General features: G+C 39.2%; 1 protein-coding gene and 1 pseudogene across 1 annotated transcript; one reads left to right on the top strand and one right to left on the bottom strand.

The window, feature by feature from the left end:
• The first annotated feature begins 106,895 nt into the window (after nt 1-106,895).
• GPC3 (glypican 3) lies at nt 106,896-521,757 on the top strand. The gene is made up of 8 exons (XM_045538900.1): nt 106,896-107,303; nt 139,439-139,600; nt 323,867-324,561; nt 377,469-377,602; nt 388,769-388,894; nt 415,676-415,796; nt 469,783-469,942; nt 521,559-521,757. The coding sequence occupies exons 1-8, from the start codon at nt 107,129-107,131 to the stop codon at nt 521,726-521,728; spliced, it is 1,743 nt and encodes a 580-aa protein (XP_045394856.1). The 5' UTR covers nt 106,896-107,128; the 3' UTR covers nt 521,729-521,757.
• LOC123628804 lies at nt 313,342-322,042 on the bottom strand (annotated as a pseudogene).
• Nucleotides 521,758-576,716: the final 54,959 nt, after the last annotated feature.

The raw sequence follows: 576,716 nt of genomic DNA, 5'->3' as shown, positions 1-576,716 counted from the left end.
CGTGTACTTGTATAAACATGAGGAAGCCTGAAGTATATTGCTTATTTTTCTATGGAATAAGTACAAAATCATGATACCTTATTGTGCACTTACTGAATTCTACTTGGATTTTCTGAAAGAAATTTCCTTTTCCTTTTTGATACAATCCTTGTTGAATGGATAAAATATGTGGCGATTTTATTTCTAGCATTTTGAGATTAGCCACACTTTTCATCCATGATAATGCACATCAAGTAGAGTATTGTACAATTTTAGTTTTTCCAATTGGTTTGGATTTTAACAGTTTTGGTTTACTGTTAATTAGTATCTAACTTTTCTATACATAACTGTAATTGTGCAAGTATATCTGGATGTTTTCTATTCATTCTACATTTTTAAATGTCTGAACATAACCCTGTTATATGTCATAGACACCATTGATTGCTTACCACCACCCCCTTTTCCATACTAACAGAACCCCAATTTGCACCAGTATGAGACACCATGAGTCTTAAGAGAAGCTGGGTCTCCTCCTAGTCCCAATCCTTAACCAGGCTAAGCTAGCCATGGTAATTTCATTACTCTTGTTAATGACTGGCTTAAGCACAAACATTTAATACAATATTGCTCAATAACACATATGGAAAAGTCTGTTGGAAGCTTTCTCAGAAGGCTTTTTCTGGGAAAAGGGCACCAGAAAAAGATATCCTCTTTTTCTGGTCTTTGGAAGTTATTGTTTGGGGACATGATGCCTGGAGCCACTGCAGCCATTCTGCGACTATGAAGAGAACTTCAGAGTTGAAAAATGGAAAGAACTTGAATCCTTGGTAACATTGTTGAGCCAGTGAATTACTGAAACTGTCTTATCTCAGTTCTCCTTGTCATGTGATTTAATCAACTGACTTCATTGTTGAAGCCGGTTTGCGGTGGGTTTTCTATTACTTGCATTCAGGAATGTTAACTGACATACTATATAAAGCTCATAGTTCCTGTATTGCATTAGGTGCTGTCATTTTCCCAGATTCCTAACGCTACACCAAAATTTCCTAGATTCGGCCCCATTCAAGCTGAATATCAACATGAAAAATTAAAACTGAATTATAGATCAAAACCTGAATTTTTACTGAAAAATTTCAGTAAAACTAAATTTTTCTATTATTAGTTCTATTTTATTAATAAAATGCATAGTTATAAAAGCAATAGTTTATGTCAAAGAAATTAAGACAAAGCATTTATCTCTCTTTTTTTAAACTGAAGAATGATTGCAGAAGGTGTGCTCATTAGATTTGTGGATGCCACAAAGATAGGAAAGCACTGATGTGACAGTCAAGATTCAGAAATATTTCCACAGGCTGTAATGATGAGCCCAAAGCAACAAGATGAAATGGAATCAAGAGGAATGTACATTTGTGCAATTAGGTTAAAGTGATGAGGGCTAAGGCTGCTTAGGATGAGGGTTAAAGGCTATTTATATGAAAACTATGTGGGGACTTCAGTTAACTGCTAGCTCCATAAGTGCCAGGATTAGAACAGGGCTAAAACAAATTACTAAAAGTCTGAATATATAAATCTTTCCTTCATTCAACAAGAATTTGTTAAACTCTAATTCAGCAAATGCACATGGCAACTGATTAAGCGAAGGGGCTTTAGACTTAACCTGATCTCAGCTTGGCCTGAGTGACTGTAGGCAAGTTACTTTACTTCTCTGTGCCTCAGTTTTGTTATTTGTAAAGTATGACTAATACTTTTGTAAGTACTTAAGAGGTACATAGTGATTGAGAGGATCAAAATCAGATTATATACACAAATGGCCTGGAACAGTATTTAGTGGCAATAATAATTTTTAGGGTTTATCTTTGCATTAGATCAGGGGTATTAACTATCCCACAATAATCTTTGTTCAGCTTCCACCTGGAGAAACTTTATTTTTGCACCATATTTTAAAGCACACTGATAGATTCGAGAATGACTAGGCAAGCATGGAAAGAGAGTCTCTGGAAACAATATGATATAAGGAATACTTTTAGGAGTTAGGCACTTGATCTTAAAGAAAAAAGACTTCATATATTTTAAAGGGAGCCATGTGAATCAGCTAGTAAGTTCATTTTGTGTTGTTCCAAAGGGAACCTTACACACAACAAGGGGAAGCAGAATTCAACTCAAAATACTGAAGACTTTTAAGTATGATTGCTATGCAACAGTTGTCTGGCCTAGTTGGAAAAGCAGTGATCTCCCTATCATTGTAAGTGCTTAGGCAGAGGCCAGATGGAGCATCTGTCAGGGACAGGACATTGTCGCATATTTGACTTGAGTCCTTTTTACCAATAAGATTCTGATTGAATTTCATTCATGTATCCTTGGAAGGTTTTTCAAAAACCTACAAAGAATATTAAAACACCAACAGGGAAACTCTGTTGTCTTGCCTGTTTTGCAGAATCAAAAATTTCAGAGCTGAAATGTCCCTTAGAGATTAAATAGATGAATTTCACAACTACTGATCCATGGATTGGCAAGAGAATTTAAAAAATTATGTTTATTTTTACATTTTATTACTGTTTCATTATAAAAATAAGCACATTAAATGAAATGGTAAAATAGAAAGAAAAAACAGTTCCACTACATTATTTTATACATTTTTCATACATACTTGTATTATATATAGTCTTTTTTTCTGTTTTCAGCATATAAGAGTTACATTGTTCTGCTAAGGGCTGCCTTAACAAAGTACCACAAACTGAGTGGCTTAAATGACAGAAATGTATTGTCTCACAGTTCTGGAGGTTAGAAATCCAAAATCAAAGTGTTGGTAAGGTTGGTTCCTTCTGAGGCTTGTGAGGAAGAATCTGTTCCATGCCTCTCTCCCAGTTTCTGGTGATTTGCTAGCAATCTTTGGCATTATTTGGCTTCTAGAAGCATAACCACCATATCTGCCTTCTTCTTCACATGGTATCCTCCCTGTGTGTGTGGTTGTCTCCAAATATCCCCTTTTTATAAGGACACCAATTGTATAGGATTCGAGGCCCATCTTACTCCAGTAATATCTCATCCTACCTTAAATAATTACATCTGCAACTACCCTATTCTCATATAAGGTCACATTCTGAGGTACTAGGGGTGAGGATGTCAATATATGAACTTTTGGGGGGACACAATTCAACCAATAACAAAGGTCAAACCCATTTACAGTGCCACCTACACGTATAAGAGTGCTTGCTCTCCTGTATTCTCAAAACTATAGCTAATAGTATTATTTTTAACAATCACTTTTTGCTAATTAGGTGAAAAATTGTATCATAGTGTTTTTTATTTTCAATTATTATGGGTACATAATAGTTGTATATCTTCATAGTGTTGTTTTAATATCTAGTTTTTTATTAGTCAGTATGAATGATCTTCTACGTTTGCTTACTGGTTGAATTTCTTCTTTTGTAAAAGGTCTGTTCATATCTGCTGCCCATGTTTTTTAAAATTATGAAAGTAATATATTATAAAAGGTTTGAAAAACAGAGAAAATACAAACAACCCCATAATGCCATATTCCAACACAGCTATTATCATTTTTACTGCCTTCTAGGCCATTTCGTATGCATGTTTTACTTTTTTGTAATTGTAATGCACATATAATCTTATCTTCTTTTTTTTTCTGCTTATAGTATATTATAATCTGGAAATGGGTTAATCCCCAGTGCACCAGAATAGCTCATTCTTCAACAATTATTAATTCAGAACTAGACTTCTGGTATTAGACAAATAAAAGCTTTTTCAAGAGTGTATTACTTGGCTATTAAGGGGGTACAAAATAAGGTTCCTTGTTGCAAGAAAGTTAAAATTACATTTCCATACCATGGTGTATCTTTGGATACCTGGCACACAAGTGTCCAACACATGTTAAATGAATTAATAGTCTAGTTATTAGACGTAATTTTTATTCATTTTTCAGGTGACATAATTCAGTTTTTAGAATTTTCTTCTTTCTAGACCACGTGCTTGAAATACAACATTAAGATGATCTTAATGCATATCAGATGTACATTTAAGAACCAGCACCATACTAAGCAAAATAAAAGTTAAACTAGTAGAAGGTCCATGATTTAAAAAAAATATATTTTAAAATCCATAAGTGAAAAAGTGCTGTACAAAGGCTCTTTCAAAGTCAACTTGTATATATCAAAAACTATGGTTTCATAAAACCAAATTTATTTTGTGGACAAAATGGAAACATAGAATTCCTTTTTCTTCTTTGTAAAGAAAAACAAATTTGTGTTAGAACCAAAGGACGTTACAAGTCATCATTTGTCCATCTTCTGAAATAAACTGAGCTAAAAGATACATCTAATGGTGTCTGTAATGCTGCTGGTAATACACACTAATTATTTACTTTTCTATCTCTTATCCTGCCTCTTATTTCATTGGTAATATTTTGCCCAAATTGTCACTTATATTTCAGTCTTTCTAATTAAACTATAAAGACTGGCCTGAAACTGAAACTTTAAAAAAGCTTCACATCTAAATAAAGAGTGGTACAAAAAGAAGTGTTTCTCAAAATATGTGGTGAAGGACTTTTCTAAAAATTTCCAATCTGTAGTTGACCAATACTTTTCTAAAATACAACAAAAATGAACTATTAGAAATTTTTAAAGAAAATACCACTGAGGATGGAAAATTCCAAAATGTTTTTAGATTATCTTTTCAAGTTTATATAAAAGTTTAAAAAGTTTAGTCTTAATTTTTGTACTTATCTAGGCATGGACTTGTAACAAACAGTCCACGGACCACACTCTGAGTAGCATTGGTGTAAGAGATAGTCCCTGACCTCAAAGAACTTAGAATCATGTTAGGGTGAACACTACAAGAGTATATGTAACCAAGTACAAAATTGTACCATCATTTATGCTCCCCTAGACCACACCAGCCTGGAGTAACATAAGAGACATGCTCTTCAAGGTCATGGTAGGTACAACGTGGATAGGAGAGCACATACCTAAGTTCCCAGGGAGGAGAAAAATGTTGACAGCTGAAAGAAGTCAAAGTGTCAACAGTAGATGAAAACAGCTATACAAATTATAAAACAAAAGTCATGGTTCTTTTAGTTGCGTGACTATAAAAGTCACAGATTTCATGGACGAAACTGCCATTATCATGTCTAAATAATCACAATATGGTTAGAATAAGTCACACACATAATGTCTCTGGATTTGCTTCCAACCAGTCTTGTGGAATCTCCAGTTCCCTCTACACTGAACCCCCACTATGTTATTTCTTAGAATTCCCAGGCATGTATCTCACTCGTACAATTATCAAGTGGTCTCACCCATACTCATCCATTACCTGGTCATCTGTTGCCAAGGCTTTTGATGCTGATGAAGTTGTCATTACCACCAGGGTTTGCTGTCTTCAACTTCTAAGCTTCAAGTGCAGGAAACAAAAGTTTTGTCAATAGATCATTAGGTTTAATATTGAGAGGTGCCACAAACCTTTTCTACTTCTTGGTTCCCAGACCCATGTATTCTGACAATGAGAGAAATAGCATTGTATGTGTATGTACTGCTTGCTGGTTCAGAGCAATTCCACATTCTATAGCACAGCATCCCAACCTTGCAAGGCGTTAGTTTCCCAGGTGCTACCATGACTGAGTCTTCAGTAAGCCTTTCCAACAATCTATGAAGCCTGCTGCTCCTGTAATGATGTACGTGCTAAGGTCAATGAATCTCATGGACTTTGACCCAATTATCATCAGAAGCGACAAACTCTGATCCTCTTGTAAAGTACCATACTTTGAGGTGACAAGCCATAATCTAGTGGTAGGTTTATTGGTTTTGACCCCTTCCACTGTGGATGAGGTAGCAATTTGCCTTCACTAGAATGGAAACTATTTCTGAGGAGGTGGGAGGGGGGCCAGGGGCAATATACGTAACCTAAACTTTTGTATCCCCAAAATATGCTGAAATAAAAAAATAAAAAAGAAAAAAAGAAAAGAAAACCAACATTTCCAAAGAGTGGAAATGATTTAGACGATTATGTCTATGATTGTAGAAGCAACTGTCAGATGTAATTAAAGAGCCAAGCTTCTTAGTGACTAAGGGCGTAAATGAGATTTACGGAACGACAATGTCCCTGGCGTTGCTATACAGAACTCAGCCTTTTGGGAAATAGCATTAAGCACCTTGAGTCTTTTAGACACTCTATAAACAGTAAGAGATCTGCCCCTCCCCTCCTGCCAGTCATCCAGGTTCTATTTATCATCACAGCCTTCTGGGATAGGAGATGACTTTATTTAGTCTCATAAATGCTTGATTTCATATTGAATGAATATAGAATTGGTCTTTGCTCACCTCCAAGGCTGAGTATCTGAAGGGGACTCTTCCTTTCCTAGCAGCCAGAGGAAGAGTTTGCCTGCAAAGGGAGGACATGTGGGAGTGTTAACCTGAAATCCTCCTCCCATAATTAGGGCTCGCTTTTTTGCCTTGAGTCTTCAGAAAGGATCTATTTGGACCTTTACTCTTCCTTCTTCCAGTGCTCTCTTTTCCCCGCTCCACTGCCTGTTCTCACCTTCCTTCCAACATGTGATTAACAGTCCCAGGTCTGTTTGGCCCCTCAAAGGGCAAAGGTGAATTACAGGAGGAATATATGAATTATGGGCAAGACCCAAAGCTGGCTGCAGTCTCTGAGGCCTGAGTCCCCCTGTTATGTAGATAGTGAGGGATTCCAGGTCTCTTAGGGACAAAAGTGGTGATGCTGCCTTGCTGCAATTGCCCCATCTGGGAAGAAGGACAAGTGTGGCTCCTGTCTTAGTCCTGCTCCACCCTAATCCTCTCCTAGTGACTGCCATCCCTGGGGGAGGAGGGAATACCCTATGAATCAGCCAATCATAACTTGGCACGCCAGCTGCAAAAGAATGAAGAAGACTCTCTAGCCCAAGGGCCAAGCAACATAGGTACCATAGAGTCTGGAAGTGACCTAGAATCCCCCCGCATGTATAGTAAGACTCAGGTCATACAACTCCCAACTGTCCAAAGTGGTTCCATGGTGACATCTGAGCCACAGATGTCATACTGTCCCAATCCGGGCACTATAAAACAAGACTGAGACCATAACCAACCCCCTTTTTGGTGCCTTTCTTTTGTTCTCCATTTGCTGCAACAATGGGTTTGGTCATCATCTGTAGTGTATGTATTGTGCTCTGTAAACCTACGTCTTGCTCTTGTTCTATAATCCTATCTTTCTTTCCTCAATAAACCTCATTTTTGTGCTTGCCTTAAAAAACAAAACAACAACAACAAAAAAACACAAAACAATTTCTGGATTTGCTCTTTCTGACCCTGTTGGTACCATCCCTCTGCAATGGAGACTGGGGCCTTTTGAGAAGCATTATACTTGAAATACAAAAACTTACTCTCATCTGGGCACAGTGGCTCATGCCTATAATCCCAATGTTTTGGGAGGCCAAGGCAAAAGGATCACTTGAGGCCAAGAGTTTGAGACCAGCCTGGGCAACATAGCAAGACTTCACCTCTACAAAAGACAAACAAAAATTAGCCAGGCATGGTGGTGCATGTCTGTAGTCCCAGCTACTCGGGAAGGCACTTGAGCTTCAGAGTTCAAGATTGCAGTGAGCTATGATCCCACCATGGCATTGCAGTTTAGGGGACAGAGCAAAATCCTATTTCTTAAAAAAAAAAAAAAATTCTCACTCCGTACATCAATTCTGAGGAGTTCTTAACATTTTCATCTTACAAAGCCTTCAGAGGTCTTAATGGAGCTCATGGACTTCTTCTCAGAGTAATATTTTTAAGTTCAAAATATAAAATACACAAGATTATTAAGGAAACCAGTATTAGTAATATAATATTATATTGTTCTGTCTTCAGGCCACTTGGAGTTCTGGGGACCCCAAATTAAGAAATCAACCTTGTTACCAGTCCTGCCTTTTACTTCTTCCAAATCCATAACCATCTCACCAAACCACCAGCTTCTGCCAATGAATTCGTATAGATCAGAGGTTGGGAAACTCCAGTTTGTTGCCTGTTTTTGTAAATAAAATATTATTGGAACACAGCTACACCCATATATTTACATACTTTCTATGCTGTTTTTGCCCTACAATGGTAGAGTTGACCAGTTGCAACAGTGACTGTATGTGACCAGCAAAGCAGGAAATACTTATCTGGCTCTTTAGAGAAAAAGTTTGCTGACCTCTGGTATAGAGATTGGCCTAAAGGCCAAGTGGACCAGAACTCCTTGAACTTCTGCCCACTGGGAAGATTTTACTTCTCCACTCTCCTTTAGGGATACCCCTCAGTGCTATAATGCTAGAACAGTTCACTTCTGGCTGTTGCAGGCATATTATGCAGAGCCAGCTGTAAACAAAACTTGAATTCCCCATGAAGTTGTAGGTGTGAGTCACTGGGAAGAATAACTATGTGACAGGAGTAGGTATGCTGGGACTTTTACCTTCAAGATCTACTCAGGCCACATTCCAATTATTCAGCTTCCATTGAAGAGGAAATGCTTCAGGGCACAACTAAGTTTATAGTTAGGTAGCTCTCAGCATCCAATTTATGATGGACAGTTTGGGTTACATGACCACTCGAAGTTCTGTGTTAGAAATTCAATCTCTACCAGAAACTGAAAGCAAGACAGAAATTGGTTTTAAAAGAGAAAATTTAATTGCTTAAGGGAACATGAGTTTGTTTCAGAGCTCCAGGGACTTCTTGCTGTGATTCTCCAGTATGAACTTTCCACGAATTGTCACAACATCCCAATTTGCCACAAATGTTTTGGGTACCATTGGCTTTATTGAATGATAAAGGCCAGGTGGCAGAATCATTCTCACTATAGTCTGAACGAGCTGGAGCACCATCTCTTGCTCCGAGCCCTCTCAAAGATGGAAGATTTTTAAGGCACCCAGTAAATAGAAACCAGTCAAATGTGATATATGTTATCTCCCAACACCCACTGAAGTCCACTAAATGGTAGGGAGTCCAAGATACAACAACATTTCATTCACTTTGAAAAGGACATCCAATATGTTCCAGATAACTAGACCCATCTATCCCCCCATCGTTGCCCCACTGAAACTTTACTGAGGTGTTAGTGATGCACAGTGTTCCCCAATGCAGGCAGGAAAGCCCTCTGAACTTGCCAAGTGGGTTCTTGGCTTCACACTGGAAAGAATTCAAGAGCAAGCCAAGTAGCGACAGAAAGTTTATTGAGACAAAGATAGAAAACAGATCCTACTCCACAGACAGAGTAGGGGTCCTTTCCAGAGCAGGAGGCAGACCCCTTATAGGGCAATGGTAACGTTTTTAAATGTTCAGAAACCCTGTTAGGAAACAGCCATATGTGACCAGTATTGTCTTGAGGTCAAGCTATAAAAGTTAATCATAAACTGTTGTCACAGAAAGGTAAGTGCAAACAGTTTGTAAGGCTATGTAATTCATTCATCCTTGGGTGGTCCTGGGCTGGGAAATTGCTGGCAACTTGCTGGCAACTTCCTTGTTCAAGGTGGTTAGGGTCTGGTATCAGCCAAAATGGCAGGACTCAGGCTGTCTTGACCTTCCTTTTTTTGCCTTATCCCTACATTATTAGCAGGCTCCTGTATGTCCTAGAGAATTAGAAACCATTTTCTAGCATCTAGGTTACCTGCCAATTTCTGCTCTCCAGGTTTGGTCAACACGATGTCATCGACAGTAGATTAGCATAATGATGTCCTTCCTACGGGATGGAAAGGTGATCAAGATTCCTGGCACATTAGCGGCACGTGGCTGAAGGGTTGACATGCACTGTGCCAAGACAATGGAGGTGTTCTGCTTCTGGTGTTCTCTGTTTATTGTCGGTTCTGTCTCTATTTGAAATTTTCCTATTTTGTGTATCATGGATTTTTTGCATTAACTTTGAGTTGTATGAAATATTGCATTAAAATATTATTTACCTTGGTTATTGAGATTTTTGGCACCCCCTTAAATTGTGTGCCTCAGGCAAGTGCTTCACTTGCCTCACGTTAGTTCCTTGATTGATATGTAGAGAAAATAAGATGGTTTCGTTAGATCAACAGCTACTTGCCAAGTGCCTATAAGAACATATCTGGAACAGTAGCCACATTTAAAGTTGACATACAATGAATGACAATCTAAGGTTACTTTGAAACCCACCTGCCTTTTAAACTAGTCAAGTATGAATTAAGTCATCACTGCTACATCTTTCAAGTCATCACCTATGACATTTACTTCCGTAGTTCTACCAGGAAGGCAGTGTTGATTTTTGTTAGGGAGGAGGAGCTCCAGGAGATCCTGCTTGGCCCTTTTGTTCCATAATAGTCTTAAAAGCCCTGTCTCTGTGGCTTAAGGAGCCCACGGAGAAATTCTGTCATTTGCTGAGTATATGCATTTCAGTTATGCCCTCAGGAACTGAAGATATTTCCACTATATTGGGTTTGGTGGCTTCATCGGGCCTATAGTGAGACAGACTAGGGTAAAAATCGCATTTTTTAAAAAGAGATAGGGTCTCACTCTGTTGCCCAGGCTGGGGTGCAGCGGTGTGACTGTAGCTCACCGCAGCCTCTAACTCCTGGGCTTAGACAATCCTCCTGGCTCAGCCTCCTGAGTAGCTGGGACTACAGGCATGCACCACCACACTTGGCTAATTTTTCTTCTTCTTTTTCTTTTCTTTCTTTCGTTCTTTCCTTCCTTCTTTCTTTCTTTCTTTCATTCTTTTTTTTTTTGAGACAGGGTCTCACTATGTTGCCTAGGCTGGTCTCAAACTCCTGGGCTCGAGTGATTATCTCACCCTGGCCTCCCAAAGCATTGGGATTATAGGTGTGAGCCACCACGCCTGGCCCCAGAATGCATTTATATCTTGTCAGTCTCTATGCTGAAAGTCTATGACTGGTGGCCATAGCATTCTGGCAGTCCAGAAATGAGTGTAAACTTAGAACTAGGATCTACTGATTTCTAAACTTTGTGGGGATATTCCTCTTTCCCCAGGGAAAATGGCTGCAGGTTCACTGGGGAAAATGCATACATATGTGGTGTTCTTCCTCAAGGGAACCGGACTTCCCCTTCATTTACTGAATCAAGGCCATGACTCTCTGTTGTGGTAGAGTAAGCCAGGTCTTCCTTCACTAAACCAGGAGTTTTGTCAGTTGTAGAAGGACCTCAGCAGGCTGCCCAGCTCTTTTCTGTCGCAGGATCTTTGCTCAATTACACAATACAAAGATCCCTGTGAAGCATAATTCCTGGTTACTGTATGGGCCCTGCTTCCTGTTCTAGAACTCACACCATCCCCACATTTGTGCTGGTTTAGTGCCCCAGCTAGTCCTTGTCATCCAAGGCTTTCTTAGTCTTCCCACTGAGATCAGCAACCTTACTGCGACTGCAGTATGTCACACTAGCATCCCGTTCTAGAGTGGATAAGCCAACAAACCTGCCTTAAAAGATAAGGGGCTTGAGTCTCATCATTTTCCAGTCATCCCAGTAAATATTGATTTAGGCAGGATCATCAACTGATGCTGAAACAAAGGGGACATTTTGATGCAGAGTGAAATATTTGCATAGTTCTTGAAGTGTCTCTCTACAGACTGCTTATTCGTTGCCAGAGAAAAAATAATAATTATAAGGTGGAAAAATCAGAAAAGAACTTGATTGGGTGATCAAAATTAACATTACCCATGGTAGGGGGCAGATAGACATTCTGTGCCTCCCAATATTATGCCCTAAGAAGGACACAGCATTGATTATGTAGCTCTCTAGCCAGGAATGCATAATATTCATCTCAGAGTGCAGAAATATCAGACCAACTGCAAATGAGGAACACTGTATCAAAACAAAAGGAAGGGAGATTGTATTCTTCAAAAATCTCAATGTCGTAAGAGAAAAACTGTGTAAACAGTCCAGACTAAAGGATACTAAAGAGATGTAGTAACTAAATGCAGTACCTGGTCCTAGACTGGATTCTGTGCTAAAGGAGAAAAAAAGTGCTATAAAGGAAGTTATTGGTCAATTGACAAAATTGAAATATGGAAGTTAAATTAGATCAAAACATTGTATTAATATTAATTTTAATGAAGTTAATAACTGTACTACGGTTATGTAACAGAATATTGTTATTCTTAGAAAATAAACAATAAAGGATTTAGAAGTATGTAACTGACTCTCAAAAAGTTCAGGAAATATATATATATAAACAAAAAATATATAAACATATATAAAAAGGTTGTGTGTGAAATGATAAACCAAATGAGGTAAAATCTTAATAGATGTACTTCAGTAAAGGGCGTATGAGAGTTTTTTGTGCTATTCTTATTCTTGCAACTCTCCTAAAAGTTTTACATTATTTTCAAAGAAAAAGAGAAAAAAAAGATATTTGGGCTGAACTCACCAATTTGTCTCAAGTCATCTGGCCTGTCAGAGTTCATGATTAGGGGATGAGCAGGTGAATCACAGGTGATAAATTTACATTAGCATGCTTCTTTCTCAAAGTCCTTGAATTCCTTCCTCTGCATCGTGCTGGGGGATTTCTAAGGTCTCAGCATCTAGTCTAGATTTGAGTTCATCAGATCAGTAAAGCAACAGAAGTGGGCCCTGATGCTCCAGCTAGCAAACAGGACAAACTCCATCCTTGGTAGAGCATCCTCAATACCCAGGTGTCTGGTATATATAAATTAACAGATTTCCACAAGTCTTCTGGTATGTTTCACACTGACTTTGCATTTGCCCAACCCCATGAGACATGTTGAGGCTTACTTCCAGTTACAGGTTGACTGTGAATGAGAGGTGGGGTATGAAGGGAATCATCTTCCTCTTGAAAGGGAACACCCTCAGGAAAGGAGGAAGTTTCATTAGACCCAGGGTGGGGTGAGGAGCTGTTTCCTTTGGCCAGGGATGAGTTTCTTTCAGCAGGGTCCAATATACCCTTGAGTTCCAGTCCATACTTTGAAGTGGGAAATTAGGAACTTTTTGAAGTGAGAAATTAGTAACTTTTGTTCCTTACACTTTGGTTATTTATCCAATGTTGTAAAACGCAGCATCTCTACCCACTAGGTCCCACCCTTCCTTGATGTTCTAGAGTAAAAACTATGCAGTTCCCCAGAGCCTCACCATCAGTGAGCACTTTGTTCCAGGTGAGCACTGGCTACAGTTTACAATCTTTGTTTCCTTACAGATTACAGGAGGCTCGGTTCCTGTCTTGGAACACAAATTGGAGCTTCATTGCCTCTTCCCTCATCCCTGCCATATTACAAGAAATAGATTCGGAATATGTTTTGCATTTGGTTCTTTTTCAAAGATCTTTCACACAAATAATCCTATAGCCTTTTTCACCATCATCACAACCAAGTGAGATGGTAGGACAGTTATTATCTATGTTTTGTAGCAAAGAAAATGAGGGACAAAGCAGTTAAAGTCTCATACAATTTAGTGATGGAACTAAGATTAGAATGTAGGCATTCTCATTCTTACTTTTAATGAAGCATCCTAGGTCCAATGAAAATAGCACTAACTTCTCGAAAATACTTTGGAAATATTAGCTACGTACAAAGAAGGTAGCAGAGGCCCCTTTGATGCATGTGAAATGATCACTGGAATACTGAATCACAACGATGATGTCTAAACTCAAACTCAAAACTCCTTTCTCTTTTTTTCTTTTTTTGAACTTTATTTTTATAGATTTATGGGGTACATGTGCAGATTTGTTACATGGATATATTGTGCAGCAGTGAAGTCTGGGCTTTTTGTGTAACCCCCACCCAATTAGTGTATGTAGTACCCCATTAGGAAATTTCTTATCTCACACCCCTCTCCTGTCCATCTGAGTCTCCAGTGTCTATTATTCCATTCTCTATGGCCATGTGTACTTATTATTTAACTCACACTAACAAGTGAAAACATGGTATTTGACTTTCTGTTTCTGAGTTATTTCACTCAAGATAATGGCCTCCAGTTCTATCCATGCTGCTGCAAAAAACATGATTTCATTCTTTTTTTATGGCTGAGTAGTATTCATATACACACATATACACGCACACATATATGTGTGTGTATATATATACACACACAATTATACATATTACATTTTCTTTATTCAGTCATCAGTTGATGGACACTTAGGTTGATTTAAAATCTTTGCTATTGTGAGTAGTGCTGCAATAAACATACAGGTGTATGTATCTTTTTGGTAGAATAATTTCTTTTCCTTTGGGTAGATACCCAGTAGTGGGACTACTGGGTTGAATGGTAGCCTTATTTTTAGTGTTTTGAAGGATCTCCACACTGTTTTCCATAGAGGTTGTACTAATTTACATTCCTACCAACAGTGTATAAGTGTTCCCTTTTCTCTGCATCCTTGCCAACATCTACTGTTTTGTGAGTTTTTAATAATAGCCATTTGGAATAGTGTAAGATGGTATCTCGTTGTGGTTTTAATATGCATTTCTCTGATGATTAGCGATATTGAGCATTTTTTACATGTTTTTTGTCTAAAAACTTCTATTTTACCATTTTTCTCTCTTATTGTCTGTTTCTGTTGACAATACTATTATTCTTTGCTTACTGTTCTTCCCCTCTGCTCTCAACTCTCACTGTACACTCCACTCACACTCTGAAAGTTGGGATAACTTTGCCACATGCACGCCTCTTCAGTGGTGGCCTTTTAAGAAGCTTCAGGCCTGGACACTTTCCTTAGGGCCCCTTCTGACCCATGATAAAAATTTTGTAATTTGCCCCACCAAATTCTTGAAGTGCAAACTGCTCCTGCTGCAGTCACAGGCAACTCCAGTCAGTCTTTAAATTTATTGTTTTAGGCATGTCTCAGTCACCACCCTTTAGGCTTCCTCAGCTTCAAAGGATATATATCAAGTGTTGTCCAAATTCCAGAGGACACATATCAGGATCAAAGTAGTTAGTTCTCTTGGAGCCCCTTTAATTTGGCTTGAAGATTTGGGGAGTAAGGAGAGAAATGCACAATGTTATGACAATCTCCAAAGTATTTCTCATTCATCAGTTATCCTTCCTGATCACTCTCATCTTCCCTTATATAGACGGAGGCTGGTAGTGGGCTAGGAGGTGCAGAACCTGTTTCAAAATGAAATGTATTAAGCATGTCCTCCATTAGATAATCTAGTATTTCCATTTAGATTGATGAGTATTTGCCATGCATATTTTTCAGTAACAATTTTGGGACAAAAAAATTCCCATTTTAACATTCTGCTTCATGGGTAAGAGATACAAACATTAACACACAAAAAGACAGGGATCCTGGCTCACATAGCTTAATCTTTGGCAAATTCCAACAGTTTTATGCTGAGTTATAATGCACATGATAATTTGTGATATTGTTATCTATTGAATTCCTAGAAAATATCACAAGTTTGTCCAACAACATTTGGTGCAAAGGAGGAGATGATAGTGGACGTTAAAATTTCATATCTAGATGGCTTCAAGAATGGTGAAGTAAAGAACCCCAAGAAACCACTCCTACATAAAAACAATGAGAACATTAGCCAAAAAATGTCAAAAACAACTTTTTCAGAACTCTGGAAATTAATCAAAAGCTTGCAAAATCTAAACAGCATTTTTTCAAGAAAAATGGCTTAATCTTAGTAAGAACAATGAGCTTTGTGGCATTAGAATTTCTCCTATCCCTATATCTCCCAGCTCTGTGGTAGCCTTGCAAATTAATAGCCCACAATCACAGTGAAAACCAGAAGCTTAGCAGCCACCGGAGGGATCAGAACGGGGCTGGAGTTCTGTAAGCGCCAAATCTCAGAGAATTGTCATTATTTGACTTGTGTGACAATTCCCTTGGAAAACTCCACTTGTAAGATTGTCTTTATTTCACCTGATTCAGAGCTTGTCCAGTGTGAACAGCCTTTTCTCCAGAGGTGTTTGGTGAAAATAATCAGTGGATATGGTTTACCATTGCAGCTGCCTGAGGCAGCAATAACAGTTGGGGCGAACAGGAAGCCTACCCAAAAACTTAGAAGAAAAAATATGGGGAATGAGATGTCTGCAGTGGGCTTTCAAAAGCTCCAACATATTAATGGGAATTTAGAAGGCCATGTGCATGCATGGGATTGTGTACATATCCAGGGTTCAGAAGAGACCTGAAAAGGTCCTAAGCTGTCACCTCTGACTGACCTTTAGGCTCTGCACAAGTAGGAAATGAAGGCTAAGGACAAGTTATCAATAACCTCACTGAGTGTTGAAGGCCTGACTGAACACACACACACACATACACACACACACACACACACACACACACACACACACACACACACACCTCAGCAAAGACTGGGAAGCTTACTGGTACCAGGAGTTTAAGGAAATCTCTGTTCAATCATTAGCTGACCATTAAGCTTATCAAGCAGAGATTTCAGCAGTCATAGACAACAAAGAATATAGATTGCATTTCTTGATTTCAAAATTTATTATTAAATTAAATTAATCAAGACAATGTGATACTGGCCTAAAGATCAGTGAAATAGAATAGTCAATCCATAAATAAACCCGTACATCTATGGTAAATTGATTTTGAACAAGAGTGCCAAGAATATTCAATGGGGAAAGAATAGTCTTTTCAATAAACGGTGCTGGGACAGCTGGATATCCACATGCCAAAGAATGGAGTTGGACCCCTACCTGCCACCATATACAAAAATTAACTCAAAATGGATCAAAGAGCTAAATGTAAGAGCTTAAAATATAAAACTCTTAGAAGGAAAGATAGGTTTAAAATTTCATGTTTTAGATTAGGTAAGCTAGGCACTTCTTAGATACAGCACAAAACAACCAAAGAAAAAAAATAGACAAATTGGATTCCATCAAAATTAAAACCTTTGTAGATCAAAGGGTACTGCCAAGAAGGTAACAAGATAACCCACAGAATGGGAGAAAATATTTGCAAATTACATGTATGATAAGAGTCTTGTGTATAGATTACATAAAGAAGTCTTACACAACTCAGCAATAAAAATACAACCCAATTGTACAATGGGCAAAGGATTTGAATATTCATTTCCTTGGAGAAAATACACACATAGCCAACAAGCACATGAAAAGATGCTTAGCATCATTATTATTAGGGAAATACAAACCAAAACCACAATGAGATATCACTTCATACCCACTAGTATGGCTATGATGGATAGGGTATATTAAATATAAAATATATGAAAAGATAGACAATAAATTTCAGCATAATGAGCACCTTTATCCATGCTGGTGGTAATGTCGACTATTGTAGCTACTCTAGAATGCAGTCTGGCAATTCCTGAAATGGTTAAACACAAAATTATCACATGCTTTATCAATTCTACTTCTAGGTATATATCTAATAGAAATGAAAACTAATGCCCACATAAAAACTTTTACACAAATGTTCATAGAAGCATTATTCATAACATCCAAAAAGTGGAAACAGCTCAAATATCCATCAACTGATGAATAAATAGAATGTGGTATATCTACATAATGGAATAATATTTGGCAACAAAAAGAAATGAAGTACTGATATCTACTACAACATTGATGAATCTTAAAAAGATTATGATTCATGAAGAAAGTCAATCATAACGACCACCATGTTGTATGATTCCTTTTAGATGCACTGTCCAGAACAGGTAAATTTGTAAAGGCAGAAAGTAGATTAGTGGTGTCAGTGGCTGGTGGGAGGAAGGAATGGGGGAGTGATTACTACTGGATATGGGGTTTCTTTTGGAATTATGAAATATTCTGGAATTATTTAAGAGGTAGTGGTGATGATGGCACAACTTTATAATTACATTAAAAACTACTGAATTATATAATTTAAAATGATGAATTTTTTGATATGTGAATTATATTTCAATAAAAATCTCAAACCTATCAAACTGCTTGCTATTTCTTTGTAAACAAATACAAACAGATGTTCTGATGATCTAGAGTTCCACTTACCAAGTTAGGGGCTGAGATGTGAATGCAACTTACCGTTTTGGATTTCCAGAGGGAGGCAGAAAGACTATGGTCCTGATATCTCTTGAAATAATCCATTTCTCTACAAATTAAATTCAAGTGGGATAGTAGATGGTGTTTTTTTGAGATGTGCTTAAATATTGTTTACAAATTTTCCATTCCTCTTTTCAAGTGAGAAAGTGTGTAACACTCTTCAAAACAATTTGTGTGTTTAAGAGGTATTTTAAAATACCAAATTTTAAATATGGAAAAGCCTCTTTAAACAGAACAGAACTGTAATTGTTTAAAGATCATCAGTGCTACATATTTGAGAATTTTCACTGCATGTGAAAGGTTGATTCATTTGAAAGAAAATGGAAACAAAAGAGTGAATATAGTATAGGAGAGAGAGAGAAGAGGAGCTTCTAACATAGGTTACCGAGGTAACCATATTCTGATTTAACAAAAGCCATTATAGGATCTTAGGCTATTGGGGTGAAAGAAGGGTAGTCTGATACATTATATTTCTGTTTACTGTAGACAATGAAATAGGCAGAAGATAGATTGAAGTTATGGAGAAATACAAACACCCTTCTGATGAAATGTGCCTTCACCTTTGAAGAATTAAGATACAGCAAAGTGGTAATGAAAGGATTCTGGAAGACCACTTCTCTGGGAGCAACTAAATGCTGAGTTATCAAAGAGAAAGCAAGAAATGTAAATCAAACATCTTCATCATATCATGTGTTCTTGCTCTAAACTATTGTTTGAAAATTTTGTTTATCTCTTCAGAAAACCAATTTTTTGTTTCATTAATATTTTGTATTTTTTGGTTTCAATTTCATTTATTTCTGCTCTGGTCTTTATTAGTTCTTCTACTCATTTTGGGTTTGGTTTGTCTTGTTTGTCTAGTTCTTTGAGATGCATGATTAGGTTGTTTATTTGAAGCTTTTCTACCTTTTTGATGTAGGCACTTATATAAACTTATCTCTTATTACTGCTTTTGCTGTACCCCATAGGTTGCTATCTTATGGTTTTGTTTTTTTTTTGCACATTCATTTCAAAAATGTTTTCAATTTCCATCTTAATCTCTTCATTGATGCACTGGTCATTCCGGAGCATGTTGTTTAATTTCCATGTGTTTGTATAGTTTCCAGTGTTCCTCTTGTTATTGATTTCTAGTTTTATTCCATGGTGGTCAGAGAAAATACTTGGCACAATTTCAATTTTTTTTAAAATTTTTAAAGACTTGTTTTGTGGTCTACCATATGGTCTATCTTTGAGAATGATCCATGAGCTGAGGAGAGGAACATATATTCTGCAGCTGTTGGATGAAATGTTCTGTAAATATCTATTAGGTCTATGTGGTCTATAGTCCAATGTTTCCTTGTTGATTTTCTGTCTGGATGACCTGGCCAATGCTGACAAAGTGAGGTGTTAGGGTCTCCAATGATTACTGCATTGAAGCCTATCTCTCTCTTTAGCTCTGATAATATTTGCTTTACATATCTGGGTACCCCAGTGTTGGGTGCATATATATTTAGAATTTTTATAACCTCTTGCTGAATCAAACACTTTATCCTTATATAATGACTTTCTTTGAATCTTTTTACAGTTTTGTCTTGAAATTTATTTTATCTGATAGAAGTATAGCTACTCCTGCTCTTTTTTGGCTTCCATTTGCATGGACTATCTTTTTCCATCCTTTAATTTTCAGTCTACATATATCTTCATGGGTGAAGTGTGTTTCTTGCAGACAGCATATAGATGGCTCTTGGTTTTTAATCGATTCAGCTGCTCTGTGTCCTTTGATTGGCAAATTTAGTCCATTCACATGCAATGTTATTGATGGGTAACAACATACAATTGCCATGTTATTAGTTGATTTCTAGTCATTCTGTGGTACTCTTTCTTCTTTCCTGTCTTCCTTTGTTAAAAGTGATTTTCTCTTGTACTGTGTTTTAATTTCTTGCTTATCATATTTAGTGTATCTTTTGTAGGTTTTTTGATTTGAGGTTACCATGAGGCTTGCAAAAAACATTTTATAACCAATTATTTTAACCTTATGACAACTCTGCTTACAAACAAACAAATAAACAAGGAAAGAGAAATCTAACAGAAATTCTACCATTTACCTGCATCCCCCCTGCTTTTTTACTTATTATTGTTTCTACCCATATCTTTTTATGCTATCTATCTCTCAAAAAGTTATTGTAGTTACTTTTGATATGTTTGTCTTTTAGTTTTCCTACTCAAGATATAAGTGGTTTATACACCACAATTATAGCAATGGAGTATTCTGTATTTGTGTACTTACTGTAACCAGTGAGTTGTATACCTTCAGATGATTTCATATTGTTCATTAATGCCCTTTTCTTTCAGAGTGAAGAACTCTTTTTAGCATTTCTTATAGGACAGGTCTGGTGTTGATGAAATCCCTCAGCTTTTGTTTGTCTAGGAAAGTATTTATTTCACCTTCATGTTTAAAGGATATTTTTGCAGGATGTAATATTCCAGAGTTAAGGTTTTTTGCCTTCAGCATTTTGAATATTTCATGCCACTCTCCCCTGGCCTGTAAGCTTTCCTCTGAGAAGTCTGTTGTCAGATGTATTGGAGCTTGTTTATGTGTTATATTTTTCTTCCTTTTGTTTGCTTCCCTTAGGACCTTTTCTTTATCTGTGATCCTTGGGAGCTTACTATTAAATGTGTTGAGGTATTCTTGTTTGGGTTAAAGCTGTTTGGTGTTCTGTGACATTCTTCTACCTGAATATTGATATCTTTCTCTAGGTTTGGAAAGTTCTCTATCATTATTGCTGTAAATAAATCTTCTACCCCAATCTCTCCTCTACCTCCTTTTTAAGGCCAATAACTCTTAGATTTGCCCTTTTGAGGCTACTTTCTTTTTTTTTTTTTTATTTATTTTTTATTTTTTTTATTTATTTATTTTTTTTTTTGAGACAGAGTGTCACTTTGTTGCCCGGGCTAGAGTGAGTGCCGTGGCATCAGCCTAGCTCACAGCAACCTCAAACTCCTGGGCTTAAGCGATCCTACTGCCTCAGCCTCCCTAGTAGCTGGGACTACAGGCATGAGCCACCATGCCCGGCTAATTTTTTTGTATATATATTTTTAGTTGGCCAGATAATTTCTTTCTATTTTTAGTAGAGACGGGGTCTCACTCTTGCTCAGGCTGGTCTCGAACTCCTGACCTCGAGCGATCCACCCGCCTCGGCCTCCCAGAGCTAGGATTACAGGCGTGAGCCACCGCGCCCGGCCGAGGCTACTTTCTAGATCTTGTAGGCATGCTTATTTCTTTTTTATTATTTCTTCTTTTTTCGCTTCTTACTCTGTATTTTCAAATAACCTGTCTTCAAGCTCACTAATTCTTTCTTCTGCTTGGTCAATTCTGCTGTCGAGGGATTCTGATGCATTTCTCAGTTTGTCAGTTGAATTCTTAAGCTCCAGAATTTCTGCTTGATTTTCTTCATTATTTCAATCTCTTTGTTAAATTTCTACAATAGGCTTCTGAATTCCTTCTCTGTGTTGTATTGAAGTTCATTGATCTTCTTCAGAACAGCTATTTTGAATTCTTTGCCTGAAGATCACATATGTCCATTGCTCCAGGATTGGTCACTGATAGCTTATTCAGTTCGTTTGGTGAGATTGTGTTTTCCTGATTGTTCTTGATGCTTGTGGATGTTTGTCAATGTCTGGGCATTGAAGAGTTAGATATTCATTTTAATATTTGCAGTCTGGATTTGTTTGAACCCATCCTTCTTGAGAAGACTTTTCAGATATTCAAAAGAAATTGAGTGTTGTGATCTAAGTCTTTGGGCACTACAGCCATATCAGCACTGGGGGCACTCTAAGCCCAGTAATGGCAAAAAATAAAATAATCCCATTAAAAATGGGCAAAGGATCTAAATAGATATTTCACAAAAGAAGACATACAAATGTCCAACAGATATATGAAAAAATGCTCAACATCAAATGGGCATTAAAATCAAAACTACAATGAGATGTCATCTCACTCCAGTTAAAATGGCTTTTGTCAAAAAGACAGGCAATAAAAAATGCTGGAAGGGACCAGTTGTGGTGGCTCACGCCTGTAATCCTGTCACTCTGGGAGGACGAGGTGGGAGGATCGCTTGAGCTCAGGAGTTTGAGACCACCCAGAGCAAGAGTGAGACCCCATCTCTACCAAAAATAGAAAAAATCAGCTGGGCATGGTGGCACGCACCTGTAGTCCCAGCTACTCAGGAGGCTGGGGCAGGAGGATTGCTTGAGCCCAGGAGTTGGAGGTTTCAGTGAGCTATAATGACACCACTGCACTCTAGACAGGGCAACAGAGTGAGATGCTGTCTCAAAAAAAATGCTGGCAAGGATGTGGAGAAAGGAGAACCCTTGTACACTGTTGGTGGGAATGCAAATTAGTGCAGCCACTATGGAGAACAGTATGGAGGTTTCTCAAAAAACTGAAAATAGAACTACCATATGACCCAGCAATCCTACTGCTGGGTATATATCCAAAGGAGAGGAAATCAGTATATCAAAAAGATATCTGCACTCCCATGTTTATTGCAGCACTATTCACGATAGCCAAAATTTGGACTCAGCCTAAGTGTCCATCAATGGAGGAATGGATAAAGAAATTGTGGTACAGATACACAATGGAATATCATATAGCCCCCCAAAAGAATGAAATCCTGCCATATGCAACAGCATTGATGGAACTGGAGAAAATTATGTTAAGTGAAATAAGCCAAGCACAGAAAGACAAATCTTGCATGTTCTCACTCATATGTTAGAGCTAAATATTAAAAACAATTGGAAACAGGGGTATATACTACTCTCAAGGAGAGGATTAAAAGTTGCAAGCAGGCCGGGTGCGGTGGCTCGCGCCTGTAATCCTAGCTCTCTGGGAGGCCGAGGCGGGTGGATCGTTTGAGCTCAGGAGTTCGAGACCAACCTGAGCAAGAGCGAGACCCCCATCTCTACTGAAAATAGAAAGAAATTGGCTGGACAACTAAAAATATATAGAAAAAAATTAGCCGGGCATGGTGGCACCTGCCTGTAGTGCCAGCTACTTGGGAGGCTGAGGCAGAAGGATTGCTGGAGCCCAGGAGTTTGAGGTTGCTGTGAGCTAGGCTGACGCCATGGCACTCTAGCCCGGGCAACAGAGCGAGACTCCGTCTCAAAAAAAAAAAAAAAAAAATTGCAAGCAGATGCTCACCTACAGGTGGACCCTCTTGGAGAGAGCATTGTAAATCATCAGAGAAGTGACAGGAGACTCTCAGAGTGAGGGAGACAGGGATTGGGAGATCCACTCTCCAAGATTGGAAAGTACCTGGGGGAGACCCCTACACGTGGGGAAGGGATAACGGAGAGAACCGCAGGGCCCTATGCTCTCCATGTGGACACTGAAAGTCCAGCTTTGAGGGCTCCCCCAACCACACTGCAGGCTGCCCTACTGATCAGGGAACTGCTTAGAGATTATACAGTGAAGTTGCATCAGAGAGCAGGCTCAGCAGGCACTCACTGGCCTCTGTTCCTGGGTTGCCTTATCTGATGCTACTCTAAACTCTCAGCGTTTGAAGTTCCTGGTCTACATAGAGATCAGCTGCGCTTGCTGGGCTGAGGATGGAGCAGGAAGAGCAGACGCCTTCGCACTCCTGTGACTGGGAGCCAAGTGCCCCCAACCAGGAAATTTGAATGGGGCAGACGCTGATGCCACTCAAGAAGTCCCCCCACATCAGCAGCCCCAGTGGGACCTGTGTGACGAGAAAACCCGAGCCATCTGGCAGCCCAGCCTCTGCGGCCCCACATGCTGACCACTGGAACAAGCCTCCCAGCTCTGTGTGCTGCCATGCTGAGGTCCAACCCCCCTCAGACCTGCACACTGACCAGTCGGCCACCCCTCTGTGAACCCACAGGTGGACAAGAGGAACAAGCTTCTTGGCCCCACATGCCACTGCAGTGAAGTCCATGCCGCCTCAGACCTGCACAACCTGTGGTGGACCACACCCCCCCAGCCCTTAATGCTGACTGGTGGGCCACACTCCCGCACACTTGCATGCTTTGTGGCAGCCACACTCTCCCTGGTTTTGTGCCCTGGCCGACAGGCCACACCCCTGCAGCCCCATGGCATGGTCCACGTCTTCATGGACACATGTGGAGGTCCACGCCCCTACAGACCCAAGTGCTGGGCAGTGACCCCCGCGGACCCGCATGATGCCACGCCTGTGGTCTAGCTCTCCACTATGTACCCGCTAGCCACAAGTTGCCTCCTGCTGTGTACTTCCATTACACCTAGACCTGCATGAAGCAAATGCCTGCAGCCCTGACACCCATGGCCACCACCTAGATAGCCTCGCCAAGCAGCCTCTGCCACTGCCGCAGCAAGACTGGGACAGAGCAATCTCCTGCAAAGCCTGCCTCCCTGGAGAGGGACTCACCCAAGCCCCTGCCTGAGCATTCAACAGCGGCCTAGGGACCAATTCACCACAGCACATGAAGATTCCCCCAGCACCAGCTTGGACTGTGACAACAACAGAGAAACCCGACAAGGTATAACAGCTACATTACAAGATCTCAGTGCATCTGCCCCTCTCCTACCAGATCAATATTCCAGAATAGGACACAAAAGTGTCATCTAAGAACTTCTTCTTCTGAGTGACTAGGAGAGTTTCCAGCAAAGGAGAATAGGAGCATTGCAAATCTATCTGCCCTGATCTAAGAGAAGCGGCTTCATATGAGACTAAACCAGCAAAAGAACTCTGGCAACGTGAAAAAACAAGCTAGTTCGACATCCCTGAAGGATCACAATAGACCTACAGCAATGGAACCCAACTAACAGGAAATTATCTAAATGTCAGAAATAGAATTCAGAATATGGATGCCAAATAATATGAATGGAATTGAAGAGAAAGCTAAAAACCAGCACAGAGAAAGCTGTAAAGGACATTGGAGGCCGGGCACGGTGTCTCACGCCTGTAATCCTAGCACTCTGTAAGGCAGAGGTGGGAGGATCACTCGAGGTCAGGAGTTCGAGACCAGCATGAGCAAGAGCGAGACCCCATCTCTAATAAAAAATAGAAATAAATGATCTGGACAGCTAAAAATATATATAGAAAAAAAATTAGCTGGACATGGTGGCACATGCCTGTAGTCCGAGCTACTTGGGAGGCTGAGGGACGAGGATCGCTTCAGCCCAGGAGTTTGAGGTTGCTGTGAGCTAGGCTGACGCCATGGGACTCTAGCCCGGGCAACAGAGCAAGACTCTGTCTGAAAAAAAAAAAAAAACGACATTGGAAACTAAGAAGGGGGGCGGGGGAGGGATAAAATCTTACCTGTTGGGTACAATGAACACTGTCCTGGTGGCAGGCACACTGAAAGCCCTGACTTCAGCATTATAGAGTGTATCCATATAACAAAAAGTTTTGTACTCCCTTAATATTTTGAAATTTAAAAAAAAGAGAGAGACAAAATATATGTATGAATAACAACAAGAACAAAACCCCAAAACAGTTGATCTCATGGAGACAGAGAGTAGAATGATGGTTACCAGAGGCTGAGAAGGGTAGCAAGGAGATGGTGATAAAGTAGGGATGGTTAATGGGTGTAAAAATGTAGTTAGATAGATAGAATGAACAATATTTGATAGCACAAAAAAGTGACTATAATCAAGAAGTTAGGGTATACTGTAAAATAACTAAAAGAGTAGAATTGGAATATTCCAAACACAAAGAAATGATAAATGCCTAAGGTGATGGATACGCCCATTACCCTGATTTGATTAATCCACATTATATGCCTGTATCAAAACATCACATGTGTCCTATAAAGACATACAACTATTATGTACACGTAATAATTACAAATAAAAAAATAGACTGGGTGCAGTGGCTCACACCTGTAATTCTAGCACTCTGGGAAGCTGAAGTGGGAGGATGGCTTGAGCTCAGGAGCTAGAGATCAGCCTGAGCAATAGCAAGACCCCATCTCTACTAAAAATAGAAAAACTAAGCTGAGTGTGGTGGTGTGTGCTTGTGGTCCCAGCTACTCGGGAGGCTGAGGCAGGAGCCCAGGAGTTTGAGGTTACTGTGAGCTAGGCTGACATCATGGTACTCTAGCCTAGGCAACAGAGTGAGACCTGTCTCAAAAAAATAAAAATAAAATAAATAATAAATAAATAAATAAATAAAACAATATACATGTGCAGAGAAACCCAATCATATGTATCCTATAAACACATACAACTATTATGTACCCATAATAATTAAAATATTTTTTTAAATGGGCAAATGACTTCAATAGACATTTCTCCAAAGAAAACATACAAATGGCCAATAAGCACATGAAAAGATGCTCAACATTATTAATCATTAGGAAAATAAAAATCAAAACTTCAATGAATACCAGTTCACGCTCATTGGAATGACTATTATATAACAGAAATAAATCAGAAAACAAGTATTTGTGAGGATGTGGAGAAATTAGAATTATGTGCATTACTGATGAGAATATAAAATAGTGCAGCTGCTATGGGAAATGTATTGCAGTTCCTCAAAAAATTAAACATAGATGGATAACCACATGAAGAATGAAGCTAGACCCCTATCTCTCATCATATACAAAAATCAAATCAAAATGGATTATACACTTAAATCTAAAACCTGAAATTATGAAACTACTAGAAGAAAACATTGGGGAAATGCTTCAGGACATTGGCCTGGGCAAAAATTTTTTGGGTAAGACCTTAAAAACACAGGCAACAAAGAAAAAATAGATAAATGGGATCATATCAAACTAAAAAGCATCCGCACAGCGAAAGAAACAATCAACAAAGTGAAGAGACAACCTACAGAATGGGAAGAAATATTTGCAAACTATCCATCCAACAAGGGATTAATAACTAGAATATATAAGTAATTCAAACAACTCAATAGCAAAAAATAAAAAATAAAAACCCAAATAATACAATTTAAAAATCAGCAAAATGTCTGGATAGATATTTCTCATGAGAAGATGTACAGATGGCCAACAGGTATATGAAATGATTCTCAGTGTCACTAATCATCAGGGAAATGCAAACCAAAATCATAATGAGATATCATCTCACTTGAGTTAAAATGGCTTTTATCAAAAAGACAAAAAATCAGAGATGCTGATGAGGATGCGGAGAAAGGGGAACTTTCTTGTACACTGTCGGTGGGAATGTAAATTAGTATAGCCACTATGCAAGAAAGTAAGGAGGTTTCTCAGGAAACTCAGAACTACCATATGATTTAGCAATCCCACTGCTGGGTATATATCCAAAGGAAAGGAAATCAACATATTGAAGAGATATCTGTACTCCCTTGTTAATGCAGCACTACTCACAATAGCCAAGATATGGAATCAACCTAATGTCCATCAGTGGATGAATGGATAAAGAAAATGTGGTACATATACACAGTGAAATATTATTCAGCCTTAAAAGATATGAAATCTTATCATTTGCAGCAACATGGATGGAACCGGAGAACATTATGTTAAGTATAATAAGCCAGGGACAGAAAGACAAATACCATATGTTCTCATTCATATGTAGGAGCTAAAAAAGTGGATCTTGTGGAGGTGGAGAGTTAACTGGTGGTTACCAGATAATGGGAACAGTAGGGAGGAGAGGGGAATGAAGAGAGGTTGGTTAAGAGGTACAAACATACAGGTAGATAGAACGAATAAGAGCTAGTGTTCAATAGCACAGTAGGCTGACTATAGTTAGTAATTTGCTGTATAGTTCACAATAGTTTAAGGAGGGGAGTTGGAATGTTTCCAACATAAAGAAGAGGGAAATGTTTGTGGTGTTGGATTGCCCTAGTTTGATCATTGCACATTGTATGCATGTATCAAAATATCACATGTACCCCCCAAATATGTACAACTGTTGTGTATCAATAAAAAATTAAATATAGAATTAACATATGATCCAGCAAATATACCTCTGGGTATATAACCAAAAGAATTGAAAGCAGGAACTCAAACAGGTATTTGTACACTTATGTTTATAGCAGCATTATTCACAATAACCAAAAGGTGGAAGCAATCCAAGTGTCCATCAATTGATAAATGGATAAGTAAACTGTGGTCTATCCACACAATAGAATATTATTTGGTCACAAAAAGGGATAAAGAACCAATATATGCCACAACAGGGATCAACCTTCAAAACATTATACTAAGTGAAATAAGCCAATCACAAAAAGACAAATACTGCATGATCCCCCTTGTATGAGGTATGCAAAATGGTTAAGTTCGTAAAGACAGGAAGTAGAAAAGGGTTGAGGGAAGGGGGGAATGAGAAGATGTTGCTTAATGGATTTAGAGTTTTAATTCAGCAGGATGAAAAAGTTCTGGAATGTTGCACAACAATGTGAATATACCTAACACTAATAAACTGTACACTTAGAAAGCATTAAGGTGGGGCCGGGTGTAGTGGCTTATGCCTATAATCCCAGCACTTTGGCAAGTCAAGACAAGCCTGGGGAACGTAGCAAGACCCCATCTCTATGAGAAATGTGAAAAAACACTTAGTTGGGCATAGTGGTGTGTACCTGTGGTCCTAGCTACTCAGGAGGTTGAGATGGGAGGATCCCTTGAGCCCAGGAGGTTACAGTGAGCTATGATTGAGCCACTGCACTCCAGCCTGGGCTACAAAGTGAGATTTTTGTCTTAAAAAAAAAAGTGAAGGTGGTCAATTTTATGTAAAGCGGTGTTTTTTACAATTAAAAAAGAAAGAAAAAATAAATGGAGGTTCTACTTTACACCACAGGCAGCAAACTCACAGATGTAATTAGCCACCTGAGCACTGGTATAAGTTCAAACTGTAAATAAGTGTAAGAAAGGTCAAAATACAATTATGAGTGATTTTAACCAAATTTGGGATGTTTTGGTGACACGCCAGAACTTTAAAAGGATCACTGCAGAGGGGATCATTAGGCTGTCAAACGACCCAGCTTTTGGTACATGGAAAAGAGAAACTTCTGGCCTGGGTGATAACAGCTCAGATAGAATGAGACTATTCTTATCTCCCAATAAAATTAAAAGTCTACAGCATGCCTATTTAAGTATTCTATTGCTTAAATAGCATTACTGTAATGGAAGTTTGTTGAAGCAAAATGACACTGCACAGAGCTTTGTAAAACAACCAAACCAAAACAGTGCTGTATAGTATGTATTTTAAAAACTAAATCATTTAATCATTATTTTATAGTTCTATATTTTCATGGCAGATGTTGACATTTTTGCTATTGTTCCAGAATCAAATGTCAAGTTATTCCTGTTCAGAGTTTTCCATTTCCATTTTCAAAGAATTCCATCTGCAGCTGTATTTATAGCAAACTTTCTGCTTGCAAAACCCCAGCATTTTTAAGTGGGTTTGTAAATCGGATTGAAGGAGTACATGCAAGCACTGGAGACCTGCCTGGGTTAATTAATTCTCTTTTCAGGCATTAGAACCTACACAAGTAGGCCAGCTGGAGGTGAGTGTTTTCTTTGAAAGTGATAATTATATGCCTTACCAATTGTTTGCTTTTCCACATATCTCCCAGTCAAATTCCCCAGAATTCACAAACAGTGTCAGGAGAGGTTTTTTTCCCCTTCCTGGGAAAATGAACATATAGATGAGCTGAGACAACAATTGTGGATAATACAGATAGTTTGAAGGTCCTGAGGATGCATACAAACAAATACAAAGAGAGGACTGTGGGCTTCTGCTAAATATAGCATATAGAAACTGCTATGGCATTGTGAATATGTTATTGTGCTTCAATTCACATTTTCTTTCTTTCTTTTGTGACTTCTAAGATGCCTAGTTTTCACATTCTCCCCTTTGCTTCCAGCAGGGTGAGGAGGTGACTAGCTTCCTGCATCTCCCAGCACGTGTAAAAGCGAGGGGGCCAGCCCCCTTCCATCCCCAGTGGGGAGCACTTTGCCTGGGTATCAGCAGGGGGCACTTAGGAAGAGCTAGGACTAAGCTGGGGGTTCCCTTCACAACCAGCCTGTATCACTCTAAAGCTGACCTCACCTGGGAGATCGTTTCCCAGTGCTGCTGTTAGAAACACCAAAGTTTTCAATCTTCCTTCCTGCTTGCATTCAAGTATGTCTGACATGCCCTCAGAGGGTTTGGCCAGGCCTGCTCCTTGAAGTGTGCAAGGCCAGGGAGGCAGCTCCATGCTCCAGCCTGCTCACTGGGCTGATGGCATGGACTTCGGTGCCAGTCTGAGTCTCATGGCCCTTAGCTAACTAGGGGTCCAAGGTGGATGTGAACTTCCCCTGATTAGCCTGAGGTTGGTGAATAGAGGCTGGATGAGAAAGGCTGCCAAAGCAAGACCCCCCCACCCCATTCCAAGGTTCCTTGTTTTTTAGGGTACATAATAAGTTTTGGTACAAAGGCAATGAAATGAACTGTTTTAGAGACCTCTCTTCATAGACCACATGCTAGAGTGCACATCAAGTTATGCAAATTTACATAATCTGAAAAATGATCTCTTGAAAGATCTAGAAAGGATTATATTGTTACAACAATCATGACTTTGGAAGGGGGATAAACTGGTAAAAGTGGAACAACAATTTTCCAACATGGTCACTCTAGAAACTTTAGACCAGTGGTTGGCAAACTGTGGCCTGCAGGTCAAATCCAGTCCATGGTGGTGTTGGTTGTATGGCCTGTGAGTAAGAATAGTTTTTATATTGTTTAATAGTTGAAAAAAATAATATTTTATGACGTGAAAATTACACAAAATTCAAATTTCTGTATTCATAAATACAATTTTACTGGAACACAGCCACGTTCATTAGTTTCTGCATTGTCTTTCATGCTATAGTGGCAGAGTTGAGTAGCTGCAACAAAGATCAGACATAGCACTGTCATTGCTTTGCACTGCTGACTTGTACACTGCAAATCACAGTGACAAGACTATAACTCGACAGTGTTTCCAGTGCTGCATATATTCACTGGAACATGACATATTTTCTATTAGTACTGTGTACTCATCACTTCAAAACAAGAAAAGAAGACAAAAGCGGACCCCTAATGTTGCACTTTTAAGGCACAATGGAGTGTGGATTCTTTTGTTAACAAATTAGAAAGCAAAGCATTTTGTATATTAGGCAACAGCATAATAGTTGCACTGAAAGAATATATCACCATTACCAAACTAAACACTGATAACAATATTCTCAACTCATATGAAAGCAGTGGTCAGAAAAATTAGAAAATTTAAAACAGAATGTCTAATCATAGCAGAACTTCTTCACAAATACAAACAAAAGAAAATGAGACTGCTACCAAAGTAAGTTTCCAAGTGGCTCATTTGTTAGCCAAGAAAGGAAAGCTATTTACCAATGGTGTGTTTATTAAATTTTATTTGATTGCAGCAGCTCACGCTTGAGGCTCTGACTCAGGGGGATGGGCGGGACATGGTTAATATATATAACCTGAACTTATGTACCCCCATGATGAGCTGAAATAAAAAAAAAAAAGAAACGTATCCAGAGAAAATAAACTTATTTAAGACCATGAGCTTTTTGGCAAGAACAGTTGCTTGAAGAATTGAGGCTATTAGGAGCAACATTAATATTCAATTTAAAAACAATGCAAACAATATTAAGTGGCTCTTGATGAGTTGATAGATGTTACTGATACCATTCAGTTGTTATTATTTACTTGAGAAGTCAATGCTAAATTTTAAGTGACTAAAGAATTAGCCTGAATGAATAGCCTGTGTGAAAAACTACAGATGTGAATATTTTCAAAGAAGTTGAGAAAACACTAATCCAATACAACGTGAAGTGGAATCAGCTAAGATGTGTTGCAACTGATGGTGGTGAAGTATATGCAGAGAAAAGAAAGGCTTAGTTGGACAAATTTACAAAACTTGTAAAAATTTGAAATGTTTAAAGCCTATGGTTTTCATTGTATTGTTTATATTTTGAGGAAAATATTTGAATCTATCATGTGTTATCGACCCAATGGTGTCAATGGTGAGCTTCACTTACTCTTATGGACTTAATAATCATCAGTTCCATGAATTTTTTGTCAGAAATAGAAGCTAAATATGCTGACTTGCCTTACCACACAACAATTCAATAGCTTAGAAATGGTTAAATTTGATTGCAGTATTTTGAGCTCAGTTTCAAAATCCATTTAACTGTGCAATTGAGGGGGTTCCACCTAAACTTCTATTGGAAGTGATGAATCTGCAATGTAATGACATGATACAAGGCAAATATCAAGAGAAGACTCTAATATAATATAATTCTATAGAAGCCTTCCAAGTGAAGAATATGCCCAAGTAAAATCATATTCTCATACCAGTAACAAAAGACTATATAATTCTATTTATATGAAATGTCCAGAATAGGCAGGCAAATCTATGAGATAGAAAGTAGATTAGTGATTACCTAGGGCTGGGGGTAGGGGAGCAAGGAAGTTGGAAGGAAATAGTGACTGCTAATGGGTATGAGTTTCTTTTTGAGGCTTAAAAAGTTTGGAAATTAATTGTGGTGATGGTTGCACAACTCTGCAAAATAAAAATTAATGAATTGTAAAAAAAAAGAAAATCATATGCTCATGAATTTATATCAGTATTTGATAGTACCCATCTGTGTAAAAAGACATTTTCAAATATAAAATACATAAAATTTCATTTCAGATCAGCATTAACAGATGAATATCTGCAATCAATATTGACGATAGGGAGCAATAATTTTGAACACCAATTAAGTGAAATGTTATCCTCCCAAAACATTCCATTTTTTCTTATTAGCATACCTGTATTTAAAAAAATTGTTCTCAATTATTATTTTTTTTTCTAAAAATTTGTGGAAATTTGTTTTCTCTCTTCTTATATAAGTACCTACATAATATCCTTTATTTTGTCTTTTGGCCCACATAGCCTAAAATATTTACTATATGGGCCTTCACAGAAAAAGTTTGCTATGTCCTCCAGACTATATTTCTCACATGCCTTAGTACTTAGAGTCCTCTTCCTTACTCTTTTCTTTAGCTTCCCTTTAAACAAAAGCAACTGTGTTAGGACCTCTATAGGGCTAGGATAATGGGCTTAGGTATTGTTTTATACTTTCTACTATATCTACTATAGACAAGGGGGCATCATCTGTTATTTCTAAAATAAATGAGCTATGGTTGATCTTTGAATCTTTTGTCAGAGTAGACAGAGGCTCAATGGAGTGTAACTAGGAAGACTTTAAAAGAAATATAAGCTAAACAATAAAAGAAAAATAGATAAATTGAACTATATCAAAATTAAAAATTTTTGTGTTGCAAATAATATCATCAAGAAATCTAAAAGAAAACCCACTGAATGGGATAAAATATTAGCAAATCATACACTGATGATTTATATGTGGTTCATATATATTAGATATGTTTATCTAGAATAAGAATACCTACAACTCAACAACAAAAAGACAATCCAATTAAAAATGGGCAATGGTCCGGAATAGACATTTCTCCAAAGAAAATGTACGAATTGCCAATAAGCACATGAAAAAGTACTTGACATCATTAGTTATTAGGGAAATACAAATTAAAACCACATTGAGATACCGCTTCACAATCATTAGGATGGCTACAATAAAAAAGGTAGAAAATAACAAGTGTTGACAAGAATGTGAAGAAATCAGAACCTTTGTATGTTGCTGGTGGAATTGTAAAATGTTACAGTCATTGTAAAAACCAGTTTGACAGTTTCTTATGAAACTAAATATAAAATTAGCACATGAACTAGCAATTCCAATCCTAGGTATATGCCTCAAAGAATTGAAAACAGGGACTCAAACAGATACTTGCATACCAGTGTTCATTGCAGCATTATTCACAATAGCCAAAAGGTGGAAACAACTCAAGTGTTCATCAACAGATGAGTACATAACAAAATGTTCTATATCCATACAATGGAATATTATTCAGCCACAAAAAGGAATGAAGTTCTGGTACATGCTACCACATGGATGGTCTTTGAAAGCATTGTGCTAAGTGAAATAAGCCAGACACAAAAGGACAGATATTTTATGAATCTATGTGTATGAAATATCTAGCATAGGCAGATTCATAGAGACAGAAATTAGATCAGGGGTTACCAGGGTTGGGGGGTGGAGGGGAATAAGGAGTTATTGTTAAAGGGTCACAGGGTTTCTGTTGGGGAGAGAAAGAAGTTTTGGAAACAGTGGTGACGATTGTACAACATTATAAATATAATTCATGCCACTGAATTGTACACTTAATATGGTCAAAATGGCAAGTTTTATGTTATGTGCATTTTAGCACAACACAAAAAATTTTTAAACGAAAGGATATGCAATCATGACTTTAAGATCATAAATGTAGGAGATACCAAGAAAGCAAAGTTTTTTCAAACTTTTGCTGTCCTGATTCCTCTCTTCACCCTAGACTCTACTTTGCATGGGCCTTTACTGAATGGCATCTGAGGATGGCTCTCTCAGTGACTCCATTCCTTGTATTTCTCTCTTCTTTCAGACATATCAACAAAAGCATCGAGGTTTGTGCCTTCACAGGATTTCAGGAGACTGGAATTACTCAAGATTTTCTGCTCCTTCAAGGGTATCAACGCTGCATCAGACCCTCCTGAGTAGAATTGCTATCAGCCGATTCTTGAAGGATGGAAAGGCATGAGGGCAGACCTGGGTATGGGAACAGCTGTTGGGATGTCTGATTGGTCCAAGATTCCAGACCTAAAGCTTCATGTCCTATAGTAGTTAGGTAGTTGGAACAGCCCGCTCATTAGAATTAAAAAGCAGTACAAGCTTAGAAGTGGAGGCTCTCAAAGTTGTTTTCTTATCCCATCATATATCCTTTGTTTTTATTTTTAAAACTACTTTAAAATATTTTTAATTATGGTAAAAAACACAGAACATAAAATTTAACATCTTAACCATTTTTAAGAACACAGCTCAGAAGTGTTAAGTATATTCACATTGTTGTGAAACAAATCCCCAGAACTTTTTCATCTCGCAGAACTGAAAATCTGTACCCGTTAAACAGCAACTACCTATCCTCCTCTCCCTGCAGCCCCTGGAAGCCATCATTCTATTTTCTGTCTTATGAATTTGACAATTCTAGATACTTAATATTAAGTGGAATCATACAGTAGCTGTCTTTTTGTGACTGGCTTATTTCACTTAGCATAATGTCCTTGAGTTTCATGCATGTTGTAGCATATGACAGGATTTCTTTCCTTTTTAAGGCTGAAGAATATTCCATTGTATGTATATACCATGTTTTGTTTTTCCATTCATGCATCTGTGGACAGTTGGGTTACTTTCACCTCTTGACTATTGTGAATAGTGCTGCTATGAACATGGTGTGCAAATGTCTCTGCGAGATCCTGCTTTCAATTATTTAGTATATACACCCAGAGGTGGGTTGGTGGATCATATGATATTTCTGTTTATTTTTTTTTGAGGAATGTCCAAACTGTTCTTCATAGTGCTGTACTATTTGACATTCCCTCAAACAGTGTGCAAGTGTTCCAATTTCTCTACATCCTTGCCACAACTCATGATAGTTTCTGTTTTTGTTTGTTTGGTTGGTTTTGGGTTTTGTTTGTTTGTTTGTTTAGACAGGGTCTTGCTCTGTTACACAGGCTGGAATACAGTGGCATGATCATAGCTCACTGTAACCTCGAACTCCTGGGCTCAAGTGATCCTCCTGCCTCAGCCTCCCAAGTACTGGGACTACAGGCAGGGGCCACCATGCCTGACTGGATCTTCAGTTTTAGTGAAGATCGATTGTATGTGTTAAGTCACTTTTCTCTTGATGCTTTCAAGATTTGCTCTTTGTCTTGGTCTTTTAGCAGCTTGACATTGATGTGTCTAGGTGTGACTTTCTTTGAATTTATCACAATTAGACTTTGTTGAGCTTCTTGGATGTGCAGATTAATGTTTTTCATCAAATGTTGGAAGTTTTTGGCCATTATTTCTTTAAATATTCTGTCTATCTCTTTCTATTCTGTACTTCTGGAACTTCCATTATGCATATGTTGGTACTCTTAACAGTATCCCAAGGTCTTTGAAGCTCTGTTTATTTATTTTTTCATTCTTTCTTTCTGTTCCTTGGAATGGATAATCTCAATTGACCTATATCCAAGTTCATTGCTCAAATATACTGTTGAGCCCCTCTAGTAAATTTTCCATTTCAATTATTGTTATTTTCAACTCCAGAATTTCTATTTGCTACTTTTTATAATTTCTATCTCATTATTAATATTCTCTATGTCAGGAAACATCATTCTTACACTTTCCTTTAGCTCTTTAGTTCTTGAGACATACATTAGTTCTTTGAATATATTTAAAATGGCTGATTTATATAGTCTTTGTCTAGTAAATCTAATTTCTGGGCTTCCTCAGGGGCCATTTATTTTCTATTTTTCAATATTATAAAATTTATTAACTTATTTTAAAAAGACATTAATTAAAATATATAATATATGTATGTATAAACATATATTTGCATATATGCAATGCTATAAACTGTATGCTAATAAGAATCTTTAGTAATTAAAATCATGTGCTATAGAAATTTACAAATTTGGATAAAAAATGAATAAGCAGTAGCACAACACATAACCCAACTTACTTCTAGATTTATGAATATCTGTCTATTTAGCTAGCTAGCTAGCTATTTCATATAGCTTAAGGATTTTACCTGCAGTCTCCATTATGAATATTTGAGAATTTTTCTAAGTCAGATATAATCATTTTCAACATATCTATAAAATGACTTGAAATTGTTTTTTACTTTGACTATTTTACCCATTCAAACAAAACTGTATAGGACTAAATTCCTTTGCACTCAACAATCTAAGTTGATTCATGTGTTTATTCAGGTATTATCTTTCTTTTTTTAAATTATGGTAAGAACACTTGAGGTCTACCTTCATAACAAAATTTTATTGTTAAATATAGGCACAATATTATATGGCATATCTCTAGAACTTATTCATCTTATATAACTGAAACTTTACTATAAGTGTTGACCAGCAACCATCCTTTACCCTCCTCCTTCCACCCCCTGTCAAACACCAAACAGTTTCTATTCTTGCTTTCTATCCGGTGTATGGACCATACTTTTTTGTTTCTCTGCATATTTTGCTGAAAACTGGACACTGTAAGTAGTATAATGTGACAATTTCTCTCCTCCCCCATGGCATGTTGTTTTTTGCTTGTAGTAACTATTGCTGTTCATTTGTTTAGTGATCGTGATGGTTAATTTCATGTGTAAACTTGATTGGTCTAAGAGATGCCCAGATATCTGGTAAAACAATATGTCGGGATGTGTCTGTGAGGGTGTTTCTGGAAGAGATTAGCATTTGAATCAGAAGATTATCCTCACCAATGTGGATAGGCATCACCCAATTCATTGAGGGTTCAAATAGAGCAAAAAGGTAGAGGAAGTATGAATTCACTGTCTCTACTTGAGCTGGGGCCTCCGTCTTCTCCTGCCCTCTGACATGAGTCCTCCTGGTTATCAGGCCTTCAGACTCTGACTGGGACTTATACCATTGACTCTCCTGGTTCTCGGGTCTTCAAACTTGGACTGGAACTACACCATCAGCTTTCCTGTGCTTCCAGCTTGCAGACAGCAAGACTTCTCAGCTTCCATAGTAATGAGAGCCAACTCCTCATAATAAATCTCTGTCTTTCTATTTATCTATCATCTATCTATCTATCTAACTATCATCTATCTACCTATCCTATTGATTCTGTTTCCCTGGAGAACCCTGACTAATACAGATTTTGGTACTGAGAGTGGTTCTAAGGGAACAGAAATTTTAGGATGAGTTTTCAGAATTGATTCTGGGGCTTCTGAAATTGGCTGCACAATATTAATATAATTAGAGTTAATGATGCTAATGACTCTATTTCCAGTAGTAAAGAGAGCACACGGCACTAACTTTTTATAAAGATATGCAAAATGTCTGGAATGGATACTCCTAATCAACCACTTATAAGAAGCAAGGAGCTGAATGACGCTGTATATGATACTGCAGGGTCATAGCTGTAGTCTGTTCTCCATTCTTGGCATGCTCTTGGCCAAAAAACAACCAGACACACCAAAAGCACAGCAAGTGTGAAACAAAGTTTATTGAAGAAGGACAAGATAGGTTTACAAAGCAAGAGCAAGATACATTCACCACAGACAACAAATGGACCCCTCTGTAATAACAAAAGAGTCCTGGTTATGGTCTCGGGTCTAGTTCTATAGTGTCTGGATTGGGCCTTCCTCATGGTTCAGATGGCACTGAGGAACCACTCTGAAAACTAAGGGATATAAAGCCAATAGTTGGTTGCTCGTAATATTTCTGGACAAATTAGAGAAAAAAAAGGATGAGCTAGGGATTTGGATTCAAATTCCCAGTTCAAGTGATGCCTAAGTGACCTAAGAGATTCTATGTATGCCCTGAAGGAGTTACTTATTGCCTATAGCCTCAGGGATGAAATTGCTGCAAATCAAACACAGAATCTCATCCTGTGAATGGCTGGATTACAAGGCAAGTTAAATTCTCAGCCTTGCAAGGTGATCTTTTTTTAAAGTGAGGACATTAATTGGGAAAGAACGAGATCCTGTAAGTTAGGAGAGGAATGTGTAGGAAGACTCTGATGAAGCTGGGAACATTGAGCCCCTCAATTCTGATTAGTCTTCTTTGCCAGTGGAAGAGGTTTCCTGATCTATAGCAAAAATAGTCTCCCCAACTTTAGTGGAAATGGCCTCCCCATCTACAGTGACAGCTGAATCCCTACCCCCAGTGCTAGCAATCTCCCAACCCACAGTGGTATTGCCCTCTCTGCCCACAGTTGTATCTTTCCATCTCCTTCTGGAGGGATTAACACTGCATTGACTGAAGAAACTACAGTGGCCTCCCCTGTGGCAGTTATCATACAAGACAATGCTGACTCTTCTCAGGACCCACCTTTACCATCCTTCTTTGTTTCTAGACCTCTAACTAGATTCAAGTTCCAGCAGGCTCCTAACAGTGAGATGCAATGTGTGACTAATGAAGAGGTACACTATACTCCAAAAGGAACTACTTGAGTTTTCTAATTTATACGAACAGAACTCAGAAACATGTATGGGAATTGAAGGAAATTAGAAATATTTTTACCCCAAAATACGGCATTTTGACATACTGTATTGAGTGCAAAAGCCTCAAGATCTTTTTGAACTCCATCCCCCCCCATCAGCTCTCCCAAAATATTTGAAGTTTCTTTATGTGCCTGAGATCCAGACTCACCTAGGAAAATAATTCTTTCCTAAATGATGGTGATCTATCACCTCTTATATTTTCCTGGATAGAGCATGAGCCCATCCTCTGAAGTGAGGTATCACAAGAACGGAAGAAGAGGCTCCACGTGTACTCACCATCAAATTGGCACTAACTGATCAACACTATGGTGCTCACATGGTAGTAATATTCTTCAGGGATTAGGGGGTTGGGGGGCAAACTCACAACTAATGGATGTGGTGAGCATTGTAGGGGGGAAAGGGCATGCCTCAAATCATGGTTTGGGTGTGGCAAAGTCATAACATGTAACCAAAATGTTTGTACCCCCATAATATCCTGAAATATATAAATAAAAAAATTGTCTTTCCTTCCTTTCCTTGTTATCTCAATCTATATTGAAGGAAAGAAGATTAAAAATGTAACCAGACCTGGCCCAACCCATTTAAAAAATAATACATATCTCTCAGGTTAATTTAATTTCCAAGGAGAATCATTTACAAGTCAATCTGTTTCCCCCCATCCATTCATTCTCCCAGGTTTCTATTCATCCTCCCTAGTAATCATTTATTGCCCCTAAACAGATTACATATATTCCTCATCTCCTCCTACCCCTCTAAAATGAGGGTATATAAAATTCTGGACCCCACTGGGATATTGGGCAATCGCTCTGTGATTCTTCCCATGTGTATGGTAAATAAATTTAATAATTTTCTAGCAAACCTTCTAAGGTCAAAGAGGAAGTTTTGCCTTTGCCACTACAGAATAGATTCTAAGACTGTGGGATAATGGTAGAAGGAACACAAAGTTGGATCAGGCTGAATTTACTGACATGGGCTCACTAGGCAGAGAATCTGCATTTACTGTTACAGCTTGGGGAGATAGAAAGGGCTCTAACAGTTTTCTTTGTTGGTTGGCTGATGTGTGGACCAAAAGGTGGCCCACAGTGGGCAAATAGGAAGTGCTGGACATGCCTTGGTTTAATGCAGAGGAACAGATTCAAAGGCCTAGGGAGATTGGAATGTTAGAGTGGATTTATCATTTAAGACTTACCCACATTGGGAGGCTCCAGAAAACACACTTTTTACCAATACTGTGAGAAATAAATTTGTGAGGACAGATCCCCAGGATCCTTGAAGAACTCTGTGATCACTCTTCTCTGTAGGCAGAGTCAAAGCAGCAAGCAACCAGAATAGTCTGACTCACACAGACATATGGCATTGACTAGTTATTCATGGTGTTCTTCGAAGTGAAATAGAAAGGTCACCTACCAAATTCTTACTTGTCTGTTATAGGCAGAAAACTTCTAGGACATTGGAAAAATGTCTAACTCAAATCATAAAAACAGAAAGTCAAAGCACCCCTCAATCAATTCCAGATTTGAGCCAGTTTATAGACTCAGAACCCCTTGAGTGAAGAAGAGGTTGGATCTCCTCAAGAAAGGATGCCAGTATACTACCAAAACTTTATGCTGTTAATCTTGCTCCTAACCTTTCCCAAAGGAACCTATGGGCTTTTACCAGGGTAATTGTACCTTGGGGAAAAGAAAATAATCAGAATTTGGGGGACTACTGGACACTAGTTCTGAACTGACATTGCTTCTAGGAGACCCAAAACATCACTTTGTCCCACCAGTCAGAGTAGGGGTTTATGGAGTTCTGCTGAGCCTATGATATAGTTATTTCCCCAGCGCCAGAATGCATAATTGGAATAGACATATTTAGCACCTGTCATAATCTCCATATTGGTTCTCTAATCTATAGAGCGAGAGGTATTATGATAGGAAAGTCCAAGTGGAAGCCACCAGAAAGGTCTCTACCTAGGAAAATAGTAAACTAAAACCAATACGACATTCCTAGAGGGGTTTCAGAGATTAATACCTCCATTAAGAACTTCAAAGATGCAGGGATGATAATTCCCACTACAACCCCATTGAACTTTCCTCTTTGGCCTATGCAGAAGACAGATGGATCATGGAGAATGACAGTGGATTATCTTAAGTTTAACGAGGTGATAACTCCAATTGCAGCTGCTGTACCAGATGTGGTTTCATTATTTCATCAAATTAACACATCCCCTGTTATCCGGTATGGGAGGTATTGATCTGACAAATACCATTTTCTCAGCCCCTGTCTACAAGGCCTACCAGGAGCAGTTTTCAGCTAGCAATGCCAGAAATATACCATTACTGTTTTACCTCAGGAGTATATCAACTTTTCAGGCCTATGCCATAATTTAGCTCCCAGGTAATTGAATCACCTTTCTCTCCCACAAGATATCACACTGGTTCATGACATTGATGACATTATGCTGATTAGATCCAGTAAGCAAGAAGCAACAAGTACTCTAGACTTTACTGGTGAGGTATTTGTGTGTCAGAGGGTAAGAAATAAATCCAAGTAAAATTCAGGGGCTTTCTACCTTAGTGAAATTTCTAGGAATCCAGTGGTATGGGGCATATCATGATGTGCCTTCTAAGGTGAAGGATAAGTTGTTGCATCAGCCCCTCTTATGGTTAAGAAAGAGGCACAGTGCTTAAGGGGCCTCTTCCTTTGGGTGTGTTACTCCAACCCACTTAGTAAGTGACCCCAAAAGCTGCTAGTTTTGAGATGGGTCCACAACAAGAGAAGATTCTGCAACAGGTCCAGGCTGCTGTGCAAGCTATTCTGCCACTTGGGCCATGTTATCTAGTAGATTCGATGATGCTTGAAGTGTCAGTGGCACATAGAGATAGATGCTATTTGAAGCCTTTGTTAGTCTCCCAGAGGAAATTGTAGCACAGGGCTTTAGGATTTTTGAGCAAGACCTTGCCACCCTCCATAAATAACTACTGTCTTTTTGAGAAACAGCTCTTGGCCTGATACTGGGCCTGAGTAGAGACTGAACACTTGACCATGGGCCACAAAGTTACCATACAGCCTGAGCTTCCCATCATGAACTGAGTGTTATCTGACCCACTAAGCCATAAAGGTGGGCACGCATGGCAACCACTCCATCATCAAATGGAAGTGATTGGGCCCAAGCAGGTCCTGAAGGAATAAGTAAGTTACATGAGGAAGAGGCCCAAATGCCCATGGTACCTACTCCTGCTACACTGCCTTCTCTCTCCCAGCCTGCACCTATGGCTTCGTGGGGAGTTCTCTACAATCAGTTGACTGAGGAAAAGAAGACTCACGCCTGGTTTGCAGATGGTTCTGCACCATGTGCAAGCACTACCTGAAAGTAGACAGCTACCACACTACAGCTCCCCTCACCTGGGACATCCCTGAATGACACTCATGAAGGGAAATCTTCCCAGTGGGAAAAATATTGGGCAGTGCACCTGGTTGTACACTTTGCTTGGAAGGAGAAATAGCCAGACATGTGATTATATACTGATTCATGGGCTGTAGTAAATGGTTTGGAGGGGGATTGTCAGGAACTTGGAAGGAACATGATTGGAAAATTGGTGATAAAGAAATTTGGGGAACGGAGATGCTCCTCTATAAATGAGCAAAAATGTGAAGATATTTGTGTTCCATGTGAATGCTCACCAACGTGTGACTTCAGCAGAGGAGAATTTTAATAAAGTGGATAGGATGACTCATTCTGTGGATAACACTCAGCTTCTTTCCCCAGCCACCTTTTGTCATTGCCCAATGGGATCATAAACAACATGGCCATGGTCTCTGAAAAAATGCAATGGCTTAACATATGCAAAGTGCTGAAAGAAAAGTGTGTCTACTGAGGATTCTAAATACAGCAAACTATCCTCACAAAAGAAGAAGAAATGAAGACATTCCCAAATGAGCGAAAACAAAGACTTTTGCACTAGCAGACCTGACCTCCACAAAATACTAAAGGGAGTCCTTCAGGCTGAAATGAAAGAACATTGGACGGTAACTCAAATCCACATGAAGAAATAAAGAGCACCAGTAAAGGTAGCTATACAGATAAACATAAAAGATAATTAAATGTATTTTTGTTTGTAACTTGTTGTTTCTCCTATCTAATTTAAAAGACAACTGTTATAATTCTGTATTCATGGGCATACAATGTATAAAGGTGTAAAGCATAAAAAAAGAGGAAATGGAGTTTTGTGAGAGCAATATTTTTGAATACTATTGAAGTTAAGTTGATACTAATTTAAACTCGATAGTTACAAATTAAGATGTATGTTATTATGCCAAGCAAACAATGCTGGATTATTCTCTTTACCCTGCTTCCCAACTGTGGCATGGTTTGCTCTCTCCCTTACTCAGTTCCTTGTGTTTTTCCTCCAGTGCTGCTAAGTTAGAGCCTTTACGGAGCTGGGGATATAGAGTGAAGGAGATGCTGTTTATTCTGTTTTATGCATATCTAAGATAAAGGAAGTCAATGTGCCCAATCCTGTATTAGTCACAGGCTATCTTTACCAGAAGTGAATTGAAGTAAAAAGATGATTATTTCATATAATTATCTTTGATTGGCAAGGCATTTCCGGCTGGAGAGGTCGCCTTTCTGGACCTTCTCTCCACCTCAATCAGGCTGGCCACATGCATGACGCATGCACGCTATGTGCCCATCATTTGTACACAAAGGTTATAACACATCTGTGAATGCAAGCATTCACTGGAAGAGGCCTGGGGGCGAAAGAGGGATTTGCAGAAACAGTCTGTATAAGGTACCCACTGAGTCACAGTACAGCTTAGGAGGACAAAATGAGTTGATGAAAAGATAGGAATCCAGACTTTTCATGCCAGCTCCTCCTTTTCCTTTACTTAGCTGATTTGTGCCTATAATGTTTGTTAATATCACCCCATATTATATCCTTTTTTTTTTTTCTTTTACTCTCCTCTGCCCCTTCCTCAAAATGCTGGGTTACTGATTTTGAAGTTTTCTTCCTCCTACAACAAATGCGCTTTGTAGCCTAAGCCTGCAGTACTCACAGGCTTCCCTACATTTTGAAGGATAAGGAAAAAAATTGTTGTGTTCCCTCCCTCTCTTCTATCCTCCCCTTCTCTTCAAACTTGTGAGGTTGTCTCAGCTCCTAGGACAGCAGGCTGTGGCTTAGATTTAGGCAGTCTGGTACCTTGCCAGGGATGGGAGGGTCTGAGGAGCATCATGAAGGAATCACATTGGGATCAGATAGGGCCAGAGGCAACCTGGAAGAAAGTAATACTGGCAAGTGTCTGATGGAAAGACCCCTGCTTTTCTTTGCTTCAGATGTTGTGCAAAGACCATAACAGCAGCCAAAGTGTGATAACAATAGGCAATCAGTGTTGGGGGAAGGGATGGTCAAGAACCAAACAGACGGATTAATGTTGCAATAAGGAATCTGGTTAGACACGTGAGAAAGCAAGGTAGGCTGACAGTAGGAAACTATTAACTGGTATCAAAGACTGGAGGTGAACAAGATTTCAGTCCCTAGAAGAGGAGCCAGTAAGGCTGGTGTTGTGGGATCAGGGTACTCGGTGGGACACCTGAGTGAGGGCTTAGGCTCAGGGAGGAGGCATAGATCCAGTGACCAGAACCGGGGACAAGGAAGGTCTGGACCTTGGGACAAGGCATGTGCAGAGAGATAAAGAACACAGCTTTGCAGCCTTTCATTCGTCCCGAGTTTTGTCCATGTGCTAGGTATACAATGAGGGCAAACACAGGATGATCCTAGCCTTTGCAAAGTTGGGGAGTAAAAATGGCTGTACCTCTATTACTAGCTGTGTGACCTTAGGCAAGTCACTTAACCACCCTGTGACTCAGTTTTCTAGGGGGGGAGAGGAATTCCATTTTAAAAACTGGGCCGCAATGACAGGAATTGTAGCAGGCTGATATTGAGTCTTAGAGAGTTGGGGTCGAGCTTTTTAAAACTCTACTGACAAAGTTGTGTCTGAGGCTAGCACTGAGCCTTTAACTGGGATCAAATTGATGTCCCAGCTGTGAGTAGAGAGAAGGCCTACAGAGACTGGAATCAGGCCCTTGTAAATGACCTTATGGCCAAGGTCAGGAATTGGGATTCATTTATTAACATGTTGGTCTGTGCCTATTCCATTAGCCCCTTCCTAATTTTTATGGATACTGCCTGTAGTGAGTGGGGTCTGTGTGTTTCAGGTTTTTTAAAAACACTTCTTACTGTTTCTGTGTTTAATATGTATTTTTTTTTAGCCCAAAGTCCTAGAAGCTTAAAATAAATCATATTCGGGGATCCAAATTTCATATTAGTGGCCCTATTGTGGCCATGTTATTACAGAAGAAAAAAGCAGACAAAATTAAGCAGAATTAGGGAGCCCAGTTTTCTAGGAACCACTTCTTGATACTATCTGGCCACACTGGAGCTGACTATAGACTATTTGGATGGCTGGCCTGTGTAACTGGTGAGGGTCCAGTTGTTTGGCTGCAGCCAGCCCATGTTGCAGACCATGTTTAGTTCATCTGTATGTCTCTGGGCAGCATTCCTCTGACTCTATTCCTGGATTTATTCCAATCGGGTATCTCTCTTGTTCTTAATGAGTTCCAGAGAAGGAGATTCCACAGCCTCCTTTGACAGCTCATATTATAGTGCTTTATGATATTGTCAAGAAATGCCTTTCTATTTCTACTACAATTCATTTCCTCTCTTTCTGAATTAGTGAAAATAGAGATGAGGCTGCCACTGCCTTTTCCCATGGTAGCCCTTATGTCCTATGAAGGTAGTTTAGTGCATTAGCTCTCAAACCTCTTTCTAGGAAGAGGAGAGGATCTATCTTAGTATGCTCCTGATCTGAAGTACCATTAAGAGTGAATGAATCTACTCCCTTGAGGGCTGAAGTGACTCTTCTGGGTACTTGTCTCAACTAGACTGTTTATCACACAAAGACTTTTTTCTTTCTTTTGTTCACATTTAATTAACACTTTTGAACAAAACTGAGGAGGGCAGTTAATTTATTTCCCTAATGACTGGGCAAAGCACATTGTTCTGACACTAACTTATCTGGTCCTGCTTAATGTCCAGTTCTCTGGACCCATGTCTGATCCTTAATTCTGGAACCCTGTCTACTGTTTACAGTATGGTTATTTCAATGTCTGTGGCTTGTACTGGCAGTGGTTTTCACTTTGGCTTTGTTTTTTTGTGAAATGATCTTTTAGATCATTAAGGGAGAAGGACCTTGATCAGCTCCAGTGTTAGAGTATTACAAGAACTAAAATGTTGTTGGCTGTGGAGGCAGCACATATTTGGTTTAGAGTACATCTAGGTCTTTTTTGTTTGGAAAGACAGTGTAGCATAATGGTTAAGAGCATTGGCTCTAACATTGGACATACTTGGATTTGAATACCAGTGCTGTTACTTACTTGCCCATGATTTCAGACAACCAAGTTAACTTTTCTCCATGCTTCATTTTTCCTCATTTCTAAAATAAGTGTGAATGTAATATTACCTGTCTGAATGGATAAACAAATTACAGTAGATTCATACAATGGAATACTATACATCAATAAAAAGGCATGGAGTACAATGGCAAATTTTATGCTATGCATATTTTACCACAATTCAAAAATTAATAATGTAATATACCAAAAACTGTTGAATTGTACATTTTAAGTGGGTGAATGGTATAGTTTGTGAATTATCTCTCAATGAAGCTGTTTTTAAAAAATGGACTGTTGATACATGTAACCACTTGGATGAATCCCAAAATAATTATGCTGAGTGAAAGAAGCCAGACAAAAAAGAAAATGTACCATATGATTCCATTTATATAAAACTCTAGAAAATGCATACTAATCTGCAGTGACAGAAAGCAGATCAGTGGTTGCTTGGAGAGGAGGTGGAGGAGGGGGAGTATGGGAAGGGTCAGGAATGAGGGATTGCAAAGAAGGGAAAAGAAACTTTTCAGGATGATAGATATGTTAATTATCTTGATTGTGGTGAGAATTTCATGTTAATTATCTTGATTATGGTGATAGTTTTGTGGGTGATACATATGTCAAAGATCATCAAATTTATACTTTAAATATGTGTAGTTTATTATATGTCAATTATATCTTTAAAATGCTGTTTTTAAAAATAGTAATTTTTATACAGCTGGTAAGAGGTTGAAATGAGACAATAAATGAAAATGGCCTGGCAAATGGTAATTGCTTAATAAATTGGGATGGTGGCACCTGCCTTTAGTTCTAGCTACTTGGGAAGCTAAAGTGGGAAGATTGCTTGAGCCCAAGAGTTTGAGTCTGCAGTGAGCTATGATCAGGCCACTGCACTCCAGCCTGGGCCACAGAGTAAGACTCTGTCTCTAAAAAAATAAATAATTAAATAAATAAAATAAAATAAAATAAAAAGTGTGTGTGTTGGGGAAGAGATACAGTGAGTAGGGTTATCTGAAAAGATTCAGGCATTCATCCAGACTTTCCTGAACAATGATCTATCCAGCCCTTGATTTATCTATCTCCCAGAGGGTGGACTTTACCTAAGCTCAATTACCCACCAGACTGATGGAAGTTCTTCCACCATCAGGGAAAACTGCACCTTTTCATGCTTGTAAAGGTCCCAAGCACAGGGCTGCTGGCTTTTCCAGACCAGTGCAAATTCTAGACAATCTAATGCCAAGCAGCCTGTACATTCCCCATAGACAAGGCTTATCCTATTAAAATAAGGGAGACATAAAGAGAAAGGAATCCTACTCCATTTTTGCTGCTATAGCAGAAAACATGACACTAGATAATTTATAAAAATCAGAAATGTATTTCTCAAAGTTCTGGAAACTAGGAAGTCCGAGGTCAAATCTCTAGCAGGTTTGGTGTCTAGTGAGGGCCTGGTCTCCATTTCCAAGATGGTGCTTTGTTGCTGCAATGGTGTTCCTCCTATGGCAGAAAAGTAGAAGAGACAAGAGAGAACCAACTCCAGAAAGACCTTTTTTTAAAGGCATTAAACCCACCCATAAGGGCTGAGCCCCCATGGTCAAATCACCTCTTAAAGTCCCACCTCTTAATACTGTTACAACGGCAATTAAATCTCAACATGAGTTTTAGATGGGGCAAACATTCAAACCATAGCAGGGTTCTACTATAGGAATTCAGCCTTATACTGGCCCAACAAAAACCTGAACCTATCACCCTTATAATAGTTTTCTATGCTGCATAGATTCACAAACTTAATGGCTTAAAACAATTCCCATTTATTATTTCATGGTTCCCATTGGTCAAAAGACTGGGCACAGCTTAGCTGTATTCTCTGCTCAAGGTCTCACAAGACTGACACCAAGGTGCCAACTGGGATGCATTCTCATTTACAGGCTTGACTAGGGAAAGATCCACTTTTAAGCTCCCTGGAGTTGTTGGCAGAATTCATTTCTTTGTGCCTCAACTCTTAGAGATCACCCTCCCCATAGGCAGTTCACAACATGCTGTTTGCTTCTTCAAGGCCACTAATTAAATGCTTTTCACCTCAGGAAGAGCCCATGCCCTCTTTAAAGGATTCTCATCCGATTAAGTCAGGCCTACCCAAAACCTCCCTTTTGATTAACTCAATATGAACTGATTTGGGACCTTAATTACATCTGAAAATCCCCTCACTTTCTCTCTATAACATAACCTAATCACTGGAGCAACATTGCATTATAATCACAGCCCCTCACCCATACTCCCCTCAAGTGGAGGGGATTATACAGGCTTTGAAACAAGGGGGCAGGAATCTTAGAGGTCATCTTAAAAGTTGGCCTAGTTCAATGCTTTTCTGTGGTAGGATGGGCAGGTTGGGAGCAACCATGTCTTCTCTTCTCTTGTTGTCCTTTGGCTTGCGTATCTCCCCTCCTCAATAAAACCTATTTTTTAACCTATTCATTGTGGAATTCAAACAGAATCTTGATATATGCATGCCAAATAGAGAACTATATGAGCCCCATATTGTATGGAAAGTTGACACTTTGCCCAACTAGGAGATTCACAGTATCTTCCCACTTTGTTTTAAGGGGGGTATGTACTAAGAAAAATAATGTTTTCAATATTTTCCTCAATTCCATCTGCCTTATAGATTGGAGAAATTAAAGTATAGCAATATAGACTGTAAAATAAAACACCCCAAAAACCCAATAAGATATACAACTGGCCAAAGCACAGGGAAAGATGCTTAACATCATTACCTATCAGAAAAAAAGCAAATCAAAACCACAAATGAGATACCACTTCATACTCACTAGGATGGTTATAATAAAAAACAACAGATAATAACAAGTGTTGGCCAGGATGTGGAGAAAATTGGAACCCTTGAGCATTTTTGGTGAGGCTATAAAATGGCACAGGCACTCTGGAAAACAGTTTAGCAGTTCCTCAAAAAGTTAGACATAGAGTTAACATATTACCCAGCAATTCCATTCCTAGCTATATAACCCAAAAGAATTAAAAACATATGTCCACCCAGAAGGTTATACACAAATGTTCATAGTAGGATTATTCATAATGGCCAAAATGTAGAAACAACTCAGTGTCCATCAACTGATGAATGGATAAACAAAATTTGGTATATCCATACAATGGAATATAATTGGCCATAAAAAGGAATGAATTATTGATACATGCTACAACATCAATGAACCTTGAAAGCATTATATGATGTGAAAGAAGCCAGTCACAAAGACCATATGTAAAATAGGCAAATCCATAGAAACAGAAAGTAGATTGGTGGTTGCCAAGAGCTGGGGGGGGAGGGGAATGGAGAGTGACGGGTAAAGAGTACTGGGTTTCTCTTTGAAGTGATGAATATGCTCTAACATTAGAGAGCTATGATGGTTGCACAACTGTGAATATATTAAAACAACTGGATTGTATACTTTAAAAGGGTGAATTATATTTCAATAAAGCTATTATTTTAAGCAATCAATCAGCCGACAACTACTTATTAATTATCTTCTCCATGTTTGATATGGGGTCAGCATCTCTAAAGTCAGTATCTAATATGTAGCAATGTGAATGAAGAACATTTCCACCCAGAGGAAACATTTGTAATTTTTGTTGAAATTGTTAGAAATATGAATAAAAATTGGGGACTAAAGAGATATTTGCTATAAAATTTCTTGCAGAATATAAAGTTTCTTGTAGTTTAAAACCTTGCTACTCAAATTGTGGTCAGCAGCATGAGCACCACTTGGGAATTTGTTGGAAATGCAGAATCAGAGGTCTCATTGAGACTTACTGAATCAGAATCTGCATTTTAACAAGATTCACAGGTGTTTGGCATGCACATTGCAGTCTGAGAAGCACTAGCCTGAAGGTTAGCAGGATGACTTCATGACACTTTAATTTGCCCTTTAATCAGTCTGAAAGTAAGGTGGTGGCAGCACATTTAATATCGAATTATGTTAAATATTCTCTAGATAGATTTATCACAGATGTAATCATAATCTTAAAAAGTGAGTTAAATATAATTTCTGCCCTTTTAATATATTACTTTCCATAGCCCTTTATAAAATCCTATAATGCATTTCTTTTCAGTGATAATATTTTAATGGTAATTTGCCATTATTATAAACAATATTTGTATATTTTGAGAAGGCAAGGCTGTTTAGTGTACTTTTTAAAAATTCTTAATATTTTAATTAAAAGTATGGGTACAAAGATAATTTGTAATTTTTAAATTAAATTCAGTAGTAAGGAAAACTATTTAGTGTATTATTTGATTATTATGGCAAGTAGGTAAGTTATACTACACAGTAAAAAGCTGTTCGTTTTCAAAGCATTGTTGTGTCCTTGTTAAATCGCTAAATTACATTTTCAATTTTATGGGACTGCTCTTTCATTTATGTAAAAAATTAAGATAAAACAGCTGACCAATTTCATAAAATAAAACTGTTAGATACATTAATTTGAGCAATATTTGATAACTATATATTGCATATATTTTTGAGGGGACAATATAATAAACTTTGAAAGCACTTTTGGAGGTGTCAGTCATATATATGCATTTTTAAAAATCCAAATAATTCTCTTTTTGTCTTCCTAAAGCAATATTATGTCCTTTGAAAATCCATTTTGATGATAAAATGGTTTTCTTGGTCTTCTTATTTTGCTAGGGATTTTATTTTGCAGTTCAATAGCAGACTCTCTCAAGTATGAACATCTGGCCATTAATAATCACCAAGTAAACCAGAACGTATGCTCATTTTTTTCCTAAGTCATTGTGGCATAAGTAGAATGTAGTTTATATGTGGTTTATTTTAGGCATCTTTCATTAACATAGTTTGATAGTATATATGGTCCCATTTCTTCTTTCTGCCTTTGCTCTCTTCTGGACTATCACTCCACAAAAGAAAGGGATAACTTACTCTTTATGAATTACTCCATTGGAAATAAAGAAGTCAATCTCATCTACAATAGCTACAAACAACACAAAATATCTAGGAAAAAATTTAACCAAGTAGGTTAAAGCTCTCTACAATGAGAACTACAAAACACTGATGAAAGAAATTGAAGAGGACACACAAAAAAATGGAAAGACATCCCATGTTCATGGATCGTAAGATTTAATATTGTTGAGATGACCATACTATCCAAAGGAATCTATAGATTTAATGCAATCCCTATCAAAATACCAATAACATTCTTCACAAATATAGAAAAAAAATTCTAAATTCATACCTAATCACAAAAGACTCTGAATAGCCAAAACAATACTGAACAAAAAGAACAAATCTGGAGGCATCACACTACTTGACTTCAAAATATATTAAATACTACAGGGATAGAATCAAGATAGCCAACAAGACACAGGCAGTATGTACCTCCTCCATGGAGAGGAACCAGAATAGTGAGCATATTCTTACATTTTGGACAGATTATCTAGGAGAGAACACCAGGATTCACCAGGGAAGTGACAGGAAATGCCAAAAGTTGGTGAGAGGAGGGTTTAGGGCAACCAGCCCAGGCAGAGACTGCTGGGAGAAGCTCCTGGATGTGGTGAAAGACTAAGAGAGAAGCCTCCAGGACTCTACTCTCTGATAGGAGCGTTTACAATCTCGGCTGCAAGAGAATCGCCCAACATATGGCAGGTCTCTGGCCTAACATAGGGAGCTTCTTGAAGATTGCACAAAAATGTTTTTCCAGAAAGGGAACTCATGCTGAATCAATCCTACAGGCATCCAAGCCTAGAGCAGCTTGAGCTGGGTGCCATTCTGAGAGCCTAGATACCAGGGAACTGTAGGCATGCCTGCAGCCACTGTGCAGCTCCAAGGAGGGATAGAGGAGCCCAGACACTCCCATGCATGTGTGGGAAGGTCTCTGCCACCCTGCTGCAGGCTGCTTTTGAGACTGAGACTGAGACATGAGCATTTCCCACAATTTCTCATCTCTGCTGATTGCCTGGGTGGTGGGGCCTGAGAGGAGCCCCTGCCTTTCTGGTCACAGGTCCAAGGGATCATTTTCAGGGTTTGACACTGGGCTATGCCCTGCCTTCAGGCCAGGCTTGGGCTTGACACAGCTGCAGCCTCCACTTGGCTGGGGAGGGGCAGAGAGAAACCAGGCTTTCCACTGCAAATATGGGACAGTACCAGCTGCCATAAGACTGAGCCTCAAGCAAACTGCACTCCCCACAATTTCCTGCCAGCATAACCTGTCTGAGAAGGTCCCCACCATCTCTGGTCACAGGTCCGGGGTGCCATTTGGGGAGTTTGATGCTGGGCAGTGCCCTGCCCTCAGGCTGAATTCAGGCTCATGCAGCCCCACCCAACTGAAGAGGGACAGGAGAACCCAAGCTCTCCTACACACACCTAAGACAATTCCTTCTGCCCTGCTACAGGCTGCTGTGAGACAGAGTTGTGAGCAGATGACACTCCCTCTCACATCTTGCATATGCTATTTGCCTGGAAAGGGCACCACTCTTTCTGGTCCAGGCCCAAGATGTTAGTTTTGGAATCTAAAGCTGTACCGATTGACAGCCAAATGCCATCAGACCTACAATGAAAAACTGGTATCTATCCTGCAGAAACTGTTCCATAACATCGAGAAGGAGGGAATCCTCCTTAATTCATTCTATGGATCCGGTATCACCCTGATACCAAAGCCAGGAAAGGGCACAACAACAAAAAGAAAACTACAGACCATTATCCCTCATAAACATAGATGCAAAAATCCTCAAAAAAAAAATACTAGCAAACAGAAACCAATAGCACATCAAAAAATAAAAATAATAAAACTCACCATGATCAAGTGGGTTTCATCCCAGGGATGCAAGGATAATTCAATATATGCAAATCAATAAATGTGATTCACTACATAAACAGAACTAAAAACAAAATCCATATGATCATCTCAATAGAGGCAGAAAAAGCATTTGATAAAATCCAGCACCACTTCATGATAAAAAGCCTTAACTAGGCAGAGAAGGAACATAGCTCAAAATAATAAAAGCCATATATGACAAACCCACAGCCAACATAATTGTGAATGGGATAAAGTTGAAATCATTCTCCCTGAGAACTAGAACAAGAAAAGGATGCCCACTTTGACCACTTCTGTTTAACATGGTATAAGAAGTCCTAGCTGGAGCAATCAGGCAACAGAAAGAAATAAAAGGCATTCGAATAGGGAAAGAGGAGGTCAAACTATCCCTGTTTGCCAATGATATGATCCTATATCTAGAAAACCCTAAAGAAGCCACCAAAGGACTCCTAGAATTGATAAATATATTCAGCAAAATCTCAGGTTACAAAATCAATGAACACAAATCAGTAGCATTTCTACACACTAATAACAGCCACACTGAGAATCAAATCAAGAACTCAATACCATTTATAATAGCTGCAAAAAAAAACAACCCTAAGAATATACTTAACCAAGGAGATAAAAGATCTCTACAAGCAGAACTATGAAACACTGATGAAAGAAATCATGGATGGCACAAACAAATGGAAAAACACCCATGCTCATGGATTCGTAGAATCAATAGGTGTTTTTTTTGTTTTTTTTTTTTTTTTTTTTTTGAGACAGAGTCTTGTTCTATCTCCTGGGCTAGAATGCAGTGGCATCATTAGAGCTCACTGCAACCTCAAACTTCTGGGCTTGAGTGATCCTGCTGCCTCAACCTCCCACGTAGCTGGGACTACAGCTAAGTGCCACCATGGTTGGCTAATTTTTTTTCTATTCTTTGTGGAGGTCTCACTCTTTCTCAGGCTGGTCTGGAACTCCTGGCCTCAAGCAATTCTCCTGCCTGCTAGGATTACAGATGTGAGCCACTGTGGCCAGCCTGAATCAATATTGTTAAAATGTCTTTTCTGCCCAAAGTGATTTACATATTAAATACAATTCCCATCAAAATACCAAGGTCATTTTCCACAGAATTAGAAAAAAGTCCTAACTTTCATATGGAATAAAAAAATAGCCTGAATATCCAAGCAATCCTAAGCAAAAAAACAAAAAAATAAATAAATAAAGACAAACTCAATAAATCTTGAGGGATCACATTACCCAACTTCAAATTATACTACAGGGCTATACTAATCAAAACAGCATGGTACTGGTATAAAAGTAGACACATAGATCAATGGAACAGAACAGAGAACCCAGAAATAAAACCACATGCCTATAACCAACTGATCTTTGACAAAGCAGGCAAAAACATGCACTGAGGAAAGGATGCCCTATTCAATAAATGATGCCAGGAAAATTGGAGAGCCACATGCAGAAGAATGAGCCTGGATACCTATCTCTCACCATATACAAAAATTAACTCAAAAAGAATAAAAGACTTAAATTTAAGACCTGACACCATCAAAATTCTAGAAGAAACGTAGGAAAAACTCTTCTGGACATTGGCCTAGGCAAAGAATTTATGACTAAGACCCCAAAGGCAAATCCAACAATAACAAAAATAAATAAATGGGACTTAATTAAGCTAAAAAAATTCTGCACAGCTAAAGAAATAACCAACACTGGAAATAGATAATCTAAGGAATGGGAGAAAATATTCACAAATTATACATCTGAAAAAGGACTAAGATCCAGAATCTACAAGGAATCAAACAAATCAGCAAGAAGAAAACAAAGAACCCCATTAAAAAGTGGGCAAAGGCATGAACATTTTTCAAAAGAAGATATACAGATGGCCAACAAACAAAAATGCTCAACATGACTAATCATCAAGAAAATGCAAGTTAAAACCACAATGAGATACCATCTTACCCATGTCAGAATGGCCATTACTAATAAGTCAAAAAACAATAGATGTTGGCGGAGATGTAGTGAAAAGGGAACACTTATACACTGTTGGTGGAAATTAGTAAAACCTCTATGGAAAACAGTATGGAGATTCCTCAAAGAATTAAAAGTAGAACTACCATTGAATCCAGCAATCCCACTACTGGGCATCTACCCAAAGAAAAAGAAGTCATTATAACAAAAAGACACATGCACTTGTATGTTTATCGCAGCACAACTCACACCTATGTGCTCATCAACTGATGAGTGAATAAAGAAAATGTGAGATACACACACACACACATATACATACCATGGAATACCACTCAGCCATAAAAAAGAATGAAATAATGTCTTTCATAGTAACTTGGATGGAACTGGAAGCTGTTATCCTAAGCAAAGTATCTCAGGAACAGAAAAACAAATGCCATATGTACTCATTTATAAGTGGGAGCTAAGCAATGGGTATAAATGGTCATACAGAGTGATGTAATAGACTTTGGAGACTCAGAAGTGGGGAAGGTAGAGAGGGGTGAGGGATGAAAAATTACCTATTGGGTATAATATATACTATTTGGGTGATGGGTACATTAAGAGCCCTGACTTCACCACTATGCAATTTATCCATGTATCAAAAAACACTTGTATCTTCTAAATCTATTGAAATTTAAAAAGAAACATGACTACTAATAAAATATGACTTTTACATATATTAAAAATATATACCACAATGCTATAGTAACCAAAACAGCATAGTATTGGTATAAAACCAGAAACATAGACCAATGGAATAGAATAGAGAACTTAGAAATAAATCTACATATTTACAGACAACTGATTTTTGACAAAGGTGCCAAGAACATACACTGGGGAAAGGATAATCTCATCACTAAAAGATCCTGGAAAAACTAGATATCATTATGTAGCAAAATGAAACTAGATCCCCTCTCTCTCACCATGTACAAAAATCAACTCAAAATGGATTAAACACTTAAATGTAAGACTCAAAATTATAAAACTACTAGAAGAAAACATATGAGAAATGCTTCAGGATACTGGTCTAGGAAAAGATTTTATGGATAAGACTTCAAAAGCACAGGCAACAAAAACAAAAATAGACAAATTGGACTATATCACACTAAAAAGCTTCTACACAGCAAAGGAAATAGAGTGAAGAGATAGCTTGCAGAATAGGGAAAATATTTGCAAACTACTCATCTGGCAAGGAAATAATATACAGAATATGCAAGGAACTCAAATAACTCTACAGCAAAAAAAAAAAACAAATAATCTGATTAAAACATGGGCAAAGGATCTGAATAGACATTTCTCAAAAGAAGGCATAAAAATGGCAAGAAGTATATGAAAAAATGCTCAATATCACTAATTATCAAGAAAATACAAATTAAAACCATAATGAGATATCATCTAACCCTAGTTAGGATAACTACTAAAAAAAGGCAAAAAATAACAAATGCTAGTGAGGATGTGAAGAAAAAGGAACTCTTAAATGCTGTTGGTGGGAATGTAAATTAGTATAGTCATTATGAAAAATAATATGGTGGTTTCTCAAAAAACTGAAAATAGAATTACCATACAATCCAGTAACCCACTACTGGGTATTTATCCAGAGGAAAGGAAATCAGTATGTTGAAGAGATAACTGCATCCCCATGTTTAATTGCAGTACTATTCACAATACCCAAGATATGGAATCAGCCTAAATGTCCATCAGCAGATGAATGGATAAAGAAAATGTGGTATATATACACAGTGGAATACTATTCAACCATAAAAAAGGATTTTCTGTCATTTGCATCAGTATGGATGAGCCTGGAGGACATTCTGTTTCATGATATAAGTCAGGCACAGAAAGATAAAGCCACATGTTATCACTCATATGTGGGAACTAAAAAAGGTTGAACTCATAGAAGTCAAAAGTAGAACTGTAGTTATTAGAGGTGAGGAAGAGAAGGGGGGAGGATGGGGAGAGGTTGGTTAACACATACAAAATTACAGCTAGATAGGAGGAATAAGTTCTAGTGTTCTATAGCACTGTTGGGTGACTATAGTTAGCAACTTACCGCATATTTTCAAAAAGCTAGAAGGGAGGATTTTGAATGTTCTCAACACAAAGAAAAAATAAATATTTGATGTGATGGTATGCTAATTAACCTGATTTGATCATTACACATTGCATACACATACTAAAATATCACTCTGTATCCCATAAGTATGTACAATTATTACATGTCAACTAAAAATTCAAAAAAAGAATTACTCTATTGGTGAAATCTATAGAGATCATTAGGTAAGAGTTCAAGTGGGAAAGAGAATTGCCATCCCAGCAGAAGCAAGATCTAAGTTGTCCACTAGTATTTTATTGTTGAACAAATTTCTCTGTGTATTAACTGAATTATGAAGACCAAAATTCTCAACATGGTCTACAAAGGTCTGCATCATGTGGCCCCTTCTTCACTCACTGTACTCCAGCCACATTGGCTTTTTTTTCATTCAAGCACCTTCCTATCTTCAGGCTTTTGCACATGCTATCCCCTCTAAATGGTAAACTCATTCTTTTCTTTTTATAATAACTGGCCAACTCCAAATCATCCTTCAAACCTACCTTAAATATTGCTGTCTTAGGCAAGTCTTCCTCCCTTTGAAACGAAGTTAGGTTCACCTACTGTGTCATCTCACTGTAAAGAAAAAATTGTGTTTTGTAACATTTATCACAATTATAAAATTTTGTATAAGTTGAATGGAAGGACCATATTTGTCTTTTTCACTTCTGTATCCCAAGCTTCTAGCATTGAGCTTAGTACATAGACACTAGTAAAGATTCATTCAATGACTGAAGGAATAAATAGGATTCTTAGATAAGAGATAAAGCTGTGTGTTTAAAAAGACTGCAGAACAAGGAAAATAATAACCCAGGTGCTTCCAAATATTTGAATTCTTGGGGTTATATAAAGGGAAACACGCATCTTTCAGGCCAGTGAGGGAGATGAGTCTCTTTTTATCTTTCTATTCACAATCCTAGACTATGGCCTACTCTACCTTTGATGGGACTTACAGCTCACTGCATGGCTATTACACCTCACCCAGCATAAATCCATATCACTCCTGCCTCCCTGGGTCCCCTATTCTTTTATGAGAAAACTCCCATTAGTATTGAATCTTTTCCTTGAGTCTGCAGTGTCATAGTCAAAATCTGGCCTTCTCTTGCAATCCTCAAAGTAGAAGCCACTTTTCCTCTCACTTCTAGACTCACAGAGTAAGGATTTGGGGTTGACGTTCTTTTTGCTCCCATGTAGCAAGCCCCCCACTGTCTCTTGTGAGCCTTTCCTCTTTTGAAGTCCACACTATCCACTTATACCATATTCTTCCCATCCTGTGGTTATCTATGATCCCTTGGGATACATTCATTGCTAATATTAGCACAGAACTCCAATTTTCTTTTCCACTCTTTACCTTGTCCTCAGGGATTTTAACATTTTACACAGCTAACTCTCCAAACAGGCCGGGCTCACAGTTACTTGTTCTCCTCCTAATGACCTTCATCTCCTCCTCCCTATATTTGCTCATGCACTGTACTCCATGCCTAGTTCTGGCTATCTCTCCACCTTTAAGATCTCACATTTCTACTAGAACCCCTTGTCATTTCACCTCCCTCCTTCCCTTATTTCTATGGAATCTATTCTTCTTTCTTACCATGACTTTTACTTCAGAGGGTGTATGAACTTTTAACTTAAACTGGGATACTTTTGACAGTGTGAGGAGGTCACTATTAATAATCACACTAATAAAATAAACATAAACTGGGGGTATATTGGGACAAGCAGGATGTATGGTCACTTTACTTTTAGTCTCTTGAGCCTTCCTCATTTGACTGTCAGCCCTTTCTGGTTCCACTTGCTTCCCTCCTCAAGCAATTTTAGTGAGACTTTAACCATTTATGATTTTTAAATTGTGAGATATATATCATATGTGCAGAAAAATATGTCATATGTATATGTTCAATTTATGTTGTATTACTACATAATATAATACATGTTTAAATACAACAATAGAATAATAATGTTTGCTTTATGAATCTGGATGCACCTCTATTAGGTGCATAAATATTTAGGATTGCCATGTCTTCTTGTTGAATTGTTCCCTTCACCATTATATAATGACCATCTTTGTCTTTCTTTAGTTTTGCTGATTTGAAGTCTATGTTATCTGATATGAGAATGGTTATGCCAGCTTTCTTTTGGTTTCCATTGGCATGGAATATTGTTTTCCATTCCTTCACCTTGAGTCCAAATGAGTCCTTATGGGTTAGATGTGTTTCTTGGAGACAGCAGATACTTGGCTTATATTTTTTTATCCATTCAGCCAGCTTATGTCTCTTCAATGGGGAGTTCAAGCCATTCACATTTGTTGAAAGAATTGATAAGTGGGGGTTGATTTCTGCTCATCCTGCTGAGAACTTTATAGTTTTGTTTTACCTCTTGAGCCATTGTGGTATCTGGGCTCTGACCATTAGCTTTTGGGTGATTTTACACTGGTGGGTGTCTATTGTGCTGATCCTTGTATAAAGCAGTTCTGAGTACTTCCTGCAGGGCAGGTCTGGTCTTGACAAATACCCTCAGTGTTTGCTTGTCTGGAAGTCTTTATTTCTCCCTCATATAAGAAAGTTAGTCTTGCAGGATACAAAATTCTCGGCTGGGCATCATTCTGTTTGAGAAGACTGAGAATGGCTCCCCAGTCCCTTCTGGCTTGTAAGGTCTCAGTTGAGAAGTCTGCAATTAGTCTGATGGGTTTTCCTTTATAAATTTCCTGCTGCTTTCACTTTAGGGCTTGTAGGGAGTGCCTCTTTCATGTTTACTTTGGCCAGTCTGATGACTATGTGTCATGGTGATTGCCTCTTCATGATGAATCTCTCAGGGGTCCTTTGCACTTGTTGTACCTGGATATCTAGATTTCTAGCAAGGCCTGGGAAATTTTCCTCAATTATTCCCTCAAATAGGTTTTCAACCCTGGTGTATTTTCTTCTTTGCCCTCAGGGATCCCTATGATTCTTATGTTAGGCCTCTTCACATAATCCCATATTTCTTGTAGGTTTTGATTGTTCCTCTTGTTTCTCAGATCTTTCTTTTTGACTGACTTGTCAAAGTTATTGTCATCAAGCTCTGAGATTCTTTCTTCTGCCTGATCTAGCCTATTCTTAAGGCTTTCCACTGTTTTGTATTTCCTTGAATGAATTTTTCATTTCTAGAAGTTTTATTTGATTTTTTAAATAATTCGATTTCCTTAGTAAATTTTTCATCCATTTCTTACATTGTTTTTGTGGTTTCTTTGTGTTGGGTTTCTATTTTCTCTTGTATTTCATTGAGCTTCCTTAAAATCCATATTCAGAATTCTGCATCTGTCATTTCAATCTTTTCATTTTGGTTGGTATCCACCCGTAAGCAGTTTTTGTTTTCTTTTGGGGTTGTATTTTTGCTCTGATTTTTCAAGCTTCTGGAGTTCTTTCACTGATTCCTTCTCATTTTGCCTATCAGTCAAGAACCGGGAGTGCTAGGCCTGGCTTATAGGCCTGTCTCTGGGTCCCCAATGATCGATCCCTGAGCATGCCAGGGAGAGGAGTGCTGGTCCTGAGTTGCCTATGGGGTATTCTAGCAGGTTTGGTGTACCTCTCAGGTTTCCTCTGACCTGCTGTCTTTGCATATTTTTTATTGTAAAGTTTTAGATTGTTGGATTTTTGTTGTTTGGTTTTTAACTATTTCATTTTTTCTCTCTGTGGTTTTAGAATTGATATAGATTACCCTTGAAATTTTACTATGCCTATTAAAGTCTTATGTTATTCAGTATCATAACTTTTTTCTAAACAATATAAGAGCTTTAGTGTGCTTTAAATCCAATCACCTCTTTCTTGACTTTCATGCTATTTTTGACAAAATATGTCCTTTTTGTATCCCCACAAATAGACATTATTTTTATTTTATAGAAAAAGTATTTGTTTAGGTTTACATGTGAATGCCATTTTATATACTCACCACTTCTTGCATCTCAGATCTTCAAGGCATATACTCTACTGAGTTTTTATTTTTTAAATTTAGTTTTCATTTTAAGAAGTTCTGTTGTTTTAAAATCTGTTTACAGGTAGATTAGTACCTTATTGCTTGCTCAGCTTTGTTAGCATTCTTTATTTCTTTAAATAATTCTTATATAACTGTTGCATCATTTGTATCAGCTGACAACATCAACATCTGTTTCCTTAGGTGACTAGAGCTCTTTTGTATTTCCTGGTTCCTAGTTGACACTCCTTATAGTGGCTTGCCTTCTTGTATGCTTTTTGTATAATTTTAATTATGAGCTCATTGACTGATCTTAAACTATGGGAGCCCCATGGGCCTAAATTTAAGAAGCTTTTCTCTAGAGCAGATATGTTTCTCCTTCTACATGTAGTCATGGGGTACCATTCTCCCAGAACAATTTAGCCCATTGATGTCAGCTCAGTTGAAGAATTCCAGGCACAAACATCTCTACCTGCACTGACCTAAGGCTTAATATCCCAATAGCAGTGCTGCAGCCATCTTCTCTAAGGGGAATACCATTCATCTTCCACTCAGGCCCCAGTTCTCTGTTTCCTTGCATAATCTACCAATTGTGTTTTAGTTTTTGATTCTATTATCTTTTTCATTTCTATGTGTTCCATGTGATTCTTTTTCAAATCTATTTCCTTTCAAACTTCCCTCTTTAAAAACAATTTTCAAGTGTTCTATTTGCCCTCTCTTTCCCAGGTCCCTAACACCTATTATGATAGTTTTCTAACTGGTTTCCCTATTTCTATGTTCAGGGTATGAGTAATGGAAAATATGATGCCAAGATAGGTTGTAATTAGATTATGGAGGGTCTTAAATGCAGGCTTCAGGAGTTTGGCTTTTATTCTGAAGGCAAAGAGAAGCTATTGACAGTTATTGAGCTGAAGAATGGTATAACCAGAGCTATGTTTTAGAACATTTGTTCTGAGTAAGATGATTTGGAGAGGGCTGACTGGTTTCTTTCCTGGATTGTATGTAAAGGATTTTCAACCACTTAAACTTCCATATTTCATTGATTCTAAAATGTGTATTTCCTCATATTCAACATCTTTGAAATTGGGATAAGCCTTACAATCACTGCCAGCTTTGTTGCAATTCATGACGTAGTTGTCATGTGCATATGGGCAAACTTGATCCAGATATCCTCTGGGGTCTTCTGTTAAGGTCAAGAAAGCACTAACATCAAGATTTGCAGAATAAGTATGAGCAGCTTGGAAGATAATCCTAGAGAAAATAGTGAAGCACTCCTTTAGCATCCTCAATGCTCTTGATGGCACAGAGGATGATACCATGTGGAAAATCACAGAACTCAATGGCTCTGAGTCAAAAAGACTCAAGAAAGTTGAACTTAACGAGTTGTTTTAAGAATATCATAATCATTTTATTTTGTTTTGTCTATGTCTAAACTCTAAAAGAACTCTTTCCATAAATATAGAATAAATATTCTAAGTAAATGGAAAACACTTAGTTGTTGTCTGATTGGTAGTATTTGTCCTTTCTTAGTGTTATATAAAGTAACAATGTGTCTTATAATCGTGGGTGGCTTAGATTCACTGAAATTTAGTACTTGCTATTTTTATATACACTTCAGTGTATTTTCCCAGGCAATTACTTCTGCCTGGAATCCTGTTCCCCTATCTACTCATAATAAAATTCTTCTTATCTTTCAAGCCCTAGAAGTACTATCACCATCTTTATTAAGTCTGTCCTAATATCAGCAGCTAAAAATAATATCCTGCTTTTGAATTCCCATACCATTTAATTCCATTTATTATACTTATTATTTTTCTAATTTTACTATAGTTATTTGTGTACATGGCTTATCCTTTCTTTTATTTTGTAATTTTTATTCATATTTATATCTCTCTTTGAAGTTAGTAATTAAATAACTATTTAGATGATAATAGACACATGACAGGTACTGAAAGGCCTCTTCTCTTTCATTTCCAAATGTCCTCTCCTTTCCACCATTAAAATAGAACTGGATTGAAGTATTAATTCTCATCTATTTTTTTCTTTGGGTTAAGCATTGAAACCCCACCTGACTCCCGTCTGCAAGCTCTCCCACTAGGGAACCTCAGGGTAAATGAGTTTCTAAGATCTATTTGATAATGACAGAAGGTTCTAGGAAACATAGCGATCAGTGGAGGAGGAAATGCTAAAGTGGGAAAAGGAAATCAAAAAGGAATGAGGGGCTTTGGTGATGAGAGACAGGCATGTTGAAGGCCAGCTTTTCCAGGGCATTTTGGAACCATTGGCTTAGCCTAGAATCTGATTTTATTCTTAGAGCACACATACTTCTCAGGAAATTCTCAGTTGTCTTTGAATTGTCTCCCTTTGACTTTAAAATTCATGTAAACACTGCAAAAAATGAAAGGTAACTTTAGAAGAGAAAAAAATCACCCTTAATTCCCCTATCTAATGATAGTTTTCGTCTTTTCATGTTCCATTCCAATATTAGTATACACAGAATTTTGTATGACTGCAAATTACAATATATTATTGTAATATGTAATAATGTAAAAATGTAATATATATCATGCCATTACATATACTTTATAATTATTACTCTTAATAGTTATATAATAATCCATGGAACATTGATTTACATAGTATACTTTCTTTAAACATTTCTCTGTAGTTGTGCATTAAAGTTCTTACAGTATTTACTATTATAGGTAATCAGATTATTCATATAGTGCAGAAATAAAGTAAATATTGATGCATATCATTTTCTTCATTTGAATCTGTTCCTTAGGATAATTCCCAGGAGTGTAATTACTAGGTTGAAGGCTCTTGATTGATATGTTCCAACTGCTTTCTGCAGTGGATGTCTCTTCCAAGCGGCCATCTGATAAGTGGAATGGATGCCACCACCACCTTCAAGCATGAGCCCTCATTAGTCTTAGCCAATCTGGGCAATCCATCCTTTTGCCATAGTATTTGGTTGAGGTAACCCAAGCCTTAACCATTTGGCATATGGTATTCCCCTGGCCACAGAAATTGGTTCAGTAGTGGTCCAGTCAGTGTGGAGCTCAGGACTTCTTTCCTGGTTAGAGAAGGCAGCATGCTATTTTACCCAGGATGTTCAAGTGAATAGGCTTGTTGCTTTGGCAGCCACTTGGCAACAATGAAGGGTGGCTGCCTGAGGATGAAGCAAACACAAAGAGGCAGGCAGGGCTAAAGGAATTACAAAATGTATGCTGGGTTAGATAGTGATAAATGCTGCAGTTCAAGAAAAATAATGGTCAGTAATGAGGTCAGAGAGTGCATAGTGTTGCTATTATATATAGGGTGGTAAGGGACATTTGAGCATATGGATATCTGGGCGAAGAGCATTTCAGGCAGAGGTAAATAACAAGTGCAAAGACGCAGAACAAGGAGCATGCATGGTAAGTTCATGGAACAGCAAAGAAGCCATCATCATTGGAGCAGAGCGGGTAGAGAAGGAGATGAGGTCAGAGAAGAACTGGGAATCCAGATTATATAGATCTTTGTAGACAACACAAGACTTTTAGATTTTATTGTACAGAGGTTTACTTGTGTAAACAGTACAATCAGAATAGTCTATCTTGTCATTTTTATTAATAATTTCTTTTTCCTGACAGAGATCACATTTTCAAAGATATAATACATATGTATTCTCTTTGTTTCTGCTTATTTTTAATTAATTCAATTTACAATACCTAATATTTTAATCCATCTAGAATTTATACTGCATAACGTAAAGTATGTATTCAAACTATTTTCCCCAAAGTGGCTATAGTTATCCTAACACTATTAAATAAATATTCTTTTCCCATGTTTGATGGTGCTTACCTTACATCACATAGTAAATTTTTATACATAAATGATTTATTTCTGATTGCTTTCCTTTTCTGCTGCTGCTCTTTCTTTCTCCTTTTTACATCAGTATCACATATTTTTTGATTATTAGTATTTTACAATTTTTTCCAATACTATTTGGTAAGGTGGATACCTTATCCTTTCTCTTCCTTTGCAAAATATTATTTTAATGTTATCAACTTGTTTATTTTTTCTCAATGAATTTTGGAAGCATTGTGTTGAATGTCCTAGCAAATACTGGGATGTAGATTAGAAAATTATCCTAATTTGATACATTATAATTGAGGAATGACCTACTACAATAGGGAAAATAATTCTGGGTTTTTTTTTTTAGGTGGGGGTCTCACCATATTGTCCAAGCTGGTCTCAAACTCCTGGGCTCAAGCAATCGTCCTGCTTGAGCCTCCCAAGTATCTGGGATTACAGGTGTGCACCACCATGCCCAGCTCCAGAAAAATAATTTTACACGTGTTAATATATGTTTAACTGAATTCTTCCTTGGTCTGGGGATTTGTTCGAATAGTGACTTTGTATTTTGTGGGAATAAATCAGTAGCAATTGATTTGGTTGAAATTTTGGGATTTAAAATTTTTCAATACATATTTTATTTTAATTTCTGTGTGAGTTAGTGGCAGGGGAGGATGCAGCACCCCAGAATGTAAAATTGAGGATGCTGTCATTTATTCACTCAACAAATATTTATTGAATACCTCCTATGTGTGCTAGGTTCCGGGAGCACAACAGTGAACATAACAGACAAAAATCCCTGCCCTCTTGATGCTCTCAGTCTAATCATGGAGTGTTTAATGAACAATGTTAACAGTTGAAATACTTGCTCCTAGGCTGCGATAGATTTTACTGAGAAATGCTAGAAGATTGCTTGTCCATAATTTAGTGTACTTTCTGCTTGTTTTATTTGGATCTGATTCAGAAGTTTTGCCAAGGATGGCTGGGAATGACTTGTCTTGATATTGGGTAACATCCAGAATGTCATGTGAACATGGAACTGTCATTGAAATTTGCTGCCCCTGCACCTGGATTGCAGCTGTACCCATGAATCTTTATTCTGAGAGGAATGGGTTTCTTGTTTGGCCTTAGAAGAGTTTTGTAATCTCATGCTCAGTGACCCATGTAATGTTGTGAAAGCTGTATTAGGCTTATGGAACTTGAACTGTTTGGTATATTTTCCCTAATTATTTTTTATGTTTGATTTGGTTCTTTGATAGTCTTGATTTACTTTTTTTTATCTGCTTAAGGACTTGAGGGGAGTTGAAAACAAAGGACAAAATCTGAAGGCAAATATTAAAAGCCTTTATGGAAGGGACTTCAAGGACAGATAGCATCATTATGTAGTGATAACTGGTATGAAAACATAGGAAGGTTGGGAGAAGATGGTAAAGATGTACAGAATAAGGTAAATGAGATTTTATAAACTTATAGATTACTGATAAAGTTGGACTCAGTTTAGAAGTTAATTAGAGCATACTCAGTGGTCTGGAACAATTCCTTTTGGCATGGGTCTAAATCTGAACAGTCTGAATTTCTCAAAAACAACAGTTGTGGCCAAACAGCTGTTATTTTACATCTGAGAATCTTTGCAGAACAAACCTTGTGCCCTGGATTTGGCTGTATTTCATCAGTAAGGCTGGAGCTCCTGGAAGAGAGAGCAATCTTGGGTCTTGGGATGGGAAAGAATATTGAGCCTTGACACTCTGGTGCTTTAACAGCAGCTTGCAAAAGGGCATTTTGCAGGGAGGGGATGTTTGAAGAGGCTATAAGAAGAGTCAAAGAAAGAGGAAGGAGGGAAGGGAATCGGCAGTAAAACTGCCTGTGACAAAAGGACAAGCAATTGGATCAGTTCAGAAAAGCATGAAAGAAGAAGCAACTGAGGAGTTCTGGAAGAGAAGGATGAATTTATTAACATATAATAACTGCTAACAGTGTATCAACCACCTTACATGTTTTATCTCATTTAACCCTCACAGCTACTTGATGAGATAGTTACTATTATTACCCCATTTTACAAATAAGAAAACTGAGGTAGAGAGAACTGAAGTAAATTACCTGAAGTTACCCAGTTAGTAAGTGGCAGAACTGGGACTCAAGTCCAGATGGTCTTGTGTTGAGTCCATGCTCTTAACCATTACACTACATGGTCTTTTTCAAGCCATGTGAAAAAGAGCTAGAGCAGAATTTTGACATCATCCCAAGGCCAAAATTTTTGTTTTGTAGTAGTTATTATTGTTCTGTGTTTAGTGTATGGAGATTTATTTTGTGAGATGAGGTGCTTTGAGCCCCTTGGGGTTCCTCCTTGAGCCAAGGCAAATTTTCCTTTTTTTTTTTTTTAAGACTGCCCAGTGAAGGAAGGTTGAATCTCTATATTCCTGAGCCAATTCCAAGATTAAATCCATGATCACTAGGCTAGCCCATGCTTTTGATGCTCTATGTGTTTTAAGTGTGAACCACATCCAACCTCAGAAGCCCATCATATGCAGGGGTAATGACTGTCTTAGGGTGATTCTGTCAGCTTCTATGGCATCCATCAGTATAAAATTAGGCTTATAAGCAAATAAAAAAGGTGGGCATGTTAGCAGTGATTAGAAAAAGAGGAAAATGGGTATTGAGAAGACAAAGCCTTGAGAAAAGTTGGAGAAAGCAGAATCAAAACTCATAAAGTCCTTTGGATTACATTCCCTTCTCTTAGGAAGAAGGGAGCTGAGATGTGGGTGAGGAGCCTAACCAAGCGAAATACAAACGTCTCGCTGTATTCTGGTGAGCTCTGGCCTGAAGTTGTCAGGGGAAAAAATAAAACTGTATAACTTTCTGTACTTTGGACAGGGTTTGGAGAAGATATTTTTACTGTACTTTGAAGTGTCCTTTTAAGGGTGTCGAGTAAAATATATAATATTAATAAAAATTACCCAAAGATTTTTTCATAAGTAACCTAGATTCACTGCATCTCTGGAGTTATTTTTCCCCTGGGATGTGGTGCAAAAAATAATAAAATGACTCAAAATAATTGATATCTTTAATATTTACTGTTACATCTATGAACATGGCACGTTCATTTATTGAATTCATCTTTTATATCTCCTAAAAGGAAAACTTCTACCTTTGTTAATTAAATTAAACCTAGAACCCTTTAACTCTTGTATTCTGCAATTGTCTTCCCCTAGGGGTCTCTTGGAGTAGCTTGTAGTTGAAAGCATGGAGTTTGGATTTGGACAGAACTACAGTTCTATTCTACCTCTGCCATTTTCTTGCTGTATAATTTTGGACAAATCACTATACCTCTCTTAGCTTCATTTTTATCATCTGTAGGTTGGGTTTAATAAAAGTGCCTATCTCACCAGGTTGGTGAGAGGGTTGAATGAGATAATGTATATAAAGCAGTGCTGTACCTGGCTCAAGCACTCAATTACTAATAATCACTGACAGCCTCACTTATGCCTGCCAATGAAGAAAGAGGTCCTACTCTCCCTTTAGCACTTTGGTCTAAATGCAGGCACATTAACCTTTCCTGAGTATCTTCTAGCATAGTTGAGGTAAGGCTTGTACATTGAACAAGATTGCTCTAGAGCCTAGAGAATAACAGCAGATACATAAACAGAGAATAATATGAAACTAGATAATTATGCTTTACAAGATAAGCCTTGCTTTTCAGATCCCCATCTCATCAAGGTCCCCATCTATGTCCACAAGGTGGATAGCATCTTAGCAAACCACCTCCACCAAGGACTGTAAGGTGAGAACTTCTGAACGCTCTGATGTCTGAATCCAAGAGAACTAGATGTAGAAAGGCAAGCACTTCATCTTCTTGCATACCTAAGGCCTGCCTTCTTAGTTTCACATTCCTGTCTTTTTGCCCAGATGATTGATAATCTGGAATAATCACTGTTCTCTAGGGAGATTCCATCCATGCTTTGCCCACATGAGTGTGGCCTTTCCCTATAGTGATAACTTGACAAAAATAGTAGAAAATAACACAATAGTACCAACAGTCATACAAAACACACATATATGGGTGAGGGTGAGGGCGTTTTGTTACATCTTCCAACAGTTTTGTAATTTTAATATGGATAATATACCTCTCCTGTCATGTTTATTTTTAAATTTTTCATATTTTGCATTTTTATGGTGATTTATCTAAAATTTATACCTTATTTCTTTTTCTTATCTTTATTTAATTGACCAGAAGTTCTAAAATGATATTAAAAATGATAGAAGATACCTTTGTTTTGCTTGTTTTTTCACAAAAGAAATACTTTTAATGTTTTTCAGTTACATATAATTTTGCCTTGTATTTAAAAGCAATGTTCTCTATCATGTTATTCTTACCATTTTCATTTATATCCTTATTATATTTGTCCTTCCATTCCTAATTTTACAGAATGTTATGATTTGCTCTTTTGGATATCCCTTGGAAATGATTCTTGATCCATCTGGCAAATATTTATAAGCTTTTACCATGAGTCATCTACTGTGTGAGGGTGCTGGAGAGACAGAGATGAATAGTGTCACAGGCTAGTCAGAAGGACAAGATGCCAACCATTACAATGGCACATGATGAATGCTAAAACAGACAGAGTGCAGTTTAACCCAGAGCTTCCCAACTCATGTTCCTGACATATTGAGTCTGGGTCACAGGCAGAGCTGTTATTCAGCTGGTACACACAAGAAGAGCTAAACCATTGGCAATATTGAAATATTTCCATAGTAAATCACTATTGCCCTAAGAACACTTAGGGTCCCCTCACTGACCCAGCTATTCCCTGGGACACCCTCCCCTAGATTTCCCCCAAATCTCCCAACTAAAAGGGTAATACCTGGTACAGAAAGAGACCACCACATCCAGCATCTTATTGGTCCATTTCTGTGCCTTTCCACTTGGTAAATATTGTGAATAGCATGACTGGTTATAGATGTGGCAGTATATCCATCCCCTCAGCTCTCAGGGTGGCCAGTGGTATTGGGACAGCCAGGAAACCCTTCTTCCCACCTTCAGCTAGGAGCAGCCTCATTTGTATACTTCAGTGGCCCATACAAATATTTTTATTTTCTACGTAGGCCATAAAAACGTTGGGAACACTGATTTAACCTATAGCTAGTATTAATATTATACTAATAGACTGCCTTAGCCTGAACCATTGCTGCTTTCCTAGAATAAATTCTTTGTGATTGGGATGTTTCAGTCCTTTCAAGCTTTGCTAAACTATATTTGCTAGTGTTTGAGCTAAATTTTTGACCTATAAACTGTAATATAGTTGATAGTGGTCTCCAGTTTTTGTGTTTTATTTTACCTTTATCGGGTTTTGGGATCAGGACCATATTTGTTTCATGGAATGAATTAGGTGCATCCTAACTCCGTTTTTTTTCTTCTTTGAAGGTTTAAAGCTACTTATCATTAGATTTAGGGACGTTGTGTGACAGTTTCTCAATTTATTCTTCAGTTACTAATTTATTCACAGTTTCTACTTCTTGTAGTATGAATTTTAAGATTTTATATTTTTGCAGAAAAAAGCAACCACTGCATCATCTTTTAAAAATTTATTAGCATACAATTGTGCATAACATTTCTTTACAATTAAAAATATTGTTTATACTGGTTGTTATATCCCCTTTCTCATTTCTAATTTTATATTTGTGTTTTTCTTACATAGGTTTGCCAGAGTTTTATCTACTTTGTTAGCCCTTTCGAGCAACCAGCTCTTGAATTTATTTATTAATTCCACTGTCTTTACAATGTATAATTTATTTATTTTTGCTTTTATCTTTATTATTTCCTTCCTCCTATTTTTCTGTGCATTTTTTTCTCTTTTTGAAAATGTTAAGTTCAATGTTTGGTTTATTTTATTGGCCTTAAATTTTAACAAGGAGAGGTAAAGATGATGCCATTGTATGTGCGTCAAAAGCCCCTTTCTCTGAGCTATACCGATGCCGGAGGGAATGGAAAATGGGAATTTCCAGGAATGCAAATCCAGAAAGAGGAGTGAATGCTCCTCCACAATAAACCCCTCGCTTCAACGTTTTCCCAAAGCGTTTCTCCACAGTGGGGCAGTAGGGAGTAAGCAGTGTTGGAACTAGCTTTCAGGAGAGGCAAAGGTACTTTGCTGTGCTCTGAAACCTGTGTGTATTTTATGCTGGGAGTCCGCCACTCAGCCTGTCTGCTGCTGGTGCAGATGTGTGCTTATAATTCTTGTTCCTGGGTGTTGGCTTTTTCTAAGTCTAGCTGTCCATCCTCCTTGCCACAGTAGTTAGGAAGTTCAACTCTCCAGACTGTTGTATTAGCTGAGCTAAAATTGCCTGACTGCCTCCAGGGGTCAGACCAAAGAAGCCGTTGAGCTCAAAGGTTTTGGCAGTAGGGGCTTAAGGCACAGATGGGCTGTCTCATAGTCCCAGGAGGAGGTGATGGGAGATGGCTTGTGTGCTCAAATTGGTTTAGAGATGTGTGTGGAGGAAGAGGAGAAGGAGAAAAAGAAAAGTAAAAAATGGGAGTAGGCTATAAAGGAAGGGATTCCCAGGACAAGAGGAAGCAGGTGCAGGGAAGGCCCATGCTTTTCTTCCCAAAGCCCAGCGTCCTGCCTCTGAATATCCCCCTTCAAAAACATGTTTCTACCACCCTGGCTCTTGTTATGAATCAGTAGGGGGCAGCAGTCCCAGTTTTAAATGTAGGTATAATAGGAGGTGCCCATGGCCTACAGGACCCTATAAGATCTGACACCTCTCAGCTTCCCCTTCGCTTCCTATGCTCCACCCACATTCGCCTTCTTTTTGGTTCTTAAGCCTGCCAAACCCTTTAATACCTTTGTACTTTCTAGTATCTCTGCCTGGAACACGCTTCCTCTGGGTTTTTCATGGTCAACTCTTTCTTATCATTTAGTTCTTTCCCATTGTCTTTTTCATCATTTAGTTCTCAGCTCAAACGAATTGTTACTCACTTGGAGAAGCCTTTCCTGACCACCTTAGCCTAACAAAGCACTGCCTCCCCACACTGAGATACTCTTAATCCCATTTTATTGCTTTATTTTCCTCACAGAAAATCTCACTTGTTTCCATGTCTGCCTCCTTTACCTGTAGGTTAGCTTCACTAGGCCAGGGATCTTACTGCCTTGTTCACTACTATATAACTATAATTATTAATATTTAGCACATAGTATACAGTCAACGAATCCGTTTTGAAGGAACAAATGAATCAACGTGCCAACCATTATGCTAGGTTCTGGTAGTACAAACCCAAAGGGAGCTCATAGAATAGTGGGAGAGAAAGATACATAAGTGGATAATTGTTAAATAATGGTAGACATAGGAGGTCTGTCCAGAAAGTATCCAGCCATGTAATATGAATATGTATATTAACAATGGCTGGGCACTTTCTGAACAGACTTCCTATATCCTGTCTCGTTATAGGCTTTGCCTCTGTATTCAGAAAGGCCTGGTTTTAAATCCTGGCTCTACCATTTACTAGTTTCATGACTTTGGGTGATTGTTCAATCTCTCTGTGGCTCACTTTCCTCATTTATAAAATGAGAAGAAGAATACTTATTCCATAACATTGTTATGAACATTATATGAGATGACATATCTAAAGGGTCAACATGATGTTATTATAGGAGTTACTACTATTGAATCCCTAAAGTGGTATATAGAGAGTATGCTATGATTTTAAATTCTTTTTTTGTTGCTGTTACTTTGCTTCTGCCCACCTTTGGCTCTAGCTGCTCTAATGGAGAGCAGTCCAGACCTAGAAGGAGCTACAGTGATGTTCATTAACAGCAAACTCAGAATAGCTCAGGTCTGGCTGATGGAGCTGGAAAGTGCTTCTCTGAGAGGGAATGGTGCCTCCTACTTTCCATGCCATCTTACAAAGCCAGGCCAGTGTAGGGAAATTAATTTAGACCTTTAAAAGCTGATAAATGCAGGGCACTTGCTGCTAATATTTCAATCAAATGTCAAGATAGACCTGATTAAAAGAGGATTCAGAAGCTTCTAGTTGATGGAAGCTGCGTTCCCTAACCACTGTAATGTAAGACATCATTTTAATTTTTTTTGTTTATTTGACCTTAGCTAATGCCACACTGCTAATACTTTAAGGGAAAAATGTACTATTTTGTGCAGTGCCATTTTGCATTAATTTAAGAGAAATGTATTTTAATGCATTTGGTGTCCTTTCGGCTCTCCTTCATAATTGTGGGAATAATTAAACATATACTTGTAAGCAATCAGTGTAAGAGCTGAAAGAGATTGTGGGGATTACTCAGGTGAACACTTCATTTTGTAGAGAAGAAACAGGCCAGCATTTTGCATGAGGACATATGGCTTAAAGAAAGCAGTGTTTTAGAAAGTTTAGTCTGGTAGCACAGCAGATAATCTCCACTGGTCTGCTACCAATTGAGCCTCCACTTTTCTGTTCTGGCCCTGCTCCTCATGTTCCCATTTCATTAATTCAACAAAGTAATGGAGGCCGGGCGCGGTGGCTCATGCCTGTAATCCCAACACCCTGGGAGGCCAAGGCGGGAGGATTGTTTGAGCTCAGGAGTTGGAGACCAGCCTGAGCAAGAGCGAGACACCCGTCTCTACTAAAAATAGAAAGAAATTATATGAACAGCTAAAAATATATATAGAAAAAATTAGCCGGGCATGGTGGCACATGCCTGTAGTCCCAGCTACACGGACTGAGGCAAGAGGCTGAAGCAGAAGGAGTGCTTGAGCCCAGGAGTTTGAGGTTGCTGTGAGCTAGGCTGATGCCACAGCACTCTAGCCCAGGCAACAGAGTGAGACTCTGTCTCAAAAAAAAAAAAAAAAGTAATTGAGTGCCTACTGTGTGCCATGTCCTCTGCTAGGTGCTGGATATGGGCGTATACACACATGGCCCCAGGTTTTGTTCATCTGGCAGTCTAGAAGAAAGACAGATAAATAAACAAGCAATAGGAGAAGTACAGGATATTGGAGGAACACCTAGGAGGCTTACTTAACCCAGACTAAATGGTGTGGGTGGTGGGAGAGGGCGATCATCAAAGGCTTTCAGGAGGACATCTTGTCACTCCATCTCAACTAGAGAGCTGAAGTTTGAGTGGGAGTAAGTCATATAAGTGGGAGTAGGAGAAAAGGGATGGTTTACTGATAAAGAGACACCACGTACAAAGGTCAAGCAATGAAAGAGAACATGGTGTGGCCATAAAAAGGAATGAAGCACTGAGGCATGCTACAGTAAGGATGAACCTTGAAAACATTATGATAAGTGAAAGAAAAGCCACATATTGTATGATTTCATTTATATGAAAAGTCCAGAATAGGTAAATCCATGGAGACAGAAAGTAGACTAGTGGTTGCTTAAGGCTAAGGGGTGTGGGGCTTCTTTTCGGGGTAATGAAAATGTTCTAAAATTAATTGTGTTGGTGAACATACAGCTCTATGAATATACTAAAAGCCATTGAATTATACAGTTTAAAAAAGAGAGTATGGCATGCTGTAGAGGTGAAAAGACATATGATGTGACTAGAGGACAGAAAGAGGGAGGACAGACACGGGCAAGAGATAAGGTTGAAGAGACAATACTACTACTAAAAGCTAACATTTATGGAGCACTATTCTGAATACTATCCATATGTTAACTTATTTCACATTCAAAACAACCCTAGAAGGTAGGTATTGTAATTACTCCATTTTACAGATGAGAAAACTGAGGCACAGGGAGGATAACTTGCTCAAAGTTACACAGCTATTAAAAGTGATAAAGCTGGACTTTGAACCCAGCCAGTCTTGCTCAAGTCTAATCATTACACTGTACTGTGAAAGCAAGATCTGATTATGAAGGGCCTTGGAAACCATGTTAAAGAGTTCAATTTTTTTCTTGAGGGCCTTTTGAAGTGTTTTCAGCAAAGGCAATAAGATCAGATCTGTGTTGAAAAAATCAATTGCATTCTTTTGTGATGTGACCAAATGGATTGGGGAAGGATGACAAGATCAGAGGCAGTGAGTCCAGTAAGCAGTTGGTCTGAACTTGGGTACCTGACGTAAGAAGGGCAGTAGCATTGGGGATGAGGAGAAGTGGGCAGATTTCAAAAATATTTCAGAGAATTAACTGGCAGGTCTTGATGACTAACTGAATGTAAAGAAAGAAAAAGAAAGAATCAGAGTTGACTCCCAGAATTTTCACTTGGGCAGCTGGGTTGATGGTGGTGCTGTCTTCTGAGATCAAGGAAAGAGGATGAGTTTAGCTTCAGGCATGTTGGTACCTGTGGGACATTCAAGTCTAAATATTGAGTAGGAAGTTGGATGTACAGATCTGAAAACCAAGAGAAAAGACCATGCTATCAATACAGATTTGGGGAGTTGTGGGTCTATAGATGATATCTGAAGCCACAGGAGGAGGATGTGTCAGGTGAGAAGGGAAGAGTGCCTAGGACATAGCGCCAGTGAACACCACTATTTAAGGACTGGTAGATATGCAGGGACTGAGCTAGAGGAGCCAGAGAGATATTACAAAAAACAGGAGAATATGGCCTTGCAGAAGCCAAATGAATAGAGTGCTTTAAGAATGAGGGAGAGTTGAGTGTGTTATATACATCTGAGAGCTAAGGATGGAAAAAATGCCATTGAGTTTTGCAATAAGGAGTCCATTGGTGAGTGCAATTTCAGCAGACTGTGGGAAGAGAAAGACTGATTATAGTCATTGAGAAAGTGATTCATAAGAAGATTGCTTTTTCCCTTTTTTCACAGATCCCACTACCTGATTTTTCTACTTGAGGTGCTCTCTGCCTAAGCCAGTCTTTCAAGACTTTTACCCAACCCCAATTTTGGTAGCTCCTATTGGGCACTCAGGCTCTTTTCCCTGTAAAGCTCTATTTTGTTTTAAAGGTTTTACTGGTGATGACTAAATGGACACAGACAGAGGATAATTTTAAAAAACAAATCTGGGGAAATGATTTAAGGGTTCTGGAAATCTGATAACTTTCTCATCATGGCTATTTTTTAGACCAATATTTTCTAAATTATTTTCTGCTAGTATCATATGATAAAAGGGTTCCATAATTAAGCACGTTTCTTCGCTACCTGACATCTCAGAGCCTTTAATATGCTAATATACACTGTGAATCTGTGGGTGCACCAAGTGTGGAGTTAATCATGCAGTGTTTCTCAAACTTACTTGACCATGGAACCCTTTTATTGAGAAGCATTTCTAGGATTAGCTTTCCACAGAAAACACTGGAAAAGTCTGCCCATGTTTATAATTTCTAATACATTTTTAGATGGTTCTGGACATTTTCAAGCTCTCACTATTACTCTTCCACTCCTGTGGGTGGAGCTCATGTTCCTTCACCACCTCTTCAAAGTCTACATCCTCTTACTCTTACTACCACCCAGGTAAAGCTGATGTGAAGGTGCATACAGGATTTGAGAGACTGGAAAATGGAAGCTCAGCTATGAAGACATCACAGATGTCCACTGATTCATTCATTTATTCATCCATCTATTCATTCAGAGATTTATTGAGTACCTAATATATGCCAGACACTATGTAAAGTACTAGGAATATATTAATGAATTTAAGAGAAAAAAAAAAAGAAAGAAAAAAAGAAAATAAAAGATACACAAAACCAAAAAAAACCTGCTCTCATGAAACTTACATTTATAACAGGGGTAACAGATAGTAAACAAGTAGACAAAAATTTAGAGAATGATTTTAGGCCGGAAGGGATGAACTCCTAAGCCAAGCAAGGTAAGGGAAATAAGAATGGAGTAGATAAACCTCAAAAGTGGGTTTAGGGAATAGGAAGAGAAATTTAAGTTTTGCAAAGCTCAATCAGGAACCTAGTCCAGAGCTTGGCTTCATCAGCGCTTTTTTGCTTACACTTCTTTTAATTCCTCAGAGAAGATTAGGGCAGCTGTTTCTCTGCTTACTTATAAGATCAATTGGATTTTTTTGTAAAGAAATCATAGAATCTATTGGCTGGGCAAGGATGCCAGGGAAGGCATAGAACATTCTGAAAGGCATCAGAAAAGTAGTTTTAAACCTCTAAAATGACATGAGATGCATAATAATAAATTGTCCAGTGCTTTGTAGTTTTCAAAATGCATTCTCATCCAGGGTATTATTTATTGCCTCCATTATGTAGAAAAGGAAATTGAGGCTCAGAGGCTGACTTGCCTTAGAATGTATAGCTGTTCAACAATAGAGCTGGCATTTGAATTGAAGTCTTTAGCTGGCAGAATATCTACACGTTGGTCACATTATTGCTGTTTTTTCAATTCTAATGCCCATGGACATGTCTGGATTATTCTTGTGTGTGCATGTGAGTGGGGGAGGGGAGAGCACAGAGGAGGAGGTTAGGGGTAATGATTAACTCTCCTTAGGGAAAAAATAGTCCCTGTTAATGTTTTTGGATTGAATGAAAGAGTTTTCAGGGCAAGGGCCAAGTAGCGATTAGATCTTTTGCCCTCCAAGTAATCCCCATTCAGAGCTGCAGAGCCTTTGAATTAGAGAATTTGGATGGAGTTTGTGTGAAGGTTTGGGTTTTCAGCTTAAAGGCCGATGTAGTGAAATTAAAGAAGGCTTAAAGGAGATGATGAAAGGATAGGAGACTATAACTTGCATTAAAAAGGTTGAAGGGATTGGAATTGTTCTGTTTGGGACCTGCCTACCTCTCACATCATCTCTCATCACTTCCTGCTTTGCACTTTGTTTCAGCAATACTGAAACGTTTATAACATTTCACTTTATGGCATTTCCCTGCATAATGCCTGTGTGTCATGCTGTCCACTCTATTCAGAACACCGTTACTCACACATCCATCCTTTATTCTTTAATGAGTTAGCACTTACTGGGCTCTTACTTGGTATCTAGAACCAGGCTAAATATTTTATTTAAGTGCTGTAGTTCATTTAATCTCATAGCAACCTTCTGAGGTGGATACTGTTACCCCACTTTACATGTGAGTAAACTGAGGCTCAGAGAAGTATGGTAACTTGCCACACAGCTAGTAAGAGGAACCAGGATTTAAATTCAGATATTTCTGATTCCAGAGTCTGAAGTCTAAAGTTAGTCTGAGTCCTCTGAGAAGCAGAAGCCAAGACAGAATTAAATGTGCAAGGATTTCATTAGGGGAGACATCATTATGGGAGAATATGGAAAGAGAGCTAGAAAAACCTGATAGAGCCATCAGACTGAGATGTAAATCTTACCCCTGGTGAAGGAAGAGGAAAGAAAGGTTGGGTGGGAGCATCCTTGACTGTCATGCAGTCAAAGAGAGGTTTGGTAAGGCTGAGTCCTTGAGCCAAAATCTCCATCTCCCCACAACAGGCCTGCCTTAGTACCCCTGCTGTGCTCACTCCCTTGGCTGGAAGCAGCTCATGGGAAGCCTAGCCTTGTGTGAACACAATGATGAATTTCAGAGCACATCATCTGGGGCCCTTGATCAATAATGCTCCCTATAGTTTAGTGGTTCTCAACCAGCCAGTTTCATCCCCTTAGAAGATATTTGGCAACATCTGGACACATTTTTGGTTGTCACAAGTAGGAGAAGGCTGCTCCTGGCATTTAGTGAGTAGAGGTCAGGGTTGCTGCTCAACATTCTACAATGCACAGGACAGACCCCACAATGAGGAATCATTTAATTCAAAGTATCAATGACGCTGAGGTTGAGAGACCCTGCTGTAGTTGGAGGCCTGCAAGGTGCATTCTCGTGGCCACTGCAGTTCTACAACTCTCAATCATGTCACCTCTACCAGTAAGCTTTCCCTGCATTTCCCCTTTACACTCTTTCCATTAGATGCCCCTCTTCTCTTACTTTCGTAGTGCTCTGCACACATCCACTATAATACTTATCAAACTAAATTATTATTGTATGTTGACTTGTCTGTCTCCATCTATGGATTGTGAGAACCTTGAAGGCAGGAGCTTTGTCTTACTCGTCTTTGCATCCCTTGCACCCAGCCTACGGGATGGCACCTAGTACATGCTTATTAAGTGAATGAAGGCAAGAGAAGGCTCGGAAGCAATTTAGTAGCAAATGTTAAGTATATGACAGGCTGTCATCACATAGCTCCTTTTAGGATCCCTCTACCCTAGTGGCTCCCATGACCCTCTGCTTAATGCCCACCAGTAAATTCCCTATCAGACATTTTCACTTGAAAATTCCACGGTAGCTCAAACTCAGCATGTGTGGTCCTTCACAAATCTGGTTTTCTTCCCATGTTCCCTGTATCTGTGAATGGCCTCATAATTTATCTTTTTACTGAAACTAGAAACCTGGGAGTCACACTTTGTTTCTCATTCCCCTATATACTTAAATCATTAACTCCTAAGGATTTGACTTTTCCTAATATCTCTCAAATATTCCTCTTTCACTCTGTTCCCACTGCCATTGCCTTAACACTGGGTCTCATCACTTCTCTTGCAGATGATTCAAGAGTCTCCTAACTCATCACCTCATTTCAGGTCTTGCCACACACTCCCTGCAAATTTACTCTACACTGCTGCCAGAGTGATATTCCTAACATATTGGCGCATATTAACCTCTTGCTCAAAATCCTTCAATGCCTCCTTGTGATCTTGCGATCTTCAGGATAAAGTCCAAACTTCTTATCACAGCACACATGACTTTCATGACCCGGACCCTACCTGCTTTTCTAACCTCATTTTCCATCACTTTCTCACACATACCTTTGACTCTAACTAGGTATTTCTCAACTGTGGGCAATTTTGTCCCCCAGAGAACATCTGGTAATGTCTGGGGACATTCTAGTTTGTTGCAACTTGTGGAAATAAGGTACTATTCGCACTTAGTGAGCAGAATTCAGGAATACTGCTAACCACCCTACAATGCACAGGACAGCCTCCTACAACAAAGAATTCTCCAGCCCAAACTGTCAACAGCGACTGTTCCAGCTACCTATAGTTCCTTGGAAGCATCATGCTGATTTTACCTATCTGTGCCCCAAGTCTGCTTGGAATGCCTTTCTCCCCCTTTTTCATCTAGCTGACTCCCACTTGCCCTTCAAAACATCATTTCATTCTCGCTTCTTCTGGGAAGGTTTCTCTGACCTCCCAGTCTAAATTATATGTACCTCCTTGGTGCTCCCATAGCCCTCAGCACCTGCCCTCTCATAACACTTATTACATAGCATTGTAATTATTTTATTGTCTATCACCTGGGGAGACTGAACTCTTTGACAGCAGGGACCACGGTTTATTCACCATTGTATCCCCTGTCCTTGGCACAGGGTATGTGTTTCAGTAAATGTTTAGTACATGAATGAATAGACTACATGACCCAAACAAATGACTGCTTAGATCCAAAAGAGAGTCGAAGTTGTTGCTTGTCATCACCATCACCACTGGTCTTTCTTTAGGGAGGTGCCTAAAATATTTACTGTGTCATTGGGCCAGTCAATTGATTAGAAGTTGATCAAGAAAGGATTTCTTCATTTATTCAGCCATATTTTTTAGTTACCTACTATGTGCTAGACATTGAGCTAGACACTGAGAACCCAGCACTGAGTAAGATAGACATGGTCCCTGCTTCACAGAACTTACAAGTCTAGTACTTTATATATGCTTGACTGAAATCTAGTTAGTTTAAGTAGACAACCTTGGGGATCTCAGCTAAGGGCCTGGAAATAAAACTGATTAGAAAGTTAGAGCACTCCCTAGTCTGGTTTGACTTGCTTGCAGTCAATTGACCAGTTTGTGAATCTTTGGTATAACAGGCATGTCCTTCCCCTGAGCAATATACAGGGGATAAATGCAGCTAAACTTGCTTTATTTCTGGCCCTGACTCTCTAGACATAAGAAAGACTCTATCTGCCAGGAAGAAACGTTACTGATCTGAATAAGCTACAAAATAAGTGGAGACCACCCACTTCCTTAATTGACTTTGTATAAAGAGAATGAAAGCTCATTACCCATCTTGTCAGTTGCCCCCCATCTCGGGAGCTAGGGCAGCAGTTGAACAATGAAAAGCTCACTAGTGCAGAAACAGTTAACATTTACAGAAACAGTTAACATTAACTTTGGCACTGTGTGTCAAGCAAGGCCTGGGTCTGTTATCTCCTCCTTCCCCAGGCCTCTCTCAAACTCAGCTACAACACTAAAATATCCAAAGGCAAAGAAGTAAATCTTTACATTTTTTAAAGTGGTCTAATGATATTTATTTGACTTATCTGAGTAGCTTCAGGTTGAACTGATGCTGGGAAAAGACTTATTTTGACCACAATTGGGAAAATGCTATGGGAAAGATAAAGTTTTAAACTCCAGTATAGGAGAGAATGGGAGGGACACTATCATCCAGATGTCCAGAGAAATTTCCAGCTGAGATAACCTTAGGAGTTATTATGGAGTCTTCGGGCAGCAGGGGAAACTCCCCATTTCATTTATCTATTTGTTTAACAAATATTTATTGAGCATCTACTAAACACCAGGCACCGGGGTGCTGAGACACAGCACTGGGGGAGGAGGGGAGCACACAAAACTCCCCAACCTGATGGAGTTTACATACCATTGAATAAACATTTGGTGAACAAAGGTAAACTGCCCTGTGTATGTGTGGAAATGCCTACTCTGCTTATTATGTTCAGTTCCCCGCAGAAGGGCTGACAAGTAGAGATGTTGGGTTCCTTTACAGATTCTGTTACTTTTGGAGGGGTTGTACTGAATGGATATATCTAATCATTGATGAAACTGCTTTAACCCTTAGGTGCAGTCTGAGTTTTCCCCGAAACACTTACCATGTCTTTCAGGACTTTAAGGGTGTAAATGGAATCATTCTGATTCTCAGGATCCATAATTAAGCTCCTCTGTTTGCATGTTCAAATCTTGAGGGTGCCCCTTGGGCATTTGGAGAGCATTTAGCACACTCAACAGCCTCTGCAACAGAAGCCAAAGTGGCAGCAGGAGGGCGTTCCATAAAAGCAGCTCTCTTCCTAGAGCCCATAATTAGAATGTGTTAACTACATCCTCTTTGCATCTGGTACACAGCAATTCAAGGGTGACAGAGGCAGAATGGAAATGGGACCCATAAAAATGTTCTGCTATCTGTAAAGGTCAGAAGTTGGTCTTAATTCTCACTTGTCCACTGGAAATCAGGTTTTTTGGTGCCTGCGTATTAGACACCCACGGAAGCCACACTATTCTCAAAATGAAGCACTCTATGTAAAACACTTACCATGCTTCCTGGCAAATCATAAGAATTCAAAAAAATGACAGCTATCATCATCATCCTTATATTAGCTCTTCATTGTCTTACAAAGAATGAGGCACTCTATCAGAAAACATTTTGGGCTGAGATTTAGAAGTTAAGGTCTGTGATTTGGCTTTGTCACCAATTAGTCATGGGATCCTTGGGAAGCTCACTTACTGTTCAGACTTGGATGACTCATGTGGCATGATAACAAGCTGCGTCTTTGGCAGTATGGGTTAAGGAGACAGGAGGAAGTAGAAAGAATTACAAGGAGAGCAAATTGGGGCTAGGAAGGAAATAATCTGGTTGCATGGTGTTACTGGATATTCAGATCTACTCTTCAGCCTGCCCTGTGCCACTGGAGGCTGACCTATATGGACTGCATAAATGGGCTCCCTTGCTTCCTAATTTCTAGTTGTGTTTGACATCAAAAGGATATTGGAAGGTGGGAAGAGAGTGAAGTTAGAGTGTTTATTCCCCAGGATCTCTCATGATGGGCCAAGTATTGGCAGTGGCTGCATCCCTCTACTGAACTCCATGGCTCTTACGAAGCCATACTCTTCATACTGTTCCCTCTCCTTGGCTCTTCAGGCCTAGAGGGACAATGGCTCCTTTCTGTTACTATCTTCATGGTACTACCCCATCTCTTGTGGGGTTCTCTACCCACACTTTTGTAAATAGCCCCTTTATGAAATTCTCCACAGAATACTTAATTTGAATATACCATCTGTTTCCTGCCCAGACCTTGATTGATAAACCTAGGTGACTCCTGTACTGTATCCCAAGCTGCTAACACAGTGCTTGGCACATGATAGGCACCCAGTAAAGATTAGTTGAATCAATAAATTAATGAAATTTTATTAGGATAGCTGGGCGGTCCAGAGGACATAGGTAACTCAAGTATAACTTTGGCTATCAGGAGTTCTAGGGGGGGGCCAATCTGGTAAGCAAGGAGACCCTAGGGTGGTGGGGTGGGATTTTGGGAGTATGGGGTCTAGACTTCAGAAAAAGACTGGCAGAAATTGAGTAAGGATAATATCTAAGACCTGAGTCACTGACTGGGGTTCAAGGCAGGGCCCAAGTATGGGTATTTGAGGCCAAAAAAAAAACAGGAATGCAGAGTTCAATTTAATCATTGGGATTTTGAGGGGAAAAGTGTCCTAACTGGTCAACCTAAGGCCTGGGATCTATTAAACAAGGGTGACAGAGTCTAATTCACTAGGCTGGCATAGTTTGAGGACTCTTAATATTCATTCATGTAAAATATTTATTGAGCTCTTTGTTCTGATTTTGGCCCTCATCAAACAATCTTCAGGACCTAACTCAGTTTCCACCATCTTTCTTCTTAGAAAGAGAATGCAAAAAGTAGCCAAGCTCTATTTTTCAGTATATAACAGTAAGTGGCTGTGTGGGTAGGCATTAAGAACATGGGCATTAGAATTAGGCAGATTTTTGTAAGAATCCTAACTTGACCAGCTTAGGCAAGTCATAACTTTTCTGAGCTTCTGTTTACTTACTTTGAAAATGAAAGTGGTGATAGTACTTTACTCATGAATGTTAAATGAGATAATTCATGTAAAGCACTTAGAACATTTCTTGGCATATAGTAAATACACAGTAAATCAATTATAGTTTATCATTTATATTAGTATTTATCTTTACGATTTATCATGGGTTAACCCCTTGGAGTCTGATTAGGCCTAGAGCAACAAAGAAAATTATACCCACATGATGAGTGCGATGTGCACTGTCTGGGGAATGGACACGCTTGAAGCTCTGACTTGGGGGGATGAGGGGGACATGGGCAATATGTATAACCTTAACTTTTGTACCCCCATAATAAGCTGAAATAAATAATATAAAAAAAAGTTTCTAAACCTTCAAAACTCAGAGGGAGCCCCACAGCCTGTGGCAACATCTTCATGATGCTACCACAGCCCTTCCGAGCCATATTTCTATGCCAATCACTAGTATTGGCCAGAGGAGAACAGTTTTGTATCCTTTGGGTTTCCCCGGCCTTTATTTTTTGCTTCTGTTCCAGTGCTGATCACCTTTTACATGTCTGTTTCCCTACTCGACAGTGAACTATGTGGGGGCAGGGCTAGGCACAAAAGTAGGGGCTCAGAAATGATTGTTGAAATTTTTTTTTAAATAAAATTTCGTTTGCACACATTCTCCTAGGACCTCATCCATTCATTTAGGATGTTAGGGCACCTGCTTTTCTCCTCTTATTCCAATCCCTATTCCTTCCATTCCCAGACACCTGCCTCCTGCTCTGAACAAGTGTTGGAAAGCAAATATGGCAGAAATAAATACCATTCGAGTGGTGCCTACACTGCAGGGAGCCCATAAAAGGAGAAGGCCCCTCTAAACTGGAGATCTGTTTATTTTGCAATTAACAAAGGTCAGGAAGCCTGGTATAGAATCCAAGTATTACTCTGCTGTGTTAGCAAGAATTGTGGGGTTTGAAAGTTATTGCTAGGGATTTGGAATTTTTATTATGAATTCCAGGAAACCAAAAGTTTCTGGATAACACATGAATCACAGCAACCTATTCTGCCATCCTTTGACCCAAAGTTAGCCCCGTTTTGGTGATATAACAAGGTCAATAGGTCATGGGAGCTCCACTGGGTTACCTTAAAATGACCCCTTTTGAGGATGTAACAGATTATTAATCAGGAGCCATATCAAGGAGCTATGGCTAGGGAGGAGCAAGCTTTCAACCTTTGATTTAGGAGCTGGGAATTTACAGTTCTCTTTCTTCTGCAGGGCCCTAAATTGGCTTGACATAACTCTAACGGGAACATTTGTTTAGCTGTTACTCTTTTCACCATAGGGAATTATGGAATATCATCTATTGCAAAAACATTATTGAGCACCTACTATGTACCTGTACTAAGCTAGGGTGATGGAGACACACAAATGAATAAGACCCTGTCCTCAATGTATTTAATGTCTAGTGCAGGACACAGACATGAAAACAGAGATATGCAATCAGTTGTCATGGGTGACATGATGGAGTATGTACAGGGAATAGCAAAACCTAAAGGAAGAAGTAGCCCACTGTATCCAGGGAAAGAGTAAGGGACAGGAAAGATTTCATAAAGGAGGTGGCATATTTCAATTGTATGAATAAAAAGGATCATTTCAAAAAGAAAAGTGCCTCCCTAAGATTCACTCACACTTGCTTTGGCTGCAGCATCATTGATTCTGCATTTATTTTAGCCCTCTTCTATTGACTTGTATCTACTTGTGCTTTGAACATTGGTTTTGAAGTCTTAATTGCAAGATTGTGCATCTCAAATTCAACGAATTTGCCTTTGAAGCTAAAGTGCTTATGCTTTTCTATCCCTCAGTGCATATATTTGGTTGCTTAACAATGGAACGTTTCTGTACTACCTGTGTCATCTCAGATTTCTTGGAAGAGGAATCCTTTTGTTGTTATAAACTGCCTTGTAAGCTTTGAAATCTTATTTTAAAGGGTGCACACTGGGAGGTGAGGAATGAGAATGCATTTGGGCTGCAAAGCCCGATTCAGAATATCTTCCTCTTGGTACCACACTGCCTTAGACCCCCAGTCACATTTCTTACCTGCTGTGAGCCAGGTAAGCTCATATCAGCACAGCCTTGACATTCCCTCTCTATTGACAAGAATCAGAACCAGAGCAGAATCTGTGCTCCTTTTTATTTTTTTTTATTCCTGGGGCTCTCAAAATGCTTTCTCAACAATATGTCACAATTTTTGTTATGAAGGAAGAAAATGCAACTATCAATTGACATATATATATTTATATATATATATATATAAAGCCAAAGACCTGTTTATAGCTTCTGAACCTGGCTTGATATCTTCCTGGGAAATTAACTCCTCCATACAAACTGCTGGATGCTTGTCATGATGGGCCCCCACAGGCTTTTACAGTCAAAGTGCTCTTTATCTGATTAGAAAAACAAAAATTGTTGTTTAAATATTCTCTTTAAATATTATTTAAAAGTAGCACATAACAGATATTGCAATCCAAGGGAGATTTCAAAAACAGTGACTTGCCAGAGCAACTTTTAGGACACTTCTTTTTTAAAAAAAATTTTGCAAAAATATTGAATTGACAAATAAAAATTGTATGTATTCAAGGTGTACAAGGTGAGGATTTGATATACATAAATATACATTGTGTACCGATTACTGCAAATTAATTAACACACCATCACCATCCATAGTTTCCCTTGTGTATGTGTGTGTGTGCATGTGATTGTGGTGAAGACACTTTAAATCCTGCTCTTTTATCAAATTTCAAGCAAACAGCGCACTATTATCAACTATAGTCACTACACTGTACATTAGCTCCCCAGAACTTATTCATCTTCCGACTAAAAGTTTGTACCTTTTGACCAACATCCCCCCATTTTCCTTACCCTTAAGCCCCTGGGAACCACCATTCTACTCTCTGCTTCTATGAGTTCCACTCTTTTAGATCCCATATATAAGTAACATCATATAGTATTTGTCTTTCTGGGCCTGGCTTATTTCACTTGGCATAATGTCCTCCAGGTCTATGTTGTTGCAAATGGCAGGATTTCCATCTTTTTCTGGCTGAACAATATTTCATTTTGTGTGGGTATATATATGTATATATCACATTTTCTTTATCTGTTCATCCTTCAATGAACACTTAGCTGTTTCCGTATCTTGGCTATTGTGAATAATGCTGCATAAACACAGGAGTGCAGATATCGCTTTGAGATACTGATTTTATTTCTAGGATACTTCTAAGTTATTCCATTAATGAGCATTGTGCTTCATGTTTACAAGTTAATATAAGCCAATTTAATTTGACATTAGCTTAATAATGACTTTCATGAAACCAAAAGAGAGTCAATCTAAGAAAAACAAAGCTGTTTGGCACTAGGCAAGAAAGTCAGTGTCCATTCTTGTTGTAATGCAATTTTCTAGTGAGAACCAAGGTAAACAATAAGTTGGGAGAAATTGTCATTTATTAATCCTAATAGTAAAATAAATAATGAGAGAGAGAGAGACCCTCCCTTCTTTGTCTTTACCATTTGCAAACTACTTGAAAATCTGCCTCAGCAAAATCTCATCTATTTGGACTAATGGGGGAGGGGACAGGCAGACCAATCTGAATTAGTGACAGTTTGGAATTCTGGAATGTTTTAAAACATACCCTTTTATTAGTTGAAGTCTATGTGCACCATAACTCAAACTAACTGCTCACAGTGGTTCCCAAGAGAGATCCTCAGAGACTTGCTTTCATGAATAGATAAGACCCATTTGTTATTAGCAGTATCCATTGACTCATAAACAATGTGCTGAAGTCCTTAGAAACAGTTTGTTCCTTTACAATGAAAATGCATTTGTGATGTGATTTGAAGGAGCATGCAAAGAGATCTCTCTTCAGAATTTCACACATACAGTTGGTAGCACCTGAGGGATTGAGGTGTGACTATACTGGTGGGGTAAGGTAAAGCGGGTTCACCCAGCTGTCTCTGCTAAGCGGGTTCACCCAGCTGTCTCTGCTAAGCGACACATAAAATGTAATGTTGGGAGAAATATCCCATCCCCACCCCAGCCTCTGGCAGCAAGAATGGAGATCACTACCTCTGGAAGCTGGTCAGTGCTAATGTTTGGAAGTGATTTTTTTACTCTCCATTTCTAGATGGGCAGGCAGCTCCTCTAAGCCTGATTGTGGACTTGCCTCCCCCGCCTCCTCCATTTTGGTGTAAAAGTAGGAAGTTGCTCTTTGTTGCCCACCTGTCTCTTTTCTTCTCCCACTGCTTTCTCTCTCATAATAAAAACTGGCAAGGAAATTGTTAGCTAGAAATCAATCTTGTCCCTTCCTGCGTTACTTGTGGAAGATGTTAATCCTCCAAGAGTCAAAAGAAAGAACTAAAATTTTGGAATGCTTGACAAGCTATAGAGTTGATATATTTTTGTGAAATGGATCATGAACTGTACTCAGTCAAATCACACTGTGTGGACAGCCTGCCCTCCCACCATCCCAAAATGAACTCACCTTTGCTCTGTTAAGTAATGTAAATATTCAGCTGCCTCTCCATATCTAGGCTGAATGTTTGTCTTCTCTTGTCTGTATGGCCTTGACATGCCTGGCCACATCATGAAGAGTCTATATTACAGTGTAAACTCCACTGAAGGGTTTGTGTCTCACAAACAGTGTTTAATAAGCATTTGTCCAAAAATTTTAATTGTGGCAAAATACACATAAAATTGACTATCATAACAATTTCTAAGTGTACAGTTCAGTAGTGTTAAATATAGTCACATTATCGTGTAACCAATCTACAAAACTTTTTCATCTTGCAAAACTGAAACTCTATACCCGTTATATAGTAACTTCCCATTTCTTCCTTCCCCCAGTTCCTGGCAATCCCCATTCTACTTTCCATCCTCTATGAATTGACTACTCTTAGATATCTCATATAAGTAGAATCATACAGTATTTGTCTTTTTCTGACTGGCTTATTTCACTTAGCATAATGTTTTCCAGGTTCATTCATGTTGTAGCATGTATCAGAATTCCCTTCCTTTTTAAGGCTGAATAATATTAATATTCCATTGTATAGATATATTAAATTTTGTTTATCCATTCATCTGTAGGTAGACACTTGGGTTGCTTCCACTTTTTGGCTATTGTGAATAATGCTGCTATGAACATTAGTGTATGAATATCTGTTCCAGTTTCTGCTTTCAACTGTTTTGGGCATATACCTAGGAGTGGAATCGCTATATCATATGTTTTTTTCTGAGATAGGGTCATGCTCTATTACCCAGATTAGAGTGCAGTGGCATCATCATAGCTCACTGCAACCTCAATGTTAATTCTATTTTTAAATATTTGAGGATAATGGTGTTTTTTATTGAGACTGAGAAGGAGAAACATAAACTAGATGCATTATTATATTAGAGTCTCCCATTTCCCCACATATCTCTTGAATACCTACCATGTGCTGGTGCTGTGTCTGATAGGACTTGGGACCCTACAGCTTTCTGTTACATGGACAAATTGTATAATGCTGAAGTCAGGGCTTTTAGTGTACCCTTCACTGGAATAGTGTACATTGTACCCAATAGGTAACTTGTTATCCTGCCCCCCCTTACCTCCCTCCCCCTTTCTTAGTTTCTAATGTCCATTACACCTCCTTATGTTTAGCAAATGCTTGAAAGTACCTAATATGTGCCAGGTACAAAATGATTATGAAAATCTGCTTGAGTAATGGACAGAGTTGATGAAAGGAGGCAACAGAGTCTTTCCCAATCACTTTGTGCCCCATCAGCTAAACATTGACGGTCCCTTTATTTGCACAGGTGGATGGGGTCAATTTAAGAGTGGGAAACAGTAGCTCAGCTAGAAGAGATCAGGGGAGGCAGAAGCCTTTTCCAAGTCATCCTGGGTGGACAGCTGCCCACTCACCAATACCGAAGCCATTTTTGAATTAAGAAGAGAATAGAAAGCAGCACCTAATTATCCAAATCAACAACTTAACACTGAAAAGAATTTTTTTTTTCTTTTTCACTTTTGCCTCAAATCTGAGTGAAGAGGTGGGGAGCCGCTATTGTCTGAGCAGCACCTTCAAATTAAGGGACTCAAGAAACTAGCCTAAATGTTACCTGGTACCCAGTCAATCCCACTTAGTTCAACAAGGTGATATTTGCAGAATCTTCTCAGAGCTCTCTAGGGTTCACAAAACGGTGCATTCATTTAACAGTGCCCATTTAAGTTTTCTCTTTTAACCAGCATGAGTTATGCTATTGGAGAAATTAGGGTTAGGGGGCTGGCAGGGAACAATTTAGAATTCCGTCCAGTTAAACCCTCAAAGGCATTTTGCATCCCATACTGGCTTCCAGTATGTCACATTTCCTCTCCCTTCTGTGAGCTCCAGAGATTTTCCATATCTATCTTTCTACTTTAAAACCACCACCACCTACCATTTCTTACGGTCTTTTTCGCCTCCAGACTAACCTATGTGGTAGGATGAAATCTCTCCAGCTATCCTTGTCTTGCTGTCCTCCAAAACAACGTTGATACCATGGAGATAACAAAGTTACAAATATGGAAAACAGTTATACAAACTCAAGACATTTCGGAAAAGTCCTTGTAATCAATGTCCTTAATTCTTTTCATTGAAGGTACCCAGAAGCCCCAGTGGTCTCCTGCTCTCTTTTATCTGTGAGGGTGGCACTCCTTATTGCTTATAGGATAAGGCTACACTAATTAGGCCAGCATTCAAGGCCCTCTATAAGCAGACTAAGGTCTACCGCTCCATTATTATCTCCCACTTGTCTTCCAGTCTACACAAACTGTCTGCTCCCATCAAATGGTTTACTAATTGTTTCCCTCAAAACTATTTTCATTCCTGTTTCCTGGTCTTTGTTCACATTAATTCCCTCAAGCTCTCTACCCTTTCTTCAGGGTTTGGGGTTTTACCTTTTGTGACCACCCCAGCCCTTGGGGCAGAATTGCACCCTCCCTGGAATTCCAATAATCTTTCTAGTCTGCACCACTTCTCTGGATTTAACATGTGGGAGTACATGTGTGTGCCTTTGTGCCTAAAGGCAGGCACTTCTTTATATCTCTAGGGCTAACACAGTGCCATGCACTAAGTAGGTATTAGGTAAACATTTATTCTTAATGATGATGTCATGTTCTCGAAGCCTGTTCTTTCTTTCCCTAGGTCATATTTGCTAATGTGAATGAAGTGCTGCTGAGACTTGCTCATGTTTTTTAAAAAGATGAAGATGGTAATGACTCAGTGGCAAGATCTTTTGGCAGAGGATTCATCTTGAAAATACTTGTGCTATCCTAGCAACACACGTGTGACAAGGGGAAACAGCCAAAACAGTCCTAAGATAAAGCAGGACAGATTTTAGGATCTCAGTAGGCAAGACCCTTTCTTCCTTCTTTCCTTATTTCCTTTCTCCCTTCTTTCTCTCCTTCCCTTCTTCCTTCCTTCTACTGTTAAGGTGATTAAACACTGAAATGAGCTTCAGAGGAAGATTACTGACAAAATTTGGAGGAGTGGACAAGTTATTCATTCATTCAGAGGAAAACTGGGAGGCAAAGTAAAGGAAGAGGGAAAAGGCTTTCCTTGCTTCCTTCTTGCTTATTTTTTTCTTGCTTGCTTGTTTGCACTTTTTGGTGTCTCAACTCTTCCCCAGCAGGATGAAGAGCCTTGTGGTGGGTGGGGCTCCTTCTTCACTGTGTTGTAGAGCCATCAAGCAGGCCAATAAAATTTTTTAAAAAAAAGGCTGCAGATGTTTTCCTCTGTGAAGAAAGCATTGGAACAGTTACTGAGTAACTATTTCTCTGTTAATGTGGATATACTTTCAGTTGCAAAAAAACTCAAACAGGCTGACAACTTTAGCTCTGATATACTTCACCCAAAGGAGTGCTGGGGTGAGGGGTAGGGAAGGACCTGCCATTGCATCAGGAGTTGGAAAAAGACTCACACAAGTGGCAGGACAATAGGTACGAGAATAAAATGAAGTAATAGAAAAAGTCACTGAAAGGAAAAAAAAAGCAAAAATTAAAATATTAAAGAGACACCAACTACAGAGGAAGCAATTGTGGAAATCTGTCTGTGATTAGATTCCTGGAGAAAAGCATAGACAATGTGGCATAAGACACTTCAGTTGCAGAAACATCTAATCTAGAACTGTTCATTTATCAAATAATTTTAGGTTTTTCAGACAAGAAATCTGTATTTTTAATAAGTGTTTCTCCTGATTCTTAAGATCAAGCAAGTTCGGGTAGCACTATCCTGTAACATAGTAGACGGAGTTTCATTAAAGTGCAGGAACAGCAACAGATGATTTCGTTTGAAAGACAATTTATGCAAAAGACAGAAGAAGGAGGATAAAAGATTGAAAATTTGAATTTGACAATAAATAATTATATTTTTATTTTTTGCCCCTTTTGCTCCCAAAATGATTTAAAGTGGCATGATTGTAATATTAATAACAAACATATTGAGTGCTTACTATTGATTAGGTACTACACACATATTTTGTCATTTAACACTCACAACAACCCCATGAGGCAGGAATTACTATTGTTACCTCCATTTTACAGATGAGGAAACTGAGACTCAGAGAGGTTAAGCTAGGAAAGGGTAGATAGAGCTGGAAGCCAACCATCAGTCTCCAGAGCCTCTGCTCTTGTTTCACTGGACTGCTTACAAACACCAGAACAAATGAACAAACCAAAAAAAAACCCACCAAAAATAAAAAAAACATAACTAAATGAAGAAATTTAAATGAAAGAAAACAGGTGAAGCCAGGGTGAGGCCCTGTGCATTGATTGAAGTGGGCCACAAACTTGGCTCTGAGCTTCCCCAAAGCCAAAGCAAAAAAGAAAGCATGTAGCAATTCAGAACATCCATAAGACAAAAGCAAACCCACTTTTTAGGAGAAAATAACAATTTCTGGTAGATTTTCCTGAGAGAAATGTTCCTCTTGGTACCTCAAAAAGAGAGTAAATGCTTCTATTGAAAGGAAATTTTCAAAGGACTTGACTGTTTATTAATTTTTTAAAAATTGGGAAAGCAAATGTTTAAAAAGGAGATAATTTAAATGTGTATTATAATATTATTCTCTTGTAAATATGTTTTACAGTTCACACTTTTATAATAAAATAACTACATTCATAGTTTTTGTCCTTGGAGATCTTAAAGAAAAGAGTAGCTATTCCTCTGGCTCAGATGCCTGAAGGCAAGGACGGGCTTAAGGGGGCCCCTTCCAACTCTGGGGCTGCGATTCTATCCTTCTGTAGCTGTGCAAACACTTCTACCTGGGGCAGCTTAACTAGTCTTAAACCTAAAGCCTCAGCCACAGCGATGGCAATGAATGCTTCCATTGTGGAAATCCTTTCTGATAAAATAAATGTTTAAAACACACACACACACACACACACACACACACACACACACACACACACACACAATAAAACAAAACCTCCACAACATTTGGGATTAAGACACACCCAAGTAAGACATTCGCAGAAACAAAAGTTTTACTTAGTAAATGCTTGTCACTGGGGATGGAGAGGCAGCACTTAGGCACCACTCATTTAACTCCAAGCGCCTTTTGCTGAAGTCCTTTGTGTCTTAGATGTCAAAGAAATCTTTTCTAAGGGAGCCATCAGCACCACCTCAGGGGTGATGTTTTAAGCCTAATGTGAAAAAGAGAGCTTCTCTGAAACTTCTTATATGATTAACACGGTTGAATGCCCTTTATGACAAAGCATGGGGAGTGCAAATAAAATTCTCTTCAGGAGGAGACCTTCTCCCCCCCTCCACTTTTTTTTTTCTTAAATCATTTCTTAGCAATGTAGCACAAGAAAAGAACTTTCACATTTCGGGATTTGTGGGAGGGAGAGGAAGCCCAAGGAGATATAGCCATGCAAGTGCAGTTTAAACTGACCGAACTCATTATGAATTAGGTCAAATGGCTCAGAGGAGGCTTCCTTGCTGGATGTAACTGGTAAAAGGAGAGAATCAAGTTAACATCACTGTGTGTGTTAGGGAATGTTAGCAAATGTGTTAATACACATTTGCCTTTTAGAGTCTGTTGGAATCTTTGGCCTTCTAGCTAGCATGGTGCGTACAGAAGGCAGCACACAGGAGGCTTCTCTGAAAAAGGACTGAGGTGCCTGCCTCTACAAAGAGGGGCATGGTTATGTCACTGTCAAGCGAAAGACTTCATCCTTGCAACAGAAGGCGTCACTCTCTGGAGTGCCTGACGGACTGCTACCCGACCAGGTTTCCCCTTTATAAACACAGTCCAGCCGCCTTGGCCTTATCTACTTGATTCTAAAATAGCTCGTCAATTTAATAGCATTCAGGTTGTTTATGCACACACAAGGCCCTTTGAAAATAACCCTTTTCATGTCGCCAAACAGGCATTTTGAAATCAACTAATTGGATGGTTGTCTGAATTCAACTCGTTGTTTTAAAAATAACCAGTTGTTCCACTGAATTACATTTTTTTACCCCCAAGCCAATTGGTGTGTGTAGACAGAGTTTGAGTCAATCCAGATGGCTGGCTGCATTTTTGACTTGAACTGACTGGATGTTTTGTGGTCAGATATATACAGCTCTTGATAGCCACTGGGGAAATGGAGTGGAAGGGAAGGAAGGTGTAGGAAAGTTAGGAGAAATTATATCAACAAAAGTTTCCATCTTGAGTGCTGTGGAAACAGACATTTTCTGCAATCAATCCTCCCTCCCCCTCAAAACACGTGCGCACGCACACACATGCACACACGCACGCACACACACACATAGTTAAGAAAACAGAAATAAAGTAATAACATCCCTCCCAGCTGGCTCTGCTCACGGCTGTGGGTCTTTTCTTTCTTTCTTTCTCTCCATGAATTTCTTCACTGCTTGGGTGGCCTGTGGAGGGATTCTGGCAACTCAGCTTCATTGGTTTAGCTCTCTCTTAGGCTGACTTTTCCTTCCTGTGGGGAGCTCTCCTTGAGGGGCTCAGTGTTCCTCTCTGCCTGCTAAAGGCAAGGCAGGAAGAAGAGAGCTTCGGTCAGACCTGTACCCTCTAATTCCAAGCACGAGGCCCGACTCTGACCCATGTAACCACTTTTCCTGAGGGAAGCCGTGAATTTCCTGTAATGAATGTACCCAGTTCTCCCTACCCAGACATTACTGCTATATTTTGAGAAACTCTGAGTTTTGTATCATCTATAGTTCCCAAAATTAGCTGTCGAATTCCACTGGCCTGAGGAAGTACAATTCAGTTGTTTTCAAAGGCTACTTCTTTTGGACTTATCACTTCGATGTCTTCATTTACCTTACTGATAACAGAATGAAAGTAGAACAGAAACAGACTTTCCCTGAACCACTTACAATTAGGTTTTTCACTTGCGACCAAGAAAAGGTTCTCTAAACATTTAAAATCAAACTGTAAGGGTGATTTCCTAAATGTCTTCTACTTTTTACACAAATTCTGAATCGTATGACACAAACTCACTCTTCTACTACCCAACTTGTACCTTTTCTATCTGTGCAAAGGTCATTGTTTGCAGTGAAGCGAAGAGCACAAGAAATATTCTGAAACTTGTCCCTGTCTATATTGTTCTCAACTTTTCTCTCTCATCTAGTAAATCCCAAATTGGCATGTTTTTCATAACATGTCATTTTTCATGCCTGGCTCTTTAAGGTGAGTATTGATTCCCTTGAGCCTTCCAAAGACATCTGGATAACATTCAAAAGTTTTTGCCTATGACATTTAGATTTTAAAGCACTGCCACATGGCTTGTTGGGATTTTTTCTTTTCTCTTCTTTTTTTTTTTTAGACTTGCGGTATGGTCCTGTCTTCATTGCTGACCTGCTATGTGACCTTGGGATCATCATTTTACCTCTCTGAATCTCAGAGACTTTCTCATCAGTACTATGGGGGTAATAATACTTGTCTACCCCATAAGGCTGTTAGGAAGAATGATATGGCTAAGGTATAAGGAAGTCCTTTGTGACAAGTATAAAGTCTTAAACACATGTAAGAGATTCTGAAAGCAGACAATTTAACTGGGATTATTAGGTAGTTCAGGAAAGTTGGCCCTTCTTTCTCAGATCAAGAGGTTTTGTTGTCAGGTCCCCAAATTGCACTATGTGTTACCATTACTTCAATCCCTGTTTGTTGGATTGAAACACCCCAAAAGATCAAATTCTAAGAAAACAATGGTATGAATGGATATACCGCCTACATTTTAAGAATCAATAGTGTTAGTATAGGGATAAGGAAATTTGACAGGCTTGAAATTTTTTTAATATCAATGACACTATGAATGTGTAAAAGTACATCAGTAATATTATGAGTTCTGTTTGCAACAAAACTGAGGGGGGAAATAGAGATCTCCTCTCCGGATTTCAGAACCATGCATGGCTGCTTTGGATGTAAATACAGTCTTGCTCATAGAAAGATAATCTGCTGATCTTCTCATTTTAGGGTCAAGAACTAAACCATTTCTGTGAAAATACACAGAAGAACAATAGGCAATTCCATCCTTCATTCTTTGATCTTTCTTTTTAACGGGCCCAGAGCTTGCCGTCCTTGAGTGGTGTAGGGGTATTTGATAAGCCCCAGATGGTTTAGAAGCACACAGATAATATATCTGCTTTATATTATCATCTTGACTAGCTGCTTGCATGTGATTAAATGACCTTTTTGCCATAGGAGCAGTTACACTGAGGAAGATGAACTTTCCCTTCCATATGTGGGATAAATGTTTTCCCTCTGCACATAGACTATCAGCCCAGAGACTGATGTTGTTTCCAGTTGTTAAGAAATTACTGGCCTTTTTCCTTTGAAGAAGAATCACTTCATTGCCTCGTATTGAGCAGAAGAAAAGGAAAGTAAATATGCCTGATATTTCTATAAGGTAGTAAATTAGAAATGGCATTAAATATATGTGACTTTGTGAAGTTTAAAACAGGGGTAGATCTGGCTGTTAGCTCAAGTTTGGAAACTTTTTTCAGAAGTGAATTTGAGCTCCTGTAGTTACATCCAGGAAATATGAGCCATTACTAAGGCTGGGAATTGAGGGTAAGGCCAAAAAAAAAAAAATGGTCTGGAAATGTAATTGTAATTGGGGAAGCCAAACGACAGAGGTTAAGCCCTGGGAAATGGAAAGGCAAATCGGTGTCTGAGAATTCCTGGGCCTGTGGCAGGTCTCTTGCTGGACCCAGGCCATCACTAAACACTGCTTAGCTCTCATACCCTACACACAGACCTGTTTTAAGGAGAGGCTGAAGGGAGACTAAGCTGGAGCCAAGACTGTGAAGTTAAAGGAGACCGTCTGAGGGCATATACCTCCTTCAAATTTACAAATCTGCAAACCCTTGGTAATCTGGTACTCCCAAAAGCTGACACTGGGCAAACCTGCCAATGACCTCACAAGTAAAAACACAAGATCTCAGTTATGCCTGATCACTTGTTTGTTAAAAACAAACATGGCTAAAGATCATAAGGACAAGAATTTTGTCCACATCACAATATCACCAGTGTATAGAATGCACTTAGTCAATAAATATTGATAATTAATAAATAAGTAAACAAGTTAATGTTTATTAAGCAAAAACCAAACCTGGCTTTGATGTCCTTCAAAAGAAGTAGCCTTAAGGTTCACACGATAATGTGAATACTTACATTATACCAGACACTTTACTTATATTATCTCTAATCCTGTCAAAGACCTTGCAAGGTTATATTTTTCCTAGCATACAGAGAAGCTGAAAAAATTTTACAATGGATAGTAGTATACCTGTCACCTATATTCTACAATTAGCATCGTACTATACTTGTGTTATCACATGTATCTACGCATCCATGCATTCATTGTCCAAGGTTAATTTTTTTTATTGTGGTAAGAACACTTAACATGAGATCTCCCCTTTTAACAAATTTTTAAGCATACAATACATTATTGTTGACTATAGGTACAATGTTGTACAGCAGATCTCTAGAGCGTATTCATCTTGCTTGACTGAAACTTTATGCCCCATTTCCCCTTCCCCCCCAGGCCCCGGTAACCACCATTATACTCTCCACTTTTATGTATTTGACCATTTTAGAAACTTCATGTAAGTGGAATCATTCAGTATTTGTCCTTCTGTGCCTGGCTTATTTCACTTAGCATAATGTCCTCTAGGTTTATCCATGTTTTCTCAAATGGCAAGTTTTCCTTCTTTTTTTAAAGGCCCAATAGTATTCTATTGTGTGTGTGTTTGTGTATGTATGTATATATAGCACATTTTCTTTATCCGTTTATCTGTGATGGTCATTTAAGTTGTTTCTACATCTTGGCTATTGTGAATAGTGCTGCAATGAACATGGGAGTTCATTGGGAGTTAATATCTCTTTGAGATCCTGCTTTCAATTCTTTTGGATAAACACCCAGAAGTGGAATTGCTGGATCATATGGTAAGTCTATTTTTAATTTATTGAAGAACCTCCATACTGTTTTCCATAGCATGTGCACCATTTTATAGTCCCACCAACAGAGTACAAGTTTTCCTATTTCTCCACATCCTTGCTGACACTTGCAGTCTTTTGAAGGTTAAATTTTTAATCCTTATTTTGTAAGTGAAGGCTCAGCCAGATAAGGCTGCTTGCCCAAGGTCACCTAGCTAGTAAGTAATAAAGTTGGAATTTGGACCCAGGATATTTGACTCTGGAACCTATGGCCATTCCACAATACTGTGTGGGCTCTTTTGATCACTGTGTTGCAACATAAGTTAAAGCAAGTCAACTGGAGAGTGGGCTGAAATTGACTGGGAGGTTGAAATTACTATTAGGGAAACCAAAGTAACAACCTATGAAGGGCTACTTTAGTCTTTAATTCCAGAATTAAAATTTGTAAAAAGCAGACTAAATCAGGACGGCATGAATCTGTACATTCCACATTATACATTAAAGAGGAAGAGAAAAATCTTTGCAGGGCATTTGTCGCTGTTGTTTTTAAGAAATAAAATTTCATGACATGCGGTAGGCCCCATATAGATTCAGCTCAATTTTTCACCATTTCTGTGTATTTACATCATAGAAAAATTGAATATAATAAAACAGAGCATCAAGGATATATTCGATTATATTTCACATACTTTGTTTACTAAGGCAGGAAAATATGCAATACATTTCAGAAAGATTTCTGTAGAAGGGATTGATACAGGTTTTTCAATAGGAAAAAATTAATAATAAACCCTCCTAAAAGTTTATTGCCATAATTTCCAAACAATATAAGGATCTGTTAGACCTCCATACAGTGAGATTTAGATAAATATAGTCTCTTTCTTTTAGTACTTTACAATCTTAAAGAGTCGACATCAAAGCTCCAGATATTTAAAATTTTTAATGAATTAATTTTTAAAATCTCTGATTTATATTTCTAGAGATAAAAAATATCATAGACATATGTCTGTTTATATCTCCACTTTTGCAACATTGCTTAAAATAAGCATTACTATCCTGCTCATTAGGAGAAAAATTAGATTTCTAATGCTGTCATACAGTACTTTGATTAAGAAGAGCACTGATCAACTAATATTTCTTGAGCATATCTTATAGAGCCATTACTGGGGTCTGTGTTGTGAGGGATACATTTAGTCATGCCTTTCACAATGTGTATTGGTGTGTGTTGGGGGCCTACTGCATTCTAGCCACTGTTCTAGATGCTGTATACAGAAGTGTAAGATTCCTTCCCTCAAGGAGTTCACAGACAGAATCACAGACAGTCAGAGGTAGAAGGTACCTTAGAGAGCATGTAATCCACCATTCTCAATTTATGGTTATGGAGGCTGTGGTTCAGAAATATTAACTTACTGATCCAGTGTCACAATGCTCAGAGTGGCAGAACGAGAACTAGAAACCAGCTCTTCTGACTGTTAGTCCTCTGTTGTTTTGATTATTCCTATCTCTTTGGGAAAACAGGATACTCCCACATGAAACTTCAAAACAATACCCAGACAAAATGCTGCAAACGAACCATATGGTTTTAGCCATAAGTTTAACAGGAGTTAGAAGAACTGGAGACATCCAACAGAGCGTAAATCTTCTGAGTAATGACATGCAATTTATTTATAGCAGGGGAGACTTGCTATGCTTCTGACATGTTGTAAGGATGAATGAGATGAAGGCATTCCAAGGAAGCAGTACTTCCCTCTGGATCTTATCATCTTGCTCTAAAAAGATATGTTTTCATACACAAGCTAATATCGCTTTCATTTATAACAGAAAACACGATATAAATTAGAAGGGAAATAATTGATAAAATGAAATACGAAGGCCATGGAGTTCAAGCTCTGTTCGTAATTTATACCAAGATCTTCTGAGATGCAAAATCTCATGTAAACCATATTTTCTCTCTTCTGAGTATTTCTTGAATGAAAGAAAATGAGCCAAAGAAGAAGAGCATTCCTCTGAGATAATTTTTAAAGGAGAAATCTTTCAGCTAGAAATTAATCTTTAAATAGGTTACCTATTATCAGAAAGTTTTTGTGTGTTGTGATCTTAATAGAAACTCTCCATAAATAGGGATATGGGAATTTATTTTCATAAAGAAAAGCATCATGGGGCTTCATTGAAAAACATTTACTAAGTGGCTACTATGGGCCAAAGCACTGTGCACCTACTAGTGCAATGCTTCTCAAACTATCTGTAGTGAAGGATCAGTTTATTTTATATTGTTGTTATTTTCTACCTGACATGGACAAATACCTTGGGAAAACAATATAAAAACAAATACTAGAAAACTGAAAAAGAAATACATACTATAAGGCCTTTCAAAAACAATTATTAGATTCAACAGTAAGGCCAACTCATCATGTGCTTACAAGTGGCAGCAATGTAAAAATACTATAAAAATTTCTGAATGCTTACTCTCAATTTTTTTTTTTTGAGACAGGGTTTCACTCTGTTGTCCTGGCTAGAGTGCAGTGGTATTATGATAGCTCACTGCAACCTTAAACTTCTGGGCTTTAGTAATCCTCCTGCCTCAGCCTTCTAAGTAGCTGGGACTATGGGTGAGCACCAACACTTCTGGCTAATTTTTCTGTTTTTGTTTTGCTTTTTTTTGTAGATATGGGGTCTCTCTATTGCCCAGGCTGGTCTAAAATTCCTGGCTTTGAGTGAGCCTCTAGTGTCAGCCTCCAAAAGTGGTAGGATTATAGGCATTAGCCACTGTGCCCAGCTTACTCTCGATTTTTGTACATAAACTTGTCACAGACAGGTAGCAAACAGTGCATGGACCAACACAGGTACAAGGACTGCACTCTGAGTAGCACTGTACTAGAGGAAATACAGAAAAGAAAACTATGAATCCCTGCTCATCTAAAGCTCTCAAGGTATTGTGGAGACAAATAGGTAGACATACATTTGCTATACAATATGGCAAGTGTCGTGGTCACCCCAAGTGTTGGTTCAGCAATCAAGCAGACTCTGGGCCCGGTTGGTAGTGTAGGAGAATATGTCAAAAGATATATTTTGGGATAAAATATTTTTATTTTCTTCAATATATATGGAATGGTTCGGAACTATTCTTTCCCTCGTTTTGGCGGCAGGTCCCAACCATGCTGGCTCTCAAGAATACAGTTCCCAAGGGGATAGCCTTAATGTTAACTATAGAATTAGGGGTGGTGATAGGGATGGCCTTTTCTTATGAGATGCTACTTGAGATTCCCCAACACTTAGGACTGTCATAGGGATTGGGCAGTGGCATGGGAGAGGTTATCAAAAGTATGAGTTGCTATCTGCGGTGGTGGCTGTTGATTTCCTGTCATATATTGCTGGGAATTTAGGGAGGTCTGGGGATAGGAAAGGACTTTGATGGAAGCAAACACATGAGAGGTCAACTGTTAAATGCCAGTTGGCTTATTAAGGACCTAGGCTCCAGAAAATAAAGACCCAGAAAGAACTTAATGAAATTATTATAGGTTCTACACACCATACATCAAAATAAATATGTCACATTACCTGAAATACTGTGTTTTTTGGTCCACAATAATTCAAAGCAAAAACAAAGTATGTGTGAATTGCCATGTGGCACATAAAGGCATGCCTCAGGCGTCACCAGCATTTGGATTTAAAGCTACTGTACTCTCAATCACCAAACTACAAACCTCTTAAACTTTTATAGAAAACCAAGTATTCTATGCAAGAGACACAAAATGTTAGATATACATACAGTATATCTGCCCAATCAAAAAAAATCAATGGACCAGGATATGAAGAAATATGTTAGAAATCTAGATCAATATTCCTTATACAAACACAGAATAGAATAACTTTTTATTTGTAGTAATCAACATGATGCCACAAATTAAAATTTCAATAGTTTTTTTTTTAAGCCTTAGACTCTGACTTACAAGAACTGCAGTATATTTTAGGATTTAGTGAGAGCAAAGCATAGTCCCTGGTCTGAGGAGAGGCTATCCATCCACAACTCACAATGCAAGCATCTCAGCCGGGTCTATTAATTTTCCATACACACAGAGCAAACTTCTGCCTGGGATTATTATGCAATTTTCAAAATGGCTTTAAGTCTTTCAACTTACAAAGTTACCATTTACATTGCACTGGCCTGCTGGCTGGGATGAATGAATGAACACTCTTTCCCAAAGGACCATAATTCATTCTCTGATCATAGCATATACATTTGGGAGCATTGGGATCAGTGTGCCTGGCGCCTCCCCTCCCCTCCGTCCCACAAAGGAGTCATACACTGCAAGGGAAGGGCAGACAAAGTGGCTGTGTGCCACAGAGTGCAGAGGTGTGGCTAGGGAGGTGTTGACCAGTCTAACATATAAGCAACTGTCTACATGATGTGATTTCAGGTGCACCAAAAAAGGCCTCATTGCCCCTCAGTTTAAACACTCCCTTCCCACTGGCAGATGCCTGGAATTCCACAGTTTTTAGAGCTCTGTTCCTTTGGTTTAAAGCTTTGATCCTGTTAAAATACTCGTATCCCTGGGTGGGCAGCCCCATTATATTCTATCAACCATATACACTGTAAGCGGATGAGTGTTAAAGTTTCTTCTCTGAAAGCAGGTTTTGAGAGTGGGGTTCAGGGCAGAAGATACTGTATACCTGAGGGAGACAGAAAGAGGAGAACATTACCTGAGGGGCAAAGGGAACTGGGCCCAAGACAAACAATGTGTGCGTGTGTGGCCGTGTGCACGGCTGTGTATGAGCTCCTCCCATGGCGGCAGCTGTTGAACACCCTTTCTTAACCCTCTCCCAGAAAACTTGATTTATGCTGCTTTTGGAGCCATGGAACCAGACTCTCCTCCCAGCTACAGCAAGATAATAGCTGCTGGCTACAGCTGGGAATTCTCGAATTCTTTCAAACTGGAGACTAGGAGTGAAAGGTGAAGAAAAGTTCTTCTGGGCCTGCTGTGCTAGGTAGCCTTCCTCTGGGGTCCAAAGAGAAAGATGGGGCCCAACAGTGTCATCTAAATTCTTCCAACTGGGCCTGAAAGCACAGAACCACGAATTGTCGAAAGTGAACACTGGCTCAATCAGCAAGCACATCCTTTTGTGATTTCAGACTGATTGTTTCTCTTTGTCTCTTCTAGCTGAAGAATAAGGGTGAGTCATTGGTCTTAATTCTAACATGAGGAAGGGAGCCTTGAAAGGTAAGACAGTTGTTTATGTAAAAGAAAGAGAAAAAGAAAATGCAGTCTTAATTCACAGTTGCCCATCTGGGCAGTATACACTACGTAATATAACAGATTTTATGCTTTGGTTAAGGAACTAGATTTTCATCAGTAAAATTCCACGTTACTGGGTAGGCAGAGTGGACAGCTGCCCACGGCGTTCCTGCAAGCTTTCCTAGTGAAAAGCCTATCCCTCAATGCCTATTTCAGTGCTTGAAATTCCACTGTTAGAGTCATCACTTCAGGGCTGGATGGTTAGAAAGTCTTTGAGAGGTACTTGTAAAAATGGAACACTCCTTAAACCTAGAAAGTTTTATTAACTCCTACCTTAGGTTGGCTAAAAGCCCTGAAGTAGCTGCTTGGGGGGACCAGAAGCTTTCAGGCCAAAGAAATATTTCACAAAACCTCAGGGCTAGATTGACTATGACCTAGTCCACATCCTAGTCATTCACATATTACCTACCCCACACATTTTGTTATATCTTCACATTCCCAATACTATTTAATATTTTTCTTTAAGTCAGCTCACCTTTTTATTGAAATAAATTTATCACAGCACAACCTCCTTTGCTTTGTCCTAATCAAATCATGGGTTGGATATACCAGTTATATACATATTTTTTCTAATCCACCATTAAAATAAATATTTATTAAAATAAAAAGCAAAACCTTCATTGAACTTCATTGAACCTAAGGAGTCACACACTTCACTTTGGGAAGCACTGTCCTAGGTCATACAAAGTGTATTAGATATAAAAACATATATTAAAAATAAGCCCCAGTCCCCTTTTTCCAGGTACTCAATACTCAGTAGTTGAAAACAACTGTTGCCTTTGTAGTTAGTTGCATGAGCTCTGGAAGATCATGAATTTATGGGAGGTCATGTCTTCCTCTGCAAGGTCATGAAATTCAATCAATGCTTGCCTTCCAATCTGCCCTTTGGTCACAGGGCTCCACAGGTGGAACATATCAAACTCACCAGCCAAATTATGACTCTTAATTGGTGTTTCTTTTAAAAGTGGATATGTCATTTGTCAAATGTTCAATGCAGGCGCAGGCCTAGCCCCAGGCAAAATTATGAAGTAGGAGAAGAATGCCAGATACATAGGCAGCACTCAATGTTTGTTGAAAAAAAGAGTGAATGAGCCCTCCGTCCTTGACTCCTTCTCTCCCAACCCCTATATCCACTAGGTCACCATGCCCTTTTAATTCTATCTCCTAAATATCTCTGGTAGTTTTTCCTCTTTCTAAATCTCCTCTGCCACAGGCCTTTATGATTTCTTCTCTGGATTATTTTCACAGCATCTTAACTGGTCTCCTTGCTTCCAGTCTTTCCCCTTCTCCAAGCTATTCTCCACGGTGCTTCTGGAGAGATCTTTAAATATGATCATGGCACTCCTGTGCTTAAAATTTCCTTAAGTGGTTCTTTAGGCTCCCTCATGTGGCTTCAAGACTCTGCATAATCTAGCCCTTGCTTACCTCTCTTACCTTAGCTCTTCTAACTTCCCAGCCTGAAATCATTATTTGCACCTCCCACCCTTCAACTGGGCTATGCCAGGCCCTCTCCTCTCAATGTCTTTGTTCACGCTGCTTTCTTTGCCTGGGCACTCTTCCGCCCATCTGCTTTTCTTACCTCAACCACTACTGGTCTCTCAAATTAGAGTGTAGGGCATGATCTCTTCTGGGACACATTCTCTGATCCCCCCTCACCTCCTAGAACTTTATCTTAGCACTTAACACACAGAGTGTTAACATTTTCTTTGGTTGTCTTTCCCATTAGGCTTGTAGCTCTTTGAGGTCAAGTAACATGGATTAATCTGTATCCCCATCATCTGTTTGTATCCCACAGTGTCTGGCACATAGTAGGAGTTTAAATATTTGTTGTTAAATGAATGAATGAGTGAACGAGCTCCTTAGTGACTTCCTTCTCCCTTTGTCTCTCTTCTCAGTCCACAAGTCCTGGGACACAGCCTCTTCCACATCACGTCCCCCCAACTTGTACACCCCGGACAATTCCTGGTACCGAGTCTCTCTCTCAAAACCTACTTTCTCCTAGGTCAGAAACAACACAATGAGATGATAAACTAATTCACACTGGGGAATTAAATCATTTCATCATACAAATACTTACTGAGTTCCTACTATGTGCAAGGCACTGTGCCCAGGGTGTGTGTGCGGGGAGAGGGTGGTCACAGAAAGAATCCACAGTCAAGATCCCTACTTAGGAGCATACAGGTAATGACTAAGTGTATTCGTCCTCTCAGAGATACTAGATTTTCAGAGAACTGGATTTCTAATGGTGAAATTTAGGCAGGAGAGGTGGAGATTTGGGTCTAGAAGACCTTTCAGACAGCCTTCGACTCCATCTATGAAATAGGCTAGCTCGGGCTTAACACATTTGCTGTGTGAAATGATTTTCTAATGAATTAGGCTGCTTTTAAGCCCCAGGTTATTTTGTTGTCACCAGTAATGCTTTGTTTCACGAAAGCTCAGCCAGGACTATCATGCAGGAGATAGATTCTTTTAACATCTTGAGGTCAGGTGCTTTCTCTGACTTTGTGTCGTTCTATTGAATCAAACCTGGCAAGCTAAAGGGGCTTTCAGACTTTTTAGGTACCGTATTCAAAGGTTGGGAAGGCTGTGAAAACCCCAGCGGTCCCCAGCTGCCCCTGAACGTGACTATTTGTGGGTTGGTTTTGAGAACCCGGCCAGAGCCGCGTTGGGAAAACGGTTCGCGGGAAGCCTCTCTGAGAGCAGAATGAAGAGGTGGATTTCGTGCGGAGAAGGAAGACCTTGTGCGACTATGGACCAGGTTGGAAGAAGGCCCATGGTGAAGGAGAGGGGCACCTAAGCCAGGGACCCCCACCCACCCCCAGGAAGGATGGAGAGGTTGCAATAATCCTAAAGGGAAAAGCCCTCCAGGCTGTAGGCCAATGAGCGGCGGGAAGGAGGAGTGAGGCTGGGGAACTTCTCCCAGAGCCAGTCAGAGGGGACGGCTGTTGGGAAGCCAATCAGCGCGCTCGAGCCCGCAGCCCCTCTGCAGTAGTTATGCCAGAGCGCCCTGTGTAGAGCGGCGGCGAGCGGGCAGCTGAGCTCGGCTGCCAGGAGCCACCGCACGCGTTCCACACCCTCCTCTCGCACCGCCCGCGCCCGGTCCCAGCGCCGCGGTGCTGGGGTCATCCCCGCTGCGCTCCACGCCGCGCCCCCGCACCCCGCAGGCCAGCAGCCGCACGACCGCCACCGCCTCCTGGCCGCGCGGCTCGCCTCGCCCCGCCCCGTCCCTCCTCGCCCCGCCCCACCCCGGTCAGCCCCGCCCTGCCCCGCGCCGCCAAGCGGTTCCCGCCCTCGCCCAGAGCCCAGGTAGCTGCGAGGAAACTTTTGCAGCGGCTGGGTAGCGGCACGTCTCTCACTCCTCAGGGCCACTGCCAGGCTTTGCCGAGTCCTAGGACTGCTCTCGCTCCCGCTGCCACTCTCCCGCGCTCTCCTAGCTCCTGGAGAAGCAGGATGGCCGGGACCGTGCGCACCGCGTGCTTGGCGGTGGCGATGCTGCTTAGCTTGGACTGCCCGGGACAGGCACAGCCCCCACCGCCGCCGCCGGACGCCACCTGTCACCAGGTCCGCTCCTTCTTCCAGAGACTGCAGCCAGGACTGAAGTGGGTGCCTGAAACTCCCGTTCCAGGTGAGGAATTGTCCCTTTCGTGTTCCCCGCGCCCAGCGGGGAGCCAAGGGGAGCTTGGTGGCTGTACCCCAAGCGCGGTAGCCCTGCCGGGCCGCGGTCGCGCACCCTGCCGCTGGGCACCTGGGAGTGGTCAGTGTGCCCGGGGCCTGGCCGGGTCTACTGAGGGAGGGATGGAGGGAGGAAGGGTGTATGTGGACCTTGTCCGCATCCCTCAGGCTTGAGCTGCTGTCAGGGAAGGTGCGAGCGGGAGGAACCGTGGGGATCGCTTTCTCGTGAGCGCCCATTTTTTGGGAGGGCGGGAAGGTGGGAGCTGTTTCCCCGAGCCACTGCGAACTGGCGCCCCACAGCCGAGCCGGTGCCTCGGGAATTTGCCACCCTTGCTCGCACGTACGTGTCAGAATTTCAGCCTTAGCTGGACCGCAGCTCCGGCCATCCTTTTCCCCAACGTGCTCCCCGCCCTCATTCCCCAGCCTGGATTTCCGAGGCTCAAGGGCCCAAGTGCAGGCAAAGTTGAGGACAGATTTCTGAATCCGCAGTGGTGGGTGAACACATGCTGAGGGAAACTTTTGAGTAGGAGGGTCACCAAAATGAGGAGAACTGAACCTTTTCCTTCCAAACAGCGTCCCTTATCTAGGTTGGCAAAATCGCGTTAAAAAACGGTGCTGCTGGCCCAGAGAACAGGAGTCCAAAGATGATTTAACTTCTCCTCTTCCCAAATTGGACCCTGAAGGGGAGATGATTTTACGTGGAGGAAAGTTTCTGAACGCCTGCCTTTTGTTCTGCACAATCAGATTGTGCCGTGAGGAAATATTTTAACCTTAGCCGAGGGCTGCTGCTGTCAACAGATGAATATTAATGGCCTTGTGTGATTGACTGTCCAGCGGTTGGGCTCCTAACGCCTCCCTTAGAATCCAATTAGGACAAGTTTCTACACTGACAATTCGGGCAAGAAGAGTCAGTTTCAAACAGGTTAATTCATCAGAGATGCGCTCGGAAGAAACAGCCAGTTTTATTCGCTAACTGTAAGACGTTTGTGGCCTCCAGGGTCTCTTCTCCGAGACTCGTGCATCTAGTGAGGCACGCGTGTCGCGCTTCTGAGGGATCCTGGAGCAGCCCTAGCCAAAACTTGGCTGGTGGCTCTCAACAAGTCACGGAGGCGGGCCTGATGTTTGGACCAAGTTGTGAATGCGGATGCTTGCCCTGTGGGCGCTGCCAGCGACCGTTCACTGGCAGGTTACCTAGGCAGCCAGCGCGCCCTCAGCCTTTTCTTTAGGTTGATGAAAAGAGCCGAGCGAGCCTGCTGTTTAGTTGCAAAGGTAATTGGTCACCCTTTTTGGTGACTGAAATGCATTTGCGCATATGTTAAATACTGCTTTGCAGGATTTCGCTCTAAGGGAGGGTAGAACCACCTCTTCCACTGTTAAGTGTTAATAACATACCACGTGGGCGTGTGCAGGAGCCATAAGGGGCAACCTATGAATCAGTTCCACAGAGCTGAAACAACGGGTGAATCTCTCTCCCCTGGAAGTGCCATGGTAATTAGATTGCTAAGGACAGAGAACATGCTTTTGTTGATAATGTAAAAATTGGTCCTCACAGGCTGAGCCCCCACAAGATGAATGGGCCTAAGGGGTTGAATGGGGTTGGGGCCACACTGGCTGATTCTAAGCCAGGGAGTCAAGGTGGTGCTTAAAAGAAAAAAAAGACCAGAGGGAAGCACAGATACTCATTTAGCAACCCCCCTGTACACACACTTATGCAGGCACTCACCCTCCCCCAGCTCTCTGGCTGCCTGCCTCTTTGCAGCATCTGTATAAAAGTATTGGGAGGGCCCACACACTGTGTATGAGATTTTGGCCTAGGCTCCCTCCCGGCCTAGGGATGGCCATACTTATAAAGAACAGGGACTTGTAATAAAGATTTTTCATTTTCCTATACTATTTCACAAACTCTATAGGAGAAATCACTTTTCAAGGGTTTTCATCATATAAACCCAACATTTCCTGCTTCAATTCTATTTAACAAACGTAACCCATGTTGAGCACCTTCTAAATGGCAGGCACTGTCCTGACTGGCACTGGAGCAAAGCCAAACTTCAAATATAGTGATCCCCATACAGCTACCATGTATCCTGGATTTTCTGGGGCAGTGCAGATTTCTAATACTCGGTCCTGGCATGAAGCCATGTGTCCTGAATTTTAGTTAGGCAAATATGGTCACTGTAGTTATGGAAAACATGGTGAAAATCCTAAATGTCCATGTGCGGAAAGAGCTCATCAGTATTTCAGAGAAGAGATGATAATGGCAGACGAAATACAATGGCAAGTGCATAATTTCAAAATGAATAAATGTGTAATTTGCTGCTGTCGTTCAGTGGTTGGAAATTGAAAGAGAGCTGCAAATTATTTGATAGTTATGAACCGTCATGATGACCGCTTGACTTTTTTCCACCCATCTATATTTTAAGCCATGTTCAGTTTTCCTGCTGCACTGTATTAACTGCATTAAAGCTTTCGTTGTCTCGGATCAAATGAGATTTGATCACAGTGAGAAGAAATCCTCAAGAATGTCCTGTTTCACTTAGGGAGAGCATTTGGGATTGACTGCTAACTTTGGCCATTAGCAGAATTGGGTTAGAGTGGATAAGGTACATTTCTTATGTTAATATGGATGAGAATAAATGGTATTTGAGGTCAGCCAGCCTAAAAAATAAATCCCTGGTGCTGAAGGACTACACTAGACTTCCACAAAGCTGACCTAAAGCCTTACAATCTCATGTTCCCATTTCTTTGGGAGTGTTCAAGGCACAGGATAGCGATTCTAAATAGCATGTCCCCCAAATCCATAGATCTCCTCATACCCCACTTTTTTTAAAAAAGGATTTGTAACTTGGAAAGCACCACAGATGGAAACCAGGCGCACAGAGTTAGCATTTGGCAGAAAAATCCGTATAACTTTCAGTGCAGCTCTTTTGCCCTTATTTAATTTAGAAAAATTCAGAAAAAAGCCAATGAGCTCATAAGTCTAGATGTTTATTTTGTTTTGCTTAACCTACCCACAGGCGCAATCAAGAATGGATACAATTTTAGGCAAGGAAAGTGAGCTAGTAATCAGACAATGATGTTTCCAATTGTCTCAAGGGAATGTTACAGAAGTCTGAAAAAAATTCCTCTAAACAAAAATCAAGTGTAATTCACTTTATGAATGCCATGCACCACTTTTCTGGGGGCGGGGGGACATGTAGGGGACGGATGGGAATGGGAAAATCAAACAAACCCTGGTAGTGTTGCAATTCCCAAAAGATTGAGGGATCTTGCCTTGGAGGGCCTTGGAAAGTACAAGAACCAATCTAGAAGGCCAAATGCCTATATGGGTAAAAGGCAGCCTTGAAGAGCCAAAATTGACTTGGAATTTCTCAAAATAGATGAAACAACATAAAAATAAAAAGCAACATTCTTGAAACAAAGAGAGAGTTTGGTATTCAGTTTTTTGCTTTTTTTTTTTTTTTTCCAGTGTGAGAACTAGCAACCGTATCTGGGTTGCCAGCTGTGGTTCCCCAATTAGTTTGAAGCAGTTAGCAGTCCTAATGTCTGGAGAGAGAATAAGAAGTGAGGTGTGGGAAGGTTTTTTCTCCTCTGAGATTGCACTAGACATTTGGGTAAGCAGGTGATTTGTTAAAACTTTGAAAAAGTTGTATTATTGTGTGCTAAATTGGAATAGTTTAGAGAATTCTTTCAAATGTGATCTGAATATATTTATTACGCTAATCCTGATGTTGGTACTGAGATGTGCTTAAAGGGAGCCATGAATCTGATGGAGGAGATGGCTGAGGATTGGTGGGGCATGTTGGTCTGGAATAAGTCTAAGACTGCCAACTCCTTGGCAGGCTCTGTATTAGGTGCTGGGAGTGAAGAGAGGAGTGAGACACAATCCCTTTTGTCAAGGAGTTCACAGTCTAGTGGGGGAGCACACAAGATAACAGGCTTCCTAGGAAACTTGTAGGATTAAATAGGGTGAAAAGGGCTAGAAAATACCTCCAGGAAATTGGCTGAAATGGTCACAATAGCCAGCGTGGACAAGGGAAAAGAACTGAAGAGATGGAGTGGGAGATAGGGAGAAGTCTTTTAATAGGGCCGCCATCTTAAAAAGAGTTTTCTGAATTCTTGGAGCAAATTCCATTTTGTAAGCATTAGGAAATACAGACATAAGATTTTGATGGATGCTAGATGACACAGATGGTGTCAGTTTTGCAATGTGTTTTTTTCTTATGGGTTGGTAGGTTGTATCCAATATTTTGATGCAATATTTTTGAGTATTCTGCTACTTCCAATCTTTAGAGTTGCAATGTTTGCTGTTTACTGTAGCCTAGAAAAAGGCTGCTTATTACCAACCTGGGAGAAAAGAGTCCTGGATTTGTCTGGTATGAGACAAGACAGACAATATGTTTTCTCCATAAATGACAGCTATCAATGACCATGCCAACTTCAGTGTTTGATGCATATACAAAAGCATGGGTCTTAAGTGGTATCTTATTACTCATTTCTAAGAAAATTGAAGATAATCACTTATAACTTGTGCACACGATACATCATTTGGAAAGAATTTCACTGGGGATCATGTTGCTCAACTGAAAAGTTCTGGCATGCTGAATTTGTACATTTTTGTGAATGCTTCCTTTTACTCTGATCTCTAGCTTTTTTCTGCATATGGTTATTTGTATGTTTTAGATTATAAGCTTCTTAAAGGGAAAGCACTGCATTTGAGCAGGGTTGAGCGCAAGGCTAAGAGCAATGTACAACATTTGGTAAATAATTGACAGAAATAGAACTTCTAGATAATTATGTATTCTCTATGAATTCTCACATACTTTCTCAAGCTATATGTCATCCTACTTATTTTAAAAGCTTAAGTTCAAATTGTTATGGCACATTATTGGGGTTTGTAGACAAACTTTTCAGGCTACCGATATTTTAGCTGGAGACAGACACAGGCTTAGCTCAGTTAGCTGGCGACTCTTACTGGCAGGCAGGGCTTATTAATATTGAGTACTCAAAGAACAAATTGAAATTAGCAGCATTGTTATGACTGGCTTAGTTTCATTAAAGATCAACAATTATTATAGCACATAAATTGTAGGCCATCTCTTAAATCAAACCCTCTTTGATTTAATGTCAACTAGACCTTTCTCGCTAAGGTTGATATTACCATATTTGGGAGTTGAGCTATAACACATGCAAGAATCTGTTGAAGTACCTCACAAGTTTCTGTAACCTGGAATCAGAATTCATGTACAGGCTCAATTCAAGAGGCTATTCCAGGAGCCAACATCTATTCAGCCCTAGCCAATCTTGTAAATGGGTTTGATGTTTTTGGTAATCTAGGATCTAATGGAAAGTGTGGGCAGAAAAATCCCCCACTCATCTGCCCATATTTAGTAAATTGTCTGGCTTGAAACAGGATCCTCGACACTCCATTAAGAAATGAGCATCAGAAAATAGAATCCAAGTCATGGGCCCTAGACTGGCTTTAGAGACATCATAAAGTAATGTGAATTTACCTTCTGAGACATAATGACAGGGAGAATGAGGTTCAGAAGGCAAGGTGAAGGTAGGCATACCAGCAGAGAAAATGTGGATTTTGAAATGCTGCGTGTGTAGGGGAAGCAGAATGCCATCTGGAACATTATAGTCTCACTTGAATATCTTGTTGAATATACAAAGTAAAGAAGATTTACTTCCGTACTTCAAATTAAGCCAATTAAAGGCCAATTATCCAAGTGCTAATTATTAGAAATACTTGTTTGCAATTTCTTAAACAGAAATGAATCCAGATTTATTACTAAGAAAGATGTTTTCACTTTTGCCTCTGTTTGTGTGTAGCTGGACAAAGCCTTATTTGAGAGTTTGTCTTTTTCCTCATGAATAAAAAGGAGTCAATGTTAGAATCAAAATGCATCCCTAGTGTTCCAAACAGTTAATTACTTCGAGTAGCTAAAATTGTATTTATATGCTAGATTAGTAAATCTACTAAACTCTTTGAAGCACACTTAATAGGCTTATAATGATAAATAATTGATAGGAAGGGAGATAAAATACAAGTGAAAGTGGCAATAATAGGGGACAGGGGAGTCAAAGCCATTATAAAAGAAACCTCCACAAATTGTATTCCTTCTTTCCACTTGAAAGTTGAAAGATGTACATGTCTCAGTAGAAGTGATTTTTGAAATATTCTGTATTTTTCAAAATTTCCACAATGAAGCATATGTTTATTTCTTATAAACTGAGAAGAAAGCAAAAGTTTAGAATAAAACTTGAATTGGCCTTTTTGGGTCTGCCTTTTGAAACTAAGTTTATTACTGGAAAATTAGAAGTCCTAACTATGGCAACTTTAAGGTACATGTTTCTAATTATATCTTCCCTACTAGACTGTGATATCTTTAAGGTTAGAGGGTACATCTTATTCATCTTTGTATCCCCACTGTCTAGCACAGTACATAGTACAAATAATAGGTAGTCAAACCATATTTATAGACTAAATAAATGGATGGAGTTAGAAATGTATTACAAGCATAAAGTTTCCAGAAAGCCAATATTTAACTAGTTGATTTAATTTTACTAATACACTAAGGTTTCTAAAAAAGGTAAACACTTTTTCAGGTCAAAAATTCATTTGTTGTCAATAGGTAAGTGATACTGGTTTAATTCATTTGGCTGCACAATGACTCTCTGGAAGAAGTAGACTAGCCAAGTCTTACAAGAGGTAAGTATTTTGCGCTTGTTTATAAGGATATTCTAAGTAATTTAAAGATAAATTAAAGATCTATACATATACATAAATGCATATATTAATATTTATCTTCACTTTACAGATCTGTGGTAATTAGGTTTGTGAAAATATTAGTAATGCAACTTGGTGTCAGTTACAGAATCATACATTGAGTGTATGTAAATTTTTCCTCAGTGTTTTGTGTTTCTTCTCTATGACATCAAGCTTCATAAATGTACATTTAAAAGGATATAATCCAAAGTGCATCTTCAGCCATGGAAATTTTATTTGGGTAGGATAAAGGGCCTCATGAGAATTCTCTTAATTTCTGTCTGCACTAGGCCAAACTTTCAATTAGTTGGCTAGGGATGACCTATCGGAAAGTCCATTCAGATAGTGGCCCAAACAGCAAAGAGGGTAAAAAAGAAAGGGATGATATTCATTTGAAAAAGAAATCAGAATTCTATTTGTGTATTCTCCTCCTTAAGTATGGTTCTGTTCCCTCTCTCCCAAACCCTGTATATTAGTACTTACACTATGTATTGTGGCATCCTGGGATTCTCCATAGCTCTTTGTCAAATTTTGCTTTGGATGATTGAAGCTGAGGAAAACATGGTGAAGAGAGTAGGAGTTAGAGTGACAGATATAGAAAGGAGATTAAAAGCTTTCATTCTAGTATATATCAGAAAGTTAACTGGCACATAACAGATGGAAAGGATTGGAAAACATTTGAATTTGGAAATTTGCATGTGTGCAGAGATAATACAGAGGGATTTCCTAATTGCATTTGGTTCCCAAAAATAATTTATCTGTACTTCTTCTTACTTAGTATCCATGTTTATTGAAGTACATAGCTTGTTCATGGCTTCTTCCAGACCCTGTGCTTATTGAATGCAGGAGCCATGTTTGATTCACTGTGATATCCTCTAGAATGGTGAATAGAGTGCCTTGTACAGAGTTATTAGTGGGACTAATTAATTAATTTGTTGGAATAAATGTAAGAATAAACACTTAAAGATATAGTCTATAGGACTTGGCCACTATCCAATGAGATCCTAGGATGGTATATAACTACCAAATAATGGATTCTCTGAATGCATCATTGTCTAAACTGATTTGCAGCAGATACTGAAGAAGGGGTGGCAGAGTTGAAGCATATTTACCTATTCTCTGTGGCCCTGAGAGCCTTGTTGCCCCTCTTTCAAAACTGAAGGTTGAGGAGGAGGTGACAAGTGGGGAAAGATTTTTAACTGCAGCTTTACCTAAATGTGGTGTTTAGATATGTTTTATACACACACACACATATATATACACACACATATATATATATACCTATATATATTCACAGATTATATGTATGTATACATATATAGATTTCTATTATTTTGATAGCAATAAATAGTAATTTTGTGCATTATTTAAACTGACAGTTGTGAATTGTTCCTCTTAACAGTAGGTGGTCTTTCATAATAATACCTTACATTTGTGTCATGAAAGCCTTGCTTTCACATCTCTCGTGGACACACAGTGCAACCACTCAAAGTGTCTGTAGCTTCTGAGTTCCAGCAACCTGCCTGGTTCTAACACACACACACATTTGTAAACTCACACATGTACACATATAATATCCCTATATCTGTATGCCTTTAATAATCTAGAGAATAAGCCTAACTTACTGGGAAGAGCTAGAGGGTACAGTTTTTCAGACATCATGTACCATTTTCTGTTGGATTGGGCCCAAGTTGTTGCTGAGCTAATTGTCACTGATATCATAGAGCTACTGTTTATTTATCAAGTTTCATCATTCCCCAAGTACAAAGATGTGATCCTTGTTAAGTAGTAATAGTTAACCCATACTGTGAATTTGGCCCACTTTGGAGAACTATTAATACTTCTAGCACTGGCTGCATTGCATGTTGGGCTCCATAGAAGTGAGAATGTGACCCAAGGGACAGTTTCCAAGTTAGGTTTCATGGAGTGATTGGGGGGACCACATTAATCTGTTTTGGAAAACAGATGGAAATTCACAGAAAAGGAACTCACTAATAATGAACTTTATGTGCTATCTCTGCATAAATATTAAAAGATTTTTTATTCATTCTTTACTTTAATCAACATTTATTGAGCACTGATATTATGTCATGTACTGAGCTAGGAACTGATGAACAAGATAAAATCATTGCCAGCAAGGAGCTCCCTGCCTACTGAGGGAGCCAGACACAGAAATCCATGGATGTCAAGGCAGCATGATGAGGGGTGCCATAGAGCTGGGCACGGTGTGAGGGCCTGAGGGCTCTTGAGCTATGGACGAGGGTGCCTAGTTGCCTTAAAAGGGGTATTATATCATGTAATGCATGTGCAAAGGTACAGAGTTAAGAGACAAAATGACACGTTTGTTGGACTGGAATAGTTGGAGCTCTGTGCTCCAAACTCTGAAGGGAAGATGAACTAGAAAAGTAGGCAGGGAATGCTGAGAGTTCAGGTCATATCCAAAGATGATGAGGAGCCAGGAAAACATCTTAAGAAGGGAAATGTTTTTTAGCATGGAGGATAATTGGAGAGTGAATGGTGGCAGGGAGTTTTAGTAACACAGGGGATAAGGCAGGGGGCAGTAAATCAGAGAATAAAAGCTAAACTTGAGAGAATAAAGGAAGTAGAGTAGACTTGACTTGGTGACAGGACATGAGGACAGAAGGGAGAGTCTGGAACTTCTAGTTTTTCTGGGTGGTGGGGCTGTGGCACATAATAGGTGCTCAGTAAATATTTGTTGAATAAATGAGTGAAATATAAGATCAACATATTTTAAAGGGCTGGAACAGTGATTGCAGTTTTAAACAGGTTGGGTTTGAGGGGTCCTTTGATCATTAAGGTAGAAAATTTCTGCTAGGTAGTCAAGTTGTGTTTTGGATCACAGAAGAGAGAGAAATCAGGGCTGGAGATGCATACTTGGAAATTATCAGCATATAATGGTAATTGAAGTCCTGGAAATAGATGAGATTACGGGGAAAGAGTGCATATATTCTTCTGGAGTTCAGGAGAAACATAGTTGGGACTCATCAGCATATAGGCTTAAGTTGGAAGTCATGGGTGTGGATGATATTTTCCAGGCTTTTGCATGTGACATGTTTTAAAATGTATTTTGCCAACATCTGGTGATTTTTTAAAAAAACTGCCAAAGACTTCAAGAAGTTTCTTGATTAAGAGAAAGTATGAGTGAGTATATGTTGTCATAGTCCAAAACTTTGCAAATAAGATAATGTACTACCAAAAATGCACACGTGCACATGCACATGCACACACATACAAGAAAAAAGGATTCAATTTCTATTATTTTTGATAGCAATAATTAATATTATGCATGTTATTTAAACTGAAAGTTGTTAGTTGTTACTCTTAACAACTAAAGTGGGTGGTCTTTCAAAATCATACCTTACATTACTTTCATCTATCTCATGTACATACAATGTAACCACTCATAAAGTGTCTGTTACTTCTGAGTTCCAGTGACTTGCATGGTTCCAACATGGCTACCCTTCTGTCCCTTCCCTGAGGGGAGTGCTCTTCCATTCTGGAGAATGAAAGCTATAACAGTGTGTAGCTTTTGGAGCTCTGCTTTGCATTCCACTTCAGACTTGGCCCTGCTGGCTAGTCTCTAAAACATGCGGTTCCAAGTAAAGGCAAGGAATACTTGTGTAATTGGGCTGATCTTTCTTAAGTGCCTATGGAGATATAATATTTTTTGTTCGGGGCTGGAGGAGGGTTGTATAATTTCCTGTTTCTCTGGCATAAACGATTTCTTTAATTTTCCTGTTGTTTAAGAGGTTGCCTTTATTGGGGTTTCCACTTTCATTCAACATAAGCTTGAAACTCCTTGTATTCCAGTAGATTTTTTCAAGGCCACTTTTAGGTTGATGGAATAGTTTGAAAGGGCCACCAGGGAAGATCATGAAAAATAACATTTACTGAATGCCTACTATGTGCCAGTTGCTTTATATTTAGTCTCTAATTTAATCAACCCAGCAAACCTGAAAGGTAGGTGGTGTTATCTCCATTTTACAGATGAAGAAACTAAGGAAGGCTCAGAAAGGTTTAGTTTCCTAAAGATTATGTAAGTAACGGAGCCAGGATTTGCATCCAGGTTTGTCTCACTCCATAGCTCATTCTCTTTCCAGTGTACTCAGTGGACTATGAGGAGAAGGAATATAGTCTGTACATAAAGTATTTGACTTAAATTCCCATACTCCTTTGACTTTTGTGACATCATGTACTCTGGGTTCCCCTCCTACTTGATTCTGGCCTTGCTTGTTTGCCTTCTTCCTCCTACCCTTTGTTAGATGTAAGTGTCCCAGTAGTGTTTGTCCTTTGCCCTTTCCGTTCTCTCTTTGCTCATTCCCACATCCATTCCCATGACTTCATTATCTTTGCTGTTTGAATGACTCTCATATCTCTTTCTTGCTCTCCAGTTCAGTATTTCCCAGTTGCCTGCTGGACATCTCCCTCTGGAAGTCCTGCCAGTGCTTCACTTTCAACAGAGCCAATTAGTCCATCATTTTCTTTTCCCATCTGCACAAACATGTCTCTTACATTCTACATTTCTGGTGATGGCATCTCTGTCTGGCATCCAGACTTGAAACCTTGAAATCTTCTTTGACTTCTCCATTTACACATCCCACACCCAAATTAAGTGGCTAAGTATTTCAAGTCTAACTCCATCATGTCTCTCACTCTTATGCCCTTGGCATGTGTACCCTCTATTTAAGTATAACAGGCTGAGAGAATGAATGAGAATGTGATAATAAATGGGCTAGAGGGAGCCAGCAGGATCTCTGCTTGATGGCTAATATCTTTGGATAGTTTGGAAAACACTGTTTCTGCTCCCCTAGATGGGTGGAACCTCTGGTCTAGGCTTTAGCTTAATTTAATATGGCCAGAAGCAAATATCTCCTGAGATCATATTGTTATTACCCTAGGGAACTGATGGTTTCCTACTTTCACTTTTGCTGGCATTCTGGGATATATCTTCTCTGGCCATCTCCAGAAGTCAGAGTAGAACTTTTGAAGGGTTCCAAAGAGCTATAGAAAAACTGTGCTCAGTGTTTCAAGTAGTCCCTTCTGTTTTTAGAAACAGGTTTTCTGCTTTGTTTTCAAACTTCCAAGTTTATTTCTGAAATAAATGTTTATTCTTCCTACAGTATTCTGAAGGTTTTTATATAAGTGTTAATTTCTAAAACCGAAGTCATTTCTTGCCTTTAAAACTTCAGTGCTTCAGGTCAATTTAATAACATTGCTTGAAGGTTTTTTGGCCTTCAAAAGCTGTCAATTGCCTTTTCTTTGTTCTTTGAGAGCGTAAGTTTGCCCCATTCACAGAGCCTGAAGGTGATGTTAGAACCAGCATTTATTCAATCATTCAAGGTCTTCCCCCAACAATATTCAGTTTTTATTTTTGGTTTTTTGTGGTTTTTTTTTTTTTTTCCCAGACAGAGTCTGGCTCTGTTGCCCGGGCTAGAGTGAGTGCCGTGGCGTCAGCCTAGCTCACAGCAACCTCAAACTCCTGGGCTCAAGCGATCCTCCTGCCTCAGCCTCCCAAGTAGCTGGGACTACAGGCATGAGCCACCATGCCCAGCTAATTTTTCGATATATATTTTTAGCTGTCCATATAATTTCTTTCTATTTTTAGTAGAGACGGGGTCTCGCTCTTGCTCAGGCTGCTCTCGAACTCCTGAGCTCAAACGATCCGCCCGCCTCGGCCTCCCAGAGTGCTAGGATTACAGGCATTAGCCACCGCGCCCGGCCAACAATATCCAGTTTTATCTTCAAATTAGATCCTAGTGGTAATGAGACTTACTACCAGTACTATGTTACCCAATTCTGGATAACATGGGTAAAATTCCTGAAACGCTTATCAACATTTAATAGAGTAGTGATAATAAGTGATAATATAAGTTATGTTAACACCCATAGTTAAAGGGAAAAATGGATGTTGGATGTTTTGTACACTCTCACCGCAGCCCTCCTGGGGCTCAGTATACCTCCAGAGCTCCTGAAGGCCCGCCTTCATCTGTCTATCGAACTGCTCCACAAATCTTGCCTTTTCCCCTTCCTCCCACCCTCATACTCTCTCTTAACTGGTTATAATTTAGAACAGAAGGTGCTTTATGGTTTGTTATATTTATTGAATAGTTTTGTGTTTCTTGTTCCCTTAAAAAAATAGATGAGTGGAATGTTTTATATTTTCCTCTGCATTTTAGTTTTAAGTTTCCTTTTCCTATAGCTTCTGATTTCCTTGTCTCCTCTCTCTTCCTTCATCTTCCTCTCCCTCCTTCACTGATTCTGGAGAGAAAATAGGCTTTCCATTTCTAATTACATAGTTGGTTTGAGTACCTGCTTCTTCTCTTGGGATATTGTAAAATTCTATTCCTTAGTTTGAAAATGAAGAGCTCTAAAATATACACCGATGAATTTACATTCCATTTTCTAAGAACTCTGAGTATTTAAAAGGCTTTTTGGACATACAGGACAAGGCTAGATATGCCTGACTTGTGTACCCCAGATCATTGCTATGTAGCTTACATTCTCTCTCACTTTGTCATAATTCTCAATGAATTCAAACTGTATCTTTGTTCTTAGAAATCTCTTTTCTTACATTGAATGTTTTCCTTTCTTCTAAAGATAAGGAAGCCCCTTTGAAACACTGCTAGCGTGGGTTAGAACTGACACCTACCTTGTAGGCTAACCGAATTATAGCTTGCTTTTCCCTGATGAAGTTATCATATTTCAGGGACATTGTTTTGCTTGTGGGTTTTTATTGTCCCAGTTTCAATTTTGACTTCAGGTTAGTGACTGTATTCCAGTTGGACTATTCCTTGGTATTTTTTCTTTGTCTTTATACTTACAGGGATCTTTTGTTTGTCCTGTATCTCTCTTCCAAGCTTGGCCACGGATTTTAGTTTATTCACTTATGTATAAATATTAAACAAGATAAGTTAGACAAAAATGTGCTTGAAGACATTTCAGCCCTGCTCCCACCCTCCCACCCTCTAGCTCATTTTTTTGTGTAGAGTCGCAGATGGTTGCTTTATCTCAGATGTTTAGATTTGGAGGACATTCCTTTGCACTTTGCTTGATGGACACAAAGAAATGGAAGCTTTGAGTCAATCTTGACTACCAAAATGGTAGCACCAAGTAACAGATAACATTAGGTTCCTCTTCCTATTTTTTTCTAACTAGTCATCCCAACTCCTCTAAGCCAGAGAGTTTTAGGTATGAGATTGTGTGTTTTTTAAGAAAATATTATGGATAAAGACTAATGTTCTCAAGTCAGGAATAACAATTAGTACCATTCATTAATCAGGGGGCATGTTTTGACTTTGGGTCCTGGCTAGGAAATATAAACTGTGAAAGTCACACATATATATGAACCTCAGGCAAATTTATGACTTGTCAGCCTTTTAAGGTTAAATTCTTAACCCCAAATTGGGGCTGGCTTTATATGTGGAGTCCAGCACATTTCCCTGGGCCACTGAGCATACCCCTCCCCAGCCCTTTGCTTAACATCAGCTAATGGCCTAATGAGCAAGAAGGATTTCTGCCTCTTATCAGCTGCCTAAACAGCAACAGCCAGGCTGATATACAAAGTATAGGTCAAAACCTGAGTTCTTGAACCAAAAAACTACAAGGTCCGTTTAAAACTCTAGGTATGTGGTATCTCTATAGTCATCAATACCTGTCAGTAAAGGAGCTAGACACTTGAGTTCAAACAAATAGTAATAGTTATCAAAAGTATGAACAGTCTAATTAATTTTGCTAATAGGCCTTTCCTTCTTTGTTCAGTCCTATAAATAGCCTTCATATAGTCTTTAATGAGCTTTTAGTTTGTGCTTGGAGGTTGTTATGGTCATGCAGGAGTGTTTGATTATCAGATAGTGATAATGATGGAGGCAAGAAAATTTATATTTGACCCAGATTTTGGAAGGGTCTGCCAAATAAAGGTAAATAGATATCTACTACTACTTTTATTTCTTTTTAAACTGAGATTTTTGCCATGGAATGAGAGAAACCTTTGCACCTCCTCATATTGTGCTCAGACTTCTTAAGGAGAAATAGTCATTGCCTATTTCTTAGATCCACTTGGAATCCAGGCTCAGACTCACATAGAATAAATATTTTAGGGTATTCAGTGCCCATCATAATGAAAGCCCCTTGACTTTCATCTTTGGCATTTGCATTTTTTTCAAAAACAATAATGAAAACATTTTTTTTCAGATTATGTTGTGTTATTGAAAATCCTATTTACATAAACAGGTATTGTTGTGGCTTAGGGAAGAATGTGGGGTCCCATTCTTTAGCTCCTTGTATATCTTTGCTAAGGCTTGTCTAAATAGAAGTAATGATGCTTTAGTCTAAGCAGCTTTTCTCATTTAGGTAAGTGGAGTGGTTTGAAATTTCAGTTTACTAGATAATTGAGTCTCTTCTTAATTATTTCAGGCATCCAGGTTGTTCTCTTTATAGTAAAGACCCTAAAAATCTAGTAATCTCCTCAGGCATCCTTTTGGTAATAAAAACCTGTGCATTTTCAGGGGTTAATTTTCATGACAATTGTGTATCACCTCCCCACCCCGACCCTTGAAGAAATTCTACTATCTTTTAGGGCGTTGGTCTCCTCACAGTTGCAAAAGCACACTTTGAAAATATATAAGGATGTTGCTGGAATTACTGGATCTAGAGGAAATTTAAATGTATTCAGATTCATGCTCATTACACAACTTTAATTTAGAGTTTTTAATAGCCTTGTCATATTTCTTGGAAAATCATGTGCCTGACTTTGCCAGACTTGGTTTTCTGCCCTGAATGAAAAACTGAATTTCAGCAAAAGTATAGCCTAAGTATCCCCTATTCTATCCTTTTCTAAAAAAAAGAAAAAAAATTTAGAGGTCATCTGGTACAGAGTGAGGTGGGAAAAGCTAAAAAAAAAAAAAAAAAAAAAAAAGCCCAGGTCGCCTTCACATCTGCTAGTCATTCCCACTGGTGTGACTTCAATTCAGCAAGTTTTTATTGAGCACCTGTGGTGGGGGTGGTGCTAATAATCGTTAACATTTATTGAGCCAGGCGCTGTGCTAAGCCCTTTATGGGCAACATCCCACTTAATCCTCACAACAGCACTACCAGGTGGGTAGCATTATTTCCCCCATTTTACAGACGTGGAAACTGAGGCTTAAAGCAGTTTAGTGACTTAAGGTCAAATAGCTATGAAATGAATTAAACCCAGTTAGTCTGGCTTCAGAGCCATATTCTTAATCATTACTCTTGTGATGGGCTCAGCATTTCTGGGAATTACTCTTGAAACCAGTTGTGAGAACCCAGTATGTATGAATTGCTGGGGATCAAAGTCAAATACTCCACTCTCTCTGCTCTTGGTGGGGGAAACAGATGTGTAGACAGATGTGGACCAGGTGTGGAGGTGTGTCCATATCTGCTGAGGGGAAGGAGGAGGGCATGGGAAGACCAATGGCTTGAACCTGTGGGAATGCTGCATGCAGCAGCCTGGGGTCACGGGCATTTCTTTTCCTGTTTAGTGAAGGTCATCCTTTGAGTTGAACTTCCTCAGTGATTCTATCAACCCGTTACAATCATTGCCTCAGCCCACTGTGGCATCAGCTACCTTGAATCCAGCACTGCTTTGACAGGCATGGTCAGCACAGTTTGGGATAATTGGCCCCATAAATCCTGTGTCACCATTTCCCTTTATTTCAGTTCTCCCTAGGGGAAAAAAAAGATAAAAATTAAACGAGGCAGATATTCCTAAGCACATTGTTGTGGTCTCAAGAGCTGGTGGCTTTCTGAAGACAGATCATATAAGACGAGCATCCCACGGGGAGACCCTGGATCCAGGCTTAGTTCATTCAGCTTGATCTGGAGTCCTCCTGGCACTGCCTGTTAGAGCCCACACTGGGCTCTGGAGAGCTCTGCCTCTGAATCACCCACATCTTGATGGGAGGATGAAGTTAGTATCAGCAATTTTTTAGTTTTTCAGCAAAATCATGAGAGTGGAAGGGAAATCCCCAAATCATCTGATTGGATAATATATTTTTGTTATTCATAGCTCCTGAAGAAAGCAAGAAGGAAAAAAGTTATTACTGAGCATTGTTAAAAAGTCTTTTGTGTGTTGTGTTAATAACTTAGATTTTCCTTGATTTTAGAAAATATTTGGTTCATGGAAAAGTGAACTCACCAGTGTGTGTATGGGGGGGTGTTTTTGAGACAATGTGCTTTAGCTTCTAACCTCAATTTACCAAAAACTTATGTGTCTCTAAGTTTCTTATAGTTGTTCTGCAGTGGTTTGCTTGCCAACTCCCCTCCCGTGAACTTTTCTCCTCCATTAAATCTCTTCCACAGAAAGGGGTTGCCACCAAGTCTAGACTTCAATAATATGCAGAAGGGCCAATTAGTGAGGATTTTGATTCGTATTACATGAGGGTGGGAGGAGGAGGAGGAAAATCTGTCCTTCCCAGTCCTTCAGATCCTCGAGTTCTAACACAACAGTATGTTGAAGATGTATAAAATTACTGGAGCATTTACACAGCTATTCCCCAAGATGGCATAAATGCCACAGCACTAGAGCACGTCAGTGTAGACACTCAGATAAGCTGAAGAATGGGAAAAAGGAAATAACTTCTTTTCACTCAGGGATCAAGAGTGAGTGTTTGATTTTCCTTTGGTTGCATTTTGCTCAGGTGCAGTGTGTATGTTGTACTAACAAGGCAACTGACTCCCTTTTCCACAGGTTCTTATCATAGGGAAAGGGGAAAGATATAATAGAGGGCACAGATTATTTACAGTGGCTGAGAATGTAATTACAAGGTGCAATGGCTTGAAACTGAAATTTAGGTTAGCCATTAGAGCTGGGAGAAGCATCTTAACGGTAAGGGCAATTGGGCAACGGGAAGATTTGCCTGGGAGCTGGTTAAAAACCATCTCTAGAAATACTGAAGACTAGGGCAGGGGTAATGTGAAGAAAAACTCCTACCAAATTCAGGGTTGGGCTGGTGGCCCAGACTGATAGTCATCTTTCATTATTGCCCAGCTCCTTTTGTGATTATTTATTTAGTTGCTAATATCTTGAAACAATTTTTTTCATATATTCAAAATATGCCTAATTTGGTCAGCATAAAAAAACAGATGTTTTTGAACAATGAAAATGAGGTATTTAGACTGATCTGAGCACTCTTCTAATAAACTTTCTGGAATATGGGCCAACAACTGAGTCAATATGATTATATTTTTGCTTCTGCAAAGCTTCTTCCTTCTTATAATATGGGATTATTGCTGTTAAAGAAATAGTCAATGAGTTCTGTCAATATTACTTTCTCAGAGCTGACTCTACATAAAATTTGGGTTTGGTCCCCCTTTATCTTTTTCTTGATCTTTTTCTCCTTTTTGATACCTCCCCTAGACCCTGTCCAGGTGTCCTGACCTCTTTTCCTGTGATGGAGGAAAATCCCAAGTAAACTCTTTAGCCTTGAAGTATGAGGGCATTACTCAAGGAGTGTTGCACTTTAAGATAACAGCTGATGAAATGTCTTAACCAAGAGAGTAACTCACCCCTGATGAAACATTTAGACATTATTAGGCAGGTACATTTAGGTGGGGTAGAGGGGGGGAGAGGGTATATTAGTTTTCTAGGGCTGACATAACAAGTTATCTCAAATTGGTGGCTGAAAACAGCTGAAATTTATTCTCTCACGGTTTTAAAGGCCAGAAGTCCAAAATCAAGGTGCTAGTAGGGCTGTGTTCCCTCCAAAGGCTCTTGGAGAGAATCCTTCTTTGACTCTTTCAGCTTCTGGTGGCTCCATGTGTTCTTTGGTTTGTGGTTGTATCACTCCAATCTCTGCCTCTTCACATAGCCTTCTACTCTTTCTGTGTCTTTCCTCTGTGTGTCTCTAATAAGGACACTTGTCATTGGATTTAGGTCTACTTGGATAAGCCAGGATGACCTCATCCCCAGATCCCTAACTTAATTATATCTGTAAAGACCCCTTTTCCAAATCAGGTCACATTCACAGGTTCCAAGGGTTAGAACATGGACATATCTTTTTGGGGAACACAATTCAACCCACTATAGAGGAGAGCTATGTGGGGCCTCATGAATCATATCAATGTACCAGAGCTCTCTAAGGGGAACTTGTTTGAGGAAGCTTAAAGTCAGTTGTAAAATGTCAGTGTGCTTCCTGGGATGTGGGTGGCAACTGCTGTTAACTCATTGTTCAAATGGTTAAATTGAGGACCTGGGGAGTAAAATGACTTAGCCAGGTCACTCTGGATCAGAAGAATTCTGAAACAGAACAGGCTACCACATTATTCAGCATGGCCTTTATGTTTTACTTCATGACTCTTACTGGACTTTCTTTTCTGAAAAAAATATTTTTTCTAAACATGTTAGCCATGGGAAGGCAATTGTTGCTTATTATCTATCTGAAAAACCTTTTCACAGGATCTGTAGGATGGAGGTGATGGTGTTATTTCAATTTACTGAAGCTTTCTACCTAGTCTTTGTGGTTTGCTGAAATACCAACTACAAGGTGTTTTGGATGCCTAAAATATCTGTGAAACAAAAGACTGCCTTTTTAGGTTCAGGTATATGGAGTTTTAGATACAACTTGTATGCAAAGTGGTAAATATATAGTTGTCACAGATGAGATTCTCTGAAGAAATGCTATCATACTTGCTTATGACAGAAGGACCAGTTCTAACATTTATGGCTGTGGGAAATCTCTCTTCTGATACATTATCAGAGTGTACCAGTGACAACCATTAGTGAGTTAGAGTATGGCCTTTATGGAAACAGAGAGAGAGAGGAACCTTGGAGGTCATCAGATTCAGCCTCCTAACTAGTGCAGGAGTCCCATCTGTGGTATCTCTGATATTGCTACCAAAATTATGCTCGAAGACTTCAAGAGACAGGGAGCTTACTATGTTTAGGAAGCAGACTCTTATTGTTGACTAGTATTTGTTCATTAATTCAACAGGCATTTATTGAGTGTGTACTATGTACTGGGCACTATGCCATGTCAGAGAATACAGAGATGGGCAAGATATATAGTTCTTGCCCACAGAAACTTACAACTTAACAGTACAGATAAGAAATCTATTCCAATGGCTACAAAACATAGGTTGTAAAACACAGTGTTAGAGAGGTACAAAGTGTGCTGAAGATTCTGAGAGATGACAGCTCATGGGCTTTATTTGGAGGGGAGAGGAGAAAAAACATGAAAGACACCCTTGAGAGAGACCTTATGAATGAGAAGGTTTTAATAGCCGAAGGTAGGGGAAAAGCACTTTAGGGACAGAAATAACATGAACAAAACAGGGAAGCAGGAAATGGGGGCATGTGTTCGGGAAACATTAAATAAGAATTTAATTTAATTTTCACAACCACGTTGAGAGTAGGTATTATTGTCCCCATTCTATAGATAAGGAAGCTGAGGCTCAAAGATTAATTTGCCTAAGATGACACAGCTATTAAATGGCCAAATTGGGGTTCATACCCTGGTCTGTCTGATTGCAGAATTTTTCACTTTGCCACTGCATGCCATCCCATCAGGAATCTATCTGGCATTTGTTGATCTCTGGAGATACAGGGGCAAGTGGTTATTACTTGGGATGCAGCACTATAAAGGCCGAGCTGTTGGTCTTTGCCTTGGCCCCATATCCATTATCACATATATTCAAGTGCTATTGACAAAACCTTCCTGAAAGAGCAAAAGCAAGTCCTCTGCTTCTTTCATGTCCTCCCAATGCCAAGTCTAGAATGGGCTCAGTGAATTTTGATTGACCTATAATTGGGAAACTTAGACTCTCTAGTCCAATCTCTGAAGAAAACAGGCCCAGATTTGGGAAGGTACTTGGTTAAGTCACACAGCTGATTTGGTAGCAGAGCAGATAATATTTTAGCCTTGGTAGGGAAGAGCTTTTTTTCCCTCTGATGTGATTTCAAACATGGCAGAGGGGCCTAGCACTTAGATTGGGCCTAGGGTGTTGAAATTCTCAGCCATGCCTCAGGTCTGCATATTTAAAGATTGTATCTGAAAAATAAAAATTATACATCTCCTGAAAGACAGGATCTCAGCTACTTATCTGAGTAGAAAATTACTGAAGAAGTGACTAGGGGAGACAGAAAAATTACCTTAGTTTAGTCCCTCTGGCAGAATTCTAAACTAAAAGATTCTGCATCCCAACTCCAGAGTAGCTGGCATTGTTCTCCAATCCAATTTTCTTTTTATTAGGGAGTTCCCTCACCATCTAAGTAGTCAGTGTGTGTGTGTGTGTGTGTGTGTGTGTGTGTGTGAGAGAGAGAGAGAGAGAGAGAGAGAGAGAGAGAGAGAGAGAGAGAGAGAGAGAGAGAGAGAGGGAGGGAAAGAGAGAGAGAGGGAAAGAGAGAGAGACACAGGGAATACTGTTCTTCTAAAAGTTGCTCTGGTAGTATCAATTAATCTGACCCAGTTCTTTTAAAACTGAACTCTTGAAGTTCTGGCATTGCCTCCAAGTGAAAAAGGACAGCATCAAGCCCAAACCACAGTGGACCCCTTGAGATACAAAGATGAGTCATTCAAGGGTCTTTCCCTCAAGGAAGTTAAATCTAGTGGAGATAAAGCATGCATATATAATTATGATGCAAGTTAGAGAGTGTGAGATGTGTCTTTATAAAGGAAGGAGATTGCTATGGGGATTCGAAAGGACAGAAAGCTTTTGGAGTGCATCTCCTGCTCCCATGAACATCCTCTCCTGTGGGAATCCAATCCAAAGATAACTAGGATCCATCTTGTAGCAGAGTTCATCCTCCTCATCTGGCCCCTGCCACTCTCCACCATTTCCCTTTTTCTTCTCTCCTTGGCAGTGCTTGAACATGCCACCCACTTTCGCATTCCTGTACCCTTGTTCCATTTTCTCAGAGGTTTTTAGAGAAGTAGAATGACTTGATCAGATATATACTTTAGAAATATCTCTGGGGCTTGGGTAGAGGAGAGTATAGAGGCAGGAAGGCCAGTTTGGAGGCTGATGTAGTCATCCAAGTGAAAGGAGCTAAGGTGATGAGGCAGCGATGGAAAGGAGGAGAATACGAGAGACATTTAAAAAGCAGAATCAGTTGGATTTAGTGACATTTGCCTATAGCAGATGGGTGTGAGTGAGGTATCCAGAATGACTCAGAGGTTTCGAGTTAGTTTGGGAGTCATTTCCTACTCTGATCTGTGAACTCCAGGGCAGGGGCCATGTCCTGTTCATTATTGTATTCCTTGGGCTGGGCATAGTCCCTGGCACAAAGTAGGCATTCAGTAAATGTTGGATGAATGAATCGTTCACCACTTTGTCAGGGTGAATATAATAAGTGAATTTGTATTCCCAGAGCACATGTTGACTTCTGGTTGGGGATGTGGTCAAGAAAGAACCTCTTTGTGGGAGAGTGTAGTGATCTGGGGATTCAACTTTTACCGGGCATGAAATGATAGGCAGTTAATTGACAGTTGGCAGTAGAGATAAAGGTAATTCATTCTTTAATTCTCAGGCTTAGAGAATGGTTTATCTCCAGGGTTGCTTTAAACTCCCAGTACTCCAGTGTGGTAGCGACATTTTGGTCTGCATTTTACAGAGGCAGAGTCTATGGTGGCCCCAGGCATGGTCTTTGATTTAAAGTCTGAGCTCCTGATACCCAGGTGTGCCCTCTGCAAACTCATGTTCTTTCAGGCTAAATAACAGAAGGGTAACCTTCAGCCAGGTTCCCTAAGATGATTTCTTCCAACAGCAGTCATCACTTTCCCCACTGGTTTTAAATGCGGCCATTTCTTTCATCTGTATTCCTATCTTGATTAGTGAGAAATTAAATGAGCGTGTAGGATTTGATTTAGATAATGATTAATTAGGGGAAAAGGCATCCTTCTAATAGCAAGTCACTATTATATGCTAAGGAAATTAGTTAATATTTTTGGATGGCAAATTGACTTATCCTCTTTTTTAAAAAAAATACCTTTTAAAAATGCCTGATGTATTTTTTTTTTTTGGTTCATTAGTAGAGCAACCTGTGCTTAATCCTTTGGATAATTTTAATAGGCATCTATTATTTTCCTTACAAGTCATGAAGCAACCAGTTTTGGATATCATTAATTCCTTTGTTTAATATTACTTTAATGATGATATTACATTATTTTTAGCACAATGTACCTTTGTTAGCAAAAAAATTATCTGCCATTCATAAAGCAGACTTTGGCAATGAAATGTGTCAAATCATCATGTATATATGTATATATATAGAAAAGATTTCAATTTTCATTGTTACTGAGCCCTGACGATTCATTCTCTTCTGTTGCTGTTTGAATATGCTTTATTTGCTCTTAGAAAAGTGTAAGGATCAAGGTCTACATTAATATTTTTTCTATTCTTTAATGTGCTTTTTAATGTGATTTTGACAATTTATAGTCATTAGCTAAAATTGCAGTCTAGTAAAATAACCAACATATAGAACATAATAAAGGTAATTAGAGAATCGGAGGCCTGGAAGTGACCTTGAGGGGTTATTTAGTCCATTTCCCAATTTCAAGCTGTATGACTAATCTTTCTAAACAGCACTCCATCATATTATGCCTCTGCTTGAGCACCTCCACTGATCCATTATTGCCTATGGGTCAAGCCCACAGGCCTCTGCCTGCATTCAAGGCCCTTCAAATTCTCACCTGTCTTACCTGATAAGCTAACTATGCCCCAGATTCCAGCCTGTTTCTAGTCATGTTAGCCTCGCCCTACTAGTCCACTGGTGCCAAACACATTTAACCCTTTGGCCTCTCCAAATCCTTCTTATCCTTTATGGTCTAGCTCAAACCTCACCTCCCCGTGGAGGTCTTCTTTGACTCCTAGAGCCTCTGGTGAGCATTCTTATCTAGCAAATATTGTCTATATTGCATATTTTAATAATAAGCTTTTTTAGATATAATTTACAAACAAAAAAATGCACCCATTTTAAATGAAGAGCTTAATGAGATTTGTCAAATGTGTATACCCATATAACCATTACCCCAATTAAAATATAGACTATTTCCATCACCTCAGAAAATATACTGCATATTTTATCACATAACCATATACCAACTTTTACTGTTCTCTAGCTATTTTTCTGTGTGAAGGTATGATCTCTCAGCATCACTTATTTTTCATTTCTTAAATTTTAAGTAGCACATATGGGATATTTACTTTGTACCAAGAAGGCTAAGAGCTTCATGTGCATAATCTCACTTAATCCTTGCAATAACTCTATAAAGTAAATACTACTGATAGTCCCATTTTATAGATAAAGGCAAAAAGTCAGGTAGAAGTTGGGGCACAGCTAGCAACTGGTGGTGCTAGGACTAAATTGTAAGCAACTTGACCTGAGGAGCCATAAATGCCTTTGCTCTTCACTACCCACTAGTGCCTATGAGGATGTTGACCTGAGGAGCCATAAATGCCTTTGCTCTTCACTACCCACTAGTGCCTATGAGGATGTTGACCTCTGGGCCATTAATACTTACTGACTTGAAATAAAATCCAATAGAACTGACACATTTAAATAGCCCCATACACATTGTTGGCTTTTCTCTTCTGATTGTGGACAGAAGTCAGGCCTGGAATGGTGTATCCAAGTGCATGCAGTGAGCCTAGGACTTCATGGCAAAGAGGACCTGAAGTCCCAGTCTTAGGAGAGATGGCTAAGGGAAACCAGGAGCAGTCTGAAATCTCAGGTCTTTGAATGGAGCCAACAAAGAGCAAGGACTGGGCCCAGAGGAAAGAGTCTGTGATGGAGGTCAAGAAGGCCAAGCCACAGGTAATAAAACCTGAAGAGATCCCCTGACATAAGAATATGCCTCAGGAGAGAGCCTTCTGTGGATCATCTATGGTTATAGCCTCTGGGAGGGAAGGCAACTGGTAAGAGTGCCTAGTTTGGGTACACATGGGAATAATCCCTCAAAGAAAAAGCTTCCATAGCTCAAATATTCCTTTTCAGTTGTAGGACCCAGAACTGGACCCAATGTGCAAGCAAACATCGTCTTAAAATAATTAGAAATAAATTTCTTCATAGTTCCTTCACGTGAAACATCTATTTGTGTATCTTCAAGATATTTGGAAATTGATTTTTATGGTATTTTCTAATATTTTTCCAAGGTCAAAGTTAAGTGTACAGATGTAAACATTTCTGGGTCATCTGTCTCTACTCCCTCTTTTAATTTTTTAATTTATTTTTTAATTTTTTTTGAAATGTCAGCATATTATGGGGTACAAATGTTTAGGTTATATATATTGGCTTTGCCCCACTCGAGTCAGAGCTTCAAGTGTGTCCATCCCCCAGACGGTGCACACCACACCCATTAGGTGTGTATATAGCCATCCCCTCTTCCCCCTCCATCTGCCTGATACCCGATGAATGTTATTACTATATGTGCACTTAAGTGTTGATCAGTTAATACCAATTTGATGGTGAGTACATATGGTGCTTGTTTTTCCACTCTTGTGATACTTCACTTAGTAGAATGGGCTCTAGCTCTATCCAGGATAATACAAAAGGTGCTAGATCACCATTGTTTTTTGTGGCTGAGTAGTACTCCATGGCATACATATACCACATTTTATTAATCAACTCATGTATCGATGGGCACTTGGGTTGTTTCCACATCTTTGCAATTGTGAATTGTGCTGCTATAAACATTCAAATGCAGATGTGTTTTTTTATAGACTGTCTTTTGTTCCTTTGGGTAGATGCCCAGTAATGGGATTGCTGGATCAAATGGTAGTTCTACTTTTAGTTCTTTAAGAAATCTCCGTACTGTTTTCCATAGAGGTTGTACTCGTTTGCAGTCCCACCAGCAGTGTATGAGTTTTCCTATCTCTCCACATCCATGCCAACATTTGTTGTTTTCGGACTTTTTGATAAAGGCCATTCTCACTGGAGATAAGTAATATCTCATTGTGGTTTTGATTTGCACTTCCCTGATGATTAGAGATGTTGAGCATTTTTTCGTATGTTTGTTAGCCATTAGTCTATCTTCTTTTGAAAAGTTTCTGTTCATGTCCTTTGCCCACTTTTTGATAGGGTTGTTTGATTTTTTCTTGCTGATTTTCCTGAGTTCTAAATAGATTCTAGTTATCAGCCCTTTATCAGATGTGTAACATGCAAATATTTTCTCCCATTCTGTAGGTTGTCTGTTTGCTCTCGTGATAGTTTCCTTGGCTGTGTGGAAGCTGTTTAATTTGATCAGGTCCCATTTATTTATTTTTGTTGTTGCTGTGATTGCCTTTGGGGTCTTCTTCATAAATTCTTTGCCTAGGCAATGTCTATAAGAGTTTTTCCAACATTTTCTTCTAGAATTCTTATAGTTTTATGCCTTAGGTTTAAGTCTGTTTATCCACTGTGAGTTGATTTTTGTGAGAGGTGAAAGGTGTTGATCCTATTTCAGTCTTCTATGTGTGGCTATCCAATTTTCCCAGCACCATTTATTAAATAAGGATTCTTTTTCCCAGTGTATGTTTTTGTCCGCTTTGTCAAAGATTAGCTGGCTATATGAGGATGGTTTTATATCTGGGTTCTCAGTTCTGTTCCATTGGTCTGTCTCTGTTCTTGTGCCAGTACCATGCTGTTTTAGTTACTATAGCCTTGTAGTATAGCTTGAATTCTGGTAAACTGATGCCTCTCGATTTGTTCTTTTTGCTTAAGATTGCGTTTGCTGTACAGGGTCTTCTCTGATTCCATATGAAGTGTACAATTGTTTTTTATAGATCTGCAAAAAATGATGTTGGTATTTTAATAGGGATTGCATTGAATCTGTAGATTACTTTGGGTAGTATAGACATTCTAACAATGTTGATTTTGCTGACCCATGAGCATGGTATGGTATAGCTCAGTGGTAGAGCATTTCACTGCACTCCCTCTTTTTAGATACAGACAGACACAAAGTTCTTTGCTAGTGTTCTCAGTCTACAGCCCTCATTAATTCAACACTATGTGCACAGAGCTGAACGGGATCAACGGGGCATCCCAAAGGAAATGGGAGTCATTATCTGCTCTTCAGGGACTTATAGTCTAGGAGAGGAGATCATATAGTATGAAGGTACTTTTTAATCCTTCAAAATAAATGGGAGGCCGGGTGCGGTGGCGCACGCCTATAATCCTAGCACTCTGGGAGGCCGAGGTGGGCGGATCGTTTGAGCTCAGGAGTTCGAGACCAGCCTGAGCAAGAGCGAGACTCCATCTCTACTAAAGATAGAAAGAAATTATACGGACAGCTAAAAATATATATAGAAAAATTAGCCGGGCATGGTGGTGCATGCCTGCAGTCCCAGCTACTCGGGAGGCTGAGGCAGGAGGATTGCCTGAGCCCAGGAGTTTGAGGTTGCTGTGAGCAAGGCTGACGCCACGGCACTCTAGCCCGAGCAACAGAGTGAGACTCTGTCTCAAAATAAATAAATAAATAAATAAATAAATAAATAAATAAATAAATAAATAGGAACTAGCAGCCCTGAAATGACTTCAGTTAATTTTTTTTAGCATTTGGGAATGCAAGTTATTAAGCCCTAAAGAGCTGAACCTTTCTGGCTCATTTGAATAGTCAATTGCTAAGTTTTCTCCTTATCTCCATTCCAGGCTCTATTGCTTGTCTCTAGCCCCATTTTCCCAGCTGAATTCAATTTTTACCAAAAAAAAGTGAGCACCCCTCTTTGATGACTGTGGTCCATGATTACTTTTCCTCTCCATCTCATAAAGGGGCTATTTTCCTTTAACCTCCTTTTGTCCCTCATGTATTTAAAGACTGCTTTCCTATTTACTGTGTCTTTTGGAGGTTGCATCTTATTTCTTGAATTGACTTTCCTGCTTTTATTCATGTAAGTATGTACCAGTTCTCAGTTTACCTCCTTAGTCATTTGTTCTTGGTTTTACTTTTTATTCATTCCATTTGGTATTCAGTTCCCAGCGTAAGATTTTGTTTAGTTGATGAGAATTCCTTCTCAATTGTTTTACCATTTCTTTCTGTTTTCTGTGTTCTTTCTGTTTTGTTTCTTTCACTCACATGTCCATGCATTGAAATGGTTATATTTCATTATTGTCATTTCATTTAGGCATGTCTAACTCTCCTGGCCCTCTTTGTTCCTTATGCTGTCTTGTAATGGGTATTTTTTAAAAGCTGGTCTGTGAGTTATATGAAATTGACTTAAAACAAAATATTTTTCCCTTTGGCATATATTTCTCCCCTTTCTGCTTTGGAATTCTGAATTCTTAATCAGTTTATGGATGTTTTATTTCCTCAAATCTATAGCTAACTCTAGCCCCTAGATCAATTGTACCAGTTCATTGATTAACCAGGCAGTGATAACAGGGAGGCAGGGTAAATATTACGATACAGCCACTTATATTTGGATATAACATATACCTTTCTTCATGACATCTGACATGCTTTTCCAAAGGTTCTTATTTGAGGTTTTATTCCGTTAAAGGTTTTTGGCTAAACTGATTCTTAAGGTGGTGGTATTTTATAAAATGATGAGACTTGACCAACTCAGGGAAGGGGTGCACTATGTGAGCTCTAAGTTTCTTTATGAATTACCATATCAAAGGCAAAACAAACTGATGTCATGTCTTGGTAATTCAAAGAGTCATTCCTGGGCTTTTGTAGGTACATTGAGCAACAATTTGTTACCTTCTAATTCTGTGGTCCCCAGCTACTCGGCCATGGACTGGTACCAGTCTGTGGCCTGTTAGGAACCGGGCCTCACAGCAGGAGGTGAGTGGTGGGTGAGCAAGTGAAGCTTCATCTGTATTACAGCTGCTCCCCATCACTTGCATCACCATACAAGCTTCACCTCCTGTCAGATCACTGATGGCATTAGATTTTCATAGGAGCACGAACCCTACTGTAAACTGTGCAAACAAGGGATCTAGATTGCATGCTCATCATGAGAATTTAATGCCTGATGATCTGAGGTGGAGCTGAGGTGGTGCTAGTGCTGGGGAGCAGCTTCAAATACACATTATCATTAGCAGAGAGGTTTGACTGCACAATAAATGTAACGCACTTGAATCATCCCCAAACCACCCCCCCAACCGGTCTATGGAAAAATTGTCTTCCATGAAATGGGTCCCTAGTGCCAAAAAGGTTGGGGACTGCTGTTCTAATGTCTGAGCAACTCATAGCACTTCACAGATAAAATATCTGAGCCCTTTTATAACTCCCATCAGTGGGAATAGGAACAATGCGAATAGCTGCCCTGCCAAATAAATTCAACCTGAAAACTGGAAGTCATCACCAATGCAAATTTAAAAACACAAAGGATTTTATCTATAATCTATAATTATAAAATTAATTATAACAATTAATTTTATGAACTTGTTTAAATGGAGGTATTTTAAACACATACTACCTAGGCATCAGTTTACCAAAAAATTGAATAAAACCTTGCTAAATGAACAGGAACTTGGTATATGGAAGGTATCTGCTCTATAGGATTTTTCATATATACATGTGTGTCCCAGCCAACCTTGTTTAAATTTAGATTAGCTGCTCTTCCCCAAGGGGACTCTTTCACTTCTTGGTCCAGTAAACTGCATCAGTTCCTGCTCTTAGAATGGCATTACATTTTATAACCTCATGTAGAAAGAACACAGTGAGCTAGAACTAGCTCTGTTTTTTTTTCTTTTTCTGAAGATAATCATCAAACCTTTAAGCTTAGACCACATTTAAAATCACTTTAAGACTTGTATATGAGATTGACATTTATAGGAGATAAATCTGAACTCTGTTGTCTCCAGACCCCAAATTGTATTTTGACATTAAATATCACCTTTCCATCCAGTACTATAAATTGCAGTGCTGGATTAGGTTTGGTGATATGTATTATTTGTGCTCTCCTTTACTATTTTTGTCAGCAACCCCCTTGAGGAGGGTGAAGTGGAGAACTTGGATTCAATACCCTAGACTCCAACAGTGATGTCATGTGAGGCAAAACTTGGGTGAATTTTGTTCCTAAATTAGGAAAACTTGAACACATACATTAAGGACATCATCAACTGAAATTCTTAGGGAAATAAGATGCAATAAAAACAAATTTTCTAGTAACTTAAGGCTGACTAGTCTCCCCTCCTTTATTAAAAAATATTCTGTTGAAAAGCTGTCTAAAATGTCTGAATATGCTTTCTAGCCTTACTGCGGTTAAGACTTACTCAACCTTACTTTGCTGAGGACCTTATGAAACTTTGCAGGAGTTATCCTTCCCATATACACATTTTATCATCCTACCCATGTTGCTTTATGGTGCTCACTTACTGTGCACTAGGTATTTATCTTTGCTAATTTCTTTAGACAGTGAGATTCTTGGGGGTAAGGGCCAAATCACTCTTGTTCAAAGTTGTGCCTCCAACATGTGGCACAGTGCCCGGTACATAGAAGATATGTTAGACTGGGTCCTCTGAGAAGCAGATGCCAATTGGATTAGCATCTAATCCAATAAGGAATTAGATGTGCAGGGGATTTATTGGGAAAAACACTTATGGGAGGAAAGTGAGGAGGCTGGAAGAGCCATCAGACCATAGTGCAGATTGTACCCCTGTGGAGGAGAGAGGAAAGAAAGGAAGGCTGAGTAGGAAGAATCCTAGACTACAGTGCAGTTTTAAGAAAGTTTTGGAGGTTGATGAGGGGTCCTCAAGCCAAAGTCCCCTGTGAGCAAAGTCCTGTGTCACAGGACTTAGAATCTTTGCCGTGCTCAGTCATTGGCTGGGAGCAGTCCATAGGGACTGTGGCCTAGGCACAAAATGGTGATGAATTCAGAGGGCAGCAGTTGGGACCATTAGTCAATTATGGTTCCCCACAGTAGGAGATCTGAGATGCACATTTTCATGGTCACCATGGAAGGACTCAGCAAATGCTTATTGAAGAGAGAGTTTGAGTAACAGGAGTTGCAGGAAGGAAGGAGATTGGACTTCATATTAATTGAGCCCTAATATTTACTAATATTGGTAGAGGATATAAAATCATAAGATTCTCCCTCACCTCCCACACCTCTCCTCAAATGTTACCTTATGAAAGAAGCCTTCCCTCACTACCCTATATAAAATAGAATAGTCCCTGCAACCACTACATTCCATATCTCCCTTACTTAGCTTTTTAAAAATTAAAAAAATCAACAGCTTTATCAAGGTATAGTTGATACATAATAAACTGTACATATTTTAAGGTATAATTTGATGATTTTGACATATGTATACACTCATGGAACCATCACCACCATCAAAATAGTGAACATATCCATCACTCCCAAAAGTTTCCTTACTACCCTTTGTATACCTTTCCTCCCACGCCTCCGTGGCCTCCATATCCCCTAACAACCACGGAACTGTTTTCTGTCACTATAGATTAGTTTCCATTTTCTAGACATATAAATGGAACCATAGAGTGTGCACTTTTTTTGATCTGGCTTCTTTCACTTAGCATAACATTTTTGAGGTTCAGCCATGTGGTAGCATGTATCAATAGTTCATTTCTTTTTATGGCTAAATAGAATTCCAATGTATGTATACACAATTTGTTTTTCCTTCTTTCCTTTGTTTTATTTTCTCTATAGTACTTATCACCACTTGACATTACATTTATGCTTTTGTTTGTTGTCTCTCAGAATGTAAGCTCCATGAGGGTAGGGACTATGTTTTATATATTTTTTAAAAAATACTTTATATACCACAGTGCTTGGCATATACTAGGCACCAAATAAATATTTATTGAATGAGTTGTGTCTTGCTCCAGACCTTTAGTTAAAACTATGACAGTAACAACATAGCTTTGATATGATATTGATGTTTTTGATCATTTATCTGGAAAAGCAACATTGAGTTGGCCAGACATACATTTCATTTGGAAATCATAACTGGAATTTCGAAAATTGTTTCTTGGTTGTCTTTTCATTCATAAATTATAATCAGAAAAAATAAATTATAGGAGTGAAGATTGATCTTTTAACAGAAAAATTAAATATCAGTGTTCAATGATGTGTATTTGGTGCTATAAATTAGTTTATGCAGAATTTATGAGTCAAACCCAGGCAATTAATTCTAATGGTTATTCAAAAAGGATCAGTCATAAGGACAATCGTGAGGAAGCAAAGATTAGTTAAGATAAATGCTAATTTTGAGTAATGAAGATTTTACTGTATTTTAAAAGGTACATATTGTGCTATTTGCTGTGTGTGTGTGTGTGTGTGTGTGTGTGTGTGTGTGTGTGTGGAGAGAGAGAGAGAGAGAGAGAGAGAGAGAGAGAGAGAGAGAGAGAGAGAGAGACATTCTGCTTACTGAAACATGAAAACCTTGTTTGTTTCAGGATCAGATTTGCAAGTATGTCTCCCCAAGGGCCCAACATGCTGCTCAAGAAAGATGGAAGAAAAATACCAACTAACAGCACGATTGAACATGGAACAACTGCTCCAGTCTGCAAGTATGGAGCTCAAATTCTTAATTATTCACAATGCTGCGGTTTTCCAAGGTGAGTTCTGGGGATCATTTTAGATGTGCTGCTCAGTGGCATCATTATTTGGGTACTGGGCTTTCAAATGCTAAATATAATTTATAAATTATTATTCCAGCATTAGTGATTGATATAAAAAACGTCCCAGTGAGAGATTCTGGTTAAAGAAAAATAGTTTTTAGAGAACCTTCATTTCAATTTTTGGAAAGGTGGGTATTGTCAAAAATCATTGTCCAAGGACATTCTGTTTACCTGTATGTAAAGGTTATAAATCTCCATAGAAATAGTAGATAATATTTTCAGCTAGTCCATTAAGACTTGTTTGAAAAATGAAAAAGCTTTCCTTAAATACTGAGCCCAGTTTTCTCCAGGAATGAGTTAGATAGTTGTAGAACACACATAAACTCCTTCTGACCACTAGGACCATTTTAACATAGAAGGGAGGAACTGGCTTGTTGGCCTGACATTTTCCCATTTGTGTGAGTGGTTACCTTTCCTGTCTTTGTGAATCTCAGTTCTTACCATGCCTGTGTATATGACTGTGAAAGAAGCTGTTGAGGCATTGTCAGAATGCATAAGAAATTACATTTCTTCTTGCTAACTTGTAGGATTATCAAAGCAGGATGGGGAGTATCTTTCTCACTTCAAAGACCCAGCTAGCAAGATGATGATGGTGTTGGTAGCAATGATAGCAAACATGTATATAGTGCTACATACTAGACTCTCTTTTCAGTGCTTTACATGTATTAGTTCATTTAATTATCACATTATACCTATGGGTATAATGTGTATCTCCATTTTATGGATGAAAACCTAAGGCACAGAATGGTTAAATAACTTTCCCAAGGCCACACAACTAATAAATAAATGGTGAAGGCAGGATTTGAACCCAGGCAGCCTGGTTTTTAGAGTCTATGCTTTTCACTACCTCAGTGGACAGCCTCCTGTCACTGGGAAAATTAATTATGGATATATTGAGGCTTTCTTCTATACCGCCTGAAGCAGACAGAATTAGTGGCCTTTTTGTCACCCCAAAATGAGAGGATTGGTGTCAGATAGAAAAATAACACTTCTGACTACTTGACATTGTAAAGCTTTAGATTTATGGCACCTTTATAAGAATTAACCTCTTTGAACTGCAAGGTGGGTTGATTATAGCTTATTTTGTGTATTATAATGAAATTCTTAAAATTAGCTAAGAAAATTATTCAAATTAGCTAATAAAGCATACATTCACAACAGTTTCTTGGGTCAAAGCCTCAGGAGATGTAGGTTGATTATATGAAGTATAATATATAAGCCTGAAGTATTTGTTAACCTATTTATGCAGTCAGACTCTTGTGAAGAGTTTGTTGAGACTAACAATTTGGTGATAGAATGAATAATTTAGGCTGATTTTAAAAATACATGTACCATTCATGTACTTCTTAGATTGGTTTTGGAGTTGATCTGCTGGATGAAAGTGGGGTGATAAGAAGTGACGTGACATGAGAATTGGGTTGAAGCAGAGAGCTGACTCTTACTTTTTGGGGCATCAAGGTGCTTCTTTAGGATGGAGTGTTAATGATTTGTTTAATTTCCAGAATAACCAAGTTCACAAATGTTACCTTACAACCATTGTCTGGCTGGAGGAGGGTGGTATAGTGATCATAGTGGTATGCTCACATGCAGAGTAGCAGACGTGGCCGTCCATCTGAGGGCCCTGGGTGTCAAAATTTATATCTCTGTCCAGTCCTGTACTTTGCATACTGTGTTTTCTAGGTCTGGAACAACATGATACTAAGAGAGAAAAGAAGTTCTGGCAAGATTCTGAACGGATTAGCTTCCAGATACGGCTACTGTAACATGGAGACTGAACACTAGTTCTGTGAACAGAGGAGGGAAAGTGGAGGCAGCACCTACTAGTTTCTCTCTCTCTCTCTCTCTTTCTCTTTCTCTCTGTCACACACACACAAGTTTAATTTCTTTCTCAAATTGTGGGAACGGGAAGAAGGACAACCCTAGCAAAGGAACATGGAGACAGCTAAATGGTGTCTGAGCTTGTTGTTGCTGGTGTCCTCTGCCTTGTCACCATATACACTCATTCTTTATTTTGTTTTGCTCCCTTTTCTCATTCTTTTTCTGCCTCACTTTTAGAAAAAATAAACCCCATAAGAAAAAATAAACCATAGTCCCAGACATCAAGGCACTTATACCACATTTGGGGAGGGAGACACTGCTCCCAAATCCTTTCAGTAACAAACATTTGGAGAGACAAGGCTCAAAACCAGGGACCACTACAAAATGATGTATTATTAGTTGCTAAGAAAAAGAGAGCATCTACTTTGTTTTTTCTTATAATTATTTATTATTCCAATGAATTGAAATTGGAGGGCACAATTGTGTTTTTCCCTAAAATACATCCCCTCCCCAAGATTCTGATAGACCAAATTATTAAGAAAATTGTTTTAATACTTCATTCATATGAAATTTGATGTGGCAGCTTTTGTGAGCTATTATCTCCACCACGTGCAGTTGAAGAAAGCTCATCTTGATCTTGGCTAGATCCATAGTCTCTTTAGGATTCCTTCACTAGTCCACATTGTGGGTATTTAAGCAGTGAGTGCTTTCTGCAAATATGTGCACAGTTCTACAGGCAATCCTTACTGCCTCGATTTGGATTTTATGTCTTAAGTTTGCAGGAAGCCTTTGCCCTCATAAATAAGCCTGGGGCCTTTTGCTACAGTGGTTGGAGTGCTCTATTGCTAATGTTGTTTTGATAATGATTGAAGCATTAAAAAAGTTGTTCTTTATTTTCAATCTTTGCATTGCCTCGTTTCCCAAATTTAATTTACTTAGATGTGCTTAGTAAAATGGGGCAGCACAATCGTTTTTTGTTTCTGCTTAATTAATTCTTTTTGAAAAATTGCACTAAAAGTAGATTTTCCTTCCTCTTTCTCCTTTTCTTCTCCCCTACCTTATAATAATTATGATGCTAATAATAATAATAGTGAAGATTTATTAAGTGCCTACCATACAATGCTTGCTTTTTACATATTATCTCATTTAATTTTCCCAGAAGCCCTATGAGGTCTGTATCTCCATTTTACAGATGAGGAAACTCATTGATCTCATTGATGCCACAGCTTCTTTAGAGCCATCATGTGACATGGCTTTCCTTGTTCTTGGTGTGCTTGATATAAAACAAAATTAAGAAGTTGTAGGATTTGTGGTCCTTGTGAGGAAAAATGGGATAGAATTTTGAATTTTTCATCATATCTCTGCTACCACTACACCTTCAAGCCTTGAATTCTGTTTTCTTTGTAGAATTTCATTATGACTTTCCTTGTAATATCAGGAAATATTTGGGGTACGTCCAGGTCTTTTCTGTATGTTGGATGATTCTAGTCTTTCCCCAGGTGCCACTGCCATTGAGTGAGAACAGATTTCTAAGTGCAGCAATACTTTGCTTTTTCTGGAAGTTGCCTATCCTACAACTTGAACAGAAAGGAAAGGGAAAATAGTGGTTAAACAGAAAACATCTCTGCACACCTAAACCTCCACAGAGCTCCTGCTTGTATAGTCAGATATAGACTCATTTGAGAGCTCTTTTGGTCCTTGCTTCAAGCCTGCTACTATTCTAAATTTATGTGCCATCTTTACAAGCTTGATTTTCTGGCTTTCTAGTCAATAGTACATAAGCAGTTAAGTAGACGGTTTGTGGAAGACTGCTAAGGGGAGGTACATAGATGAGCAGCAAGAAGTTAGAATTGACAGTAAGGGTGAAGGACCTAAATGTAGACTCAAGATCTCACTAAATGTGGCAGGTGGGGGCATCTCATAGAGGCGTATATCCATACATGCCTCAGTAGCCTACTATATTATAGTAGGTCCCATAATTCATGTTCATAATGACAGTTGTGAGCCAGTAAGGAAAGATCAAATTATGTTCACTGTCCTTTTCTTAATATTTCCATTTAAATGGCTAAAAAGGATTTTTTTGGTGCTTAAGAGCAATGGAAGAAACACTAGACTTGGAGTCAGAAAATCTAAGTTTGAATTCTAGATCTGCACTTATGAGCTTTATTATTTGGGACAGCTATGTCGATTCTAATAGTCTCAGTTTTCTTATCTGTAAAATTGGGACAAAAATTAAAGTCCTGCTTATCTCATAAAGTAGAGATAGCATATGCAAAAGTATGCTTATGCTTACTTATACTTATGCTCTTAAAAACCATAAAACACTATATGAATGTATTATCCAGACAGCTCACTATTTCTCCCCAGGTGGTGCCAAATAAATGATTATCATTACAGACATTAACCTAGACAAGGCTGGAGTTCATGATGTATTTCAACAACTTTTGCCACATACAGATGATATATATACAAACAGCTCTAGAGCACAGATGAGAGAGTTAGGCAAAAGACCCTTTGAAAAGGGGGTTTATTTTTTGCACTCTTGGATGTGAAGCTGTGTTGTTTGAAATGTCAATACCACCAGGGGCAATCCTTTTTTCAACTTCCCGAAGTTTCTCTTCTGGCCTGTATCTGGTATATTTCACATATGAGCAGGCGGCTAGATCAGGAAGGGTTTGTTGTGTTCAGGCCATATTATAATTGCATTCTCTGGTCCACACTATCATGGCAGAGGGAAAGAAAAGGTGAGTCTAAGGCTAGTGATCGTCAGTTGATCCTCACCTGGTATTGGCAGGCTTGCTTTCCTCTACCTGCTTTCCATGGAGGAGATGAAAAAGATGTCTCTGAATGGGGAGGAGGGCAGTGTTTCTAGGCTGCTTCTGTTGCTCTTCTCCCTTGTTTTCTGTTTCCCTCAGCTCTTGGCAGTTTTTATACTCTTTTCTGTCAGATTCCTGTCTCTCCCACTCCCCCTAAATAAAATTGACCTTGGTTAGAACACCCTTTTCCATCAGCTCAGAGCAATTTCTCCAGTCATTTCTGCTTGAAATAACTGTTTAGGGACATTATTCAAGCAAAGCTTTTTTCCTTCACAGTTAATATGTGACTAAATAATTCCTTGAATGTTGATAAACATGTTTTTGAGATTCAATCATTTGTTAATTTAGTTTTTATAATGTAGTGGGGGTTTTAAGTGAGTACTGAGCCATTTTTCTCCATTTCACAATTTTTCCCCCTGACTAGCCTGACAGTTTTCCTGCCCACACTCCAGCTCTGTGCACGCTGAGCCCCACTGTGTCCCCTGTTCAAACTGCCGGCCAGTCTGTCACAACAACCCTTTCTTCGTTGAAAATAACATACAGGAGAGAACAATTACATTGATGTCTAATCAGAACTTAATTCATTTGCCAGGGCTAAATATAATAGCATTAAACTGAATACAAGAATTTTAGGAATGCAAACCATGACCATGAGTGAGGTTATATATCCTCAAAAATGTAAATTATTAATCAAACCACTCATCTGTACAGCAAAGCTCTAGTAATCCCATTATAAAAGGGTGAATTTCTCATCAGAGCCCAGAAGATGCTGGCTTTAATTAGTGGACTTTCATGGCACTGACTCAAAGACATATTTTGGTTACAAAGTTTTAAAAAATGCAATTCTTTAATTATTAGCGCTATTGGAAAAACAACTGGGAACTGGGTGTTTAAAGCCGTTTCAGTTTTAAACTAAGAACTTTTGGATTCAATTCAGTTTCAAAATTCTGTGGCTTTAGCAGAGCCAGAGACTGGGGGAGTTATAAACCTTTCCTGTGCCCTCTATTGATTTAGAAAAGTCAGTCATTAGGCTGAAAATTGTTTAATAAAAAGAGCTTAGAAAAATGACTCAGTGTGCGGGCGGTGACTCTTTTGGGGCCAACAGTGAGGTGAGGAGATTATGCAGATGAACCTTTCTTTGCCCCAGCCCATGGCCTTTGATTCTATAGGACTCGGATCCGGATCTCGAAGTCATCACCACTGCCTACCTTTCTCACTAGTGGGCCCAACAAAGCAAATTAAAGGGAAATTGTCCCTGCCCTCCAGAAGCTTCCAGGAGAAATACCACTTTTGCCTAGAGTGATTACACTCCACCTCTCCCCTACTGGGATTTGTTTACTTTCTGAAAACATATGTTCCTCCTCCTCTTTCTGTCTCACTGAGTTGCAGTACCTGATATCGGAGTAATGAAGCATATGTTTGAGAGATTTGAATTCTCCTGTCAGTAAAGTGGAGGTAGAAACAATTTTCCTCTAAGCTGGAAGTAGCAATGTGGAAATTAAAAGCACCTTTCCTTCTATTGACTGTGAAATGCTTCCAGGGGCTGAGGTACACATTTGTACTCCTTTTTCTTCATCCCACCTTTCAGTCATCAGGTCTTATTTCTTCCTTCATACTTCCTCATGTCATTTTCCCACATTCCATTCCCCTTTACCCTCTCTGGGTCTCAGTAGTCTCATTTATCACATACAGATGCCTTCTGATTTTAGTTCCTCCTCTAGTTTCAGTTCCAGGCTCCATCCGCTCACATCTAGCCTACTAGCAAAGGCACAACTGGGTTTCACGCCATTAGTTTCCTTTGCAATGGAGTGTAATGATTAAGAGTGCAGACTCTGGGGGCATTTTGGCTGGGTTTGAATGAGTCTAGGTGGGGGTAGGCAGGCTGGTATGGAGAGAAGAAAGTTGAGGGCTTGGGTGAGGATTAGAAACCTCCTTTTTGAACATGTACTAAGTCAGTGAGAGATGAATTAAAAGTTTCGTATTCTAAAGTATTTTGTTTATATTATCTCATTTAAATCTCACAACAACCCTATAAGGTGAATATTTTTGTTAGCCTCATTTTACTACTGAAGAAGTGGAGGCTTAGAGAGATTAAGCCACTTGTCTAAAATAGCATGGCCAATAAATGGCAGAGACAGGAATCAAACCCAGAAAGTACAGCTCCACAGCCTGTGCCCTTAACACAGTGCTGTGTATATGTTACTCAGCCTCTGTGTATTTTGCTTCATGGTCATGGGAAGTCTCCTCAATTCCAGTTTTCTTTCTTACAAGAGAATTCTCTTGTCTTTTATTAGAAAACATTTGCTGAGCAAGTAACTAGCATGTTTCAAGGCAGGTATTAAAGGAGATTCAAAAAGAAAAACCACCTCATGTTAACCTTTGAGAAGCTGAAAATTCAGAAACCAAGATATTTATATATAAATAACTTGGGTACAAGGCATCCTAGAAGAAATGCTATAAGAAAAACTTTAGCAGTTTTCTGTCGGGAATAGGGGTGGATCCAGGTCTTGTGGGGGTCAAAGCTTATACAATTTGGTGGCTGTCTTTAGGAAAAAATAAGACAAAATTGAAAATACAAAATGCCTGTGGCTCTTTTGAGAGAGGGCATGCAAGTGTGGGTCCCTGTGGTTTAAGTTTCATTAGCTTCACAGGACATCCACCTCTGTATGGGAGTGTGGGGTTGAAAAAGATTAATTCTAACTAGAGGGTAGAAGTTCTTAGAGGAGATTGCCTATATGAATTCTCCAGATAGATGTGGCTCTTGATGAAAGAGAAGGGCAGGTGAGAGAGTTAGGTAAATCAGTACACATCTTTTTCTCAATGAAATTCAAATTCAAATTATTAATTGCCTACCAGATATCAGCCTTTTCAGACTGCTCGACTAGCCCTATAACCTCTCACTCAGCCTTCCCTCTTGAAAGGTCTAGGAGGGAAGCAGAGGGATATAGTGTGATGGACATGTGCTCTGGCTTCAGACAGGCTGGGGTCTAAGTCCTGGCTCTGGTCTTTCCTCTCTTTGTGACCAAGGGCAAGTCACTTCTCTCTGAGCCATTAATTAAAGAGGATTAAATCAGATGAGGGCTGTGTAGAACTAGCCCTATGTTGGCCTGTAGGAATCAAATGCATGGTAGCCATTGTCTTTATTATTTCCTCTTGTTCATATATTAGCATAGTTGTATATGAAATATAACTTTGCTTTGTGGTATTGAATGCTATATATCTGGAACATACACATGCTTTTTTATGTGTTAATATAACTATAATTAATGTCAAAATGCTCTCATATGCCCACTCATAATCCTATCATTCACAGACAGCTTCTTGTGACATTTTTTGTGTTTTCTTCTTTTCTCTTTCTGTGTGTGTGTGTATATATTTAAGACTATATAGTATACAGTTTCTAAATGGTCCTCTAGTGGTCTGAATGAGTTAATGTAGCAGCCTCTAGATCTAACCAACAAAGGGAGACTCTGATTCCATTGGGTTGCATTAGTACAAGAAGGAGAATAAAAATGTTGAAAGGTGATCAGAATGCTTATGATGCTCCCCTCCTTTGGTTGAAGTTCTTTAGCATTAGTTCTGAACCCAATTAACTGAAATATAATCATTGAATTAGACCAGAGTCCACTCTCTTCCTTCTGCTGGGAACCTGTGCTTTTCCTTTCTAGCACTTACCAAGTTTGTGGTGGTACATGTGTATATGTGGTTCTTTGATTTGCATGGATCTTCTTTACTAGAGAATGAGCTCTCTGTAGGTAGGCTCTGTGTCTATTCTACCACACCCCTGTATCCCCGGGTGAGACAGTAGACACTTAGTAAACGAATGAACACACATGAATGCACACACACACACACACACACACACTCACATAGAATAAGAATAAGTCGTATTAATAGAAACCAATTTCCGACTCTTCCCTTTCCCCTGCAACAACCACTATGATGAAATAGAAAAGATAGAACCAGTTGCCTGCAGCATTTACTTCTAGGTTTTAAAATCTACTCAGATGTAAGGTCTTAAAAGTCTAGATAATGGGTTGATGCTTGCCCACTGAGATAGAGCATCTTATGCTTACCTGTGCCTCTGCCTCTGCTTCTGGCCTCACCACTCCCAGGCTTGCTGGTTGTCTTTTCTTCCAGCATCACCTAGGGTCTTCACAGAATATTGTAAACAAGGTCCAGTGCCACAGATTTGCACCTTATGAACAAGAATCAAGATAATGGTAACACCTGTCAGCTTGTTCAAATATGTTTTCATGTGTCCTATCACCCTTTCACAATAACCTAAAGGGAAAAGAAGTTAACTTTTCTTGAATGTCTCTTATGTAGCAAGCAGACATATTTGTATTGATTTTGATTTTCCCAGCATCCCTTCATAAAGGTGATATTAATCCCATGAGGAAAGTAAAACTAAGAGAGTTTGATAACTTAGGCAAGTTAACCCAATACTGTATAGTGGAGTTGCTTGACCCAAGAATGCTGAATTCTAAATTCTGTGTTCTTCTCCTACATTACTATGTGTTCTCTTTCAACAAGGTTGCTAATGCTTCTAATTTGGGGACCAGTGACATAACCTTACCTTTCCACAGCTAGAGTTTTATATTTGATATTTTAGCGGAAGGCAAAATGGCAGAATAAGTAGTCTTCAGAGTCAAAACAGTCCTGAATTCAAATACTTCTTTCGCTCACTAGTTATATAACCCCCTTTTACAAAGTGGGGATAATAATTACAACGTTACAGAGTTGTTGTGAAAATAAGCCATAAATTATGTCAAGCATTTACCATATTGCTTGGTATATAATAGGTGCTCAATAAATGGTAAACATTGATAGTCTTTGAATTCAAAGATTAAGGTTCTCATTCTTTCTCATATCTGTTTACACTTATACTTCCTTTATTAACTCTAATAAATTGGAATTTGATCTACATGTAGGAATTTGATCAGATATAGGTAGGACTAAGTTGACTTCAGTTGAAAAAAGGATTTGTCAGATAAATGAATAGTGTAAACAAAGTTATGGGGAGGAATCATTAACTGATTTAACAGACTATTTTTTAAATAAAATTTTCAGTGTGCATTAAGAAATCAACAATCTGGCCAGGCGTTGTGGCTCACGCCTGTAATCCTAGCAGTCTGGGAGGCTGAGGGGAGAGGATTGCTTGAGGTCAGGAGTTCGAGACCAGCCTGAGCAAGAGTGAGACCCCCATCTCTACTAAAAAATAGGGAAAAATTAGCCAGGCGTGGTGGTGTACACCTGTAGTCCCAGCTACTTGGGAGGCTGAGCAGGAGGATCGCTTGAGTCCAGGAGTTTGAGGTTGCAGTGAGCTATGATCATGCCACTGCACTCTTTCTAGGGTGACAAAGTGAGACTGTGTCTCAAAAATAAAAAAAGAAATCAACAATCAATAGGTTCATTAGAAAGTATTCTTATCTATTTGTTAAGGTTGGTTTCTAGAGGCCAATGGATTATTTATTCATTCCAGATTACTGTGAACCCTTGAAAGTAACAGAACAAATTTTATTTCAGGATATATTCTCTTTTTAAAACAAGTTAATTCTACATAAATGAGCACTACCGTTTTTTCATTTGAAAAAATGAAAAACCAGAAAGAAATTAAAAAGTGGAAAATAAAATGACCCACATTTTATCCACCAGAGGATAATCACTATTAACATTTTGTCATATTTTTATTCTTGTGTTAAAGGCATATGTATGTTTTTTTCAAGAATGGTTATGCTGATTTTCCATGTAATATAGCCATCTTTCCATGTCAATAATATATTTCTGTAATACAATAGAAATATAGTATTTAGAGGCCACCACGTACTTAGTAATGTGGATGTTTCATATGTTATTAATCCAAACCTCTCTATTGTTGGATATTTAGGCTGCTTTCAGTAAATCACAGTGAGATAAATAATGTACATGTAATTAAATATTTATGTACATCCTTAATGATTTCCTCAGGATAAATTTCTGGAACTGGAATTGCTGGGTCAGAGGCTACACAATTTTTAAGATTTCTCATATATATTTCCTATTTGATTTCTATAATATTTGTACTTACTTTCATTTTCATTAGCAATGTCCATTTTCCTAGGCATTTGCCATTTTCCAGTTTGGATGAACAAATAGTACTCTTTGGTTGCTAGGAAGATTTGTTGATCATTTGTACTTTTTATTTTGTGATTTTTCTCATTAATAGTCTTTCATCATTTGAAAAAATTTAAGTATTCATTGTTCCTTATTAGATGCCCTTTTCTTATTGATTTGTCAGAGCTCTCTATATATTCAGGACTAGCCCAATTTGTATGTTATAAATTGCTTTTACTGATTTGTTAATTCAATTTTTCATTTTTTGGTAGGGGTTTAAAAATACTTTCAGTCAAATGTATCAATATCTTCCTTTGGTTTCCAATATATTCTTCGATTCTTTACTAATTCCTATTAGCCTTAGAGTGAATCAAAGATGTGCTCTATTTCCTGTTCCAACACCAGCTGTGTGAAAATGGGTAAGTAATTTAAAGTGTCTAAGTTTGTTTTCTTATGTGCAAGATAGTAACACCTGGCCTGCCAACCTGCCAGAGCTTTTGAGGATCAAAAGAGGTAATGTATATAAACATGCTTTCAAAGTTTAAATGATTATTGTAGTTGTTATTCAGTTGTTCCCTAACACTGACTATCAGTCTCAATGGATTCATGTCTACTGCACTGATACCAGCATTGCCTTTACTTCCCCTGAATCTGAAACCCTGCTGGCCTTTTAATAGGAAGTAATTTTGGTTTAGAAATACACTGGAGCCTGTGCCCTGGTAGCTGGAAGGGTGCTTGGAGGATGATGAAATATTGCCTGCCACCAGTCTCCTTGCCTGGAGTGTGAATTCTGGGCATCCTTCCCACCTTCCCAGCTGGGAAAATGGGCTCTGCAGCTATTCTTTGATGTAGTATATGTGTTTACTCCCACATATCCCAGCCCTTGAAGGGTAGCTTAAGAAACCCAGTCAGTGAGGCCAAAGTGCTTATTCCTCTCCAACAGAGTAAGTAGGTGGGGGAATACCCCAGAGCCTTCTGTCCACACTCCTATTCTTTGGGGACTGGAAAAATGGTACTCTTTCTAGCAATTAATATTTGAAACAGATATACTGGCCTGTCAGATGAATCAGTGGCTTAGCATTGTTTTGTGGTACACATTCTGGAAAGAGTTGTTTATTGGGAAAACCTTTTTTAAGTTGTGAGATGACCATAATTCTCCCTCTCTAAATGCCAGATTTAAAAAAAATCAGAGATGCAGGAAAAACAATTAAAGTATTTTATGCATCAAAGTAATCATTAGTGAAAAAACAAAGTATGTTCTTTCTGGCAATCTCTGCCAGATGGCTGAGATGGTATATAGTGAAAGAAGAAGCTTAAATGATGCACATATTATTTCAAATGTAACCTTGAGGGGTTTTGGTTTTGTTTTGATAGTAAGGGAAGATAGTCTTTGCCTATAAAAATTAAGCCTTCTTGAAGGTCAGAGGCCTCTGGAAAACTGGTGAGGTTAGACATTTGAAATTATTTGGGTCACTTAAGTGAAGGAGAAACAAACTTACTTAGTTAACTCTGTAAAGTCTACTATATGCTAGATTTGAGTAATTTCATAATGGTAATAATACTGTTAGGTATTATTATCCCCATTTTACAGATGTAGAAACTGGGGTTAAGAGCTATCAAGCTATTTGCCCAAGGCCACATAACCAGTAAGTGACAGCATTGTTTCTAACTTCAAAGTCATTACCCTTTTCATTGAGCCACACTGTCTCCATTGGAGTTAGAAGATAAAAATAAGCTTTAATAACTCATTAAAATGATCACAGGGGGTTTTGAAAAATAGAAAGTGCTGTTAGGAATCTGAATAGTAATGGAGAAATAAACAAAATACCCTAGGAATGGCCCCAAACTTTTATTTGGCAGAAGGCTTCAAATTCCATTGATGTGAAACAATTCTCTGTAGGGACATATGAGGGTGAGTTAATTGTACCCTGAGTATTCATTCTATGGCAGTGTGGCAGCCTTTCCTATTGCCTCATAAAGAATCATACACACACCCTTCAGAGTTCATTTTAGTACTTTTCAGCCTGACATCTAAAGGGGCTGCTACCCTGACAAACACAATCTGGCCAGATGTTATTATTTTGCACTACATTTAATTTCTTCCTGCCAAAGATTTAGACTTCTTTTCCCTGATAAAGATCAGGGGAAATTGTCTGGTATTTACAAAATCCCATCCAGGCGTATCTGTTACAATGTTCACTTAGCAAAGTTTATTAGATTATTAGGGCTTTAAACCCCTGGGCTCTTTCGTTATTGAAGTTAAAAAAAGAAAAACCCAAACATCTTCAACAAATTTAAGTGGTATAATTAGACCCTGGACTTGTCTTACAGGCATTTTAGAATTATGAAAATGATTTAAATAGTATTTGCTTCCTGAGAAACTTGCTGCATTTGACAGGAATGAAAGGAAAGCGGTTATGCTCTTTTGGTCTCCTGAGTTAATGGGGAAAGTGATATCTGGAACTGAAATAAATTTTCTATAGTTGTATGGCAAAATTACTCCCACAAGTAGTTAGCTGTACCACACAGGGCCTCTCTTTCTTGGCCTAGTTAAAATGTAGTCACTACAGTGTTAGAGGAACATGTGGGTCTGTCATTTCTTTGCTCATGAAGAAGTCTACTTAGAGTAAACACTGAATTAGACTCCTGAAGCTCCAATTTTTGCTCTTACTAGACATATAAAAATAGTAATAGAAACATTCAGTGTTTTCAAGGTATGATCAACTATGGTTTATATATACTGCAGTTTTCCTGAAAGGATTTCAATGTGGTTTGCATGCAGTGATTATATTTTCAAGCATTTACAGTTAAAAGTTGGTGGCACTGGTGTTATTTTTACTATTATGTGAATGTAGATAGGGGAGGGTTAAGATGGTGACCTGACTTAATCAAAATAAGGAGCCACTAGCTGATCTGGAACTTTAGCTAATAGGATGTACATGGGAAAGAGAAGCTCGAAAAAAGCAGCATAATTATGCTTATTTGTTTTGGGAAGTGGGATGGGGTAGCTACTAATTCAGGCACCAAAATCCTGGAACATTAAATGTTGACTAAGAAAGAGAGAGGACTATTGAAGAAAATTGAATGGATTTGTTCATTATATATGCCAACTTAAGCATTTTCTTCTAATGTATATTTACTTGGTGCCAGCATAGGTTTTTAACAAATTGTTAAAGTCTGTTTCTTTAGAGACTATGTTAGAAATGTCTCACAATTAGGCAGGACCATAGTTGGGCTTTTTCTTCTTATTTTCACATAAGCATTTTATGTGAAAACTGTAACAGTGCAAACATATGTTTGTACATGAAATATACAGGCAATAGATGCTAAAATGGCAGAAGTGAACTCAAGGCAGGAGGTAAATATTTTATAAAAATTAATGATCTAGAGTGAACTCTCATTAACTTGGGCTCTGTTTATTTGAATATTGTGATAATTTGACTTGGACTTAAGTTTACTTTCATCCCATTTATGAAGAAGGAATCTGCTAAACAAATTAGTAGTGTATATAAGATTGCAGGAAGGCATGTTTAACTTGCTTGAAGACCTTGAGCAAGCCCATTAATTGGGGCTGCTAATTACAATGAGCTTTGCTTATTAAAGCAAACCTGATAGAACCTCTACTTGGAAACACTTTATTAGTAGTGAGTTTAAGTTACTCTAGGTATGGAAAAATAATAAAAGGCAGTGTAGTGTTTAAGAGAATGGATTCTGGAATAAATTGACTTGGGCTTGAATCTGGTTACCAGGGGCAGGCTGCTTAACCTCTCTAAGCCTCAATTTCCTCATCTCTAAAACAGGGACAAAAATAGGACCTAACCTTACATGGTTTTTGTGAGGAATAAACGATATGATGCCTGTAAAACTTAATTTAGGATGGTGCCTAGTATATAGTGAGTGCTCAATAAATGTTAGCTGGTATTTGTTATTTTTGGAAAGTAGTTGTAAATGCATTTCACTGTTCTTTCCTTCATCAATTCAGATTAGTGAAGATCCAGGAAAACATTCTATTTGTTGAGCTAGCTGTTCCTGATTTTGAATGAGAGGCCATCTTGGGACAGTAACTTAATAAATTGGCCTGCTGTTCCATGGGCCAAATATTCATGTGCAAAGGAATATCATTGAGTCTAAAGTTTTTGTTTTTCTGGGAAGGAAATACTAATTGAACATATTTTATGTTATAAGCTTAGTTGATCATGAGTTGATATTGTGAAGTTATCATGAAGCCTGAAAAATACCAAAAGTTTGTATGTTTGAATATTTTATTATGACATTTCTAATATTATTCTTCTGCTGTCCTGCTGATAAAGACACTTTAGTATATAAAAAATAGGTGTTTGGTTTACAAGAGAAGTTAGTAAATTCTGATAAATATAAAACAGAACATAAAAATCACCAGAATCCTAACATCCAGAGATGACTATGGTTAACATAGGCTTTCTGACTTTTTCCTGCATATATCCACACACAGGTGTAGATTTTCTTACAGAAATGGAATTATACTGTACACATTAAAAGCAATGCTGGTGATAAACTGAAGAGTGTGCATGTTTCCTTCAGTTATTTTCAGGTGTGGCTTAAAATAAAGTATTAATTTGTAATCACAAGATGCACTTGAAGTTGAAAAAATGCATATAATTTTATATCTGAGAATCCTTCCCAGATCTGTTTCTATTAATATTGAGACCAAAAGAAATTTAGCACAGAGAATATGGCTTCAGCCAGGTATGGTGGCACATACCTATAGTGCCAACTACTTGGGAGGCTGAGGCAGGAGGATCCCTTGAGCTCAGGAGTTAGTGACTAGCCTGGGAAAAATGGCGAGACCCAGTCTCTAAAAAGATAATAATAAAGAAGGGGAAAGAGAGAGAGAGAGAGAGAGAGAGAGAGAGAGAGAGAGGATGGCTTCAATCATCTTTGTAGGTCCATTATAATTCCAAGTGGATGTGTGTATGTGTGCATGTGCCTGTGTGTGTCGTGTAGAGATTTTTCCCTATTGTGTGGTCTAGTGACAAGAGCATTGGGCTGGGAGTAAGAATACATGGTTTATGGCTCTGACTCCATCATGACTCACTGGATGACCTTAGGCAATTAATTTCATTTCTCTGGGCTTTAGTTTCCTCATATATAAAATGTGGGGTTAGACTCTTTGCAGCTCAAAGAGTCTGACTTTTTAAAAATCAAACCTGTCTGTCTGCCTGGAAGAACCTGAGGCTCAGTGGATATCTTCCTAAAGAAAAGAGCGGTGATGAATCTCAGCAGTTTCTTTGGCGCCAGATAGACCAAAGGCTGTAATTTTTAGCCTATCAGGCGTTTGACTTTTGAAAGTGGTAAATTCTCCATTAGGAATAAATGTGGAAGCTCCAGGTTATTTATCGTTATTTACACTTTCCATTCATAACTGTCAGTGTCAGAGGCTCTGTCAACATAACTGCGTCAATCAGGTTAGCTTTAATCAGTTTAGTGGCGGCTAAGTCACAAATATATCAAATAGCCAATCATAATGTTGGAGTCCTCTAAAGCCCGACTGAATTATTTATTTTGTTATGATGAAAATGTCTGGGCTTTATTGGGTTTTCTTTGAAGAACTTGATTCAGCTTGAAGTCTAGAAGATAAAAGATCAGTGATTGTCTCACAGATTTTTATTCTGCCTTCCTTCAAGGCTTTTCATTTTTCACAAGCCGTTGTTAGCACTTTTAAGTCAAGGTGAGAGAGCTGTGATATTTTTTAATCCTAGGGGTTTAAGCATGTGTGAAAAACTTTTACCTTTGATTTCTTGTCCCGTTTCTGTCATGTGGAAGCTGTGTGACCTTGAGCTAACCACTTAACCAGTCTGAGCCTCATTTTCTTCATCTATAAAATGGGGATAATCTTAGTCTTGCCTAAATATCAACTGGTTATTTATATATATCAAATAAGACAATGCTTTAGTTTTCATGCAAATGTGAAGTTTTATTATTATAATTCAATTTAGCACCATTATTTAGGCCTTCTGTAGGTTGGTCTGCCTTGATGTAATATGGTCCTGAAAAGTTAGGTGGAAATCAGCTTTGTAAGTCAAAACTCTTCCCTGCCTTACATGATATCCTGATACATTATCACAGGAAATTTTGTCCTCCAGAGGTCATAAAAGATTAAAGCATTCAACAGACTTAAAAAAATCATATTCAACTGAAAAATGAACAATTTTCAGATACAACATGAGCACTGCAAATCATTAAATACAATGTTTAAAATATAGCTCCAGAGACTCTGAAAAAGGAAATAATTCATCTTGCTTCAAAAATGCTCAGGGCTTTTTTGGAGGTGGAATGGGTGGGAGTGTGGGCGGCTGGCAGTGGGGGATCAGAGGGAAGAGAAGAGGAGAAGAAAAGACATTTAAAATATATTAATAGCTGTCCTGCACAATTCTTTCTGTGTCAGTCCATGTAGCTGTTTCCAACCCCCACCACACACTTATTATTCTTTCCCAGACATCTTTAACACAGACGGTGAAACTGTAGTAGAAATGTGCCTTTGTATTTACAAAAAAGTTGTATGGCCTCTCTAAGAATCACTTTTGTTTTCTTTTTTCCACTGAGCCATTCAGGGGTCCTGATTACCAGCATAGCAGGAAAGAAAAGAGATAAATACCTAGCTCCAAAGCAAAACACAAAGGAAGCAAGATTAGAAAATTGAGAAGTGTGGAGGGAGCACATCTGAGGATAATAACATGGTCACTAGTAGGAAGGAAATGTTTCAGGTTTACCTACTGAATTATCTCATGTTTAAGCTGCGTCATGGCTAATTAATTTTCATGTGCTAAAGTGAATTTGCATGTATTGAGCATGTACTAAATGAGAGTGACTTTTATTGAAAATTGAAGAGCTGGGTGTTTCCTATTCCTGCTGTGACTGAAGCTGTGCCCCCAGGAGTGATTTTTCAGCCCCTTCTAGTTGCATGGCGCTTGGGAAGCTCAGCCCATGGAGAAGTCTTTGAATCAGAACAATTAGTTTCCAGTTTCTACTTGGTCATTTTCTAGCTCTGGGGCCTGCTGCAGGTTAGGCTAGGTCTCCTTGCTGTCCTGCCTAGGTTCCATCCCACCTGCTCCCAACTCCACGCTCCTTTCCTCTATATTAGCACCTACCAAACTAGAAATGATGTGCTTTCTATGGGGCAGGGGATGTCTGTCCTCTTTGCTGGACTGAAAGCAACTTGAGGGTCTGTTTTGAGTTCATCTCTGTATCTCTGTCCCCTCACTCAGTGTTGGTGGGTAGATACTCGTAGTAGATTTTCCACAGATGTTTGTGGAACTTTAATTTCTCTAAACATTGGATTTTTCATCTATGAAATGGAGCTACTACATGTCCAGTCTATATTAGTTATGAGAATATGAAGATGTGTATATAAAATTGCATATTAAACCAACCAGCATTATATGCACACTTCCATAAGGGGCTCTTAGTAATTAGGGTCATTATGTGTAATTCACATTTTAAAATATAGGGCTGTCTTCTTATAGGGAATTTGTGCAACTTAATCTTTCTGAGGTACAGTTTCTTTGTGCAAAGAGATGAGTAGACTAGCACATTTGGTCCTTAACTGGGGTCCATGGATAGGTTGCAGTGGGTCCTTGAAGCCCCTGAAATTGTATGTAAAATGTTTTGTATATGAGACTTTTTTTTCCATTTATTTTTTTACTTTTTTTATTTTATTTATTTATTTATTATTTTTTTTGAGACAGAGTCTCACTGTGTTGCCCGGGCTAGAGTGAGTGCCGTGGTGTTAGCCTAGCTCACAGCAACCTCAAACTCCTGGGCTGAAGCGATCCTCCTGCCTCAGCCTCCCGAGTAGCTGGGACTACAGGCATGCGCCACCATGCCCGGCTAATTTTTTCTATATATATTTTTAGTTGGCCAGATAATTTCTTTCTATTTTTTAGTAGAGACGGGATCTCACTCTTGCTCAGGCTGGTCTCGAACTCCTGACCTCGATCGATCCACCCGCCTCGGCCTCCCAGAGAGCTAGGATTACAGGCGTGAGCCACCGCACCCGGCCTGTATATGAGACTTTTTTCTGGAGAGAGAGCACATAGTTTAAATCAAATTCATAAAGAGGTCTATGCGCCCCCCCCCAAACAGTTAGGAACCGCAGGACTAACTAATCACTAAAACTCCATGCAGCTCTAATTTGATTCTATGAAATGTCCTAGTCTGAACAAATAGCTTTAAATTCATGATTATTTAATGGACTCAAATAAGTAGTCTCAATTATTTTAACAGCACTAAACTCAGAATTCTCAGATTTAATAATATCCATTTGGGTACAGATTGCAGGCATATTCTACTTCCACTCAGATTTCTACTTGGTTTCTGGAAAGAACTATTATCTTGGATGTTGCCTCCCATATTCTTTCTCAAACATTGTTATTTTGTCCTTACCTATGTTGCTTTTAAGAGGGGCTGGGTTTTGGCCTGCAGAATTAGAAGCTTTACCCATATGTTTGTCAACTGAGTATAATAAATATCTTTTAAAGAAATCAAATAATAATAGCAAAGCTATAGCCCAGTGGAGGCATTAGGGGAATTGCACCATTTGGAAATCCAGCTGTGTTTGTTCTGATTATAATCAGGCTACTGTATACCATTTAGCTCTCTTGGGAAGTGATACAGTTAAAATCTCAACATCTGTAGAAATAGCAAGTTTATTCACTCAGTTTATACACTGAGCTTTCTGTTTTAATAAAGAGAGGTGGGGTACAACTATCATAGTAAGAAATATGGGCAATTTTTATAGTGAGTAGAAGGAATAAGGAAGCAGTCCTCCGGTCTGTTTTAGAATCCTATCCATTCCTGACACTGGGAGGGGAAGATTGCTGACGATGTGGGTGAGCTCACCTTGCTCTTAGGGAGGGGAGCATCCTCCAACCAAATCAGTTAGAAGGGTATAATGATGGAAAAAAAACACACCACAGAGTAAGAGGTGGAAGATAGAGTTTTTATTCATGTCTCTTCCATAAAACAAATATAGATAGTGTAACATCAGGCAAGTCTTTTCCTCATGCTGAGCCTCTTGGGCTAGCTGTCATCTAGGAGACTCTTCCAGGGCTATTGTAATTGTTGTTAATAATAATTAGAATAATAATGACAGTTTCCATTTATTGACCACTATGCACCACCATGCTATGGGTTTTTAAATACATTTATTTAATCCTTGCAGTAATCCTGTTAGGTAGGTGGCTTTATCTTCTTTTTATGGATAAGGAAAATGGAAGCTCAGAGAGGCTAAGCAACTTGTTGAAGTACTATCATCTACCCACTCCTTCCTGATTTCTTCTTCTTCCATAGCCAGGGGTCATCAAGTCCTGCTGGTTATCACTGTAATTATTGCCCTACTTTCAGTCCTCAGCTCTAGCCTGGACTTTTTAATCGCTTCCCAACTGGCCTCCCTGCCTCCAGTTTTAGACCCCTCCTCTAGTATCTGTCAGTTTTTAAGATGTAACTGGAGTACCACTTTCTCCAGGACACTTTCCGTGACAGCCCCCTCTATTGGATTAGTTTATCCTCCTCTGCCCCATAATATCTTGTGTATCTCTGGTCTACTTACATTGAAAATATTAATAGCTAATATTTAATGAGTGCCTACTACGTACTGAGTCTGTTCTAAGCTCATTATATGCATTAATTTATTGAATCTTCACAGCAACCCTATGAAGGAGGTACAATTAGTACCATGTTTTACCGATGTTCAGGAACTTGCCATAACCACACAGCTATTACATGGTAGTGCTGGAATTTGAACCCCAGATGCTCTTATTTGAGAGCCTGGTCTCGCTGCCTCTGCTATATACTGTCTTTTGCCTCAAGTACTACCTTCACTAGGAAGCCTTCTATGGCTCATTCCTAAACAACTTTTTTAAATCATTTGGATTTCTAAAAGTCCAAATTAAAGTTTGAAGCTGAAAACAAACAGTTCTCAGGCATTTTTGATAGACTTTGGAGTAGTAAAAAATGACTCTGGGATCAGATAATCCTATGTTTATATAAAGCTAAGCATTTTAAAACATTTTTACTTCCATGAGACACATGGTCCCTATTTTCCAGGTGGGAAAACCAAGGACAGGATGATGTGAAGTGACTTGCCTAAAGCAGGGCTTCTCAATCTCGGCACTATTATTAATAACATTTGAAGCTAGATAATTCTTTGTCACAGGGGTTGTCCTGTGTTTTATAGAATGTTGAGCAGCATCCCTGGCCTGTACCCACTAGATGCCAGGAGTATCTCCCCCCAATTGTGACAATCAAAAATGTTACCAGACATTGTCATGTGTCCCCTGTGGGGGGCAGATTCCCCTTCCATTGAAGACCACTGGCCTGAAGTCTCATGTTGGCAAGTGGCAGTTTGAAAACTGCTCTTAAAACTCTGAATCTAGTTCTCTTCCCACTTCTCTAAGTTGGCTCCTATTCTCATTCCAATGAGGAAAACTGTGGCCCATGAGGTACTTTTATGCATTAACCTTTCTCTCATGAAATACTCCTTTTCTAGTGTGGAAACTGGTGATTAACTAAAGAGGAGCTCACAAGTGGTTTACAGGGGTGGTTTGTTGACTAAATCTAGTTATCAATGCTGGCTGATTTTCTTTTCCTCTACAGCTTTTGTGTATGTGCGTCATCTAAATGGATTTGATACAAAAGAACACATGTCAAGGTTTTTATTGCCTTTAGACTTATGTGAATCAGTACTTTCATTTTACCAAGTTTCTGTTTGCCTTAAGTGTTAGGTTTTCTCCATTGGAAATATTTCCTTGACAATATCAAGTACTTTGGTAGGGACATTATCTAATTTTACTGATGGGCATTGCTGCTGTTTCTTTTGAGAAGGCTTCAAAAGTGTTGTTACTTCTCCCAGCGTTTTGAACTTCTGAGAAAATCACTTATTCATAAATTATCCCTCCATTTAGGGCAATGTACTACCCTGAGAACTAATTACCCCAACCCATTGCTCCCCCACCTCCCCATAAAAGAGAAAGTAGGAATGCCTTGGGTGGAGTAGGGAAAGGAGAGAATCTAAGCAGGCCTGGCTGGACTCCTTCACCAGGCCCCTCTGGGGATTCCTAGCAGGCTGGGTGAAAGGGTAAAGATTTCTTCCTTTTTCACTTTGGAGATTTTTTTCGAATTGTTAATACAAAGGTAACTTTCTAAGATGGAAAAATACAATATTTAGACATGCTTAATGTAAAAAAATACAGAAATATATAAAAGACTAGCAGAACAGAGTAGAGAGCCCAGAAACAAATCCAAACATACATGGTCAACTAATTTTCAACAAGGGTACCAAAAAGACACAATGGGAAAAGAATAGTCTCTTCAATAAATGGTACTGAGAAAATTGGATCTCCACATGCAAAAGAACGAAATTGGACCCTTCTATTATACCATACATAGAAATCAACTAAAATGGATAAAAGATCTAAACATAAGACTTGAAACCATAAAACTCGTGGAAGAAAACATAGGAGAAAAGCTCCTTGACATTGTTCTTGGCAGTGATTTTATGGATATCACACCAAAGGCTCAGGCTACAAAAGCAAAAATAAATAAATGGAACTGCATCAAACTAAAAAGCCTTCTGCACAGCAAAGGAAACAGTCAACAAAATGAAAAGGCAACCTACAGATTGGGAAAAAACATTTGCAAACCATATGTCAGATAAGGGGTTAAGATCCAAGATTTATAAGGAACTTATACAACTCAATAGTAAGAAAACATATCATCTGGTTAAAAAATGAGCAAAGGACTTGATGAGACATTTCTCCAAAGGTTACATAAAAATGGCCAACAGGTATATGAAAAGTGCTCAACATCACTAATCATCAGGGAAATGTAAATGAAAATGACTGAGATACCACCTCACACCTGTTAGGATAGATACTATCAAGAAGACAAGAGCTAACAAGTGTTGAGGGAGGGTACAAAGAAAAAGGGAACCCTTGCACACCATTTGTGGGAATGTAGATTGGTGCAGCCATTATGGAAAACAGTATGGAGGTTCCTAAAGAAATTAAAAATAGAACTAGCATATGACCCAGCAATCCCTCTTCTGAGTATATACCCCCATCCCCACAAATGAAATCAATCTGTGAAAGAGATATGTGCACTCTCATGTTAATTGCAGCATTAGTCACAATAGCCAAGATATGGAAACAACCTAGGTTTCCATCAATGGACAAATAGATAAAGAAACTATAGTATATATACACAATGGAATATTATTCAGCCATAAAAAGGAGGAGATCCTGCCATTTGCTACAACGTGGATGGACCTGGAGGACATTATGCTAAGTGAAATAAGCCAAACACAGAGGGGAAAAAAAGGTATAACATACAGAGATACAGAATAAGATGGTGGTTACCAGGGTTGGAGTTAGGGGGAGGAAATGGGGAGATGTAGGTCAGAGGATACAAAGTAGCAAATATATAGGATGAATATGTTGAATATGTCTAACGTACAACATGAGGACTATAGTTGATAATAGTGTATTCTATTTAGGATTTTTGCTAAATGAGTAGATTATAACTGTTCTTGCCGTGGTGGAGGGAAATGGGTAACTATGTGAGATGATGGATATGTTATTAATAATTTCCTCCACTATAGTAACCATTTTACTGTATATTTGTGTCTTATATCAGCATATTGTATACCTTAAATATACAGAAAATTTATTTTAAAGAACAAATATAGACAGCAAAAAGTAAAACAGTGAAAGTCCCCTTTTAATTCTTCACCCCGTGTCTTATTGATTTTGCCAACCATAAATGCTGCAAAGAGTTTGATAAGTGTATCCTCTGAACCCTTTCCCATGTATTTATGTACATACATGTGCCCTCACTACTCACTCACTCACACACAGTTTTTTCTCTACATAAATGGGCTCATACCATACATACTGTTTTGTGATATGCCTTTTCACTTCATGTATCTTTGGCATCTTTCAAAACAAGTACTTAATGATTTTGTTCTTTTTTTTTTAAACAGCTGCATAATATTCCCATCCATCTGTGTCCCTATTGGCAAACACTTAGATGTCTTCTTTATTTTTTCTTTTCTCTTACACACAGTACTGAAGGGAATATCGTTATTCATACATTTTCATGCACTTGAAAGACTATCCATGGAGTAGAACTCCTTAGAAGTTGGAATGTTGGGGTCCAGGGCAGGGTTCCAGGGACAAGAAGTCAGTATTACACTCTCTGCTGCCTTCCAATGTGCAGAAAGAGCCAGTACTTTCCATAGCTCACTAGGGAACCACTTAATTGACCACTCCAGAGAAATGATCAATTTCCATTTCTGTTTAGGAAATTGAGTTCTTTTCAGAATGCTAGAGGCCAAGGAACACCAAACTCCAGGCTCAGCCCAGTTAAGTTACCTTGAGCAGAAGATCTGAATCCTGCTGTCATACTGTAGGATTGAATTTGTGGGTAATTTTGGTTAGATGCCTCAAAAATTTCATTTTTCTGTTACTGCCATCCAATGAACAAGTATTTAGTGAGCACTTACTGTATGCCAGTCACTCCTGGATGCTTTCAGACATGCGCATGGTAGTATATACAGCTGTAGTCCTCAAAAATTTAGGTCAGTCTGTCTACGGACATGATCTCTGTGTTATTTTTATGTCTTAATTAAGGGTTCACAGAAGAAATGCTTTGCTTTGCTTTAGATTCTGATTCAATTATATTTCACAAATAATCCTCTTAAAGTGGGTTAGTTCGTTGTTTGTTTTTTTTGTCCCTATCAATATAAATCACTCTCTCTATAGAAAAACATCAAATTCTGTTTTCACAGAAGTCAGGGAAATAAGTTGTTTACATATCACCATTTGACTCTCTTCACCCCTGTCCTCATTACAAACATCTCAGCCACCCAAGTGAAGTTTATTTAAACTCCCAAGCCATCCATGCAAACAAGACCCCTACAGCTAAGGAGTTCGGAGAAAGAAAGGACTGGGATTGTCTGCCACTTCCCTATTCTCTCTACTGGGTTCAGAATATTTATTTTCATGTGTTAGTTCACTACCCAGAGGTTTAGCTTTAGTTCCGTGTCCTGTTTCAGTTCTGTAAATTAGGAATGTGGTTCCATAATATCACAGCTCTCAGAGTTGACCTGGAGTTTTAGAGGCCATGGAATGCAACCCTCCTACCTTTGTGTGATTCCTCCAGGAGTCAGATATTGCAGGAGAGTGATCATTTGGTTTTGGAGTGAAAAGCTCTGATCTAGAATTCACCCCCTTAAGAGGCAGCTGTTTAATTTTTGGTCAGCCTTAATTGCCAATTCTTATGTTTGTTGGGCTAAAATCAGCCTCCGTGTAACTCTTTCACCATGCTGATTACTCTCATGTGGCTTCTACTCAAGTAGGCTTCTACTTGGTTTACCTCCTCCTAAATTGTGGTACCCAGAATTGCCCAGTTCAGAGCACAGGGTAGTGATTGCCTCCTATGGTCTACATACTGTACTTCTATTGAGGCAGCCAGCCTAACATTCACTCACTGTTGAGTCAGTGAGTGTTGAACTTACAGTCAAGCAAAATTCTCCAAGCTGTTGTCACTGGCCTTCAGCCCACATTTGGGGTTTTGGTCTTATACATTGATATGACAGCTTGTTAAATTTGAGCCCAAATTCTAGGATTTCAAAATGGGTTAACTGTTTCTTCCAGCTTTATGTAATTTGTAAATTTTATCAGTGTACCATTTATGCCATCATGCCGATCATTGATAAAAATGCAGAGAACACCTTACAGGTTCCTCATTAGAGACTTCCGTTTCAGTTGGCACTAATCTTTTAACTACTAGCACCTTTGGGTGCAGCCATCAAGTCAGTGCATGAATCAGCCAGTAGTATTCTTTGCAATCCAGAGAAGTCTGTCTTAGAAATGACTGTTTACTTTGTCCAAGGCCCCCTTGAAATCCAGAAGCAGTATGTCCACTCTATTCTTCTAGTTTTAAGCCCAGTACTCCCATCACAAAAGGACATAAGGTTAGTCTGGCATGAGTTGTTCTTATGAAACTGCCAGTTCCTTGTGATTGCCTCTTTTTGAAATGCTCACAAATCTTCTGCTTGATGTTGTGTTTTGAAATCTTGTTTGGAATTGATGTTAGACTGGTGAAATTATCATTTGTGATGGCCACTTTCTTTTTTCCTTTAAGAAATATGGAAACTAGACTGGCTTTGTTTTTGCTCACCTCCTCTACTTCCCCCACACCTCCATTTCCAAAAATACTGCTCCCTTTGTCACCTTTTCTGATGCTGGGCTAACTCTCTCCTCCTTTCCATTCCCTTAAAACACTGCCCTCAGTTTTGCTAGGTGAGAGCTACTTAGTGTGGTAATGAGTGCTAATGGACTAACATGTTTTCATCAACGAGTAATCTATTTGCTTTTTGAGCAGGGCTTAAGTCCCAACATATGATTAGAATGGTGGTAATTTTAGGCACCATGGCAGGTTATTAATGTAGTGTGGGTGGCTAAAACCTTTTGTTTCCTCTCAAATAGGTGGCTGCCCATTTAGACTTCATGTGTGGCTTTCTGCCAATTGTGTTGGGGGCTATTTCAAGCCAAATTGATTGGCTAATTGCTTGTGGTCATCTGGCTTTTCAATCGCCTGTTTAGCATCCCTGGAGGTAATTAGCACTTCCAGAATTGGTGGAGAATTGGAGTTATTCATGCTCCTGGCTTTTGGAGTGGGAGCAGGAGCTGCACTAGCTTCTAGTTATGAGTGAATCATTTTTACTTTAAAATGATTACTGAGGATTGATGAGTTTCTTTAACAATTTTTAAAAATCCATTATGGAGGAGTTTGATATACAATTGCCTTCTAGAGTCATTTAAAGTGACCAGTTGGGTTCTATATATTGTGCAATAAACTCATTGGTAGGAAATAGCTTCAAAAGTGTTGAGCATTTTCTAAAGGGACTGGAATTTCAATTGCAGCCCTGTAGCAGCACACATAGTGGAATATTTTTCAGCCAAGTGTTAATGCTAAAAAATATGGAATAAATTTTTCATTTTAAAATGTCTTAATATGTAAATATCATGTAAAAGCCAATGATATCTGACAGTGATTCCCAAATTTAGAATCATCAGAATGTCAAGGTGATTTCTTCCTTTTAAAAACAATGTTCCTGGGTGATTTATATGACAGAGAAGAACCAAGCAGAGCATCTCAGGATTCTGTCATTTCCCCACAAACCTGGCATTTGTCCGTGTCAATCAGCACTGAAATTCTACCTGTGGCAATAAAGCAAGGCCAAGAGTCATCTGCTTATTTTGACTGTTCCTTTTTCATAATTAAATGGGAGCTGATGTTATCATCTTTGGAAGATCCAGCTTGAGGGTGATATGCTTTTGCAATGCAATTAAACAGTAGGCTTGACCCACTGCCGAGCCTAGGGCTGGGAAGACTTGGCCCAAGCAGCTGTTGTATTCCAGTTGTTCCCATGCTGTACAGGGTGGTCCTCCAATCCTGTGACCTGCTGGCTGGGGTGTACAGCCCTTCTCTTAGGGATTCTTCCAGTTTTCCCTCTTTCTGTCTTAGGTTCCCAGCCTTGACTAATGATGAAATCCAGAGAGGTTTAGAGGGGAAAGGCAATAATTCCTCTCCTCTGTCCTCCCAATAATCAGACAAGACCTACCCTCTATTTCAGGGTTGGAGTGGGATGGGGTTTTAGAGAGGACATGTTTTAGATTAATTTCTCTTAAATTCCTGCTTTAGGGCCTCTCACAAATGAGGGAACAGTGCCTAAGATCTACCATGTCTTATCTCTCTTATCAGAGCTTCCAGCATGCCTTCTACACTTCCTGTTTTCAGCAAGTCTGGTTGTTACTTTCACTTGCTTTTCTATACTCAGCCTGTCTTCCCTCCCTGACTAAATGGGTCAGATTTTGTTTCCTAAAAGGAGATTAAATTGCTCTTTGCTGGAAAAGAGAAACAATCACTGGTATGCTATGTAGGGTGTGTGTGTGTGTGTGTGTGTGTGTGTGTGTGTGTTGGCAAGCCACGCACAGAGAATGTAAGGCTTCTTTTCTAAAGTCTGTTTTTAATCCTAATGGCTCTCTTAGTTCTAATACTGTTTGAATTCAAATCCTGGCTCTGCCTATATGTGACTTTGGGCAAGAGACTTATCTTCTTAGCGCTTCAGTTTCCCCATCTTTAAAATGGGGATAATGGAATAATCTATCTGCCTCATAGAGTTGTAATGAGGATCAAGTAAATAAGCTGGGAAAAGGTGGGAAGGGGGTGGTGGCAGTGGTACCTTTGTAGTCACCTTCTTTCACCCTTAGCAACAGACAGAACTGGGGAAAGTTCATTTTCTTCGTTTTCTTCTCCTGAGGATCCAGGGTTTGACCCAGAGGAAGTTGCACAACCTATTTAACCCCAAACTGTTTTTGTCCCTGGAGAACAAGCTAGATCTTTTGAGGAGGCGGGGGGGGTGGGGTGGTGGTGGTGGAAATCAATCAAACAGCTGTCTTCAGCAGTGGGAAGTGTCATGAGAATAAACAGCTGCTCCCTCTACCCTACACCCCCTCCTGCTGCTAAATGACTCTTGGGAAAAGGAAACCAGTCATCAAAGGCTTCTGCCACCTGTGCACAGCTGGTAATTCTTGAGGTCACCTCTATAGTGACTAGAGGAGTTTAGAAAGTATCCACTGGGCCAAGTCACTGATACATCCATTTCCTTGAGGCCCAAGGACTTGCTGCCTCCTCCATCTTCCACTCCCAGAGCTAGAAATCGCTAAGCTAGGGCACAAGTAGTACAAACAGACTTTGTAAGTGGGACACACTAGGTCTTCTACAATACCATTTTGGGAATAGCATCCCTTGAGAGATTCTCAGTGGGAAGAAAAGGAGCAAGACTAGGCTTTCTTCCTCCTTTCCCTCTAGGCTTCTCTTTTAAAACAAGAAGGGAAAGTCATTTCCCTTGAGCTACTTGCTGCCAAGTGTCATTCTCCCAGGGGATCCAGGCTGTTTCAGCCAGACTTCTCTTTTCCTGGCTTTAAGGTTACCAAGCCAAGTGGAAGTAAGTGCACAGGGCCCAAAAGTAAGGTTAGTTCTGTGTTCCGGATGGGGCAGAGTGGTTGATGACTGCTAGAGGGCAGCAGAGGGCCAGGAGCAGGTGTAGAACTACTTTATAGCTAGGTGGCAATGGGGACTGGCTGACAAAGCAAAGGACACCAGAGGCCTCTCATTGCTGGGGGGGAAGTAGGATGGTTCCTAACCAAGAGAGGCAAACACATCCAGGAAATGTTAACAGAACATGGCTGAGCCACATCACAGGAGGGTCAACTGGGTTGGTATACAGTGCAACATATCAGGATAGGTAGGGCCAAGGTTTAGTAAAAGGAGAAAGAAGGCACATTGCCATAAAGATCAAGTCCGAATCAGTGCGAGAGTCAGAGTTCAATTCAAGGTTGGAATAGTCAGGGCTCAAAAACTAGAACTGGAATGGTTCAGCTCAATCATTTATTGAGTGTCTTTCAAGAAAGGCACAATAACAGAATAGTTAAGATCATTGACTTTGGAGTCACACAGGAACTGGGTTTTGAATCACTGCTCTGCAATCTATTAGGTAAGTGACGTTTTGTCAACCTACTCAGCCTTTCGACACTATTCTGAAATCACATGTATAGGCACTAAAGAAATGTTTGTTGAAGAAATCATTTTTATTCAGAGATGTTTCTAGCAAGATTGGGGTTACTGACAGTAGCTCCTCATCTCAAAGTTGTATTCCATTTGATTGTACTTGTTTTGCCCCTTTTCTAAGGGACTTGACTGGTAGTGGGGGCATGAATATAGCTAAGCGGGGCTCAGGGACCAGAGGAGAGGAACAGTATAAAGGTCTTTGGGAAGAATTCTGAGATCAATCCATTCATATGAAAAGCAGAATATTTTGACTTGTTCTAAAATGGTATTTTCTTTATATTTTCATGACTCTTGTAATAGAAATAGCTAAGCTAAAATACAATTTGATTAAATTAAAAGGTCTTGTATGAATCTTGAGTGAGGCAAAAGTTTGAATTACCTTGTTAAACTTAAATGACCAAGCAAATGCAATGTGATGTTCTGAATTAGAGCCCAGGGCAGATAAATGACATTAGTGGAAAATCTGGGGGAATCCAAAGAAAGATGGTAGTTTTATTAATACTGTTGTACCTCTCAATATTAATATTTAAATTTTGACAAATGGTCCGTGGTTATGTAAGACGTTAATATTAGGGGAAGCTGGATAAAAGTAATTTTGAAACTCTTCTGTAATTCTAAAATTATTTTGAAATAAAAAGTTTTTTAATATTAAGTGGCCAGACTCTTACTTTCAACAGTGATGCGTTCCACTTTGGTTTTTATTTCACTGTGTTGTGACTAAAGACATTTTTGAAAATACCTAGGATCGGGGTAGGGATTAGGATACTTTCTACTATATACTTAGTTGTGAACTCTGCCCTTTTCCCTCTTAACAATATACATGTGTATTTTCATATGCCATTAAAAGCTCACCTAAATCTGATTGTCAATATATATAATAATTATCCAGCCTCTTATTGATGTACATTTAGGTTGTTCCCAATTTGTGCTAGTTTAAATAATCTTGCAATGATCATATGTGTACACATGTGTTTGTGCTCACTTCTGATGTTTCCTTGGGGGTAGAGACCTAAAAAGTAAAATAAGAGTAGAATATAAATTTTTAAAAAGATCTTCATGCTTAATGCCATATTGCCCTCCAGAAGGGTTTGACCAATTTATACATCCGTGAACACTGTGAGATGCCTATCTCACTGCCTCCTAATCAACATTGAGTCTTACTATTAGGAAAATGCATCTTTCTGCCTTATGTACTTGCTATACCTTAGCTCCCTGCCAAGAGTCTCCGTTTCAACCCAGCCAGACTTGGCCCCTTCTTTCCACATCCGTTTATCATTTTTGTATATAATTCCTTAATGTGGTAGCTACTCAGGACATTATCTATTTAAAGAAAATATCTTACTGATAAGGAACTGGAGATTCTCTTTCTCTTTAACTTTATTGCAGGGAATATTGTAAGATTCACAGACAAATATTTTGGGTTTTTTAATATTTACATACACACACTTATACTTTAATACCACTGAACGGAGAGGGTTGTGAAAACAAGTGAAAGTTGAAGTTTAGAGAATCACCACCTACTGGGGTTGGAGCGTACAAACTTGGCCTGACCTAAGTTGACTAAAGTGCACCATTGCCTAGCAGCACTGTGTGCTACTCACACATAGAAACTGCAGGGGTGCAATGGAAGCAAAAGTGCATAGAATGTTCTTGGTGGTAGGAATGCCATTTCTGCTTCTAGTGCACTGTGTTGGGTCTCATTTGAATTCAGGGACCTCACTTGACACTAGTGGTTCTGGAGAAAGATATCCTAGCCAGTGTGCTGGCCTCCTGTTCCGCCGCAGGGACTGCTCTGTCAGAAAATGAACTGCCACTGCTGGGGAGGTAGTTCTTTCCGCTTCTGTCGCCCTTCACAGTCTCAGCTCCTTTTGTATTTATAAGACTGCTTTAATAGTCTTGTCTTGTAATTACATCTGGAGACAGGAGACAGCATCTTTTGATAGTTCAAGTCCTAACGCATTTAAATTGCCCTCCTAATGCTATAAAAGAGTCAAATTATATATTCTGGTTTGCACTAGACAGCAATAAATGTCAAGGTGCCATCCACTCTGGTATTTAACTCCTTGATGCCATCTGTTTTGGTGTTCCTCACACAGACCATACACTACTGTTTTCCTATCTCCTGGCATGAAAGGATCAAGTTGGGAGATAAATTTCACTATTCAAAATATATTAAAAGGCAGAGGCAGTTTGTAAACATTGCTTTGGAAAGCTAGGCACAGCAATAAAGTCAAGGACAGGAACCTGATTTAGTAAAGGAAACATTTCACTAGATTGTCATCTACTTTATTTTTAAAGCTGCAATAAGATGTAACGATAAAAAGGCCAATGATGCATTTCAGCCAAGTGATATGAACTCTTGCTAAACCAATTAAACTGTCAGTGTACTATGGTTTCACATTTTCTATAACATACTAGGTCACCTTACGACACTGAGTCACGTATGACTTTTTACCACTGATGCAAAATCAATTTGGCAATTTATAATCTCACATTTCATTATAAAAGTATATTATTCTGCAAGAAAGCTGCAGGAAAAATAAGAGATTTCTGAAGCCCATTCACTCCTCCCCTGTTTAAGTAGAAATAAAGGAATAGAACCAATCATGTTATCTGATGTTTTGAGATTTCTAGGTAATTTTCGATTTATATGCTTTTTTAAAAAAAAAGATTTACCAAGTATACAGTTTCTAACCCTGGATGCAATTTTCAATGTGAGATAAAATTGTGGACATTAAAAAGTGAGTTTTTAGACTGAAGAACTCACTTTTTCACTTACCTTTTTTCAATTTTTGAGTGTATGGACTGAAAGAAAACTTTGCTTAAGTATGCCAAAGAGTGGGCCTTTTTAGTGTCCTGTATTGGAGTTTGGAGCTCCCGCTCTCCTCAAAGGGATAGAGCATATGGTTATTCATATTTAATACCATCACATTTTTCAGTTTGGTTTTTGGAAGTTGTGAGTTACAGAATAAGCCAGTGGTATTTGAGAGAGGGGAAAAAGGGTTGGAGGCGTTTTACTGTTATTACTATAACTTTTTTTTGGAATACCTTCCTTTCTTCTCTTTAGGACAGATTTGACACTGCTTTTGGAAAAACTAATGGCAGTAATAAAATACACATGACAGATCCTTAGTTTTAGGTGCTCGTTAGCACAGTAAAGGACAGATCTGTTCTCATAAGCTCATATAGCAAACAACATAATTAACATTGATTATATAGCCCTTTTCTTCTGTTATGAACTCAATGGGGATTTCCTTTAACCCTCCCTTATGACTATTAATCATACTTGTAAATACATTTCCCCCCAAAGCTTAAATCAGATGTGTGCCTCTGGCAACTATGGCTGCATTAACACTGGATCATTTAAACTTGAGATATAAACTTCAGGTTCTTTTTTTTTTTTTTTTTGGTTGAAATCATGATTACAGGGTTGGTAGGGGAAGTCTACTAAATTAATTTAGATTCAGTTTGTGATTAAGCATCTCTCAGTTGCACATGATACAAGGACTGTGTGCCACTCAGACATTTGTCTACCCCCTGTCTCAGGTATTTCCATTCTCGTGGGTGCCTCTCCTATTTGTGAATTCTTTCTCAGACTCCAGTCTGAACACATGGAACACACTGAACAAAAAGAGAAACACAGAGCACGAATTGAATAATTAAAATGAGAGTCACTTTGCACTTCCTATCTTGCTGAGAAAGGTATTAGAACTAGATTTAACTGACTTTCTGTGTGCTAAATGTGGAGATAGGCGCTTGCACCTGCACTGTCTCATTTAAACTCACAACCACGCTGGAGGGTAGGTGATATTATTCCCTACTTTAGAGATGAGGACTGAGGCTCAGGGAGATTAATTTGCCAAGGGCATAATGCTAGGAAGTGACACCCTTTAGTTTCCAATTCAGGACTTTCTACTCTAATTTCCAGTGTTCTATTGGCTCCATTGGAGTTATTTATTATTGTCAATACAATGAAGTCTTGATAAGCCATACCACTTAGGGAATGGTAACATACACCATAGTAGGGGGTTAGAAGGTGAAAAAATGAACAATTTTGACTATTTTTAAAAAATTAACAGTAATGTATTGGTATAATACCTGTTAACTATAGAAAATTCAAAAATACAGATAAGAGGACAGGTGTTGTGGCTAATGCCTTGTAATCCCAGCATTATGGGAGGCTGAGGTGGGAGGATTGTTTGAGTCCAGGAATTTGAGACCAGTGCAGGTAACATAACGATTCCCTGTCTCTACAAAAAAAAATTTAAAAATTAGCTGGGTGTAGTGGTACATACCTGTAAGTCCTAGCTACTTGGGGGGCTGAGGTAGGAGGATTGCTGGAGCCCAGGAGTTTGAGATTACAGTGAGCTATGATTACACCACTGCATTCCAGCCTAGGTGACAGCGAGGCCCTGTCTCTAAAAACAAACAAATGAAGGAACAAAAAAAAATCAAAAATATAGATAAGAAATTTATTCACCCATGATACTAAGACCTAGAGATAATTACTCTTAACAGCTTGGTTAACAGACTTTTTAATAGAAAAATACTTATATATTTTAAAGGCTTGTAATATACATACCATTTTATGCCTTGCTTTTAAAACAACCTAACAAACAATAGATTGTGAACATTTTTCCATGTTATTACATAGATGTCAACATCATTTTAATGGCTATGCAGTATTCTATGATCTGGGTGTACCATAGTATATTTTACCAATCTATCTTAGTTCTCTAAGTTCTGGGAATCAGTCTACTGGTTTGAGAATGTCCCTCTGATGTCACTAAATGTCTGGCAAAGTGGCTTATTAAAATGTTCAGAATATGCATTTCATTATTAGGTAACTATGGTTGGATGTACATAATGTTGCATACTTCTTTTTCAGAGTGGTGATTTCCTAGGACATGGCCCAAAAACCTAACTTTTAAAGCTTCTGCTTAGACATCCACAGGTAACATTAAAGCCAGAAACCCCAGACAGGGGGAGTTAAAACCATGATAGCCAAACACGAGGTGTAATTTTAGGGAAACAGAAACATTCTATGCCCTTGAATTCTCATTGGAAGTGTCTTCTGGGTTGAGGTACTGAAGACTTAGGTTAAACGGTAATTGTTTCTGTTAAATCAGTGTTGTGCCTGGCTGTTAAATGAACTCTGGAATATTACGAAGCTGTTAACAATTACATTTTCAAAGAATATTTTATAATATGAAAAAATGATCACGACAAATGTTAACATCTTATAAAGAACAGGATATAAAATTACATATATATATATATATATATGTTTCCAGTTTAGTGAAAAAGGACACATATACATCTGTGCTAAAGTATCTGGTTATTTCTTTTGCGGGGGCATGGCAGGATAACAGTTTATTTTTTTATTCTTTTCTGAATTTTTAAAAAAATTACAGCAATGTATATAATTTTGCTATAAAAAGTAATCTTATTTGAGTGAGGAAAACATTAAATCATACTTAATGTTCAAATTTTTTAAAAGTAACATTTTTGATTATTAACTACATGCTAACACTACTGTACTAGTATGTCAGTCTTTACAACAACATTGTGAAGAAGGTACCGTTATTGTCCATTTGAAGAAGTCATTTGCCCAAGACCATACAGATTGGATAGGACAAAGTCAGAATTTGAACTCATATCTGTTTATTTCCAAAGACTGTGATATAAAATATAGTGGGGTCAAGATACAGGGAGGTTTATTTTTTATTTTTTTCTTAACTAGTTGAAAACCAAGTAGTCAAAGCTGTACTGGAACAAGAAGGTAAAAATTGAGAGCCAGGGTGTACGTATAGGGCATTTATGCTGGTGAAACCTGGGAGGTCCTTTGACACCAGGGGTTAGCCCAGGGACTCTGGATCCCTGGGGTTGATAATATCTAACCTCATAGCTCTATTGTGAGGATTAAATGAGACAATTCATGTAAAGGGCACATAGTACAGGCTTGCTCAATAAATGGCAGCTAGTATTATTATTTCTCTTATTTAGGACCTTGCTTGTTATAAGGATTAGAGGCTCCAAGAAGCCTGAGGCAGGACATGTTTACCCTAGTGAATCCTGTCACATCTTAATAGTCCTCAAACATTCCTGACCATTGAAATGCCTTTTATTTGACCCTTTCAAATAAACAAGCCCTAATCAGCTTTGTGGGCTCTACCAGGTTTTTCAGAAAACCTTTCTCCTTTTGGGGGGAGTTATTTATTTACTCATTGAAAATAGGGACTTTGTGTCATACAAGGGAAGCAGGAGGTGATTGGTTTGGGGTTAATAGGCAAGCTTTTTTTTTTTCCTTTAACCTGAGGAGGCTTGATTGGGTTACTCTCCCTTAAGACTCTTGGAGAGTCTGGGAATTTTGAGAACAAAAGCTCTGCAGGGAAGCCACCAAAGAGGGCAGGCTCTCCACCAATCTTTGTACGTTCTTAAATTTTTCATTCTTTTTTTTTTTTCTTTTCTTCAGTCCCTAGAATAGAGTGGCATTATCTTGAAGCCATGGAGATTTAAGAAACAACCAAGGTTTGGCCTCTCTTTGTTGAGCTTATAAGCCATATTTAGATTTAGGAGGAATGTGTTTTTCCCTTGAGAGACCTCTCTATACCTGCAACCATCAGAAATTCCATATTAAAATCCCACATTTAAGTCTTTATGGCTAAAGTCTGTTCTTGCGTGTCTGGACCAGGTCCAGCTATCAGACTGAGATATTATTGACTTTCTCTTCTCAAGTGAGTGGTTTATATCTGCGGGCTCTATTTCTTTACCACTAATTCTAAGACACCTTGTAATCTAACTTCTGCCACTGCCTTTCTGCTAAAATTGCACCTTTGTAGGTTACCAACAACTCACTCTTTGCTGAATTCATTTTTCTTCATCTCTTTTTCTCCCTTGGATGTTTCTCTTCCCTTGGTTTGTGACACTACATGATTTTGACTTTCCTTCTACCTCTCTGAGTATTCCTTCTTTCCTTTGTGATAGCAAACCTTCCTCTGCCCCTCCCATCCAAATGTGACTATTCCCCAAAAAGGTGTCTTTAGTGCTCTTTTGTCCCTCTACTCTTCATTCATTCTCATGGCTTCAAATGCTACTCCAATGTCATTACCTCTCCAGTTCTGACTTCTTACCTGTGCCCTAATCCTATATTTCTTACTGCCTAATAATAATTAAGATTATCTTTTATGAGCCAAAGAAACCAGCTCAAATAAGTTATATGTGTTTGTATTTTTCCATTTAGATCTCCTACCATCAGTTGAAACTCAGCAAGTCCAAAAGAGAATTCTTTTCTCTCTGGATCCAAACTAGCTCACCTTCTCACTTTAAGGCAGTGTCATTTTCTCACCTTCTGTCATTTCACTTGCAGGCTGAGAGAATTGAAAATCAAACAGGTAATTGCTTTGGAATAGCACCCCCCAAAAAAATTCTCCAAGTCCAATTCATTGCAACCCCAAATCTTGAAAATTAAAGTTCAAGCTATTTTACAATGAGCAGTTCTCAACCATTATGAGAGCTAAGTCTGATGGCTTTCACACACTGCATGCTCTGGGCTGCCCAGGGTTAGGTATAATTCTCCAGATTTAACTGTGCTTTCTTCAATCCTCAGGACTCAGTTTTCCCAAGCTGCCCCTCCCATAGGCGAGGCTGCCCCAGGTTCTGTGTAGTCTCCAGTGCACAGCGGTAACCCCACCCCTTTCTTCTCTGTTGGACTAGAAAGTCTATTGGAATGTGAGTGATTTAGTGATGCTATTTCTATAGTATAGATGTAACTTTCAAGTCACTAACTTTGTTAAAAGAAAATTACAAATGATGGTAGCATAGTTTTAGTAACAGCTGATGCAGAGCACATATTCATAGCTGATATGGACATACCAATGTGTTGAGAAAATGACTTTGAAAACCACTTCCACAGATTATTAGGGAAGACCCAAATGGCCATTGGTGAGGGTCAGCTTCCATCTCTGTGTGGCATATTTGCCTAATGCTACAAAATTTTAAACTTGATACTACTTAAGAATCAGAGAATTGACAAACTACACATTTTTTGAAGCCCATGACAGGATCAGGAGGTGACACCATCTCATTGAGAATTCTCCACATGCCAAACCATTTTTTAAAAGTCGAAATCAGCCATAGCTGCCATCATTTTCAAAGGGAGCATTACAGAAGGTCAAAAGTTCAGTTATATACTGTTTTTGAGAAGTCAGGCTAAAAGAAAGGATAGACCCATTGAGAAATTTTGGTTATCTGTTTGGTATGTCAATTTCTTCTATTAGTAAGATATGGGTCCCCTGAATTGCAGTGACACCACTATTTAATCAGATTTGACCAGGATGGCAGTGTAGAACTGAAAGAGAAACTTACTCAGATTAGCCTTCGGTGAGTTTTCTTAACCTTTTTTTTTTTAATCTGAGGACCTAGATATTTAATCACTGTCATGAAAGGAAGATAATAAAAAGCTGATGAGTTTTCCAGGATTTTAACCTACATCTAGTTGAACAAATGTGTAAATTCATCCTATATGTATTATATAAATATATGATTTATTCACAGCTAGTGCAGTTCTTAGCATGTACTGGGAGTTCAATTAAAATTTGTAGACTGAACTTGTTACTTTAGCAAAACAAAGATAAAAAACTGCTGACTTATAATGTCCCCCATAATAGTTAGCATAAATAAAAGTTTGATAGAAATAAAATCTAATTGAGAAAAAAGATCACTGACATACTTACGTTTTAAGAAAAGCTTTATTCTAAAATGGAAAATATTAACAATATCTCACTGGGACACGTTTTTTCTTCTTGGATATAGCACAGAGAGTGTTTTTGACACTTAGAACATACCAGTTGGGTAAAAGACAGTGGGGAGTGGGTGAAGTTGAACAGAGAGTCACTTGGAAGCATTACTCCATTTAGCCACAGTGGGTCATGGAGAACCCTGCATCGTATTCATTTGGGGATATTCTCTTGGGCTGTCCCTGTAATCCTTATGTCCTTTCAAGCAAAGAGTATGGCCTGATGTTGTTTGGGGGCTGACCAGCAGCCAAGGTAACCTGTGATGTTCTATGCTCCTCAGAGTAAAGTAATTGGATAGAAGCCTAATACAGCTAGTTTTACTTATTGGTAATTGGTAATCAATGCAATTGACAAATGCTTGTAAGTGCCTACTTTGTGCTCAGATTGTACGATGCCTTCTTCAGAAGTATGAGACATGGTCCTTGTCCCAGAAATGCTTAAAGGCGAGATAGTCACAAATGAAGTAGCTAAATGACAGTACAAAGTTGTCTGAGAATCATAGCTTGAGAAGGAACTATGAAGATCATTTAGTCCAAATTTCCATTTGCAAAGAAGCTAGGCTCAGATTCGGAAATAGAATTTCCCAAGATCTGGAAGACAATTGGTAGAAGTTGGAACTAGCACTCAAGTCTTCCAATTCCTAGATATTTTTTTCATTCTATTTTATATGTGGTTAAATGACATTTTGATATGCTTCCTTTGACCCACTATTTTGACGCTGAGAACTTTTTGACATGGAGGCACTTCCACAACAGCCTGTGAAACAAACTAATAAAACATTCACTACTTTTTAAAAATTATCAAGTAACGTGCAAAACAGACAGCCTTACCCCATCTCTCAGCTTCACCTCATCCCTTAGCCTTGAGGGTGGAGATCAGGGATAAGATCGAAGCATGGGTCAAGGATGGAATGGACCTCATGGATGGGGTAAAGTTCCAAGAAGCAGGCAAAGCACACATTGCCAGGAGTCATCTGTTTTCCACTCTTGCTCTTCTTTGAAAGGCCATCAATCATTTTGGGCATAGTATCTGCTCATTCTCTGAGAATTCTCTCACTTCTTGAATAGTCTGTTTCCTAAAATTTCTGATTCCAAACCTTCAAGGGACAGGAGTGGAGTATGAAAGGATGTTTGGGTCACAATATGGCCCCATAGTCTCAGATCCAGGTTTCACTGGGAATCCTTGAGTCAATGCCTGTCAGTTCTCTCATTAATATTCTCTGTAAAATCCTATGGAAAAGTAATATGCATCTGCTATTTTTAAAGTTGTCAAACTTCAATATAATGATGGTTTGAAGGAATAGGACTATTAGGGTCTTTAGAGGTTTATCTTCTTTTAAAACCAAACAAACCTAAAAAACACATCTATTTTTCCCTATACATATATGAATTTTTCACTTTCTCAATGCAATTTTTAATATGAAATTATTCTTTAAAATTTACTACCAAAATGTAAAGAATCTAAAGGCAAAAAGGAATGCATATTCAAAAATATTCATATTGAGGAAAGTAGAAAGTGAAAGTCCCCTGTAATTTGGGTAAGGGTTGAGGAAAAGTGTCAGGGTGGTTACATGATAAACAGACCTTGGTATTCTGTTTTAGTCATGGCCATATCATGATGGCTGCATCAGAACAACCAGGCCAAAATGTCAAATATAAATATAGGATGTCTTGATTTAAGCAAAATATTTGAGAGTCTCTGTAATATCCTTGTGCATAAGATTGTGAAATTTGACTGCATAACTAGTAATTAGGCAAATTCACAGTTTGTTGAACAACTGATTCAACGTCAACCTGGAGGAAGATGTTTTTAGTGAAGGGCCATAGGACAGTTTTCTGGTTCTGCCTGGGCATTCATTTATTTAACAAATCCCAAGCAGCTCCTATGTACAAGGCACCCTACTAAGCAGGAATACAGAGGTGTCCAGAATGTGGCCCCTCCCCTAAAAGAACAGATTGTTGGTCATAATTGATCACAATGACAGGCATTTCACATTGCAGATAACACAAAGCTGGGTGGCGTAGTTTAATATGTAGGATGACAGAATCCAGATTTAAAATGATCTCAACTTGTAGGAACTCTAGGTCAAAACCTACAAGATGAAATTTAACAGTGATAGATGTAAAGTCTTGAATTTAGGTTAAAAAAATTGCATATGTACAGGATATGAGAGATGTGACTTGGCAGCAGTTTATGTAAAAAGTTCTTGGGGATTTAGTTGATCACAAGTTTAATATGAGCCAACAATGTGGTGTAGCTTATTTTTTTTAAGCAAAAACAATTTTAGGCTGTATTAGAAGCATGTGTGCTGCTCAGACCACATCTGGAGTATTATGTTCAAGTATAGTCACCACATTTTATGAACACTGACAAAGTTGAATGTATCCAGAAGATAGTGACCAGGATAGGTCTGAAAATCATGTTACATGAGAAATGATTGAAAGAAAGAACTGGAGATATTTAGCTTTTGCTTTAGGTCTCAGTTTAGACCCTTCACGTCTTTGTTGGGTTTTCTTGCTGTGTACTCCAGAGTGCTCTGAACAAGCCTCATGCCTTCCCCACTAGACTAGGACTTTGTCAGAGGAGGATGGGGCCTCTGTGTTTGCTGTTATATCCGTTGGACCTAGTACTGTGCTTGACATAGTGTGGATTCTCCGCAAAGTTTGGAGAATGATTAAAGTTTCCAATTGTGAGGGCCTTATGTATAGCTGGGGAAAACTGATAAAGAACTATAGTGCCTGGCATCTGTAGTTGTTAAATAAATGAACGAAAAAGGAAGTTAAAAGAGTTTCTAAACGTTTTAGGCCTCTCCATCTGATTTTCTTTTAGCCTCTGATAGGACTTAATACTAGACTTGCATGTCTGCCTTAACAGGAATCTTAAGAAACCTTCTGTCCAAAAAGTAGCATTTTTTTTAAAATGGGGGAAAGTTCTGACACTTGCATCAAGGGGATACAAATGAACACAATGAGATAACATTTTTTAACTCACAAATTAGGAAAAGAATATATATATATATATTATCCATTATTAGTAAGGATTTAGTCAAATGGACACATTCATATATTTCTGGTACAACCCTTTTAGAACAGCAGTTTGGCAATATGTATTATCAAGGGCCTAAAAATATTCATTGTTTCATCCAATATTTCTACTTCTGGGACTTTCTCCTAAGAAAGTCATCCTGAATATAGAGAAAAAAAGCCTTATGAACAGAGGTGTTTTATGACAACAAAACATTGAAAACAATCAAAATGTTTCATAATAGAGGAGTGAATGGTTATATAAACTGTGATATGTTCATATGATAGAATGTTATAAAGCTTTGCAGTTTGGAGTTTCCATAGGGTATAAAGCTATGGGAATACTATGATACAACTGTGTGAAAACAAACAAACTTAAACCTATTTGTAAAAAAAAATCCTGGTATGTTTTATATTACAATATAAACAGTGGCTGTTTTTCAGTGGTGAGATGATCATTTTTGCCTTTTTTGCATTTTCTAAATTTTTAATTCACAGTTGCAAAGATGTGGAAACAACCCAAGTGCCCATAAATACATGAGTGGATTAATAAAATGTGGTATATGTATACCATGGAGTTCTACTAAGCCACAAAAAACAATGGTGATCTAGCACCTCTTGTGTTTTAAAAGTTTTTTATATTGAAGACAATTTTAAAGTGTATCCTATTGTGTCTAGAAGTCAACCTGTAGAGCTTTGGATTTCTAGTTCAGGCCTTCAGCACCCCAGTGTATCTCTAGTTATATCAAAGGTATTATGAAATTGTGAAGAAAAAACAAACCCAAATACCTTCAGAGAAAAATTGATTTTCATTCTAAAATTAATTTTGATTAATTTTAATTCACAATTTATATGTAAACATATATCATGAACACTTTTAGATTGAGGGTATGTTAAGGAACCTCAAAAATAAAAGATGATACAACTCTTAAAAAGAAAAAAAGGTAAGCATCCCGGATTCTAGAGAGCCAGGAACCTTTTGCAGATACAAACGAAAAAGTGCCTTACAGGTAGCAAGCACTTAATAAAGTTTTGAGTGACTAGCTCCTGGAAGTGAGGCGGGAAGAATGGGAGATTGATTGTAAATGGATAAGACTGAATGGCTTAATGTAATTTGGAAGGATCTGGAAATTAGGTGTTATCTTGTTAAATCTGTTTTAATGGGTATTTATATATTGCTCAGATATATCAAAGCTCTAGCTGTCAGACCTCTGTATACTGTAAAAATGTATCCATTACAAGTAATTTGCACTAACCAATGACTCTGGACATTCAATTCAGTCCAATATACCTGTTCTATCAAAATTACTAGTAGCTGCTCTAATATACATTGTTTAATTTAATACACAATTTTCTTTCTATAAAGTACAAGGCACATTCACAGGCATGTTCGATGCAAACTTCATTTTTTTAATATTTTTAGTCAATTTTGGGCTGTATATTAATACAGCCTGTCCTCTTCTCTTTCTCTAATGATGGCAGAGGTATCGTGGTTGTTGAGTCACTTCCATCATTTTGTCTTCTTTTCCACTTAAAAAAAGGATGCTGCAGACCTCAGAAAACTGAATGGTTCTAAGTTTTGTCTGTGGTATTGGGGGTATCAGCATTCTAGTAGGGGTAAAAGCCATAACATATCTGATTTCATTAACAATGTTTGAAGACAATCTGGGTTTGAAGAAAGTGAAGCTTTTATACATGTTCATATTGGATGACCCTGCTGTTTGTGACTTGCAGTTCTGCTTAGCATGTATATCTATCTCTGTAGAGCTAATTTTCTCCCGTTTTCATGTCTACTGTACGTTAAGGATATTGTGGACTATACTATTAAGAAGACAAATTTAATAACAGTGATTTCTGTTCCTTGCCTGTTTTTTTGCCTTTTTTCTTCTCTCCTCCTTGTCCCATCCCCCATTTTATTTTAAATATTTTCCTTCATCTTTTCTTGTATCACTGTGTTTCTATCTTAATGGGAAGCAAACTATTCTTCAGAACTGGTCAAATCACATGTTTGTTTTTACCCCAAATCTCTGCTAAATGAAAAGTTTCATACAGATTGGATTGATATTTCTACAAGGCAGAAGAATAGAGAGTCTTTGGGAATGGATTCAATACACATTTTCCTTTAAGATGTCCTGGCCATGCACAGTTGTTCACGCCTGTAATTCCAGCACACTGGGAGGCTGAGGTGGGTGGATTGCTTGAGGCCAGGAGTTTGAGACCAGCCTGGGCAATGTAGTGAGACCTTGTCTCTAAAAAAAATAATAATAATTAAAAAACATTAGCCCAGCGTGGTGGTGTGCACCTGTAGTACTAGCTATTCTGAAGGCTGAAGCAGGAGGATTACTTGCTCCCAGGAGTTCCAGGTTGCAGTGAGCTAATGGTGGCATCACTGTACTCCAGTCTGGGCAATGCAGTGAGACCCTATCTCTGAAAAAAAAGAAAAAGATAAAAAGATGTCCTAGCCTGGTTGATGCTGACCATATTATGCAGATTCAGTTGGCGGAGAGATTTTCCATATGATAACCTGAAAGTGATCGCCCAGTGATGTGTATTCTTAAATGGGGGATCTGGACAACTTGAAAGAAAGCTGTGTACTTCAAAGCTTTTTTCACCTCAACTGCAGTTAACTTTACAATCTCACTGGTCTGGCAAGTGTTAATAGCTTGATCATTTGCCTGCAGATAACTCCTTTGGAAACTGTAGATTATTTCAGTGGGGAATAGCCAGTGGGCCTTTGATCTCCATATAGATAGAGATAGAATAATTCAGAAAGAATTCTATTGGAGTGGTTTAGGGCAGAGACAACACAATTTTATGAATGTTTTCCTCCAGTATGTCCAAAATATGTTGGCAAATATCAGTAGAAGATGGGCTCTTTCTGTTGTTACAACTTCCCTATGAAATGGGATTCTTGTTTACATGATTTTTCAGCCTCTGTTTTTTCATTAAGTAAAATGATTTTAAGAATAAGTATCTGTTGATAGTTAAACATGTAAACCTTTGGTGCTTGGTGAGGATAGGGGGAAAACATTATAAAAGCAGCAGATGGTGCCCCATGGGGTGGAGAAGATGTGGTAAATTTGCTTTCTTTGCAATGTGCATAACGTCATGTGCAAGTGGCCAGAAAGCAAATGAAAGGTACCCTTGAGGCCATTTGCACTTAGATGTCAACTTTCTTTCAGGAAAGACTATTTTTCTTTATTTTTGTTTTTATACAGATCTAGGCCCCAGTGTTTGTTACTTTCTCTTTTTTATTACTGCTTATTTAGTGCTCCTTCATCAAGGACTTAGGTTTCTCTTTGAAGTGTCTGAGTCCCACGTCTATGATGCTGTTTCTTAAAGCCTCTAGTGATAAACTAGACTTGAGCCAGTAATCTGGCCAGCATATTTTGCCTAAATGCCTCCTGCCTTCTCAGCAACATTTTAATCTGTGGGAGGAGAGATGCTAGAATGACTATTGGTGGGGACGAATTTCCTCCTAAGTGGTTTTGTTAGTGTTGGGAATATCTTTCTTGTCTCTCTCTGTGTAGCCAAAGACTGCCCATCTTCACAGCTAAATCCTACCTCCTCTTCTCCATCTCAAACTAGCCTCTTCCCACTCCTGACTTCTCAGAATACTTACTGCCAGCCTGAAAATAGTTTTAGCACTTCATTTTATTATTCTCCAGTACTTTCTTGTGTTTTTCTTTTTGCTTCCAATTACTTTGCAGTGCTCTGAAGGGGAAGACCATGTTTTACAGAATGATTCCTTTATTAACAAGATGTGTATGGTCCACTGGGACATACTTTGTTATTACACAGTTTTTGACCAGAGGAAGAAATGATGTAAGAAACACAAGGCTCAAAGATTTCAAAGAAAAAAAAATAGTGGGGAAGAGAAGGGGTTGGTACTAAGCTCTCACTACATGCTTATTAAAATCATGTCCAGATATATGAATGTTAATGTATATTGAGTTATTCAGAACACTTCAGCTGTACTTATACTCTGTCCTCTGGATTGTGCTGGGGATCTTACCTGAATAGCGGCACAACTGTTGCCCAGGGCTCAGGAACTACCTGGATGGAGCTCTTGTGGTCCCTGGTCCCTTTGCTACCCTGAGCCAGGCTAGGAGCAGGCAGCCCCATGGGCCAGGTCATTGGTGCCTTCCCTGCTCTTCAAGCCAGTGTTGTGTGCCTCTGCCTCTCTCTTTGGACATTTATGCTCAGTGCATCAGGGTCAGGGTCAGTCAGGATCCAGAACTGGGTTTAGGCCAGCAATGGAGAGGAAGATTAAGCACCAGAAAGGCAAGCAAGAAAGGGAGGGATGGGGAACGGTGCAAGTCACCTCCCACTTGGCTCCTTACAGTATTGCCCTTTCCTTTTCTGCCACTGGCTTGCTTCAAAGGAGACACGAATCTCTGTTCAGTAAAAGCGATGTGTACAAAAACATATTTATAAATGGGATTCATTGCAGCATTGTTTACACAGTAATAGCAAACAATTGGAAAACACCCTAAATGTCTAAACATAGGGGAATTGTGTAGAGCACACTATGATAAAGCTGTTAAAATGCTGTTTTCAAAGACTTGTAGTGATAGTGGAAAATGCTCACAAAGTAATATATATGAAAAAGCAAGACATCAAGCAATATATCTGATCTCAGTTGCCTATCTACAGTACACACAGAGAAAATACTACAAAGAAATACACTAAAATATTAATGGAGATTATTTTTGGGTTGTGAAATCATGGATAGTTTCTTCCTTATTTTGTATGGTCTAAAATTTTTATCATGCAGGTTTATGATTTTTATAATGAGAAAAATGAAAAGAGCCAGGCACAGTGACTCATGCCTGTGATCCCAACAACTCAAGAGGCTAAGGTGGGAGGATCGCTTGAGGCTAGTTGTTCAAGACCAGCCTGGACAACATAGCAAGAACCCATCTCTACAAAAAAATTAAGAATTAGCCAGGTGTGGTGGCGTGTGCCTGTAGACTTAGCTATTGGGGAGGCCGAGGTGGGAGGATAGCTTGAGCCTAGGAGTTTGAGGCAGAAGTGAAGCAGTGAGCAATGATGGTGCCATTGCACTCCAGCCTGGGCAACCGAGTGAGACCTTATCTCAAGAAAAAAAAAAGTAAGGAAAAAAGAACAGAAAAATGAAAAGAAATATCCCTTACCACCATCTTCAACCTCCAAATTCACATGCCAACATGGAGATGATTATTTTTTCTGAGAATAAAAGTAATATATTTGCATTATGGTAACTTTTAAAAATATGAAGGAAAAATAAAAATGTCCTTCTTTAAATCGAACTAACTTCCTTTTCAGAAAGACTTACTTAACGTATCATTGTACTTTCTGTTACCTAATAAAATAGTAAGGGCTCAAATGCTTGGTTAATACAAAATATTTTAAAACAAGTCTTTTATCTAGATGACATCTTCATCCATGGTTTTTAGAAATGGAAAGGGCCTTATATATCATCTGGCCCTACCCCTGGGTAGAATTGAACAGTAGTGCTTGACAGTATTCTATGTTAGGCATAGTTCTAACATCCCTGAGACTCAGCGAGTCTAAGTGACTTGCTTCACATCACACGTCCAGCTCTAGAAACCTGGAGATACCCAGTCCTTTGCTTTATCAGTTATACTTCCAATGAGGAAAGACATTTTTGACATTCTGTAGGTGGTAGCTTTCTTAAAAACATATACCTCAAATTTTTTTTCTGAAATAAGAAATTACATTTTCTCCCCCATTTCAGGCATATAACTTTAACTCAAAACTATCTAGGCCGGGCGCGGTGGCTCACGCCTGTAATCCTAGCACTCTGGGAGGCCGAGGCGGGCGGATCATTTGAGCTCAGGAGTTCGAGACTAGCCTGAGCAAGAGCGAGACCCCGTCTCTACTAAAAATAGAAAGAAATTATCTGGACAACTAAAAATATATATAGAAAAAAATAGCCGGGCATGGTGGCGCATGCCTGTAGTCCCAGCTACTCAGGAGGCTGAGGCAGTAGGATTGCTTAAGCCCAGGAGTTTGAGGTTTCTGTGAGCTAGGCTGATGTCACGGCACTCACTCTAGCCCAGGCAACAAAGTGAGACTCTGTCTCAAAAAAAAAAAAAAAAAAAAAAAAACTATCTAGAGACAAGTTAAAAAATATGCATGTATGTGTGTGATATGAAATGAGCAAATTCTTTGGTGAAATTTTAAAAATGGTGCTTGTGTTTGAGAATGTTTTCAAATTAAAGAAAAAGTTTATTACTAAGTAAATATTTGGTATAAAATTCACTTAGATTAATGTTGTCTAAGCCCTTTTAGTCTACCTTCTTGCAAAAAAATTAGCATTATTTGACTTATAATTTCTGAATCAAATGGTAGCATATCAGATGCCATTAAATATATCTATCATATAAGTGGTTCTTTCAATGAATCTTTATAGTGACATGTTATTGGCTTAACCAGAAATACAGTAATTCTTTTTATTCAGTCTGCTTCAGAAACAGAAGTATTAATAGTTGGTTCGATTCAAACAGAAATTCCTGGAAAACCCATGTGATTTTCTTTATGAGCAATTTAAGGACATACTCTTACAAAAGAAGAGAGATGGACAATACAAAACATAATTTACTTAAAAAGCAAATACTATTTTGTGAAAAAGTTCCCTCTGGGTGGTGCTTGGTGGCTCTTTTAGTATTAGTAGTTTGCTCTTTGTCAACTCTGACCCAGTTGGAGCTTTCTGGAAGCCTGTTTTGTTCAGTGGTGGTTACCCTGCCACCACCAAGTAGCTGAGAGAACAGGGGCTTTGACTGAGAAAGAGGGATCACCATGAGAGAATGTTTTGGAAAAATAACAGGCAGCTCTTAGAAAATCTTTCAAATGGTCCTACGTAAGATCTCATGTCCTGGTGTCAGTTTTCCCCCTCCAACTTGTCATTTTGTGGATGAGCATTTGAGAATGAAACTGATTTTCAGTTGACCAGGAAGATGTAAATTGGTAAAAGGTTTACAGAAGATGAAGCCTTGTATCTTTGTTTTGTTTAATCCCCAGACCTTCCACATGAGGTCAGGAATATATATCTGGTATTTTCTTATGCACCATGGCTATTTGGTCTGGCTCTGACTCTTAAGAAACAGTTGTGTAGAGTTGCTGCTATGTTCTTGCCACCACCACTTGGTTGCACTTCTTTGTTGAAAACACATTTTCTCACGGACTTTTGCACAGGGCCTCTATGTGCCAGGCAATCAGTAAATATTTGATTGACTGTTATGTTATAAATGCAAATTCAACATTTTACCTTCAAATATTGAAGTTTCCCTGTGCCAAAAAACAAAGGGGTCTCTGCTAGGAGAATGCCTACTTGAATACTTGGAATTCAGCTCCCATAGGCCAATTGGCATGTGTGTGTTCTGCTTCTGTGCTTAAGTGTAATTTAATAACCACTAGATCATTAGTCAAATCACTTACCAGCCACCTAGAGATTCAGAATCTTCCAATAGCTGGTGGACAACCTGGAATCCTGAAATTCAGTTGAACTGTCTGTTGACCATTCCTTGAACTAGGCTTCTGGGTTTGGTGGTGATGGAGGGTGGGAGGTAAAGTTTACATACAATAATGGTTCAGACTTAGTCCTTGTTCTCTGGGATTTTACATGGTAGCAGAATGGGATTCATTGAAGAAGATTGGTGATGTGTATGCAGTTTGAGGAAGACATACTTTGACAACCAGAAGAAATGTATACTGGGATTGGTTGGTAGTGGCTATGAATGCCAGGCTCCTGAGGTGCTAGGACAAGGAGGAGAAAAAGGAGATGTGTGAATAGAGGGAGCAGCAATAAATGATGGAGGAAGGAGGAACAAGACATGGCTGTAGGAAGGTAGATGTGGCCTCAGAGAAACAGGGCTTTGTTCAGGGATATCATGACATAAATACACACCCAAATCTGTATCCCACACTTTATGAGATTGATGTTCATTATAATGAACCAGAGCCATTAAATAGGTTGTTTTCGTTTACAGATATAAACAAATGTAAGAAATATCCATATGGCAATGTGTAAGTATTTAAAAAGTTACTTTTTATCCAGAAGACCTCAATCTGCAAACACTTAACAAGGTCAGACATTGGGGGATACAAAAAAAATCTGTATTCTTATGAGGAGTTTACTTAGTGGAGAAGACCAGACATATACAAAGGGAAACTCAACTCTCAGTACCAGGCAGTACAGGCCATTTGCTTATGGACAGTAACTGCTGTGAACTTGAGGGGATAGTCAGATCCCTGGGATCTTTGGTAGTCTGGAAAAGTTTCCAGGTTCTTGAGCTGGCCTAAGTGGTTGGGCAGAATTTAGGTGGGCTCAACATAATTCCAGATCTGCAGAAACATTGTCTTTTGCCCTTTGGGAATTTGCAGTGTCTGACCTGCTCTTGTAACCTCCTCCCCAAAACAGGCTTATGCACTTAGCAGTAAATAGATTGAACCATCAACTCCTTAAAGCACACCTGGTTGATAATTAGCTCAATCACACTGTGTTTCGGTCATTACCCTTGGATTTCCCAAGGATGAGTTTAATTCATCTCCCACATTAAAGTGAGTGCCTGCATGACCAAAACTCAACTGAATAGAATTTCTGTCTCTATTATGTCAATTTAATGCTGTGGTAATTTTATTGCAAAATAGGTATTGGGTTACAATTTGCTACCCAAATATCTGCACAGAAATTGTTAGTGTGTGCTATAAAAAGGTCTCTGATGGCAAGAGGCCCTCGTTTTTCCTAAACAGTGCTTCGTCTGAAGGAAGACAAAGAAGAAATGAGCTGAAACTCTGATTTGAGGAATTTAGAGTTGATAAGATCAAATATTGTTTATTCAGAGATGACTTATTCTGGTTTTATAGCTTATAAATGTATTGATGATGGATACAGCCCCTTGCTTCCAGGATTTTACAGAGCTTATTTTGCGTTTTACTTACACTCCCTTGCCTCTGACCTGCTGCTGGATGTGAAGGGATAAACTGGTGGTACATATGCTATATTACCAAAGTAGGGAGGGAGAGGGGCACCTTTATTATATCGGATTACTGCCAGATGCCTGGAATACTCAAATCTACTCACTGGTTGCTGTTTAAAAGGGAAAAATACAAATCTAACCACGTCTAGGAATGGTGCCAGGTGTCTGTACTAAGGCAACCCAACTCCAGAAGGCTATAAAAATAGCCCCCAAGTAGTAGGTTCTGATTTCCCACTGAGCTGACCAATAAATTCAACAACCAGTTAATTAAAAATGCTGGGAGGGAATGTTCATCCTCCATTACCCACCTGTCCTTGTAAATACTCATCGGTTACAAATGGGAGGCTACCACTTAGTGTTTCAATGTCCGGATTAGGAAACTCTCTCCTTCCCTTTCACAGCAACCTGGAGGTATTAATATAAATGGCCTGTGTGGTTGCCTGATACCCCTACTTGAGTGTCAAGGTTTATTTGAGGCTAAAGTGATTTGAGGAGCACCCAGTTATTTTACTTGACTATAGGCTTCCTGGCATCATCCAGAAAAGCAGGTTTGGAGAGGCTAGCTCAGATCTTCCTTGTTCAGGCTATGAGTTTTCTTTTATTATGGAATTTCAACTTGATAAAACTTTTTTTAAAAAATCAGTTTGAGATGCAAGCAAAAACTTGGATAGAATACACCATCAGTATCAGTATCATCCTTATTGTTAAAGTCATGAGAAGGGGCATAAAGAAAGTAGTAGAGAAAGTATTGGACTTGGAATTAAAAGCTCTGGGTTTGAATCCTGTAGGTGCTAGGTAGTCTCTGTGAGCTGAGCTCCAGCGCCTCATCTGGAAAATGGGTGTAATAGCATCTACCTCCTGGAGTTGTCAAGCATAAGCAAGATCATGTGTGTGGAAATGCCTGATCCTTAGTGGATGCTCAGTAAATGTTGAGTCTGATTTAGTGTATTGACTTGATGTCCTTTGTTGCCTCTTAGATAGATACAAAAAGCACTCATTTACAGAGACCTGAAAGGAGGAAAAAGTTGATGGTGGTAGTGGTGGGCAGGGGAGACCCAAAGTCAGCGAATAAAAATTTGATTACCAGGAACCTTTTTGCTAAGATAATACTATGAATGATGTTTCTCTTGATGCTTTTGCCAACTTTTAAGAAAAGAACTTAGAGGCATTTTGATGGAGAAGAAAAAAAGAGATGAAACCTGAGTTTTAGTCAGGACTCTGCCACTTACAAGTCACATTTCATTTCTAGGGCTCAGTTTCCTCTATCCAAAAATTTGGACTAGAGAAGCACTGTGATTCTTTGCTCATAGTGTAATTTTATGGGGATAGTTGGCTTTTGAGTCTGTATTAATTGGGAATGAGACTTTTTATGTAGAGTGAAAAGTCCAAGGGTGGAGAAGTTCAGCAAGGACAGAAACTTCTCTTGCAAATGAGGGAACTCTTCAGCAAGCAGGAGGCCTGATTGGGATAGGTATATAGACTGCTCTTAATCATGCTTTTGAGTTGTATGTGAGCATGTGTTCCCTTTAAAGACTTTTCTAAAGCTGAAACTCTCATGTGATTTGTTGTGCATTAGCAGAATATGACTTATTAATTCTGCTTCTCTTTGATTATGAAGATCACAAACTGGGACCTTATTATTTGAGGGCCTAATGCATCCCTTTTTCTTCATCAAAATAGGTTTGTAAATTGTCATCAGGGCCTAACTACCAGGTCCCTAAATAGCAACTCTATCTGCTGCTACTTGGGATTTCTTTAATAGGAAATGGCAAGGATACTCAGAATCCCCTTCTATGAGAAAAAGTTGAAGGAATTGAATATTTTTAGCTTGGAGAAGTGGAGATTTAGGGGGTGGTTCTGGCTGCTATCAAAAACATGAAGAGCTCTCTAGTCAAAGTAGCATTAAACTAGTTTTTGTGGCTTTGGGTTGGGAGGTGGCAAACTAGGATCAATGAAGGAGAGCTATAGGGAGGCATGGTTTTCTCAATCCAGGCAATAACTTTGCAGTAATCTAACCTTCCCAAAGAGGTAATAGGCTACTGAAAGGAGGTAGCAAAATTCCTACCATCAGTCCCCATTTACAGTTCTAGCTGGAATAAAAAGTTAGTCTCTTTGAATGGAAGTTGGACTCTGTTTGCTGGAGTAAACCTATCAGAATCCAGTGATCTGGTGATCCCTTCACTATACTATGACTACTTCCAGCAGACCATGTCTTATTTGTATCCTTATCACTTAGTATGGGGCCTGATCATAGCAGTATCTCAGAAAATGTTTGTTGATGGACTAATTGACTTAAAATGCACTTGAAAGTAAACAATAGATGCTTTTGGTCCCTAGATCAAGTGTATTAAAGTGGCTTCCATATAACTGCAGTGTACCCCCTTTTCTTTAGGTATTTCTATGCATTTTCAGTCACAACAACCCACCCATTCATAGCTTGTCATTGTTAGAGAACTAAAATAGTTCTGTTAACAAAAGACCCTTCCATACTAATATAGAAGAGAGAAAACATGATCTTAATATTGGGAGAGCAATTAATTCACATTGTATACTTGCATCAAAACATCACATGTGCCCTATACAGATATACAACTATTATATACCTATAATAATTAAAAATTTAAAAAATTAAAAAAAATGTACTGGGGAAGCATTATGAGAGTTACATGCATGTCAGGTAGCACAAAACTACAAAATCTGGGGAGAATTTCACACAAGTTTATACAAAAAAGTAGAAGAGTGAATAATTTAAACTATTCTTATTTTCTTGAGAGATAAGAGGATACACATTGTGCCTGTCTCACTTATACCTTCTGAGAGACCCCTGAGCAAATTCCGGAGGTAAGTATTTGCAGTTCCAAGGGTCAGAGGCCTGTGAACTTGCATTGTAAAATCAAAAGGTCAAGACTTTTGATCAGGCCTATTATGTTCTCGAAATACCTAAAGAAGGAAGAGGGTGTATAGGCAGGAACTTCCCTCCTTAACAAAAATTTCATCCCTGTACCCTTATAACACCTGGTGGGTGTTCTTCACGAGATTTTCAAGCTTCCTGAGGGTTAAATCATTTGTGCAATGAAATGTCTTCCCTGGGAGGATGCCACAGCATAAAAGCCAAAAACCTGCCTCTCATTAATTTATTGGTTGATTCTATAATTGCTATTTTTAAAAGAAAATTAAACACTCTGAGGCCTTATAAATATAGAGTGAAGATGATATTGAAGGATTAAATAGGCTAAACCTAATGGGAAAAGACAATCTCTTTCCCCAAATACCTTGCAGGTATCATGATGGCTTTAGAAACCATTGAGAAATGATAGACACTTCAAAAATTGGGAGCTTAGGGAGGTACTGATGGCTCTCTGGAAGACTGGGGCCCTGAGAAGTATTTGGGCTAGTACCTAATAAAGTAATTAAAGATGCATATAAATCTCTGGTTTCTTGTGGCTGGTGGCTTAGGACGGTGGCTTTTACTTAACCTAACCTCACTGTGCTGGCAAAGATTTTTCTGAGTATCTGCTTATGCGGTCACCTTCCTTTAGTCCTCTCTGAGATATGTAAAGTTCCTCACAGGAACTTCTGAAGTATATCTCCCTCCTTCCAGCTTGACCTTCTTTCCCTTTTGGTGTGGGGTGGCTTGAGGATGTCACCATAGGTATACTGTTTTTGAGCCACCCTGATCACTATTTAGTTAAAAAAAAATCCAAGCATCCTGTTTGGACAGGTTGTAAGCTGTGACATTAGACCTTCCTGGTATGCAGAATGGCTTTCATCACTCTTCCACCCATTCAACAAGGTTAAAGGTCTCAGGAAGGTATTTGACTTGTGGCTGTAACTTGCCCTGACTGTTAAGCAATGATGGGTCTTTTGCTTGAACCACTTAGGAGGTGCCCATGGGAGCAGCATACCAGAGAAGAGTAGTGAAGAAGCAAAATTGAGTTCGTTAAAGCATTTGAAATGAGGAGGGCACCAAGAAGAAAGTAGAATCTACACTGAAGGGTTTTCCTATAGGTTTGGTTTTTTAAAAAAAAAACTCTGCTCAGTAAGTATAATGTTGTTTTGTTCAGAGACAGTGGAAGAAGGCTGAAAAAGCAGTTCAATGTGTCTGAGATGAGAAGACCCTCAGAGGCAGGGACTAAGCCTGATGCTTAGAGGAGGGCTTTGTGCACAGAGACATTGGACTAGTAAATAATCTGTATGCATTTATTTATCTAACAACTGAGTTTCTATGTGTCTGGCACCTTTGGTTATATAATCTCAGTTAATTTTTACAACAACCTGGTAAGGGGGGGCCCATTTTCCAGATGAAGAATGTAAAGCTCCTAGTGTTCAAAGGACTTACACAGATTCTTTAGTTAAAGGAAGAGCTTGGATTTGAACCAAGGTCATTTGGCTCCAAGCCCAGTGAGCTTGCTGCTTCACCACAACTACCTAACACAGTACTGCTTTATAAGTAGCTAGCTGTATTAGTTTCTGTGGAACTCCTTCCCAAGGAGTAATAGCTGGCCTCTTGGGAGAGAAGGGGTTCGGCATTTTCCCATGGGGAGTCACAGGAGAAACACTAGACTGTATCTCAATCCTAGTGGCTAATATGGTACTAGTCCAATTCCTGGCACATAGTAGGCACCTAAAAAATCTTGGTTGAATTGGATGCAACCATCTTATTTCTTCTGTCATTCTATCTTGAACCAGAGTCTGGCATTTCATGTGATGATACTATAGGTAACCTTCCGACTGTTGAAAATTGTTATATTCTTCCATATTTAAAAAAAGTGTGTTTATATATGTACGTATCTGTGTATGTATGTTTATTTATTTTCTCTCCAAAAAAGCATTCTGTCCTTTCTAGATTTTTGTAATATATCAGTAATAATTCCACAGATGTTCATGATATTAACTTTTTTTTTTTTTTTTGAGACAGAGTCTCGCTCTGTTGCCCGGGCTAGAGTGAGTGCCATGGTGTTAGCCTAGCTCACAGCAACCTCAAACTCCTGGGCTTAGGCGATCCTCCTGCCTCAGCCTCCCGAGTAGCTGGGACTACAGGCATGCGCCACCACGCTCGGCTAATTTTTTCTATATATATTTTTAGTTGGCCAGATAATTTCTTTCTATTTTTTTTAGTAGAGATGGGATCTCACTCTTGCTCAGGCTGGTCTTGAACTCCTGACCTCAAGCGATCCACCCGCCTCGGCCTCCCAGAGTGCTAGGATTACAGGCGTGAGCCACCGCGCCCGGCCGATATTAACATTTTTATGCCAAAGTCAAGAAGTCTCAGTCTAGGTGATCTTATTGGGCACTGCATACCCTTTAGAATATTGTCAGAAAAAATTAATTTTAGTTCACTTTAAGAAATAATTCTTTCACAGCAAAAGCTTAAAATTTTAACATGCCTCAGAATTTTTTAATGGCCACTTTATTGAGATATAATTCACATAACATGAAATTCACCCTTTTAAAGCATACAATTCAATGGTTGTTAGGATAGTCACAGAATTTTGCAACCATCACCACAATTTTAGATGATTTTTTATCACCTCAAAAAGAAACCATACACTTTAGCTATCACCCCCACATCCCTCCAACTCCTTTACCTCCAGCCCTATTCAAGTGTTAATCTCCATAGATTTCCCTATTCTGGACATAGCATATAAATGGAATCATACATTATATGGCCTTTGTGTCTGGCTTCTTTCACTTAGCATGTTTTCAAGGGTCATCCATGTTGTATCATGAATCAGAACTTCATTCCTTTTAATGGCTGAATATTATTCCTTTGTATAGATATCTGTATATACATTTTATTTATCTATTCAGCAGTTGATGGACATTTGGGTTGTTTTCATTTTTTACAAACCCAGAAGTTTTCCTAAGGAAATAATCAAGGTGGTACATAAAGAATGGATTATAAGGATATTTATTTTGATATTATGAAAGTGAAAAACTGGAAACAACCTCACTCTCTAACATTAAGAGATTGAGACATCTATATGATAGAATGATGTACAGCTCTTGAAATGTGTTGTAAAAAAATTCATACTGACATAGAAAACTTCAGACAACTTATTGTTAAATGATGAAACAGTACATAAAGTGTGATTCCATTTTTATAAAAAGTGTATTTTCTATGCATAGAAAGAAGGCTGGAATCATAGATAACAGAAAACAGTGGTTCTCTCTAGATGGTGGAATTATGAGAGGTTTTATTTTCTTCTTTTTTATCAGTATTTTCTAATTTTTCTAAAATTATTCCATAATTACTTATTTAGCAATAGTATGTGCCAGACATTGTGTGGTATACATGTATTTTGTAATAATAAAATAGAAAAATTAATTTTATTGTTAAAAACAATCTAGAAAAGGAGTGTGTGTTATGTATTGTGTATACACACACACATAGGCACCAACTTCTGAAGATGTGACAGGATCTTACAAGCAGCACTAGGGTGTTATGTTTTTATTCAAAATAGATTAAGATTTACTGATGGCATATTTATCACATAAGAAAGACATTGAATCACTTTTTTTGAAGTGCTTCTGTGCATCTCTGCCTTCTCAATGGAATGTCTAGCTATTCTTTCCCTGCAGGAAGTGATTGGAAGTGGAATGCAGAGTTTATTTCCGCTTACATGGTCTGACATTTTGACATTTCCTGAACTGCAGGATGTTTGAGAGCAAACAACTTGGCTTTTACTGAAAAAATTAATTATACTGCCACTTTCACATAGTGATGGGCCTTTGTAAGAAGACAGAGCTATTCAAGTGGGGAAAAATGAGATGGTTAACAGGATGACAGTAGCATAAAGGTCTTGAGTGTGGAGAAAAAGGACCTCATTAAGCATTGATTATCAGCATGGTGTAAACTCTTTCAGAAAGTGTTACTACATTCCATGCCATTGTTGTGTAGAGGAAATTTAAATCTGTGTTCCATTTACATCATAAATGAGATTTGTGTATTCTAATAATAGGCTAGTCTTGCCTTCAGCTACATCAGTACACACAAATTCAGTTCAGTTGCTTTGACTGGCTTGTCATATCAAGCCATGAAGCCCGTCACCAAAAATCAGCCACAAACAGTCAAACTGGTTTTTGTGCTGACATATAACCCTTTTGATTGCCTGTTTGGGGATGAAGTCAGCTTGTTCCAACAGGAATATGTATAGCTCCTTTTGGATGTACATGAGTTACTTTTGGGGGCAGCATATAGTGCAGGGTTGAGGCTAAGAATTCTGTCTGAAAAAAAACTGTATGACATTGGTCTGAGGAATGATTGTTTGGATTTGACCCCAAAACCTCAGGCAACAAAAACAAAAATAGACAAATAGCATTGCATCCAACTAAAAAGCTTCTACAGCAAAAGAAAACAATCAACAAAGTGAAGAGGCAACCTGAACATTAAGAGAAAATGTTTGCAAGTTATACATCTGGTAAGGGGTTAATATCCAAAATATATAAGTAACTCAATAGTAAAAACACAAATAGCTCAATTAAAATATGGGCAAAGGACCTGAATGGGTGTTTCTCAAAAGAAGACATACAAATGGCCAACAGATATATGAATAAATACTCAACATCACTAATCATTAGGGAAATGCAAATTAAAACCACAGTGAGATACCACCTCACATCTGTCAGGATAGCTGTTATCAAAAAGATGAAAGATAAGTGTTGGCAAGGATGTAGAGAAAAGGAAACCCTTGTACATTGTTGGTGGGAATGTAAATTAGTGCAGCCATTATGGAAAACAGGATGGCAGTTCCTCAAAATACTGAAGATAAAGTTATCATGTTATACAGCAATCCCACTTCTGGGTGTATGTCCAAAAGTTTTGAAATCAGTATTTGAAAAGACATCTGCACTCCCATGTTCATTACTGCACGATTCACAATAGCCAAAATAGGAAGTCAACCTAAGTAAGTGTCCACCAACAGATGAATGGTGGTACATATACACTATGGAATACTATTCAGCCTTAAAAAGAGGGAAATTATGTCATTTGCAACAACATGGATGAAACTGGAGGCCCTTATGCTAAGTGAAATAAGCCAGACACAGAAAGACAAGTACCACATGTTCTCACTTATATGTAGAATCTAAAACAATCGAGACTCATAGAAGCAGAGAGCAGAACGGTGGCCACCAGAGGATGCAGGGTGGAGGAATGGGGAAATGATGGTCAAAGGGGTACAACGTTTCAATTAGACAGGAGGAATAAATGATAAATATTTGAGGTGATGGATATGTTAACATATGTTAATATGTTAATTATCTTGATATACTCATTCCACATTGTATGCATATATCATACTATCACTTTGTACCCTATGAATATATACAATTATAATTTTTCAATATTTAATAAAAATTTTTTAAAAAGAATTCTGTCTGGATTTGGACCAATCTGATTAGATTGAGATTAGATTAAGGCTCTTAGAGCCTCAATTTTTGCATTGGTAAAATGGGGATGATAATATCTATCTCATAGGGTTGATGCACAGATCAAATGAAGTAATCCTTGCAATATTCTCAGCATATTTCTCAGAATATTGTAAGAGCTCAGTAAACTGGTGCTTTTAATGAGTATGCAAGGGAATTTAAAGAGAAAAATGACGAGAACTCCTGTTATTTTTCCTCTTTTTTTTTCTTCAGTACATTCCAAATTTCCTTTTCCTCATTCTTTGCCTAAAATTAATTGTTAAAATTGCAAAAACTCAAAATTTAAAATGTAGGTTTTAAGAATATTTTATAGCAAAGATGAAATACTGACATAGGAGCTACAGGCATGTAACAAAACAAAATGCACAAGTACATACAACATTCATACCCAACAAAGCCTGTACTCAGCAGTCATGAAACCATACCTACTTATACTCACCTAATTTTTACTTTTTTCTTCCCAGCATTTGGCCTTTCATAATGATAAATACATATATAGATCTTCATATATTTGGCCTCTTCAAATATAAGGCTTTCGTGGCTTTTTCTATAATTCTTGTCAGAATACGAGAGTCTATTGGTAACACTCCACTCTTCCCCTAACTTGCTGCTTTTAATATGTTGGGGGATTAAAAGGTAATTTACAGAATTTATTTGGGTTCTGAGTTTACCCAACAAATTATTCAGCTCTGAATGAGGACTTGGATTTGGAGGAGATGAGTCTCCATTTTTGCTGTTGAGATACCTTTTCTTTAATTATTTTCGAATTGTTCTTTACATTCTAGACACTTGAGGATCATGTATAAGGGAAATCCAAATATTATTTCTCCGTAAAATGTGTGACCCTGTTAACATATAGGAGGAATGTTCTTTTACTCACTAAAAGGAACTAGTCAGTAAACTACATGTAATAACTCTATGACAAATAACCCAATGCTGTAGTGAATTGTTACATTGGGGCAAATATTGCCAAAATCACCAGAAACTAGCTTACCAAAAGTGATAAATAGGTGATATGGAGTCAAATGTCTTAGGGAGGGGGGACTTTTGAAATTAAATCAAATGACTTTTGTTTGCAAGAGTGAAATAATTAGTGCCATGGTAACAATGTCATCTTGATAGACAAACTGTAAATATTTCTATTCAAAATGTCTGGTGAGTATTTGACAATAGACACTGTATAATAATCAGAATGATAGACTAATGTTTTAAGAGTAAACGAAAAATATGTGTACCCAATTTAGATTTGAACAAAATTTTGACTTTGTGATTTGTACCTTTCCTAATTTGACATGACCGATGAATGATAGTTCATATCTGATAAACTTTCAGGTGAATGTTCTTGTGTTATGGTTTATGTTGAACATTGATTGGGCTTTCAAGTGACAGCCAGATGCTAGCTTTGAAGTTTATATGTTTAAATGCAGATAACTTATAATTTTCATCCAGAAAACTCTTATCTATTAATGTGTCTGAGCTCCTCTCTACAGATACACAATTACAACATTGTAGCTGGGGCTTTGAAGCCTCTATTGGGTTGTGATTTTGGGCAAGTTACTTAACCTCAGTGTCCATGTTTCCTAATATGTATAATGGTAATATGGTAACAATTATCTCAAAGGATTGCTATTGGTATTAAATAAGATAATATGTCAAAAGCATTTAGTGCAGTACTTGCACGTTATATTAATTCAATGACAAGTTGATATTATCACCTAAAGCTAGACTTGGCTTTGAGATTGGGTTAGGAGACATCCAGTAAGTGAACTAACTGTATCTTTTTCTTGCAATTTGTTAAATCTCTTGAAGGCCCAGAGGCTTGTTGTAATCTGGAGGAAAGAGACTCTGGAAAGTAAAAACAACTTGCTCACAGAAAACTGATAGGCAATCATAATGGAGTATTCTTGACTCACAAAAATGAAAACTTCTGAAGGCAATTGGTAAATGCAGTTAAGCGGCTATATATTTCTTTTCTGTTGCTAGTAAACTTTGAAATTTGGTATTCTCTCTCTCTTTCTCTCTCTCAGGATATAATCCTTTAGATGAGCACCTTTGGAAACTTTTCTTGCCTCTGGGATCTCAATGAGCTCTGGATCATAGAATTAATAAACTTCATCTATGAATGACCCGTCATTACCATTATAAAGGCTCACTAATTACTATTGAAAGCCATATGTTAATTATTTCATAAAGATTGTATAATGTAATTTCAGGAACTAAATAATTAAAGAAATTTAAAAGACTATTTAACATATCTTTGACAAACAGCCAGAAAGTAGAAGACAGCTTTACTTTAATTGTTTAACAAGGATTTAACAACTCATGCAACTCATATCTAAAGCAGTTAGTATATTACAGTTGCAGTGTTAAAGAAAAACATTTCTTGTGGACAAATGGAATTCAGTAATAAAAGTTAAAATTGAATAGAGATAAAAGAAGGGTAGAGTACTAGGGAAAGAATATCAGTAATGAGTACCTTATAAATAGCTTGATAGTATTCAGAATTTGAATGTCTAGATTCTAGAAAATATCCCAATCTACTTTTAAGTTCTTATACTCTGGTTTCTCTTCAGATCGTATAAATCTTTTGCCTTTTACTTTTAAGTTCTTCCCCAATATAGTTGCTTAAAGGATTTCTTCAGCTTAATTGCTTTCTTTCGTGCTCTTGTTCTTCAGCTTAAGTTCCCTATATTCTATAAAACTTGACTTTAAATTCCCCTACCTCATTCTGTGTCCTTTCAGTATGTATGCATTCAGTATATATTGCACGTAAAATTATATTTAATGGCAGGATGGCAAAAATGACCATGTTGTATTAGAACCTTATTTAAATAAATGCCTACCACAAAGCATATGGAGTTTTGATTTGGCCATGGTAAGCTGGGTGGTGTAAATGCTCATAGAAATGAAGGTATAGAAAAGATTGTACAAAACGAGCTATTTTGCCGATTCCAGAGCAGTGGTGTTTCTGAGTAAATACCTCTATAACCTTCTGCTGTAATTGTATTGGAAAGCAATACAAGCAGAATCCATAAGTATTGAAAGGCCCCGAATAAAGGCACAGTCAGAATAAAGGTATTCTTAACCTTTTGCAGGTTTTTTAATTTGTTAAAAAGGTGATTAGGGAAAGGCTTTATATACATATATAAACATTCACACACACACAAATGTATTTCCAAATTTAGACTGGAAGTCTGTGAAGGCATTTGGGGCCTTCACTAAAGATAGTTTAGAATCTATCTTTAAGTAAATGATGGCTCAGTTTGAGGCATTTTGTTGGGCCTGGGGGTCTGTCTGAACAGAAGGTGGCTATGATATTAGGCCATCTGGGGAAAGGAAAGTGGGAGCAGCTGTGGGCCAATTTATTTGGTATTCTCTGACCTACTGGGAGTCATATTGGAAATGAGGTTCTCAAGGGATTAGATAGGACTTCCTTCCCTTTCACTGTGCCTCCCACCTCTGAGAAGGACATCTTTCCATTTTGACTCATGTCCTCTGTATTGTTCCTTTCCTCTTTGCGGGACTTGCTCAAGGTCACAGCATGAGTTAATGGCAGAGCTACATTGTAAATACCCCATAGACAGAGACTTGGTCTGTAACTTTTCTCATCCTTTGGAGCACAGTTGTGAGGGCACCCCTCAGGTTCCTAGTAAATACTTACTGACTGGTACCACAAGAGCAACTCCTTGTTAATTCAGTTGACAGCTAAGACACAAAGAGCTGTAGAAAATATCTAGAGGCCATTTTAATAGAAATCAAGCCAAATTATTTGTCTTTCATTCTAGCGGAAAAAAGGTGATACATCTAAACAGTTGTTTCTGAAGAGCACACCCATAGTCCAATGTCTTTCAGGAGCAAAACAGGCAAATTCAAGCAGGATCTAAGGGCTATTTTGCTTACTAGCACTTAGAAACAATTTCAGTCAAGGTCCAGATCTAAACCATTTTTACCCAGGTCAAGCTAAAGATTAGGAAGGTGGCAGATGAAATCAACTCGGGGGTCTGGCACCAGTTACAAAAGGAAGCAGGTCATTGGGTTGTGTTTATAGAGGAAAGAGAATGGATTGCAAGATTGTTATCGCTGAATCATTGTGGGGGAGGGGGAGGCCCTCATTTGAAACCTTGGTCCCCACACTAAAGGAGCCCAGAGTGCTTTAAGGACTCACACATAATTGGCCATACATTCCACAGGAAGAAGCCCTGCCTCTGGCTACATCCCTCTGCCTTGAAGAAACAAAAAAGGAGGAGGGAGCAGGGTAGGAGCAGGGGAAATCAGGGGAGGGTCCTTCTGGCATCCTGTGAGGACCTTTCTAAAGCATCTCCAGATTTTCCAGCTTCAGCTTCAGCTTCAGGCTTTATATGGAAAACTGGCAGATCTTTAGAAGCCTCAGCTAGCAACTTAGGGAAGAGTTTCTTTTACTAGTGTATCAGTAAGTAGTGGCATGTGGAGTTTGTACAGTCCTGGTTTTTTGGATCTGGGTGATCTCCTTGCTCTTTGACGTAAGTGTTTTATGCTACTTTATAGTTTGCAACAAATACTGTCCCTGACCCTAGAGGGAGGAAAAAAAGGACTTAGTTCTTCACTCTAAACTTTGAGGATCCAGGTAACAGAGTGACAAACAGAAAGCAGGGTTTCACCTACCGGAAGTGTAGCATGTAGTTTACCCTGGTGAAACATACATGATGATCAACATGAAAACAAGCAGCTAATTAGTTTTCATTAGTATCCAATTAGTAGGTGATTCGGGTGCTAAATGTGTTTGCTAATTCATTAACAATTAGGTAAATTAAATTTAATGGAAATGACTTAGATTTGAAAAGAAAATGCTCATATTAAATTTTATCTTTATAGATTAAAATCCATTTGCTGCATTCTCCCATCCCCTTAGAATCATATACAGTATGCAGTTCAATTAGAGCACACAGGGTAGATTGTTTTTCTCATTTAAAGTATCTCTTCTCTGTGGAAATCGCAGTCTTCCAGTGGAGCATGTCTGTGTCTCTAGATGAGTGTCAGCGACAAATGGTGCATGTGCACATAATACTGATGGGGATTGTGGGTGCACAGTGAGAACAGAAAAAGCCTTTTGCAATACTGTGAGGATTCAGGTTGGTATTTTAGAATTTGGAGGGGTTTAAGGCTTGATTCCGCTGCTGATATTGAATTGCAGCATGACCAAATGATTAACAAACTTGCCTTTCTTGAAATATCTCAGGGCAGAGAGGTTCTCAAATGATTGCAAATTGGTTAATGACTTTAAAAAAGCATGTTACTTGCTGTAAACAAGTAACTTTGCTGAGTTTTCCTAAACAATTGGGTATGTTTAGAAGATAGTAATATAAGTCAAGTTAAGATATACTGAACTGAAAAAAAAAGATATACTGAGCTGGAAAGCTGATGTTGCTTATTTTTTCTTTTTGGTAAATCCCATAATAAACTTTGCAGTTCAGAATGGTGTTTTGAAGACTACTACTACTTCATCTTATTTTAAATAACTTCATTTCAGCATTATCCTCAGTGATTATATTAATAAAAGTTGAAACACATTCCTGTTGTTACACTTTGGGATATTTTTATTGTCTTTCTGACTTGTTTTTCTGATCTTTGGAGAAATCTCATTCACAATTTCTTGGAAAAACAACCAGTGTTTTACCACAGTGGATCATATTATATAATTTTTCCTTGATATCAAGTAGAGGATTAAATTAGTAAGCTCAACAGATAGACAAGGCAAATGTCAATGTGGAATGGTCTTTTCCTTTTTAAAAATCAGTATTCAAATGGGCAAGGTTGTTGTTTTTGTAATCTATTCAATGTGGGTAGCTGAAAGCAATAAGATGCTGCCTGTAGATCTTTGATCTTTACTGTGGAATGATGGGAGACTTGCCAGGGTAGGTTCACATTTCTGAGAAAGTGGGTGTGGTCGTATAGTAACATCAGTATTTTGCTTTCAACTCATATTCATAGGTTGTTGAAAGTTCAAGTGAACGTTGTTGAGGTTGAGTGAGTGAAAAATTATTTAATAGCATCTGTTAAGTATAAGAGGAGATCATTCACTGCTGGCTTCCATCAGGATATCTAATTTCTCCAGGAGGACCTGACCTGATTTTCTATCACATGAGGGTCAGATTACCATTTACCTCAAAGTCAGCTACTGTGCTCATAAAAGTTGTGTTTATTTTCCCTCTCTCATATATGTGGCCATAAACATTGGGATAGAAGCATCATTGGATTTTTGTCCTTCTTTTACAGTGCTGTCTCTTAGTGGACTTCTGTTTTCTCCCTTCCCATTATATTCCGTTTTAGAGGATTGCATAGAAAATCCTCTTAAAAGGAAATGGTTGATATCTTTTGTGTTTTAAGCAGTTTGAACTATGAGGAAAGGAAGAGCTTTTCAATGAAGCAAAGTAACTATAGCTCATTCAAAAATGAATAAAATTTCTGATAAGGATTGTATTCTAGTTTTTTGATAGGTACTGATTGGACTGTCCCTATCGTTTCCATTCATCACCTTTCTCAGTTGATCATTGACTGATAGACCTCTCAATGTCACTAATTTTTGAATTGCATTTAGACATTACAAAGATGGTCTCTGAGTTGTTTGAGTTTTGCATTTGGAGTATATTAAACGTAATTGAACACTTGAACTGTGCTCTGTAGCAGCTTGGATTCTATACATAGAATGAAACCTTTTAAAAGCTATGGATGGAAATTTGGGTAAATTTTTTAATCTCCCAGGTTGGGGGAGGTGGTGAGGAGGTAAAGGACTTAACCCTATGCAAATAATTTACGGATATACCTTAGGTTCTTCAGTTTTTAAAATCTCTTCCTGGATGTACTCTGATCTTTTCTCTCTGAGGCTGATTTAGTCCAACTAAGTCATAATCAGCAAACACATCTTAAAAGTCTGTCTTTTATACCTCTATTTCTTATATTTGTCTTATCTACCCCCATTTTCCTTTATTTTCCCAAGTAGACATTTGATTTGGATACTTTTCTAGCATTGCTCTCTTCTTTAGCAGTTTATAACTTGTAAGTTTATTTTAGGACTGGGAGCCTTGTCAGTGATGAGAGAGAGTTAAATGCACCCTGTCCTCATTTATCGTACTTACTAAATAGGACACTTTTTGACTTGACCACATCTTCCGGGCTTTTCTTTTAGGCCATCTTTGACTCCCAAGGCATGTGGAAATTTTAGCTGTGCATCTAACTGGGCAGAGTAGTGGCACATCCTTTCTCATTTTATAAAACCAAGATGTTGGGCAGCTAAAATAACTAACAGTTTGCAACAGACTCTGATTCATACTATCAGTTACTGAAGGGTATGTACAGAAAAAAAAAGAAGAAGAAAACATCAGAAATACATTTTGGATGCGGGAAACTCAGCCAAGACCAACAGATTGAAACTTTCTCAGCACTGTTCTTTTCCAAAACACTATTTTTGGTCTTTGCTCCACAGTCAAATTATTTAATTCCTATCTATTGGCAGTGAGGACTGGGACCTTTCTAACAATGATAATATGACCTTACTTTTGTAATATTATCTTAAAGTTTACAAATATACCTTTCTACATATTTCATATAATTTTAAAAATTGAGTTAGAGAGGAAATATTACTTAAAATTCTTTTTTTCTGATTACATTAAATAAATTCAACACATGTTTTTAAAAGAAAATTTGAAAATACAGAAGAGTATAAAAAACAATAAAAATCACCCATAATTCTATCCAAAGATAACAATGACTCAATGGTTAATATGTTGGTGTATTTCCCTTCAATCTTTTTTTGTTGTGTATTTATGTGTGACTGTAAGACAGTTTGCATTATATTATATGTACTTCTTTGAAACTCACTCTTCCCTCTCTTTATTTATTGTGAACATTCTTCATTCGATATTTTTATAAAAACTGATTTTTTATGGCTGCATAGTCTTCATTGTATGAATATAATTTGTTTTGACTTAAATCATCTACTGGACTGTTTCTGACTTTTGCAGTTAGAGCTCATGATATAAATAATATTGTGGTACATAAACATTTAAGTGAATTTCTTATCTTTTTATCAGAATAAATTCTTAGAATTTCAGCATTGCTTGGCCAAAAAAAAAACCCATGTATTAATATAAAGATATAAAAGTTCTTTGATGTGTTTCCAAATTGCACATTGAGAAGTTGTTTCTGTTTAGTCCTACCAGCAGTGTGTGAATAGAGAACAGTTAATACTATTCGTATCTTACGGATAAAAAGGCTCAGGTCTAAAGAGACTCAAGACTTGCCTAAAGTCACATGGTAATATTACTTGTCCTTTGGTTTTCTGAGTCAGTTCTATATTCTTTCCACTCTACCACTGTTGTAGTAAAACTTAGTGACAGATCAATAGTGATTTAGCTGTGAAGGAAAACTTAATGCCACCATGGCCTTAAAATAAATTTACTTCTATTATTATTATTACAGTCTCTAATGTGTAGAATTTGGTATATAGTGAGGGCTCACTTCCCAAAGGCATTCTTTTATATTTTCAATATGTTTTCTGACTTACACCTAAAATATCCACTATAGAGGTTATGTTTAACTGAGAAACGATAGCCTAAAGTAATTCTGTTGTAGCTTTTGGGTCACCAAAAGCTGGTTTACAGTATTATTCTTTATTAAGTAATAGTCTTTCCAGTTTAGCATCAAGACATTGAAAAGATTACTTCTGTCAGTATTAAATCTGCTCTCAAACTATCATAAGCAACCCTTAACATCTACAAAATGAACTGAAACTTTTGTCAACTCTCATTTTTGGAAGAAGAAGAAAGAAAAAATTATGATTTTTATGTCAAGACTCTGGAATGAAATGAAATATAGCAATTAAAGATGGTTTCTGTCAATGAAATGTAACCAAACTAAATGTGGAAAGTAAAACAAACATCCACCCCCGTGCTCCCAAACAAAAACCAAAACAATATTGCCAAAAGGACAAACAGCATCAGTAGTCTTCATTTCTTTCCCATAGCACTTACTCAATTCTTAGAACAGCTAGGCCCGATGGCCTTTGTCTGAGGATAGCCCATTCACAACTTCCAGGTCACCAGGGAGCCGTGTCTGGACTCTTCTGAAGGCTTCTTGCTCTTTGCCTTAGAGAATCAATGTGATGACATTGTTTTGCTCGGGATTCCCAGGTAGATAGGACTTAAATTGGAACTAAAACATTCTGATTCTGAAAGCCAAGATAACACTTTATCTTCTTTGAGGTTGTGTTTTCTTTAGTATCACCTTACCCTGGGAGGTCCCCTAAGTGTATAATAGGTACCATTGCTTCTGGGGTTAGGAGTGCATTGCTGGAAGCCTTCTTATTGTATCCTGATATGCCGTTGGCGGAAATAAAGCCCTTCAAGTGTTAACAAGGTCTGTATTCTGTTTTAGGCCCTTGCCATTGTTATTTCAAATCATATTATCTTAATGAAATAAGAGTCCATGTAATATGAATTTTGTTATATTTGACAAAAAATTAAAAATGCCTAGGAATTATGATCATGTTATAATAATTGCCTAAAATGTGATGTTAATGTTCTTCACTTCAATTGTTTTTTGTTGCTTGAACAACCTTTGGGGTAGATGGTAAATCTCAATGGCTTTAGTAATAAAGATCTAAATAGCCTAATAATGTTTCTGAATGAAGCAGTTCTTCAGTGTTTCAGGAAATGACAATTTTTTATCGAGGTGCTTATACTGAATTCAAATAGTGATAATAGGGTAGGTCCTTATTGCTTAACTGTTTTCAGACAGCAGGGACTATACTTTCAATGAGTGTATCTGCTGAAGTTAGATTCTTAAAAATGTTCATGTTATGGTTAGTATCTTGAGACAGATATTGATTGATGGGTTCATTCAATCCATAAGTATTTATTGAGCATCTACAAGGTGCCAGGTGCTGTGTTAGGTACTGTGGGGATGATATATAAGATTCAATTTCTACTCACAAGGGAGTTTATGGCTGAGTGACAAAAAGGCCATGCATGTGCTATCCCTTTTTGAGCTAAGGCTGGGTGATGGGAAGGCTACTGATAAAAGAATATGAGAGACTGAGACATCCATTGTAAGTAGATATAATAGCCTAAGCAAAATCTTAGAGGCAGGAAAAATGAGCTTTGTGAGTGCCACAAAACTATTTGGGCTGGAATAAAAGATTCCTTAAAGGAAATAGTATAGTGGAAAAGAAAGTTGAAAAGGCAGGCAAGGGACAGAGTACCCTCATTTCCATTTCCCAGCTATTTACTAGGACTTTATGCTTGGAACTCAATAAATATGAATAAGTTAAAAAAACTTGTCTAATTTAAAGCAATGCTCAAAGAACAAAATCTCAAGTTAATCTACACAGCATGTGACATTATAAAATAACCCTTCAGGGTGTCCAACTTTAAGCAGCCCCCTGTTTAGTTTCTGCATATTTTATGTGGGCCACCCAAAGAGGCCAGTTGGAACTGAACACTTGGATTAGAAAATTTTGCCAGAATGGTTCAGATCTCATTAGATTAGGCTGACCATGTGTATGATTTCAAACTCATTGCTCTCTAGTTAAATGATGTAGTATGCATTTCTAGATGTTTGGAAATAAAAGTCGTTGGTCAAATGATCTCATGTATGAGCCATTCATATGAGACACTCTACTGGCCAGGGATGGTCCAGAATCTGTCCTTGACACATTACCTGTTTTTCTCTTGTTCTGTTTTGGCCACTACCTTCATCTGTCTTGTTCTTTTAAAAGAAAGACCGTAGAACTTTACCTTTCAAATCAATATTCTAAGATGAATTTTGTGATGCTTTGAATTAATGTCAGGGAACCAAAGGTATGGGCAACTGCAAATGGCAGATGATGAATAACTCTTTATATGTGACTTGAAAAGTCTGTTTATATTTACATTTGACTATGGCTAGTCTATTTTTGAAATTCACTTTCAAACTAAAAAATGAAGTCATACTGTAAATGTCTGACTTTAGCTGCTGAGAGGCTGGCCTAATTTCCTGCAACCTGTTCCATGCTGGGTACTGAATACAAACATTGCCTGTTGTCCAGCCTATTACTTACATAGCATCATCCTAAGTGCTACTGACATGTCTAACTGAAATATTTTATTCTGTGGCTTACAGCTATTTTTTTCTGTTTGTCCTCAATAAATATGGAAGGGACCACGGTCAGAGGACTTGCAAACGAAAAGTAGCATAGTTGTTTATAGGGAACTATAGAAAAAGAAATATAAGCATAAAATGGGAGGATTAGGGCTCAATGACATAAACAAATCTTTAAAGATTGCCTTAAATAAAGAGGTTGAAGCAAAACCAAGATAGGATGACATTTAATGCTCAAGAAATTATTGGTCAAACCAAACTGAAAACTTCACACAGAATGAGAACAATGGTTTCTCTGAGATAACAAAATGGGATAGCTTATGCATTTCCAAAATACAATTGCAAAAGGTTTGAGGAGCCAGGTGGCTAATGAGCATTGAATGGGAGAATCATGAAGTTAGTCTTGAAAAAGCAAATGAGAATAATCTTGTTCCTCAACTGAAGCCTTAGAATTACAAGAAAGAAGTTGTTATGATTTGATGATTTTTTATTTTGGGTGCAAATTGGATCCCAGGTAAACCTTGGGAGCTCTTGAGAGCTCTTGGGAGCTCTTTTTAGGCACCATAATTACAACTGGATAAAAAAGAAAAGAAAAAAAAAAAAGAACATGGATCATTTCTATGCTTTCCAAGAATCTACTCCTGAAGGGCAAGGTGTGCTTTGAAGTTATTCCCATTCAATAAGCCATTGTGGATTTCAATCTTATAAATATGTTTAACCCTATTTTGGGAAAACTGTGTATTTTCATCCATTAGATTTCTTGTTTTGAATAATGAAATGAGTTCCATATATTTAAACCAGCTGTTTCCCACACCACCACCCATTTTAATCTGTCTTAAACTTATCTTTGTTTAGTTTTAAAAGTCTTTCTTATCTCCACTGTATTAAGATTTGGTGAATAAGTTCAGTTTATTTCATCAATATCCATTTTTATTTGCCAAACAGATTATATCCCTTCTCAACCTTCATCTGTTCAGACTGGAGTGCCTGACATCTGTCATCTGCCCTCATATAGTAGCATCTCTATCCTCTTGAAGATAATAGCTAAGCTTTCTTCTGTGTCATCACCCGTGGGTCCCAGAATAGTATGTTGCAACCTAGGAGGAAAAGTGCCTTACTTCTATCCCTGGGTGCCATTTTGTTCAGTTTAATACTTTGTGGATGGTTTATATCTCAGCAACATTCTTTGGGTTTGAGGGGGAGATATACACATGGAGACTGGCATAGCACTCCCTGTACTTTTTGTGGCTGGCCTGCCTAGGAGCCTGCAGAGTTGTCTGTGATATTTGTTCATTGGCAAAAGCATGCCAGAGGGTAATGTTTATGCCTGGCACCATTTTTTAATTCATTAGCCTTGTGTTTTACTTTTGTAGTGAATTTCTGGGATGGCAGCCTGCCAGGGGCCATTAAGCAAAGTTTAGAAGACTATGTGGTAGAGGTTCCAGCCGTCTGTTACCTGTACAATTCCTGCCAGTTAGATGACTTTCACTAGGGCTACTTTATGAGGGTATAAAAACTTCTTAGCAAATTCAGCTTTTTATTAGGCACTGCACAGCCCCTATTTCAGGAAAACAGTCTGTACCAGGAAATATAAGGAAAAGAAAAGACTTTTAAGTTCTCTCTGTGGGTGCCTTTTAAACATGTTGGCCATCTTGGCACTTGGCACTAGTGAGGGAGGCAGCCATCATTCAGAAGGGATAGTTTTAACATCTGTGGTTTGGGGACACAAAGTGAGGCAGAGTAGTAATAAATGTCCTAGCCCCAGAGCATTTGGTCAGGCATGTTTCCTCTAGCATTGACGCTATTCTTGCCTGAGACTGCAGGAATCAGTGTCGTCAGGAACCTCTTCAGCCCATACTGAAAAATAGAACTAAATGGAAAAAAAAAAAAAAGGCAGATGTTGAAGCCAGTAGGCAAAGGTCCAGTTGAAGTAGCCAGGCTCACTTAAGTTGTGATAACTCAGAAACAACATCTGTATCTTCCTTTTCTCTCATCTATATTTCCTTCCATCCCCATCCCTCTTAAGGTTCCACCAAAAGCCCAAAGCAATACACAAGTGTGGAAAAGATGGTTGGGTGGAAGGAGAAATCATTCTAGTACTTTAATTGCTTTCTTTCCTAACCCACTCCAGCACTATTTGTTGCACGAACAGTTTGAGCTCCAAAGGACTGGGAATTATACTTACAAAAACAGGAATGTGTCTTTAAATAATATTAAATGTTTTAGTGGCATGAAGATGCCCATAGAGGCAGTTAGGCATATAATCGTACAACTAGCTCTGTTCTGCAAGAAGCTACATTTGCATCCTTTAACATCCCCTTGACATTTATATACCAAAGGAGAATATCTGAACCTCAGAGGAAAAAAATACATGGGGTTTATGGGTACTTGAAACAGAATATTGCACTTTTTCTTCCTGTCATGTTCCTTAAAAGTCTTTGAGGAAAATGTTATATGATGTGCCTGGAGACATTTAATGTAAAAGGTAACCTGCTATTATCTTCAAGTTTCTTGGGCATTAAACAAGTTTGAAGCCAGTTTAAGGGCCATACTTCTGTCTTATTTGGCATCCTTGTCGATCCCTTTGGAAGGGACTAAGTGTACTGGTGCAATTTTCACTATTATATGATTTTCTTAATGTGAGATAATATGATTCTACTTACTGTGTACTGCAGAGTTGCACTAATTGAGGATGATGAAGTGTCACTATATCTCACCTAATCACTTCTTCCATCTCACTGCATAAGTGATTAAAAGTGTATAAGCTCGTGCTTGGTATTTTTTATTCAAGGAATTTACATTTTTAAGGGGAAATTCTTTTGGGAATACTAGTTTGGGGTGATGGTGGTTAATATCTGTTTGGCATCATCTGTAGGAAAAGGATGGTACATTGAACAAAGATTTATTATGCACCTGCTTTGTGAGATATGTTATGTAAAGCACTGAGCACAATGCCTCTCACATGGGAAGTGAGAAATGAAGATATTAACTAAGGCTATAGCAGTTGAGATAGAGAAAAGCTAGAAATGGATGTGAGAAGTATTAAGAAAAAGAGAACTGATAGAACTTGGTGACTGGATGAATGAGGATGAGCAAGAGGAAGGAATGAAAGATTTTTTACTTTTAGAGCTATTAGTAACTGGGAAGGAGCATGGTGATGCCATAAGCAGAAATAAGGAAGTCAGTTGAAGCAATAAGGATTGTGGGGTGGTCACTAAAGGAGAGAAGATGATGATGAATTGGACTTTGGTCATGCTGAGTTTGCAATACAAGTGACCCACCTATGGGCAGCTGTCCAAAAGGGAGCTAGAAATATAATATAGGCCTAGAGCTCTGGAGAGAGGTTGAGACTTATACGTAAATCCAGGAGTTATCTACATAAGGCATCATAATTGAAATCATGAAAGTAGGAAAGTTTGTAAAGGATGAGGTTTTAGAAAAAAGATCCAGCAAAGGAATAGTCAGAGCATCAGAATGAAAACCTTGGGAGTATGTTGGCAAGGAAGGCAGAGAGATTGAAGAAGAAGCAGTGTAAAATATTCCAGAAAGGTACAAAAGGATGGAGGTTAGAAGTGGCCATAACATTTAGTAACTCTGAAGTCATTGGTGACATTTCATTAGAGCAATGGGCATGAAATTTCATTAGAGTGATGGGCATGAAAGTCACACTATTGGAGTTGAGGAACTGAGTGTTGATTCCTCTTTTAATATATTTGGGGGTGGAGGGGAGGAGAATATGGTAGCAGCATACAGGAGGGAAGGAGGGATTAGGTGAAGAGAGAGAGGCAGGGCATCATAGGAAATAATGTCTAATATCTTTAGTTTTATCAGAGAAATATCATTTGCTAAGAGTGAAGAGGACAGGATTGGGTTTGGGACTTGGGAAATCTGAGCAGAATGGAAAGTGGGAGAGGTTTAGATTGACTGCCCTGCAAAATGACAGGTAATCAGCAAGGTATTAATAAAAAGGCTTGTTAAACATCAACCAGGGCTCAGCTAAGGTTAAGCTACATTATAAGTTTACACTATCAGAATAGCAAAATTACATGACTTTCTCCAGTGACACTTGGCAGTTACTGGAGAAAAAAATTATGATATTGGGAATGGGAGTGGAGAAAGTAAATGATTTGGGAATTGGCAGATTGAGGATGGAGGGAAGTCACACAGTCAGGACTTTTAGGGGACTACCAAAAGCACTGAATATTTGGAATAAGAAAAATGATTACTTAAATTATACATTTTTGACCATTCATTCCCTTTGTGGCAAGTAAAAGCAATTGTCCTTCCAAATATGGCTTGAAAAAAAAAAAAGAATTTCCTCCGCCTCCTTACTTATTGCTGTAAGAGTGATGATTGATGTGTAAGAATTCATTGAAGCCATATGAAAAATAAAATGGTAATTTCTGTAGTCGCCCCGGACTCTTATAACAACAACAAAAAAGTCACGCTCCTTCCCCACCCCTTGGAAAGTTCATGTTACTATTCTCTGCTTATTGTTAAAGCAGGCTGTGCCATTCAAGCTTGAAAATGTGTTTGTGTTGCCATGGTTTGTGTCAATAGTTTTTCCCATCATGCTTATAGTTTCTTGTGCTCACTGAGCCCCAACAGGTGTGACTTAATGTAGATCCTAAAGAAAGATGCAAGAAAACATCTGTTTTCACTAGCTTCTGTGTGCACTTTGAGTGAAGTTATACTCATCTTGACATTTGCTGTTACTTACTAGAGTTAATTTTGCAAGGCATTCTTTCTGAAACTCCTATGTTCTTCCTAGGCACCATGCATCTGACCTAAGATGACTCTTTGTGAGCAACACAAGAAGATATTAAATGTAGCCTATATTTTCTGAAATTTTGAGTACTCTCATGTTTACATCCAGAGACACCCAATTTCCTCCCATTAGATTTCCTCCTCAAGTTTTAAATGTGTGAAAGAAAAGGATGGAAACAAGGAAAGAAAGAAAGGTACCTAATGCTGAATACTTGAAGAAGACTTGAGCTCAGTGAAAGGAACTAGGAAAATCAGGCCTAACTTCATCTCCACTCTACTGAGAATCTGTGAGAGCTGTTTCTAGAGGCTTTTTTGGTTTCTTACCACTTCTCCGTGTGTGTTATTAAACCTTGTCTGTTCCCCTTTAGTTATTAGCTGTAAAACCCTTTACAAAACCTCAAAAGGGTTTCTGGGCTTAAGTAGATACAGATGGGGAAGAGGGGAAACTATATAGATGTGTTCTGCTTGGCAGTGGCCCAAGAGAAAACCCAAGTCAAAGAGTAAGTGTTGTCAGCAGAGAAGGAGAGGGAGGAGGCCAGCCCATTGAAGAGAAAGTGATAGCCAACTTCAGGGACTCAGCAAAGAACCCAGAAGAGGGTTCCCTTTTCAAATGACACCTTCTCGTGAGGTCTCCTTTTCCTCCAGCTAAAACTCATCTTCCCTTGCCTTGGAATTTACCTGTACCCCTTCAAAGGGGCCTGTTATTTAGTATTTTGCATTTGTTGTTTGTTGTGATACCTGATGACTTGTTCATGTGTCTTTCTTCTTTTCCCAGTTGCAATTTTAGCTAATATTCTCTTTGCTCTGCAAACTGTTTAAATACTCCTTCAGCCATTTATTTTCTGCATCCAGTAACCCAATAATTCAATATCTGGTTCACTGAAGACTCATTGCCAGACCTGACAGTGACGGTAACAAACTCCTTCTTGGGAGCTACTCAGCCATTTCAAGCCACAAGGGAATCTTAGAGTAAATGATTTTATACAGGCACTAAATGGTAGGTGAGGAGCCTGAGAGAGAATGATTGGTTCTTTCCTCAGCAGGTTTGGCCCCAGATGGCCACTTCCATCTCTTATTTACCCATTCCCTTTTCCAGTCCTGGTGATTGACAAGAGAGGTTTTGGGGCCGTAGCTTGACACCTCTGCAAAAAAACCCACAGAAATTCTTTGAAAATGACCGTAGGCGTTTTTTGAAGAACAATAAAATAGTAGGTTAGTTGGGTTTTTTTTTTAAATCGGGGAAGTTATATTTCCTATATTTGCTAAGAATATTATGAATGAGTTAACATGTTACTGTGGGTTAAGATAATCTAGAAATGTATCTGGAAAATCTATTTCAATTACCTTCTGGGTGCTTTTAGCAAAAATAATAAATTTCAAAGAATTAAGAGATTCATAAAAAGAAGTGTTATGAGGGGAGTATGCCTCATTTTTCACTTTCAAAATTAAATATTCACTGTGGAATTATGTACTGCCAGGGTCACTGCATTGCTTGTGGGCATTAATAGCTGCCATAGGTAACTGCTGAAGGAGGTGAAGGGGACCATTTCCCATAACACAGAGATTAAAGCATGCAATTTACTGAAAATCCCCTAAATAAATAGCAACCTAATGCTCAATTGTGCACTAAAAGGGAGGCTGCTTCATATTTACAATTTGCATATGGATACCCAGTTGAAACTTTAATTTGCATATAGAAGGTATTGATTTTGGGTAATGGAACATGAGGTCATTTCTCTTTAGTTTCTCTCAATTTAAGTATCATTTTCTTTCTCCTTATTGCTCACATAGAGGAAGGCAGAAAAATAGCTTCAGATGATTGTGTTTGGAAACACTACATATAGTGTGGTCTATTTTTATTTCAATTTTTCACATTAAATTGGCTATATACCTTAGTAATCTCAGTAGCTGGCTACTGCTTAAAACTAGAAATTTGCATGACACGTAATAGTTACTTTAAAGAGCTATTTAAGTGGACCTAAATGCCCCCAGACATCCCCGAACCATTGTCTACTAAAACCAGTGAGGCCCAGCGTTCCTGGCCCATGTGAAGTGGCTTGGTTGAGCTTGTTGATATACAATACAGTGAATTGCCTGGCCCTCCTAATTGTGCTTAAGATTTAATGCCAGAATGGTGCTAGGGCTTAATTAGATGTGGTCTTCAGGTTTTTGTAACTATCAGCTTGGTTGCTTACCAATTACCACATGTAAGAAAAGATAAAAAAGGCACTCCATTTTACTGAGACAACAGAATCAACTGATTTACATCTGCCCATACATTTTCAAGTAAGCAAACTTTGTATAGATTTTTGTTGCAGCAACCAAAATCCCAACTAATTTCCTCTTCTATCAGTGCATTTTCCTGTGTGAAATGTTTTTTGTCTTTTTTTTCCTCCCTCCTGTTTGATTCAATAAGAACATACGCAGCTCATTATGGAGTAGGTAACCCATGGAGAGGATTGCCTGTGACTTTCCATATGAAATCACAATATTTATATGCATCTATTTTATGAAAAATTGCAAAAGTAATTTATTTTGCGAAATACCACCTGCAATATTGTTGCCTTAATTAAATGGTTTTGCTGCTTATATGTAAAAAAACATTACTCTTATTGCTTCCCAATACCAAAATCACACAGTGTGATAAGTTATCCCCTTTTAGAAGTTATGGTTGCCGTGATAGGCCTGAATTTTTAACTTATAGAGGGAAAAAACATTAACATTAAAATATCTCTTTATTGTGTGTGGGATATAAATAAAAAGGATGTCCCACAGATAACTGTAATTGAATTTTATTGAAGGAAGAGAACATGTAAATAGGGCAACAGCTGGACATGTCAAATTAAAAAGCAGTAAACAATACCACATTTAAAGTACTAGTGTCTAAGAGAAAGTTTATAGTGCACACATCACATTTTCAATTCAGAAAGAACAGGGACATCCTTTTTCTTATTGGCAAGTTGTAATCTGTGTAAAACACCAGGTATGTTTCCACAAGCTATTTAAATGCAAGGGACATTCAGAAAGAAAGAAGATGCAAAATTAACACTTGCCTTTTTAGTTTCATTTCATTCACAGTTTGAGAGTTGTGTTTCTTGCTCATACTTGAATAAGAAACTTTCTTGCTTCATGAATAAACGGTTATAACAGCAAAAAGATACAAATCAAATGTTGGGAAATTGTAACACATCTTCCCATACATTTTCACCAAAACTTTAGAGTTCTTACTCTCAAGAAAAAATATTTTCAGATCAGGGAAATATAGCCAATCTGTCAGATATACTTGGGTTCAGGACAGACAAAGCTGCTGGAGATGTGATCATTGGCTGTTCACAGAGATTAGGGATGGGACTGAACAGTGATGGGGCCAGGTGGAAAGGAGAGGTGGTGGGAGTTGCAGCTGTTTTGTATCTACCCACCATTATGATATGCCAACAGCTGGAGAACAAATTTGTATAAATTCCCAGGAGCTACTGTCAGTTAATGTGAGCCTTCCAGGAACACATACCAAATAATAGCCTACTTTCCTAATTCTGTTATGGGAAATTTCTTCAGAGTCAATCCCTGTGAAATGGGATCAGGAATGGTTTTAGACAAAACCATGAAGTGAGCACAGTTTGGGTTTCATGCCCTTTAACCTTCCCTTCATCTATCATCCCTTCTTTCTCCTCGTAAGGTGCCCAGTATCCTATGCCTTTAAAATATTACCCCAACTGTCCTTATTCCTACCCTGTCCTCTCTCTCCCCTACACCACCCCCCTGCTGCAGAATTTCCAGAAAATACTCTGTGGTCACTATCTGTGGGAAGGGAAATATGCCTTTTACTCTTTTAGTAATCCAAAGAGGCTTAATGTGTTATCTCTGTTAGGAATGTTTTAATGTTAACTAGGAGTGTGAGTGTGTGTGTGTTTGTGCATGTGTGTGTGTTGATGCTATTGATGGTTGTACAGTGCCCTTAATACAAAGGGATGAAACATAAATGACAGCATTTATTAGTTCGGTGGCCTTCTCAGCACTCTTCAAATCCCACCATTTGGGTGCCCCCCTTCTCTGCCTGCTAGGGCTATCTCTGGATGGGAGATGTTTACATCCATTTCTTTACGCCTGCCAAAAACACAATTTTAAAATGTTCCTGTTACCCAGTGAAGCCAAGAAGAAACTTTCAAGATTATCAAAATGTTCATTCTTATTTAAAGAGAGAGACAGATGACATCGTTCTTCAAAATTTTTCTGTTACTATGCTTAAAGAAAATATTTTTATCCTTAGAGCATTGGTTGGAGTACTGAGACCTGTGTTTATGGCTATTCTATTGACAAGGAATTATTGCACAGATGTTTTATTTGCTGTTTCTAAGGGCTTATCAAAAATAATTGACTAGCTGTCATTTTCTACATTAGACCAATCACTGTTGACCCAGCTTTGCTTATTGTTTTCATTAATGTCTAATAAAGAATGAAAATGTTGTTGAATGTTCTTAGAATTGATGTGAGAAAAGCAGTGCTAAGAAGTGAGTGGGTATCTCTTGTGCTTTCCTAGTGCTGCTAAGCAGAGCCAAGGTTCAATGCCAGGAGGTTGTGTAAGCAAAGGCATCTAGAGTATGCAAACTCAAAACTACTCAAGTGATAATCAGGGAAATGGAGGGTGTGGAAAGGTTGCAGGCTGCTTTGGGCAATTGTTCAGGTTGTACCTTGCACATTCACATCATGTTCCATGTGAAAGGCACCCTCTAGAGCTGTGCAAGGCACAACCATATGTGGAAGCCTGGGAGACCATAGGATGACTCTGTCTCTTCTGTGATTGATTGTATTTCTGCAGTGGGAGGAGCCTGGTAAATGATTTTTGGCATATGCTGATTAGATGGGAAGACAGGTATGATTTATTAAATAAATGTTCCATTCTTCAAGGGTGGAGTGGAAAGTAAAACTCAATTACTGAATGGCCAAAAAAATCCCCTTTTCCTAAAATATCAAGACTGTAGTCAATAAAGAGGAAATGCAAGCTCATGATCACATGCAAGACTAATTTATGAGTTTGGTTTAAGGAGCTAAAAACTTCTTGTATGAATGTAGGCTTTCCAAACCCTTCAGTTTCTTTAAGTGTCTACAAATATATTTAGTATCATCCATGATCCAGTCCCCATTTAAACTCACACAGAAGACGTAACAAAACTTTAGTTTAATCATACTTTGGGGTTGTTAATCTTATGGAAACAAGAACCCAAAGTTAAAAATTTACATAGAAACTGGCCAGATTCTAACTTTTAGGATCCAAATTTCAGATACTCATAAGTCAATTTCATTCTTTTAACTTAAGTGGTCCCAGTCATAGCTCCTCTGTTTTTGAGAGCCCAACAGCCTCAAGTTACCCCAAGTTAAGGGTAAGCAGACTAGATGAAGATTAGCCATTTACTATGACGAGATTATCTATAACTAAAATTTTAAGCCTGTGCAGTTTTGCACCTATACTAATAAAACGCCTTCCCAATCGGGTTACAATGAATATTGTAGTCAATTTTTTAAAAAGATGATTTACTACGTATGCTAGAATATGGTAAAACTTAAGATGCTCCTCAACGTTGATTTCATAGGACCCTCTGAAATTAACTGTAGTTAACAGCAGATCCATTGTCAAAGAGATTTGAGTTCAAATCCTGATTCTACCCTAGCTAGTCAACTCTAGAATAGTCAGTTGATCTCTCTCAGGCTCAGTTTCTTCATTTTTAGAATGAGAAAAATAATAGAACCTTCCTCATAGGAATGTTGTTAGAATTAAATAATATAATGTATTCAAAGCACTTAGCATGGAACCTGGCACTTATAGTAAGCACTCATTAAGTGCTAGCCATTATCAAGATCTTTAACTTCATAGTAGTTTCTTCACAGTGTTTCTCTGAATGCTGCTTAGTTGCTGTTCTCCCTCAATAGGCTATGAATAATTGAGGAAAGGAATTTTTCTGCCTGAGTCTCCTTTATATTCTTAGCACCTAGCTCAGTGACTGTTATAAAGTAGGCATGCTGAGCCTCAGTTTCAAAATCTGCAAAAAAAACAATAATGGCACTTACTCTCACAGGGTTGCCATGAGGATTGAAACTATTTGCTAGGTTAACATATGGATGAAAGTCTCAGTGATTGGCATATACTAGGTACTCCATAAGTATATACTTCCCTTTATTAATTCACAGAATTGCCAAGGATCCAATGAGCTAATTCCAGTAGTGCTTTGCAAACTCAAAATCTTGACATAGCTGTGTGCAGTAGGTGGGGAGGGTGTCTGTAAATCTCTCTCAAAATTTTCTCTTTGTCTGGATCCTGAACCCTGCCTGCTGTCTCTTCACTCCCAAGTCCCAGCTCTTGTGTGCTAAAGTCATTCACCACCATCTGAAACAGCTGGAATGTTCCACTTCATCTCTACCCCCACACACCCAAACTGGGCCCTGTATTCTCTGGCAGAGCAAAATTCCTCAGCAAAAGCTTTCTTTCACCCAGGTGCACACATGGGCCTCCTGAGGGAAGTTCCAGGGAGACACCAAGCCAGGGAATTTCAGTATGAAATTGCTGCTCTCCAGGAACCCCTCCCTCGGGCCCCAAGAGCTTGGCCTGGCCTTTGGAAACCCTCTCCGGGAAGGCGTGCCTGGGAGCACAAAGGCCTGTATTGCTGGGGAAGTTCCTGGGAATGAAGCTTCCAGTGGAAGATGAGGGCTTCTGAATAGTGTTCCATGGTTTGGGAATGAGTTACAAGAAGTTTGGGAAACAGTGAGTCGAACAGAGCCTTAATTCACCAATGTGTGATTTTAATCTCCAAGAGAGAGAGAGATACAGTATATAGGGTTTGCTAAACTTGCTAAACCCAAAGACCCTTATTTTCTAAAGAATATTTCATGGGAGAAAATGTTACATGGAACATGCTTTTGGGAATATTATCCCTCCCCCCACCCCCAACCAAATGAGATTCATTCTGGTTTCCATCTTCCAAAATGATATCCTTTTCATTAAGATACTGACTGAAACCTTTAGTTTTCAGTCATTCGGGGATGAATGTGATCCCAATCCTAAGTGCCATGATCCTGGCAGTAGTGCCCAGTATAATTTGAAAAGTGCAGGAAGTGGTGAAGGGAAATGCAGGAGTGGACAACACTTAGACAGAAATTAATATGGCCCTGGAATAATGCTGGGGGAGGAGAGAGAGAGAGAGAGAGAGAGAGCGCGAGCGAGAGCGAGAGAGAAGGTTCCCAGAGTATGGCTAAGTGGGAGCTGAAATCCAGCCAGGGTACTGCTCAATAAATTTTTTTTTCTAATTAGTCCAGCAACAGAGAGAGTACCTTTTGCAATCCCTCTATCCTTTTTCTAGTTGAATGGCCCCAGCATGGGTGCCTTACAGCACCAATGGAGAGCCTTTTCCTAATTTGCATGAAGGTGTACTATAATATGCTAGTGGTGGCCCTAAGGCTAGTTACAGGAGATGCTGTGAAGGCAAGAGTGTCTATTTTGTGTTAGATGGGATGGGTGGAGGGAAAATTAGTGATAGTTAGGAAGTTTCTCCAGATAATGGCAAGACACTTGCTTAGCAGCCCCCTTTCCTGAATTGGCCGTTGTTCCACTTACTAGAATCTGTACTTATGGCCTGCTCTCTGTACCCAGATATCCATTCATCCTGATAACAATCTGATCGCCCATTTACCATGCCATCTCAGAACATTGTCTGGCAGATTAAAATATCTCCCCAGCTCTGCTAACCCACTCTTCTAACAGGACTAGCTCCCCTCCCCATTTTTATCTCTTTATCTATAAGTACTTTTTAAAACTAGGGCTGACAGCTTTATTGTTCAGGAATAATTGCCAAAAGGCTTAGTGGACGGTACTTGCCAGTAAAAGGTTATTTGCTGGTTTGGGATATGGGCTTCTCTGCTGTAGTGTGTCATTCCAATTATGTTGTCGTATATTTAGCTCCTGGTTTGTGCCTGATGCTGTTCTAGACAAGGATATAGCAAACAGAGGAGGCAGCTCATTTGTACAGTGGCGCCTCCCAATTCTCCATTTGTTGAGATGATTTCATATCTCTCATCTGGGCCTTCGAGATAATTCAGTCTATTCCTTTCATCTTAAAAGTGAGGAAACAGGCCTGGAAGGGGGAATGTAATTTACCTAAGATCACACTGTGGGTTGCTGATAGGGCCAAGATAGAACCCAGCTCCCCTGACTCTGAGGCCAGAACTCTTGAGCTCATAGCTTTTGGGGCTGACCTCGTAGTGTGAAAGGGGAGATTACATTTATATTTGAATGTTTCCTAGCACATTAAATTTATATAGGTAGCTATACTGAGCAGGAGCCAAAAAACGATAATTTGAAAAATAGTTCTATAAACTTCATATCCAAGTTAATTAAACAAACTTTTTATTGATTTAAGAGAAATTGGTTAATCAAGTTCATGATTCATTCATAATCAATTTAAGTTGATATGAAAATATTTGAGGTACAAGCAAGAGATGGAGGAAAAAGGAGCCAGAGATCAAGAAGAATAGGGAAGGAGAGGGAGGATTTAGGAAAAAGAAGTGTTACATGTGTGGTGGAGAGAGGTAGATCGAGATTTGGGAGTCATCGGTACAGGGATGATTGTTGAAGAAATGAGAATGGGTGAAATTGCCAAGGGCAATCTAAACAGAAACATTACACAGTAGATAATTAAAATATCCATTACTACTTGCTGTATATCTTTCTTTCCTGGGTTCAAAGCATTTCACCAATACTATCGCATGCACCATCACAGTATCCCTTAGAAGCACGCAGTAATTATTGATTCCCTAAAGCACACACAAATTAAGTAACCTGCCCCAAACCATAATCAGTGAAGGTAGAGCCTGCATCTATTACAAAGCTCTGTGGTAGTAAACTAATTTGAATAATATACGCCTGTTCACGTTAGTCTTTGCTAATTGATCCCACAATCTAGTTTTTCTTAATCAAGTTTTAGTTTTCAGTTCTATAAAGTTAGCACATGTGCACTGTAAAAAAAATTTAAAAATCTGGAAAACATAAAGAATGTAAAACTCATACTATCATCCCCACTATCTGAGGAAAATTGCTGTTAACTTTTTAGTGTATATTCTTCCTTTTTCTATGCATTTTAATACCTTTTTATTATTAGAAAGATGCATACTACTGTTGCAGAGAATTTGGAAAATTCAAAAAATGTTAAAAAGAATGGTAAAATCACCTGTAAATTTACCGTTCTTTTTAATGTCTTTTTTTTTAATTTTGGCCAACAGGTACATGGAAGATACCTAACATCACTAAACATCAGGCAAATGCAAATCAAAACCACTATGAGATACTGCTTCAAAACTGTTAGGATAGCTATCATCGAAAAGACAAGGGGTAACAAATGTTGATGAGCACATGGAGAAAAGGGAACCTTTGTCCACTATTGATGGGAATATAGATTGGTGCAGCCATTATGGAAAACAGTATGGAGGTTCCTAAAAAATTAAAAATAGAACTACCGTATGACTCAGCAATCACTCTTCTGGGTATATACCCTCCCCAACAAATGGAATAAATTTGTCAAAGAGATATCTGCACTCCCATGAAACATCAATGCACAAATGGATAAAGAAACTGTGGGGTGTGTGTGTGTGTGTGTGTGTGTGTGTGTGTGTGTGTGTGTGTGTATGAGGTCTGTCCGGAAAGTGTCCTGCCATTGTTAATATAACAAGAATGATTTGCACGACATTGATGTAACCTGGCAGCCAAGGAGAGTGGACTGTAATGCTCATGCATGAACAATGATAACTTCACTGTACTAGCCAGTGAGGTGCTAGATACCATTGAGTGAGCACGTGTACTGTGTGGCTAGCACATTCAAATTGACTGAGCGAGTAGAGCAATGAATCTGCATCAAATTTTGCATTAAGCTTGCACATTCCTCCACAGAAGCTATTTGGATGATTCAGAAGGTTTTTGGGGCGATGCAATGAGTGCAGCACAAATAAAAGTGTGGCACAAACGCTTCAAATATGGTTGAGAATCTGTTGAAAGTGATCCATGTTCTGGAAGGCCTGCAACAAGCAGAACACCTGAAAATATTGAACGTGTACAGGTTAGGTTAAGAGGTGCTGGGAGAACTGTGTGAGTTCCCAAGGCGCCTACTTTGAAGGGGACTGAGGCATCATTGTCCTACGTACAATGTTTCTTATATCTTGTATCTTCTTCAATAAAGGTCTCTATTTTTCATATTACATGGCTGGATACTCTCCGGGCAGTCCTCGTGTGTGCATGTGTGTGTGCGTGTGTGTATGTGTGTGTGTGTGAGTGATGGAATATTATTAAGCTTTTAAAAAGGAGGATATCCTGCCATTTGCCACAACATGGATGGACCTGGAGGACATTATGCTAAGTGAAATAAGCTAGACACAGAAAGGTATTGCATGAACTTACTTATATGTGGAACCTAAAATGTAAAGATCAAATATAGAGAGACAGAGAATAAAATAGTAGAAATAGTGGTTACAAGGGTTAGAGTTGGGGAGAGGAAATGGGGAGACATAGGTCAGAGGATACAAAGTAGCAAATATTTGGGATGAACAAGTCAAAAGATCCAATGTACAACATGAGAACTATAGTTGAAAATAGTATTCAGGATTTTTGCTAAATGACTAGAGTAGACTATAGCTGTTTTTGCCACAGGGGGAGAAATGGGTAACTATGTGAGATGATGATTATGTTAATTTTTGCCACTATGGTAACCATTTTACTATATATGTATCTTATAACAGCATGTTGTATATCTTAAATATATACACAATAGAGTTTGTTTTTTAAAAAAGAAAATTTGGAATATTCAAAAAAAAACATTAACAAGAACAGTAAAGTCACCTATAATCACTCCCCAAATGATAATTACTGTTAACATTCTGGTATATTTCCTTTTTGTCTTTTTTTCTATGCATTCACAAAGAAAAATATATTATTTTGCCAAAATGTGATTATGCTGTATATATAATTTTATACTTGCTATTTTCACTTAATATTATACTTCATGAGTATTTTACCATATCTTTAAATATACTTGAAAGCATTATTTTGATGATTGCATAGAATTCACTTGTGTAAGTATACCACAATTTCTTATGAATGCACTGTAGTTTGTTTGTGGTTTTCACTAATAGTCTATGAGAGGACCCATCTTGCCACGTTCTCATTGTCATTGCATTTTATCTTTTTCCATCTTTGCCAATTTGCTAGAGGAATGGTAGAATCTCATTGTTTGAACTTTCATTTCTTTGATTGCTAATGGGGTTGAACTTTTTTGTTTAACAACTCAGATTTTGACATGTGGCTTTCAACGCCTACTGAATGTACAACTTCTAGTCAAAACCACATATACATATTTAGGACTCATGGCTCCAATTGTGACAGAACAAAGATTGCCTTGCTTATATGTTTTATATAGTACTGGGCTCATTGCCACAGCCGCTAAATAAATCATAAGCTCCCTGACAACCCAGGGCCGTATCTTAATCATTTCTACATCCCCCATAGCCCCCAGCCTAATGCCTGACACAGAAGAAAGCTTTAATAAATGTTTGTTAAATGGATGTGGAGGTGGAGCTTTTGTGCGGGTCAATGTTAAGTTACCAAAATAGTTTTTGAAATCTCATCATGTGAAAAAAGAATCCCTGGAGTCGAAATTTAAAACCATTGCTCAGGCCTCGACCTATCATCTCATTTGACAAGGAACAATGAAGAAACAGATCTTTCCATACAAGGAAACTTCTTTTTGCCCAAGGACACCTTTTGCGGTCATGATTACCAAATGCAGAAACACAGCACCATCATGTTAGAGGAGAGTCGAAAGCAAAGCTACTGGAAATGACCAACTAGCTACAAGGGACAATGAATTGATAAGAAAAAATATGCGGGGGAAAAAAAGAAGCAATATGGAATCCAGAGCTATTTTCCCTTTACTTTTCTGTTATACTTGGTAAATAGTCATAGAGCATCAAAGTTGCAAGGACTAGTGGAGATTTTTCTGATAAGAAAACTGACGCTAAAAGATGTGAATTGACTTGGCCAAGGTGATGTAGCTTGTATAAGAGCATAGCTAGGCCTGAGATGAGTGTCTTTTCCTATGAAACTTTTTTGGCCTGCCATCCCACTTCCATCCTCCACCCCTCACAGCAGTGCAATAAAGCATTTTGGGTTTCTCCATTCTCCTTGACAGCTCTGTACTTTATACACATCTCTCTTCTTGCACTTCTTATACTCTACTACAATTATTTGTTTCTATATCTGTCTTCCACAATAGACTCTGAGTTCTTTGAGGAAAGGGACTAGGTCCTCATCTCTGTAAGCCCAATATCTAGCATAATGCTTGATGCATCTAGAGGCTTAATGTTAGTTTATGAAAGATATCACTTTGACTACCAAAGCTCTGCTGTTATGTTTTGGCATTCAACCCCTAAGCATCTGGAGACCTTTCTAGTTGTATAGATTTTCCAAGCATATAATCACTCCCAATAATTTCTGCTAATTATTAGGGTTTTGCCATAAGTAAGGCTGCATTTGGAAAGGAGAGGAATGAGTATTGCAGAGAAATGACAACAGGCTGGGGAAGGAGAATATGAGGGAGACAGAACAGATTAGGGAAAACTGAGGAGGCTAGAGGAGGAAGCAAGTGGATAGAAGGAGATCCTAAGGGAAATGAACCATTAGTGTTAACCTTATCCTTCTGTTCCATGTGTTCTTACATGCACATGTACCTCACAGTAATTCTTTATGTAATATCACACCCATTTTACAGATGAGACAACTGAAAGATGTTAACTGACTTGCCCAGAGTCACACAGTTAAGTGGCAGAGATGGAATCTAAATTCATATCTGTCTAATTTCAAAATCTGTATTTTTCTTTATGTCTTTTTGATACTCCCTGCTATCTCTCACTGGCATTAAAAGGAATAAAATGCAGGAAAATCTTTTTTTATAATTTAAAAAATTACATGTCACATTAGCCAAATATTAACGATATGCCATACCTTCTTTTGAGACTTTCTCCTAAACCTCTCTGATAGTTCTAAGCCTAGCTTATTTATGTGACATTACGTGTGACGCAATCTACAAGATAAGGTAAAGAACTTATAGGTGACAATGGTACCAATGTAAGGCAACAAGAGTATTTGAAAGCACCAAAGTTATACAGACATTATCTTGCCTCATCATTGAAGGGACAAAATGCCATCCTGTGTGCTGCTTTTGGAAGCCTGGCCACCTTCAGGCCACCTCCCACACTTTTGCCACTCTCTTGGCTCTACCGAACTTCCCACCAGCTCCATGATCCCCATCTCACCATGCTGCTTATTGCTGGAATGGCAAATTTTCAATTTTCAGTCTCTCATAAGCAATTGGCAGCTCATTAGAACTGATTAGTTGCTTTCTAGGATTTTAAAAGTTTTAAGCTCCTGCTTTCCAGGAATTAAAAGTTCCCCAAGAATGAGGAAATCTTGCCTGGATCTTCAAAGAATCCCATTTTAGCTATGTGCTCTCAAAAGTAAAGTTAATATCCAAAGCATTAGATTGCACCTAGTTGGCTGAACAAAGCTCCAGACCCAGTACAGATTTTCTAATTATTCCTATCCTCCTTTCTGGAGGCAGCCTGGTACCAGCTTTAAGAGAAGCAGGAAGATAGGTCTGTCTCACCCTTCTACCCCTCAGAGGCCTTATTAAGTTACATATTCCATCTGCTCTCAAGAAGAACTCAGACTGAATGAAATATTAGGTCATTTGGTAGAATATCTTGACTTAATGTATTTTATCATCATTCAACAAGAATCTAAAACTTTCTTAGAAAAATTTGAGAAGTATAGTTACATTGACTATATTGTGGGATATATGACCTGGAAGGGATATAAATAAGCCATTTAGTTCATCCTTCTTCTTAGGTACATCAACACCTAAATCATAAATGAGAGATGGTTTTTTATCCTCTTTAAAAAGATTTCTAAAGATAGGTATTTTGTGTCTTTTTTTTTTTTCAGTAGTCTGTACTGGTGTTTAAGTCTAAGTCTCTCTCATGGTCAAGAAGTTCTCCCTATTGTTTGAATTGTTTTCTAGATATGCTTTTAAGCCCAATTGATATGAGCAATTTAGAAGTCTTAGGGAGATTCATGACATTGAAATTTGCTGTAAAGTACTCAGAGTTGGGTTACAGTAGAAACAATGAAGAATCGCGCTAGCCTGCAGGGATGTAGGGAGAATAGGAAAATGTATAGTTGATTTCATCATGGACTTGCATGCAAATAAGGATGAAACAGTGCATGGGAAGAGGTAAACAACAGGAAGGGAAAGTAGAACTTAATGTCATTGGAAATGAGTCAGTAGAGGTAAAAGATTTTAGGGCAATAATATGAAATAATTGGAAAAGATAAGGCACACTTCAGAGAGAGATTTGAGGGGCATAGATTTTAAATTGAGAGAATGAGATCGATTGCACAAAACGCATGCAGTCTCCACCGTAATTAGTATACTGGGAAGTAGGGAAGGGAAGTAGATAAAGAAAAATACTAACTGGTTTACCAGAAAGATGAGGTGGTGGTGTAGTATCTAGAGAGCTAACTAATCCACTGATTTTGAGGCCCAAGTGAAGAAAAACTTTGATGGTACTGTAACTGGAGTGACGTGCCTTTGTAAGGCCTTGGCAAAATGAGAAGTCCTGTTTGAGAAATATCCATCTTGGACAGGTATTCGTGTAGGCCAAGATAAAGGCTTTTCTAAAGAACAACTGAATATATTAATGAGGAGTAGAATCTTTAAGAGGTGAATTTTGGAATAGCTCATTTAGACAAATGAAAGTTCATATTTAATCCTGAATATTATCACTGTTTCACTCCTAATTGGGGATTCTGCCTAAGGAAAGAAGTTGGAGTATGTGAAGACTATTCTCACCCAAAGTATATTCTTGGGATCGTGAGGCGTTGACACTGATGAGGAAGGATGAACTCACCATATAGACATGTCTCATACATACTTGAAATTGCATGATGATTGCAGTAGTTATTAAATTCAAGCCCACTGCCTCAGCTAGCATTCCTTCATACTAGTGTCAGAAGTTTTTGACCAAGGCTGGTAGCTGTTGTAGTAAGGATTACAAAGTAAATACTAGTTCTCTGTTTGGTAGAGTGTTATTAGCTATTGATGTCCACCCGCTTCAGAAGTTTGACAGTAGTGCTCTCTTCTCATTCTTCAGGATACTTCCCAGGCTTTGGAGGTTCTGATAATTGTGTGAAGTTCTGAACCTTCACTCTTCAAACCATTTTACAAGTGACTGTGAAGAAGCTAATGAGAATCCTATGAATTTGTTGGGTTTGAACAGTAAAGTTTGAACTTTTCTTTTTCATCTTAAGCTGTAAGGAAGAGCTCATCTAGCTTTTATTTTTCAAAAAATCATGTAAGTCAGATCATAAAGATGAGCATATCCAGTGAGCAGAATTTTAGTATCTTGGGGTTTAAAGTTATAATCTCAGGGCTTAAAGTGAAGGTTATTGATTTCATCCATTATAATATCTTGCACAATAATCCAGACTGGAAAGAAATAGAGAATTAGGTAAATTCCAGTCAGTGAACTACTGATTAGATAACAGTATCTTTGAACCCAGAAGATATTTGTAGTTCAACTTATTAAACATTAGTACTTAGGCAGTTTCTTGGGATTCTTAGGGATTCAGAGATGAGTCAGCCATGATCTCTGTCCTCAAGGGACTTCTTGTCTGGTAGGAAAGAGAAGACACAGCCCAATAATAATCCAAGGTGGAATATGTCTAATGTGATAAGAGGAGCAAATAAATTGTGTGAATTTAGAAGTGGATGAGATTACATTTGAGTGGGGGTAGGGAGATCAGGTAAGGACTGGACCAAAGGATCAGGTGACAGTTAAGTGGAGCCTGTCTCCAGCAAGGATCAGGCAGGCTGGGCACAGGAAATGAGATTTTTCTGTTACTTTTTTGCCAGATGGAAAAGATTTGAAAGTGGTTGAGGGAAGCTTATAAAAAAAAAGAAAAAAAGAGAACGATGAAATAGAAAGGGTTACCTTTTCAGCTCATACTGATATTATGAATTATGGACATATTATTGTTATACCTTGACAGATCAGGATGGATGTACCTCCATTGTCTCTATAAAATGTTCATTTGAATTTTAGAATTGTTACTAGAATGAATCAGAAAGTTATCTTAGCCTTATGGAACTTCAATGAACTCATTTCATCTGTTGTCTAGCCTAGTTTGTCATGGTTAGGTGAGAATACATTTTATTTAAAAATATCTTTAGTTTCCCTTAGCAATCTGGTCGAGTATTTGGCAATAAAGTTTGTACAAAAAGTCTTCTTTATATTTAACCAAACTCTTGTAAATGGTATTTCATCTTGTTCTGTCTTCAGTACAGATGGAAATCAGCCATGTGTATAATATCCTGGAAGCCTTATTAAATGTTTCTCCCATTTTTTTCTAGGCTTAAATAGTCCTACTGTTAGTATCTTTACTTGCAAACTTTACTCTCCATCCCTTTGATGATCTTTCTTTTTCTCTAAACCTCTATATTCTATGCATCTTTCTTCCCTCCCTCCCTCCATCCTTCCCACATATATTCAGAGAGTGTCAGCTATTATGCTAAGTGCTGCAACACATCAGGCCCTCCTTTGCCTCCACACTGATGTATAACTTGCTGATACTGTGGTTAGGGGACTGCCCTTATAGGGCCTATATACCATAAAGGAAGGGTATGCCTTTGAACCTCACGCTTTTAATGACTTTCATGAAAAAAATTCATCCTTGTCACCGGAAACCTAGATTTCTTGTCTATTTCCAGTTGATTTCAGTTTCCTCTGGGAATGTGATCAGCATTTATATTCTTGCAGTCTATCAGTATGCATGCTTCAATGCCACTTTTTGTTTGGTATGGCCACTTCAGTTGGTTTATGTGAAGATTGTGTGTCTCCTAGTTCATCTTCCAGTCCATTACCCTTCTTTATCTGTGTGCTCTATGGGAGGAATACCATAGATTCTTTTAGGTAGCAGGGCTCTGATGGATTTTTTTTTTAGGGTAACAAATTCTTTTTCCATTTGTTCCTTGACCACCCCCCCGACCCCTGGCTCCAACCTTTTCTCTCACTCCCACCCCATATTTCTTTACCCGCCAAAGCAAGCATAGAGTCAGTGACTATAAAGTGTCATTGGATTCTGATTTAGGTTTGAGTGTGAACTAATTTTGAATTCTTGGCTGTCATGAATGTTTCTGTAATAATTATTGGCAGCATCTCTTTCCACCTCTGTTTTTATTAATACTGACTGACCTTATATAAGAAATATAGAAATTCTTTCCCTTTTCTCTATCACTTCATGTGTTTGAAATGACACCCCTTCCCTCTTCCTTCACTGAAGTGGCAGCATTGATTTTCTTTTGTTAATCTCTGCTTCCGTTTTCAGAAAAAAATACAATCAGATACATGTCTGTGCAAGTAGCTGTTTCTTTTGTCTCTTCTGAATAGTATTTTTTAATACAAATTTCCTTTCTTATGGCCAACTTCTCTTGTACATTAAGAGAAGCAACAACCAGAGAAATAAGCCCAAAATATTAATCCTGATTTTGACTCCCATCCAACAGGTCAGGAACTCTGCACTGTGCTTTTTTCTAGTGGGCAGAACCCCGAGGATTAACTAATACTAGTTTGGGAAATGGTTCTTTCTTATTTTTTGAGCGTGACTTATGAAAAATTTCCTGTTTGTGCCTGTGCTCACTGGTGTTGTAAAAGATATTTCTTTCAGATTTGAAAGCCCTGAGCTGGAGAGCTGTCATGGAAAATAGGCAATGGAAAAGTCTTCTAAAATTGTTCCAATTTAAGCCAACTTGTTCCATTTATAAAACTATTATATAGGCAGTTACATGTCTGTGCATGCGCAGTAGTATCTGAAATTGAGAGCATATGAAATCCACAATTCATATGATAAGCTATTCTTTCTGAATAATGAAAATTATGGTAGAGAAAGAAATCTTCAATCAGGTATCAGCTTTTAAAGCATTTGTTTCTTTAAAAAAATCTATGCCCATTCTGAAGTAAGAGAGGATAAAAGATACTTTTTGGTGATGGAAATGAAAATACTCCTTACTATAGATGGCAAACTGTAGACAAATGTCCTGTATGTGGTATCATATGTAACTATATCATTTCATTTTGAAAAAATTTATGGGTTTTGCCTTGCTGTATATTTATTGTCTTTATCTTGTTTCACATGCATATACCCAGTGTATATGTATGTATATATATAATTGATTGTATAAAGCCACTTAAATTAACTGCTCTTGGCTTTTTCTTTGCTAGGTGCCTGGAGGGAGTCACATACCAGAGATTTCAAAATAAAGAACATTTAAACTATCAGTCTTAGAAAAAAATCTGTTACTGGTTAGTTTTAATAAGGAGCAGTTTGGGTAATGGAGGATTCAGGGTGAGTTCTGTGGGTAAAGGTGGTTTAGGTGATGAGGTTTTGTTTGATAAAATCTTATCAAATCTTGTGATAGCAAATCTTAGAATTCTTCATCTATAACTCATAGGCACAAAAACAATATATTGATAGCATGTATTTATTAGGATTGGTTAAACTATAAAAATAAAATATTCTGGTGGCATTTAGAGAGGAGAACAATGTAAAGAAAATAAAAGGAGCTATTTTTTAGGATTTCTGAAGGAAGGCAGTTTTGCAGAACTGAGTGAATTCTGCCTTTTCATGTTGGATATCATTCTGGTTCTCATCCAGACTAGTTCACAAGTTCAGTATAATAAATTTATGATGACTGTGAAACCAAACCATCCCTTCAGGTCTTTGGAGAGAAATATGGAAAGAGTACCGGGGAAAACAAATATGTAGTTTCGTTAGCCATGTCATGTATAAAGGAGGTAAATATTAGTGAATATTCGTCATTCACTTCAGACGGGTGCCATTGGAAAATGAATTTCTGGCAAGAATTCTTCAGCAGCTCCCAAAAGGAAAGTTATGTTTTTGAGGTCCTGTGTATCATTGGGGGTGGGAGGAGGATTGTTTCCATATGTGTTAGGGTTAGCTTGTATTTGGAGTTATTTAAAAAGAAAGCAGTTGGACCTAATTAATTCAGAATTCTGTTAATTTGTAAACAAGATTGCCTGTGGGAGCTTTTAAACTGTTTAAGAGAGTAAACTTTTCAAACACTTTAGAAGTAGTGCCTGGTTTACTAATTTCAAACAGTTGCTTGCATGTGAGGCAAAAATCCTTGTTGGGCAACATTTTGTTCACTGCACTCTAGCTATGGTATGTACAGTAATGCCTCCCTAAGCCTGGATTCCCTTAATCAAAATTATAGCCTATAGAGACTTGCACCTATGTACTTTTCCCATCATCTCAAGAATTTTGGATTAAGATTATTTAAATCTCCACTCACAGTTGTGAATTAGGGAATGTTATCCAAGGATCCAAAATCAAACCCTTAGATGGAAAATTGGATAAAGGAACAAATATCTCTTGATATTTTATTTGTAACATGGAAAGTGAATTTACAAGGATCTCATTAAAATTATGAGGGAGGAAGATCCTGAAAAGTTTGTAGTCAGTGGATAATGGTAAAGGAAAGATAATTATACAGCGTCGTCGTTTAGTGTTCATTTACCAAACAAAGTTTATATTCTTTTTACTTAATGTGCTGTTTCTATTGTTCTATTTTGATAAACATTGACAAATACTTACAAGAGTTCTCTTAGGGTCACTTCTAACCACAGTCTCCTGAACTCTAGGGAAAGTGGCATTGTTTACCTCGAGAGAATTCTGAGGAAGCCTAAGGTCTTAGATATTTATATTTAGCTACTAGGACCCACTCTGATAGCAGAAGACTGGGACCTTCTTTTTCTGAGTGTCTAAGAAGTGGGCTTTCTCTTTCTCCTTCTAATCTATTATTCTTGCTGAAGGCTAAACTTCTCCTAAGCTCCCTTCATCTTTGATGAAAGGAAAACTCTCATCTGTACCCCTATTTTCTGCCCCAGGCTTCATTTTCATTTATTTTGAGTCAGCTGGACTCAACTAGTTTGTAGCTATGCATTCCCCATACTTTATTTTGGGCTTTTGTCCGATTGCTCACACTTTTCAGCTCCTTCTAGGCCTGACTTCCCCTTTCACCTCATCTGATCTATTATTAAGTCTCAGCTTGTGTTTCTCCTGACTAGTACCTTATCTATTCCAAATTAGCATATACAAGCAAAGTCATTTGTCTAAACTTGGAAGGTAGCATTCTACCCCCATCAAGGAGGAACGTGAGAGGAGTACAAAAAGGGAAATTTGTATTTCTGGTCCTTCCACTGTTACCTACAACCTCCCTGCCTTCTGAATTGGGACCCTCAGGCTTTGGCCCTGGATTAGGCATTTTTCTATAGCTCCTTCCAGCTGCAGGCCACTGATTTACTTACTCTTTATCTACAGAGAATGTATTTTTGAACTAAACATGGTAGGGGCATGTGGTTTAAAAATGGGACCAAATATTTAAAATCAGAAGTATTCCTTATATAATGTCACTTTTGTTGTAACTTAACCATATCTTACCCCCACTTTTCATAAGCATGAGGGTGAGAGGAGGTAGGGAGAGGGAGAGGGTTTTGTGAAACAAGTCTTACCTTCGTTTGAATGTGAAGAATAAGTTCTGATTTGTTCTTTTCCTTTCTTCTTCTTTTTTTTTTTTGAAGCAATATGGATTTACCAAAGAAGGTTTCACAAATAGCTATGCTCAGTCTCCCATTGATCTAGAACCCCTGTACAAACATCCCTGGGTTTCTGTGGTTAGTGATCTCCTCGTGCTTTTTCTTATGGAGAACGAGTAAGGTCTACTTCACCAGGGAGTGTCTAGTCAGACCTTTTATTTCCAGCTTAGTTAAAGCATAATTGAAAAATAAAAATTGTGTATGTTTGAAGTATACAGTGTGATGATTTGATATATATATACATTGTGACATGATGACCACAGTCAAGCTAATTAATACAACCATCATCTCCTCTAGTTACCATTTTTACGTGTGTGGTGAGAACACTTAAGATCTACTCTCTTAGGAAATTTCAAGTGTACAGTACAGTTTTATTAACTGTATTCCGCATGTTGTACATTAGATCCCCAGAACTTATTCATCTTTTAGCTGAAAGTTTGTACCCTTTGACCAGCATCTCCTCATTCCCCCTGCCACGCCTCCCTATCCCCCACCCTCCAGTCATGTTTTGAAGGTTCTACTGGCCATAGATGTCATGGTTAACTTGTATTTCCTTGTAGGTATATTTTGCCAGGCATATTCTCTCTTTTTGAAGACACATGGGTTATTCTTTTTGCTTTCTTGTGATGATTGTCTTCTTTGAGATTTATTATCTAGGGCTTCATCTCTTGCTAAAAGGATATATAAACCATGGAAAAATTTCTGGCAACAGTTATGTAATTCATGTAGTGTTAAGATATTAACTGATATAAAGGAAAGGGAAAAAAGTATAATGAAATGTACCAAAAATGTCTTTGTGCATGAAACCTTTTCATACCAGGAAATACATAGTTGCCACACAAGATTTCCAGATTTTTAAATATTATTGTCTAGATTCATGAGAGGGAACCATTTATACAGTTATCTATTGCTGTGTAACAAGTCGCCTCAAAACTTACTTGCTTAAAATAGCAGTGATAATTTATTATCTTTTATGGTTTCTGTGGATCATGAATTTGGGAGTGGAAATTTGAATGGGAATTTTGGATGATTCTGACTGGAGGTCTCTAGTGGGGCTGGGGTCTAATGTTGGCTGAAGCTGAAGTCATCTGAAGGCTTGTCTGAAGCTGAAGGATTTATGTCCAGGTGGCTCCCTCACATGGCCAGCAAGTTGGAGCTGACTGTAGGTAGAGGGTTTCAGTTGCTCTACACATGAGATTCTCTATAGGTCTGCCTGGATGTTCTATAATTATTGCATGGCAGCTGGCTTTTCCCAGAGCAAGGGATCCAAGAGACCAAAGTGGAAGATGCAGTGCCTTTTTGGACATCACTCGAAAGTCACACGTCATCACGACTGTTGTTCTATTTATTGGTCACAGAGGGCCAGGCCTGATTTGTGAAAGGAGAGTACCCAGGGGCCCGAATACCAGAAGATATGCATCACTGGGGCCCATATTGGAGGCTGGCTACCACACCATCCATATGAATGAGGGAAAAACCTTCTGAATACTAAGAATAGGAGTAACAATAACAATAATAGCAACTACTACTTTTCTGTCTTAGTGATTTCTCTATATAAATCCCTTATGTAATTTCTGGGCTGGCATTCTCTTCTGATTCTCTTCTTTCTTCCATGTCTGTATTTTGTCTGTCACTTTCATAGATCTCTTTCTTCAGTCTACCCTTTCAATATGTTTCCTCGGGGGTTTTTCTTTGGTGCTTCTCCATTCTCAATGTACATACATTACCTGGGTGAGTTCATGGGTGCCCACTACTGAGGACTCAAGTTTGTATCTTTTTTTTTTTGAGACAAAGTCTCACTCTGCTGCCTGAGCTAGAGTGCCATGGCATCAGCCTAGCTCACAGCAACCTCAAACTCCTGGGCTCAAACAATCCTCCTGCCTCAGCCTCCTGACTATCTGAGAATATGGCCACGCAACATCATGCCCAGCTAATTTTTTCTATTTTTAGTTGCCTGACTAATTTATTTCTATTTTTAGTAGAGATGGGGTCTCACTTTTGCTCAGGCTGGTCTCAAACTCCTGAGCTCAAGAGATCCTCCCGCTTCAGCCTCCGAGAGTGCTAGGATTACAGGCATGAGCCACCGTGCGGGCCTCAAGTTTGTTATCTTCTGCCTAAACTTCTTTCATTATAGGCACCTATCTCTGAAGGTATTGCAAACTGAACATGTTCAAAAAATAACTGGATTGCTTTCTTCTCAAAGCCCACTCTTCCTTTACCCCCTTTCTGGAAGAATGACCTGGCTCATCACTGGACTGTGAACTCCTTATCTTTTTAACCCTAGTGTCTAACCTGATGTCTGACATGAAATTGACATTAGAGTGTTTGCTGAATGAACATATACATTCTTAAATCTCTATTTGTTAGGCATATTTATGCTTTTCAGGGTAGTGGAATGCCAAGCTGGCAAAAATAAATTATAAGAAAACTCTGATAGAAGAATTTTTTAAGTATAGGTAATACATTATGGTAAAATGGGCAAAAAATTAAACATATACATAGATATATATATGGGTGATTTTGAAAGCTTATTTATGAACCAGAAAAGATGTCTGAGAGTCACTGTCAGTTATTACCTGAAGTCTCCATGCCCAATACTGCCATAAGGGGCCCACAATTCTGTGTATCATCAGGATGGAAATGAAGCTCTGCCTTTTCAAAAATTTTTATTGAATATTCTACAAATGTGGCTCTTTGCAACTATCCTTTGTTCCAACCCCAGCAGACTCCAGCAGAACTCCAGCTTTCTGCTTTGACTTACCTGTTTATATAATATACTGATTTTGACAGCTTAGACTGAAACTTCTGTCAAAGGACAGAAAAAGAGAGTGGTGATGGTGATATTGATGATGATAATGATAATTAACATCTACCGGTTTTCTTCTATGTGTCAAGTGATGTGCTAAGTGATCTGTATACATTCTCTCACTATCTTTAACCGCATTTTAGAGATTAGGAAACTGAGACCCCCAAGGTCACACAGTGAATAAGAGATGAATTCAGGTTGAGATAGAAGTTTATCTGACTCAAGACCTCTGTATTTTATTTCAAAATATTAAGAGGGTGCAAATGTTTTTGATACATGGCTTAAGTCAGGGCTATGAATGTGCCCTCTTTGTAACCCCTTTCTTACTCCATCTCCCCCTGGCCTCACTCATCTTAATGGGTGCCACATGCTTTCTTACAGGAGACAATACTGCCTAGAATCACTGAGTTAGAGGGAACTCTAGAGGTCATATATGTAGCCTATTAATCTACATATGCTAGATACAAGACACTATAGTTTCTGCTGTTACTTTGGTGTCCTCTCTAGGTAGAAACTCTCAATAGCTCGGTGAAGTATCTGTGAAAGCCATTATAATCATACATGAGAAAATAGGAACTCCAGCAGCAAGGTGACTTGCCACATGTCCTCTAGTAAGCTTGTGACAGAGCTGGGACTAGAATCTAGGTCTCCTAATACCTAGTTCCTTATTTTTTCTTCTATTTTAGTGTTCAGAGTTTTGAATGTAGAGCCACATTTCTAATCATCTTTAGCCAGTAGGTACACAGGACTGCTCCGAGGTGTCTCAAATGATATCGATTTTCAAGATTGGAAAACAAAGGACCGATACCAGTCATGTGCTTGAGAATTACCCCTTAAGTATTGGTGATTCAGTTACCTTCACCCAAGCACCCTCTTGAATCTTTTAACTTGTTTTCTATCCCACAGCTTTATTGAGGCATAATTAAGAAATAAAAATTGTATATATTTAAAGTATACAACACGACGACTTGATATACATGTATATTGTGAAACGATTCCCACAATCAAGTAAATTAACACATCCAACTTGTTTAAAATAAGTCTATTATCCCAGGATTCCCAGACCCTCCTGATAAAGGTCCTGGGTCGTCCTGCAAGCCGTGCTTTAATACAGCTTCTCCCCACAAGGGGGAGCCAAAAATGCTTTGGGGGCTAGAAGATAAAAACACTGGAATAACAGGTTTTGAAAATCCTGCTTCCTTTCCGGTTTGTTTTCCCAGTTAGGCCCTCCCAGCAGTCTCCAGAAAGGAAAAGCAGATGCTGTTGATGCTGATGGTAGTGTTTTTGTCTGTGGACATGGGATGGGGGTGGGGGACTTTCATCTGAAAAAACTGTACCCTGGGAGAGAAAGCCCTTCTGAGCCACCAATCAGCACTATGTTCTCATCACCTGTTTCTTTCTCCTCCTGGAACTTTGTCCTGCAAATATGCGAAGTATGTGGCAACTGAATCAGTTGCCTACTGAAGTCTGCTTCCTTAGCATTGGGTCAATAATCTTGACCTGTCAGCCCATTGGAGCTTCTTGTGCCACCTCCCACAAAGGGAGTTAAAGAGGACCTGGTAAAAAGGCTTCTACGGCTTTCTTTGCAGAAGGTGGGTAAATGTTGCAGGGGAAGACCCCACAGGATTATTCCCTTTGGTACTGCTTTAACTTTAGTAAAACCTGAATTTCAGTTAGGCCAGGAGCAAGAATGGTTGCTGTGGCTTTGACAGATATAGCAAACTTATGAATCTACATTTACAGAATAAATTTGGCCAGGAGTATGTATAAGGAGTAGAGAAATGCAGGCTTATTCTGTATGTAAAAAATAATCAAACTATTGTTTTCATTGACACCCTGCAGATCTTTTTTTCTATCAGAAATATTTAAGAAATTTACATGTGATAATAACTTTCAAACACAATATTTCCAAATGTCAAGTTAATGTGATCAGGGAGCAAAAAGACTCAAGTACTCAGTATGGGGCTCACATCACATCTGTCTCCACAAGTACTTTTGGGACCCTTTGAGGCAAAGACCGTGGGGGGCCTTGACTTATTTGCAAGACATGGAGGTGAAGATGGGAATATCCCTCCCACCTCCCTTCATCTTTAAAAATGGAGATGAGGATTTCTCACTATAGCCTATTATTTCAGGAAAAAATAAATCGTGAGTCATTTTAGTTGCAGAAATAATAATATTCATAAATGAAAAATAACGTTACTTTTTGGGATAGAGAGAAGTAGGCTATTAAAATGACATATTTTGAATAATATAATTTCCAAGCTAAGATGTAATTACTGATTTTTTTAAAATAGTAAAGCAATAATCTAGTAATTCTAAAAATCCATTCAGTTTTCTGTAGGCATTTAAGAATTACTGTTTGTTTTTTGGCGTGGAAGTAACATCTTTTGCAGTTAGTTGTTGGAACGTGGCCACTGCTGAATAGAGGGTTCCAGTCATGCATTATATTTCTTTTGTATAACTGCACTAAAAGAATACATTGGCATATTGTATGGTTTATAATGAGCTGGAAATAAAAATGAAGAAAAGCCACAATAATGGATTTGTTATTCTAAATATTTTATTTTTCTAATAGTGATAATATGTAAATTGAAGAAAATGTCAAAAAAAAAAAAAAACGTTGGCATTTAGTTTAAGAGTTAAGCCAAAGCTCTCCCATGTACAGAACTGATCAGTGACTAGATTTTTTGGTACTTCCGAGGAGTTCCTTCATAAGGCAGTTTAGCTTCTGTTTAAACCTGCCCTTGAAGACAATTGAGGTTCTGTCTAAACCTGCCTTTGAAGACATGCTGGGTTAAGTCTAAACCTGTTATGTTACCACCATCACCCCAAATCAGGCACTGATGAGGTTTTGTGACCCTGAGGCCCCAGTTGCAGCTAAAGTGGTTAATAATAATTGTCAAAACACATTCAGTTATTATATAACAGTGATTATCTTGAGCCACTATCAATCCTTTAACCTTTAGGCTGTAGGTTCCTTACTTTCTTCTTAATTCCTTCCATGTATTTTGTATGAGTCCAGTCAGGAAGTATAGACTGTTAAAAACTGTGAAGCATCTGGGATTTTTACCTTACTTGCAAGCCAGCAAGTTACCTTGAGACAGTTTCTTGGATGCTGGCAGGAGGCACAAGACTCTTCGATCAGAGATGAACAGTTTATTATTCACAACAGTAGCAGTAGCCAGAATATCAGCATATTTGCTCTGATTTTCAGAGTCCCAGTACCACAAGATGATGTAAAGAGGGCCACATGATATCTGCATACTCAGTGAGTTGCATTATAGGAGAGGAGACCCTAGCTTAGGGAGCTCAAATCTTTTATAATGGGCAGTAAGCACACCAGCCCTTTGCTTCAGAGAGCAACATTATCTTATACTGGACAGGAGTCATCTCTATCTTCCAAGGCTGTAAGCAAACCTGTTCTTTTCTCTGTAGCAAGACACTATCTTCGTCTTACAAGGCTGTTTGTTACACAAACATCCTTGAAAAGATATTCTAGAACAAAGACATTCAATGCTTTTGCTCACAGGATATGCAGAAACACAAGAAATCCACTTGGAATTAGTCTCCCAACACAAACTACAGCCAAGATGGCCTCTGAGAAACTGTTGGCCTAGTCCATCCTTGGGAGTTTCTGCTGACAGGCCAAAGCACCACATTCATCACCATCATTACTATTACTCTTGTCTGGAAGAGTTTGGTCCTGAAGTTACTTCATCTCCCCAAAACAAAAAGTCTGTACTTCATACCTGGCTCCATGTTTAGCCAAGAGATTAGGGATGATATTTCTTGGTAACCATATTTTCCTTATGACCTGAGAGTGGGGGCCAGTGGTCCAGAAGTTAACATGCTAGTTTGATTTATTACCATCCCCCACTTAAAAAAAGAATAAAGTGACTAGATTAAAGCTTTATGTAGCTCCAGCTCAGCCGCTCAAAACTTTGAAGGGCAAGACCATTTTGTTGGAAGGAAAGATGTGGAATTTGGAAGCTCAGGCCAACTCCCAGGCCCTGAAGAAAAATCAGTCTCCTGACATAGCTTCTGGACCAAGGAGCCACAAAGCCAGCCAAAAGATCTCTGTTTATCTGTCACATTTTTTTCATGTAGGTAGAAAGGTTATTTTTAAATCAGCAAGCTGTACAATCTGAAATTAATAAAAATATTGAATTATAGAGCTGCATCAATGATGAAAGTCCAAAATGATTCCATCTTTAAAATTTATTTTGCCTTAAAAATACTTTTCTTTTCTTTCTCTCTTATCTGATTCCAGGAAGTCCAATCTGAGAGAAGTCTGTATCACCAGATTTCATTTCGTAAACTCTTAAAGTTGCAGGGAACCTTAGAGCCCTGCAGCCCTGCAGGGCAGGCTGGCCCCCAGGGCTAAGTCCTTTTTGTAGCCCCTTGCCAGAGAATCATTGTCATTCTGCTCTGCTCAGTGAAGTAGCTGGGGGCCCCAGAGCCCTGGACTGGGTGAAGCTCTGGATCTGTTCCAGGCTCTGCCACTGAATGGCTGTGAGACTTCATGGATATCACTTGTCTTCTCCCAGCCTAGGTGTACACAGATCTAAAGAAGAGAGAGACCAGATGATCTGTTAGTGTTCTACTAGCTCTGATATGCCTACAGTGGTCTCTAAATTCTGGAAAATGTGAATATTTTAACATTTTTAAGGGATTTTTTCTGATAACAGAAGTAACACATATTTATTTTAGAAAAAATAAGGAAATATAGATTTAAAAAGAATTTCTAATACTATTACCAATTTTAGTGAATATTTTAGTCTATTTTGTGTGTATGTGTAATAAAATTGGGATCATATTGTTCTGTAATTTTCCTTTTTTGGTTAATAAGATAATATACACATCTTACCATAGCAGTTGGACTTTATCCTAAAAGCAATGGAGAAGTGTTGAAGGGTTTTAAGTAATTTTCCCTAGAAGTCATCCCTTTCTAGGTCAGTGGCAGAGAAGAAAGAAGAGCACTTTCATATAATTTTGAGTTTAATTCATTCCACTCTTTATTGCTTTCTGCACAGAAAATAAACTGTTCATGATTATCTTCATTAAAGATGGGAGTTATAGATTATTCTGCAAGTTTAGACATCTTGAGATACTATATTATTAGCACTTATATGTGTACAATTTTGTTATGAGAACAAATTAGAATAGCACATTTCAAGGCATTAATCATATGGAGACTATTTAATCATACCACAATCAAAACTATCAACTATGAATATCAAATCTCACGGCTCCCAACTCAGATATTGACAACCATTGAGCCAATTTTTAGTATCATGTGGGCCAACTGTTACAAAACAACTTTTAGTGACCAAATTTAAGATTCTTTCATTCCATATACATTCAAAAGGATCTGAGGTGGTGTACAATATTAAACACTCTAAAAAAACACCTTTAAATTTTAGAAACCAAGGATACCAACTAAGGAACCAAAAAGGGTGGATGCCATGAAGTATCTGGATGAGCCAATCCAAGTCTGTTTCCTAGCAGCAGAAGTAAACAGGAAAATACATTGGCTTGTAGGTTTTTATTGTTGGTGCAGAAAAATATGTATGCTTCTTTTCCCTAGACAAATTTTATCCTGAAATTTATTATATGTTCCCTCATGTGAGCTATAATAGGTTACAGTAGACATCTTCAACTATGCTTTTGCAAAGGAACAACAACCCTGTTGAAATGGATAATTCCTATATTGACCTTCTATATAAGGGGTGAGAGTGTAATATTAAATCGTAAGTCAGTTTAGACATTTCTTTGGAGGCTGAGATAATATGGTACTTGGCTTTCTGATGATTTAATTTAATATGAAAATAGAACTTGGAGAATATGGTTATCATTTAGCTATCATGTTGCACTCGATTCTTTCTTTCTCTAGTGTCAGATGCCTCAAGGGAACCATTGTCTGAAGATAGTTTGCATAGAAATCACAATGGAAATCTTGGTTAGGTAACTCTAGGACCCAGGGTCTACTTTTATCCATACATTTTGAGTAGGCATTCAATAAAGTTTTGTTGAATGAATAACTTACCAGGGTCCACAACATGGACCGACTCTTTCCTCCCTCTTAGTATTCTCTCTCTACTAGAAATTACCTTACATAATTCTGCTTTTTTTTTTCTGTGTGCCTCCCAACTTCTTTCTTATTTATCTCTCAATGATCTTTTCCTCTTCCTTTTCTTTTTACCAGTTCTACCCTCATGTAGTCTGCATCTGCCATCTTTCTGTGCAACAGCTGTCATAGGAATGCAAACACAATTGCATCTCAAAAATAACTCTTAACGTAATTGAAAAAATAGGAAACAAACTACCAATAAAGGACTGGTTAAATTATGAAACAACAATATGATGGAATCCTATGCAGCTGTTAAGAAGATGTTGTTGAAGAAGATTTAATGACATGAGTAAATATCCATGATAGATTTTTTAAGTGGGAAAAAATGTGTGCTTGTATATGTGTGTGTGTGTTTGTACATATACATGTATTTCTTTTGATATATATCTAGTGAGACATAGAGACACAGAGAGAGAGAGAGAGAGAGAGAGAGAAGGAAACAGACACAGACACAGAGAGAAAGCGTGCAGCTATGGGTGATGGAATTAAAGGTAATTGCATTTGTTTGCATTTTTGCTTTTCTGTATTTTAAAAAATTTCTACAGTAAACATGGATTATTTGTGCTTGAACAAAAGATATAAAATGTAAAACTCCTTGGCAGGCATACAAAGCCTTTGAGTATGTGGTCACTGCACATTCCTCTAGCTTCCATTTTGATAGTCCCCCATCCTTTGTTATATGCATTGTAAATTCCACTTGAATTTCCCCAAATGCTCTGGGATGTCCCATACCAGATTGTGAGCTCCTAGTGGTAGGTGGTGGCTGGGTTGTAGCCATACCTATATCATCTTCTGCACTTAGTGCAGTGCCTGACACTTAGCAGGTGCTAAGTGCCTGTTTGTTAAATGAATGGCCAATGTATCATACTCTTTTCCCAATTTTAATCAGACCCTCCTTCCTCCTTCCTGGTCCCTGGTGTACTTCTGCCCTCACACTTTTGAATCACTGGTGGAGTCATCTATTTGAAATATAAATAGTCATTTTGATTCTCAAATGATCAATCTTACAGAATACAGCTGGCTGTCGTATGTTAACTTATATGTGGGGATAGTCACTGAACGTGTCCAGGGTTAACTACAAACCTTATATATATTCTTGCTCTTGTACATTCTTTAACCTTTAGTAAGGCTTATTCCCCATCTGATTCATGAAAGCACCCCTCATTTTAGGACTTATTTTGAACACATAAAAGGAGACGATCCAAAGGCATCCTAACTATAAAAATCTGCAGGATCCATTTCCCTCCTGAAACAGCATATCTGGCTCTGTTTTCCCCCCAAAGTAAAATCAGACCTTGCAGAGACACTGTGATTTAAACAGCACCACCCTATTAATTTTTCTGTCCAATTTTATTTCAAAAACAATAATTAAGCATGGTCCTCTATAACATCTATTCTTTCTTTTCCCCAAGGAGTGATTTTGTATTACTTCCTTTTTGTCTTTGCTCAGCAGTTTGGCATGTATGAGTTTTCATTAACTATTCTGAATGCAGGCAAAGGCAATGTGGTGGGAACAAACACAAATCAAGGCCGCATAAATTAATAATCTTTTTAATACCATTGTCCTGCATGCCTTTAGAAATTAATTTTAATGCCAGCAAACAAGTTCAAAAACTCCTCCTTCTCCAGCTACTGTAAAAACCTCAAATTTCTTTTGGCAATTTTGTGAATGATAAAAGCTCAATTTTGTCTATATTTAAGTAGCAAGTATCATATGGATTTAAGCAAGGAGGACAAAAAATAAGTGGAGAGAAACCAGCCACCTGTGTTAATCAGTACAGTATGTGGGAAAGTAAGGTGTAAATTGTGACAGTTAGGTTTTTCGCTTTCTCTTTCTGTCTCTTTCTGACTAATTGGGTGTATGAATTTATCTTTCTGAATCTTAAGGAATTTCTTCAGAAAATATCAGTTAATAAGCGCCTAAACTAGTTTTATTCCTGAGGAGAGTGTCTTCTAAAGATCTCATAGCGATAGCATAGAGCACAGTATAGATCCACGGTTAACAGCAGAGATTCGCGTTAGACTGAAGCTGGACTTTAATCCCAGTGTCACCACTAGGAAGCTCTGTCATTTTAGATAGATTGTTTAACCTTAATGTATATTGCTTTGCTTGTGTGTAAAATGGGGAAATTTGTAGTATTTACCTCATAATATTATTGTGAAAATTAAATGAAATAATAGATGTTTACATTTGTATTCTCCTAATGACTAATGACATTAAGCATCTTTTCATGTGATGATTGGCCATCTACATATCCTCTTTGGTGAAGTGTCTATTCAAATCTTTTGCCCATTTTTAAATTGGACTCTTTGTTTCCTTACAGTTGAGTTTTTCAATATGACTTATTTTGAAATAGTTTAAGGCTCACAAGAAATTGTAAAAATAGTACAGAGAATTCCCACATGCCCTTCACCTAACTTCCCCCAGTGATAATATCTTTCAAAATCATAATACATTGTCAAAACAAGGAAATTGACATTGGCATAATACCATTAAATCAGGAACAGACCTAGATTTTATATGCACTTTTTTCATGTATTGTTTTATGAAATTTTATTAAATGTGTAGATTCAAGTATACATCATGAAAATCAGGATACAGAACTGTTCCATCACTACAAATAAACTCTCATTTGTTACCCCCTAATAGTCACACTCTTCTCTCAACCCTAACCCCTAGTAAACACTGATCTATTCTCTATCACCCTAATTTTTTGTTACTTTGATAAAATTATATAAATGGAATCATACAGTAACCTTTTGGCATTGGCTTTTTTCACTTAGCATAATGCCCTTGGAGATCCATTACATGAGAGTTCTTTATATAGTGTGGATACAGGTTCTTTGTGAAATGCGTGATTTGCAAATATGTTTTTCCAGTCTGTGTGTAGCTTGTCTTTTTATTCTCTTAAAAGTGTCTTTCTCATAGCAAAAGTTTTGAACTGTGACGAATTCCTCCAAATTATCATTTTTTCTGTTATGGATTATGTTTTTGGTGTCATATAAAAGAACCCTGCCTAACCCCAGGTCAAAAAAAATTCTCCTGTTTTCTTTCAAAAATTGTATAGTTTTATGTTTTACATTTGAATTAATATCTGCAAAAGATGTGGTTTTAGGGAGAAGTTTATTATTTTTCTGTGAGTAATTTTTCTAACACATTGTTGAATGACTATCTTTGCTCCATTGAATTGCCTTTAAACCTGTATCAAATGCATTTGTTCATATTGGTGTGGGTATGTTTCTGGACTCTCAGTTTTATTCTGGAGATCTGTATGTCTATCACTTTAACAATAACACAGTGTCTACTCTCTGGAGTACTAAAGCTTTACAGTAAGACTTAAAATTGGGCATTAAGATTCCTCCAATTTTATTTTTCTTTTTCAAAATATTTTGGTTATTCTGGGTCTTTTGGATTTCCATAGGATTTTTTTTTCCATGAGTTTAATTTTTATTCTTTTTAAAATATATATATATATATAATTTTAGGATATTATGGGGATACAAATGTTAAGGTTATATATATTGCCTTTACCCTGCCCAAGTCAGAGCTTCAAGCATGCTCATGCCCCAGATGGTGCACACCGCACCCATTAGGTGTGAATATACCCATCCCCTCCTCCCCCTCCCACCTGCCTGACACCTGATGAATGTTACTACCATATGTGCACTTAAGTGTTGATCAGTTAATACCAATTTGATGGTGAATACAAGTGGTGCTTGTTTTTCCATCCTTGTGATACCTCACTTCAAAGGATGGGCTCCAGCTCTATCCAGGATAATACAAGAGGTGCCAGATAGCCATTGTTTTTTGTGGCTGAGTAGTACTCCATGGTATACATATACCACATTTTATTAATCCCCTCATGTATTGATGGATACTTGGGTTGTTTCTGCATCTTTGCAATTGTGAATTGTGCTGCTATAAACATTCTAGTCTTTTTTATAGAATGTTTTTTTTTCCCTTTGGGTAGATACTCAGTAGTGGGATTGCTGGATCAAGTGGTAGTTCTACTTGTAGCTCTTTGAGGTATCTCCATATTACTTTCCACAGAGGTTGTACTAGTTTGCCCAAAACAACAAATGTTGGCATGGATGTGGATAGATAGGAACACTCATACACTGCTGGTGGGACTCCACAGGAATTTTAAGATCAGTTTGTCTGTTGTACAAAATTAACTTGTAGGGATTGGTTGGTTTTTTTTTTGGTTGTTTTGTTTTGTTTTGTTTTGTTTTGTTTTGTTTTGAGACAGAGTCTTACTGTGTCACTCTGGCTAGAGTGCAGTGGCATCATCATAGCTCACTGCAACCTCAAACTCCTGGCTCAAGTGATCCTCCTGCCTCAGCCACCGGAGTACACCTGAGCACTACAGGCATGTGCTACCACACCTGGCTAACTTTTCTATTTTTTTGTAGAGATGGGGTCTCACTCTTGCACAGGCTGGTCTTGGACTCCTGACCTCAAGCAATCTTCCCACCTCGGCCTCCCAAAGTGCTAGGATTATAAGAGTGAGCCACCACCCCTGGCCAATGTAGAAATTTTGATAGGAATTGTATTAAATCTGCAGATTAATTTGGGGAGAACTGACATCTTTATTATCTTAAATCTGTATGCATTTTGAAGCTCTGTTGTCAGGTGCATACACGTTTAGGATTGTTATGCCTTCTGGGTGGATTGACCCTGTTATCACCATCTAATTCTGCTCTCTAATCCTGATAGTTCGTTTTGCTCTGTAGTCTACTTTGTTGGATTTTAATATAGCTACTCTAGCTTTCTTTTGATTAGTGTTTGCATGGTATATTATTTTCTTTCTTTCTGCTTTTGATTTTCACGTATTTGTGAATTTCTAAATTTTCCTTGTTATTGATTTCTAATTTCATTCCACCATGATCAGAGAATATTCTGTGCATCATTTCAGTCCTTTTAAATTCATTTAAAATTGTTTTATGGCCTAACTTTTGCTCTATCTTGGAGAATGTTTGACATTCATTTGAGAAGAATGTGTATTCTGCTCTTGTTGGAAAAAAATGTTCTATAGATGTTTGCTAGGTCTAGTTGGTTTATGGTGTTGTTCAAGTTTTCTGTTACCTTGCTGATCTTCTGTCTAGGTGTACTATACATTCCTGGAAGTGGGGCATTAAAGTCTCCAACTATTAATATTATTGTTGAATTATCTATCTCTGTCTTCAATTCTGTCAATTTTTGCTTCATGTATTTTGGGGCTACCTTGTCAAATTCATATATGTTTATAACTGTTACATCTTCCTGGTAGAATAATGCTTTTACCATTATAAAATGTGTTTTGTCTCTACTAACATTTTTGTCTGATATTAGTATAGCCACTGTAGTTCTGTTTTCATAATATATCTTTTCCCCACTCTGTTACTTTCAACTTTAGTTGTGTCTTTGAATCTAAAGTGTATCTCTTATAGACAACATATAGTTGGATCCTACCTTTATGTCTATTCTGCCAATCTCTGCTTTTTAATTGGGGGGGGGGAGGCATTTTTTTTGTTGTCCCTCTATACCATTTAATTCAGTTATATTTATTTATTTATATTTTTAATAGACAAATAATTGTATGCATTTATGGACTACAGTGTGATCATTTGATATATGTATACATTGTGGAATGATTAAATGAATCCACTTAACATATCCATCACCTCATTGACTTATTTTTCTATGGTGAGAACATTGAAAATCTATTCTTATAGCAATTTCAAAAAATACAATACTTAATTATTCACTATGGTCACCATGCTGTGCAATAGATCACAAAAACTTATCCCTCCTACCTAACTGAATCTTTATACTCTTCTATGAACATCTCCTCTTTCCCCGTCTCCCCACCCCAGGCTCTGGTAACTATTATTCTACTCTCTGCTTCTATGAGTTAAACTTTTTTAGATTCCACATATAAGTGAGATTAATTGGAGAGTTTAATAAATTTGCATTTAATGTAATTACTGATAAGATAGGATTTACATCTGCCATTTTACTATTTATTTTCTGTATGTCTTATGTCTTTTCTTGTTCCACTATTCCTGTATTCTTTTGTTTTAAATAGATAGTTCCTACTTTGTTATTTTAGTTCTCTTGTCATTTTTTTTACTATATATTTTTGATTTATTTTCTTGGTGCTTGCCTGAGCATTACAATGAAGTTCTTAATTTATGACAATCTAGTTCAGATTAATACCAAGTTAATTTAAATAAATATAAAAACTTTGGTTCCATGTAGCTCTGTTCTCCCTCTCCTTTATTCTGTTACTGTCACAAATTACATCTTTATACATTGTGTGCCCCCAAACACAGATTTATAAGTTTTTCTCTATATAATTATCTTTTAAATCAGGTAGTAGACAAAAGGAAGTATAAGCTAAAAATACATTTACATTGTCTTTTATATTTACCTATGTAGTGACCTGTAATTGTGTTCTTTATTTCTTCATGTAAATTGGAGCCACTGTATACTGTCCTTTTATTTCAGTGTGAACGACTTCCTTTAGCATTTCTTGTAGAATAGGTCTGCTAGTGACACATTCTCTCAGTTTGTGTTTAGTTGGGAATGTCTTGATTTCGCCTTCATTTTTTTCATTCAAGTGAAATTCACATACCATAAAATTAACTATTTTAACGTGAACAATTCAGTGACATTTAGTACATTCGCAATGTTGTTCAACCACCACCTCTGTCTACTTCCAAAACATTTTAATCACCCCAAAAGGAAACCCTGTACCCTTTAAACAATTAGCCCACATTTCTCTTTCATTTGAAGGCTAGTTTTGATGGATATATAATCCAGGGTTGACATTTTTTTTTTCTTTCAGCACTTTGAATATGTTAATCCACTGACTTCTGGCCTCCATGGTTTCTGACAAGAAACCAACTGTTAATATTACTGAGGATCCCTTGTATATGAGTCAGTTGTTTTTTGCTGCTTTCAAGTTTTTCTCTTTGTCTTTCAAAAGATTGATTATGATGTGTCTAGGTATGGATATCTTTGAGTTTATCCTAAAAGTTTGTTGAGTTTCTTGGATGTATAGATTGATGTTTTCTGATTTTTATCAAATTTAGGAAGATTTTGGCCATTATTTCTTCCAATATTCTTTCTGCCCCTTTCTCTCCCTCCTTTTAGTATACTCATTATGTTTGTGTTGGTATACATGATGGTGTCCTACAGGTCTCTAAGACTCTGTTCATTTTTTTCATTCTTTTTTCTTTCTGTTCCCCAACCCAATAATCTCAATGGATGTATCTTCAAGTTCACTGATTCTTTCTTCTGCCTGTTTAAACCTGCTTTTGAGGCCCTCTAATGAAATTTCCATTTCATTTGTTTTACTTTACAACTCCAGAATTTTTATTTAGTAGTTCTTTTTTAAAAATAATTTCTTTCACTTTATTTATATTCTGTACATGGTGAAATACCATTTTCATACTTAACTTTAGTTCTTTAGACTGATTTCCTTTAGCTCTTTGAACATATTTAAGATGGCTGATTTAAAGTCTTTTGTCCAGTAAGTCTAATGCCTGTGTATCCTCAGGAACAGTTCCTATTGATTATTTTTTCCCTTTGCTTATGGCCCATAATTTCTTATTTCTTTGCATGTCTTTTGATTTTTTTGGTCAAAAATTGTACATCTTAAATAATATAATGTAGCAACTTTGGAAACCAGATTCTTTCCCTTCCCCAATGTTTGTTGTTGCTGCTACTTGTTTTAATTATATTTATTTATTTAGTGAGTTTTCTGAATGAACTCTGTAATGTCTATGTATCGCCACTGAAGTGTCTGCTTGGCTAGCTTACTGATCAGCTAATGATTGGACAGAGATTTTCTTAAATGCCTGGAGCTAACAAGTTGTCTAGTGCTTGCTGAGGGACTCTGTGTGTATATTGGGGCATCTCTTCAACACTTAGCTAGTCAGTTGACAACTCTGCCTTAGCCATCACTTCTTACTTATACAGAGTCTCAATGTCAACCATAAATAAGAACTCATTGCCTTCTCAGATCTTTCCTGAGGATGAGCAGTACCCAACATATATACATGCCCTTCTACATTTCCAGGAATATGACCAATATTTTGAAAGGCCCTGTGGACATCTCGTTCCCCAGTTTTTCCTGGTAAGCTTTTTGTTTAGTCTATTCTTTGCCCCAGCTGTATCTACCACCTCAGGCAGTCACAAAGCCAAATGCTTGTCAGTAATATTCTTTGAAAAATACTGAAAAAAAAAGTTTTTCGTATTATGTACACTCCAAATCAGGTCAAATACAGGCAGTCTTGAAAGTTGAATCTTCCAGGGAACCTCTATTCCTTTGAGAATGAGGCTCTGGGAGAGCTCCACTTCCATTCTGCTCCTTAACATGGCTGTCAGGGTGCACCAGGAATGCAGGCTGTTATTTTTAAAGGCTACTACACAGCTGGAGAGCAGGAGATGGATCTAGAGCAAACTAAAATTCCACAAAGTCCACAGTTCTCATCAGGATTCAGCCACTGTTCTTGAATAACACTCTCTGGGTTGTTCTAAGCCTTCAGCTAGTTTCCAAAATTCAGAAAAACATGATTCTCACAATTTTTGCCAGTCTGTCATTTTCTTTAGGGAGTGGCAATTTTTTTTTTAATTGACACATTGTAATTGTACATATTTATGGGTACAATTTAATGTTTTAGTATATATACATGACTGTTTGCATTTACCATTTCTATGTGGTGAAGACATTTAACAGTTTCTCTTCTAGCTATTTTGTAATATACTGTATCTTACTGTTAACCACTGCCACCCTACTGTGCAATAGGACACCAGAACTTATTCCTCCTATCTAACTGTAATGTTGTACCCATTGACCAACATCTCTCCATCCTTTTCTTTCCTTTCCCCTCTCCAGTCTGTGGTAATCACTGTTCTACTCTCTGCTTCTATGATGTCAACTCTTTACTCTGACATTTTCACTGACATTACTCTTTCTCCTTCTGTTTTTAATTTACCTATATCATTATATATGAAATGAATCCCTTGTAGACAGCTTGTAGTTTACAATGTCTATATTTTAATTGGTTTGTTTAACCATTTATGTTTAATGTCATTATTGGTATGTTTGGATCTAAATCTATCATTTTATGATTTGTTTTCTGTTTCTTCCCCTTCTGTTCCTCATTCCTCTTTTTTTTCCTTTCCCGTTTCCTTTGGGCTATTTGAACATTTTCTTATTATTCCATTGTAATTTATCTTTTTAACTATATCTCTTTGTATTGTTTTGTTTTGTAGTGTCTGCTCTAGGGGATTACAATATGCATATTTTACTTTTTACAGTTTTCTTACAATCAATATTTAACTGCTTTAAGCTGAATGTAAAAATCTTCCATTATATAGGTTCCTTTTTCCTCCCCCTTTTGTATTACAGTTGTTTTATTAAATACATTGAAAATACTATCAGAAATTGTTATAATGTTTACTTTTAACTGTGAAACATTTTAAAGACTGCAATAGGAGAAGTATAGTCTATTTTATTTATTTGGGTATTTACCTTTTCTGTTGCTCTTCCTTTGGTTCTGATTTTCCAATTTTCCCTCTAGTGTTATGTCTCTTCTGTATGAGGAACTTCCTTTAGAGTAGTTCAGTGGCTATGAATTCTCTTAATTTTTAATCATCTGAGAATACTTTTTTTTTTAAATTTCATCTTCATTTCTGAAAGATATTTCCAATGGATGCAGAATCCTGGGTTAATAGTTTTTTTCTTTCAGCACTTTAATAATGTGCCTCTTCTTTCTTGTCTCCATTGGTTTCTTATGAAAATATCAGTCATTCAAATTGTTATTCCTTCCATAAGTTATATGTCATTTTTTCTAGCCACTTTTAAATTTTTTCTTTTTGTTTAGTCTGCAACTATATTTGAATGTGGATTTTGGGGGGTTTGTCCAATATGAAGTTTGCTAAGCTTCTTGACTCTGTAGACTTATGTATTTTCCCACGTTTGGAAAATTTTCAGCTTCAGTTTCTTCAAATATGTTTTTCTGTACCACGCTCTTCCTCCTCTTTTTCTGGGACTCTGATGACATGAATATTAGACTTTTTCTTATTATCCCTCAGATCCCTAAGGCTCTGTTTATTTTCTTTTTCAATATTTTTGTTTCTGTCTGTTATTCAGATTGTAGAATTTCTATTGATTTATCTTTGACTGACTTCTCTGTCATCTCCATCTACTAGTGAACCAATACAGTGAGTTTTTAATTTTGGTTATTGTGTTATTCAGTCCTAAAATTTCCATTTGGTCCTTATTAATATCTTCTATTTCTTTGCTAAGACATTCTATCTCTCCATTATTTCAAGAGTGTTTGTCCTTATTTGCTGGAGCATTTTTATAATAGCTGCTTCAACATCTTTGATTATTCCATCTTCTGTGTTATCTCAGCATTGGCCACTATTGATTATTTTTGCCCATGTGAGTTGAGTTTTTTTTTTTTAGTTCTTTTTATGCCAAGTATTTTAGATTGTATCTTAGACATTTTGTACATTATGTTATCAGGCTCTAGGTCTTGTTTATAGTCTATGGTAATTAGGTTAATTTTAGCTTTTAAATGTGTGAACATTTGACATTATGATATAGTAGTTTTTCCTTATCCACAGGGATTACATTCCAAGACCCTCAGTGGATGCCTGAAACCTCAGATAGTACTGAACCCTATATATACACTATGTTTCTCCTATACATACATACCTGTGATAAATTTTAATTTATAAGTTAGACACAGTAAGAGATTAACAACAATACCTAGTAATAAGATAGAATAATTATAGCAATGTACTGTTCACAATTTCAGAGATAGAAGATTTGTTATTATTGTAGATCTTAGCAACCTCGATATATTTTTTTTCTTTACTTACTAAATTGAGAACTTTTACCTTTTCACTTAAAGAAGCACTGTATGTCTTCTCATTGGCATATCTGAATTGTCAGCATCATTGCTCTTGCACTTTGGGACCATTATTAAGTAAAATGAGGGTTACTTAAACACAAGTATTGTGATACTGTGACAGTTGATCAAATAACTGAGATGGTTACTAAGTAACTGGGCAAGTAGCATATACAGTGTGAATATGCTGGACAAAGGGCAATTCACCTCCTGTGTGGGATGGGGCGAGACAGCATGAGATTTCTTCACACTACTCAGAATGGGACACAATGTAAAACTTATGAATTGTTTATTTCTTGAATTCTCCATTTAATATTTTCAGACTCAGCTTGACTGCAGGTAACTGAAACCATGGAAAGAGAACTAAGGCTCAGAGAGGTTGATCACCGAGTAAGTGGTAGAACCAGGCTGCCATCTCAAGTGTTCTGACTCTAATATGTGTCTTGAGAGCCATGGGTTACCTCTATCAAGTACATATCTGAGACAAAGGAAAATAAATGTTTCAACAGAGAGATAAGGCAACTATACATTCAGCTAGAATTTGAACAGAACTACCCAAGTACTAATATTCCCAAATGATAAATACAAATGACTATGTAAAGATTGTGACATTGTTGCTCTTTACTTATATGGGCCACTTAACAATGTGCCAGCATTATACAGAAATTCAAAATATTAATAATTGCCTATAGTATTTACTAAAATTCTTTTTCCTTCTGATAGAATCAAAGGCTTATTAGTCAGTGGAGTACACATGTTTGTAGCTGGTAACCTTTAGTGTACATTTATATTTCCAAAATAAGCTATTTTGAGGTCACCTTTGATCATTATCTAACTTTAATTTTTTAATTACTATATGTTGAAAAAATGATTCTGTTGAAAATGTTGCTATACACATGTGTGGCTAGAAGATCACTTTGCATATACTTGCAAACTTTTGTCCTTTGGACTTTAGGCACAATATCTTTTGCAAGACTTTAAGAAATCTGTTGAACTCTTACTGTGTGCTGGCCATTGGACTAAGTTTCTGACATACATTTTCACAGTCATACCTTTGAACACAATCAGTTTGAGACTCTACTGCCAGAGTGCCTAATCACATTCTTGTACTGCCTCATCTACCAGCAAGTTGCACCTCTGTCTTTTTTGCTCAGCATTTTGCTGGTTGCCCAGGACCTTCAAGAGCCAGCCGGACATCATTACCCTCTTTGCTGCTAGCTGAGGACAACTGGTATATTTTTTTATGTGAGAGTATCATGTTCAAGCTAGGTGCCCTAATTAATGATTTATTTTCTGTGAACTTCTTCCCATTTGCTGTACCCAAACACATGACCCTTCTGCCTGTTCTCACTTCCGGTATTTGTATATTTCTTTATCTCAGTCTTACCTCTTTGGCTTCCTGACCTCCTAAGTATGCTAACACTATTAGTATGGTCTTACCAAACCTCCCAGTCCCATAACCCATCTGGTAACTCCAGTTTTACCGCCACTCAAAGTCCCAGCATGACATTTTATTGAAAACAAAGCATCTCATTTCTGATTGCTTCACATCAGGTTGAACTGCCTGCTTCGGTTGACCCCAGCTAACCTGCATCATCTGATGTTATGATCTGTAAATATTGCACTAATTTGCAAGAAAAAATGCATTAGCAGCACTACTAGAAAATCAAGTCAAAATTGACTGTATAGGATATATGTCTTTTGCTTCCCTTTGCATTCTTGTCACAACTTCCATTCTTGTTCTTAGGGTTGGGATACTTACTTCTCTTCACTTAGATATATTATCATGGTGACACTGGTAACAAACATGGCTTGAAGAAGTGAGGTTTCCATGTTTGATTTCTAAGCATTTCCTAACTGGGCCTCTAAGTTGTCATTGGATGCTCACATTGTAGATGGGATTATACAGTTCTGTTATGATTAGCTGTGTGGCCCAAACTTGATTTCTCAGTGACCAAAGAAACAATGAAGACAGTAGCTCAGGCTTAGGCTGGACTGGAAATACTGTAGTATGATGAGAGTAGTGGTAATAGTATATTTTGGAACCACAACTAACTGTGTATGATCTTGAGCAAGTTTACTTAAACTCACTGAACCTCAGTTTATTCATCTTTAAAATGAAGATAACAACCTAACAGGGTTGTTGTGAGGATCAAATGAGGTATTGTTTATAGCACACTTGTCACTGTGCCTGCCACTGATATACAGAGAGGCCAAGTAACTTGCCCAAGATCACACTGCCAGTAAGTGGCAGAATCCAGTCTGAAACCCAAGTCTACTTGATTCCGAAGATTCTTGCTCTTTCTACTCTGTTTTATTTTGTTTTACCATTAATAGGGCATTTGAGATGTTATTACTTGTAAATACAGATGCTCAGGACTGGAAGGAACTTAAATGTCATCTATTATGCCATTGATCAGAGATTTGAATCTCCTTCATAACATATTTCACAAAGCCCTACCAAAATTTCATTATGCTTCTCTTGAACACCTCAGTTTGTCTATAATTTACCTAATCTACATTGAGTTTGTACTCTATGGCAAAGAAAAAAACTGCTATCTTTTGAAGTGTCTAACCATGTTTGTGTTATGCTGGAGAGGACGTTTCTCTTGAACACCTCAGTTTGTCCATAATTTACCCAATCTATGTTGAGACTGTACTCTATGGCAAAAAAAAAAAAACTGCTGTCATTTGAAGAGTCTAACCATGTTTGTGTTATGTTGGAGAGGACGCCAGGAGAAGGGAAGGGGCTATCAGAAAGGTATGCAAGCAGAATGAGGGCATAGTTTAATAAGGAGAAGCCCCTGACTCCTTAAATGTTGGTAGCAGACTAAAACAAATCCAGCAATAGAGAAAATCACCAAAGAGTCTCCAGTCCAGGATTCCTCTGAACTGATTTTATCCTAACTTGCCATGTTATGATAATCATAGTGGATGGTTAGGGTTTCTGGCAAACCAGTTTTAGAAAGAACTGCTTTGAACTGAGCCCAGCTTCCTTTTTGCTGAAATAGAGAATGTTCTCAAGTTCTCATGGGTATTGGGCAGCCATTTATTGCCATAGTGGAAATAGCTATAACTTTACAACTTGCCTAGAGTTTATGTGGCCTACCACTCTATTGGGTTTGTTAAGCTGTTTGGATAATTTGCTTTTTAGCTTCCTATAACACATATTCTATTCTAGGGGGCAACCAGTCTATTTCACTCTTCATTACCTGTTGTTCAATACCAGCACCTCAGAATTCAGGGTGTTTGGTGCTGGAGTCCTAGTTTAAATTCTCATCTTTTGGATTACACAGCTGAATCAGTGCTCTGACTTCTAGTAGTTAGCCTAGCTCTGGAAACATCCAGCTGTTTTTAGACCATCGTGTGAGGGTGGGTGGTCCTCCATTCTCAGCTCATTTCAATTCCTTATCTCAGGGAGGATGGTATGCAGTCTTGTTGGACATTGTAATTTTAAACCACTTGGAATAATATTCTCCTTTGCTTTAATGTTATACATCCCTGTGCATGTTCTTCAGTAATTGAAAGGGATATCGGGCAAATTTGATCTGTCTAGCTCTGACTTATGCTGTCCTTATCTTGGCCTTTGTGTCATTAAGAAAAAAATTGGTATTGATTCTGGACCATACCACTACATTGTGCTGCAATTTTTCTTCCTTGCTAGTGGAATATAAATCGATAAAAGGCAGCTGCTTTAGACGAGGGCCAGATATGGTGCTGTCATTTATATATTGTAAATCCAATGATGGCTGATCAAATCAGTGCCTCTCCTGTTCCAAACTTGACATGATTGAATTGTCAATAAAAAAGATTTTACAGTAAAAGAAGGAGAGCTGACAGTGTAAATGTCTGAAAACCCAATGAAGCTCAATATAAAATAAAACAATGAGCTAGGATATCATTTTATAATTTCCAATTGGAAAAAGTATTTAGTGAATCATGGCTGAAATTGGGAATGCTCATAGGAGGGGGGAAGCAGGAATGAAAAGCCAGCTAACTTGCATTATAATTTTTGAGAAATCTGAAATGCAAATTTGTGAATGCAAATTTAGGAATTATGCATCGTATTCACTGAGTTGTTTATTTACCGAAATGGTTCAAATACTCTCCACCTCTTTGCTTCTCCATGCACATATTTTCTGGTGATAATATCCATTTGCTGGGGGGAAAAAATAAGCATATTCTTCCCCAGGAGTCCTGCTGCCTTCTAATAAGTGACTTGGGCGCAGACCTCATAGAACTTGCTCCTGCATTCTTAAAGTCAACCAGTAGAGCTCTAGTGTCATTTAATAGATCCCTAGAAGTAGTTAGATTTGTGTATTGAAAGGAAATATAATAAATAAGAAGCAGCAGAACTTTCTCAGAGAGATTCATCTCTCTTGGTATGTGGCCCACCAACCTTAGGAAACTAAAAAAAAAAAAAAACTATACCCCTTGAAACTTGAAGAAATCCTGCCAATTTTTCAAGAGAACTGATTCATCTGTTTGCAAACATAAAAGCATGGCAGTTATTTGTATGTTGAGAAGCATAAGAAGTTCCATAGGGAGAGACCAGGCTGGGGACTGAAAAGAGAATATTGTTTTATTTAAAAGCTGCCAGAGTCTCCCTTGCATGAAGTTCTTGCCTCAGTAGTTGTTCTCAACGCCTAGGACCTGATTAAGGGAAAATCAGCTTCTGAGAGATGTTTGGCTTCTGAGTTTTCAGCTTGAAAACTGTATTCTGAGCTTGTTGGAACATCTTTTTGGTGACATCTTTAAATTCAAATCAAATTCAACATTATTCTCCTCCTCTTTGGTGAGGCATTACACTACTAACCATCCTCTCTCTCCTTCTATGATATGCTCTTCTCCCACGAAGCGTCTCTAATATTGCTCTTTTTTTAAGCTTCTCAAAACCACTTCAATGGCTTGTTCTTTGTCTCATGTGACAAACTTCTTTAATCTCTTGTCTTGACAGTGGAATTCTTATAAAGTTCAATCAATTGCTCCCAAATCATTATCATAGCTACCATTTACTAAGAGCTTTTTACAAGGTAGGGACTGTGATGTTCAAATTACATGCATTATTTCATTTAATTCTCACAAAAATCTCTATAAAAATCAAGCAAGTGAGCCAGTAGAGAGGAAAAAAGATGGCCAAGAATGTTCTAGATTCTTGATTAACACCCAGTTTTACTGGACTGGGAATAGAGTAGGAGCCAACAAAAGAAATAGAGAAGTAGTGATCAGAAAAGAAGGAGGGAAACCAGGAAGAGCAGGACTCTGAAAGCTAAGAGAAGTTCATGTGACACACACTGTTAATAAGACTCTACAATCTGTATAACTCCACCCTCAATTTATTACTCATGCTCTGTACTAAAGGTTCTGTAGGTGGGTTTGGAGGAGTCACTGGCCCTCTGAAATGTGATGCAAAATTTCATGTACATACATGTGTACATTTTATGGGGTTTGAGTTCACAGATTTCATTAGGGACCCACAAACAAAACAAAGATATATTTCAGGCTCAGACCTTCTGTTTACCATTGGACAATTCCCATTGTACCCTCAAAGTCAACATGTCTAAAACTTAATTTAACATCTCCTTTTGTACCACCTCCCTGCAAACTGGTTTCTCTTCTCACCTCCCCCAACCTTTTGCTAGTATTCTTACTCCTCTCCCAGCCATCGTCTGCTCTGGCCCACATTTCTAGCACATCTCCATTGCCTCTAGGATTTATCCCTCCTCTATGCTTATTTTCACCACCCTCTCTTGGGACCTTTCTTCCTACTGTTTGGATTGAGGTTGGCCTTAGCCAGTATCCTTGCTTCCTACCCTCTCTGTTTTACAATAATGCCAGATTTATTTTTCTAATTGCCTTCATCACATAGAGCATGATATTTAAGTACATAGTATTTATAAGCAGTGGAATCAGACATATCTGGGTTCTAATTTTGATCTCTCTTTTTTATTTGCTGTGTAACCATAGTTAAGTTGCTTAATACATCTGATCCTCATTTTCCCCATTTGAAAATAAGGGTAATGATAGTACTACCTTGTAGACTTGTTATGAAGATTAAATGAGATAATCCACATAAGGAGCTTAGCACAGTGCTGGCACATTGTAAGCTTTCAGGAGGGAGCTATTATTTCCTGCTTGAGAGCATAAAATGTCTCCCTAATGCTTACCTCACAGAGCATAAAATCCTCTGTCTGAATTTTCAGGCCTGCCAGAAACTGGCCCCTGCTGTTACCTCTCCAATCTTACCTCACTCCCAGCATGGAGTGTACATCAAGTCTCTCTGTTCTAAATGTCCTTTCACAATGCATACCTCTCTCTCACCTCTGAATTTTTGCTCATGAAAGTTCCTCACCCTGAAATGTCTGACCCCATTCATTCAGTCTTCCTTCAAGCCCTGCCAGCTCCTGGACTTGCCCTGTTAGCCGCAGCGCCCACGGATCTCGCCATTATCCAATTTCTTTTGTACTTATTGTCTATACTGCCCAGTGAGTTCCTTATACACTATTCTACTTGGCTTGTGCTCTACTTATGGGTTTATGGTGTTACAAACTATGAGGCTGTCTTGTTCACTTCTCATTTCATATTTTTATTATTTTTTTCTATTCAATCAAAACATCTTGTAGGCCGGGCGCGGTGGCTCACGCCTGTAATCCTAGCACTCTGGGAGGCCAAGGCAGGTGGATGGCTCAAGGTCAGGAGTTCGAGACCAGCCTGAGCAAGAGCGAGACCCCGTCTCTACTAAAAAAAAATAGAAAGAAATTATGTGGCCTACTAAAATAAATATATATAGAAAAAAATTAGCCGGGCATAGTGGTGCATGCCTGTAGTCCCAGCTACTCGGGAGGCTGAGGCGGGAGGATTGCTTAAAGTCCAGAAGTTTGAGGTTGCTGTGAGCTAGGCTGGTGCCACAGCACTCACTCTAGCCCGGGCAACAGAGCGAGACTCCGTCTCAAAAAAAAAAAAAAAAAAATCTTGTAGACAGGGATCAGGTCTTCCTTTTACTCTCTTTTTCATGACTTGTAATAGTTTCTAGTTACCATGTAATTGTGTGGTATATTTATTGGTTTATTTGGTTGATGTATCAAACTATAACATGAAAGTTTGGAAGCAGATGATATGTTATTAAAAACCTTGTGCCATAAGTTATTTTCTGTGGACTCAGTATTTAGAGACTTTGCATCTACTGCCAAGCTGGGTGGCTTGGGGAAAGCCATCTCCCTTTTCTGGGCACCTCATGATCCTTATTCCTAGAAATATTTTGTTAAACAAGAGCAACAGGCTAGGTGAGCTCTCTAAGTCCCTTCCAACACTGACCTCCTAGGGCTCTGGAACTCTGATAAAACTAAGAATCTGCTCTAAAGACCTTACCCAACTTTGCTATCTGCCTTTGCCCTGGCTTGCTTGGGTTTTGACAGATTATAACATCTCAAACAAGGTTTACGTGCTGTCCTTAATTGAAACTGTTTGTCTCTCCTAGTTAACAGACAAGCCTCAGTTTTAGGAAACCACATCAGCAGATTTCATTCCAGGGTGGGGAACTGTTTCTGACAAGGAGCCCCGCAAAGTATGTGTGCTTCAGAGAAAAGGGAAAACTGAGTAAACAAATACTCCCTTTGCTGAAGGAGGATGTGGGTTGAAAATCATATTATAGAGGAGGTATCCTGGAGTGTCCTGGGTAACTAGCCAAAAATTTGATCTGGTTTCTCTTAGCATGGGGTAACTCACCACGCCAACTGACATATTTCTCCAGTGACCTCTACATCCGAAAATGTCCCCTGAAAGCACAGCTGTCTGTTCTCCATGCTCCAAGCCTCTCTGTTTGCCCTAACAGCCTGCAAAATGCCATTCTGCAGATGTTTCTTCGGCGTTCCTTGACACAAGAGCATATTAGGCTCCTTTACATTTCTGACATTTGTACAATTGAATCCCCACCTGGAGCTCCAGAGTTACTTTTATATGGTGCAGGACATCCGTGCTTAAGCAGCCTGGGCCCTGTGGAGTGGCATCTTAATGCTGTTCATCTACCATTTCCACCAAGTGCCCAAATCTGGGTTGACATTAAGTTGCAATTTGCTTTCTCAGGATATTCTAGTGAGTAGAGTGGAAAGAAGAAACACTGGCATGTCCTCCAGAATTTTAACTAACCAGAGGGCTGTCTGCTGATGGGTGCTCTGTGCACATTTACCTCCAAACCTTCACTAATTATGCAAACTCATCAGGAATGTCACCTAGTGTTCTTCCATTTAATGGGTGGTTGTGCACCGCACTTCTTTCATTTTGCATCAGAATTATTGACATGATATTGACATTCACGGGCAGGCTGGTTTTCTAATGCTGGCCAGAGAATCAAAGTTTTTTTATTTCCTGACTTTACCTATCCTTTCAGAAAACTTGAGCATGTCATTAATACTTAATGCTGCATATAGTGTTTCCACCGATAATACTTTCCCCATAGGTTAGTCCTCAGAGTATATAGGACAGGGTAATTAGATCTATTGATCTTTGCTACAGCCAGTGTTAGTGGAATGGTGATCAACTTTATAAGTAAGATGTGGATATTCATTTTAGCTAAGGAGCCACGACAGTTCTTGTTTCTTGAACATTCTTTGCCCTAATAGAGGCATTGCTAAGCAGCTACCAGGAGATCTTAAAGAGCTGAAAGCTCTCTTTTATAGGCCTGGTACTAGAGGCCAGGAGGAGTAGGCCCTGGGTGTGCCAAGAATGGGACTATCTTAAAATTAAATAGATTTGGCCCAGGAGGTAAGTTTCATAAAAACTGTGTCAGGGGCTCCTATCCCTGCCGTTTAAGTTAACAAATGAATTCTCTAAAAGAGAGTTTCTCGGGTAAAATGTTCAGCATAGAACGCTTCTCAGGAGACTTTCCTTCACTTCACTGAGCCTCAGATTGGAGAAGATAATAGCTTAGCTTGAACCGGAGATAAGTCTTAAGGAGGTGGCTTTGACAATTGTATTGGAAGCTAGAGAGGTAGATAAACATCTACCTAGAGACCTTGAGAGTCTGGGCACTGGGCGGGATTGTTTTCTGGACAGTCTGGTGTGGAGTTCCTGGAGTCAAGGAATGTGAGCTTGCTGAGCCAGAGACAGACTCACAGGGAGCCATGTCACCTGGTATTTACTGTATTTAGTAGCCATCTGGAGCTCTTTTCTCTTTGGTTTCACAAAGAGGGCTAGTTGTAAGAAAATGGAGGTGTACATACTCAGATGCAGTAGATCAGGATATTTGGCTGGTGGGAATGGGGTGGATAGAGGGGTTGGAGACTAACCTGCCAGGCAGACACACAGCCAAGGAAGCCAGAGTCCAGTTACAAAAATGGCCTAATGAAGAAACCCAAGTCAGATCCCGGGCAGCAAGATCAACTCGAAGTTAAGCCAGGAAGATACGGACTAAGACCTCACTTTATCTCCTCACCTGTCCCCCTTCGCAATTTCCCCTAGGGTTTGTGGAAATCATGACCACTACTTTCCAAACACATCTGCATATCTGTATACATAGCCTGAGTCAACTACAGAGAGATTCAAGCTTACTGCAGTTTAAATATTAACAGCATTAATTTCTCAGATGGCTTTGGAATAAAGAAAGTAGATCCCTCTGGCTGCAATGGTAAATGGTTTTGAGACTAGACCTATCTGTACCTGGGTACCTTTTCACCAGAGTATTTAGATATTTTTATATGATAAAGTCCATTAGACCTATTTATGTCTGTCTCTAGCTCAAAAAAAATTAATATACTTAGATTCCAATAAAGGCTCAATAAGATTTTATCCAAATAATATGAATGTTTAGTGAAGTTTTGAACTATTTCATTAGTTTAAATATGGCTTTGGGTCTTCACAATAGCTTGCTTTAGACTTTTTTAATCCCAGAAATGGAGGACCAGGATCTTTTATTACTGTTTTCAACAAAATCTCTTTTTCTTATTTGGTTTTTAACTAATACTTTTGTGTAACTAGGTCTAGATACTTGTCTAAGGATTTCTTTTAAATAGCCTCAAAATTAAAGAAGTTATTTAAGCTTGAAATTCTCAAGACAAGTTTAAACTAGCACCCTAAACTCTGTGATTAGTCTTGTGAGAATTGTTTATGGAGATCTGAAGGCAGATTTCAGCCTACATGAGCAGCTTTGTTGATTACGTGACTTTAAAATGGCTAGTTTTCAGAATTAGACCTTTTTCTCTCAGTTTAACTCATATGACTTGATCCACACTCTATGCAAATGACATCTGATGACAAAAGGGAGTGAGTCACAGTTAAGCAGCAACATCAGTGCCCATTAAGCAGAATATAAATAACTGTCTCTAGATATGCAATAGAGATTTAAAATGGTCCCATGGGAGCTGAATTACATAGGAGAGTTTCCTGTGTAATTATTCTAAAACAAACAGAAAACGAGCAAAACAAAAATGCCCCCACTAATTTCAGTTAGGAGAGTCCTTATATCTCTTTACCAAAACAGTTGAATCTTAGCTTTGTATTCCCCTTAATCAACTTTGTTTCTTTTTATCTCAGTGGCTCTACAGTTTCTTAGTTTGTTAATTGGTTCCTTCCTTCCTCCCACTCTCTCTCCTTTCCTTCTATTCTCCCCCTTTCCCTTTTTTCCTTCCTTAAGGAATGAAGCTCTGTGATTTTAAGTATGTTAGCTAGAGAGGTGTAATTAGCTAGAGCTGCGTACCAAAGTACAAATCTTACGTTTTTAAATGACTCACAGATAGAGTGATGATATAAATATCATCTAAATAGGGACACTTTTGAGAGTGAAAGGAAGTGTTAAAAATAATTAACAGGTTAGTTGCTCTACAAGGTATAAACTAGGATGTTAGCTGCCTAATCCGGATGTACAGTCAACCTATTCACACAGATTACTAGGATGTTAAGGTGGAAGAGGTTTCAGAAAGCATCTAGTCTATCCCTTTTAGAAGAGGAAACTGACACAGAACCAGCAATGACCGGTTCTGATCAAGGTCTTCTAACTTCCAGCCAGGCGTCTTTCAACTACCTCCCCACCTCACTATTCTAGCAAGATGGAAGGACATAGAGCCACCTCATTCTCATGGGTTTTTTTTTTCTGTCCAATGAATAGCTTTTAGACATGCAATTTTTCAGATATGAGAATCTCTGACCCCTCTTCCCTCCAAATCAGTGCTTCACAACTAAGCAAGTACACTGATACTGGTTAAACTTCCACTGCAAACTCATCTGTGGTTTTTCCTCTACTTTTCTGTAGGGTAGGAAGGATGATAAATTCACAAAACCCAAGCCAACTGGATATTATAGAAACACTCAGATAATTTAAATCCAAAAATATTTTTATTTTTAAATCAGAAGCAAGTGAATCCTTAATTGATTTTGAGGCACACTTATCAGACTAGCCTACTTGAGTGATTATCTGCTAACCAACAAGGTAAGACAATGGAATACACTTTCTCCTGAGTTACTGAACTTGAGCTTGCGATCCTGGGTGAGAGGTGAGAATGAGTGAAACTCTGAGCTGTGGCTGACTTATAGTTTGAAACTGAACAGAATGTAGCTGAAATAAAATGGGCCAGAAACTGGGATTAACTTTATAAATGTAATGCTTACTATCTCCGCTTGCTGTTATCCTGTGTATATCCTTTCATCTCTGTTAACATACTAGATTCATTTGCCTTGGTGATAGATAGGCAGCATAACGATTCCCTCATTAATGAAGAGGATTGGCTCTGACAAGACACTGAGTTGTTAGAAAGTTCATTACCAGTAGTAGAGATGACAGAGAAAACATACAGATGAGTTTTAGGACATAGGAAAACAAGAACTTATAGAATAAAAATATTGTCAGATCCTAGTGGAAATATGAATGTGACTGATACAAGGCCCTTAACGTTGAGATCAATATCTCACTCCCCTTTTATGTATAGCTCAATAATCATTTGTTGACTGAATAGCATTGCTGGATGCCACCATTGATTCTCCAAGGCAATGTGAATTCTTCCTTTCATTTGTCTAATGATTCTGAGAAGGAGGATATTGTATGGCCAGCAGTAACTACATTGGTGTTTGTTTTACTCGGGACTGGATATTTGCATCACAAGGATCAACTGAGGCTAGGAGGCTGGGAAGCTGCAACCCACCACACCTATTCCAGCCAGGAATGGGGGATGGGGCTCTCTAGCTCTTTCTCACTATCCTCCCTTTCTTCTTCCTAGCTGGTACTTGCTACCTAGTGAATTGATCACCCTGATACTTTTTTGCCTCCCCTCCAAATAAAGCCCTGGATATCCAGGCAAACTAGCCACTTGGCTTCACAAGTTATATTATAAATTTTAACAAATGACTAAAAAGAAACACTAACATAACTACCTTCATTGTAAGTGAACTTCCTAGAAAATTTGCTGATGGAGGTATATAAAATTGTGTAAGTATAGCTGTGGGTTGGTCAATTATTTATTTTACTGGGTCATTTGTTTCTGCAGTCCTCATATTCCTTTTGCACACTCTGTATAGTTGATGTTTTACTACTTGGCCCTCATTTTGGTTCACTTCCTCTCCTTACTCTTATGTGCTTACAGTTTTTCCCCATCTTCTGTCTCTTCTCCACACCGTTGACCTTGTAACAAGGATGTGAATAGGAAAAAGAGAATAAGTTGAAAGATAGGGTTAAAATTTTTTCTAATGTATTTGGAACATCTCCCCGTCTGTATACATGTCCTGTGCTTGTATTTGGGAATACCTGAAGCCAAGAACTATCTTTTTATTGTGTATGAAGTTTTGTTTTGTGCATTATGCATTTTTGTTGAGGGGGGCGAATGTATAGGAATGCCATAGAAACTGTAGGTGGTGGTACTACGAATTTGCAAAGTTAGAACAATTATTTGGTTGTTTTTTAGTTTCATAGTACTTATGTCCTGGGTACTTTAAAGACATTATCTCATTTAATTCTCCCCAAAACCCCACGAAGCTATGGAATCTTGCTCATAGACTCACAGGTAGTAAGTGGTAGAAGTGGAATTGGAATGCAGATTTGTCTGTCTCCAAAGCCCCTGTCTCTTTCCATTATACTATACTGCTTCAAAACAAATAATTTTGAGTTTTCCTACTTCCTTACATTATAGCATATAAGGACCAGGCATATTTCCCCACTGGCCTCAGTGTTCTTATATTCAATTTCTTTATATCTCAGTCCATTGAAGTAGTTTTTTTATTAACAAAGTATTCTAAGTTTTGATTTGTATTTTGGGATTGGATGCCCCCCTCCCCATTTTCTTTACCCAACACATATGGATTTCTTTGAAAAAAATCAAACTGTCATCTGAGACTAAGAAGGAAAGGAAAGACAGGGTGTGTTAAATTTCTCCTTGTCTTGAGGGCATGGTTTTCATTAAGCTCTCTGCCTTTCTTGTAAGGAACAACCCTGTGGGCCTGGGCTTATGTTTAATGTTTGCTTTTTGCGGACATGGTCTCCTCCCTATTCTCACAGTCCTTTCATGATTGCTTCATAGGAGTGTACCCAAGTCATGGCAATGTCATTGTAGTGCCCCAGCCTTCAGCATTTGGCCAGTATTGTTTTGTTTTGTTTTATCCTGAGACAGAGTCTGGCTCTGTTGCCTGGGCTAGAGTGCCATGGCATTGGCCTAGCTCACAGCAACCTCAAACTCCTGGGCTCAAGCAATCCTCCTGCCTCAGCCTCCCGAATAGCTGGGACTACAGATGTGCACCACCACACCTGGCTAATTTTTCTGTTTTTAGTAGAGATGGGCGTCTCACTCATTGCTCAGGCTGGTCTTGAACTCCTGAGCTCAAGTGACGTTCCCACGTCGGCCTCCCAGAGTGCTAGGATTGCAGGCGTGAGCCACCACGCCCAGCCGTGCACTTAGCCAGTATTGTTAACAGAGTTGCTTTCTGTTTGTTCTGATGTTGCTTTGGACCAGCAGAAATGCTTGTGAAGCAGGGAAGCTGGAGATGACATTGCACTAGAACAATGGTTCTTTAATTTGACCTTACTTCAGAATCTTCTGGAGTGCTGGTGAAAACATAGATTTCTGGGCCCTCCCCCATATTTTCTGATTTAGTAGGTCTGGGCTGGGGCCCAGTAATTTACATTTCTAACAGGCTCTCAGGTGATGCTGATGGCTTCTGGTCCAGAGACCATACTTTAAGAATCATGGCAGTAGAGAATTAAGGGAAATTAGTTTTACCACTTGATAGTATTTATTGCAGATTTGTACATCTCTTGAGCACAGTGCCTAGCCACATAGTAAATGCTCAGTATATGTCAGTGATGCTTATTTTGGTGTCTATACAATGATGCTTATTCAATGTGGCTTTCCCTAAACGGAATTACCTGTGCCAGAGCACTTAACAGCATTTGCCTGGTTTCGCAAGCTCACCCTCTAGACTCTTATTTCTTCCGTTGTCCTGAGCTGTAGTCTTGGTGAACTGAGAACATGCAGTAGGATGCTTTTTTCCACTCATTTATACTTTCCTGAAAGTGAACTCCTGGAATTCCTTTAAAATAGGTGATCACAATTTCAACAAATCACCTATTACCTTGTTTTTTGAATCTGTGTAATTTACTGGTGTATAACCTAAAGCGTAGATTATGGTGCTAAAGCAAGACCAGGCCTTTCTTCAGGCTTGTGTAGCATACAGCTTTCTAACTTAACTTGAAGACTGATTTTGAGTAACACATCAAATGAAGAGTGTTCTGCTTTGATCCCTATTCTATTACTTTGGCTTTGTCTTCTCTCCAAAGATAGGCCCAAAGACTTCTAACTTAGAGATAAAATTTTAATTTTTGTGATCTTATCACTCCCAATTAATTCTGACAATAGTCTCTGTGCCTCTTTTCTATCTTTGTCTTGTTGCAAAATCAGAGAGGGGAATCACATTGTTCTAGGTCTTTGTAAACACAGCAATAAAAATGAAAACAAGATAGAAAAATCTTCCACATTCTGCTCTTGTTTCCTGTAGCATAGAGCACCATAGGTATTTTATGAAGTAGCACTAAGTGCTAGATATATTCACCCTTCAACTGCATGAAGTTATTTATTTTCCTTAATTACAGGGGATCAGGTTGTGTCTTTGCCACATATAACCAGGTATTAAACATAGTGTACTCTTTCCCCAAGATATACTTCTTAAAATGTTAGGTTGCACCACATAAAATTGCTGGTATTTCAGTTTTTTTAATCAGCAAAAATGTCATTTTGACATGGTTCAACCTAAAAGTTTTAAACAATACAGCTTTAAAATAGAAATATAAAGTGATTCCTTAAGGCACTCGATGATGATGATGATAAGGATAATAACTAGCATTTACATAGGGCCTGCTATGTGTCATGTAGTTTATATGTGATTTCTCATTAACTCCTCTCAACAACCTTAGGAGGTAGGCACTATTAATACTATCAGTATCCTTTCTTTATAATGAAAGAAACTGACTCTCAAAGAGGTTATGGAACTAACTCAAAGTCATACATTTTAATTAGCAAAGCTGGGATTCCAACCTAGGTCTGGCTGATTTCAAAACTTGGGCTTTTTCCAATGATATCATCATTCTTATGTTGTAATTGAGTATAGGGAATTGTGTATAGTAAGGCATAGGAGGTGGAGTTCACTGGTGACCACATTCAAAGGTAAGCTGTTTTGCATCCAGCTCTAACTTTGGCTTAGAACTTGACTTTATAGTCCACTGTCCCCTGGTCCTAGGTTTACTAGTTCAGTTCCTTTCCCCAGGTGTTCTGGGAGAGGGAGTCCAGGACAGGTTGCCTACCTTTATTTTCTTCCTAGTGTGAGATGGGGAGGGGAACTAGTTGGAGGAGTGGGGAGTGGGTCAGGATAAAGCCCAGTAGATGGCCCAGTTTGTGACATTACCACAACTTTCTGTGTTTGTTTTCGTCATCTTTATATTTCTCTTTGATTTGCAGGACTAAATAATAGATCAGATAATTGAACAAATGTTACAGCTTAAATTTTGTTCTTGTATACTCCATACAACTTTAGGGCCAATTTTGACCCAGATGTGCCTGCTTTTGTAAAATCTGGGGAATAAGCAGTATCTCAGAGAAACTGTTGATGGAACTTGCCTCTCATGGCACCACTGATACTTTAATCAGGACCTGTTTTAAATGGACACCATATAGTATCTAATATTCCCTGTATGCATACAGGTAATACAGTATACCTATTAGATTTTTATAAATAGAGAAGATACTGCTAGGATTCATCATTTTAAAAATGTATATAGTATGAAGAAAAATGACAGATGCAGGGTGGTAAAGATTCATAACATTTTTGGGTCCATTTTTAAAAAATATTTTTAAAGGAAGAATAAAGTAGGGAGCAAATTAGAATTCTAGTTCATAGAAATAAATGCAAGGGATCTTGACACAGGTCTGTGTTTGAAACACCATGTTAAGAAAAACAACCTGAAATTAGACTTAAGTAAGGAACAGGTTGGAGAGGAAAAGAGATGGGATTCACTGTTTTGGCCTTGGTACATTTGAGGTGCCCCTGAGATACCCTGTGGGGTTGTCTGAAACTCAAGAGAATGGTCAGGGCTGCGGAGACCTTTGGGAATCCTCAGAAAAGAGCAGAGATGATACCTGAGGATGGGATGAACTAATATAGATGTTTTGAATCTAGTTAAAAATACAGATTCCTTGATCTTGCCTTTGGAGATTCTGATTCAGCACATCTGGGAAGAGGCCAGGTCCCCCTCTTTATTTAACAAGCTCCCTGGGCCATTCCTATTTGTAGCCAGGTTAGTTCATTGGCTCATCCATCAACTCAGGACTTGGCTGTTGCTTTGTTGCCTCCAAAGGGGATCATAAAATCTGAAAGATTCTTCTTCTGTCCTTTCAAAAGAGGATAGTTTCCAAAACAAAGCAAGTTTTAGATACATTTTTAAAGGAAATATTTATGAAAACTCTAGAAACAGTGGAGCCATTTTCATTGCAATCCTGGGTATGATTTGTTTGTCTGTTTAAAGAAAAGGGAATGATTTTTTGGTGGATTTAACTCAGACATTGAATGGGTAATTTTTGCATATTTTCCAAAGTCACATAAAGAATAATAATTTTTAAAATTCAGGGTCCTGGCTAATTTTATTACATAAATAGAATATACTCAGCAACTATTAGTGGCTTCCACACTGGAAAATAGTATTTTATTTAAAGAAATAGGGCCCTGTAGATGTGAAAATCTTACCTGGACTTTAAGAAAAATGTCTTTGCACAAGAATATAGGCTAAATAGTAGTTCTGATATAAATAACCTGAATGAGGTATAAATGCTAGTAATAGATTGTATTTGAGGTTGACTTTTGGATATTTTCATGTAAGGGTTATCCCCAGATCTAAGTGTAAACCCAGAGTAATAGAGGCTTCCTGAATCAGATCTGTTTCTCATTTGAGATATAGGGAATCATCAAGAATTTTTGCCATTTGACTATGTCTTAGGAGAAGAAAGTACCGTTCCTTTCAGGTACAATTAAAGCCAATCCAAATAGTGAAATTGAAGGATGGAGTGAGCAATGGCTGTTCAAGGCCCCAAAGGGTCAGGGTCCTTTGCAATGGCCATGAAGCAGACTTGCCTTCTCAGATGACCTATAAGCCTAGAATTGGGCAGTTTTAGATCATGGTAGGGAACTTGGGAATGTTGATTGGTCTAAATTCTTGGTTATGGAATTAAAACAAAATATATCTACTTTGGTCATCAACTTAGTCCAGTATTTTGTTTTGGCTCAACCCTACTGGAATCATATTTTACTTTTTAATTTCTTCCCATATAAGCTTGCATCCTTTACACATTTCTAAGTCTTCTAACATTCTCTTCCTCTGCTGATCTAGAAAGATGTTTCCTAGTGGAGCTGGACACGTTTCCTATTCTCTGTTCAGGAATTCTCATTAGATTGGAAACCTGGGAAGATTTCATCACGGTCGATCACTAGTGTGTGATGTATAGATCGCTTATATTGATAAAATGTTATTTTGCCATCGTTTAGGGAGAAGTTTCCAGAACAGTTTTATATGTGTTATCCACATCTTACAATACTCCTGAGAGATAGGGAAGGCAGGGCACAGCAATACCATCATTTAATAGACAAGAAAGGCTTGAAATGATCTTGGTCCAGGGTCCTTGACATTTAGCCTTCCTGTAGGCTCAGGAAGAGGAGGAGTGATAGACAAGAAAATATGTGTGTATGGGCTTTGAAATGTTTTTGCAATTCTGCAGGTAGGTGATCGTCATCATTATGAGTTTTCCCATAGGGGGAAAATTATTAAGCACAGTCTTGAGAATCACACAGTTCATGCAAGAGTGTTTGCAGGCTGGAATCAGTCACAGAGTTGACTCTTAATATATTATGTTGCTTTGAATATAATGCCTTCTCCTAAAATGCTATTAATTTTTCATGAACTGATGAGAGAAGGTGTGTGAGTGTGTATACAAACTAGAGTTCCTTGACTTTTATCTCAATGATGGAGGGTCTTTGCACTTACAAATGTGCTCATTTTATGTGCCATATTTAAGGTTAGAGGACATGATACTGTGCAATGCTGCTTGTGTCTAGACCTTAAGCAAGTTGATGTTGGGGAAGGAGTTATAAGGCTTGGGATTTATGATTAAGAGTGTTAGAGTTTATAATTAAGTGTATTGGGAACGATGAACAGAAATAAAGGGGGCAGTAAAGGTTTCTTTTTTTCTTCCCCAGGCCCATTTTCTGTTTCTCAGTTGCATTCTCTCACTATCTTTAAACACACACACACACACACACACACACACACCTAGATGGTTAATTCATTCATGTGCAATTAAACTTAGAATGCAGACTTCATGGAGACAACACATAAAAAACAAAAGCTTAAGAGACCTATTAGTGAAGTTCATTTGAGTGCCTGAGGTATAAAGAATCTTTACAGCCTTGACAAAATGTATCTCTAAGTGTTCTTTGTTTAACCAAGATGTGCTAATACATGTTGTGTTGTATTTTAGTGTTCTTGACCTTTTAATTAAAATCCGTTGAAATGAAACCTTCAAGAGATGACATAGATTTAGCTGAAGTTACCAAAGATTGACAATTAAAAAAAAAAAACACACAACACGTGCTGTGTCTTTCCCTAGAGGAAAAGGAAGAAGTGTTTTTTCCTGCATGATTTCATAAAATTGCATTAGACTTTTTATAGCCTTACTAGAAAGATACATGTATAAACACATGTTAGGAATATATCTTAATGAAAAATAAGACCTGTGAACTTTCATTTACCAAAATAGGGAAGGAAACAAGCAGCAGAGCTATTGCTTAGAATACTCTCAATTGAACCTGGCCAAAAGTAGAAAATGTATTCCAAAGAGCATCTCTGCTGGGACCACCTGTCTATCTAATTTCTCTGGCTGTTTCAGATGGAAAGCTCTGGGTGGTAGACATTTCTCTTTGAATAAAAAGAAACCCTCTTTGTGAACTCTGTTGCCACAATTTTTTTTCTTGGGGGATGTATTCATTATAAGAGAGTTTCAGAATTCATTGATCAATTCTACCTTTCCTACTAACCTTGATTACTAGTGCTTGGATCTCCTAGTTCACTTATTGGGGGCATTTTGTTTATTCAGTTAGTTGTTTGTGAGGGAAAATGTCATACGTGAGTAGACTTCAAATGAAAGCAGAGATGGCATCATTGCTGCTTAGACTATTTGAAATGGAACAGATGTGCCTAAACAAAAGACTTACCTCTCTCATTAAATAGCCATTTAATACTTCCCCATAGGGAAAAAGGTGGACTTCAGTTTGATTTAGGAGTCTTTCCTACAGACATTGGTGGTCTTCTTCCATGGTGCTTTTTTTTTTTTTTTTTTTTTTTTGAGACAGAGTGTTGCTTTGTTGCCCTGGCTAGAGTGAGTGCCGTGGCATCAGCCTAGCTCACAGCAACCTCAAACTCCTGGGCTTAAGCGATCCTACTGCCTCAACCTCCCGAGTAGCTGGGACTACAGGCATGCGCCACCACGCCCGGCTAATTTTTTCTATATATATTTTTAGGTGTCCAGATAATTTATTTCTATTTTTAGTAGAGATGGGGTCTCACTCTTGCTCAGGCTGGTCTCGAACTCCTGACCTTGAGCGATCCACCCGCCTCGGCCTCCCAGAGTGCTAGGATTACAGGCGTGAGCCACCACGCCCGGCCCATGGTGCTTTTTAATTTAGTTGAGTTCCAAGCAGACTACTGGCCCTGTTTTGTTATTCTGGACCTTCCTTCTGTATACAGCTCTAATGGCTCTCTCTAGACAGTCTTTCTAGAATGCACTTAGGACATTTTCTGTTTTTGCTTTTTGAATCTGCAGCCCAGTCTATCATTTGCAAACCATTTGCATATGCCTTTTTGTTTGTTTGTTTCTTTTTTTAAATGACCACCGAAAGAGATTTCAGAACAAAATAAGCCCAAACAGGCTAGATTGACAGTATTCATCAACTTACTTCCCGTCTCCTGACACCATAATAACCATATTTCAGAGTTGTGCATGGATTGTTACAATGCAGTGGATGAAATCAGGTTTACGGTGGGGCTTGGAATTCTTTGCTCAAGTCCACCTAAACCTGAATGCCTTGTTTGTAATCTCTAATGTCTGGGCTGGGCTGGAATTTGTAAGATATTGCCTGTTCTCAGTGTTGAAGAAAGAAACAGACATTTCTGTGGTCCTTTGACTCTGGGGAATATTTGGATGGTGGAGGAGGTCAGGTGAAGCCAAAATAGTCTTCCATTCACATGACATAATTATTTTCATCTGATCCAAACATTGGATTTGACTATTTGGCTGGGGGGAGTTGAATTTTTTCCCCATTGTCTCAGTTTCCCCAAGGCAATCAATCTTTGAAAGGCCAAAGAAAGAAGGGATTGGAAGTATAACAGGTCAAAAAAAGTACAAGGTTAATTGGCCATCTCTGTTCAGAAGGGTGCTGCCATCCCAGGTGGCTCTCACCACTGCAGTCAGAAAGCAAGGGCTTCTCTCCAAAGTCAGTCATGTTCCTTTGTGTTGATACAGTAACTCATCAGGGCACCTGGAAAGCAACAGCTTGTCCTTCTAGACAGGGAGCTAGATGAGAGGCTAGAGGAAGATTCTTTCTTTCCTTCTGTAGTCTCAGACTTTTGACCTTTTTGGCTCCAGAGAAGTTACAGCTATCTGAAGTCTCTCTTGGGTGTAATACATCCCCAAACAAGAGCCATGCTGGCCTTGCATTGGGGTCAAGGAAGAGCCATCAAAGTGAGCTTCCAGAAGAAGAAATGCCTAAACTGAAGCTTTAAGGGTCAGTAAGGATTTGGCATGTAAAATAATAGACAAGGAATACAAAAAAAAAAAAGAAATTCCAGCCATAGGAAAATAATCACCATGTACAAAAGCTATCTGGCACTGTATACCAGACTTACACAGATGAATATGGAAGAAGCCCTGCCCTTGTGGAGTTCACAGTCAGTAGGCCACCTATTCTGACTTGCTTTCCTAGTAATGAAGATGGCTTTTCCACAATGTACTCAACTCAAGCTTCTGCCCAAGGCTGGCTTCAGGATTGTGCAACCTGTGCAGTCACACAGGGCCCTGCACTCAGAAGGGCCCAGTATTTGGTTTAACGTTTTGCTGTTGCCATCTTGAAAAATTCTTAACATTTTTTGAATAAGGGAACCACATTTTGTTTTGCACTGGATCCCACAAATTATGAGGGTGGTCCTGCTGGTGTCCTGTACTATTTTAATGAGTGTCAGCCTGAGGTAAAACAAAAGTATCAACTGCCCTTTCTGGTATCCTTTCTGGTATCCTTTTGTCTTTAACGTACCACCCGAGATCTGTCCCAGTGAGGGAAGCTTCAGATAGACACATTCTCACTCAAGTTTAAAGTACTTAATGACTTTCCCTTCCAAGGACTATTTGCCTACTAAAAGAGGACAGCAGGCAAAGAGTAGTGTTCAAAGGAATGCATTTTTAGGATAGATTTTTTTTTGTTTTAGACAAGGTAGTTGTCTCAGTTACAGCAGCAACAGCAGCAGCAGTAACATTTGGACTATGCTGTTTACAAAGTTCATTCTTGTGTATTATTGCATTCAAAAGGCACAAGCAGTCTGATGGTTTCTGTGTCCTAGTCATAAAAGGTAGATGGGTACACAAGCTAGATGGGTAGGCTAAGCTCCCTAACACAAGCACATTTATCTTGTGACCCATGAGGATCAAATGCTTGTGTTCACCATCTCACAGTCTTGGTGTTGGCTATAGGAGGACTGAGCCATGCTCCTTCCTTTCTTGCCAGCGTCAATTAAGGGAGAAATTTGACTACCAAAGCATATAAGAGGGGGAGATAGTGTCAGGCTGAGGGCCTCCATTCATCATGTGGGCACTGACCACATGGGCCCATCTAAGCCAAATGGCCTGAAGATGCATGGACTGACCTTTCCTCTCTCATCACCACACCGTCTGCCTGACCAGGACCTCTTTTAATTATTTACAATCTGATCTTTTGGCGAAGGAAAGCTGGTTTGCTCTGTTATTTTATCTAGATAAACTTAAAATGAAATATTAAATCTTAATGTGTTACTGTGCTTCCAGTTGAGTTTAAAATTGACCCGTCTTTATTTGTGCTAAGGAAGCATTATAAAAAGGGTTTTCTTGAAGTTTTGACAAACTTACTCTGTTGAAAAAAGATTTGTCAACTTGAGACTTCAGGAAACTTATTGTAATTTTCTTTTGGAAACAAGGCTTTTTTTTTTCTTAATAGCTTTGGGGGGATTGAAAGAGGCTGAAGCAGAATAGAAGAAATTAGATTTAACAGTCGTCTATGCACTTCAGAAACAAAAACTAATAATAAACTTGTCCACTAGCCTTTAAGGAAACTCAGGGAAGTGGGGGACTGGTGATCAGGAAAAATTCCAGGGGCAGAAAACAGGGAGAAATTTAGTTTTGTGGCCACCACACCTGATTCAAGCAAGCATGGCAGTAGGTGATAAATATGCCAGAGGTCTACTCATTCAGTCCCACCTAGGCTTTCTATATGCTGAGCATCATGGTCTTTTTTGCAGAATAAAGGTGAATATATTAAAGTCTTTTCTCTTGAGCTCAAAGTCTAAGTGGGGAGATAGACATGTACCCACCCAATTAGGATGCCTGATTGTGGCTGAGGCCACCTGCCTGTAGTTAAGAAATGGATTCCTAATCCAAGGCAGAGGCAGGATCCTAAGGAGCAGCAGCAAGGCAGTCCAGAAGAGCCAGAGTTCTGGCCAGGAACTCAGTCAGACAAGGGACAGGGACTCAGTCAGACAAGACAGAGTGTCAAGACAGGGGCAGAATTGCTGGAACTTACTAAGGTATATAAATCTCAAGGAATTACCAAAGGCCCAGTTATTGAAACTGGGTAAAATGTCAGAGCAGGACTGGAAGCCCAGGGAGACTTGACGCTGAGCACCAGGCTTCCTACGAGCTTCCCCAGCTTTGGAGATTACCCTGAGCCTAGGTAGGACTGGGATACTAGGGAGAGTTATAAAGAGGCCTTGTCTACAGTCATTCAAGAAAATAGTGGGATGAATTTGAGTCAGTTTAACTGTGAAGGCAAAGCTAAAAGGTGTTATGATCTCTAGAAGACTGAAAAAATAAAAGGTTATCTCTGACAGTTTATAAATTGCACCACTTAAGCTGTTGGTTAGTTTGGAACAATGTGTCCTCTAAAATTCTTATTTGAGTGGTGATTCCCCAAGTAATTGAGGCAATGAATGTTAGAGAAACCTCATCTAAATAAGCACTGAATGGATCTGTAGAAATAGAGAATGTTCCAGACTTACGGAAGGTGTTTTAAGTAGTTTCTGTTTTGAGTCTCCGTTAAGGTATACCCAATTCCTAATTACTGTGCTTTAACTTAAAACAATTTGTCTTCTCCCAGTTCACCCCTTGGCTGTATAGCCAAGGTCTAACTTGTCAGTACATTTCTCTTCCGATACATTTAGGGATTTGTCATACTTGGTGCAAAGTCATACTTTTAAACAATGGTACTTTTAACTGTATCAGCTTAGGGTTGATTTTGTACTTCAGCATACAGAAATGAAATTTTGTTGATGTGTGTTAAAAATGGCTCTTACAGCCTTTTAAATTTAAAAGAGTAAAATCTAAATTAGTGAAATATTAAACCATGAAAAATGGCTGTAGTTACTGCCCACGAGGACTTTTGCTCCATGGAATGTACTGGAGTCCATATACTATATTGATGATTCGTTACTTGAGGGCTGGTCCACCGTTTTTCATGTTGTAGCAGTTCAGGGAAATAGAGTAGTATTCCAGCACATAACGTGCTTTTCAAAAGCCTCAAGATAATTAATATTACGTGTAATATAACCTTTTAAAAACAGGTTTTAAGTTCATAAGTATTTAGATACATACATAAGATAGTAAACTTGTTTTACTGTTTTTTTCTTTTTGAAGATTTGAATGAAAAATTACACTTCACTGGATAGTTTTCATGACAATCTATCTTATTGGACCTAAGCCAGGTTGTTCAGAATAGAAGCTGGAAATTTTCTCTTGTCTCACCCCACCTTGACCAGGCATTGCAACATGAATTTGGAATTGGGACCATGTGTGACCCTTACCCATTTATTTAATATCTAATCCTAGCAAAGCACAAGCAGACTCTCTGCTTTGTAGTTTTTCACGGCTATGACCACTTTATGTGAATTACCTCAAGGGGAGGACATGGTCCCTGACAGGCAGATAAAAGATAGTCTTTCCAAAGGACATTGTTCCTGAGGACTATAATGACTTTTTAAATGTTCCTTGCTTCTTTTGATTATATCAGCTGTTTTCTGGTTGTAATAGCCATATGTGTCTTAGCTACTTGGTTTTCAAAAACATTCCATGATCTACACATCAGATTCTTTTCAGTTGGCATGTCTTAGGCTAAGATCACCATTTTTGTTGGCTGTTGATACAAAACTTGGTTCAGTCAAATAAATACTTATTAATGCCCCCTTCTGTGTCAGACTTTGAGGTAAATGCATACTGAGACATGAAGACCTGTGGCCTTCTGATTTCAAGATTGTTCTTTTTTAAGCACCAAAGGAAGCAAGAAAAGCTTCATCTTTCTCTGCTGCACCCCTTTTAATAAAAGGCTTTGTTCTATAAAATTTGGATTCAGTCAAAAGGCCACACTGAAGGACCAGGAAGGCCACATGTTGCCTTAAGGCCTCAGGTACCCCACCCCTGCTAGGGGTTCACCCCCTGCTAGTCCAGTGGGGGAAAGACAAGTGGATAAACAGATATTTTCAGTATTTTGTATAGACTCAGAAGTATACAAAATGTACTATTAGAGCCAATACAAAAAACATTGTCTCTGCCTCTTAGAATCTGTTTTTCTATTTGCTACTCACTAAGTAGATTTTTTAACACTTCTCCCTTAAAGTAGCCTGGGAAGCTGTTGGCATCTTCACCCACTCATAGCCAGTCTATCATCATAGGGAAGAGCATTTACAGTGGGGATTATGTTGAGATCAGATAAATGTAGGCACAATTTACCCCAATTTGTGGTAGTTACTTTTGGTCTTTCTTTCCCTCTGCCTGGAGTAGGAACAGACAATGAGCAGAGACCCTGCCCCACCCTGGCCAAATATGTGCCTTTGAGGCTAAAAAGGTGAATGACCCTGGTGTAGACTGCGTATATTTTCAATAAGCTATGTTTGGCTATCTACTCCTTGAATTTCTTCTTAGCAACTTACACACAAACGAGGCCTCCTTTGTGCTTAGGGACATTCTCAAGCACTTACGTTTTTTCCCTGGAATTCACAGGCCCTGCTCTGTTCTGTGTTTTATTGCTTTCAGCTTATTTCCTGTTCTCTTGATTGAAACTAAGGCCCCTATAGAAATGATAAGTTAAAAATGCAACAGGCACCAAGCATTACTGGTGTCTATACCCCGTCCAGGTGAAGTGAATCCAGAGCAACTGGGCTAAGAACACTAAATGCGACCAGCTTTTGCACATCTTGTTGATACAAAAAAGAAGTGCTTTAGAGCTGTAGTCCCCAGCCTTTTTGGCACCAGGGACCAGTTCCATGGAAGATAATTTTTCCACAGACTGGGAGGTGAGGTGGGATATGGTTTTGGGATGATTCCAACACATTACTTTATTGTGTACTTTATTTCTATTATGATTATATTATAATATATAATGAAATAATTATACAACTCACCATAATGCAGAATCTAATGCCACCACTAATCTGACAAAAGGTGGAGCTCAGGCGGTGATGTGAGCAATGGGGAGCAGCTGAAAATACAGATGAAGCTTCGAAGCTTCATTTGCTCACCTGCTGCTATGTGGCCCAGTTCCTAACATGCCATGGACCAGTACTGGTTCACGGCCTGGGAGTTGGGGTCCACAGCTTTAGAGGCCTTGCTTTTCTGAATTTTCTGTGGAGGTATTTTGATAAGTTTAGAGCTGTTTATTTTTTCTTTCATTCTATTGTCTCTTGTGCAGATGGAGAAGCCTCCTATATTAGCTTGGTTCAAGTGATGCTAAAAGGGATACATTTGCCAGCACTATCAGGGGGCCGATGGAAAATGATCACCTCCGACAGCACAAGATGTACCAGCTCTTTCTTTTTACCTCCTGAGGGTTTAAACACTCTCAACTTTATTAACAGGAACTTGCAGGGACAAGCCTGCCAAGCTTATCTCGTTCCAAATGAACACTTTAATTCATCAAAAGCTTACAGTGAGGCTATGCAGGTTTATAGAAGAAATACCACACGAAAGCCTCTCAAAGGTCCAAGGCAGTGATCTGGTTCTGAAGCTAGAGATTGCTGGTTTTACACACAAATATATGGGTTGTTAGAATTGTGAGCAGCCATGCAGTTGTGGCCTGAGGGGTTGTGTGCAAGATTGGAGTTCATAAAAGGATGTCACCCAGGGTGCAGAGTTAGGATATTTCTTTCCTGGAAAAAAATATGAGGAAAATCTGTTTCATTTTAAGGGTTGCAGTATATTTACTAAGGGCATCAGAACTTTTATTTCACAAGGAGGTATTGTCAAACTTAAATGTATATGTCACAGTAGCCCCAAATTCCAAAGTAATAGAATATGTCATCAGAATAAAAATTCACATATTGAATGCTTTTGGATGTTTATTAAGCCCTTAAATTTCTTAATAGAAATTTGTGCATATGCCCATAGATGTTAACTGTAATAGATTTTTCTTTATATATTTTCATGAACACCTTTAATAATACAGTGGGGTGTTCAATTTTGAGATTTAATTATACTCTTTTTAAAAAACCCTGACTTATTAATGTAATATGTATAGTGTTTTAATTAAAAATGCGTTTTCACCGAGTCACAATGATAAATTTCTTGGAGGGGCAAATAATCAACTTATAATGTCAGCTTACTTTCTTTGATGCCAGGAGTTGGCTTTTTTGTGTGTGGGGGGATGTTAACTCAGGATAATCATAAAGCAAAAGATTATCATTATCATTTTATTACATTACTCTAGTTAAAGAGAATACATCAAAAGGAAGATTGCATTTGGCAGACCTTTGCATAATGGCCTTTTGTTAGAAGGAACTGTGGCTCTCTCCCCTAATGTGTATAGATTATAGAACAACCCAGGACAATTCTGGCAGCTGGCCATGGAGTCCGTCCTGGCTTTGGCAAGAACAGATGGGTTTGGGGTCTGTTGTTCACATTTGATTTCCATGTTACAAATTTTGAATGAAGTCTTTACTGAACCCTTTGTCCTGCAGTCTGCAGCTCTTCGCATCAGGGGGCAGTTAGGCGCCGGTCCTGACATGCCAATTTGACGCCGAGTATTGCCATTTATCCAGAACTTGGATTCCCTCTATCTCTGGCCCTCTACTGGAGGGAAACAGTAAGTGTGGGTATACTGCCCTCTGGTGTTCACCACAGAGAGGTGCCGAAAGCTGGAGTTCTTATCTCCAGGAACCAGGGGGAGAGAAATGCCTGAGATCTCTGTCTGTCTCTCTCTCTAGTTCTTGGGAGCAGCTATGTAGGTGTCCGTTTGAATGCCAAATCCTTATCAGAAAAGGCTCCAAGATGTTATGTGCCATGGTCTACAGTCTTTCAACTTCAGGGAGGACCTTGGGGCTTACCCATTTCACCACCTTCCTTGTCTCATTCTATACCCGTTTATTGAGCATCTACTATATTTGTAATTTTTAATTCACAGATATTTATTAGCACATACTGTATGCTAGGCACTTTGCCCTGGACCAAGGCATCCAGCAGTGAAAAAAGTGGACAGAATTTCCCTGCATCAATGGAATGTACATTCTATTGGTGGGGTGCGGTGGAGTGGGGGCAAAGAGACAGCAAACAAGAACGTAAATAAATAACACAAATTTAAATTCATGGCAAGTGCTGTGAAGAAAAGGTAAAGCAGGGTAGAGTCAAAGAGACATGTGGGCAGCAGTGATATTTTAGATGGAATGGCGAGGAAAGCCTCTTCTGAGTGAAGTAAGGGAACAAGCCATTAGGAGCATATTTAGGGAACTGAGGCTAGGAAAGAGAGTGAGACTTACTTAAAGTCTCACAGCTCTTTGGTGATAGGAGTAGGACTAGAGTGCAAGTTCTCTGATTCCACAGCCAATGTTCTTATCTCTGAGCTGCATCCAGGGAAAAAGAACAGAAAAAATAATTATTGGGCTTAGATAGCTAGACCCTGGGTGAGCAAGAGACACATAAACATGAATTAAGGTGAGTTCCCTGTTGTTAAGGGCCTTAATGTCTAAATGTAGGTGTCTGGCAGGTATCTTTTGCATAGAAAACCAGCAGTCACCTGTGTGAATGACATTCCATTGCTCAAATATGACATTGTAAATCTGGGACTAGCCAGTCGAGTGCTGGGTGGCCTGTGTGCCAAAGGATGACTTTCCAGGGAAGCTGCAGTGTCAGGTCACTTGTTCCCCTACCTCTCTCTCTCTAGCCCCAGCATAATGGCTATTCCTTGTGTTCTCCTGGACTTGTGTTGGGGTTGAAGAGGGGCTATGTTGACTTGCTTTGAAAGAAGCCAAGCCAGGAGCGTTCTGTGGAGGGGTCTCTGTTATTCACAGAGAGGTGGTGGTGGTGATCAAAGGCCATTAGATTCAGAGACAGGGTCAAAGCACTCATGAACTGGAACTTTCATCCACATGGTAGTCCAGTCACTTAGGGCAGACTGAGGACATGCTGCCTTTGTTGCAGTTCTGCCCCACCCACACTTTCTGTCATGCCCATGGCCCTCCCAGTGTTTACCCCTCAACTCCCATTCCTTTCATGGGGAGTTGGCCACTATGCCCAGGATCTGTCCTCATTTCTTTTTACATAATGGTTCAAAGATTGGATGGGAGGATTTTTCTAGTTGACCTTTCAGGCATAATTTTCATCTCTATAAAATCTATTATCATATATAGATATTTGTCATAACTGACAGTCTTAATTGTGGACATGCCTTTTAAACACACACCAGTAGGGTGCACAGGGGTATAGTAGGTAACTGGTTTAGCCTTTATTTACCTCTGTTTCTTCTGCTACCAAAGAGAATTTTTTTTTAATCAGCATTTTTAAAGTAGGGAAATTTCTAACAGAAAATATAAGTATATTTCATTTGCTACAGTAACATAACCTTTTCTGTCTCCCTCCCCAACTCAGAGAATGACACATGTGACAATCAAAAAATGAGAGTTTGAAGTGAAATATGATGAATATAATCTGAGGTCAACTTTTAGTATGGCCTGCGTGAGTGTAATCAATCTCCTGAGGAAACGACCGCCTCCTCTTTCCAGGGAGAGAAATGTTCCTTGTGGTTGGTGGGAGGGGAAGAAATTATTTCTTTACCTCTGGTGCTTGCTGATTGCCAGGACCTCTATGCTACATGTAGTTCTTTCTCTGGGCTTTCAAATTCCTTCTCATTCTCTCTCTCCCTCTTTCTCTTTTGCTCTCATAAATCAGCTAGTATATCTTTTCTTGGCTGATTTCCATTTCTTCCATGCCATCCAGCCAATTGACTCCTCATTTATCAGTTAGCAACTAATTGTGCCCTGATTACCCTAACCCTCTCCCAGCTCCGGCTGGGGAGGAACATGCACTCAGTGACCTCATTTCATTGCATATCTTGCATCAGCACTGTTTTGGAAATAAGTGATACCCTTGGGGAGCTAAAGGAAAGAAAAACAGTAGTGAAGCAGGAGATCCCCAAGTTTTTAGCTGACTTAGAAATTTGCCCTTTTGGAAATTCTTCCACTAAGGGCTCTCTGCTCTCGTTTACCACTTTATCTAGTAAAGTTGAAGGACAGCAAAATGATCCATTTGTGCTGATTTTAAAATCACAATACATAATAGCTTATATTTACACAGTACTTTAAAAGCATTTTTTCATTTGTCTCAGTTTTCACCTGTAAGAACCCTGGGAGGGATATGGGATCATCCCTGTTTGATGGTGAGGCAGCGAGATATAGTTGAAAGCATTGCAGACTCAGAATGAGAAAACCTCATCTCTCTTAGCAGACCATAGAGGTTACAGGTGTCCCCTGAAGACCCTGGAAGTAGGATAAGAAGCAATAGGTCAAAGCAGAGAAGTGTCTCTGAGGCTGAGCACGGTAGCTCATGCCCGTAATCGTAGCACTTTGGGAGGCCAAGGCAGGAGGACTGCTTGAGGCCAGGAGTTCAAGACCAGCCTGAGCAAGTGCGAGATCCCCTCTCTAAAAAAAATAGAAAAATTAACAGGGCATGGAGGAGTGTGCCTGTCGTCCCAGCTACTCAGGAGACTGAGGCAGGGGGATCACTTGAGCCCAAGAGTTTGAGGTTACAGTAAGCTATTAATATGATGATGCCACTGCACTTTTAGCCTGGGCAACAGAATGAGACCCTATCTAAAAAAATGTGTCTCTGGAAGGTATTAACATAGTTAAAGAAATGATGTATCAGTAGGAACAGAGACTGGAGAGAGTAACTGAGACCACTTTGCAGGGATTCTCCAGTTCTGTCTGAGTGCATGGGTGTCTAAGGGTATTCCCATGGCAGGTGTAGCTCCAGTGTAGAGATGGTTCATTACATTACGTACCTGATGCCATTGCACATTTACCTGATTTAGCTAACTTACCCGGTAATGATCCCAGGTTCACCAGTCAACCTTCTGATTACAATTCATCTTTTCACATAGCTTGTCTATAGAGAGAGAGTGTGGCTAGAGAATATGTGAATCTAGTCTGCTTAGTAGTACTATTTCATATTGCAAATGAATACTTTGGCAATCTGGTTGCATACGACGGTCTTTTGAAAGCTTACTTAGCATGAGTCAGATAAACACTGGGACACTGATAAAATCAAACTTCTAGATGGACAAGACTAAGAACCAAATTTTGGACCATAGGAAATTTGTCAAAATGAAGTTTCCCCTGTGAAGCCTCATAGTGGCTGCCTGGTCAGTTGGCCTTCCTTAGTGACATCCTTCATTATCGTCATATTCATGTGCTTTTTAACCTCTAAGAATTCCTGTATTCATAGGCTGTGTAACCTTGGGCAAGTCATTTGTTCTCTTTGAGCCTCAGTGTTTGCATCCTTAGAGTGCTTTGAAAGCTGTACAAATGTAAGGTATTATGAAAAAGAGGAGGGGGAGAAGAAGGAGGAGGAGGAGGAGGTTTGAGGTTTGGCATCAAAAGTAATTTGCCAAGCATAGCTGATGACAGCCAAAAGTAGCACAGGAACCCTCGCTGTATTCTTTTCTAGCAATGGAGGTATACAAGGGTGAGAAGTGGCCATCTTGTGAGGTGGAGATAGGAAGGCAAGAAAGGCGAAATCTCTTGAGTATGTCAGGAGGTGTGGCTGTCATGCTGGAGGTGAAACTGTGAAGCCAGACTCTACCTGAGAAGAGGGGATTGGTCTCAGATCATTGGAAAATCTGTAATAGTGAGAAAGCACCTAATCCCACAACGGAATCATTTGGTGCCCTCTCCAAGGATCCAATGTGTAGCCCCTTAAGCTCAAGTTTTGCATCTCCCCACCTTCTAGGTCTTTCCTGGTGTTCAGGAGCAGAGTTTTCACCTTAAATTTCTGTCTGGCTGCTAGATCTCTTTATCTAGGAAGCTGAATTAGGTGAGTTTAATGTGAAGCTAATGACATTTGCCTTGGACTACTGTAGATATTTCTGTATCATGTATGTATCATAAAACTTATTTGAGGGTGGAGACATATTCATCTTTAATCCCCAGGGGCTAACAGAGTGCCTGGAAATAATGTTAAGGAATGCTGAACTCACTGACCTATTGAGTGAAGGTTTCTTTGGGAGTGGGTCTGTCCCATCTTCTTCATTCCAAGTCCTGATGATGATGAGAGTAAAACAGAGCGTGGCTAAGGGGGTTGGAATTGAATCATAGGATGCTCAGAAAAGTATTAATACATCATCTAGTTCCACATCCACATTTCACAGGTGTGGACACAGAAGATTAAAGAAGCCCAGAAGATTGAAGCTATTCCCTGAGGTCATACACTTAATGGCAGAGGTGGGACAGAAGCCAGATCAGTTGACTTAGAATAGACTAGAACAGGAGGAGTTAAGCAGATGACTTGACCGCACTTCTACTTGGTAATCATCTGGGGCCCTTTGGGGACCTGCCACTCTCTGTTTAGTTCATTCTGTTCAAAACTTCTTTGTGCTGGAGGTAAATGACTAATTGAATTTCTAGGGGCTCTTCACCACTTGTTCAGTATTTCTCTTGTCTGGAACCAAACCTGATTGCTGGAAGAAGTAAATGGTCCAAAATTTGACCCTTAGTCCTGCCCATACAGAAATTTGATTTTGTTGGTGTCCCACTGTGTTTTTTCCCACAACTGGTGGGGGAAAAATTCCTAAAAGTTAATCATTGCTTCATACAGTCATGGACTTTGGCATGGGACCCCAGAACCTAACTAGGATCCAGGAGTGTTTCCTTTAGATGGCTGTTGCTAATGAGTGAAAAAAAAAGTATGCATTCTAATACCAGGTTAATGATGAACAAGTGTTCTCAGATTCCTCATTCCTTTGGCATTGGTAAATGTTGCAGGCTCTAGTCTGTCTTTCCTGGATATAATTTTATGAGGCTTGGATAGTGTCATAGACCAGGAATTCAGGTGCCCCAAGTTTTTTACCACTATAAGAAATCCTATAGAAATGGAATTCTTCTGGGAACCTACTGCTTTGTGACTATTTTCTATTGCTGTAAACAGTATTAAGTGTCAAGTTATTGTCCATCAAACCTGAGAAAGAACTTAAATCCCCACTATAGCTAGAGACCTATGGTAATTCCCTTGTTTTTGTCCATCTACCAGATCAATTATGTGTGCAGTTATGAAATATTTTACTTTGAAATTTTTATTAGGGAAGATAGATGCTTGATTGTGCTTAAAAATCCTATCACAGTTTTTACACATACTTTATAAAATATGTATTCTTTATTTTGACAGGATTATGTTTAAACTAGCCTTTTGATGGGAGACATTTATCTTTTCTAGATCTTTTGTTGCTGGCTATTTGCTGTAACTTTATAAATCAAAGGAGTTATTGATCTATAGATTTCATATTATACTGTGCATGAATAGCTATTACTACATTACTGAAGAAACTGACTGCCATATAGTCAGGATGAAACATTGATTTTCATGGACTATAGTATTCTTTGCAGAAAGAACATGTTGAATTTTAATTTCCTGAGAATGTCAACTCGCCTTGCCTGTCAAGAAATTAGTCTGGGGCTAGTGTTTACTGATGTGATATATCAGTCTCACATACTTGATCAGACATCATGTCATCTTATTACATCAATATCTTTCAGAGGCGTCGCCTATCCTTGTATTCAGAATCCCATCTTTCCTTTTTGATGGGGCACACTTAGCACCAGTAACTAAACAACCAGGAAATGCAAAAACCAATACCTGGCACATAATAGGCATTTAAGCTCATATATAATTTATTGAGATCTTACTAATGCCTGGCATAGTACCAAGCTATATATATATATGATATCTCTATCTCTCCCTCCCCTCTCCCGCTCTCTCATTTAGTCCTCAAAATGTTAATAAATCCTGTGAAGTAAGTACTATCATTTCCCTTCTACAGATGAGAAACTGAGGCTCAGAGAGGTCATGTAACTTGCCCGTAGTCACATACCCTGTAACCTGTAAAAAAATGATAGAGCTATGGCTTGGAAACTACTTTACCTGACACCAGAGTCTATTCAGCTACACTGCTCCTCACAAACAGGCTGGAACTGGCTTTGAGATATTCAGATCTTCCTTGTCTCTGACAAACAGCAAAGCAAGACCCCCTACTTCCCCAGCCAAAGGAGGAAGAGAGAATCAGACCTGGTATGAAAGTCTGTGCTCAAGCAGTGCTGTCAGCAGCTGTATACATCCGAAAGTAAAGCCCCCTAAGGGAAGTTTCTTCCAAGAATGTTCCCATACTGGTTTATTCAAAGACCTGAATTTTAAATGGGACCACCTCAACATTTCCTACTGATCTGTTTCCTGCAGGGAAAAAATCCAGTGGTTCCTAAAGAAACAAAACAAAACAAAAAACAAAACTCTTATGCAAAAAGGAATGATTTTCCAGAATAGGTAAATCCGTAGAGAAAAAAAGTAGAGTAGTGGTTGTCTAGGGCTGGAAGAAGGAAAGGAGTAAATGGAGAGTGACTGCTAAAGTATACAGGACTTCTTTTTGGAGTGAGGAAAATGTTCTGGAATCAGATAGTGGTGGTGGTTGTACATCTTTGTGAATATATCAAAAACCAATGAATTGTACACTTTAAAGGAGTGAATTTTATTGTATGTGAAATATATGTCAGTTTTTAAAAAAGGAATGATTGTGCCTTCCCCCTTTTATAACAATGGCAGTTTCCTTAAATTCTGTGTTACAAACAGTCTGGTGTTAGGGGAAATCTCCTAGAAATGGAATGTCTCTTAAAGCATCCATGTCCTTGGGGGTTCACAGTGCTCTGGGATGCCATTTGTGGCCTATGACCTTTGACTAAAGAACAGTGGTGACTTTGAAATCAGCTCTGCCCAGGAGCTGGTCAATATGGGCTCCTAGTTACCAGTAGAGATTTTTAACTACCTGATTACAAATTTCCTGTGAAAATCAGAGAGCCTTTCTGCAGGATATGCAGGTAAAGACTGTTTTGGTTTTTTTTTTTTTTTTTCCCTTTTGGAGAAATGTGAATAGTTAAAGTGTAACTTCTCCAAATAACTTGATTTATCTTGAAGTGCAGCAATTTGCTACTCCTGCGTTTTTTTTCAGAAAGCACTAATCAATTCCAGGTCAGAATCAGTTAAAGCGCCCCACAAATTGATAGTAAGGTCTTAAAAAGGCTCAGCAGCTTTGCAACGTTAAATTTACTTGCTGTAAATTTGGAATAAGAACATACAGAATCACTTTCCAGCAAGATGATGAAAATTCATCATGTTCATTATGTGTTTCTTCAGAAGCACACTACATTAATTTTCCAGCTCAACTAAGTGGAGGAAGTAAGGTTTCTCATTACTAAAAAGTTGCTCTGATGTTTAGAGAGGCGGTCCAGTTCCATTAATGAATCCAATCTGCTCTGACTTGAGATACCGCTTAATGTGTCCTAAAAAACTCTAATATGGATAAATGTCATTCAAACCAATATCTGTTTTTCTCCCCTTACAACAATGGCCAGAAGGTGTTTATAAAGCATAGTTTTGTTTTCTAAGGATTCAAATGCAATAGCTTGCAGTCAGCTCTTAATTATCCACCGCAATGGAGGAGCAGGGGCATGGTTGCTCTCAAAATAATATCTCTTTGCCTCTGGGGCATGTATAGATACTCATTTGACTCTAGGGGCTGTGTCAGAATGAAAGAAGGAGGAAAATAAAGAAGTCCTGCTAGTCAGCATCTCCTCCTCAAAGCCCTCTTCAAACATCTGTCCCACTCTAGGGCATGCTTGAGAATGATAGCATCACCTCTCAGTCCAAAGGGGCCTTCTGCTAGCTAGCTAGAAAGAATAAAATGTTTTTGTGTTTAAAAGCCCTCTTGCTCAGCTGCAGGCCAGCCTTGAGATGTGAAAAGAAAAGCAAGGTAATGATGGGCATCAGTAGAAGCTTCCTGTCACCTACTTTGCTTAATATTGCTAATAAGAACTTGAAAGCAAGGTCATGCACCTGAGGATACCTGCCTTATCTTTCTAGGCCCCGTAAAACACACTTTCCATCTCATCTTAAAGTGCCTCAAAAAGCTTTGCAAGCTACACTGTGATCTAGAATTGCTTGACACCTCCTGAAATGAGACTTATGCTGTCATAAATGGTAGCAGCTATTAAATACCTACTAGAAATGCTGCCCAGAAATTCAGATCAGGCAGGGGAGGTTGTACCTTGGTTGTGGTAGTTCCAGCACTGCCAGGCATTGAGTCCTTGGCGCTCTGTTTGGCCTCTATCTGCTTGGGCTCTCCTGACCAAGCTGAGCTCTAGGATACCGGAACCTCAGATACATTTTTGGCCTGATATCTGTTGTGGTCACACAGGCCTCTCTGTCTCCTCTGACCTGACCCCCTTGACATGTGACAAACTCTGCTGGCCTAATGAATTCTCAGAACTGGCCTCTGCTAACCTGTCTCCTTGCTACCTGAGTTAAAAGCTTTGGCAGCCCATTCACGTAGATAGATGTAACACCTATTCTTGTGGCAGCTCTCTATCTGAAACCATGGGAACTAGGCACAGAAGTTTATATGATAGGCATCCAGTCTAAATCTCTGTGGTCATTTCTTGGTTGTCAGTGCAAATGGGGAGGAGCAGAGGCATAGGTAATCTGATTGAGCGGGCGACCCAAAATCCATTTGTGTTTGAAGTTGGAATGAATGGATGTGTGCACTCCATCAGGCAGCCATATATAAACAGAGACTGCTCCCAACTTCCGTTTTATAGTAACATGCTAGGAGAGGATAAGGAAGAGAAATAGGGAAAATGAGAAGAACAAGAGAGAGGGTGAAAGGATAGAAAGGAGGACGGAAATGTGGAATAGGAAATGTGAAGAGACATACTGAAAGGTGAGTGTTTCTATGAGTTAAAACAGGTGGAGTTGTGAATGCTTCCAAAGGTAACTGGCTTGCTCTGCTGGGCTCCTCTTTTCCTTCTGCTCACTAAATGGTAATCTCATATTTGCATTTCTATCACAGAGTTGCAAGCGTGATTACTCTGACAAGTGCTTCTCAGATAGTCACCTTTTTATTATACTTTCTATACAGATGAAATTTAGCAAGCGGTAATAATTACGGTGAAGGTCTCAGCCCTTAGCAGAGAATGTGAGCTTGCAGGATACCTGATTAGCCCTGATGCTGCTTTGGTGCTGGGCCAGGGGTTGAGGGTTAGTACTCTGTCTCCCACAGAGAAGATGGAAGGGAATTCCTGGGGTCTTCAATAAGTAGAATCCCTCTGGCAGCATTTAGGACTGTCTTTTCTTAGAGCAATTGCTAGTTTGGGAATGGGCTGTCTGGTGAATCACTGTGGTTTGCATGATTCATGGAGGCCTTTGTAAATGGCAGAGTTTCTGACCCAAAAGGACTTGTGAATTTTTGTCCTTGGAAGCGCTGGGAAGATTAAAGCCCTCAGAAACCCTAAATAAGTTGTTGAGGGCATAATAGAGATTGGATTTCACACCAGACAGGAAGTCCCTTCAGGACGAGAATTGTGCCTGATTCTCTTCCAGGCTCCTGGCATCCTTAGTCTGACACAGAGCAGGCACTCACTGAACACAGGAGTGGAGGCTGAACAGGTAAGGGGAGGAATGGAGGCTAAAGGGTAGCTTTAGCTATTGCATTTCCCTGACCTTGTTCAGTTCCATCACTTCCAACTTGGCTCTTCCCCACCTTCCCATTTGGCATGCTTATACCTAGTTTCTACTTCATCAGCCTTGTCCAAGGCTTTCAGAAAAGAAGTCTACTGCAATGTATCGCTTCTGCCAAACAATCTAGAGGTCACCTTTGCAAATAGAAGAAGTCAACTGGTGAAGATAGTGTTGCAAATTATTTTCGCACTTTGTAGAAAAAATGCTTTATTGGTCTCCTGTCAGTCTGGCCTTAAAGTCATTTCATGGAGTCCCCAGTTGCCTCATTTTGAGCCCTGACACCTGGCTCAGCTCTAGCCTCAGTGATCCTGGCAGTGTAGCCAGCCAGCTGTGACAGTTGCCAAATGGTCTGGCCTTTCACTCTTCTTGCCTCAGGATTGACTAATGTGGCAGAAAAACATTCCCATTACATTTTTGTGGATGAGGCAGACAAGTGGATTTCCTTTTGAAGTGAAGGAAATGAGACTGAGAGAGATTTCCTTCTAGACTGTATTGACAGAGAACTCTTCATCAGTGAGGCAGTTGGGAAAGAAAATATAGAGCTACTGCTGTACATGCAGAAGATCGATTCAGAGAGAAAAATAATAAAAAAAAATACAGAATTAGAAAGAAACAAAATGTGAGTCTGTAATGGGGGAGGAAATACAATATCTCACATACTGAGAACATTGTTTCTGAAATAATTTTCAATACGTCAGTGAAACCAGTGCAATTCCACAGGGCTTGGGATATGAGAAAAATAAAGTAAATATTTGGAATAAGCCATTATGGAGAAAAGTCTCTGATGAGTTGTGATTCACTATGGATATACTATAATGATACTAAAACAGAAATCCTTTGGTGCCTCCTATTTGAAAGTTTCTGTGGAGGTACTCAAGTTCTTTGCGCTCTTTCCCTTTAGAATAACAACAACCCAAGTAGACTGTGCAGGGTTTGATCGAGGTGGTGATGTTGCCCATTGATCTCCTCCTAGACCACTAGCAATAGAACCTGCTTCATTGCTAGGGTAGGGATCACATTTCTGAAGGATGGCTCTCACTGAGACTGCAGATCCAGCCTTGCAAAAGCAAGTTGGTGGGTAATTATATGTTCCCATGAATTACTTTCAGAGTTGGGGAATTGCTGTGAAACTGGCCAACTGGAACTGATAGTCAGCTCAGGTCCAGGCTTCTCAGGCCACCAGCAACTACCTGTCTTTTAGGCACGGTGATCTTGGACACAAATAGTTTCTCTCAAATGTTATAAAACAGAAAGGCATTTAAAACGAGGAATGGCTGAGCCCTCTAGAAAACCAGAATCTGTTATTAAAACAAAGTTCGAAAGCAAATATTATACCTTTAAAAGAAGACTCCTTGGGAGAGGAACAAGTAAGAAAAGGGATACTCTGAAATAGTTGTGGCAGGGGCAGTTTCAAAATGTAATATGACTTAAAATATTTCTTAAGGTAAAGATAAATTATTGTACTATTGAATGATTAGGAAACTATAACTTCTTTTCTAGTCTCCAAATAACTTTCTTTCCAATCCCACTTTTATATGAATGAAAAAATTTTGTGGTTCTTCATAGCTTACAAGATCAAACTTAAATCCCCTAGCATGGTGTCTAGGTCCCTTTCCAGCCTGGCCCCAGCCTGCTTCCAGCCTCTTCTTCCATGTGGTCCCCATAACCACTTCATTTTATCCATCCACATGGCATTTATAGAAAGGCGCCATGTGCAAGACATTGCTCAGTGTTTTGTGATCTAACACCATATTACTCCACTTTGGTGGGGGCTTTATTAGTTCACCATGCTCCTGCTTGGACCCCATTAAAAAATTATGAGGTGCTGAGTGCCTAGGCAAGGATTGTAGCAATGGCTTAGGGATGAGGGGAAGGAGGACCAGCATGTGGTAGGAGAGGGGAGAAAAACATTGAATAACAAAAATGATGGATATGGTCCACCCTGTTTGCTTGATTTTCAGTGATTTTTCCAACTCACCTAAAATCATACAAGATGAAGTTGGCTAAGGAAGGTATGATATGGTAACACAATGGAACATCACATAGCTACATGAAAATGTGTATATGAAATAATGCTACTAAGAATAATTAACATTGATTGAGTGATTATTATGTGCCAGGCACTGTTATAAGCATTTCATGTATATGTTATCATGTGACCCTCACAACAACCCTCTGAAGGCAGATACTATTATCCCAATTTTATGGGTGGAGAATCCAACATACAGGAAAGTTAAGTGACTGCCCCAGGGACACACATCTAGCATGTGCTAGATCCAGGATTTGAAAGGATGCATTCTGGTCCCACAGTTCATGTTCTTAACTGGTACACTATAACTGTCTCTGTACATGAAAAAGAACATCAAAAAGTATGTAAACATAGCTACTCATGTATAAATACATTGTTAAAGACAATTTGCAGTGATGCAAATTATTGGATTTAATGTTAGGTTCATTCTTCTGTAAAGAATCTTAAATTCATAAGGAGAGGAAAAGAGTAAGAATAGTTTAGTGTCATGGAGGTCAAGTGAAACCAATTTAGGAAGGAGACTGTCAACAATGTCAAATGTTAACTGAGTCAGGAATTACCTTAATAATGTTAACAAAGTCACTTAGTCTCCTTAGTAAATGTTTTCTCATCAGTAAAATTTTCTATTGCCTTACAGCTATCTTTTAAAGATTATTGAGGTAATGTTAATGAAGTTTTTGTGATTTCCTTTGATAACACAGACTTTTTCAAAATGCCAAGCATAATTGCAGACCATTATTTCTAGGGTGTAAAAACTTAAGGCAGAAAATATATGAAGTTTTCAATGGTTGTGCAACAGTTTAAAGTGTTTCATGTCCTTAAACTCTGGTTGAGTGGCAACATAATCTGAAATATCTTGATATTTGGAGGGAGGGATTATTCACGGGCCCTATACGGTTGTTATATTCAAACCAAGCTCTTGGAGGTATCCAGACAGTCTCAGGTCAAGAAGACAACCTGGTACTTCTAGTTGAGTGTCTCCTGCATGTCTTTGGCTACCATATTTAATTAAGTCTGAAGTGACCTTTTACATTTTTACCCAAAGGGAGATCATGACCATGCTGTAAAAGACCCAGGCCAAAAAGTACTTGAAAGTTACTTTAAATTCTCAGTTATTTATAATATCTAATAATCACACTATTTCAATTAACATCAGTTGTTCAGTGGGTCCATTACTAATTTTGTTTCCAAAATATTTATATGTAATGGAAAAAAATTCTTTGTGAGAATCTATTCTGATGGTGACATGTAAGTTATAGCTCAACTGCAGGTGACTAAAGAAGGGGGCTGTCTGTGGGGCCAGTACCAATCAGTGCTTTCTTCGTTATTGCTTCTTTTCCATTCTGCTTTTGGCTTTTTGGTTCACCTTCTATAGTCTTCATAAAGAAGGGGTAAACAAACAGTTCAGATAGCTCAAGTAATCATCGCAATATAATTCTCTCAAACTCCAATGCATTGTTGATTTCAAATGTTCAATTGAACATTTGTTCGATAGTCTGTCCTATTTTTGACCCATGTAACTTTTGGGGGTAGAAATCATAAATCCTCAGTAGTTAATGTGTGTCACCATGACATGACTATTTTTGGAAGTGCAGAACCCTTTTAAAGGTAGGATTTTGAGAGAGTTCAACAGATAGGCCACTGTGTCCTTTACAAAACAAGCTTTTATTGCTAATGGACTTTATAACTAGCTCTTATTAAAGACAGTTCCAACATACTTCCGGCAGGAGAGAAAATAGTATGATAGGAAGAACAAAAGACTGGGGCTCATGAGACTTGGGTTTTAGTTCCTCCCCTATCAGTTTCCTCATCTGTGAAATGACAGGCTTTGATAATCAGAGTGCCCAGACCTGGCTCCCCGTCAGATTTGCCTGGGAAGCTTGTTAAAACATAGATTCTTGAGACCAGTGCCTAGAAACTCTGAATTTATAGGTCTATGGTAGGGCCTAAGAATCTGTATATTTAACAAGCATCCCAGGAGATTCTGATATTATAGGCATGTAGAACAAGAATGTTTAGAAATCATTGACTTAGTTGATTTCTAAGGTTCTTTTCAGGTTTAAACATATGTAATTCCCACATCAAAGATTTCTAATCTAAACAATAGATGAAAATAAACAATCGATAAGAAGAAATATATTGATATTTTAATGCTAAGCATTTGTATTCTGAAATCAGAATTCTGGGTGTCAGACCCAACTAGAAGATGTTGGCAAGGCTGTGAGTCCAGCAAGTGTGCTGGAGTCAGTTCAGGAGTTCAAACTTGGGAAAGGGATATGGGCTTCATGAGGTCATGATTTCAGGTCAAAAATTTGGGGTCCAAAGATCCAGGAAAGGCAGGAAGGCATGGGTAGGAGCAGAAGCCTACTCTACAGGAATGGCTTGAGATTTGAAATTAAAGTAACAAGGGAATAAAGAGGAGTGGAAGCTGAGAGAGGAGTGGAGAAAGAGGAGTTGAGAGCAGGACAATAAGAATAAAATCTCAGTTCTTGGAATGGCTGTGGTTCGTGCATTTATACAGAAAGAATGTGACTGCCTACTTTCTGCACTAATTTTTGAGTACTCTCATTGCTGTAAGAGAATGATAGCAACTGCATGGACTATGACTGGAACATAAATGTCTCTTAGGTCATAAGGTATTAGGGATGCACCTGACTCAGTATTCTTTTGACCTTTGGACTATCACTGCAAGGGCTGAGGGAAATGACTCTGACTGGAAAAGGAGAATGGCCAGACAATGTGGGCAAAGAGACAGGGAGATGGAGGTGGATCTGAAGGAGGCTGGGATGTCCAACTCCAACGACTAAGAGAGAGTTGATAACAAGGAATAATGAATAATAGTGAAGGGTTCTTGGCATCAATGGCTACGTTTAATGGGGTAGCTCTTCACTTCACTTTCCACACACAGCACTGACCTGTATAGGTACATTTTGCTACTCCAGTTGAAAGCCAAGAAGAATATGAGCATCATACAGTTGATGGTCTCCAATGCTAACAGCAGGACTCACTGTGAATCTATGCATAGAAGATATGGACCAAGTGGTGCCTGAGAAGGGTTCTGTGAAGGGCTGAGGCATGGGGATTGTTTTATGTCATTCCTAGGAGGGCCAGGAGGGGGCGCCAGTCATTTGGTTGATACCCTATAATCTGTGGGATGAGATTCTTTGAGAAGTGTTTTGATCAGAAATAGCAATGAATTTAGTTTACAATATCTCCTCAGTTTTATGCTATATATTATTAGAAAGATATATTTAGAGTAGATAAACTATAAAAATAACTCCATAATTACAACCCTAGAAGTTTAATGTATCACAGACTGAAAAAGGCTTCTTTGATTTGGTAGAAAAGATGCCTTTGACCATTGTTCACTGTGCTCACTTGTTGATATTCGCCATGCACACCACAGTTTTCCCTTCTGGGAGGATTTTTATTTTCTATTAACTTTGTGGTCTTATCCTTTCCACAGATAACCTTTTAAAATTGTTCTGGGTGTGCACCTTTCTTTAAACCCATAAACCAATGCCTCTTTTAATTTTTCATTTTTAAATAAATACATACTAAATGTCGTTTTTATCAGATATCATGAATTATGCCTGTGGTTTTCAGAGAGTTCCAGAGGTGCCTTCTTCATGGGTTATTTTTCTGTTTTCAGTGTATCTCTTTTTCCAAGTGATGCTCTCAATTCTGCCAAAGTCCTCCATGTAGCGAATTGTTTATGTCCAATCTTACAATTTCCTTGTCAATATATACATCCTTTTGCTTTGTTGGGGAATGACTATGTAGTTATTGACCCCTACACCATACCACTTTTTACAGTCTTTTATGCTGAAATAGATTTTTCTGACAATTAGGAGAGTTAGGCAGGCTAGACAGAGTGCATGATCTTGGGCTCTAATGTTAATAAGATGGCCAGTCCATCTGCCTGTCTGTTTATATCAATCTCACTGTATTTGATAATGTGTAGTTGGGACATGGAGGCAACTTAGAGGGGTCTCCCCAGGACCCTGGAAATAAGGAAAATGAAATTGCCACTTAAGAGTTAAGCTAGAAAATCAACAAGTTATGGATAAGAACAGAGCTTTGCAAGTTCCCTTTGAAGAGAATGAATTACAAAAGAACAATGTAGTCACGTGTTATTTGTCCAATTTTGTAAAGTATAAATGTAGTCAAAAGGCTGGAAAGAAACTGCCAAAAATTAACTATTGCTGATAATAGTTGGTGGGAATATGAGTGACTATTACTTTACCTCTTTGAACTTTATTTTTAAAATTTCAAATAAAAAGAGTGAAAGTGAGACAGAGACAGACTTAACGGCTCCTAGGAAAAAAAAGACCAGACAGTAGCCTGATTGACAGTGTTAACACAGCTGAAGAAAGAATGTGTCAATCAGGGAGTGGGGGTCGGGGGCTATCAGTCATGAAAGCAGATAAAAAGGAGAAAGTCCCAGAGAAAGGTATTATAGTAGTGCTCATCAGCCCACTCCAACCAGGAGAGAAGCCGCCTTCTCAGGCTCTGGGCTAGGCACAGAGGCAACATAGCAAAGTTGTTGTAAGTGAGGTCCCAGACTGATTTGGGTTCATATCCCATGCTTACAACTCCCCAGCTTTATGACCTTCAGCAAGTGCCTATACCTTTCTAAGCCTCAGTTTCTATCTGTAATATGGGAATGTTAATAATGGTACTTACCTTATAGGGCCATTGTGAGAATAAAAGGAGAAAATTTATATATTTATCACAGTGTCTGACACACAATAATCCCTCAATAAATGTTAGCTATTGTTATAATATTTTATTTGTAATATCCTATTTACAGAGATTATTTTAACATCATGCTATAATTAAAAATTCAAATCTTATAACTTGAGTTGATGTTGATGCTATGGTCATTAAGCAAGCTCTGGATTAAAATTTGACTTCTCATGTTATTTACCAGTAGGGAGATTATGTGAGGATCTGTCTCCTCGTGAATTATATGTATCATTATAAATGAGTATACTGGTGTTCAGCTTTATTCCAGCAATCTTTGGAGGGTTTGATAATGTCAGTTCAATCAATCTGGGACGTTATCAAATTGAGTTTTGAGTCTCCAAATCCTGGGCATTTTAAAATTTTAAACATAACCCTCTGTGAGCTTGGTTGATACGAATCCACCCCTGAGAGAAGAATATACTCTTCTTGTACCGAGGGCCAGGCCTGGACTTAATGAGGTTTCCTAGCAGCCAGTTTTCCAGCATCCTCCAGCCAAGTAACTCCCTCTGTTTCTATCAGAATTCTACAGAATAAAACCAAAAATCCATTTCATAGTTTCTGTGTATGTTAGTTGGAGTTTGACGCTTTGTGTGTGTGTTGTGTATGAGTTTGTACAGTACCTTGGTAAAATACTAAAGTGTCTTAGTTGGTGTGTAATGTCAGCCAACAAGTAACTATGGAGAAATAGCACAGAATTATGAAGTTATTAGCGCTTAAGGGGATCTTAGCACTCAGCTAGTCCTATCTTCCTGAGGGCCAAGGAAGGATAATGACCTATCCAAGGTGACAGGTGGTGTATTTGAGATAGCACTGTGCTCATACAAAAACATGAAAAATTCCTTTGAATTACTCATCGAAGCAGAGATAAAAGATGGAAAGAGTGTATCAGAAACCAAGAATGAAATTCAAATATTGAGGGTCCACATGATTATTATTCTGCCACATAGAAAATACTCCATAGCTAGTGTCCTTCACACTGCTCTTTTGTATTCACTTTATTGACTTTTTCCTTTGTTTTGATATTTTTTTTTTTTTTGAGACACAGTCTCGCTTTGTTGCCCGGGCTAGAGTGAGTGCCGTGGCATCAACCTAGCTCACAGCAACCTCAAACTCCTGGGCTCAAGCGATCCTCCTGCCTCAGCCTCCCGAGTAGCTGGGACTACAGGCATGCGCCACCATGCCCGGCTAATTTTTTCTATATGTATTTTTAGTTGGCCAGATAATTTGTTTCTATTTTTTAGTAGAGATGGGGTCTTGCTCTTGCTCAAGCTAGTCTCGAACTCCTGACCTCGAGCGATCCACCTGCCTCGGCCTCCCAGAGTGCTAGGGTTACAGGCGTGAGCCACCGCGCCCGGCCTGTTTTGATATTTTTAATGGAGAAAGAACTGTCACTAGTGTTTGAGAGCTGATACTTCATGAACCAGGTCAAACTAAAACACAACTTTGCTAATTTTCCAATACATTTGTTCATCCTAGGCCTAAAATGCTTTTCTTTCTTCTTTTTCCTTAGAAGGGAACTTTTCTTCTACATACTGCTCCTATTTTACTTGCATTCTCCCCTCAATTTCAAATTAGTTCAATTACTTATTTATTGAATCATTTTCCTTGTCTAGCTTTGTGCTTCTTTGTAAGTCAGTATTACTTTTCTTCATATTTGGTGTCCAGGTCACCTAGACTCTGCCTTCATGACTAACTCATATACTCTTTTAATAAAGATAAAAATCTCCTACCCTTATTTTGTGCTATTTGAAATTTCAGTAATAATGAATATGCCATTTCAAACTACTTTCCCCTTTCCTTCTCCAAGGAGAATGTCTAGTCTCCCATATCGGGCATTAGAGAGGAGTGCTTAAGAGCTCATTTTGAATTTCAGCTCTGCACCACTTACTAGCTGTGTGGCTTTGAGTGAGTAACTTCTGCTCTCTGAGCCTCAATTTTCTCATCTATGGTGGGAATAATAATAATAATGCCTATCTCATAGGGTGGTTGTGAGGATTAAATGAATTAGTAAAATGTAAGGGACACTTAGATTGGAGCCTGGTCCAAATGAATGTGCTATGCAGATATTAGTTGTTATTATTATTGTTGTCAACATTGTTGTTGTTACTGTCATTATAAAACTGGTCTGCTGACATCATGATAACTGTGATACTCAACGTGGATTGTCAATATCAGCACTGTCTCCAGCAATGCCATGGTATTCTCAGGACAAAATGAACTTTCATTTTAATTTAATGAAAAAAGGGTACATAGCATTCATAGGAGAATGGTGTATGATGATAACATCTACCCAAATGAGCTGATTAAAGAGACATGGTCCCAGCTAGGTTGAGAACAATTGTTATGAATCTATTCATCTGGTTGCTCGTCAGCAGCAGACCTTTCTTGGTGTCGTTATGTGCAGGCATGGTACACCAGCACTTTTATGATCGATACTGACATATATCTGCTCAAATAAATTAACATTTTCATCTGGCCCAGCTCATTTTGTGGAAACAGTTTTGCAAGCCACTGTGTGAGCTGACCCACTTAACCCCTTGGCTAAAAAAATGTACTGTATACCATTGTACTTTTATTCTAACAAGCATTGGGAAATGGCAGGTAAACTTTTCTTTAGTTTTGTTCTTTTTATGGAAACATTGCCTGACCTCTACTTGGCATTCTTTAAGAGGCACATTGAAAGGAGACCAAAAATTCAATAGAGGAGGAGAAAAGGGACGCTGGGAAAAGAGGCACATTAAAATTTGTCAGTTTCTATGAGTACTGGTAACTAGTTCCATAGTAAAAATGCAGATCTGAGCAGTTCAGAAAAACTTAAGGACATAGCATAGGAATGGGGTAAGCTAATTATGGGTCTATTACAGGGACAATTTGAACATCATTTACATTAGTATTTCAATGAAACATTGATGTCATAGTGTGCCAGGACCACACGGCACCAATATTTCCTTCCCCTCTCTCTGCCCGGAGAATTTATAGCCTAAGAAGAATAGAAAACAACTCACTGCTCTAGTTTGGTTTTGGTCATTCTGGGCCAGAGGCATTGACTTTAGTGACTTCCATATGCAGATTTTGGAAAATGAGAAACTTGAATTTTAATTTGTCTCTTTGTAATACACGTTTCGAATTTGAACAATAACATTTTGAGGAGTTTCCCCTCATCTTTCTTTGTTTAAACAGAATTTTCAGTGAGGTCAACTCTACTGTTGTAGACCTTATGCGATGGAATTTATAGCTTGGGTCAGGCTAGTGAGGTCAGCTGAGGAGGACACAGTGTAATTGTGCTGTGTCTTCCTTTGCACTGGAATTGAGGATGCCCCTAGGCCCACACTGAGGGGCCCTCAGGCATGTTTAAGGAGAGTGCTAAGCAACAGGATCAGAAGGCCTCATTAGGGAAAGTGACCGTAAGTTATATTTTAGGGATTTTGTTTAAAATGCCCAGTCTCAAAATCAGCCTTTTCCAGGCACATTGCCAAATTACAGCAATGGACCATTTTTAAAATGCCCACTTAAAATAAGCTGTTTTGAATGTAGCACAGTGACAAAGGCCCCTCTGGCAGAAAGCCACTTTAGACATCAGATCACTCTAAGCATTATTTTAAAATAGTGCCTAGGCCTTTTAGTAATTCAGGCACTGTTTCCTTTGAACCCAGAAAATGTCAGTGTACCGAGAATGGACATAAGTGGGGCTGGCCTGGCCAACAGCTGGATTTCCTTTTCCACAGATGTTCTCTTCACACGGATCGAGCCTAGAGAGTGTATATTGTCCTTTGTCCCACCATGCTGATGAAACTGTCTTCCCCCGATTCATCCCTTTCTCCTATTCCCTCCCAGATTTAAAATATTAAGTTGACTTTGTGGGGGTGAGGGATTAGGGAGTTAAGAGGAAAGAAATTCATTGTGAGGTATTGAGGTTGAGACTCCTAGAAGAAAATAAAAAAGCACCCTGCTATGAGGAAGTTTCTATGCTCAGTCCCCCTACCCCCACCCTGCAATCTGGAATAGCAATGGGGAGGTGGAGGCAAGGACTGCCAGAGGTTTGCCAAAGAGAGTTCTGAAGCCATGGGTGTTGGCCTTGTGCAAATAAAGACTTATGGTTTTATTAGAAGCTTGGGGACAAATGGCAGCAAATGGACAAATGGCCCTTGTCTCTGACCCTGAAAGTAAACAAGGTAGCGCCGGAGTGGCTTGCTTTCTATTTCTACCTTAGAGCCTGGGGCTTTCTCCAAGATTGTAATATGGAAAAGGAAGCTTGCCAGAGATACTCAGACAATACAAAATATGGAAGCCTGATCAAGCATTTACATTTGTGGGAGTGGTTGCTTATCTTTTTGACTACACTCTGTCGTCTTCCAGGTTATAATTCTAGGATTATTTCAATTGCTGCCTCTCCATTTTATAACTTCCTGTTAAACTCATTTCCAGATTTTGTTCAAATAATCAACTGTTTGAGATTGTTCAGAAAGTCCAACTCCATTAGGTCACCTCATCTTTAGTCATTAACTTCACATGTGATTGTTTTATGGGATAATACAGTCAACCCTTGTGCCAGCAAAGTCACTGCTCTGTGAAGGAAGGTGATATGCTCTTACATGCAGGGATGTGGCATTCACTACAAGGAACTGTTGTACATGCTTTATATGTTTGAGTCTTAAGAAATCTCATCACTTTTAAAAAGAAATACATTCTCAAAAGAAGAATGACAAATGGCCAAAAACCATATGAAAAAATGCTGAGCATCACTAATTATCAAGAAAATGCAAATTAAAACCACAATGAGATATCACCTTAACCCTGTCAGAATTGCCATTGTTAAAAAGTTAAAAAACAATATATGTCGGTGCAGTTGTGGTGAAAGGGCAATGCTTATGCACTGTTAGTGGGAAAGTAAACATGTACAGCTGCTATGGAAAGCAGTATGGAGATTCCTCAAAAAACTAAAAGTAGACCTACCATTTGATTCAGCAATCCCACTACTAGATATCTATTCAAAGAAAAAGAAGTCATTTTATATAAAAGACACCTGCACTTGAATGTTTATCACAACACAATTCATAATAGCAAAGATAAGGAATCAACCGAAGTGCCCATCAACTGATGAGTGGATAAAGAAAATGTGGCATATGTATGTGTGTGTATATATACACACACACACACACACAAACCATGAAGTACTACTCAGCCATAAAAAGGAAAGAAAGAATGTCTTTTGCAGCAACTTGGATGGAACTAGAGACCACTGTCCTGAGTGAAGTATCTCAGGAATGGAAAAACAGATACCACATGTTCTCACTTAGAAGTGGGAGCTAAACAAAGGATACACACACACACACACACACACACACACACACACACATGTATATATACATATATATGGTCATAAAGAGCTGTAATGAACATTGGAAACTGAGAAGGGGGAGGGAGGGTGGGGGCAAGGGATAAACATCTACTTATCAAGTACAATGTACACTATTCTGGTGATGGGTACACTGAAAGCCCTGACTTGAGTATGATACAATTTATTCACATAACAAAAAACACTTGTACCTGCTAAATTTTTTGAAATTAAAAAAAAAACAAAAACAAATACAATTGAGCTTTTAATAAAAGAGATGTTTCTCTAACTCATTTCCTTGAATTTGCACTAGGTTTTTAGGCTCTTCAAATAGTTGCTGAAGCCCTTAACGATTGCTGCAGACCAGAATCCAGGTGGTAGCTAAGCCTCAGAATTTAGCTGGTTTGGTGCAAAGAGGTATCAATTAATATTTTATTCAGGCCTGGAGAGATTAGATGACCTGCCTCCTATGTCATACTGGTACTGTAGTATTTTTATTCCACTTTATTGCAGTATAATTGACATATGAAAAGTTGTACATATTTAATGTGTGCAACTTAATGAGTTTGGAGATAAGTATATAGCCATAAAGCTAGCACCACAATCTATGCCATAAACATATACCATCCCTTCCAAATGTTTTCTCCCACCCTCTTAATTTATTATTATTATTTTTGGTGATAAGAACACTTAACACAAGATTTACCTTCCTGGAAAAATTTTAAGTATATACAGTATTGTTGACTATAGGTACTGTGCTGTACAGTAGATCTCTAGGACTGAATCATCTTGTGTAACTGGATACTTGTCCCCTTTGACTAATACCTCCCTGATTTGCCCTCACCACAGGTCCTGGCCACCACCATTCCACTCTCTTACTCCATGAGTTTGACTCTTTAAGATTCCTCATATAAGTGGTATCATGTTGTATTTGTCCTTCTGTGTCTGGGTTATTTCACTTGGCATAATGTTCTCCAGGTTTATCCATGTTGTTGCAAGTGGCAAGATGTCTTTCTTTTTAAAGGCTGAATAATATTTCATTTATCTCAGATTGTCTTTATTCATCCATTCATCAAGGGACATTTAAGTTATTTCCATGTTTGGCTATTGTAAATAATGCTGCAATGACCATGGGAATGTGGATATCTCTTTTTCTACTGCATCTCACCTCACCATTCTTGATGTTAGTAGAACTGGTTCTTCATCCAAAAATTAAGGTAGGGAGAAGGGGTGCAGTGGGGTATGAAGGAGGAGAGTCATCATACTCAGGTATGTACACACTGTAGTTTTGGATATTTAACAATAATTTTCTTTGTAAACAAAAGAAAGGTGATGCCAAAAAGAGATTACCAAACACCTGCTAGAAAAGGAAGAAAAGTTTGATTCTTGAGAAGGTCCATGGAATCACCTGTACTTACTTTTAAGCTCTTCTTGCAGAAAGAATTCTTTACTTTGGGTGCTTGATGCTCAGTAAATTGTGAAATCCTTCCTCCTCTGCATGTAGACATGATGGACTTTTTGAGAGGCATTCAGAATTTATCAATCTCTTCAACAATCAAATCATAATTGCAAATGGTAGTGGTTGCTTTAGATCCTTGATGACCTTGAGGGAAACAGAGACTAACATTCCCAGCTAGACCAGGGATTTCCTCAGATTAACACTGCTGTTTTCTTACCAGCTACTTATTTTGCCAGGTTGTAACCTTAATTCTGGATATTTACTCCCCTCTCACTTCATTCTCTCACACAGACTTATACCCGCCAACTCCACACAACTCAGTTCTAATGTAATGGCGAAAGTCTTTTGTAAAGTTTATAGAATATAATGATGATTTGCTAGAGGTAAACCATTCCTACCATTTGACAAACTCACGGGAAAGCCATATGGTTGACCTTTGCTTGTGTGCCACCCCTTCCCACCTGCTATTGAATTCAGCTGGAGTCCTTGTGGTAGTACCTACCTTCCTGCCAAGTGTTTGCCTGCTGCCAGCGCCTGTTGAGTGCACCTGAGCAGCTCTCTCCCCCTGAGTTAATCATGCCAGTCCTCGTGAGGCCCTCAGCCTTCCCATTCCCTGTGTTTCATGTGCTGAAATACCCTGCAGGAGACTGAGACCCAAGAAACTGTCAAGCTCCTGGCCCTTGAGTCCTGTCTCTGCCAGTAGCCCTTTGGAGGTACTGTGGTTCAAAGGAGGGCCTGGCCTTTTTGCAAAAGCTAGCTTTCAATTAAATACCATAATTTTATGATTAGAGCTGAGAGCTCTGAGATTTCATACCCATATCAATAATCCCTAAAAAATGCACCGTATTGACCTTTTCCCACTTATTTTCTTATAATTTACATTTCATCATGACTCTAAGGCACACAGGCAATGTATTTCCGGGGAATTATTGTTCTTGGTAAGTAGTTGGAATCTTTCCAATTTTTTCCTTGTTCCTCACATCCTACCCAAGTTGTGGAGTTATTTTCCTGAAATGTCTAGTAAACCCAGTATAGCCAAACAACTGTAGTATTAATATTAAGTTTACTTAGAGTTGAACCAAAAGGAAAAGAAAAATAGACAAGCTCCTCATACCTCAAGGCATTATTGCATAGTGATTTAGTAGATAAGCTCTGGATCCAGACTTCTTGTATCCATATCTTGGCTCTTCTACTTACTTAATGTTTGGCAAGTTACTTAACCTCTCTGTGCTTCAGTTCTCTTATCTGTAAAATGAAGACAATAGTATGCTCATCTCATAGGGGGGTTCTGATAATTACATGAATTATTTCACATAAAATGCTTGAAACACTGCTTGGAAGGTGGTAAATGCTCCAAGGATGCTAGTTCTTATTACACCTAAAGCTAATCTTTAAGTGCTATGGAATATTTGTCCTCAAAGAAGAGGGACATAATGGAAAAAGCACAGGACAGATAGTCAGGAATCCTATGTTCTGTTGCTGCCGCCATCCACTACATAGCTGTATGACTTGGAGCCAACTTTAGTTTCAGTTACCTCATCTGTGAAATTGGAATAATGATTCCCTTAGCTACTGTTCACATCCATGCATGCACGAGTGCACATACACACACACTCACTTTCAGTGATTGAGATGAGAATTAAATTAGAACACAAATTTCAAAAGTCTAAAATGACATGAGGCACTTTACAGATATGATGATCTGTTGCCATGTATACTGTGTATGCTTAAGCTATAAGAAACTCTTAGAACAAAATGGACTCTCATATCTCTATGGTATTTTATATTTTTCAAATGAGATAAGCTGCTCAATATTTTATCACAGCTGGCTATTGCAAGCCTTTAGGACCTAGGAACTATGTTGTTTGCATGTTTTATTCACAATCTAACAGATAGTGTACATTCAGTAAATATTAAATGGAAAAAATGTGTTTTATACAAGTGCAATCAATCTAAGACAGCTAAGATGCTGCAAAAATGATCTTTAAATAGTTTTCTAGCGCGTGGTTAATGTTGCTAACTTCACATAATGTCAGCAGCCTGTGATAATTTAGGTCCCAAACAAGTTGAAATCTGGATTGGACATGTCTTGAGAGGCTGTGGTATGGTCCAGCAGGAGAAGCAATAGCCCAGACCTTTGGGGCTTGGGATTTCTTATCTCAGATTTACCTTATCTTTAACAAGAGAGTAGACAGTGAGTCTCATGGCTCTCTATCTGTGAAAAGTGAAAATAAAATGGTTATAATGAGTGCCCAGTGGGTACTTGTTGAGGGTATGAATGAATAAGGCCTTGGGAGGGAGTGTGTGTGTAAATTGTAAAGCGACCCAGATCTGAGACTTCTCATTAGTGAAGGGAAGGAGGATGGGGATGCACCTTCCAGTAACCATGGAGAAGGAAGTCTGTTGCTTTTATAATCACTAAAGCTTTGTCTGTGAAGCACTTACAGAAATACAAAGTGCTATGGAAATCTTTTAATAACAGGTCACAGACACAATTCTCTCCAGTAACAATGGTTGCATAAACTACTGGCAATTGACCTTTCTTAGGATGCTAATTTAGCGTTTAAGTGGTTAAAAGGGAAAAGAAGAGCAGGCAAGAGCAAGACTATGTAAAATGCACACATTAATTGTTCTAACAAGAACACAAAAGATCCCCTAGTTGTTTTGCTGTTTGTTTTCAATAACTAAAGGTATATTAAAAGGAAATACAGATTTTTATTAGATAAAGGCACTACCAGAATGTTTGCATTTAAACATTTAAATGAAGCCATCCCCACTTTGAAGTGAAGAATCTTTCATTCAATATGTCCTCAAAAGCCTATATTTTTTCTTCTAAGTTATGGTTAATAACAGTAAATGGTTAAGAGAAGAAACTCTTTAGCCTTGATTCATGGAATTATGGTCATATACTATAAAAACAAAATTTCATGAGTTGAGAAAACCATAACCAGACCTAGAGTATATCTTAGTGATTTTTTATTCTAGCTAAGACATAAGTTATTCTTTGCATGACTCTTTGGAATAATCCATATCCCTTCCCCATAAACTCTTTGAAGAAGGACCATTTTTTAAATAAAAGTTTTTAATTAAGTGGAATGATGTGATAAACTCTGGGGGCCTTTTAACTACTCAGTGTGTGGATTCTTGGAGGAACTGTAGAACTTTGATTCCTTGGGGACCATCAAGCTTTCTTCTGTTAAGAGTGAACTAAAAGATCTATGTAGGTATCATTTCTTAGTCATGGAAACCTTGAATAAGTAAGAATATTTTCCAATCCACCAAGAATTGGCTGGTCCAAATGAAAGCCTGGGAGACAGAGAAGAGTGAAAAAAGAATAAGGATCATGTCTTATGTGAGAAATAACTCACTGAGGTGCTAGCATGAAAAATGATGGCCCAGAAGATTCTGTTACAAGAAACAGTCATTCTTGGTATGTCCACAGTAAAATGGGTTTCTAAACCCCAGTGGCTTCTGTAAGACACATTGTTCTTAAGATAAAGTTTTATCAATTTAAGAAACAAATTTTCATCTGGGGTTTTTCTACACTGTTCTGTTTAGCTAGTTCCTGATTTTTCAAGGGTGTCTTATCCCTGAATCCAATGTGAAAATAGACATATTCTGAGCCATGACAAAGGCAGCCTTATTAGTGCCTTCCTAATTTTTAAACTTGCTTTATACATTTGACCCAAATTTTCAAGATGTGGAAAAAAGGTAAAAAGTTAAAAACTTTTAGAAGGATCATACATGCAGATTCAACCAAGTGCCCTGACCACTGTTGGGGAAGACAGTGTTGGACTGCTCATGGGTCCCTGACAAGGTCCTGGCCATTTATAAATACAAACATTTCTATAGTTCCTACTCAAACTTATGAGAACACATTGTTGAGATATTTTGTCTTCAAGTAATAGGTATAGCTCCTCTCTCTTTCTCCTTCTCCTTATTTGTTTACCTCCCTTTTTATTTGCATCCTATCTTGTCTCCAGAGGAATTTAACGTGCTCTTCAAAAAGGCTCATAATAAAAGTAAGATACAACACAACTAAAATACATAGGAACAATCAGTCAAAATGGAAAATACAGGTAGGAAAGTAAGATGGAACCAGAAGTAAGGTTATGACACAAAATACATGATATAAAGTTTATTATGCACCTGAATCACAGTGTCCAGAAGGTTGAAGTCAACTAGTTGTTCAGGAAAGCTAATGGAGGGTAAATGATAAGAACTAATTAAGCTAATGGGGGGAAAGGGGTGGTCAACTATTGCAGACTCATAAATTTTCTAGTAGTTAGGGATATTCAATTTTTATTTCTGCACACCCTTTGAGTGAATTGTTTAAGTGTCTTCTGTGGTCTATAATAGCTTTTGGGGAAAAATCTCTATCAATCAAATGATATATGTAATAGCCTGTGAAAATATATATTTCTTTCATTCTTTTTGTCACTCATTTCTTTATTTCTCATTGATGTACCTTGTATTTGGAAGTCTGGTGTGTGAAACTTAAAAATCAAGACTATATATATTTACAGGCTGATCATGGGCCTGAACAAATAAATAGCTTATGTTTAATAGCAACTTATTGCTAAGCTTGGTCAATTCTAGTTAAATTAATATGGAACATAAAATGCCAGAAAGATCCCACAGAAATTGGAGCAACACTTTTAGTGTCTTCTCTATGAACTGTGTAAGAAAATGTGGGGCTTTTCTTACAACCTAAATTTGCAGTTTCTATGTGGCTAATTTTTAAAAAATCATTCTGTATCCATAAATAACATAGAAATGTGGTACCTATTTGGGTGTTTTGGTCCATTAACCTTTTCCACTAGTTTTTTCCAATTAAAATTACATCGATGCCATATGGCATCTATTGTGTGCAAAAACTCCCTAACTCATGAAAGAAATGTCAAAGCAGATTGAGGGGAAAAAAGAGGGAGTGACTTAACACTGTTCAGTGGTTCTGGTCACTAGTTCCATCAAGGGCTAATTTCCAAAGTCCAGGTTGTTTTCATTTCTTTAAAGATTAATAGACTTTATTCTTTTAGAACAGTTTTGGATTTAAAGAAAAATCAAGCAGATACTACAGAATTCCTATATGCTCCCTCTCCCCTGGGCACAGTTTCCTCTATTAACATTATTAGCATTAGTGTAGTACATTTGTTACAATCAGTGAAACAATAGTGGTACATTATTATTAACTAAAGTCTATAGTTTACATTAAGGTTCACTCTTGTGTTGCACAGTTTTGTGAGTTTTTACAAATGCATAATGTCTTGTATCCTCCATTAGAGTATCCTACAGAATAGTTTCACCATCCTAAAACCCACGCTTCACTTATTCCCCCATCCTTGCCCCTCCCCTCTCAAGGCCCTGGCAACCATTGATCTTTTTAGTGTCTCTGTAGTTGTGCCTTTTTCAGAATGCCATATAGTTGGAATTGTACCATATGTTGCCTTTCAGGCTAGCTTCTTTCACTTAGCAATAGGCATTTAAAGTTCCTCCATGTCTATTTGCAGCTTGATAGCTCATTTCTTTATATTGCTTAATAGTGTTCCATTGTATAGATGTACCACAGTTTGTTTATCCTATTAAAGGACATCTTGCTTGCTTCTAGTTTGGGTGATTATAAATAAAACTGCTATAAACATTCATGTGCAGGTTTGTGTGTGGACATGACTTTTCAAATCAATTGGGTAAACACCAAGGAGCACAATTGCTGGATCACATAGTAAGAGTATCTTTAGTTTTATGAGAAACTGGCAAACTATCTTTTAAAGTGGCTGTACCATTTGCATTCCTACTAGCAACGAATGAGAGTGCCTGTTGCTCTGAAGTTTTGCCAGCATTTGATCATGTCATTACTATGAATTTTAGCCATTTAATAGCTCTGTATTAGTATCTCATTGTTATTTTAGTTTGCAATTCCCTAATGATTTATGATATTGAGCATATTTTTCTAGGCTTATTTGCCATCTGTGTATCATTTTTGGTGAGGGTGTTTGCTCAGATCTTTTGCTTATTTTTTAATTGGGTTGTTTGTTTTCTTACTGTTGAATTTTAAGTGTTTTTTGTGTATTTTGGATACAAGTCTTTTATCAGATATGTGTTTTGCAAATATTTTCTCCCAGTCTTTGGCTTATCTTTTCATTCTCTTGACATGTGCTTTTCTCTTTATTCTCTTAATGTCACAGATGTTTTTAATTTTATAAAGTCCAACTTATCAATTTTTTATTTCATGGATTGTGCTTTTAACGTTATATCTAACAACAACTCATTGCTAAACCCAACGTCACCAAGACTTTCTCCCATGTTATCTTCTAGAATTTTGATAGTTTTGCATTTTACACTTAGGTCTATGATCCATTTTGAGTTCATTTTTATGAAAAGTGAAAGGTCTGTGTCTAGTTTCATTTCTTTGCATATGGATGTCCAATTGTTCCAACAGTATTTGTTGAAAAGACTATCCTTTCTCCATTGAATAGCCTCTGCTCTTTCATCAAAATCAGTTGATTATATTTATGTGGGTCTACTCCAAGGCTCTTATTCTGTTTTATTAACTTAATTTTTTATTCTTTTATGTAGTTTTGATTACTGTAACTTTATGGGAATTCTTGAATTTTGGTCATGCCAATCCTCCAACTTTGTTCTTCAGTGTTGTGAGGGCTATTCTGGGTATTTTGCCTTTCCATAAAAACTTTTTTTTGCTATAAAATATGCATATTTTATTCCAGCTCTAGGAAATGAAAAAATCCCTCCATACACCATTCTAATTTAACTCACATTAATTCAGAAAAGCTAGAGCAGATATGTATGTGTATACATATAAATATGTGTATATATATATACACACACACACACACACATATATGTATTTTCAGATTTTGGTCTTATTGGTGTGCATATCTTCATATTGTTTTGTTTTTTAATAGATTCCCTTAAAGTCATAAAATTCACCTTAATACTTCTACCTGTGTCCCCTCACCAGTCATTTAGTATTGTTTGGATTGCATTCACAGTTTGTTTTGTAATCACTTATGTGACTAGGAAAACTTGATTTAAGTTATACTCAGTTGCCCATTAAATGATTTTTTCATCATTATTTGCAACTTCATACATCTTGCAGTTTTCTATGCAGTCTCTCTACGCAGTCTACTTCAGCTTCTAGTGCTGTACCTATCTACATCTTCTGGGTGGGACTGCCTATGATCCATGAGCTTGGGCAGGCATAAACTATGTAGCACCTGAGGTGGATTCTGATTTGGTCTTTGCTTCAGAGCTTTGAGTTCTGATGGCAAAGTCACTATTTCAAGACATGAGTTGTTTTTGCAGGTATTTCTATTTCAGCAGAGCTTCTTAGCTTAGTTTTTCTTTAGGTTCAGGGAGTGACTCTTTTTGTTGCTTTTTGTCTACAATTATTTAACTGCTTTATAAATTTGCTGGCTTATACCATATGCCTTTTTCCCTGTTACCTTAGCAATTATTACTCACTAAACTGGGTAGCAAATAGCTGCTCTTAAAGTGGCCAGGCCCAGAGGATAAGTGGTTATCTTTTTAAAAATATTATTATTTATTCATTTATATATATATATATATATATGTATATATATATATATATATTTTTTTTTTTTAGAGACAGGGTCTCACTCTGTCACCCAGGCTGGAGTGCAGCGGCACAATTGTAGCTCACTGCATCCTTGAACACCTGAACTCAAATGATCCTCCTGCCTCAGCCTCCCAAGTAGCAGGAACTACAGGTGTGTGCCACCACACCCAGCTCAAATAATTTTCTTTTTTCTTTATTTGTTTTTGTTTTTGTTTTGTTTTGTTTTTGAGACAGGGTCTTGCTCTGTCACTGAGGCTGGAGTGCAGTGGTGTGATCATAGCTCACTAAAACCTTGAACTCCTGGGTTTAAGCGATCCTTGTCCCTCTGTCTCCCTAGTAGCTGGGACTACAGGCACATGCCGTCATGCCAGGCTAATTTTTTCTGTTTTTAGTAGAGACAGGGTCTCACTCTTGCTCAGGCTGTTCTTGAACTCCTGGCCTCAAGCAATCCTCCTGCCTTGGTGTACCAAAGTGCTAGGATTAAGGGCATGAGCCACCACGCCCAGCCTCAAGTAATTTTCTTAAACCTTGAACCTTTTGTCACTGAAACCAAGCCCATCCTGAAACTGTAATCACTCCCATTTTGGGAAGAAAATCTTGAGGAGGATTCTTCAGATAAACATATGCATCTACTTTTTCCAAATTGCACCATATACATTATCCAATTTTTCACAAAGACATAAACACCCTTGCACCAGCAAATATAACAACCAGTTGTAGTGTAAATAGAAGCAAGGCCTATTTGTAAATGACCAGGCTGCTCTTCAACAGTTTTAGATGGGAAAGGTGGTGGGGTATACATGGGCAGCTGCTCTGGTTTCACTAGCTGCTTTTTGGATTCCTTTTCTTTGGCCACATGTATACTTATAGATGTATATATCAGACCTGCAGGCATGGCTGTCAATTTTCCATCCTAATTGTTGCCATGTCTGTGATCCTCTCAGCCAATTTCAGACTCCATATAAACTTTAGTATTGATAGTTACAAAATAACTTGCTGAGATTTTGATTGGGATTCCGTTGAATCTATAGATCATGTTGGAAAGAATTGACATCTTAATAATACTGAGTCTTCCTATCTGTGAACATGGACTATTTTTCCTTTCTTGTCTTATTGCATTAGCTAGGACTTTCTAAGTACAGTGTTGAATAGGAGTGCTAAGAGAGGGACATCCTTGCCTTCTTGCCGATCTTAGGGGAAAAGCATGTAGTTTCTCACCATTAAGTATGATGTTACCTGTAAATATTTTGTGGATGTTCTTTATCAAGTGTAAAAAGTTCCCCTCTATTTCTAGCTTACTGAGTTTTTATCATGAATAATGTCAATTTTGGCAAATGCTTTTCTGCATCTATTGATGTGATCATATGATTTTTCTTATTTAGTCTGTTGGTGTTATGGATTACATTAACTGATTTTTGAATGTTGAACCAGCCTTGCATATCTGGCTTATTCCAGATATGCACCAGTCATGGCATATAATTCTTTTTATACATTGTTGGATTTCATTTGCTAATATTTTGTTGTGAATTTTTGCATTTATGTTCATGAGACATCTTGATCTGTAACTTTCCTTTCTTTTAATAGTTTTATCTGGTTTGGGTGCTGGCTTCATGGAATAAGTTAGAAAGTATTGTCTCTACTTCTGTTTTCTGGAAGAGATTGTAGAGAACTGATATCCTTTCTTTCTTAAATATTTGGTAGAATTCACCAGTGAACCCATCTGGCCCATGAGTTTACTTTTGGAAGATTATAAATCATGGATTCAATTTCTTTAATAGATATAGGCCAATTAAGATAATCTATTTCTCCTTGTGTAATTTTTGATAGTTTCTGTCTGTAAAGGAATTGGTCCATTTCATGAGTTTTATCAAGTTCATGGACATAGAGGTTTTCCTAACATTCATGTATTACTCTTTTATTATCCATGAGAGCAGTAGTGATGACCTTTCTTTTATTTCTCATATTAGTAAACTGTATCTTCTATCTTTTTTTCTTGGTTAGCCTGACTAGATATTTTTAAATTTTATTGTTATCTTCAGTTTTCAATTTCATGTATTTCTGCTCTAATTGTAATTTATTTTTTCTGCTTATTTTACATTTATATTGGTCTTCTTTCTCTAGTTTTCTGTGGCAGAATCTTAGATTATTGATTTGAGATCTTTCTTCTTTTCTAATATTTGCAGTCAATACAATGAATTCCTTTTAAGCACTGTTTTTGCTGCATTTTTATAAATTGTATTGTCATTTTCATTTAACTAAAAATATTTAAAAATTTCTCTTGAGACTTCTTTGTTCTGCATGTAATGTAGACGTGTGTTGTTTAATTTCCAAGAGATTACAGATTATCTTATCTTTTTGTTACTGATTTGTAATTAAATCCATTGTGGTTTGATAACATTCTTTGTATGATTTTCATGCTATTAAATTAATTAAGGTGTATTTTATGACCGAGAATGTGGTCTATCATAGTGAACATTCCATGTGAGCTCAAGAAGAATGTGTATTCTGCTGTTAATAAATGAAGTATTCTATAAATGTTAATTAGATCCAGTTGATAGATGGGGCTATTCAGTTCAACCATATCCTTGCTAATTTTCTGCCTGATGGATTTGTTAGTTACTGATAGAGAGGTGTTAACTGCTACAACTATAATAGTGCATTTGTATGCTTCTCTTTGCAGTTATATCAGTTTTTGCTTCATGTATTTTGTTGCTCTGTTGTTAGGTGCATATACATTAAGGATTGTGTTTTTATTTGTTTGTTTGTTTTTTCCTTTTGGAGAGCTGACCCCTTTATCGTTATTTAACGACTCTCTTTATTCCTGATAATTTTCCTTCTTCTGAAGTGTGGTTAGCCTGAAATTAATTTAGGTACACCAGTTTTTTCTTAACTAATATTAGCATGGTATGTCTTTCTCTTTCCTTTTATTCATGTCTTTATGTTTAAGATGTGTTTCCTGTAGACAACATAAAGTTAAGTCTTGTTTTTATAACCACTGTGATAGTCTCTGTCTTTTAATTTGTGTGTTTAGAACATTCACATTTAAAGTGATGATTGATGTAGCTGGATTAACATCCACCACGTTTGTAACTGCTTTCTATTCATTGCACTTGTTCTTTGTTTTTGTTTGTTTTAGGTTTAAAACTTTTTTTGATTAAATCTTTCTCTCTAGCTCTGCCTTCTCTGGTTTTAACTGAACATTTTTGCATTTTTCTCCTTTCTTAGCATATCAATTATACTTCTTTTAAAAATTTTTTAGTGGTTGCCCTAAAGTTTGCATATACATTTACAACTATTGTAAGCCACTTTCAAATAACACTGTATTGTTTCATTGGTATTGTTGTCTTATAACAGAATATTCCCAATTCCTCCCTCCAATTTCTTATAATATCGTGTCATTCATTTCACTTATCCATATGCTATAATTACCAAGTTCATTGTTCCTATTGTTACTTTGAACAAACACTTACCTATTAGATCAATTAAGAAAAAGAAGAAGAAAAGACTTTATTTTACCTTCATTATTCCTTGTCTAACAGTCTTCCTTTCTTTATATAGATCTGATTTCCTGGCCTATATGATTTTCCTGAAGAATTTCTTTTAGCATTTCTTGCAAAGCAGGTCTACTAGTGACAGATTTCCTCCAGTTTTGCTTGAGAAAGTCGTTATCTCTGCATTACATTAGAAGGATAATTTTGCTAGACACAGAATTCTAGGTTGATGGGGTTTTCTTACTTTCAACATTTAAAAAATATTTTGATTTATTCTTTTTGCGTGCATAATTTATGATGAGAAATTTGATGTAATTCTTATCCTTATTCCTCTATAACTAAGGCAGTTTTTTTTTCCTCCTTGGTTTCTCTGGAGATTTTCTCTGTGTCTTTGATTTTCTGCAGTTTGAATATGATATACCTAGGAATAGATATTTTGGTATTCCTCCTGCTTGTTATTCTCTGAGCTTTTGGGATATGTGAATGGTATCTATTAAGCATTTTGGAAAATTCTTGGTCATTATATCTTCAAATATTTCTTCTGCTCCATTCTCTCTTTCTGGAATTGCAATTAAACATATTTTAGGCCGGGCGCGGTGGCTCACGCCTATAATCCTAGCACTCTGGGAGGCCGAGGTGGGTGGATCGCTCGAGGTCAGGAGTTCGAGACCAGCCTGAGCAAGAGTGAGACCCCGTCTCTACTAAAAATAGAAATAAATTATCTGGCCAACTAAAAATATATATACAAAAAATTAGCTGTGCATGGTGGCTCATGTCTGTAGTCCCAGCTACTGGGGAGGCTGAGGCAGTAGGATCGCTTAAGCCCAGGAGTTTGAGGTTGCTGTGAGCTAGGTTGACACCATGGCACTCACTCTAGCCCGGGCAACAGAGCGAGACTCTGTCTCAAAAACAAACAAACAAACAAACAAACAAAAAAAAAAAAACATATTTTATACTTTTTGAATTTTTCTCAAAGTTCTTGGATATTCTTTTCTATTTTTTTCATTCTTTTTTTCTTTCCCATTTCATTTTGGGATGTTTTTATTGACATATCTTCAAGCTCACTGATGCTTTTTTGGTTGTGTTTGATATACTGATGAGCCCATAAAAGGTATGCTTCATTTTTGTTTTGGTGTTTTTGATTCCTAACATTTTTTGATATTTCTTAGAGTTTCCATCTCTTTTAATTACTCATTTGTTCTTGCATGTTCTTATTCCATTAGTGCCCTTATTATATTAATCATGGTTATTTTAAATCCCCTATATAATTCCAAAATACATGTCATATCCAAATGTGGTTATGATAATTGCTTTGCCTTTTCAGACTGTTTTTCATGCCTTTTAACATGGCTTGTAATTGCGTGTTGAAAGCAGGGCATGATATATTGAGTAATAGGAATTTGAAGTAATTGGACTTCTAACATGATATTTTATATTAATCTGGCTAGGAGCTGGGCTATTTAATGTTTGCTGTAACTGTAGGTGCCAGAGGTTCAGTTTTTCTCTAGTGCCCTTGTTTTATTTTTTTCTCGCCTATTGTTTTGGGGGTTCTCTAATAACTCCTTAAATAGGATCTGTGTCTTTCAGCCCTCTCAGTTGTAATCTATTATCATACTTCAGACCTACCAATATGGTGGTAGAGTATAAGGGGAGTGGTTGTTGTCTGTACTCTAATGATTAATCTCAGTATTTTATTGGGTCTATGTCCTTGGGCTGTAACCTTCAGAAGTTTTTCCTAGCCCTTTTTTCCGCCTTATGTGTGACAAGAAGGATAGAGGGAGCTATAGTTATCTAACTGCCCTTCCTCAAGGTATATCAGGCTTTGGTAAAATTATGTCCCCCTTGGAGAGTAGGCATTTGTTATGGAGGAATGCTCATGATGTATTTCAAAATTATTGCTTTTTCTCACCCCCTGCATGACAAATAAGGAGATTTTTCTTGAATCTTCACTGCGAGGACTTTGTGTGGTTTAAGGAAGTATAGGGGATCCATACATCTGGGGTTCCAGGAGTGTTGAACTCTAAAGCCAGTCCACATTCACCCTTTAGCAGCTCATCAAAATTATCTGTGTTCTTAGTAGTTTATGGCTCCAGTGGCTTCTGCTTCAGGTAAGCTGAGCTCAGCTGTGATTCCTTGCATTTGCGTGTCTCTCCAGATTTCAGGTGGCAACTTGCCCTGACTGCAATTCCCTGATGGGTCTAAGAAGAATCATGGATTTTCAGTTTGTTCAACTATTTTCTTGTTGTTGAGGATGAGAGTGACAACTTCCAAAGTCTTTACATGTTGAAGTTGAAACCAGAAGTCTCCCAACATCCAGTTTTTAGGGCTGAAGCATATTTGGAATTAGTATGGGCTTTGGTGAGACTGACCTACATTCAAATTCAGGCCTTCGCCTTTAACTAGAGGTATTACCTTCTGTGAGTCACTTAACCTCTCTGAGTCTCAGTTTCCTCACCAGTAAAATAAAAATAATTCTAAACACCTATGGTTATGTTAAAGTTGAACAAGAGGACAGATGTGAGCAAGTTGACCACAGATGCTGGCATGTACCTTGCAGGTACCTCATAAATATCGGTTTTCTTTTTCCATTAAGGTACTTGAGCTTCCACTGCTTCACTTGACCAATTAAAAAAATAAAAGGGTGCCTGTGCTTGAAAACAAGGACCATTTTAGATCCAACCCACTGTGAGGCTTTTATTTTAGAAACATGAAAGGTTCTTAAGTATTTGCCATTCTTACAGCACTGAAAAATTTGCCTTGAAAAAAATAACCTGTTTCTATAAGAACTATTTTATTCTAAAGGGCTTGAAAGGGACTTCATGGTTCATTTATCCCTCTCTTCTTCCAACCCTAAGTATACTCTTATCTTTTTAATACCTGGTTTACTACTGAAAAGGCCCATAAAAACACATTTCCTTCTCTCTGAGACTGAATACAGGAACGTCAGCACCAAATACTAAGGACAATCATTTGCTGCAGTGATAGGCTATATGGCCTGGGAAGTAGTAGAAGTTAAAGAGAGATAATAACCTGACTGTACACTTTACTTATCAAACCACACCTGGAAATCATATCCCTCTTTGAGCACCATAATTTAAGGAGGACATTGACAACACTAGAACATGTCCAAATAGTGGTGACCAGGATGGTAATGGAGGCATCTAGAAATCTATAAACCTTGCTATATTAAGATATATATTAACTCAAATTTACTAGATCTATTTATCTGCATAATTGATTCTTCTATATATTGTAAAACATAGAAGTTTGTATTGAGTGCCAAATTTTTCATGATAGCTCTGATTTTACATTGTTTATTTCAATTTTTCCTGGATATAACTTTTGACTTCTTCCCAGGAAAGAAAGAGGAAAACCTCCCCTAGCTGAAGTGTACATTATTATCTGACAAAAAAAATCAATGGGCTGAACTTTCTTATAGTAATTCTAGCCCTTGACTTCATTTCATGAAACCTCAAGTTGCCAAGAAAAGCTGAGCATCACTTTTCACCTAGTGTTGGCTTCTATATGTCCCCCAGGAGCATTTACCTGTGCAGTTATGGTTTGGTGATACAGAAGTAAGGGGGCTGGGCAAAACCCAGAGATGTGCTAAGTGAATTCTGAACTGTGGAAGTTGGAGCAGGGAGCCCATGTGAGGTTGAGGTTCAATATGACCCCCTGGCCCTTTTCCCCTGCAATATGCGTTGTTGTTATTCTTTCTGTGGAAGAGTTCATGATCTTTTGTAATTTTCTTTTTCTATTGATCTAGTAGTGCTGGTAAGAGAAATTTAAAAAAAAAGGTTAGGACAATACAGTTTATGGAATTGTCCTATCATATATTTTGCACATTTGAGACTGAATACACTGTACTTAAGATAAAATTTGCCTTGGCTGGGCGCGGTGGCTCACGCCTGTAATCCTAGCGCTCTGGGAGACCGAAGCGGGCGGATCATTTTGAGCTCAGGAGTTCGAGACCAGCCTGAGCAAGAGTGAGACCCCCATCTCTACTAAACATAGAAAGAAATTATACGGACAGCTAAAAATATATATAGAAAAATTAGCCGGGCATCGTGGTACATGCCTGTAGTCCTAGCTACTCGGGAGGCTGAGGCAGGAGGATTGCCTGAGCCCAGGAGTTTGAGGTTGCTGTGAGCTAGGCTGATGCCACGGCACTCTAGCCCGAGCAACAGAGTGAGACTCTGTCTCAAAAAAAAAAAAAAAAAAAAAAGATAAAATTTTCCGTGTAGAGAATTCCTTTTAGGTTTTTGCTTGGATGATTGAGAACCACAGGGATAGCATCTCCACAGCAGTCTTCTCCTTTCTCTTACTTCATATTGCCCCAAGGCAAAGGCAAAAGTGTGACTCTACTTCGTTGGTCTTCGGGCTGCAATTTCTTCTAGTACACTTCCATTTAAAGAGGGGAAGACAATGGGAAAACAATGAGTTTAAAACAGAACTTAACCAAGGTTTTTGAGGATACATGTGTATTGGCTGTAGGTCTGAGGGCAGCGTCAGTGGAACTGTCACTGGGAGACACTAGTTTGTGTTAATTAGTTTTACTCTGTAGCAGTGTGACCCCTAGGAACATGCTTTAACTCTTCTGAGCTTCAATTTTGTCATCTATAAAATGGCAATTGTAATACCAAATTCAAAAGATTGCTGTAAAAAGTGATGTCATAATATACTTGGAAATGTTTTGTAAGCTCTAAACCATATAGCTTGTGAGTACTCCTAAAATAAGGATGTTGTATCACTTACCTCCATCTACCCAGCACTTAGGTACCCCTAGTACCTAGCACAAAGCCTAGTATATAAGAAGTGATTTCTAGCTGAAATTAAAAGGAATAGTTTTAAATCTCCAGATTTCTTATGATTTTAAAGAATTCATTGACTGGTCCTTTGTATTGGGCTAGATGATCTCTTGGCCTCATCCAACTTTCAGATACAAGGATTGAAAATAAAGTAGCATATGGAGTTGAGAAGATTGTTATAAGATAGATTAACTTCCTAGGAATTGCTTAATGTTTTAAATAAAACAAAACAAACAAATGAACATGCAACAACTTGTAGCAAGGCAGATTTTTCCCAGGGTCACACAACTGCAAAGTAGAAGTAATCAACACAAACTAGTATGCCCCAGTGAGAGTGGTACTGTTGCTGCCCTCAGACCTACAGACAACATATATATTCTCAAAAACTTTTGTAGGAAGTTAAGTTTTGTTTAAACTCATTACTTTTTCAAGTGGGCTTGGAAGCTCAGTAGAATTGCACTGGCATCTACTCAACATTGCTGGGCATGTCATAAGCCCAAGGGAAGAATATAGGGAACGTGTTCTACGTTGGGACGAATCTGGGGCAGATGGTGGTAGCACAACCTAGAGCTCACTTCTGCTACAGATGACTGAAATGTTGGGGTAAGTGATCCCAAGGAACTGTTGGAATACAGTCTCTCTAGTAGTCTGAAAGTGGTAATAATTTGATTTTTCAAGGCTCATGAATTGGCATCATTTGGAGTACATCTGTCATGGACCTTTGCACTTTCGAAGGAAATGAAAGGAAGTACTAAGTTAATTTTAAATGTCTCAGGCAACTTGATTATTTTTATTTTTAAAGTCTGTCTTATTTCTTGAAAAACTTATTATTGTGATTATTTTTCCTTCCCTCATAAATGTAGAACTCTGATTATTTGGGATAATTTGTGTCTGGAATGTTTCAGTTTGGAGAAAATGAGATAGCGACATTTTTACTTTGTCTCTCAAACCAAGGGTACTAATTAGGTCTTATGCCAAGGAGTTGGGAAAGCAGATGTAATCATGAATTTGTGGTCTCTATAGAGTAGATAAGGCTTCCAAGCCATGTGGAAGCTGAACTTAGCATGAAAGCTTAGTAGTTATCCTCCAGATGTTCAGCTTGCAAATACCAGTGGTGTTATTTTCAATAAATACCAAATGATAGATAAGTGCGTGGATTTTTTTCCCAGCCAGATACAAATTCAGTGGATAAATCCCATTTCCAGGTCTGGCAATCTGTTAGCTCCCTTTAAAGTTATCAGGAGAAAATCTACCAAAAATGATTAAATTCATGATAGCTTTCACTCTTGGCTAAGATCTTGCCTCTCCTCCAGGGCTGAATAGACTTAAATTGTAGTGTGAGTTTATATAGTATATGGTTTGTTGTCAAATATTTACCTCTTTCTAAAAATGAAATGTCCTGAAATACAGTTTCTTTTTAACTGAATAAATCAATGAGAGAAAGAGAAATAACTTCTCATTTAGCCAATTTTTAATCAATATTTTCATGAAAGGCCAAAATGTTAACTGAATCCTGGCTTTCATCATTTGAAATATAATTTTTGTGTTTAAGAATTTATGTGCACATCAGCATTTGGACTTCATGTTCAGAAAGGAAAATTGATTTATAGGAGGAAACAACTATAAGAGTAGAGGCAATGCCAGAAATGAATGAGATTCAATTATTTAAGGCAATTGGGACCTTAATCACCACAGCAATAGAGAAATCTCAAATTCGATTACACCCTGGATTTTCATGCTTTAATTTGTGGACATTTCTATATCTCTTGTTTTACAGAGGCCTTTGAAATTGTTGTTCGCCATGCCAAGAACTACACCAATGCCATGTTCAAGAACAACTACCCAGGCCTGACTCCACAAGCTTTTGAGTTTGTGGGTGAATTTTTCACAGATGTGTCTCTCTACATCTTGGGTTCTGACATCAATGTGGATGATATGGTCAATGAATTCTTTGACAGCCTCTTTCCAGTCATCTATACCCAGCTAATGAACCCAGGCCTGCCTGAATCAGCCTTAGACATCAATGAGTGCCTCCGAGGAGCAAGACGTGACCTGAAAGTATTTGGGAATTTCCCCAAGCTTATTATGACCCAGGTTTCCAAGTCACTGCAAGTCACTAGGATCTTCCTTCAGGCTCTGAATCTTGGAATCGAAGTGATCAACACAACAGATCACCTGAAGTTCAGTAAGGACTGTGGCCGAATGCTCACCAGAATGTGGTACTGTTCTTACTGCCAGGGACTGATGATGGTTAAGCCTTGTGGTGGCTACTGCAACGTGGTCATGCAAGGCTGTATGGCAGGTGTGGTGGAGATTGACAAGTACTGGAGAGAATATATCCTGTCTCTTGAAGAACTTGTGAATGGCATGTACAGGATCTACGACATGGAAAACATACTGCTTGGTCTCTTTTCGACAATCCATGATTCCATCCAGTATGTCCAGAAGAATGGAGGAAAGCTGACCACCACCGTGAGTACCAGTTTACAGTTTTCAGAGAAACTGGGAGTTATTGGGTTGGGGTGGCTAGGTCAGCAGCAGGTGCCAATGGAAAGAAAGAGAAAAAACTAGAGAGTAGGTAGGGATAACAGATGAACTGAATGACCTCCCAGAGTTAGGCAGTGCATTAAGATCACAGGCTGGGCGGGGCACGGTGGCTCACACCTGTAATCCTAGCACTCTGGGAGGCCAAGGCAGGAAGATTGCTTGAGCTCAGGAGTTTGAGACCAGCCTGAGCAGGAATGAGAACCCCTCTCTACAAAGAAATAGAAAAATTAGCCAGGTATGGTGGCCCACACCTGTAGTCCCAGGTACCCAGGAGGCTGAGGTAGGAGGATCGCTTAAGCCCAGGAATTTGAGGCTGTAGTGAGCTGTGATGACGCCACTGTACTCTAGCCAGGGCCACAGAGTGAGAGTCTGTTTCACAAAAAAAAAAAAAAAAAGAAAGAAAAAAAAAGGAAGACCACAGGCTGTATGGAGTCATAAAACCTGGCTTTGAATTTCAGCCCCACCCACTTCCTTGCTGTGGGACATTGGGGAGTCATTTTATCTTTAGAAGCCTCATTTTTCTGATTCATGGAATAGAAATAAAAAGAATATCTACTTTATAGGGAATAACATGTGTTAAAGCACTTAGCATGTGTCTCATACATGGTAAGTCTTTAATAAATGTTACCTATTTTTACCCATTGTCATCAGTTATCCTAATCTTCATGACAATCCTGTGAGGTGGGAGCTGTTATCTTCGTTTTATAAATGAAGAAACTGAAGCTTGGTGAAATTGCAACTCACCCAAGGGCACCCCGCTATAGTTAGTGGAAAAGCCATGCTTCAGAAATTGATCAGGTGACCCTTTAATTTGGTTATCACCAATTTTTCTGATTCTGATTTTATTTTTGTGCTTTTAATCAGGTATATTACATTACCATTTTGAGTAGTGGCTTTAAACACAAGAGACCCAGTTAGAACCCACTAATTAAACCTCACAAGAACATAAGCAAGGCAAACATCCATGTTCTCCAGTGGTTGTGTTATAGTCTTGATTATACCAGTCTAAGTCATGTAGGAGGAAGGACAGTTCTGTAAGTGAGGCAGTAGTTTGCTTGGTTTCAGTTAGACATTGTTAGTCACAGAACTATAGGAAGTACCCACTTCGAATGTAGAACAGAACATATAGCCAAGAGCTACCAGCCAGATCCCCCTAAGGTAGGATCTGATTACCAAATGCTGCTAGCTTTGTAGGAGGAGGTGGCAGAATAGTATAGTACACTATCATTACTGAGCTCCTACTACATCTCAGGTGCTGTGCTGGCCAGTTTACATAATATTATTTCACAGTAACCCATGAGGTTGGTCCTAATATTGTCCCCATTCTATGCAGGAGAAAATGAATCTTAGAGAGAATTAATACCTTGCCCAAGATCACAAAACTAGTATTTTTTCTATTTTTGCTGTTGTAGAAATATTTTATTTCTGCTAATTACAATGTTTTTTGATATATAATGCACATATTTTCGGGGTACATGTGATAATTTAATATATACATATAATTTGTAAAGATCAAATCAGTGTCATTGGTATATTTTTTTTTACTTTTTTTTTTGGAGACAGAGTCTCATGTCAGCCTAGCTCACAGCAACCTCAAACTCCTGGGTTTAAGCAATCCTTCTGCCTCAGCCTCCCGAGTCGCTGGGACTACAGGCATTCTCCACCATGCCCAGCTAATTTTTTCCATATATATTTAGTTGTCCAGATAATTTCTTTCTATTTTTTTAGTAGAGATGGGGTCTCGCTCTTGCTCAGGCTGGTCTCGAACTGCTGACCTTGAGCGATCCTCCCACCTCAGCCTCCCAGAGTGCTAGGATTACAGGTGTGAGCCACCGCGCCCGGCCAGTGTCATTGGTATATTCATCATCTTTAATATGTGCCTTTTCTTTATGCTAGAAACATTTGAATTATTCTTTTCTAGCTATTTTGAAATATACAATAGATTATTGTAAACTATAGTCACCCTACTGATCTATCAAACACTAGGTCTACACCTAACAGGTACAATGCACACTATCTGGGGGGATGGGCACACTTATAACTTTGATTCAAATGGTACAAAAGCAATTTGTGTAACCAAAACATTTGTATCCCCATAATATTCTTAAATAATAAATAAAAAAATAAAGATGCTTAAAAAAAAAAACTAGTTAAGTGGGAGGAGCTAGGATTCGAACCCAGACTTGGTTGCAACTGCTATGTACCCTGAGCCACTGCTTATCCAGAATGTAGAGGGCAGATTAGGCCATTTAGCCTTGTCTTTAAACTGGGGAAGTACAAAATGATAGGGGTAATTGGTTTTTTTTGGTGAATTAAACTAGGAAGGAGGACAGAAATGATGCAACCCTCGGCATGGCTACTTATGGAGCTACTCTAATTTCCCCATTCACAATGTTAGTCATTTAAAACACATTTGCTAAGAAAATATTTTATAGTAAAATGAACAGAAATGTCCTAACTAATGATGGTGTTCTTCAGTGGCTAATTATTCCCTTGACTGCTTTATAATTCCAGGCCAGATTCTGGGGCCTTATGCAAAAGCAAATCTCACAGAACTAGAAAAATGAAATGTTAAGGGCATTCATATGTTCATTCACCTAATACTGACTGAGGGCCCACTATGTGTCAGACACAAAGCAAGAGTGCTGTGGTGTGGAAATGCTTTCAGTAAGAGGAAAATAAGGAGACAACATTAAAATACAGAGTGTAGGAGTGTTTAAAGGTTGCCTCTGATATTGGTCATTTGACAGCCACATAATTGGTCTTGAAACTGTGTATCCTCCTCTAGTGCTTTTAAACACAAAAAAATGAAGTAGGGAGCTTGTAAGGAATTAAGAGCACTGTTTTAATCAGGCACTAGACTTGAAGGTTTGTTTAGTAAACATTTATTAAGCATCTGTTTTGTGCATGGCACTTTGCTAGGTGCTGGATATTCAAAACTACTCAAGACATAGTTTTTAAGTCCTGAAAATGTCAGTCTAGTTGGTAGACAGATGTGTAACTGAATAAATTTTACCACTGTGAACATTTCACTATAACGTGAATGTTGAAAGGGCTGTGAGAGATTAGCTAGTCCGATACCATCGATTTACAAATGAAGAAATAAAGTTCAGGGAGACTTGCCAAAAGTTATATAATTAATGGAAGAGCCAGAAGTAGCATTCAAGGTCTTCTGCTGCTATAATCTAATGCTCTTTCCGTCATACCAGTCTGTCCCCCATTAGACCCTCCCAGACTTTCACTCTAAAAGGTCCATTAAGATTTTGCAAACACATAGTGAACCTAAATTGGATAGCTATTTCAGGCTACCAAACCCTGCTACATTTTAGGTGCATGCATGTGTATGTGTGTCTGTGCATGCATGTGCGCATGCGTGCAGGGGGTGTATATTTCATGTCATTATCATTCCGGGGGCGGGGGGTGGGGGAGCGGAAAAAAGGCCTTGGCTGTCAAGAGGTGCTCAGTGATGCAGTCCCTTTCTGTTTTGGCCATTAAGGGCCTGATTGCTCCCAGCTTCCAGCTGGTTATGAGAGCGTGCAGTCTGCCATCCCCAGGGAATGCCTGAACTAAACCAGAAAACATATGTGAATTCTGCCTTGTTCCTGTTTTATGATCACCAATTCTAAGTAATATGTACCAAATGGTGGGGGTGGGGGAATCATGGGCCAGGTGTGATTCAGCCCATACTCTGTACCGGCCAGAAAGGGACTGAGCCATTTATAGGGGTGAGGGGAAGTGAGGGCTGGGTAGACTGCAGAACTCTATTCATGTTAACAAACCCACAGAATGCCCCAAAGCAAAAGCTGATTTAAAACTAAAGCATTAATGAGATTCTGCTGCAGCACCCTCACTTCCCTGTGGTGATAAAATGTAAAACCCTGCCAGTTGGTCCTGCTTGAGGTTCAGTTGTAGTGAGAGACCTCTTTAAAAATATGCTCTTCCTGAGCTCTGTTGGGACAGACTTTTTAGCTAGCTATAAGCCATGCCATGAGGTCTGCCACACAGAGACTTTGCCCAGTTGGTTTGGGGGCTACCATCTACCCCAGATTATGAAGGTCATTTTGGTCTTCGAAGTGAGTGTGTCACTGTTAAATTTTATAATTTTATGTGGCTTGCAAGCTTTAGTTTTTCCTGGGATAGTTATCAATACTTCAGACTACCCAGTGAAGGCATGCAGGTGAATGTTGGGGTGTTGTTGCTGTCAGCACCCCTAGAATTGGTAAAGTATCCAGTTCCTAAACTTGGTTCATCATCACAACCACCTGGGGAACTTGTTAAACATTTTCCTGGAGTCCACCCCTAGAGATTCTGATACCATAGGTTTGTGGAGAGGTCAGAGAATTTGTCATTTAAAAAGTACCTCAGTTGATTATGATGCTCCCTTGGGAGCAAATCCAGCCACCTAATTTGGAAGATAAAATAAGGCTCAGAGGTTGGAAGTGAATGGCCTAAGTTCCACAAACAGTTAGTGGTAAAGCTATGACCTCAGATTCTTCATCTCTAAAATGGGGTTGAGATATGGGTATTAAATGAAATGATAGGTTCAGGAACATGGAAAGCACCTGGTAAGTTCCAGTACAGTGCTCTTTCTTACTACATTGTTCTAAGTGCCAAATGGAAAATGGATTTCTCTTAAACTTATTTTTAAGTGCCAAGATCATCTAATGTTACTTTAGTCCAAAGGAAGTGAATAAAAATAGTGTGTGAAAATTTATGTGCGTGTGTGTATGCCTGTGTGTGAGAAAAACAGAGAAAGAGAGAGAGGAGAGAGAGAGGAAAGGAGGGGGAGAGAGAAAATTCGTACTGAAAAGTTCAAGAAAATACTAATGACAGGACTGTAAATAGCTCTATTTTGCAATCTGGGATAAATATACAAACTAGGATAAATATCTTGGCCCCAAGTGAGTATTGAGTAGGTCTTTAATAATATTTGGGTGAAAGCATCACTGTTAAATTTATCAGCACATTATTGAATTTCGTATATTATACCTTGAGGCAACCACAAATATGTGCAGTTTGTAATACATATATTTTCAGCATGATTGTTACACCCAGATTGCTGAATGCCACGGCTTCCTCTTAAAATGCAACTGCTTTTATCCTGAAAACGATTTTGATTGTCCTTACCATGTACCTATGTTTGGACTATATGCATAGCCATTGCACATTTCACGTATAATTTGTCCATTTATTAAATGATGAATTATTAGCATGTTGAATGTTTATCCCTCCCCCAGAGAGTTTCCCAAAACTTTCTATAATTTTACTTTCTTTGACTCCCCAAAATAATTGCTCATGTATCCCTACATGGCTGTGTGCACTTGTATTTTTCTACCTGTATTCATGTACACACTTTCTTTGTTGATTCATCTCATCATTTCTCAGTGTTTTCTCTCCCACAATTTCATTACCTTGGCTTGTTATATGCTTCATTGAATGTTGTGCAAAATTGCAACCTTTTCTACCACCGGTATTTCTCCCTTTCTTTTCTCATTGTGGTATTCATTTTAGCACTGTCTGAAATGGGATTCATTGCAAGAAACATTCATTGAGCATATAATCGTGGAAGCACTAGGATAGATACCGGGGATCATAGGAAGTCGCTTGAAAGATGAGCATGACTCTGTTGCTGCCCTCAGGGGTCACTGAGCTAGTAGGTGGCAGAGCTAGGATTCAGAGCTGAATCTGTCTAACTCCAAAGCTCATGCTCTTAACCATTATTCTATATTGTTCGCTCAAATATTGCTCCACTCTCTTCACCAGAATCTTCATTCCCTAAACACAGGCTAAGTAGGTTTTTATTATATTATTTAATATCCTGTATTACTCCCTAGTGTTTTTCCAGCTGCACAATCAGTTTTTGAATTCATTCTCCCTCCTTAGAGATTTTTGCCCTAGAATTTCCCAATGAGGTACTAAAAGACATGTGATTTTTTTTTTGTCTTCATAACACTTAAAGGCACAGAGTAGTTTCTAGGAGAAGAAAGAATGCTTGTGTAGGTGATGGAAGATCCAGTCACACAGTCAGAGGGCTTTGCCTAGAATCTATGTGAGTGATGCCAGTGGTGAGGGATGGGCTATCTTCCAGTTGCAAAGTTGGGAATCTGTCCATTGGACCAACAGATAGTTTTTAAGGCATCTGCTTTTGATTCTGGACATTAAAAGTACATGCAGATCTCCATTATAGAGTGTCTTTAGTAGTAGTATTGCTTACTGAGAACCTAACATATTCTAGTATCAAAGTACATCCATTTCCTTTGCTAGGATTTCTGAAGTCAGTATTTATTTATGTGTGCTAGGAAGCTCTGGGGAAGAGTCTCTGTTGATCCTCGATAATAATTCACTCTATCAAACTCTTATATTTTGCTGTCTGTGTGACTGTAACTCATCAGAATTTCCAAGATTAGCCCTACCTTCCTCTCCGCTTTTGAAGGCTGGGGTTATTTCTCAGGTGTCAGAATGTCAGTGTTTTTCTCTTTGTGCTATCACTTTGGACTTTCATTTTTCAGTCTCAGATAAAGATACTTTGTCTGAATTCATACAAGCTGTTTTCAGTACCAAGTGATTTGAAAGTGATAAAAACAAGTAAATGGCTCACTACCTAATTAGTGTCTGCAGGTCAACATCTAGAACTGTGGTAACCAACTTTATTTGCATGAAGCCCATTTCTGGAAAGAAAAAATATTTATAGGCTGCCATCCTTTTTTCATTCATAATTACTATAATTTTGGTGATTTCTGTGGAGAAAAATTATAGTTTTTGAACATTGATTACCTATTTATTGAAAGAACACATATTTTAAAAATGGCACCACCATTTAGGCACTAAATGTTAACTTCGGGGCAAGTTTCAAAAAGTGGTCACATAGGGAAGCTTTTTTAAGTGTTTCATCCTGAAATTATATATATTATGGGTCATATTGGGAAATTAGATGGGCTATTCATGAATCTAGAATTGCTTGCCTTTGCCTTGACAAGAAGTGGCAGCACAATTACCACTTGTTTATATGTTCTGAATCTTTAAGAATAAATTTTTCCTCTTTTTTGTGGTCAGTGGACTGCTGTAGCAGGAACACATCCTCAAGAACTGTAAAGGATCTGAGATTTTGCCCTAATTGCAAGCTAACAAATTAGCCTGCTGCAGTGTCATGGCTGCTAGTTAAAGGCACAAGACTTCCGAGTCAGAGATGAGGGACAGTTTATTTCTCACAGCGGTAGCATTAGCCAGAGTATCAGCATTTGTGCCAGATCCTCAGAATCCCAGTTCCCACAGGGTAAGGCAAAGAGCTGGACGACTCCTGCACATACAATGAGTTTCATTATAGGAGAGGAACTTTGAGCTTAGGGAACTCAAATCTTTTTATAATAGGTGGTAAGCCTGCCTGCTCTTTTCTCTGAAGGAAGATGCTATCAACCTTCCAAGGCTGTTCACTATACAAAGATATTTGAAAAGGATAGTCTGGAACAAAGGGCAGTCCATGCCCCTGCTTCTAAGCCATGTACAAGCACAAGAAATCCGTGGAGAACTGTCTTCCAACACATGGCCCCCACCCTTGGACGGCTGCAAGAACCTCTCAAGTTCTCAATGCTTTTGGAGGATCAGGCAAGGAAATTAGGAGTTAGTAGAAGACAATTAGCTTAGCTCTGAATGGTTGGCCAAAAGACAGGGCTGTGTGTCCCCTGTTGGAGGGTAGCAGAGGGCACATCCAAAGACAGAACAGTGGTAGTTTTTCTCAGCTCTTGAGAGAATACTTTAAAAAAAAAGTATCAAAGGGGCACCTGACTGTTGCCTCTCATTAGGAGTAAGCTGTGCTACTTTGGGTCCCCAGCTACTACTCTATTGTGCTCTCTTTTGGTCTCTAAGCTCTCTGTGTCCTCTTGCTTGTTCAGACTCTGGGGTTGGGAGTTTTGTGTTGCTAAGTGACTTGGCTGAAGGAAGTTTGCTCTTTCACAGCACTTCTAAGGTGAAGCATGTAATAACCATACAGCAGTAAGCAGATGCTTATCCATGTCTGCTGGGAGTGAATAGAGAACTAATGTGTCCTTAGAGTATATTCAGAAAAGTTAGAAAGTCCGGGACATTTGCCCAAGTGGGCAGAAGTCCAAGAAGACCTCCCTATGGCCTGATATTTTGAGAACCCATATGCTCCTGGGATGACAGTAAAGGAATCCAAAATGCCCTTTGCCAATGTTGGTCAGCCAGGGAATTAGAGTACAGTGAAAGTATCCTCCTACCTCGTGAGGGCAGAAAAGCCCCTGGATACTTGCTGTCTTCATTACAAAAGCCGAAACGCCTCAGAAAACACAGTCATGTACACTGTGTGATTCCTCTGTGATTTCTTTTTTCTCCACTTGGAAAAAGGTTACTCTTGGCAAATGTAGTGCTACCTCATTCACTCACAATAGCGCCACAGGTAACCCTGGCTTGCTGACCTCTTATGCCTATGTGTTTTGCTATCTTGCTCAGGTTTGTCACAGAAAATGCTTTCTGAGTTGGACTGTTTCTTAAAATGACCAATTCTCTTGTCCCCACCTTAAAAATTGAAAACATATTTTGAACATCACGGAAACGTTTTTTGATGAAGTTGCACTGTAGTGTAGTAATTTCCTCAAGGGGGGGAGGATTTTAATATTTGCTATAACAAAGAATTTTACAAAAGGCCAAGATAAGGGAATTCTGAGAAAATGTCTTCCAGCATGTTGCAGCCCTTATAAGGTAAAATACAAACTTCATCATTACCAGCAGCCAGGATTTGCAGGGTGCTGAGTGCTGGGCACTGTACTAGTTCTTACGGTGGTTTGCCATTCTATTTCTTGTTGGGGGAAATGTTAATGGGGTAAAAACAAATAACCTTTGTTTTGTTGAAAGTACAGATTTCTTAATGTCCTTTTAAAATGTCCCTTTGGGAAGTACATAATCCAGCAAGGCTGCTTTCTTATTTCATATGGGGAGTGGGGGAGGATTGATGCTGCCTCCTTTTTACCCAATTCAAGTCCTTTCTGAAGAATATTCAGAAAGTGAATTAATTTTTCCCTTTTTCATTCCACTCAGAGTGCTTAAAACAGATAAAATAGGAAGCAGAGTCATATTTGGGTGCTGTCTATTATCATTTACTGACTGAGAGTATATCTAAGCCTTTCTGCTTTTTGCAGATAATTAATTTTGTTCCTAAATGTAGGAAAGAGTGATTGTAATCAGTATGTTTGTACTTTCAGCCACAAATAGAGCCCATCAAAGATATGCAGTACAAATAAACCTCATAAAACATGCAGCCCAAGTACTGTTCAAAGTTAATGTCCTATCTTTTTTTTGAAAGAAAAAAATCACATACAGCGTATGATTTTTTAAATGTTGTTCTTGGTATTCTTACATATTAATAGTTAATAGACAGATTCCCCTTTTTTAATGCAAGCCTATGCTTTGAATTATTTTTATCATTAAATTTCATGTAGTAGAGCTGAAGGAGACTTTGATTTGTCACAGCAATCAGCTCATCAACATATACATATTTCCGAGTTCTGGGTATGAATTTTTCTCATCCTTCCAGAAAAATTATGAATGATCAGAGATCTAAGTTAAAGGCTCAGTTTCACGGGATGAAACCTAAGAGCATAGTGTTTGTCAAATAATTCCTCTGAGTGCTTTTGGAAAGCTTTTGCCCTTTTATTCCGGCTGCCTGTTCCCCACCTTTGGCTGACCCCTACTCTAAGCCCATCCCTTCTCCCTCTCCTTCAAAATAGTACCTTGCTCTGTGCGCTCTATGTCTTGTTCATTCAGGCGCTGTACTCGGCTTAGAGTGAATGATGTGTGATTATGGTTCAATCATCACAGGAAGCCCATTTCTGTTTCTTCTAGTTCTCTAATGTGTTCTTTCTGTTGAGAAACAAACTCATTTCACTTAGCAAAATTATTAAGCACCAGAAAACTCTTCAAAAGAGTTATCAAGGAAGGTAGAGCTCAATGTGATGCAGTTATAGGGAGAAATAAGTGTAGGTGAGACCTGATAAAATTACCTTCTATGCATTATAAGGTGTAAAGAACATCAGTTCAGAAATCAGAATTTTGATGTAGGATCCATGCCTTGTGCTGACACAAGCTAGTGGCTTTGGAAAAGCAACTTCTTGGTGTCTGTTTCTTAATCTATACAATGAGCTAGATTATGATAATGAGTGGTTATGTACTAAGCACATGCTAAGTTTACAACAATTCTAATGAGAAAGGGATTATCACTACTACTATTTTCCTGGTTAAAGAACTGAGGCAGAGAGACTTGGAAGTAGGTGCCAGCTATGAGGTCACTTCAGCTATTGTCTACTGCAGGAGCTCCTGAGGTGCATCTCCTGCCGGGGGCCAGACCCAGTCTTAGAATCTATGGTCGTGGCCTGGCCTTGTCTACAGATGGATGCAAGCTGACTCAGTGAGTGGGAATGAGGCAGGATGGAGAGTCAGAAGTTGCTAAGGATCTTTCATTCTTACCCACTCTTTCAGTTATCATTCATCCTTTTTCTTACATGTGGCCTTTAGAATTGCATAGAAACTTCCAATGGGCTTAGCTTTTCTTCTCTGCTCTTCCTCATATTTGTATTAATTAATCCTAAGGCCTCCCCTAGGATCAGACCTATTTCATTTACCCTTTTTCAAAAAAAATCCATTCTTGATGAGCTTATTTTTAAAAGATATATGGCACCTACATTTTCTCTTTCTCAGGTCAGAAATCCAAAGAATGGTCAAATACCAAGCTCTGTGGCTTTCTTATTCTGCACTAAATCCTGTAATGATCTCTTTCCAAACATGAAAGGAGTTCCTTATTACCTGAGTTTCTGATTTACTCAACTGTTCATTTCCTTTAACAGATTCTTAATACAAAATGAATGATTTTCTTTACTATAGCAACCTCCTAGCAGATTTTTTAAAAATTGTAAACAATTTAAATCATCTTTTCACGAGTTTTCTAGAAATAAAGTACTCTAGACAAAAAGCAGAAAACTAAACTAGTGTCCTTTCTCTGATTGAAAATAAAATATTAATTATGACAAAATGATATAATCAAACTTGACAGAAGCTACAGAATCCATGTTAGATTTTCTATCAGTATGAAAAGGATGTTAACAATTTCTAGATCACAGAGGGTGAAAGGATACACACTGGTGGAAACATTTCCCTCACACATCTGTGTTTATCAAATTTTAAAGTCTGTTTCCTCTCCCACCATTTCTCCTAAATCTGTAATACATTGATTTAAAAACAATTAATGCATGACTCAAACTGCTCTGCTCTGAAAGGCCCCATTCAGAATTGTGTCAGCTCTGGTTATCATTGACCAAAGAATCTATGAGATACCAGGAATAATAAATTACAACATTCATTTTTAATGGCACCAGAGAGATTTTTAAGAGCAAAGCTTTCGAGATAGAAAGTTGGATCAATACCCTACACAGGAAAGGGTCGGCTTGGTGTTACAAGGAACAGAGTAAGAAAAAGTTCTGTGATGTAGTAGAAAGAACATGGGCTTCAGGAGTTAGGATCTCTACTCAAGCATTCCTTATTTTAGTGACCCTGGGCGTGTTGTAAAATCTCCATGAGCCTTAGTTTCTTCCTCTATAGAATGGGAATAAGAATTCCCAACCCCACAGAACTATGAAGATTAGCAACAATGCCCAGCACATGGTAGCACTGTAAAATCTGACATGTAATATGATCCATTTCATCTGCTGTGAGGCAAAGCAGCCTTTTCTTCCTAGACCTTCCTTCACATGGGGGTATTCATTTTGGGGATCCACTCATTAGCAGCACCATCATTGGTAAATATTTACCAAGCTTCTGTGACAAAGACCCTGTGCCAGGAGCTGGCAACACAAATACACAAGTCCCCCTTATTCGTGGAAGATATGTTCCAAGACCCCCAGTGGATGCCTTAAACCATTGATAGTACCGAACTGTATATATACTGTGTTTTTCCTATATATACATACCTATGATAAAGTTTAATTTATATATTAGGCACAGTAAGAGATTAATGACAATAAGTAATAAAATAGAGAAAATATAATGATATACTATGATAAAACTTATGTGGAAACAACCCAAGTGCCCATCAATACATGAGTGGATTAATAAAATGTGGTATTTGTATACCATGGAGTACTACTCAGCTATGAAAAAACAATGGTGATCTAGCACCTCTTGTATTATCCTGGATAGAGCTGGAGCCCATTCTACTAAGTGAAGTATCCCAAGAATGGAAAAACAAGCACCACATGTACTCACCATCAAATTGGTATTAACTGATCAACACTTAAGTGCACATATAGTAGTAACATTCATCGGGTGTTGGGCAGATGGGAGGGGGGTGGAGAGGATGGGTATATTCACACCTAATGGGTGCAGTGTGCACCGTCTGGGGGATGGACACGCTTGAAGCTCTGACTCGGGCGGGGCAACGGCAATATATGTAACCTAAACATTTGTACCCCCGTAAGATGCTGAAATAAAAAAAAAAACTTATGTGACCGTGATCTCTCTCTCTCTCTCTCTCTCTCTCTCTCTCTCTCTCTCTCTCTCTCTTGCTCTCTCACTCTCTCTCTTTCTCTTTCTCTCAAAATACCTTATTGTACTGTACCATGGATAACTAAAATTGTGGACAGTGAAACCACCAATAAGGGAGGACTACTCTATCAGGAACATGTTTCAAAAAGCTAAACCAGTTGGGCTGCAACAGAGTTTCTGAATTCTTTTCCTAATGTTAGGATGGCTTTTTCCAATGAGGCTGCTTATCTAGGTACTCCACACTTCTCCTACTGAAGTTCCTACTAGTCTTTGAATTCGGAGGTCAGGATGTCTTTGAACAAGTTTATTCAACCTGTATGTCTGTAGGCCTCTGCTTCCATTTGCCCAACTTTTGCCACTAATAACCAGGAGAATCAATCACGTCCCCCCAGATGTTTGGGTAGATTGATTCCCAGCGAAACAGACCACGTTGAACACACAAGTTTTCTAACTGCTCACAGTGGTCTTCACAGAAGACTCATGAATAAAGGGCAGTGTGATATATCTGGATTCCCTATGGGGATTTTTAGCATTCATCTTCTTTCGCTTGGGTTTAGTGCTGAAATCCTTGAGAGCAGAGGGAAGATTCAAGCTGTGTTTATGGCTCCTTTGTTTTAGAGTGTGAATTTTGCAGTATAATGCTAAATTGCTTTTGCTGGGTACCACTGTTAAATGATGATTAAATTTAGTTTTGGTATAAAAATGAATAGATGCCTATTATATATCTTTGGGATAATTTAATGATATCCCCTTGTTTTAGATATTATCGTTTTATTAGATTCCTAAATTTTCTTATCTATTCTTATCTGTCTTGCCTGGTCAGAGTCTTTCCCCCTTTATAATCAGTGATAACTACCTTTCTGATTTGGGGATTTGGGTTACCACTCTGCTTCTTTAATAAAAAGGAAAGGGAGAAAGCAATGATGGGGGAAGTGAAAGGAGTTTAAGGGAGTACAAGGAAGACAGGAAATGAGTCAGAACATTTTGAAAGGATTTTTTTTAGATACATGGTGTCTGCAGTATTTACTTAATATAATCATTGCCCCACTTATGCTAGCACAATACAAATGTCACAAATTCTAGATTTTAAAAAATACAGAAAAACACATTTTATCTCAGTTATGACTCACTTGCCATTTTCTTAAATCAAACAGTTTTAGCATGTGAAACTACCATTCTCCTCTCTTCATACCCTAGTATACAATGTCTTACATAGAGTAGGCGTTCAATTTTTCTCTTAAATCAAGCTTAAATGGCATGGAATTTATCCTTGGGATAGTGAGGAACCATTGAGAGTACAGAGAACATGAATCTCCACCCACAAAATCAGGAGTGTAAGAAAGACAGTGCATCTTTTACTTATTTTTGGGCCTTTTTTGTTTTATAATAAACTTAATTTTTTTAGAGCCCTTTTAGGTTCACAGCAAAATTGAGCAGAAATTACCGAGTTTTAACCATATACCCCTGCCCCTACACACACACAGCCTCCCCCACTATCAGCATCTCCCACCAGAGTGGTCCATTTGTTACAATTGATGAGGCTGCATTGACACGTCATCATCACCCAAAGTCCACAGTTTCCATTAGGTTTCACTCTTGGTGTGGTACATTCGTTGGGTTTTGACAAATGTTTAATAACATGTATCTACCATTACAGCATCATACAGAATCATTTCACTGCTTTAAAAATCCTCTGTGTTCCACCTGTTCATCCCTCCCTCCCCACTAACCCCTGGCAACCACTGATCTTTCTACTGTCTCCATGCTTTTGCCTTTTTCAGAATGTCATATAATTGGAATAATACAGTTTTCAGATTGGCTTCTTTCACTTAGTAATATGCCTTTAATGTTCCTCCATGTTTTTTCATGACTAGATAGTTCATTTCTTTTTAGTATTGAATAATAGTTCATTGTCTGGAACATCTTTTACTTTTAAATCAATTTAATTTCAAGTCCAATCCTTTGTTCCCATTGGGTTAGTAGTAAATTATACCTCATTACTTCTTTTTAAAACAGCATTATAGAGATATAATTCACATAGAGTACAATTCACCAATTCAACTATTTAAAGTATACAACTCAGTGATCTTTTAACATATTCATGGAGTTGTGCAACCATCACCACAATCAATATTAGAACATTTGTACCATCCCCAAAGAAACTCTTTACCATTTAGCCATTACTCCCCATTCCCTCTTCTCCCCTGACCCTGGAAACCCTGATGTATTTTTTGTCTCTATAGATTTGTCTGCTTGGGACATTTCATATAAATGGAATCATACAATATAAGACCTTTTGCATCTGGCATCTTTCATTTAGCATGTTTTCAAGGTTTGTCCATGTTGTGGCCTAGATCACTACTTCATTACCTTTTTATGGCTGAATAATATTCCATTGTATGTATATAACACATTTTGTTTGTCCATTCTCAGTTGATGGACATTTAGGTTTATTCCCTTCTTGGTTATTATGAATAGTGTTGTAATGAACATGTGTGCACAGATCTTTGTGTGGACATATGTTTTCATTTCTCTTGAAAATATACCTAGAAGTAGAATTATGGGTCATATGATAACCATATATTTACCTTTTGAAGAACTGCCAAACTGTTTTCCAGTGCTGTAGCTGATCCGTTTTACTTTCCTGGCAACAATGTATGAGGGTTCCAATTTTTCCACATCCCCACCAACAATTGTTATTATTTTTTTAGTACAGCCATCACAGTGGGTTTTAAGTGGTATCCCATTATGGTTTTAATTTGTGTTTCCCTAGTGGATAATGATGCTGAGATAATTTTGTGTGCTTATTGGCCAGATCTATGATGAAAAGTCTGTTGAGATCTTAATTTGTAAACTGGGCTATTTTGTCATTTAGTTGTTGAATTGTAAGCATTATTTACATGTTCTGGATACTAGACCCTTATCAGATATATGATTTGCAAATATTTTCTCCTATACTCTGAAATGTCTTTTCACTTTCCAGATAATGTTTTTCAAAACACAGGTTTATAATTTTGATGAAGTCCAATTTATCTATTTATTTATATTCCATATCTAAGAAACCATTACCTAATCCAAGGTCATAAAGATTTATACCTATGATTTCTTCTAAGAGTTTTATAGATTTACCTCTTACATATAGGTCTATGATCTATTTTGTGCTAAGTTTTTTATATGGTATGAGGCAGGTGTACAACTTCATTCTTTTAAATGTGGATATCCTGTTGTTCCAGCTCCATTTGTTGAAAAGACTATTCTTTTCCCATTGGATTGCTTTGGCACCCTTGTCAAAAGTCAATTGACCATAAATGTATGGGGTTTATTTCTAGACTCTCAATTCTATCTCATTTACCCATGTCTATCATTATACTAGTTTCACACTGCTTTGAATACTGTGGTTTTATAGTAAGTTTTAAAAATGGGAAGTGTGAGTCTTCCAACTTTGTCCTTCTTTTCAAGATTGTTCTGGCTATTTGGGGTCCCTTGCCATTTCATAAGAACTTTATGAGCACCTTGGAAATTTCTGCAAAGAGTACAACTGGGATTTTGATAAGGATTGTGTTAAATATGTAGATCATTTAGCAAGTATTGCCATCTTGACAATATTTACATCTTCCAATATGTGAGCATGGAATGTCTTTACATTTATTTAGATATTCTTTAATTTCTTTCAATATCTTGTAGTTTTCAGTATACAAGCCCTGTACTTCTTTTATTAAATTTATTCCTAAATATTATCATCTTGTTCAAGTTATTATAAATGGAATTGTTTTTAATTTCATTTTTGGGTTGTTTACTGCTAGAGTACAGAAATAATTTGAGTTTTATATATTGATCTTGTGCCAAATAACATTGCTGAACTTGTTTATTAGTTTTAAATTGCATGTATATGTGTGGGTACATGTGTGAGAAAGAGAGAGAGAGAGAGAGAGAAAGAGAGACCTTGGTGTTTTCTATACACAATATCATGTCATCTGCAAATACAGATGCAAATACAGTCTCATTTCTTTTCTTTTCAATCTGGATGTCTTTTCTTTCTTTTTTCTTCCTTTTTTCCTCTGATCCTTCCTTCCTTTCTTTTTTTCCCTCATTGCCCTGACTTGAACCTGCAGTACAATGTGGACATCTCTATCTTTTTCCTGTTCTTAGGGAAAGAGCCTCAGTCTTTCCTCCATTAAGTATAGTGTTAGATGTGGGTTTTTCTTAATGTTTTTTATCAGGTTGAGGAAGTTCCCTTATATTCCTAGTTTATTCATTGTTTTTATTATCAAAGCATGTTGGATTATATCAAATTCCTCTTTAGAAACTGACAAGATAATCATGTGGAGGTGTCCTTTACATTATTGATATAGTATATTACATTGATTACCAGATGTTAAACCAACCTTGCATTTGTGGCATAAATCCCACTTGGTCATCGTGTATGATCCATTTTATATGTTGCTGGATTCACTTTGCTAGTATTTTGTTGAGGATTTTTTAAAATCTATCTTTATAGGAAATATTGACCTATAGTTTTCTTGTGATCTTTGTCTTGTTTTGGAATCAGAGTAATATATTGGCCTCATAGAATGACTTGGGGTATGTTCCCTTCTCTTCTATTTTTTGGAAGAGTTTGATAAAGATTGCTGTTAATTCTAATTTATATGTTTGGTAGAATTTTCCAGTAAGGCCATCTGATCCTGGACATTTTTTGTAGGAAATTTTAAAATTACTAATTAACAAGCTGCTTGTCTGTTATAGGTTTATTCAGAGATTTTATTTCTTCTTGAGTCAGTTTGGTAGGTGTTTGGTTTTTTTGTTTTTGTTTTTTTTTGTCATTTTAGGAATTTGTCCATTTCATCTATGGTGTCTAATTTGTTGGCACACAATTTTTCTTATTATTTGTTATAATTATATATATAGCAGTAGTAACATTCCCCCCCCCTTTTTTTTTTCCTGATTAAGTTGAGTTGCTTCTGTTTTTTTCTTGGTCAATCTAGCTAAAGGTTTATCAGTCTTATTGATCTTTTCACAGAACCAACTTTTGATTTTGTTGATTTTCTCTATTGTTTTTCTATTCTAGATGTCATTAATTTCCACTCTATTTTATTATTTCCTTCCTTCTGCTTGGTTTAGGCTTAATGTGCTCTCTTTTTATTTCGTGTCTTAAGGTGACAATTTAGATTACTGATTTGACATCTTTATTCTTTTTGTAAATAGTTTTTGCAACATAGACCTCCCTCTATGTATTTATTGCTTTAGCTGTATCCAATATATGTTGGTATGATATTTTTGTGTTTTCATTAATGTTAAAATAGTTTTTCATTTTCCTTGTGATTTCTTATTTAACCGTTTCATACTTAGAATCTTAGGGACAACATACTTAGGAGTATGGTGTTTCATTTTCATATATATGTGGATTTCTCAAATTTTTTCTGTTGTTGATTTCTTGTTTAATTCCATAGTGATTAGAAAATATACTCAGTATGACTTCAATCCTTATTCATTTATTGAGGCTTGTTTTATGGCTTAGTATATGGTCTATTCTGGAGAACGTTCCATGTGCAATTGAGAAAAATGAGTATTTTGCTGTCATTTGCTGTAGTCTTCTATACATGTCTATTAGGTCTAGTTGATTTATGGTGCTATTCAAATCTTCTATTTCTGTGTTGATATTCTGATTAGTTTTTCTACCCATTATTGAAAGTGGGGTATTAAAGTCTCCAACCGTTATTGCTGAATTGTTTATTTCTCCTTTAAATTCTGTCAGTTTTGCTTCATATAATTTAGGGCTCTCTTGTTTGATATATATATATATATATGTTTATAAATTTTATATCTTCCTGATGGGTTGATCCTTTTATCAGTGTAACATATTCCTCTTTATCTTTAGTAATATTTTAAATTTAATGTTTATTTTTTCTGATATTAGTATAGCCACTCCTGCTTTCTTATGGTTGATGTTTGCATGGTATATCTTTTTCTATCCTTTTACTTTCAATCAATTTGTATCTTTGACTTTAAAATGTATCTCCTACAGATAGCATATAATTGTGTATTGTTTTTTATTCAATCTGACAATCTCTTGTGACTGGAATGTTTAATTCTTTTATATTTAATGTAGTTACTGATAAGGTAGGCTTTACATCTGCCATTTTACTCTTTGTTTTCTATATTTCTCACGTGTTTTTTCCCTCTATTCCTTCTTTGCTGCTTTCTTTTCAGTTAAGTGAATATTTTCTAGAATTTTAATTCCTTTAAAACTTTTTCACTATATTTTTGAGTCATTTTCTTGGTGGTGGTTCTAGGGCTTACAGTATACATTTTAACTTATCATAATCTACTTTAGATTTGTACTAACTTAATCCCAGAAGATATAGATAAACTGCTCCTTTAGCTTTCCTCAAATGCCATGTCCATTCTGATGACCAAATAACTATTTATTTGTTTTCCTAGGATTTGAAAATGATCTTTCTTACTAAGAAAGGTCCTGGGTGGGTAGTTGTTTCCTGCTATTGGTTCTGCCAACTGATTGTGACTCTTTTTTGTTGCCATACACTTCTTTTGTACTAAATCTTCACAGGACTCTAATATTCCTCTCTCTCTCTCTCTACAATTCAATATACTTTGTACTTTCTTTTGGCCTCATTGTATTTCAGTGTGATGCCTAGATTAGTACTTCCCAACAGAAATAAAATGCAAGCCTCATATGTAATTTTAAATTTTCTAATAGCTACATTTAAAAAGTAAGAAGAAATAGGTACTATTAATATTTTTATGTAACCCACTATGTCCAAAAATTATCATTTTGGCATTAAATGAATATTTTTAAAATTGTTAATGAGATTATTTTACATTGTTTTTTTCATTTCAACTTGGACTCAACAGGTGTTCAATGCCCACACAATGCATATTGGACAGTGAAGTTTTGACCTCCCTTCTGGGAAGGAATTTGCAGGGCACTGCTATCAGTATGTTAGCAGTATGTTATCAGTATGTCTGAATTTCCTTGCAGTAGTGGCAATGTCAGTCCCTTCCCAGGAAGGTCACTTTATACAAATATGACTAACTGCCCTTCTAGCTGCCTTACCGAAAAGTGCCCACAAGCCAAAGGGAAGTAACTCAGAACAAAATCTATGGTCTCTCTGATACACAACTGCCTGTCCAGACAGAATACACTTTTAGGCAATCAAAAATTAATTTGTGAGAACTAGTTAATATTTCAGTTAATTATAGCAATTTTCAATGTCTATAAAGAATATAGGGTAGAAATTGAAAAGCTATTTCAGATTTGAAATATGAACTCTTGAGAACAGTGATGTGGGGTGGATTACCTCCACAGGACTGAACGAGAAGCCCAAGCAAGGGGAAAGCTGCACAGAGACTGGAATAATCTGAGCCAACTCCAATGCTAGTTTGGGTGATTCAGATCCTCCAAAGACCTCTTTCTCCTGAATGGTGGGTTTTTTTTTTCTTTCTTTTTTTTTTTGGCTGGAGATTAGGAGGTGGTGAGATGAGTGAAGCCATCCGTAATATCTGCCCCGATCTCTCCCTCTATCATTTTGCCTGAGTAGAGTCATCGTAAGGATGATTAAAGGTTTCTCAGCACTTGAAAATAGGTTATTCTTACCTTACTTTTGCTTTTTAAAGAATTATTACTTGCTCTCTCTCATCCAATTCTTAAGTTTTCTTAGTCACTCAATTCCATGCCTACCCTATTTGCTTAAGGTTTGCAGCAGTCCAGATGAACTAATTTAGACCTCTGACTTTTTGTCAAGTTATGCATGCCCTCTGTTTCCTGATCCATTCCCCAACTTTGATTTCTACCTATTACTCTCTGGCTTTGACAGTAAGTGGCTAAGGATTCAAGTTCCCTTTCTGCTAATTCCATGAGCCTGTTGTTCAGACTCTGCACAGATGTTGCTTTTTTCTTTCCCAGATTCTGTGACTGGGTCCCTGGTCTCATGTTTCATAGATTCTTATCTGGGTCCCTAAATTCTACAGGCCATCAGTGTTCCCTGGATCTAAATTACCTGCCTGTTTCTCTTTTCTTTCCTTCACACACTGCTCTGAATATAGGATCTAAACTTTCCCGTGTAGAGGATTAGCCAGAAACCCTACCCCACGCCTACCCCAGCCAACTATCCTGGACCTGGCCTCGGATTTCAAAGTGATAGCAGAGGAGGCAGAATGAAATACTCACTGAAAGCAACTTGTAAGGCAATGCACAATTTTCAAGAAGGAGCAAGTGAAGACATCTATTTGGGGAGTGCAGAATGAAAGAAGCTATTGGATAAAAAAGGAAACAAATCTATCAGCCCAGCAGCTAGGAAGGCTTAACATAGACAGGGTAGACATTTCCTTGTTTTATCTTTTCAAGCCAAAATAGGGAGATTCAGTTGGTTGAATGGGACAGACAAGCCAGCAAGGTAGGAAATTGAAGGTTAAAAACATGGCAAAGTAAGCAAATGAGATGTGGCTGCCTGTTCTAAAGACAAGAGAAATAAATACTGGAGTGGATACTTTTGTAGTATCTGTAAGTTCTGCAATCAGAGGAAAATTCCGTAAATAATTTAAGATGTTTGCTGTGTACTGTTTGGCTAATTGAAAAGTCAACTTATAGGGGAACGTTAAACACTTAAGTGTAAAAATATAAAAAGATATTCAAGTTTAGCACAGGCACATGTGTCCATAAAAGAAGATGCTGGCCATAGAACCTGAAACTTTGTTCTTGGGATTGGCCCCATGGCATTTTTGTAAACTGGGATTCTGCTCAGTCAGGGCCGCCACAGGAAGTATCCTCTCAAATTGCAAGTTTCCCTTAATAGTCTGTTCTTAAAAACATCCTAGGAAAATACTAACCTCGGGTTAGGGCCTTTGTTTTTGTTATCAAAACTTTCTCCTCATCTTTGGTCCTGCAGAATAGTTTCATTTCTCTTTCCTTCCTCTTAACCTATGTCCTGTAGGTGGTATAAAAGTGTGGGTATTTTTTCAAATCATTTCTCCTTCACTTTCCATTTAGAGTCAGAGAATGATGTTTGGAATTACCCTTGAATATCTAGTCTTGTTTCTTCATTTTGAAGACAAGAAAACTGAAGCGTATGATTTGAGGCAAAGAATTTGCCAAAGATCAACCAGTTAATGTTAAACCAGGGCTAAAACCTATGGCTTCAGACAATCAGACCAGTATTCTTTCTGCTGTGCCATCCATTTCTTTGATATGACATTGTAAGTATGTTTCTAAAGTTTGCTTTTGGAATTATTCTATCTTCTTCTACCTAAAAATATTCAAACTAGCATCTAAGATGCTTCTTGATTTTCTTTGCTTTTTGATTGTGGGATTCCTAGAAATCACAATAAATGTATCATTAGTATGGATTTCAATGCACAGACTATTATGAGCATTTTTATGTGAAGAAGAGAAATAAAACAGGAGAGGCTGAAATTTCTTGCCAAGACATTTTTGGATCTGTGTTTTTACAAGTTACCTGAGAAATCCTTTATGAGGCAGGAATCAAATATAAATATGCAATTGAGACTAGGAGAACCTCTAAAATATGGCTCACTATAGAAATAGTGAATAGAAACTGTCAGTCTTGTTTCTCCAGTTTAGACTGTTGCACAAGTCTAAGTAAATCAATATAAAAGTGTAGCTCGAAATGTGCTCCAGTTATAGCCAATTAAAGGTCAGCATATATAATTTACATGAAATGGATGGGCAGGAACAAAAGGTATCTGTTGGGCCATGAGGAATGATTCTATTTCATTTGTGGATGGGTACTATAAAGGTCATTGAAAATGTAAGATGCAAATAATTGTTGTTCTTGTTTTTATAAAGCATATTTTTTTCTAGGTTTGGTCTCTCAGCCTGTTTTATTCTCTTGTTTGCATGCATGTCATAGTCATTAGTACAATTGAATTATAGAATGACCTACACTGTTAGACTGTTAGGCTGCTTGATTGAAATTATCTTTATAATGGAAATCAGAGAACACTTTTAACCTTGTTAGAGCACCACTGTACCGTTGATTAATATATAAAGCAAGTCATAAATTTCACAGTGAGCTATTTATTTTCAGGCAATCTTGTGAAAGCAGTTTGGTCTATATTACAGAAACTTTCTTTATACCTTTGTCAGGCTGACACTAATGATTCTGATTATTTCTAGGACTTTCAAAGTGTCAGTGTTAATTAAACTAATGCTTAAAATATGGATAGAAAAGAACATTTGAATGTTACATCTTAAATGTTTGACAATGTGTATGAAGATTCTTTTGTTACCTGGTTAATTTCAGAGAACTGACTTCATTTGAAAGGTTTCTCCCCAGTAGCAAATGCTTGACTAAGTGGCAGTGACCAATATTACTAATGTCACAGTTTTGTCCATATATTCAATAAGTATTTGTTGAGCACTTTTGATATGTTCTGCACTGGGTATGTGATATGGATAGAGAGATAAAAAAGCCAGCACCTGCCCTCAAATGAGTTCATATTGAAGTGAAGGATATAGTCGCAGAAACAAAGATTGGCCAATGGACAGGAATTATGAGCGCACAGATTAAGGGAGTATTATCTAACCCAGACTGGGAAGGTATCCTGGAGGAATTTCCCCTGAATGAAAGCTCTTCTAATCACCAAAGGGGTAAGGAAAGAGTCTGTGAGAAATAGACGACTGGTGGCAAAGGAACAACAGAAGCTTGGGGCTTGGGTGGAGGCTAAGGAATAGTGAGGGGAAGAGGTTCTTTTTTACTGCAATCCAAAACTCATTAGGTGACCCAGACACATATTCTGGGCCATACCAAACCACCTAGATCCTGAGACCCGACACTGACCCTGGAAGAAAGGACTCCATTATACTGCCTTTCCCCAAGGCCCATTAAAAATGGTTCTGGCAGCAAGAGGGCAACATGGTGGCTGGAGAGGTCAGGCCTCCCACACTGGATCAGCCAATTACATATATGGGAGGTTTGGAAACAGGAGCTTGTAAGTCTGGGAGGGCCTGGACTAGTTCCAGAAAAGAAAAAAAAATGGTTTGGGAAGGGAAAAAATTGGTCCTGTTTCTGAAAAACACTGCTCTCTGTAATATTATACCTTTGCTTTTAGACTGCTATTAGGAGAATGTAGAACTAATTAAGAGACCCGAACATCATCAATAATTTTTCTGCTTGAGTTTTATGAGTAGTAATTTTTTTTTTTTAAAAAAAAGCCTTTGTAAAGTCACTGGTGGAAAAGCTAATGCACAGCACCCTTCAAGACTCAGGTTATATTTAATCATAAATTGCATACAAATAGCTAATTGTTAGCTTCCACAGTAAAATGTACTTATTGTCTCAAATTGGATTCATAGTTCAAAAAGTCAAGCCATAGCCAATCTTTGTTTTTAGAGAACATTGCTAAAGGAGACATTAAGCCAAATGGCCTGCATAGAATGATGCTGAGAGGCCACTAGGCTAGATTGGTGGGCTTTAAATTAGTGGGAATAGAATTGGGCAAACTCATAGAGTCAGAATGGTTTTAAATAAACTCTTTGCAATAGCAGAGATTTATATGACGACTTCTGACTCACATATGAGAATAATACATCTTCAAAGGTAACTGTGCTTCCTTTCTATAGTCTCTTCCTCCTTTGTCTTCTCCTTCTCCCCATCACTCCTTCTTTCCTTCCCTTCTCCTCCTCCTTCCTTCTCTGGCTCATTCATCTTCAAGAAAAATGCACTAGTGAGAACAGACTTCAATTTCCTTTTAAGAGAGAACCTGCTACAGGGTATTTTGTCTCCAGACCCAGATCTTTAGCTGATCCAGGAAGTGAACCCAAAGGGGCCTTCACTGACACATAGGCTACTGACATGGAAGTGTAGCTGTTTGCATGTAGGGAGAACTAAAGCCAGCCTTATACATTTCCCTTGCCTTTAGGGTAGGCTGCAGGACTCAAAGGGGAAACTCAATAAAAGTTTCAGAAGCAAATAAATAGAACCTACAAGGCTTGTTTCCCTGGGGATAGGAAGGCACCATATGTCAGTTCCATGTTTTTAATCAAAAGGCCAAGGCTTCATCTAGATTGTAGTAATAAGTATTTACTTTCCAGAGATTTTCATTTAAATGACAAATATCATTCCTTCAACTATTTCTCATGCATTTTCCCCTAATCAAAGAAAAATCCAGTACAAAAAAATGCCCTTAATAATTACCTATAATGTCCTATATGATCTGTTATCATTATCTAACTCATTTATGAGGAAGTAGTTATAATATTTGGTTACCTAAGAAGCATTCGAACACAGGATGTGGCCATAGTGGCTGCTTACAAGATCCTTGGGTATCATTTAATTCAATTCCACTCTTTTACCAATGAAGAAATTGCAAACCAGTTTGGGGAGATGGATATAGAGGAGAGAACAGGAATCTGGAGATTGGCAGGAGAAAGCCTTTTGGAATGATATGAACTATGTTAAGAGGTACCCCGTGTCTCTATTTTAAATTTTAGGAAGGTTAGAGGCTGAGGTGAGTGAGTGGGCATGTAGTAAAGACGGGGGAAAGGAAACTGCTGCTTATCGAGTGTCTTTTATGTACCAAGCTTCATGCTAAACACTTCATATACATTCTTTCATTTAACCCTCACCACAACCACATAAAGTAGAACTTATTAGTTCCCTCATTTTACAGATGAAGAAACTGAGGCTTAGAGGAGTGACATATGTTCTTTTCCTTTGAGAAAAAAGCAGGAGACCTGGGGCCAGATATCCATGTTCTGGGGACTCAAGTCAAACATCTTGCCTCCTGGCCCATGTTGCTGAGTCTGTAACCTAGGAGCAAATGCAAGGTGTATACATATGTCGGTCATGAAGTCAATACACAAAGAGGGGAAAATCAGGAGGTAGGAAAGTTAGGTGTGGAGGGATTCCTGATAGGAAGAACACATGGGTGTCCCAGCTTTTTCAGTGGCCAATGCAACAAGGCCATTCGGTTTTTTTGTTTTTTTTTGTTTTTTTGGAAAAACGAGAGCCAACAGAAAGATTTATAACCATGGAATCAGGTGGGGAGAAGGGAAGAAGGAATATTTGAGCACATGGGATCAAGAGTAGGAAGGTAGAGTGATAGGAGAGTGACTGTCTGCTGAGAGGGACCCCGTGACAAGAGAATGGGAGAGTTGGTACATCAGGTAGATGAGTGTCTAAGAAAGTGAATGATTAAGTGACAGCAAAGAGACTCCAGGGAATTCTTAACAGCCTTTGGACAGCCTTTGGTTTGCTCTTTGGACATTTGTACAAGGAATATTTTTATGGAATGATCCAGACAACTGAATGCTAACTTCATGTAGTCATTGCTACTCTTGTCTTTATTATCTTTATTTAATTATTTGTTTTTAAATGTTTATGATGACTGAATAATCTGGATTCCCTGTCTTGGAGTTGATATTTGAGACAATTGTCTTAAGGGAGGCTTACCCAGAGGCCTTTGGCAAAGGAGTTATAACCTGAATGCCTAGCGTGTTTTTTGTTACCGGGCTGCCAACATTCAGATCAAAACAATCCATTTCTGATTCATGTATGTTATTAGCTCTGGCGGGATGGCAAGACGTGAGGCAGATACTGTTTTGTGTATTACGGAAACCTAGATAAGCAAACAGAGAATGAAGAGATTGCCTTTATTAGAAAAGCAATCTTTTGTGATATTTCTTAGCACCAAGCAATTACTTTTTAATAAAACTGAGCAGATAGAGCACTCATGTGTCCACTCTTGCACTCCCTCCTTGGCTCCAGATATATGTGATTTCATGATGCTAGCAAGAGGCCTGCTGATTTGTCAGTTAATCAAAAGTTGCTAAAGGAAAGTCAATACAAAAGAAGCTAATCATCATCTTGTCTTTTCCCCGTGACTCTATTGGACTTCTAGTGTCCAAGCTGCCTGTTCTCGATGGCAGTGTTACTGACAGTAGTACCTATGTCCTTGTTGTAAAGGGTGAGAATCTCATTTTGTCTTTCTTACTCTTGGTAAAAGGCTGGGGGCTGACTTCTTGGAAGAACTGGAAGAATTATTAACACCAGCTAGATGTAGCCAAGTGTTGCTTCTCCTCCCTTTCTTCTTCGGTCATATTCACAATAACTCATTTCTTTATCACATTTGCCCTTCCCTGGACCTATGTCTTTGAGGCTCTGCTCTCAATCCCTGTAAATTGACTCCAAAATGAAATAATTTGATTTTTCTTCAAGTGGAACCATATGTTTCAGATATCCCTAGTACAAAAGGGGTCATTTAGCTGCCATCCCAAGTGTGGCACCAACACAATAGGAATCACTAATTTTTTTCAAACAATCCTCACATGGGAAGAATCTGATGTTACAATAGGAATCTTGCTGAAAGAACCTTTTTTTCCTTGGAATAAACTTGCTTTGAAAATTCTCCTGTTTTCTGGAGAGGCTAAATGATTTGTCCAGGTTGAGTCAGTAGCAGAACTGAGATCATTTCTATTTACAACAATTCTGAGCACCATAAAAGGACATTTGAAATCAATAAAAGACTCTCTGTGGTTTGACCCCCAAATCTGCTCTGGGCCCCAGCTGCCCGAGGTACCTGATATGATGGTGCCTATCAGGAGTCCCATGTGTGGTCCCCCAAACTATTTCTTTGTTTTTCATTATTATTTGTCACAATCACTATGCTCAATTATGAAGGCTGTTAAAAGACTGTGGCACAAGGAACAAAGTTCTTGTCCAAGTCTTACTTAACTTTGTTATGTATCCCAAAAAATCTCCAGGGACAAAATGGCGGGATGATGGGAAAAGGAGACATCTACTTTCAAACGGAAGTTACTTCCCATTCCTTGCACCAGTCCGGCTCTTAAACCCATAGAATTAGAAGATGCCAGAGTTGGAAGCAATTACTTAATCCAACCTCTTTCATTCGGTAGTTGAGGAAACTGAGGCCCAGAGAAGGGACCTTACCAATGGCATGTAGTCTCAGTAGCAGGGCTAACACTGTAGCCTTGGATATTCACACCCCTAATTCAGTGCCTCAGACAGAATGATAAATGGTTTTTAAAGTTCAAATTGGGGGCTCCTAAGATGCACTTCAAGCAAAGTCCTAATTACTCTTCACCATAAAGAAAAATAGTCCCCACTTTTTAACCCCCATGTCCAACTGGAGATTCTGGCAATATAAGTATTACTTGAGACCATTCATTGTTAGAGGAGAAATAGAGAAAACACTTGGCCAGAGCTATTCTTCTTCCTATTCATCATTTTTTCCATCTTGAAGACCACAGTTTCTTAAGTAATCAGCCTTTAGCTAGGTGACTCTCATCCTCAGTTACTCCCAATGGGTTTCCTTGAGTAAAGACTGTGAGCAAACACATTAGGCTTTGGAGTTCTAGGTCCTGGTTTCAAGGCCCTATTTGGTCCTTTACTAGTTATGTGGCCTTGGGCAATCACTTAACCTCTTAGAACCTCAGTTGGTAAAAATAAGAATGATATCTTACCTCACAGGGCTGGTTACAAAGCTCCTATGTGATAATGTAACATGGACAAGTGCTTTGTAAAGAATAAAGGGCTTTGCCCAGCGTTAATTATGAGCATGCCTATCATACATATTTCATGAAACTAGTCTGAAATGCCCTCAGTTCTTGGATGGTCTGTAAAGCAGTAAAACAGCCATCTCTTAATTATTCACATTAATGGTGGGGGCAAGGAGCACAGGCAACACAAAACAGAAACTCATCGAGATGCCATTTCTGTTTGGGTTTAGAACACAGTGCTTTTGGGGAAGCCTCTGAAATCTGCTGAAAGTGAAATTCAACCCAAGTAGAATTCCAGAAGCAGACCATGTGCAAGTCCCTGCCCTTTTCTGGGCCTCAGTTCCCTACCTGTAAAAGAGGAATTGCCCTCACTGGTCACACAGTTCCTGCCAGCCCAAGTATCTGTGTGTCTGTGAGTCTAGACATATGGAAGGCAGAAGGGGAGTCCAGTTGTAGATGATGCCCAAAGTTTTATAGGGCAGCTGGAGTTGTGCAAATACTAGGGGGTAAAAGTCACAAGCTGCCAAAATGGTGTCACCTCCTTAATAGAAAGAGCAAAGAGAGAAGTCAGTCCTGGGTGGAAGAAAAGAAGAGATTGGAGGAGGGAGTGAAAATAGCATCTGTAGACAGGAAGGGCTGGGATGATAGCGATGTGCAATGCTGCTGTCACAGAGGGAAATGCACAAGATGAGTCTCTGCATGCTATTTCTGTTCAGGGGTCACACTGTTCTCAATTCACCCAATTTTTCTCTCCTTTCAATCCTATCCTGTTCAAAATTCATCTCAGAAGTGTTTATGAGCAATTCTGATTATAATGTGTGCTAAAACCAATCAGCAGAGGTCTGTCTACAGTGCAGGGCAATCAGCAGAGACTCAAGGTATTGGTCAGAAATGATGTCTTCATTTAGATAGACTGTGGCTAATCGGGTTGGCTGAAGTTACAGTCGGAACAATCTTAAAACAATGCTGGTGCCTACCAAGTACACAGCTTCCCATACAATTTTAGTAATGGTGCCTGGTTAAATACAGTGCTTTTTACTATTTGCATGAGAAATGGAGTATGAAAATAACATATGTTGCACTTTAACATTTTCCCCTTTTAACCCATCTAGTACTCCTTTAGCCTGTAAGAATTTAGTGACAGTGAGAAAATAAGATCCAAAATTGGGCTCTCCTGACATATTGTGCTATATATCATGCACTTTGAAACTTCTTGTAAATTAAGAAGGCAGAGACGTTGTTGTTGCATGTGATTCGGGGTTCTGTGATAGGGTGGTATGTAATGTTGCATGGTAGTCAGCCCTGGTTTTATATGCCATGCATTCCCAGAAACTACATCTTCAATCATACTCAAGACTTAATTGTGCATAATGAAGAGGAACAAACACATGAATAGCAACAAACTATAAAAAATGAAGTACAGGTGCATATTAGTATCAAATAAGGGACAAACTGGAAAGGGACTGTATCCATATGTATATTATTATTTTATTGTTGAGTTGAAAGAGTTCTCTATATATTCAGAATACTAGATCCTTACCAGATATATGATTTGAGAATATTATGTCTCATTCCGTAGGTTCTCTTTTCATTTTTTAATAATGTTCTTTGAAGCACGAAAGTGCTTTAATTTTTATGAAGTCTAATTCATCAATTTTTTTCTTTGGTTGCTTGTAGAGTGTCATATCTAAGGAAACATTACCAGATCCGAGGTCACAAATATTTATACCTGTATTTACATTTAAGAATTTTATGGATTTAGCACTTAAATTTAGATCTCATTTTTTTGAATTAATTTTTGTATGTAGTGTGAGATAGGGGTCCAAATTCAGGGATATGTTACTGGATTTGGCTTGCTAGTATTCTGTTGAGGATTTTTGAGTCTATCTTCACAAGTGATATTGCTCTATAGTTTTCTTTTCTTGTGATGTCTTTCTCTAATTTTGGTATCAGGGTAATATTGGCCTCATAAATAGAATGAGTTGGGAAGTGTTCCACCTATTCCATTTTTTGGAAGAGTTTATGAAGGATTGGTGTTAATTCTTCTTTAAATACTTGGTAAAATTGACCAGTGAAGCCATCTGGTCCTGGCCTTTTTATTATATATCCAATCTCTTTATTTATAGGTCTACTCATTTTCTATTTCTTCTTGAGTCTTTCTAGGAATGTGTCCATTTCATCTAAGTTATCTACTTTGTTGGTGTAAAGTTATTCATAGTATTCCCTAATAATCCTTTTTTATTTTTGTGAGATAACTAGTAATGTCCCCTCTTTCATTCCTGATTTTAGTAATTTGAGACTTTTCTCTTTTTTCTTTATCAGTTTAACTAAAGGTTTGTCAACATTGTTGATCTTTTCAAAGAACCAGATTTTAGTTTCATTTATTTTCTCTAATGTTTTTTGTTCACTACTTCAGTTATTTCTACTCTAGTCTTTATTATTTCCTTCTGCTTGGTTTGGGTTTACTTTGCTGTCCTTTTTCTTGTTTCCTAAGGTAGAATGTTAGGTTATTGATTGGAGATCTTGTTTCTTTTAAATGTGGACATTACAGCTATAGATTTCTCTCTAAACACTACTTTGCATACATCCCATAACTTTTGGTATGTTGTGTTTTTATTTTCACTCATCTAATAGTATTTTCTGATTTTCCTTGTCATTTCATCTTTCACCCATTGATTATTTAGAAGTGTATGTTTTTAATTTCCACATATTTGTGAATTTTCCAAATTTCCCAAACAGAATTTTTCATTCGTTATTTTTCAAATTTCATTCCGTTGTGGTCATAAAACATACTTGTATGATTTCATACATTTTAAATGTATTGAGACTTGTTTTATGGCCTAACTTATGCCCTGTCTGGAAGAATGTTCTGCATGCACTTGAGAAATATGGTCTGCTATTGTTGTATAGAGTGTTCTATAGAAGAAGGCTGTTCGATCTAATTGGTTTATAGTCTTGTGCACGTTTTCTATTCCCTTGTTGATATTCTGCCTACTTATGTTATTTATTATTGAAAGTAGGAAATTGGAGACTCTGAATATTATTATTGAATTATCTATTTTTCCCTTCAGTTCTGGCAGTTTTGCTTCATGTGTTTTGGGCTCAATTGTTAGGTACATATATATTTATAATTATTATATCTTCTTGATGGATTGACACTTTTATCATTAAGATGTCCTTGACTCTAGTAACAATTTTTATCTTAAAATATATTTTGTCTGATATTAGTACAGTTACTCTAGATGTCTTCTGATTATAGTTCGTATAGTTTGTATCTTTTCCATCCTTTTACTTTCAACCTACTTGTGTTTTTGAATCTAAAATGTGTCTCTTGTAGACAGTACAGATGTGCCATGTTGTTTTAAATCTATTTTGCCCATCTCTGCCTTTTGATTGCAGGGTTCAATCCATTTGTGATTAATGTAATTTAATAAATAATTAAATAATTTATAAGTAATAAGTAATGAAATAAGGTAAGATTTACATATGTCATTTTGCTACTCATTATCTAGATGTCTTATGTCTTATTTCTTCCTCTATTTGTCCATTATTGCCTTCTTTTATGTTAAATAGTTATTTTCTAGTGTACTGATGTTATTCCCCTATCTTTTTTTACTATATATATTTTGAGCTATTTTCCTAGTGGTTGCCCTGGGGATTACAACTAACATTTTGTAAAAAATCTAATTTAGATTAATACCAACTTGATTTCAGTAGCATACAAAAACCTTTTTCCTATATAGCTTCATTTCCTCTCCCCTCCCTGTGCTGTTATTGTCATACAAGTTACATCTTTATACATTGCATGTCCATCAACACAAATTTATAATTATTGTTTACATAGTTGTGTTTTAAATCAGATAGTTGGGAAAAAGAATTACAACCAAAAATATATTTACACTGTTTTCCATATCAACCTGTATAGTAAATTTTACTGGTGTTCTTTATTTCTTCTTGTGGATTTAAGTTATAGGCTGGTATCTTTACATTACATACTAAAAGACTTTGGTGTTTCTTGTAGGGGATATTTGCTAGTGAAAAACTCTCTTAGTTTTACTTTATCTGGAAATGTCTTAATTTCACCTTTTTTAATGGATAGTTTTGATGGACATAGAATTCTTGGGTGACAGTCTTTTTCTTTCAGTGCTTTGAATATATCATCTCATTGCTTTCCTGTGTCCTTACTTTCTGATGAGAAATCAACTGTTAATCTTATTGAGATCCCTTGAATGTAATCAGTCACTTTTGCTGCTTTCAAGATTCCTTCTTTGTCTTTTGACAGTTTGATTATAATGTGTTTACTGTAGATCTCTTTGAGTTTGTCCTGGTTGGAATTCATTGAGCATTGTGGATATGTAGATTAATGTTTTGCATCCAATTTGGGAAGTTTTCAGCCATTATTTCTTCAAATATTATTTCTGCCTTTTTTTCTCATCTATCTATACCTTCCGTTATATATATGTTGGTACACTTGATGGTGTGCTACAGGATTCTGAGACTCAGTTCATTTTTCTTCATTCCTTTTTCTTTTTCTTCCTCAGACAAGATAATCTAAACTGACCTATATTCAAGTTTGATGATTCCTTCTTTTGCATGCTCAAATTTGCTGCTGAGCCCCATTAATGAATTTTTCATTTCAGTTATTATATTTTTAATTCCAGAATTTATATTTGGCTCTTTTTTTATAATTTGTATATTTTTGTCCACATTCTCTGTTTGGCAAAGCATCATTCTCATACTTTCCTTTAGTTATTTGGACATTGTTTCCTTTAAGTGTTTTAACATATTTAAAATGGTTGATTTAAAATTTATTTATCTGATAAGTCCAACATCTAGGTATCCTCAGAGACAAGGTCTGTTGATTGATTTTTTCCCCTATGTATGGTCCACACTTTCTGGTTTGTTTGCATGTCTTATAACTTTTTGTCAAAAACTATTTATTTAAATAATATAATGTAGCACCTCTGAAAATCATATTCACCCCCTTCCTCAGGCTTTGTTGTTGGCTTTTGTTATTGTGGTGGTGGTTGTTATTTCTTTGTGACTTTTCTGAACCAATTCCATAAAGTCTGTATTCTTTGTCATGTATAGCTACAGAAGTCTTTGTTCACTTAGATTAGTGATAGTCAGTTAATGATTGGTTGGACAGTTATTCCCTTAAATATCTGGAACCAACAAATTTCTCAGTCTTGGCTGAGGGGCTCTGTGTGTGTGTTGGGTGCAACTTTAACCTTCTAGTCTAGTTGTTGATGACTCTGTTAGCTTTCACTTCCTGCTTGCACAGAACCTCAAGGTCAGCCAGAAATGAGGGCATAGGGCCTTCTCAGGCCTTTCTTGAGGAGAGTGAGTCCAGCCTTGGGCATGCACACAGCCCTACACTTGAGTGTGACCTACTAGATCCCCAGGAATATGTAGGAGGTTTTTTTTTTTATTTCAGCTTATTATGGGGGTACAAAAGCTCAGGTTATATATATTGCCCATGTCCCGTCCATCCCCCTGAGTCAGAGCCTCAAGCGTGTCCATTCCCCAGACAGTGCGCCTGGCACTCACCATGTAGTCATACCTCCATCCCCTCCGCCCACACCCTACTTCCCTGAGTCAGCACCTTCAAGCATGACCATTCTCCAGACGGCGCGCAACGCACTCATCATGTAGGCATACACCCATCCCCTCCCCCCACCCCCTGCCTCAGTCTGATATCCAGTTGGTATCATTCCCCAATGTGCATTTAGGTGATGATCAGGGAAACCAATTTGCTGGTGAGTACATGTGATGCTTGTTTTTCCATTCTTGGGATACTTCACTTAATAGAATGGGTTCCTACTCTCTCCAGGAGAACAAAAGAGATGTTGTATCACCATTATTTCTTATAGCTGAGTAATACTCCATGGTATACATATACCACAGTTTACTAATCCATTCATGAATTGATGGGCACTTGGGTTGTTTCCACATCTTTGCAATTGTGAATTGTGCTGCTATAAACATTCGGGTGCAGGTGTCTTTGTTATACAATGACTTTTGTTCTTCTGGGTAGATGCCCAATAATGGGATTGCTGGATCGAATGGTAGGTCTACTTAAATCTGTTTAAGGTATCTCCATATTGTTTTCCATAGGAGTTGCACTAGTTTACAGCCCCACCAGCAGTGTATGAGTGTTCCTGTCTCTCTGCATCCACGCCAACATGTATTGTTTTGGGACTTTTTGATAAAGGCCATTCTCACTGGGGTTAAGTGGCATTTCATTGTGGTTTTGATTTGCATTTCCCTGAGGATTAGAGATGTTGAACATTTTTTCATATGTTTGTTAGCCATTTTTATATCTTCTTTTGAAAAATTTCTATTCATGTCCTTTGCCCACTTTTTGATAGGGTTGTTTGATTTTCTCTTATTGATTTTCCTGAGTTCTAAATAGATTCTTGTTATCAGTCCTTTATCTGATGTGTAGTATGCAAAATTTTTTTCCCATTCTGTAGGTTGTCTGTTTACTCTCGTGACTGTTTCTTTGGCTGTGCAGAAGCTTTTTAATTTGATCAGGTCCCATTTATTTATTTTTGTTGTTGCTGTGATTGCCTTAGGGGTCTTCCTCATAAATTCTTTGCCTAGGCCAATGTCTGTAAGAGTCTTTCCTACATTTTCTTCTAGAGTTCTAATAGTTTCCCACCTAAGATTTAAGTCTGTTATCCACTGTGATTTGATTTTTGTGAGAGGTGAAAGCTGTGGGTCCTGTTTTAGTTTTCTACATGTGGCTATCCAGTTTTCCCAGCACCATTTATTAAATAAGGAATCTTTTCCCCAGAGTATGTTTTTGTCTGCTTTGTCAAAGATTAGATGGCTATATGAGGATGGTTTTATATTTGGATTTCTATTCTGTTCCACTGGTCTGTGTCCCTGCACTTGTGCCAATACCAAGCAGTTTTAATAATCACAGCTTTGTAGTATAGTTTGAAGTCTGGCAAATTAATACCTCCCATTTTGTTTTTGTTGCTTAAAATTGCTTTTGCTAAACGGGATCTTCTCTGGTTCCACACAAAGCGTAAAATTATTCTTTCTATATCTGTGAAAAATGATGTTGGTAATTTAATAGGGATTGCATTGAATCTGTAGATAACTTTGGGCAGTATAGTCATTTTAACAATGTTGATTCTTCCAATCCACGAGCATGATATGGTTTTTCACCTATTTACATGTTCTGCGATTTCCTTCCTCAGTGTTTCGTAGTTCTCCCTATACAGGTCCTTTACCTCCTTAATTAAATATATTCCTAGGTATTTTATTTTCTTTGTTGCTATTTTGAAGGGTATTGAGTCCTTAATTTGGTTCTCTGTTTGACTGTTATTGGCATATATGAATGCCTCTGATTTGTGTGTATTGATTTTGTGTCCCGAGACTTTACTGAATTCATTGATCAATTCTAGGAGTCTCTTGGTTGAATCCTTGGGGTTTTCTAGATATAACATCATATCATCAGCAAAGAGTGAGAGTTTGATCTGTTCTTTCCCTATTTGGACTCCCTTGATTCTGCTCTCTTGCCTGATAGCTCTCGCAAGGACTTCCAATACTATGTTGAAAAGTAATGGGGACAGTCGGCAGCCTTATCTGGTTCCAGTTCGAAGTGGGAATGCTTTCAATTTTTCCCCATTCAGTATGATGGTGGCTGTGGGTTTGTCATATATGGCTTGTATCATTTTTAGATAGGCCCCGTGTATGCCTACTTTGTTAAGTGTTCTTATTATAAAATGGTGTTGCATTTTGTCAAATGCTTTTTCTGCATCTATTGAGAGGATCATATGATCTTTATTTTTGCTTCTATTTATGTGGTGAATTACATTTATAGATTTGCGTATGTTAAACCATCTCTGCATCTCTGGGATGAAGCCCACTTGGTCGTGATGGATTATTTTTTTGATAAGCACTTGGATTCTATTTGCTAGGATTTTATTGAGAATTTTTGCATCTATATTCATAAGGGATATTGGTCTGTAGTTTTCTTTTTTTGTTGCATCCTTTCCTGGTTTTGGTATTAAAATTATGTTGGCTTGGTAAAATGTGTTGGGGAGAATTCCATCCTTCTCGATATTGGAGAATAGTTTATGTAGGATGGGCACCAGTTCTTCTTTGTAGGTATGGTAAAATTCAGGTGTGAACCCATATGGTCCAGAGCTTTTCTTTTTGGGAAGGTTTTTTATTGCTGTTTCGATTTCAGGTCTAGATATTGGTCTATTCAGGAATTCTATTTCTTCCTGGTTGAGCCTGGGAAGGCTGTGTGTTTCTAAAAATTTGTCCATTTCTTCCTCATTTTCCAATTTGTATGCATAAAGATTTTTGTAAAATTCATAGATGATGTCATGTATCTCTGTGACATCAGTCGTGATTTCTCCTTTCATGTTCCTGATGGAGGTTATTAGAGTTTTTTCTTTTCTGCTCTTGGTTAGCCTAGCCAGAGGTGTGTGAATCTTGTTTATGTTTTCAAAGAACCAACTTTTTGTTTTATCAATCTCCCTTATGGTTTGCTTGTTGTCCTTTTCATTCAGTTCTGATTTTATCTTAATAATTTCTCTCCTTCTGCTGGGTTTGGGGTCAGTCTGTTCTTCCTTCTCCAGCTCTTTGAGTCTATTCATTAGATTGTCTATTTGTAAGTTTTCTGTCTTTTTGATATAGGCATTTATGGAAATAAATTTTCCTCTCAGGACTGCTTTAGCTGTGTCCCACAGATTTTGATAAGTTGTGTCTCCATTGTCATTTAATTAAAAGAATCTTTTGATTTCCGACTTGATTTCTTCATTATAAAATAATCGTTTAGGAGAAGGTTGTTTAGCTTCCATGACTTTGAGTAGGAATGAGAATTTCTGTTAGGTTTCATTATTACTTTTATTCCGCTGTGATCTGAGAAGATGCATGGTATAATTTTTATTTTTTTAAATTTTTTAAGACATGCTTTATGTCCTAGGATATGGTCAATCTTGGAGAATGTCCCATGGGCTGATGAGAAGAAAGTATATTCAGTGGATTTTGGGTAGAATGTCCTGTAGATGTCAGTCAGGCCTATTTGTTCTAGTATTCTATTTAAGTTCATTATTTCTTCGTTTATTTTTTGTTTGGAGGATCTGTCCTGTACTGTCAGCAGTGTGTTAAAGTCTCCGACTATTAAAGTGCTGTTATCTATCATTTTGTTCAAATCAAGTAGGGTTTGCTTTATGAATCTGGGTGCACCTAAGTTGGGTGCATATATATTAAGTATAGTTATTTCTTCTTGTTGAATTGTACCCTTCACCAGTATATAGTAACCATCTTTGTCTTTCATTACTTTTATTGATTTAAAAACTAAGTTATCAGAGATTAACACCGCCACGCCAGCTTTCTTTTGGCTTCCATTTGTTTGAAATATCGATTTCCACCATTTTATTTTCAGTCTAAATGCATCCTTGCAGGTTAGATGCGTTTCCTGAAGACAGCAGATACTTGGCTTGTATTTTTTTAACCATTGGGCCAGTCTATGTCTCTTGAGTGGGGAATTCAATCCATTCACATTTAATGAGAGAATTGATAAGTGAGACTGATTTCTGTTCCTTATGTTGGGTTGAATTTCATTATTCTGTTTTCTCACTTGAGCCATTGTGTTAACTGAGTTTTTATCTTCTCTTGAGTAGTTTTATATTCATGGGTCTTTCTTTGCTGGTCCGTGTGTAGCCCTGTTTTGAGTATTTCTTGGAGAGCTGGTCTTGTCTTGGTGAATTCTCTGAGTTTTTGTTTATCTGAGAATGTCTTAATTTCACCTTCATATATAAAGCTGAGCTTCGCTGGGTATAAGATTCTAGGCTGGGCATTATTTTGTTTCAGAAGAGTGAGAATGGGGCCCCAGTCTCTTCTTGCTTGTAAGGTTTCAGTTGAGAAATCTGGCGTAATTCGGGTGGATTTTCCTTTGTATGTAACTTGCTTCTTTCTCCTTACAGCTCGTAGAATGGCCTCTTTAGTGGAAATTTTGGTCAGTCTGATAACTACACGACGTGGTGTCTTCCTGTTTGGTATGAATCTCCCAGGGGTTCTTTGAGCTTCTTGAACCTGTATATCTAGAGTTTTGGCAAGACCTGGGAAATTTTCCTCAATTATGTCTTCAAATAGCTTATCCAACCCTTGCTTATTGTCTTCTTCACCCTCAGGAATGCTGATAACTCTCATGTTGGGCTTCTTCACATAATCCCACATTTCTTGTAGACTCTGGTCTTTTCTCTTATTTCTTTGCTCCATCTCTGTGACTGACTTATTTAATTGCAAAGTGTTATCTTCAATCTCTGAGATTCTTTCTTCTGTTTGATCTACCTTGCTCTTGAGACATTCCACTGTGTTTTGTAGCTCCCTGAATAAATTCTTCATTTCCAGGAGTTCAGTTTGATTTTTCTTCAATATTTTGATTTATTTAGTGAATTTTTCTTCCAAGTCCTGGATCTTTTTTGTGGTTTCTTTGTGTTGGTTATCCATTTTTTCTTGCACAATATTCAGCTTATTTATGATCCATGTTTGAAATTCTTCCTGTGACATGTTGCTATTTTGAATCTGGTTTGTGTCAATTGGTAGAGAACTAGTAATCCTCTTTGAGGGCAAGGTTTCTGCTTGATTCTTTATACTCCCAGAGTTCTTTCGCTGAGCCCTTCCCATCTGGAACAATAGCTAGGTCCCTTCTTTCAGCTTTAGCCTGGATAGAGGCACGTCATGCGCGCTGATCTTGGGCTGTGCAGCAGCCCAGGTAAGCTGCCTCCTGCGTCACTAGGGGGAGCCCTTCACCTGTTGTTCAGGATTTTGCTACCTCAGCTGGGGGGCTGCTCCTGTTGGGTCCAGCCCCAGAGAATTAATTTGGCCCGAAACCGGTTTGAAAGTCCCATCACTGGGCTGATTTAATTGCAAATGGAAAGCGACTTTTTCCTTGCCTCTTCCTCTACCGAGGTGGATTCTGCCTCTCTCTGTGCAAAAGACAGCGGCTGGGGGGATGGGGGTGCCCACGTTTGCCCAGCACCCCAGCTGCTGCAGGTCCCGGGGGCGATGTTCCGCCCGCCCCAATGTCCGCAACGTCCACGCTCCGCTCCCTCACGACTGGGGAAGCACTCAGTGTTCACGCAAAGGCGGAGCTCCTAGTGGGGGTTCACGGACTAGGGGAGGGAGCCCCCCGGTTCCCAATCACTCCGCAGCGGCTCGGCTGTGGACCCCGACAATGGCAGCTGCCCGCGCGCCAGTCGCTGGTGCTGGGGTCGAATGTTCAGGGTCCGGCAGGGGCCAGGGGAGCCGGGGTTGAGGGAGCCCAGCCGCCGCGTAAAGGAGACAGTTCAGTGTCCCCCAGGTGTCTTTTGCTGCAGCCCAGCGCGAACCCTCTCCCGCCGGTTGCAGTCCGTCCACAGGGCTCTGAGGTCCAAAATGCCCCCCCGCTATTGTCACCTCTCCACAGAGCCCCGCGTCTCCCGCGGTGATTCCGCACCAGCTTCAGGCAGATCCCTAATTGAGTGGGAGTGGGGGTCAGTGGGGAAACAAGCCGCTTTCCTGTGGGGCTGAACCCCCCTCACTCGCTGGTGAGGCGGGTACAGCCGACCCACGCTCGCCTCTCTATTGTCCGTCCCGCACTCTCCAGATTTTCACGACCTGATTTCCCGTTCACCTCAGTCTTTTCTTGCTCTCTGTGTCCCACGCTGATTCTCCGTGGATTCACACCGCTTTTCTTGTGGGGGAGCGATCCTCTAGTTGTGGCAGACTGAGATCCATGCCTTCCTCTCCAGGAGCACGAATCCAGGAGGTCACCACCACTCTGCCATCTTTCCTCTCAATCTATGTAGGAGTTTTTATAGCCCTATGGACATCTCATTTCCCAGATTTTCCTTTAAACTTTTTAGTTAGCCTATTATTTGCTCCAACTATTGTGCCCTTGCCTGAGGAAGCTGAAAAGTTAAATAATTGCCTCCAGTAGATTTCAACAAATGTACCTGGGGGAAAAGCTTTTGCACTGGTGTGCTCCACATCAGTTCAAATAAAGACAGCCTTGCAGATGACGTCTTTTAGGTAACCATCAGACAGATCAAATAATGACAGTTCACTGGAATTGAAGCTTTGAAGGAACTCCAGCCCCATTCTGCCCCCTTCAGTGGCTGACGGGATACCAGATTTTACCATGAGTGCAGGCTGTTAGTTTTCAAGACTACCAAAGAGATGGAGAGGGAGAATGGAAATAGGAAAGTTAAAATGCCATAAAGCTCACTGTTCTTACTGAGATTCAGCCATTTTCTCGAATAAATGCTCTTCAGATTGCTGTAAGCCTTTTGTTAATTTCCAGAGCTATGAAGAAGCTGGTTCTGACAATTTTTGCCAGTTTTCTCATTGCTTTTATGGGGGAGAGAATTTTCCTAGGTCCTTACTCTGTACTTTTTGCTGATTTCCTATTATTAATATTTTAATTCATATGTTGTATAGCATTTCATTGCTTATTTTATCATTCATTCAACAAATATTTATTAATTACCTAATAATTGGAGGCACTTTGCTAAGCATTGGAAATACAGTAATGAGCAAGACTGCTTTGGCCTGTGCCCTCATGAAGCTTACAGCCTTGTGGAGGAAGACAGATGCTAAAAGAAGCAATTACAATGCAGCGTGATAAATGCCATGATGAAGAAAGTCTAAGAGTTGTAGGAGATTATAGGAGGGAATTGAATTCAGACTTGCAGGATTGGGAAGGCTTCTGAAAGGAACTTAAATGTAAATTGGGATTTAAAAAACAGGTAGAATGGTTTCCAGACAGAAAATAAACCACGTATAAAGGTTTATAATGCTGTGAAGAAACTGAGCATAGAATGTGATAGAAACAGGGTGAGACACAAGGCTAGGAGTTTCTCAGGGGCAAAATTATCAAGGATCTTGTAAGTGAAGTTCAGATATATATTTTACCCTAAGGGCTGTGAGAGGCCACTGAAGAGTTTTAAGCTGAACAGTGACATTATCTTTGCAGTATCTCAAGCACTTAAAACACTGTCCAACACATACTAGGTGATCAATTAATAAATTTCTATTAATAAATGATATTTATGTATAAATAATTAAATTGATCCATACTTCACTTATAAATTATTTTCAGATTATTCTAGGTATTAGTGTAGAGCAGAGATTATGGTATCAGGACCCTTTTACATTCTTAAAAACGATAGAGGACCCCAGAGAGATGTGTTTATGTGAGTTATATCTATTGTTATTTACTGTATATAAGAATGGCTAACAAACATATGAAAAAAATGCTCAACATCTCTAAACATCAGGGAAATGCAAATCAAAACCACAATGAAATATCACTTAACTCCAGTGAGAATGGCCTTTATCAAAAAGTCCCAAAATAATACATGTTGGCGTGGATGCGGAGAGACAGGAACACTCATACACTGCTGGTGGGACTGGAAACTACTGCAACCCCTGTGAAAAGCAATATGGAGATACCTTAAACAGATTTAAGTAGACCTACCATTCGATCCAGCAATCCCATTATTGGGCATCTACCCAAAAGAACAAAAGTCATTCTATAAAAAAGACACCTGCACCCAAATGTTTATAGCAGCACAATTCACCATTGCAAAGATGTGGAAACAACCCAAGTGCCCATCAATTCATGAATGGATTAGTAAAATGTGGTATATGTATACCATGGAGTATTACTCAGCTATAAGAAATAACGGTGATATAGAATCTCTTTTGTTCTCCTGGAGAGAGTAGGAACCCATTCTATTAAGTGAAGTATCCCAAGAATGGAAAAATAAGCACCACTTGTACTCACCAGAAAATTGGTTTCCCTGAGCATCACCTAAGTGCACATTTGGGAATAACACCAACTGGGTATCGGACAGAGGTGGGGGATGGGGGAGGGGATGGGTGTATACCTACATGATGAGTGCAATGTGCACTGTCTGGGGAATGGACAAGCTTGAAGCTCAGACTCGGGGGGATGGGAGGGGCATGGGCAATATATATAGCCTGAACTTTTGTACCCCCATAATAAGCTGAAATAAATGAATAAATAAATAAATAAATAAGAAATTAAAACTGAGAAATTAAAAATATTTACTTACCAATTTTTTAAAATTAATAATAATAAAGTCATCAAAAACATATATTTTTTCTAAAACAGATGTTTCCAAAAAGAAAAATACTTTAGTGGAAAGAGTAACATTCTTTTAAATTTTTGCCAATTTCTTTAATTTCTGACTTAATAGTAGACAGCTGGATTCTCATATCTGCTTCTGCACTCAATCTGGTTTAATTGTGGAAAATTCGGCCTCACACAGACATACAGTTGGAAAAGGACTGGTGTTCTAATACCCTTTTAAGATAATTAAGGATATGTTTCTCTGATACTACACAAAAAATTGGCAAGTGATAGTTTCTTAAAGGTTAGTTACAATATGGAAGCTACAAACATATCAGTCAACTTTTCTATTTTCTGTTACATTAAAATCTATCTTGCACTTTGAGTGAATCATTAGCCATTTTGTGATTTTGTATCATGATGCACTGGTCATTTATTTGAAAGACACTGGCTTAGTGAGTTATGCAGATCTGCCAAATATTAACACACTTCATTATACAACATCAAAATATCATATTCATTAGTGTCACCAGTGTTCTTATCAGAAAAGCCTTTAAGTATTGAGAGGCTGTCAAGCTTCATAATGGAAAAAAACAAGTTTTCCCAAATTCTAATTTGTGCTTGAAAGTGCAAATTTATCATTGGCTATGAACACTGTCAGTTGTTTTCCTTGAAGTAACAGGCTCTCTTTGTTCATTTCCAAGAAAATGCCTGCCAAATACTTGAGTTTGAATAACAGTTTGTCAGTCTTTCTTTCAAGTAAAAATAGTGTTACATGAAAAAAGTGTTTAGTTCATCTCATAACTCAGTCTCACATGTGCTTTTCCTCTAGATGATCATCATAGTTTAGTGTGTACCAGCAGTACTTTATGCATACTTCCTATTTCATCACACCTAATATTAAAAAGACATGTAGTCAAGGGTCAAGATTTAATGAAATTAATTTTTACTGCCACTTCAAGTACATTCTTAAGTGAAACTGGCTTTTTTTAAATGTAAGTAGTTAACAATGAAAACTACAATGACTGCTATTGCAGTTTGGTGTCACTAACTTGATTCATGATAAGGTGCCAGCAGTTTTACCCACCATAGCTTTTGCATCATCAGTGCAAATGTCATCACATTTGTTTGAGAAGAAACCATGAGTTTTAGCAGTTATTAACACTTAGAATATTTCAGCAGCATTCATTCCCCCCACACACACACTTTTATATAATAGATCTTCGATGATTAGTTAGTGCTAATACTAGATGAATATAAGAGCAAAACGTTTCCACCCCATGTCTGTAGATTTGTTCATCTGTAAGGCAAAAACATAATCTGCATAAGAGATATTAACTCCAGAAGTCTTTGTGTTTGCAGGTAAATCTTTACTTTGATGAGTTAGTTTCTCTCTCATTGGAAAGGGGCGTGATTTCTTCTACTGACTTTTCTTCCAGCAGGCATTTAGCAATGTCAACTCTATAGTGGTTTATTAGTTTCTCCACTATTATGTGTACTTCTCCATGTATTGCAATAACTTACCCTATAATATATTTCAGTGGATTCTTCACTTTTGTTTGGAAAAGCTTTACCAAACTATTTTGACTTTTAAAGAGCATATAACATTTACTTTAAATGTTTGATTCCATTTTCTGTAAACTCTGAATGATTGATTTCAAGATGACTGTACAACTTAGCTCACACCATAATACTGTTGAAAATGTTCTATCATATCAGACACAATAAGATAAATTATTTGTATCTGTAAGGTCAAGGGAAAGATAGTGTTTGTCATAGTTTTGTTTCTTAATTACAATTGTAATCTAATAGAGTAGATGCCTCTCTTCCATGAGTCAGAGAACTCTCTGATAAATCAGTTTCACACCTTTTTAACATCGTTAGACATAGATATTACAGCTGTGGGCTAAGCAAATGAGTCTTCTAATCTCCCTTTTTGAAGCTAACCTTCCATTCTGAAATATCAGAAAAATATGTCACAAATAAATGTTATCTTATTATGTAATAAAATATGAAATCTACAATAAGTTATAGATAAATTTTAAAAATTATATTGTTTTAAAATAAAGTATTATTGCAAAATAAGACTACAAAGTGTATTCACTTTGTATATTTTCACATGGGCACAAAACTTGTAGATTTCAAAATAACAATGATAATTAGGTTACAAAAATTATGGCAGATATAACCTCAAAAGCCAGTAAGAGCACTAAGTTCTGAGTATAAATTAAGTTAACCTCTGAGAATGCATGTATTTGTACCCTACACCTGCTATCCTAGAACATGCTAGAATACACATATTTCAGAAAAGTGATGTCATTTTATATCATGTTGCCTGTTGTAAATTCTTCTGTATACTTGTTAGAGAATAAGAGTGAAAAGAGCAAATGAAGTCTTAGTATTATTATGAAAATAAGTTTGCCCTTAGAACCTCCTGAGAGGGTCTCAGAGAACTGGAAAGAATGGATTGGAGGAGGTCAAAACAGGAGCTTCAGAGACCAATTAAGAGGCTGTCAGGATGGTCTATGTGGCAGCGGTTCTGCAGCTTGAGTGTACATCGGAATCCCCTGGAGGGCTTGTTAAAGCACACTTGGCTGAGCTCCACTCCCGCGGTTTCTGGTTAGTAGGGCTAAGTTCAGGCCCCAAAATTTGCATTTCTAACAAATGCCCAGGTGGTACTGATGCTGCTTGTCTTAGGGCCACACTTTGAGAACCACTGCCTTGCTACTCATCTCAGACTTCACCCCAGATCTACTGAGTATGAATCTATATGAATAAGATTCTTGGATGATTTGTATGCATATTAAAGTTTGAGAAGCACTTCTCTAAGAGACAGTTAATGGAATCCTAGGCCTGAGGATAAAGAAAAGTGCACAAGTTTAAAAGGCAAAAAACAAGACTTAGTGTCTGAATGTGGGGAAGTGAGAAAAAGGGAGAAATCACCAGAAATGCTTTGGTTTCTTCTGGCTTGAGCAACTGAATAGGTGGTGATCCCATTTCACTGGGATGAGGGTCACAAGGAGATGAGTAGATTTAGAGGAGTGGTATTTGAATTCAGCATTAAGTTTATTGACTATATGAAGTTCTCTTTTAACCACCACATTATTGGTCATGTGTGATTAAACAATTATGTTATGTGCTCCTGGTGCTGGGAAGAGATTGGTATTGCATAAGAAGTGTTAGGCACACTTGCAGGATTCTAATTTCAGCTCAGATTCCATTTATGGCAGATATAAATTAGTAAAATGTAAGTCTCTTTTACAGAAGAAGCCTTTAAAACCTGTCTCCCGTTCCCACAACATTCAGCCCCACAGGCACAAACATGCAGGTTAAAGACACAGGGTAACCAACAAAAATCACATACCACCTATTAGTAATTCAGGCTCTGAAGAACAGAAGAGGATATTCTGGGTATCCCAGAGCAGACCGAACCAGACTGTGTGACTGCTGGACATGGGCAAACTCACCTTTCAAAGTGGGGATTCAGTCTCACCAAACCCTTTTACTGTCTTCCACAAATCTCTAGTTAAAGAATGCCCCTAATTATTATAATATCTAGCTACCTATGTTCCTGACCAGCTGAGCCAGGATTCTGACCTGCAAAGCAGGCTGCAGAAGGGAGGTAGTCTCCACTTGCAGAATGAATGAGTTGGATTTCTATCTGAATGGGTGAGACATTATGCTTTTAACCATTGTTTTATTTGATCCTCACACTACAGCCAGATACAGCAGGGATTGTTATTATCTCCATTTTGCAGACGAGGAAGCTGAGTTTCAAGGAAATTAAATGACTTGTTTAGAGTTATTGAAATTTTAAGAGGATGAGCTGGGACTGAACCCCAGGTTTACTGACTCTGAATTGTGTGCTCTTTTCACTATAATATCGTGCTTAGTTCAACATAGCAGCACACTGATCTGCAGGACATTAATTGCTTTTTGGATTCCAATTTACTTCAAGAGCTGACTTGTATGAAATGTTCAAATAATGGCACTTGATTTCTTAAAATAGCTTGATTCATAATACATTACAGATTATTAGTGAGCTTTTATCTTAATGGTCAAGCAATTAATAATGAGTCACGGCAAAATGTCTGAGAGGTGGAAAAAAAAGCACATTGTCACCAGGTCTGTTCATTATCCTCTGTGCTCTATATCCAGATCAATCAATAGTTAATTAATAATGATGTGCTTCCTGAAGTACAAGGTATAAATTAATTTAATGCCCATATGCATATTTTCTGTAGGAAAAATGAGTGGAAAATGCCTGCCATGCCCATTTCATTGTAAGAAAATGTATGTAATGATTACAAGCATATAATAAGAATGGTTTGCTTAGCCAAATGTTTGTTCATTTCTGTTAATCAGTATTCATTTGAGCTACTTCCATGCAGTTTGTGGAAGCAATGCAATCAGTTGAGTAGTGTGGCAGATTTAAATCAGTAATAAAAGCCCTGGGGAAATTAACAAGACAAAACATTAACCACAGACTAAACATTAACATATATTAGCATTTTTATTATACCTGTAGAATTGTTAAATGGGCATGGTTGCTACTATTAAAAAGTTTATGTTGTATATCACATAATTTCAATGTATATTTTGTTTTTAAACTTTTAAGATTTAATTAAACTAAATTGTATGGCAGTATAATAGATGATTCAAGAGAATGAACTGAAGTTCATCATTTTAGTTTAACTGGAAACCTATGGAATTCCCACCCTACTCCACCCTCAGCCCCAAGGTACCCCAAAACAAATGCCACAGGTAATATTCATTCAAAGTGGATGGTGGAATCAGAGTTGATATTTAAATTGCATAACCCCAGAGGAAGTTTTATTTTTAATTCTTTGAGGTTGTGATGACTCCATCGATGATCAAAGACTAAATTTAAACCAAGTATTTGGCAACATTTCTCAGAAAAGCACTCTCTGGGACCAGAATAATCAGCTGGGTTATAGCAGAAAAGTTATTCTATAATTAAATAAAACTGAAAAGCCCTCAAGAGGTCCTCGAGTCTTGGTGGCTTCGGGTGTGACTCTTGAGAGGGGAGTTGTGCTGATCTGAGTATAATTCAGTGGGGCATCCATCTTCCTCCTCAAAAACCATCAATTTTTTGAGGGCAGTATGATGTGTCTGTGGCTTTTCCTGAGCTACAGACTCACTAATGGGAACTTTTCTCTTTCTATGTCTGCTCTCCCTCTCCTTTTTCCCTTTTTTCCCTCTCCGTCCTCTTCCTCCTCCTTCTTCTATTTTGGGCCATTTAAGTTAAAATATTCACACACATTTATTTTTAAGTACATATTTACATATTTATTTTTAAATTTTAATTTTTTAATTATTTTGGATATGTAATAGTCATACATATTTTGGATATGTAATAGCTGTACAGTTACATATTTATACAGAAAGAAATGTAAAGCATTTCATTTATCAAGAGCAAAATAGATCCATTGGAGTTAGTTAAGAGTGGGAGAGAGCCAGAGATACACTTTAATATGGTAGCACCTCCCCCCAACACACACACACACATTCTTTGTAGGCTAGTACAGCTAAAGGCTTGAATTTGTTGCATTTTTATAGCCATAAAATTCACCTAGAATCTTCATTTTGGGGGAAACTATAAAGGATGTAGTGGAGTTAGACATCTGAATTAGAAAAATGTAGGAATTACAGAAGATTCTGTAGCCAACCCAAGAATCCAAATTCAGGAACCAGGATCTGGGGACATCCTGCAGGCAGCAAGCAGCAGGCTGGGCCTACTTGGGAGCTGCCTCTCCTGTAGAACTTGACATCCAGTGCTTCAGTATGGTTACTAATTCACTCTTGTCTGGCAGGCCAAAGAGTTAAATCATTCCACTATTGGCTCACAGCTATTTGAAATACTGCCCAGAACCTAGGTTAAAATTGAAGGTCAGTTATCTGTTTATCTTGAACAACTTTAGCCCTTTCTTGGAATATGTTTTTGAATTTTTCATCATCATCATCATCATCATCATCATCATCATCATCATCATCATCATCATCACTGTTTTCCAATTATGGGTGAAGTGTCCATAGGACTACAGACCTGAGCCACACCCAGTGCTAGGAAGCTCCAGAGTCTATTCTAGTGACAGAAATCCCTGGCATGAGGCGGGGGCGGAATTGAAAATAAAAACATAGGTTTTAGAGTCAGACAGACCAGCATTCAAGTCTCAACTCTGCCACTTAGCAACATTGTGACCTTGTTTATGGTCCTTGACTTTTGTGAGCCTCAGGTTCCTCATCTCTAAAATGGGGTTAATAATACTTGCGGTGTACCCTCAGAGGGTTGTTGCAGGGCTCAGTGGAGAGAATGGGGAATGGATGTAGAGTTATTTATGAAGGACTGGGCCAGAGTAAGGTATTGTGTTACAAATGTGAGGTATTGATATTGTTAAGAAGCTTACAATATAGACTACCTTTGTCTGCTTGGCAGTCCGGAGTGAAAGATCAAGTCTGAGTTTTTTGTCACTTGAGAGTTCCCAGAACCAACAGCAAATGGGGGCCTGAGAATGAATATGGTTCGATTTTAACCAATGGAGTATCTGCATTTCTTGATGTGTCAGTAATGGAGTACAGGTATGAATTGTATCAGACCAAATGCTTTGCATGATTTCAAAATCTTAGGCAATGATAGGGTTCAGGACACAATACCCCCAAATATGGCACCCTGGCAGTTGAGAAAACAGTAGAAGCAGGAAGGTCACTCTCACCTTCCCTTCACCCTTTCTCTGCTAAAGCAGGCTGCAAAACCTAACTGACCTTCTTCTGAAGTAGGTCATAATACCCTACCCTCATGTGAGAGGCACCCACCCTATACCCAGAGGAAAGGACCATTCTTATCTCTGAAGACACAGAGACACAGAGAAGAGCCTGAACAAACAGGCCTGGCTAAGTTTCTCCCAGTTTATTACCATTAGATTATACCTTTTTTGTCCAATCATACTTCCCCACCACTATTCACTTCTTCATCAAACTTAGCAGAAAAATGCACAAGTTTCCCTATTTCTTTGAATCTTCCTTTGTAAAGGATCCTGTGTGACATAAAACTTATATAAAATGTATTCGAATGCTCTTCTCTTGTTAATCTTTTATTCCAGGTGATTCAGCCATGGGCCAAGAAAATAAATTTTTCCTGCCCTACATACTCCACTTAGAAAGTAATTTTCACCTTTTTTTTCCCCAAGGGAGCCTAGAATAAAATATGGCACTTCAAATATCTTGTCTCCTTCCTGTGTCTAAGGCTAGACTTACAGGTAGAGTGAAGCTGTGGGATTAGGTGATGACATCCTGCTGTCGAGGAGAGGTAGAAGTGGGGTTGTAGGCCAGGTCTCCTGATGCCCATCCTGCTGTCTCTGCACTATCTATACTTGCTGGCCAGTGTATTTTCTTCATGTATATCCAAGGCCAATGCTTCTGGATCCTGGTAGAAAAAAAAATGGTGCTAAGGTTACTAGAATGATTTGCTGGCCTGGGTATGGTCAGAGGCCCTGCCTTCTTCTTATATTTCAGAATTTGTAATACTTCCGAGCGCTATTTCTTCCCCTGCCACAGGTCTGGTGCATAACTAAGAGCACCATTAGGAGCCATGGTTTATGGAAAATGAAAAGGTTTTATATTCCAGCTCTTTTGATAGAGACACTCATCTATCCAATAAATTCACTCCAACTAACCAAATTTAAAGGTACCAGCATCCTTGACTAGGTACATTAGTCAGTGAAAGGAAATTGGATTGCACTTCTTATTTAAGAGCCTTAAACTCCTGGCCAGGATACTGATTTCTAAAAATGCCACTTGAGAGGCTAGCTTCTTTAGCAAGCGCAGCTGAAGAATAAGACCCAGGTCTCCCAGCATAGCCTGATGTTTCCCAATTGTGAAGTTGAAAGGACTTCTTTAATGTGAATGCCGCATTTCTTTGAAAATTATGTTTTCTTTTAGGGTCTGCTTCTCAAAATAAGCTCACAATATTCACCTACAGCTCGCATGGTGTGGAGGTGAAAGATGTGAGGAGAAGGGCCCAAAGGGGGGGGATATATTTGACGAATGCTTTGTTTATGAGAAGAATTTGCTTCATGGTAGATTTGTAGAAGAAAATATAGCCTGTCTGATAAGATGTGGCACATTTCAGATGGGGGAATGGGGATATTGGCAGGACACCATTGTTTGCCCCTTACCCCACACAGAGCCTTGGAAAGTCTGCTTGATAATGCCACATTGGGTGGCTTGGGAAGAAAGGTCAGACTGCAGACTGGCTACATTCTCATTTGTTCTTAACCTTCCTACTTTTGCCTCAGCTGCACCCCTTTCCAGTAGGTTGGGGTGGGTAAAAACTTTCAAGTCTTGCTGTGGCCCAATTAGTATTCACTGATACAAAGGCTTGACTTTCAATAGGGAGGGAGATTTCACAGCTGTGGGTTGCAAGTAGACAAGTTGCTGTGAAAGATGTGTGAAAGATTTTATTTTGGTGCTGGATTTGGAACAGGTGTAGGTCAAAGAATGTGTCCTGTGCTCCTGAATGTGCTAAGAGTACTTTTATCCTGCTGAAATAGACTCTCACGTTGATGTATTGTCACAGAATAATAAATAGATGTTTATGGAACAAAAATCACGATTTTGTCCATGAAATTTCATCTGCAGTTTAATAACGTAAACATGTATGTTTAGAGATAGAAACTGATAATGCACAGTCTGCCCTCAGTTATCTGTATCTGCATTATATGCTTTGGAAGTGATTGGAACTTAACTCCCTAGTCCAGATAGACAGCCCCTGGCCTAAAGCACCCTCCCAGACTGCTACCAGTGAGGGCATATTCCGAGAATGCAGATTCTTCATTTGAACTTAATATTAGCCCAAGTCAAATAGCATTACATAAGTACATCTGAAAAATTCAGTATCATACATTCCAAAGCCAAATGAAATATTTTCTAGTGTCTTCAGCTTTTGTTGCATTCCCATTAAGAGAAGCTATTGAGAATAGCTAGCCTGAATATCAAACTATAGGTGCTATCTTTCATAAATGGAGGTGATGCTACTCTGATTCTCGATTTTTTCTAATTCAAGGATTTATTTATATGGAAATCTTTCCAAAGCTATGCAAACTACATGCCATTTATGCCTTTATATAGAGATAGATAAGTTAATGAATGCTTTCATGGCCATCTTGAGAAATCCAAAAGCTGAGATTACCACACAGAGCCCACAGTTTATAAGTAGAGTGGTGTGCTGGGCCTGATAATATGAGATTCTTTCATTCACTTCAATTAATTCACTTAACTGTACAAAATCTGGTTTGAATTCCATGGAGGTACAGAAGTGACAAAGATACAACCCTTGTCCTCGTAAGATATTTCTAATATTTTCCCCAAAGTTTACAATCTATATATTCACCTTGGCTATGTTGGCTGGCTATGTTTTTGAAGACTGGGAATTCTTTTTTTTTTTTTCCTAAAATGTAGAATGTAAGCAAGGGGAAATCAAGCATCTTCTAGGGAGGCAATGTTGCATAAGATTTGAAGTCAGACAAATGGGTTCAAAGTCAGACAAGTGGATCCACTGCCTATTTGCCTTAGGCAAGTCACTTAACCTCCCTGAACTTCAATTTCCTCATCTATAAACATGGGGGTGATAATATTTACCATAGTATCTGGCATAAGGGTGACATATAAAGTTAATATTCATTCTTCTTTACATGGAAGTTCATTTAGGCTTTTCTTTGAAAATGAAATAAATTGCAAATCTGCAAATAATTTAACCAAAGAAATCAGATAGAATATATCTAAGCAAGAAAGATGATGCCATTTCCAAAAAATCATTGCTATATGAGTATAAAAGAGGTAAGCTTTAGAGGGAAATATCCAATAAATATTTTTGAATGAATGAATGAGAAGAATTGGGAGGAAGGGAGGAAGGAGGGAGGAGAGAAAGGAGGAAGTGAGGGAGGAAGGAAGGAAAGGAGGGAGGAAGGGAGGAAGGCAGACAGGCTCTATCGAGCACCTGTATTCTTTAATACATTCAATCTTTCAGTCCTGGGCTTATTCAGTGCTACGTGATTCACCGCTGACAACACTGGCTATTGATTGGTTGACTTGCCTTCTTCCCTCGGGCATTTTTAGGAAAGCCAGATGAACAACTAAACTGACATTCTGCAGAATTCCTTAGCTCTGGTCTTATAACAAAATACTCATAAGAATCTGGAGCATTCTGTGTATGGGAGGCTGCTCTTCTATTAACTGCCTACTCCACACACCTCTCACACCTCCTATCTCCGACACCAGTTCTTCCTAAACTTCGCAATTCCCTTTTGTAATTTTTTTCATACGTGTAAACACCAAGTGCCATTGAAAGGCATCAGTAGCATGAGGCCTGTGTAGAGGGTCCTCTCAAATGTACACTTCACTGTAGAAAAAAGCCATTTTTCATCTTAGGAAATCTCTGAATAGGCTGTGCTCAGAATGGGGCCCTCTTTCCCCAGTCTTCAACCTTCTTTCCTACCAATGGTTCTTTGCCTTAAAAGGTATCACCTTTTTTTTTTCTTGCTCTAGTAACAGCTTTGTTCTACCCTTTAAAAAGAAATTGGGGAAAGAAATTGAAGTGCATTTCAGAATTTGTTTCTACTGTCATATCTGTGAAAGTGTTATTTAATTATATTGCACTTCTTGTTTCAGATTGGCAAGTTATGTGCCCATTCTCAACAACGCCAATATAGATCTGCTTATTATCCTGAAGATCTGTTTATTGACAAGAAAGTATTAAAAGTTGCTCTCGTAGAACATGAAGAAACCTTATCCAGCCGAAGAAGGTGAGAGGTTCCCGCACACCCCCACCCGTCTATTTCAGCATACAATTAGCAATTGTGTTTTAAAGTCAAAACCATTGGAGTGAAGCTTCTTAAATGCAAGTTATTTAGTTCTTCGGAGTAGGGTGCTTGATTAATTAAATTCTATCATCTGTCAATGTTTAAAAAAACGTGTTTTATTAAATAAAAATATTAAAGATATTAAATAAAAATATTGTATAATATCCAAGACATATTCAAATATAAATTTGCCACATGTAAATATCTAGTTCAGCAACACAGATTGAAATGGACTTTCCTATTCGAGGTCCTTTATTGATTAAGCAAAATGTTTTCTGTTTACAATCTGGTCTCACAGTTCCATGGCTTGCTGTGTGGCTTTTTCCATTATTAACAGTGAGTCAGAGTTAAATTCACCAGAGAGAAGCTGGCAAGACACACTCATGTGTATACATACACATATTCACATATACACACATACATCCACACTGCACACTTTACACACTCTTTTAAAAATGATAAAATGAGAAATCTGGTTCCTATTTCTTAAAACAACAGTCAAGGGGAAAAATACAGGTTTGTTTCTTTTTCTCTTCATCCCTCCTCCCCCCATCCAGTTTCACTCCATTTCTTTTCTAATTTTTTGTTTGCAATGAGGGGTAGAAATCCGGATTGGACACCGGACACAACTCTAGGAGAATTGCCTTACCCAAAAAGACTGCGCATGTAGCCAACCCTGCTGCTGGCTCAAGAATAACTAGGCATGAGTTCTTCCTATTGAATTTGAAGGGGTTGGGTGAGATTGGCGTATAGATGGAAAATTAAGAGAGGAAATTAAGTAATATCTCAGATTTGGGCTAAACTGTTTCATTCCTATCAATTTACTACAGAGGGGTTTGAAATGATAATTCTTAATCTATATGATACAGTTTAGGATGAGAGAAGGCAGTAATGCAGCTTGAGAGGCCTCCACTGATGCATTTCAGAAAGTCACCTTTTCTTTTGTTAACTTCCAACCTAATGGATTTCTAGTTTCCCTATAGCAGCTGTTTTCAAGTGTGATTTCAGGACTTCTGGGAGTCCCAGGGACCCTTTCAGGGGATCTGTGAGATATTCCTTTTGCTAACTACATATCCGTGTGAATCTGGATATTGTTCATATACTTCAACCAAAACAATGTATTCCAACAGATTAAACACAGAAGTCAGTAGGAGAATCGACCTGTCTCCTATCAAGCCAGAGACTCAAGATATCTTGCAAAAATGAAAAGTAGTGTCACTTTTCTCACTAATTTTTTCACAAAAAAGTTATTTGTATTAACATGTAATGGGTCTATAATTATCAGTTTCAAATTAATAAAAATTTAAATTTTTTTCTAATTTTAAATTTCTAAAACAGTAAGCATCAATAAGTGTCTGTCATATAAACAGAAACTCTTTGGGGTCCTCAATAATTTTTAAGAGCTCAAAGGAGCAAAGGAGTTGTATTAATTATCTCTTACTACATAAGAGATTATCCCAAAGCGTAGTTATTTAAAACAACAAACATTTGTTATCTCACAGTTTCTGACTGTTGGGAACTTGGGAATGGCTTAGCTGGGTGGTTCTCAGAGTTTCTTAAAATTTTTTGCTCAAGATGTTGCCTGAGAATGCAGTCATGGGCAATATTGATGGGAGCTGGAGGATCTACTCCCAAACTGGCTCACTTACAGGTGCAGCAAGCTAGTGCTTGTTGTTGGAAGGAGACCTCAGTTCATAACCACATGGACCTCATGAATCAATCTCCTCATGACATGGCAGCTAGCTACCTCAGAATAAGTGATCCATGGACAAGAGCAAGGAGAAAGCTGTAATCTCTTTTATGACCTAGTCTTGGAAGTGACACACCATCAATTCTGGCATATTTGATTTGTTGGAAGTGAGTCACTAATGGTAATCCATACTCAAGGATAGGGAAATTAAGCTCCACCTCTTAAAGGGAGGAGTATCAAGGAATTTGTGGACATATTTTAAAGTCACTTCAGGGCTCCTAACATACAAACATTTGCGACCCATTTTCCTATAGTGTAGGGGTTCTTTGGGAAATTTTTGTCTTTCTGGGAAGACAAAATTATAGCCATTTATCAAGGTCCTCTTTAGCCCCTGCCTGTCCTTTGTCAATTGTTCTCCATTGCTTTCACTCCTGGCCTGAACCACCTGAATCCATCTGAAGCATTGATCTTTAACCAGTGGAAACCCCTTCCATATTTGGCTAAAGTGAATTTTACATATAGATACAGTGAGTCATTACTTAATGTCGTTAATAGGTTATTGGAAACTGCCACTTTAAGAGAGACTATGTATAACAAAACCAATTTTTTTCTCATCAGTGTTACAATGAAATGATGTTGAACAAAATGACAGTATGCAAGGACCTACTATATGTCGTTTTGCTTAAAGTTGCAGTTTCCAATCAATGATGTTAAGTGAGGACTTACTATATGTGTGCCTGTGTGTGTATATATATAGACACACACACAGTCACAGATATATATCTTTATTAAATTCAGCAGAAATTTATTAAACATCTGTTATGTGCCAGAATGTATACTAGGCACTGAAAATACAAAGACACAATCTCTGCTCTCCAACTCAGTGTAATGAGGACATATATATAATAATATAATACATACAAATAATTCCAAGACAGTTTTGTAAGTGCTAACACAAAAGAATGTCCAGAGTACAGAGACAGCCTGCAGGGCAAGACAGAACCTCTGCCCAGGGGAGTTATTATATAATGGAGACTTCATGGAGAAAATGGTATGTGAGTTTGTAGCAAAATCACATGTGGAGCTTTATCAAATTAAAAACGCCAACCCGGTCCCATTTTGAAATTACCCTGTTGACCCAGACACATTTATTAAGTAGAAGGTTTATCAAGGCTTGCTGCCATGGCTTCTACCTTGGGCTCTGTGGGACCTATTCCCTTTCACCTTACCAGGGGTGGTTCTATGGGTGTTGATTACTCCAGGGAAAGTAGACATTGATAAATGGGATTTGGTCTGGGCACTTGGATTTGGCACTTTGTCTAGATTCATTTTCTGAACTGTGGCTAACCCCCAGAGAAGAAAAAAGATAGCAGGATAGTAAAAAAAAAAAAAAAAAAAAACCTCACAAAGCCTGTAGATGTGGGGTGTTGGAAGCATGAGCCTGCCCCATTATGCTTCTCATCTTTGTTTTGCAAACTAAAGTATTAAATTCTGAGATAGAGCCTTTCTTTCTGAATTCTCTGGCAGAAGAAGAAAACAAAACAACAGGAGAGTGTTTGATTTTCTTTAACACCCTCAAATAGGCATTGTAAACTCTCTTAGGGAGAGAGGAGAAGTGGGAATTAAGATGAACTCTTCTAAATGCACTGCCCCCTGCAGTCTGATGTTATTAGGAGGGTTTGTTTTGGCAGAGTGTTAGTACCTCTATAAATTTCTCAGTATGTTCTGCACAGCATTTCACACTGTCCAGAAAAATATATGTGCCTCCAGCAACCCCCACGCCCATGCCCAAGCTCCAGCCTCTGTGATTAAAAATATGATAATTGCAAAGGAACCCTATTGTAGCATTCAGTCTGCGGAGATTGTGAGCAAGCTGTCTGAATCTGATTATGAGTTGAAAAGCCCATTGCCTTATTAAAATAACAACACACAAAGAAATGCAGGATTCCTCTGGTAGCATTCAGAAGTCATCTGTTTGTTTTGTCTGCCCCCAACTGGGTAGTTTGCAACACACAACTAATCTTAGAAATAGCTTAGTTCAATTTCAAGGCGATTTGATACTCAACTGGTGGTCTACGTGTGGGACTCAGAGTTCCTTTAAGGAAGAAGTATTGAAAATATCTGTCATCAGATTTAAAACAGTGAGGGTAGAGCAAGATGCACAAGTAGTATAATCAGAATAGAAGTCAGACCATCACAGCTCCTTCCAGCTCTCATATTTTCTGCAAATCTCAGTTGTCAGCCTCTCTCTCCTTTGCCTCTTGAATGCCTCCCTCACCACTTCCCTTATGCTACTGTTTACCTTGTCATTTTCATATCCATTCTATTGTTTTGTAGAATGCATGAGCAATATCTTTTCCTTTTCCAAACCCCAGATCTGTAGTTGAATAGTCCATCCTGCATCTGTATACCAAGCTTGTAGTCTAACATGTAAAAAAGTCACATTCCCTCCACCCTTGTGAAATTACATCTATGTATTCCAGCCCTCCACTTCCTGCACTCCCCCTCCTCTCCTTCCGCTCTGACTTGGTCTAAAGGGGCAATGGATTAGGTGACACTAGTAAATGACCTAGAAAGAAAAGAACAAAAGCTGATCTCAGCTCCCTGGTCCAAAATCAATGCTTACTCCCACTCCCTCTCAGACTGCTCAGCGGTGTCTCCCACCCTCTGAACAAAACAACAAAGTGTGTCCTGAGTGAATCAACGAGTTTCAGGTCTGGTACAAGTCATTCTGCCCTAAATAGGACTCCACTTCTTTCAACATTTGTCAACGCCATCCCTGTGCTCGGCATTGTGTAAGGGTTAGGCGCCAGTGAATGGAGGAGCTCCTAGCCTAGTTAGGGAGACAGACATACAAATAAATAATTTTCATACATTGGGGTAAATGCCAAAACTGAGCTAAGAGTGGCAGCATCACAGATGGTTTAAGTTAGCAGCTCTCCTGGGAGAGTTAAGAAAGGCTCCTTGGAAAAAGTAACTTTTGAGCTGGACCTGAAGGGTAAGTTCAAATAAACTCTCAACAGATGTACGGAGGAAAGGAAGATGTTCTAGGCAAAAGGAACGGTATGAGAAAAAGTATGGGCTAGCTGGTCTTTGGAACGGTACAAAGTTTTAGTTTGGGGTCAAACTGTGAAAGGCTCTCTCCACCAGAATTAGGCATTATCTTGCATTATTCCAATTTTAGTTATTTTAGTTTACATACTTTCCTGCATTTTTAATTTTTTTAAAATAATGAGCTCATATTACTTTACATTTTTTTAAAAAGTACCTTATTAATAAAGGAAAAAAGTTCAGGATCTGCAGTCGGGGATGAAAGGCTGTTTTTACTTGCAGTGGTTTCCAATTAGTGCTGCTTTGATGCCTGCCCAAGCAAATCATTGCAAAACAGCAAAAGCGTTCCCCTCCCCCATAACCAAACAAGGGGACGCTCCTCTCCAGGATGATGGAAGCCCTCCAGGGAAGATCACGTGCACCCAACTGCAATATTTCAAAATGGCTTGTGCACGCAAAGAGGCCCTATCCTTTAGTTCCACATTTAACACATGGAATGGAAACCTCTATGAGGAGACTTTTTCCTAAGCAGACTGCCCTAAGCAAATGTTGGGTTTGTCCTAAGTGAGAGCCGTAGGCTCCACTATTTATATATCAATGGTATGTTTGACATGTATGTATTAGAATAAAATGGAATTAGAATCAAAGAACATTCCCTTCAATGAAATTGTTTTTCCCAAGCCAGGCAACTAATTGTCCAAACTTTTTATACTTTTTTTTCCCCCCTAAAGACAATTCGGTCAAGCAGACTACCTGTTGTCTGTCATAAGCTACTAGCACAAAGAAAAAAACCTGGACTGAGTCATCCATGGGTAATTAATATGTCAGTTTAGTTTCAAGTGTCTTTTTAAAAAGAGAGGAATAGAAATCTTCAACTCATCTCCCTTTAAAATTATAAGCAGGGGGATATAAAGCTTTATCTAAGAAAAGAAAAACATAAAGTACACTTAACTCCCAGGCTAGAACAAGTATAGGAAGGAATGACAGAAAGAGACAAAAAAGAGAGAGATGAGAGAAGCCCAGTACACTCAATAGGAGGTAAACTACTCCTTGTCACCACTCTGCTGCTGTGGTGTCAGAGGACATTATCACCTGTTGTTGCTGTCCTTTGAAAAGCTCATTAACTCTCCAACCATTTAGAAAGTCAGTTTTTCCACCCTCCAAAATAGTATGTCTGGATTTATTTTCAAGGATCAAAGTTTCTTTTGGAAACCAAGGTTTATTTTTCCCACAGTAATTCAGAAGGTTTTGCACAAAGGAATGGCCTGCACTGTAACACTGTTCTTTGGAACTCTTAGGTATTGGCCAGTTTGCTAGTGTGCTGGAGACCTCCTCTTTGTACTCCAAAAGGCTGGTATTGCCTCATCCCACAAGGTCTAGGAATTATTTGAGAACCAGCATTTATTTCATTATTCTGAGGTTCTTTTTGAATCAAATCCACCTTGGACTCTAGGTAGGTTCCAATAAGGATAATACACACTAAGAACCAAAAAGGACTTAGAAAACAAGCCTATCAAGAAGAATAGGTTTTAAAGAAATAAATGCGAAACTTTACTCAAGAGAAAAAAGTCTAGAAGGAAATACACTCAAATGTTAACAATGATTTCTCTGGTTGCTGGAAGTATGAATTTTTTTCCCTTCTACCTTTCTTTATTTTCTAAATTCTCCATAATGAGAAAGAAAACCAAAAGACTTTATTTTAAAAGGTGAAGGAAGAAATAGATTTTAACCACTGCTTACAGCTGTTGCAGTGCTAAAGTTGCAGCTCTTAGAAATTTCTTTTCTCATCCCTCACCTGTGTGTTTATTTTATTCCCATCTAATCCTGTCTTTTCCCAGATCTCCTGACTGTATCCTTCCATTCTTCCAAGGGGCATCTCTCCCCAGAGTAGACAAGCCTCTCTTTCTCCGAGATGTATTTTTCACCTCTTCTCTAGCCTTTTATTGGAGGGGCAGGGGCAACAGCTTTATTGAGATTTAATCCATATGCTATACAATTCATCCATTTAAAGTGTATAATTCAGTTGTTCTTAGTATAGTGACGGAATTGTGGAGCCATCCACACAATCAGTTTTAGCACATTTTCATCACAAGAAGAAACCCTCTACCCTTTAGCTATCATTTCCCAACCCTCATCTCCCCAATCCTAAGCAACCACTAATCTACTTTATTGTCTCTATAGATTTGCCTATTGTGAACATTTCACATAAATGGAATCATATAATATGTGAACTTTCAAGACTGGCTTCTTTCACTTAGCATAGTGTTTTCATAGCTTACTCATGTTGTAGCATGTGTCAGAACTTCATTCCTTTTTGAGGCTGAATAACATTGCATTGTATGGATATAGCACCTTTTGTGTTTTTGTTTTTGTCTTTTGTTTTTTTTGAGACAGAGTCTCACTTTGTAGCCCAGGCTAGAGTGAGTGCCGTGGCGTCAGCCTAGCTCACAGCAACCTCAGACTCCTGGGCTCAAGCGATCCTCCTGCCTCAGCCTCCCGAGTAGCTGGGACTACAGGCATGCGCCACCATGCCCGGCTAATTTTTTCTATATAGATTTTTAGTTGTCCAGATAATTTTTATTTCTATTTTTAGTAGAGATGGGGTTTCGCTCAGGCTGGTCTCGAACTCCTGACCTCGAGCGATCCACCCGCCTCGGCCTCCCAGAGGGCTAGGATTACAGGCGTGAGCCACCGCTCCTGGCCTAGCACCTTTTGTTTATTCATCAGTGAATGGACATCTGTCTTGTTCCACTTTTTGGCTATTGTTAATAGTGCTTCTATGAACGTGTACTTATCTGAGTACCTATTTTCAATTCTTTTGGGTATATACCTAGGAGTGGAATTCCTGGTTCATCTGGTAACTCTATCCTTAAATTTATGAGGGACTGCCAAATTGTTTTCCACAGTGGCTGTACCATTTTTCATTCCCACCAGCAATGTGTGAGGGTTCCAATTTCTTCACATCCTCATCAATACTTGTTATTGTCTGTCTTTTTACTATAACTGTCCTAGGGGGTGTAAAGTGGTATTTCATTGTGGTTTTGATTTGCATTGCATCTCTAGAGAGATGACTAATCTCTTTTTCTAACTTGACTTCATCTTAGCCATCCGCATCTGATGCTTAAATTCTTAGACACAAATCCCTCTGAAGGCCACCACCACCTTGCTCCCAGGCTCAGAGAAAAAGACCATTCAAAATGCTATACCAAATTAGTCAAGAGGTTTACCCAGCTTAGTAGCTAGCTAGTCTTTGAAAAAGAGTACCAGGAAAAATCTGTTGGGAGAGAATATGGTTTTACCTATTGATACCCACCTCAAAAAATGAGGGGTTTTAATTATCATGTGCACATAAAGTTATCTGGAACTTGAAAAAATTTTAATTGTCCTCCATATAGAAATTTATCTGGAATATAATATATACTTCATATATATGATCTATTCTATGGACTCATGATAAAGGTAATATTGTCTCACTTAATCATCACAGTAACCTTGCAAGATAGGTGTTATCATTATCTTCATTATACAGATAAGGAAACTAAGGCTCAGAGAAGTTTAGAATGTGCCTAAATTTTCACTGCTAGGTAAGTGAGGGAGTAGCTGGCATTTGAAACTCAGCTGGGTCAGAGTCCAAAATCAGTACTCTTAGCTACTACCCATAACAGGTTTGAAGGGGCTGTTCTGAGAACCCAACCATGATTATTAATATAACATGATTACTGAATGAAAACGTGTTCTAAATTCAAAATAACTAATCCAGAAGTAAGTTTAAAAAGCACTCTATCTTCCAATCTTGTATGTCCTGTGGAGGTAATGAAGTAGAATGACCTTTTATTCTCCCAAGTTAACTTGTTCAAGTTTCAAACAGATTCCCTGAGTTCTATTAATAGAATGTGATGACCCAGACTGTGTTCACATTATTCACATTCTTTGTGGTTTTCTTAGACATGTATCTTGACCCTTTCGGATAATACCTTTCTACACTGAAGTGGGAGGTCTTATGTTTATTTCAGCCCCTCATCCCCTTGACATTTAGATTGAACCTCATCTGGATCTTCTTCAACTTGTCAATAATCTTTACAATCAGCCACGAAAACCGCAAGGGCTGGGAGAAGTTCAGGGTGGTTTTGTTTTAACTTCTAGGGAAATCAAATTGGAAGGCTTTGCTATGGGTTCAGTTTTTCTTACTATGTGCTATGTTAGTGAAAGAAGGTCTGGAGGTAGGAGGAGGCCTAAGGGAAACTCTTTCATTAAAGAGAAAGCCATTGTTTCCCATAGACTAATGGCCATATTCCATTTCCTTATGGAGTGGGGGGAATTACTCAGCCTCAGCCTTTAGTCTTTCAGTTTCCACTCTTGGGAACTGCATTATTACCTTGTAAAATAGAGCATCTCTCCTATTAGCTGTTAATTGAACCCATCTTTTTCCTCTGTGAGAAACTATAATGTTGACTTTTATTTTCAGAGCTCAGTATTGAGCCTCTTCTCCTTGGAGATTGACGGTGCTCCGACACCAGAAGTAGGCTGCGAGGGGGTAACGTATAGCAAGAAGCAACTCTTGGGGCATCAGGAGTTATATGTATGTCCAAATAACCTTTCCTGAGTTGCTCTGCCCATCACCCTGGCTTTGGTGTGACCCAGACCTTTGTGAACATGTGCTGAGAGCCCTCTGTCCCTCTCTCTGTCTCCTTTCTTCTCTTCTCTCTCTCACTCTCTCTCTCTCCCTCCCTCCCTCTCTCTGTCTCTCAGTCATTAGTTGAAAGAAATAGTTTTATGGTAATTGTCTTAGTCTGTTTCATGTTACTATAACAGAATACCCGAGACTGGGTAATTTATAAAGAAAGAGGTTTATTTATCAGGCTGGAAAGTTCAAGATTGAGCAGCTGCAGCTGGCAGCTTCTGGTGAGGGCCTCGTGCAGTATCAAAACACGGCGGAGAAACGGGGACCTGGGCACAAGCAAAAAGGACAAACATGAGAGGCAACCTCGCTTCATAACAACGTGCTTTCCTGGGAACTAATCCATTCGCTGGAAAACTAATCCACTCTTGAAAGAAAGACATTAATCCATTTTCACGTCTTAAAGGCATCACCTCCCAGTACTGCCACACTGGGGACCAAGCCTCAACATGAGTTGTTATGGTGGGAACAAACCATATTGAAACCACAACAATAATAAAATGGAAAATGGCATTAAGTACAAGAAGATATTTCCACCCGTCTTCCTCTTTTGGCCAGATCTGAAACCAACTCCCAGAAGGCATTTCTGGGCTCAGAACTTCCACCAGTGTACAAATGAGATTCAGCCTTCTTGTTCCTACAGAGGCCTGTACACCAGGCCAATCCATTCTTAGCCCAGAGACAGTATTGAATAATTACTCCACTGTCAGAATATTCCCTGACCAGAGTCTCCCAAACTTAGTCTAGATGTAAGGTGGACTTGGATGTAAAGAATGCTTTAACTTTTTTTATATCAGGAACATTGTTTTAGAAAATAAAGTGTGTTTTATTTTTGTTTACCACTGGACATCTATTACATAGATGTTTTAATATTTCTTTATAAACATATCCACTTCTCTCCAGTCTATGGTGTTTTACTTTGTGTATCCATGTACATCTGAAACAAGATAATATATCAGAAATTTTGCTAGTATTTATGTGTGTATATTATATACAATTGCATACATAATATGTTCTCTCTCTCACACACACACATTTGTCTTATATATAGCATAAAAAGCAAAGCAAATAAATAACAAAATATACTAGCATCATATTCCCCATTTATTCCCCTTCATAGAAACCACAATATACAGACAAAGAACAAAGAAACCTTCTCCTCTAGCAGATGCAAGTTTCTCTGACTATAATGTCAGGAAAATTTCATAGAGCTTATACTGTTCCGAGTACCCTGCGATTCTGATCTGCAGCCATTAGCCAGATCCTATATGGAAAGGGGCCATCTCTAGGGTAATAGCATTGTAAATTACAATCAGTGCACTCAATTACACTCAGAAACCAAAAGATACGTAGTGCTCCAATGTGCCTTGTAATCAGCACCTTTGAAAACGTAGGTAACAGCATTCTGAACAAAAAATGGAAGCCGAACATCTTAGAAAATGGATGTTGGAATTAAATCATCCTTCTGATAGGACCAGCACCTTATATAGCAGGAAACTTTTTGTCTAATATCATTTTATTGATTTAAAAAAAAAGAAATTGTGGCCTTGTAGCCAAGAATGTCTTTACAAATCATTTATTGCTCTAATCAGCCTGGCAGAACCTTTCTGTCATGCTGATAAGGAAATTAAACTTTTCTCATACTGTGTTTACTTGCCTCTTACACGCAGATGTTTTGTTTTTCTTTTAGGGAACTAATTCAGAAGTTGAAATCTTTCATCAGCTTCTATAGTGCTTTGCCTGGCTACATCTGCAGCCATAGCCCTGTGGCGGAAAATGACACCCTTTGCTGGAATGGACAAGAACTCGTAGAGAGGTGATCTTTTTTTTTTTTTTTTTGAAAATTAAATATGACAATATTTGAGGAATAATCATCATATGTTTATCTGATTGTTAATTATGTCTTCTTTCTGCCTTCATTCATTAATTTTGCAAGAAAAATTCTAGAAAAAGTATACATGTGAGCAACCTATGATATGCTGGACCAAATGCTGTTTATGATTTTTAGCTCTCATGGAATTTATAAATGTTGAAGCACATGTGTTCATGGACATTTACAACGTGTGAAATGTAAAACAACTTTTTTTGTCTTTGCTTCTTCCATCTCCTCATTATGTGGACCTTTATTTATTTGATTTGAAGTAATCATATTCATATTAATGGCTATCATTTACTGAATTAATCATGTATTCAGTACCATACTAAGTGCTTTGTATGTTTTAACTCTTAATCTTTACAGCAATCCTGTGAAATGAATACCTTTATTTTTCCCTATTTTACAGATGAAGATGGAGGAAAGAAGAAAGGGGAGGGAAAAAGGAGTACTCTTTCACTAAGCAATTTTACTGAAATATTTGATCATTTGAGTATTTGTTTATATAATCTATGCTAACTGGCATTATCTGTGAAGAATTTGCTCATCACTGAAAAGGAAATCATATATATTCATTTATTCAGCAAATATTTACTAAGCACCTTCTAAGTGTCAGACATGTTGAAGTGAAAAAAACAGACATAATTCCCTCTCCTCATGGAACTTTCATTCTAGTGGGCTAGTGGGATTCCTAACCTCCATTGTTTTGCACGTGTGAGGAATAGCTTGCAATTAGGTAGAATGTTTAGGAGTTGAATAACATGGTTTTTTTTTTTTTTTTTTGAGACAGAGTCTCACTTTCTTGCCCGGGCTAGAGTGAGTGCCGTGGCGTCAGCCTAGCTCACAGCAACCTCAAACTCCTGGGCTCAAGCAATCCTCCTGCCTCAGCCTCCCGAGTAGCTGGGACTACAGGCATGTGCCACCATGCCCGGCTATTTTTTTCTATATATATTTTTAGTTGTCCAGATAATTTTTATCTGGGGGCTTGCTCAGGCTGGTCTCGAACTCCTGACCTCGAGCAATCCACCTGCCTTGGCCTCCCAGAGGGCTAGGATTACAGGCGTGAACCACCGTGCCCGGCCAAGTAACATGGTTTTAAAAATGATTGTAAGCCGGGCGTGGTGGCTCACGCCTGTAATCCTAGCCCTCTGGGAGGCCGAGGCGGGCGGATTGTTTGAGCTCAGGAGTTCGAGACCAGCCTCAGCAAGAGCGAGACCCCGTCTCTACTAAAAATAGAAAAGAAATTATACAGACAGCTAAAAACATATATATGTAGAAAAAGTTAGCTGGGTATGGTGGTACATGCCTGTAGTCCCAGCTACTCGGGAGGCTGAGGCAGTAGGATCGCTTAAGCCCAGGAGTCTGAGGTTGCTGTGAGCTAGGCTGACGCCACGGCACTCACTCTAGCCCGGGCGACAAAGTGAGACTCTGTCTCAAAAAAAAAAAAAATCGAATTGTGAATCTTTCACTAACTAGTTGCTTAACCTAGGATAAATGATTTAATCTCCTTGGTTTCCCCATCTAAAAAATTGAGATGGCTGGATTAGAGCTCCTCCAGGTCTGACAGTCTGTGTGTTTTTCCCCTCATTAATTTATTAATTCATTCATGCCTTCAACATTTATGTATTGAGATATATGTGTTAGGTACCAAGCTAGGTACTAGGAATGCAAGAGTGGAAAAGGCAAGTTACCTGCTTTAAAGAGCTTACATTCTAGTAGGACCCAATACCAGGACATGAGATGTGGAAAGGAATTTATTAGCAATGTAATATAATAGAAAAAGGAAGGCTTTGGAGCCAGATGAGCCTGTGTTTGCATATTAGTTCTGCTCGTAACTATGTGTGGCCTTGGGTGAGTCACTTAACCTAAAAGTCTCAAGGTCCCTCTATAAGGGAAGGGCATATCACAGGGTTGTTGTAACTACTAGGTGAGGTCATAAATGTAAAGACCCTAGCAGACTGGCACATACTGGAAGCTCATTCATGTTACTTTTCCTTTTTCTCTCTTTCCCTTCCACCCCTCCTCTTCCCAATGAAAAACAAATCACATGTCTGAAAACAGCCTGTTTCTCATCTAAGCTATTTTACTGACATAGGACAACGAGAGTGAGGTTGCATGCCATCCTGGATGAGGCACTGAACTTGTGTGCAGATAGACTTCCCTCTAGCAAACGTGAATCAGGCTGGAGGGATTAATGGCTCCGTGCAACCCCCTTCACTCTGGAGAAACACTGTGTATTTGCTGTCCTAAAAGCTCATCAGGTACTAAGTAGAATCATGAACATACTTTTTTTAATTGTCAGTGAAAAGCAGTTAGTATTTGGCTTTGTAAAAAGCTGATGCTTTAATGCATGTATAAACTATATACTATTTTAAAAAGAAAACATTCACAGATCAAACGTGGTTCTTACATAGACTGAGAAACCATCCCAGTGACTTGTCCACTGTTACACTAATATGACAAAAAATGAACAGTTCCTGAGTACTAGTTTAAAGCAGCATATCTTATAATCATGGTCTCTTATTAAAAAGGAAATTTTACTTTACAATATATTTGTTTAATAATGTGTCCATTCATTCATTTATTTACTCATTTAACAAATATTTGAGCACCTATTATGTATCAAGCACTAATATTCGCTTTTTAAAAAACGAATTTGTGATTCATATTTGTGATTGTTTACCACAAATGTTGTAAGCCCACTGGATATGTCTTCTATTCCTTAAGGGAAAAAAATCAGACGATCCAGTTTTAGTTAATTCAAAAAAATTTCTTCTCAGGCCTATGAGGAATTTTTTTATTGAATTTTGCTTATATTAATTACTTCATGTCCAGTATACTTTCATGAAGGAAGTTGCCCTGAAACCAAGAAAATTCTATCAAATCTCTTCTATCAAAGTCTGCTAAATTTGATTGAGTACAAAAGTTAGCCAAATGCACTTTTACATCATTAAAAGAACTTTGTTAATTGAAATTCTTTTTCTTTTATTTGCTAACTTTAAATGCCTTAGGGTATTGAACAAAAAATAAAATAAATGTTGTAGTACAGAGAAAAGTTATTATATTATTCCAAACTCCTATTTATACTTCTGAAAAATCTGTTTTTTCACAGCAACTTTTATTGTTGATATATACTATCCAGGAAGGAAGGTAAGGAGGAAGGAAGGAAGGAATGAGGGTAGGAAAGGAGGAAGGAAAAAATCAAACATATTTGCAGAAAGAATAAAAGTCATCTAGGAAGTGATTCCTCCTTGGTTAGTAACATCAGGTTATAATTAACTTGTACTTGTATTACTGACCTAATGAAATGATGAAACCAGGGAATACTGTCAAACTAGATTTTTTTAAAAAACATTACTCAGGAATATACATTTAATAATATGCAGTTCTTTAGCCTGAAGACACGTATGCCCTCTACTTGTACCATTTATAAAGATTAGCTTTGCAGTCATGTCTCATCTAGAGTTTAAACCTCTTTCCAGAGCTTTTCATTGAGTTTCTCATTTAATTTAGTCATAAGTAATAATTGCCACTTCATATTGTCAAATGGGTTGTAACTTTGTTATCTTTATAGGCCAAGTTTGTGTTCCTTTGAAAATATTTTACTTTTAGCCAAGAAAAAAATGTGAAAATCCAGGATCCTGACAGGGAATGAGACTTGACAGTGGAGACACTTGATCAAAAGGAAAATATTGATGCTGAAGAAAATATTGAGCAATATCTATGTCATATTTCCTATCCTTTCAGTGTATATCTTTTGTGAATGGAATCAATAGAAATGTGAATGAAGAGAATATTTTCATGGGTCTAGTCTGAGGGAGTACCACATAAGCCTATAATTTGTGCTTCTCAACTTCTCACCGCTACCCCATCTTGGCTTGACATAAGCATTGGCTTGGCTATCAGGATTTAGCTGAGAAATCTTCAAATTAGCAAGCTTGGCCTATGTGAAGTAACCTCTTTCATGTGAGCCACCCATGTATCCTACAGGCAGAGATTTCCTACAGTTGCCAAAGGCAGAAAATCTTCCAGCTTTTGCCTTCGTGGAACTAAAGAGAATTTCAATTAGAGAGTCCATGGGACCAAGAGAAAAATAAGGGAACCCACATAAGCCAGTAACATGGGGCTTAACAATAGGGAAGTGGGCCGGGCGCGGTGGCTCACGCCTGTAATCCTTGCACTCTAGGAGGCCGAGGCGGGTGGATTGTTTGAGCTCAGGAGTTCGAGACCAGCCTGAGCAAGAGCGAGACCCCATCTCTACTAAAAATAGAAAGAAATTATACAGACAGCTAAAGACATATATATAGAAAAAATTAGCCGGGCATGGTGGCGCATGCCTGTAGTCCCAGCTACTCGGGAGGCTGAGGCAGGAGGATTGCTCGAGCCCAGGAGTCTGAGGTTGCTGTGAGCTAGGCTGACGCCATGGCACTCACTCTAGCCCGGGCAACAGAGTGAGACTCTGTCTCAAAATAAAACAACAAAACAAAACAAAAAAAAAAAAAGAAAGAAACAATAGGGAAGTGTACGCTTTGCCTGCGTTTGTACTGATAAAACCTGTATGAAGAGTGAACATTTCAGTAAATATATTCTCAAGCATCCTTTTAGAGCTGCTAGGCCAAATATATGGATAATTGACTGAAATTTCCATTTGTTTTCTGAATAGTTTGATATTATGTAAGCCCAGTTTTATTGTTTTTTTATTGTTTTTGGAGATGAGGTCTCACTATGTTGCCCAGGCTGGTCTCGAACTCCTGAGCTCAAGAAATCCTCCCTCCTCAGCCTCCCCTGCATGCACACACCACCAGTTTTATTGTTTACTCAAGTTTATCTTTAAAATAGAGAAACTATTTAAACCTATACATGTTCAAAAACCCATAGTTTGAGAGAGAAAAAAATGCTGTTTTGTCTTTACATTTAACACCTGATAATTCAGGCTCATTCAGCACAGACTGAGCACTTACTATATACTAAGCCTCGTAGGGCATACGGTGACAAGTAAAATCCAGCAATTGCCCCTGCTAAGGAGTTCACAACCTAAGAATGAGGAAAGAAAATCAACCAGTCCTCTTCCCCAGCAGTCCGGGGAGAGCTCCCTCTAAAGGCATAACAACGGAGGCTCTATCCATGGACTTCTATTGAGTGTGTGTGTGTGTGTGTGTGTGTGTGTGTGTGTGTATCTGTGTGTGTTTTCTTGAGGTAAAATTTGCATAACAAAATTAACCATTTTAAGATGTATAATCTCGTGGCATTTAGCCCATTCACAATGTCATACAACCACCATCTCTATCTAGTTCCAAGATATTTTCATCTCCTGAGAAGGAAATCTTGTGCCCATTAATGGTCACTCCCCATCCCCCGCTTCCCCCAGCCCCTGTCAACCGGCAGTCTGCTTTCTGTCACAATGGATTTACTCCTTCTAGAGGTGTCATATAAGTGGAATCATTCACATAGCATAATTTTCTTGAGGTTTGTCCAAATTGTAGCATGTATCAGTACTTCATTTTTTATGGCCAAATAATATTTCGTTGTGTTAATATGTGCATAGAACATTTTATTTATTCATTCATCAGTTTTCCGTCTATTTTTATGTGAAGCCTGACCAATTACTTCTCCATCAGGCCTCTCCTCCTACCCCTGGATTCAACTTTGCTAGACTTCAAACTTGACAATAGGACAGCCAAACCTTCAGGCTTCTCATTCCCATCATCATTGAGCACCACCTAAATGCTAGCCTCTCTATTACCTGGCCTTGTCTCTATAATCCTTTACAATTGTTCTCCCCTGAATCTTTTCTTTCAGCCTTATGTAGTCAACTGGCTTTTCTTACATAGGGGTTTATACTTCTCTAGTGACTTTCAGGCTGATCAATTCTGCTTAGACAACTACTTGTACTTTACTTTGTGGCATGATGCTTTAGTTCCCTTTGTGATTCAGCTCTAGTTGCTCTTGATGTCCCTTTGCTGTGTTGCTGGGATGGATGGGCCTGGCTCCAGCTGTCAGCACCACAATATTGCTGTTGTCTTCTGGCTGACAGTTCTACATAGCCACCTCTGTTTTGAATCCGAGCCTGGTGTGGTGGCATACATCTGTAGTCCCAGCTACTCGGGTTGCTGCAGCAGAAGGATCACTTGAGCCCAGGAGTTCTAGTCCAGCCTGGGCAACATAGCAAGACGTCATCTCCTAAAAAAACAGGGAAGGAGCCTCCTCTTTATCCTATGCAATCTTACCTCCCATTTCACGTGAGAAATTATACATGCACACACACACACACACACACACACACACACACACACACACACACACACACTCATCGTGAATGCTCTCTCTTGTTTTCACTGACCAGACAAGTCTTCCAGTGTTTATAATGCTCCTCCAGGATTTCTCTGCTGAATTGGAAAGGCAAAAGTGGGTATATGCAAAGCAATTATTTTAGTTCTCAAAGAGTTTTGTCCTTATCTCAAAACCTGGATATTTCAGAAAAGTGTAGTAAGGAGACTATTTTTCTCTCTTTTCTACTGGGTTGGAGGGATAGACCATGGCATATCACCAAGTTAGAGTGAACAAGAGAATCCTGAACACCCAATTTCTAGCGTATGCAAAATAATAAAAAATTGGATGAAGAAATTACCTTCCTTTTTCCCCTATGGTCTAGGAAAGGCAAGGGAGAATAGTTGATTCTGTTTTTATAATGCAATTATATTAAGAACACTATGTTTTGAGGACTTTGGGTGGGGTGGGGCAAATTTCTAGCACTAACAAGTCTTTCACTGGTTTACATAGAGAAAAAAAAAAGACCTTCAGAATCTTCATTCTGGAGTTAAAAGTATTAATTAAGTAACGAAAAGACCTATATTCCAAAGTGCATATATACTCAGGCATACGTATAAACATGTACATTTTATTCCAGTCGCGTCAGAACAGACCAGTGGTATGCAGCAGTTGCTATACATAGCTCCCATGCTCTTGTGCTAAAATAAGTTGTTTATTATTTGTTGTTTGGGTTTTATTTTTTTTTTAGATTTATAGGGTGCTTTTCTCCTAAGGGCTCAGAGCAATGTACATACAATTTTAAATATGGGACAGCCAATAAAAACAGCAATGTGGAAGCAAATATACAAGATAAAATACAGAGCCAAGAGGAAGAGGGTGTGGGAAGAAATAAACCATGGACAATGAATATAATATTCAATGGCACTGATTCAGGTCCTAAAGTCCTTTGATTGAGGACTTCCTTAGGCACAAGTCAGGCTAAAAGCTTGCTGAAGCTGAGACTCTGTGGTTCTTCTCAGCCACTGTGGTGATGGCTTGAGAGTTAGAAACTGAGGTACAGTGTTCAACCTTCCAGCTCTTTCTTCTCATGGCTGGTTCTTCCTTTGCCCCCTATGTTGTAGGAAACTCTCTGCTTGTGAAAGGCTGGGAGGAAGGAGAGAGAGACAAATGGGGCTTCAGTATTTGATTTATCACTATCTCTACAGTTCTTGGTCCCCCTCAGACATTTTTGGATTTCATTTCTACTTTAGTTTTCCCAGAAGCAGAAATATGACACTTCATTCTTTCTAATTTGGGGAACTGCTATGTTAGCCTGAGTGTGTGCCCTCGAATGAAAGTACTGAAGTATAATGCAGCTTGCTAGTATGGCAGTTTACATATTCTACCTTACCTTAGATAAGTCAAGATTGTTCATGGAAAGGCTTTGAAGGAAAAATGGATTATGTAGAAAATGGCATAATTTGGTATAGCATGAAATTATTTATGGCAGCTAAGAATTCTTAAAAATTCTGGTAAGGCAAGACAGATCAGTTTGGGGAGTACCCCCATATAATAATCCCTCTACAGGCTTAGATTGGCATGTTTTTCATGAGAGATTTATCTTAAAAGTAGTCTTTAGTGACAACTATTTATCAGGATGTACTGTCTGGCAATGCAGTGACATTTATCCCTTAAGATTATGGTGTCACATACAGTAGCTTTACCTTCGAAATTGAGTGAGAAAAACACAGCTTATCCTGTTGACAGATGGCTTAATACAGTGTCCCACATTCAAGATGGGCTGTACTTGGTCAATTGTCATGTCTTAAGTAGCAGGAGGAGACATTTTCATGGCTCAATGTTTGACATGTCTGTAGATTGCCTGTTGAATGCTGGATAGCTTATTACTTTAAGCAGATTGTGTCTTATTAGTACACAATTTGAGCCCCTCCTGGGCTCAATTTAATCATTTTGTGATATGAAGAGTATTTGGGGGCCTCCAAGGCAAGTCCCAGCATATCCATACCCTCAACAAATAAACATCACCTCCAAATTTCCTCTTTGAAATGTGATTCTGATAGTTGGGAAAGGCCCATCTCCTCTTACCATCACTGGTCCATGTACCAGAGATCTTCTATTTTAGCCTGGAAAGCTTAGGAGATGAGACATTGAAGAAATATAACTTCTTTTAGGAAATTAACATATTAGAGCTTCTATGGCTTTTAATTATTATTGCCTCCTTCAAAGTTGGCGCTTTGGTAGGTCATAAAATGATTCCACTGATGCTGCCAGTCCTCCAAATAATTTTTCTATATCCTCTTTGGAAAAAGCCCTATGGGTTTATGGCTGGTCCCTGCAGTCTGCAGGTTGTTGATTCACAGCCAGTTCATCATCAGTGGTGCAGGCTGAGGATTATAGCGAGAAGATCCTGGGAGGTTAGGAAACATGAGCCAGGTGATCGATGCATACTGGGAAGAGTGCAGTGTTTAGAATGATCTAGATGGAGATTTTAATCCTGGTTCGAACACTGACTGTGTGCTTTGGGCAGGACATTTAACATCAAATTCTGTTACCTTATTTGTAAGATGGGAGTAATGACACCTACTCTGTAGGGCTGATGTGAAGCTGTGTTCTGGCACATAGGCACTGAGTCATTGATAGCTGTTGTTGATGTTACCACCTTACAGCATGGCTGAGCAGGCCAGGTAAATGTCCAGAGTAAGGATGAAGAGGTGTAGGCCATTCTTCTTCATGTAAAGGTAAACTGTATTTTTTTGGAAATAGTATGTGTTACGGTGTGAAATCCATACACAGGTGAGAAAGAATTCTCAGTGACTAGAACATACAAAAGTAAAAGTTTATTTATTTTTCTGAGAAAGAAAGAGAGACAGAGACAGAGAGAGAGAGAGAAAGAGAGAGTGGCCACGACAAACAGAGGGAGGAAAGAAACTTTCCTTGGGCAGTGAGGAAAGTTGCTTGGTGTTTTTAAAGGATAGAAATGCCTTTTTCCCCTCTGCTTCAGTGGACTGTTTATTAATAAAAGTGGCTGTGAAGCTGATGTGTTGGCTTTTTCTGTTTCTCACATAGCGATTGATAGCAGACATTAGTTTCTTCTTTCTTCTTGATAGCGGGAGGCATCTGGTACTGTCTCTTGCTGAGGAAGCAGGGGAAGCTCGCATTCCTACTGTCCGCTCAGGAACTTTTTCAAGGCTGAGAAAGAACTCAGAGATAACAAGTTAGGCCACATGTTTTAATTAAACAAAGGGTAGTTGTGTTGTGAGTTTATTTCTCTTACTTTCTGTTTGATAGTTTATTTTCCTATGTGAGACAGATTATTATTATAGTAAGACCACCTTTCACTATGAGTTTTTGGGAACCAAACTGTTAAATGGGTTGACTGATCAAGCAGGCTCGTACCATTTGGTGTTCATTTAGAGTGAGGGGATGAAATAATGGGGCTGTTTACTTTTTGTGACATTTAAACTGTTTTTAAATGGGATTTCCAAAGAGGAGTCCCAGGAAGTTTTTTTTTTTTTTTTTTAAGAGACAAGGTCTTGGCCAGGCGCGGTGGCTCATGCCTGTAATCCTAGCACTCTGGGAGGCTGAGGCAGGTGGATCATTTGAGCTCAGGAGTTTGAGACCAGCCTGAGCAAGAGTGAGACCCCGTCTCTACTAAAAAAAAAAAAATAGAAAGAAATTAGGTGGATAACTAAAAATATATATAGAAAAAATTAGGTGGAGCATGCCTGTAGTCCCAGCTACTTGGGAGGCTGAGGCAGGAGGATCGCTTGAGCCCAGGAGTTTGAGGTTGCTGTGAGCTAGGCACTCTAATCTGGGCACTCTAGTCTGGGCAACAGAGCGGGACTCTGCCTCAAAAAAAAAAAAAAAGAAGAGACAATGTCTTGCTATGTTGCCCAGGCTGGTCCCTAACTCCTGGGCTCATACGATCCTCCCACCTCAGCCTTGTGAGTAGCTGGGACTACAGGGCATGCACCACTGCACCCGGCCAGGAATATTTTGAGTGATATCAGCATCACTGATGGACACAACACAGTTTGAGCTGCATACATTCCAGTAGATTCACACAATTTTGAAATCTGGCATAACTTTATATTCACTCCTCGGGGAGCATGTAAGTTTGAAGCACTGATGGAAACAATGATGCTGGGCGTGGTAAGTCTCCCGACCTTCCCCTGACCTTTTTCGTTCACTTTCCTTTAGTGATATCAGTGTCACTTCATCAGAATGCCTCTGACCTCCACAAACACCCCCTGAAACATTTTTGTCTCATTACTCTGACTCAGAAGTGTTGTTTCTGGTAGTTAGTCACTGAGCATCAAAGAAAATGGCCTCTTGGAGTGCAAAGGACAGGGGGAGGTATGTTAGGGAAGCCTCTTTCTTGGGAGCCTCCTGATAGAGGCCCTGCTCTTAGACCCCTTCTGGCTGTTGTGATTGTTGGGTTGTGGTGGTGGTTTTTCTCCTCTGAAGGCCACAGGAAATGGCTGGCAGGTACTACTGGTTTGCTGCTGCTGACCCAGTTCTTCCCCCAGGGCACAAGCTCTTGGTGGTTCCTTTGAAAGAAATTCAGGTCTCCTGGGTTTTTTTTGCCCTTTCATCCTGTACTTAAGCAAGTACAAAATATTGTTTCAGTTTCTCTGATGATTTTTACTGATAGAAATATAGCCAAACAATTGGGGGTTAACAAAAAGCACACAGAGTCTAACTTTTTTAAAAATCTTGTTTTATGTACAAAGATAAGAGCTAGCATGGTTTCTTTCGTTGGATAGATGTCTTAGATAATCCATTCAAGGAAGATTGTTTAGTTCAACTTAATGAAACCTGTATCATTCGAGTACTGACGGAAATACTGGTGGTGGCACATGTTGAGGCCGTATTTCTAGAGCAGACCTTACTGGTTTGAGCACATGCAACAAGAGCAAGAACTCTGGCCAAATTTTTGCAGATGGCTCCAATAGAGCTATGGGTGACCCATCTTGCTTTCAGGAGTGCAGTGAGACAAAAGGAAAGAGCTAGTGCACACCTGTGCTCTTCAAATTTTGGGGACACAGTTTACCCAGAATGTCAGAGACAAATTTTAAAGTTACGTGGCATCCATAAGGTGGCATAGTTGAGTCTTTAAGCATAGAACTTTGGAATCAACAAGCCTGAATTGGAATGCCTGCTCCATTACATATTAACTCTTTCTCCTCTCTGAGCCTCAGTTTCCCCATTTGTAAAAATGGAGCTAATAATTTCTCCCTTAACAGATTGTTGAGGAGATTCAGAAAGATTGTGAAATGCAGAGTATAGTGTCCTCAAAAATGGCAGTTATTATAGCTATTATTGCTGTTATTCAAGAAGCCTATGAAAATAGCCCTTGCAGATCTTTACTGGAAGACAGAGGGAGCTAGGCCTGATTTGCTCTCTTCAGTGACCCATTTCTTAACTCTTTAGGAACAGCCTTACCCACCCACTCTCATGTTCATCTTACCTCCTCTCCTTTCTGCAAAAAAGTCAAAATCCCTATCCTTGGTGCTGGTTGGTGCAAATGGTGGGCACTTGGATCCACCGGGGCCAAGTGAGAGCTATTGTGTCTAAGTGTATGCACCGGGCTGGTGCATTCTTATCTTCAGCATCTTATTTCATAGTAAAGACATTTTAAACCATTCCGCCTAGGACTTCTTTATAGTGATTAACTCAGATAATCTCCCTAAATTACATTCAAAACCAGGATAAGTCTAGTTGAAGGTCAAGTCTAGTTGCTCAATCCTCTGAAGTCCTTTCTATCATCCTTGGGTTAACCTTTATAGAAAAGGAGAGTGATCATTAAAATCAGTCATGATTCCCCAATTTCTCAAGTCAATGAGTTTTATTCTTTTATGTGAGTATGGCTTTGATCCTTGGGTTTGTCTCCTTTATAGTGTAGTTTCATTTCCCTGAGAAACGAAATTTAATTCGTATTTCCAGTGTCATAGGAGCTTCCTACTTTTTGGCCCCTCATGTCTTAGTGATCCACATGGTCATGTGGTTCTTAAAAACCACCCAAATGAACTCTTCCTTGGTTTGAGCCACTTGTTGGACCATTTTGTCATCTTTCTCCTTGCTTCTGGGCACAGCTTGAGGTCCAGAGCTGGGATGAGTCTCTGTTGAGCAGGAGCCAGAGTAAGGTCTTCCCACCTAAGGTAGGGATACAGTAGTTTGGGGCTGGAGGGACATGTAGCAGGTTGCACTACATAAGAACTCATGCTGAAAAGCTAATTTCCAAATACCATCAGGAAGGATTAAGACAAGGACCATTCTAGAAGGAACTAGAAAAAGAGCTGTTGGACTGGCTTACCCTTACTTATTCTTAACTCAATGTCATTGCTTCTAAGGACCTTGAATCTTCCTGTCCCACACCCTCATCTGCATTAAGGCTCCCTGGCATCTAGGCTTCCCTCTAGCATGTCTCTTGTTACCCTGCATTGAGAGCTTTTGCATGTCTGTCTCTAATCTTATACTAGCTCCTGAAAGACAAGTACTGTGTCTTCCATCCATACGTCCTCATTGCTTAATTGTACCTGGCATAGAGTAGACTCTCCATATGTGTTTATTGAATTCAGTGGATGAACCAACAAACATACTTGGGGGCAACAGACCTGAATACTAGACCTAGCTTCCCCTTGATGTCACTGTGTGTCTTTGGTCAGGTTACTTAAACTTTTTGTGTTTTGTTTTCTCCTGTGAAATGGTGAAATTAATGACTCCCCTGCCTACCTCAAAGGGTTGTTGTGAGCCTTTAATAAGAAAATGTATATGAAATATCTTTGAAAATTATAGCATCCTTCACTTACTAGATATTAATGTGGAAGAGTAGATCAGATGTTGGGGGGGCGTTCTACCCTGAATAAATGGAACTATACACTGAGTGATTGACAGCCTTTCTAGACTCTCTTTACAAACACAGAACCTTTAGCAGCTTCCTGAGTAATTCTCTCTATGCATCTCTCCAGAAATATTACTTTTCATTTTTTTCCCTTAAGCAAATCCACCTCTCCCCACAAATTCTATTTTTAAATAAGTCAGCCCATGGTGCTGAATAAACCAATTGGCCCCAAAGTAGGAAATACTTTGAGAGATCAATAGCATCAGTTTAAATTAAAGTCTGAGTGACAGACCATCTTAAAGTAAATGCAGTTTTATTATTTTCAAACATACATAATAACAACGCTGAGTACTGAACTTGGAGAAGGACAGCATATATCAGAGAATCGAAGCAATCAAATAAGAATCATCAATAATGAGGCTATTGGTATGTGACTACCCTGCTAAAGACCATCCTCCTCAAATTGGCTATCATTCCCCTGGTGAAAACTGTTTATTTAAGAAACTGGTTTTTTTTTTTCCTTCATAGACATGAGGAAAGTCCCATTAAAAATCCCTGTACATAGCTTCTGGATAACCCAGCTTTTCTAAACCCCAGTGGATAGCATCTAGCAGCAGCGCTCTGCTCTCTGGCTTTAACAAATAATAGTCTTGAACAGCAAACACCCTCTGGCCCCTACAGTGATCCACTTGTTCCAGTTTGACTGGGACTTTCCAATTCTAGCATAGAAAGTCCTGACTCCCAGGAAACCCCTCAGTCCCAGGCAAACCGGGATGGTTGGTTACCTACTGGCACCTTTGACTCTGTCCACTACTAAATATGGGGGAGACATGCAGTTGTGGGGGCTTGACATTGGAGGGATAGAGGAAAGCTGGGGGAACTGCAGCTCACCCATTCTGCTGGTTCATCTGCCTTCGCTTTTTAATTCTTCTTACCTTTTCCTCCCTGAAGCAATCTGATCACTGCTCTCTTTCCTTTGTCCCCCAAATGCTGTCTATGGCTACAGCGAAACTCCGGAAAGCAGGACTGAAACAGTAGAGGTGACTAATGATAATAATATCTAACCCATCCATGGTGCTTACCACATGCCAGGCACTGTGCTAGGCAGTTTATGTACATGGACTAAGTTAATTCTTATAACAGCCTTTTGAGGTAGACAATATTATTGCCCACATTTTACTGATTCTACTGATGAGATAAAGTAAATTACCAAAGGTCACATCACTAGTAAGTGAGGGAGACGGGATTCAAACTCATCCAGTCCATGCCCTTAACCACTGCACTGTCCTGCCTGTCAAATGACTGGCTTCGTTCCTTCAGGGTTCAGAGCCCTCCTGTCTTCTTCCTATTCTTGGCAGAAATCCTGTCCTCTGCTTGCTTTAATCTTTAGTCCATCAGACCTGGAGTGAGTGTTCTGTCCATTTTTTTTTTCTGGCCTGGGCTGCTATATCCTGTCCTTTCCTTGGTCCCTGCCTGGTCCAGGCCCACAAGAGTAGCAGTTCCTTTCCCACCCCTCTTTCTTGCCATGCTTCTCTGCTCTCATGTCCTCTCAAGGCTGTAAGGTGGCATCCCCTGGAAGAAGGAGCTCTTCCTCTTAGAGCTTCTCCAGCCCCTTGCTAGAGGATGACTTTCACCTGCCTCCAAGGTTAGCCCTCCATTCAATCTCCTCTACACACATGCCTCTTATAGTAAAGCCATTGCCTATGCATTTCCTGTGAAGCTTTCCAGCTCATGCAAAAAGAGACCCCTTTAGCCCTAGGCTGAGAGTCCAGACTGGATCCTAGCTCTACCGTGAACTTGTTGTGTGACCTTGGGCAAGTCACTGCACTTCAGCCTTTTCTGTTACTTATAAAGTGAATAAATTTGACAAAATGACTGCTAAAGCTCTTTCCGTCTCTAACAAGCTATGAGATCCTATGACAAGGATATTTGGGGAGGGAGTCTGAAAGAGGGAGGAATGCCATAAAGCCACCTTAATGACTTTGAATTTCCAGTTCGTTCCCCGATGCCTTCCCAAATAGACCAAAGTGAAAGTGATTCAAAAGGAGCCCCGGGGTATAATCATTCTCATGAGGACAGCAGTGAGCTCTTCATTTTACTCTTTCAGGTATCTTCCAAACTACAGGGGAGCAGATGGTTTGCCTGTTTGAGATGTTGTCAGGGTTGTTTTCAGTTTCTGATGTTGGAGAGTTTGGGATGAGATTCCCATGATTAAATCTTAAAGCCAATGTCTCCCCCATAGCACCACATAACTCCAGTGGGGCTTCTGAGCAAAAGAAATGGAATTCAACATCTGTTGCTCCAAATAATATTTGACACAACTTCCCAGAATGAAAATTAGAAGCCCCTCTAACCACAGAGATATATCAGTGACAGGAGAGAGACATCCAGAGGAGTGCCAAGGGCTGAAGGGCAGGTAAGAGCAAAAGAATACAAAGTGGCTGAGAAAACCAGAGGGAGGAAGACAATTTTCACTCTTTCCAAGACCCTCCAGGCTAGAAAGCTTGGGTAATTTTTGACCTAGTTGTCCTTGTGTGCGTTGCTGTGAGCTTTTATTAAGTATTTATGTAGCAGTTTATATTTTATCAAGTGCTTTACAATCGCTTTTATTTGACTTAGCGAAGTTTTCCTGGAATCCCATCTACTTTATGATCAGGAGAGTCATTTCTTGTTTGCTTAGCACCTCCAAGCGTACAGCCGCACACAATAGGCCACTTGTTCCCACCGGAGAGCAGGTGCAAAGAGTCGAGCAGCTGAGAGCACCTGCAGCTACCAGGGCAGTTGGAGTGGGGTTAGTTTACACTTCAGTTCACCTTTCCTCCCTTTTGTTATTCTTTCGTTTTACGTTATTGCTGGCAACTCAAGAGTGTCAGGACCGGGCTTGGGCCTGCTGAGGGCAGAGCTCTTCTGATATGCAGACACTGGTGGTGGTAGGCTTTTTCCCCTGTTCCCGTGTCTCTGCCTGATCCACCAGGCAAAGACCTGCTGAGTGTGTTTCTTTCTGCTACTTCGGGGTTCTGGCTGCGGCCTTGGTTCTGGGACTCCAGAAATGATTTTAAGAGAAGACAACAAAAGTAGCAGTTCCACTCTCTGCAGACAAGACCTCTCAGTATTCTTGGACAAATCCAACACTTAGTTACCTTATTCTTGCTAGTTTCTTCTCCCTCCCACTAGCCACACCAGCCTTCTCTGCCAGCCCTGGGTATGTTGTGATATAGCCTGGTGTGTCTGTAGATGGGCCATGAGGCAATAGAGCTGCACACTCTCTATCGCAGGTTTGCAGTGGGAATCCGACACAGTCACCAGTTGAATGTTTCATTTCCTGAAGACTAGTTTTGTCAAAGCCAAAATTAGAATCTGGTCCATGAAGTCCAAACTGGAATTAGTGCACCAGAACATTGGAAAATTTAAGACCTTTAACTGCCAGGGTTCAGTGGCTGAGCACAGGGATGTATAGATGCTTAATAGGTAAGTGTTGAGTAGACGATGCCATTTAGTGGGCTTTAGGGAAGGAACTCTGCCATTCTCTAGGTGGCCACTGGTTTCTAAAGTGGTATGATCTGGTAGGTGAACACAGTGACGGGTTTACCTCGAAAGGCCCAGACTAAAAGTCCGGTGTAAGGCAGGTTCCCTGTTGGAAGCTGCAGATGTAGGGGAAAGGCCCCAGGGGGAACAGACTGACAAGGGCTAGGCAGGGTAGGTTAGAGCTCCCACCACATAAACTGAACTTTGGGTGAGGCCTTCCATCTCAGGTCAGTTCAATAAACATTTATTGACTGCCTACTATTTGCCAGGCACTGGGTAAGGCAGTGGACCCAGAGATGAATACAAACAAGGGCACCAGGACAGAGTTCAGGTCATATATCTTAGGAAAACATAGCTGGCAAGAAGAAGTCATGCCTGAACACCTGGGGCTCACTGAAAAAACACGGAAATACTGGCTTTGAGGAGCAAGACTAATTCCAGAGCCTGAGGCCTGACAGGTGAATCAGATAACACCTTCCTGCTGTGGCACTACCGGCTCAGGATCTGGGTTGGCCTAATCCTGCAGGTTGAAGGTTTTGAGGCCAGCAAGTGACTGTGGCTAAGACCAGAGGACCTGACAGCAAAATAGTGGCAGGAATGTTTAGCTTCCTTTTAATGTGTTTCAGCAGTACCCATTTCCATGAAAACAGTTTGTCCCTTTGCTTGTGATCTTCGGCAGTTCATGAACTAAAGTTCAGCAGAACATCCAAAGCGACACTGAGGAGCCTTTCCTTTGTGTGTTACTCCATATACTTGAAATGCAACACAAGAAAAAAATCCACAAGTCCCACTTTTCCCTATTTCAGACTGGCCTCTCTCCCAAACTTGTCTGGAGTCAGTGAAGTGTGATCGTTTGGGTGGGCTTTGAGAGTCCTTTTCTTCATTTTGAAGATCTCTGCATTAGAGCATGAGTGTTTGTTGTGGGCCCTGCAGGGATCTGAGACAAACAAAGCAGCATTCCGAAGAGAAAGGTTTGAAAAAGCGTGTGGGTGTTTTCAAGAGCCATCTAATTCATTACTTGTGACAGTTATGCAAACTGGAAGCAGAATATTTTCTATCACCTAGGGAAGGAATATGAACTACAGGAGGAGGAGGCAGTGGAACAGGCTTTTGACACCCAAAGTGGGTCACTTGGGAAACTTGGTGCACTGCCCTGGGCCACAGGTGAATGATTTGTTCTTCTGTAGACTAAAATTAATTTTGAACCATTTGAAGTCCGGACTGAATATTTCCCTCTCAGGTGCCCTGTCCCCTGGGAGCTTTGTAAGACCATCTCTGCTAAAAATTTCGTTTTAGTTAAGCTTAAATGTTCAGGGCCAGCCACTCATACATCATTGCTCAATCGTAATGGCAAAGAAGGTTCCAGTGCTCTTTTCTCTTGTTCATTTTCCCTGATCCTAGACCATTCTGACTCATGCCTCAACCCATACTTTACCTAGGACCATACTGAAGACTACGTAGACTCTTTTGTTTCCTGAGTTCTATCAATGTCGGGATGAGGGGATTTGAAGCTTCCCTTAACTATTCATTGCAAGGTTTATTTATTCTTTCTCAGGAAATTCTTTTCAAATATCATTTATTGAACACCTATTGTATGTCAGGCACTGTGTTCATTACTTTCACATAATAATAATAGCTCTCTTACAGAATTTTCTATGTGCCTGGCACTGTTCTAAGCATGTTGCCTATGTTATCTCAATTTACTAACATTCATTATATCAAATAATCCTCAAAACAATGCAGGTGGCATTATTTCCATTTTACAGATGAGGAAACTCAAGCTGAGCGGTGTTTAATTATTTGTCAAAAGTGACAGAGTAAGTGGTGGAACCAACTTTTGAACCTATGTCTCTGACTCCAAGGCTCTTCCTACCACATGACTCAACCTTTCTAAAATGTGTTATGTACTCTCTGCCTCAGTAAACCATGACTGCCAAATTGAATTCAACCTCTTAAAAATAATTGTTGATCATTAGTTTGAACATCAGTTACTTTCATCCCATGCCCTAATGTGTTGGTGAAGTATGTGACCGATTCCCCACCTCCTTGTTCTTGGATGTTCTATTTGGGGACAGTTACAGCTCCATTCGTGTCCCATTAGCAATGATGCCAGTAACAAATTGAATGGCTATTTCTCAGCCTCTCTGGGCCCCAGTTCACCCCTCTGTAAGAGGAGAACCTTGGGATAAATGACTTCAAAGGTCCTTTCTAACTATGATATTTTCCTGAGTTAAAATCTAACTTAAATATAAACTACGTTAAAAACAGGTAAAGATCATTTCCTTTTGGTTTAACTCCAGTGGGACAAGAAAACGTCTGGTCATAGTTCTCTAGGCTAGAAGGACGTGAAGTGAGTTTGGGGTGATTGAATAATAAATCCCTATCACAGTCCTTGCTATGTTACACCCTCCCATTATTGAGCTTTGAATTGCATATTTTTATTTCTCTGTTTTTGTAAGAGTTAAACACAGAGTCTTCTCATTTGTACGTTCCCCTCAGGGACAGCCATCGGAGAGTCCTTTGCCAGCTGAGCTTCCCTGCCCTGGTCAGTTCTCACCACCTTGCCTACACATTGGGCTCTGCATGTCCTGCAATTCTCACAAGAATCACTTTTGCTCTTCTTATTTATTTTTCTCTACCCTTACCTCCAGCCTCCTCTGCAGAGCTTGCTCCTTCAGACTAACATTCAGGGGAGCTCATCTCAGGCATTTTCTCTCTCCCTTCCCCTCTGTGGTGGGGGACTGCGCCCTGTAGCCACACACTCTTCTCCCTGTGGCAGGTGATATCAATTTCTCACTCTTTCCTCGCCATGTAGAAAGTATTCTTTGCTTCTCTGGGTTTAAATGACTTCTTGATTTTAGTCCCTTTTCACAGTGAGGTTTGAAACTACACTAAAAATGGATTCTAATGCAGTTATTCCCTTATATAGCTAATGGTCACTAAATAAGCTATAAATGGGTTTACATCCCCTCTGATTTCTTCCCTAGCTTTTGCTTCCTTTCTACTGAAATCCATTTGTAATTCCTGAAAGGCTTTTGTTTGAGAATGCAGGTACTTCTTGGAGCGTGGTAGATACATGTTTCTAACACTCTCCTGGCTAACATTTGCTCTGAAGTGGTACTGCTATTGCAGAAAATTATGAAAAACATTTTATTTGAATATGTTCATAACTGAGTAAGAAGTTAATTGCCACCATCTTTGTCTTTATTAAGCACATTTACAAATCTCAGCTATTTTCACCTTTGCTTTATTTTTTGTGCATTTATGTAAATTAGGACTGCATCTCAGATAGGAAAAAAAACCGTTTTCTTGGGCCTCTTAATAAGATGGCTTTTTCTACTCTGTGTTCTGGTTTGTTTCTGCAGCTATTTATGCTCTTTAAATTATCATGTTGTTCCACAGTGCTTATTGTAGCCAGAGTGCTTTCCAAGGAAACAATCTGATAAATCAGAGAGTACATGCAATACTGCAGTATTTCCATAAGGTGGCGCTCTTAGAATGTGAGATCTGAAACTTATTTTTAAACATCTATAGCTGGGCAGCAAATTAGACTTCTGTGAAATCAAATATTTTTTGTTGGGAGCTAGTCTTTCTGAGATTTGCTCTCAGACACTTGCCACCATTCTAATGGCTGTGGGAAGAAAGAAAGTGAATTTTATAGCAGCTCCCTGTCCTAAGTCAGTACTAGCAGTGTTAAAAATCGTTAAGCAATTTCTTCTAAATGTGCAACTTGGGATACTAACAATATGTACTGTTAGAAAAGTCCTTCTCTGGGTATCAGTTTCTTCATCTACACAATGAGTGGATTGGATCCCGTGATCTTCAAGGGTGCTTCCATTTAGAATGTTCTACATTTGAAATTTATTGATTTCCTTCCACTACACCATTGCTGTCTCAGCCAGAACAGAAATGGGAAGAAAAATTTGCCCATTTTACGCTTGTTTGACTCTATTCCTCTTCTACAAGTCCCCTCTTTGCTTCAACTGTCCCAAGACAAGCATGCCCAGATGTCCTGTTTTAATTAGTTTCCTTTTCTCTGTATGGCCCTTTGCACAGGTTTTCCCCCTTCTTCACCACCCCCCAATCCCTAACCAATCTGCCTGAACAGAAGCATGTCTCCCTTCTCACATCACAAACAGAATTTTCTTAGTATTGTGGCAGTTATTTTCGTGCTAAACAGATACCAAAACTGGATAGGGAAGAAGACACCACATGTAAGGTGACACTTCAAGCATCATCCATAACATGTCCAGTTAAGAAAACATTAGATTTTGGAGGTAGGACCTTCTCTCAATTTATTTTTTTCTCCTCCACTTGCCAGTATTCATTGCCAGAACCATGTCAAAGCTTCAGGGAAAAAGCAGTACTCCAAAGAGGAAGACAATTTAATTACAGATGAGTATTACTAAGTAGCTAACCCATCGTTAAAATCCCCCCTGGCCAGCAGTGTCCCCATTACTGACACCCTCTGGGCAGTCTGGAGATGAGAAGAATTGTGGCCTGCGGCTCATCTTCATTCAAGGCCAGTCATGAACCATGTGCACCAGAGGCACAGAGCTAGCCTGAGGAAATGAAATGCTAAATTAATTAATTAATGTGAAGCTGCAAAGCTACAGAGATACCCCTCACGGATTGAGGATTGATTCCCTCTGGGCTTGAAGCTCAGAGCATGAATGTTACATGAAATTCCCCAGGGGCTCATCACATATGTTGCTTTGCCATGGCCAAAGTGACAAAGGCTGGGAGACATTAAGCACAACATTATCCTGCAATTGTTTCCTATTCTCCTTAGAGATTTGAAATCTTCAAATCATCATTGGTGTTTATCTAGTGGCATGGTGGTGGTGGTGGTGGTGGTGGTGGTGGTGGATTGTTTATTTCTCTAACTTTAACACCTTATCTCCAAAGAACACAAATATTTCACTGAATGGCCATATTTTCAAATCTCTGAGAGAAGAAACTCCACACACAGGGATCTCCCAAGGGCTTTCAAGGGCAAGCCCAGGAATCTGCTAAGTAGGTCAAGAGAGCTGTTGCTGCAGACTCTGTTAGGAGTCTTGTAGACTATTATAAGTAGGTCATGTGTTGTCCCACACAATGGAGCAATGGAGCAGTGTGGTGAGGAAATGTGAAATATTTAGTTGACAACAATTATCTCTAAGGAAGCAATATCAGCATAGTGGTTAAGAACCCAGGCAGCTGGAAGTGGACACTTAAGGTTCAAACTCCAGCTCTGCTACAGACTGGCTTTGTGACCTTAGGCAAGTGACTTAACGTCTCTGTGCCTCAGTTTCCTCATGTGTAAAAAGGGCTGTGGATAGGGTTGTTAGTTCTTTAGTGCTTGGAACAGTATCTCTCACAGAGAAAGCCTTCAATAACTGACAGCAAAGTACCATGCAGTGTTTTGGTTGATGCAAAACTGACCAAGCCTCTGCCTTCAAAGGCCTCACAGAGGACCTGGGCTGGCAAATGGAATGTATATAAAAAGAGCATTAGCAACTCAGGGCAGTGCCCACAATGCATTTAGACACAAGGGCAGTGAGATCAGGATGAATCAGGAGGGGACCTCAGGTGTATTCAGGGAAAGGTAGCAAGACCTTGAATAATAATAATGTACATTCATATTCACACCCTCACCGATTACTGTCTTTTTGAAATAGGCAGGTTGGAGTTACCTCATTGAAGAGTAGAAAACATATGGGCTGTGTTTAACCTAACAAAATCAGGTTGGTGACCCGATGCTAACCACCTGAGTTTTGAAGGAACTCAAGGGTGACATGTGAATATTGGCCCAAATATGTTTCCTGTCGTGAGAAAGCACCTTTAAGCCAGGACACTGGTGATGGCCAGCATAACTATTATTAACGAGGATTTCCCAGAGGCCCTGAGATGTGCATCTGAGTTAGCCCCACTTTTTATTTTTCTTTTGGTTTGTTTTCTCTTTTGCCTTTAAAAAAATTAACTGCCTGGGGATCTGAAGTACAGCATGGTGGCTATCGTTGACAATACCGTATTGTACATGTGGGGGTGAGGGGAAAGTCCCCCCTCCCAAAGATCAACTCACAATTAAGGCCGATTAATAGGTTTATTTGGCATGTGTGTGGGGAGAATTACAGAGTGATTACTCAATATCCCATTGGGATCCAGATATTTTTATGCACGGCTTTTAGAGGGGAGAGGGAGATGAGCAGTACAGGTAATTCTGTTTAGGGGCAATAAATGGTTGCTAGGGAGGATGAATGGATGGGGAAGCAGATTCATTTGTAAATGATTCTTTTAACAAATTAAATTAACCTGAGAGACAGGTATTATGTTTAAAATGATTTGGACTAGGTCTGGTTGCATTCTTGATCTTCTTTCTTGCAATATAGTGAGATAACTGGGAGGGGAAGGGAAAGGACATCAATTCTTTTCCAAGGGCATGTTAATCTCTAAGGGCCTGAATTCAAAATACCAAAGAGTTATATTTTAGGGTGAAATTTCCTGAACTCCTTCATACACTTGAGATTGAGTAAGAGGGTAGATCTTATATGTTCTCATCACAAAAAAAAAACTATGTGAGGTGATGGATAGGTTAATTAGCTGATTTGTGGTAATGATTTCACAATGTATTCATCCATCAAAACATGACATTGGACATGGGGTAAATATATTCAACTTTTATTCATCAATTCTGTCTCAAGAAAGCTTGAAAAACTTTTAAAAATTAACTGCTATATAAAATTGCATTCATTTAATATTAGACTATAATAAAGATTAAAAATGTTCATAGTAAAAAATGTAAAAGGTATAGACAGATATAAAAAATAAAAGTAAGACTCCCCCGGCATCTCCCTAGTCTCACTCACCAGAAGTAACTGCTATTTCCATTTTCTTATGTATCCATCTAAAATTTTTCTGTACATATTTGAACATATATAGAGTATGTGAGAGTAATGCATATGCAGACCCATTTTTACCGCAAATGGAATCATGCTGTACATTCCTAACCACTGCTACTTGTATCTGTTACAATATTTCTTGGACTTGATTCCATATCAACACATACAGATCTACTTTGTTCTTTTAATGTCTTCATAGTATTCCATTATAACACTCATTGCTTTTACAATTTTGTTCAATATTTTGTCTGGCTAAGGAGACAAGGATAGAGAGATGAGAAACAGAAAAAGATGTTGGGAGTTGGGGGCGAGGTATTGAGATACCTATGGGATAGTGCAAGAACACAGAGTTTTAAAATAGTGCCACCTAAATTTTAGCAATATAGTTGCCCTATAGGGCATCAGTTGGACAAGTACTCTTGGTTACTGCTTTGTGAAGTAAATGAAATAAAGGCAAATGTAAGGCCTAAGTCACAAGCCAGCTCTTCCCAACACTTCTGTAACCAGAAACCATGCTTAATTTACTAGAGTCCTTTGAGGATTTAAATAGCACACAGAGCGGAACAGTGGATGCTATTTCGACTTTCAAAAAGTTTGGCAAGTTTTTAAACCCAAAGCTGTTTTTTTAGAAATGGAGTCACCATGGGAATGGGGAGCAGTGTTTAGTCCTGGCTTCTTATCCATGGCTTGGAGATAAAAAATTTTTTAAAAAGTAGAGCTAAAGGGGCACTTTTCTGAATAGCAGAAAATAATACAGTATGGCCACGCAAGGGATCAGTTGTGGGACTAATTTGATTCAATATTTATAATAGTTTTGGAAGAGGGAGTACAGGGCAAAATTGCTAAGTTGGCAGATGTTTTTACACTATTTGAATGAGGATAAGAAGATTCAGGAAGACACTTGTTTTGTAGGAGTGGGCATAAAAGTGGCCGGCAAGTTGTCATATGAAGAAGTCCAAGGAAATGTCTCTAGGGACACATTTCTGAAGTTCATTTCACAAGATTTGTAATGAGCCTTACCTCTTTATCTGTGAAGAGGGTCTCTACTTCAGGCATCAGCAGGAGTAAAGGAAGAGAAGATGGAATTGGTGGTATCATCAGGAGGTGGATGAGGTTGTAGGAAGATATAAGAGGAGGCTAGTTGTGAGCTGATTCCCACCAAATAAATACTGTTTCTTTATGTTTGTTTAAAAGAGCCCTCAAAGGCAATTGGTATTTGATAATTGTCAATCTGTGTATTCACAAAATAACTTTTAAGGTTAAATAAGCTGAATATGTTAGGTTACCAATTTAGAAGAAATGCAGTCAGATGTGCTTTTCAGCTTCTTTTACCACAAAATATTTTCCTTCTCAGGGGATGACTTTTATTTATGAAAGTCAGAACTAGATTTCCCGACCTCCTCTGTTACCATGCATGTTTTTCAAAGCATGTCCTTAATATTGGCAGATACATTATATCATGGAAAAAGGAGACATCTAACAGAATCCAATTAATATCTTCTGAAGTTGTGAAATTTTCAGTAATAAAGAGATAATGCCCTATTCAACTCACAGTGTGGTTGAGAAGCTCAAATGAGCTGAGTGGTAAGAAACTGCTTTGTAAAGTGCTGTGCAAAAATATAGTAATATTAATTATTCATTGTACTTCATGATTTGGGATTAGAAATACAAATTGACTCAATTCTAGGAATTTGTCTTTTATTGATGTAAATATGCAAAAATCAGTATTCAAGGATGTTCTCTGCAGCATCATTTATATTAGCAAAATATTAGAAATAACTTAATTGTTCATCAGTAAGGGATTGGATAAATAAATGATGATATAGCCATACAAAGGAATAAGAACAATGTACTTCTACATGTTCTGACATGGAAATATGTCCAAAGTGTATGTTTTCAGTGATAAAATGTTGCAAATCAGTATGAATAGTAGGATTCCAAATTTGGTTAAAATTATGTATCAGTATATGTGTGTGAAAACCCCTACAAGTATATATATCAAACTGTTAACCATGGTCCTCGCTTGGAAAGACGGGATGATGGGGGAACTTTTACTTTATGCTTTGTTTATTTCTGGACTGTTTAAATTGTTTACAATGAGATTATTATTTTTGTAATTAAAATATGAATTTGCCCTTAACCCTGACTACCCTACTGTAATTGGAAAAAAGTATATAAAGAGAGGGCAAAAGACCTATAAATATTTCCATTTATTTGAGAAAGCATTCCATTATCAGGATTAGGAGAAAGAAAACAAAAGCTCAAAAATGTTTCCCTCTTTGATAATGGTGTTCTGGTATTTCCACGTGCTGAAAGAGAAAGGAAGAAATAAAATCTGTTTCTTGTTTGTTTGCCTTGTTGTGCAAAATGAGCACTAACTCTGTGTAGAGGTCTGGAACCATGGGAACAACAAAGAAACCACCTCAGTTGTGAATTACTGACCCAGTTGAAGTTGGCAAAACACTGAAAGGCAGAGTTGCCTCGGGTTGTAAATATTCCCCCTTCTCACAATGGTAAGGATGTCCATAGATACCTTAAAACTTTAATTCTGCCATAAAGTCTTATGACTTATCCAGCAAGAGTATGTTAAAACCTTCCCCTGAGCTGGTATTCTCTCTTCTCATGGAGAACATGGAGGGAGGCTGACAGGCATAATTTGTAATGCAAATGGCTAGAGAAAGCCTCCTGAATAGAAAGCCAGCTCCAAGGACTACAGAAAATGCCAGGAGGAGAAAGAGGAGGAGAAGGAACAGGTAAAGAAGATGGAAGAGTCTTTCTCCATCAAATAAGTAGAAGGCTCACTCAGACTTAAGGTCCTTTCCATGTGCTTTACTGGCCGTGACTCTGAACCTCCCCTAGCATAGCTCTTATCACTCTGCCTTATCATTGGCCTTTATTCTTCTAGACTCCCCACTAGGCTGAAAGCACAATAAGGGCAGAGACCTTGTCTGTCTTGTTCATTGTTGTATCCCCAACACCTAGAACAAAAGGATGTTGAATTAATATTTGTTGACTGTTGAATGAATGTTCACCACAGCAAATAGTTTCTACCTGGAGTGGTCTACTTTTGCACCATTGGGGTCATCCCACTAAGAGGTTGAAAAGAGCTTGTGTTTGGCCTGACTGTTGGTGCCTAATACAGTCAACTTTCACTTTGCTTGGGGCTTTCTTTGACAAACCTTTTCTTTGTCTTCACTCTTACAGATACAGCCAAAAGGCGGCAAGGAATGGAATGAAAAATCAGTTTAACCTCCATGAGCTGAAAATGAAGGGCCCCGAGCCAGTGGTCAGCCAAATTATTGACAAACTGAAGCACATTAACCAGGTATGTGGTATGTACAAAAAAGTGGAAATGGCAAAAAAAAAAAAAAAGAAAGATGGATGGTTTCTACTGTTCAAACTGTATCCTTGTGCTTTTGGAGAGGAAGCTGTTATTCATTTTATTCAAAGATTCTGCTGAAAAGGACTTCAGACCCTCAATTTTCATGTTACTTTTAAATTATACAGGCAATATTACAATATGAGAAAAAGCTTAGAAAATATAGGGGAAAATATTTCTTACAATCCCACTACTCTATCCTGTTTTCATTTTTACATGTTCTCTTCTAATATTTATCCAGAAAATCACACTCACATAGACTTTTTACACAATTGAAAAAATACAAGTGATTTGTAGTTCTGAAAATTAATACTATATTGGCAACGCTTTTTCATGTTGCCACAAATCTTCATATTAATCATTTGTCATGGCTGCATAATATTCTATTGAGTATTCATCATAATTAATCAGCCTGCTTTTGCTGGACATACAGGTTGCTTACAATTTTTGCCATCATAAATAAAGTTACCTCTTCATACATAGTACTTAATTCTGATTTTAGATTATTTTCTTAAAATACTGGAGTTATTGGGTCAATGGATATGAGTATTTAAATGCATGTCTCCAAATTACTTTCCAGTGAGAATGTATCAGTTTTCACTGCTACCAGCAAGACATGAGAGGTCCAATTTCACTGCATCCTTGCCAACTTCTGACTCACTGCACAGAGACACCCACAGATTCCCTTGACCTGCACACAAAGTTTTTCCTCTCATAAGGAATTTAGTAACAAGACACAAATAGAAGTTAGTTGTACCATCTGCTTGTGATTGCTTTGTGGCCACAATAAAAAAAAGTGCCACCAAAAAGGCATATGCCAGAGTGACAGTGTTCCTGCCCCATGATCCATGGGTGGGAGGGCCCTGGCACCACTGACTTCTATTTGTAGCTTAGGAAGAACTTAATGAAACAAAAATCCTTATGTAAGGACAGAGGGTTTTGTATAAAGATATTGGCATGATTTCTTTTTTTAATATGAAGTTTAGCAGTGAAATTTTTGTGGTTTTTAGAAAATGCTTAGAAGGGCTTTCTAATAGTGGTATATTTCACTACAATTGTGTTGTGAAAGTATTGACAACATGCTTGTGTGTAACTCCTCCAGTACCTAATAAAGTGCCCTACACTCAGTGAACACTTAATAAATAGTTGTTACTGCTACTGAGCACATGATAATGGCAGTGTTTACATAACTGATCCATCCTTCTGTGAAAGCACAACCTAAGTTCTATCAAGCCTTTTAGATACAGTATGATTATTTCAAAATGCATATCTGAAAAGATCAGAGCACAGACAATGTGAACACTTACTGCTGAACTGAGGGCATGATTGATATGCTTCACTTGGGGACAGTGATCATATTTGTCTTCTAAATCATTTCCAAATTACCCCAAACCAAATGTATCTATGTGGCTCCACGCAACTGCTTAGACCCCAGCACTTGTGAGGCCAAAATCTCAGGGTCCATCATTGTGTCCCTAATCCTAAATGAGGAATACTGTCAACAGGTCTCTCTGGTCAACAGACCTTAAGCAATACCTACTATGTGTTCAGCTAGGTGCCAGGGACTTTGGGGATTCAAAAGAAGTCTGATCCTCTGTTTTTACAGCCTCCTTGGGAGGGAAAACACAAGCATAGGAAGAGTGGTTAAATGAAGATAAAGCGCAGCCGATGATGAAACACCTCAAGAGGCTCCTCAGTTTTGGGTGACATGCTTAGGCCTAGGATGGACTAATCTAGTGTGAAGATTCCAGGGAAGGACAAATGTTAAGATTTGCCATAAGCAAAGAGTAGGGTTTGAGTAAGTAAAGACAAGCAAGGGAGGGGCAGTCATAAGAAAGATCAGACAAAGACCTGTGGGTGTATCCCACCCTAGAAAAAGGGAAAGTTGCGTCGGACATGGGCTCCTATACGATCCAGCAGTCACTAAAAATGTTTATAGCAAGTCCTTTTAGCAAAGGCTTCGGGTACAGTAGAAAGAATGTGGGCTTTGGATCTAAATGGATCTGAATTTAGTTATATATCTTACTAGATATGTGACCTTGGGCAAATCAGTTAACCTCTCTGAGCTTTAGTTCTGCCATTGTAGTATTACAGAGATATTAAAAGCTCCCTTGCATGAGTGTGTGTGTGTGTGTGTGTGTGTGTGTGTGTGTATAATATGCACGCACAAATATAGGTAATTGCATGTGCATGACAGGCACTTAATAAGTGGCAGTTCTGGGGATTATGTTCAGGATTTTCTCTATAAGAAGGACTTGAGTTTGAAAGACAACAGTTTCAGTACTTTTTGCCAGTCTACTTCTGCTGCTTCCCTGGTTTTTGCCACTCTACTTCTGGTCCCCCAGTTTTTTAAGACCCCTTAGATAGATCTCTTCTTTCTCTCTCATCCTTCTTTTCCTTTCTTCTTTCAGCCAGAAAATCTGAAACCAGCTCATAGGTAAGGAGGTGTGTATAGTCATAGTAGGAAAGGTCACCACTACAATTCCTTTTTCCTACCTCTGGCCATAAATAAGCATGTGAACATTTTCAGTTTCCATACAGATGCCATTGAGCAACCAATTAATTCTCATTGATAGACCAGTTTTACCTGTTTAAGTTGAGCTGTTAAATTGGTTAGGCTCCAAACACCCACATTGATTTTTTTTTTCCTCATCTGTGTTGCTTTACATAGCCTAAATACATTTTTTCAGACCTTAAATAGAATTCATATTTTGGCGGTGATTCAATCTAAAAGTGAGATACTTTAGGGGAGTCATAAAGAAGAAAGTTATGATGATGATGATGGCGATGATGTTGATGATGGTGATAATGTGTTGTATTTGTATAGCATTTAACCATATTTCAAAGTGATTTCATGTTCCAAAGACTAACTACTTAGGAAAAAACTCCAACCTGGAACTATATAAGATATAGTACTGTCACAGAATCATTCATTTTAAGAACTCATTGTTACCCTTGGACATTATATCATTTTCACTGTTCCCTGGGAGGAAAGTGATAAATGTTTGTTCTTTTTTTATACTTAGAGAAACTGAGGCAGAAAGCCATTAAAGGCTGTGTAGGCAAGCTGCCAAAACATGCAGTGAGTTCAGTTGAAAATTCAATCAATCATCCAGATGTTGTTTCCTATACACTGCCAAACATCTGGATTCACTGAATGCCTGACTGAATTGACCTAAGTTTTGGTGATAGGGAAGTAGAATCAAGTTAACTTGCCCAAGTTCACATGTAAGTGTAATCTGGGAGTGTAATATTTTTCTAAGCCCCTTGCTTCGTGCTGCATTTATTAAACTACAGTAGCATGCTCCAACATACATATCTATAAATACAGAGATATGACATACATCTATCTATGCATATATGCCCATATGTGTCCATACAGATGAACTGTAGCTATGCCATTTATGAGCACATCCCAAAATAACTCTTCACTTTCTTTCATGGAAATTCTCAGCTGCCTCCTTGCAGGTTATGGTTACTGTTGATAGCACTGGAAATAATATAGTCACTAAGGGAATAAAGTAACATTATTTCCATATTGACAGTCCCACGGTGTAACCTTGAGTTGATGGGTTCAGAGTCTGGCCTGGGCCCCTTTCCTGGGAAGGCCTGCAGGTGTGGAATGTCCTCCCCTCCTCCTTCCAAGCCAGAGTTCATGTGTAACATTCCCACGATTAGAAATGAGGACCTTTTTATTTCCTTTTCAGTTTCTAATTTGTGTGAGGATTTATTGTCTTGTGTTAGGAGAGGAATTGAACTCTTTTAAGTCCTCAGTGCCAATCTTGGAATTTGCTGGGCCATATTGCTTAAAAAAAAAAAAAGTTTGGTTTTTGTGAGTGTCATTCTGCTCCAGGCTCCTGCAAGGAGAGAAGACTCACAAATACCAAGAATGATCACAATACATTCTTACCCATATGATACTCTAGGCCATTTATCTCCTAACTCGGTTTTGTTGGTAACATTTTCTCTCTCTTTAAAAGTAGTTATATAGTTAGTGCTAATTTAGCAGTCCCTAAACTGCTACAGAAGTTATTGTTCCCAAGGAAAATCTAGTCATTTATTGTTTTCCCCATTTCAGTTCAGATTCAGATGAAATTCCAGAAATTGTTTTCCTGCCTGTTGTAAACATTTGGAGCCAGCGCAGTCAATACCTGCCCATTTGGTGTCAGAGCTTTTCATTCAAACTTGGATAAAGTCTCATCTGTTTGGGATGGTTGAAATGTCCTGCTGAATGGTGGGGGAGTGGACAAGATGGCCTCTTAAGATTCCTTCCAGCCGTGTGATTTCATGATTTGTGACTCAAGGTCAGGCTTTAACCCAGCACCCTCTTGTGAACAAGTCTTGTGACTTTATTCTCTGTTCTGTCACTCTTTCTAAAACACCCTGTTCCCAGGTCACCCCTTTCCACTTTGTAACCTCTCATCTTTTCAGAGGTTGTTCCCTTCCCACCAGTCTTCCAGCCTGGGCAGATGGAACTTAAACTTGCCCTTCCCCCATCCAATTCTTCTGTTCTTCTGCCTTGCTCTCATTAGGCTATGAAAACATTAAACTATAAAAACAGTTTTGCATTTATCACCCCTAAGTTTCCCTCCTCTAGGGCCAGATAGGTGGCCTGTCTTCGAATCATGCTAACCATGTGACTCCATATAAATGATAATAGTTCTGCCTTCTGTTTGCATAGCACAGTTCAGTTTGTGAAGCTCTTTCATGAACATTAGATAAATTGATCTTGACAGTGGCTCTGGAGAGGAAAGCAAGGCAGGCATCATTACCTGCATTTACTGGATGAAGAAACTGTGGGCACTAGAAGACTAGTGATGTACATACAGTAAGTGGTAGAGCTAGACCTGGAATCTAGGGCTACTGATTTCATTCTCTGCATTCTTTCCTTCTACTTCCATGAAAACACAGTACACCTGTTAGCAAGATCTGCATATAAAAGTTATACAGGAGTACAAGTAATAGAAACTCCTTAATTTATGGCCTAACAATTTCCAAGAGCCTAATATAGTAATTCCTATGGTCTGAAGCTCTAAAAGTCAGCAGCAAAAAAAAATTAAGCATGTTGCTTACCAAATCTCAATTAAGAAGATTCTTTAAAAAAAAAAAAACTAACCACCATGTTGTATGGTGTGGAAACCAAGGCACTTTGTGGCATGGGTTTGAGTTATACACAGCAGACAAACTTTCTGTTAGCTATCTCTAATTCATAGAATGAAAGACCATTTTAAAATGTAGAGCAGGCAGTAAAATGTCTCCACTTCCATCCCCCTCTGTAAACACCAGAAAAGTATTTTAAGATGCCTGGCAGACTCTGGTATAATGAAGACACTAACTTTTGAAATAGAAAGTTAAAAATTTTTAATAAGTTAATTAGTAAAGTTTTAAGCACCAGAGTGTACTCAGGACATTCTTTAGCATGTGATGTTTTTTTTAAAATCTTTGAAATGAATCTCAGGCATGATGGAAAATACTCCAAGTAACTTGTTTTCATAGTCTTCTCACAATAAAACCAGTGACAGTTGTAAAGCACTGGCCTAGTCCAATGGTTGCTAGAAAAGCCAACATTGATCTAAAATTTCTAAACAAAAAGAGAAACCTTTTGAAAGTCAACTTTAAATAAAAGAGTTTCCCAAATGGAATTATGTCCCAGTGTCTATCACACTTCTTCACATACAACTGACATGGCAGAACTCTAGTAATTGCCATTTATTTCCATATGGAGCCAGAATGTGTGTGTGTGTGAGAAAGACAGAGTATCTACAATGGCATGTTAAAAAGTGCCAATGAATGAATTCTAAGTCACAAAAGGACAATGTGAGTTAGTCTTTAAATACCAGACCTAGACTCTGTGGAGCTAAACATTATTTCATAAAGTAAAAGGGAATTAGCTGATACATTCCAAAACACATTTATCATTAAAAAATCTTCTGTCATTTTGCCTAATAGCCTGAAAAATAATTACAATGTCTGGTGGCTTTGGGGAGCATGTGTTTTTAATATCTTAATTACTATATACAGTTTAATAACACTGCACCAAGAAGAATTCCCAAGTATTTCATATTAAATTTCTTTAAAATGAACTATTTGCTGTATTTAGAATATACAGGATTAAAGGTACTTAAATTGGGTCATGTATTTTAGTCCTTGCATACTAAATTAAATTACTCAAAAATGGAAGATGAGTCAGGAATGGCAAGCCAAAATGTTGTTGGTAGCCATGTTGGGGTAATCTTGATTGAGCAATGGCGGGAAATACATTAACTTTTTTGTTACAGTATTGTTCTCTTTTGTAATATTATTTTTAAATTGGAAATATTGGAAGTGTTAGCTATGGAAATACAAGTTATACCTGTGAAAAGCGAATTCTATCAAACTATACAGGCTACCAGGTTTATGAAGTTAGTAATACTTATAAATTATCTATGAAATTCACAGTGTGTCTCCTGGATAAATGCAGCACAATATTTTTTTAATGAACAGTTACAAATGGCTGCTCTCTACCCCCCATGAACCTTTACCATATGCAGTATATTGGAGGGTGTGTGTGTGTGTGTGTGTGTGTGTGTGTGTGTATATATATATTCAAATACTATTTGAGAAATTCAGAGATAATTTTTTACCTAGATATATTTATGAATATGTATTTTGCCTCTGGACTGTAAGCTCCTTAAGTGTAGGATTATGCATATGATTCTTTGTTTCCTATAGTACCTAATACAGTAGCATATACATTGTAGTCACTCAATATATATATAACTTATTTTTGATCAATCAATTCAAAGGACTCAACCTTTGCTTCCCTCAGTTTATTTCTGAATTTAGATTCCATTTAAGGCACTTTTCACATTTAGTATAAACCAGTTTCTGTGCTAAAGGGCAGGGTTATGTACATACAGGGTCATAGTGTCTAATTCTTTGATATTACAGATGAGGAAATTAAAGCCAAGAGAAGGAAATGACTTGTCCAAAGTCCTACTGCCAGTAAATGACAATGATGGGACTGGGAAAGGAACAGGTCCCTATTCTGTAGTGCCATTGCTCTTCTTTCAAAGGCTCTTATATAATACAAGCACATTTGCAAATATGCAAGCACATTTTCCTTCCACAGAGTACTCCAAGTCAAGACAGAAGCCCATACTTCAGAAGTTCATCTTTGAAACAAAAGGCTTCACAGCATGAGGCATGAACTTGCTAATTATTTATCTCTTATTTTGTATATTAACTAGGTTTGGTCCTAACAAGTATAGCTCAGTGCCCACCACCTCGTTAAACCCACTGAGCAGTTGTTGCACATGGATGGGGAGGTCTTTGCTGGGATCACTGAACCAAAAGCAGGCAAAGTCAGCAGGATCTGTTGCTCGTGGCTTTATGTCCACTCACAGAGTCTGACTCAAGCTGCTGTCCACATTCAGGGTCAGTTATCCTTTCATTCGGATGCCCTGGATTTCAACTCCTCCACCTTCCTGGACACCCTATAATAATTTATCTAGTGCCTCCTCCCTCCTTCCAGAATGGAAAAGTTAGCATCATATTATTCAGTGGTGGGCTTATGTGCCAGATAGCTCAGTTGTTTAGGGCAGGTATTCAGATTGCGTTCCATAGGGAATGTGGGGGAGGTGCTGTGGGGGTTGTTCTGAGTTTCCCATTCCTATTTTAACCAGAGCATCTCCATTTTTAAAAATCTTCTTTACATATTGGTCTTCTAAGTAACATTTCACTTAAAGGGTTCTAACTGCAAAAATAATAACAAAAATCTCAGGGTGCTCTTGAAGCTAAGCATTAATGGTTTAATCCTATATGAGCCATTTCTTCATTTGAGTGTCCATTTCAATGAAGGTACTAAATATGAACACTGCACAAAGAACTCACAGAGTACCCTCCAATCCATATCGGCCTCCTAAAATGAACTGTTGGTCAAAATGGGGACCAAATGAGAGAATGTGAATGGCTTGGTGGTAACATTATTGGAAGTGATGACTGAAGATTCATGTTCTAGTACTAATGAATCAAAAGTGTCTTCTTTGATGCTGATGATCAACACATCTAAGTTTTCTTTGACCATCTCATTAGGATTCTTACAAAATCTGATGGGAAGAAAGTACTGAGCTCTTCTGTCTTGAACTAGCTTGTCTATGCAGAGCAGACACGCTTGCCCCTGGATGGCAGTCCAGTGTTAATTGGCCCAGCCAAATGTTTGGTCTCAGTCCTGTATGCCCATGGTCATTTGAGACCTAACCATCAACTGGATATTTATTTGACACATGATCAGGGATGTTTCCACATTCTGTGTGGGCTCAGTGTTGGTACTTAGTGAAGGTAAAAATGATAATAATGAGGTCAATATTGTATCCCTAACTATATTCTTTCCTTAGATAGCAACCACAGTGATTTTGCATAGCGACTGTTAAGTGGACTTAACAGAGTTCTAATTGATGTCCAAAGTGAAGATTACATTATTATTCATATGCACTGGATTTTAGTGGATAATTTCTTAAGAGTTTTAAAGTATGATCTTCTTTTGTTTGTTTAATAAGTTGATATAGATATTTTGCTACACTTCTCAGAGTAATGTCTATTATGTATTATGGGCAAGCAGCTGACAAGAGCAAAGAAAGCTAAGAAAATGAGGTCCAAGTTCAGATCTTTTACATCCCAGAGCATGAGGATTCTTACGGTTATTATCATAGTATTACTATTAGTAAACTTTGAGGCATTACAATGAATAGAATAAGAGCCAAAAGACTGGGGTCTGGCACGATTTTTTACTCTCACCTTCAATAAGGGGTATAAATTGGATTATAGAAACCACAAACTAGGAAGCCTGGTATCACATCTTAGCAAAATTTTAGACTAGATTCTTGGAGAGCATGAGCTCTCAGAAGCAATCATGCCATGGTGATTACTAGTAGCCACGGTGAGCTCACTCAGGACAAATCAGACCATTTCACCTATGTGTGTGCATGTGTGTATGCATGTACCTTACTGGATCAGAGGAATGGCACAGACATGGTACATCTAGATTTCAGCAAGGTGTTTGACAGAGATTCCTATGATTTGTTTTAAACAAGTAACAATAAATGTTGGCTAAGTGAGCATCTAGTTCAGTAAATGTGTAACTAATTAATTATCATATCTGAAGAGTATTTTCTTAACATACCAGTCAACCTTCCAGTGAGCCTGGGAGGCCTTTAGTTATTTGCTCCGTACTTGACCCTTACTGCATAAAGTTTTTGCCAGTGACTTAACTGAAGACAGAGTAGACAAACTTCTAATATTTAGGGATATTGTGAAGCTAGGTGGGGTTAGCGAATACATAGATAACACAGTCAGGGTCCACAAATATCTCAGTAGGCTGTGGTGACAGGAGAAAACTAGCAAGGTGAAATGTTACAGGGATAATGTAAAATATTACATGTAGATTCACAAACATGAGCCCATAAGCATGATAGGGGAAACCCAGCTTAGCAGACATGTTACATGTTTGTTTTTAGTTATATTGGAAACAGCATTGAGGAACTATAAAACCTTCACTGACCCAAAACAATATCATACAAATGTAGCAATCACTTAGCAGCTCTTTTGACATTGTGGCCATCATTGGCGGAGGGAGCGGGTATATATGTACTTGTGTGTTGGAGTGGGAGAGGAGGACATGGAAGTAAGTGACTAGAAAAATACTCTCCAGCCTGTTTAAAAGTTAGAAAAGGACTATTTTGGAGTTTTCCTTTTCTTTCTTTCTTTCTTTTTTTTTTTTTTGAGACAGGATCTCACTCTGTTGTCCAGGCTAGAGTCCAGTGGTGTCATCGTAGCTCACTGCAACCTCAGACTCCTGGGCTCAGTCGATCCTCCTGCCTCAGCCTCCCGAGTAGCTGGGACTACAGGCTCACGCCACCACACCTGGCTAATTTTTCTGTTTTTTGTAGAGACGAGGTCTCGCTCTTACCAGGCTGGTTTCGAACTCCTGAGCTCAAGCAATCCTCCCACCTTGGCCTCCCAGAGTGCTAGCATTACAGGCATGAGCCACCGCAGCCAACCTATTTTGGGATTGTAACATTCGCTGCTTTACATGATTTTTTATTAAGGCAATACTGCATGTGTTAGCTGTAAAGCCTTACTGGTATATGATTTAGAGTCATAGTGAGAAATTTGAGAGCCACAGCACTAGGTTATTTAGTCTGGGGGAAAGAATAAAAGCTTTAGAGCCAAACAGATCTATGTTTTCTTCCCAGATATGTCACTTTGTGGTTCCTTGGCTTTAGGCCAAATTATTTAACTTCCATATACTCAAGTTTCCTAATCTGTAAAATGGGTATACTACCATCTATCTTGAAGGGTTAATGCAAGGATTAGAAATAATGCATGCAGTAGACACTCAATAAATTATAGCTACTGTTTTTCTTCATATTATAATATGAAGAGTTAGCACAGGAGAAAATCAAGAGTGACCTTTTAAGTGACTTAGGTCTTCGTGCCTCAGTTTATCAATTTATGGAATGGAGAGACTACAACTTTTCTAGTTTGGCATGTTAAGTGATTTAAAAATTCTAAATATGATAATGTAAATTCTAAAGATTCTTGGAAAAATATATCTAGCCAACCTTCGACAGATTTTTGAACTATTTAAAGTTTAGTTTGGCTCAAAGTGACTGAATGGAAAATGAAGATGATAAATTAAGTATATATATATGAGTGTGTTTAAATCAAGTTCTTCAGATTTTCCCAAGTTTGAACTCTGCCCTGAAGTGGAGGCTCTATAAATAAGCAGGCTGCCCTTGGAGTACAGCTTGGAGATCTTACCACATGATCCAGAAGTTCCATTTTAATCTTCAGCCCCACCAGAACTCTTCATGGAAGGATAGCATCAAGTGGAGAGATTTCAGAGCTATAAAGTTCAGGGCAAGTTAATCTGCATTCCTTTTGCATTTTGCTCTCTGGTTGAAGATGGTGAGAGGTTCCTATATTTAAAACCCGGCTGACATGATATCCTTATTGGCAGATGTCTCACAGGAGGTATTTAGAATGATTTTGAGCAGCATATAATATGTTTGTGAGTATGTGTGTATTTCACATGCCAACAGAGCACAAAGAATTCACAGGGCTTGAGGCTACTGAGCTTTCTTGAGACACCATCACTGTCAGCTGTTGGGGTGATGTCACAGATGCTAGGAACACTGCCTAGGCCCAAATTCCCAAAGCTGTATTTTGCATTGCAGAGCCTAGGGCAGACCTGTTTAGTGGGCTCTACCTTCAAAGAACTATGGAATTTGTTAGCCACAGACAGGGACCAGTGACCACTTGTTGTCAGGCAAAAGGAAAGCTGCCCCCTGCTGCCTGAGCTTTTGTCCCTGCCTGGGATACCATGGAAAATGGGGCAGGAATCCAGACTCATTAATGAGCTAATACAAAAGATTAAGCCAAGCTAGAGGCAGTTCGTTATAGCTGCATATGGATTCTTGAAGGCGGTGGAGAGCAGAAAGATCTCCATATTAGAACCCAGTGGTGCTGTTGCCTTTGTTTGCCAGACACAAGTACAGGATAAGGGTATCCCTATGGGGAACAATTTTCCTGTTGCTGACTTCTTTTTTAGTTATGCTATTCTCTGAGCTATTGTGTAGCAGATTGGTTGATCAATAATTGCTTTCTGATAACCCATGGAACAAATTATTATTAAAGCTGCAGGTTTCATTATAAGGTGCTGAGATGGAGCCCGGATCTGAGCTTCTACTTAGTTGAATGGCCTTTGTTCTTGCCTGTTGTTCTTGGAAGTCATTTAAACCATGTTTTACTTCTATGACTCCTTTTCAAAATGAAATTTGTAGGGCAAAAAATAAAGTACAATTTTATATATGTGTGTGTATATATTATATATTATATGTTGTATATATATAATCTCCTCATCACTTATTTAGGAGTTATTTATTTATTGAATGCCCATGTTTTGTGTAGTGTTGAGTTTGGTGGGCTCTGTTAATAAGGACATAGAGAATACCCCCCACATGCATACCTGTCATCACGTATGCATACGTCATCACCATTTGGATTTGTTTATTCAATATTGAGCAGCTCTATGTGCCAAGCACTGAGGGTAGGGGGTGTGGACAAGGATACAGAGATAACTTAAGCACAAGCCCTGCTTTCAATGAGGGTGATGAAAACATACCTACATAACTATAATCCAAGGCACAGTGTAAGTGTCATAAGAGAAATATAAACCAAATACTATGCTAGCCTGGAGAAGGGAAGGATTAATTCCTACCGAGGGAATTAGACAAGACTTCAAAAATAGGAGGTAGCCTTTAAGCCAGGCTTTGAAAGATGAGGAGAATTTTGACATATAGAGATTGGAAGGAAGGATCTTCCTGGCAGAGGAATGTGGTATGAGCAGTGGCTCAAAGACATGAAAGTACATCAATAGCCTTATGTGGCTGGAGAGCTGAGGCTACAGGCCGGAATGGAAGAGGATGTGGAAAGCGAAAGGTGATACTGAAAAGGTGGTACAAAATTTTGGGGGGCCATGAATAGCATAGTAAGGAATCTGAGCTTTACTCTGTTGACAGTAGAGAGCCTGGGAAGGGCTTGGAGCATGAGAGCGATGTGGTCAGATCAGCGTTTCATGATGTTAACTCTGCCAGCAGCGTGGAGGATGTTTTAAAGATCAGAAATGGGAGGCAAGGAGTCCAGTTAAACTTGATAAGGTTTATAAGGCAAAGAAGTGAAGCTTGTTATTAAAATTCATTAACATTCCCTCCCACTGCCTGATGGAACAATTTAGGGGATGAGAACTGCTTTGTCCCTAAAGTTGGCTCAATCATCTTTTGGCCATTAGCCAGAACATAGGAGGGGCTATAGCAGGGAGTGGTTTGGGTCTCAGGAGAAGAAGATTTGTGTCTCTCACAGCAGACTGGTAGCTTCTTCAGGTCCCACAGTAAAGAAAATGAAAAGAAATTTCTAGTACCTGCAGAGATTTGTCCCTCATTGAACCTTAAGTAGAAGTTCTCACAATGAGGTATTTAGATTCCCTGATGAATGTGTTAACTATTACTTTTTAATCAATTTGTTACACACTTTTTTGCAGTCAGAATTCCAATTAAATGTGGCTCCTTCACTGTTGAATGTTGAGTGCCATCCATTCACTGAAGTCTCAAAAATTACCAAAACTGTGAGAAAGATCGAGAGAGATTATAGTGTTTTTCTTCAGCTGCCACCGTGGGTGCTTAGATGTGTTGGAGAGACTACTGTGCTTCGTGACAGCCTCACAAAGAAGAGTGGGGGACCCAGAGGGAAGTAGTGACTGTTCGCCTTCTCCATACCTTCTTAAAACACATTTTCCTATTTGTTATCAACTCCGGTGTTTTTCTAATTATAGCAGCTACTTGTAGTTTGTGCTGTTTCCCTAGAACGGTCTCTAAGAACTTTATACACGTTATATATAGGACCCTGCTTGTTCATTTATACTCAGGCGTGTGCTGACAATGAGCTGACCTGACCTTTCACCGAGATGCCCTGGCTGGCACTTGACATCGCTTGTCTCTCCACCTTAGCACCCCTGTGCCCTTGCTGGTCAGAGCAGATGCTAAGAAGGTAGAGAAGGTGTCTTGGTTAGGCAGTATAGGAGTTTGTTTACAGCAGTTCCACAAGGGCAGGGTCTTGTCTGTTACTCTCACCACTGTGCCTTCTGCTCTTAGAGTGGTTATCTGGCATAGAGTAGGCGACCTGTAAATATTTATTGCATGGATAAGTGAAGAAATCTGTTCTAATTTTTGAACTGCCTATTTCCCCCTAGTTTGGAGCTGTTGGGATGGGGTGAATATGTTTTGTACATGGGGGAAAATATATTCACGTACATGGGATGTACAGGAATGTACATGGGATGTGAATTTTGGGGAGAAAATGTATGTACATGTACAGAGAGAAAGCAAGAAAGTAGGGGGATTTTTTTCCACCATTAAAAAACTATAAAATGTTACCATTAAAAATTTTAAGTGCTAAAGGGGTTTGCCTTTAAAATATGTAAAGAATATTCTAAGTCTTCCAGAAGTCATCTAGAGTAGTTCATCCTTTACTTTCTTGAGAAGCACAGTGGGTGGAATAATAACCATGTCTTCCCCGTAAGTCCTCATTGCATGAATTCAGAAGGTCCTCAACTTGATAGATCCTGGAAAATCCAAGAACTCTCTTCCTCTTCTGTCTCCCTCTTCTGACCTTCACTTGGGGGCTATTGTGTGGCTCCCATCGAATGGAATTATTTTTGACTGAGAGGCTATGGCCTGTTCTCTCCTGCTCTGCCTATTCGGTCGCTGTAAATGATGGCATTGGCCAAAGATGGAAAACATATTATACTTTATCTGTCAAAGCCTGAGTAATAGGAACTTTCATTTTCTTGGCTGCCTCCTTTTAACTCCAACCTCAGCTTGTTGAGGCCTGAAAAGCTGAGATGAAGCAACAATTCATGTGCCTATTTTCTTTCTAGACTGTAGTCTTCCTGGGTTGTGAAGTCCTGTGGTGATTCATGCCTCAGGTATAGGTAGCTAGATACTGGAAAACTTCCTTATTTGCAGGTTATGAAAGTGAATAAAGTGATCAAAATCTTTTCCGCACCTGCCCCTATTGCACAGATTTCTCATACTTGCCCCAAGGGAACCGTTTCTGCAAGGAAGGATAGATGGGTCTGTCATCTCCTCTACTTTCAGCAGATTCCTTGGACCTACTATGTCCCACTCATTTTAAGTTATCACTTCTCTGCTGAAGTTGCTAGACCTCTGCCCTGTAGCTAATCACCAGTGCTTTCAGGTCATTCTTTGTAACATTCTCTGTTTGAGAGCCTTTTCTGGTTCATGCTGTCACCCTAGTCCAAGCCTGCCTTACTTCACTATCAGTCCTGTGTTGGGCACAGGAACTAGAAAAATCACTGATATCACTGTCCTTGGCTTCTAGGGATCCATAATCTTTTTTTCTTTTTGTCTTTGTTTTCTTATAGTACTATAGTCTCCAACATGACTTCTATTTATATTTTACTTTACATATTTTCTTTTGTTTATCCAAAAACGACTTTTTGTGTAACTTTTTTCTCTACCACAAAAAGACGTGTTGCCATCCTTTTCTGAGCCCCATACTTCCTGGATTCCCACTTATGCTGTGCTGCCTTCTCTGAGGGAGAGGTACTTCTTTCCCCACAACTCCTCACTCCTTTTCTTCCTATCCAACCACTCTCATCTTCCACATGATTTTATTCCTTATGCTCTTAGTGACTCTGTCTTTAATGGAAAGTAGTAAAAAAAAATGACCTGAAGAGAGACAGTGAGCAAGACCAAGTAGTATTTATCGAGCACTTGCTGAGTGCCATTACTTGGCTAGATGTCTCACCACCTCTAATAAAGAACACCGTGCTTGTTATGTGCTCCTTTCTATGTGAAAAAAAGTCCATAATCTATAAATGCTTTTGGCTAGCAATGATGAACAGCAGCAGCTTTTATTTTTTTCAAAGCAAAAGCACCAGAAGTTTGGAAAGGAATTACAAGTTGTGTTGTAATGCAACTGATCTCTTTCTTCCTGAGAAAGTTGGTTTCTCGCCAGAGTGTTCAATTCAGGCCCACGCAATCTGGGTGTATTTATAGAGGGCCCAACGAGGAAGAGAACATGATAAACTTTCCTCCCCAGTACAGAAGACAATGGCAAACAATCACCAGGTGAATGCTGTGTAGCATAGAACTTTTGGGGAGCAAAATGCCATCTAGGTATGTGACAGCCAGACATCTGCTAGGTTGAAAGGGCCCCCTGCCCCTCAAAGCAACTGAATCAGGTCTGGGAACTCAGAAATGTCATTCTGGGTGATGGCAAGCCCTTAGAGATTTTAGAGGGCCCTCTCTGTGTACGGGACATCTAGGAGACTGGACCCACTCTAAAGCTGCGTAGTTAATTCTTAACAACATAAATATGTTAATAAGAAAATAAGAATCTATGCATTTAAGTATTTTAAAGTTTTTGAGGTCCATAAAGGTAAATGTTTTATTTACATTACCACATTTATTCCTCACCACTATCCCGTGAGCTAGCTATCATTAATATTCTCTTTTACAGATAAGGAAACTGACACTCAGATTGTAAGGTTAAACTTGAACTTGAACGTACATCCAATTACTCTAAATTCCATGAATTTTTCACTCTGTTAAGGGAATAAGAACCATTAGGACAGTCCCATTGTCTAGAAGGTCACTTGAAGTAGCCTGGAGCTGGTAGCCGTACCTCTAGCAATTTCTCCCAAGGAAAGAGTATGACAATCCACAAAGATGTATGTATAAGATATCTCAGTGGCATTGTTTATGAATAGCAAAAAATTAAAAGCAATCCAAATATCCATCAATAGGAAATTTATTATGTGAAGTATGACATTCCCATACAATGGAGTAATCTGCAGACATTTAAAAATATTTTTAAAAACACTGTTGTGCATAGAAAGATATTTATCATATGTTGCTAAGTAAAAAAAGCAGACTGAGACAGTACTAAAATGCAGTCCAATTTTTAAAAAATTAATGTGTATATATATATGTATGGAGAATAAAGTCTGTAAGAATATACATCAAAACATTAGCAGTATTATGATAATTTCACTTCCTTTTTTATGCCTCTCTGTACTCTGCCCAAATACTTTTTTAAATTATTTTTTAAATCAGAAAAAGCAATATATCTATTTTCATTTAAAACAAACAAAAGTTTTAAAATAGATGAGGACAGATACAGGATTGAAACCACCCTGGACCAAGCCAAAGCTCTCCCACCTACCCCGTCCCCAGCTGAGCTGTGTTCTTCTCTACTGACCATTTCAGAAGTAGCCTCGCTCCTGCAAGGAGGCAGCAGGAGTATCACCTGGCCTGGTGGCCTGGAGGCCTCTTGACCAGTGCATACCAACCCAGTGTTTCAGGCTCATGGCCCAGGAGTCTTCATCTTAGTTCTGAAGACAACACCAAGAACCTTTTAGAGAAATGGTCCCAGGGGCAACCCCATGATCCGTACCACCCAGGACTCCTTGCTGACAGGAACACTGATAGATGTGTGCACAGTGAGAGGTGGCCCCTAAATATCTGAACTTCCTAGACATTTTGGAATCTATTTCTAATTTTTTGTCCCACCCCTTAGGGAAATGAATTCCTGAAGTTTAGTATTTGATATGCAAAGTAAGGCCTCCCTTCATCCAATCCAAAATAATTTCTTTCAAGTTCAAGGGGGCACCCCCTCTAACTCCAGTGTTCTAGGACATCAGTTTGTGGTTACCCTGCCCATCACATTGTACGGCACTTCTTTTATTTTCCCCTTCAGCCTTTATCTTTTCAGACTCAAGAAGCCAGTGATTTCAGTTTGTCCTTATATGGCTTTGCCTTGTTCGCCATCTTTCATTGTTTGATTTCTCCTTCCCTGGACATTTTCCTGTTCCATTTTGTCTTCTTTAATGTGCCTCCCGCAGAACATAACCCCCAATATTCTCGGAATAAGGTACAGTAGCACATATCCAGTAGCTCCAAAATCAGTACTGCAACTTGAAAGCAACTTCTCTCTTAGTGGGTGCAGACATTTAGAAGTTCAGCTTTTAATGGAAGAAGAGTAGTCATTAAAGAGCTGTGAATACTGGTCTGTTTTTTTTCTTAACTTAGGGATGTATAAGTATAGACAACTTCATATTGTCTACTATACCAAGATCCAGATGAACCCCAAACTAAGTTTGATTTGTAGGGAAAAACCCCTCAAATCAGTGAAACAAATGCTGATTTTAAATGTAACACGCAGGCTGTATGGAATAAGACAGCCCTAATCTCTCAAAGACCAAAGATAAGGCCATCTGACAGCTTTGCAACGTCAGAGACTTTCAGTCATTCCTTTACACATGTGTAAAACCTTCAGACGTTCTTGAGAAAATAACCTTTATTTCAAAAAATAGCTTTGAAGTTTGAAAATCAAAGCAGACCAGCTGTTTCTCAGCACAGAAAGAACCTATCCTAAACTGCTAGAAAGCTAATAAGGATTTCAAAGGGCAGTGATCACTTACTATAATGCCCACGGTACAGGGAGCACGGGCGTGGGGGTGGGGGACAAGTTGTTTACTGCACCTAACACATGAACTAGGGAGTGTGCCAAGCCTTTTCCTGTGTTTTCCCATCTTTCCCTTTCTCTCCGTGTCTTGCATGTCGCTTTTTCCTTTCCTTCTTCACCACCCCTTGGCCTCTTTCTTTCTATTCTCTACCTTTTGTTTTCTTTTCCCAATCTCTCTGTCTCCACCCTCCTCCTCCCCCACATCTTTTTTTTAACCACTTCATTACCCAAACTTGGTACTGCATACACCTGGACTACTTTTTTTATTATTTATTATATCTATTGAATAGAGTTTTCCTTTCCCTGTATTTTTTTAAGCAAATGAGGTGAATGTTTTCTGTTTCTTCCACAAAAAACAAACAAAAACTAAACTAAATCAAGCAGCTTCTTACTTGTGTGTGGCCCCAATTGATTTTTTCCCCTGTGGGTCAGTGGCCCTCGACAGAAAAAAGGTCCCCACCCTTGCACTAAGGGGTCTCGCCAATTTAATTCTTCTTCAGAAAAGGAGATGAATAACAGTATGGACAATTAGTTACTGTGGGTAGGAGAAGGAATTTGTCTGGAGGCAATTTTCTTTGGAAAGAGATAGGACGGGCACGAGAGGTTGAAATAGTTCTACTTGTGAAAAATAGAGGGTATGAAATAACTTGGTGGAAAGTTCAGCTGAGAATGGGAACATCTGGGGCTTATTCATGGTTTTTCAGAAGTTTTTGAAGCTTTTTTATTAGCTGGGTTGACCTCAGATTGAGGAGGAGATTTTTCAAATGTTAAACAGTTTTTTTCTTTTGCATTCCTAAAGTCATATTGTGTTCAGCTTGTTAATATCTGCACAGGGGGCCTTCGGCAGAGGCTGCCAGAGAGGCATGCTTTGGGGACATAGTTCCCGATAGCTGGTATTTCCCTTTCTTGTTGAGGATTTGCATGTGTCCCTTTCATCCATGCATACAGCAGATTCCTCCACAAATAATTGCATTTGACATCACAGTTGTTAGAGAAAATGCAGGGAGGGAGGAAAAATCCCCATTTCCCCCACATCGAGACAGAGGGAGGGAGGAAGCAGGTTAGACAGGGAAATACATAAACATACCTGGAATGTAGCAGGTAATTCTGTCTGTGTTACTCATGACAATAACTTGCATACTGGAATATCAATGGCATAGATTCCAAGATGTCCAGGATTTAGAAAAAAAAAAAAAACACCACAAATCAACACCTAGCCTCCCACTGACTTAATGCATCTGACATGGCAAATATTGGCAAACATATTTAATTGGTATCAGTGGAGAATGTTCCAAAGTGCTTCTCTCCCCCAATATTTTTAGAAAATGATTTTAGACAATTTATTTGGAAATTCTGGTGGCAGAAGCAAGAGCATGCTGCAGAGAAACTCCAAATCTGGCTTGTGATACACTGGTGGCGGTGAGGTGTGGGGATTGCAACAGAGTGGAAGTTTCTACTACTGAGACCCTCAGAAAGGCAGATTCTCAGAAAAGGAGTGTTTGTCCAGGGCATGACAGCATTGAGAAGAGCAAAAACTAATTTATCCACTAACACTATGACCAAAAATAACTTTCTGTGTTAGAAATTAACTAGTAATGCCTGAACGGAAGCCCTCATTCTTAATGGTCTACAAAATGTTCTGTTGCTAAAACTCTTGGAGGTAAGTCAGTGATTTGGGTTTTTTTTTTTTCCTATTAACTGCCAGGCCTACAAAGGTTTTGTGCAAGTAGAATAATTTGAACAAATTTCCCCAAATTTGACATTTAAAATAATTTAGAGTTATTCCGACACAGATGTTCTGTGTTCTGTATTGGGTTTATGGTCTATGCCAGGCTCCTTAATTAACAGCTAGAAGACATACCGACAGTTTCATAAATCAACACATGGTACTTGAGCTTTTATTCTAAATGTTTATTATTTATTCGGCCACTGAGTGTCAGGTACTTGGCTAGGCCCTGGGAGAGGCACAGAGATGAATCAGACACAGTCCCACCTTCAAAAAGCCTTTGGCCTCATAAAGGAGACAGACATATACACAAATAATTACAATATAAGGCAGAATGTGATTGAGATTTTAAAGACAAGTCCAAACAAAGTGTTGTGGGAGCAGAGATGAAACGATTAGATTCACCTATAGGAATTGGGGGAAGAATTCATGGAGGAAATGACATATGAGATGGTTTCTGGAGGATAAATAGAATTTCAACAGGGAAGATCACTCAAGGCTGAGAGAACAGCATGGACAAAGCACAGAGGTATGAAACTGTATGGTATATTTGGGGAATGTTGATTAGTGAAGGTGTGTGGAGAGAATTGTGGGAGTTGAGGTTAGGATAGTCAAATGGAAGTATACCGTGGGCAGTTATAAATTGGAGTTAGGAGCCTGAAGGAAACGTTCTAGACAATAGAATTTTTATTTAAAAGTTGGAACAGTATTATTCCCTCTGAGCCAGGTCCCTAGAGGGACAATATTGGAACCCAGCATCTGCTCTTCGGGGGTCCACAGTGAAATTAGAGGCAAGGCATCCAGATACATCTACTTTAGGAAAAAAATGACCTAAGTATTGTATGATGCAATGTACATGGGCACCAGCCAAGGGTGGATGCAGGAAAGCACAAGATGCATTACTGGTAAACTTGGAGGCCAACTTGGAGCCTTTGTATGCTCCCCCCGATTCAAATGTCACACCCTTCCTAGACAAATAGTGCCACAAACCACGAACAGACTTCATTCATCAACACTAGTGGCTGAGGAGGAAGGGGACAGAGGAGAAAATGTTGGCAGGCAAGGGAACAAGCAATTCATTTTTAGGCTAGAGAATGAGAAAATTAACTGATCATAAATTCCAGGTAATCGGTTTTTCTCCTGTTTTATCATGAATAAAGGACCTGTTCACATTTTGAAAGTAACACCTCATAGTACAAAATTGAATAAACAGACAGGCCAAATTCCTTCTTTGCTTTTGGAAGGTGTGAGTGAGAATGGGAAGTTTTTCTGACCCACACATAGACTCCTTAGGGGACAAAAATGCTTCTCATCATGTATGAGCACATAAGTACTCAACACTTCATGCTACATTGAAATTAGATTCAATTAAAATGTTTATTAATGACTTATTTTGAGTGCCAGGTGCTTACACATCCTTATTGTTTTGCTTCTAAGAATTTCAGATTTAAAAGATAATTTTGGGGTGAATTAATGTTATCTCCAATAGAGTTGCCTCCTGGACAAGATTATGCAAGTCCCCCTGGATAGCCTTAGAGGGGAAGTCCTGGGGAAGAATCTAGTTTGCTATGAATGAACTTGCTAGCCCTCCCTTTGAATCTGGTTGGCTAACACATCTGCTGCCTTTTAAAGCATTAAGCTTCCCAGTTCATTTCCATCACCCTGTACTACGAGGACCAGTGCACCTGTCTTGTATTGGAAAGGAAATAAATGTGAACGTGAGAACAAAATAAGGACAATTGGCTCATTTCAAGTTTGTGTGAGACTGAAGAACAATTGCTCTTCCCACTATGGTAAGGGGGAGAAAAGGCAGCAGTGTGGGGAAGAAGTGTTAAATTGTGGCTTGTGTTCGTATCTACTCCAGTTATCATTCCTCTGAATCACCCCAAATAATGCCAAGTTCTTGTTTAGAAGTACGTTTTTCAGGGCCTACCTTCTGAATAGTGAGGGGAGATCTGCTGGTGAAGCCATGCAAGTCACCCTCCCCCACCTCAAAGCTGGATCAATGCAACAGCAAAGGGTCAGGGCTCCAGAGGATTCCATTTTGAATAAGATGTGACGCCAAGGTTGCAATGACTTTTGGGCATTAAAGATCCCATGGCACTTCTTAAAGGAGTGTTTGCCCTGACCTCGTTGGCCAAAGTTCACATCTGGTAATTGCATCTGTTGACATTGGCTTCCCTTGTCCTTTCAGCTGCATACAATATTGCCTCTCTCGCATCCTGTCTTAGACTGTTGTATAGTGTTGCTATGTGCTATTAAACAGCAATCGCATTTCACCCAGCGGGGAATGCATGTGGAAGCCCTTTGGGAGAAGTGTGCTATAGAAATGTTGGATCAACAGTGTTTTTTCTTTTGTGAGGCAGGAAGTGTAAGTGTAAGAAACAGATCCAAACACTGTTCAGGATTATCGTTAATGTGTACAGCAGAGTAAGCAATGACCATATGCAAGGCCAGGTATGCCAAGGGTCAACAAGGCCCATTAGAGATAGGGAAATGAAAACAGAATGTTTTTTAAAAGTAATTTTGGAGGGTGGCCTATAAGTTCAGAATAACATGTAAGGAATTTTGGAGTTTTCTGGAAACTCTAAAATGGGAACATCTGTGCTCCCTCAACCCTTTGTTTGGACAAATAGATAGCTTCTATTTGTATGGATCTTTGCAGTTTAGAAAGTGTTTTTTATATGCACATACACATTGAGTTCTCATAACCCTGTGAGATACACATAACTGTTATCCTAATTTTACAGCATAGGAAACTAGGGATTAGAGAGGTTCGGGGATCTGCCTAAGGTCGCACTTCTAGTTAGCGAGATATGAATCCAGGTCTTCTGACTCCAAATTCTTTACTCTTTTCAGCACACTGTAACTTGATGAGTGTGTTGGTTGTAGTTTGATAAATGGAGCATGGGTCTGTTATACCTTCTTATGTATGTATATTTTAAACATTGAGTGACTAGAATTCTTGGGAATTCTGGAAAGCCCAGTTGTGTTTTGAGACCTGAAGGTTAGAACCAAAATTTCAAACTGTTAACTGTTTTAAAAAATAGAAACCTTCCTGAAATAGACTTCCCCACCTTGCCACATGACTGAATTGTATTGTAGATGGAGGTGCTTTAAGTTGTCACTGTTTTTAACTACTTCTGGCTCTGGTTCTGTCCCAGAGACCTCCAGACTCACAGCATAAATCAAGTAAGTGTTCTCTAGCTGGTTCATTTTCACTTTGTCACTTCTGTGTTGTTGGAGAAATAATAGTTTTTTGCATGGGTAAAAGAGTGAGCGTATGTTGGGAATGACTAATTCTACAGAGTGGGTAGTTTACTCATCTTATGGGATCTATATGTTCCAATACAGACACATTGTTATCAAATATTGACTGTGGGAGCCATGAGTACGGAATTAAGTGAGAGGTAGATGAAAAAGCTCAAGCATACTATAGAAGAAAGAAGTATAAACTGAGCAAAGACATATTTGCTGGAGGACAAGGCAAAATAACACAAATATTGAGAAAAGCGAGAGACGTGGGGATGAAAAAGATTTCAGAAGAATAGTAATTGAGTTTTTTAAAGTGTCAACTTGAACATCACATAGTTAGTGTGTCTCCTGGTGGATGTCATGATTACAGGTGGTTGAATGCTAGGATAGTGAAGGAGTCTGGTAAAACATTGCTGGCTAAAAGATAGTTAGCTTCCTACTGGGTTTTGCCTCCAAGGGCAGGTATTTTAATCCAAGCTTGAGTTCCTCACTTGTCACATTGCCTAGCATGATCTCTCCTTTTTGAAAAGATATTTTTAATTACTTTATTGAGGCATAATTTACATTTCATTAAATTTACCCATTATAAACGTACAGTCCAAAGAGCTTTATTAAATTTATGCAGTTGTGCAACCATCACTCGAACCCAATCTGGAATATTTCCATCACCCCAACAAGTTCTCCCATGTTTGTTTTTGTTCACTCTCTGTTGTCACCCCAGTCCCAGGCAAAGACTAATCTACTTTCTGTCCCTATAGATTTAACTTTTTAAAATATTTCATATAAATGGAATTATATAAGATGTAGTATTTTGTGTCTGGCTTCTATCATTTAGCATAATGTTTTTGAGGTTAATCTATATTATAGTATGTATCGGTACTTTTTTCCTTTCTATTGCTGAAAGGTATTCCGTTGTATGACCATAACACATTTTTTTTATTCATTTACCAGTTGGTGGACATTTGGATTGTTTTGTATTCGGACTATTATAAATAATGCTGCTATGAACATTCACATATAAATCTTTGTGTGGACATGTTTTCACTTCTCTTGGGTAGATGCCCAGGAGTGTAATGGCTGGGTCATATGTGTTTAACTTTTTGAGACACTGCTAAACTATTTTCCAAAGTGGCTATACAATTTTATTAATACATTCCCACCGGCAATGTATGAGGGTTCTAATCTACCTACATCCTATTCTACATTTGTTATTGTCACTCGTTGATTATAGACTTTCTAGTAGGTGTGTAATGGTATCTCATTGCGGTTTTAATTTGCATTTCCCTAGTGAGTGATAATGTTAAGCATCTCTTCATGTGCTTATTAGCCACTTGCATATATTCTTTGATGAAATGTTTATTCAGATAGTTTTTACAAATATTTTAGAGTTTAAATAGGAGAGAAGTAGAAAGAATGTGACTATGCCAGGAAATTTTTTTGTACTCTCTCTTCCTAAGTATTCATCAGCCTATTTATTTTTGTAGTTAGTTTTGGGGGTTTTGTTTTATTTGTTTTGTTTTGAACAAGTAAAAAACTGGTATAGTCCATAGTAATTCACTGAACTAAAGAGAATTTCCGGGGACACTGATCATCTTCTAAGTGGAATAGGACTAGAGTTTCTCTGCTCCAGAGCAGAGGTAAAGTTACCTTAAACTGCTCTGGGTGAGATGTTACAATGTGCTTTCATATGTATTATCTCATTGACTCTTCACAATTGCACCACGAGGGATGTACTTTTATTGTCTGCTCTTCAAGGGTAATCAGTTGGTAGATTGGTAGAGCTGACTCTTGACCCCAGATCTCCAACTCCTCTACTCTTTTCACTATAACAGGCAGTCACACTTAAAGTCCACTTTAGTTTCATGGATCAGAACTCTGCCAAAGCCCAGACCAGCACCTTCAGGATATCACGTGTGGGAATGGCTGCTGGGCAAACTTTCAGGAAACGTTTCCTCCCTTACCTGATTGGCTTTGCCCATTTTCCCTTGGCCCAGATGTCTGGATCTCTGTGTTATGGACAACCTGATTGTAATCTGGAAACAATGAGGACTCAAAACATCTGTTGAGAGAAGGAAATCTAACAGATGAGATGGCATATTCTGATTGGAGATTATTTTAGGAACAAATCAGTTCACATCAAACCAGCTAAACAATGTTTAATTGACAAAATGCTAAGTTGTAGGTCAAAATATCGTCAAAAATGTAAGTGGAGAAATGAGAATACTGATGTTTTTATTATTGGAGAAATGATTTTTAATATATCGGTGGTCCCTAAGGTTTTAAGAAAGTTTTATTGGTGTGTGTGGGGGTGGGTAGGTAAGTAACACTTCTGTGTCATTCAGGGGCACATATTAAAATATATTGTGAGTTTGGCTTCATAAATTATTGAAAATACGTGAGAATTTCAGTATTGAATATGTATATGAAAACTCCCAAACTGCCTCATATACTCGGATACAGCATGCACATATGGGTGCACACATGCACACACACACACACACACACACACACATCCTTTGTTAGATGACATGCTTTGGTTGGGGTAGAAAATATGGTTGTTATTACTGGGGCATACAAGAGAAAAATAAAACACAGCCCCTTCCCCTAAAAAGCTTGCGAGGCAAGGGGCAGTGAATATTCACACACAGAGAACAATTAGAAAATAACATAAGGCAGAACCTAAGCAACTACTAATTCGAGCACAAGAACAATAAGAATTGTAAGAAGGAAGAGATCAATGGAAGCTGAGTGCTGTGGCCAAAGCAACTAACACAGTACTGGGCTATCTATTCATCCATCATCATCTATCCTAAACTTTTAAAATTATATAATATATGTTAATTAGAGAAATCTAGAAAGTACAGAGAAGTAAAAATAAATCAATCCACCCCTAATCCTAATACCCAGAGATAACCACTGTTTGAGTACATACTTACTGTATATCGAGTTGCTTTTAAAGTAAGTAGTAGACATTAATTGTTTTTAAAATAAACAAAAATTTCTCTACTCTGAAAACCAATCATTATCACTTATTTGCCCTGGCAGTATGTTCTAAAGTGTGTTCCACAGAACTTTTATTGATGTGATTTTTCTTAAAAAGTACTCTTCCAGCAAGCTCATGAAAAATGCACATCATCATTAATCATAAAGAAATGCAAATTAAAACCACAATGAGATACCACTTCACACCCATTAGAATGGCTACTATTAAAAAATCAGAAAATAGACAAGCCTGAGCAAGAGTGAGACACCCCCCCCCCCCCCCCCCGCTCTACAAAAAATACAAAAATTAGCCTGGCATGGCTGTAGTCCCAGCTACTTGGGAGGCTGAAGCAGGAGGATTGCTTGATCCCGGGAGTTTGAAGTTGTAGTGAGCTATGATGACATCACTGCACTCTAGCCAGGGTGACAGAGCAAGACTCTGTCTTCAAAAATAAATAAAGTAAAAATAAAAAATAAAAAAACAGAAAATAAAAGTGTTGATGAGGATGTAGAAAAATTGAAACCCTTGTGGACTATTAGCGGGAATGTAAAATGGGACAGCTGCTATGAAAAACAGTATGGTGATTCCTCAGAAAATTAAAAATAGAATTACCGTATGATCTAGCAATCCTACTTCTGGGTATATATTCAAAGAAATAAGATCAGGGCCTGCAAGAGATATTTATACACCCATGTTCATAGCAGTATTATTCATAATAGCCAAAAAGGTGGAAGTTACCCAAGTGTCCATCAACAGATGAATGAATGGATAAACAAAACTTAGTATAGACATACAATGGAATATTATTCAGCCTTAAAAAGAAGGAAATCCTGTCACCTGCTATAACATGGATGAACCTTGAAGATATTATACTAAGCTAAAGAAGTCCACCACAAAAGGACAAATATCGTATGACTCTACTTATATGAGATATCTAGAGTAGTCAAACTCATTGAGACAGAAACCTGAATGGTGGTTGCCAGGGACCATGGAGAGGGAGAAATGGGGAGTTGTTTAATAGGTACAGAGTTTTAGTTTTCCAAAACGAAAACGTTCTGGAGATTGGTTGCATAGCAATAGAAATACACTTAACACTACTGAACTGTACACTTAAAAATGGTTAAGATGATGAATTTCATGTATATTTTGCCACAATTAAAATTTTTTAAAACATGTTCCATATGTTCAAGTAAGGAAACAGTGGACTAAACAAAATTAATTTAGTTGTTTATAGCAGTACTTCTCAGAATCTTTAATATACTAATGTGTATTGTAACTCTCCAAGAAAAGATATAGTGTAATGTGATTTCCCAATTTATCTGACCGTGGATCTCTTTTTCCAATATGTTACGGGACTAGCAAAGTGTATTAAGGAATGCACTTTAGAAAATATTACTATAAAGTGTTAGTGATGCCTCTCTAAGAGACATTTGATTTCAAGGAGACACCTGGAGTGATCAATGTTTATCCCAAAGGAATGTGTCCCTAGAGATAGAATGTCAAGCCTTGTAAGTGCCTAAGAACGAAAAGGTTTGGGGCACAAGGCCACCCAGCACCTCTCAGATCTCTGCTTGTCGACAGCCAATTATTTGGCCTGCTTACAAGGTCAGCCCAGCATTTTTGACAATTGAGAGAGGGGACCATCAAATTTAGAAACTACTTTTAGAAGGGAACAATCTTCAGTGTCTGGTTTTAGAGTTTCATGATTTCATTAAGGTATCCAGTCATTCCAGTACAGATAGCAGGCATGTTCAAGCAAGAACTTTAACGCTGTACTGGAAACTTTGGATGGACAGAATTCAAGTCAAGGGAAAGATCATTTTCTGGGTTGAATATCTTCATGTGTAATTCAAAACGAGAGGTTGCTAGTAGGTTTAAATGTACTGTAGTTGAGTTAAAGGAGGATGTCATGGTTAAAAGCCAAGAATTTCCTCTAGGAGCAGGTGAAAAAACAGCTGACATTCCCGATTGTTTTTCTAAGTGTTTAAAATGACTTTTCCAGACCTGAAGCCTGTAAGCATTTTATTAACATTTGATTAGCAATTATTCCTTACTGTGTTGAACCTGAAATTAGGATCAGGTTTCCTTACATTGCTGCAAAAAGCCCCAAATAACTCTTTTTTCACAAAGAGTCATTCCATAATAATTTCCCCTTTCCGTCTCCTTAGCAATCTTAAAGAATCATAGACTGTCAGAGCTGGACTTGGCGCCCATATAGTCTAACTCCCTTCTTGCGCATAGGTGGAAACCAGGGCCCAGAGGGGGTAAAAGATTTTCCCCAAGACCCAAGGAGTGGCACAGCTGAGAACACCTGACTGCTTGTATAGTGCTCTTTCTAATACACTGCGTTACCTCATTAAAAGATGATCCACGGAGGCCCAATATATCTATGACTCCAGGTCAAATTTGTTTATGATTTATTGGACAAATCAATAATGGGGGCTTTATTTGAATGCCAGAATGTGGTTTCTCATAGGTAATACAATTTGTAGGCTGAGCATTAAATTTGAAACCTAAAATAAATCAGTGTTCACAGCATGTGAGAATGTATAGTCAACTGTAATGTAACATTTTGTTTTATGTGTAAACATATAGCAATTAGGTCAAATATATCCACTGGAATTATTTGATGACTTTAATTTGTGTGGACACCCATAGCAGATTCTAAAGGGAATTTTTATTGTGAGTTATCTGGCTTTATAGGTACTCTGTATGATAGTACTATTTGTAAGTGATAGACAGACAATGAAGCTAAATTAAAACCAGGAAATACTTGATAGAAAAGGTCAGCTAGAGTATAATAGAGATAAAATCTATGTTGCTTAAAATAAACAAAATTTGGTAATGTTTATAATCACTTGCTAATTAACATATTGGTGTATATGTTTTTAAGGCCACATGTAATTAACCAGCTTTAAATCCATCAACCAATTAGGATGAAAGTTCTGATGTCAGTCAGTGGTTTATTTCATGGTTCTCTTCAGGGATTCTTAGCACATTTAAAATAGTTAGAATTGGGACATTCTTTTTTTAAATTTCAAAATATTAAGGGGGTACAAATGTTTTAGGTTACATGGATCATTTTTGTAATGCTTAAGTACTGGCTATAGGTGTGCCTGCACCCAAATGTGTTCATAGTACCCATTAGGTTGGTTTATTCTCCTCCCCTCAGTTCGCCTTCCCCCTGGTTGCTTTTCACCGAGTTTTATTTCCCTCTGTGCACTTGTGTGCTCATCAGTTAGCTCCAATTTAATAGTGAGTACATGTGGTGTTTGTTTTTCCATTCTTGCAATACTTCACTGAGGAGAATGGTCTCCAGTTCCATCCAGATTGTTGCAAAAAGTATTAATTTATCTTTTTATGGTTGAGTAGTACTCCATGATGTACATATACCCCATTTTATTAATCCACTTATGAACTGATGGGAACTTGGGTTGATTCCACATCTTTGCTATTATGAATTATGCTGCAATAAGCATATGAGTGCAGGTGTCTTTTTGATGAAAAGTCTTCTTTTCCTTTGGGTAGATACCGAGTAGTGGGATTGCTGGATCAAACGGTAGGTCTACTTTTAGTTCTTTGAGGAATCTCCATACTGTTTTTTGATAGTCACTTGGGAGAAGCCATGAACTAAATAAACAACCCCACTGGTTTATGAATACAAATGTTGAGAGGGGTAGAACCTAGTTATTTTGATACAGCTAAACAACAGTCTCCAAATGGAGAGATTATAAACAATAATAAGAAAAACAAGAGTGTATTTAAGGGTTGTTAAAATGCTTAAACCATCAACACTAAAAGTCAAACTGCTTAAGACATATTTGCCCTCTCTCCTGGATTCCACACTCTTCATGTGATGTCAAAGAGTAATGCAAACAGGAAGCCTAGTAGGCAGCTCTTTGTATAGATAATGACTTGGTAAATGCAGTATTTGGAGTAAACATTGTACCCCTATAGCCATTCCCCAGAGGACTCTGCATTTATTCAGAGCTCAGGGGAGGCAGATTTCCTCCATACAGAGACTGCCCACAGAATCATTTGTTTTCTTTATATATGTGGAATGGGGTTTGAATTTGCATTTCTTCTGTTTTTGTAACAGTAAGCCTCTAAACATTACATGTCCTAAGATACCTGTAAACATATAATCTGTTAAATCACCTAACCAAGTTTAGAAGTTGTTAAATTTTTACTTATCAGATAGAAAGCCAGCAACATTAGTTTAGAGGAAAAAGTGTAGCTGTGTTCCAAAAGCATTTGATGGTAATATTTCTTTTGTAAGATGAAGCTGGAAATATGATGGAAATTTCAGAAATATAACAACCTCATATGCCAAGTTTCCGTCTTGGTATCTAGAGAGTCATTCACACAGTCACTATTACTATTAACAGTAGGAGTTAATTTAACTCCCCCAGGAAACTATAACCTTTCAAGATTTTATTCATGGTTTAGGAATCATTTTGATTCTCTACCCCAAGAATTTAGCCAAATAAGAACCATTTACTGAACTCTTTCTTCCAGGGTATCTTCAGGTGCTAAAACTGTATAGGCCCTTGTCATATCAGAACTAGCTATACTGCTGCTCCTTGATGGTTCTTCTCCTTGTATAACTCACTTTCCTTGGGTTAAATGAGTACTGAAAGCAAATCTGTGAAAAATTCTTTTGGAAGATTGAGACAACTGAGACTTAGGTGTAATAAGATAACTGATGTGCTGGCATAATAATTTTCAGGCAAGTTGACGTAGAAAAATAAAAAAAACAATTTCCTCTTTAAATTATCTTACAAAAATATCTTCTCTCAGGAGGGGACACCAAGTCATATCTATAAAGAGTAGAATTTTTCAATGACATCTTTAACACCAAACAATAGGAAATTTAGTTTTGAATTTGAGGTTGCAGGTTCTTCTTAATTGTTCAGTTCCCTTTTTGTTTTTTTTTTTTTTACTGAGATAAAATACAGGTACTATAAAATTCATCCTTTTAAAATGTACAATTCAGTGGTTATTAGTATATTGACCAAGTTTTACAACCATCACCATGATCTAATTCCAGAATATTTGAATCATCCCAAAAAGAAACCCCATAATGCCCCTTCCTGTCAGCCCCTGAAAACCCCCAGTCTACTTTATGTTTCTATGGAAATGCCTATTCTGGACATTTCATATAAATGGCATCGTATAATATGTGATTTTTTTTTTATGTCTGGCTTCCTTAGCACAATATCTTCAAGGTTCATCCATGTTGTAGCATGTATCAGTACTTCATTAGTTTTTATAGCTGAATAATATTCCATTGTACAGAAATAACACATTTTGTTTATCCATTCATTGATGGACAGTTTGGCTGTTTCCATCTTTTGGCTATTGTGAATAATGCTACTATGAACATTGGTGTACAAGTATCTGTTTGAGTACCTGCTTTCAGTTCTTTAGGGTATATACCTAGAAGTGGAATTGCTGGATCATATGATAATTTTATGTTTATCGGACTGAAAAACACCAACCTGTTTTCCACAGTTAGCTGCACCATTTTACATTCCTACCAGCATTGTGTGGATTCTACTTTCTCCACATCCTCTCTAGCACTCATTATTTTTCATTTAAAAAAATATTATTACAGTCTTCTTAATGGTTGTGAAGTAGTATCTCATCAAGGATTTGATTTACATTTCATTAGTGAATCATGATGTTAGCATCTTTTCATTGCCTATTTCTGTATCTTCTTTGGAGAAATGTTTGTTTAGATCCTTTGTCCATTTTTAAAATTGGGTTGTCTTTTTATTTTTGACTTGCATTTGTTAGATATTACGCATACAAGACCCTTTTCAGAAATGTGGTTTGCAAAAATTTTCTCCCATTCTGTGGGTTATCTTTTCACTTTGTGATGGCATCTTGGGATACACAAAAGTTTTAGATTTTGATAAAATCCAATTTTGTTGTTGTTGTTGTCATTTGAGTTTTGCCTAAACCAACTTCACAAATATTTACCCCTATGTTTTCTTCTCAAAAATTTTATAGTTTTTCCTCTTACATTTTGGCCTTTGGTCCATTTTGAGGTTTTTTTTTTTTTGAGACAGAGTCTCACTGTGTCGCCCGGGCTAGAGTGAGTGGTGGCGTCAGCCTAGCTCACAGCAACCTCAAACTCCTGGGCTTAAGCGATCCTACTGCCTCAGCCTCCCGAGTAGCTGGGACTACAGGCATGCACCACCATGCCCGGCTAATTTTTTCTATATAGATTTTTAGCTGTCCAAATCATTTCTTTCTATTTTTAGTAGAGACGAGGTCTCACTCTTGCTCAGGCTGGTCTCGAACTCCTGACCTCGAGCGATCCACCCGCCTCAGTCTCCCAGAGTGCTAGGATTACAGGCGTAAGCCACCGCGCCCAGCCTTTGAGTTTATTTTTGTATATGATATGAGATAGGAATCCAAATTCATTCTTTTGCATGTGGATATCCAGGTTTCCCACCATTATTTGCTGAAAAGAGTATTTTTTCCCCATTGAATTGTCTTGACACCTTGTCAAAAATTAGTTGACCATAAATGTAAAGGTTTATTTCTGTACCCTCATTTCTATTCCATTGATCTATATGTCTATTATTGTTCCAGTACCTCACTGTCTTAGTTACAGTACATTTACAATAAGTTTTAAAATATTGAATTGTGAGGCCTCTGACATTTTTTTTTCTTTTCAAGCTTGTTTTGGCTATTTTGGGCCCCTTGTAATTTCACAGGGAATCAGCTTTTCAATTTCAAAAACAAAACAAACCAGAGTACAGTTGGAATTCTGATAAGGATTGCATTGAATCTGTAGACCAATATGGAGAGTGTTTCCATCATAATACTAAGGCTACTAATCCATGAACGTGGTCTTTTTATTTAGTTTGTTCTTTTTAAATTTCTTTTGATGATGTTTTGTAGTTTTCAGCGTACAAGTCTCATATTTCTTTTGTTAATTTTTAAGTCTTTTATTATTTTTGATGGTATTGTAAATAGAATTATTTTATTGATTTCATTTTCCGAGTGTTCATTATTAGTATATATAAATACAATTTATTTTTTTATTGATCTTGTATTCTGCAATCTTGCTGAACTTATTATCTTCGATGCTTTTTTTCCCAGACGTCTTATGATTTTCCATATATAAAGTCATATCATTTGTGAATATAATTTTACTTCTCCCTTTCCAATCTGGATGACTTTTATTGCCTAATTACTCTGGCAAGAACATCCAGTACAATGTTGAATAGAAGTGGTGAGAGCAGACATCTTTTTCTTGTTCCTCACCTTAAGGAGAAAGCTTTCAGTTTTTCCCTATTAAGTATGATGATAACCGTGGGTTCCTGACAGATACTGTTTATCAGGTTAAGGAAGTTCCCTTTTATTTCTAGTTTCGTGAGCTTTTTTATTTATCATGAAAGGCAGTTGGATTTTGTCAAATACTTTTTCTGCATCTATTGCAATGATCATGTTTTTGTCCTTTATTAATTTGTATTAATATAATGATTTATATTATATATTATATTTATATTAATATGTTGTATACATTGGTTGATTTTATATTCAACCAACCTTGCATTCCTGGAATAAATGCCACTTGGTCATGGTGTATAATCCTTTTTATATGTTGCTGGATTCAGTTTGCTAGTATTTTTTTAAGGATCTTTGTGTCTATCTTTATAAGAGATATTGATCTGTGGTTTTCATTTCTTGTAACACCTTTGCCTGATGTTAGTGTCAGGGTAATACTGGCTTAGTAGAATGAGTTGGGAATTGTTCCTTCCTCTTCCATTGTTTGGAAGTTTTGTAAAGGATTGGTATTGATTATTGTTCAATATTTGGTTGTATTTGCTAGTGATGCCACCTGTTCCTGGGCTTTTCTTTGCAAGAATTTTTTGATTACTAATTCAATCTTTTACCTATTATAGATCTATTTGGATTTCCTATTTTTCACGAGTTTCATTAGTTTGTGTATTAATAGAAATTTGTCTATATCATTTAAGCTATTTAATTTGTTGGCATGCAATGTTAATAGTATTCAAATATAACCCTCTATTGTTCTGTAAGGTCAGTAGGAATGTGCCCTCTTTCATTCTTTTTTTTTTTTTTTTTTTTTTGAGACAGAGTCTTGCTCTGTTGCCCGGGTTAGAGTGCAGTGGCATCATCATAGCTCGCCCCACAACCTCAAATTCCTGGGCTCACGTGATCCTCCTGCCTCAGCCTCCTGAGTAGCTGGGACTACAAGTGTGTATCACCATACCTGGCTAATTTTTTTTACTTTTTGTAGAGAGGGTTTTGCTATTGCCCCAGCTGATCTTGAACTCCTGGCCTGAAGTGCTCCTCTGTCCTCGGCCTCCCAAAGTGCTAGGATTACAAGCATGAGCCACTGTGCCCAGCCTCTTTCATTCTTATTATAGTAATTTGAGTTTTCTGTCTTTGCTTCTTGTTCTGTCTAGCTAATGGTTTATCAGTTATGTTGATTTTTTTCAAAGAACTAACTTTTGGTTCTGTGAGTTTTCTGTGTTTTTAAAATTTCTAATTTCATTAATCTGTGCTCTAATTTTTATGATTTACTTCCTTTTCCTTGCTTTGGGTTATTTTGCTCTTCTCTTTCTGGTTTCTTGAGATGGAAGGTTACGTTATTGATTTCAGATCTTTCTCTCTTTTAATGTAGGTCATTACATCCTTAAATTTCCCTCTGGGCACTGCTTTTTCCACATCCCATAAATAGTGGTATGTTGTGTTTATGTTTTCATTCTCTCAACGTATTTTCTAATGTTGCTTTTGATTTCTTCTTTGACTCATTGTGTACTTATGAATGTGTTATTTAATTTTCACGTACTTGTGAATTTCCCAAATGTGCTTTCATTACTGATTTCTAATTTCATTTCATTGAGATCTGGGAACATAATTTTATGCTTCTAAACATTTTTAAATTATCAAGACTTGTTTTATGGCCTAGCACATGTTCTATCCTGAAGAATGTTCCATGTGCACTTGACAGAATATATATTCTGCTATTATTGGTTGAAGTCTTCCACAGATGTTTGTTAGGTCTACTTGGCGTAAGTGTTGTTTAAATCTTCTATTTCCTAATGATCTGCTGTCTAGTTGTTCTATCCATTATTGAAAATGGGGCATCAAAGTCTCCAGTTATTATTTTTAAATTGTCTATTTTTCCTTTCAATTCTCAGATTTTGCTTCATGTCTTTCCAAGCTCGTTTTAGGTGCATAATATGCTTCTAATTGTCAATTCTTAGTGTATCGACCCTTAATCATTAAAAAATTGCTTTCTTTGTTGATAGTGACAGTTTTCATCTTAAAATATATTTTGCCTGATATTAATAAAGACACTCCAGCTCTTTTTTGGTGACTGTTTACATGGTATATTTTTTGCATCTTTTGTCTTTCTATTTTTGTCTTTGGTGTGAAATGTATCTCTTGTAGATAAGCACATAATTGGGGCTTGTTTTTTTCTTATTATCCATTCTGCCAATCTGGGTCTTCAAGGAGTTTAGTCCTACATTTAATGTCATTACTAAAAAGGTAGGATTTACATGTGTCATTTTCCTGTTTGTTTTCTATATGTCTTCTGTGGGTTTTTTTTACCCTCTATTGCTATTCTATTTTTGTTAAATAGATATTTTCTAATTTATCATTTAATTCCTTTGTCATTTATTTTATTATTTTTTTTGTTATTTTCTTAGTGGTTGCCCTGGGGATTACAATTAACATTTTAATTTTTGACAATTTAGTTTGAATTATTACCAACTTAATTTCAGTAGTGTACAAAAACATTACTGCCATATAGTTTTGTTCCCTCCTTCCTCCTTTGTGTTGTTGTCATAATTTAAATCTTTATGTATTATAAGCCCATCCACATGTATTTATAATTATCGCAGTTGTCCTTTAAAACTATTAAGAGAAAATAATTACTGATCAAAAATATATAATACTGGCTTTTGCATTTACCGGAGTAGTTGTGTTTCCCAGTGTTCTTTATTTCTTACTACAGTGTGAGTTACTGTCTAGTGTCCTTTCACATCAGCCTGAAGGACTCCCTTTAGCATTTTTTCTAGGCTATGTCTACTAGTGGCAAACTCCCTCAGCTTCTGCTTATCTGGGAATGTCTTAATTTCTGCTTTATTTTTGAAGGACATTTTTGCTGGGTATGGAATTCTTGATTGATAGGGGTGTGTGTGGGGGGTGGGTGTGTGTGTATTTTGAATATGTCATCTTACTGCCAGAAGAGTCACTGGCTTCCATGGTTTCTGGTGAGAAATCAGCTGTTAATCTTATTGAAGATCGCTTGTACATGATGAATCTCTTCTCTCACTGCTTTCATGATTTTCTCATTGTCTTTGGCTTTCAGCAGTTTGACTAATATATCTAGGTGTGGATTTCTTTGAATTTATCCTAGTTGGTGCTTGTTGAGTTTCTTAGATACATAGCTTCATGTTTTTCATGAAATTTAGGAAGTTTTCAGCCATTATGTCTTGAAATATTCTTTCTGCCTATTTCTCTCTCCTTTCCTTCTAGGATACCCCTTATATGTATGTTTATATACTTAATGGTATCCTACAGGACTCTGCAGCTCTGTTCATTTTTCTTCTTTCTTTTTTGTTTTCCTCGTACTGAATTGTCGCAATTAATGTATCTTCATATTCCCCCATTCTTTCTTCTAACTGCTGAAATTTGCTATTGAATCCCTCTAGTGAATTTTTATTTCAGTTACTTTAGTTTTCAACTCCAAAATTTATATTTTGATGTTTTTCATAATTTCTATCTTTTTATTGATATCATATATAAAATATATCTTTAATTCTTTAGAAATGATCTCCTTTAGTTCTTTGAACCTATTTGGAATAGCTGATTTAAAGTCTTTGTCTAGTAAGTCCAATGTCTGTGCTTCCTCAGGGACAGTTTCTATTAACTACTTTTTCCCCCTCTGTGTAAGAGCCATATTTCCACTTGATTACCATTTTAAAATCTCCATTTGTCTATGAGGAAGTAATTTAGTTGCTTGTGAAGTTATTTGATATTTGTGGAATCATTGTATTTTCAAAAACTACTCTCATATTTTAAAGTTTTCAAAATACTTATTTAGGTTTATTACATTTGATCCTAAAGGCAGCCCTGTGCTTTTGCCAGGGAAGAGATTGTTTTTATTCTTGTTTGACAAATGAGAAAATGGAAACTACTATGCCAAAGCTCTTTCCATGATATGTTTTATATGTCCCCCTGTCTTTTACACTTAGCCTGCTAACATTCATAGTTTCCCTATGTTGTTTTATGTACAAACTCAGTTTGGTTTCTTTCATTTTTGTGCTTGATATTGTTCCAGACAGTTATTAAAATTGGTTTCAAATACTTGTAAAAGCTCTTGGAACATTTTTTATTAAATTCTTTGGGTGAAGCACACTAAATGGAAGAACAGCCACATTCACCAAAAGCCATAATATTTAGATTTACTTCTGGCTCCTAGGAGAATTCTTCATTTGAGAGAAGTTCATTTGTATTCAGGTTTATTTTCCATGTTCCCTTATTTCAGTTGATTTTTTTTTCATTTAATGTTTTGATTTTTAAGGTGTCAGAACCTTTTTCTTATAATATGGGGAATTTGAGTTAAAATTTGAAGACAAAGGAAGTAGACAACTGTCAACGTAGAGTGAGTGCATAGATACACAGAGATATCCCACCCACACCAAAATTTCTCTTCCACTAGTGTACCCCAATCTCTGCAATTTCCTTTGCCTATCATTTCTTTGGGACGAGCTATTCCCCTGAGAAGGCCCTGTATAAAGCCCTGTGGGAAGGTACAGTTTACCAAAAGGGAGTCATATCTTAAACCATTATGTTTTGCTAATAACAGACAAAGAAATCTGACATTTATTGACTGTCTATTGTGTGCCCAGACATTGTGCTAAATTATTTCCTCGTGACAGGCTGTATAAGGTAGGTGATATTATCTCCATTTGATAAACATGGAAAATTATATCACCAAGAACAAGATCCTGAGTGAATTAACAGATAGGTTTTAGCAGGGTGGAGGACCTGAAGCATGGAAGAAATAGCCGTTAGATGATTGAATTGGAAGACTTTGGGTATTCAGCCATTTCAAAAGACTAGGTCCTCTGAGGAGAAGCAGGTAGAAAAGACCAACCTTGTCCAGTTGAAGATACTATTTCTTTGTTATTTCCCTGTCAACTGGACAGAGCGGTGAGAATTAGAGACAAAGAAATGTGAGAAATAACAGGCTTGGATAATTATTTACCATAGATCTAGAAAGTTGAAATTTCACAAAGTAATACAATGAATAATTGTGCTTATCTAATAGCAAGATAATGTTTCTAAGTGTAAACATTTGACCTATATAAAGAAGCTAATGTCTTAATACTAAAAGTAAAGAAACTATTTCCCCAGTTGAGTTGATGAAAAATAAATCTTATTTCTGGATGGTATACTTAGGAACAGAAGTCAAGCTGGGGTGGGGTCATGTTTAGGGAAGGGGAAGAACTTGGTTAGCAGTAACAGCAGCCTCCTCCAAATCCCTGTGACCCTCTAGGTTTTATTTTACTTGTTAAGGCATCTATGTATTTGATTTTCATTAATTAAGGTATCTGCATAAGTGTGAATGCCTAAGTGTGTGAATTTGTTGGGCACACTGTCTCTGATGTCGTGGGTGGTGCATTTATGGCAAAAGGTCTCTGCACTGCCAACTCACAGATGGCGATGCTAGAATTTAGTTCAAACTTGTGGGATCACTACATACAACTTGCACTGTATATGTTCCTGCCTCTTTCCGGAAACATGAAAACACAAGATGTCGACCATCTGAAATGTCAGGGTAGTCCTTAAATATAGTTGCTATTTAAAGATGTATAAATTATAACCATCCCACCAAATTTAATCTTTGGGGCAGCAACATATTTGATGTTTTGATTTAGTTGAAAGCCACCATAACTTAGGAGTTTACCATTTATATTAACAAAATTGATCAAATGCTTAAATGTGTGTAAGTAAAAAGAGTAGGAAACACAGTGGAATTACATGTAATTGAATGCAAGGATTTCTGTATGATTAAGTCTCTCTAAGATGCTGGAATTACTTGGGAATAGGCAGGAAGAGATGAGTAGGAGAAAATAAGAAAGTGCCTATACTTTGGCAGATTGATTTATCCACCTTATCAGGAGTGGATGAGAATGAGGACTTTGGAAGGTTGTAGGAGTTGACGATTTGAGTGTAGGAACCAAGACTTTTCCTCTTCCTGTGCTGAACTGGTTTTACTTCACTACATTTCTATACCTTCTAGAAGAGAATGCCTTATAGACTATATAGTTCTTGAAGGCAGGCTCTATGTTCTGTGACTACACTCATGCCAACCTGGAAATTGGCTGTGACATGCCCCCAGGGACCATATTGTTCTCCCTAGCCTGTGACTTGTGAAATTTGGCTAACGATTCAGGAAGAAGAACCTCATTTTTCCCTTCCCAGACTTAAACTCATTTTGCAAGTTCTGAAGTTCCTTTGCCTCTTTTTCACTTTACCTGCCCTCAACTAATTTTCCTGGATATGCCCAAGGGTTAAGCAGGAATCTAGCATTATTTGTAGCACTAGTTGAAAAGCTCTGCTATTTATTATTTGTGTGGGCTTGCTGTCCTTACCTATAAAATGGGGGGATTTGGCCATATGATCGCTCAGGCCCTTTCTAACTCACTTACCATTCCAAGTTTGTGACTTGCTTCCCCACTCTCTGCTAATTCCCTTGGTAAGGTGTTGAATATAATGCTGAGCACTTTTGGGTGCCCAGTACATCTAATATCTCCATTTCTCATCCTAGATGCCATCCTCTGGGAGGTAAGTACTGTTTCCCAACCATCTTTTTTCCTCTTGCATCTAGCTAGTGCATTCAAGCTGATTTCTTCAAAGATGGAAATTACCATAGCTATATCCAGAATTATGTTGAATGTACATGATGCTAAGAATGTGCATATATTACCTGGTATATCAAAAGGGAGATAAATGTTATAAGGGAAGGAAATGGCTGTTCATTTAACAAGACGTTAATTGAATATGACCACAGGGAATCTCAGAGTATGGTGGAAAAACCCATGTTAGAACTGGTCAAGACATTCTTACCTACTAAGCTCAGTAAAGAGAAACAAAGAAAGGTGGAACTAACTCTAAGTGTGTGTTGGTTTGTAACCTGTTATACGCTGTCATTTTTCCCTCCCACATTTATATTCTCCTATTCCTGTCACTCTATCACCACCATCATCACCAAATAATGTTGTGGGATATGGAAAGAGTCCAGGTAAGACAGTCAGTCAGCCAAGCACTTCAGTCCCAGCAGCAAGCAAAATGTGCACACCCTATCCACCAAATGGGGCCAACAGAGAAAATAAGTCACCATAATCTCTACCAAGATATACCTAGCCAAAATAGCACGAGATCAAGCTCTACCCAACACTGAGTACAAATTAGCTGGACTTGGTTACGTGATGCTCTTCCCAGACCTTGTGGTTAAATTCTAATAAGCTTCTTAGGAAAAACAAGGGGCGTGTCTGAGGAATGGATTCCTAGGCAGAGCCAACAGGAGAAATGCTTGATGAAGCTTGGAATTCAGGAATAAGAAGCAATGATGAGAGAGATCCAGATGGGAATGGAAATGATTTATCTGAACTAGGATCCAACTCTATACTTATTTCAGAGCAGTGAAATTAACTTAAGATATGCAACCCCAAGGCAAGCATATAGAGTTCAGTTTCTATCTCCTATATTTTTATGTTTGAATAAATGTTTTAATTAAAGTTTAGATACACTAAATAAGCTAGTGTTTTGTTTAGGGGATGAAAGGTAAATTTGAAGGTTAGTTTAGGCAAATGCCAAGTGGCCATTATTTTGTGAAGGTTAGTTTAGGCAAATATTAAGTAGAAATTTATTTTGTAAGCTTGTACAGTCAACCCAGCAGAAAATTTTACAACTAGACAGAAAACCATATAAGGATATATTAGAATGGACTGAACTAAAATTGGGAGCATGATTGCCAATATCAATCATAAGTAGATGTAAAATGACTGTGAATTTTGTTAAAAGACCATCTGTCCTAATATGGGATGCTAACAAAGTAGCGAATATATTCAAAGCATGGAATGGCCAAGCTTGAGTTCAACTATAGTGTTCAGTGATATGCTTTAAAACAGTGTCTTAAATAGTTACCAAAAGGCAGTGCTCAAATTCGTTTCCTATTGGAGAATACCAGCAGTTCTATTCCACATTCCTTCGTCCACTGTTTGACCACACCATTCAAACCACTTGAGGTACCGAAAAGAAAACTACACTACAACAAGGAAGTACTTAATCATTTGGTAGCTGCAGTACATAACTAGGCTTGTCAATGGCCCACGTAAGAGTCCAGTGTTCTAGTGGTCTTCTGTGACCAAAGTGTTACAAAACCTATACATGCTGCATTCAGAAAGAGCCAATCATTTTAGCATTTTTAATGCCATATTTACCAAACAAAGCACTATTTTAAGACATGTCCCTATTTTTCATATTTAAAAGAATTACCTCGGCATTTCTTAAGTTAATGTTTACTTAAGGATTAAAGCTAAAAAGTACACAGGGGCACCATTCTTTTGCTACCTCTGTTTCAGCCTTTAAAAGTATATGATTAGATATGAATATTGTAATAATTTTACTCATGTTTCCTGTTTCCTGTGAGAGCCCATTTCCCCCTTAGGATTCTGTAGCCCAAAACTTGGAAAGGGAGAGGTTTGAAACTCCCTGACCTCCAAAGAAACTAGAAACTCAGAATATAGTTTTTCATCAAGTCCCAGCTCATTTATTTGTACCATATGCCCCAGGTCATTTATTATACTTCCAAATAATACAATGCAGCCTTAATTATTTGCAGCATATTTAAAAATTCATATTTTTCAAATTGTACACCACAGCAGGAAAACTGTTTTCACTGAAAACCTGCTTATAACTCCTGATGTAGACCTAAGCTTTAAAGGAAGGAAGCTTTGTCAGAGAAACTAGAGGCATCTCACTAATCCTCAGTGGGTTAGAGGCCTTCTGGAATAACTGTTGTCCCCCAGTCATTGAGGTTGACTCTTCAAGCCCAGTGCTTGATGACATGGCTTCTGTGGTTCATACACAGAGGTTATTTTTAGAGGCAAGAATTCTCATTTCCCAAAAGTATAACCACAAGATGTCTATTTGGAATGAATCACAGTTATGCACTCGGACAATAGTAAATGCTCAGATCATGCCTGTGTAACCTCAGTTCCCTGAGGAAATGTGTAATATCTTGGTACACTTTCACCCTGGGACTCTTGCCCTCTGTCAGTGGCCCTCATCTAACTGAGGTGATTCCTTTCAAAACTGAGCATGGCTGTGGGGTTCCACAGACGTCTTCAAAGCAGGTTTTCCTTCCAGAAAAAAAAAGTTATATTTTGTCCTTATGGCTTTTCACAACAGTTTCAAACTGATATAGGGACCAAAGCGTCACTAATCTTCAACAAACGGGGTAGCCAAGGTCAGAGACCTTCAGAGGGAAGGGGGACTTGGTGGTCTCCAAGGATGCTTTGCCGTGTGTTTGCACTTTGCTGCCACATCTGTCATATCAGCCTGATCTGGCTAGCTTCTTGGGGCTAGGCCAGTCTTGGCTCCAGCCTTATAACTGCAACTGTACTTTGTGGGACTTTTGGCTCCTTAAACTGAACTTTATTCTAGTAAGGCTGGAGATTGATGGTCTGCCTTCCTCTTTGACTTTACCCCGCTTTGTCAGGGGAGGAGCCTCCCTCATTTGGAGGGGAATATGGTGCCTGACTCTCAGGGTAGCCCAATAAAGTGAGTGCAGGTAGTCAGTCACTCACTCTGTGCAGCTATCTAGCTGTCTAACTGCAGATCCAGGGCTCCCTGGCAGGAATTGGCTATCATCATACCAGGACAACAGCAATGGCATATCAGACCAGGATTGAAGAGACAGAGCTTGGAAGAACTCAAACGTCAGTGAATAAATTGCTTATTTAGTTTGTTAACCCATTAGTTCAGTTATCGAGCATGTCCTGAGCACCTACTACGTGTTAAGAACTGTGCAAGTCCCTGGGCCATGGCCTTTCCAAGTTAATGCTGGAGTATAAAACCCTCTCTTCCTGGCCCTATCCCAAATCCGGACAACTTTACAGTGGCTACTCTTAAAATTTGGGGGCTAAAAATTGACATGTTTCCTCACATCTCTCTCCACTCCAATTTCCTCATTTGTAAAATGAGGCTAATAATACCTGCTGCCTCACAAGGGTCCTGTGTAGATCAGCTGAGAGAACAGATATGGAAGTGCTTTTCATTATAAAAATAATGAAATGCTAATAGTAATGACACAATAACTAAGATTGGTTGAGGGTCTATAGAGTTCCACAAATTTAGCCCTACCTAGGTCATAATGGAATGTTAACCTATACCAAAAATTCAGAATTCATCTTGTTTGGAAATTTATATTTTCTAAATATGTAGTTTTTTATTTTATTTTATTTATTTATTTTTTGAGACAGAGTCTCGCTCTGTTGCCCGGGCTAGAGTGCTGTGGCGTCGGCCTAGCTCACAGCAACCTCAAACTCCTGGGCTGAAGTAATCCTCCTGCCTCAGCCTCCCGAGTAGCTGGGACTACAGGCATGTGCCACCATGCCCGGCTAATTTTTTTCTATATATTTTAGCTGTCCAGATCATTTCTTTCTATTTTTAGTAGAGACAGGGTCTCGCTCTTGCTCAGGCTGGTCTCGAACTCCTGACCTTCAGCGATCCTCCCACCTCGGCCTCCCTGAGTGCTAGGATTACAGGTGTGAGCCACCACACCCGGCCTATATGTAATTTTTGATAAATAATATTAATATATTATTCTGTGAGCACTAACAGTGTGCCAGATACTAAGTTCAGTGCTTTACACAAATTACCTCATTTAATTCCCATAGTTACACAATGTGGGCGATAGATACAGGTATTAATATACCCATCTTATAGAAAATAAACATAGAGCTCAGAAAGGTTAAAGTGTAACTTGTTTCCAGTACCAAGGCTAGTAAATGATACGGTAAATTTGAACCCAAGTTTTTGGACTCCAGAGTATGAGCCTTTAGCCACCATGCTGTGCTTCCTCTTGGAAAAAAATGAAACTCTATACAGTTCTAAGCTATTGTTAATGTTACTGGAAATTTTCCACTTTGAGGTAGTGGACAGCTTCCTAAAACTGCAGAGAACCATTTCTATGGCTGGGGAAGGAGCCCCATCAAAATAGCTTTAATTCCATTCTGGGTTTGCTTCTTTCACATCCTGGTTTGTTTTACTATCCAGACATTTATTAATTGGGAAACTGATTTTCATAAGTTTCAGCACTACATTCGCAAACAGAAAGTAAGAATTGGGGAAGGCAGAAGTGGCAGAGAAAGCATGTGCTGTGGATCAGAAGTGCATGGGGAAGCAAGGCCCAGACAAGAGCATCTGTGGGTGCCAGTGACCTTGCTGATGGCCTTGCTGATGCCATGTGCAAGCATAGCCTGTAGCAGGGCTCTGCTCTTTGTTATGAAACATTTCTGCCTGTATGCTTGGTGCACAGACCCTTATCTTACTGGGAGCATCCAGAAGGGTTTTCTCAGACTCACAAAAATTCCACCCAGCCTTCTTTCTGTGTGGCCATGAAGTGTTACTTGTTTTGCCTTACAAGGCATTTGTAACAAGCTCTTCATGTCTGCTGCTAAGATTGCTGCTGCTGCTGCTGCTGCTGCTGCTGTTCCTCTTCCTCCTCCTCCTCCTCTTCCTCCTCTCCTCTTCCTCCTCAAGTTCATCATCATTATCCTGAATAGCAGAATTAACATGTCCAAGAACTTACTTAGTACCTTGCCAGGCAATGTGCTAAGCACATTACATACATTTTTCTATTTATTTGCTCTTTCATCCATTTAATGAATATTTACTGAACATTACTTTGTACCAAACACTTTGCTACACACTGGCAATCGAACAGACTGTTTTCCCTTCTGTTAGTCTAATGGAGGTGCAACCGGGAATATGTAATTACAAACTGTGGAAAGTTCTCTGAAGGAAGACTACATGGGACTATGAAAAGTGAATGGTCCTGTTTGATTTAATACTTCGACAGCCGTGTGAAGTTTGTAAATGATATTATCCACCATTTTACAAGGGAGGAAACTGAGCTCAGAGAGGTTAAGTGACTTTCCCAAAGTCATACAGCTAGTGAATAGGCTGAGTAGAGATTCAGATCCATGCTGGTCAGATTCCAAAGCTCATGCCCTTAACTGCTGTACTTTACTGCCTCCCCAGTGTGGGAAGTGCATTTATAGCCATTAATTCTAGCCCTATGCATTTGGGTTCTGGCTTTGTCTCAAATGTGTGGAGCTGCAATTGTTTCCAATTAGTTGTGGCTGTGGTTTGGTGCATTCGTTCAAAGAGAGTGTGCACGCAAAGCAGAGGTCACATGCTAGGCCTTGTGGATGTGCACAACATATAAATAATAATGGCATTCCAAAAAGGCTGGGATTCATTGGAGTCACCACATTTGTTTCCCATTAGCTTATGCTACTCAAATACAAACAGTAAAGCATGTGTTTACATTGCTGTGGACATGGAAAGCCAGGCCCCCAAAGCATTCCTTGCAGGTTGTACAAAGCTGAGCATCCAAATAGTTCAAAATCAGTTTTATAAGCCCAGCTTAATAGCTTTAAAATGTAACCTGGATTCCAGATATTAAAAAATGCCTAGAGAAGGTATTTGAGTGGCCAAAGGAGATAAACCCAGCTAAATCCTCAAAATATGTACCAAGCCCCATATTTGCAGTATCTATTTTGTTGCTTATCCTTTATTTTTTAAAATGCTGAAGAGCTTAAAGTAAAGAAAACTCTTAGCCATGTAGCAGCAGTAATGGAATTTTTCATTCTATCCTAACCAGCTGTCAGAAGCTTTTCAAAACAAACCCGCTCATGATGAGATAGTTTGGTTATTTAAGACGCAGGAGATGGCGAGGCTGGGGAAGACAAGCAGGAGGCATCCAAAGCTGTTCAGTGCCTGGTGCTTATCTCCCCCTCCTGGTCCTCTCATTCAATGGGGACAGACTTTCCCATCAAGTTATAGTTAACACCTAACATCTGAGAAATGGGATTGAATTGGAAATTACTGAGCTAAAGGCAGTCAAGATGGAAAGAAGATAAAGTGAAGGCCCTATTAATTGATGTCTTGGCCTAAGACACGTTTTTCTTGAAGGGTTCTGGACTTGGGGGCTGAAGACGTTATTTTTAATGAAATCTCTATCACTTCCTCAATGATTTGGTCAAGTCTTGTCCCCTCTTGAGCTTTGGTGTCCTCCTTTAATGTGAGAAATGAGGATTGCAGTCTTCCCTGTTACACAAACTGGTGGAAAGGATTTGAGGATTATGTGAGAGAACATATGTTAAACCCCAGCGCAGTGTGTGGCTGATAAGGTTCATATCTTTGCAATCAAGGTAATTCCAAGAGGCACGTTATTTATACCATATAGACAAATCAAGAGTTGCTACTCTCACTGGTCTAATTTCAGCATATTTGATCCCTCTAAGAACAACAAGTATGTCCTTTGATCTTTGTACTTCTGTCAACTAAGCACAAAATGAGTCTCTGCCAAATCACATTGTCCCATGCTGCAGTGCCCTTTTGTTATTTGGTTATGGCTTTAAGAAAATGAAATTGCTATATTCTAGAAATCCTTTTTTCTCTTACACTGTGCTTCTAATTTTCTTAAGTAATTATTCCAAGCTTTTTGTTTCCTTTTATCACACAACCCTTAGTACCTGTACCAAGGCTAACTTTAAATGTTTCACTTTTTAATCAAATGAATGAAGTCAATCACCTTTATACAAGGGTATTTTTCTTAACTACAAAGACAAAATGTCATGATGTCTACACCTAAGTGAAAAGGAAATAGTCAGATTGCATTTGCTTTGAAAAAGAAATGGTTTGAAGAGCATGTGTTAAGGATTCCAACATGCATGGTGCTTAGGTTGACTCTTGTCCAAAGATGGTTTCTGAGGGCTTCTGAGAAGCAGAGTAACACTGGAGCAACCTTTCTTAAAGAGCGGTTTGTAGTTGAGTTCACTCACAGTAAGATGGGGGGAGGACAGGTCTACTTAGGCATGCACCTGTAGTCCCAGCTACTCAGGAGGATTACTTGAGCCCAAGCGTTCAAAACCAGCCTATGTAACGAAATGAGAACGTTGGCCCCCCACACCCCCCAAAAAAGATAATTGCAAGAACTGTGTGCTCCACCCCAGACCTACTAAATCAGAAGCTCTGTGAGTGTAGGGGCTTGATTTTTTTATTCTATTTTACTTATGTCTTTTTATTTTTCAAAATCATTATTTGTTTTAATTTTACCACATTTTTTGACCTGAATATTTATAGGGAAAGAAATGATTTAATGGTTATCAAAAGTACAATATCAACACTAAAATATAAGCCATCAGCCAGGTGTGGTGGCATGTACCTGTAGTCCCAGCTACTCAGGAAGCTGAGGCAGGAGGATCGCTTAAGCCCAGGAACTCAAGGCTGCAATGAGCTATGATCGTGCCACCACACTCCAGCCTGGGTGACAGAGTGAGACCCCATCTCCATCAAAAAAAAAAAGGAAGGCATCAACATTGTTCATACACTAAAATAATACTCTCTAATACTCTCTGCCTTCTCTTAGGCATTTTGGGAGAGTTATGACTCCATATTGAATGACGTGATATTTAAAAGGATGTTACTTCTACAATATATATTATCTTAGATATTTTCTCTTCTCCTACAGAATGTCTTTCAACTTTATGTTTATTCAAATTTTTAAAACTTTTTTCCTTTTTTTAGTTGACACATAATAATTATACATATTTATAGGATAGAAAGTGATATTTAGATACATGTATACAATGTGTAATGATCAAATCAGGGTAATTAACATATCCATCATCTGAAATATTTATCATTTGTGTCGTGAACATTCAAAGTCCTCTCTTCTAGCTTTTTGAAAATATACAATAAATTATTGTTAACTGTATTCACCTTACAGGGCTATAGAACACTAGAACTTATTCCTCCTCTCTAGCTATGATTTTGTATCTGTTGACCAACCTCTCTCCACTCTTTCCTCCCCTTCCCAGACTCTAATAACCACAATTCCACTCTCTACTTCTATGAGCTCAATTTTTTTAGCTCCCACATATGAGTGAGAACATGAGGTATTTATCTTTCTGTGCCTGATTTATTTCACTTAACATAATATCTTCCAGGCTCATCCATGTTGCCTCAAATGACAGGATTTCATTCTTCATTATGGCTGAATTGTATTCCATTGTGTGTATATATACCACATTTTCTTTATCTATTCATCTGTTGATGGACATTTAGGTTGATTCCATATCATGGCTACTGCGAATAGTGCTGCAATGAATCCCTTTGAATAAATACCCAGTAGTGGCATTGCAGGATCATATGGTAATTCTATTTTTAGCTTTTTGAGAAACCATCCTGTTTTCCATAGTGGCTGTACCAATTTAAATTCCCACTAACAGTGTATAATAGTTTAAGGAGCCTAAGTTTTAGCAAGCATCCTAGGTGATTCTTATGGAAGTTGGAGACTCACTCTCATGGTGTGTAAGTACATACATACCCTTTGAACCAGTAATCTTACTAAGGAAATAATCCAACACATGGAGGAGTTATGTGAATGCTCCTGATGATTACATCTTTGTTTATAAAAGCAAAATAACTAGAAATAATGTAAATGTTCAATATTAGGAAAATGGTCAAGTAAATTTTGATAGTTCCCTTCATGCTAGATGCATTATCACATTTAAAGCATTACATTAATCACATTTGCTCATTACAGCAGTTCTGTGAGGCAGACATTATTTCCCTCATTTTACAGATGAGGACACTGAAGTTCAGAGAGATTAAGCAGCTTGTCTGAAAATATAAGTTTAATAAGTAGAAAACCAGGATTCTAACCCAAGTCAATCTGATTCAAAAATACAAGTTCAATTTAAAAATAAGCATAAAAAAGTGTCTACCTTTGAAAACACAAACATTGTTTATTAGAGTTTGGGAACTGGGTTTTTTTCTCCTTGTTTCTCTTTCCTTTCACTTTTCTATATTATATGTGATACTTACGTATTTAAAATATTAGATTGTAAAATAAAAGTTAACTGTATTCTTAGGCAACTGTGATATTCTCAGTGGCTAAAACAGAGTTGTACAGAAGGTAGTGGCTATAGAAAAAGCTGGATTGTGAAGGGCCTTGTGCACACCCAGCTAAGGAGCTATCCTCTATATGGAAAGCAATGCATGGCAGAAGTGCCCGGTTAACAGAATGGCTATGGGGGATAGTGGAGTGAAATGCCCAGACCTGTGTTTTTTGTTTTTTGGTTTTTTTTTTTTTTAATGAGACAGAGTCTCACTCTGTTGCCTGGGCTAGAGTGCCGTGGCATCAAGCTCATAGCAACCTCAAACTCCTGGGCTCAAGCAATCCTTCTGCCTCAGCCTCCCGAGTAGCTGGGACTACAGGCATGCGCCACCATGCCCGGCTAATTTTTTTCTATATATATTTTTAGCTGTCCAGATCATTTCTCTCTATTTTTAGTAGAGACGGGGTCTCGCTCTTGCTCAGGCTGGTCTCGAACTCCTGACCTCGAGCGATCCTCCCGCCTCGGCCTCCCAGAGTGCTAGGATTACAGGCGTGAACCACCGCGCCCGGCCCCGACCTGTGTTTTAATAAGATAGTTTACATGAATAATTATTATTGTAGCCTTGACTTTTAAGAAGCTAACAGGATAGTGTCCTTGGAAAATAACAAACAATTAATCAAAAGCATTAGTCCCCTAAAGTTACCTGATTTTGTGTGCAAGACCCTCATAATTTTCTTTCTATAAAATGAGTGTTCAATCTGAAAGACAGTGTAAAGAGTGAGAAAGGGAACATAAAAGTCAATATTGTGAATTCTAATTAGCTGATTTGGTTTCTGAGTCAAATTCCAGGCTGCACTAAATCCACAGTCCTTGCTGGTAATTCTTCCCCTCTGACCCGTTACCCTTCTTTCAACACTCTAGAGCTTAAGTCTCCTCTTTAAGATTTTTGCATTAACAATAGCTTTCTAGGTTTGGATTTGTTTTGTTAATGTGTCAGGGTTAGGCTCATCAGCAGCTGTCTGTGTAAAATGTTTTAAAAATATATTGTAATCCTTCTTCAATGTTGAAGTTGTCTCCAAAACGGGAGTGATTGAAGACCTAAAGAAGTAGCCTCACTGGCAAAGTTTTAAAGGGTTTTTTTTTTCAATTGCACTTTGTTTTAAACTGAGCTAGAGAGAATACTGGGGGCATTGTACACAGGTTGGAAAATGGTCTCTCAGATATTAGCTACAGGTCTTAGCCAAGGTCGTCCAAAAGGGCTTGGCTATTCATTCACAAGTTCTTCTTCTATAATTAACCTGGGCTTTGGCTTTCTCCTTTTTCATAAGGTTGTGGAAGTAGCTTTTAAAGAATTAAAGATACCACACTACTTCATTTTGCTTCAATTCAATAGCACATTTGTTGAGTGCCTACTATGTGCCAGACACTGTCTTAAATGCTGGGAGTTCAAAGATATATAAGATGCAACCCCTGGGCAGCTCACAGTCTGGTGGTAGAGAGAAATTATATGTACAAATAAATAATGCCAGATTGCATACAGAGAGTGGTATTTAGGAGGTATAGATAAAAGGAGCAGTAGTGGGAGAGGGAGAGGGAGAACTAGAATGGCCATCTACCAGGAAGACTTTACTAAGGATATGGCATTTTAATGTGACTTGAAGGTATAGAGGGCTTTCAATAGACAGAAATGAAGAACAGCTAGCTCATGATACGTTCTCTATTAATGTTTACTGAAGGTACTAATGAGAGGCACAGATATAAGATAAGCTTGAGAAATAGCAAGTTCACTAATCTGTACCTAACCATAAATTCCCCTTATGTGAAAACTTTTAATTCCGGATTTCCATGATATGCACAAAGGATGCATTCTTGAAAGTTAACATAAAAATGCTTATGTCAAAAGCAACTTTCCCATAAGAAATAATGGTAAAGGAGAGGATTGGGGATTTTGGCTAGACTGAAGTGATGTTATAGGCTAGATTAGCAGGTCTCAAAGAATGGTTTATGGACCCTGGGAGTCCATGAAATACAGGCATCCACAAAGTCAAAACTACTTGCACAACAACACAAATGTTATTTGTCTTTTTCACTGTGTTAATATTTGTACCAGTGGTGCAAAAGCAATAGCAAGTACAACTGTTAACACCACAGTAAGAATCAAGGCAATGGCACTAGTAGTCATTATATTCTTCACTGGCATACACTTGTAGGAAAATAAAGGGCACCTGCACTTAAGGATATCATTGCTGAAGCTACAAAAATTATTAATTTATTAAACCTTTATTAATTTTATAAAACCTTGTACTTTTTAATAATCTGTGTTATAAAATTGGAAGTACAGTTAAATTATGTATATGGTGTGTCAGTGTGTGTCTCAAGACAAAGCACTTATGAGATTATTTGAGCTGTGAGATAAACTAGTCTCATTTTTTGTTTTTACTTGAGAGAATGACAGACAAACTATGGTTATACAGACGTGAATATCTGCTAGACATTTTCTTGGAAAGGAACAAGAAGAGTAAGAAAAAACTAAAATTTTTGAAAACTTGTGTCTGCCACCATGAGGTTGAGAGATTCTTAATACTTAAAGACTTTTCTGATGAGATTGGAGGTGATATTAATGAATTTGATTTTTAAATATCATATAATGAAAGATGTCAACATTTGGAAGACCTGAATAGATCAATGAGCCAATATTTTCCAGATGACCCATGCATGATGATATAAAATGAGTAAAATGCTCAAAGTTCAAAACATATCAATAGATTTTAATGTAAAAGAGCATGAAATGTTTATTTATATGCTTTCATATTCTACATTGCAACTACATGTTGAGTTTTTGTGTATTATCAAAGAAAAATATCCACAATTATCTGAAGAATCTACTAAAATACTTCTCTCTTCTCCCCCTACATATTTGTGGGAGGCTGGATTTTCTGCAAATGTTTCAACTAAAGCAATATTTCACAACAGATTGGAGAAGTAGATATGATAATCCAGCTATCTTATATTAAGCCAAACATTAAAGAGATTACCAAAATGTGAAACAATGGCACTCTTCCTAATAACTTTCTTATATCTGGGAAAACGCGTTTATTTTTCATTTTAAAATGCTTATGTTACATCATGGGTTCATTAGTGTTATGTTTAAGTGAGCTATCAAATAAATATTTTTAAAATTTCTCAGTTATAATTTCCAAGGTGGGAAATATTGATAGGTAAAACTTGTATAAACAAAAGTTCTCTAGGATTCTCAGTAAAAAAGGGGTCCTGAGACCAAAAAGTTTGAGAACCACTAGTCTAGTCATCCTAGCCTGTACTTATATATTATAAATGTAGATATGTGGGATGAGTGGTGGAGGAGGTGGAGGTGGGAGCGTTAGAGAGTGGAAGCAGTAGAGCAGCAAGGTGGACATGGTGCTGGAGTGCAAAATAGTTGATGGCTTGGCTCTCCAGCACCATTGGAGGTTGTTAGACAAGAATATTCATTTAGGCTTTTCTTTCTTTCCTTAAAAAAAAGTAATAAAAAATTTTAAAACACCTGCTGAGTCGTGTTTCTCTGTGGTATATAGCTTTTTCCAAGTAGATCTCAGTGTAGCAGCTAAATCACAGGTGGAGAACATAAAAGTGTACTTCTCCATGACAGTAAATACAGAGACAATGGAAACCACAGAAACCAAGACGCGCCTGTGTGTACAGCATTTTTTTTTTCTGGATACCTCTTCCGCAATCACAAAAATCTCAGTTTCTGTATCTCCAGCATATTTTGTTGCCTTTCATTTAAAAGTAAGGGGTGGGACTGAGAGTTAGGACTAGAAATGTGTGATGGGGCAGAAGCCAGAGCAAAAACAGAGGATATTAGAGTGAAGCCTTGGAGAGAGATGGTGAGGGAAAATAAGATAGTCTGACAACTGTCCGCAGGGACCATTCATGCTGTGGGCTGGGTCTCTAGATCAGTGGACAGACTTTTGGGAGGTGAGCATCCCATAAAATTAGGAAGGCGTTGGCCATGTGACTGAAAATCCAGACACCGAAGAGCAAGACAAACTTGCCTCTTAGTAAGCATATTATCTGCAATAAAGCAAAATGAATTTAAAAGCATCTTAATGGAATTTGGGGAGAGGGAAATCTTTAACAACTTTTCTAGTGATCAAGGCATAGGATGTGATGATCAGTTATATAAGTATTCATTTAAGATGTATATCAAATGGCACTGCTATTCTCTTCATCTGACAGGAAGCATTTGTTGTTTTAATTTAGTGATTGTAAATGCAGTTATCGGAGTATTCCGTAAGGATCTTTTTTGATTTTGGTGTCCTCCTAGCTTTGCCTATTGTGTCTTAAGTTCCTCATCAGTGAGGAACCACCTTGGAGGCCTTTAGGAACTTAAATATCATGGTACGGGAAGGTCTGATGCAATATACATTCCGGCTAATGTGTGATGGAAGTAGAGTCAAAGAGTAGAGAATCGTGTCAAATGCTGTGGAAAGATCCAGAAATGTGAAACTATAAAGAGAATAAGCAGTTTATACCTGTGATATTCTTAAATTTGAAAATGATTTTTAAAAGCTTCTGTGTAATTCATTGAACATTTTTAATGCTTCCTGTTAATAACACACTGTCTAGACCTCCTGAGAAATATCAACAGCTGCTGTATTCCTGGTTGTTTTCTTTCAGCTCCTGAGAACCATGTCTGTGCCCAAAGGTAAAGTTCTGGATAAAAACCTGGATGAAGAAGGGCTTGAAAGCGGAGACTGCGGCGATGATGAAGATGAGTGCATCGGAGGCTCTGGTGATGGAATGATGAAGGTGAAGAATCAGCTCCGCTTCCTTGCAGGTAACTGATTGGTGCTGGCTTGAATTGGGGACAAATATGGTGATGCTCAGGAATTAAAAATCAATTGAGGGCCAGACACAGTGGCTCACACCTGTAATCTCAGCACTTTGGGAGGCCGAGGTGGGAGGATCATTTGAGGCCAGGAGTTCAAGACCAGCGTGGGCAACATAGTGAGATCCCATCTCTACCAAAAAAAATTTTTTTTTAATCAATTGAATCTGTTCTCTATAACTCCCCTAAAATCCCTGCAACACACAATGCCATCAACTCTTCAAGGAAAGACTATAATCTAGAAAAGTGAAGTTTTGGGGTAGCCTATTTTTTTCCATCTCTGGCCCTGGGTGGATTAAAAGGGTAACTTCCTGTTTTTCATTGTCTAAAATGAGCTGACCTACTCAGTTGGCTCTGTTTCCCATAAGAGATTTCCTTGGTTCTTCTTAGTTATAAAAAGAAATGGAAAATAAGAAGTGAAACCTTGGGAATCTTGTGAAAACCAATGATCTTAGAACTTTCAAAGGAAGAACCATTAGCTGATCTTTTCTTAAAACGCCATGTCTATTTTGTTTTCTCACAGGCAGTCTAATATAGATAAGCTATGACATATAACTTAGGAGCTACATAAAAACAAGAACAATAGAAAAAATAATACAGTGCTGCTGGAGTCAAAAAGGCAAAACGACAACAAAAATTCCCTCACATTTGTATTCCATATCACAGTTTACAAAGTCCTTTCATATGGATAGGTGTTTTTCCATTTTACAGGTAATAAAACTGGTGCTCAGAAAAGAAATGAGATTTCTCTACGTGGAAGAACTGGAAATCTAACTCAGGTCTTGAGACTTCCAGCGCCATGCTCTTTCCCCTGTGGTGCACACAGCCTCGTCCTTAAAACCCTGTTGCCTGTGGCCTCTGAGACACTGCATGCTCCTATTTCTCTTGCAGCCTCTTCCTTTCACTAGCTCTTCTCCTAATCCTGCCCTCAAACTGGCTATTATCTAGAGGTTAACCATCTTATCTTTTCTCTCTTGTCCAGAGGGAATGCAGATCTTATCGACTCTGCCTGTTTGAATAATTTTTTTATGATTTCTTTAAGTTATTTTTTGTTAATTAGGGTAAAAAAACACCTGACATGAAATCTGCTCTCTTAACAAACTTTTTAGTATACAGTACAATATTGTTAATTCTGTGCACATTATTGTACAACATATCTCTAGAACTTTTTCATCTTGTGTGTCTAAAACTTTATGTCCACTGAACAGCAACTCTTCATTTCCCCCTCTCCCAGCCCCTGGCAGTCACCATTTTACTATCTGTTTCTATGAGTTTGACTACTTTAGATACCTCAAATAGACTGGAATGATGCAGTATTTGTCCCTCTGTGACTGGCTTATTTCACTTAGCATAATGTTTTCAAGCTTCCTCCATGGTGTAACATATGGCAGGATTTCTTTCTTTTTTAAGGCTGAATAATATTCCATTGTATGTATGTACAATTTCTTTGCCCATTCATCCATCAGTGGACACTTAGGTTGTTTCCACCTCTTCACTATTGCAGATACTGCTATAACGAATATTATTTAACTATTATACTACTATGTGAGTAATTTATAAAGTCATTACTGCCAGTTTCTTTCTTTTTTTTTTTTTTTTTGAGACAGAGTCTCGCTCTGTCACCCTGGCCAGAGTGCCGTGGCGTCAGCCCAGCTCACAGCAACCTCAAACTCCTGGGCTAAAGCGATCCTCCTGCCTCAGCCTCCCAAGTAGCTGGGACTACAGGCATGTGCCACCATGCCCGGCTAATTTTTTTTTCCATATATATTTTTAGATGTCCATATAACTTCTTTCTATTTTTAGTAGAGACGGGGTCTCGCTCTTGCTCAGGCTGGTCTCGAACTCCTGACCTCGAGCGATCCACCCGCCTCGGCCTCCCAGAGTGCTAGGATTACAGGTGTGAGCCACCGCACCCAGCCTCATTACTGCCAGTTTCAACTGCTTTCCTGAGCTAACATCCCACATCTCCAGCTGCTTACTAATCATTACTATGTGACTTCCCCAACATTACCCCTAACTAGGTGTGTCACAAGTCAAATTTATCAAGTGACCATCCCAAACTGGCTTCTCCTTTAATACCCTTATTTTCCCAACACCGCTATCGTTTTCTTGGTTGGTGAGGCTTAAAACTAAAGGTATCTTCAATTCTTTCTTCTTTCTTGCCCTCCTATGTAATTGGGCCCCAAATCCCTTTTGATTCTTTCTTTGTAATTTGTTCTGTTTCTTTCAATGCTTCCTTTCTATTTCCCCATCCCACTTTCCTACATATGCTATTGCAAACACATCCTGAGTGGTTTTCAGGCTTCTAGACTCAGGCAGGAGTATTGAGAGCCTTAGCCTAGTAGATTAGAGAACAAAAAATCAGGGACCCAGGCAGAAGATTTCATCAAGTTCATCTTACACAGCTGCCAGGTTAATCTTCCTAAAGCATCTCATACCTCTCCTTAGTTCAGCTGCCTTCATCCTGTCCCCATTGACTTAAGGATAAATCTCAGACTCCTTAGCAGAGTCCTGAGGGCCTGGTCTTGCCTAAACTACCCTTTTGCTTCATTTCCTACCACTAGCCCCACAGGAACTCTCCACTTGGGCAAGAACAGCTGTATTCATGCCCCATGAACCCCATAAACTTCCTGTTCTTGTTCCTATCTTCACACCATTGCCCATGTTTATTTCTACATAGATAGGCCTCTTTTCTTCCTTTTTAAATTATATTATACTCATCCCTCAAGGTGTGATTCAAGTATAATGCAGTGAAAAGAAAATAGGTTTGAGGTGAGGGCAAACCTGTATTTGAATTCTGGCTCCACTTCTTATGAGCTAGCATGACCTGGGACAAATTTGTTAGCCTCCTCTCTGAGTCTCTGTTCCTTCATCCATCAAATGGGGATCATAACCCTAACTTCATAGGACTATTGCGAGGTTAAATGGAAGGAGAAAGTTTATAAAGCATATAGCCCAGTATCTAACATATACTAGCATATACTAGGTGTTCCATAATTGTTAATTTCCCTCCATGAAATCTTTCACAATCATCTCAGTCCATAGTTACCTCCGTCCTCAGAATTACTAAAACAAATTCTGCCAGTGCTTTCAAGAAATAGTTTGCAATGGCTCCTAGGTTCCATAGGGCATAAAATCATCACTCAGAGCATGGCATCCTATTAGAAGAATGTTGACTAAACATAAAAAATTAAAAATAATAGAAGCTAATGGTCATTGGAAACATACTATGCTCCAAACACTGTGCCAGGACTTTGCATGCATTGTCTCGTATCATTTTCACAACACCATTGTGCAGTAGAGGTTATTCCTCTTCTTACTTTGCACATGAGAAAACTGATGCTGGAAGAGGTAGAGTAATTGCTTAAGGTCACACAGTCACTAAGAGCAGTCAGGTTTCAGAGGCCACTCCTTGAGCAAGTTCACTCTGATTCATTTTTTCTCTGCTCATCAGTACAATCATAAAGAGACTGAAGTCAGCTTCGCATTTTGCTACTCGGGAAAGTTTATGGTCATCTAAAGGTTGCCCAGATGATTCACTAACATGTTAACTGGTCCCATCACTGATCCCTGGGACACACCACTATTCATGCTTGTTCAGAAAAGTTCCCACTTATTTGTACTCATGCTTTCCTGCCTATAAGCCATTTCCCTATCCATTTCAAAGTACTGCTCCACAATTCCATGGTGACTTAACTTAAAAACAGTGTTTGGTGTGGGATCTTGTCAAGGGCCTTTTCAAAATCTGAATAGATTACATCCATGGTTTTCCTTTGTTCACATGCACATTTATCCTCTGAAAGAATTCTAGTCAATTTGTTAGGCATGATTAACCATAAGTGCTTTGTAAACTATAAAACAGTATGCAAATGGTGGTTAATTTAATTTGCAAAAAAAAATGATGCCTTGCCCCCCAATACATTACACTTGCCTAACATGTTCAGTGATCCTACCAGCCTAAAGTTCCTTGGGTTCTCCTTTAAAATGCTTCTCATGGAGAGAAGACTCGTTGCCAATCTGCCAGGCTCATGGCACAATAGCTGTTTGGAACAGGCTATTGCTTGCTCAGCTGTTACATAATTTTACCTATCATTTGGGTAGATGCCATCTAGTCCTGGTGATTCATCAATATCCATTTATTTAGTCAACTGTACTTAGAACACCATGCACATTTACCACCATTTCATTTAATACTACAGATTGCCTCCCCCAAAAGACAACTTGGGGCTAAGTATGTTCAGACCCTCTTGTATCTCCCTTTTGTCCCTGAACAGACCTTTTGCACCACGACCAGCAAGTGGTCCTGCTGGCTGGCTTCCCTGGCTCACTTCTTCCCTTCTTTTGATGTACTGCATGAAGTTCAAGACACTCAGGTTATATTCCTGGCTTTGCTTCTAAACTCCCATGTGTCCTAAGGCAAGCCCCCTCCACTTTTTAGAAGTCAGTTTCTCCATTTGTAAAATAGAGAGAATGCCCAGATAATACTTGCAAGGCATTCTAGTGCCAGCAATTTGTGATTATGTTCATTTCTTTGGCTTTGATCCCTGGCAAGGTGCTTATCAGAGTCTTTTGGGGACATCTTTTGAGTTTTCATATGACCTTGGAGGTTCTCTGTTCTCTTCTCTTGAGCTATATTTCCACTTAGAAAAGGTCTCATTTTCTCTACTCTCACCCCTTTGACTTTTCCAATCCGGCAAACCAGGGTTCTCACCAAGGGCTGCCCATACCTGGTCCTCAGCACACTTGTGCATCAGGATGGTAATAAGAAGTTTTTAGTAGTTTTCAAGCTTTCTAGGGGTATATTCATTTATTAAACTCTTCATCCCAAAGTTCCTTAAGTGTTCTTTTTTCCCATAATTCTTATTTCTAAATTTGACATAAAATTCTTAGGGTCTTCCCCGTCTTTCTGATTATTGAATTTAATTATTGCTGAGATGACCATTACATGATGTCTTACCCATGGTTACATCTTCACTTGTTCCTTTCACTTCTCAGAATCAAGGGTAATATATTTGCCTTTTGGTGGGTATATTAGTCTGTTTGTGCTGCTGTAACAAAATATCTTAGTCTGGGTAATTTATAAAGAACAGAAATATATTTCTCACAGTGCCAGTGGCTGGGAGGTCTAAGACCAAGGTGCTGGCATTTGGTGTTTGGTGAATGCCTCACATGGCAAAAGGAGTGAATGCTGTGTCCTCACATGGTGGAAGGGCAAAAAAAGAGATGGGTGCTTTGTCCTCACATTGTAGAAGAGATAGAAGGCCAGGAAACAGCCTACCTAGTTCTCTCTAGCTCTTTTATAAGGGACTAATCCCCTCAATGAGGGCTCTGCCTCCTAAAGGTACCACCTTTTAATACTGTTGTGTTGCATTGGGGATTAAATTTCAACATGAATTTTGGAGGGGACACAAATATTCAAACCATAGCAGTAGGTTACTTCATCTCAGCCTGCTTCCACATCTAAAAGAAAATGGAGATACTAATAGTTCCTATTTCATAGGATTGTGGGGATTAAGTAAAATAATCCATGCAAAACATTTGGCACAGTGGTTGGCACCTAGTAAGCACTCAAAAAATGTGATCTACTATTAAAGCTATTGTTTGTTACTGCTAACCTATGAGAGCTCAAAAACCCTGTAGACGTAGATTAGAATTGTCTTGGGTTTTTGTTTGTATGTTCATTTGTTTAAGATTCATGAAAGGCAATTAAAACCAGGTAACCAACATTCAGCAATATCCCCTTAACCCTTACTACTACAAGTTGGAACCATGGACCAGCAACGTTTGTATCCTCTGGGAGCTTGTTAGAAATGCAGAATCTCAGATCCCACCTCAAGACCTACTCAATCAGAAGGCCACGTTAACAAGATCCCTAGGTAATTTGTTTGCAGCCCTTACTACCTTCTAATTGAGCACTTGTGACTTTTAGGTTTAATACTTCATGCATTTAAGAAGCCACTAAACTGCCCACCAGTGAGCTAAGTATTCTATCATAGGAAATATTAATATAAGAGAGCTTCAGGGCCCAATCATACATGTGATTGATTAGTACATTTGGATTCTAGTCCTAGCAGTAGAAACTTGAGCAAGTTATATAGCTGCTCTGAGCCTCAGTTTCCCCAGCTGTAAAATGGGGAATCATCCTTGCCTTGCCCACTTCAGTGAGAATCTCTGTAAATATTTAAAACAATCAGAAGATTTTTATTATAATTCCAAAATCTCTGGAAACTCTATAGCTTTCTTGGCATCTCTAGTTCATGTATTTTCTGCACAGATTGGATTTGGCCCGTGAGTCTGAACGCTTATGTACCGACTCCCCTCCAAAAACAGATCATGATCCATGATGGACCTGGTGCAATAAGCTCTCTCTTTGCTGGGCTGCCATCAGCAGTGTTCCTAGTTAATGGCTTTCTCAAAGCTCTTATTGTAAGCTGTTTGGGAAGCTGGTTACTCCCAGTTCTTTGGCTGGGGCTGATCCCTGAGAAGCTTTCCAAGCTCTGGCCAGGAGTCCCTGGCTAATAAGCGATGACTAAGCATCTTAAGCATCTGGCCCTTCTCCACCAAGTCTCCACTCTCACCCACACAGAAACACACATGTGAGTGAGCACACAGAAACACACACACAGACACACACACACACACACACATCCTGCTGTTGGAAACACAGTTGGAACATAAACAAAGCAACTCCCAGCAAGAAACGCCCCTCTTGGAGATACCTGTGTTACCATTTCCCCACCCCTTATCCTCCCTGGACCTGTTCTTGCTCCAGCTTACACTACTCTGTGGGTACAGCCAGGACATTCTGGTGAACCTAATGCCCTTATAACTAACTGTAAGTCTCAGGAGAAAAGAAGATGATAAACTTATCTCAAACTGGGCTACAGACAGGGCAAAACGATTGTGGATATTGCAAAAGCCTATTTCTCTGAATGAGGAGACTGTAGAAGATAAAACAGTCCTTGTTGCTACATGAGAATAAGAGGAGCCTGAGCTGGTTGGTGGTGGGCTGGGGAGTAGAGTTCATAAAACATGTCTCGGGCTTAGGGCTTTAAACCAATATTAAAAGCAAATGGCGGCCAGGCGCGGTGGCTCACGCCTGTAATCCTACCACTCTGGGAGGCCGAGGCGGGCGGATTGTTTGAGCTCAGGAGTTCGAGACCAGCCTGAGCAAGAGCCAGACCCCATCTCTACCAAAAAAATAGAAAGAAATGATTTGGACAGCTAAAAATATACATAGAAAAAAATTAGCCGGGCATGGTGGTGCATGCCTGTAGTCCCAGCTACTTGGGAGGCTGAGGCAGGAGGATTGCTTGAGCCCAGGAGTTTGAGGTTGCTGTGAGCTAGGCTGACGCCACGGCACTCACTCTAGCCTGGGCAACAGAGCGAGACTCTGTCTCAAAAAAAAAAAAAAAAAGCAAATGGCTGGTTTTTGCCCACGGTAAACAGATAGTTCTTATGAAAATGCTTGCCCTCAAGAAACTTTCAGTCTCTCGGATGTCAGCGTGGGGACTGCAAAGAGAAAACTTGCCACTTGTTCTTTGGCTGGGGGTGACTGGTCCCTTTTGCCATTCTTCTGCGTTATCTCCAAGTGCTATGGGAGAGAGCAGTAGTCTGACCCTGGTTAGTCACCTATTCCCAGCAGTGCTGTAGAGGAAGCCATTAAGATTTTATAACTTTGAGCCACATGAATCCCTGTGCCCGCTCTACAGGTACTTTACAATCTCAAGGTAAAATAATGATAACTTCAAAAAAAAAAACTAGGAAATATTTTTTAAAACCAATGATTTTTATTATTTTTTTTTACTGGATCAAGTGTAACCTTAAATTCCTACTCCTAACAAGCCTATGCACATAGGAGAAAAGAGGGACACTTCAGTGGCTTAATGGTTCTTCCAAAGTGTCAAGTCAAACCTTCATAAATATGGACTGGTAGTCATTTTGTATTAATAAATTCATTAACGGCTTGGTCTGGTGAAAAGGATAAAAGCAATTGAGGAACTATATGATAGGCTTTTTTGTGGATGATATCTGCAAATTATTTATGATTTAGAACAAATCATGATGCCTACTGAAAAATGAGTAGGAAGCTTGTAGGGGGAATGAAATGTCCCGAGGATTTTTTTAAGAAAGTTGTTGAGTCCTGTGCAGAGCTCAAAATACATTAGATACAGTAATGTATCTATTTATAGTGCTCTGGTGGTAACAAGTCCAAGAAGAAATTACAGCAAGTTTCCCAAAATGTGTTCTATAGTTTAAACAACCCAATTCTACTTCCTTTGAACTCTTTAGAAACCCAGCATTCGGATCTTTGATCACTTAAGTTGCAGCTTGTTTCCTACTAAGTAATGCACTCCTGGAACTCTCAAGCAAGATCTTGTAGTGACTCCCTCCAAACTTACTTCTTGAGCTATCAGTCCTTCAAACATGTGACCTCAGTGCAAGGGGACCCCATGTCTTCCATTGGGAGTAGATCCCATCTTCCACTGGGAGTTGCCCAATAGATGGGATCTAAGCTTACCTTTAGACTGCTGAAGCTTCAGACATAAATAAAAGGGTATTACATCTACAGAGTCTAACAAACTGGGTCCCAATTCTGTCTCTGCTATTTCCCAATGTTCTAGCCTTGGACAAAGTCACTCAGCTCCTCTGAGCCTCAGTTTCCTCATTTGCAAAAATGGTGATGAAATATTTCCTGACCTGTCCACCCTGTAAGTTGTTGAATGAAACACATGTAATGATGAATTTAAATATATCTTATAAACTATAAAGCAGCATGCCCATTTATAGTAATACTATTATTGTCTAGTACTATTGTTATAACTTAGTTTAGTTTTATTCACCAAAAGCCTTTAGCTAAAATTATAAAGTCCCAAATATTCTGGCCAACAATTTTCATTATAAATTTGCTACTCTTATACGTGGTAGGAATGTAAAGTAGTACAGTCACTGTGGAGAACAGTATGGAGGTTCCTCAAAAACTGCAAATAGAACCATATAATCCAGCATTCCAACTACTGGACATTTATTCAAAGGAAAGGAAATCAATGTATCAAAGAGACATCTGCACCCCCATGTTTATTGCAGCACTAATCACAATAGCCAAGGTATGGAATCTACCTAAATGTCCATCAACAGATAGATAAAGAAAATGTGGTATATATACACAATGAAATATTATTCTGCCATAAAAAAGAATGAAATCTTGTCATTTGTGACATGAATAGAACTGGAGGACATTATGTTAAGTGAAATAAGCCAGGAATAGAAAGTTAAGTACCACGTGTTTTCACTTATATGTAGAAGCTATAAAAAGCTGATCTCATAGAAGTAAAAAGCACAGAAAATACTAGAGACTGGGAAAGGTAGGGGGAAGTGGGAGATAGAATTTGTTAAAGGATACAAAATTACAGCTAGGTAGGAGGAATAAGTTCTAGTATTCTATACCACTATAGGATAACTACAGTTAACAGTAATATATTTTCAGTGGCCTGGTGCAGTAGCTCAGGCTTCTAAATCCCAGCACTTTTGGAGGCCGAGGCAGGAGGATCACTTGAGGCCAGGAATTCAAGACCAGCCTGGGCAACATAGTGAAATGCCATCTCTACAAAAAAAAAAAAAAGAAAGAAAGAAAAATTAGCTGAATGTGTTGGCATGAGCCTATAGTCCCAGCTACTCAGGAGGCTGAGGCGGAAGGATTGCTTCAGCCCTGGAGTCTGAGGTTGTAGTGAGGTATGGTGATGCCACTGCACTCCAGCGTGGGTGACAGAGTGAAGCCTTGTGTCTGAAAAAAAAAAAAGGAAAAAAAAAATATTTTCAAATAGCTAGAAAGAGGATATTCAATGTTCCCAACCCAAAGAAATGATAAATGTTTGAGATGATGGATATGCTAATTACCCAGATCTGATCACTGTACATTATACATATGGAAACATCACTGTATACCCCATAAATATCTATAATTATTATATGTCAATTAAAAAAGTAAAGAAAAGAAGGGAGTTCTGAAAAAAATAATAAACGTGCTCCCTCCTCTGCATCCCCAAAGGTGGTGATTTCAATTACTCATTAACTTGTTTTTAGCCCAGGGTGGTTTGAAGTGAGAAGGTATTTGAACAATGACAAATATGTCTGCCAAGTTGTGCAAATAACCACATAGTCACAACAGTAGTAACCACCTACATCTTGAAAGAATCACAGCTAGTTATGTTTTGTTTTCTTTGGTGGTAGTGGAGCGCTGAGGGCAAGGGTGGACAACGAGTTAGGGAGGGTCAAGAAAAGGCCCCTGATTCTTTCCATTCTGTCTTGCTCTGAGCTCCAAGCAATCTGCTTTCATGTCTTGATCTTTTCTTTTAGAGATCAAATGCCATAGGGAAGCTGAAAGAAGCAAAGCTCACTATAATAGCACTTTTCACACAGATACAGACCAGGTGGTTCTTGCTAATCGATTGACAGGACAGCCAATCCCAGCTCACCCCAGAGCTTTGTGCAGCTCCCAAGGGCTCACAGAGGGGGACTTAGATGCAAGCTTTAGCAGTGATATTACCTGCAATTGAGTAAGTGTACCAAAAAAGGGGCCTTCCTCATGCCTTAGTATTGACTAGGGAGTTGCTACAGGTAAGCTGGTGATAGATGAGAGTAAGAAATGGTAAAAACGTTCCATACTTTCCGTAAAGTTACCATAACTTGAGATACCTTAAGGAGCTTGTTTCTTATTGTTTGGGAGGAAATATTGTGAGGTTTGCTTTCCTAGGTCTGCTGCCCTGTTCTACTTTCCTATCTGAGCCATTGGGCTATGAGGCTTTTATTAGGGGTAATGCTATAAGAGTTATACTTGCTGGTTAGTCTTACACATAATTCTCTAAGAATTGGGTATTAGGGACAATATGAGCAATTTGGGCCATCATATTATATTTTGTAATCTATCTTCAAATTAAGAGGAGACTTTGAATGGATAAATTTGGCTAAATGGTGCAATTGATTTGCTCTGGATAGAAGCCATGCCAGCCAATTTAGTGACAGCCTCAACTAACGTAGTAATCTAGTAGAGTATGCATAGAAAGGAAAGGGATGGAGAGGTTCAATGCTTAGCTGGTGAAAAACCAGCAGGAAGGTGGCAAGTCCAAAGCCAGTAGCTGAGCTGCCAAGCGGAAGAGAAGCATCCCTGTAGAATAACATCCCAAGGTATCTGGAAAAGCAGGCTTATGTGCCATCAAATGGGAAGTGCACCCTTACAAGAAGAAATATCATAGCAGCAAGAAAGATGAAGATATCTAATTAAACCTGTGCTGTGGTCCAAAGTTTCCCTGATAAACAGTGATCTCTTAGGGAAGCTGAATTAGAGGAATCCAATGTAACAAGGAATTGTAAGCCTGCAGAGCAAGAGAGAAGCTGAAAATATCTGGTGTGGACAGTCCTAGTGGCTGCAGGTGGAGATCAGAAATGAAGCCAGGGCTGAGGTCCTACTCTGAGAGGAGAAGAGACTCAGAGCAAGCAGATGCCTTGCAATTACTGACCTTCCATAATGCCCCAAACTGCACACGCAATATCAGATCTCTCCAATTTCAACAGTGCTGTCCTCCACCTTTTGCTAATATGGCAAAAAGAACAGCGATGCAGCCATCACTTCTCTTCTTTCCTTTATTTGTCTGTGTCAGGTTTAAGAAGATTTCCCATTCAAACTGGTAGGAACAAAGTTCCTGGCAATTTTTTGTGTGGTTAGTTTTTCTGAAAAGGAATATTGTTGTAGAGCTTGCCTAGGTACACACCTGGCTGAGAGATGCTTAATGATCCGGCAAAATGATCCCTGACACTTACGGTTCCTATCATTTCCAAATATACTTGTTGATTTTTAAAAACTGCCTTTGGTCTTTTTTTTAAACAATCCTAATGTGAATGGTTGATGGTAAATAAGCCTTTAAGGTGAGAACGGGAGCATCAGCACAAAGAGAATCTCTTAATTTTTAGCTCATTGACGAATTGAAGTGGTAATATGATTACCAAGTAAATAAAAATGGAGTAGAGGCTATTCTACAAAGTGTGGTGTCTGAGGACAGTCTATGTTAGAGCAGGGGGAAATCTCATTAGCACCTTCAGGATGAGTTTCAGGGTAAAGTGGTTTCTCCCAACTAACAGGTGAGCTCCTGGGAGGGTCAAAAACAAGTTCTTTTCATCCTATATACATTTCTCAGGTCTCAGTCACCAACTACTGCTTCCGTCCCCCCTTCCCAGTAACTGTCACTTAGTAGGTGCTAAATAGAGTTCAGTTATCCATGTGCAATATTTACTTTTCACATTTGCTTCCTTTCATTCCATATTCATTACGGTAACAGTGTGCTTCACCCTCACTACTTCTTAAACTAGCTTCCTCAGAGTACCCTTCAACTTCTAGCAGCTGAAATGGTGAGATCTCAGATCTCTTCTAGCAATGAGATCTGAGATCCCTGTTCCAGTCAACATGGGAGTAGGGGCTCAGTTGAGTGGGAGAGGGCATGTTGTGTGAGACACCAGGTGTCTGTAGCCTAGAGTGCATCTTGAGGAGAAGGAGACGGATGGGGAAGAATCTGCACACAGGGGTAGCAGGAGGGCGGTGAAAGAAGTAGCAATGTTCAGTCTATGAGAGAGGAATATGAGAGAAGAATTAGGGACATGTGAGTGTTGTCTTCTAATAGTTAGAGGTCTTGTATACGGAAGAGGAGGGTTGGAGCCAATGCATGAAATTTATAAGGATACATACTTTGACAGAAGGTTGAACTTTCTCTCTTTTGATATTCTTTGGTGGAATGGATTGCTCTAAGAAAGAGCTTCCTGACTCTGGAGGTATTTGACTAGAGATTAAATAATCATATATAAGAAATATTGGCTGGATGAGGGTGGAATGTCAGAGAGTGGATAGATATCTACATCATGGGCTCTTGACTTTCAAGGTCCTAAATAGTTCCGAGGGGCTAATGATTTTAAGATGCAAACATGTAAATAGAGCAAAAAGAGCCAAGATGGTGGAGCAAACCAATGAAGCAATTTTTCAGGCTGAGGGAAGGAAAGAGGAGTGAAGAAGAGAATCTCTCTGGCTGTTCGTATATGAGCATATGTCACCAATTATGATTTTCTGTGACTATTTTCCTAAGCAAACAGATCCTTAGGAATGGCAGAGAGTTTTCCAGAGAGCAATTCTTTTCAACATCTTCTGTCACTCACAACCTCCAGATTTGTTTTGCTACTACGAGAATCCAGTTCTCATTTCTCCCCGATTATTTCCAGGCTTGTGGCCTTCCTGCCCCCGTGTTAGAAAAGCAAACCTAAGATAGAGCCCCTTCCCCAGATAAAAGTAGTTAGCTCTAATGGCTGAATTGTCAATACCAAGTTTGTCCAGTTCACATTCATCTCCTGCCCCACTCTGTCCCTTCTGATTCTGGCTGCACAGACTAGACCAGTGCATCTCAAGGTGTCTGTGGTGAAGGACCTGCGGATTTTTTTGTTCCTCCCAAATCTGTCATGAACCAATACCTTTGCAGAATACAATAAAAATAAATTGCTAGAAAAAGGAAATGACAAAACAGCCTATGAAATAAAAGCCACAATTTTTAATTATGAGGTTCAACAGACCTAAAAAATCCCTGTCAAATTGCTAGACAAGATTTTGAGTGCTTACTTTTAATTTGTGTAATTATCTTCCTACAATTTGCAATAAATAGCAAAGCAGCAGGCCACACTTTGAGTAGGGAAATGTAACCTGTTCTGTGCGCCTTTGCCTTGTATCCCTCCTTATCTTGGATCCCATGGTAGAATACACTCAAAAGCAGTCTAAATGGGGTGAGGGAAGTGGTGGACTGGAGCTGGCTTGCACTGGCTCACAAAGGCCAATTGTTAAATTTTCAGAATTTTTGTGAGCTGGTGTTAAACACAGCCATTATTTAAAAATTAAATTATATAAATTTACGATGAAATAAATTCTTACTCAAAAACAAAGGTGACACTCAAACTCATTACATCCTAATTATTTTGTTACACTTACAATTATCTGTGCTCTTACAGTTACATGTATATTGTGTTTGAGTAGCAGAAATACCATATACTCTTCCGACTCTGTGTTCATTATCATCACCTTGGTAGCTCCAAGTTGGCCATGATAGATGTATTTACACCACAGAAATCAGCAAAATTTACAAATTGGGACTTATTGTTTTGTTCATTGTCTAAACTTAAGAAAGTGATGGAAAAAATGTTAATAACACATATTAAACTTAAAGTCATGTTGTCTCTGTAGCCATTTCATTGTGACTAGCAGAAAAAGATTGAGGAATTGTTTTTCCAGTATTCAAAAACTATTATCCAATGCAGCAAAGAAGTCGTTCCTGTCATTGATGGAGTGAACTTCCAACAGAGTATTATTTTACTTCTGTGTCACTCCTTAATGTATACCAGTATGTCAACCAGTATTCTTATAGGAACTACATTTGTTTGTCAATCACAACCCTTGTTTGGCTTCAATTATGAGAGTCTGGACAAAAATTGATGATAGCATTCTGTGAGAACCAGTTGGCTATATGGAATTTATAATAAAGAGTACTGTATATTTTTTATCTGTAAATTGTAAGGCGCTACATATTCTTTATTCAAAAAATAATTTTGAATAACCTGGCATGCATACTTCTTTTTTTGAGAGCCAGTTGTTGAACATTTAACACCACAACACTGGGTAAGGGGGTACATTTGAAGGATTTATTTTCCTTCCTTTATCCTTAAAGGTTCTCAGCTTAAATCAATAGCTCTTTTTACCATGAGTGAGAGAAAATTTCTATCTTCCAAAGTTATGCTAGCAAATTAAAGAGCCCCTCATTTTCAGTGACTCTGACTTCTAGGAATCCTAGACTTGGAAAGTTCCTTAACTTGGAAACTGTTAACCAGATCTATAAACTGGTTTTTCTCAAAACTCCTTATTCCCTGTTGAGGTTGGTGGGCTCTTTCTGAAATCTCTCTGCTAACCAATGGAAATCTCATCGTCCCATTCCAAACCTAGATGGTAGTCTTTATAGGCCAGCTCACTGGGGCACCCAGGCAAGGACCACTTTCAGAGTTCAGCCTTCCTATATCAGATGGCATTAAGACAAATGAATACCGTGTGCTGATATTAGCCCTGGTTTCATAGAGCTACAGTGGAACTCCTAATATCAGGTTGCATTTTGTTGGCTTGGTGATCATTTTTTTAACCACCGACCATATGGGCAGAGGTTGGAAGCAAAGCTAAATTTGGAGCACACCCCCACTCTCCTGTTCAACATTTCTTTCTTGTTTGTGCAGGGAGGCAACATATTACTCATGCTCATATACAGCACCAACTGCTAGAGGACTAAGAAATGAGATTCTTCCAAAATGTGGTTGGATCACTGGAGATTTTCTATACAATATACAGCAGTGCAGTAAGAATGTCTGCACTCTGCTTCTGCAGATGTCTGAACCTGTCTGTGATACACAGCACTGGAAGACTAAATCGATAATGAAAAGAAACCCAGGGATTTCATGTCTGTTGGTTCATAAGTTATTTGTCATTTTTAGTCCACATCCAGAGATAGCACATTTCTGCACTAATATCTGTTTGACTCAGGCATTTCTGGAGCATTTAGCCATCAATGTCTTCCTCCCTTTAGTTTTTACTGTTCTATCTTTCCTTCTCCCCACACACCACTTCATATGGAACGAGAGTTGGAACAAGGAATATGGATATTTTGGGGAGGCAACAATAATGATTTGGGCAATGTCTGTGGAAATCATGCACATTTCAGTTCTAGGGCTTTCTAAACCTGAATAGACAAGTGATACTTAAGCCTAAACCGGCATTTTTAGTGCCTCCAAGGGATTTAGAATCAGGTTCAGCTTAAGGAGTGAAAATTAATCTGCCTTCCTTCAAGAAGAGGTTGTGGGCCGGGCACGGTGGCTCACTCCTGTAATCCTAGCACTCTGGGAGGCCGAGGCGGGCGGATCACTCGAGGTCAAGAGTTTGAGACCAGCCTGAGCAAGAGCGAGACCCCATCTCTACTAAAAAATAGACAGAAATTATCTGGACAACTAAAAATATATAGAAAAAATTAGCCAGGCATGGTAGCCCATGCCTGTAGTCCCAGCTACTGGGGAGGCTGAGGCAGGAGGATTGCTTGAGCCCAGGAGTTTGAGGTTGCTATGAGCTAGGCTGATGCCACGGCACTCTAGCCCAGGCAACAGAGTGAGACTCTGTCTCAAAAAAAAAAAAAAAGAAGAAGAGGTTGTAGTCTTCCCACCACTAGCCAGATTGAAGTTATAAGGGCATTGTCCTTGCTGTCCCTAGATTCCAGGCATGAATGAGGAGTAATGAAGCCAAATCCCTTAGCCCAGCCTTTCCTAATATGTCCCCAACCTACTTCTCCAATCTTGTCTGTCACTCACCCCTACTGTATCCTGTGTTCCAACTATCTTGAAGTTTTCACTGCTGCCTAACTTGCTATTCTGTTCTTTTAGGCCTGCCTGGGCCTTTGCAAAGTCCTGTATTTGTAATATACGTAAAGCACTTAGCCCAGTGCCTGTGCCTTGGTAGGTTCCAATAAATGATAAAATATTTATAATATTCTGTACATGTTGATCCCTTAGCCCACAATTGTTTCTCCTTTGCTACCTTTAAAACTCAGTTCCCATGCATCCTCTTCCTCAGGGAAGCCTCATCCTAGGCAGAGTGCTCTGATAATACCCATTCTAGCATTTATCAAGATGATAGATAATTCCCAGTGCCTGGCACCTAACTGATGCTCAGTAAGTGCTTGCTGCATGGTCCTGCCCATACAAAAATGAATAAGCACATTACACCTGCCCATATAAGCTCCTAGTCTAGATGGGGGTTGGGAGGAGGCAGGGGCAATGGGAGGGGTACAAACACCTAAGTAGATAATTATAATGTAATGCAATTAAAATACTGATTGCAATATACACAGGGAGTTGTCAGAACACAAAGGAAAAGCATCAAATCCAGATTTGGGTGGTCAGAAACTGAGTTGAGTCTGAAACAATGCATAGGAGTCAGGTGGAAAGGAGAGAAAATTGCAGGCTGATAGGAAAGTATGAGCAAAGACATGGAGACCGAGAAAGAGCACAGTAGTCCTGGAAATGATATGCACTTTGGTGTGGCTAGAGTAGAGAGTGCTAAGAGGTGAGGCTGGAAGATTTGTTATGGGTCAAATCATGAGGACCTTCTCTGCCTTGTTAAAGAGCTTAGCCTTGGTCCTGTAGCAGGGTCTATAAATTCACAACATATGGGCCATCAGCCTCCCCAACCCCCATCCCTCTCCATGGCAGACATTGATAATCAATCACAGCACCCCATTCATTCCACTGAGCCCAGATGTGACCTCCTAATCCTTCTCAACATAACACTGCAGGGAAACACCACCAAGAGATTGAAGGTGACACTCTGGTTTGCTGGTGAAAGGTTTTAAGTGTGTGTATACCTGGGAGTTGGGACAGGTGAGAGAGTACAAATGATGGGAGAACTTTGACATGGTCAGAATCACATTTTAGAAAGCTCTTTCTCAGGGAATGGGTGAAGATGAAGATTTAAGAAGAAGAATCAATAAGACCCAACTGTTTAGATGTGGCAGAGTGAGGAAGAAAGAGTAATCCAGGAATAATAATAATAGCTCACATTTTTTGAGTGCTTACTATGTGTCAGGCATTGTTGTAAGCATTGTATGTAGATCCTTTCCCAACAACCCTGTGGTGTGGGTACTACTATTATTTCTGTTTCGCAGATGAAAAAACTGCACAGAGAGGCATAGACTATTGAAGAGTTGACACAATCAAGGGCACTAAGGCAGAATGTTAGAGCAAGAAAGCTGAAAACCCACCACTGAATCACTTGGATGAATATGGATAGAGCCAACCAGGTCACTAGGCACCCATACTAGGGTTTATCAGTTCATCTTTAGTGTTTTGGAAACCAAAGGATTTATCGTTCTTGGAAGAGGCCCACTTCACTGTGTGTAAATCTATCCTGCTTTCACCACATTTGTTCTCCTCACAGGGACAAACATCAGTAGGAATATGAATTAAATCAAGCTTGTCCAAATTATGACCTAAATGATTTCCAAATGAATCTTCAAATATAAAATACATCTAGCTTCCTTAAAAGTAAAAGGGAGATGGGTTAGGGGCTGGATAGTTTCCCAGGACCCCCCAAAAGCACCCCATTTGACCAAAGCTGTGATAAAAACACTTCCACCCCTTCCCCCCACCAAAAAAAAATTAAAAGGGAAACACTAGGAAGAGAATCCATCATATTAAATTGTGCTGTTTTTTCTAATGATTAACCTTTTATTATTTCAATATTTAGGCTATATACATCTGTGGGTACGTATGTGTGTGTAAATGTATATATTCCATTTATTTAATAACTTCATACTTTCCAAAGCACTTTCTCATGACCTGTTTATCTGAGTGTTACAGGAGCCTGATTATATTAAGGAACAGGCTAGTTCGATGGCTAATAGATGTGTGGCCATTTTCATCTTCACTTCATGTCTGACTCTCTTGCTGTCTGGGCTGTGTCAGTATTACAGGGGCACCAGCAAGAGTCAGAAACCTTAGTTAGGAGGGGACGAATGTCCATGCCCTATCGCTTGAGCATGTGGCTCAGCATTGGAATCAAGGTAAGCTGAGGACTGAGCTGCCTGGGTTTTCAGACCTGTAGGCCAGGTTTCCTATTAACCCTGAATTCAGATCATGAGACCATGAATTTGCTAATGATCCCACAGTGCCCTCTGGAACAGCTATAAATGAATAACCAATGTGCAATTTTTACCTAAACATGCCATTCTCAAGACCACTGCTTTACCTTTGCTCAGGCCATTACATCTGCCTGTGATGCCCTCAGTTCTCCTGTCGTAAAGCCTCCCAATACATCAAGACCCACCTCCCTGACATCTCTTTCTTTTCTTAAACTCTTTATCTCTACCATTCTGTGCATACAGCAACCACCAACTAGCAGGTTCTGATTTTACTAATAACTTTCAAATTTATCATCTGATTAAATCTTCATTACAATCCTATAAGGTAGGCTTGAAAATTAGCTCTCATAGAGGAAAAATCTGAGGCTCAGAGTTAAATGACTTTCCCAAGGTCAATGTATAATAAGAGCTAGAATGAGAGCCTAGATCTTTCTGCAAATTCATTTCCATAACTACCATGCTGCATGCGTACATGTAGCTAATAAATATTTGTTGATGATGACAACAGTTCTCTTGTGTTAGTCAATAGCCCTTGACTTTTTCCATGGAGTTGATGCTCAGAATCATTAACAGCCTCAGCAAGAGGAGTTCAGAGTCTCTCCAGCATTTTGGGGTTAGGTGGTATAGGGAGGTGCTGAAAGCACAGTGCTCAGCCCAGTTGGGTTGGGCTATTCTGGATTCCCAGAAGAAATTTCTCCCTGTATTTACATACATTCTCCATATCTTCCCCATGAATCATAGTTCCTCTGGGTTCCTGAGCCTGGGCCCAAAGAGGAGAGACTGAAAAGCACATGGTGTTCAAGTAACTCACTATACGTGCTTGGGAGATCCGGGTACACTCCTCTGTGTTTCACTTGAGACCTACAATTATTAATCCACAGTGCATTCATGTGCTCCATGACCATCTGGCCTAACTACATCCTAGACTATCATTTGCTGGGGCAGCAGTGGTTTGGACAGCTTATTCTGAAGGTAGCTTCGGAAACTTGCATAATCTTGGTGCTGGGAGGCTGAGCAGGCAGCCAGGCTAAAGGCCCCATGTGCTGTTCTTGGGCCCATTGCCCCAACTGAAATAATGCATTTAGAATTATTCATTATCCCTTCAGCTCAGCTCTAAATTTTCAGATGCATACTTGTGAGGAAGCATGAACTCATGGCTTTTAGTAGGTCTTTGTTATGTTAGAGAATTGCATGTTATAGAGATTCATAATGAACATGGGAATGAATCTCATTCTAGCTATAGTAATAATAAGCTTTGATCAGTAGCAGTATCGTAGCCAAAGAGGTTTATCTGAAGTGCAATTAGTATTGATTGAAATAATAATAATAATAGTCAGAAACATAATAGCACTTACTGCTAATTGTTTTCTCCATGCTGACAATGACCTAAATGAATATTAGCACATTTAATCTCTACAACACCCTATGAAAGCATGGTAATATAACCCCCATCTTACAAATGAGGGAATGAAGCTCAGAGAGATTAAGTAGATGGCTCAGGGTCACATAACCGATAAATGGTTGAGCCAAGATTCAAACCCATGCCTTTTTGGCCCCAAAGGCCATGAAACTATTGATTTTAGCCTCTGCTCTGCCACGTCCCTTTCTGCTGCTTCATGGTACTCCTATCTGTGCCATGTAAGCCTTCAATTGGCACCCAGCTGAGACCCATGGGAAGTGCTCCAGCCAATGTTGAGGTGAACAAAAGAGTAATGACCAGCATACAGCAGAAAGAGCCTAAAATGGGTCATTCTAACCATGCTATTGTGCTCCACTGGCCAACCCTTGAGCCTCATTACATTTGGTTCTCCCAGCAAAGAAAGTAGAGATAAATAAGAATGCAGATGGAGTGTGTGGGGTGTGATATAACTAAATTCATTTGGTCTTCTGGGACTTTTGTAAAAATATAAACAGATCTAGTCTAGTTAAATACTCATCTTCTCCTTAGGCCCAGACATACTCACATAATTTCACAGTCAGCTTTGCTGGCAAGCCAACGATTGGAGACGTTCCATAAAGAAATATCGGCTTTTAAAATCTACAACCTTAGCTGAAAAATATAATTTTGTTCATAAAGATATCTAATAAGAAATAACAAGCAGAACTGAAATAACTTTAAATTTAACCAGTGGCTATCTTTGGTCAATATGATGTGGCCGTGGAGAATGTATAATCTCCCATTTATACCAAATGTTGCTTTATTAATATGGCTCACTATGGAATCTCATTGTAAATGTGGGTTGGTAAACTGGTCTCTTTTCTTTTTAGCAACAGCTTTATTGAGATATGATTCACATAACCATACAATTCAACCGTTGTTAAGTGTAGAATTCGGTGGTTTTTAGTATATTCATGGCATTGTACAAGGATCACCACAACCAATTTTAGAACATGTACATCTCCCCAGAAAAAGCCCTTTACCTTTGAGCCATTACTCTCTAACCCTCCCAACTTCCCCAACTCTGTCTCTATGGATTTGCCTATTCTTGAAATTTCATATAAATGGAATCATACTATATGTGGTCCTTTGTGACTGACTTTGATTCAGCATAACATTTTCAAAATCCATCCATGTTGAAGCATGTATTCATAGCTAACTTCTCTTTTTTTGCTGAATAATGTTACATTGTATAACTACATCACATTTTACCTAACCATTCATCAGTTGATGGAAATTTGTGTTGCTCCCACTTTTTGGCTACTATAAATAAGGCTGCTATGAACACGATTTTGTGTGGACATATGTTTTCATTGCTATTGGATATATAACGAGGAATGGAATTTCTGGGTCATATGGTAACTCTATCTTTGATATTTTGAGAACTTCCAGATTGTTTTTCAAAGTGGCTCTACCATTTTACATTATCACCAGTAGTATATGAGGGTGCCAATTTCTCCATATCTTCACCAACACTTGCCTTTTTGATTATAACCATCCGAGTCAGTGTAACATGGTATCACCTTGTGGTTTGGATTTGTATTTCCCTGATGACTAATGATGTTGAGCATCGTTTTATGTGATTATTGACCACTTGTGTACCTTCTTTGGAGAAATGTCTATTCAGATTCTTTGGCCATTTTGCATTGTGTTATTTGTCTTTTTAGTGTTGAATTATAAGTATTCTGTATATATTCTGGATACAAGACCCTTATCAGATATATGACTTGCAAATACATTACTCCATTCTGTGAGTTGTCTTTTCACTTTTTTGATGTTGTCTTTTAAAGCATGAAAGTTTTAAATTTTCATGATGTCCAATTTATCTATTTTTTCTTTTTTCACTTGTACTTTTGGTGTCATCTAAGAAACCATTCCCTAATATAAGATCAAGAAGATTTACACCTGTGTCTTCTTCTAGGTGTTTTATAGTTTTGGTTCTTACATTTAGGTCCTTCATCCATTTTAGTTAATTTTGAATATTGTGTGAGGTAGGAGTCTAAATTCATTCTGCTGCATGTGGATAACCAGTTGTCCCACCACCATTTGTTGAAAATACTATTTTTTCTCCAATGAATGGTCTTGGTACCCTTGTCACAAATCAATTGATTGCAAATATGAGGGTTTATTTCTAGACTCTTAATTCTACTCTGTTGATATATACTTATGCCACTGCCACACTGTCTTGGTTACTCTAAGTGTGTAGCAAGTTTTGACATGGGGAAGCGTGAGTCCTCCAACTTTATTCCCCATTTTCAAGATTGTTTTGGCTTTTTTGGGTCTCTTGAATTTCCATATGAATTTTAGAATCAGCATGCCAAATTCTGCAAATTGTAGATCACTTTAGGGATATTGACATCTTAACAATGTTAAGTCTTCCAATCCTTGAGCACTGGGTGTCTTTCCATTTGTTTACATCTTATTTAATTTCTTTCAACAGTGTTTTGTAGTGTTTAGAGTATAGGTTTTCTACTTCTTTTGTTAAATTTATTCATATGTATCTTATTCTTTTTGATACTATTGTAAATGGAACCACTTTCCTAATTTAATTTTCAGATAGTTCATTGCAAGTGTATAGAAATACAATTGATTTTTGTATATTGATCTCATATCCTGCTATCTTGTTGAACCCATTTATTAGTTCTAATAGTTTTTTTGTGATTTCTTTAGAATTTTCTACATGCAGGATCATATTGTCTGCAAATAAAGACAGTTTTACCTCTTCCTTTCCAATTTAGATTCCTCTTATTTATTTTTCTGGCCCTCATGCACTGGCTAAAACATCCAGTACAATGTCGAACAGAAGAGACAAGAGCTGACATCCTTTACGTGTTGTTTTACATTTTCAATAGTTTATTTTTAATTATTATGGGTACATAATATTTATAAATCTTTACAGGTACATGTGATGTTTTGATACAGGCATACAATGTGAATTAATCAAATCAGGGTAATTGGGGTAAAGAAATTGTGGTACATATATACAATGGAGTATCATATAGCCACAAAAAGAATGAAATCCTTGTCATATTATTGATCTTAAGGGGAAAGCTTTCATTCATTTACCCTTAAGTATGATGTTAGTTCTGGGGTTTTTGTAGATGCCCTTTATTGGTCTGAGGGAGTTTCCTTCTATTCCTAGTTTGTTAAGGGTTTTCATCATGAAAGGATATTGAATTTTGTCAAATGCTTTTTCTGTATCTATTGAGACAATCATGTAGGATTTTTTTCTTTGTTCTATTAATATGGTGTATTTTGTTGTTCACATTTTGTATGTTAAACCAACCTTGCATTTCTGGGATAAATCCCACTTGGTCATGGTATATAATCCTTTATACATGTTGATAGATTTGCTTTGTTCATATTTTGTTGAGAACTTTTATGTTTATAACAGATATTAGTCTGTGATTTTCTTTTCTTGTGATATCTTTGCCTGGCTTTGGTATCATGGTAATGCTAGCCTCATAGAGTAAGTTGAAAGTATTTCTTCCTCTTCCATCTTTGGGAAGGGTTGTGAATCATTGTTACGAATTCTTCTTTTAACATTTGATAGAATGAAGCCAACTGGGCCTAGGCTTTGTATTCAGATTTTCTATTTCTTCTTAAGTCAATTTTGGTTGTTTATGTATTTCTAGGAAATTTGTCCATTTCATCTAGGTTATCTAATTTGTTGGTTTACATTTTGTCATAATATTCCATTATAATCCTTTTTATTTCTGTACATTTAGTTGTAATGTCCCTCTTTCATTCCTGCTTTTAGTAATTTGAGTCTTCTTGTAATTTGATTTTTCTTGTTTACTGTTGCTAAAGGCTGATCAATTTTGTTAATCTTTTCAAAGAACCAACTTTTGGCTTTCTTTATTTTCTCTATTGTTTTTCTGTTCCCTATTTTATTAACTTTACCTCTAATCTTTATGATTTTCTTCCTTATGGTTGCTTTGGGTTTAATTTCCTTTTCTTTTTCCAATGTCTTAAAGTGGAAGATTGGGTTATTGATTTGAAATCTTTCTTCCTGTTTAATGTAAGTGATTATAGCCATACATTTCCTTCTGAGAACTGTTTTTCCTGCATTCCGTAAGTTTTGGTATGTTGTATCTTCATTTTCATTTATATTAAGTATCTTCTAATTTTCCTTGTGATTTCTTTTTTGATCCACGTTTGTGTTGTGTAATTTCCACATACTAGTGAATTTCCCAAATAGTTTTCTGTTATTGACTTCTAATTTTACTCCATTGTGATTAGAGAATATACTTGACTTGATTTTCACCTTTCTAAATTTATTGAGGCTTGTTTTATGATCTAGTATATAGTCTATATTAGAAAATGTTCCATGTGTGCTTGAGAAGAATATATATTCTATTGTAAACTGGTTCATTTTATCTACATTAATATGAAGCTGTAAAGTACTTTTTCAGCTTCAACTTCATATTTTCAAACAAGATTCAGTAAATAATCTTTTCTCCATGTCCTTCAGAAAAGAACATGTGATTTACAATTACCATTCATATCTCAGGACTGAAAACATACCTACAGGAAGTTGTCTTCTTGCCATTCCAATTCTTCTGCCATTTAGAACCATAGAGGTAGCACTTAATTATCCACAAGGAGATTTTTCATTTTGTGGCTTATCTGGAATAACCTACAGTTTTCAATCTTTCTGCCACCCCTTCCAAACCCAGGCTACTGATGTAAGCAGACACAGAAAAGAGGGGCATTTAAATATCAGAGCATGGCTGTTTGTTAGCCTGTTGTTGAAGCCATAGAGACCCAATAAGTAAAACAAAACAAAACAAAAGAAAAAAACCATCCAACTAGTGTTCTTAGCCTCTTTGGTAACCTAATCAGATCAGCTTAAATCAGCTATAGAAAATGACTATCAGGACAACTGAAAAAAGTAGCCAACCTAAATACATAGAGCATGATGGCTGAGTGTAAGTGGTTAGCTAAAGTAAATAGTAAATGTGATGTTTAACTTGTCTATTGGCATCATTTATGGCATGCCATTTTTAAAAGCTGGCTATGCCTCAAAAAATAAGTTCTGGAATTAATTTCCTATTTTAAATGGTGTTCAATATTGCCTTTTTTCAGGGATACCATTCTCACGTGTAGATTTATAAGGTAATACAAATAAACATCAAAGAAATAAAAATATTATGATCAACCAAGATGTGAGTTTAAAAGCAAAAAGAAAAAAGTTCGATCTCTTTTCATGCTTCTAAATGCTCATGATACTTATGCTATACACATATGTATAAGTTTATAAAGCTATGCAATAATAAAATCACAGACTTTCACAGTAGGTAGGTTTAAGATTGAAACACAGGAGAACCATTTCTCCTATGAGATTTTTTGAGTGCTTATATGAGCGCTCTTAAAATTCAACCACAGAATATCCTGTCTCTGAATAATAAAATTGGGTACACTGGCTACAGCAATATAAAGATGGCCAAGGACCAACATGGAATGGTGAATCACTTTAAGCATTTGGTCATGGGGCCAAAGACCAGGCTCTCAGACCTAGACTGTGTATCTAATTCTACTTCAGTAAATCAAGCTAGGGAAGGCAGTGAATCTCATGCTGAGAAAAGAAGGAAGCCTAAACTCAAAGGGGCCTAATTGTGCTGGGAGATTGGAGAATGGATGCCTTTAAGGAAATTCTTTTGTTCAACTCAGAATGAGTCATCCACAGATGTGCCCATTTCATCTCATATTTGCTAATACTTCTGTTTTAAAATTTTTTTTTAATGCAAATGTGTTAAGGCTGATGTTTCTAGCGTAACCAAAATTTGTGTAATCTAGAAATAACTTCCATCTGCTAATACTCATTATGCAATATGGAAATTGCTCTTAAGAGCTTACTGTTTGTATCTATAGAGACACTACATGGATAGGTGCTTATGGGCACATGTGTCTCACATTTAACTGTAAAATAGATACCAACATCCATTCAGCACGGAGTGATTTGAAATACAACATTTAATTCCCAAATGTTAGTTTTGCTCAGAAAAATATACAGCCTTTCCGGTTAGAGAAGAATTTATGGAATGATGCTTCAAGGCTATTGTAACTGAAATTGTATCTTTACTTCATTTAAAACTCCCATGGACAGTAATGATGATAAACAGGGTTCACAGCAATGGACATTCCTCTAAAGAAAGACAGCTCATCACCGGCTGCCAGGAACTGGGACCCTGGTCTCTGAATCACTAATACACAAACCCCACCCCCAAACCTCAATTTCCCATAGTTGGTCCTGAAATCTTCCTGGTGTTTGGATGGAGACAGAAAGAAGACAGGGGCATAGCAGCTTCTAAAGGATTGTAGCTCTAAGATTGAAAGCTCATCTGCAGTGGGCAACTGCTTTAGGGTTGTTCATTCATTTCTTCATCTGTGATTCATGTATTTGTGGCCCTCTGAAATTTCATCCTCGTTGGACTTTTCAGTCTAATTTCTTGCTTCTTCTCACACAGTCCAGCCAAACTGTTTCCTGAGTATTTTCCATGCCTCCATGCGTCTGTATATGCCATTCTTCTTCTATCTAGAATACTTAAGTCTCTCCTTCCACTTAACCCCTCCTCTCAGTCTCCACATATTCAAACCCTCCACATGCTTTCCAGCCCCAGTTTAAATGTTTCTCCCTCCATAAGGTTTTCCCTGATCCTAAAACACTCCTACCCAATTCAGAAGTGATCACTCTGTCCTCTAAACTTCCTCTATTTCTCTGTACCTAGTTGAGATAATGTAACACGGTAGATAAGAGCATAGCCACTTACGAACTGTGTGGCTTTGAGCAAGATTCTTTTCTGAATCTCAGACCCTAAATTTGTAAAATGGAGATAATGAGCCTGCTGCATAGGATTCTTATAAGTATTAAATGGGATTATACATGCTAAGAACCCACACAGTAGGTGCTCTATCAATGATAGCTGTCCTTGAGAACAGGGACCGTGTCTTGTTCAACTTTGTACTCTCAGCACTTAGCACTGTGTCCAGCCCAGGCACAGCTATGTGAATGTTTGTGAAGTGAATAGGCACTCCTTCTGTAATGGGAATATGGTGTGTGTGGGGGGTGCTCTACAGCCATCTGGGATGGAATGGGATCCCTTGTGTCTGTCACTTGCCTTCCAACAGCTTCCTTGTCAGCCTACAAAGGGAGCTGCCCTTTGTAGAGTGCAGCAGCTTTCTCGGTTCCTAAATTGGGGATTAAATCAAGCAATGCAAATTGGGTGCTTGGTGCTTCGTTCCAGCTCTCTGATTATTGTCCGAGGATTTTGCTCTTCTGTATAGGGCCTGAAGCTCATCCTTTGCTAAGAACTAAATCCATTCAGAATTTTGCATTGTTAAGTTTTAAACCAATTTCAACTAGTTTGTAAGTTTGTCTATCCTTGGCCAATATGACTTCCTTTTTTTTTTCAAAGTCTCTTTGAAAGGTTCCATAAATTTTTTGGTACATTCAAAAGATCATTAAATGTTTTATGTGTAAATAAATGAGAAATGCTTTGGTTTCTCCTGAAGTGCCCCTCTGGTAAAATTGAGAGGAAAACATGTGTTGTAAATGGGCCTTGGTTTTTATTTGTTGGATGTAGGCCTCTCTGCAATCTCTTTTTGGCAGCTACGTGGAATATGTTGAGTTCCAAGTTGACTTTCCATTAAACTGCATTTCTATATTTCCTTAAGAAAAATATTCCGAGGGAGAAGGAAAAAAGTCTTTAGGGCCAAGAGACACTGGTCAACAGCTTTTGACCACATTATTAGGAGATAAGGTATGGATAAATTCAAATATGGATCAGGGAACTCATATGGAAGAAAACAACCTACTAAAAGGACTCTGCCATGGACCATTAGTTTGACTGCCAAGAAGGATATGAGTTTGGTCCTTCACAAGGTAAATATGCAGCTCTTTACTGTTCTATCAGAATTGAGGGATACTGCTCAGTAGGGTGTGATTTGACCATAATGATAAATTTAGCCATAATTTTTAATTGTGTGAGGCATTTAGTCTATGTTGTTGTTTCTGTTTCCTTAGGGCCATGATAACGGCCTAGTAGGTGAGATAAATTGGATGTGCAACACTATGCCATAGTTACATGCACATTTTTCTCATCCCTGAGCACCCTGGTATGGGGGCAAAACAGGATTCACCTGGGAAATTCAGCATTCAACTCATGGCCCGATACATACATTGAATGAATGAGAAGTACTTGCCTAATAAGAATACCTTCCATAGAGCTTCCTCCTGGCATCTGTGCAGGAGAAATGGAGCAATACTCACCAGCCTTTCCTCTGACTTCTGACTCTTAAGGCAATTCCTGCTTGGGAGTCAATGAAGTTTGGAGGGGGATAGAGGGAAAGGGTAAGATTCCTTTTTAAATTTTATTCTCTCTTCTCTGTCCACTTGAGAGCTCTTGACATCTGGACAGATGTTAAGACATTTGTTTTTATTAATCATTCATCACTTTGAACAAATCTCTTTCTCTAGCCTAGAATCCAGGCTGGAGCTAAATGACAGGGTCCATTAGTGTCAGCTTCCTTGGGCTCTGTATATATGGTCATGAGAGGTAGGGTGAGGCTGAGGGGATGAGACCATGTCTGTAGGAGGAAGAGACCTGGGACCATGTTTTTTGCCTGGAGTCTGCTCACCTTCCCCAGTGCAAACAAATTGGTGAGTATTTTATTTTCATAGAATACTTGCAGCTATAAACATATGTTACGTTCAATTTGATATTCCATGTGATCTTAGTAGGTTTTTCAGGCTTGGCTACGGTACAGCTGAAGATTTTGGAAGGGTGGGGAGGCAAGTGGTAGTGCCAGTACATGTTTGACTTTCATATCACCACCATGTGGGTAGAGTTTATATTTTTTATTTAAAAAAAATGAAAAGCCAAAACAAGCCCTAATGCCTCATGCTATGAATAGTAGTGCCTGGATATAGACTGGGCCTCATGTGTTCTCCCCAGAGGAGAGTCTCCACCTTACTTGAGTCTAGAGGTGGATGGTATTTCTTGAGCTGTACATCTGAATCCATCACTTTCTCTTCCTGGCTCCTGCACTCTAGACAAATGGTCTAACCATCTTGCTAGAAGAGGCAATGGCATCCAAACAGATGGCAGTCTTTCGAGGTATCCAATGGGCCAGCAGTGCACACTTAGGGGACATCATGATGGAGCCTGGCAAGTGCTATGTGTAAAGCTCAACTGTGCTTAAAAAGAAGCTCCATGGCCAATCCAGTTCTGGGCCTGACTGCTTTATTCAGAAAAATTAAACATTCACTCTTCCAATTTGATCAACAAATATTTATTGAGGTCCCACTAAATTCCAAGCTTTATGCGAAGAACTTTACATAAATGCTCTCATTTAATTCTCTTTGGCAACCTTGTGGAGGAAGAAATTTTGCTCACTTTGGAGGTGGCAAAATTGGGGCTTAAAGAAGTAAAGTCTTACTTCTGGCAAGGGGTAGAGTTTGGATTTGAATTCAGATCTGTCTCCTGCTCAAACTCTGCCTATTCTGCTCTATGGCATCCCAGGAATTCTTTTTCCTTCTTACCTCAAACTATTTCATGGTCCAGTTCTACCAAAAAACATAAATCTGTTAAGGACTCCATGGTTACAAAAGCCCTTTGGGGTGGGCCCTTTAACCATTGTTAGTGAGGACCTTCAAAGTTTCCCAAGTTCCTCCCTAGTTAATCACATACATATAGTGAAAGTGGCCTTATTGATGGCACAAGAACCTTCTCTCATTTCCATTCACTTGGAAAGGCACAAGGAATGAAGAGAAGGTTATCAGAGAGAGAGAGAGAGAGAGAGAGAGAGAATTCAATACAGCCACTTATTTCAGGTCAACTCACAAATATATACCAAGCATCTACTCCATGTATAGCACCGTGTTAGGCACAATGAGGATAAAGAGGCTATATATGACAGTACCTGCTCTGTAGGGCAAAGTAAGACACAAAAGAACCAAAGAGTTGGAAGTTAATCCTGTGAACAGTGGTGTGGCATTGGTGGCTTTTGAGCAGAGATGTGACAACTGCTCCTAAGGTATGCTTTTATTCATTCCTGTGGGGCTACCAAGGGGGTCAGAAGAGAGCAGCTGGTGGGGGACAGGGGCTTAGGGGCAGTGCATGTCGACAAATCCTGGCTGTACTGTGCTGGGGTATTAAAGACGTAACAGTTTCTGCATCGTTGCCTAGCACCTCCCATATATGTGAAATCCCACAGTTTAATGGAAAGGATATAAACCATCTGCAGCAACATATTTGTTTAAAAAGGAGACACCAGCATGAAGACTTAGCAACTTTGAACCAGTTGAAAGAAGAGCATCTGCCTGATATTTTCATAGTGGTTATACTGATTGTTCATCTTCCATTCTTCTTGTGGTTTGTCTTACTAGCATATTTGTATTGAATCTGCCGGAAGAATCCTTGAGAGAAAGACAAATTTGCAAATTGTTATTTTAGAGAGATTAAAATCTATGTAAAAGTTAAAGTTCCCTGTAGCTTTGGTCCATTGGCATACACAATTAAAGTACATAAGATTTTCAAGCCTGAGCACCAGCAAAACCCCATCTCTACAAAAAATAGAAAAATTAGCTGGGTGTGATGGCCCATGCCTATAGTCCCAGCTACTCAGGAGGCCAAGACAGGAGGATCGCTTGAGCCCAGGAGTTGAAGGTTGTAGTGAGCTATGATGGTGCCGCTGCACTCTAGCCCAGGTGACAGAGTGAGACCCAGTCTTAAATAAATCAATAAATAACACAAGATTTCGAAAGGCCTTTGACATCTTGAGGGCCTGTGGGCATCAGGAACCTCCTATGCCTGTTGACCTTTTCATGAAATGCTTACATTTATTGAGTACCTACTGTGTACCAGACACCACGCTAAATGTTTTCACATATCCTCACAGCAACCTTGTTTTATAGGTGAGGAAACTATGGCCCAGAGAAGTTATACAACTTACCTAAAATCCAAATTGGTATGTAATAGAGCCGATCTTGACAGCTGTGTTTACTGGCTCCAACTCCTAGGACTTTTACCACTGTACCACACTACCCTCCTCTCAGATCAATTTTGTACTTCTAGAGTGTATGCACACAGTGTGAATCACTGGAAAGGGATGAGATTCCTTGACTCACTTGTGACCACTCATTGCCATTTAAACAGAACACAGGGCCCTGCACAAATGGAGTTTGAGACTGTCACATTTTGATGGGGGGAGGACATGTTGAGAGAACTGGGTACTAATGGAGCAGTGCCAGCCATGAAGTTTGCCCTGACCAGCCACAAAACAGTATGAAGTCAACAAATCTCTTCAGAAAATAAGGAAGGACTACAGTGGAAATGACATTAAGAAGGGAACAATAATACACTTGTCCTGCTTCTCAATTTTTGTCCCAGGTAGAAGCATAACAATGCTATCAGATTTCTTGGGTACAGATCGCTATCACTTCTGTGGATCTGTCTCTCCTCTCTGCTAAAAGATTGGTAGGCTGGTGGCAGAGTTCAAGGTTGATAAATAGGCCCAAACAAAACTAACAGTGGCAGGTCACTCTAGGGTGGGCCTAAATCTCAGACTTGATCCTAAGACCCCCTTAAGCTCCTTAACTCCTCTACTAGGTTATGATCTCGTAATGTGGAATTGGCCTAACCTCTCCAGCACATTCTCTAAAGTACTTCTGGAAGCAACCTGGGAGTGGGAAATAAAGCCTTGTGAAATGGTTGGCCAGGGCCCCACCCCTTCCTACAACTGGAAATGGGAAGTAGGGTTGACCCTGGTTAAATAAAACATTCATTAATGCCTGGTTCTGGGGTCCTGGCTTTGGAGGATTAACATTTAAAGGAACCTTGGTAGAAAATGAAGAGCATGAACTGCCTCAAAAGGCAAAAGCCAAATATTTGAACTTTGCTATTTCAAAACTGCTCAATGTGCTAGCTTGTTGTTTTCGTCAGTAATAAAGGTATGAAGAGCAACAGTTTGATTCATATCTGAAAATCTAGGCTTTGGCATTTCAAAATAGTTGCTGGAATTTAATACAAGAAAACCTTTCATATCTTTAGATTTAACTATTACCTGTAACCATCTCTTTTATTTTCTCTTTTGAGCAAAATTTATAAACCTGATTATTTATAATGTTTTTAATGCTGAGTACAACTAGCTATGCGTATTCAAGCTCGGTGTAACTATCTAGACACAAATCAATTGGAATGGGGTGACTCTCTACGAAAGAAGCTTGAATTCAACAAAACAGCCCTTTTGTCGGGTGTCCGCAGCATTAGCTAGCCAGCTTGCCTTTCCATTTTTTTTCTTCAAATGTTTTGGAATCACACAGCCCAGCTTCATTTACTGGTTCCTAAATAAATTATTTTAAATACACGCAAACTCAGCCTTGCATAATTCTTCCCTACCCCTATTCAGGGACCGCAATAGGATGAGAACCAAATACCTCTAAGGGGAACTGTACTAGGTTGACTGCTTACTTTAATGCTTCATGGAAAAATTCTCGTGACTCCTTTGCCTTTTTTATTTCACGTAAATATTCCAAAATACTCAAACATTTTTTGGGCACTATTTTTGTTTTTTAAAATTCTCTTAAAGTTAAAACAGAAAGCCTATATGTGTGTACATGCACGTATTTTAGAACTGTGTGCTTTATGTACTGTGGCTTGAAAGGCTTCCATGTTAATTTGGTTTTATAAATGTTTTCATAATCGCCCGAATGGTGCAGTTCATGCTTTTGTCATCAAATATGAACTAAATTTCCTAATGGAAAATGCACTTGTTCTGGAACAATGCCAGAAATTGTACAAAGAAGATACTTGAAGTTTGCTTCCTAAACTATGTGTTGATAAATTATCAGGTGTTCAATTAAAGCTACAGAACTGATTTTTAATTCCTATTGAAATCATTGCAAGTGCTCCAAATTCTATCACTTGTGCACTTTACATGCCTTGCTCATAATTAACATAAAGAAATTAATGTCTTACAAGCTTCAATATTTGATGCCATATGAGTCCTGAGGATATTTAAAGGGAGAAAAAATGTAAATAGGATGAAATTCTTAAGCAAGATTACTGATATGACAGGACTAAAGAGCTTGGGAGTGTGTGAAAAGTGCTTCTTTTCTTCCCTTTAATAAGTCCATTACTTGCACTTGGGCATATTTTAAGGTCCTTTTCATGCTGAATCTAGAGTTGAGCATGCTTTGCATTTCAAGCTTTGTCTATGAATCAGTAAAAGCCAAAGTTATTTCTGCTTTAAAATAACAGGAGCCAGGAACAGCTAATCTCTTTTCATTCTGAGTTCCTTACATTATTTTACTGGACAAAGTTTGTGTTGGCTACAAAACAGGCCATTCACAACATCTATGAGAAGGAATTTAGGTAAGAATGAAGAGAGATTGTAGGATGTATAAAGACTCCCTCTCCTGAGGCCATTAAGAAATTCCAAATTGGCACTGTTTTGAATAGTGACATTGCATTAGCCTTGCTAATTTCAGTCATTCAAGCTGATAGCCTCTGTTTACCAATCTTCTGGATGAAACCTTCCCATCACTATAGTACCAATGTGCTGCTCAGCTAAGGTGAGTTGATATTTTAAAATAAGTGATTGGGGGGAAGGTAGTAAGGGAAGTTGAAGGTTGGTGACTGGCAGCACAGTTGTACCTTTCTTTCAGTCAAAAATTCTTTGGAAAGGAGTATATGGCTTGACTTCCTCAATAAGACAAGCCCTTCACTTTTCTTTCTTTAAGTAGGATTGAGAATATGAGACACAGAGAATTTGTCACTCCCTTATCTCATTGCATCTGACCTCTTTGATTATCTCTGGCTTTTCATTGTGTTCATTTCAATGATTGGAACAGGCAAAGAAATTCATCCAAGTTTCTTTAAATTTTATTTTTAACTGACAAATAATAATTGTATATCTTTATGGAGTACAATATGATGTTTTGCTATATGTTTCCAATGTGGAATGATTACATCAGAATTTGTTTTATAATAGGAATACATTTGCTCTTCAGTTCATAGAATATGCAGATAAACTGACAGTTAATGGCAAAAACTCCAGCGGAAAAGGAACTCCTTTTTTAAAGGAATGTACATTTAAAAGACATTGTCCTAAATCTCTCTTGACTAACTGGCATCTCACATCATGCTGGAAAAATGTGCGGAGGGAAATCTTCAGAGCCTCACAAGCTGAGAAAGTAGAAAGACTGCCGAGTGTTTGAAAGGGTTTAGAGTTTCATTTGAAGAGCAGCTGCACCCCACCGCGCCTGTACTCAGATACACCGAACACTGGTGAGGCGGTCCGTTGGAAATCAATCACCCTGAGCGCAGTGACAGTGGACCTTGGGTGAGAGGGCACAGCCGGCAATCCACGCCTTCCGCACATCCGGCCCTGGGTTATTGACTTGGGTTTCCTGTCAGTCTGTGACTAAGACCAAGGCACAAGATCCTTCCCTGAATACTTTGGCTCATCAAGCAGTAAAGATGAGAGAGACAGACTGAGACAGAAGCAGAGAAAGAAGCAGACAGAGAGAGAGGGAGACAGGGAGAGAGAGAGGGGATGGACATAAAAGGCAGGGGGGCAGGGGGAGGTGGATAATGCGAAAGCATGAGAGATGTTCTTAGGTTTTGGAGCAGTATTTCTCCAGACATGTTTGTGGTTTTCTCAACTAAAAAAAAAATGACATCTTATGCTTGGGGAGCACATTAAGATTTACAAATAATATTATTTATATATGTCACTTGAGAAGTAGTACCAGTTTGATACTAAAGAATTATAATTATTCTCTGCTTCCAGGCAGAGCAGGGATGGTCTGTGGATCAGTCTTACCCAGGTTTCTCTTCTCGGAAGCCTGCCCGGACTCTGCCCTTCCTTGCTCCATGCCTCTCTGGTGGCGCTCATCACATCTAACTTGGAGTACAGGAAGGTACTCGCAAGGTAGACGGCTCCTTGAGGCCAAGGCTGAGTTTTCCTCATCTCTGTATCCACCACAGCACCTGGCACAGAATCTAGCAAACAACAGCAAACCCAATTTATGTTCATTGCCGCCCCTCCTAACTCCTCTACTACGTGTCCATCTCCTGCTCGAGAGCTTCTTGACCGCAGGCTCCATGGCTTCTCCTGTAGCCCCAGCGCCTGGCCTGCCTGCTTCCTTGTACCTCAAAAATGTTCCTAGCACTTAATAAATGTTTAATGACTTAACTAATTAATTACATTGTACTAAACATACTTAACATAAACCCTTCCATTCACTGGTGGCTGCCACATTCGCCACTCATCCACTTCAAGGGGTTATTCACGGTGACACATTTAACCCAAAATGTTTTACCAGGACTCAGGTAATGGTAACAAAGATCAGGATCCAGAATTTGATACATTTTCCATTTTATTTCCCCTCCTCCAAAAGGTGCTCCAAAAAGGAAATGATATGGTTTAGAAGAGATTTTAGGGAGAGAAACTACAGAGAAAGGAGGAAAAAAGCATGAGGTAAAGAAGGCAGGTGACAGAGACTGGTCTGTCCCCAGGGCCCTGCACCCTCTAAATGCTGGCTGCCTGGCTGCCTGGCTGGGGCATGAGAAAGGTGAAACCAAAAAAAAAAAGAAATCAAATTGAAAAAGGGGCCTCCTAAACTTGGTCTTATACTTAATACTAAGGAAAAAAGATTTGAGTATTACTTACCTTGTTGTTAGTCAAAAGGGGGCTTCGGATTTCTCCCTTGGGTGACCTAAGCTGTAATCTCTCTACAGCCCTCTGTTAAAACTTCTTCCATTTGTGAGGAAATTATAGTGACTGGAGAGGCTCGACTTACTTCCTCTAATCTCTTGGCAGAGAAATTAAAAAGACAACCAGAAATTGCTGTCTAACCGGAATTCTGCATAGCATAGGGAGAACTGATTGGGACAAATCAATTGAAGAAAACAATCTTTATTTAAGGGGATGCATCTTTAATCATGGTAATTAATCCCTTTAGTAAATTGCTTTCTCTGGTGACATTGCATACCTAACTGCAGTTTGCTCATTTTGATTTTCCCTTTACATTGTTTCTGCTTACACAATTGTGGATTTGTAGGCTGAACAATGGACTTTACTGGCATTAAAAACTCTTGGTCAAGTGGATCTCAGGACCAAAATGTCACCACTTTTGGGAGTGAATCCAAGGTCACTAGACAATTATATTTCCTTTAATGCTTCCTCAAAAGACCTATATTCTACCTTCTTAAATCATTTGGGTTTTTTTCTCTGAGAAGTGTTCTCAACATATTAAAATTGTGAAAATAAAAATAAAATATTGTAAATGGATTTGATCAAGGACCATAGTGGTAGCTCATGTTGTAGGATTTGACCTACAATCCAATTTATATGTAGCCTAGTGTCATGCTGGTTTTCTTTATGAAGGCACTCTATGGCCAAGTCATATTTAGTGATACGTCATTGTGACTCCCACGTCATCTTCTACAACAGTGGTGCCCAGCCAGATTTGTCATAATTGAAAATGCATAGTTTGTTTAAAATGAATATTTGTTTTCTTTACAAAAATACAGCTGTTGCATTATGGTGATAGCATTGTTAGATGATTTCCCTGCACCCCGCAAAATCCTTAATATCATCATGGTACTTCCTTGATAGCCTCCTCTACATCATCTTTTTAAGAAAAAAAATTATTAATCTCCCTTCTCTTAAAATCATTTTCTCCAATTTGTCCCACCTTCTGTCCTGCAACTTGTCCCTAATACAGCCTCCATTCCTACATGCCAGGGTTATTCTAGAAATGTAACCTGCAGACATATACCATGTGTATGAAGGTGTATGTTCAAGGATGTTCACTGTAGCATTGTTTATACAGGGAGAAATTGGAAACAACCCAAATGCCTATCAGTAGAGAAATGGTTAATCGTGTTATATTCATACTATGAAATTCCTTGCAATGATTACAAAGAATGAGGTAGTTCCACATGTATCAACATGCAAAAGATTTCCAAAACATTATAGTCTGAGCCCATTTATGCGTATGCATAGAAAATAGGTTTACCAGTAATTACCCCTGGAGAGTTTTAGGAGGGGGAGGTGAAGGGGGACTTTTTTGTTGTTGTTGCTTAGGTATTGTTTGAATCTTTAGCTTCAAGAATGTATTCACATGTTGAATAGTTTAAAAATTAACAAAATAAAAGGTCTCTATACAGAATGCAGAGGATGGCTTAGAGGGGGACTAGGTGGGGGGTGGGCTATAGCAATAGTCCACGTGGGAGATCATAAGAACATAGTCTAAGCAGTAGCAAACAATGGCAATGGAAAGGAAAAGGATTCACAAAATATTAAGGAAACAGTTTACAGGATATGGTGATTAGTTAGAACTGAAGGATGAAAGAGGAGGAGGAATCTAGGGTGACTGGCCGGTTTTTGGGTTGGGCAACCTGATGGCTAGTAGAGGCATTTACTAAAATGGGGGAACACAGGAGGGCACTAGTTGAGGGAATAGACATGCTGCATTCAGTTAATGGTATGTTGAGTCCGAATTGCCTAAAGAACATCCAGGTAGAAGTGCCAAGTGGGCAGTTAGATCTCCAGAAAGATATCTGAGCTAGAGATAGACATAGGAATCCTCAGCGATAGATAAAATTAGGGCCACAGATGACTGTTCAGGAAGACTTAAAAAGTGACATGAGTGGAAGGCCAAGGAAGAGATGAGAAAACACCCATGTTTAAGAAACCAACAGAGGCAAAAGAGCCTGCAAAGGAATCTGGGGATGATCAAGGAGGTAGGAGGAGGACCCAGAAGGAAGTGGTGCAAGGAGAACACCAAGTTTCAAGGCAGGGAGTGGCCAGCCGGGGTACAGTGGTAGTCCCAGCTACTCCAGAGGCTGAGACAGGAGAGTCCGGTGAGCCCTGGAGTTCAAGGGCTCACGCTGTGATCTCACCTGTGAATAGCCACAGTACTTCAAACTTGGGTGTCACCTGGGCAACAGAGGGAGACCACGAATCTAAAAAAAAAAAAGACAAGGCATGGTCAACAGTATTGCAAGCTGCAGATAGCTCGAGATAAAAAACTAAAAAGAATCCATTGAGGAATTAACTGTACACTAGCACGAGAGATCTTCTTGGGCTGATGAAAATGATCTAAAATTGGATTATGGTGATAGTTGTTCACCTAAGTAAATTCACTAGAAATCATTGAATTTGACACTTGAAATTTACTTGAAATGGGTCAATCTTAGGAATTTTATGGTGTGTAAATTATACATTAATAAAGTTGTTAAAAATATAAACAGAAAATAAAAGAATCCATTGAAATTTAGTTTAGGTCAAGGAATGATTCCGACGGGAACTTTCCAGTCTAATCTCCTCTTCTTAATTGGTTTGAGAAAAGCCCCATGAAATAAAATGGCAGGAAGTATGTGAGATTACCGAAGCCACAACTCCATTCCCCCCAGCCCCCCCCTTTGCAATATCAATAATTAGCTGATGTGTTAGATTTGCTTTTCACCAAGCCATGAATATTACCAGCCTATGGCCTGTCCTCCTTTGGATAATTGCAGATTAGTTGTTGTACTTATTCTTCTTACTATTAATTTTAGCATATATTTCCAGAAGTAGTTAGGGTGCCAGGCTATAAAGCCCCAGTTTTCAATCTGTTTTTGTTGTTTTAGATTGAATTTTGATGTGTTTGACATAAATTTTTTATTGACCCCACAATAAGTGAGATTTCTTACTGAAATCTCATCATTCATTTTCTGATACTTCTGTGATGCTTATAGTGTGAAGCCTTGTCCTTCTCAGCCATTTTTCTTCTTAATCTGACATGGCCAATCACAGGATGTATTTGTCTTGATTAATGGGCACATTTGATGTATTCTCTAGTTAGGTAGAAACAACATGGAAAACTTCTGCACCTTCTTAGTTCTAAGGAGCCAGGGCTGCCAATGGCCTTAATTAAAGTGTTCCTTTCTTGCCAAACGCATCTTCTTTTTATTTTGGTTCAATATCTTCCTGCTGCTTATTGTACTCCTCCTTAGTGATCTGGCTGCCACTCTTTGTAGTAGAATTTTCCTTTTTCCCTTTCACATCTTTCTAGCTATGATTTTGGGCCACTTGGCATCTTTTTACCTTTCCTGGCCTCCCTTTGCTTTGTTCTAATGCCCACAGAGCTATTTGTATGAGGATCATCCATCTTTTTCTTCTCAGTTGCCTTCACGTTGGGTCCTTCCAACTTATGTCCCAATCATGTTCCCATAATTGAATCTTCTCCATCTGATGTCTCTTCTTTTCTTCCTCTGGATCCTGAGTGATACCACTACATGACTGCATTGAGCAAGATGTCCACTACCTGTGAATTACTACTCATTGGTTCCTATTGGTAAGGGAAAGAATCAAGTAAACAATTCCTGCATTGGTTGCTCATCTTCTACCTAGAAAGCATCCTCATGTGATTGTCTTACACCATATGGGCATACTTCATATTGCCTGATAAATATTAACACTATTTCTGAGATTTAACCTCTAGTTTAGTAAGCTGGACAGATTATGTGGTTCTTTCCCCCTGCCCCAGGGGGAAAGAGTCAGTAGTTATTATGTCTTGGTTGATAACTCCTTGGCAAACTTAAAGCCCTCCTCCCTAGTCTAGTCATGGCCTTCAAAAGACACAGGTCCCTTTCTTTGAGAGAGGATCCAAAGCAGTCTCTTTAGATTGCTCTCCAGACAGTGTCTGTATCAAAGGGAGGAATGCAAAGGTCACTTCAACCTTTATGCCTTCACCCTTCATCCCTGCCATGAGACCTCTCAGGACCTGAATGAAATCCTAGAATCTCAGGGCTGGCAGGGTCACCAGAAGCTATTTACCTTCAGCCCTCATTCCATGATTGAATCCCTTCACCAACACCTCTACCACATAGCTCTCCAAACGCTCACGGACCACCTCCGGAGACAGAGCTCACTGCCTCAGGGCAGCCTACACACTTTCTAGACTGCAGTCATTATTAGAAAGTTCTTTATCTTTTTAAGTCCAGTTTGCAGATTGTACTCGTTGTTAGAAAAATCTTTAATTTCTTTTAAGTCCAAATCATTTTCCCCTTAGGAGAAGGACGAGACCATAGAAGGGCAGTAACTAAAAGGGCATGGCTATGGAGCAAGAACAATCTAAGATGGAGAAAGAGACAAGAGAAATAACAAAGAGGGCACGGGCAGGTGCAGGAGGGTGGACAGTATCAGGGAAATATGGGTCTGTGGAGCTAGAGGTGCCCCTGAGGGAAACTGAGGTGAGAAGCAGAAATAGAGCTGACAGGGGAACAGTAAGGGAATGGAGACACTGGTGGGAGATTAAGGAAGGCGATACTGGAGCTTCTTCTAAAAGAAATAGAGCCCAGGTAAGAGGTTTCAAATCAAAGTGGGGAAGAACAGAAAAGTATCTTTAAGATAGAAAACCCATCAGAGGATTCCAGGGTTGCCCTTTGCCTGGGGCTATGGAAAAGAGCACTGTGGAGACAGAAGAAAACGTTTAGTAGAGCAACGACTAGACAGAAGAGAAGCAAATAATTGAACACAGGAAATTAGTTTAAAGAGCAATGGAAAGAGAAAAAGAAGTGACTAGAGAAATGGAAAAGGAGGGGGAATGAAAACACAGAACTTTTAGGTTAAGGAATTGCATTTATTCCTGTGCCAGCACGTAATTGTATTTTCCTGGCAGGCATCCCACAGACCTCTGCACAGGGAACGGGGTGCCAGCATGTGTTACTGCGGGGATTGAAGTCTTATTGCTTTGTACTATTACAGCCAAGCGAGGGACTTCATTAAGGAGGCTGTGTTTTGATATCACTGAAACAGGCACTGAAACTTCAATCACCAGCAGGCCCTGCACTTGGGAATCAGTGGCGATGGGAAGGGCAGGGCGTGGCACAGTGCGGGGAGAGGAGGGGGTAGATTGTGAGGCAGAAACAGGGGTCAAAGGTATGGGAACACAATCAGGAAAGTTCCAAGTGAAAAATGAATGGAACCTGCTCTCCAGAAAACCTGTTTCCGGCCCAGCATGGCACACAGAATGCCGGCATGTGTCAGCTGCTCACATAGCAAGGCATCAAATTCCAGGCAGCAAAAGGGAGTAAGAACATAATCTTTGTGGATTCCACGCACACTGAGTGCAGTAAACTGATGCTGTGGATAATGGGAACTGGCTATTGCTTAGAAGTGCCTTGGAATCTAGAGGTCAGGGTTTGAGCCCTGCCATTTGCTTCCTGAGCTGCCCACCATCAGCCCTGTCTTTGTCTTGACTTCATCATGGATCAGTGGCGGCTTCTTCCTCTGAGGAAATCATCACTTAGTGGACATCGACTCCTTGGGAAGGGTGCCCTGTAAGGAAGTAGCTCTTCACCTGCACACAATCAGTAGACTGGAGATACGTGTTTATTCACGCAGCCATTGAGTCATACATTCATTTGGTCAGTCAACAAGACATGTTTTCAAGAGTTTGTGTTAGGTGTTAGCCAAGTACTGTGTGGGAGCTGCAGAGAGGGATAAGACTAATTTATTACTTCAACGGGGCTCAGTCTAGTGGAGGAGAGGAACTCTACTCTGAGGCAGATGGAAATGAGTGCTATAATAGAAGTTCAATCCAATTAATAGTCAGCAAGGGAAGTGATTAATTTGGGCTAACGTGAGAAGGAAAGACTTCCTAGAAGAGGTATCATATAAGTTGAGGCTTGAAAGATATAATTGTAAGAGGAGAGAGAGAGATCCATCCTAGGCTATAGGGATAGGATGAAGAAAGTCACGGGAACTTAAAAGTACTTGGCATTTTCTGCAAATGGTGAATGGGATGGTATGACTACAGTATACGTTGCTTGGAGAAATATATGGGCAGTTGAAACTGGAGAGCAAGAAAAGATGAGAAGGAGAAGCTCTTGAATGCCATGCTAAGAAATTAGGACTCTATCCCACATGCAGTAGGGAGCCATCAAAGGATTTTGAGGAAGAGAGAAGTGTGCTTCCACATGTGTTTTAGGAAAAGAGTTTTGTCTTGTTTCAGCTGTCACAGAACAGAACATTCCTTCTCCTTGGACAGCAATGGGCCATTGGAGTGGAACAGGGATCTTATGTGGCTGAGGCACTGAGGACTGTGGAGGTGGGGGGAAGCCAAAGGAGAGAGAAGTGGCCAGCATCCAAAGACAGAGGAGATGGCGCTTGTATGGATGTGAGAATGGGCATTCACTGACGGTCTGCGTCCAAAGGTGGGAGGGGAGGAGGATGGAGCCAGGATGACAACATGTGCTTCCAAGTGAATTGAGGGGAAATAATCTCAATTCCCCAAATCCCATTGATGACGAGGGAGGGATTTCACAATTGGACAGTGTTTAAGGAACAAATTCAGATGGAACAACTTAGGGAGGCTTTTCATCTTTCATTTATGAGGACACCTGCCTGCTCTTGATTTCTGGCCTGAGATGTTCTCACACCCAGTCTGACTGTTTTCAGGGCCTTGGGCCATTTTGACCCCTTGGCTGTTGTACGTGTAATTTTCCTTGCTGTTGGGCATTGCCAGGACGTTGCAAGCATTTTAGTTCTCAAGTACATTTTTTTGTAAGATCCACCATGGCTGATTAAAAATGGAAGGTTCCCAGTTTTGGGGTGTCCCATCCAATTATATCTAAAGCCCTGATATACTTGATGAAGCCCTGATTTACTTGGGCTCCAAGGGACTACAAGGCCATTCGCTCACTCCCCCAACCCCTCACCGGCAATTGGATTTGGCTACAGTAAGAAACGTTTTGTGTTTTCCTTCTACATCCTCAAAGCCCGATGATACATACCTCTATAGCTGCGTCATGCCTGAAATTTGTATTATAAACAGAGCTCTGTGAATCTAAACCATTAAATAATTTTTTTGAAAGGTTATGAGGACAGAGTGTATTCTTTCGTCTATTGGTTTTTTAAACACAGTTTCAGCTTAGCATCATTTGTGTGAGTTACAAAAGCAAATGTTAAGTTTCCTGAGGTTGTATTCAAATTTCTCTTCAAAAGCTTAGCCTCAGATTAGAATTCTTAAAGAAAACTATCCTCTTCCCCCATCTCAGTTGAGGAGCCATCTCTGCTATTCCAGGGCAGTACTTAAATATCCATTCATTTGAACTCTTTTGGACAATTTGACTTGACTTTAGAAGCACTGAAAGAGTACCAGTTGGGGTGGATACCTTAGTATCAGTTACATTCAGACGTAGACCACTCTACAAGGTAAGATACCAGAGTAGCAGTGCTTAGTTCCCTTAGGGACTGGGGAGTCTATGTGCCCCAGATGCTGTTATCTCTTGGTTTCTAGACTTTTTTATCACCCCAAAAAGCAACTCTGTAACCCTTAAATGAAAACTCCCCCTGCCCCATACCCATGCCCCTGGCAATCACTAACCTACTTTCTTTCTCTGTAGATTTATCTATGCTGGATATTTCATATAAATGGAATCATGTAGTGTGTGGTATTTTGTGGCTGGCTTCTTTCACTTAGCATAATGTTTTCGAGGTTCATCCATGTGGCAACATGTATCAGTACTTTTGTTCCTTTTTTTGGTTGAATAATATTCCACTGAATGGATATGCCACATTTGCTATCTATTCATCTGTTAATGGACTCTTGGGTGATTTCCACTTTTTGGCTACTGTGAATAACAATGCAGTGAACATTGGCATACAAGTATCTGTTTGTGTGTCTAGCACAGGTTGTTAATGCATCAAAAATAAGAAGAATTAGCATCTCCAAAGGCCATCTTGAATTGGAACTCCAGAGGTACCTTCTAATGCAACTTGGTGGTACAGACTGGTTAGGTGTTATGGCACTAATAGCACAGCCTTGTATCTCAGGCACAGTCAGGGTGACAATGCTTCATTTCACTCATTTTCAAACTTCTCAGTGAACCCCTATCAGCTCCCAAGCTCCCACTCTCTCCTCAGTACTGTTTTTTGATTGTTTGTTTGTCTGTTTGTTTTTAAGAGACGGGGCCTTGCTACGTCACCCAGGCTGGAGTGCAGTGGCTATTCGCAGACACGATTATAGCACACTGCAGTCTTGAACTCCTGGCTTCAGAGGATCCTCCTGTCTTAGCCTCCTGAGTATCTGGGACTATAGACACCCACCACCACGCCCGGCTATATCTGGGTTTTGACCCAACCATTCTACTGAAACTTCTTTCAGAAATCACCCAAAATCTTCTAGTTGACGTATTCAGCAGCTTCTGTTCAGTCCTTACTTTTCTTGACCCCTTCAAAACATTGGGTCGCATTAACTCACCCCTCTCAAAAATGCTCTCTTCCTAATACAGGAAGAAGGATCTCTAGACATGAGAGTAATTATCGTGACACTCCTGCGGAAGGTGGTGAGAAAGCTGGGGCTGGTGGAGGAGGGCCAGTGCCCACACTACCCACTCATACAGCCAGGGTTTCAGGGATGGACTTAATTCTGTTTCTGAGAATATGATTTGACTCACGATGCACCTAAATAACTATGGTAGTGGCCCATATTATGTAAGTGATTTATTTTTATTTTTTCTTAGTGGCTAAATACAATAATGAAACATAGTGGTTGAAACCCCTGGAAGCCATTTTATATTAGAAAACTAAGTGGTTTGAGCCCTAGTTAAAGGCAATCATGGTGGTGTTTCCCCTCTTGACAAGGAAGTTGCCATAGGAAAGACTACATTAACTCACTCATCAGGAATTTGTGAGTCAGAATGTCCAGCATGGTAGTTGACAAAGCCCAGGTGACCCAAGTCAGCTAACACTGCTTTTACGACCTTTCCACCTAAGTCCCCCAAACATGGGAGTAGAGTGAGAGTGAATCTCTGCCCCTGAGGATCCAGGGACATAACCTGAAGGTCCTGCTAAACAGGAAATGTTTTATGACATTTTCAATGAGCTTGCAAACAGTACATTTCTACTCCATCATCAGCGTTGTATGCTTTCGTGTAAAATAGTGTGCTTTTCCTCTAACTGCCTAGGAGGAAGCATGCCATGGCTTCACGCACCCACAGCCCACTTCAGTGTAACCTGAAGACACCCCAGACTGAGAAACAGAGGCCTATAATAAGAGAGGCCATGCCTCAGCTAGTGGGAAAAATCCATCCTATTCTCTCAACACCCAATTGTTATAAGCAAGGATGTTTGTAGGCTGCAACGAGCCATAAGAAATGAAATGGGCATCTCTTTGCCCAAATCCTCTTCTAGGAGAGGCCATTGGATCATTCCCAGGTTTTACAGTCATTTAGTGGGCCAACTTGGCAGCCCATTTGTTTGTCAAAAAGGCACATTGTGAAATGAGCCCATCCCCAAAGGAGTCCCAGTAGGCCAGTTAAAAACTAGAGGCCTTGGTGTGCCTGTTTCTCCTCATCTGAACTATGAAGAAGAAAATCTAGACTCCCAGAGACCCAAGGGTCATTTGCAGTCATTTTCTTCTGCTTTCAAGTCCAAATAGTCATTTCACACCTGAAAGTTCACAAAGGGGTGGGCGGGGTGGGGGGGGCTCCGTTGATGTGGCAGGAAGGAGGGTTGCACAAGGAAACCAAGGTCTGTTTGGGATTCAGAAGTGAATGGCAGACCCCATGGGCTTCTTCAGGAACGAGCAGCAGAGTGAGCGGTATCACAGGGAGTGCCATTTCTCCGGAGACTTCCTCCAGCTCCAGCCTCTGGGGTATGCCAAGCAATGTCCTGAGGTTTCACATATTCATTTCTTGGGGGCCAACTGTACACAGCAAATGCAAAACACAGGGATAGCAGTGTGGCTCTGTTGCTATATTAGGGCCGGATTGAAGCCATCTGTTGGTGCAAGCCTGGCAAGGAAGAAACCCCCATGCTTGGCTCAGCAGCAGCATTCTCTCCCCTGGCATTTTGATAGCAGCTCTTCATTCAGGCTGCCCTATGAAGTGGTCCCATTGGTGTGGGTAAAGCCCGTATAGCAATGTATTGTTGACCTTGAAGCTCACATGCTCAGAGGGTGAGCATTTGCTTCCTATTATATGTTCAAGACCCCAGTGGCTTTGTAAAGGCCCAAAGGCTTGTCTCACTGGCTGAGAGATCCTCCTTGGCTGCCTGTGCACACCTGCTTGATGCACCCTAGGTCTAGAAACTTCTCCCCCAAAGTTGTGTGTGTACTGGCTTCAATGGAAGTTATTATGCCAGAGTTTAAAAATAAAACAAAAACAGTCCAGCATGGATTTATTTATCGCCAGCATCTCTCATCCAACATTAGAACAGCTCAAGAAAAAAGAGAATTCAGAATTTGTGGCTGAGTAGTACTCCATGGTATACATATACCATATTTTATTAATCCACTCATTATTGATGGGCACTTGGGTTGTTTCCACATCTTGGCAATTGTGAATTGTTCTGCTGTAAACGTTCTAGTGCGGGTGTCTTTTTTTAAGAATGATTTTTTTTTCCTTCGGGCAGGTGGGAGGGGTGGAGGGGATGGGTGTATTCACACCTAATGGATGCAGTGCTCACCGTCTGGGGGATGGACACACTTGAAGCTCTGACTCGGGTGGGGCAAAGACAATATATGCAACTTAAACATGTGTACCCCCATAATATGCTGAAATAAAAAATTTAATATATATATATAATGAAAAAAAGAGAATTCAGAATTTGATAACTGATGAACATCACCAGAGACATCCCAAGAGCGGCAACTGATTGCCTCTCCTTGCTTGTGGAGGCTCTGTTGGGGGCAGCCACCTTGGCCTCTTTAGGTAGAGGCCTTCAGCAGACTATGCCCCTCCCTGGGCCCCAAGAGCCTTGGAATCAGAGAGAAATAAAACCAGAAGGAAACTTAGAGGTCATCCAGTTCAACACCTTGATTTACCACATGGGGCAACTGAGGTCCGGAGGAGAAGGAAATGACTTGTCCAAGGTGAAATAGTAAGTCAGTGGCTGAGCCAGGCCTAGAACCCAGGGCTCCAGGCTGCTGGGTTGGCACAGCCTCCTTAGAGACTCCCCATTTAGTGCTTTGCCCAGTACAGAAAAACTTTTCAACACAAAAAAAGTACAGACCTTAAAGACTATTATTTGAAATGGATTATCTAATCTGTAACACAAAGGACATGAAGGCAAAATGTGAGTCAGGGCTGAGTGTGTAATTAGTACAGATTGTTGGGTCTACCCTTTGGGCATAGCTAAACTGATTACAAATAGAAACAGATTTTTTGATTTAGCGTGAAAATCTCCTTGCTGGTTCAAAAGGTTCTCACTGATGATCAACTTCAAGATAGAAACGATTTATGTGCATTTCATAATATGCTCCTAATACAATAAAAATATGTTCCGGAAAATCACTGATAAGCATAAAGATATGGTGATTGGAAAGAGAATGGTTTGTGGTGATTCCCATAATATATCTGGTTTGTAGCAAACAGAAATTTTTTGGTTTGATGCAGATTTAGCTTCTATGTAGGTTTTTTTTAAAAAAAAAATTTAAAACTTTTGCTACTGGCTGATCCCCAGATACTGTTCCCACAGGCTTCTTTTTTTTTTTCAAGACAAGATGTCTGACAAGTCTCTCCCACTTAGGGCTGTCCCCCACACTGTTAACAATGATCATTTTTTAAAAATGCAAATCAAATTCTGTGGTTTGCTTAGTTAAAAACCTTCAGTGGCTCCCTATTGTCCACAGAATAGTTTCAGAATTCCTGATCCACCACGATTTGGCCCTCACTTGTCCTTCCTGTCTTACCTTTCATCAGCCACCACCTACCACCCCCACTCACCACACACCACACACCACACCATGTCCACTCTGTGGCTCCTCCCACCATGGAAGCTACTCGTTCCTTCTGAATATGCCGCATCTGCATTCTCTGATCTTGGTAGTTTTGCTCAAGCTGAACCCTCTGCCTGGAATAACCATTTCATTCAGCCCTGCCATAGTTGTATCCATCTTTCACCGTGTAGATTATATCCCAGTTGTTCCAAGAAGTCTTCCCAGATCTCTCTATTTGGAATCTTTATCTCTTTCCCTTCTACCTCCCCCCCCTACCAGTGTTTTGCTTGTGCCTTTTTCTGAGCCCTTTCTCTTTTCTGCCAAGTAGCTAGTTGGATTATTTCTTGGTCTGTTTCCCTTGCCAGAGTGTGGGATTCCTGAGGGCACACACTAAGTCTTTTTCTCTAATCTTCTAACTCAATGCTTGATATATTATAGGCTGGTTTTGTTTGTTGAATTAAATTGGATTGTATTTTCCCTATCTAGAAATGCCCATTTTTATCTTTGACCACAATCCTATTTCCTTTATCTCCCGTAATGCTTCCCTGTTGTACTAAGCTGTCCCCTTTATCTCTGATCTTTATGATGGTGACCCAGACCCAGAGTGTGGCTTTGCTGGGATTCCTGTCAATATAAGCCACAAGAAATTGACTATGGTATTGGGTGATAAACTTTTGCTGCTACAGAGTGAAGAGCCTCAGGAAACCTGTAGTGACAACTTAGCACAGGCAGGTATTATTCTGAATATTCCTAAGGACCTTTTTGAGGTAAAACACTTGGCCTAGCTTTGTGCCTGGAGAGTCCAATGGCCCTGGCCATCATTGCTGATTTCTTCAAGGAAATAGAACTAATCTGATAATTCCCATTTCAGGTCCCCAAACTCAGAGCTCTTATCAGTATTTCACAAAGTTTAACAAGGCTACTTAATCAAGTATGTGGTCAATTTTTTGTGGAAACACTGACTTTTCTCATGCTTTTTTAGTAATACATAGTTCACGAATCAAGTTTTTTTTTTTTCAAGAAGGAATCTATTACTACTTAATCACTGCAGTCTATCTGGTGTACAGAATTTTTCAAGAGGCTACAGTGGAGCTTCCTGTGAGGTTTAGGGGCAGATCTGGATTCAAATAGCACCTCTACCACTTACCAACTGTGTAAATATGGGCAAAATAATTAACTTGAGCATGAGCTCACCAGTAATATGGGGATTATTATACCTGCCTCGTAACATTATGGAGATGGTTAGATTAAATGAGATAATGTACGTAAATAGTTTAGCACAGTGCCTGGCTTACAGTGAAGACTTGATCATTGGAAGTCATTACCATAATTTCAAAACATAAGGCCCAGAGATAGAAATAATAAAAGAGGTCTTTGGTGGCACAAAAGATTAGAAGCTACTGGATTTAACAAAACTGCTGGGTTTACTATAACTGCTGCAAGTAAACAAAACTGTCTAAAGTTAGCAGATTATTTGAAGAGCAGAATAAATAGCATAGGAGCCGAGTGGTGACATTAATAGATGTTGTTTCATCTTGATGTTGGGCAAGGGGCATTATCCAGGAAAGGAATCTGAAAGTGATGTGCAGAGTGCTCTCATTCAGGTCAACCCTAAAAATACTCCTCTTCATTTAAAGAAGTTGCCGTGAGACTCCAGGCTGGGCTTTCAACAGATCTAGCCATATGTGCTCTCCACTTTGGTGAAATCTGATCATGACCTAAGCCTGTGCTATCCTTGCCGACTGACAGCTGACCTCGGCCTTCTCTGTGCACCCTACATAGTTCACCTTTCGGAAAAAGAGGTCTGATTTCCAACTAGAACATTGTTCTTTGTTCTTTTTCTCTTCTTATTTGGTTTGTATGTATTTATTTTGGAAGGGAAGGAACCTAGATTATAGTCTGCTCAACTGCTTTTCCCTAGGTAAGAGAGTTCCCTGGAAAATTTGATTTGAATTATTATCAGCACTCAGGAAGAAAAATTTTCTCAGCTTTTAGAAGAGTAACATCTCATCAGATTCATATATCTTAAAAGTTAGGACATCATTTACTTGTGCAGCAATGAAAAACAGTTAAAGTTAATACCAAGGTACAAAAAGTATTTGTATAGGATATTACAGGCAAAATATTTGACAAAATATATATTATTCAAATTAATAGGAAAAATATCAACACCCACAAGATAAAAAGGAAAAAGTTATAAACCGTTATGCACTGAGAAATATAATTAGTAAACTAAAACAGAAAAAGTTGATCTGTACTAATAATCAAATCCGTGCACATTAAAGAAACCTTGAGATATCATCTTATATTAACTAAAATATCTTTTTTCGATGGAGGCGCAGTAAAATTGGTTCCCTGATCGTTGCTGGTGGCATGGTAAATTGTAATAGACCTTTTGGAAAGTAGTATCACAGTCTGTGAAATCAGACTTCCTGGCTTTGATCACTTTGACCTTGTATTGGTCCTGGACCCTGTTCTGTGCTGGACCAGCCGAGTCCCCACACTTTCTTCCTGTGACTTACTGTTTCATCCCCTGTAAGAGGAGCTCTTCCTTCCTCTTCCTTCCTTCCCTCTGTAGAATCCCAGTCATTTCCTCTATGCCTGTTGCTGTGCATCTCACTGTTCCAAAGGGATCTTTCCAGCTCCCTTGGCCACAGGACAGTTGGCTGGTGAGGTGGCTCACATCACATTGCCTTCACAAGATATCGAAATAGCAACTTTGGCAATGGAGTCTAGCAAAGCCAAGGGAGCTGATTTGATCTCTAAATCTGGAAAAGCAAATCTGAAAGAAACTGAGCCCTGGGCCAGGGCCAGCCATCTTGAATTTTCTGACAAACCACTATCTCGTTAGATTTGCCTTCTGGGAAACTTTTGCATTAGGTCAAGCCAAACATCCAAATTTCTTTGCAGAATCATGAACGTGTATCATAAAAGATAGGCAATCAAAGAATGAAAGACCCTTACCCATTAGCCTCTCCATAGTCCCGATTCACTTGGTATCAGTTTAAATCCTATGCTTTAGATCAATTTTGCTTTTGGGGGAGGATTTTTTTAGGGAGGGGAAGGAAAAGACCCAATAGATAAAAGAAGAATTATTTGGGAAAAATAAAACAACTTTCGAAAGCAAAGTACCTTATCCTCAACTCTAATTAAAGCAAAGTTCCCCAGGACAACGAAATCTGTATAGGTGCAAGGCCCAAGAAAAGTACACTGGGAGCCCAAAGCACCCCCTCCGCCACCAACACACATGCACACAAGGGGATGCGTGTAGGCACCCACACAGCACCTTACATTTTGATACCAGTGAGATCCGGCGACAATGCCCTTCAAACACAGGCTTGCCTGGGAGGAGATGTTGCAAAGGGCCAATGTGCATCCTGTAGGGGGTGTAGACAGAGCCAAAGGGGAATGGGGTGCAACCTGCTCGCTCCCCCTTGCCATGATCTCTGGAAGGAGCAGTTCCCACCATCTCCTTCCACCGCACCCCCTACACACACCCTTCTCCTTCCCATCTCCTAGTGACTTTGTTTTCCAAAAATGGAAGGAATCAAAGCTGGGGATTCCCAGCAGTCCGGACAAGTGTTTGAGCTATGAATATTATATACATGTTGCTGCTGGTAATCTTGCATTTCAAATCCTTCTTTTTTTTTTTTTTGGCAGAATTGGCTTATGATCTGGACGTGGATGAAGCTCCTGGAAGCAAGCAACATGAGAATCAGAACGAGAACGAGATAATCGTCACTCATAACCTCGGGAATGTTCTTACCCCGCTGAAGCTTCTCATCAGCATGGGCATCTATGTGGTGTGCTTTTTCTTCCTGGTGCACTGACTTCCTAGTGCCCAGCACACGTGCTGTCCTGCAGCACCCTGTGGTCTTCCTCGATAAAGGGGACCACTTTCTTATTTTTTTCTATTTTTTTATCTTATGTACCTCCTCCAGCCATTAAGTAGAAGACTAACTATGTGTTATGTTTTCGAAATCAAATGGCATCTTTATGAGGAACGTAAATTTTAGTGGTAGTATAGATTGTCCTTTTGCAAAGAAAAAAAAAACATCAAGTTGTGCCAAAATATTTTCCTATGTTTGGCTGCTAGAACATGGTTTACCATGTCTTCTCTCTCTCTCTCTGTCTCTTTCTCTCTGTGTGTCTCTCTCTTTCTCTCCTTTTTTCTCTCTCTCTGTCTCTCTCTCTCTCTGCATGGATTTCTTTGGAAAAAAAAAATAAATGCTCAAATAAAAATGTATTGGCTCTTTTTTGCAAACCCTAGTCTATGCTGACCGTGCAATGCTTTCCCTCCTTCTCAACTAGCTTTCTATCCAATATAATCCCACTGGGCCCAACGGGGTCCTTGAAACCCACTTCCTTGCCTACCTTTTGGGTGACTATCAATCAATCAATCAATGGCCCTAAGCTCCAATCAAAAGCACTCCCTCCCAGCACACACCCAATCCACAATCTCCATTTAGATACCTTGGGTTGGAGTGTCTTGCCTATGAAACCAAAGGCATCTCAAAAGGGGTCCCTGGTCTGGTTTCTCTATTTTACTTTGCTGAAAATGCTTTACTCAAATAGAAATCCTCTATGTGGGTCAGGTACAGATGCTCAATTAATATTCTCCCTTCTCCCAACTCAGAGGGGTGGGCCCACATAGTGCAAGGAAGCAATTCCCCCAGTTTCTTTGCTGCTGTCTCAGGCTTGCTATTTCACTTCTCTCGCCAGGGGCTGCCACATGGCAGGGGCAGCAGCGGCCCTGGGTCATCAGCAAACTCATGATTTATAGAAGCAACTCTCACTCTTGACCTCAGGTGGGCTTCTTCAACATTCATGTATTCATCAACTAGGTTTTGCATAGCTATTGGGTTTTAGGTACTGTACCAGATGCCGGAGACAGCAGAAAAAAAGAGCATTGAGCCACGCTGTCATGGAACTGAATGAAGGTCTGGTACCAATACTAATTCCAACACCGACATTCCATCAATCGTAGGCCCAGCACTATTACTTAAAATCTGTTTTTTACACGTGCATCACAAGTAATAAATGGCACTTATCTTGATACTCAGTCTGTTACCAAGGGATCCCAGGAATAACCAACTTGCCATCTTTGGAACATGCCTACTGCTCAGCACGTTGCCCTTTTGCCAAGTCAAGTCAGTAGAGACATTGTTGATTCTTCCTAAGGGTGAGAGCTCATCTCCCACCTGATGAATATGAGAAAGAGAGGGTGAGATGCAGGGAAGGGCTGTGAGCAAAGGTCGAGGAACGGACGGGGAAGTCCCTTTGATTCTAGGAGGTGGTCCCAGTCAGGATCTCCGATTTCGGTCCCATGGCAGGAGGTCACCATGCAGGAAGCAGAGAGTGTAATTTCTCACAACTTATCGTCCCCCTCTCCTGCTGTCACCAACACACTTCTGTCAGTCTCCTGCAGAGCACAGGTTTCCAATATCCATTTTCATCCTTTGCAGAAATGCTCACAAACACAATTGGAACTGTTTGGTTTAGCATTTCCTTTGGCTGGTTTTGTCGAAGTTAAGACTGCAATCGGTTGTATATGTTAATCTGATTTCCATGATTTGTCGTGGGTGGTAAGACTTGAAAGGGAAATGAGCCAGTTGCCTTTGTTTTTAAATGGTCATTATTTCTGTATTTGAATGGGGTTTGTAAGAACCTTGGGGCTTTGGTGTATGCAACCTAAACACTTGGACTCAGAGTCTAACATTATAGCAACACCAGACCAGAAGAAGGATTTAAAGCCCAGTTATCATCTAATAACTGTCCCGGTCATTCCACAGGAAGGTTATTATTTGATGTGGCAAAAAATAATTTGTGGCTCTCAGACCAAGTCTTGCTCCTGCAAGCAGGAGAGGACTGTTTTAAAGTCCATTTCATGGTCAGGTGTGGTGGCTCATACCTGTAATCCTAGCACTCTGGGAGGCCAATCGCTTGAGCTCAGGAGTTTGAGACCAGCCTGAGCAAGAGCAAGACCCAGTCTCTACTAAAAAATAGAAAAATTAGATCCTTGAACTCAGAAGTTTGAGGTCGCAGTGAGCTATGATGACGCCACTGCACTCTGCCCAGGGCAACAGAGCAAGACTGTGTCTCAAAAATAAATAAATAAATAAAGTCCATTTCTCCTGTCTGAGAGGTGAAAAAGATTGTCGGTTTTAACACAACTTTCTCATCCACTTCCCCCCTCTAGATCTCAGTTTCCCTATTGTAAAGGGGAGAATTTGGACAAAATTTCTAACCTCTTTGTCGCTCAGATTTCATGAGATTTCATGACACAATTGGTCCTGAAAAGCAGTAAAATGCTGGTCCCTCTGCCCAGCGCTAATGTCATGAATGTGCTGTTCATTCATTCATTCATGAGTGTGCTTCTCGGGGCTTTTCCAGCCCAAGGTCATATTTGACATGCTTCAGTTCCCAGAACATGACCCCAGACAGCCAGTGTTTCTGCTGTCTTGATCTCCTATCTGCCAGCTATGGGCCATCCAGGCTGAGCAAGGAGGGCCGGAAGATAAGTCACCCGCAGTGTCCACAGCCTGCTGGCTTCAGCTACATGGATGGGTTTAGAATGGATGACCACACACATTAACAAAACATGGAAAATCCACCATCTCCTATGGACATTATTTCTCAATAGCTTGTCTCTTTTAGCTTTTTGTCCATGCCTTTTCTTATCCCCCATATATATTTTTTTATTTCTATAGTTCAGAATCCCGTTTCACAGCTAGTTAGTGGTTTTTCACCTTCGAAGTGTTTATTCTCCCCTTTGATTTAAACTTCCTATGCTTGAATTATGTTAAGAGGACTTTTTTTTTTTTTTTTCATTAGAAGAGGCCTGGTAGCTGGGAAGTTACTCCATCTTGTTGGAAGTTTTCAGGCCTCTTCCTCATTGGATACACACGTGAACTTCCACCAGCTCACCTCTGCTACTTGAATGAGGTTAATTCCTAGAATAACAGATACTGAATCCCTAGGCTGAGAGGAACCTGATAGTTCATCCCACAATCTTTGCTTGATTACCTCCTAAGGCAGGGCTCTCACTAGGTCACAAAGCACCCTGTTTGGTTGCTAGACACCTCTAATTTTTAGCAAATTAATTTTTTCCAAGGAAAAAAGTTCTTACAAAAGAAATACCTACAAGTAATAAAAATTCTAACAATACATCATTATATAAAGTTTTGCAAATGATGTTTGCCCCATAATTCCGTACCCCATAGAAATTCACTATTAAATGTTTGATTTATATCGGTCCAGTCTTCCCGCCCATGTATGTATATTCACACACATGACTTTACCCTGAGCATACAGTTCTATAATATGAACCAATCCTTATTAGCTTGAACCTAAATCTGTCTTCCTATTACTTCCACCCATTGGCCTGCCTCCTCCATAAAGAGCAACATGGGATTAAGATGGCTCTACTTTACACATAGCTGCCCTTCAACAATAATTTTCAATCGCTGACTCTTGCCTCCTCTGGGTTTTTTGCTTTTTCCAAACACCTCTGATAATATTCATAAGCTCCTTCAGCCCTGCACCTTGCTCCCGTGGATCAGCAGTCCTCTTGTGCTGGCAGGCCCATGGCTGAGCCCCGGGTGCAGGTGGAGCCTGAGAGGAGTGGACGATGGGTTGTTATGTCCCCGCAAAGGCCCAGGACCCCACCAGAGCAGTCCTAGGCTGCAGAAGCTTGCTGAGCAGCCACATCACACTCTTAATGCATGACGAGCTTCTGGCCAAATGCAGCCCCGAGAGGTTTTTGCAAGAGCGGCTGGCAAGCCAGGTCTCTTCCATCCCATACTTGTGCAATTGATTTTTAAAAACTAAATTCCAAGGGTTTTTAATTTTACTTGTGTATGTGCTGAGCCAGACACCATATACACTGTGTGTGTGTGTGTGTGTGTGTGTGTGTGTGTGTGTGTGTGTGTGTGTGTGTGTGTCTGTGTCTGTGTCTGTGTCTGTGCCGGCGTGGAGAAATTTTTTTTCTTGCCAAGGCCACAGCATTTTTGGAAGTTCTCTTTTGGAATTGCTGTTGAGCCAGTTTATGTGCCATACAAGAAAATCAGCCTCATTTCTTTACAGTCACACCTTGTCTGGAACCAAAAATAATATTATTCAGCTTGATCACCCACCTCATTCACTACATTTGCTGCCAAGTAGCTTTTAGCTCTTCTCAAAAATCAAATCTGCCTTCAAGAAAAAAATCCCCCCCCTCCCACTGCCACTGTACCCCAGGAAGATTCCAAAGAATGTGCTATGGGCCATGGAGGGTTCTCTTTTTTTCCAAAGAAGTGTTCCAGAAAATTTGAGGACACTGTCCCTGGTGCAGTGATTCCCTTCTAAGGCAGCCTCTTGGATGGACACAGGACTAGTTTGGATGTAGAAGGTCTGCTAGGTTTGCCAAGGGACCAACAAAATTAGCTCATTGTTTTTTATTCACTTTTACATATTTGGAAATTAATGTATTGACTTCGAAAGATTCACATTAAATGTGGAGCACAGGGCTGGCATGCAATCAGTGCTTGATAAATCCTGTATTTATTCTACAAGTGTTTTTGAGCAATGCTTTGTGCTAGACCCTGTGTCATGTACTAGAGATACAATATATGACAGACACAGTCCCTGCCCTGACGGGGTTTCACCTCTGTTGGGGGAGTCAGACAAATTAGAAATTACAATACAATATAAACATTATAATAGGGGTGTGCATGGGATTCATGCAAGAGCAGGATGGGCCACATATTATGGTTAATGCGTCAGGGATAGGACCCTTGAAGAAAGTGTAGAAGAAAAAACAGAAATTGTCCAGAGAATAAAGAAAGTATAGAAAAAGACTTGAAGAAAGTGTAAAAATCATCCAGGTTCCAAGGGGGGAAGAGTGTCATAGTAAGAACGGTGTGACACAGGCCCATAGTGGACCATGCATAAGGCAGGACATGGTGGCGATATTTGCCGTAATGGGGCACTGTAGGACAGCAGGTGCCTCCACGGGCGAGGGGCGAGGTGTAACGTGGAGAGTGCACACCATGGGGTGTTATGGAGCAGTTAGAAGCAACGAACCATCTGTACACCCAGCAGCACAGATAGATCTTAAAATCAGAGTATGGGTAAAAAAAGGCAAGAAACCACATGGGCTGTATAGCACCTCACCATTTGAATGAATTAAGATATATGCAGGGAAGACAACAAATACTTTACAAAAATACAGACACACTAAAAGATTTTCATGGAGAGCATTAGAATGGGTGTCTCTGCAGGGAGGGTAATGGGAGTAGGCTGTGGGGATTAAAGGGGAATACATGAATATATTAAACAAAGCAGGAGAGGAGCCTTGTCTGGACTAACTATGATGACATATCATGAACTGAGCAGTAGCTTTAACTCAATTCTTTGCACCTGAGGTCATGAGCAAAAAAAAAAAAAAAAAAAAGTCACAGGGCCAGGCATGGTGGATCACAGCTATAATCCTAGCACTTTGGGAGGCGGGAAGATTGCTTGAGGTCAAGAGTTTGAGACCAGCCTGAGCAAGAGCAAGACTCCATCTCTACGAAGAATAGAAAAAATTAGCTGGGCATGGTGATGCATGCCTGTAGTGTGACGACGCAGGAGGATCTCTTGAGCGCAGGAGTCTGAGGTTGCTGTGAGCTATGATGCTGCCATGGCACTCTAGCCTGGGCAACAGAGTGAGGCCCTGTCTCAAAAAAAATAAAACATCAAAGAAGAAAGAGAGGGAGTAAAAGCGGGAGCGAGGGGAGGGGAAGGCATAGGATTCTCGAAGAAACTGTCTCCAGGGCCTGGTACATAGTATGTGTTTAATAAATGACGGAATGAACAAATAAATGAGCACTCAGAGTGTTCCACCTCAGGCCACTTGAAACTATTGGCTAAACAAATGTACCTTCAATTATGTGACATACTTTCCACTTTAGAATTTTGGAGGTGATTTGACTTAGAGTTTACAGTGACCCATCACTCAACTACAGCTTCAGTTTGGAACAACATATTTAAGAGCTACTTTGAACATGACATTACAGCTTTGTTTTGGGGTAAAAATCCCCAGCTTTCAGCACCACGAGGCAATTGAACTGTTACATTTATTTTGCTTTGTTGGAGTCTCACAAAGATAGATTATCAACTCCAATCCCTTCATTGTACAGATGTAGAAACTGAGGCTCAGAGAGGTTAAGTGACTTGTTTAAGGTCACACAGCACAACGAGTGCAAAATCAAGACTGACTCAATTAGAGCCTTTTTAATGGTGTTATGCACACCTTGTCACTTGGAACCAGTAGAATTAACAAATGGTTACATTGGTGAACTAAAGTAAGGGCTGTTTTCTGAAATCTGTGCACACACAGAGTTAGTTAAACTGATCTTCATTTTGATCCTAGCGGCAGTTTAAAAAAAAAAATCCCTTATCTAACAAAACACATTGCCTTTCCAAATTAATGCATTCAAGCCAGGGCCTGCTTTGAGACGTTTAATGTTGCCCTTACAAATTAGAACCTGGGGTGCAGGAATTCCATCATCCTCCTGAAGACTCCCTGTCACAACAGAGGCATTGTTCTCCTCACCCTCACTGTTTGGTTTCGTGCCTTTTCTGTAAGATGTTAGGTATTTATTTTGTTTTGTTGGTGCTTTTGTAATCAGTCTAGACATGGACCTACACTGAACCATCCAGGAGGCAGATAAAACTCCCACAGTGGAATTAGGTAACCCCTTTGTACTGTTCGCTCAAGGGCGACTGGGAGGCTGCACCCCCTCACCCGGCCCCCAAGCCAAAATGTTCCTGAAAATGACCACAGCACAGACTTGAATTCACTCAAGGAGGAGGCAGGGAGTGTTTTGCCTCCTGAAATACTTCTCTCATAGTAAGCTTTGTTTGTTACTTGGGATGAGTTTGTTGCCCACATTTTTGTCTTAGCCAGGGCACTAAATGCTGTCTCTTTGGAAGTGAAAAAGGATCTTTTCACGTGGATCCTAGACACTGCCTATTTACAGGTTTCCACGATTGAGAACCTGTAGATTTTACTTGACCCTGAACAAGCAAAGGTATAGCAAGACAAAAAAACATGGAGGTGGCCGGGCACGGTGGCTCACGCCTGTAATCCTAGCACTCTGGGAGGCCGAGGCGGGTGGATTGTTTGAGCTCAGGAGTTCGAGACCAGCCTGAGCAAGAGCGAGACCCCGACTCTGCTAAAAATATAAAGAAATTATATGGATAGCTAAAATATATATATAGAAAAAATTAGCCGGGCATGGTGGCTCATGCCCGTAGTCCCAGCTACTCAAAAGGCTGAGGCAGGAGGATCGCTTAAGCCCAGGAGTCTGAGGTTGCTGTGAGCTAGGCTGACGCCACGGCACTCACTCTAGCCCGGGCAACAGAGCGAGACTCTGTCTCAAAAAAAAAAACAGCAACGTGGAGGAAGGGCAGGGCACAGATTACTTGGATTTAATTGTGGTGGGCTTTATTTGCCACCTTGATGCAAATTGTTTTGGATTTTTATACTATCACAGAATACATAGAAGCATGACTTCTGTTGCACAATTTACATGGCTGATTACATTTACTTTTACTATTACCACACACTGTTACTAGTAACAATGTTTTACCCTTCTGGAAAATCTGAAAAGATGTGTGTCCTGTCCCCAGAGCCTCCCCAATACCATCCATACCTGTGACAGGAGAAGCTTCTGGAGGACAGGGCATTCCACATAAGAGCGTGCACCTCGGGCCCGCAGCCCCTGGCATCTCCCGCAGCTCTCAGCTCCGCCTCTCACGCACGGTCACGCCACAGAAGATGTTGACGCAACAAACGTCAATTCGAGTGGCCAAAGCGCTGGCACGTGGGACGGAAACTACTCCCTTTCTCTCAGACAACCAGCACCGCAGACCTCCACATCTATACAGCAACGAGGCCACCAAGCGCCGGCCAAATGTGAAATTCGATCATATTCCTCAAATCTGAGCTGCTACCGATGGAGCGTTCATTAGTAACCTAGGGCTCGCTTCACTTGGAATAATACATTGTTTTCTGCCATTTTACCACAAGAAAGTCTTACTCCCTCACAGTGTTCTAGAACTTGTTTATGGCTACAGTTGAAAAACCCCAACAGGGCAAAAATGTTGTCTGGGAACAATAGCAAAAATTGAGCTGTTTTCCAGTATCCACAGACCGTCTAAACTTCTGAATACATTTCCTCCTTCACTCCCTATTTAGAGCACTCAAAATCCTAAATCAGCAAAGAAACATTAAATGTTTTCTGTATGTTTTTGTTCACTGTTGCTTTACTGTACTTTAATTCTTTGAAAATCGATAAGCTGTGCATGTACATGTACAAAGAGAAAACAGCATATTTATTTTGCCACATCTGTTGGGTTATAAAGAGCTTACTGCACTACCATTTTTTCAGTCCAGAAGCCTGTAGCTAAAGGTTGTCTTTCTAATATGAATATTTTTTTTTGAGACATGGTCTCACTCTGTTGCCCCGGCTAGAGTGCCGTGGCGTCAGCCTAGCTCACAGCAACCTCAAACTCCTGGGCTCAAGCGATCCTACTGCCTCAGCCTCCCGAGTAGCTGGGACTACAGGCATGCGCCACCATCCCCGGCTAATTTTTTTCTATATATATTTTTAGTTGGCCAGATAATTTCTATTTTTTAGTAGAGACGGGGTCTCACTATTGCTCAGGCTGGTCTTGAACTCCCGAGCTCAAATGATCCACCCACCTTGGCCTCCCAGAGTGCTAGGATTACAGGTGTGAGCCACCGCACCTGGCCTTCTAATATGAATATTTTAAATACAGTTTTGGGCTCCCAACAAATTAGAATCTGTCGTAAATTGGTTGCCACAAACTCTCTTTTTCAGGGGTAGCTTTCCATCCCCTTAGTACCTAAGTTGCTGATAAACTTTGGTATTTTCTCTTCCATCAAGCAGTTATTTCATGTGATGGTCTCATTTCCTGTGATTTCAGACACTCATTTAGTCCTATGGCACCTGATGATATGAGATCTATGATTCCCCAGCATGGCTCCCCCACATGAATTTTGAGAAAACTCTAGAAAACTGGAATTTTTGTCAACATCCTCTCACTATCATGGGGTCAGCCACAGTGTCACTAAGGTTAGTTACATTAAGTTCTGTCCTGCTCACATGAGGGAAGAGCTAGGAAAGTGTTCTGAATGGCTTGATACATCCTTTAGGGTGTTTTTTGAGAAAACAAGTACCAAATTTGAGATGTGAGGAGAGCGAGGCGTGGAGGGCCCTATGGCTTGCCCCAGGACAGTGTTGGGCGGGCGGCTTAGGATTCTGGGGCCTTTGTAACTGCCCAGCACTGGCTGGCTTGCTCAGAAACCTACCTGTTTGGATAAGCATTCTCCTCATCCTCAAATGGGCAGTGGTCCTTATATCAAAGAAGCTCTCTGACTTCACAGGAAAAGGCTTAAGGCTTCCAAACTTGCCCCCTCCTCACCCTCTTCTAAGAATTTCACATTTGAAGATGAGAGGTCAGCTTCAGAAGGAAGAGACAGAGATGGATACTAAGAATTGAACATTCTGGCTTCAGCTGATGCTGAGAACCAATGTTCCTTTCAAAGGGAACGTTATTGAAAATTCATAAATGGCCAAAGCCAGGAGCCCACATGCCCACAGCAGAAACTTGTTGTTAATCTATCTTGCCTCATCTCTTGATTTATTTCTTCTGATAGGGACTTTTTAAAGCCTCACCAGTGGTCTGATTCTACCCAACATTGTGGTGGGAATCCAGCCACCCGGTCTTTTGTATCCAAGGGCTCAAGACTCTATCTTAGCTGTCGTCCAACTTCCCTTCTACTGATCACTTTTGCTTCATCCCTTAGCTAGCGCAGCAGGTAAGGCCCACTGGGATGGCCAACCATCTCAGGTCACCCTGGGAGATATTCTAATCCAATCAAAGCCACCAGTCAACTGTTAGTCATAATCTAGGTTTGCGAGGGTGCTTGTGCTCATTGCAAAGCCATCAACGATTTAGGAATCCAGTAGAGCCCATCAGGACACTGGGAGCAAAATGCAGAGTGTCTAACAAGAGATCAGGTTATATATAGCCAGACTGTGAGGGAGGCTCAGGCCTCCCAAGAGTTGGCTGGAACAGCTGAAGCCCGTGCTGTGAGCCGGCCACAGACCCAAGGGAAAAGGTTCTCATGTTCTCCAAGAGCTTGCCAGGCCCATCCACCCAATTAACCCCGACGAGAGCTTCAGTTAAAGAATGACTTCTCCAGCAGTGAGGCAGGAAGCCTGCCCGCTCACATACCCACGTCCAACACCCGCTCCCAGTAAGAGCCTGCCGCTTCCATAGAGAAAGCGATTCCTTTCTCCTCACGTTTGGGCTTGGCTGTGTTGATACACGGCTCCCCTGCCTAGTCTGCAAGCCACAGGCCTTGCTCCTGTTGCTTGAGAAAATTTACCTTTCAGCCTGCTGTGTGCTCCAAAGCACAGTGAGTCACAGGCCTTCTCACACGATCCGGCCCGGGCCCTTCCAGAAGTCCGTATTCCCAGGTGAGATGGAAGCCAGCAAGCACACGTGGCTCCACTCAAAGGTCTTCTGAGGGTCCCATTTTGCTTTTGGCCTTAAGTTCTGCAAGGCGTGTCAGAGCACCTGAACCCAACTTCCTCAGCTGCTGAGCTGCTCAGAGGTGCCATCCATAATGTTCCTGTGAGTCCAGATGCAACTGTAGGCTTCAGAGCAGGCAGCCAGCCAGGGCTGGTTTCAAGTGCCTTCCACATTCTTCCTCTCTAAGAGTTCTCCGGAAGCTGCAGAGCTTAGTGTTTCTTATCCAAAAATCTTCTGGCATTTTTTATTTGTAATAATTCCAAACCCACTCAACATTCTTATAACAACTGAGATTTGGGAGAGAGAGTGGAAAAAAAGGATCAGTGAGACGATTAAGGGCATACTCACTTGTAGGTGCTGATTTTCAAGAGGAAATGAATCTGATGGCCCTGTTTGAGCTCTCAGGGAGTGTTGATTTCCTGCCTGAGCCCCCCACAGTTTTTCTGTTGTTAATCAGGGTGGCTGCTTTGGATAGTGGACATGTAGGATTTGGGGTTGCCAGGGGCAGGGTGGGAAGATGCCTGAAGTCCAGTCCCAGTGCTGGGAGCCAGCGGGACACTGGGTAGGGCCTGGTAGTAGTTGAGTATATGCCTCTCAAACAAGGGCACTGGCAGAGCTCACCCCTGCAGCCAGCACAAGGCCTAGAGGCTTTCATCATTCTCCACGCATCCTACTCAGCATGCTGCACCCAGAAAGAGACAGAAATTATCCAGGGGCAGAGCCAGACCAGGCCTTTGAGGTCAACTACCCCAGCCCCCTCAGCCAACAGATGGGGAAAAGTAAGGCCTCAAGGAAAATAAGGGACATTTGGATGATTCTAGAGTTTGGAGCCTACTGCTTTCCAGTCCAGGGCTCTCTTGGTTTCCAATTCAAGAGTGGAATCAGAAACAAGACAGAGGCCAGGCACAATAGCTCATGCCTGTAACCCTAGCACTCTGGGAGGCCGAGGCAGGAGGATCGCTTGAGCTCAGGAGTTCGAGACCAGCCTGAGCAAGAGTGAGACCCCATCTCTACGAAAAATAGAAAAAATTAGCCAGGCATGGTGGCGCATGCCTGTAGTCCCAGCTGCATGGGAAGCTAGGGCAGGAAGGATCGCTTGAGCCCAGGAGTTTGAAGTTGCTGTGAGCTAGGCTGATACCATGGCACTCTAGCCCAGGCAACAGAGCAAAACTCTGTCTCAAAAAGAAAGAAAGAAAGAAAGAAAGAAAGAGAGAGGGAAGGAAGGAAGGAAGGAAGGAAGGAAGGAAGGAAGGAAGGAAGGAAGGATCGATCTGCCAGGCCAGAATCTAGCACTTTCTCCATCTCAGGGTCCCTGGGTTCTTATCATTAACTCATCCTGTGAGTAAGCTCCAATGCTTGTGACAAGAATCAGACCAATAAATACCTTGTAGCATCTTCAAAGTTCCTGGATGCCAAGTGCTAGAGCAGTTCATGGCAAGCATATTAGAAGAGGCATTTCCTACAAGACACAAATTTTCGTTAGAGAAACATAGAGGTTCACTTCAAGGGCCATGGAGAAGAAGCATGTTTGCTCAGAGGGCGTGGTCTTTTTTTCTTCTGTAGTAACTCACACACAGTCTTCCCACTCGTCCCCCTGGGAACTTATCAGTGCACTTATCTGGAGACCTACCTCTCTCCCGTCTGCTCAGCCCTTTCTATTAGGGAGGCAGAATTCAACCCCTGATTCCAGAAACCATTTTTCAAGAATTACAACATATCTTTGGGGGATGGACATGCTTGAAGCTCTGACTCAGGTGGGGCAAAGGCAATATATGTAACCTAAACATTTGTACCCCCATAATATGCTAAAAATATATAAAAAAACATATCTGGCCCAGTATGTTATTCTTTTCACTTCTGCTTGCTGGCAACATGAGGAGGCTGGGCATTCCTTTTTATCTACCCCTGTCACTGAGGCATGGCCAAGGCCTCTCTCTGGAAGTCTCAGCTCTAGGAGGGGTTCACACACTTAGTTCTTAGAACTAAGGAGGAAGGTTGACAAAGGCAAGGAAGTATAAATGAGGAGAAACTAATACCCTCCCTACAGTAGGAGCTAATTAGATTTGAACTATAATTCCAGCAATGCTAAGGGATGGGGTCATAAGGAGTTAGCCTAACGTGGGTAAGTGGAGAAGTATACCTTCTCCAGAGGCCCTGGTGGCTCCTCAAGTATATGGAGCCCTGCCTGAGAGATTATAGAAGAAACTTTGTGATCACTTAAGTATACATTGAGTTTTTATTTGACGTAGATCTCTTTCCTCATATTTTTTAGCTGACACCAAGTGATTAGATTTTGTATTTAGCATTGAAATTTTGCAAGAAAATCTTTGCCTTAGTCAAAACCTCTAGTTCAATTTCCCCCAAACCAGTTCTTAAACTACTTTTTTTTTTAATTGAGAAGTGATCAGAGACTTCTTTGAGCATCAGAAGAAAGTTTAGCTGTTTCTAGAAAAAAAAACTCACATCTACACTGTAGTTGGCAGTCTCTGTGAAGGCTTGCAAGGATTCCTTGGTATTCACAACCTTGTGTGATTTCTTCCCTTTGAATGTAGACTGGACCTACTGACTTGTTTCCAATGAATAGGGTTAGACAAAAGTGATGAGATTAGCTTACAAAAAGACTCTGACTTCCTTAATATATATTTTCACATAATTCAAAACAAAAGACTACGGTTTTCATCTTGCTCACTCTCTCTTGTTCTCTCTCTCACTGTAAGGGAAGTCAGCTGCCATGTCGTGTGCTGTGCTGTGGACAAGTCCACATGACAAAAAACTACTATCTCTGTCTACTAGCTAGCAAGGAACTGAGACTTGCCAATAGCCATGTAAGTGAGTATAGAAGCAGATCCACCTTCAGACAAGCCCTGAGAAAAATGCAGCACTGGCCAACACTTGATGACAACCAGTGAGAGACCCTAAGCTTGACATACCAGCTGAGCCACACCCAGATTCCTGACCCACAGAGCCATGTGATAATAAATATGTTTGTAAGATGCTACATTTTGGGGGTAATTTGTTACACAATAATAGATAACTTATACACATGCACACAAGATTTTGTCAAATGTCCAGGGCATTCCAGGACATCCTAAATCTCATACCATGGCCCCTGTAGATTAACACCCTAGACCAGTGATGACCGATAGAAATATAATACAAACCACACAGATATTTTGAATGTTTTAGTAGCCACCTTTAAAAAGTAAAAATCAAAATAAAGAGGTGAAAATAATTTTAATAACACATTTTATTTAAATATTATCATTTAAACATGTGATTAATATTATTAATGAGATATTTTCTATTTATGTTTCTGTACTAAATCCTTAAAATCAGGTGTACCTTTCAATGTATAACACATCTCAATTTGGACACATTTCAAGTGTTCAGTAGCCAGATGCAGCCAGTGGCCTTTGTCATGGACAGCGCAGTCCAGGACTAATATGAAATTCAAGTAATGGAGAAGTAATTGGCTTCTCTGGCCATTAGAGCACCAGCCACCCTAGATGCCTGGCACTAATGAGAAAGCAGGCCCTGTTGCTTTTGAAAAACCCTAAGGGAGTAAAGATGTCAGTACTCTCCAAATTGATCTACAGATTGAACACAATTCCTATCAAAATCCTGGCTAAGCTTTTTTTTTTTTTTTTGGAGGGGGGGCAGAAATTGACAAGGATCCTAAAATTGATATCGTAATGCAAAGGACACACAATAGCTCAAACAGTGTTGAAAAAGAATAAAATCAGAGAAATCCACTGCCCCATTTGAAAACTTAACTACAAAGCAACAGTAGTCAAGATCAACATAGTGTAGAACTGCTATTTGATTGATATATAGATCAATGGAACAGACTGAGTCCAGAAATGAACTGTAAATCTATATCCAGTTGATTTTTGACAAGGGAGTCAAGACTATTTAATGGGGAAAGAATAGTCCCTTCAACAAATGGTGCTGAGACAACTGGATACCCACATGCAAAATATGGAAGCTAGACCCCTACCTCACACCATACATAAAATTAACTTAAAATGGATCAAACAGCATTTTGTGAGAGGTAAAACTATAAAATTCTTAGAAGAAAACATAGGAGTAAATTTATATGACATTGGATTTGGCAATGGTTACTTAGATATAATACCAAAAGCATAAGCAACAAAAGAAAAAATAGATACATTTGACATCATGAAAATTAGAGTTTGTGTTTCAAAGGATATCATCAAGAAAATAAAAAGACAATTCACAGAATGGTAAAATACATTTCAAACCACATGTTTGATAAGAAACTTATATCTAGAATATATAAAAATTGTTACAATTCGATAATAAAAAGACAAATAACCCAACTAAAAAATGGGCAAAGGATCCGAACAGATGTTTCTCCAAAGAATATCTATGAATGGCCAATAAGCATGTGAAGACATGCTCAACACCATTATTAGCCATTAGGGAAATGCAAATCAAAATCACAATGAGATACCATATTCACTCAAATGTCTATAATGAAAATATTGGAAAATAAGTGATGATGAGGGTATGAAGAAATTGAAACTCCTATGTTGCTGGTTGCTGGTGGGAATGTAAAATTGTGCAGCTGCTTTGGAAAATAGTTGGGCAGTTCCTCAAAATGTTAAACATAGTGATATTATATGACCCAGCAATTCAACTCCTAGGTATATACCCAAAAGAATTGAAAGCAGGGACTCAAACAGATACTTGTCTGCCAATGTTCTTTACAGCATTATTCATGATAGCCAAAAGGTGGAAGCAACTGAAGTGTCCACCAATAAAGGAATAGATAAACAAAATGTCATAATCCATATTGAGGAATATTATTCAGCCATGAAAAGGAAGAAGTTTGGATACAGGTTACAACACTGATGAGCACTGAAAACATTATGTTAAGTGAAAGAGATTTTGATGTTCACAACACAAAGAAATGATAAATGTTTAAGATGATGGATATGCTAATTACCCTGATTTGATTATTACACATTATATGCATATAAAAAAACATCACTTTGTATCCCATAAATATGTAAAATTATTACATGTCAACCAAAAATATTAATGAAAGGAAAAAAGCTCAATGGTAAAAAAAAAAAAAAAAGATAATATCATGAGTGAAGGAAGCCAGACAGGAGTACAAACATTGTATGATTACACTTGTATGAAATATCTAGAATAGACAAATTCATAGAGACAGAAAGTAAATTAGAAGTTATCAGGGGCTGGGGGGAGGGGAGACCAGAGAGTTATTTCTAAATTGTTACAGAGTTTCTGCTTGGGATGATGAAATAGTTTGGGAAATAAACAGTGGTAATGGTTACACAATATTGTGTAATTAATGACACTAAATTTTGCACTTAAAAATGGTCAAATGGCAAGTTTTAAGTCATATATATTTCAGCACAATTTTTAAAAAATTAATAAAGTAATATGCCCTAAACCATTGAATTGTGTACTTTAAATGAGTGAATTATATGCTATGTGAATTATATCTCCATAAAGCTGTTTAGTAAAACAAAGTGAACACCTAAAAAAAAGAGAAAAACTTGTGCATGAATTTCCATTGCAGCATTATGCATAAGAGCCAAAAGGTGGATACAATCAAGTGTCCGTCAATCTATGAACGGATTAAGAAAATGTGGCATATCCATACAGTAGAATGTTATTCATCCATAAAAAGGAATGAGGTACTGATACATGCTATGGCTTGTATGAATCTTGAAAACATTGTGCTAAGAGAAAGATGCCTGTCACCACACACTATGATTCCATTCATATGAAAGTTCAGAATAGAGAAATCCACAGAGACTGAAAGGAAATTAGCGCTTGCCTGGGGCTGGGGCATGGGGTTGAGAATGGAGAGAGACAACCAACTGGTACAGGTTTCTTTTGGGGGGGGGTGTTGAAATTTTCATAAAATTAGATAGTGATGATGATTGCACAACTTTTTTTTTTTTTTTGAGACAGAGTCTCACTCTGTTGCCTGGGCTAGAGTGAGTGCCGTGGCGTCAGCCTAGCTCACAGCAACCTCAAACTCCTGGGCTCAAGTCATCCTCCTGCCTCAGCCTCCCGAGTAGCTGGGGCTACAGGCATGCGCCACCATGCCCGGCTAATTTTTTCTATATATATTTTTTAGTTGGCCAGATCATTTCTTTCTATTTTTAGTAGAGACGGGGTCTCACTCTTTCTCAGGCTGGTCTCAAACTCCTGAGCTCAAGCAATCCTCCCGCCTCGGCCTCCCAGAGTGCTAGGATTACAGGCATGAATTTGCACAACTTTTTGAGCATACTAAAAATGACTGAACTTGATAGGAAGCCCCTTGAGGGCAGCACTGCACCTGTTTAATTCATCAGTGTATACCCCAAAAATAGCACAGTTCCTGACACAGAGTGAATACTTAACACCGTTTTTCTTGACCAAATAAATATATAAATAATGAATGCCTTTAAAAAAAGTACTAAACTCTACAATTTAAGTGGGTGAAGTTTGCAGTCTGTGAAATATATCTCAATAAAGCTTTAAAAAAAAAAAGCCTTAGTGGCCGTTTAGGGCAACCTCACTGATTCCACATCACCTCCATCCTTTACGGAGATCTCTGGGAAGAACAGCCTGGCGCGGTGGAGAGAGGAAGCGACGAAGGCGGTTAGAGTTACTGAGCACCAGATCTGTGCCTATGCCACCTGTGGTCACATGCCTCATCTCATTTAATCTGTGCTCTGCTTGCGCCCATTTCACATGGGAGGGAATGCATGGGGTCAGAGCCACACGATGAGCTCAGTGGTGGAGCCAGGTTTAGAGAGCAGTCTTCCACCTCCAAGTTCACACTCTCTCCACCCTTCCATGCTGCTCCAGGGATTCAGCACAGCCGGAAGGCCCATCTCCCTCGCACTGTGTGAGTCTCAGCTCCCGTGTGTGTTAGGTGAGGGGTTTGAACTATGGCAGCGGTTGCAAACTCAAATGCCCACTGGGGCCCAGCAGGCAACGAAAGTGCATGAAGGCAGCCAGGGAATGGTGGCCGTGAATCCGAGAACATGTAGCCCATCTCAGGGGAGCAGTGGGTACTGACTCCAGCTCATTATCGTCACAGGGTAACAAGTGCCTGCAGTGGCCAGATCCTGACTTTTCACTAGAAACCAAAACTATGGATTTTAAATATTGGAAACTAGTTCAAAGTTAAAAAAAATATATCTTTGGTGCAAACAAAACATTTGCATGATGATTCCACCTGAAGGCCACTCGTTTGCAAATCGGAGCTAGGTAGGTATTCTGTGCTGTTCATTTTGGTGTTTTGTTTTGTTTTGTTTTTCTTTTTGAGACAGAGTCTTGCTCTGTTGCCCGGGCTAGAGTGAGTGCCGTGGTGTCAGCCTAGCTCACAGCAACCTCAAACTCCTGGGCTCAAGCGATCCTCCTGCCTCAGCCTCCCGAGTAGCTGGGACTACGGGCATGTGCCACCATGCCCGTCTAATTTTTCTACATATATTTTTAGCTGTCCATATATAATTTTCTTTCTATTTTTAGTAGAGATGGGGTCTTGCTCTTGCTCAGGCTGGTCTCAAACTCTCGAGCACAAAGGATCCACCTGCCTCAGCCTCCCAGAGTGCTAGGATTACAGGTGTGAGCCACCACGCCCGGCCGCATGCTGTTCATTTTGGATTTCACATTCTCTGAATCTCTCCACCGCAGACCTGGCCCCACTTGCCTCAGTGAGTGCAAGGTTCAAACACTGACTTTCCAGATGGCTTCTGTATTGTCCCTGAGGGAAATCTGACCACAGAGAGCAGCCTCTGTAGGCCCAGGCTCCTAAACTGCAAAGGCAACTTCCGAATGTGGAACACACTTTTCCTTCCCAAAGTAGGCATTCCTTTTCCTCCTGTTCTGCCCGGGCACATTGGGTGGCTGGGGAATATTTGCGTGAGCTGCCAGGCGCACGTGTGGCAAGTGGTGTCTGTAACTCCAAGTTTTCAAAATAAGAGAGAAGCCTTGGTTTAATCTCTTACAAAGCCCCATCCAACACATTAAGATGGGGGCATTCTGAAATAACTCTTCTTCTTAACTTTATACAGAAATAAGGCCAGAGCCAAGAATGTGTAAAAGTAGTTCTCTGCATTCTTGGGTTTTCATCTTGGATGTTACCATGAGTTTTGTGGTTTAGCCAAGGAATAGGTGCTATCTTGTCCTTCTGTTGGTTTGGAAATGAATATGGATTAAATGTGACATTAATGTTTGGCTTTTTAAAATATACATTCACGGCTGTAAGAGAGCCAAAATTAAAGCAAAAAGCATTTTGACCAGCGATTCCCCAGTGCACTATCGTGGTCACTGGAAGCACTATAAAGTCAAGAAACGTAAAATATTTCCACAGAATGTTTGATCCTGCTCCCATCTTCTTTGCTATAAAGACAGAACCCTTTTGGTAAAATCTACAGAGTTGGTGGTCCAAGGGAGCCCTGAATTTTTATGCCCAAAGTCTTGCCTCTCTCATTGCAATGGATTGACCTTGGAGAAGGTGAATTAGAGACATGGACACACTTGTGGACAGGGGCCGTGGGGGGAGCAATATAAGGAATAGGCAGTGGGAACAGTGAGGGGGCAGAAAGGAGCCCTTGAGCAGGTCTGTCAGTGGCATGAATGGTCAAAGGCAAGATGGAGGTGTGAGACGCACCTTTCCATCTACTCAGGGTGGAAGTGGTTCCTTCACTGCCGTCTCTGTACACATCACATGGACTTATCAAGCCTGCTCCTGAGAAACTGATTCTCCTTAGGGTCCTCCTCTGAGGCCCATGGAAGCACGTACCCGAAACAGGCACCAACCCCACCATGGGCATTGCCTCCTCCCCCCAACTCCTACATATCCCCATCCCCAAATGCCTGCAGAATTGTCCAGACAAAATGTGCTGGTCTTCACCCTGACCTTCCTGGCCCTTGGCTCTCCATTTCGCTTCGCACCCTAGCTCCTCACCCAGGCTTTAATAACCTCTTGGGGACATGCTCCTCTGACAGCACTGGCTCACCCCTCACCATGACCCCCATTCTTGCCTTCAGGAGGTGTGATGGGCTGAAATATGGCCCCCTGAAAGATATCCACATCCTAATCCCTAGAACCTGTGGATATTGTCTTATATGGAACCAGGAACTTTGCAGAGGTGATTGAATCAAGGGTCTTGAGGTGGGCAGATTATCCTAGATTAGCTGGGTGGACCGTCAATGAAATTATAATTGTCACCATAAGAGGGAGATAAAGGGAGATTTGACACAGACAGAAGAGGAGAAGGCAGTGCGACCACGAAGGCAGAGATTGGAGTGATATGGCCACAAGCCAAGTAATGCTGGCAGCCACCAGAAGCTGGAAGGGGCAAGGAAGGGATGCACCCACAGGACATGCAGCCCTCCCAACATCTTGATTTTGGACTAGTAATACTGATTTTGGACTCCTGGCCTCCAGAACTGAGAGAGAAAAAATTGCTTTTGTTTTTAAGCCTCCAAGTTTGTAGTAATTTGTTACAGCAGCCACAGGAAATTAATAAAAGAGGGATGCTCCTCAACTTCAGGCAAGATTCCAACCCTAGTTGGGGCCTTCACCTGGCCCCTAAGGTGAAGTCTATTCCCTTTGTGACATACTAAAAGACCAACAGGGCCAGCACAGCCCTCGGTCCCCTAGGGTGAGATTTGGGGCCCAGGAATCCTATGGAGTTCCAGAGAAGAAAGTGCATTTCTTGATCTCAAGTCACAGAAATTTCAAACTCACAGACAACACCAAAGTGGTGAAATGCTTTGTGACATCATTGAGATCGCCCAGCAGCCTCACTGGCCAGTGTGGACCATGTAAGACTTGGCCCTGATGCTTTCAAAATCTTCGTGGCAGGTGGTTCAGAAGGTGCTAACCTAAAAGTATTTTGCATAAACTTATTTATTAACTAAAAACTCTCCCTCTTGGCCTTGGCTGCATCTTATCATCACCTGGGGAGCTTTTCAACCCCCAATGAGCTGGATCAGAACCCCTGGGGTTGGGATTCAGGTCTCAATACTTTTTAAAGCTCCCCACCCAGATGATCGCAGTGTGTGACCAGGGTGGGGGGACTGCTGCTTAAGGCGGAGCACTCGGCCCATTCTACCCCCTCATTTAATGCAACCCTGCGAGGCCAGGATGGAGGAAGTCAAAGGATAAGGATCTTTCAAGATCTCAATTCCAGCCCAGTCCCTTCCTCTAGCTGGAAAGAGGGAAGATGAGGCAAAAAGTAAGTGAAACAAGCAGCTCTCCTGCGATCTCCTCTGAAGACCCCCAGATGAGGAGCCCGGGAACCTGCATGCTGGACAGCTTTGCTCTCTGGCAGACATTCCACGAGCACCTGTTGACAGGCTCACTGGTGCCCTTGATCAGAAGTGATCCTGGGGTCCTGGAACTACTTGATTTAAGGTGGCACAGGCCATAGATCGGACAGCGGCACACCTGGCCTCAGTTACACTGATAGGAAGCTGGTGTAGGATGTCGCCAGAGCAATGACTGATCTCTTCCAGCAAAAAAGGATTAAGGACAACAAACTCTCCTTCCTTCTCCCCTTCCAGAGTTTTCTTCTTAGAATAACTGTGTTGCCTATATAGAAATTGGACTAGTCACCACTATTTCCATGAACTATCCATCATTTATGCCTGGTTATCACACCACGTAGAACCAAGTGTATAAGCTGTTGCATGAGCCGGATGAACTCTGTTGTGAGATTGGATTTCAACATGAAACTGTTTAGCAGTCTTCATAGATGGTCACTCTCCTACTACTGTCATTGGCCCAACCAATGATCTTCAAACATTAGAGGGGAAAGTGTTTGTGGCTCTGGGCTTTCTTGAGTAATGGATGCTCTCCTATAAGTAACTGACACTTGAGGCAGATTTTGAAGTCTGAGAAATTTGTAACCTTGAAAAATACCAGTCAGGCCTCAGAAGGGAGGAAAATGAGCCTTCATGCAGACCTGTTTAAATAAAACGTGACCAATTTGCACCTTCCTTGTGTGTTTTTACAGCTACCTGATTCACAGTACCAGTGGCACTGGTTTTTCATGGAAAGTATAACTGCAACTGAGCAGCTGGGAGCCAACATAATAAAAAAGGTGGATGTGAGTTTTCTGTGGCCAGCCATGAATTAACAGCTGAAACAGTCCTCCAAGAGCAACAGGGCTCAGCTGGGGATGTGAGGGGAAACGAAACTACTGTGTGCCTCTCCAGTCCAACTTGGGAGAAGAGAAAGTGCCAAGGAAAAAGAGTTTCAAGACTCTCACAGGGAGCCCGAAGCAGACCAAAGGATCAATAAGTTGGCTCTGAAGTCATCATCCGAGAGGAAGTGTCAGGACTTCGAAGATGAAGAGAAGTCATAGAACTGGGCCCGGTTCCGTTCAACTCCTGACTGGATGTTGGCACGTGGGGCCACCTTAGGCCAGCACTGTGTCCTGGATGAGATGAATGGTGTCAGGGTGAGAGAGATCAGGGAAGGGGGAGGGCGTGGGGGTAGCAGGCAAGGAAGCAGAGCCAAGTCTCAGATTTTTTGGTTACAACTTAATGGCATTCCCCTCAGCTGAGGTAAGGGGGTTCCTGTTAGAAGCAGATGAACAGCTCCTGGCATGTTTATACAGCCAGTGATTTTGTTGTCTAAGAAAGTTTCTGTTAATCAAATAGAGTATATTTTGTTCAGAGTTAGATCCTTTTGAAAATAAACATCTGATCTGATTTCACTCGAAATTCACTGTTGCTGTCTATGGGGAATCTATTGGAGTTTTTCTTTCTTTAAATGCCACAGCACATAGATTTTCTTTGGTGATTTTTATCCCTCCAAAAATCATTGCATCAAAAAAGATACCCAAACCACAACCTCAAACCCATCACACTGAAAATTGTGGCCCTTTGTGTCTCTGGTGGTAGCTGGTGGGGTTCCTCGAAGCTTCAGAAACACATCATATTTGATAACCATTATTTCTCCTCCTGGAACTTGAGGTTTGGGGAGCTTGTACTACCACATGCTTTCTTTCACGTTCAAGGGCATGCACAGTAACAATGAATCCTTCCTCATGGACACAACTGATTTTAACTGATTTTTTTTTTTTGTATTTGAGGAGGAAAATTCAGCCCAAAGTTTCCAGAAGCTAAATGAGAGAAGCTGAGTTCCTACACGCACTTTTAAAATGTTTCAAAGGTTTTGACTACTGTAGAAATACCTGTGATACATTTCAGAATAACCCTGAAGGGGAAGAGTACTATCTGAATATGTTTATGTTTTAACTCACAGCCCAAATGCTACTCGACAGAAACATTATAGTGAAGTTAATTAAGAATTAATGAAGTTTACTAATTAGCAATTAATAAAGTTCTCACATTGTGACACCTGACATTTAGTTCCATGACTTTTTTCTGGTTCCAGATGTTTTTTAATTATAAAAAGATCACCAGTCCCATAAATGATGCTCCTGTGTCTTTTGAATAGTCATTGTTGATGTGTGGGCATTTTTTCCACTCTGTGAGTCATAGCAAAGATCACTTTTCTTATTCCTTTGATGTTTTAGGATACATTTACATTCAAATAAATCCACAAAATACCAGGAATGGCTACAGGAAGGGCCACTTCTTTGGAAATGTATTTCAGATGGTGACGTTTTAGCAAATGCCAATATACAGATCACTCCAGTGTAAGATGGAGCTTAGTTCAGCCTCATCTCCAGGCTTAGACGTAAACATAGGGGCCACAAAATAACCAGCCCAACTGAAGCAGTCCAAGTTCCAATACACAACAAATTAGTTTCACACCAAGGGAAAGGTCATTTCTTTAATCCATGTCTTCTGGGAATGTACACAAATGTCATTCTTCCCAACCTACGTAATTAAACAGTTTAACTGGTGTGGCCATTCACTGTTTATTTTCCCATTGGGTAATGGGGGGATGTTAGCATCAGATGACAAGGGGAGAATATAGGCAGTAGCAAATGTGCTGGTGATTCTCTCTCTCCCTCCCTCTCTCTCTCTCTCTCTCTCTCTCTCTCTCTCTCTCTCTCTCTCTTTCTCTCTCTCCTTCTCTGTCATCAAACTGTTTTCCTTCTCTCTAGGGAATCTAGGAAAGGCTTGGCTCAGACCACAGAGCAAGACTCAACCTCCTAGAGCCTCTTTGCCAATGAGGATTGGCTGCTCCAACTTTACCATTTCCCTACTGGTGAGGCCACTGGGTTTAGTTCTATGACAACCACTATCCTTACAAAGTCAGGCAGGCAGCCTGGCAGGCAGCCTCCTGAATGGGGCATTATTTGGAGCTCAACTGGGAGGTGTGGCACTCAGGTAGTAGGGTGAAAAGTGGAAGCACAGGATTGGAAGCGACATACACCAGGGTTACAGTCCTGCCTTCCACACCGTGTGACCTTCGACAAATTTCCACACCTTTCTGAAGTTCAATTTCTGCGTTTCTGAAAGGGGGATAGTAATAGTAGCTAAATTCATAGGATTGTAGTGAGGATGAAATGAGATAGCGCACATTAAGCATGCTTAGTACAGTCATAGCAGGAACTAATTACTCAATAAATGGGAACTCTGTCTCCATCTGTATACAAAGGAAGACTCTAGTGGTACGTTTAGGGGAAGGGAGGGGCTGCAATTGGGATGGGGCTCATGGAAGGACTTCTGGGGTGGCTGGCAAGGTTCAATTTGTGTCATGGGTGGTGGTTCCAAGGGCATTTGTCTTGTAGTAACTCGCTGAGCCCTATGTTTGTTTTATGTGGTTTTCTGTACCTGAATTTTATTTTTTAATAAAAATGTTACAATAAATAAAGAAAAATAAAGAAATATTTATTTGTTCTAGGAAGGAAGAAAGACAGAAAGACAGAAAGAAAGGGAAGGGAAAGGAAGAAAAGAAAGAAAGTAAGCAGCATAGGGCAGGGGAAGACGGGGGAAGGAAAAACACAGCAATGGAAGAGTCCCACCATGCCAGTGTCCTGAAGTCCAAGGTTGCACTGTGGCTTCCAGTCCAGACCCAGGCAAGTAGCTGGCATCAGAGTGTCCAGCCAGCTGTGAGCAAACGTGGCCCAAGACTCTCTGGGAGGCAACATTATGCAGAGACCCCTAAGCAAGCAGTGAGCTGAAGCCCAGGCTTGCAGGGAGGCAGTGACGACCGGCATGAGGAGGAGATTGGGTCACAGGAATGATGCAAGGAGGTGGGCTGAGTTTCCGAGCAGCCTCCTTCTCCTGACTCCTGCCTGCCCTCTGGCCCAGGAACACAGATCACTCCCTGGGTTGCCAATGGGAAGGCCTCTTTTCACCCATCCTATTCAAATTGGTCACTGCTGACACTTTGTCACTGTCCCTCCTCATTCCTCTTGCCACTCAGTCTCCTTTTCTTGCTCCATTTCTCTGTCAGCCCTTTAAGTATCCTGGGCTCGGCCCTAAGCCCTCTGACCTCCTCTGCCCCCTCTCTCTGGTGCTCAGCCTCTTCTACCTCCACGCCCATGCGTGCCAGCTCCCTGCCCCCAGCTCTAGTCTCTACCTTAGGCCTCACGCTCTGTCTCTAGACACTTCATTTGGCCATCTCCACTTGGATGTCCACAGGCCCACAGGCTTAATATGGCTTCATGCTTTTTAGTCTTCGTCTCATGCAACCTGCTGAGGGCCTCTGTCCCTACCTAAGGTGCTCCGTGCCTCACCTGGCTGTGAACCGCTAAGCATGCCAATCAGCTCTCACTCCACATTGCCAGGACCCGATGCAGGTGGGCCATGGGCCCTCTGCCACTGCACTCAGCCCTGATCTACAGTTGCACCCCTTCCTCCTGTCACCACTCCATCCCCCCCAGATGGTCCCTACCCTCCCAGACCCCTGTCTCTCATCCTGATGCGACCCCACACTCATCCTGTAGAGTTCAGGATAGGTGACACTCTTCCTGTCCTGAACTCAGGATTCGTTTGAATGGGACCTGCCCCTTGTTACACCAGGTACCCCATCGGTCCCATCCAATCCAAGTTCTAGCACCAACTGATATGCTTGGTGTTCTTTTTCCATTTACCCCAGCCCTGTGATTAGGGACCAGACATCCATCCCATATAGAGGTACTCTCCCTGAGGTCATAGACCCCACTGAGACGGGCCACTACTACTGCCCTCCTGCAAAAGATTATGCGGGATACTATTCCATGTCTTCACTACCTCTTCAAGGTTTCTCCTAGCACCCCAGAAAAAAAGACCTCATACTTCTTTCTTTCTCTTTTCCTCACTGACACCTCCACTTAGGGGTCTAATAGCCACCTTAAACTTGACCTGTCGAATGGATCTATTTATTTTCACCTTCTCCACCATTTGTCCTGCCTAAATAAATGGCACCACCACCTACTTACTAACACAATATGATCAAGGCATCATTCTATTTTTGGTAACAGTTTTATTGAGGTATAACTCATATGTCATACAATTAAATCTTTTAAAATATACAATTTAGTGGGTTTTAGTGTATAGACAAAATTGTACAACCATCAGCATTATCTAAGTCCAGAACATTTTCTTCAACCCCAAAAGATGCTCTATACCCATTAGTAGTCACTTCCCATTGGCCCCTGCACCCCACCACCTGGCAACCACTAAGGTGCTTTCTGTCTCTATGGATTTGACTATTCTGGATATTTCGTATTAATGGAGTCATTCAACATGTAGTCTTTTATGTCTGGCTTCTTTCACTTAGCCATAATATTTCTGAGGTTGTAACACATATCAGTACTTCATTCTTTTATATGACCGAGTAATATTCCATTGTACGAATACAAATTTTATTTATCCATCCATCAGTTGAGGGGCATTTGGATTGTTTCCACCTATTGGCTATTGTGAATAGTGCTGCTATGAACATTTGTATGCACATTTTTGTTTGAACACATGTTATAAGTACTCTTGGGTATTTGCCTAGAAGAGGAATTGCAGGGTCATTTGGTAATTCTATGTTTAACTTATTGAGGAACCACCAAAGTGTTTTCTATGGTAGCTACATCATTTTACATTCCCACCAGCAATGCATGAGGGTTCCAGTTTCTCCGTAGCTTGGCCAACACTTGTTATTTTCCATTTTTTCATTATATCCATCCTAGCGAGTATGAAGTTTATCTCACTGTGGTTTTGATTTGCATTTCCCTAATGACTAATAATGTTGAACATCTTTTCATGTGTTTATTGGCCATTTGTATCTCTTCTTTGGAGAAGCCCTGATTCTTCATGAAACTCCTTTCTTGTTTTCTGGTTTTTCTCCTACCCATCTCTTGCCCCCCTCCTTACTCCCCTTCTTCTTAATCTCCTTTATGGGCTCTTCCTGCTCTGCCCAATCCTCAGGTTTGATCTCTCTTAGGGTTCTGTCCTAAGTGGTTTTTTGTCCTCACTCCACACACTGTCTGTCTTTGGGTGATCTTATCTGCCCTACGGCTTCACCTCTGTCTCCAAGTCAGCAACTCCTGGATCGTCCTCTGTAGCCCAGATCTCTTTCCTGGGCTCCAGGCCCATATACCAAGTTGCCTCCCAGATGGCTCCACTTGGGTGTCTCACTGTGCCTCACACACTCAGCATGCCCAGACAGCGCTTACACCACTGCCACAAGTTCAGACCTACCTCCTACTTGGTCCCACAGGCCCCAAACTCTGGAGTCTTCTTTGGCTCCTTATTCCATATTACTAATCAGTCCCAACAGCCTATACATTCTGCTTTGGATGCTTCCAAATAGACCATAAGCCTGACAAAGGCTTAACACATTGAGTTATTTTCTGGCCTGGCATTCTAGGTGATAAAAGACTCAAATGGAGCATGCTCATAAAATATTTTCAATCTGCCTAAGTACTTGACCCGCCTGTCATCTGCCTCCTAGGTCAGGTATGGGAGGTAGGGATGCAATGTCTGGGTTCAGTTTCACTTCTCCCCATGCCTACTATCTCTTCCCTGGTCCACACCCTCATTATCTCTCACCTAGACTGCTATAAGACTCTCCTAATTGGTCTCTGCTATAGTTTGGATATCTATCCTTCTAAACTTCATCTTTAAATTTGATCCCCCATGTTGATGGTAGAGCCTAATGGGAGGTGTTTGGATCATGGGGCTGTATCCTTCATGAATGGCTTGGTGCTGTCCTCCAGGCAATGAGTGAGTTCTTACTCTATTAGTTCCTGTGAGAGCTGGTTGTTAAAAAGAGCCAGGCACCTCCCTCCTTGCTTTCTCTCTCTCACCATGTGATCTCTGCACACACTGGCTCTCCTCTTGTGGCCATGAGTGGAAGCAGCTTGAAGCTCTCACCAGAAGCAGATGCTGATCCAATGCTTCTTGTACAGTCTACAGAACCATGAGCAAAGTGACTCTTTTCTTTACAAATTACCCAGTCTCATGTGCTCCTATACTTTGGATGTTTGTCCTTCCAAACTTCACCTTTAATTTTTTTTTTTTTTTTAGAGACAGGGTCTCACTCTGTCACCCATGCTGGAGTGTAGTGGCACAATCATAGCTCATTGCAGCCTAAACTCCTGGCCTCAAGCGATCCTCCTGCCTCAGCTTCCTGAGTCACTGGGACTATAGGCATGCACTACCACAGCTGGCTAATGTTTTTAAATTGTTTTTTGTAGAGATGGGGACTTGCTATTTTTCCCAGGCTGGTCTCATACTCCTGGCCTCAAGAGATCCTCCCATTTCAGCCTCCCAATGTGCTGGGGTTACAGGCATGGGGCACTGTGCCCAGATGCAGCTATTCCTTTATAGCATCACAAACGGACTAAGACAGTCTCTCTGCCTCCTGTCTCTCTTATTTCTGAAATCTATTCTCTACACTGACAATAGGGTAACCTTCCAGAAGCACAGCTCTGATTATATTGTGCCCATTGTTAAAATTCTTCAATGATTCCCCTTTGACTATACCTACAGGCTAAAACCTAAACTCATAGGTGAGTATTGAAGTCCGTGATCTGACTATATCTGTTCTTCCAGACTCTTTTCTTGTGCTTCTAGCTGTGCTGAACTCCCTGCCATGCTGAGAACACAATAAACTTTGTTACCCTCTGACCATTTGCTCATGCTCTTGTTCTATCTGTCCAGGATGATTCCAGCCTTCCCTTCTTCCCTTCCTGCCCCATTCCCCCAACAACTGATGACCTTTTCTTTTCCACAATCCAGTATAAATATAATCTCAAACCAAGTGTGGTTGCCCGAGCCTGTAATCTCCGTGATTTTGGAGGCTGAGGCAGGAAGATCACTTCAGTCCAGGAGTATGAGGCCAGCCTGGGCAACATAGCAAGACCCTGTCTCAAGAAAATGAATAAAAGAATAAATATAATCTCTTCCTTGTGAACCTTTATTGAATTTTCCTGGACAGAGGGAGTTACTCAGGTCCATCTATTTCAGCTAGCACGTACTGAGCTCCATTGCACGTAATGTGGTGTTCAGCACCAGGCTGCAGTAATGGTGAGGCACACAGGCTTTGCCCTGAAGGAGCAGTGGGGGAGGCCACATTAACAAAAAAATGACAAGACAAGTGTGGTAAGTGCTGTGATAGGAGTTTGTACAAAGGGCAACAGAAACACCTAGATGCAGCTCAATAAACCTGCCTGGAGGGTCAGAAAAAAGGTACAGCGAAGGCTGGGTGCGGTGGCTCATGCCTGTAATCCTAGCACTCTGGGAGGCCGAGGCGGGCAGATTGTTTGAGGTCAGGAGTTCGAGATCAGCCTGAGCAAGAGTGAGACCCCGTCTCTACTAAAAATAGAAAGCAATTAGCTGGACAACTAAAAATATATAGAAAAAGTTAGCTGGGCATGGTGGCGCATGCCTGTAGTCCCAGCTACTCGGGAAGCTGAGGCAGGATTGCTTGAGCCCAGGAGTTTGAGGTTGCTGTGAGCTAGGCTGACGCCACAGGACTCTAGCCCAGGCAACAGAGTGAGACTCTGTCTCAAAAAAAAGGGTACAGTGAAGAGATGAAATGTGATTAGGGTGTCAGAAGAAATCGCCATATGAGACAGATGATGCAAAAGAAGGAGAGCTTTCAAACGAAAATCCTGAGTTTGGTTGGGGGCATGTTCAGTTTGAGGGAGCTGTGGAACATCCAGGAGAAGATGCTGAGTAGGCAGTTGGCAACACTTGGGTCTGGGGGGCCTAAGGAGTGCGCTGTGAGCCGGCAATGAAGATGTGGGCATGTGGCAGGGGGTGGACACCTCAGGAGTGGGGCAGAGCGGGCTGGGGGTCGGCCGACCGCATGGCTGGCCCCTTTAGCCCAGGCTGTCGCAGCCTCACCTCTCCCCCACTCTGCATGGAGCTCAAGAACTAGGTTGACCACAACTCAAAGGAGGAGATTAACGCTTGCTAAGGTCTGCATTTCTCTGTCTCCCCAAGACCCATTTACCACCTGGCACAGAGTAGGTGCTTAATACCCATTTGTTGAATATTTGGAAAATAGTCGCTGAGGTGAACTGAGCTGGGGGGAGGGGTGTGTCAAGTGACTACGGCTGTGGGAAAGCAGGGCCAGGAACTAATAAGATGAGAACATTATTGGTTATTTTCCGTGATGCTAGTAAGTGTCTCAGAGCCTTTGGGATGGGACACAGAATAGGTTTGAGGGAAAGGGCTCAGTGGAGAGAAGAGGCATCAAGAAACATAGGTGAAAGTTCCCTACAAAAAGCTCTGCAGTTCAGGCATGATGGCATGTGCCCATAGTCCCGGCTACTCTGGAGGCTGAGTCAGGAGGATCACTTGAGCCCAGGAGTTTGGGGCTGCGGTGAGCTATGATGACACCACTGCACTCCAGCCTGGGTGACAGAAGAGAGTTGTTTGCAAAGCTGCAAACAACTAAGGTCAACACTGTTGCTTTATCACTAAGCTCATGTTGGAATAGGTTGTGGTGGCAATCAGATCAGGGCTAGAGGAGGGCATGTATGTTTCTGGAAAAATGTGATAAAATAGGATGCGGGATATAGCATATTGATTTCACTCTTAGCCATTAGTGTGCTGAAGTCAGGCAGGCAGGTGGCAGGGAGTGACACCCAGAGGACTCAGGCCTCCCATGATTCTGTGGTCAGCACTGGGTGATTGGGTCAGGAGAAGTCTAAGGAGAAAGTGTTACAGATCTTGTCCCAGAGCCTGTCAACTCATGTCCGGTCCACCAGACCACTGCTTTCACAGATGCACACTGAGGGCAACAAAGGGTGCCAGCTGGGTGAGGGCTGATGAGAACCGAATGTCTTCTCACTTGAGCTGACCCACCCAGGGGACAGCTCTTTTTATTTCAGTTAACATTTACCTATATTTTACTTTATATCACATTTTATCCATTTACCCATCCTTCAATCCGGTCATCAATCCATCTTATGTTTTTGGATTCATTTCAGAGTAAGCAAACTGTAGACGTGAGTACACTTCATCCCTAAACACTTCAGCACTCATATCATTAACTAGAGTGCAATATTTGTTTATTCTTTCTTTGAGGAAAAATTTACACATTGGAAATGCACAAATCTTAAATTTGCCATGTGATGAGCTTAACATTTGATGCATATACACATCATTATAACACCAACTCCTATCATCGTGGGAAATTTGAGTTGTCTGCTCCCCTTGGCTGACTCTTCTGTTGAATGTATTCTTAGGTCACCTGAATGAGGAGCTAATGCATTTCCTGTGGATGCTAAGGTGACATTTGTAAAAGTAGCAGACACTAGAATGGAAAGAGCTAGTGAATGTTGTTGAGCACAAGAGAGTTCAAAATGAGAAGAGAACACAGTTTCCTTTGAGCTAGAAGGAATGAACACCTAGCTGCCAGAAACCTTAGAGAGTAAGGTAAATTTCAGAGGTTGGGGAATAGGAGTAGAGAAAGGGGTCTAGGATATTCAGGTTGAAATTCAAGTGCAATGAGCCAAGCTTCATTCATTCCCACTCCACTATATCTAGAACTGCAATATATTCAACTGCCTGGGTGTAAGTTGGACCTCTGGACTCTCTATGGGAAAAGTGGGAATGGGCCAGGAAGATCAGGCACGTGGAGGGTCCCCAGAAGGCAGGTCCCAGCCTAGAGATGCCAAGGAAGTTGTGAGGTCCTTGCTACTCCCCCCCACTGCCGCTTAGCTCTGGATGTGCTCACTGGTCAAAGTCTAAGCACTTCAGTGATGCGCTCACTGATGAGGATCTTTTATAAAGAACAGCTGAAATCTGGATTTTTCACAAAGTCCAAGTGCCCTTCCTTCCTAATCTGGGGGAGTTCAGGGAGGCCTGATGCCCAGAGCATTGCACAAGGGGTTCTATCTCAGAAAAAACTGAAGGCTGAAATGTGTGAAAGGTCAGCGCTTTATATAGCACGCAAGGCACTCCCTTCTCTCCGCACAGACTTAGCAAGTCCTAAGCTACATATAAGATGCCCTCACCCTGGCCAACTACTTATATTTTTAGCAATGCCCTACTCACAGCCCGAGTGAACCAAGTGGGTCAGATGCCACAGCCAAGGGCAGGGAACCTCCCCTCCGTAGTGGCCACTGACCCACAAAACAAATGCTGATTGTAGTCACACACAATTATCAAAAGTGACTTCTGTTGACAGGGGCTGCTTCTTAAGGAAGGGTAAAGTATTGGGGCACTGTTACTACCTTTAAGCAACATACATTAGATAATAAAGAAAGTGGACCATGATAGTTGATTAACAATGCATTCTGTTTTACAAATACGCTTCATTCCTTCTGGCAGCGATTTAAGAGAGAAGGAGGCTGTGTAAGAGAGTGGAAATGGGCGTACAGAAATGAAGACAGTTGGGAGGAAAAAGTAAGATAAAAGGTAACTGAAAAAGATAGAGAGGGAAGAGAGACAGTGGTTATGCAGAAAGGGAGGACTGAGAGAAAGAAAGAAAACAAATGAAAGATAGAAGGGTAAATGAAGGCGGGCACGGTGGCTCACAGCTGTAATCCTAGCACTCTGGGAGGCCGAGGCGGGTGGATCGCTTGAGCTCAGGAGTTCGAGACCAGCCTGAGCAAGAATGAGACCCCATCTCTACTAAAAATAGAAAGGAATCAGCTGGACAACTAAAAATATATAGAAAAAATTAGTTGAGCACAGTGGCACATGCCTGTAGTCCCAGCTACTTGGGAGGCTGAGGCAAAAGGATCACTTGATCCCAGGAGTTTGAGGTTGCTGTGAGCTATGATGACACCACTGCACTCTGGCCCGGGCAACAGAGCAAGACCTTGTCTCAAAAAAAAAAAAAAAAAGCAACTAGGTATAGGAGAGAAAGGGGATATAGAAAGATATGAAAAGAAAAAGAGAGAGAGGATAAAACACAAAATCGGAGTCTCAGCCAGGCTAACATCCTAATTGTTATTGAGGGGGAAACTGAGGCCAGAGAGGGGAACTGATTTGGCCAAAGTTATGCTGCTCATTAATGCTTGAGCTGAGGCTAGAACTCAGGTCTCCAGACTCCCAAACTAGGCTGCATAGACTTTCTGGACAAGTCTTAACATCATTTATTCAGGCCTGAAGTTGTACAATAAGTCAGAATTTAGGGAAGAAAGCAGAAAGCCCCAGACCCCACCAGACCAAGCCCAGGCAATTGAGTGGCAGAGCACAGTCAGAGGCAGCAGCCTCAGGTCCATGAAGGACTGAAGAACAGGGAGGTGCGTAGAAGTGTCTTCCTGGAGTCACCAGGTTTACCCAGGCAAATGGACACAGCCCCTGAGGTTGTTGGGGGATTCCCTCAGCCGGAAGGAGGAACCTAAACCACAGGCTGGAAATCTGTTCCTCCTGACAGCAGATCAGCATGTCCACCCCCCAGTTCCAAGCACAGAGGCAGAAATCAGAAAATGCCAGAGGTTCCTGGGAAATCGGAGGCAAGATGGACCTAGTCTCCCCTACCCCACGGTGACCCTTGGCTCACTCTGGGCTGGGCTCTCTGCTCTGCCAACTCCAGGCTAAGAGACAGATCCAGGCCAACTTTATGTTTGTCTTTCTGTCGGGGCCCCTCCAGCCTGATTACTCTAGAAAGTACTTTGTGGTTGCCCCAAAGTACTTGGCAATTCACTAGGAAGCCAGCCTTACCTGTCCCCCTCCCACAGATTCACAAACTTTTGACTGAACTTTGCCAGGGCTGGATATAATTAGGCACCAAACCATAGGTTACTGAAGCAGGCCACATGGCTACATATATACCCACATGCATGTGTCAAAAATGCTTTTGATCCACAAATCCGATATAGAAAGGCTGCTTATGATGAACTTTCTTTAAAAGCCCTCTTCTAAGGAGCATTTATCTTCTTCAGGGATAAATCTGGATTTAATTCCCACTCAGCCTCATCAAACCATATATGCAAGTTCCTACAGTCTCTTATTGTTCTGGTCTAAGAAGTCAGTCCCAACACCTGGGCTTAGCATGGGACGATCTGGGGAGGCCTCTGTAAATGTGTTTTAAAGGGTCATCTGACAAAGCAGAAGTGCTGCAAATAAGTGCTGAAACGTCCTAGGTGGCAGAAATATCTGAGCACAAGTCTAGTTTGGTGATTAGCTCATAATACATGCTCAATAAATATTTGCTGAGCGAGCTATAAGGGTTCTTTGATGTGAATTAGCTCAACATCATTTTGCTAAAACCCCAACAGAGGAAGTGACTCATCCAGGGTCATACCGCTGGTCAGTGACAGAGCCTTCACTAGGTCATGGGATGTTCACATGAATGAGGAATTTAAAAGAACAGGATCCTTCTAGAATCATAGTCTCTTAGAATTGTCAAAGTGATAAGGATTTGATGACAGTCAACATAACCTCTCTAAATCCTTGGTTCCTGCAACAGTTCTCCATGTGACACACTTTCTATTCATCGTCATCATCACCCTCCACTGGATTCATCAAAATCCCTCTGACAGATGCCCAGAAGTGGGTGCCAGGCTGTGGAGGGGACAGCCCGTGCCAGTGCAGGGGCATGTTGGGCTCCATTGCTTCTTCCTCTCAATATTATTAGAATGTGTTGGCTGTTCTAGCAGTCGCATGGCATGTCCACCCTTATTTACCCTGAGGTCAGCTCAAATTCCCAAGGTCTTTTTCATACGAACTGTTGTCAACCCAGGTCTCCCTCATCTGGTGTTTGCACAACTGAATACTTGTACATTATGCAGAACACATTGTGTGTGTCCACTTTCAAAGTTCTGGTCACTGAACTAAAATACCATCAAATTCTTCTAGGCCCGAAAGCCTAGATCTAAATGTTGAAACTTGAGTGCAATGTTCTTCCTCATTAACATTTCTCTACCTGATGTATTTTGATCTACACAAAAATTTTAATAGGGATAATTTCTATAAACCGGGGTAGCTTAGTAGCTTACAAGGTAGCATGTGCATGTTGGGGGAGACTTGTGTGCCCCCAATTGGGGGCACTGGGAAGTGCTTTATATACATTAGCTCATTCCCCCCCCCATAGAGGTAGTATTGTTATCCCTAGTTTATAGACAAGGAAACTGAGACTCGAGAGATTCCACTGTTATTTAGGGGTAGAGCCATGATTTGAACCTCATTCTAACTCTAAAGGCCATGTTCTTTCCTTCACACTAGTGGTTCTTAACCTTGGCTGCACATTAGAATCACCTGGGGAGCTTTAAAGCCTCCCAACACCCAGGCCCCATCCCAGGCCAATTAAAGCAGAGTCCCTGGAGGTGAGGTCTGGGTATAAGTAGGTTTTAAAAGCTCCCCAGGTGATTCTAATATACAGCAGTAAAACCACTACTTTATACCATGCTATTTCCTAGGTACATTCGTCTGGCATAGATGTAAATGCAACTATTAGGCTCTTTATATTTTTAGCACTGGTTGCTTCAAAAAGCAAGACTGAAGTTATTTAAGGCACTAACATCAAACAAATGGTGATGGAGAGACCCCAACCTGCTGCTCCCTGTTCTGATGGGGGAGGTGAGGGCAGCCCCTCCATTCTAACTTGTACGCCTGGAAACTTTCGCAGTTCAGTTCCCTGAATCAGTTCTACAAAGCAGGCCTGGCCTAACTACTTGGTAAACAGACTACAGGTGGGTCCTATGCATTCTTAGCTTCGTTCCTTTGACTTACTACGACAAAAGTCGGAGGATATTTTCCTTCTGAGCAGGCTGTGCAAGATGGTGTCTGAGAGGTTTGCCGGGAGAATTGAGACTCTGTGTAGGTTCCTTCCTGTATGCCTCTGGCTGGTCCTCATATGGGAGAGCTCCTTACAAAATGGCTTAAAAATTAGGAGCGGACATGATGCAACTGAGAAAATAATTTGTATATTAGCAGGAGGTGCAAATCCCCGAAGAACCCGTTAAAAAAAATCAGAAACTCCAAGTGGATGGGAAGTTGTAAAACCTAGCACTGTGAGAACAAAGGGCCCCAGCCATATGGAATAGCTTATCAGAGGCAGGGCAACGAAGCCCACGTGAGAACAGCCCAGGCTCCAGAGAGAGACACCTAGATCTGTTCACGGAGAAGTGAGGAAGTGTCGGGATGGTGAAAGAGCTGAAAGATGTGATTAAAGTAAATCCCCCAAAGATGGGAAAGTTAGGCTAAATGGCTTCTTCCTGTTCTTAATATGCTTTCTATTTTTCCTGGAGGCAGGCAGGGGCACTCTGGGTAATTTGCTTATTGCCGATGGCTCCCTGTCCTTCCTCCAAGGCTGGAGTGAATTCTTTCATCTGCAAATCCTGGACGTATGCTTCCCCTCCTACGAGCAGTAAGGGCTGTGCGAATAAAATGTATATCTCTTAGAAACCATAATACGATCCTAGAATCAAAAAGAGCCTCTCCTCAGAGCGTCCCCAGAGCTTCGGCAGTCATAATCGCTGAGTAGAAAGGGCGTCGCTGGGGCTGTTTCCACAGACAGATCAAGTGCTGAGGAGGGTGAGAGCAGATACCTAACCTAGGCTGAATACACATGGTCCCTTAGACCATGGAAGAAAAATGGGACCAGGTGGCTCACTCTTCCTTCCTTCCTTCCTTCCTTCCTTCCTTCCTTCCTTCCTTCCTTCCTTCCTTCCTTCCTTCCTTCCTTCCGGCCTTGAAGGAGCCAGGTAATCCAATCCCCACAGACCTCCATGTCTCCTCACTTTGCGAGGGCAGGCACCACCTAAGAGAGTCTTAGAAGATAAACATAATGCGTCAACACACTCAGAATGTTTCCCTCACATGGAACTCATCTCACGCTTCTTTCTAACACTGAAGCCATGAGACATTTCCATGGGAAGAAAGTCTCAAAATAGCAAGTAATAAACTGAGCCAGGGAGCCTGGTGCAGCTCTGCCCCGTGCCAGCCCTCAGCCCCGCTCCCCCTCCAGAGTGAGACGACTGTTTCCATCCCCGCACGGCTAAGCCAGGCGACAGCGCCGGATAATCAATGGCAGGTGTCACGCCCCATAATAAACTTGAAGGCAACAAAGAAGAGCATAGAGAAAACTCAAGATTGGATTGCTCAAGGAGCACTGTTGGCTGGCACGTTACAAAAACGTTCTGCACGTGGGACCGGATCGTTAAATCCCCAGTGCCCTTGGATTGACATGGAAGGTGAGAGGCAGAACGGAAGGGGCCCCTGGAACTGCTGGATCAGAGAGGCTCCAGCCAGGAGTGACTGGGCCGAGGCACCGGCTATGTTTATTCAGCTTATAGCTTTCATTTATCCTAAGTGAGTTAAATGAGTTAAAGAAAAAAAAATCATTCTACTGGATTGAGTCCATCACTAAATATTTGGGACACACACTGAAAGGTTAGAAGCAAACTCCTGCAAAGAAATGATTGCTGGAATGAGGGAGTTGGCTACCAGAAGAGGCCTGGGATGAAGGCCAACAATGACCTGAGAGAGAATCGAGAGCAGCGAAATGATCCATGAAGTTTCTTGGCATTTTCAAGCACTCCTGGAAAGGGAGAAGCTCATCAACTTCACTGAAGAATCTCCAAACAAATACCTCAACTGTCTCCGCGTTTCCCAGCCTCAGAACTGGGCTGGGAAATTCAAATGAAAGTTGTGAAATGAGTATTTCAAGTCTGGTGTCCAGGGCTTTCTAATGTGGTTTGGGGGGCTTCAGACACAGTTTGACCTAATCTTCAAGGTCACATGTGTGCCAGACGTTATGTGAGGAGTAGAGTTTTTCTCAGCCCTACCTGAGTTATTAATACATTCTCAATCAGCCTACATCATTGTGTAGGAGTGGATTTGAGTCAATTATCTCCTTTGCCTCAAAGTTGAAACAAAACAAAACAAAAAACCTATCAAAAATGCTCGAATAAGGGATTGACTGTTTTTTCTAGCAGAATCTTCACAGGGCAAAGAGGGGAGGGGAAGGAAGGGAAGGAACCGGAGCATTCATCCTCCCATTAGATTAAATTTACCCCAAGGCTAGAAAAAGTGTCAAGTGGAAATTTGCTATTTTGGAGACCTTGGGCCACTCCTTCACTTCATTTAAGAAACCTAGTGCTCCAGTGGAGCCCCAGGCTGAGAGGCCAGCAGGAGAAAGAGATAAGGATGTCTGGCTGTGTGAATTCTCCTCCAGTAATCAGGGGCCCAGACGCTGCCCCAGGATCCAGTGCTGGGAGTCAAGGCCAGGTTCAGCACAAGGAATGGATTGGGACTGATACAAAAACGGGAACAAAGAAGTGGGCCCAGAAATGAGTACAGAGCTGGGCCCCCACTGCAAGTCAGTGTAGAGGCTGGAAGGTACGTGGGAAGCAAAGTTGGAGACTGCGGGGCTCCACTTCCAGGGCCCCCTACCCATCTCCAAGGGTAAGAGAGCTGTGAAAAATGCACTCTGGTCAGGACAGTAACATCAGCAACATATGTTATTGCATGTTGTATATACTGAAGTATATACTCCCACCCCTCAGAAAGAGATCACAGTTTATTTGCGGGGAAGGATGCAACTGCAAAAGCATCTAACACAACACTAGGGGTAGAGGCAGGCACGAAGGCCTACTCACAGAACAAAGCACAGCATCATTCCGGGGCTCCATTTTTATGGCAAGAGGCTCATGCGCACCTTTAATCCTGAAGGAGCAAGATGAAATGCCCTTCACTCTGTGTTCCAAATCCGTGCTTTAAATTTACTTTAAATGTTTTATGAAAAGGGATACAGAGTCTTACTTAGCGCACTTTCTAAGGATTTCTTCTATTGAGCAATTTGTAAATGTTGCAAGGTGTTAGAAGAATAGGCTTTCGCGAAGAAAATAAATTGTGTTTGTTAAATCCCAAGTAGCACGGAGTACTAGCAGGTACCACTGCAAATATCTGATGGAAAGTTAAAGTTGCTCACTTCTTCCAGTCTAAGCAAGAGTTTGCTACTTCAGATTGGGAATCCTTTAGCCACAGGGCTTTGGGTTTCATCTTCAAACCTTCTAGGGAACACAAATGGCTCACTTTGGGGTTTGGCTGTGTGTTGATGAGGGGGGTGTTAGTGAAGGACTCACGCAGTTGCACGTGCATGAGCACCAGCAGGACCCTCTCTCTGCCCTCTCTGGATCACAGCCTCTGTCTATGGAAACAAGAGAATGGATAGAACAGGGCTCGGCAAACCTCTTCTGCAAAGGGCCACATAGGAAAAGTGCAGGCAATGGAGACCACAGAGGATCTCAGCATAGTCTTCTTCCTTTTCACCTTTCAACAGCCTTATTGAGATATAATTTGCATATCATACAATTCACCCGCTTAAAGGGTACAATGCATTGTGTTTTTTTTTGTTTGGGGGGGGTTATTTATTTATTTATTTATTTATTTTTGGTATATTCACTGTGTGTGCAACCATCTCCACGGTCAATTTTAGGTTTTCATCACTGCGCGCGCGCGCGCGCACACACACACACACACACACACACACACACACACACACAAATCCACAAAAACTCAGTAGCCATTAGCAGTCACTCCCATTTTCTCCCATCACCCCTAGCCTCTAGCAACCACTAATCTACTTTCCATCTCTATACATTTGCCTATTCTGGACATTTCATATAAATAGAATCATAAAATATGTGGTATTTTGCATCTGGCTTTTTTCCCTTAGCATAATGTTTTCAAGGCTCATCCATGTGGTAACATGTATCAATCCTTCATTCTTTTTTATGACCATATAATACTCCATTGTATGGATATACCGCATTTGTTATCCATATTCCAATTGATGGGCATTTGGATCATTTCCACCACTGGGCCATTATGAATAATACTGCTATGAACATTCCTGTACAAGTTTCTGCGTAGACCCATGTGTTCAATTCTCTTGAGTTATATATCTAGAAGTGGAATTGCTGAGTCATATAGTAACTCTATGTTTAATCTTCTGAGGAGCTCCCAGACTGTTTTACAAAGCAGCTGCACTATTTTCCCATCCCACAGCAATGTATGAGGGTTCCAATTTCTCCACCTTCTCACCACCACTTGTTATGGTCTGTCTTCTTCTTTTTTTTTTTTTGAGACAGAGTCTCACTCTGTTCCCTGGGCTAGAGGGCTGTGGCGTCAGCCTAGCTCATAACAACCTCAAACTCCTGGGCTCAAGCAATCCTCCACTACAGGCATGTGCCACCATGCCCAGCTAATTTTTTCTATATATATTTTTAGTTGCCCATATAATTTCTTTCTATTTCTTTTTTAGTAGAGATGGGATCTCACTCTTGCTCAGGCTGGTCTCGAACTCCTGAGTGCAAAGTATCCACCCACCTTGGCATCCCAGAGTGCAAGGATTACAGGCATGAGCCACCGCGTCCGGCCTGGTCTGTCTTTTTTAATATAGTCATCCTAGTGGGTGTGGAGTAGTATCTCACTGTGGTTTTGATTTGCATTTCCCTAGTGATTCATGCTGTTGAGCATCTTTTCATGTGTTTAGTGTCCATTTGTTTATTTTCTTTGGAGAAATGTCTATTCAAATCCTTTGCCCATTTTAAAATTGAGTTATTTGTCTTTTTATTGTTGAGTTTTGTTCTTCATATAGTCTGGATAAAAATCCCTTATCAAACATGTGATTTGCAAATATTTTGTCCCATTCTTTGGGTTTTTTTTTTTTTTTTTTTTTTTTTTGAGACAGAGTCTCGCTCTGTTGCCCGGGCTAGAGTGAGTGCCATGGCGTCATTCTAGCTCACAGCAACCTCAAACTCCTGGGCTTAAGCGATCCTACTGCCTCCGCCTCCCCAGTAGCTGGGACTACAGGCATGCACCACCATGCCCAGCTAATTTTATCTGTATATATTTTTAGTTGGCCAGATCATCTCTTTCTATTTTTTAGTAGAGACAGGGTCTCACTCTTGCTCACGCTGGTCTCGAACTCCTGACCTCGAGCGATCCACCCGCCTTGGCCTCCTAGATGGCTAGGATTATAGGCGTGAGCCACCGTGTCTGGCCCATTCTTTGGGTTTTTAAAAAATTCTTTAAATATAAAAATCAGGCTGGGCGAGGTGGCATGCACCTGTAGTCCCAGCTACTCAGGAGGCTGAAGCAGGAGGATTGCTTGAGCTCAGGACTTCAAGACCAGCCTGGACAACATAGTAAGACCTCAGCTCTTAAAAAAATGTGAAAATCATTCTTAGTTCACAGGCCTTACAAAAACTGGACACTGGCTGGATTTAACACACAGGCTATAGTTTACTGAGCTCTGATCTGTATCATGCATTTTCAAACTTTTTTGAAAAGTGGTTGTAGTGAACATCTGTTATTTTACCTTCCTAGGAACCCATTTTTCTGGTTAAAAAAAAATCCTACTCACGCCTGTAATCCTAGCTCTGGGAGGCCGAGGCGAGTGGATCGCTCGAGGTCAGGAGTTCGAGACCAGCCTGAGCAAGAGTGAGACCTCGTCTCTACTAAAAATAGAAAGAAATTATCTGGCCAACTAAAAATATATATACAAAAAAATTAGCCGGGCATGGTGGCTCATGCCTGTAGTCCCAGCTACTCGGGAGGCTGAGGCAGTAGGATCGCTTAAGCCCAGGAGTTTGAGGTTGCTGTGAGCTAGGCTGATGCCACGGCACTCACTCTAGCCCGGGTAACAAAGTGAGACTCTGTCTCAAAAAAAAAAAAAAAAAAAAATCCTAAATTTTCTTTTGGGAAGCAGCTTCTCCTCCATTTCACGCTGTCTTGGTGGAACTGTCATGAAGATTTCTTGTCTTCCTCTGGCCAGAGGTGAACAGCTGAACTGAGATAGGCCCTCTTTCCAGAGACAGTAAATGTCTAGCAAACTAAAGTGACAAAGGGGGGAAGACCAGTGGGAGCTGATTCATCTCAGCAGAAGTGGCCTGATGAGCCTGTCCCTCAGTTCCCACAACTGAGATCCCCAGGGCTGCCCTGTTCCTGTTCTTTCTGAGACCCGGTAGTTTAGCTTGTCCTTCAACTACTCCCATTTCCTTCTAACAAACTCTATCCCTTATTCCTTTTGCTTGTTATCCCGAGTCCATCTCTATTGCTTGCACCATAAAGAAACAGCAATCAACCCCTTCTCCAAGAAAGACCACACACTGAGCCCCAATGTATAAAACAGATAAAAGTTGGGTAGCTTTGGTTGAATAGGGGTGGAAGCTCAAACACCTTCCTGCTATGCCCCTCCCATTGTGGTCCGTGAGGCATCTCCATGTCATTGTGGAACAGTTTGAATACCTCTGGACAAGATGGCTCCAAGGTACCTTTTGACTCTGGTACATTAAGAGTTGATGAGAGTTAGAAGTGAGTGAAAGGTGAGAAATCGGAGGGCAAAATAAGTCTTCCAATTTGTTGGGAGCAGTTGTACTAATGGATCTCATAAGAGAGGATAAAATCAGCAATGCAGAAACAGACCGGCAGAGTTCAGAGGGCTTTCAAACAAAACGAACCTGCTCAAGGAAGAAACTATTGAACAAATTACATTTTAATCCAAAAGTAAGTAGGTAAGGGTATGAGCTAAGGCTTTTTCTTTACAGGGGAACAAAAGAAAGCACAAGCAATCCAAAGAAATATGTACCCATTAATGGGAAAAAATTACCAAACTACACCTTAAATTTGAATTTCTTTTTACTGATTGTTTTATGGAAGTATCATCTTTGCCCAGAAACATAACCTCACATCTACAGTCAATTGATGTTTGACAAGGGTGCCAAGACCATTCAATGAAGAAAGAATCATCTCTTCCACAAGTGGCATTGTGAAAACTGGATATCCACATACAAAACAATGAAGTTGGATCTTTATCTTACATCACATACAAAAATTAAACAGATCAAAGACTAAATTTAATAGCTAAAACTACAAAAGCCTTAGAAGAAAACATAGGGGAAATCTGCATAACCTTAGATTTGGCAATGGTTTCTTAAAAGATGACACCAAAAGCACAGACAGAAAAGAAAAAAATAGACAACTTGAACTGTATCAAAATTAAAAATTTTTGTGCATCAAAAGACACTGTCAAGAGAGTGAAAAAACAACCCACACCTGGGAGAAAATATTTGTAAATCATGTATCTGATAGAGGTTCAATATCCAGAATTTATAAGGAACTTATATAACTCAAAAATAAGAAGACAAATAGTCCAATTAAAATGGACAAAGGACTCAAATAGACATTTCTGCAAAGAAGATATACAAATGGCTTATAAGTACATGAAAAGATGCTCAGTATCATTACTCATCAGGGGAATGCAAATACAAACCACAAGGAGATACCACATCACACCCACTAGTATGGCTATTGAAAGAGCTCAGGAAATTTCACCCTAAAATATGATTTCTTGGTGTAAAGAGTATTTTGAATTAAAGACCCTTAGAGATCAACAGGCCCTTGGAAGGGGCTTTCCCTCTATCTTCATAACCAGAGGATCCCATCAAAAGAACTATCTGACTTCCCTTCCATTCCCTTCCCTTCCCTGTTATCTCACTGTAGTGCAGGAAAGAAAATCCAGAATGCAACCAGACCTGGCCCACATCATTTTAAATATAATACCTGTCTCTCAGGTTAATTGAATTTGCAAAGAGAATCACTTACCAGTGAATCTGTTTTTCCCCATCCATTTATTCTCCCTAGCAACCATTTATTGCCCCTAAACAGAATTACCTATACTGCTCATCCCCTCCTCCTTTCTAAAAGGAGGGCATAAAAATATCTGGATCCCACTGGGATATCGGGTGATCACTCTGTATGCACAGTAAGTAAACTTCTTCCTCTTATTAATCTGCCTTAATTGTGAGTTGATCTTTCAGTGAACTTTTGGGGGAAAGGGGAAATTTCCCCTCATCCTCACACTATCATCAAAAAAAGAGAAAATAATAAGTATTGGTGACGGTATGGAGAAATTGTAACCCTCATACATTGCTGGTGGGAAAGTAAAATTGTGGAAAACACTGCAGTGGAAAACAGTTTGGTGGTTCCTCAAATGTTAAACACAGAATTACCATATGATCCAGCAATTCCACTACCAGGGATATATCCCAAAGAATTGAAAATAGGGACTCAAGCAGGTATTTGTACACCAATGTTAACAGCAGCATTATTCATAATAGCCCCAAAGTGGGAACAACCCAAGTGTTCATCAACAGAAGAATGAATAAACAAAATATGGTATATCCATACCATGGAACATTATTCAGCCTTAAAAAGGAATGAAGTTTTCTATATGCTACAACATGGATGAGTCTTGGAAACATTACGCTAAATGAAGTAAACCAGATACAAAAGGCCACATATTGCATGATTCCACTATATGCAACATCTAGAACAGACAAATTCATAGAGACAGAAAGTAGATTAGAGGTTACCAGGGGCTGGAGGGAGTAGGGAATAGAGGTATTGCATAATGGGTACAGAATTTCCATCTGGAGTGATAAAATATTTTGGAAATGATAATGGTGATAGTTGCACAATATTGTGAATGAAGTTAATTAACTGAATTCTATGCTTAAAAATGGCTAAAATGGCAATATTTATGTTATATATTTTTATCACGGTAAAAAAGAGGAAGAAATATCTTTAACCCACATGTAGCGAATGTAAGAGCGAAAAGGATTTGGGGGTTAACAAGCAAATTCCTGAGTTAATTGGATTAAGAATTTCTGAACAAAGAAAAGAGAGGAAGGTGACGCTAATTATGAGGAGTACACCTGAGGAACAAGAATTCTGTCTGCGGAAGGAAAGAACAGAAGACCCATGGCTTGTCTGGGACCCCTGCTGACCATCACTCCGGAGGAAGTACTTCAAGTACAACAAACTTGGCATGGGGTCCCTCAAGTGCTCCCAGTCCAGTCTCTGGAGACCTTGCCCTAAGTGCTCTTGACACAGGGGCAACTGCAAAGCTTAAGAGGCAAAGCTCCCATTAAGCACAAACAAGACTTGTGAGACCAGACCAGTAAAAGGTGGCAGAAAGCTATCAGAAATCTCTCAGGGCACCCCCTATCACCTGATCTCAGGAGCAGCACAAGAAAACATTGGCTGGAGATACAGTGAGACAACAGAACTGCCGAGGACACCAAATTCCATGGCCACCAAGGAGGAATCCGAGCCACTCAGGATCCACAAGGAAGCGAGAAGCCCAGGGGTTAGACTTCCAGATATGAGATTGGGTGGGGCTTAGAGCCATATGCCATATGACCTGAGCATGGATCAAGTCTGTACATTGGATCAGCCAGCGCCATTGCTAGTAGGTATTTTGGGACCATGTTTAGCACCTGGTTACCATTTAGGGCCCGAAGTGTCCCATGGTCTAGGGTGGCTTGAAGTTACAGTTACAAGAGTTACAGTTGGCCAACGCGGTGGCTCACACCTGTAATCCTAGCACTCTGGGAGGCCGAAGCGGGCAGATCGTTTGAGCTCTGGAGTTCAAGACCAGCCTGAGCAAGAGCGAGACCCCGTATCTACCAAGAAAATAGGAAGGAATTAGCTGGACAACTAAAAATATATAGAAAAAATTAGCCGGGCATGGTGGCGCATGCCTGTAGTTACAGCTATTCGGGAGGCTGAGGCAGGAGGATTGCTTGAGCCCAGGAGTTTGAGGTTGCTGTGAGCTAGGCTGACGCCACAGCACTCTAGCCTGGGCAACAGAGTGAGACTTTGTCTCAAAAAAAAAAAAGGGGAGAGAAAAGAAAAGAAAAGAAAAGAAAAGAAAAGAAAAGAAAAGAAAAGAAAAGAAAAGAAAAGAAAAGAAAAGAAAAGAAAAGAAAAGAAAAGAAAAGAAAGAAAAGAAAAGAAAAGAAAAGGAGATGTCTTAAGAGTCTTCCAGCAAGCTTAAAATTATGAAGTGATGACAAACATCCCAGTAACACATTTTACCCTCAGTTACTTTTGGAACTAAACATGGTCACAAAATATTCACTGGCAACAGTGATGGCTTACCCAATAGATAGATTCAATCCATGCTTAGGGCTCCTGCAAAACAAAGACATCCTCAAAAAGTAGTTGAAAGCATTTGGAATTTAGTTGTTCAAAAATACAACTGCAGCAGTCATTATGGGAAAACCAGAACTTTGTTGGGCTTCCCTATGCTTACTTTTAGTTTAATGTTGTTTTTAGTTGATTTACACAGAATGTTAGGAGACATCATGATCTCCTTCATATCTAGGGTCTCTGTAGGTTTTTATAAAACCCTCAATGGCCATTTGGTTACAGAGCCCTATGGATCTCCAGTAATCCCTTTGGGGGCCGCCTAGGCAATGGGGACAAGGGAGAGAAAAGATTAAGTTTAGAAATGGGTGAGGCCCAGATTGGGACATTTGCTTCAGGCCTGCTATTGGGCACAGAGGCTGAATAATTTAAATTCAAAGCTAAAGCAAGGCTGAGACTAGCAGACATCCAGGTTCAGGTTTCAGCGAGTCACAGAAAGGCAACTTAAGTTCAAAGAACAGACATTTGGCTCTATTTTTTTTTTCTTTTTATAAAGAGCTCTTATGAAGAGAAAGTTAATTTCTGTGACTCATAAACAGATTTCCAAAGCTCCATAAGGTTTCTATGCAATTATGTCAGAATAGCTTGATGAGAAAATAAATAATTCCATGTTTCCTACAAGTGTATCCATGTACATAAATGTGCACTCCATAAGAACACGGTTCAGGAATAGTGCTGGTTGGCAAGGAAAGAAGAGGGTTTATTCTAGTTAATAACTAGAGCATCTCCGTGTGCACCAGGGCACCTAAACTTGACTTTGTCTGTGATTGGCTGCTGGCCACATGGCAAGAGCATTTGTGATATTGCCACAACCCGAAAACAGTTCCTTCTCCAATCCACAGGCACCAAGTTGGGCTGCTAAAAAATTATGGAAGTAAGCCATCTGGAGGTTTCTGGGTGTGGAGAAACCAAGGGACCCTCTGCATCAGGAATAGCTAAGAACAGATAGCGCCCTCTGGGACCTCACGGCATCATGATGGAAAATGGAGAATCAGAAAGGAAGACTCAGGCAAACGTCCAAGAAAGACTTCAGTATTTACACACTATTTTATTTGACTTGTACATGTTGCTACAGCATCACAGGGAAAAAATCCTTTCTGTAAACATGAGAAATGTGACCTCCAAAGAAGACGTTAATTGTACATATTGGTTCAAAGAACACACTAATTGCAGTATCTCCTGTACTTTATTCCTATAAGTTGTTTCTGAAGATGATGCCAATATACAGTGACCCTGAGAGCTCTGGGTTGACTGCAACCATCCTCCGCCCAGCTTAGGAGTCCAGCCTGCTCCCTGTCTCTGCTGCTATTCTCCCAGGGCGTCCTGAAGGAAAAGTACACATGAGAGGCGCCTAGAGTTGGGCAGTTCTGAGCTGGCAAAGTAGCACAGAGACTAGGATCTGGAGAAAACTGGCCAAGAGGACAGCAAAGGGAGGAAGAAGTCCAGCTTCATCCACAAGGGATGGATCCCATACCCAGGTCCTGCTCTAGCCCTGAGAACAGAAGTGAAGGGGGAGAGGCCCAGGCTAGCTAGTGAGCCCCTGCGCTTGCCCACTCAGGCCTCTCCTATAAATTCCAAGCTCATATACCCATATCCAACCATCCCCTCGATTCTTCCACTTAGACGTCAGATAAGGTCCTCAAATGTAACATGCCAAAGACCAAAGTCTTCATCTTTGTCTACCTCCTTCCCCAAACCTAACCACAATCTTCTTTTTTTTTTTTTTTTTTTTTTGAGACAGAGTCTCGCTCTGTTGCCCAGACTAGAGTGCCGTGGGTCAGCCTAGCTTATAGCAACCTCAAACTCCTGGGCTCAAGCAATCCTACTGCCTCAGCCTCCTGAGTAGCTGGGACTATAGGCATGTGCCACCATGCCCAGCTAATTTTTCTATATATATATATTTTTTTAGCTGTCCATACAATTTCTTTCTATTTTTAATAGAGACGGGGTCTCGCTCTTGCTCAGGCTGGTCTCGAACTCCTGACCTCAAGTGATCCTCTGGCCTTGGCCTCCCAGAGTGCTAGGATTACAGGCGTGAGCCACTGCGCCCGGCCCCACAATCTTCTCAATCCCCCTTACTGTGGCTCTATTCTTCCAGCTGTGTGGATCAAACATGTGAGCATCATCCTGGACTTCCCATTTTCTCTCAAAGCCCACATCCAATCAGTCAGCAAGTACTGTTGGTTCTACCTTCAAACTGTGTCCACAGTCTTACCACCTCTTATCTCCACCTCCAGCAGCCTGGCCTGAGCCATCACCATCTCTAGCCTGGCTTAGGTCACCAGCCCCCTTCATGCCTCCCCCTTTAGTCTCCTACACCCTATCCTCAACACAGCAGCTGGGCTGGTCCATCTGAATTGTAGGGCAGACCAGGGCACTCTTCTGCTCAGCCCATGGCTTCCCATTTCATTCAGAGTCAAAGCCAAAGTCCTTACCATGGTCCATAATTCTCCCCCCCCCCTGATCTGCCTTCCCATGGTACCATCTTAGACTGCTTCCCTCCTTATCCATTCCATTCCAGCCACAGTGACTTCCATATTGTGACTCAAAAATGCCAGCCACATCCTTACTTTAGGGTCTTTGGGCTGTTTCCTCTTCCCGGAATGTTCTTCCTAGATGTGCTGGGCTGGCCCCCTCTCTTTTGGGTCTCCACTCAAATGCCACCTTATTTAAATGACTCCCCTGTTTAAATTGACAACCCTCTCCCCAAGACTCCCTTTTCAGTTTCCCTGCTTTTTGTTTCCTCCACAGTATTATCACTTATCATTTAGTTAGTTTATTATCTGCCAAAATGTAAGTTCCACAAGGGCAGAGATTGTTACCTGTTTACTGTGGCATCATCTAGCAGAGAGTGTGGCACAGAGCAAGTGCTCAGTGTGCGTTGAATAAATGACAGAACCTGGCCTCCTTCTCCCTCCTCTTCCCTCTCTGCCTCCAGCTACTCTTAGGCAAAGCTTCTATTCCTTTCGTCTGTTTGGGCCTTGACTTGAGAAGAATAAGGCTTCCTTCTCTGCAAAAAGCATTTCTGGACACAGTAAACAGGAAATACAGGAAGGGGAACCCACTTTTCCCCCAGAAATGGTTTCTCAGTACCTCCCTGCAAAGCCAGCCCCATCAAGAAGCTTGGGCCACCACTATTCAGAACAAATCACACCTGGGATGGGCTGAAATGAACAACTTCTGGGAGCCCATTCATTGAGTTCTGGGATTTGGGTGGACCAGTTCTGGATTCTGGCACCACTGGCCCACCCCCAAATTTCCCTTGTCGCCTATTGCCATGAGTCTGTAAACTCTATTAGAGAACAATCCTTCTCTGTTTTGCTCACTGCTGTATCCCTAGCACCTAGAACAGTGCTTAGAACATAGTAGATCCTCAGGAAATATTTGTTGGATGGATGAATGAGTGAATGAATGAATGAACCAGTGGAATGACCAAGTACATAGAGGTAACTCACCACTTGCCTGCCCCCTGATCACAGTTCTTCCTACCCTTTTCTCCCCCATCCTGTCAGTTCTCCCTGCCTTGGTTCCCTCAATTCTCTTGTGACTGTGTTCTCCCTAGTACTACACCTCTTCCATGTCTCCTCCCTATTCCTAGTCCCCATGCCAAGCCCAGCCTGGACTTCCAACACAGTTGGTGGTGACCTTGAGATATCTTTCTTTGTTCTTTCTGTAAGTGGGCCATATCTTGGTTGTTTGAGTGCCTACTGTGTGCCAGGTGCCATGTTGAGTGCCTTATACACATTTTATTTAATCCACAGAACAACACACAAATAGATGCCCCCCAGACAAAGCCAGCTACCCTCCAAGCACCAGAGGCTGTGTGTCTGCCCTCAGATTGGGCCTCGTCCCTCAGCACAAAGGAGGGGATGCTTCCTCTGCCCTTGGCACACTGAGCATTGGACTAGCCAACCATCCTGTCTTGGTCTGCCTTCCTCAGTCCTGCTCAGTGCCTTTGGGAGAAAGCTCCCAGAGGCCAACTCACTCCACTTGGCGTAGGGCCCAAGTACCGACTTCCCAGGATGCCTTGCACTGAGCACACCTGAGTGGTGACCCAGAGAAGAACTTGGGCTTGGGTTCCAGCTGCCAATTGTAGCAAATTTTCCCAGAACCCAAACTCTCATCTTGCCCTCTGACAACCAAGCCCAAGGGACCTACATCACTGTATAGTGCATGGCCTGTATATTTTGTCTCAAACCAAGCATTTAAAAATCCTTGCCTGGGAATGGAGTGAAAGGCATTTTTGGAAATATTCAAAACATGCAGTTCTGTTCCTCAAGGAGAACCAACGCTGAGGATGTGACGTTTATAGGACATGTCAGTGGAAAAGATTACTTTTCTTAAAATACATTTGTTAAATGATAGGTCAAACAGCAAACGGATGGGAACCTACAACTGGGAGACATCACAGGAAGAGGGAAATATGATTTTTATTATAAACATATGCATTTTATTATTTCTCCCAGTGAGGATCAGGATCGGGAATCTGCAGCTGTGAAAGGGCAAGGAGAGAGCAGTATTTTTAGACCTGTCACTTTAAAATATACCTTCTCCTGCCTTGCTGTAGCGCTTCTCTAAACAAGACCCTCCTGGAGCCTGAGCTCTGCAAGGAAGAACATGCATATAAAACAAACGACTAGGAGGCAGTTCCTCTTGCCCTCAAAAACACCGTCTAAAATAGAGCTTGGCTTGTCACCGTCCCCACGCAGGCACAGCTCATTCCCCAGGCTCAGGCAGTTGGGCCACTGTTCTCCATCCTGAACTGTGCAAATCAGCAGTGACTCCCCCATCTCCCGCAATCCCAGTCCTCCCTGGCACGAGATCCTGTTGGTTCTTTCTCGGGAAATCTCTCTGAATGAGTCCAAACGTGAGAAGCTACCATTTTGTGGGGCCTCCTAGGTGCTTTAGACAGGAGGCATCTACACCGAATCCCCGGGAGACAAGCAAGAGGGTTAGCCCCAGTTCACAGAGAAGGAAATTGAGGCATCTTGCTCAAGGTTGCACAGTTCAGAAGTGGTGAGGGGGAAGACGGGGAGGATTTGAACCCAGGCATGTCTGGCTCCAAAGCCCTTGCCTGTGCCATAGTCCGTGCTGTGTCTCCATTTTCCCAGCCCCAGCCCCAGCCAAGCACTAACCACTGTATGTCTGCATCTCTGCATCACCCTCTGCTGACTCCCCCGACTCCTCCCACACACAGAGCCACAGGCGTCTGCCACAGATGATTCTTTACATCCCTGTCCTTCTGCAGTGTCCTCTGTATTGCAAAGTCCTCGCCCTGGCATTTAACACCTTCCCCGAGCCCGCCCTCATCTCCCACAGTTCTCCAACGATTGCCCCCCTACTCGGTTCACTCTCAGGGACCCAGCTCCAACATTGTCACTCATGCCGTGACCCTCTGCCCAGAATGCCTTTCACTCTCTTCATCTCCTTCCCAAACCTTCACTGATGACTCCAGAAAGATGTGAGCCCTCTCCCACCACGCAATCCACTGCTTGAGTCTGTGCTGTGTTACAACCTCTTCCAGTTGTGTTGTGTGTCTCTCTTCTCTCCCCAGCAAACTGACATACTACTTCTACACCAGTGTCTGGCACCGTGGCAGACACAGAATGGGTGCCTGGCAGTTTCTGGGCTCTTTTGACTTGCTTCTATAAAGTGCCACGCTAAAAGGGTTTCTCCAGAGAGGAGGGCTTATGGGAAGGGATGTTACCCATACAAAAGCAACTCCTTTGTTCACAGCAATGCCAGCATCTCAGCAGTCAAAGTTGGCTATTCAGAGAGATGAAAACACTGGATCAAGCTTTGCAATCAAGTAATTTGGTCTATTTGTTCCCTTAAGTCAAGCAGTGTCTTCTTCCTTGTGGCATTCAGAACCAAAGGCTGGAGCGAGTGGGAGCGACAGGCACTTTATTACTGACGTGTCATCGCCTCCACGGGGCTGCTCTGCCAGCAAGAAAGTGATTTCTCCAGCCACTTTGCAAATGACCGAATTATGGGTTTACTCAGTCTTTCACACTGCCAGGCTCAACATTTTCATTTACTTCTCTCATTACCCTTGGCATGGTTTCCACATTGGGAAAGGCAGAATTCTCTCAGGCTCACATCTCTCTAGGGGCTCTAAAAAATACCTTGCCTTAAAATTAAGATCGTCTTTGGTTCCTAGGAATCTCTACCCGCACCTCTGCCCACCCACCCAGGGCACTGCGGGGGGTGGGGGGGGGCGCGGGTCTCAGGCTTGTAGGGGACATTGAAGTCCATGTTCACATTTTGGTCCTTGTTTTTAAACCATTTCCCAGCGAAATACTGTCATTTTGGGAAACAATTCTGTCAGGAAGTCATTTCAGGCAAAAATCAAATCCACGGCACTCCACACAAATAACAAACAGACTGCAAAGCCCTTCGGTGGGACTCCAAGAACTGCCATTTGGAAGGGAGGTCAGGAAGTGGAGCGTAAACATCTGGTGTTCTGAAGGGCTGGCCTGAGGGCTGTGTGCAGATGTGAGAAGACATGGGCTCCATGGCCTGGCCTCTGAATACCTTCCCTTTACTTTTTCTCAGGACAGATTTTTGGCCACCAGGGCACTGAGTCACCCGGACCTCAATTAACACTGGAAATGCTACTCAAACAGATGGACTATTTATCAAGGTGATGGGCTATTTTCACTGACTACTTGTAACATTTATTTTTTAATTAGCCAACTTGCTAATTTGCTTAGCATTTCTTGGCCTAATTGGTGCTGGGAAATCTTTGACTCTTCAGAGGGTCTCTTTTTTAAGTCACTTTTCAATTCTCACTGGCTCCTTGGGCATTTTGCAGGATGGATTAACTTGGTACAGTCAACACCTTTCCTTCCTGAAACTAATGTGAAAACAAGCACTTTGGCTCCTGGAGTGTCTCAAAATGAAGATGATGCTAACAATAGTGGAGTCTTTTCAAAATACCTTTCATTGAAAAAGTCCAGCGTGTTTTACAAAAGTTAACTACTTATGTCTCCCAATACACCTGCATCCTGAAAAAGAACCATCCAGATAGTTCTCCCTGGATGAAATGTAGTTCCATCTAGAATAAAATTCCCAGGCGGAAGCTATAATTGCTAGAGTTGCAAGTTGATGGACAGTTTTTGGTTAACATCCAAAATGCTGCTAACGCTGTAATGGGATCTTCATTGGAGGTCCCATTGGATCACAATCTCCCTTTTTCCCCCATCTAATTGGAAAAATGAGGCTTCAAATGAAAGCTGTGTTTCTCAAATGAAATCTATGGTCAACAAGGTACCTTCACTTTTCCACTGGCTGGTTTAAAATACAAGAACAGGATACTGTGCAGATGGTGGGGTGAGGATCCCAGCCAGCACAAACAGCAGACAGAAGGTGGAGATGAAGGCTGAGTGAATTCATTCCGACTCAACTGCTAAAAGTTCCCCAGGTGTTAACTAAGAGAATGGGGAGTTCTACTCCAACTACTGCCACCAACCTGTGCAAAAACGAATGTGGCTGGATCCCAAGAGCTACAGCAAGGCAACAGAAGCCAGCCACAGTATACAAGAAGGGAAAAGTGACCTGAGGAGGAACAAATGAGAAACCCGCTGAAGGTTTCTTACCTTCATTTTACCTGACATGGCCTCATCTCCTCTTCCCATCACTCAGTTTAATAACACACTGGGAATTCCCCAAGTCCACCTTACTCCCCACGGAAAGGTGCTTTCTTTGTCACCCCTTCAACAAAATGGCAAGGCTCAGGAAGTTCAGCCTGACGTGAATTCCTAAGGTGTTGGTCAGAGGGGACTTACTGGATTGGCTTGCTTGTCTGGTTGTTTGTTTTTACCATGCTCTCTCTCCCATCAGGAATCTTGGCTGACTTGGTAGCTGACCTCAGTAATGCCTCCATTACTACTCTGCAATCTTTTTTATTTGTCCCTAGTCATCCGTGCCTCCCATTAGCCACAATGACTATGCCAAGCCTTACCCTTCCCTCAAATCCCCAGCCCTACCTCTGCCTTCCTCACTTTTATCGGGTTGCCTCTTTCTTACAGAGAAAATACATGCCATCGGGTGTGAACTTTTTCCTTCCTTTCCCCTGTCTTCAAGCTAATCTATGTGTATGGGTTTCCAAGCCCACCCTTTTTCATTCCCCCAGTGTCAGCAAGGGGCGTCCCTCCTCATCACCATGGTCTTGATATCAATCCCTCCTGCCTTCTGGGACTTTGCTACAATCACTCATCATGTTTACCTCCTATGTCTTCAGCCTTTTTCTCTCTGCTTGCTTTCTCCCCAACCTGTAATTATGCTTAAGTCTCAATTTGGAAAAGGTCTTCTTGCACTTGCCCTTTAAATGTGGAGTTTCACAGGGTTCGGTTCTAAGTTTGCTCATGTTCTCCTTATTAATCTCACCCCCTCCCATTGTTCAAGTACCTCCTTCAACAGCCCTCTAATAATATGAGCTCCAGGACTATCTTGCCAAATGCCTGCAGATGATAGCTCCACCTAGATATCCCACAGCCCCTTCAAACTCAGCATGTCCAAATTGAAGGCATCTTTTCCCCACCTTTCACTCTTAACCTGTTTCTTTATGTGTTTTCGCTCTCTCAGTTGATGACACCAGCATCCGCCCAGGCACCGGAGTCCAAAACCTGGGAGTCACCTTTGATACTTCTCTGCTTTTCCACATTTCGGTCAGATGCCTAGACTTGTCCATTCTACTTGCTTAATATCACTGTCTGCTAATTCCACTCCCTCTCCACATCTCAGCCGTCATTTAGTCATGTCAATTCTACCTGCTTAACAATTTCAGTAGCTTTGTTCTTTATTCACCTCCCAGTTGCACTGTTTTAACAGTCACTTACCTGGCCTGCTTGCTTCCTCTAGGCCCCTCCAATCTATGTTCCATACTGTAGCCAGAGCAAGCCACTCCTTTCCCAGGAC

Source organism: Lemur catta, chromosome X, assembly GCF_020740605.2.
Source record: "Lemur catta isolate mLemCat1 chromosome X, mLemCat1.pri, whole genome shotgun sequence".
NCBI classification, from domain to species: domain Eukaryota; kingdom Metazoa; phylum Chordata; class Mammalia; order Primates; family Lemuridae; genus Lemur; species Lemur catta.
This window is presented reverse-complemented; position numbering and strand designations above follow the sequence as displayed.

Bases quoted from the DNA above. Each gene is read 5' to 3' on its own strand.
- GPC3 (XM_045538900.1), top strand. From the start codon at position 107,129: ATGGCCGGGACCGTGCGCACCGCGTGCTTGGCGGTGGCGATGCTGCTT. The intron at 139,601-323,866 runs GTGAGTTCTGGG...CTTGTTTTACAG, and splicing joins CAATGCTGCGGTTTTCCAAG to AGGCCTTTGAAATTGTTGTT. The intron at 388,895-415,675 runs GTGATCTTTTTT...TCACTCTTACAG, and splicing joins GGACAAGAACTCGTAGAGAG to ATACAGCCAAAAGGCGGCAA.